The 576716-nt window shown below is 44.3% G+C and overlaps 2 protein-coding genes across 6 annotated transcripts; one reads left to right on the top strand and one right to left on the bottom strand.

Moving 5' to 3' along the window:
- Nucleotides 1-41119: 41119 nt before the first annotated feature.
- Nucleotides 41120-355158, bottom strand: AQP9 (aquaporin 9). Its single transcript, XM_073586977.1, has 7 exons — nt 354973-355158; nt 153242-153529; nt 124956-125082; nt 56076-56213; nt 49416-49534; nt 44127-44344; nt 41120-43201 (listed from the first exon to the last, which is right to left on the bottom strand). Exons 2-7 carry the CDS (start codon nt 153422-153424, stop codon nt 43027-43029), a joined length of 960 nt encoding a protein of 319 aa, XP_073443078.1. The 5' UTR covers nt 153425-153529; nt 354973-355158; the 3' UTR covers nt 41120-43026.
- Nucleotides 355159-355281: 123 nt separating this feature from the next.
- ALDH1A2 (aldehyde dehydrogenase 1 family member A2) lies at nt 355282-468885 on the top strand. 5 transcript variants are annotated; one of them, XM_073586974.1, is made up of 14 exons: nt 360292-360400; nt 361521-361836; nt 389097-389201; nt 389416-389556; nt 394821-394950; nt 395095-395156; nt 412077-412205; nt 412328-412441; nt 450879-450981; nt 451061-451245; nt 451733-451897; nt 452815-452972; nt 463850-463924; nt 467373-468885. In XM_073586974.1, the coding sequence occupies exons 2-14, from the start codon at nt 361720-361722 to the stop codon at nt 467443-467445; spliced, it is 1557 nt and encodes a 518-aa protein (XP_073443075.1). In that variant the 5' UTR covers nt 360292-360400; nt 361521-361719; the 3' UTR covers nt 467446-468885. The 5 variants fall into 5 exon arrangements, 4 of the variants coding, with proteins under 4 accessions (XP_073443077.1, XP_073443075.1, XP_073443076.1 ...); XM_073586976.1 differs by lacking the exons at nt 360292-360400; nt 361521-361836 and adding an exon at nt 355282-355300; XM_073586975.1 differs by lacking the exon at nt 361521-361836 and having other exon boundaries at nt 360376-360400.
- The last annotated feature ends 107831 nt before the right edge of the window (nt 468886-576716 follow it).

Raw genomic sequence — 576716 nt, forward strand, 5'->3', positions numbered from 1 at the left:
TGCCCTTTATACAGACACGTGCATGGCTACATATTTTGGATGGGCATTTTTTGGGCGAGTCTCACACGCACATTTGGTACACTGATCTTATGATGGGCATGAGACTGATTCTGGTAATTGATGGTGGCTAAACGATGAATCATTGTTGGCTGTATCCTGGATCTCATTCCTCCCATAGCCACTGCTGTTATTAATCATGTACTTTCCAATTCCTGTCATCACCATGCCTCTTTTCCAGATCACTTCATTCTACAATTCGTCCGCCATATTTTTACTAAAAACCTGCACCTTCCCAGCAGCAACTGTGTATGAAACCACGTTACAGTTTTGCAAGGTGTTTGATGTCCCACCCAAGAAAGGTCACACTATGTTGATATCTACCCCCAGGGGCAAATGTTTGCAAGCCCATGCATAAGTATATGGGTATTCCAAGTCTAGGAGACCCGCTCCTTTAAATTGGGCATAGTGCTTGTTAAGGCTTCCCTCCACGTCTCATCATCCGCTGTCACTAGATCACCAGCATTAACGTGTTCAATGCTGCTACAGCCAGTGTTGAAATCCTAACAAGGGTGGCAGTTTTGCTGGGCGTTAAATACTTGTTATGGAAAAGGTTGAGGTGTACCCGACGGGGAAAATGTTTGACAGCCAACACACTTAAGGCCCTTTTACATTTAGCGATTCACCAGCGATCCGACCAGCGATCCGACCCGGTCAGGATCGCTGGTGCATCGCTAAATGATCGCTAGTGAGCTTTCATACAGAAAGATCTCACAGCGATGCAGCAGCGATGCAGCAGCGACGCAGCGCACGATACTCACCTTTCACACACAGCGATCCTGACGTCCTCCCGCCCGCATCCAGCGTCGCTCGTCGTCACAGCAGGAAGTCTCAGCAGGAAGCGCCCGACGAGAAATGGAGCCGAACATTCTCGCGCGATCAGCGATGAACAGCGGGGGAGGCGGTCGCTGGTAAGTATCACACATAGCGATATCGCTAGCAATATCGCTATAACGTCACAAAACCAGTGACGTTTTAGCGATATTGCTAGCGATATCGCTTAGTGTAAAACCCCCTTTAGTGTATGGGCATTCCAAGTCTAGGAGACCCGCTCCTTTAAATTGGGCATATTTTTTAATCAGGCCTTCCTCCATGTTTCATCATCCACCGCCACTAGATCAACAGTGTTAACGTGTTCCGTGCTGCTACAGCCAGTGTCTAATTCCAAACAAGGGTTGGTGGTTTTGCTCGGCGTAAAATACTTGTTATGGAAAAGGTTGAGGTGTACCCGACGGGGAAAATGTTTGACAGCCAACACACTTAAGGCCCTTTTACATTTAGCGATGCACCAGCGATCCGACCAGCGATCCGACCCGGTCAGGATTGCTGGTGCATCGCTAAATGATCGCTAGTGAGCTTTCATACAGAAAGATCTCACAGCGATGCAGCAGCGACGCAGCGCACGATACTCACCTTTCACACACAGCGATCCTGACGTCCTCCCGCCCGCATCCAGCGTCGCTCGTCGTCACAGCAGGAAGTCTCAGCAGGAAGCGCCCGACGAAAAATGGAGCCGAACATTCTCGCGCGATCAGCGATGAACAGCGGGGGAGGCGGTCGCTGGTAAGTATCACACATAGCGATATCGCTAGCAATATCGCTATAACTTCACAAAACCAGTGACGTTTTAGCGATATTGCTAGCGATATCGCTTAGTGTAAAACCCCCTTTAGTGTATGGGCATTCCAAGTCTAGGAGACCCGCTCCTTTAAATTGGGCATATTTTTTAATCAGGCCTTCCTCCATGTTTCATCATCCACCGCCACTAGATCAACAGTGTTAACGTGTTCCGTGCTGCTACAGCCAGTGTCTAATTCCAAACAAGGGTTGGTGGTTTTGCTCGGCGTAAAATACTTGTTATGGAAAAGGTTGGGGTGTACCCCACAGGGGAAAATGTTTGTCAGCCAAATACACTTAGTGTATGGGCATTGCAAGTCTTGGAGACCCGCTCCTTTTTAATGGGACTTTTTTGTTAAGAGGCCCTCCTCCATGTTTCTTCCAAGGGGGGATTTGGGTTATTGGGGTGCATATGACTTGGTAGCAGGGCAACGCTTGCAGTCAAAGCATAAGAAAACAGAATGGGAGTACAAAATGATCAGTATGAAGTGGATTTTCCTGTGTCCATCCAGTATGTGGGTTCAAAGGCTTATTGGGGAGTATATGACTTGGTAGCAGGGCAGGCCTTGCATTCAATGCAACATTTTTATGGAAGCCCTCCTGGACATCTCGTGAAAGGGGTATTAGGGTGTGTTGTAATTCTTGGCAGCCCATCCACTCACTGCATAGGCAATAACAGTTTAGGAGACCCACTGTTTAATAATGGCACTTTAAAAAGATTAATGTCGCCTGGTGCCCCAGTAAAAATAGGCTCTGTGACTTTAAGAGTCCCTCCTTCATAAATGAAATAAGATGTGTCTGCTTATGCGTCACACACCACATGGCCAGCTAGGGTTGTTAAATGTTACAATGACATTTCCCAGTGAATGCATTTGTATTGGTTGAAAGCTATGTTAAAGTTGAAAAATGCTGCGTCTGAACATAGCCCAAGTGATTTAGGAACATTTTAGTCTGGGGTTAATTATTTTGTATTATATATAAGTCATTAACCTGGAAAGGATGTACCTTAACATATTTCCCAGCAAAATCCATTTTGGTTTTGGTATGTTTTTTGGTGCACCGGTAAAATTGGGCATGAAACTCTGACAACATTGTTTAAAACTGTGAACTAGGAGTCAGGAATGCTTTCAGGGGCTATCCCCTTGATATCACTGTGTCATTTGAGCATTGTTTCCATCATTTTCAGATGTTTTTAGACCTTAAAAGGACCCCCGGGGGGTATCGCGGTAAAAATGCTCGGGTCTCCTATTGACTTACATTGTGCTCATTTTTCTGTCCAAGTACCCGAGTATTCCAATTTGCTTGACTCGAGCAACGAGCACCCAAGCATTTCAGTGCTCGCCCATGACTAATCACTAACAAAATTCCCACATGGCTTCTTCCGGGTTACCCTATCATGCCTATTTTTCACGGACTTCCTAAAACACACAAAGGTGTTTCCCCCTCCCCCCACTTCGCCCCATCATTTCAGGTAATGGATCCTAAAATGAAAATTTAAGTTTATGGGTCAATGAAAACTTTCACTCTTTAGTTACCAGGATTTTGGGATATCTAAAAGACATCAACAGTAGAGTTGAGCGACTTTTGGTTTTTTAGGGTCGCGTTTCGTTTCGTGAAACCTGACTTTTCCAAAAGTCGGGTCGAGCAAGATCGTCCGATTATAGGGAAAAGTCGGGGTCGTCCCGAAACACGAAACCCAATGTAAGTCAATGGGGAATAAAAGTCGGCAGTGAGAGGAGGACAGGAAACACACCTACAGTGCCTATTTGAATGCCAAAAGCATCAATTCTTCTTACTTAAGCTTGTCAACCTTAATTCACTTCATAATACAAGTTACGCACTGAAAAATGGGGGTTATTTGGCTAAAGTTGTGGGGGGGGGGGCTGGCTGCAGGTTTTCATGTGCCGTGGGCGAAAGAGCGCCCCTTTAACACATACCACAACTCATCATGCTCCGATACGGCAGAGAAATAGCGGTATAGTACAATGAAAAATACCTCACTTTTTACATCTCATGACGAGGCCCATCTATTTCTCCATACAGAATCATTGGTCCCATATAATGTTTGAAACAGTATATGATGAGCTCCACATAATGCTACAGTATATGTTGGTCCCCATGGATGAAGCTCCACTGTCTTATGGGCCCAAATAATGCTCCAAACATAATGGGCCCCATTTCTAATGCTCTAGTGTATAATGGGCCCTGTAAATGCTGCTCCAGTGTCTGATGTCCACCTTTGGAATGTTCCAGTGTATGGTGGGCCCCATCTATCATTCTCCAGAGTATAGTGCTCCCCAAAAATTGCTGTCCCAACATTGAAAACAATCAAATAAGTCTCCTCGCTAGGGAATCCCTGTACTTGTCTGGACAGGTGCTGTAGCTTGCTTAACAGCTCGCCAGCCGTTCTCATGCCCAGTATGGATTACACGTGATTGCACAAAGGTGAGAAAGGGTACCGTATCCCCAGATAACATGTATGGATAGCGTACACATTCAAAATATATATCTCAGGAGGCAGGCTCAGACGGTGTTAGGCCCAGTATGGATTGCACGTGATTGCACAAAGGTTAGAAAGGGTACCGTTTCCCCGGATAACATGTATGGATAGCGTACACATTCAAAATATATGTCTCAGGAGGCAGGCTCAGACGGTGTTAGGCCCAGTATGGATTGCACGTGATTGCACAAAGGTTAGAAAGGGTACCGTATCCCTGGATAACATGTATGGATAGCGTACACATTCAAAATATATGTCTATACATCAGGAGGCAGGCTCAGACGGTGTTAGGCCCAGTATGGATTGCACGTGATTGCACAAAGGTTAGAAAGGGTACTGTGTCCCCGGATAACATGTATGGATAGCATACACATTCAAAATATATGTCTATACAGCAGGAGGCAGGCTCAGATGGTGTTAGGCCCAGTATGGATTGCACGTGATTGCACAAAGGTTAGAAAGGGTACCGTTTCCCCGGATAACATGTATGGATAGCGTACACATTCAAAATATATGTCTCAGGAGGCAGGCTCAGACGGTGTTAGGCCCAGTATGGATTGCACGTGATTGCACAAAGGTTAGAAAGGGTACCGTATCCCTGGATAACATGTATGGATAGCGTACACATTCAAAATATATGTCTATACAGCAGGAGGCAGGCTCAGACGGTGTTAGGCCCAGTATGGATTGCACGTGATTGCACAAAGGTTAGAAAGGGTACCGTATCCCCGGATAACATGTATGGATAGCGTACACATTCAAAATATATGTCTCAGGAGGCAGGCTCAGACGGTGTTAGGCCCAGTATGGATTGCACGTGATTGCACAAAGGTTAGAAAGGGTACCGTATCCCTGGATAACATGTATGGATAGCGTACACATTCAAAATATATGTCTATACAGCAGGAGGCAGGCTCAGACGGTGTTAGGCCCAGTATGGATTGCACGTGATTGCACAAAGGTTAGAAAGGGTACCGTATCCCCGGATAACATGTATGGATAGCGTACACATTCAAAATATATGTCTCAGGAGGCAGGCTCAGACGGTGTTAGGCCCAGTATGGATTGCACGTGATTGCACAAAGGTTAGAAAGGGTACCGTTTCCCCGGATAACATGTATGGATAGCGTACACATTCAAAATATATGTCTCAGGAGGCAGGCTCAGACGGTGTTAGGCCCAGTATGGATTGCACGTGATTGCACAAAGGTTAGAAAGGGTACCGTATCCCCGGATAACATGTATGGATAGCGTACACATTCAAAATATATGTCTCAGGAGGCAGGCTCAGACGGTGTTAGGCCCAGTATGGATTGCACGTGATTGCACAAAGGTTAGAAAGGGTACCGTATCCCCGGATAACATGTATGGATAGCGTACACATTCAAAATATATGTCTCAGGAGGCAGGCTCAGACGGTGTTAGGCCCAGTATGGATTGCACGTGATTGCACAAAGTTTAGAAAGGGTACCGTATCCCTGGATAACATGTATGGATAGCGTACACATTCAAAATATATGTCTCAGGAGGCAGGCTCAGACGGTGTTAGGCCCGGTATGGATTGCACGTGATTGCACAAAGGTTAGAAAGGGTACCGTATCCCTGGATAACATGTATGGATAGCGTACACATTCAAAATATATGTCTATACAGCAGGAGGCAGGCTCAGACGGTGTTAGGCCCAGTATGGATTGCACGTGATTGCACAAAGGTTAGAAAGGGTACCGTATCCCCGGATAACATGTATGGATAGCGTACACATTCAAAATATATGTCTATACATCAGGAGGCAGGCTCAGACGGTGTCAGGCACAGTATGGATTTGACGGCCCAGATTACACAGCGGAGGAGCAGGGAGAGGTAAAGATTGCAAATGCTGGGGCCCTGCCCAAGCAAGGGGGGCCCACTCGTGGGCGTCGGTACTGGCACTGGGCCCCTCATAGTACGGCGGTGTGTCTGACGGCGGGTGTGCACCACCACCGTCAGAGACACTTGATTGCACTATGAGGGACCCTGTGCCAGTGCCCGCGCCCAAGAGTCGGCCTACCCACCTGTCCAGGGCAACGGCACTCGCACGGTGTCGTGCGCTAGGTGGTGACCCCGGCCATGGGGGGGAGGCAGCACAGTTAGTGAGTTTTAGAAAGTGGCATATGTTGATGTTGGACATTCAGCTGATGCAAAAGGCGAAATAGGTGAAGTCCCAGGAAGAGGTGGACCAAAGCAAGCCATTTTTCTGTCACCCTATGTGTCATCAGGGGAAGGTGGGACAAAATCCTTGGAAACCCATGCATGGTTCATTTTAATGAAGGTTAGATCATCCACATTTTGGGTTGACAGACGGGTCCTTTTTTCTGTCAGGATTGATCCAGCTGCACTGAAGACTGTTTCTGATAGCACACTTGCAGCTGGGCAAGCGAGCTCCTGTAAGGCATATTGGGCCAATTCAGGCCAGGTGTCCAGTTTAGCGGCCCAATAGTCAAAGGGGAATGACCTGTGTGGGAGAACATCGATATGGGAGGAAAAGTAGTTTGTAACCATAGTTGACAACTGCTGTCTCCTGTCACTTTCCATCGATGCAGTATTACCAGTTGTGTGAGCGGTATTTGAAAAATCAGTCCACAACATTGTCATGAAACCCCTGTCTCCAATGCCACTTCTGCTGTGTGCACCACGAACACCTCTGCCAAGCTGCCCCCGGCCCGTACGGCTCGTGTGAGAACCATCACCGCTGCTGTGTGCTGGGAATGCCTCAAGCAACCGATTTACCAGAGTTGCTTGTTTATTAGCCAATATTAGGTCAAGGTTCTCCTGTGGCATGATGTTTTGTAATTTGCCTTTATAGCGTGGATCCAGGATGCTGGCCAACCAGTAGTCGTCATCGTTCATCATTTTGGCAATGCGGGGGTCCCTTTTTAGGATCTGCAAGGCATAATCTGACATGTGGGCCAATGTTCCCGGTGTCAAGGATGCACTGCGAGTGCTGGGTGGAGGAGCACTTTCTGGCAAATCCACATCCCTCCAGTCACGCACAAACCCTGTACCAGACCTTGCCACGCCAACATTTTCACTTGCCCCACGAGATGCATCCTCCTCCCCTAAGTAATCATCCCCATCATCATCCTCCTCCTCCTCTTCTTCCTCCACCTCGTCCAGGAGAGGTCCCTGAGCAGACAATGGCTGAATGTCATCAAGGATTCCCTCTTCCTCTTCCTCCTCATCAACATTGGCTGCAGACGCCTGCTCCTTAAGGTGCGTCAAAGTTTGCATGAGCAGACGCATAAGTGGGATGCTCATGCTTAGGATGGCGTCGTCTGCGCTTACCAGCCGTGTGCATTCCTCAAAACACTGAAGGACTTTACAGAGGTCTTTCAGCTTCGACCACTGCACACCTGTCAACTCCATGTCTGCTCTCAAAGTGCCTGGCCGTGTATCCTCCGACAAATGCATTATGGCCTGCCTCTGCTCGCACAGCCGCTCCACCATGTGCAGGGTGGAGTTCCACCTTGTTGCAATGTCGATAATGAGGTGGTGGTTGGGAAGGTGGAGCAATCGCTGCAGATTCTGCATACGAACGGAGTGTACAGGCGACCGGCGGATGTGCGCGCACAGTCTTCGCACCTTCTGGAGCAGGGCTGTTAACTCCGGATAATTTTTGAGGAAGCACTGCACCACCAGGTTCAAGGTGTGAGCCAAGCAAGGTATGTGGCTGAGTTTTGAAAGGGCTATGGCTGCCACAAAATTACGGCCGTTATCACTAACTACCTTGCCTGCCTCAAGATGTACACTACCCAGCCATGACTCAGTTTGTCGCTTCAAGTACTCGGCCAGCACCTCGGCGGTGTGTCTGTTGCCCAAACACATCATCTGCAACACAGCCTGCTGACGCTTTCCACTAGCTGCTCGATAGGGGGACACATCGTGTGCAACAGTGGCAGCTGCAGATGGAGTGCTCGTACGACTGCGCTCTGTGGACGAGCTTTCGCTTCTGGAGGAGGAGGAGGAGGAGGAGGGTCGAACGCCTACAGCCAACTGTTTCCTATACCGTGGGCTAGGCAGCACTGTCCCACCACCGCTGTCCCCTGTGGACCCTGCATCCACCACATTAACCCAGTGCGCAGTGATGGACACGTAATGGCCCTGGCCATGCCGACTGGACCATGCATCAGTTGTGAGGTGCACCTTTTCGCTCACTGACTGCTTGAGTGCATGGACAATGCGGTCTTTCACATGATGGTGGAGGGCTGGGATGGCTTTGCGAGAGAAGAAGTGGCGACTGGGTAGGTCATAGCGTGGTACTGCATAGGCCATGAGTTCGCGGAAAGCTGTGCTTTCCACCAACCGAAAGGGCATCATCTCAAACGAGATTAGTTTGGCAATGTGGGCGTTCAAACCCAGTGTACGCGGATGAGAGACTGAGTACTTTCTTTACCTACTCATAGTGTCTGGGAGGGTGAGCTGGACTTGAGAGCTGCATATGGTGGAAGTAGCGGTGGACAGGGTGGACTGAGAGAGGGTTGATGATGGTGATGGAGTTGGTGTTCTTTCTGATGGCCTAGAATCAGTCTTTCGTTGATATAACAGTGGGATTCCCTGACTGCTGTGGCCTTGCAACGACACCTCAACATTTGCTGCTGTGCTAACCGGTGGGCTTACAGTGGGGGAAACAATGTAGCGTTGCTGACTACCTTCGTTGTGATCAGCTGCACATGTGGCACTTGAGGTTTGGTGTTGTGTCCACGCTTGCAAGTGCATGCTGGTTAAATGTCTAAGCATGCAACTGGTATGTCTAAGCATGCAACTGTATTCAAATTTTTCAGATTTTTCCCTCGGCTAAAGGTCTTTGTGCACTTCTTACAGATAACCTTGGCCTGATCATGAGGATTTTGGTCAAAAAAGTGCCACACTGCACTCTTCCTACTTTGGCAGACATTTTGCGGCCTAGCACGCTGTGATCTTTTGACCCTCTGGACAAGCTGTCCAGCAACTCTTTTGATGTTTGGAACCTGTCTTTGGAGTGCAACGGGCCTGCCAGATAACAGCTGTTGCGATGTCGATGTCTGCTGTGGATGCTCCTCATCTGAGCTATTGGAAGCAGCACCTCTTCCCCCAATGGATGCCAATCTGGGTCAACAACTGGGTCATCCATCACCTCCTCTTCTATGTCATGTGCACCTTCCTCTGTGTCACCGTGTATGGTGTTATAGTGTGCGGGAAGGGGCACCTGAGTCTCATCAGGGTCAGAATCTGGCTCTGTACACTGCGAGGACAATGTAGTGCTCTGAGTGAATGTACCAGCAGAATCATCCATCAGCGGCTGTGCATCAGTGCACTCCATGTCAGATTAATCTTGGCCTGGGTAATTCACCATTTGACTTGATAATCCAGGCATGGTATGTGAAAACAGCTCCATGGAGTAATCAGTAGTATGGCCTGCGTCATCCTTCAATCTTGGTTGGGGTGAAGGACACAAGGAAAGGTGTGGTTCATGAACATGAGCCTCCAATGACGACTCAGTGCTTTTACTTTTTACAACTGAAGAAGAGGAGGCGATAGAGCTGGAGGCTGAGTCAGCAATGTAAGACAAAACTTTTTCCTGATGCTCTGGCTTTAAAAGCGGTTTGCCAACTCCTAGAAAACTAAGCGTTCGAGGCCTTATGTAGCCAGACGATGACGCAGGCTCAACACCTCCTGCATTCGGTCCTATTTTGCTCTTGCCACTACCATCAGATCCACCACCAAGACCATCATTACCAGCTGCCAACCCCCGCCCAATTCCACGGCCTCTTCCACCAGCCTTCCTCATTTTTGGTAGAAATGTAGACAAAATCCAACAAACTATATAGTAATGTAAAACAAGGTACAAGGTGTCTATAGGACAGGGGAGATTTTGAATTTCTGCAGACACTTGTGGACACTGGACACTTTTGGATTGTGTGAGGCCCACTGATATCTGAGCGCTATGTCACAGGCTCGATGGCACAGCTGTGACCAAAGTGACTAGAGGATAAGGGAGATTTTGAATCTCTGCACACACTTTTGGACACTGGACACTTTTGGATTGTGTGAGGCCCAATGAATATCTGAGCGCTATGTGTCAGGCTCGATGGCACAGCTGTGACCAAAGTGACTAGAGGATAAGGGAGATTTTGAATCTCTGCACACACTTTTGGACACTGGACACATTTGGATTGTGTGAGGCCCACTGATATCTGAGCGCTATGTCACAGGCTCGATGGCACAGCTGTGACCAAAGTGACTAGAGGATAAGGGAGATTTTGAATCTCTGCACACACTTTTGGACACTGGACACTTTTGGATTGTGTGAGGGCCAATGAATATCTGAGTGCTATGTGACAGGCTCGATGGCACAGCTGTGACCAAAGTGACTAGAGGATAAGGGAGATTTTGAATCTCTGCACACACTTTTGGACACTGGACACTTTTGGATTGTGTGAGGCCCACTGATATCTGAGCGCTATGTCACAGGCTCGATGGCACAGCTGTGACCAAAGTGACTAGAGGATAAGGGAGATTTTGAATCTCTGCACACACTTTTAGACACTGGACACTTTTGGATTGTGTGAGGCCCAATGAATATCTGAGCGCTATGTGACAGGCTCGATGGCACAGCTGTGACCAAAGTGACTAGAGGATAAGGGAGATTTTCAATCTCTGCACACACTTTTAGACACTGGACACTTTTGGATTGTGTGAGGCCCAATGAATATCTGAGCGCTATGTGACAGGCTCGATGGCACAGCTGTGACCAAAGTGACTAGAGGATAAGGGAGATTTTGAATCTCTGGACACACTTTTGGACACTGGACACTTTTGGATTGTGTGAGGCCCACTGATATCTGAGCGCTATGTCACAGGCTCGATGGCACAGCTGTGACCAAAGTGACTAGAGGATAAGGGAGATTTTGAATCTCTGCACACACTTTTGGACACTGGACACTTTTGGATTGTGTGAGGCCCAATGAATATCTGAGCGCTATGTGACAGGCTCGATGGCACAGCTGTGACCAAAGTGACTAGAGGATAAGGGAGATTTTCAATCTCTGCACACACTTTTAGACACTGGACACTTTTGGATTGTGTGAGGCCCAATGAATATCTGAGCGCTATGTGACAGGCTCGATGGCACAGCTGTGACCAAAGTGACTAGAGGATAAGGGAGATTTTCAATCTCTGCACACACTTTTGGACACTGGACACTTTTGGATTGTGTGAGGCCCACTGATATCTGAGCGCTATGTGACAGGCTCGATGGCACAGCTGTGACCAAAGTGACTAGAGGATAAGGGAGATTTTGAATCTCTGCACACACTTTTGGACACTGGACACTTTTGGATTGTGTGAGGCCCAATGAATATCTGAGCGCTATGTGACAGGCTCGATGGCACAGCTGTGACCAAAGTGACTAGAGGATAAGGGAGATTTTGAATCTCTGCACACACTTTTGGACACTGGACACTTTTGGATTGTGTGAGGCCCACTGATATCTGAGCGCTATGTCACAGGCTCGATGGCACAGCTGTGACAAAAGTGACTAGAGGATAAGGGAGATTGGATTGCTTTTAAAAAAGCAGTTTGCGGAGCAGTGGGTAAACAGCAATGCAGGAATGTCAGGAAGCCTTAGAAGGCAGCCCAACAACCAACACAACTGATACACCACTATATAGCCTCCCCTTGCACTGCACACACAGTGACTGGTGTGTTGTGCAGGCCAAATTGCTAGCAGCAGAAGCAGTTTTTTTTTCTTCTCAGCAGGACAAAAAAAAAATATTGGGATTGCTTTTAAAAAAGCAGTTTGCGGAGCAGTGGGTAAACAGCAATGCAGGAATGTCAGGAAGCCTTAGAAGGCAGCCCAACAACCAACACCACTGATACACCACTATATAGCCTCCCCTTGCACTGCACACACAGTGACTGGTGTGTTGTGCAGGCCAAATCGCTAGCAGCAGAAGCAGTTTTTTTGTCTTCTTCCCTGCCTAACGCTCTCCCTACAGAATCAGCAACCTCTTCCTATACTGAGATCGGCAGAAGTAAGATGGCGGTCGGCGTGCACGCCCTTTTATACCCCCTGTGACGCCCACCAAAGCAAGCCAATCACTTGCATGCCCTTCTGAAAGATGGTGGTGACCCCTGCCTATGTCATCACGTTGCCCACAGTGTCCGTGGATCCTGATTGGCTGAAAAAGAGCGCAAAACAAACTTTTGAAACGCGACTTTGGCGCGTAAGTCGCCGACCTCATGGCCGACCTCATCCTAGGGTCGGGTTTCGTTTCATGAAACCCGACTTTGCCAAAAGTCGGCGACTTTTGAATTTTTTCGACCCGTTTCGCTCAACTCTAATCAACAGTTTTGCAGGTTTTTGAAAAAATTTCGATGGGAGGAACATTTCAGATTTATTGCCTGCGATATAATCAATTTATATTCCACCATTATTCATCACCTAGCGATTCAAGTAATTCATCATTATTTGTAAAGATATATTAATTATTCATCAAATGTAAAATATTTTATTATGAAATCCCTCTCTAAAGGCCCCTTTACATTTAGCGATGCACCAGTAATCCGACCAGCGATCCGACCCGGTCAGGATCGCTGGTGCATCGCTAAATGATCGCTAGTGAGCTGTCACACAGACAGACCTCACAGCGATGCAGCAGCAAAGCAGCGCACGATACTCACCTCTCACACACAGCGATCCTGACGTCCTCCCGCCCGCCTCCACGTGTCGCTCGTCGTCACAACAGGAAGCGCAGCAAGAAGCTGACGACGAGAAATGGAGCTGGACATTCTCGCGCGATCAGCGATGGACAGCGGGGGAGCCGGTCAGAGGTAAGTATCACACATAGCGATATCTCTAGCGATATCGCTATAACGTCACAAAATCGGTGACGTTATAGCGATATCACTAGCGATATCGCTATGTGTAAAACCCCCTTAACGTTTTACATCATAATTTTTTTTACGATTGACTCTCCATTTCTTCTCCAGATATTAGGCGCCCAGTGGGTTCAAGATTTCCCCTTCTCTTGCTATTCTTTATATGTCATTGTGGGAGGAATTTTACATTTTTACTGATGTGAATCCTTTTTTCAATGCCATAAATAGGTTTGGGAGATACTGTATTTGAATGTTCTGTTGCTTGTAAGGCAGGGTGGTTTATCTGATGTGGATGATGTAAATGTCTATCTCAATTCTAATGAACTGAATTCCAATTTTACTGTAAGTATTCCTACCCGTGAAACTCCATTCTTAGATATTTATCTGGTAGACAATCCTGCCACAAATAAAGTCACAACATCCCTTTATAGGAAAGATCTGTCAGGCAAAACAGTATTGCTATCTTCATCTTCATCCCCGCTATACCATACAAGCTATACCATAAGGGGAATTTAACAGAGCAAAACAAATTTGTTCCACAAATGAATTATTCTTCAAGAAAGTAAGGTTGTCAGCAAGCGCTTGTTTGAAAGGGGTCATAATAAGCGTGACATCAAACAGGCTTTTAATAAGATATCCAATAAACATAGATCCCTGTCACCCCATCACAAGTCTCCTTTGTCCCAGGACAATATGCAATCTATGGTCACATTCTCGACCCTTTATAGTCCACAGTTTAGCAAAATTAAATCCTTTGTAAAAAATGTTTTACCTGTCACTAATTAGGATGATATCCTACATGAAATCATGGGTAATGGGTGCAGATACGTGGCCCGGAGGGGTCTCACCCTTGGCAATTCTTTATCTCCCAGCCTCATTAAACAACCTAATAACACTAGATCATGGCTATCTGCAACATTAATGCACTGGCAATAGATGAAATGTTTGTGCATATGCATTGGATAAAACTAAATCAATCTGTTTGGCTTCGGGTATCACTTATAATTAGTGATGAGTATTCCGATACCGCAAGTATCGGGTATCGTCCGATATTCACTGTATCGGAATTCCAGTACTGAGTTCCGATACTTTTAGCATATCGAATACCGGAATCGGAAGTTCCCATAATGCTATGAGCCAGTTTGATTTGATTCAGCCAATGACAATCCTCAGAAGTGTGGGCACATCCTGTTAGGCATGTAGGCATGTTAACTAATGGCATGGCTGTGATTGGCTGCTGAAATGATGTCATGATGCACTATAAAAGCCGCCGCCGCCGCCATTTCGGGTTCACTCTGCTGTGAATTCAGTTAGGGACAGGCTGCTGTTCAAGACTGTGAGGGACAGTTAGAGATAGTGATTTTCACAATCATAGTGTGCTTTACCCAGGCTACATAATCCACCACTGTAGCTTTCTTTTGCCTTGCAGCAGTGTTCACAGCTGTCTGCAAGGTCTGTGTAAGTGCAGCTCACGCTGATTAGTGTGTCCTGCAGCCACGTCTGGTTGTAGGCCGCTCAGCGTGTGTCACTGCCTCATACATATTTTTCTTTTTTTGGTGCTCATTTTTATTCTCCTATTAGTGTGCATCCATCCGTATCCATATACGTTGGTTGCAAACACTATAGGAGTAGACAGCGGAGCCTCTCTGCAGCCTTTCAGTGCTAGTGCCCAGTTTGCTGCACTATTCACGGATGTCTGAGAGGTCTCTGTGTGTGAGTGCAGCTCACGCTGAGTAGTGTGTCCTGCAGCTACGTCTGGTTGTAGGCCGCTCAGCATGCATCACTGCCTCACACATATTTTTCTTTTATTGCAGCTCATTTTTAATTCTCCTATTAGTGTGCATCCATCCGTATCCATATATGTTGGTTGCAAACACTAAAGGAGTAGACAGCGGAGCCTTTCTGCAGCCTTTCAGGGCTAGTGCCCACTTATCTGCACTGTTCACAGCTGTCTGAGAGGTCTCTGTGTGTGAGTGCAGCTCACGCTGTAGTGTGTCCTACAGCTACGTCTGGTTGTAGGCCGCTCAGCATGCGTCACTGCCTCACACTGATTATTGGGTGTACACCCTCCTAGAACCTCGCTATCGGGACAACTTACAAAGCCTCATACCACCGTTGAACCGGGAGAGTAAAATGCGGGAGTACCAAGACACACTGGTGCAGTCCATCATGTTCTCCATTCCACCCGACAGCAGTGCTGCTAGTGCTTTACAAAGCAGCTCTGTGCGTCGATGCAGTGTAGGAAGCTCTGCACAAAGAGGGAGCAGAGGCAGCGCCTCAGCACAAGGCAAGACCAGTATGGCCCAAATGTGGCAAAATTTTGTGTGTCCGCCACAAATGTTTACGCCATCACAGACGGCTCCAGTCAGTAGGAGGCAACATTTCCATCAGATGGTGACAGACTACATGTCTTGCCCTGTCAGTGTACTCCCAGACGGCTCTTCCCCCTTCAAGTTTTTGGTCTCTAAGCTGGATACTTGGCCAGAGCTTAGCCAGTATGCATTGGAGGTGCTGGCTTGCCCTGCTGCCAGTGTATTATCTGAACACGTCTTTAGTGCCGCAGGTGGTGTACTAACAGACCGTCGCACGCGACTATCCTCCGATAACGTTGACCGGCTTACTTTTCTGAAAATGAACAAGGCCTGGATCTCGTGAGAATTTGCCAGTCCTCTTCCAGAATAAATAATTGGTTGGCAACAGTATCCAGGTCTCCTGTTGTGTTCATGTTTCTACCACCTGAACTGTAATCCCTGGGCTTCAACACAGCCAGTTGTCACTCAGAAGTGCCGTCTGCATAGAGAAAAACACTAGCTCCTGTGTTAGTGGGGTTCAGTAACGCCAGCTGCTCCTATGCTGTGTGGACGGCAAAGTCTCCTGCTCCCTCCACAATCAAACTCCTACTGATTTTTAACCATGCTCCACTTAGGCCTCTGGCTCCACTGTCTCTAGTATTTCCCCTGGCCTCCAACCCCGCCAGTTTCTGCTCAGAAGTGGCGTCTGCACAATCCACACTTGTTCCTGTGTTACTGGGGCTCAGTCACGTCAGTTGATCCCCTGATGTGTGTCTGGCAATGTCTCCTGCTCTGTCCACATTCCCACTAATAGTAATGGGAATGTGGACAGAGCAGGAGACATTGCCGGACACACATCAGGGGATCAACTGACGTGACGGAGCCCCAGTAACACAGGAACAAGTGTGGATTGTGCAGACGCCACTTCTGAGCAGAAACTGGTGGGGTTGGAGGCCAGGGGAAATACTAGAGACAGTGAAGCCAGAGGCCTAAGTGGAGCACGGTTACAATCAGTAGTAGTCTACAACCTATAAAAAACTTGCTGCAAGTTGGCCTCCGCCTGCTGCATGATTGATCCTGGGCTTCAACACAGCCAGTTGTCGCTCAGAAGTGCTGTCCGCACAGAGAAAAACACTAGCTCCTGTGTTAGTGGGGTTCAGTAACGCCGGCTGCTCCCCTGCTGTGTGGACGGCAAAGTCTCCTGCTCCCTCCACATTGACACAACATCCGATTTTCTACTTATTCCAAGTAGGCCTCAGCCTGCTGCATGATTGATCCTGGGCTTCAACACAGCCAGTTGTTGCTTGGAAGTGCCATCTGCACAGAGAGAAACACATGCTCCAGTGTTAGTGGGGTTCAGTAGTGCCAGCTGCTCCCCTGCTGTGTGGACGGCAATATCTCCTGCTGCCTCCCCATTCAAACTACATCACCTATAAAACTTGCTGCAATTAGGCCTCAGCCTGCTCCATGACTGTTCCTGGGCTTCAACACAGCCAGTTGTTGCTTGGAAGTGTCGTCTGCACAGAGAGAAACACATGCTCCAGTGTTAGTGGGGTTCAGTAATGCCAGCTGCTCCCCTGCTGTGTGGACAGCAATATTTCCTGCTGCCTCCACATTCAAACTATATCACCTATAAAACTTGCTGCAATAAGGCCTCAGCCTGCTCCATGACTGATCCTGGGCTTCAACACAGCCAGTTGTTGCTTGGAAGTGCCGTCTGCACAGAGAGAAACACATGCTGCAGTGTTAGTGGGGTTCAGTAATGCCAGCTGCTCCCCTGCTGTGTGGATGGCAATACAGTCATATGTAAAAGTTTGGGCACCCCTATTAATGTTAACCTTTTTTCTTTATAACAATTTTGTTTTTTGCAACAGGTATTTCAGTTTCATATATCTAATAACTGATGGACTCAGTTATATTTCTGGATTCAAATGAGGTTTATTGTACTAACAGAAAATGTGCAATCTGCATTTAAACAAAATTTGACCGTTGCAAAAGTATGGGCACCCTTATCATTTTCTTGATTTGAACACTCCTAACTACTTTTTACTGACTTCCTGAAGCACTAAATTGGTTTTGTAACCTCATTGAGCTTTGAACTTCATAGCCAGGTGTATCAAATCATGAGAAAAGGTATTTAAAGTGGCCACTTGCAAGTAGTTCTCCTATTTGATTCTCCTATGAAGAGTGGCATCATGGGCTCCTCAAAACAACTCTCAAATGATCTGAAAACAAAGATTATTCAACATAGCTTTTCAGGGGAAGGATACAAAGAGTTGTCTCAGAGATTTAACCAGTCAGTTTCCACTGTGAGGAACATAGTAAGGAAATGGAAGAACACAGGTACAGTTCTTGTTAAGCCCAGAAGTGGCAGGCCAAGAAAAATATCAGAAAGGCAGAGAAGAAGAATGGTGAGAACAGTCAAGGACAATCCACAGACCACCTCCAAAGACCGGCAGCATCATCTTACTGCAGATGGTGTCACTGTGCATCGGTCAACAATACAGCGCACTTTGCACAAGGAGAAGCTGTATGGGAGAGTGATGCGAAAGAAGCCGTTTGTGCAAGCACGCCACAAACAGAGTCGCCTGAGGTATGCAAAAGCACATTTGGACAAGCCAGTTACATTTTGGAAGAAGGTCCTGTGAACTGATGAAACAAAGATTGAGTTGTTTGGTCATACAAAAAGGCGTTATGCATGCTCTGTATTGTTGACCGATGCACAGTGACACCATCTGCAGCAAGATGATGCTGCAGGTCTTTGGAGGTGGTCTGTGGATTGTCCTTGACTGTTCTCACCATTCTTCTTCTCTGCCTTTCTGATATTTTTCTTGGCATGCCACTTCTGGGCTTAACAAGAACTGTACCTGTGTTCTTCCATTTCCTTACTATGTTCCTCACAGTGGAAACTGACTGGTTAAATCTCTGAGACAACTTTTTGTATCCTTCCCCTGAAAAGCTATGTTGAATAATCTTTGTTTTCAGATCATTTGAGAGTTGTTTTGAGGAGCCCATGATGCCACTCTTCATAGGAGAATCAAATAGGAGAACTACTTGCAAGTGGCCACCTTAAATACCTTTTCTCATGATTTGATACACCTGGCTATGAAGTTCAAAGCTCAATGAGGTTACAAAACCACTTTAGTGCTTCAGGAAGTCAGTAAAAAGTAGTTAGGAGTGTTCAAATCAAGAAAATGATAAGGGTGCCCATACTTTTGCACCGGTCAAATTTTGTTTAAATGCAGATTGCACATTTTCTGTTAGTACAATAAACCTCATTTGAATCCAGAAATATAACTGAGTCCATCAGTTATTAGATATATGAAACTGAAATACCTGTTGCAAAAACCAAAATTGTTATAAAGAAAAAAGGTTAACATTAATAGGGGTGCCCAAACTTTTACATATGACTGTATCTCCTGCTGCCTCCACATTCAAACTACATCACCTATAAAACTTGCTGCAATTAGGCCTCAGCCTGCTCCATGACTGATCCTGGGCTTCAACACAGCCAGTTGTTTCTTGGAAGTGCTGTCTGCACAGAGAGAAACACATGCTCCAGTGTTAGTGGGGTTCAGTAATGCCAGCTGCTCCCCTGCTGTGTGGACGGCAATATCTCTTGCTGCCTCCACATTCAAACTACATCACCTATAAAACTTGCCTCAATTAGGCCTCAGCCTGCTCCATGACTGATCCTGGGCTTCAACACAGCCAGTTGTTGCTTGGAAGTGCCATCTGCACAGAGAGAAACACATGCTGCAGTGTTAGTGGGGTTCAGTAATGCCAGCTGCTCCCCTGCTGTGTGGATGGCAATATCTCCTGCTGCCTCCACATTCAAACTACATCACCTATAAAACTTGCTGCAATTAGGCCTCAGCCTGCTCCATGACTGATCCTGGGCTTCAACACAGCCAGTTGTTTCTTGGAAGTGCTGTCTGCACAGAGAGAAACACATGCTCCAGTGTTAGTGGGGTTCAGTAATGCCAGCTGCTCCCCTGCTGTGTGGATGGCAATATCTCCTGCTGCCTCCACATTCAAACTATATCACCTATAAAACTTGCTGCAATTAGGCCTCAGCCTGCTCCATGACTGATCCTGGGCTTCAACACAGCCAGTTGTTGCTTGGAAGTGCCGTCTGCACAGAGAGAAACACATGCTCCAGTGTTAGTGGGGTTCAGTAATGCCAGCTGCTCCCCTGCTGTGTGGATGGCAATATCTCCTGCTGCCTCCACATTCAAACTATATCACCTATAAAACTTGCTGCAATTAGGCCTCAGCCTGCTCCATGACTGATCCTGGGCTTCAACACAGCCAGTTGTTGCTTGGAAGTGCCGTCTGCACAGAGAGAAACACATGCTCCAGTGTTAGTGGGGTTCAGTAATGCCAGCTGCTCCCCTGCTGTGTGGACGGCAATATCTCCTTCTGCCTCCACATTCACACTACTACTGATTTTAAACGTGCTCCAACTAGGCCTCTGGCTCCACTCTGTCTCTAGTATTTCCCCTGGCCTCCAACACCACCAGTTGCTGATCAGAAGTGGCGTCTGCACAATCCACACTTGTTCCTGTGTTACTGGGGTTCAGTAATGTCAGGTGAACCACAGATGTGTGTCCGACAATGTCTCCTGCTCTGTCCACATTCCCACTACTAGTAGTGGGAATGTGGGCAGAGCAGGAGACATTGCCGGACACACATCAGGGGAAAAGCTGACGTTACTGAACCCCAGCAACACAGAAACAAGTGTTGATTGCACAGACGCCACTTCTGAGCAGCAACTGGTGGGGTTGGAGGCCAGGGGAAATACTAGAGACATAGTGGAGCCACAGGCCTAGTTGGAGCACATTTAAAATCAGTAGTAGTCTACAACAGATATTAAACTTGATGAAATTAGGCCTCAGCCTACACCCCTGATTGACCCTGGGCTTCAACATCGCCAGTTGCTGCTCAGAAGTGTCTTTGGCATGGGTACTCCCTCCTGCCCATCCTGGTTCCAGCATGCCTGCTGTTTCCGGGTAATGTCAACGTCACTTTGCCACTGACTCGTTGTCCGGTCGTGCTGCGGTCGGGTTAGCTGAGTCAATGGTGCCTGCAGTTTAGGTGCTTCCTATGTGGGCTGTGGGTTCTGGTAATAAAGGCTGGTTCCATAGTGCCAATAGGACAAGCACCCCCTGTAGGACTGTGGGTTTTGGTAACTGCAGCCTGCTCGCGGCCTTGCAACTTTGTTTATCATGGGTACCTTTTGCTACCCATCCGGGTTCTAGCACTGTCCGCTAGTTCTCGGCAGTGCCTTTGGCTGAAGTGCCTCCTTCTCGGTATCTGAGTTCCAGCAACGTCTGCTGGTCCTTGGTAGTGCTTTCTAGCACATGTACCTCCTGCTTAGTAACCGTTTTCCAACACCGTCAGCTGGTCCACGGTTGTGCCATTGGCTCTTGTTCCTTCTGCTGCCCCTCCGGGTTCCAGCTGGTTCTCGGCAGTGTCTTTGGCACGGGTACTCCCTCCTGCCTAGCCTGGTTCCAGCATGCCTGCTGTTTCCGGGGATTGTCAACGTCACTTTGCCACCAATACGTTGTCCTGTCGTGTTGCGGTCGGGTTAGCCGAGTCTATGGTGCCTGCAGTTTAGGTGCTTCCTATGTGGGCTGCGGGTTCTGGTAATAAAGGCTGGTTCCGTAGTGCCAATAGGACAAGCACCCCCTGTAGGACTGTGGGTTTCGGTAACTGCGGCCTGCTCGCAGCCTTGCAACTTTGTTTATCATGGGTACCTTCTGCTACCCATCCGGGTTCCAGCACCGTCGGCTGGTTCTCGGCAGTGCCTTTGGCTGAGGTGCCTCCCTCTCGGTATCCAAGTTCCAGCAACGTCTGCTGGTCCTTGGTAGTGCTTTCTAGCACAGGTACCTCCTGCTTAGTAACCATGTTCCAGCACCGTCAGCTGGTCCACGGTTGTGCCATTGGCTCTTGTTCCTTCTGCTGCCCCTCCGGGTTCCAGCACCGTCAGCTGGTCCTCGCTAGTTCCATTTTCTCTTGCAGCTTCTGCTACCCATCCGGGTTCCAGCACCGTCAGCTGGTTCCAGGCAGAGCCTTTGGCCTAGGTGCCTCCTTCTCGGTATCCGAGTTCCAGCAACGTCTGCTGGTCCTTGGTAGTGCTTTCTAGCACAGGTACCTCCTGCTTAGTAACCATGTTCCAGCACCGTTAGCTGGTCCACGGTTGTGCCATTGGCTCTTGTTCCTTCTGCTGCCCCTCCGGGTTCCAGCACCGTCAGCTGGTCCTCGCTAGTTCCATTTGCTCTTGCAGCTTCTGCTACCCATCCGGGTTCCAGCACCGTCAGCTGGTTCCAGGCAGAGCCTTTGGCCTAGGTGCCTCCTTCTCGGTATCCGAGTTCCAGCAACATCTGCTGGTCCTTGGTAGTGCTTTCTAGTACAGGTACCTCCTGCTTAGTAACCATGTTCCAGCACCGTCAGCTGGTCCACAGTTGTGCCATTGGCTCTTGTTCCTTATGCTGCCCCTCCGGGTTCCAGCACCATCAGCTGGTCCTCCCTAGTTCCATTTGCTCTTGTTCCTTCTGCTAACCATCCGGGTTCCAGTACCGTCAGCTTGTTCTCAGCAGTTCCTCAGCCTTCTTGTACCTTCTGCTACTTTTCCAAGTTCGAGCTTGTGGAAATGGTTTTTGGTTCTCACTCTGGATCTCCCTGATGACGACCCTGAAGACGACGACCCTAAAGACCACACCGAAGAAGACCAAAAAGATGACCCTGAAGAAGATGACCAAGAGGACAAAGAACATGAAGACAACCACCAAGATGCAGAACAACAAGAGACAGAATACCAAGAAGCAGAAAAACCAAAAGCAGAAGAACATTAAGCATAAGACTAAAAATCAGAGCAAATGATATTATCTAAATTATAAGCAGAAAAAGACTAAGCAGTGTATGGGGGTGAGTCCGTTCCTCCTCGTGGTGCCCCTGGAAAATGCCTGCTGCTGCAGGCCAAACTGAACGCGGAGAAATCCTGTTGTAAATCTTTTGTGACAGGCAGAAAGGAATGTGTAATCTTCAAACTTTTATAGATAACAACTACAGGAATGCCTGTCACAAATAAGAATATGATGAAGAAGAAGAAGAATAGGAAGAAGATGAAGAAGTAGAATATGAAGAAGAATAATAGTTGAATAAGAAGAATATGAAGAATGTAAAAAAAAGAATAATAGGAAGAAGGTGAAGAAGAAGTTGATGAAAAAGATGCTGCTGCTGAGGATGATGAAGGAGAAAGTGTGGGAGAAGTAAAAAAGAAGGTGAAGAGCATGGAAGTTGTGAAACATACAGATCTGACAAAATATAAAAGAGGTTAACATAGTCAATATCTTTGCAACTCCGAACGTTTTTAAAATAAAAAAATAATTCCTGCTATTCCATTTGATTGGGCTAAACTTCTATGTCTTTAATGTCTCCTACACCTCCCACAATACATTCTACATTATTATTAGTTGTTTTTCATCGTGTAGAATTAACCTACAAGGAAAGAAAGGGTTTTTTTAATTCTGATATTTCTGTCCCATTGACTTGAATGGGACTTCCGGGATCGGAATCGGCGATACCCGATACTTTTTGGATATCGGCCGATCCAATCCGATCCGATATTTTTCAATATCGGGTGGTATCGCTCAACACTACTTATAATATTTCAACTTTCATTAATTGCTATACAAAATATGTCATCTATTGTATATGCTGTCTCTCTCGCCAATTAAAATATATTGGATGCACAACTCTCAAACTGAAAAAAAGAATAGCCGAGCATTTATCTAACATTAGCAATAACAATGGCTCCTACTCAGGAGCAACAAAGCTTTTTCTCAGTGTTCATAAAGGTGATACATTTCACCTTGCGTTTTTTGGATTCAAAAAATCCCAAAATGTAGGACAAAAAAAATAAAATAAAATATTATACCAATAAATAATAAACAAAAAAGTTCAAATATTTGCTATTGCCCTATCCGGAACGACTCTGCCTAAAATATGCCACACTAGCTAACCCCTTCTGTGATCACGGTAAAAAAATTCAATAAAAATTGTGTAATAAAAAAAGTTTTTTCATCATACCACTGAAGAAAAATTAGAATAAAATGCGATCAGAAATTGAAATGGAAATAAAAATGGTATTGCTGAAAACACCATCTTGTTCTGTAAAAAACAAGCCACTATACAGCTCAGTCAGTGGAGGAATAAAAAAGCTAAAGCTCTCAGAATATAGCAATGCAAAGACAATCATTTTTTCTATAAATTAATTTTTGTTGTGCAAAAGTGCATAAAAAAGTATAAAAATGATATAAATGTGATATCGTTGTAAACATTGGTCACTACAATGTACTGGGCACTTCCACTATTGTTTGTTTCTGGAAAAGACACATGGAGTCAAAATTGTCATTACGCCTGTAGATAAATTCCCAGAATGGTGTAATTTCCACAATGGGGGTCACTTGAGGGGATATTCTACTCTTTTGGAAATTAGGGGCTCTTTATATGGAGTTTGCAAACTATTCTACGATAATTTGTTCTCCAAGAGTCAAATAGTATTCCTTCGATCCCAATCTCGCCATGTGGCTAAGCACTGGAAAGCCTTATATTGCCACATTCAGCAGAAATTGTGTGACATATTATGCTGCCAGTTTTACTTATTCCCCACGTGCAAATATAAAATCTGAAGCCAGAACAAAATGCTGCTGAAGTTCTGTCACTTCATGGGCTTTTTCAGTGGGTAATGGCAGTTGCAAACCATAACAGCCCAATCTGCACCACAATATGGTGTTCCTTCCATTCTGAGTTTTCCACTGTGCCTGAAAGTTATTTCCCAATTACACGTAGGGTATTGGCACACTCAGGAGAAATTGCACATCAAACTATTAGTCATCATAAAAATTTAAACCGTGGGGCTAAAACAACATTTTAGTGATAAAAATGTAATTATTCTTTCTTCACCACCCAACGGTAATTCTGTGAGGCACATGTGGTGTCAATATGCTTACTGCAGCCATAGATGAATTCACTGAGAGATGTAGTTTGTAAAATTGGGTTACTTTTGAGGGTTCTCCAGTTCTGGCACCTCAAGATCCCTGCCAATGTGACATGGCACCCTCAATCCATTCAAGCATAATCTGAACTCCAGTATGGCACTCCTTCCCTTTTGAGCTTTCCACAGTGCCTCAAAAGTAGTTTTTCAACCACATATGAGGTATTGAAGTACTAAGGAGAAATTGCATAACAAATTATGCAGTCCATTTTCTTTTATTAAAAGCTTGGAGCATTTTAGTGGAAAAAAATTGTAATCTCCATTGACCGAGATCAATGTTATACAATTCTGTGAATTCCACATTTTAGAAATGCTCACCACACCCCTAGATGAATTCCTCAAGAGGTGTAGCTTCCAAAATGGGGTCACTTGTGAGTGTTTTTGGTATGTCAGGAGCTCTTCAAGCGTGATATGACATCTGCAATCCATTCCAGCTAAAACCATGCTCCAGAATTCATTTGGTGCTGCTTTCATTCCGTACCCTGCCATGTGCAAAAAAGTAGTTTTCCAGTACATATAGGGTATCGGCTTACTAAGGAAAATTTGCAGAACATATTTTGTAATTTTTATAGCATAACATTCTAAAATTTTATGAAACACCTGTGGGTTCAAGGTGCTCATGACACATCTAGGTAAGTTCCTTGAGGGTTGTAGTTTCAACAATGGAGTCATTTGTGGGGATTTCCACTGTTTAAGCACATTAGGGGCTCTATAAGTGCTATCTATTCCAGCAAATTTTGCACTCCAAAAGTTTAAGGGTGCTCCCTCCCTTCTGAGCCCTGCTGTGTACTCAAACAGTAATTTTCTACCATACTGTATATGTTTATGTGGTGTACTCAGGAGAAATTTGTTGTGCAGTTTCTCCTGAGTACACCAAAAAACATTTTGGTAAGAAATAGTAACATTTTCATTCTTTTCTTCCATATTGTTTTAATTCCTGTGAAGCCCCTAAAGGGATAATAAATAGAGATGAGCGAGCACTAAAATGCTCAAATACTTGTTACTCGAACTGAGTATTTCGTAATGCTCAAATACTTCGAGTAACGAGTATAATGGGAGTCAATGGGAAATCTGAGCATTTATCCAGCAGACCCTACAAAGAGGTCTGGGGGGCAGTGAAAATGTTGAAATTGAAGGAAAAAGTGCTGAATGGAAGGCAATCAGCAAGGAAGGATCTCTGACTCTCATGTCGCTGCTGAAGACAATTGTGTCACACTTTTACTTAAGTTTAAGGGCAGACAAAAAGAACATTCAACATCGACAAGAAATTGAAGTTTACATGAAAAAAAATGTAAAGAAACATTTTTTCCTATAATGACTTTTTTTATATAAGGCAAAATTATAAAAAGATTTTTTTTTAAATAATAATGTAAGTAAACCAAAATTGAAATTTTTAGTAAAAAAATGGAAATTTCAGTGTAATTAATGAAGGAAGCAAGAACTTCGAAAAATGTGATGTAAGAGGGATTCAGATACACCTTGTATTAGACATACATCCATGAAAGCACAACTGTAGTGCAACATTCAAATATTTTGAGCAGAGCATATGCTACTCTTACACGCATAAAAGTTATGCAGAGTGCAAAACCTGTAAAAAATTACAAGCAGGGTCATCCATAAAACTATGAAGGCACCAACTGTAGTACCTCATTCAAATATTGTGAGCAAAGTATTGTTGTGGTACTCCAACACGCCAAAAAATTATACAGAGCGCAAAACCTTCCAAAAAATTACAAGCATGATCATCTATACACCCTTGAAGGCAACAACTGGATAGCCTCATTAAAATATTAAGAAAGTGAATACCTGTAGCAGGCCAATTGTGTTTTTTATTTCAAACCAAACAATTTCATACAAAGCAGTTTGTACAGTATATATGACAACAGTCAATTTTTTTTACCAAAAATATTTTGTGAACTGTACCAGTCCATGTGGTTTTTAAAAAATGTTAGCCTGTTGTTGTTTCACAGAAAGCACATTAAACTGTATGCATGTATCATTGAATCCATAAACAATTTTGGAAGTTTCTTTAGAGTTTAATATGCCAGCGAAATGTTACTAGAGCAGCTTTACAGTGTATGGATGAATAATTGAATCCCTAAAAAAAGTTTGGAAGGGTTTTTGTGAGTTTAATATACCAGTGAATTTAACAAGAACCACATTACAGTGTTTGGATGAATCCTTGAATCCATAAAATGTTTTGGAAGGTTTATTTAGAGTTTAACATACCAACAAAATGTAACAAGAACAGCGTTACAGTGTATGGATGAATAATTGAATCCAAAAACATTTTTTCAAGTTTTTTAGAATTTGTATATACTATATTATTATTATTATTATACATTTATATAGCACCATTTATTCCATGGTGCTTTACGGGGAAAAGGGGAAATATAGACAAGTACAATAAGCATATGCAAGACAAGGGACACACAAGCACAGAAGGAGAGAGGACCCTGCCCGTGAGGGCTCACAGTCTACAGGGATGGGTGAGGATACACTAGGAGAGGGTAGAGCTGGTTGTGCAGTGGTTCAGTAGACCGAGGATCATTGCAGGCTGTAAGCTTATTGGAACAGGTGGGTCTTCAGGTTCTTCTTGAAGGTTTCCGTTGTTGGTGAGAGTCTGATGTGTTGTGGCAGAGAGTTCCAGAGTATGGGGGAAGCAAGGGAGAAATCTTGTATGGGGTTGTGGGAAGAAGAGATGAGGGGGAAGTAGAGAAGGAGATCTTGAGAGGATCGAAGGTTGCGTGCGGGTAGGTACCGGGAGACCATGTTACAGATGTATGGAGGAGACAGGTTTTGGATGGCTTTGTATGTCATGGTTAGGGTTTTGAACTGGATCCTCTGGACAATAGGAAGCCAGTGAAGGGCCTTGCATAGGGGGGAGGAAGGGGAATAGCGGGGATACAGGTGGATTAGTCGGGCAGCAGAGTGTATGCTAGACTGGAGTGGTGCCAGAGTGCTGGAGGGGAAGCCAGAGAGTAGGAGCTTGCAGTAGTCAAGGCGGGAGATGATAAGGGCATGCACTAGTGTCTTTATGGTTTCATGGTTGAGGAATGCACCGATCTGGGAAATATTTTTGAGTTTGAGGCAGCAGGAGGCAAGGGCTTGGATATGTGGTTTGAAAGAGAGAGCAGAGTCGAGGATCACCCCAAAGCACCGAGCGTGCAGGACTGGGGAAAGAGAGCAGCCATTGACATTGATGGATAGGTCTGGTGGAGGGTTAGAGTGAAATGGGGGAATGATGATGAATTCTGTTTTGTCCATGTTCAGTTTGAGAAAGCAAGCAGAAAAGAAGGCTGAAATAGCGGAAAGACATTGTGGGATTTTGGTCAGTAAGTAGGTGAGGTCAGGTCCAGATAGGTAGATCTGCACGTCATTGGCATAGAGGTGGTACTGCAAGCCTTGGGATTCTATGAGCTGTCCCAGGCCGAAGGTGTAGATGGAGAAGAGTAGGGATCCGAGGACTGAGCATTGAGGAACATCGACAGACAGGGGGCGAGGTGAGGAGGTGGTGTGTGAGAGGGAGACACTAAATGTTCGGTCTGTTAGGTATGATGAGATCCAGGATAGGGACAAGTCTGTGATGCCAAGAGATGAGAGAATCTGCAGCAGAGGGGAATGGTCCACGGTTTCGAAGGCAGAAGACAGGTCCAGGAGAAGGAGGACAGAGTAGTGTCGCTTGCCCTTGGCGGATAGTAGGTTGTTAGTGACTTTAGTTAGGGCAGTTTCAGTTGAGTGATGCGTTCAGAAGCCAGATTGTAACCGGTCAAAGAGGGAACAGGAGGAGAGGTGGGAGGACAGTTCAAGATATACATGCTGTCCCAGTAGTTTTGTGGCGTAAGGGAGAAGAGATATCGGGCTATAGTTAGACATAGAGGATGGGTCGAGGGAAGGCTTTTTGAGGATGGGTGTGATTGAGGCATGTTTGAAGGATGAGGGAAAGACACCATTTGTAAGTGAAAGGTTGAAGAGGTGTGTTAGAGTTGGGATGAAGAGTGTGGCAAAGTTAGGGATGAGGTGGGACGGGAGAGGGTCAAGCACACAAGTGGTGAGGTGTGATCTTGACAGGAGGGTGGAGAGCTGATCTTCTGCCATGGTGGAGAAGCTGGTTTTGGAAGAACAGGGCTGAGCGGCTAAGAGGGGCATTGGGGGCTGCGGGCCAAAGCTTTCTCTGATCGTATCGATCTTCTGCTTAAAGAAGGAGGCAAAGTCTTCAGCAGAAATAAGAGGAGAAGGAGGAGGTGCTGTGGGACGAAGTAGAGAGTTGAAAGTGTTGAAAAGCTGTTTAGGGTTGTGAGACAGTGAGGATATGAGGGATGCAAAGTAAGTTTGTTTTGCGGCAGAGAGTGTGTACTTGAAGCTGGCAAGGGACTGCTTGTATGCGTTGAAGAGCTCGGTAGAACGGGTTCTCTTCCATCTCCGCTCAGCGGCCCTGGAAACCTGTCCCAGTTCTTTGGTCAGGCTGGTCAGCCAGGGCTGCCTGTTGATTGTACGAGTTTTGCTCTGCGTGAGGGGGCAGCTAAATCAAGTGTTGCTGTTATTGTGGTGTTATAAAAGGTGGCAGCAGCATCTGTGTCATGAAGGGAAGCTATGTCTGTGAGAGGGAGAAGGGACTCAGAGAGTGATTGTAAATTGAGGTGTTTGAGATTTATGCGAGGGTGAGCAAGTTTGTGGAGTGGGGGTTGCGCAGCCAGAGAGGAGAGGGAAGAGAATGTCAGTAGGTTGTGGTAGGACAGAGGGAGGGGTGAGTTAGTGAGATTAGTGAGGGAACAGAGATGGGTGAAGATAAGGTCCAGCGTGTGACCATCTTTGTGTGTGGCCGCAGAGGACCATTGAGTGAGGCCAAAGGAGGCAGTCAGTGATAAAAGTTTAGAGGCAGCTGAGGTGGAAGTGTCAATGGGGATGTTGAAGTCTCCCATGATGATGGTGGGGATGTCAGCAGAGAGGAAATGGAGTAGCCAGGTGGTGAAGTGGTTGAGAAAGGTGGAGATGGCTAGTTCTGGGGGGCGGTAGATGACAACCAGTTGGAGGTTGGAGGGGGAATAGATGCGGATGGAGTGCACCTCGAACGAGAGAAGAGTAGCGGATGGTGGAAGTTGAATTAGGGTAAAGTAGCAGGTATCAGACAGGAGCAAGCCAACTCCTCCACCACATTTGTTGCTGGGGCGAGGGGTGTGAGAAATGGAATCCGCCATAGGAAAGCGCAGCTGGAGAGGCTGTGTCAGAAGGAGTGAGCCAGGTTTCAATGATGGCAAGGAAAGAGTTTGTTGGTGATAAAGAGGTCATGGATAAATGACAGCTTATTGCAGACAGAGCGTGCATTCCATAGGGTACCAGGTAAGAGAACCGGGGGAGTGGGGGCTGGATGAATAGATATGAGGCTATATTCAGTGCCTTGCGAAAGTTTTTTTGGCCGCCTGGAACTTTTCAACCTTTTCCCACATTTATCATCATTAGTCATTTAGGACAACATTGGATCATTCAGAGATCCACAATGAATTTCTGGAGTGAGTTTGCTACACTGAAAGTAAAGGGGCCGAATAATATTGCACGCCCCACTTTTCAGTTTTTGAATTTCCACAAAAATGTAAAATAACCAGTAAATTTCGATCAACTTCACAATTGTGTTCCACTTGTTGATTCTTCACCAAAAATTTACATTTGGCATCTTTATGTTTGAACATGATATGTGGGAAAAGGTTGAAAAGTTCCAGGGGGCCGAATACTTTCACAAGGCACTGTATACTGCAATACTGTATGGATTAGTAATTGAATCAACAACAAAATTTTCAATTTTTTGGGGGGAGTTTTATATAACACTGAAATGTAACAGAAAGCACTTAAAATGGTATAGATAAGTAATTGAATCCAGACAAATTTCGCACTGCATTTTTGTACTGTTATATACCACTGAAATGTACCCAAGAATATATGAAACTCTATGGATGAGCAATATAATACTGATACATTTTTGAACAATTTTTTGGAGTGTTATATTCCGCTGAAATCTACCAAGGAATATTTAAAACTGTATGGATGAGCAATATAATATCGATTAAACTATGTACATTCTACAGGGTGGGCCATTTATATGGATACACCTAAATAAAATTGGAATGGTTAGTAACCCAGATAGGCATGCTGCATTTGCAGAATGGGCAAAACAAAAATTGGAACAGGACCCTCAGTTTACACAGAACATTATGTTAAGTGATGAGGCAAACTCTTTTGGGCGGGCCATTTATATAGATACACCTAAATAAAATGGGAATGGTGACAGTTTGCTTGCATAGGGTGTCTTACATTGAAATCTGCTGCATTCACCAGACATTAACACAAATTCTATCTGCTCCTCACGTGTTAACCTCTGCAACATGTCAATGGCTATAAACAAAGAGAAACTTGTAAATAACTCATGTAAGAATAAAAATACTTTAAAACCAAACACACCATTGTTTTTCTTGTAAAATTCTCAATACGTTTGATGTGTCACATGACCCTCTTACCCTTGAAAAAATTAAAGTTGGATCCAAAATGGCTGACTTCAAAATGGCCACCATGGTCACCACCCATCTTGAAAAGTTTTCCCCCTCCCATATACTATTGTGCCACAAACAGGAAGTTGATATCACCAACCATTCCCATTTTATTTAGGTGTATCCATAAAAAGGCCCACCCTGTATTCTATGAATGAGCAATGTTGTGAATTCTCTTTCTGGCCTCCCTCTGGTTATTACTGAAGGCAGTGGAGCTGGTCAGATTGACAGAAGGGTTGCGAGTTCTCTTTCTGGGCTCCCTCTGGTGGTTACTGGAGGTAGTGGAGCTGATATGATTGACAGAGACTTGCCACCTGATAATGAGAATGACGATTGGAGATCTTGGGTTTCAGATTGGGATTTAAGACAACTGACTCCCTCTATCCCTGCTGGTGATTTTCTTCCTGTGCCTTCTGAGGTCTGATGTCTCCTGCTATATCCCTGCATGGTTCAGCTAAGTGGTTCATTTGCTATTCTGCTTGCATTTGATCTGGTTTTGTCTATCTCTGCTTTGAGCAGGTCATCCAGCTCCGGCTGGGGCTGTGCTGAATCACTTCCCATATGTTACTGCTTGTGCCAGTTTGTTTTGTCCCCTGTTATATTGGTCTCCTTTTGCTTTGCTTTCAGAAAATACCAGAGTGCTGATATAGTGAGGGCGAAGTCGTGCGACTTCAGTATTTTTGTGCATCAGACGTGTTGGACTTTTTGCAGGGTTTTTTGCGTGATTGCAGAAAGTGTCCTTTCTTTACTGTCCTGTCTTGTCAGTGTGGGCCCCATCATTTGCTCAGTCTATTTTTCTGCCTGTGTTTGTGTTTTCATCTTGTGTCACTGACAATATATGTTTGGGGGCTATCTATTCCTTTGGGGTCTGCTCCGGGGCAGTTTAGCTTTCCCCTTTCTTGCTTTAGGCTTAGTTAGCTCTCCGGCTGTGCCGAGGCTTCTATGATCATCGTAGGTATGCTCCATGGCTACTGCTAGTTGTGTGGATAAGATCAGGGGTCTGCAATCTGCTTAGTTACCAACCTCTCTGGTTTTCTGTGGCTTAGCCTGGGCCTGCTATCTTCCTCGGTGACCCATTCATAACAGAACAATATAATACCGAAATGTACCCCAGAATACATAATACTCTATGGATAAGTAATTGAATCCAGATACATTTCTAACACTTTTTGGAGTGTTATATATCACAGAAATGCACCCTAGACTACGGAATAGTGTATGGATGAGAAATTTAACACAGAAAAAGTTTTTAACTTTTTTTTGAGTTTTACATACCACCATAATGTACCAATACCTGCAATAAACTGTATGGATGACTAATTGAATCCAGAAATAAATTTGGAACATACATATTTTGAAAGTGTAGTTTATGTACTTCTACACTCATAAAGGCTTTGCAGACAGGATAAAGCCAGGAAAAATTTATAAGGAGTGTTATCCATAGACCTCTGAAAAGCAATAACTGGCGGGTCTCACACAAACATTTTTAAAATATAGTTGCTGTACTCCTACACTCTTAAAGGCTTTGCATAAAGTGCAAAGCCAGTAACAAATTACAAGGAGGGTAATACAGTAATCCTCTTCAGGTGTCCCCTTCTCCTCCTTCCTCGGAAGGCTGGCGGGACTGCTTCCACCAGCTTCCCGGAGCCCAATTTCCAGGTGCCTAGACTGTAAGTGACCCAGCTTCTGGGAGTGCCATAGAAATGGGCAACAGCTCCCTGTGTCACCTGCACCATTGACTTCTCCCGCATAGGGTGGTGAACCTCAAGGACAATGCTCTCTCTCGAGGGTAATAGTAGCCCTGTCTCATGCCACCTCAAGGAGCTTCTCTCAGACCCATTTATTCCTCAAGAAGTGTTCATCCTGCTCTCTTCCTTCTGGGATCACACCTACTGCATATCAGCGATGTTGTCCCTCCATTTTGCGGAACGTGATCTTGGTTACAGTCATTAGCTCTGGCAACCTTTGAGGCAAGTGTTTAATCTCTACTGCCCGATGATTGAATGAGATGTGATGGTCCAAAACTCTTCAATGAACCCCCTTCTCCACTGACGGTTATAAGTGATGACCATCCTCCGGCATGCCAACTCTCGATACCTTATGCATACTGGGTCCTGGCTTCCCTCCTTGTGTCTTTCAACCAGCCTAGGCTCTGCTGTCTGCTCACCAGTTTCTGGATCCTGACTCTGTCCGCAGTCCACTTGAACCCCAGTGGCAAAGGATGTGGCCTGGTTTTGGGACTTGGGGGTTTCAGGAAGTCATTCAAATCCGGACCACAGGCTCCTGCCAATTCTGCTGTTGTACCACCTTCCTCTGACTCCAATATTCCTCCGGTTAATCGTGGTTCTATCATCATTGTCACTCACTCAGCACGTTACACTGTATGGATGACTAACTGAAAAAAATTAAAATATTTTAACACTTTTTTGGAGTGTTATATACCACTTAAACATACCTCAGACCACAGAATTTTGTATGGGTGAGAAATTTAACCCAGCAATATTTTTTAATGCGTTTTTGGAATGATAGATCACAGTAATGTGCCCCTGACCACAAAATACTGTATGACTGAGAAATTTAACTCAACAAAATTTTTAAATGCTTTTATTTGAGAGATGGATATCCCAGTAATGTATTCCTGACCATGGAATACTGTATGGCTCAGAAATTTAACCCAGCTAAATCTTTGAACACTTTTTTGAGTGATAAATATCACAGTAATATACCCAAGAAGACGTTATGCTCTATGGGTGAGTAATTTAATCCAAAAAATATCTCAACACATTTTGGAGTGTTATATTACACCAAAATGTACTATAAACCACATAATACTCTATGGATTACATAATATATTCAATTTTTTCACAAAAAAATGCCGGTTATATATTTTGCAAGGGACTGCTCAGCCCTAATCTCTATCTACAGACTGTAATCTGCCACTGTCCCTGCAACTCTCTCTCTCCCACCCTAGACTAAATGCAGAATGTATGTGACACAAACGGCAAAGCAAGGGATTATCCCCTAGAAGTTCTTAGTATGATGGTTCAGCTTCAGCACCAGTATCAACACTACTGTACTTTGATTTGTTATACTGTGCACACACATGCCTGGACAAGCACTCTCTCCAATACAAACTGTCACAGAGCAGTGCACTGGCATCAGCGGGCCAAGCCAGTCAACTCCTGATGATGTCACACGGTTAACCAATCACAATAATACCACTACCAAGATGGTTATGACATTACTGTGACACGCAGGCAATCCCCACATGCTTATTGGCTGTGTAACAGTCACAAAACATGCGGGGCGGGGATTCAGGTATTGAATCGAGCAACGCCCAATGTTCGCTCAGTAATGAACACATCCAATCACCCAGATACTCAAGTGATATCCAAGTATCACCAAGCACGTTTGCTCATCCCTTATAATAAACTTCTTGAATGTGATTTTGAGCACTTTGAGGTGTGTAGTTTTTAAAGGGAAGGTCCCATCCCAAAAAAATTTTTTCAGCAATTGAAAAAAATGTAAAGAATTAATGTTTACATTTTCTTAAAAACTATTATCATTTGTTTTTAATTTTGTAAAATATGAAATATAATTTTAAAAAGCTTGGCATTTCCACTTGTTAACACTAGGGGGAGCAGATACTGAAATTTGGCACAAAAAACCTAGTGTACAACTAGCTCACATTACTGTCCTGCAGTAATTATGGGCATACAGTGTCCATGATGTTTGATTTTGATTTATGATCATGCCCTAAAATGGACACTGTATGAGCGGACTCTGCTGACATGGGTGTGGTGTCACTCCTCTCCTCCCCTACTGGGTGCTTGCTAAGGGAAAAGAGAGGATGACATCTAGGAACACAGTGAGCAGCCATTTTGATGGGGCCTGCAAAGTTATACTGTCTGTCTTTTCATGTAAAGTCTGGATCAGAACAGGTCACCAATCAGCAGAAATGTTTCCTGGATTTCTGTGGAGCAGACAAGAAGACGGTCCATCCATGTGTATAAAACACAGCGCTCTATGTACAATCCCTGGCACCGAACAGGGTGCCCCCAACAGACCAGCACACTGCTCTCCTGAAATACTCTGTGCAGCTGTCACCCTGCTCCTTCCACCATATATCTCCCTCTGTGACCCCCCATTAGGGTGACCGGATCTCATATGGGGGGGAAAAAATGTCAGAATCTTGTTCGTCTGGACCCCACAAAGCGATTCCCCTTTCCAGATATTGAGATAGCCAAAATTTGAGCTCGATCAAACGACGTTAACCCGTGCCGCTCGTCGCTCAAAGTTTGAAAAAATCCAAATTGAGGTATTTTAAGATTTAGGTATTTTGCATAGTCTGTTAGACTATAAAGAATGTGACAACAACATTGCAGAAATAGCCCTGACCAAATTTTCGAACCATTTGTGGTATTTGAATGCAGAGTTGGTGGGATTATCGTTTTTTGATCCCACCATTACAGACAATGAAAAGTTGTTAATGGCTAATAAATTGCTCAGTAGCACAGATGAACCATCAGAGCACGCTAACCTACATGAGTTGATTATTTTACATAGTTATCTAATCTATTCTAGAGCTTTAGTTAAAGTAGTTTTTGAAACGTCAGAATATAATGCTCGGCATTTGCTTACAACTTGCAGGACATATTGCTTTTGTTCTTCATCTTTTGTCAGAAGGTCGTTAAAGTCGGTTACTTCCTACCTCTTTTAATTTTTCTTTCCTAACTTTTGGATTTACAACCCTAGCGTGCTCTGATGGTTCATCTGTGCTACTGAGCAATTTATTAGCCATTAACAACTTTTCATTCTGTAATGGTGGGATCAAAAAACGATAATCCCACCAACTCTGCATTCAAACACCACAAATGGTTCGAAAATTTGGTCAGGGCTATTTCTGCAATGTTGTTGTCACATTCTTTATAGTCTAACAGACTATGCAAAATACCTAAATCTTAAAATACCTCAATTTGGATTTTTTCAAACTTTGAGCGACGAGCGGCACGGGTTAACGTCGTTTGATCGAGCTCAAATTTTGGCTATCTCAATATCTGGAAAGGGGAATCGTTTTGTGGGGTCCAGACGGACAAAATTCCGACATCGATTTTTTGCGGTCACCCTACCCCCCATAGACCAGCACACTGCTCTCCTGAAATACTCTGTGCTGCTGTCACCCTGCTCCTTCCCCCATACATCTCCCTCTGTGACCCCCCCATAGACAGCACACTGCTCTCCTGAAATACTCTGTGCTGCTGTCACCCTGCTCCTTCCTCCATATATCAGGCCCCTGTCGCCTCGCTTTCACACATTGCCAGGACAGGATCTGAGGAGAGGAATGGGGTCTTCGGTCACCGAGGATGGCAGGCAGCAAGGATTCTGGGAGCAGGGTGACAGCAGCACAGAGAATTTCAGGAGAGCAGTGTGCTGGTCTATAGGGGGCACACAGAGAGATATATGGTAGAGGGAGCAGAGTGACAGCAGCACACAGTATTTCAGGAGAGCAGTGCGCTGGTCTATGGGGGCACAGAGGGAGATGTATGGGGGAGGAGCAGGGTGACAGCAGCACAGAGTATTTCAGGAGAGCAGTGCGCTGGTCTATGGGGGGCACAGAGGGAGATATATGGGGGAGGAGCAGGGAGACAGCAGCACAAAAATCCAGGAAACATTTCTGCTGATTGATGGCCTGTTCTGATCCAGACTTTGCATGCAAAGACCCCATTCCCCTCCTCAGATTCTGTCCTGGCGATGTGTGAAAGTGAGGCGACAGGCGCAGTCCGGGGTGACGCTGGGAAGCAGGCTGGGGGGGAATGGAGCCATACAGTAACGATAAAAATGAGACCCCTCTCTTCAGCTGCCTCCCCAGCCCTCCCCTGACTGCACCTATTACCCCTGACCCGTGTGCAGGTGCTCAGCCAGAACCACCCTAGAATGGGTCCCCTTTTAGCAGATCACAAATAATACCGCCATATACTTCACACACAATGCCGCCATATAGATCATACACAATACCACCATGTAGATCACACATAAAACCAGCAGGGTGACAGCAGCACAGAGTATTTCAGGAGAGCAGTATCACACGGCAGAGAATTAGATACACGGCTCAGCAGACAGTATCACACAGGAGAGGATTAGATACACGGCTCAGCAGTCAGTGTCACACAGGAGAGGATTAGATACACGGTTCAGTAGTCAGTATCACACAAGAGAGGATTAGATACACGGCTCAGCAGACTGTATCACACAGGATAGTATTAGATACACGGATCAGCAGACTGTATCACACAGGATAGGAATAGATACACGGCTCAGCAGACAGTATCATACTGGAGAGGATTAGATACACGGCTCAGCAGACAGTATCACACAGGAGAGGATTAGATACACGGTTCAGCAGTCAGTATCACACAAGAGAGGATTAGATACACGGTTCAGCAGTCAGTATCACACAAGAGAGGATTAGATACACAGCTCAGCAGACTGTATCACACAGGATAGGATTAGATACACGGCTCAGCAGACTGTATCACACAGGATAGGAATAGATACACGGCTCAGCAGACAGTATCACACAGGAGAGGAATAGATACACGGCTCAGCAGACAGTATCACACAGGAGAGGATTAGATACACGGATCAGCAGTCAGTATCACACAAGAGAGGATTAGATATACGGTTCAGCAGTCAGTATCACGCAGGAGAGGATTAGATACACGGCTCAGCAGACAGTATCACACAGGAGAGGATTAGATACACAGCTCAGCAGTCAGTATCACACAAGATAGGATTAGATACACAGCTCAGCAGGCAGTATCACAGGAGACAGTATTACAGATATGCCCACACTGGTGAAACTTCCAGCCCCCCCCAATTATACACTAGACTATGGGCTGTATATGTCACTGTCCTCCTCAGACAGCCATAAAAGCTCTCATAGAAGCAAAGGTGTCAGATTACCGGAGATCACTGGGGCTGTGTGTGAGTGAGGAGGCGGAGACAGAGCAGGAGGACAGTGGAGCTGGGGCAGGAAGCACAGTGCAGAAAGTGGAGCTCAGGGGATAGCACTGGGCTACAGTAAAATGGCGCCCAACCACACCTACAGCAGTGAATGGTGCAGCCCATAAGGGCGTGCCCAGTTCACTGCTAATGAGGCTGCATGGTGGGGTCGGGAGCTGACCGCAGTCTCCTATGTCCAGGGACGGCCATATTTGCTGACTGTATGAGTCCTCCACAGATCTGCAAATCAAGATGGCAGCGCCCAGTGGCTACATTAAAACATTATTACAAACAAACCATAAATCCTGGTTAGTACAACATTTGCTGAAACAACATGTTTTGTTACTTACTCTTTTTTTGCAAATTATATAAAATTGTGGCACCTTTCCTTTAAAATGATTTCACATTTGGATATTATCTGTCACTTCAAAAGGGATGTGGTCCCTAAAAAAATAGGTTTTGTCAATTTAGTTAGAAAAATTAGTACTTGTTGGTTAACATTTAACCCTTCTAACTTCCTAAAAAAATTATGCTGATGTGATGTAGACATGTAGAAAATAAAACTGAAGGTGGCCGCGCTTATAACGCTGTGTAATGAATATATCACCCAAACTGAAAGTAGCAGTCAAACGTTAAAAACAGGCATTACTCACTGTTGCGAAGGCTAATTATGGCTGATCATGTCGCTCTTGTATTCACAATTGTTGGAAAGGAAAATCTCTGAACTAAAGCAAAAACAGGGAGCGTCCTCCCGTTTGCAAAAAAGAAACAGCTCCCCGCAAGAGAGTGCGTCCCCCTGGGCGGCAGACAGCCACGGCCGATGGCGCCGCCGAACAGTAGCGTGGTGAGCAGGGGGCGTGACTGGCGGGGGGCGTGAATTGTGGGTGGTGACGTCACCGTGCAAGAACCAATCCTGACACGTTTCGGGGAAGCCGTCCCCCTTCCTCAAAGGTATGGATCATACACTGCCACCCACACTCTATATACCCCCGCCTCCACAAGAAAATAACGCACACTTAACCCATTATGTGGCGCAACCTCCTTAAACTAAATACTGCACAAATAAAAAGCTGAACTTTATTCAAACAAAAAACTAATGAATGGGACAATTGAATACAAAATGCTTAAAATCAATTATAATAAAAATAGAAATAGAAATACAAATAGATATAGAACAAACTCCACCCCCCCAAAATATTACAATTGGTGGTTATAATTCCAACAATAAATAATAAATAATATCCAAAGGGACAGTCCTTCTTATCTACAAGGGTACCAGAAAGGATCTTTTTATTATTATTACAAGAAAAAAGAATCCTGCATACAAAAAGAGAAAAGGAGGCAATATATATGGGTCACAAAGCATAAAGTTCGATTTCATAATTAAGCCCATTTGGCACCAAACTATCCAATGTAAAAATCCACCTGGATTCGACCCTCGACATACTCTTAATATAGTCACCACCCCTCGGATTTTTTTGGACCTTTTGAATGCCAAAAAAAGTGGACCCCATGCCTGTCTTGCCATGTTTCTCCACGAAATGGCGAGACAGGCACTTTTTGGAATATGGATAAAACTGAGATGTTCCATATTAAGGACAATTTAACATGCCACTCTACGGGGGTTATTTATATAGTAAAATGCCCCTGCAATAAGTTCTATGTTGGTCGTACGAAAAGAAAACTTAAAGAGAGAATAAAAGAACATTTGAACAATATCTCTAAGGGATTTTTAGGACATCCACTGTCTCGCCATTTCGTGGAGAAACATGGCAAGACAGGCATGGGGTCCACTTTTTTTGGCATTCAAAAGGTCCAAAAAAATCCGAGGGGTGGTGACTATATTAAGAGTATGTCGAGGGTCGAATCCAGGTGGATTTTTACATTGGATAGTTTGGTGCCAAATGGGCTTAATTATGAAATCGAACTTTATGCTTTGTGACCCATATATATTGCCTCCTTTTCTCTTTTTGTATGCAGGATTCTTTTTTCTTGTAATAATAATAAAAAGATCCTTTCTGGTACCCTTGTAGATAAGAAGGACTGTCCCTTTGGATATTATTTATTATTTATTGTTGGAATTATAACCACCAATTGTAATATTTTTTTTGGGGGGGGGAGTTTGTTCTATATCTATTTGTATTTCTATTTCTATTTTTATTATAATTGATTTTAAGCATTTTGTATTCAATTGTCCCATTCATTAGTTTTTTGTTTGAATAAAGTTCAGCTTTTTATTTGTGCAGTATTTAGTTTAAGGAGGTTGCACCACATAATGGGTTAAGTGTGCGTTATTTTCTTGTGGAGGCGGGGGTATATAGAGTGTGGGTGGCAGTGTATGATCCATACCTTTGAGGAAGGGGGACGGCTTCCCCGAAACGCGTCAGGATTGGTTCTTGCACGGTGACGTCACCACCCACAATTCACGCCCCCCGCCAGTCACGCCCCCTGCTCACCACGCTACTGTTCGGCGGCGCCATCGGCCGTGGCTGTCTGCCGCCCAGGGGGACGCACTCTCTTGCGGGGAGCTGTTTCTTTTTTGCAAACGGGAGGACGCTCCCTGTTTTTGCTTTAGTTCAGAGATTTTCCTTTCCAACAATTGTGAATACAAGAGCGACATGATCAGCCATAATTAGCCTTCGCAACAGTGAGTAATGCCTGTTTTTAAAGTTTGACTGCTACTTTCAGTTTGGGTGATATATTCATTACACAGCGTTATAAGCGCGGCCACCTTCAGTTTTGTTGCAGTTGTTTTTTCCAGTGGCAGATAGCACACTTAATTTGCCAGGTGTGCCAGCAGCTTATCTATTGACTGTGTATTTGCAGCGCCGGTGTGTTTTTGTCTTTTTTACATGTAGAAAATGTTTTTTATTATCTATTTTGTGTGGTATAACTATCGTGTTTAATGGTATAAAAATTCAATGTTCAATCTTTTTGCAACAGTTTCAATATTTTCATAAATAAACAAATCATATTGGCCTAAATTTACCACTAATATCAAGTACAACATGTCTCAGAATCACTGTGATAAATTGAACCATTCCAGAGTTATTACCACATAAAGTGACACTGATCAGAGTTGAAAATATTGTCCTGGTCAGGAAAGTGAAAACAGGCTGGGGGTGAAGGGGTTAAAAAATAAAGATTTTGTAAAATATCCATATATCTTTTTATTTCAATATCAGCTTCATACTAAATCCAATTTAAATTATTCTACTATAAGTTCATCATTACCTGCTGGGGAACAGAAAAGTCAATCAGTAGTAAAGTTTGAAACTTCATATGATGTCAGTTGCAGGGCATATAATGATGATACAGTGTAACACATATATGAGCACACATTAGAAAGATCATGCTTTAAATGTCTAGCATTTAGTGAGGTAGTCTGACCTTGCATAATTAAATAATTTAAGTGAAAAAAATACTTTTCTGTTCCTATCATACAGTATCACCCAATATGTTGTAGGATTGGGGGCTGCCAATTATAATGGTCAGATAGGAATGGGTGGCATGGTGGCTCAGTGGTTATCACTGCTGCCTTGCAGCGCTGGGGTGCTAGGTTCAAATCCTACCAAGGACAACTTCTGCAAGGAGTTTGTATGTTCTCCCCATGTTTGCGTGGGTTTCCTCCGGGTACTCCGGTTTCCTCCCACATTGAAAAGACATACTGATAGGGAATTTAGATTGTGAGCCCATTCTGGGACAGTGCCAATAATGTCAGTAAAGCGCTGTGGAATTAGCAATTAATGGCGCTATCTAAATGAGTAAAATAAATAAATAATAGGAATTATAGTATCTGAATCACCCATATTGATACAGATAAGAATTTAAGATGTAGTAAAACATGTAGTGTGACTTTAAAAAAAGAGTTGGGAATTTCCAAGTCCTATTGATTGACTTAAAGGGTACCTTACAAAAAACAAAAAATGAATCAAAGCACTAAAAGGGAGATAATTGCAGCTTACTTGCCTGTTATGCTCGGCGTCGTTCTTCGGGTCACAGACCGCTCCTGATGGGGATTCAGAGGCCTCTGCTGATGTCACATCTACAGAGAGGAGGCTTCTTTTCCTATACGCTCTGTCGATGGGGCGGGACTTCTGAGGTCATTCTGATTGACAGCTGAATCCCTGTTGCCTCACTTGGGGAGCCGGCTGTCAATCACAATAACCTCGGAAGTGCCACCCTTTTGTGTCAACTGTGGCAGCTGAATCCCCAGCAGGAGGGAGCGGTCTGTGACTGCTCTGTGCCAGGGAAGAACAACACCGTGCACAACAGGCAGGTAAGTTGTAATTACCTGCCTGTTAATGTTTAGCTACATTTTTGTTTTTTAGTAAAATCCTGGATACACCCTTTAATTATTTATATTTTGAGGGGTATCTAAGCAGTTTTTGAGATCATACTAGAAGTAATATTTCGGAAGCTAATAAAAAGAAATACAGTAAAAAAAAATCTTGCATGTTTCTAGTAGCTATTTTTCAGCCTAGTTTGTTTGAGTGGCTGTGAGACACTGAATGTTTATGACTTTACAAATCGACCTCACTAGGAGCATAATTGATAGCAGCGCATCATACATTTTCTTGTAGATGGGAAACAGCATCTTACTGAAGTGAAGTTCTTGGCCTCTGACAGTAAAATCATTTTAACACACAGCAAATTTTAATGGTATTGATGATGGATCACAGTTATTACACATTAATGCATGACAAGACCAATTACCTGCATATACCTTTGTGACCCAGTCTATGGTCCATTAGTGCTTCATTAAGAAGGATGAATTATGGTTGAGCAATTAAGGGACATTATGATTATCCCCTGATACTTTTATGTTGGAGATTGAAGGCTAGGAATAAAATACTAATGAGAACCTTTAAAAACTCTCATATTTTGCTTTAATTTTAACGGAGGATTTTGCAGGTAATTAATTAAGTCATGACTTGCAGTTACATCACCATAAACCAATCACAGAATGTCCATGTTCAAATGAGAAAGGCAAGTTGGCTTTTGTACAAAAGAGCAAGCAGCCCACAGAAGTCAGAGCACAGTTCAGCAAAGATTTGCAGTCTCTCAAGCCATGCTAGCAAGTTCATGTTTTTCAAAGTGATCAATATCAGGGTTATGATCCAAGACGCCTGGTTCCTTTTTGTGATGAGCTTGAATACAAAGAATGTATATGTAGGACCCAATTACTCCTCCACACATTGGTCCAACCACAGGGATCCACCAAAAGCTATTTCCAGCACTGTGTATGTGAAAAAAATGAGAATTATTACTGACAAGAGATGATAACAAAGATAGCAGCACATGATGCAACGTTTTTCTAGATTGTAATGTGACTGGGCCTCAAACTCACATTTAGGGTTCCTAAATATCAAGTGACTTGTATGTCCTTTATGCTTCAAACTGTGGGTGTTTGTCATCAAGACAGAGACGTGTTAAAAGTGAAAAAAAGGATTGATTTTTTTTGTATATGAGCCGTTGAATAATTAATCCAGAATTATATTTATTAAAAAGATTTTCTTCCAGAGTTCCTAAATAATGTTAATATTCACTCTTTTCAATCATTCACTTCTAACAGAAGCTGTTACTGATGATTAGAGATCAGCAAATATTACATCTAAAAAATATTGTATTTAAAATGAAGGTAATAGGATTAACATCTGTGGTGGGACAAGTTCTCAAGGATTTGTCCTCCCTGGGGCTATTGATAGAACAGAAAATTACCTTCTATCCTATCAATATGCCATAAATGTTTTCTGAGATCTATCACCAGTTGTAGTGCATTAAGCTGACCACATCAGTTTAACACAATATTTGCTGTAGAGCTGAATAAAATGTATTTTCTATTTTTTAATTTCTGTTTTGGTAGTATATTAGCTTGTAAAGTTTTGGCTATAATAAATGATAAGTCCAATAGGGTGTTAACAAAGATTCTTCTCTGGGGGTGTATACTTTTTCCCCTGCATGACATTGATCAATTGTAAACAGGAGACATTCTGCAGGTGAAAAAAGAACACGCCCTCATAATAATTTGGAACGAGTTTTTCAGCATGAAAATCTTGAAGTTAAATTTCCTATCATTACTTCATGTGGTTGCACCAAGCTTGCTTATATGAACAATCATATCCTCCCTGTGTAATATCACTTTTGCTACTATGGTAACTTACGTGAAAACTTCAGAGCCCCAGCCAGCCAGAGAAGTAAAGATTCTTGGACCTAAATCTCTGGCTGGATTCATAGCACCTCCACAGTTAGATCCTAGAGATAGTCCTAATGTTAGAATGAGGAGCCCAACAGCAATTGGCTCTAATCCACTGGGAGCAGGCATATTCTTTTTATCAAATATGGCAAAAATTAGAATGAGAAGCAGAGCAGTAGACATCATCTGTACAAAGAGAGAAACCTTAATTATAAGTCATAGAGTTAGATTCATTATTGGATTTGCACCTTTTTTGCATAATTTTAGGTGTTTTACACCTATTTTTCATTTGCAACTAATGCTTTTAACCCCTTACCTACAATTGACGTAATATTCCGTCCATGTGACCATGGACCTAATTACCATGGACGGAATATTACGTCATCGCGATCAGCGGCGCCCACGTGGTGAGCGCCGCTGATCGCGGCCGAGTGTCAGCTAATTATCATAGCTGACACCCAGCACAATGTGTCAGGGGCGGTCACGGACCGCCCCGACACGTTAACCCCTTGCACACCGCGATCAAACGCGATCGCGGTGTACCGGGGGTTAAAGGGAAGCATCGGCAGGGAGGGGGCTCCCTCCGTGCTTCCCTGAGCCCCCCACGGCAGCGCAATGTGCAGCGCTGCTGCGGGGGGCTCCTTTCCTCCAGGCCCCCAAATCCAAGATGGCGACGGGGGCCCTCGGGGGCCTGAGGAAGCTGGCTTCCTCAGTGCCTGCAAAGCGAAGGCATGAGGAAGCCTTCAGCAGTGCCTGTGTCAGATCGCTGATCTGTCACAGTGATCTGTGATGTGACAGATCAGCGATCTGTCACAGGACAGTGATGTCCCACCTGGGACAAGGTAATAAAGTAAAAAATAAAAAAAAAAAGTGTTAAAAATAATTAAAAAAAAATCGCTAAATAAATTAGTAAAAAAAAAAAAATATTCCCCAATAAATCCATTTTTTCAAAATAAAAAAAAACAAAAACAATAAAAGTACACATATTTGGTATCACCGCGTCCGTAATGACCTGCCCTATAAAACTGTCCCATTAGTTAACCCCTTTAGCGAACCCCTTAAAAAATAAAAATAAAAAACGAAGCAAAAAATAATGATTTATTATCATACCACCGAACAAAAAGTTCAATAACGCGCGATCAAAAAGACGCATATAAGTATGCATGGTACCGCTGAAAACGTCATCTTGTCCCGCAAAAAACGAGCCACCATACAACATCATCCGCAAAAAAATCAAAAAGTTATAGCTCGCAGAATAAAGCGATACAAAAATAATTATTTTTTATATAAAATTGTTTTCATTGAAAAAACCCGACAAAACATAAAAAAAGACCTAAATGAGGTATCGCTGTAACCGTACTGACCCGAAGAATAAAAACGCGTTATCAATTTTACCACACGCGGAACGGTGTAAACGCACCCCCCCAAAAGAAATTCATGAAATGCTGGTTTTTGTTCATTCTGCGCCCCAAAAATCGGAATAAAAAGAAATTTTATTGGTACCCGAAAATGGTACCAATAAAAACGTCAACTCGTCCCGCAAAAAATAAGACCTCACATGACTCGGTGGGTCAAAATATGGAAAAATTATAGCTCACAATATGTGGTGATGCAAAAACTATTTTTACAATAAAAAGCGTCTTTTAGCGTGCGACAGCCGCCAAACATAAAAACCGCCATAAATCGTAAATCAAACCCCCCGTTATCACCCCCTTAGTTAGGGAAAAATAATAAAACTAAAAGAAAATGTATTTATTTCCATTTTCCCGCTAGGGTTAGGGTTAGGGCTAGGGTTAGGGCTAGGGTTAGGGCTAGGGTTAGGGCTAGGGCTAGGGTTAGGGCTAGGGCTCAGATTAGGGTTAGGGGTGTGTTGAGGTTAGGGTTGGAGTTATAATTGGGGGTTTCCACTGTTTGGGCACATCAGGTGCTCTCCAAAGGCAACATGGCATCTGATCTCAATTCCAGCCAATTCTGCGTTGAAAAAGTCAAATGGTGCTCCTTCCCTTCCAAGCTCTGCCATGTGCTCAAACAGTGTTTTACCCCCACATGTAGGGTATCAGCCTACTCAGGACAAATTACAAAACAACTTTTGGGGTCCAATTTCTCCTGTTACCCTTAGGAAAATAAAAAATTGGGGGCAAAAATATAATTTTGCGGAAAAAAATGTTTTTTTTATTTTCACGCCCAGGCGTTATAAACTTCTGTGAAGCACTTGGGGGTTCAAAGTGCTCTCCACACATCTAGATAAGCCCCGTGGGGGGTCTAGTTTCCAAAATGGGGTCACTTGTGGGGGGTTTCCACTGTTTAGGTACATCAGGGGCTCTCCAAACGCACATGACACCCGCAGACCAATCCATCAAAGTCTGCATTCCAAAACGTCACTACTTCCCTTCCGAGCCCCGACGTGTGCCCATACAGTAGTTTTCTCCCACATATGAGGTATCAGCGTACTCAGGACAAATTGGACAACAACTTTTGTGGTCCAATTTCTCCTGTTACCCTTGGGAAAATAAAAAAATGGGGACTAAAAGATCATGTTTGTGGAAAAAATACGATTTTTTTATTTTCACGCCCGGACGTTATAAACTTCAGTGATGCACTGGGGGGTTCAAAGTGCTCACCACACATCTAGATAAGTTCCTTGGGGGGTCTAGTTTCCAAAATGGTGTCATTTGTGGGGGGTTTCTACTGTTTTGGTACATCAGGGGCTTTCCTAACGCGACATGGTGTCTGATCTCAATTCCAGCCAAAAACGTCAAATGGCGCTGCTTCCCTTCCGAGCTCTGCCATGCGCCCAAATAGTGGTTTACACCCACATGTGGGGTATCAGCGTACTCAGGATAAATTGCACAATATCTTTTAGGGTCCTGTTACTTTTGGAAAAATAAGAATTGAGGGTGAAAAGATCATTTTTGTGGAAAAAATATGATTTTTTAATTGTACTGCTGTACGTTATAAACTTCTGTGAAGCCCTTGGGGGTTCAAAGTTCTCACCACACATCTAGATAAGTTCCTTGGGGGGTCTAGATTCCAAAATGGTGTCATTTGTGGGGGGTTTCCACTGTTTTGGTACATCAGGGGTTTTCCAATCGCGACATGGTGTCCGATCTCAATTCTAGCCAAAAACGTCAAATGGCGCTGCTTCCCTTCCGAGCTCTGCTATGCGCCCAAATAGTCATTTACACCCACATATGGGGTATCAGCGTACTCAGGACAAATTGCACAATAACTTTTAGGGTCCTGTTACCCTTGGAAAAATAAAAATTGGGGGTGAAAAGATCATTTTTGTGGAAAAAATATGATTTTTTAATTGTACCGCTGTACGTTATAAACTTCTGTGAAGCCCTTGTGGGTTCAAAGTTCTCACCACATATCTAGATAAGTTCCTTGGGGGGTCTAGTTTCCAAAATGGGGTCACTTGGGGGGTTTCCACTGTTTAGGTACATCAGGGGCTCTCCAAACGCGACATGGCGTCCGATCTGAATTCCAGCCAATTTTGCATTGAAAAAGTCAAACAGCGCTCCTTCCCTACTGAGGTCTGCCATGCGCCGAAACAGTGGTTCCCCCCCACATATCAGGTATCAGCGTACTCAGGACAAATTGCACAATAACTTTTGCAGTCCAATTTCTCCTGTTACCCTTGGTAAAATAAAGAAAATTGAACCTGAAGTATTTTTTTTGTGAAAAAAAGTTAAATGTTCATTTTTTTTTTAATATTCAAAAAATTCCTGTGATGCACCTAAAGGGTTAATAAACTTCTTGAATGTGGTTTTAAGCACCTTAAGGGGTGCAGTTTTTAGAATGGTGTCACTTTTGGGTATTTTCTATCATATAGACCCCTCAAAGTGGCTTCAAATGTGAAGTGGTCCCTAAAAATAAAATGGTGTTGCAAAAATGAGAAATTGCTGGTCAATTTTTAACCCTTATAACTTCCTAACAAAAAAAAATTTTGGTTCCAAAATTGTGCTGATGTAAAGTAAACATGTGGGAAATGTTATGTATTAAGTTTTTTGTGTGCCGTATCGCTGTGATTTAAGGGCATAAAAATTCAAAGTTGGAAAATTGCGAAATTTTCAAAATTTTCGCCAAATTTCCGTTTTTTTCACAAATAAACGCAAGTTATTTGAATGCAATTTTACCACTACCATGAAGTACAATATGTCACGAGAAAACAATGTCAGAATCACCAGGATCCATGAAAGAGTTCCAGAGTTATGACCTCATAAAGGTACAGTGGTCAGAATTGTAAAAATTGGCCCGGGAGTTAACGTGCAAACCACCCTTGGTAGTGAAGGGGTTAATTTATATTTACTACTCTTTAGGTGTCTACGTCTTTTTTTTAGTTCACCATTGGTCACAAGTTTTTGGGGATTATAGATGTTTTCACCTGAATCACCATTTGCGACTTTTTGAAAAGTTTCCAGTTTAATGCACAAATATAGTTCAGTTCTATCCTGAAGGGAGTTTATGTATACCAGAAGTTTTCACACAATTTTAGGAACATTTTGAGAAATTTGAAACTTTTTGCTCTAAAATGTTGCAAAAAAGGTTTCATTTTCATTTTCTATGGAAGAGAGTAGTATAGTTATGTGGAAAATAAACAATACCTGTCTAAATAAAGATATTTAACCTAGATTTCTGAATGTGTGCCTATTACATTTTTTTCAAGAGTGGGAGCTGTGTGACAACATACTTACACTGTAGTTATAAATGTAGCTATATTGGTTGAAATCTAACCATTATTGTAATTACTAGCATACCAGTTGTAGAAGGTACTGTGGGACCTAGCAGTCAAAGGTGCTTATTTTCCCTCAATTAATGGTTACGGTAAATAAGTTCTCCAAAAATGTAATTCAATAGCCCTCATTACATCATTCAAATGTCAACTTCTCCTAGTCATGTGTCTCAACGGTTTGAGGTCTGAAGAAAAACTGCCCCTGACATCTGTGTCTCAACTGACAGAGTAAATGTATCATAAGCACTCATACTATACCTATCAGAATAAATCTCCTCGGCACACTTAGCACAAAAGATTTTTTTTATCAAGGCCTCAGTCCTCCATGTGCAAATAGCCAAGGAGAAGGTCAGTCGAAACATGGATCTCCGAAGCCATTTTTTTATACTGAAATTCATCCTGATATGTGACTAGGATGGGCTGCATTTGAATTATGTGATGATGGCCATGCTTTACATTACTGGAGAACCACTTTAAGATAGATAGTTGAAGGGGTTATATTGATCATTGATTTGAGCTTACTTGATCTGCAAGTCCATTTATTGTTGATAGATATGGAGATGGATATGTTGCAAAAATGTGAGCTGTAGCATTTGGGCCAGTTACTGTAAACACTCCTCCTGAGTATTTTATTAATGCATCTGCAAAAAAATCAGAGGTTTACCATTTAAAAAATACAATATACAAATATTAAAATTAATTGACAAAGCTTTAAATTAACCTTTTTCACTTTATTAAACTAGGCAATAGAGCTATTCACTCATATTTTTGTGCATTGCCTATCTGAATATGTCTTTAATAGTTTAAAGGAAAGCTGTCACTAGATTTTTGTTGCCCAAACCATGCGTGATTTCAGCTATGAAAGTCTTTCTATGAAAAACTGTTAAATCAAGGTTTTAAACAGGAGAGACCTGTCAATCACTTGGAGCAGTGAAGGGAGATGTCAGCATGATATTGTGTATCATGTGATGTTATGTGAACAGAAAGACCCTAGCGCTAAGTGAATATCGACTGGTTGGTGGCTACAGGTAGCCAGGAGTTTATGTTTTAAATGTTTGCTTTTGCAAAAGAGAAAGGACAGCACAGTTGCTCAGTGGTTAGTACTGTAGTCTTACAGCACTGGAGTCCTGAGTTCAAATCCCTCCCAGGACGATATCTGCAAGGAGTTTGTATGTTCTCCCAGTGTTTGCATTGGTTTCCTCTCGGTACTCCAGTTATATTCCACACTCCAAAGAGTTACCGATAGGGAATTTAGATTGGGAGCCCTCAGAGGGACATTGATGACAATATATGAAAAGTGTTGCAGTATCTGATGGTGCTAATTAAGCAAATTTAATAGTAATATTATACCACTGAAATGAAATTCATTAGCACAGAATTAAAAACAAAAACAAATATTCAGTGGAAGGTATATTTATTTATTTTGCTCACTTATATAATGCCATTAATTCCACAGCACTTTACAGACATTATCAAACAATGACACGCTGAAGGTTTATAAACATTCTATAGGTGGTTAAACACATTACAGTAAGTGGCTGTTGGCTGAGTATTTTTTCCTCGGTGCTGAATAAAACTAATCTGAATATCAAATACTTGGCAGATGGTTAGCCATCCCTCTGAAATCGACAGGCTTGTGGGAGCTTAGTCTACTGTGCACAGTATATCTAGCTTTACAAAACAAGTATCTTTAGCTTTTTCCTCAGATGTACAACTGTAATAATGCGTACAATCAATATAAATTACCTAATTGATCAGAAGGCCTTAACTAATATGTTTAAAACCCCTTCATGACAGCCAATACGTACTGTATATTTACTGACCTGAGATATAAGGGAATATCATCCCCATACAGGTGACAATCCAGCAGCTGTCGGCTGTCCACTATAGCTGACAACTTGCTGTATCACAAGTGATCGGTGTTGGCACCATCCATATCTGTTTAACCCCTTAGTTGCTGCTGTCAAAAGTGACTACATCAAATAAATGGTTAATAGATTGTGGGGGCTTGCACTTTAATCTAATTAGAATCATAGAATCATAGAATCATAGAATCGTAGAGTTGGAAGGGACCTCCTGGGCCATCTGGTCCAACCCCCTGCTCAAAGCAGGATTCGCTAAATCATCCCAGTCAGATGTCTGTCCAGCCTCTGTTTGAAGACTTCCATTGAAGGAGAACTCACCACTTCTCGTGGCAGCCTGTTCCACTCATTGATCACTCTAACTGTCAAAAAGTTTTTTCTAATATCTAATCTGTGTCTCTTCCCATTCAGTTTCATCCCATTGCTTCTAGTCTTTCCTTGTGCAAATGAGAATAAAGTTGATCCTTCTACAATGTGACAGCCCTTTAGATATTTGTAGACAGCTATTAAGTCTCCTCTCAGTCTTCTCTTTTGCAAACTAAACATTCCCAAATCCTGCAACCTTTCCTCATAAGACAGGGTTTGCAGACCGGTCACCATTCTGGTCGCTCTTTTCTGAACTTGCTCCAGTTTGTTGATGTCTTTTTTAAAATGTGGTGCCCAAAACTGGACACAATATTCCAGATGCGGTCTGACCAAAGAGGAGTAGAGGGAAATAATGACTTCACGTGATCTAGACTGTATGCTTCTGTTAATACATCCTAGAAATGCATTTGCCTTTTTTGCTGCTGCATCACACTGTTGACTCATATTCAGTCTGTGATCTATTAGTATACCCAAGTCTTTTTCACATGTGCTGTCACTTAGCCCTATTCCTCCCATTTTATATATGCTTTTTTCATTTTTATTGCCCAGATGTAGTACTTTGCATTTCTCCCTGTTAAAAACCATTCTGTTAGTTGCTGCCCACTTCTCCAGTTTATTTAAATCTTTTTGAATCCTCTCTCTCTCTTCTCTAGTATTAGCTATCCCTCCTAGCTTTGTGTCATCAGCAAATTTAATCAGTTTACCCTCAATTCCTTCATCTAAATCGTTGATAAAGATGTTGAACAATACAGGGCCCAGGACAGAGCCCTGTGGTACCCCACTTGAGACATTCTTCCAACTGGATGTACAGCCATTTACGACCACTCTTTGGGTCCGATCACTAAGCCAGTTATGAATCCACCTAACAGTTGCCTTGTCCATTCCATACTTAGTCATTTTTTCAATAAGGATTGTATGAGAGACTTTGTCAAATGCTTTGCTGAAGTCAAGATATACTATATCTACAGCATTTCCTTGATCCACCCAATCAGTGATACCGTCATAGAAGGAAATTAAGTTAGTCTGACATGACTTATTAGTTAGAAACCCATGCTGACTCTGTTTAATCACTTCATTCTTATCCAGGTATTGACATACATGTTGTTTAATAATTTGTTCAAAGATCTTTCCTGGTATAGAAGTCAGACTCACCGGCCTATAGTTGCCTGGGTCCACCTTCTTCCCCTTTTTGAAGATAGGAACAACATTTGCTCTTCTCCAGTCTTCTGGCACTTCTCCTGTTCTCCAAGAATTTTCAAAGATTATGGAGAGGGGTTCAAAAATTTCTTCTGCTATCTCCTTCAGTACTCTGGGGTGTAATTCATCTGGACCTGGAGACTTGAATTCATTTAGGTTAGCTAAGTGTTTCCTCACTATCTTTCTGTTTATAGATATCCTGGATTCTTCTATTCCCTTAATAGGACAGTGAATAACAGTTGATGTTGCATTTCCTTTCTGAGAGAAAACAGATGCAAAATAGGAATTTAAAAGTTCAGCCTTCTCAACATCCTGTCTTACCATTTCATCATTTTCATCCTGTAAAAATCCTATAGCATCTTTGACTTTTCTTTTACTTTTGACATATCCCCAAAATCCTTTATTATTGCTTTTGACATCTCTTGCAAGCCTCAGTTCATTTTCAGCTTTAGTAATCTGATTTGTGCCCTGCAGGTTCTGCAGACAGCATTATATTCTTCTTTAGATATGCCTCCCTCTTTCCATTTTATAAACATTTTTTTCTTCCTTTTTAGCATGTGCTTAAGTTCTGTGTTCATCCATCCTGGTTTCCTTAAATGCTTCCTATTCTTCCCTCTTTTCGGAATTGTTAACAACTGTGCTTTGAGAATTTCATTTTTCAAGATTTCCCATCCTTCCTGGACATTTTTGTCTTTAAGGATATCCAGCCATTGGATCCCTCCAATTCTCTTTCTGAATCCCTTAAAATCTGCCTTTCTGAAATCTAACCTTGACGTCTGAGTCTTCACAGGTCTTCCACCTCTAGTAATCCAAAATTCTAAAATAGCATGGTCGCTACCTCCTAGGGTCCCAGCCACTTTTACCTCCTCAACCATTTCCTCCCTGACACACCGAGATCATGATTGCGTGGTCCTGATGTTTGTCATAGCAGTTCATGGCCAAATAGCGGCCTAAGGCTACTTTTAGATTTCCGGATTTTAAATCCGGTGGGCTGCGGCAAAAAGTTGTCAAACCAGATCTGGTAGAAGCTGCAGCCCGCCGGATCATCTGTTTTTGCCAGAGAGGGAGAGAGAGTCTTCGCGCATGCGCTCTGCAAAAAAGCAGTCCGGCGCTGTCAAAAAAACGTTGCATGGAACTTTTTTTTGCAGACGCCGAACAGGCATTTTTTGCTGTTTCCAGCAAAAGCCAGACACGCCGCATGGCCATCAGGCGCAATACGGCGATAATGTAAGTCTATGGGAAAAAAGCCGGATCCGGTGGCAACAGGCGCCGGATCCGGTTTTTACATTTTTCGCCGCATCGTGCCTGATGCTTCAAAACGGAAATCTGAAAGTAGCCTAAGGGTACCGTTACACTTAGCGATGCAACAGCGATCCCTACAACGATATGGATCGCTGGTGCATCGCTAAGTGGTCACTAGTGAGCTGCCAAACAGGCAGACCTCACTAGCGACATAGCAGCGGTCAGGGGTCGCTACTTACCTGTCAGACGAGGCGATCCTGACGTCCTCCCGTCCACACGTCGCTCGTCGGTGCCACAGGAAGCCCATCAGGAAGCGCCCGACGAGAAATGGTCCAGGACGTTCTCGCGCGATCAACGTTAATCAGCGGGGGAACCGGTCGGAGGTAAGTATCACTTGTAGTGATATCGCTAGCAATATCGCTGCTGCGTCACAAAACCTGTAACGTTACAGCGATATTGCTAGTGATATCGCTATGTGTAACGGGCCCTGTTGTGAGTTCATTTTCCCCTTCACTACTGAGGCCCGAGGAACTCCCTCTTCTGGTGAAGAAAGGTAGTGAGCCTGATTGTCAAACACCTGGGGCTGATGATGATGACTGGCTGAGTGGAGTTAATGACTGGATATAAGGCTGCCGACGCCCTTCTGACCTGCGGGTGATTTCTCTGTGGACTTCTAGGAAACCAGTCTGATTCCTGCTCATCTAAAGCTAAGATTTCTGCTTTGCCTTTTTGCATTAGTGTTTTGTTTTCCTTGCTTTTCTGGATTCTGCCATTCCCTGCTGGGGTGAGCTGAATCTCCTTTTGCCTGTTGCTCTGTCTTCAGAATATTCCTGAGTACTGACATAGCTTTTTTGAAGCCTAGCGTCTTCAGGGCCTTTTTTACTGTCAGTTTGTTGGCTCTTATTTTCATAGGGTTTTTCACAGATTGCAGACAGCAGCCTTCCTGTCCTTTCCTATCTAAGCTAGCGTGGGCCCCATCTTTGCTCAGTCTATCTTTCTGTCTGTGTTTTGTTCTTTCTTCTTGCTTCACCGTCATTATATATGGGGGGCTGCCTTTTGCTTTGGGGTCTGCTCTGGGGCAGTTTAGATTTCCCTTTCTGTCTTTAGGCTATGTAGTCCTCCTGCTGCGATCGAGGGGCCTAGGGCATCGTAGGAGCCCCCCACGGCTACTGCTAGTTGTGTTAATAGGTTCAGGGGTCTGCAATCCGATAGCTGCCAGCTTCTCTGGTTTTCTGGACTTAGCTAGCATTTCTATTTTTGCCTCCTATGGTGACTCAATCATAACAGGGCCCTTTAGAGACTGCCGGCTACAGCGGCCAGTTCAGAAGTCAGTGACATTTAGGTGGAAAACAAACATTTTTTCATGCCGGCTATACCACTTTTGCATTAATTCCTGAAAGTCACCTGAAGGGTTAATAAACTACCTGACAGCAGTTTTCAATATGTCAGGGGGTGCAGTTTTTAAAATGGTATCATGTTTGGGGTTTTCCAGTATATAGCACCACTAAAGGCACTTCAAACTTTGATAGGTCCCTCACAAAAAAATTTTTGTAAACTTCCATGAAAAAATGAAAAATTACTGCTACATTTTTAAACCTTCTAAAAGGCTAACAAAATAAACTGGCATTTTAAAAATGGCGCTGATGTAAAGCAGGCATGAGGGAAATGATATTTATTAATGTTTTTCTGTGGTATGACTATCTGGATTAAAGGGATAATCATTCAAAGTTTGAAAATTGCAATTTTTTTTACATTTTTGTCAAGTTTCTGATATTTTTTATAAATCAGCACAAAATATATCAATCTAAATTTACCACTATCATAAATTATAATGTGCCACGAAAAAACAATCTCAAAATCACTGGGATTTGTTGAAGCATTCCAGAGTTATGACCACATAAAGTGACACTGGTCAGAATTTTAAAAATTGGCCTGGTCACGAAGGGGTTAAAATAAACAGAGCTATTCACATGGTAATGACATGGATATAGTTGAGCTGTGGCTAAAGAATTTCCTAAAACTATACTATACTGGTCTTATCACAGCAATAAGGACTGGGAATCATGATATTGTGGTATTTCCATTAGTCATTAAATTACCTAGTCCAAGTTAAGCTTAATCTAGCTCACTTGTCATTCATCTTATGCTTTTATGTCTTTCTGTCCCATATTATGGGAAGTAAAGTAAATAAGGTAAATGAAGATTGTTCAGATCAGTAAAGACTTTAAAGTAGAAAAAGATAGTGATAAAAGACAAGCTGTCTTGAAGATGGGCTTTAGCACCAACATGATCACACAATTGGTACAGTAATCGCATCAAGTCTGTACTTGGCTGTGCATAGCAATCGTTAATCTCTTTTTTATGATGGTGATGCATACCTTGTGTGGTCTGCCTCAGCATCTTGAATTGAACGCATAACATTACATTGGACTTACGTATACGTGCACTGTCACTTTCCTTTAACATCAACAAATTGAGATTTTGAGCTATACACATTATACAGTGCAGAACTTACCATAATAAACACCAAAAACAGCTGCAGATCCAGTGAAGGCTCCCAAGAACTGTGCACTAATATAGAAAGGAAGTTTGACCCATGACAGTTTTCCAGTCATACACATGGCAAAAGAAACTGCTGGATTGATATGGCCACCTGAAATAATAACACACAAACATAATACTCATTATTAAACCACCATTATTGTTTTCTAGGAGGATATTTTATTTACGCAAATGAGATCTACATTAACAAAGTGGGAAATAGAGCAACAAACAGCAAAATAAAAAAACAATATCTGATATATCGTAATATAATAAAAGGGCCTAATAAATTTATTTTCTCATTTAACAAACATTATTTTGGCTTATAGGCTTCAGTTAGAGAGCTGAGAGATATTTAAGCTAGCCATCCAATGATTTACTAGACTTACACTTAATTAAATCATTGTTATCACAACATTGGGTAGTAAACTACAGCAGTTATAACGGTTTATAATATTTTCATTTTGTGTTGTAATGAGTTGTCATCACATATTTGGCTAGCAGCAGTGCATTCAAACTCTCAATTATATGTATAACTTGTCATTATTAATATTGCAAAATGCTTTTAATAATACAATGATAATTACAACACATTTGTGTACTTAGTTGTAGGTTTAATTGTGGTTGTAACTCAGCATCAATATACTCTCACACCTCAACATGGCAACATGGTAACATGAATAAAGAAAAGTTGTGTAATTATGATAATCACAGGATGGATAAACATGTTAAATATATGCATTTAATGTAAAAATTTAAACAAAATTTAATAGTGTAACTGTCATGAATGGTATAGCATAGGAGTTGGGGGCTGACACCAGGTTTCCCTATTTTATGCTGAGTTGGGAATTATTGCACTGGGTTATGTGGTGTAATGACCACTGTGTCCACTAGGGGGCGCTGTGTGGATGTCCCAAGAGAACGGATGAGTGGCAGAATCCTGAAGGATAGTTATGTATCTCAAAGTGAGTGGCTTTGAGATGGAGATTTGTGTATGTGTGATCAGCAATATCATTGCTGAGGTGTTGTTTCTAAGTGTAAGGGAGAAGTCTTCAAGTAACTAGAGAGATGGGCGGGTTCTGGTTACCTACAAATCCACCCAGGGGTGTGTCTGAAAACACCTATAGTAAAAGGCTTTGTAATGTGTGAAGGACCTGTGATGAGGTCATAGCCATGTGACACAGTGGACGTGGCTACGGACCATATAAGGTGGCCAGGGTAGGTCACAAGGGGTGAATGCTGGGACCTGATTGGTCCAGTTTGGAAGGTCCCATGAGGAGAAGGATCTCCTCACTAACAGCCTGTGGAGCGGCTGTGTGTGTAATGGCGGCCAGCGTCTGAGAGTTCCTGGGGAGTGAATGGATGTCTGCAGCCTGGAGAAACAGCCATATGGGAACCCTGACGTGGGTGAGATAACATTGGGGCTAAATAGCCTGTTTAATGGATGCTATGCTGTAATGTGAAGCTATATAATGGACACTAAGCTGTTGTACATTGCTGCTGTGGTTTATGATGGTGAATAAACCTCACGGACTGATATGGTTTTATGGAAAACCCGTACCGGATGTGATTTATTTTCTGCCAAGCGAGTGTCCCCCAACCATGAATGACAGCGCTACCTCACATTTGGTGGAAAATGCGGGCAATGTTGTAGCCTTGTTGCTGGGAGCAACGGAAGAGGACTGCAAAGTCAGTTGCTAAGGGCAACGGTTTCCGAAAAGTGCATGTTGCAGTGCTGGCAACACTGAGGGAAGGCTGATGGTTGGGGAAGCCACTGTCCGGCTGTGGTTCTGGAAACCGTGGGGCGGCCTAGTGAGTAAGGCACTCTCCGGATTGGTGAGCCCAGTGCGGCCGCTTCCCCAGGAGAAAGACTGGTGATTGCTAGGGTGCCTCTGCGGAGAAGAGGTACCCGAGGACCTGTGTGGGCAACACAGGAGAAATGGACTGGTGTTTGTGTGGTACTGACCTGGGTCAGTGAGGAAGACAGTGTACCTGGAGGGTTCAGTGAGGAAAGGTCCTGGAGGGTCAGCCCTGGGAGAAGAGTCGGATCCCAGGAGCACGTGATGTGACCTTGGACCAGGTGAGGCGCGAGTGTTGGGCAGTCTCAGGCGGAGACAGATGTCCTGAAGAGCACCCGCCGAGCCCCTGGACCTGGTGAGGCCGGTGTGTGGGGAGACCCTGGGAGGAGGGTCGCTCCTTGAATCACACCCGGTGTGCCCTGTGTGTTGGTCGGTCTCAGGTGGAGACAGGAGCGTCCTGAATAGCACACAGTCAGGACACGAGAGTTTGTGTGGTGTTTTTTTTTCTTCTTTTCTCAACTCAGCCTGCGATGGCTCAGTGGGAGTCAAGAAGGTGACAAGCGGCTTGATGTGGCTCACGAAGGTGACAATCGGCTTCCGGTAACCCGGCGGGGTTACGAAGGTGACAAGCGGCTTCCGGTGGATCGACGAGTCCACGAAGACGGCGCAGCAGGAGATGCAGTGACACCAGCCGCTGTGTGTGAACAGCAGCCGGTGGTACCGGTGATCGGTGACAGCAGGAGCAGTGGTGGTGCCAACAAAGACTTGTGTGGTATCGTAAGAGACATAAACTGTGTGGTGTGACTGTGGCTCTGAGAGAGACAGGGAGCACAGACTAGAGGAGCTAGAGAAAGAAGTCTCTGAGTTCAAAGGTCACATGGTAACGTGGCAAGGACTGAATAAGGCCCTCAGTGAAGAGGTGGATGAACATGTTAAACGAGAAAGAGTCCTGAGACAAATGGCCGAGCACAGGGTCGAGGAGCTCAAGAAAGAAGTCTTGGAGCTCAGAGGTCACCTGTCCACCTGGCAAAGTGTGAACAAGGCCCTTAGGGAAGAGGTGGAAGAACTCAAAGAAACTGTAAGAGATCTTCGGCAGGAGAGGAAGTTGGCCGAAGACTTAACGCGAGTGATAACAGGACAGAACAGCCAGTATCCATCTTGGCAAAGGGTCGTGAAGAGATAAAATCTTGTGAAGTTGGTGAGCAACGAACGGAAGAAGACAGTCACCCCGTCGGGTCAACTGTAGTGAGGGAAGTGTCCATGGTAAAGCCAGAGTCTTCTGTCCAGGAAGAGAGCAAGACCATGACCTTCAAATCCGTAATTGAGGTACCCGAAGACATGCAAGAAGCCTGTGCTGAGGAAGGTGTGCATGAGGCTTTCAAAGAGGCGGTCAGGGCGTGTAAGGTGCACTGGGCACCTGAGACTCGGCAGTTGGTGATAATATCAGTCAGGGAAGATACAGCAAACCAGGTAGCTGTCCTGAAAGAGATGCATCTACAATGTCTCCATGCCAAACAGCTGGTCAGACGGAGTAATGTGAAGGCTGCTCAATGCCTGGAGTTAGCCAGGGAGGCTATGGATCGGAGGGGTCTGCGGAAAGATGTGGTTCCGGTACCCAAAGCTCTGATTGGGAGAATCATTGGAAGATCCGGGAAGGTGATGCAAGACCTCGTGAATATCTCCGGTGTGGTGAGGGTGAGGATCCCTCCTAATAATGAAGACCCGGTATCCAGTGAAGTGGGTAGAATTCCCATCAACGTGGTTGGCTCCATGGAGAGCCTGAGAGACTTTCGGATGCTCGTGGAGTATCAAGTGGGGTACCTGCAAGAAATTGAGCAGTTGAGGCTGGACCGTCAGCGAATTAATAAAGAAGTACGGAATACCAGGTGGCGGCCGCCTCCAACCCAAGATGTAAGGCCCCGAAGGGTTCCTCCAAGTAGTGACATGGCAAGTGGCCGAAGAATGTCAGCAAGTGGCAGTTCGACGGGCCGTGCGAGGCTGAGAGACCACAGTTCCTGTGAGACGCTGAATGAGTCAGACTCAGGCCAGACAGTAGGACCGATTAAGACTGATGACCGTACCAACCGGGAGAGCCAGTCAGTGGGAGAACGGTCAGGTGACGAAGCGCACTCTAGGAGGGTGGGGACTAAACAGTGTCTGATGACGCAGACAGACTGCAACTGGAGGGTCAAAGACAATGACCGATATTTTGACCACTGGGGGCGGGGGAGGCCTAATGCAGAGATGAGGCCGTGTGACAGATGGAGACGGTTCTCTCGACCTGGGGGGCAAGGTGTAATGAGTGCCCGGTCTCGAGATCCTGGTGTAAGATTGTGTGTTCAACCCCACAAGTTTGAACAGAGGGGCGGGGTATGTGGTGTAATGACCACTGTGTCCACTAGGGGGCGCTGTGTGGATGTCCCAAGAGAACGGATGAGTGGCAGAATCCTGAAGGATAGTTAGGTATCTCAAAGTGGGTGGCTTTGAGATGGAGACTTGTGTATGTGTGATCAGCAATAACATTTCTGAGGTGTTGTTTCTAAGTGTAAGGGAGAAGTCTTCAGGTAACTAGAGAGATGGGCGGGTTCTGGTTACCTACAAATCCACCCAGGGGTGTGTCTGAAAACGCCTATAGTAAAAGGCTTTGTAAGTGTGTGAAGGACCTGTGATGAGGTCATAGCCATGTGACCCAATGGGCATGGTTACGGACAATATAAGGTGGCCAGGGTAGGTCACAAGGGGTGAATGCTGGGACCTGATTGGTCCAGTTTGGAAGGTCCCGTGAGGAGAAGGATCTCCTCACTAACAGCCTGTGGAGCGGCAGTGTGTGCAATAGCAGCCAGAGTCTGAGAGTCCCTGAGGAGTGAGTGGATGTCTGCAGCCTGGAGAAACAGCCATATGGGAACCCCGACGTGGGTGAGATAACACTGGGGCTGAATAGCCTGCTTAATGGACGCTATGCTGTAATGTGAAGCTATATAATGGACGCTAAGCTGTTGTACATTGCTGCTGTGGTTTATGATGGTGAATAAACCTCACGGACTGATATGATTTTATGGAAAACCCGTACCGGATGTGATTTATTTGCTGCCAAGCGAGTGTCCCCCAACCATGAGTGACAGCGCTACCTCACAGTTATGAAAGTGAGAGAGGAGATAGTAACATAGTAACATAGTACCATAGTTAGCAAGGCCGAAAAAAGACATTTGTCCATCCAGTTCAGCCTAAATTTCGTCAAAATAATTTCCCAGATCTACGTCCTTCTAAAGAACCTAATAATTGTAAGATACAATATTATTACGGTCCAGGAAGACATCCAGGCCTCTCTTAAACCCCTCAACTGAGTTCGCCATCACCACCTCCTCAGGCAAGGAATTCCAGATTCTCACTGCCCTATCAGTAAAGAATCCTCTTCTATCTTGGTGGAGAAACCTTCTCTCCTCCAGATGCAGAGAATGCCCCCTTGTGACCATCACCTTTCTTGGTATAAACAGATCCTCGGAGAGATATTTGTATTGTCCCCTTATATACTTATACATGGTTATTAGATCGCCCCTCAGTCATCTTTTTTCTAGATTAAATAATCCTAATTTTGCTAATCTCTCTGGGTATTGGTAAGCACAATAGCCAGCCCATTATCCTTCAAAGGAGCGGGCTACACTCTCAATGCACAAATATATCACAAAGGTTATGTCACTGTCAGGTGACCCAATAACCAAGAGTGTCACTCATTTCATAAAATACATGTTTTATTAAACATTAATTGACAAACAACCATAAAATCATTGCCTCAAACCAACACTTATAGGAAGGAGAAACAGCAAAAGGATACAAATTCAATTATATAATGAGTCAAAATTTAAAGAAAATGACTACAGTATCCTGAATAATATAATATGCCCAACAATATACTTAGTATTTATTGATTAGATACATTTTTAATAAAACTATAGAAAATTGCATGCAAAAAACCTGCATAAGTGTGAATAAAATTTACTGCCTTAATTTGAATAGAATCTAACACATAATTCACACCATTGAATAACTATTCATTAATCAGCTGTCCCTGCTGCTACACCACCATAGCATGGCTGTAGAAAATCGCATGCGAAAAACCTGCATAGATGTGAATAAAATTTACTGCCTTAAAGTGAATAGAATCTAACACACAATTCACACCATTGAATAACTATTCATTAAACAGCTGTTGCTGCTGCTACACTGCCATAGCCTTACTCATGGCTGCAGAAAATTGCATGCAAAAACCTGCATAGATGTGAATAAAATTTACTGCCTTAATTTGAATAGAATCTAACACATAATTCACACCATTGAATGACTATTCATTAATCAGCTGTTGCTGCTGCTACACCACCATAGCCTTACACATGGCTGCAGAAAACTGCATGCAAAAACCTGCATAGATGTGAATAAAATGTACTGCCTTAATGTGAATAGAATCTAACACATAATTCACACCATTGAATGACTATTCATTAATCAGCTGTTGCTGCTGCTACACCGCCATAGCCTTACACATGGCTGCAGAAAATTGCATGCAAAAACCTGCATAGATGTGAATAACATTTACTGCCTTAATTTGAATAGAATCTAACACATAACTCACACCATTAATCAGCTGTTGCTGCTGCTACACCACCATAGCTTTACACATATAATATGCCCCACAATATACTTAGTATCTTTAATTAGATACAACAGGGATAAATGGCTGTAGAAAATTGCATGCAAAAACCTGCATAGATGTGAATGAAATATACTGCCTTGATTTGAATAGAATCTAACACACAATTCACACCATTAAATAACTATTCATTAATCAGCTATTGCTGCTGCTACACCACCATAGCCTTACACATATGTGGATTCTAATCACCCACAATATGCATGACTTAGGAAAGTCTGACTGACGGCTTCACTGTAATGACCCCTCCCAAAACCCACACTTACCCCTTCTTAACTTAAATAAGACACGACTGCGTGACATTGGATGTAAAAGGCCACAGCAGACCCGTTTATTAACACCAAACAAGCAATAACATTTTATCCATAAACGTAGAAATATTCCATAAACATAACCACCAGTAAAAGGAGGGGGGGTAAATGAAGAGTCCATTGTACATGATTGCAACACCAGCTCCACCACGTGCCCTCAGCCGCACCACAACGGCTCGAGGACACCCAGCCGAGTGTTGCAAAACCCATTGTACATGATTGCAACACCAGCTCCACCACGTGCCCTCAGCTGCACCACACCGGCTCGAGGACACCCAGCCGAGTGTTGCCCAACCAATGTCCTGCTGGGACCCAGCCCAGCAGGGACCCACGTTAACATGCCCCGCTGTGACCGAGCACAGCAGGGTCCCACGTTAACATGTCCCGCTGTGACCCAGCACAGCTGGGACCCACCTTAACCAAGTATACCATTGCACCACCAGGGGTAACCCGCTCCTGCACTGGGTTCACCCCCCCGCTCTTTGTGCAATCCACCGACTTCAAATACCCCCCTCCTTTCCGCCGACCGCTGCGACAACGTCAAACACCCAAGACCTGCAACTAGCCAACCGCATCGTCCAATCCTATGCACCGCCTGCGCGACCAGTCCCCAACCTGAGCCGCCGCCTCTGCCTCGTTGAGACCGCAACATTGCAGGCGCCTCCGAAAATTATACTTCACCTAATAATTAATCAAAGCCAACCATTATTGCCATGAACAAAAGAACCTACATTGGTTCCCCAAACCTCCGATAGATTCTTGAAAATGTGCCCAGTAAAAACCCACTATGTAGTCATTCCAAACAGGAGCCCCTATGGACACCAACATGAGCACGGCTCCCAGGCAGAAAATTGCACTCCACCTGATAATAATCAAAGCCAACCATTATAGACGTAACAACAGAACCTACACTGGTTCCCCAACCTCCGACAGATTCTTGAAAAACGTGCCCCACTATATAGTCATGAACAACAACACGAGCATGGCTCCCAGGCAGGAGCATTCAGGCCCGATGTCTCAGATCAAACTCCTTGATGCCCCAGCGACCAAGTCTCCACCACACACGTGCAGTACCAAAACGCTGTTGGTCCCGTCAACCCTGCGTGATAGCATCTATCTTAAAATATCCACCCAACTAGAAAACATAAACCAATCCACCCCGTAATCACCACGACCTGGAACAAATTAATTGTGTGCATCACCCGTGCACTTCGAACCCAGAATCACAACACTATTGTTGCCACCCTCTTACCAAAAGTGAGATGTACTCCGCACCCATTCCCCGCTGAACTGCGGATTCGACACTACTCACAAAAGAAAGAAAAGCGACTCCACACCACCTGAAGTCCAGGAAAACTCAGACACACATCACGTCTCCCGAAAACCCCAGACACCATAAACCCGGGCCATCCGTCAAAACATTGCACTCACCGGTGCCCGATGCTTGTCCACCACTCAGCCTTAAAGCACCGCAAAAAGCACCCCCAAATGGAGCACAGCCCCAGATGATTACCAGGTCCTTAGAATCATTAAAAGTCAATGCACATCGCACTAGCTTCCCCTGCCACAGCGTACCACCAGCCCAACATTAATGAAAGTAATGTTATAGCTGCAACCTGCTAACCCACTACCTAAAGTACACCTCCCCCGCAGCAGCGCTGCACCACAACCGTGTCCCCATAATACCAGCCGGTCCTGACAAGTGCGCATAGCGGAATAAATGACATAGCCATGTATTGCCGGACGGGCTACACCCACGCGGGAGACCATTCACACGGCCATCGAAACAACATGTCCTGCCTCATGCTCTATACAGAATTCCTGACAAATGGAACAACACCCGCTGGATAAACAAACCGTTCACCAACCAGGACCCCCGAGACCAGTAAAGCACACGCTGGGTTACCCAACTCAAATGTTGCATCATCCTTGCGCAACACTTCACCCTGGCCCCCCCATCCGGGGGCACCCAAAAAGAAAAGACTCTAAGGAGAGCTGTATACCCGGAAGGCAAAGCAGGACCAGCTGCACCCACAATAAACCTCCTAGCCCATTGTAACAAAAAACTATCCACTCTGTATAATAAACTCCTACGTAGCTACAATCAACGGCTGTAACAAATACCACCCGATACAGTCTGCCAAAAGCTCAATCGGCAACCCTAAAGAACCGCAGTGAGAACCCACCAGTCCTTACGTACAAAAGTTGTTAAAACTGCCCCAGGGCAGCCACGACCAGCAAATTACCGTAAGAACGCCATATGACTGCAGATCATGCAAAAACCCCCAGTGGATTGTAGCCCCACGTATTCAATAACCAAAATCAACCCCCCAAAACAGCAGCGCGATATACACGGGAACCTAATAACGACCCCCGACCTGACACGATGTACTCGTTAACCTAACCTGACTTAGACATAGGGCCCCAGGTGAATCAAACACTTTGACTTATCCAAACACATGATAACCGCAACAACGCCCTGAGCATGAAGAAACCCAAAGTAGTCAAGGGTTGGACCATGAACAGAAATAAGCACACCACCTTCCCTAATACCAGATAGTAGCTCCAGGTTGGACCATGAACAGAAAATAAGCACTGCACCATCCCTAATACCAGATAATCCCCGACTACCACACAGAAACCAAACCACGGACCTCAACAACCGGACATTGACCAACCATAACCCCATCTCCACGCCATATCTACGTATCCCCAGAAATTAACCAGGAAAACAAATCCGGTAAAAGGTCAACTCCAAGCCCCCCCGGGGGAAATGTCATCCATTGCTGCCAGAAAGGCAGGTTCCCGAAAGATCTGCCGTCCCAAGCATCTCGACCTCACCAGAACGTCTGCCGCAACAAACCAAAATGCCCCTAGTGAACATGAAAACCCTTAGTACACTCAAAGCCCCTATTGGAGAACCGAACCCGGCATATAAATAAAACACACCCTAATGAAAACTCGACCACCTACCCCCTCACCTCTGACCAGCAATAGAACACACCCCACTGTAACGTGAAAGATTAAGCCGCCCGATGCACTACCCAAACAGATCACCACGTTAGTGAACTGCCATCCAACCAATATCAAATACTTGGCGCGGCGATAATCCTCCAGCCCAAAGACCCCATGCCTATAACAATAAACCATAAAACTGGCATGGATATGGCTATCCACCACCGCTCTGCCAATATCCGTATCACCACCTGAATTACTCACAAACCGCCATGGAATCACCACCAGTCATACACAAACACCCAGAGAATGCAAGCACAATTATACTAACCAAAATAAAATGATGTCGTCACCTATAGATATACCCACTATCATAAAAGCAAACTAGCATGAAATTAAAAAATACCTCCCAACACTCATGAAGTGCACAAAACAGCCTCCTGGACCACAAAGCAACCATTCCCTCACAGATTCGAACGCTGTCCACATGGACCAGCCGCGCATCTTTCCAAACCCCCAGACAAACACCCGAAACCATACGTAGCAACACCCTTCCCAACCAATATAATCTAGACATTAATAAAGGTTTAAGTGAGCCTTACTTACTAGGCTGACTCCGCGGAACCCCACGGAACAGCCGTCACGTGTCCTCCACGTCGAGCACCGCAACTGCGATCTTCTCCATGGATCTACGCCGACTGCAGCCCTCCTGGGCCGCAGCGCCAGCGCCCAGACCGACTGTCCGTCCGGGAACGCATGGCAAAAAGTCACTGGCTCGGAGCCTCAAACGGGGGGGGAGGTTGGCGCTCCAGCCGCAGGCAACACCTCCTGAATCTGGCACCCAACGCCGGGGGAACGCGACGCCGGACCACATGACCTGTGGCCCCTGGCAGCTGAAGGGTGGCCACATGACCGAGCCACCGCCCGCTTCCCCCCAGCGCCGCGAGAAAGGAAATGAGGCTGGTGAAGTCACACACCACCTCGCCACCGGGCTCCTTGCCGCGTCACGTCACCGCCGTCCACCGATGCCGATGACCGCGCCGGGTCAGGTGACCACGCCGGGTAACGTGGCCGCGACGTGCATGTCACCACTGTGTGACGCGATCTGAAATGGAGGGGAGGCCGGCCACGTCACTCACCGCCCCGTTACCTTGCTGCCTGCTTCTCGACTTCTGGCTCCGGCCCCGCGATGTCTTCTGCAACAGGTCTGCTAATGGGGCTCATCCTCCGCTGCAAACTTAACTCCGGGCTGAGGTGCTCAGGAGGCCGTGATCGCCGCTGCCGCTTCAGAGGCAGAGGGGTCCCATCTTCTCCGCCGTCGCCATCACCAGACCATCGCTGCAGCTGTTCCTTCATCCACTGCTGGCCGCGCTGCTCCATCATCCTCTTCATCTGTGCCACGAGGTATTCCATCTTCTGGATCCAAAGATTCAAGCTGAAGTCCCAGTTGTGAGGAGCTGACGATTCCGGACGTCTGCAAGGTAAGGAATGACCATCCCCCCACAGTTCTGCCCTATATATCCATCCCACTACTGACCACTCCCTGCCAACTCACATTGCACAATAAGCCCCATAGCTCCAACCCACACCTTCCCCACAAGCACAAAGCACTACTGACCACTCCCTGCCAACTCACATTGCACCATAAGCCCCATAGCTCCAACCCACACCTTCCCCACAAACACAAAAGCACTACACCTTACCCTTCACTAACCCTCAGGCCTAGCATCCCTCCTTAGTCATGTGCGCCCTCCCTGTAGCCCCTTTGGGGCAGGCATCCGGGCTTGCCTATATATGCAGCCATTGCTGCTACAGCGCTACCACAGCCTCTCATGTATGCAGGTTAAAATGACCCAAAGCATGAAAATAAATGTGATGAATGAATGGCCAAACACATATTACCTAAGCAGTGTGCACAGTGGAGTTAGGCATAGAGCAGGATGCTGCTTCCCCGCACCCCAACGCGCGTTTCGCCCGTGCTTCTTCCTGGGGCGAAACGCGCGTTGGGGTGCGGGGAAGCAGCATCCTACTCTATGCCTAACTCCACTGTGCACACTGCTTAGGTAATATGTGTTTGGCCATTCATTCATCACATTTATTTTCATGCTTTGGGTCATTTTAACCTGCATACATGAGAGGCTGTGGTAGCGCTGTAGCAGCAATGGCTGCATATATTGCATATTGTGGGTGATTAGAATCCACATATGTGTAAGGCTATGGTGGTGTAGCAGCAGCAATAGCTGATTAATGAATAGTTATTTAACCCCTTCACCCCCAAGGGTGGTTTGCACGTTCATGACCGAGCCAATTTTTACAATTCTGACCACTGTCCCTTTATGAGGTTATAACTTTGGAACGCTTCAACGGATCTAGGCGATTCTGAGATTGTTTTCTCGTGACATATTGTACTTCACTTTAGTGGTAAAAAATTTTCGCTATAACTTGCGTTTATTTATGATAAAAACAGAAATATGGCGAAAATTTTGAAAATTTTGCAATTTTCAAACTTTGAATTTGTATGCCCTTAAAACAGAGAAATATGTGACACAAAATAGTTACTAAATAACATTTCCCACATGTCTACTTTACATCAGCACAATTTGGGAAACAACTTTTTTTGTTAGGAAGTTATAAGGGTTAAAATTTGACAAGCGATTTCTAATTTTTACAACAAAACTTACAAAACCATTTTTTTTAGGGACCACCTCACATTTGAAGTCACTTTGAGGGGTCTATATGGCAGAAAATACCCAAAAGTGACACCATTCTAAAAACTGCACCTCTGAAGCTACTCAAAACCACATTCAAGAAGATTATTAACCCTTCAGGTGCTTCACAGGAGCAGAAGCAACGTGGAAGGAAAAAATGAACATTTAATTTTTTAGTCACAAAAATAAAATTTTAGCAACAATTTTTTTATTTTCCCAAGGGTAACAGGAGAAATTGGACCCCAAAAGTTGTTGTCAAATTTGTCCTGAGTGCGCTGATACCCAATATGTGGGGGGGGACCACTGTTTGGGCACATGGCAGGGCTCAGAAGGGAAGGAGCCCGTTTGAGTTTCTCAACCTAAAATTGGCTGGAATTGAGATCGGACGCCATGTCGCGTTTGACGAGCATCTGATGAGCCTAAACAGTGGAAACCCCCCATAAGTGACCCCATTTTGGAAACTAAACCCCCTAAGGAACTTATCTAGATGTGTGGTGACCACTTTGAACCCCCAAGGGCTTCACAGAAGGTTATAACACCCGGGCGTGAAAATAAAAAATCATATTTTTTCCACAAACATGATCATTTAGTCCCCAATATTTTGTTTTCCCAAGGGTAACAGGAGAAATTGGACTCCAATGGTTGTTGTCAAATTTGTCCTGAGTATGCTGATACCCAATATGTGGGGGGGAACCACTGTTTGGGCACATGGCAGGGCTCAGAAGGGAAGGAGCCCCGTTTGACTTTTTCAACCTAAAATTGGCTGGAATTGAGATCGGACGCCATGTCGCGTTTGACGAGCGTCTGATGTGCCTAAACAGTGGAAACCCCCCACAAGTGACCCCATTTTGGAAACTAGACCCCCTAAGGAACTTATCTAGATGTGTGGTGACCACTTTGAACCCCCAAGGGCTTCACAGAAGTTTATAACACCCGGGCGTGAAAATAAAAAATCATATTTTTTCCACAAACATGATCATTTAGTCCCCAATTTTTAATTTTCCCAAGAGTAACAGGAGAAATTGGACCCCAAAAGTTGTTGTCCAATTTGTCCTGAGTACCCTGATACCCCACATGTGGGAGAAAACTACTGTTTGGGCACACGTCAGGGCTCGAAAGGGAAGTAATGACGTTTTGGAAAGCAGACTTTGATGGAATGGTCTGCGGGCGCCATGTTCCATTTGCAGAGCCCTTGATGTTCCTAAACAGTAGAAACCCCCCATAAGTGACCCCATTTTGGAAACTAGACCCCCTAAGGAACTTATCTAAATGTGTGGTGAGCACTTTGAACCCCCAAGTGTTTCACTAAAGATTATAATGCCCAGGCGTGAAAATATAAAATCCCGTTTTGTTCCCACATAAATGATCATTTAGTCCCCAATTTTTAATTTTCCCAAGAGTAACAGGAGAAATTGGACCCCAAAAGTCATTGTCCAAATTGTCCTGGGTACTCTGGTACCCCACATGTGGGAAAAAACTGTTTAGGCACACGTCAGGGCTCGAAAGGGAAGTAGTGTTGTTTTGGAATGCAGACTTTGATGGTCTGCTGGCATCATGTTCCATTTGCAGTGCCCCTGATGTGCCTAAACAGGAAAAAAACCCACATATGACATCATTTTGGATACTAGACCCCCAAAGAACAAATCTAGATGTGCCCCCAACTAATCTAATGTAAATTAGTAGTGCATGGAGGTGTGGTACAATTTGAAGCAATCCTTCATGCACAGGCCAGGTTTTTCGGGGCAGGTGTCGCATTGATAAGTGGTGGCCCCGCATATTCCTTTTTTGTAACACACTCGACACCTTTTTTGCCGCTTAACTTTTCTTGGGGTTGGCGGGACCACCCCCGGAAAATGCTGACCTGGGACAATACGAGCACCTTCAGTACCAGAAGTACTGGGGCCCGCTCTTTCCTGAGCGCCAAACATCAGGGCCTTAACCACTACCTCCTGGAAATGAAGGTACGTCGTATCGCTGGGGCATGCACATTGTGACAGCAGGAATGCGTTGAGCATAGCCATTTGGACGATGTGCATGGCCAGCTTTTTGTACCACGCCTTGGCCTTCCTCAATGCATTGTACGGTTGGAGGAGTTGATCGGAGAGATCAACTCCCCCCATGTTTTTGTTGTACCCCACTACACATGTCGGTTTGCGGACCTGTGTAGAGGTACCCCGTACAGTGCAGAGGGTACTGCCATCATCGTGTATGGTGGTCAAGAGATGGACATCTCTCTTGTCATTGTACTTGACCACCAGCAGGTGGTCGCTACATTGGGCTCTGCTCTCACCTTTTCAGAGCATCTGCCCAAGTAGCGTCTTCGGGAGGCCTCTCTGATTTTTGCGGACAGTACCGCAGGCTGCGGTACGTCGCTCAGAGAGGGATTTGTAGAGTGGGATGCTGGTATAAAAGTTATCAGTGTAGAGGTGATAACCTTTATCCAGCAGTGGGTGCACCAAATCCCACACAATTTTCCCACTCACTCCCAGGAAAGGAGGACACTCAGGGGGTTCAATCCGGGTGTCCTTCCCTTCGTAAACTCTAAACTTGTGGATGTACCCTGAGGTACTCTCACACAACTTATAGAGTTTGATTCCGTACCTGGCCCTCTTACTGGGCAGGTATTGACGGAATCGCAGCCTTCCCTTGAAGTGAACCAAGGACTCATCCACGCAGATGTCCCTTTGGGGCATGTACACTTCAGCAAACTTTTTGTTGAAGTGTTCGATGACCGGCCGAACTTTGAACAGACGGTCAAAGTTGGGGTCATCTTGTGCGGGACACTCTGCATTATCAGTATAATGCAGAAACTTGTGGATGGCCTCAAAACGCATCCGGGCCATGACCATTCGGAACACTGGAGTGTTGTATAAAATATCAACACTCCAATATTGCCGAATTTCCGGCTTCTTCAGTATCCCCATATGGAGGACCAGTGGGGTCATTGCGTCATTTCAACTGCGTCTACAGGAGACCAGTTTGAAAATGTTGAACGCGGGTTTTGCTCCAAAAATTGACGAGCGTACAAATTAGTTTGCTCCACCATGAGGTTAACAAAATCCTCAGAGAAAAAGACTTTGAAAAAGTCAATTTCTGTGAGGCCGGTGGTGTCAAACTTGATTCCTGATTCTGCCACAAAATCAGGAATCAGTGGCTCGTAATTTTCGGGGGGCGAGGTCCATACGGGGAGCACTGGGTCAGCTGCGGGCATGGTGGGCGCTGCCTCATCTTCTGTCCTGGAGTGTCTGCGTGGCGGTTCCGCAGGACCCGAGGAGGAAGATGAGGAGGGGGAAGAGGAAGAAGAAGAGGATGAAGAATCCGAAAAATAAGAAAAGTCGGATCGTCATCCAAATCGCTACTGGTGTCGGAGGCAAGTAAAGCATATGCCTCCTCCACTGAATAGCGCTGTTGGGATGAATTTGATGACATTTTTGTGTAAATATGGTGCTTGGGTGTACACTTTATTGAAAACTGTATGTGTACGTGAGGGGAGGAGTGATTGGTGTAAACTTTCTGTAAAGAAAAAGCTGTGGAAAAATGTCTAAAACAGCAGGCCCTAGCTGATAAGTGTCACTTATCAAAACTAGGCTGCTGGATGTGCGCACGGGGTGGCGCAAGGGGGGGGGTGAAAAAAAAAAGAAAAAGGAAAACGGCAGGCACAAACTCTGATAAGTGAACTGTGTCACTTATCCAAGTTTTGCAGCTGCGGGATGTGTGTACCGAGGGGCTAAGGAAAAAAAAGCGAGCTCGAGTGTTGATCTGTGAACTGCGTCACCAATCAACGCTCGGCGGCTGCGCACGGAGGTGGCGCAAAAGTGGGGTGGAGGGGGGTAAAAATAGGGGGAAGGGGGATGGGGGGTTGGGGTGGATGAAGAGAGATTGGGCAGGGATCAACAGTTAGGGTTGTAGTTAGGTGGCACAAAGGGGGGTGAAAAAAATGAAAAACGGCAGGCACAAGCTTGGATAAGTGACGTGTGTCACTTATCCAACTTTTGCAGCTGCGGGATGTGTGTACGGAAGTGGCGCAAAGGGGGCTAAGGAAAAAAAAGCGAGCTCGAGTGTTGATCTGTGAACTGCGTCACCAATCAACGCTTGGCGGCTGCGCATGGAGGTGGCGCAAAAGTGGGGTGGAGGGGGGTAAAAATAGGGGGAAGGGAGATGGGGGATTGGGGTGGATGAAGAGAGATTGGGCAGGGATCAACAGGGGGGTGAAGGGGGGTAAGAGGGGGGTGGAGGGGGGATGGGGGATGAAGATAGATTGGGGGGTGAAGATAGATTGGGCAGGGGATCAGGGATCAATTAACACTTACAGTTGTAGTTTTCTTTCTTCTTTCTTCTGCAGGGATTGTGATGCTACAAGCTGTGGCACCACAATACCCAGCACAGGAGCTCTTGCTGCGTCCGACCTCTCTGCAGGAATCCTCAGCTAGAGTGAGGACCCCTGCAGACAGGTCAGACAGGTCAGAGGCAGGTCAGGGGGCAGGTCACATTGCTGCTGTGACCTGTCATTGGTGGGATCGAATGATTACATCGATCCCACCAATCCCTGATCTGCCTGGTGACCATGGCAACTGCCTAGAATTGGAACTCACAGCTCCTATTACTAGGCAGGTCATGCCCAGGTCACCAGCAGGGCACAGAGCGGTCACATGGTGACCGCAGCTGTGCCCTGTGGTTGGCGCGATCGCCGATCTAATCGATCGCGCCAGCCAACTCCTGCAGGCGATAGAGCGCCGCTGTGCACTGCGATTGGCGTGATCGATCAGATCGGCGATCGCGCCAATCCGGGTGCTTTTTGCCGGTGCCTGGCGTTGCCAGGCACCGGCTCTAGGATCGAGTACATCAGTACTCGATCCCAGCCTAGGACATCATTGTTTCAGCCAAGCTGATTGGCTGAAACAATGAGAAACGCTGCAATTGGCTGTTCAGAATTGAACAGCCAATCACAGCGCTCTGGATGCCGGGGGGGGCGGGATCGCAGCCCGGGATGCCGACGCCATCTTTTGTAAGGTGAGATGGCGTCAGAATTTTAATGCGATCACATTAGTACGTATCGCATTAAAGGGCCCGACGTACTATCCCGTCCACGGTCATACGGGCCCGGGTACCGTGGACGGGATAGTACGTCGGATGTCAGGAAGGGGTTAATGGTGTGAATTGTGTGTTAGATTTTATTCAAATCAAGGCAGTATATTTCATTCACATCTATGCAGGTTTTTGCATGCAATTTTCTACAGCCATTTAGCCCTGTTGTATCTAATTAAAGATACTAAGTATATTGTGGGGCATATTATATGTGTAAAGCTATGGTGGTGTAGCAGCAGCAACAGCTGATTAATGGTGTGAGTTATGTGTTAGATTCTATTCACATTAAGGCAGTAAATGTTATTCACATCTATGCAGGTTTTTGCATACAATTTTCTGCAGCCATGTGTAAGGCTATGGCGGTGTAGCAGCAGCAACAGCTGATTAATGAATAGTCATTCAATGGTGTGAATTATGTGTTAGATTCTATTCACATTAAGGCAGTACATTTTATTCACATCTATGCAGGTTTTTGCATGCAATTTTCTGCAGCCATGTGTAAGGCTATGGCGGTGTAGCAGCAGCAACAGCTGATTAATGAATAGTCATTCAATGGTGTGAATTATGTGTTAGATTCTATTCACATTAAGGCAGTACATTTTATTCACATCTATGCAGGTTTTTGCATGCAATTTTCTGCAGCCATGTGTAAGGCTATGGCGGTGTAGCAGCAGCAACAGCTGATTATTGAATAGTCATTCAATGGTGTGAATTATGTGTTAGATTCTATTCAAATTAAGGCAGTGAATTTTATTCACATCTATGCAGGTTTTTGCATGCAATTTTCTGCAGCCATGTGTAAGGCTATGGCAGTGTAGCAGCAGCAACAGCTGTTTAGTGAATAGTTATTCAATGGTGTGAATTGTGTGTTAGATTCTATTCACATTAAGGCAGTAAATTTTATTCACATCTATGCAGGTTTTTTGCATGCAATTTTCTATAGTTTTATTAATAATGTATCTAATCAATAAATACTAAGTATATTGTTGGGCATATTATATTATTCAGGATACTGTAGTCATTTTCTTTAAATTTTGACTCATTATATAATTGAATTGGTATCCTTTTGCTGTTTCTCCTTCCTATAAGTGTTGGTTTGAGGCAATGGTTTTATGGTTGTTTGTCAATTAATGTTTAATAAAACATGTATTTTATGAAATGAGTGACACTCTTGGTTATTGGGTCACCTGACAGTGACATAACCTTTGTGATATATCTCTCTGGGTATTGTAGTTCCCCAATCCCCTTTATTAATTTTGCTGCCCTCCTTTGTACTTGCTCTAGATCCATTATATCCTTCCTGAGCACTGATGCCCAAAACTGTACACAGTAATCCATGTGCGGTCTATCCAGGATTTGTACAGAGGCAGTTTAATGCTCTCATAGTGGAACAATTTTTGGTTCCAGGACCCTATAAATGAAGGGCGTTGGATGTGGCCCATTCACATGTCTTGGGAGGCCATATGGGGTAAGACAAAACTCAGAACGAGTCATGCAGAGATTCAATTGGTCCAGATGTCACCAGGAAATCTTAAAGTATTGCAGGTACCTGTCCCACTCACCTGTTAACTGCCCCCACCTTTCACTTTTGAAGCTCCCTCGTGCCATTACCCATCATAGAAGTGGCATTTTAAAGAATTGCCATGTACTTGGTCAGTCCCCCGGTTAAATCTGCTTGTGGACATCAATATATTGGTCATCCTTGACTATGTTATGCGATACCCTAAGAAAATCCTTTGCAAAAGGTAAATCCCATGAGTTGGTCCACATTTTTCTCAGACAGGGTTACCGAGGGAGATCCTGACTGACCAAGGAACACCCTTTATGAGTAATGAGAGAACTGTGTAAGGTCCTGCAAATTACACAACTGAAGATGTCAGTGTGTCATCCTCAGATGGACTGCCTTGTGGAAAGATTCAAAAAAAGGTTGAAGAATATGCTTAGGAAGGTAATAGAAAAGAATGGTCAAGACTGGTACTGTCTCATACCGTATCGGCTGTTCTCTATCTGGGAGGTTCCACAGGATTCTACTGGGCTCTCTTTATTCAATAATCAAAATTCTGTATGGCAGACATCAGCGGGGTTTCCTTGATGTATCAAAGGAAACTTGGGAAGCCTAAGTCACGCCCTACCGGAGCATCATCAAGCACATCGCTCAGATGCAGGAGAGGATTGCGAAGGTGATTCCCATTGTAAAAGGACATCTGCTCCAGGCACAAGAAGCTCAAGCTAGGGTCTACAAATGGTCAGCCAGAGTGAGGCAGTTCTGCCCTGGAGACCGAGTTCTCGTACTATTTTCCACTGTGAAGAGTAAGTTCTTGGCCAAGAGGCAAGGACCTTGTGAGGTGGTAGAAAAGACCGTATTGGGGAAGTTATCTGTGAAAGGCCTAGGTGGTGTTTGATGCTCTTTGGAAGGCAGGGTTTTCCATAAATCCAAATAAAGTGCCATAAGGAAAAAAGAGGCCAAATACCTAGTATATGTAGTAGGTAGAGGCAAGAAGAAACACCAGCCCCAGATCAGTGAAATGAACTCAATCCAAAACTGGCTGAGATCACTCTCAAAGAAACAAGTGAGAGCCTTTGTGGGAATTGTGGGATACTAGAGGAGATTCATGTCAAACTTTGCCATGATGGCTGCACTCCTGACAGACCTCTTTAAGGGACCAAAATCAGCTGTTGCCAAATGTGCATAGGTGGAGATGGCAAAAAAAGAGAAAAATAAATTCAGCCTACCTTACATCAGTGTCCATACAGTCCATAAGAGGTCTGATGCCAGGAGATGTCCAGTGTGGTTCAACTGGCGCTATAAATCCAAATCCAAAGGAAAAAAGAGGGGCTCTCCAGCACCAAAATTAGTGAAAAAAGATAAAACTCACATTTATTAGGAAGGTTTTAAAATCATATTAATAAGCCACCATGACAGGCAAGGCTACTTACACGTTTCAGACAGATATTACATGTCCTTAGTCATAGGTATATCATAGGACTATATGGACACTGATGTACGGTAGGCTGAATTTTTTCTCTTTTTTTGCTATTTACTTCTGGCGTTTTTTTCGTGCCTCCGTGTCAGTGTGTGGTCTTTTGAAAATACCTTTGTGCAGTTAGATTTTGGACGATTATCCTCTTTCTTCAATGCGTTCTTTCAACATGGATTTAACCACGAAGGTTTTGTTTAATAATGAGGAAAGACTTAAAAAACTGGATTCTATGTTCTCCAACAAATCTAATTCTGATTATTCAGCTGTCACAGATTTGGATAATATTTTCTTTGATCAGGAAAAAACTATGCCACAAAAACTGAGGACCTGGTGGGATTCAACTATTTTGCAAAAATATGTTGATAGATCAATGATCCCTAGAGGTCTAAGAATCAGGAAAATACCAACATATCCTTTTCCAGAGTCATTTATGACTGAATGGAATAAAATTCTTACGGATTGTTCATGGCAACTAATGAAACTTATCATTAAAGAGGAAACTAATAAGGTCATTGAGTTGGAAAAATTCATTACGGAATATCAATTCACTGAAGGATTTTGCTGGGAACCCTGAATTCAGTGCCAAAAATGATAAATTGCTGTATAGAATTAATAAAGAAGAGGAGAAGATTATTAGTATTAAACATAACAAATTTTCACGTGATTGTATTGATTATGAAACAAATAAAGTTTATAATTGGAAGTCTCCAAGAAAAATTAAAACTATTCTTAAGAACAAGAAGGGTCAATCTCCAAATAAAACAGTGGAGTTTGTTACAGATCAGGAGACAGCTGGTGATACTACTCATCTCTCAGATGTGGATACTAATCCCCCTACCCCTCCATCTGCTAGAGTGCCCAATTTAGGGGTACCGTCAACGTCAAAAAACGGAGATGGCATAGGGCAGGGAAGAGGCACAGGGGGAGAAAAAAGATACCCCAAGAGACAGTCACATCGCCGCAGATATTAGACAAAGCTTTGTCTGAGGTGTCTAATTACTCCGTTATTAATCTATCAGCAAATATATGTACTCATACTCAGATTAAAGTGTTGGAGAAAGGAATCAAGTTTCCACCCAGTGTTCATGCCAATATGTTACAAACTATTAAAGATTAAAAACACATGTGACATGCACACATATGAACAAGTCGGTAGGACACTGTTCATACCACCCACTGACTCAAACACAAACAGAGAGCACAGAATGACAATTGTGCACAAATATCCTGCAGTAAAACATACAGTATAACAGTAGTCAGCAAGTGCTGATGAAAAGATGATAACAAATACAGGGTATTTAGTCGATACGTTTTTTTGCAAAAAAATGTATACCAAGCTGCTTCACCGCGTCAAGGTAACCCTATTGAAGCAGTCCCTATCTAATTTATTTAAAACCTGAACATGTGAACAGTTTCTAAATGAACAGAATGAAGATAGGCCGCTTCCTAGTATGGACACGTGGTGTAAGCCAGCTCCTTATGTGCATGTCACACAAGAGAGGGGTGGGGTCTCTCAAATCATGCATAGGCACGGAAAAAACTGGATTGAAAACACATGTGACATGCACACATATGAACAAGTCGGTTGGACACTGTTCATACCACCCACTGACTCAAACACAAACAGAGAGCACAGAATGACAATTGTGCAGAAATATCCTGCAGTAAAACATATAACAGTAGTCAACAAGTGCTGATGAAAAGATGATAACAAATACAGGGTATTTAGTCGATAGGTTTTTTTGCAAAAACTATTAAAGATGTCAATAAGTTTGTTCGCTTGTTAGCAGTGAAAAAACACTTTCATCAATCTGTGGCGGATTCTGCTACTATGTCAACATCTATTGCTGATATAGCATCTGAATTTCCTGTTATTCCATTATCTATGACTTTGACTGAACAGATAGCATCTAAAACCTTGATGGACCTTGATACTAATCGGAAGATTATAAAATCTATGCAACTAAAACCTATACAAACTCCAAATCCAGACTTTTATCCTGTTTCAGCAAGGGTTCCCATCATGGACAGCTTTCAGGATGTGTTGGAGAAGGAAATAAGAGATATTCTAACTACTGACATAGGAGTTGTAAACAATCTAACAAAAGCTGAAAAAAAGGCTCTAATCCTATTGTTGTAATCCGCCCTGCGGATAAAGGGGGCTCTCTGGTTATCTTGGATAATACCTTATATGAGAGAGAAATTCAGAGTATGTTATCAGATTGTAATACTTGCAGAAAATTGGACGCTGATCCTACATCAGAAATTAATAGGAAATTAAGATGTTTATTAGGTGAAGGGGAAGCTTTGGGCATTTTTGACAGAAAAATGACTGATTATCTTGTGTCTGAAAACCCTGTGTGTACTATTTTTCATGGTCTGCCTAAGGTGTATAAAGAGGTATTTCCTCCTGCCTTTCGTCCTATTGTGGCTGGCATAGGATCTTGCACAGAGAGACTATCTGCTTGGCTGGATAAGATTTTGCAGCCATTTGTTAAGAGAACAGTGGGTTATAACAAGGACACGAAACACTTATTACAAGCACTGTCAAATGTGTCTTGGTCCAAAGATTCGATTTGGGTTACCTGTGATGTTGAAGCCCTATATTCTCATATCCCCCACCATTTAGCTACCAGAGCTCTCAATTTCCATTTGGAACAATATGGGGATTTTGAGGCTTCTCACACTGAGTATATTCTACAGGTTGCAGATTTTCTGCTTAAACATAATTTTTTTAGTTTTAATAAGCAGTTTTATATTCAGGTGTGTGGTTGCCCTATGGGATCATCTTTTTCACCATCTTTGGCAAATTTATTCTGTGACAAAAATTTGTTGGTACACCAGATACTTAGACGATTTGGTGATTATCTGGCGTACTAACTCACAACACGATGTACAGATGTCTTGTGTGGATTTTCAAAGATATCTGAATGATAACCCCCTAAATTTGAAATTCAAGGTGGATATTCATAAAAATTCTGCTCCCTTTTTGGATGTTTTTCTACATGGAGATGATAAGACAGGTTTGATCACCACTGCTTTATATAGAAAATCTACAAGCGGTAATTCTACATTATATGCTACTAGTTCACAAATGGCTAATACCATCCGCGATTTACCTATTGGAGAATTTGTGAGGGCACGTAGATTGTGTTCGACTGAAATTTCCTTTCATACAGAATGTGGAGTTATGTTTGATAGATTGAAACAGAGAGGGTCCTCTAATAAATCTCTTAAGAGGGCTTTATTTATTGCTACTAAAAAATCAAGATCAGATTTGTTGAGGGATAATGAACCAGGATTAGGGTACCATTACACTAAGCGATGCATCAGTGATTCCGACAACGATATGGATAGCTGGTGCATCGCTAAGTGGTCGCTAGTGAGCTGCCACACAGGCAGATCTCACCAGCAACATAGCAGCGGTCATGGGTCACTACTAACCTGTCAGACACGGCGATCCTGACGTCCACCCGCCCGCGTCCACGCGTCACTCGTCGGCGCCACAGGAAGCCCAGCAGGAAGCGCCCGACGAGAAATGGTCCAGGACGTTCTCGCGCGATCAGCAATAATCAGCGGGGGAGCCGGTCGGAGGTAAGTATCACATGTAGCGATATCGCTAGCAATATCGCTGCTACGTCACAAAACCAGTGACGTTACAGCGATATTGCTAGCGATATCGCTATGTGTAACGGGCCCTTTAGATGATAAAAATCAGCTTACATTTTCTACCCCATATAGTCTGGATTTTATTAACATAAAACAGGCTTTTCTTAAATATATACCTATGTTGGAACAGGATCCAATTCTGAAGGAAATTCTGTCAAATGGTGTGAACGTTGTAGCTAGAAAATCCACAAATTTGGGCAATTTGCTATCACTAAGTTTGTATATCACCCCTAGAAACAGTAATATGTGGCTCAGCATAGTGGGTTCATTTAGGTGTTGTTACGAGTGGCAGAAGGCACAAAATAAAAAATAAATGAAGTGCCTTCGCCACTCGGGGTGCGGCAGGTGATATAACCGCTGCTAGAGAGGCAAAGCACTGTGGCGGTAATGTGCACGAGGTTAACTGCACCCGGAGTGCACTGAAGTGAGCTCTATTATGCTCACAGAGCTGCAGGCAAAAGTATAAACTAATACGCTGAGTCTGTTCAGGGACACAGACTAACAGCGAAACTGTCACGGTATTTAGAGTCACAGAAGTAGCCTTAGGCAGCAGGACTACTCCCTCTAGACCTACCGTTAAAGAAGACAGGAGGCGTCGCAACTGCAGACGCGGAAGAACTGCAATCACAGCGCGGTGTGAACAGAGCCACAGAGGAGACACCGCAATATCGCTGGCGCGATGCAGGACGCTGGCTGCTGAGAAGGTATAGCTGGAGCGCGCTGGCGCTAGCGCTGCTACTGGCGGCTGCCCAATCACTCACACAATTGTAATAACCAAGGAGGGGGATATTTAATGAGTCAGTCACCAGTCCAAGCATCCATCACCAAACACACAGCAGCAAGTATGAAAAATACTAGCGCACGGCGGAACAGCCATGCGCACTTTTTGTAGTGATCGTGACCTTCCGGAAATCTCCAGAGCCCTGAGCTGAACCAATGAAATCAGGAGCAGGACCTGAGCACCTGACTCCTGAACTCCAATGGGAGCTCATTCCAGGACCATGCTCAGAAGCTGGCTGAAAGGACTTAGCCTCTGGAGACAAATGTGAGGATCTGGATCTCTGCATAAGTATGGCAGGACACAGATTCCTAACAGGTGTGGTACCACCAGATGTAATCTGTGCAGATATATGGCTAATTGTAAAGAGTTTTCAGATAATAATGGTAAAATTTATAAGAGAAAAACATTTATAAACTGTTCAACAACTTATGTAGTGTATTTAGCTGTGAAGCATGCAGCAAATATTATGTTGGTTGTAAATCACGTAAGTTAAAGAAACGATTAGCTGAACATATTTCTGTTTCTGCCCCTGTGGAGTCTACTGATCGCTATAGCAATAAAAGACCTAGCTCTGGTTTATCAGAACACTTCTCAGAAGTACATTGCGGTGATATATCTACGTTGTTCGTGAGGGGCATAGAGAGAATTAACAGAGCGGAGCGAGGTGGTGATTGGTTTGCTGCACTATTATCAGCTGAGGCTAAATGGATCCTGCTTCTTGATGCTCGTGCACCGAAAGGTTTAAATTATAGATTAGATTTGCAATATATAATGTAATATGACGGGGTTTTTTTGCAATACTTTTCTATTTATGTCTATTGTGATTTATGATTTATTGCTGTTTTTGCATGTATTCATTTATGTCTACATACATATATTTCTTATTTATATGTTAGCTTTGTTTATCAGTATTAATTGTTTAGGTCTGACTAAGGTGGAGCTAATTAATTACCTGAAACTGGGTGTTCACTCTGCAGTCTCCTCATGTATTCATTTATTTAAGCTTCCCAGTTTTGATAAGATATACCTATGACTAATGGGCATGTCACACTAAGAGATATCGCTAGCAATATCGCTATAACTAGTGACGTTATAGCGATATTGCTAGCGATATCGCTATGTGTGATACTTACCTACTAAAGGTACCTACTAAAGGTACTGTCACACTTAGCGATGTACCAGCGATCCCGACCAGCGATATGACGCGGTCAGGATCGCTGGTACATTGCTAAGTGGTCGCTAGTGAGCTGCCACACAGGCAGATCTCACCAGCAACATCGCAGAGGTCGGGGGTCACTACTTACCTGTCAAAAGAGGTGATCCTGACGTCCTCCCGCCCGCGTCCATGCATCGCTCGTCATCACAGCAGGAAGCGCAGCAGGAAGCAGACGACGAGAAGCAGCCCAAGACGTTCTCGCGCGATCAGCGATAACCAGCGGGGGAGCGGTCGGATGTAAGTATCACACATAGCGATATCGCTAGCGATATCGCTATAACGTCACAAAACCAGTGACATTATAGCGATATTGCTTGCGATATCGCTTAGTGTGACAGGCCCTTAAGGACATGTAATATCTGTCTGAAACGCGTAAGGTAGCCTTGCCTGTCATGATGGCTTATTAATATGATTTTAAAACTTTTTTCACTAATTTTGGTGCTGGAGACCCCCTCTTTTTCTCTTGGATTTGGATAGGTGGAGATGGCCTTTCAAGAACTGAAAGGGGCTCTTCTGTATAAACAGCTGTCCTGGTTGCCCCGACTTTAAGAGTTTGTCCTCCAGACAAATGCCTCAGTAGTCGGTTTTGAAGCAGTAGAATTGCGGAGAGGAACACCCCATGCACTACCTAGGTAGGAAGCTGTCGGCATGTGAGAAGAATTATTCCACTGTAGAAAAGGAATGCTTAGCCATAAAGTGGGCCTTTATGGCTGCAGGGCTGGAAGCCAAAGGGTAATGCAAACATTTTTCTCCTTTTTCTCCCTCATCCACCTGAGCGGGGTATGGTCTGATACTAATTTAAATTTTTGCTCTAACAGATAGTATTGCAATGTGTCCACTGCCCACTTTATTGACACCTCTCCATTACTAAGCCAGGCTTAATGTCACTTTAAAACACAAAGGCAACATTAACCCCTTATTACCCCATATGCCACCACTAAAGGGTAATGGGAAGAGAGAGGCTAAGTGCTGGAATTGGCGCATCTTACAGGTGCGCCTTTTTTGGGGTGACTGGGGGCAGATGTTTTTAGCCGGGGGAGGCCAATAACCATGGTCCCTCTCTAGGCTATTAATATCTGCCCTCAATCACTGGCTTTCCCTCTCTGGCGCAGAAAATTGGTGGGAAACCACGTAATTATTTCCCGTGAATACATTCTTTTACTAAATACCTACAGCTCCCAAATTTTACACACATACTGTATACTACTAACATTATTAGTCCCTGACATATATAAATCAAACTGTTCTGCAATGGTTTACATACGTTAAATCATGTCTTCTATCCTGTCGGCTTCTGCAATGATTCTTCAGAAGTCGGCAAATTAATTATCGGCTATTCTGCTATGTATCTCTCTATGAAATATAAAGATATATATAAATATATATGTGTCACTGTTTATATATATACAGTGGGGCAAAAAAGTATTTAGTCAGTCAGCAATAGTGCAAGTTCCACCACTTAAAAAGATGAGAGGCATCTGTAATTTACATCATAGGTAGACCTCAACTATGGGAGACAAACTGAGAAAAAAAAATCCAGAAAATCACATTGTCTGTTTTTGTTTCATTTTATTTGCATATTATGGTGGAAAATAAGTATTTGGTCAGAAACAAAATTTCATCTCAATACTTTGTGATATATCCTTTGTTGGCAATGACAGAGGTCAAACGTTTTCTGTAAGTCTTCACAAGGTTGCCACACACTGTTGTTGGTATGTTGGCCCATTCCTCCATGCAGATCTCCTCTAGAGCAGTGATGTTTTTGGCTTTTCGCTTGGCAACATGGACTTTCAACTCCCTCCAAAGGTTTTTTATAGGGTTGAGATCTGGAGACTGGCTAGGCCACTCCAGGACCTTGAAACGCTTTTTACGAAGCCACTCCTTCGTTGCCCTGGCGGTGTGCTTTGGATCATTGTCATGTTGAAAGACCCAGCCACGTTTCATCTTCAATGCCCTTGCTGATGGAAGGAGGTTTGCACTCAAAATCTCACGATACATGGCCCCATTCATTCTTTCATGTACCTTTGCAGAGAAACAGCCCCAAAGCATGATGTTTCCACCACCATGCTTTACAGTAGGTATGGTGTTTGATGGATGCAACTCAGTATTCTTTTTCCTCCAAACACGACAAGTTGTGTTTCTACCAAACAGTTCCAGTTTGGTTTCATCAGACCATAGGACATTCTCCCAAAACTCCTCTGGATCATCCAAATGCTCTCTAGCAAACTTCAGACGGGCCCGGACATGTACAGGCTTAAGCAGTGGGACACGTCTGGCACTGCAGGATCTGAGTCCATGGTGGCGTAGTGTGTTACTTATGGTAGGCCTTGTTACATTGGTCCCAGCTCTCTGCAGTTCATTCACTAGGTCCCCCGCGTGGTTCTGGGATTTTTGCTCACCGTTCTTGTGATCATTCTGACCCCACGGGGTGGGATTTTGCGTGGAGCACCAGATCGAGGGAGATTATCAGTGGTCTTGTATGTCTTCCATTTTCTGATTATTGCTCACACAGTTGATTTCTTCACTCCAAGCTGGTTGGCTATTGCAGATTCAGTCTTCCCATCCTGGTGCAGGGCTACAATTTTGTTTCTGGTGTCCTTTGACAGCTCTTTGGTCTTCACCATATTGGAGTTTGGAGTCAGACTGTTTGAGGGTGTGCACAGGTGTCTTTTTATACTGATAACAAGTTTAAACAGGTGCCATTACTACAGGTAATGAGTGGAGGAAAGAGGAGACTCTTAAAGAAGAAGTTACAGGTCTGTGAGAGCCAGAAATCTTGATTGCTTGTTTCTGACCAAATACTTATTTTCCACCATAATATGCAAATAAAATGAAACAAAAACAGACAATGTGATTTTCTGTTTTTTTTTGTCTCAGTTTGTCTCCCATAGTTGAGGTCTACCTATGATGTAAATTACAGACGCCTCTCATCTTTTTAAGTGGTGGAACTTGCACTATTGCTGACTGACTAAATACTTTTTTGCCCCACTGTATATATATATATATATATATAAAAAGCTCAAGTGTGTGTATGTATGTATGTGTGTGTGTATGTCCGGGATTGGCATCCGCACCGTCGCAGCTACAGCCACAAAATTTGGCACAGTCACACGTCTGGACCCCGAGAGCATTCTAGGCTATGTTGTGATGTGAAATATTATCCCCGCGTGTTCCAATTCACCAAACAATTTTGCCCCTATCTACATACTGGGGAAAAAGTGTGTGTGTATCAAGCCTCGCCCCTCATTATGATGTCATAATGGTTGTCATGGCGATGCTGATGTCATCATAGGTTGCAAGCCCCGCCGCTCATTATGATGTCATAATGGTTGACTATGGGATGGAGGATGTGTGATGGGTATATGGGCACTGAACTATGGGATGGAGGATATGTATGACGGGTATATGGGCACGGGACTATGGGATGGAGGATGTGTGATGGGTATATGGGCATGTGACTATGGGATGGAGGATGTGTGATGGGTATATGGACACTCGACTATGGGATGGAGGATATGTATGAAGGGTATATGGGCACGGGCCTATGGGATCGTGGATATGTATGATGGGTATATGGGCACGGGACTATGGGATGGAGGATATGTATGATGGGTATATGGGCATGGGCCTATGGGATCATGGATATGTATGATGGGTATATGGGCACGGGACTATGGGATGGAGGATAATTATAATATACTATAACTAACCACAGTTAGTTACTAAGCCCAGTATATATATACACACACCTATTCTACTTGTATATATCTACTCTAGCTATTCTAATCTAACCTACTGTATACTGTACACGGCAGATCATCTGCCAGCTTTTCTTCTAACTATCTATCTCTATCTATCTAATATATATATTTGCGTGTTTTGCAGAATATTTGTTTTTAAAACAATGTGTACAGCTGTGTATTACAATGCGATTTTAACCTGAGCTTTTACATACAGAGAACTGCTTGTATGTAAAACCTCATGTTAAAATCGCATTGCATACGGATTGCATATGCATGTCATATGGATGTTCCATGCAAAAATCGCATTACACTCGCATGACACTCGCATAGTTTTCGACCGTTTTTTCGGTTCGAAAATCGGACTAATTTTTTTCTCGCAAATCGGTATGAGCCCCCTCATTAAATCTGTTGAGACCACAAGTGCAACTCTATAGAGATCTTCATGCAGTAACATCAGACTTGTGATGGTGTTTGTCAGGATAATGTACATTGGTTAGTCTTCATTCCAGGTATGGTAATCGCTCAGCATTACTTCGATTTGGTGGTGGATCCAGGGGTATGGCCATTTTTCCAAGGTGTCCTAAGAGCTATTTTTATGCCAACAAGGCCATGGTATATTGCTCATGCTACTTTGAACACCTGTGTGGCCTCCCCATACTATTATGGCCTGCAGCATCTGCCAACTTGTCTTCCATCAAGCATATCTTAGATACAAAGGGAGAATTAATAACCCCATAGATAGTAACCAAGGCGTATAAGTGCGTGTATTTTTGCACGCAGCGTTCATACTCAATGCTGCATAAATCAAGATGTGTTTAAAATCTTGTTTCAATTTTTTCACTATGTGCATATCATTATGCAAATTTCCTCTTCATAGAGGAAGTATTTCAGGGTGTTTTCCACTTATCAGTAGAAAGCAGGAGGTATGATATAATTTGGCTAGGCCTCTCACATAGGCTCTAATGGGGAATGCTTCTTCTTGTGTAATAATATTCACAAGGAACATATATCTGAAAATAGTATTTGTGTATTTAAATTCCCAGAGGAGTATTGTATGACCTAATAGACTCCTTAAGGGGGTTTTACACATAGCGATATCGCTAGCAATATCGCTAAAGCGTCACTGATTTGGTGACGCAGCAGCAATATCGCTATGTGTGATACTTACCTCCGACCGGCTCCCCCGCTGTCTGTCGCTGATCGCGCAGCTCCATTTCTCGTCGGGCTCTTCCTGCTGGGCTTCCTGCTGGCGCCGATGAGCGGCGCGTGGACGCGGGCGGGAGGACGTCAGGATCGCCTCGTCTAAAAGGTAAGTAACGACTGCTGCATCGCTGTGAGATCTGCCTGTGTGGCAGCTCACTAGCGACCATTTAGCGATGCACCAATGATCCTGACCGGGTCATATCGTTGTCGGGATCGCTGGTGCATCGCTAAATGTAAAGGGGCCTTTACTCTGGCTTTGCATATCATTCAATGGAATCTTTCACCATCTTTTTTTCTAACTCATCTGAGCACAGCATGATGTAAGAAAAGAGACCCTGATTCCAACTACTGTACATATCAGTTAGTTTACCAGGTGCAGCAGTTGTGACACAATAGAGTTTTTAGATGTAGCATGAAGAAGAGCTCAGAAAGCTAAATTTGCACACAAGACAGCTTTCTCTGTACACCATCTATTCACATTAAGCTGGCTATCAAAGGAGGCATTGTGGTTGGACCACTTGACACAAGAGAGCTAGCCTGGGCAGTGAAAACCTCCTGGTGGTAAAGCATTCACTGACTGGAAGCAACAGCACACATTTTAGATGGGTTGCCCTGTCTAGAATGACAAGTTGCCAGTCACTCTGTGTATTGAGCGAGGCCATGCCCCGTAGATTAAATATGCATATCGTATTCTTGACCACCGTTCCTAGCATAGACACCAGCGAATCCTCATACCGCACAGTGCGTGCGCTGGGAGTATTCACAAAGTAGAGATGAGCTAACCTTTAAAGGATTGTTTCGGCAATTATTTAAATATTTAAAAAAACAGGTTGGGATCCCCCCCATTTTTGACAACCAGACAAGCTAAAGCTGACAGCTGAGGGCTGGTATTCCCAGTCTGGTAAGGCGCCATGGATATAGCCCCCCAGCCTAAAAAATAGCAGCCTGCAGCCTCCTCAGGCATATGTATTAGATGCGCCAATTCTGGTACTTTGCCCAGCTCTTCCCACTTGCCCTCTGGCGGTGGCAATTGGGGTTCATATTTGTGATGTTATTGTCAACTTTTGTATTGTCCGGTGACATCAAGCACACGGCTTATTAACCCCTTAATGACTGGAGCTTTTTTTGATTTTTCGCTTTCACTTTTCACTCCCCTTCTTTCCAGAGCCATAACTTTTTTTATTTTTCCATCAATAAGGCCATGTGAGGGCTTATTTTTTGCGGGACGAGTTGTACTTTTGAACAACACCATTGACTTTACCAAGTATTGTACTTGAAAACAGGAAAAAAAATTCCAAGTGCGGTGAAATTGTAAAAAAAAGTGCAATCCCACACTGTTTTTTTGCTTGGCTTTTTTGCTAGGTTCGCTAAATGCTAAACCTGACCTGCCATTATGACTCTCCAGGTCATTAAGAGTTCAGAGACACCAAACATGTCTAGGTTCTCTTTTATCTAAGTGGTGAAAAAAGTTCCAAAGTTTGCTAAAAAAAAGCTCAATTTTCCGAGACCCATAGCGTCTCCATTTTTCGTGATCGCGGGTCGGGTGAGAGCTTATTTTTTGCGTGCTGGGCTGGTGTTTTTAATGATACCACGTTTGTGCAGATACGTTCTTTTGATCACCCGTTATTGCATTTTAATGCAATGTCACTGCGATCAAAAAAACGAAATTCTGGCGTTTAGATTTTTTTTCTTGCTACTCTGTTTAGCAATTGGGTTAATCCTTTTATTTAATGATATATCGGGCGATTCTGAATGCAGTGATACCAAATATGTGTAGGTTTGATTTTTTTAATGGTTTTATATATTTTTTTTATTTTTAAACACTTTTTTTTTACTTTTAGCATGCTTCAATAACCTCCATGGGAGGCTAGAAGCATGCCATACTTGATCGGCTCTGCTACATATAGGCGATGCTCAGATTGTCTATAAGTAGCAGAAATACAGCATTGGTATGAGCGCCGACCACAGGGTGGCGCTCATAGCAATCTGCCGAATACAACCATAGATGTCTCTATGAGACCTCTGGTTGTCATGACAATGCATCGCTGACCCCCGATTATGTGACGGGGGTCGACGATGCGCTCATTTCCAGCCGGGCGCTGGAAGCGCTAGTTAAATGGGATTTAACTAGTTAATAGGCATGGGCTGATCACAGGCACATGGGCTATTGCGGGCACATTTCAGCTGTTTATAAGAGCTGACATGTGGCGGCTTTGAGGTGGGCTCACCGCCGAAGCCCACCTCATAGCAGGGGATACTGACTGATGATGTACTATCCCGTCAGCGTTCAGTATGGGATTAATGGAGAGGCATCTACAAGTGGCGTATCCACATTAACCCCGGCACACTGCGATCAAACATGATTGCAGTGTTCCAGGGGCATAGGGAAGCATCGTGCAAGGAGGGGGCTCCCTGTGTGCTTCCCTGAGACCCTCAGAGCAATGCGATGTGATCACGTTGTTCCGAGGACCTCCTCCCTGCAGCCCTTGGATCCAAGATGCCTGCGGGGTCTCTCCGGGTCCTGCAGGGAGGTGGCTTCTCAGTGCCTGCTGAGAGCAGGCGCTGAGAAGCCTCCTGCACTGCCTGTCAGATTGCTGATCTGACACAGTGCAGTGCAAAGTGTTAGATCAGTGATCTGACACTATATAGTGATGCCCAACACTAGAACGATGTAATGAAGTAAAAAAAAAAAAAAAAGGGGGGGGAATAATTTTTTAAAAATTCCTAAATAAGGAAAAAAATTCCCCAATAAATTCATTTATTTTTGTAAATAAAAAAGCAAACAATAAAAGTACACATATTTAGTATCGCCGCATCCGTAACGACCCACCCGATAAAACTGTCCCACTAATTAATCCCTTTAGTGATCCCCTTCAAAAAAAGCAAGGCAAAAAACAATGCTTTATCATCATACTTCCGAACAAAATGTGCAATAACACGATAAAACAGACGGATATAAATAAACATGGTACCGCTGAAAATATCATCTTGTCCCACAAAAAACGAGCCACCATATAGCATCATCGGCAAAAAAATTAAAAAAGGTATAGCTCGCAGAATAAAGTGATGCAAAAATAACTATTTTTTATATAAAATTGTTTTTATTGTATAAAAGCGCCAAAACATTAAAAATGATGTAAATGAGGTATTGCTGTCATCATACTGACCTAAAGAATAAAACTGCTTTATCAATTTTACTACACGCGAAATGGTGTAAACACCCACCCCAAAAGAAATTCATGAATTGCTGGGTTTTGTTCATTCTGCATCCCAAAAATCAGAATAAAAAGCGATCCAAAAATTCACATGCCCGAAAATGGTACCAATAAAAACTTCAACTCGTCGTGCAAAAAATAAGACCTCACATGACTTTGTGAGTCAAAATATGGAAAACTTATAACTCTCAAAATGTGGTGATGCAAAAACTATTTTTTGCAATAAAAGCATTTTTTAGCGTGTGACAGCTGCCAAACATAAAAACCCGCTATAAATAGTAAATCAAACCCCCTTTATCATCCCCTTAGTTAGTGAAAGATAATAAAATTAAAAAAATGTATTTATTTCCATTTTCCCATTAGGGTTAGGGGTAGGGCTAGGGTTAGGGCTATGGTTAGGGCTAGGGGTGTGTTTGGGTTAGAGTTGGAGTTAGAATTGGGGGATTCCATTGTTCAGGGACATCAGGGGCTCTCCAATCGCAACATGGCATCTGATCTCAATTCCAGCCAATTCTGCTTTGAAAAAGTCAAACGGTACTCCTTCCCCTCCATTATAAACTTTTGTGAAGCCCTTGGGGGTTCAAAGCTCTCACCACACATCCAGATAAGTTCTAAGAGGGGTCTAGTTTCCAAAATGGTGTCATTTGTGGGGGGTTTCCACTGTTTAGGCATATCAGGGGCTCTCCAAACGCAACATGGTGTCCAACCAATTCTGTGTTTGAAAAAGTCAAACGGCACTCATTCCCTTCTGAGTTCTGCCATGCGCCGAAACAATGGTTTACCATCACATATGGGGTATTAGTGTATTCAGCAAATTAGTGTATTCAGCACAATTTGCTGATTTGTTGTCCAATTTGTCCTGAGTACACTGATACCTCATATGTGGGAGAAAACTACTGTATGGGCACACGTCGGGGCTCGGAAGGGAAGAAGTGACGTTTTGGAATGCAGACTTTGATGGAATGGTCTGCGGGTGTCATGTTGCTTTTGGAGAGCCCCTGATGTACCTAAACAGTGGAAACCCCCCACAAGTGACCCCATTTTGGAAACTAAACCCCCTAAGAAACTTATCTAGATGTGTGGTGAGCACTTTGAATCCCCAAGGGCTTCACAGAAGTTTATAATGCCCTGGCATGAAAATAAAAAAATCATATTTTTTCCACAAATATGATCAATTAGTCCCCAATTTTTTTATTTTCCTAAGGGTACCAGGAGAAATTGGACCCCAAAAGTTGTTGTCCAATTTGTCTTGAGTATGCTGATACCTCATATGTGGGAGAAAACTACTGTATGGGCACACGTCGGGGCTCGGAAGGGAAGTAGTGACGTTTTGGAATGCAGACTTTGATGGAATGGTCTGCTGGTGTCATGTGCGTTTGGAGAGCCCCTGATGTACCTAAACTATTGAAACTCCCCACAAGTGACCTCATTTTGGAAACTAGACCCCCCACGGAACTTATCTAGATGTGTGGTGAGCACTTTGAACCCCCAAATGATTCACAGAAGTTTATAACGCCCGGGCGTGAAAATAAAAAAATCATTTTTTTCCACAAAAATGATATTTTTGCCCCAAATTTTTTTTTTCCTACGGGTAACAGGAGAAATTGGACTCCAAAAGTTGTTTTGCAATTTGTCCTGAGTAGGCTGATACCCTATATGTGGGGGTAAAACACTGTTTGGGCGCATGGCAGAGCTTGGAGGGGAAGGAGCACCATTTGACTTTTTCAATGCAGAATTGGCCGGAATTGAGATCCGACGCCATGTTGCAGTTGGAGAGCACCTGATGTGCCCAAACAGTGGAAACCCCCAATTCTAACTCCAACCCTAACCCCAACACACCCCTAACCCTAACCTCAGCCCTAACACTAGCCCTAACCCTAGCCCTAACCCTAATGGGAAAATGGAAATAAATACATTTTCTTTTAATTTTATTATTTTTCGCTAACTAAGGGGGTGATAACGGGGGGTTTGATTTACTATTTATGGCGGTTTTTATATTTGGCAGCTGTCACACGCTAAAAGACGCTTTTTATTGTAAAAATAGTTTTTGCATCACCACATATTGAGAGCTATAATTTTTCCGTATTTTGATCCACTGAGTCATGTGCAGTCTTATTTTTTTCGGGACGAGTTGACGTTTTTATTGGTATCATTTTCAGGGAACGTGACATTTTTTGATCACTTTTTATTCCGATTTTTGGGACGCAGAAGGAACAAAAACCAGCGCTTCATGAATTTCTGTTGGGGGATGCGTTTACACCGTTCCACATGTGGTAAAATTGATAAAGCGGTTTTTTGTTCTTCGGGTCAGTATGGTTACAGCGATACCTCATTTATGTCATTTTTTTATGTTTTGGCGGTTTTATGCAATGAAAACTATTTTATATAAAAATAATTATTTTGCATTGCTTTATTCTGTGAGCTATAACTTTTTTATATTTTTGCTGATGATGCTGTGTGGTGGCTCATTTTTTGTGAGACAAGATGACGTTTTCAGCGGTAACATGGATATTTATATGCGTCTTTTTGATCGCGCGTTATTGCACTTTTTGTTCGGCGGTATGATAATAAATCATTATTTTTTGCTTCGTTTTTTATTTTTAATTTTTAAGGGGTTCACTAGAGGGGTTAAATAATGGGACAGTCTTATAGGGCAGGTCGTTACGGATGCAGCGATACCAAATATGTGTACTTTTATTGTTTTGTTTTTTTTATTTCCAAAAAATGAATTTATTTGGGAATATTTTTTTTTTCTAATTTATTTAGCGATTTTTTTTAAAATTATTTTTACACTCTTTTTTTTTTTTTTTTTTTTTAAACTTTATTAGGCTGTCCCAGGGGGGACATCACTCTCCTGTGACAGATCGCTGACCTTTCCTGTCAAAGATCACTGTGACAGATCAGCGATCTGTCACAAGCATAGACGCAGACTTCCTCATGCCTGCGCTTTGCAGGCACTGAGGAAGTCAGCTCCCTACAGGCCCCCGAAGGTCCCCGTCGCCATCTTGGATCCGGGGACCTGTAGGGAAAGAGACCCCCGCAGCAGCGCTGCATATTGCGCTGCTGTGGGGGGCTCAGGGAAGCACGGAGGGAGCCCCCTCCCTGCCGATGCTTCCCTTTAATCCCGGTACACCGCGATCGTGTTTGATCGCGGTGTGCAAGGGGTTAATGTGTCGAGTGTCAGCTGTGATAATCAGCTGACACCCGGCCGCGATCAGCGGTGCTCACCACGTGGGTGCCGCTGATCGCTATAACGTAATATTCCGTCCATGGGAATTAGGGCCCAGGTCACATGGACGGAATATTATGTCCAATGTATGAAAGGGGTTAACCCTTCTAACTTCTTAGCAAAAAAAAAATTTTGGTTCCAAAATGATGCTAATGCAAAGTATACATGTGGGAAATGTTACTTATTAAGTACTTTGTGTGCCATACCTCTGTGATTTAAGGGCATGAAAATTCAAAGTTGGAAAATTGCTAAATTTTCAAAATTTTTGCCAAATTTCCATTTTTTTCACAAATAAACACGTTATATCAAAGAAATTTTGCCACTAACATGAAGTACAATATGTCACGAGAAAAGATTGTCAAAATCACCAGGTTCCCTGGAAGCATTCCAGAGTTATTACCCAATAAAGGGACAGTGGTCAGAATTGTAAAAATTGGCCCGGTCATTAATGTGCAAACCACCCTTGGGGGTTAAGGGGTTAATTGAAAGAATGACACAGACTCCTTAAAAGAATCTAAATTAACCCATATTCATATCATTGCTCAGTCCATAGAAATGAAAATAATAAACCACAATATTCCTTACCTGTCCGCTGAGATAATAATCTTTGTCCCGCAACGGGTCTAGCCCTGCTACATCTAGATGGCTGGCTGCATTGTTGCTTGACATTACTTTGCAGCCTGCCATCCAGCAGAGACACTGAGCAGCATGTGGTATCGCTGCTCAACATTTCATGGTGAATTCCTATGAACTGACTGACATCACCGCGAGTGTGAGAAAGTTCTCATACTAGCGGTGCCGTCAGAAAGGTCCTGAAAGTTCATTCCCAATTAACTCCAGTATCCAGTTCAAATTACTAACACTGTACTAGAAAAATATTCAGGATTTCTATCCACTGGCTAACACGGTACAAAGATATACATCTTTCCTGTAACACTGTACTACAAAGCCATCAATAACCTGTCTCCTCTATATATCTCTGAACTAATCTCCTGATATCTTCCCTCACTTAATCTCCAGTCCTCCCAAGACCTCCTTCTCTCCTCCGCACTTATTTGCTCCTCACCTAATCACCTCTACAAGACTTCTCCCGAATATCCCACATCCTCTGGAATTCTGTGCCCCAACACGTCCGACTAACAACAACATTCAGATACTTCAGACAGAACCTGAAAACCCACCTCTTCAAGAAAGCTTACAGCCTGCAATGTCCCCATGGCCTCCTCACAACTACCGGAGCTACCGCCTCACCAACTCCAGAGCTGTTGCAACCCCCCAACTTACTGTCTCCTTCCCCACCATCCTGTAGAATGTAAGCCCGCAAAGGTAGGGTCCTCTCCTCTCTGTATCAGTCTGTTATTGTTAGTTTGTTTACTGTAAGTGATTTCTTTAATTTGTATGTAACCCCTTCTCATGTACAGCACCGTGGAATCAATAATAATAATAATAATAATAATAAATTTTATTTCTATAGCGCTGACATATTCACTTTACATTTCACTTTACACTTTACATTTCAGAGGGGACTTGTACAGACAATATACATTACAGCATAATAATAATCACATAGATCATAACAGATGCCAAGAGAAATTAGGGCCCTGCTCGCAAGCTTACAATCTATGAGGAAAAAAGGGGAGACACGAAAGGTGGGTGGTAACAGTTGCCCTGATTGTATGGACCAGCCATAATGTTCCCACGGCGCTCGCACTGACGTCAAGTGAGTTGATCTGAGTTAATTGGCTGTGAACTCCTAGAACTTTCTCATGCTTGTGGTGATGTCAGTCAGTTCATAGGAGTACACCGTGAGACACTGAGCAGCAGTAGCACACGCTGCTCAGTGTCTGCTAGATGACAAGTTGTATAGTCGCATCATGCAACAATGCAGTCTGCCATCTATATGTAGCAGAGGTTGTCAAGAATAGAATATTTAATACGTTGAGTTTAATTCAATCTCATCATTTTCCTCTGCTAGTGCTGATCACTCTGCAAGAAGGGGACAGTGATGTGAGCTGTCTTTTCTCCAGCATCCGACACAGGGGAACAGCACCAACAGTATCGCTGATTCCCAGTTGCCGGTACTTTTCACACTGATGACACAGGGATGTCATCTGTGTGTCATCAATGTGCACGTTTGTGGGACATTTTGCAGGCGGTGCTGCTATCAGAAACACTGACATCTGAAAGAGCCCTTAGTTAGGCTAGTTTCACACTAGCGTTTTGGAGCGCAGCGACGGCCTGCGCAAGGCCGCCGCTAAGCCCCGCCCCTGCCGTGCCCCGCCGGTAGCTCCGCCCACCGGCGCATGACGCTGCATGTGCCCTGCGTCCCCTATCTTTATCACAGGGGGCGCAGGCCGTGCGCAGTATGCGTTTGGCGGCGCATGCGTCCTTTTGACGGTGCACCGACCTGCGCCAAACGCAACCTGCTGCATTTTGGTTGCGTCGGCGCACCGTCAAAAAGGCGCATGCGCCGCCAAACGCATACTGCGCACGGCCTGCGCCCCCTGTGATAAAGATAGGGGACGCAGGGCGCATGCAGTGTCATGCGCCGGTGGGCGGAGCTACCGGCGGGGGCGCAGCAGGGGGCGGGGCTTAGCGGCGGCCATGCGCAGGCCGTCGCTGCGCTCCAAAACGCTAGTGTGAAACTAGCCTAAACTTGGTCATTTACCAAACTTTGGCTGACTTTTGCAGATTTTTAGGAAAAATGCTCTGGAATCTGAACATGAATCCAAATGATCTATGTTCATGCCAATATCATTGTTATTTATAATGAATTGCACTATGCACTTTTGTTGTAATCTGTTTTACCTCATTATAAATAGACAATTGATTGGTCTGTTGTGATAGTGTTAATCAGTGCTTGCATGGTTATGTAGCTGCCCGCCTGTTCTTGTATGTGTTATTCATTTTATTACTTGTGAACTGTTATTGGTACTTGTGTAATTTTGAATAAAGACATTGTTTTTTATCTACATCTGTCTTTAGTTATATTGACTTAGGTGTTACTGGTATTTGGACATAAAAATGACTCTCTGATAGTCCTTTCATGCATCATATAGCATTTTTGAGAGTATCCTTGCAGTAAAGAATATGTATCCTATAACCCAATTCTCCCTAAATGCATTTCTATTTTACAACCTCAGCTATAGCAGCGACATCATCTACAGGAACTTGGGAGACAGGAGAAGTCACCGCAGCACCGCAGGGCAGGTCGCTCACCATGTGGCAGGTAATTGCTTGGGCTGATGCCCTCAAAACTGGGGCAAAACAGCTGAGGGAACACCTGTATGCAGTGAGGCTGGCCAGGAAGGACGCTGAGGAGCCGTTGGAGACAATCCGACCCAGGAACGTGCAGTGTGACAGGGAGAGGAGTACAAGGAAAGATGAAGTAACAAGTAGCGTACAAGCTGCCAAAAATGTTGTAACAAATCTGGATGTGCTGCAAGTTCATGAAAGTAAAGTTTTACATTTTGAGTTGCACCTGTACTGCATCTCTGTTTATTCAGAAGCAGCCGGAGGTGACCATAAAGAATGGAGAACAGACCCTGATGACGCAGGGGACAGAGAGGCAAGTAAGCTGACCGTGGAACATGATTTTTATATATTGGAAGGCCAGGGCACATAAGGCCCAATGAACTCGGCCATGACTACGGCCCTGGCTGACCTCTACATTCCCTCTTTTAAATTGAAAAAAATGGGGCTAAAGAAACAATTTAGAGGTAAAATGTAAATTTATTTTTTTCATTACATTTTGCATTAATTCCTGTAAAGCACCTGAAGAGTTAAAAAAATCCTGATAACACTTTTGAAGTATTTGAGAGGGGAGTTTCCAGTATATAGGACCCTCAAAGTCCTTAGAAATCTGGATAAGTCCCTAAAGAAATAAGTTTTGTAAATTTGTTGAAAAAATGAAAATTCAAGGGGTAACGTTTCTCCATGCAGAGACTGACATGTCAAGTCTGACATGCCAAGGTGAGGAGACTTTTATGCCTTGCAATGCTCCTTTGGGAAATATGTAAATTGTCTCTTCAGAAAGGAAGAGGACCAGAACTCTAGTGCCACCTACTGGAAATATCAATCCTAAAAGTCAATATCAACCCTGTAACAAGCCTTGCCACATGACTTAGGATAAAGCCAAAATGAAAATCTCAGTTTGTAGACACTGTGATTCAGGGTACTGTCACTCGTCACTGCAAAGTGTGAGATCTGGTGTTGCTAGGTGAGAGGTCTCTGACCGGGATCCAAGAGGTAATGTTTCCCCTTGCGGAGACTGACATGTCAAGCCTGACATATCGAGGTGAGGAGACTTTTAAGCCTTGCAATGCTCCTCTGGGAAATATGCAAATTGTCTCATCAGAGAGGAAGAGGACTAGAACTCTAGTACCACCTATTGGAAGTATCAATCCTACAAGTCATTATTGCCTTGCCACATGACTTAGGATAAAAGTCAAGACCAAAATCTCAATTTGCAGACACTGTGTTTCAGGGTACTGCCCCCCACCCACCAGTGCAAAGTGTGAGATTATTGAAAAAATGAGAAATTGCTGCTAAACTTTTAAGCCCTCTAATATACTAACAAAAAAATATGTTTAAAAAATAATACAGATGTAAATTCGACATGTCGGAAATGTTATTTATTAATTATTTTGTACAGCATAACTAACTGGTTTAAGGATACAGTGGGGAAAAAAAAGTATTTAGTCAGCCACCAATTGTGCAAGTTCTCCCACTTAAAGATGAGAGAGGCCTGTAATTGACATCTTAGGAAGACCACAACTATGAGAATCAAAATGAGAAAACAAATCCAGACAACTACCTTGTCTGATTTGTCATTTATTTTGCAATTTATGGTGGAAAATAAGTAATTGGTCATTAACAAAAGTTTACCTCAATATTTTGTTATATATTCTTTGTTGGCAATAACAGAGGTCAAACGTTTCTGTAAGACTTCACAAAGTTAGCACTCACTGTTGATGGTATGTTGGCCATGCAGATCTCCTCTAGAGCAGTAATGTTTTGGGCCTGTCGCTGGACAACACGGACTTTCAAATCCCTCCAAAGCTTTTCTATGAGGTTGAGATCTGGAGATTTACAAAGCCACTCCTTCATTGCCCTTGCAGTGTGCTTGGGATCATTATCATGCTGAAAGACTCATCCACGTTTCATCTTCAATGCTCTTGTTGATGGAAGGAGGTTTGCACTCAAAATCTCACGATATATGGCCCAATTCATTCTTTCATGTACACAGATCAGTCGTCCTGGTCCCTTTGCAGAGAAAAAGCCCCAAAGCATGATGTTGCCACTCCCACACTTCACAGTAGGTATTGTGTTCTTTGGATGCAACTCAGCATTCTGTATCCTCCAAACACGAGTTTTTTTTCTATCATACAATTCTACTTTGGCTTCATCACACCATATGACATTCTCCCAATACTCTTCTGGATAATCCAAATGCTCGCTAGCAAACTTCAGACAGGCCCGGACATGTACTGGATTAAGCAGGGGGACACGTCTGGCACTGCAGGATCTGAGTCCCTGGCGGCTTAGTGTGTTACTGATGGTAGCCTTTGTACGGTCATCCCAGCTCTATGCAGGTCATTCACTAGATCCCTCTGTGTGGTCCTCATTTTTTTGCTCACTGCTCTTGTGATTATTTTGACCCTACGGGATGAGATCTTGCGTGGAGCCCCAGATCGAGGGAGATTATCAGTGGTCTTGTATATCTTCCATTTTCTTATTATTGCTCCCACAGTTGATTTCATCACCCCAAGCTGCTTGCCTATTGCAGATTCAGTCTTCCCAGCCTGGTGCAGGGCTGCAATTTTGTTTCTGGTGTCCTTCGATAGCTCTTTGGCTTTCACCATAATGGAGTTTGGAGTGTGACTGAGGTTGTGGACAGGTATATTTTATACTGATAACAAGTTCAAACAGGTACCATTACTACAGGTAATGAGTGGAGGACAGAGCCTCTAAAGATGTTACAGGTCTGTGAGAGCCAGAAATCTTGCATGTTTTAGGTGACCAAATACTTATTTTCCACCATAATTTGCAAAATAAATCTTGCCAAATCAGACAAGGTAATTTTCAAGATGTTTTCTCATTTTGACCCTCATAGCGGTGGTCTACCTATGATGTCAATTACAGGCCTGTCATCTTTTTAAGTGGGAGAACTTGCACAATTGGTGACTGACTAAATACTTTTTCCACACTGTATAAAGATTGAAAGTTTGAAAATTGCAATATTTTTCAAAATTTGCACCAAAATTCTGATATTTTCTCAAGTAAACACAAGTCAGAATCAGTGAGATCCATTGAAGTGTTCCAGAGTTACTACCTCATAAAGTGACGCCAGTCAGAATAGTAAAGTTTGGCCTCATCGTTAAGGTCAAAATTAGCTTGGTCACTAAGAGGTTGATATGTTGATATTAATTGAAAGTTTTATGTGCAGGATAACTGCTGATTCCAGTTATATTTCTTATCGTCCAGACATTACAGAATACTGAACACCAGTAAGATACTGAATTCCAGCTACTGCTGCAGCCTTTGAGCTGCTTATGGTGGCCTTGATCCGTGAAGTATCTGCTTGCTTTAAAGGTCACAATTTCATTGAATACATAAACATACTCTAGATTTTACGCATCATGTTGAAGGTCTTTGTCCTTTCTTTTTTTTTTTTAATAAAATAAATTTATGCTGATTTAAGAACTATGAACAAATGTAATTTTAACACTTAATAAATTTAGGCAAATGCAGAAGATTAGAAATGTCAAATGCTAAAAGAATATAGAATACACACAATGTTATGTTTAGATTTTTTGAAGGTTGGTTTAATGAAAAGCTAGAGAAGCAGAAGTTACCAATACGATTATTCAAAAGGGTGAATTTCAACTGTCTAGTCGTCAGTATTTTCTAAATGCATGAATAATAGGATATCACACTGGTGCTAATCCACTTTACCAGAGAAAGAAGGTCCACTATTCCCAGATGCAGCTGGTGAACAACAGGCTCTGTGCTGGTGCCTGTTTAAAAGAGCAAAAACTGATAGAAAAGGATACACCGGGCTATACTGGGAAATCAAAAACAAAATAGCAGATTTACTCACTTTTAGATAAGTAGATGTGAAACAGTGTCCTGAAGCTGTTCGCTTTGGCTTAGGCCTGTTTCACACACCCGTTTGTCACCATCAGTCAAGATCCGCCGATTTGCTAAAAAAACGGATCCGCCATTTTTCTTGGCGGATCTGTTTTTTTTTCTCCATTGACTTGCATTATCGGTGGATCTTGACGGATGGGCATCCATTTGATCCGTTTTTTTACGGATCTGCCAACATTTTTGCATCCGCTGAGCGGACAGGACAGACAATGAAACGTTTTTTTTCACTTCCGGATCCACATTTTCAATTGCGCATGCCCGGAAGAAGTGTTTTTGCCGGAATTTTAACCCCAAAATCATTTCTGGCGGCTGCATAAAATCCTCTCTCTCTCTCGCTCTCTCCTCCCCGGGCTGCGGTTCCTTTAAAATTCTTCCTTCTCCGGATCCGTTAAAACAACGGTCCGGTGGCAAACGTTGAGGTCACTACACGAACGCATCCGCTTTCCGCCATTTTAGCGGATTTTAACTGACACAAAAAGCTGATGTGCGAAACAGGCCTTAGATATAAATTACCTTTAATGTGATGTTCATTTTTATAACGGCGTTCTGGACCCATTATGACTCAATTTTAGCCATCTAAGCACAAAAAGGGTAAACCATAGGGTCCTGCAATCACTTGGTTTGTGCAGACACACTAGTATTTTTTCTAGTTTACGAGGCTTTTCAACCAGCTTTTAGGGTCCGGTGACCACTTTACACAGGTTCAGGACACTATGAAAAGACGGTCTGTATACTGGGAGGCACAACCCTGATGAAGAGAGAAGCCATCTCTCGAAACCTGTTGGTTTTGTGCCACTAGCGAGCCACCGTCCTTCCCCTAGTGTGACGTCACGCTAACCCCGCCCCTACCACACGCCGATCTCCTCAGCGTTGCTCACGGCCGGAGCGTGCGAGGTAGCAGCGACTTCCACTGCTGCACAGACTAGCAGTAGCAGCTTTAACCCTCACCTTGAGCACTCGAGCCTGCTTCACCGATCACTAATCTGCCAAGTAAGTGCCTCACAATCCAGCACCTTGACAGCGGGCACAAGCCTCCACTGACAATTATCCACCTTGCAGGAGCCGTGCCTCTGAGTGTACCTGACTAAGATTGTTTGACCTAACTGAGGGCATTTAGTATCTAGCAAGGTTAGCATCGAGGACCTACTTTAACCTATTCATGGTCCGTCCTTTTGGTTTATTATCCATTATTTTATCTATTTTTTTGATTTTTAACCAGTACCTTACCACACACATCCAAAATCAGAATGCATCATTCCATTTATAACATCTAAGCAATGGTCATATTTACAGTATGCTGTCTACAAGGTTCTGATGCACCAGTACGAGTAAGTTCAATTCAGCTTATGGCCTTTTTTAACTCATTAATAGGTATACCTTTAATCTAAAATTCTCTATATATTTTTATTCATGAGTTTTTTCATCACATTAAAGGCAATTTATATCTAAGCGAACAGCTTCAGGACACTGTTTCACATCTACTTATCTAAAAGTGAAATCTAAATCTGCTATTTTGTTTTTGATTTCCCAGTATAGCGCGGTGTATCCTTTTCTATCAATTTTCTAAATGCGATTTTGAAAGCAGTGATCAAAAAATATCCAGGCTATTGTCAAGACAACTCTACTAGCATTGCTGTTGTTTTGGTGGAAACCATAGGTGGCACTTACTATTCTGAAGAAGATTTTGTAATAAAAAATTCAGAGTGGAATTTTTTTTATAGTTTCCAATGAAAATAGGTCAGATGGGAGGCCCAGTGATAGCATTTTTGCATATTGTAACAGAATGTATCAATAACGTAGAAAAGCAAATATGTTCATTACAAAGTTCCTATAGGGTAACTAGGAGGTAGACATCAACACATGTACAAGTCTTTGCAAATGTCATGGAACATATTTTGAAACTTACTATGCAAATTATTGACTGTACAGATCTTATCCTACACCCATACCATAGCTAAATTATTTTCCATCACAGATTTATCCCTTCCAATATATACAGTGGCCATACCAACTTGAGTCCAGATGGATATGGACCCTTGGAATGGTCCATCCATCTGGACTTAATGAAAATATCAGTTATGCCCCATTTATATAATTGTCTCCCATTATCGATGGATGGCTGCTTGTTCTTCACCGTTCTCATTTTTTAACTTTGTTTTATTTATGTTTATTTTAGTATATTGCCAAATTTATTCTCGTGTATTCCGAGATCCTGTGGTGGAGCTGTCCTTTGCGGTTATGCGGATTGCATATATGAAGAAGCGCTTAAGTGAAATCGTCCGGACAACAATATTAACCTCTTATGCATGATATATTTATTTTTATTATATAATTTTGTACATTGGCTTTCGCTTGATATTTGTATGATAATTCGTCGATTGCTATAGCTATGTTTGAAATAATAATAGTTCTGCTGACATTGTGTGATATAATAAGGTGTTTCTATTACCATATATGATAGTATATTAGCAGGGTGATAATATGTCTAATGTCTATGGAGGGTCTCGATACTGCCAGATTATTTCATTATAATTGGTGGTGCTGGTATGAATCTGTTGTGGTGTGTATGTTGAGTAACGTCTCAGTGCTCCTGCCTTGTACGCGCATGGTGCGCTCTCACTGCCATGTCTACTTGCTTTCGGTGTCTAGTGTTGTGGACTGGGCCCACCATGGCCCCACCCACTGCATGACACTGATGCTTGTTGACATTGCCGTTGACCGGGCAACATCGCGCATCATATCCGGGTGGTGAGCGTCACTTCCGGTCATGCGGCACCTCACGCTGCGGCCGGGGGATATAAATTATGAAGACACATGGTGGATAGCAGGCCCCTTAAGAAAGGAGTCCGAAACGCACGTCGGGGCAGATGCGCCAGCCCAGGAGGTAGCGGCACCCAAAGGTAATTTAACCTGAATATATACTATTTGAGTATTATTGTAATTTTGGGTATTAGGGTTGGTGCCAGACATGCGGTGATTGTTTATGACGGACATCTAGATCACAAGCTGCGATCAAGCATATATATTTGTATGACATGATTATGGTTATAGTAAAACTAGTAGTGGTGGATGATTAGGGCTTTTTCAGCTCTGCCCCCTGCAGCTGCATATATTGCTGGCAGTCCCTTTGTCTATTCATTATTGTGGTAGCTGTTTCCCCCTGGATTTGTGTGTCTTATGAGTTCTGTGAGCAATGAGTGTTTTTGTATTTTCCTAATTCCCCAGTGTTTGGCAGTATAATTTTAATGAATTTGTTTCAATAAAAAATATACTTTTATACACATAAATAATTGCCTTGTGATCATCTTTTTTCTTATGGTTCTAAGTGGCCATATTGGCCATAGTGAAGCCATACCGCCAGCGTGAACATACATAAGTTTTAGTATAAAATGTGGACAAAACACACATGAATTTATTTTCTTTTCCTTATGCCTAAGGGACAGGCATTAATAACATGTCTATGTTTGTATCCACACATTAACAGCATTCAGCAATCTTTGAAGCAACCAGCCTTTCAGGTAGTATTTTCCATTTTATTGCCATAGATTTATGGTAACATTGTCTTTCAATGTGTGAATTACTGCTGCTTAACTGCCTGTTGTATAACCAAGTGCTTTCACATTATTGCAAATCCAATTTATATGCATCTATGTGATACAGGGGCTTTAAAATGAGACCATCTCCATTCACAAATACAATTAGATTTTTTGACCGCTATTGATCTCTGATCTTTAGTATTGAACACCAGCTGCTGAGGTTAGTGTATACTTGACTTGCATTACTCTGTCACCTATATGATACATGAAATATCTGTACATGAAAATTTACATTCTAGTAGATGAGCCATTGAACTATAATAAATGTCACCAAGATGAATCAATTGTTTCCTTTCCTGTTGCAACACAGTGTTTTAAAGATCTGTTACAACAGTGCTGAAGGGCTGGTGTCATGATCCAGTGTTGGATCTGGCGGTATTAAAAGCACAAAGTGAACTTTTTTTACTTTGGGAAAGTTCCAAGGTGTCTTGACTGTCCCCGGTGGTGGTTAGCAGTATTGCACTTTAGGTTTTTGTGCACTTAATTAGGGATCAGGTGTGACACCCTATAAAGGTGTGCTAGGGGGTGCAATCACTGCCTGTGATATTGTGAGTTTGTGTTCACTCTGTTTTTGGAGAGCCTGGATGAAGGATGGAGCTGGTGAGGAGTCCTGCGCAGCTTAGCCAGGGGGGACGTGTTTCAGCTATGGTGTCTGGATGAAGGGCTGGCATGGCGTGGTGGAGTCGCAGTGATGGTGTCAGCGGGAAGTGTCTGCATGGGCTGGTGGAGTGGCGACTATGGAGAGTGACACTCACCATGTGGGACTTGGCCGCTGAGCTGGACTCCAGCATGCTCGACATCGTGTCAGCAGCTGAACTCATCCTTGGGACTCTGGTTCTAAGCAGCTACAACTCATGTTGGACTCTGCTCCAAGGTTGCACTAAGGTGAAGGATCCTGTTATGGTGATGGATCCGGGTGGAGGAGAAGATGCACTCAGGTGGAGGGCTCTGTTGCTAGGAGCGCACGCAACAGAGCAAAGCTAAGTGGTGTTTCCCCTGTATTGTCTCTTTCCTCGTGTGTTATTAGTGCAGTGGTGGGATTAGTCTCCGCACCGACCCATTCCCTAGTGAGGGTTTAGGGTCAGGGTGAGCAAGGGCGTTAAGGTACGCGTGCGGCGCCCGGTGCGAAACCGGCATAGGGAATGTTAGGAGTGCAGGGACACTGGCTCAGGGGAGCTCAGGAGGTCTCCAATTACCTTTTCCCTATAGCAGGGCCCACCATTGTTAATGTTTCACAGGTTCCCCCTTTATTATTTGATTATTGTATGTATAACGTGTAATACCTAAATTCGCCAGGTGGAGGTGGCGTATCCACCTGCACGTTTTTATTTAAATGCGCCCCACTGGAGGCGGTGTATCCAGGGTCACGTGTGTTATGGGTTCGCCTTGCGGTATCATCTGCGTCCAGACACACGTGACCATGACAGCTGGTTTAAGGCAAAGTGGGGCCCTAGGCAAAAGTTTAAAATAGGGCCCCAAATGCTAACATATTGCACATCACACATAAGCATTTCGGTTCTATTTACGTATGCTGAGTTCAGGCCGCTAAACGAGTGTGATCAACAATATTGAAGTCATTCGACACTTGTTTTCTGGCCTTTTACACTCCTCATAGTCCTCCATATATTAAAATACACTGCTCAGTCCTACATAAAGTATAATACACTCCTCAGTCCTCCATATAGTATAATACACTCCTCAGTCCTCCATATAGTATAATACACTCCTCATAGTCCTCCATAGAGTATAATACACTCCCCATAGTCCTCCATATAGTATAATACACTCCTCATAGCCTTTCATATATTAAAATACACTCAGTCCTCCTTATAGTATAATACACTACTATGTTATGAGTTCATTTTCCCCTTCACCATTGAGGTCTGATGAACTCCCTCTTCTGGTGAAGGAAGGTAGTGAGGCTGATTACCAAGCACCTGAGCTGGGAGAGGATGACTGGGCGACGGGGATCTCTGACTGGATATAAGGCAGCCGATGCCCTTCTGCCTCGCTGGTGATTTCTCTGTGGAATTCTAGGAGACCAGTCTGATTCCTGCTCCTCAAAAGCTAAGTTTTCTGCTTTGCCTTTTTGCATTTGTGTTTTGGTTTTAGTTTGCCTTGCTTTTCTGGATTCTGCCATTCCCTGCTGGGATGAGCTGAATTCCTTTTTGTCGGTTTGCTCTGTCTTCAGAAAATACCTGAGTACTGACATAGTCTTTTTGAAGCCTAGCGTCTTCAGGGCCTTTTTCCCTGTCAGTCTGTTTGCTCTTATTTTGATAGGGTTTTTCGCGGATTGCAGACAGCAGCCTTCCTATCCTGTCCTATCTAGTTAGCTTGGGCCCCATCATTTGCTCAGTCTATCTTTCTATCTGTGTTAGAGTTTTTTCTTCTTGCTTCACAGTCATTATATGTTGGGGGCTGCCTATTGCTTTGGGGTCTGCTCTGGGGCAGTTTAGATTTCCCTTTCTGTCTTTAGGCTAGGCAGTTGTCTGGCTGTGATCGAGGGGTCTAGGGCATCGTAGGAACCCCCCACGGCTACTGCAAGTTGTTGTTGATAGGTTCAGGGGTCTGCAAACCGATAGCTGCCAACTTCTCTGGTTTTCTGGACTTAGCTAGCATTTCTGTTTTTGCCTCCTATGGTGACTCATTCATAACAGAATCACCAGCCATACCGCAGATCCTAGGGTACTCAATAGCAGGAAAGAATTTTAAAAAAAAGAAAGTGTGTATATTTTTTCCTCTATATCTCTGAGGCCGTAGGGGGAAATTATTTTTCTCTCAATGGAGATAAAGCAATTGTCTGATTGTGTGGAGCAGCTCGCTGCGGAAGTGCGGGGAATTTCCGCCTACCTTGCTCATTCACATGCTGCTGAACCAAAGATCCCTACTCCTTATGTGTTTTTTGGGGATCGGTCTAAATTTTTGAATTTCAAAAATAATTGTAAATTATTTTTTGCCTTGAAGCCTAACTCGTCAGGGAGCTCCGCGCAGCAGGTTAAAATTGTCATCTCTTTGCTGCGTGGCGATCCCCAGGATTGGGCGTTTTCTTTGAAACCTGATGATCCTAGTCTGACTAATGTGAACGCATTTTTTTCAAGCCTTGGGGTTGTTGTATGACGAACCTAATGCTATTGATCAGGCTGAAAAGACCCTGTTGGCATTGAGCCAGGGTCGAGATTCTGCAGAATTGTACTGTCAAAAATTCCGAAAGTGGGCGGTCCTTACTGCCTGGAATGATAATGCCTTGGCAGCTCTTTCGGAAGGGTTTGTCAGAAGCCGTAAAAGATACTATGGTGGGATTTCCTGTTCCCTCTGGTCTGGACGATTCCATTCAGGTTGATCGGCGTTTACGTGAACGCAGGACTGCACGAGAGGTGTGGCCACCTGTTGAACAAGTGTCTGAACCTATGCAATGTGATAGTTTTGTCCAGGGAGCAACGTCAGGAGTTCAGAAAGCGTAATAAGCTGTGTTTTTTTTGTGGAGATGCCTCGCATATTATTTCTGTCTGTCCTAAACGAGAGAAACGTTTTGCACACACGTTTTCTGTGGGTGGTGTTCAACCTAAGTTTCTTCTGGCAATTACTCTGATCTGCTCCCTGTCCATATTTTCCGCCAAGGCTTTTGTGGATTCGGGAGCAGCCCTGAACCTAATGGACTTGGATTTTGCTAAACGTTGTGGATTTCCAATGACACCTCAGCGGACGCCTATCCCTTTGAGGGGGATTGATGCTACTCCTTTGGCGAAAAATAAACCTCAGTTTTGGACCCAGGTGGTAATGCGGGTCGCCCCAAACCATCAAGAAAATTGCAGATTTTTAGTGTTGCATAATTTGCATGATACCATTGTTCTGGGGTTTCCCTGGCTGCAAATTCATAATCCAGTTTTGGACTGGAAATCTGTGTCTGTGGTGAGTTGGGGTTGTCGGTGTGCCCTTAGTGAGGCTCCGGTTTTTTCCACCTCTCGTCTGTCGCATGATGTTCCTGACTATTTGGCGGACTTTTATGATGTATTTAGTGAGAATGAGTCTGCGTCTTTGCCTCCTCATAGGAGTTATGACTGTGCAATTGAACTGAGCCCGGGGTGTAAATTTCCCAAGGGTCGGCTCTTCAATTTATCTGTACCTGAGCACGAGGCTATGCGATCCTATATTAAGGAGGCGTTGCAGATGGGTCATATTAGACCATCCTCTTCACCATTAGGTGCTGGGTTTTTTTTCGTGGCCAAAAAGGATGGTTCATTAAGGCCTTGTATTGATTATCGTGCCCTCAACAAATTTACTATTAAATATCAGTATCCGTTACCCCTGATTTCAGATCTATTCTCCAGAGTTAAAGGTGCTTGCTGGTTTACCAAGCTTGACCTCAGGGGGGCATATAATCTTATCCGCATTAAGCATGGGGATGAATGGAAGACGGCGTTTAATACTCCAGAGGGACATTTTGAGTACCTGGTGATGCCTTTTGGGCTCACTAATGCCCCTTCTGTCTTCCAGTGCTTCATGAACGACATTTTCCGAGACTTTGTGGATAAATTTTTGATTATCTATCTGGATTATATTTCTCCAAGGATTGGGATTCTCATGTGGAACATGTTCGGACGGTGTTTCGGATCTTGAGGGAGAATTCCCTGTATGTCAAAGGATCGAAATGCCTTTTTGGGGTACAGAGGATTTAATTTTTGGGATTCATTTTGTCTCCGTCAACTATTGAAATGGATCCGGCCAAGGTACAGGCCATTTATGATTGGGTTCAGCCCACTTCTTTGAAGGCCCTTCAGAAGTTTTTGGGTTTTGCTAATTGTTATCGGAAATTTATAGCAAAATTTTCTAGTATTGCCAAGCCATTGACTGATCTGACTAAGAAGGGTGCTGATGTGTTGAATTGGTCTCCGGAGGCTGTATCTTCCTTTCAGGAGCTGAAGCGAAGATTCAGTTCTGCCCCGGTTTTGCGGCAACCTGATGTCTCACTCCCGTTCCAGGTAGAGGTGGACGCTTCTGAGATTGGTGCAGGAGCTGTTTTGTCCCAAAAGGATCCTGTAACATCTAAAATAAATCCCTGTGCTTTCTTTTCCCGAAAGTTCTCCCCATCTGAACGTAACTATGATGTGGGGAATCGGGAACTGTTGGCCATGAAATGGGCATTTGAGGAGTGGAGACATTGGTTGGAGGGAGCTAAACATCAAGTCATGGTCCTCACTGACCACAAGAATTTGATTTACCTGGAGTCGGCCAAACGCTTGAACCCTAGACAGGCTAGGTGGGCCTTGTTTTTTACACGTTTTGATTTTGTGGTCTCTTTTCTTCCTGGCACTAAGAATGTCAAGGCTGACGCTCTTTCTAGGAGCTTCTTTGCTGATTCTCCTGTGGTGATCAAGCCTGCTACCATCTTAGGCGAAGGGGTAGTTCTTTCTGCCATCTCACCCGATTTGAGACGTGCTCTGGAAGAGTTCCAGGAGGACAAACCTGAGCGTTGTCCCAGTGGAAAGTTGTATGTTCCTGACCAGTGGAAGAAGAGAGTGATGTCTGAAGTTCATTGGTCTGCATTGGCTGGTCATCTAGGTATTTTTGGTACTAGAGATCTGGTGAGTCGGTCTTTTTGGTGGCCCGCCTTGTCTCGTGATGTCAGGAATTTTGTGCAGTCCTGTGGGACTTGCTCCCGGTCTAAACCTTGTTCTCGCTCTAGTGGGTTGTTGATGCCTTTGCCGGTCCCCAGGAGGCCATGGACCCATATTTCAATGGATTTCATCTCTGATATGCCTGTCTCTCAGAGAATGACTGTTATTTGGGTGATTTGTGATAGGTTCTCTAAGATGGTTCATCTTGTACCACTCCCTAAGTTGCCATCTTCCTCTGAGTTGGTGCCCCTGTTTTTGCAACAGGTGGTTCGCTTGCACGGGATTCCTGAGAACACTGTATCTGACAGAGGAGTTCAGTTTGTCTAGATTTTGGAGGACGTTCTGTTCCAAGCTGGGAATTCAGTTGTCCTTCTCCTCTGTGTTTCACCCTCAGACCAATGGGCAGACGGAGATAACAAACCAGACTTTGGAGTCGTATTTGAGATGTTTTATTTCGGCTGATCAGGATGATAGGGTTTCATTTTTGCTCTTGGCCGAATTTGCTTTAAATAATAGAGCTAGTTCTGCCACTTTGATGTCACCTTTTTTTTGTAACTTTGGGTTTCATCCTCAATTTTCTTCAGGGCAGGTGGAGCCTTCTGCCTGCCCAGGTGTTGACACTGTGGTGGAGAGAATGCACCAGATCTGGGACCAAGTGGTGGATAAGTTATCTCTCTACCAGGAAAAGGCCCAGCGGTTTTCCAACCGACATAGGACCGTTGGTCCCCAGTTTAAGGTGGGTGATATGGTTTGGTTATCAAAAAATATCGCTATGAAGGTAGCTTCTCATAAGTTTAAGCCTAGATTTATTGGGCCTTACAAGATTTTGGAGATCATTAATCCGGTCTCTTTTCGGTTGGCTCTTCCTGTCACATTTAAAATCCATAATGTGTTTCATAAGTCCTTGTTGAAGAGGTTTGTTGAACCAGTAGTTCCTGGGGTGGCACCTCCGGACCCTGTATTGGTTGAAGGTAACATGGAATATGAGGTAGAGAAGATACTGGATTCCCGTCTGGCTAGACGGAGACTCCAGTATTTGGTTAAGTGGAAGGGTTATGGTCAGGAGGATAATTCCTGCGTCTCTGCCTCTGATATTCATGCCAAAAGATTGGTGCGTGCCTTACATCGGGCTCACCCTGATCACCCTGGTGGTGTGGATGAGGGTTCGGTGACCCCTCCTCAAGGGGGAGGTACTGTTATGAGTTCATTTTCCCCTTCACCATTGAGGTCTGATGAACTCCCTCTTCTGGTGAAGGAAGGTAGTGAGGCTGATTACCAAGCACCTGAGCTGGGAGAGGATGACTCGGCCATGGGGATCTCTGACTGGATATAAGGCAGCCGACGCCCTTCTGCCTCGCTGGTGATTTCTCTGTAGAATTCTAGGAGACCAGTCTGATTCCTGCTCCTCAAAAGCTAAGTTTTCTGCTTTGCCTTTTTGCATTTGTGTTTTGGTTTTAGTTTGCCTTGCTTTTCTGGATTCTGCCATTCCCTGCTGGGGTGAGCTGAATTCATTTTTGTCGGTTTGCTCTGTCTTCAGAAAATACCTGAGTACTGACATAGTCTTTTTGAAGCCTAGCGTCTTCAGGGCCTTTTTCCCTGTCAGTCTGTTGGCTCTTATTTTGATAGGGTTTTTCGTGGATTGCAGACAGCAGCCTTCCTATCCTGTCCTGTCTAGTTAGCTTGGACCCCATCATTTGCTCAGTCTATCTTTCTATCTGTGTTAGTGTTTTTTCTTCTTGCTTCACCGTCATTATATGTTGGGGGCTGCCTATTGCTTTGGGGTCTGCTCTGGGGCAGTTTAGATTTCCCTTTCTGTCTTTAGGCTAGGCAGTTCTCCAGCTGTGATCGAGGGGTCTAGGGCATCGTAGGAACCCCCCACGGCTACTGCTAGTTGTTGCTTATAGGTTCAGGGGTCTGCAATCCGATAGCTGCCAACTTCTCTGGTTTTCTGGACTTAGCTAGCATTTCTGTTTTTGCCTCCTACGGTGACTCATTCATAACACTCCTCATAGTCCTCCATATATTAAAATACACTGCTCAGTACTCCATATAGTATAATACACGCCTCATAGTACTCCATATAGTATAATGCACTACCATAGTCATCCATGTAGTACAATTCACTTCCCATAGTATAAGGCACCTCATAGTTGTTCATATAGTATAATGTATTCTCCATAGTCCTTGATGCAATATAATGCAGTCACCCCACAGAGTATAATGCAGCCACCTCATAGAATATAATGTAGCCCCTTCAAGAGTATAATGCAGTCCCACCATACAATATAATGTAACCCCCACATACAATATAATGCAGCCCCCCTCATATAGTATAATGCAGCCCCTCCATAGAATATATGGTAGCCCCATCATAGAGTATAATGCAGCCCCCTATAGAATATAATGCAGCCCCGCCATAGAATATAATGCACCTGTCATGCCGTTCTGTTTGTATTTAATTGTCGGCGTGACAATGCATGCTTTTTGCTTTAACTCCTTACTCCTTTCCCCCTAATTGAGCTGGGATACTGCTGGCTTTTGCCTGTGTGGAGCCTGCTCAGTTCCCTTCTCTGCTGCGTAGCTGCACATGTGGTGCTAGGTCTTTGCTCTGCTGCTTGACCATTCACATGTGCGATCCTTGGTCGCCGCTGTGGAAGCTGTCCGCGGGTTGTGAGGTCATTTGCAGCTGGTGCATGACTTTCCACGTGTGTCTAGGCTTGCAGACAATGCCAGGTGCTCTAAGCTGCAGTTCCTGCACTGATTGTGCTGCAATGGCTTCTGTGTGCTTAGGGCGTGCACAGCCACACCTTCCCTGCTTTTATCAGGGTTAGTGTGTGTACTTGAAATGCTGTCCCCAGCCAATTGCTGAGGGGCAACCCCTTTATAAACTTACCCTGCCGTATGGGCAGGGTCAGAGCTACTCACAACTCACAAAGCTCCTGAACCTTCCATGTGTGTCTCGTGTCTGTGTCCCTGGACCTCGTCTGTCTATGTTTTGGTACCAAATTCCCTGCCTTGATTCCTGCTTTGTCCTGTCCCTCGCCCTGCCCCGGAGGCGGTATATCCGGGCCTGAATCCCTGATCCTGTACCTGACCCAGTCTAAATTTGCCCTGGCCTTGAGGTGGTGTATCCAGGCTTGAATCTTGATCCTGTACCTATCCCTTACCTGACTATGTCTGAACTGTTTGCTGTGTTATGTTCCTGGAATCTCTCTGCGTTTGGAGCCTCGCACCCAGTGACTCTGAGACTCTTGAAACCAGTGTTCCTGCTGAGCATCTTTAATGCTGTGCTCTGACTACCATGCAGTGCTAGCTCCATGCAGGCCCAGCAATCCTGCGGTGTTAGTACCATAACGCTTGAGTTCCTTCCTAGGTCCGATGCCTGGAGCCTGACGACCACAGTCTGGAACCTGATGACCGCTGCCTGGAGCTGGATGACTGCAGTTGTGCCTGTAGGTCGTGTTGGATGTCCGGAACCAAACGACTCCCTTCTGATGTCTGGGGGTGACCCTGATGTCCTGATGACCTCGTGTGTCCTGATGTCCTGATGATCTTGTGTCCTGGTTTTGTCTATGTACTGTGACTTTACTTTAAGTAAACTTTACTTTATTTATACCTGAAGTTGTGCAGTGTCATCAAGTCCTACGTGTCCTTGTCCACATGCTCAGCTGCCACAGAATCCTGGTCGCTGCCCTTCCCTAGTTCAGGTAGGCCCGGGTCCCCTCTGTGGTATAGAGGGTCCATATTGCGTCCTCGGAAGACGCCCACCCCCTCGCCATGGCGTGGGGGTGCCTGCTGGGCCACTTCTGTGGCCGCAGTCGTGACAGCACCCCCTTATAAAGTATAAGGTAACCCCTCCATAGAATACAATGTAGCCCCCTCATAGAGTATAATTAAGCCCTCATACAAAATAATATAGCCCCCCTTAGAATACAATGCTGCCCCCCAAAGAATACAATGTTGCCCCCTCAGATAGTATAACGTAGCTCCCTCATAGAGTATGATTCAATTCTCCCTCATAGAATATAACACAGCCCCCCATAAAATATAATGTAGCCACTCAAAGAATACAGCCCCCACCCCCCGAGAATGGCCCCACAGTCCAGTACTCACTCACTGATATATTTAAAAAAAAACACACAATTCTCGCCTCTCCTCGTGCCCCCGCACTGCTCCAGGCTCGGCTCCCGTCTCAGCGGAGGCACACAGTGGGTGCCTGATGAAGTGACATCATCTTGCACCCGCAGTGTCAGAGGGGAATGATGGGAGAGGGAGTGTCATCTGATGCTCTCTCCTCCATCATTGCTTTGAACTGTACCTGCATCATAGATGCCTTCATACTTGAATGCTGCGGCGGTGGGAGGGAGTCGGCGCTGGCGGCAGACAGGCCCTCCTGACTCACGGGCCCCATAGCGGCTGTATGATGTCCCGCTATCAGTGGCACGGCACTGGCTGGAGCCTCCTGGAGGAGCGGGGCCCTAGGCAGCTGCCTGGTCTGCCTGTATGCCCTGGATGTAGTTGAAATTTTAATCATGTATTAATAAAATTTGTCTGTGTTTTGTGGTTCATGGTTACTCCACATTTTCCTTTCTGCACTTTCCCTGATGACAATATTTTCACTATAGACTGGAACTTGCATTTACAGATATGTTCTATGATTTTAGTAAATATCCTGATTATGAAACGAATGAATCTGGCTTCCTAAGCGGCATCACGCTGTGAGGCTCTACTATCAGATCTAGACAATTACAATTCTTTCCCCTCTTATGATGAATTAAACAAAAATTTGACTTCTTGATTGAGAACATTTGAGAGAGAACTGGCTGAAGAAAAAGTCAGCAAACTGAAACTAGATACATCCACACAAAGCAATTCATTTCTGCTGACAGTGGCAGTCACAAATTCCAACTTTAAAGTGCCACCAAAACCATACAATACCTCCTATAAAAACAATTACCAATCATTGCCAATGGAACAACAAAATCCCTTTCTTTTTTTCCCTCAAGTGCAAAGAATCAGTGGGAGTCCAAGTGGTCTGCACAGTCATCTAACTAGGCATGCAGATTCATCTACCTGGAAGCTATGAAAGCAGACAAAAATTCCCATAACATCATCAGCAAAAAAAAAATCACCTTTGATATGCTTATTCCCAGCACCTAATCCCAGGTTACTTTCACTACAGTGAAACAACAACCTTCCCTCTTCCCCTCCCCCAGTTCATTCATTTTTCATTCCCTTTTTACCTGCAGCCTCACAAAGTTATGTTAAAACCAACCACACCATTATTTTCTTGTGAAATTCTCAATAAGTATGATGTGTCAGATGACCCTCTTCCCACTGGAAAAAAATAAAGTTGGATCCAAAAAAAAATACCCCCCATATACTAATGTGCCACAAACAGGAAGTTGATATCACCAACCATTCCCATTTTATTTAGGTGTGTCCATATAAATGGCCCACCCTGTACATGATTTCTCCTATCACTCATCCACACAGAAGACTATACTACAACAGCCTTCTCCACCATCTGCTTCACCCTCCTCAGTCAGTAATGCTTTACATATCTCTTTTTTAGAAATAAGACCTACATGTCCACCACCTCCATAATCATCCACAATGCCATCAGTCCCTTTACTAGAGTTGAGTGAATATCTTCGGTTCCCCGCTTATTCGGCAAGCTATACCACTTGCCGAATAAGCTACAGCGGTAACATGGCTTCCTGGATCGTGCCAGCTGAACAGTTCTTAGCCGCCGCAGCTGCATATGTCGTGGTTGTGTCACAGTCACAGCACATGCATGGGGAGCCCAACACATAGACTCTCCATGCATGTGTTGTGACTGTGACACAGCCGCAACACATGCATGTGAGGAGAATTATTTATTTATAACATTGGATGTCACAGTGCTGTATTCCAATATTGGACACAAATTGGGACTAGGATGCATAGAATTTTACCTGATCACAGATACTACCTAAAAAATGGAATAAAAGCTTTTTTTGCTGGCAGGTCTGCATTTTATATTGGGAAAAATGAGGATGAATGAAATCATGGAGATCAACATCCAACACTGCGGAGACACCATCACATGTTTCTCAACGCAGTGATTCTAGGGCAATGCCCCCACAATTATGGGAAATATGTAAATATATGCAAAACACAAGCCGCGGAGACACTATCACATGTTTCTCAATGCAAGCAATGACTAGCCAGGTCTTTCCCAGGGAGGGAACAACCACGGGAAGGGCAGTCTCCAATGAAGGAAACCACCTATTCCAAAACATGGTATCCATCCACAGACAGCTGTTTCGGGGTATTGCCCCTCATCAGTGTGGAGTAGGAAACTGGCAAGTAGGAGCAATGCCTAGTAGAAGACTATGAACACAGCCGCAACACATGCATGTGAGGAGAAATATTTATTTATAACATTGGATGTCACAGTGCTGTATTCCAATATTGGACACAAATTGGGACTAGGATGTATAGAATTTTACCTGATCACAGATACTACCTAAAAAATGGAACAAAAGCTTTTTTTGCTGGCAGGTCTGCATTTTATATTGGAGCATAACCTTTTTATGTTTGAAGACAAACTATACCTGCAGCAGCTTGGGACCGCAATGGGGACTCAGGTCACCCCAAGTTTCGCAAATTTGTTTATGGGGCAATTCAAGTCCCTATCATCAATTATGACAGATGAGTATAAAACATTCATTAAATACTATCGTAGATAAATTGATGAGTTGATCATCATATGGAGTGGAAAAGAACAGGAGGCATTAAAAATTGTGAGAGGACTCAATGACAGTGAGTGGGGCCTTACATTCATGGCTCATATTGCGAGTGATAAAATTATATATCTAGATTTGGAATTATTTCATACAGATAGGACTATCATGAGCAAAACACACTTCAAAACAGTTGATGGAAAGGGTATCTAGATTTCACCAGTGCTCATTTCCCTAATTTAAAAAAGAATATTCCATCAAGTCAATTTCATCAAATCAGGAGAAACTGTACTTTAACGTCTGATTATCCATTATCAAAAAATTCTTGAAAAAAAGTTTAAAGAAAAAAGATATCCCATTGGAATTGTGGAAACAGCCTTCCATAAAAATTTTAATTCAACACAATAGGATTGTATCAATAAACAAAATAAGAAGGTAGACGAAAGTAGGATAAAAACCTTTGGAGACATAATTTTATCACAGCATACAGCCAGGGTAATAAGTTTATTCATAACAACCTAAAGAAATATTGGTACTTATTGAGAAAGGACCCTATATTAAAAACAATTTTACCAAAAGAACCACAAATCACCTTCGGAAGGGTACAATGGTAAAAATCATGATAGCTCCAAAGCCCTCAAAAAATCAATGCTGATCTATCAGTTTATAAAGGAGAGGGGGGAGTCTCTAATTGCTTTTAAAAAAAAAAAGCTTCTGCAGAATTATAAATCATGGAGCTAAAGAAATTAAGTCTAATAGTAAGGGAGAAAAAATAGGATCGCACAAAACTTAAAATGCAATTCTGATCATGTGATTTATGTGGTAACCTGTATTTGTGGTCTACAATATGTGCATCGTACCACCCAGACCCTGAGAGCATGCATGAATGGCCACGGGCATAATGTAAAAAATTTTTAAAAAGTCTTTCTAGACATATAGTGATGAAGCACAATAAAAACTTGAATTTGGTCAAAATCACACCACTGGATCAAATCAATACACTGTAGAATCACTAAATAGAAAAAAGAGTCTGAATACTAAAGAATCATTTTGGATATTTAAACTGCAAAGTTTATTTCCGGATGGTCTGAACGACAAACTGGAACAAGTTTAATCATCAACGTTACAAATAAGTTTGGTTATGGATCTCTGTATTTTCCTTGTACGTGCAGGTTTGTATATGTGTATACAGTGTATGTATATGTATGTGTGTAGGTATATGTGCATGTATATGAGTACTTGTCATGTATGGCCCTAGTTGTATACACTTCACTGATTAGGTACAAACAAGAATAATATATAAGAAAATGCATAGTAAATAATAAGATAAAAAGATAAATAATTGTATTAACACAGGACTAATATATACATATTACATACAGATATGTCTTTTCTCCCATTTTTTATTCTGTTATCTTAAGAGAGAAAAAATGTTTTTCTATTTATCCATTAATTAGATTTTTTATTTTTCTTAAAGTTTTTTTCAAAATTTTTTTTCAAAAGTTTTCTTTTTTTTTTTAAAGGATAGATTTACATTTTAGTTTTCATATGGGAATTTAATTAGATTGACATGTTTCTTATTAATAGGTTCATAAGTTCATTATTATCAATATTATTTTTTAATACATTTTATATGTCATGTTTTATATATATATACAGTATATTTAAAAGAACAGTGTAGGATGAATCACTCCTCATCTTCCTCTTTTGTCTCCCCTCCCTCTCTCACATTGCAAAAGGGCTATATAAGAAGGATCAAATTAATTTTCTCCATACACATGAAGAAGGCTGCAAACAGCCAAAATGCATTGTGTATATAGTTTTTAGCAGTCTGAATAAAAAAATGTTTTACTAAGCAACCTGAAGTTTATGAACCTTGATTTCTCTCGGTGGCAAAGTCAGCACCATTCCCTCCCAGCATCTGGCATCTACTTTGTGGGATACACCTCTTTCAGGGTCCAATCCCTCCCCACCAGGTCGGCCACAGTCTCTTACAAATACATCCATACTTCAAGCAAGAGTAGTCAAGTAAGCCTAAGTTAGCACTTCCGATTCAGATGAGCAAATTCCTATAGATACTCACCCACTCAATTATGTTTTATTTACTTTACTCATTTATATAGCGCCATTAATTCCACAGCGCTTTACAGACATTATTGGCACTCTCCCCAATGGGGCTCACAATCTAACTTCCCTTTCAGTATGCCTTTGGAATGTGGGAGGAAACCGGAGTACCCGGAGGAAACCCACGCAAACACGGGAAAAACATACAAACTCCTTGCAGACGTTGTCCTTGGTGGGATTTGAACCCAGGAACCCACCACTGCAAGGCTGAAGTACTAACCACTGAGCCACCGTGCTGCCCATCTCACTATGCTAAGATAACACCACATCTTTCTCCTTTAGGAACTTCAACAAACAATGCAAGCCTATGGGTGGGAGAAAAAAATTGCACAGCACTCGGACCATGCAAGTGCTGTCCGATTTTTATGCACCGGTGTCCTTTGAAAAGCCGGCAATTCATGTTGCGCGTACAGTAAAATCAGAGTGACAGCTTAGAATAAAATAGATATATAGACATAGAATACATAGATATATAGATGTCAGTTATGCACACACATATATATATGTATATCTATTGCATAGATACTGTAGATAGATAGATAGAAGAAAATCCAGCAATTCAGCAGCCGCCTAGTTTTAAATCCCGGCAGGAGTCAACAGGATAGAAGAGATTGATTACATACAGTAAATACAAATTCAATAGGTAGATATACAGATGTCTGTGGCAAATACAATTAGTACAGTGTGTGAGTAGTGAAGTTGACTGACCTAAGGACTGGGTTTTGGCCACTAGGGGGATACAAAGAACAGCAGGAGAAGGAGACAGTGTAGTACTAAGGTTTGGCCACTAGAGGGAGACAGAAGAAGGCAGGGAAAGGACTTAACAGCAGCTAATGCTAAAGAAACTGCAAAGTCATGGTGGGCGGAGTTACAGGGACTCAAGAGGGGAATTCCCAGGGAGGGAAATAAAAGAGAGAGAGGGAGTCCAGGGAAGCCAGTCCAGAAGGAGGAGTTTAGCGGAGGGGAAGACTGAAGGAGGAAGAGACTGAAAGAGGAAGAGCTCGAGAAGGGACTGGAAAAAGAGACAGTCAGGGGGGTGGCCCTGACAGGAGAGCCGCAGGACAGGGGAAGCCCGGGGGTACCAGATGGATGGACTCAGACAGGCAAAGCGCTGTGGTGGTAGGCCTAGGGCAGAAACAGTGATAGAACCACGAGGGACGTCAATTTAGGAAAGAGAAGAAGGTGCAGGGTACCCGGGCCTGTGTGTATGGAAGCTGTCGTGCTGCTGTGGTGGTCGGTAGGACGGAAATCAAGAGGACCTGTTGAACGTACACCAGTTTCTGTCTCCAGTCTGTTCGCGGCAAAAAAGGGACCACCCCCCAGTCGGATCATGTTCCTACATGTGCAACCTACTGTAGATGTTGTAAGAAGGAGTCCTTGTGGGTAGATATGTGTCATCACAGTTATTAGCTGCAGTGATGTGAACTCGGAAGCATGCTCCAGCTCATATAGTGCTGAGAGAGTTATTTGGCCGCTCCAGGGCCAGGTTTTACGAGCGGTCATAAGAGATGAGCGGGAATGACCACTCACATATCCCAACCCCAGGGGCGTGGGTTGGCTAATAAAATGGAGGCCAGATGTCTCATTCTGTGTCTGTGCCTGGAGGTGTGGAGACCTCTATTGTGTGTGTGCTAAAGACACTGTCAGGTATTACACCAGGGATCTGAAGCAGCTGATTGGAGAGTCAGAGGCATGGTACAGGAGGGCCAAGACAAAGCACAGCCAGACAGTTCGAGGCTAGGGCAGGAATCAGGCAGGCACAACATCAGTATGAATAGCCAAGATCAGGAGTGGAGAGGTCAGTCAGGACGGATAGGTAATCTGGGTCAATAATAGGAGAAAGAAACAAACAATGCACAAACAGCTTGATAAAGATCAACCGTGTTCAAAACGCGTTGCTTGCTCCTGTTCCTGTCTATTATATTTTTAATTATTTTTTATGGAAAAAAGATTATTCTGAAAATTTTACTAGAAGCTGGAACATGTCCTCTTAATCCTGCAATTGCTATACATAAGTGATCGGCTCGTGGTTCCATGCACGCAGGCCTCCTATAAACTTCAACGGTGAGCTGGCATTAATTAGTTTTTTTATGTTATTTTTTGGCATATCACAATCTGTATTACAAATAAAAAAATGAAACCTTGCAATTGTCACACTGGCCACAGAGGCATTTTTTGACTCTAACTTCTTTTTGTTTCTGGAAATCTACATGTACATTAGCCACAATGGGCAGACTTCACCTATATTTTATAATGAAGTATTTAATGAACATGTAAAAAGGTAAGGCCAGGTTCACATAGCGTTATGGCAGTCCGTTTAACGCATCTAACACTACTCTTCTTTTGATCCCGTTTATGCGATCACGTTAGCGCAGCTGCTCCATCTGCGCTAGCCATGAGGGACCCTCGAACGCTGTAGACTGCGTCTGAGGTTCCGTTACAGCATGACAGCACATCGCTAATGCATGCCGATTATGACAGTGTATGGGTGCGTTAATGGATGCGTTACATCGAGTTAATGACGCTTTGTAACGCAATCCATTAAATGGACTGCCATAACGCAATGTGAACCTGGCCTAATTGTGAAGGGAGTAAGAGCAGGGTCAGCTGTGACATCACCTATTGTGATTGGTGGATCCTGTGCTATCAGCTGTTTATGGAGGAGTTACCTGTCATAATCCTGCATCTGATAATATGTATGATTGCTGTAAAGATTTCTTAAAAAGACAATAAGTAAGAATCTAAAAAGTGTGAGAATTCCAAGATTTCTATTTTTTTTAAATAGATATCTTAATTAGTGATGGGCGAATGTGCTTGGCACAACTTGATTCTAGATCGAGCAGAAAAATGTTCAAGTTTGACATTCACTTACATTATGGTCATTACTCGATTTGACCATGTCCATGTCGAGTTGATTCAAGCACTGAGTACTCGATCATTTTGGTGTTTGATGAACACTAATCTTAATATAAAAACGAAGTATAGCCATGTAACATGAAAACCTGATTTTAAAGAGTGGGTTATTTTCTGATGTTGGCTTCTCATTAAAGTATTTGAGTGGTGAAGATCTTTGATTGCCTAATGTTAGCTGTCAGGACCTCAAATAAGTGCACAGTCTGTCAATTAACTAATTTTAACTCTTTTTAAGAACAAATAATACCTGAATCAAAAAAATAAAATATCATTATAGCTCCATGCTCATATATTGTTAGGGTTTGCAGATCGCACCAAATATAAATTATGAAAAGGTGCGATCGCAACACAGGGCCCACCATGCGGTGATAGAGGAACCGCAGCTAGTAACCAATGGCAGAGAAAAGCTGCGTGCAAGCACCGTAAACACACTGAGTTAAATGTTACTCCGTGGGGAAAGCATGCAAATTACTTGCTCGTTTGCTCCACAGAGTGGTATAACAAAAGAGAGCACTCAAGCCTATACCCTGTTAGGCTTCACAGGAATATAGTGATAGTAACGCTAATTGGGGTCCCTATAGCTACCCCCCAAGGAAGGTCTAAGCTGGTGGCTGCGTTTGCTCTGATACATGGTGTGCGATCGACACATATGAGTTAGGATGCCCGGTTCAGATGCTAAGCCAAGCAGGAGTTCCCACCCTACACTGCTTGCCTAAACTCGCAGTGCTAGTGGCGGCACATGTGCATGTAAAGGGGTTTGGGCTTTACCTCTGTAAATGTTTATGCTGCTATCTATATTTATCTGTATATAATTGTTATATATTTCATTGTGTTGTATTTTCGTAACCTTGCATTTTGTGTAAGGTAGGGACAGTGCAGTTAGGAAAAAGGGCCACTAGATGGGGGCACTGAGTACACTGCATGTTAAGGTGGAAAGGAGTGGGAGTATAAGGAAGGAAGAGAAGAGTTGAGAGCACAGTATGCACAGCAATGTAGTGAAGAGTGAAGTAATTTACAGAAGAAGTTAGAGTGGGCCACAGTGAAAGTGCGCAGGCAGGATAACCGTAGAAGGGGTGGACGACCCTATAGACAGTATTTCTGAGTCTGAGACAAAGCAGGCTGCAGGGAGATATATTGTAGTGACATTTTCACTGGGCTCCTCATCTCATTATATCTCTGTGGCCTATTCCATGACACAGAAAAAGAAGTAGGGAAAGATGGAGAACTGTATTGCTGGTGCAGATGGAGAACTGTATTGCTGGTGCTGTGACAAATGTGCTGGAAGTGTTATGGATGTGCTGTGTCCTGAAGATAATAAACCCATATTGTTTAAAGTTGCTTTGGACTCTGCCTCCTGTCCTTTGAACGCAAGGAGGAATGGGGGACACAGCAGGGAAGAAGCAGCTGCCAGCACAGTAAGTACGGATTGTGCTGACATGATTACAACCCTGTCAGTATTTTACATGCACACAGGGTGGTAATGTATCCACCAACACACCAAACACAAATGACTTTAGCACACCGACGCCCACTTCTGGGAACTTTTTATATGTTCCGTTTAAGTCCAGTCAGACAGGACCTTGTTTGTGGACCAATCCGGACCTGCCACGTCAACCGAGCAGCTGACGACAAACCACCAATGAGAGGTCGCCACCTCACGAGCATTCTCAGTAGGGAGAAATCCAGACTTAGCCTCTGAAACGTCTCTTTGCTGCTGCCTGTAGCTAGTTACTATAGCTTTGGCTGAGTCTGAGTAAGATGCTGAGACCAACATCTTTGCTGAGTAGCCACCACTGCGGCTAGAGCACAATGGGAGACCACAGAGGCAGACAAGACTGGGGATTTACCCAATGCAGTGGGAGAATCACGGCACCTAACATACATTTTCTGAAAATGGACACCTGTTGCACTATGAAAATATTATCCAGCACTTTTTAGATATGGACACAGTCATGTAATTTGGCAATAAAGTAAAATGTTTTGCTGAAAATGCATAAAATATGTATTTGCGGCTAAATTTCTGACCAACGCAAAGCCTGAGACACATATTACATCATAAAAATAAACATTCAGAATCTGCATAGTTCATACATTCCTCAAATGCCAATGTCGACATTCTCACATCATTACATATGCACCAGAACTAAGTAGACTAAAAATACCTGTGGTATACAGGTAAACATCCAAGTCCTAAAATAACAAATATCCTGATCAGGTTGTAGTTAGAATAGTCTATTCTATTAGTATAAATGGAAAAATATCCCCTGTGACAACTGGAGGGCACATATCATCTATCCCCCTGACTTAAATCCTTACAGGGTGAGAAATCACAAACAGTCTGCCGGAGTCACACTACCGCACAATACGGCTGAGTGCTATGCGATAAAACATTGCATAGCACGCGACACAGTGTTACTCTATGGAGCAGCTCACGTCTGTGATTATTTTCTCATCTCTCATGGGGCAGCACGGTGGCTCAGTGGTTAGTCTTGCAGTGCTGGGGTCTTGGGTTCAAATCCCACCAAGGACAACATCTGCAAGGAGTTTGTATGTTCTCCATGTGTTTGAGTGGGGGTACTCTGGTTTTCTCCCACTTTCCAAAGATATACTGATAGGGATTCTAGATTGCGATCCCCAATGAGGGCAGTGCCAATAATATTTGCAAAGCACTGTGGAATTAATGCTGCTAAACAAAATAAAATAAATAAAAATCTGAATCAGTGTGCAAGAACAATCGTAGGATGCTGCGATTGGCACTGAGACTCTGCTCACTTGCACCCATGTAAGTGACACAACGCAGGAGCCAAGGGTCATAGTCACATTGGATGCCATACACTAGTGTGACTCCCTTCATCTTTCTGATGTTACCAGCAGCTTTTCCCCTTACTTAGCCATACACATACAAGAAGTTAAAACTTTTCATATTGCCCCTCATCCCTATTCCAAATATTGCACCTGATATCATTTATAAGTGAATATTCATGACTTAAACATGATTATAAGCTCTAACCCTTATAATCGGAGCATATCAAGCATTTAAGGTCATGAAATAATATATACGTTCTTGGATTGTTTTATTTTTGTTTTACATTTGTAAAAAATTGTCAAAATAATACATATAGTTACCTGACACTCCCCCAGTTGCATAAACTGCCATTGTGACTGCCAATGAACAGCCAATAGTGGTACCCAAGGTGCCTCCAGACGATCCATAGTTGAGAACAGATGTAGCAACACTACAACACGTGAAGGTCTAAATAAAACAGAAGAATTACAAATCAAAATAAATCTTTATATTATCTATATATATATAAAAATGAGTGTATGTACAGTATGTATGTGTGTATGTGTGTGTACATCAAGCCACGCCCACACCACATAGCCACACTCACTCTACACGCAAAGCCCCGTATAATAAATATCTCATATTTACATATGTATATAAATATCTAGTCTAATATATATATATATATTATGTGGTGTAGTTACCACTGTGTCGGCTAGGGGGCGCTGTGTGGGTGTCCCAGGACGGGTGTACAGGCACATTCAGTGTGGTAACAGGAGCAGGGTCCTAAATGACCATTATGGGTCTCAAGGTGGGTGGCCTTGGGATGCAGGCTCCAGGGTGTATTGATCAGCAGAGGTACTGCTGATCTTTCTGTTACACTGTGTCAGGGAAGCCTGTGTGTCTATACAACCTTTGGTGATGTCATAGCCATGTGATCCCCTTTGGGTGTGGTTACAGGGCTATGTAATTGAGGTGTTTGGCACATGTGAGAGTGTGGAGGGAGTCTGTCTGAGTGTGGACAGACTTCCATGTGTCCAGGTGGGACACTACAGAGAGTGTATATGGGGAGGACTACAGCTCCCAGCATGTGCTGAGACTCTCAGTCCGAGTCTGAAGCCACGGACATTTCTGTTCCTTTGCCTGAAGTGAAGGTTACATTTCAGTGTTATGCTGTCTATGGTTTATGGAGTAATAAACCTGGTGAAATTTTAAAGGAACGTGCCTCATGTTTGTCTCCCGCTGCACCTAAGCGAGTCAAATCCCTACAATATATATATACACTGTATACTGTATATAGCTATTTCATAGGCACAGCATCTTGACCACAACAGGTTAAACTGCCTGTGTTGCCCATAGCAACCAATCACTAAGCATCTGTCATTTCACCAAAGCCGTTTAAAAGTTGAAAGCTGAGCTGTGGTTGGTTGCTCTGAACAACAGTTTTCCCGCTCCACAACACCTCAGCAGACACTGACCATTTGGGAGAAATCTAGCATCCCCAGGAACATAAGCTCCCAGCTATTGTCTGCCCCCCAGAAAGGAGCAGGGAGCACATGACAGAAATGAATCACCCCCTCCTCTATTACTGCCAGCCTCTTTGTTACCGGCATAGAAAATTGCATCAGCAGCCGCACCCAGAGTTGCACACAGAGCCACACTGCCAGGTTAAATAACAGCACATCTCCAGGAACTTCTTGCTCAGCGCCACCCAGCTCAGGACTATGGGATAGCGGATGTGTGATGGGTATATGGGCACGGGACTATGGATAGAGGATGTGCGAAGGGTATATGGGCAACTGGACTATGAGATGGAGGATATGTGATGGGTATATAGGCACTGGACTATGGGATGGAGAATGTGTGATGGGTATATGGGCACTGGACTATGGGATAGAGAATGTGTGATGGGTATATGGGCACAGGACTATAGGATGGAGGATATGTATGATGGGTATCTGGACACTGGACTATGAGATAGAGGATGTGTGAAGGGTGTATGGGCATGGGACTATGGAATGGAAGATATGTATGATGGGTATATGGGCACAGGACTATGGGATGGAGGATATGTATGATGGGTATATGGGCACAAGACTATGGGATAGAGTATGCGTGATGGGTATATGGGCACTGAACTATAGGATGATGTGTGATGGGTATATGGGCATTGGACTATGGGATAGAGAATTTGTGATGTGTATATGGGCACTTGACTATAGTTTGATGTGTGATGGGTATGTGGGCATTGGACTATGGGATAGAGGATGTGTTATGGGTATATGGGCACAGGACTATGGGATGGAGGGTATGCATGATGGGCACTGGACCATGGGATAGAGGATGTGTGATGGGTAAATGGGCACTGGACTATGGGATAGAGAATGTGTGATGGGTATATGAGCACTGGACTATAGGGTGATGTGTGATGGGTATGTGGGCATTGGACTATGGGATAGAGGATGTGTTATGGGTATATGGGCACAGGACTATGGGATGGAGGGTATGTATGATGGGCACTGGACCATGGGATAGAGGATGTGTGATGGGTAAATTGGCACTGGACTATGGGATAGAGGATGTGTGATGGGTAAATGGACACTGGACTATGGGATAGAGGATATGTGATGGGTATATGAGCACTGGACTATAGGGTGATGTGTGATGGGTATGTGGGCATTGAACTATGGGATAGAGGATGTGTTCTGGGTATATGGGCACAGGACTATGGGATGGAGGGTATGTATGATGGGCACTGGACCATGGGATAGAGGATGTGTGATGGGTAAATGGGCACTGGACTATGGGATAGAGGATGTGTGATGGGTAAATGGACACTGGACTATGGGATAGAGGATATGTGATGAGTATATGAGCACTGGACTATAGGGTGATGTGTGATGGGTATGTGGGCATTGAACTATGGGATAGAGGATGTGTCATGGGTATATGGGCACAGGACTATGGGATGGAGGGTATGTATGATGGGCACTGGACCATGGGATAGAGGATGTGTGATGGGTAAATTGGCACTGAACTATGGGATAGAGGATGTGTGATGGGTATATAGGCACAGGACTATGAGATGTAGGATATGTATTTATTTATTTTACCCACTTATATAGTGCCATTAGTTCCACAGCACTTTACATACATACATTGAGAAAAAACATATAAAGTTCAAAATATAACATACATAGTAGTACAAGGACGAAAATAAGATGAGGAAAACAAACTGATGCAGCAGCGAGAGGGCAGACACCTTATACTCCCCCTTTTGATAAAGCTTGAACGCAAAATGCGCATCAAGGGGCCAGCAGGGAGACATGTGGACACTGCCATTTTACATGGATAAGCTGGGTTTATCATGATTATCTTTATTTATAAGTTTGGTGACTTGTTTATTATATATTTGTTTGAGTACCATCTCTTTTAATATTGATGTACTTCTGCCACTTATGATATGCACTTTACTAGATATCCCATTTACCCTTGGGTATTTAGGTGACTGCCCTCTCGCTGCTGCATCATTTTGTTTTCCTCATCTTATTCTCCTCCTTGCACTACTATGTAAGTTATATTTTGGACTTTATATGTTTTATCTCAATAAATGAACTTCTTTTACCTTTCTGGTGGTGCTTCTATACTCCATTTTTTTCTCTTGGTTTATATACTTTTGGAAATATTCCACATCTCATTATGGAATTGTATGTTGGGGAGTGGGGTGTTCTATCCTCTCTCGGCCCCTGTGATAATACTGCTTTTTTAACTGTTGTTCTGATAAAGGATGTATGATAGTTATATGGACACGGGACTATAGAATGGAGGATATGTATGATGGGTATATGGACATGGGACTATGGGATGGAGGATATGTATGATGGGTATATGGACAAGGGACTATGGGATGGAGGATATGTATGATGGATATATGGGCACGGGACTATGGGATGGAGGATGTGTGATGGGCATATGGGCACTGGACTATGAGATGGAGGATATGTATGATGAGTATATGGACATGGGACTATGGGATGGAGGATATGTATGATGGGTCTATGGGCACTGGTCTATGGGATGGAGGATATGTGATGGGTATATGAGCACTGGACTATGGGATAGAGAATATGTATGATGGGTATATGGGCACGGAACTATGGGATGGAGGATGTGTGATGGGTATATGGGCGTGAGACTATGAGAAGAAGGATAAATATGATGGGTATATGGGCACAGGACTATAGGTTGGAGGATGTGTGATGGGTATATGGGCACAGGACTATGGGATGGAGGATATGTATGATGGGTATATGGGCACGGGACTATGGGTTGGAGGATATGCATGATGGGTATATGGGCACGGGACTATGGGATGAAGGATAATCATTTTAATTTGTTATAACTAACCAAAGTTAGTTACTATGCCTGAGCAACGCTGGGCTCTTGAGCTAGTTATAAAATAATAATGACATATCAACAGGGCAATAAAGATGGGATCTAAACCAAATGTTTCCCAACAGCTAAAATATTTTGCACCAATATCTATTATATAAATCTCAAATAAACATAAAATAAATATCAGTATACTAAGGCTGAATTTCCACTGGTCAACTAGTGATAAGGAGTGTTACTAAAAATGCTCATTCCAAATGTAAACTCACTGCCAATCACCCAATGAATGAGCCAAATTCTCATCTGTCTGCTGAAATGGTTTTTAAGCTTGATTAAAAATAATTGTTCTTGGAACCACATTATTTGGTGTAACCAGGATATGTGCTGCCGAGAACAGTGACTAAATATGCACACAAAATAATTTATTACACATGTGTATATATGGGAAGTGTGGTCAGCCTGTCTAAACGAGCTATTAAATAATCAATTTAACATTGAAGCATGTTCTTTTTTAAAGTATTTACTAATTACTAGTCATGAGCGAATGTGCTTGGTTATACCCGGATATCACTCGAGTATATGGATGCTCAGATATGCTCTGCACTCGTCGAGAATTGGTGCTCAGATTGAATGTTCGAATCCCCACGTTACACAGGTAATAAATATGCAGGGATTGCCTGCCTGTCACTGTAATGCAATAGTCATCTTGGTAGTGGCATTACTGTCATTGACTGGACGCATTATCTCATCAGAGGTCATAAAAGTACTGGCGCCACCATGCTCAACACACTAACGCCATTGAACAGGTCAGGCACAGATGTGATTGGAGGAGAGGTGAGTTGTACAGGCCTGTGTGTGCTCAGTTTCATTAATAAGAGTCATGTAGTGGTGCTAATGGTGCTGATGCTAAACCATTATACTAAAAGTCCTTCTAAGGGCTAATCTTGTTCTTTTTCTGTTTCTATGTGATACCCTCTTTGCTCCAGCAAAATGCATAATGTGTCTGAATACAGTCTCTAGGTAGGGCTTTGCAGTCCCATGCTAAATATATAGCTGTATACCTGCTCCAGGTGATGACATTTTTTCATGAAAAAATTGACTACATTGTCATTCATACAGTTTAATGTGCTTTGTGTAAAATTACAGTGGTTTAAAATTTAAAAAAACCGCTTGGCCTGCTACAGTTCACTAAATAGTTTTGTACCAAAAATTAACTATTGTCATCCATAAAGTTTAACATGCTTTGAGTAAAATTATAGTAGCTTAAAATTTGTAAAAACCGCTTGGCCTGCTACAGTTGACAAAAATTTTTGTCACAAAAAATAACTATTGCCATCCATACAGTTTAATATTCTTTGTGTAAAATTACAATAGTTTGACATTTTTAAAAATTCCAGTTGGTGCTTTCAAGGGTATATTGATGGCCCTCCTTAGATTTTATTTCTGGCTTTTCACTGTGTGCAAAGTGTTTATGAGTGTAGAAGTACCACAACTAAACTTTTTTTTATATTTTAATGGATGACCCTCCTTAAAAAAATGTTCTGACTTTGCACAGTGTGAAGAGCCTTTATGAGTGTAGAAGTACCACTACTATACTTTCTTAATATTTGAATGATGCACTCAAGATGGTGCCTTCAAGGGTTTATGGATGACCCTGCTTGTAATTTCTGGCAGGCTTTGCACTTAGTGCATAGCCTTTATGAGTGTTGGAATACCACTACATAACAATTTGAACAGGATGTTTGTGAGGCCCTCCTTGATGTATAATACAGGGTGTTTCTGAGTCCCTCTTCCATCAAATTTTTATCAGTTTTTGCTTCCTTTATAAATTGCACTGAAATTTCCAATTTTTTAATAAAAGTTTCAATTTTAGTTTACTTAAATTATTATTATTATTTTTTTAAATCCTTTTTGAAATTGGCCTTACACACAAGTCATGATACAGGAAAGAATGTTTCTTAATATTTTTTTCCTCTAAATTCCAATTTCTCTTGTTCTCATCAGCGATCTTAGAGTCAGAGATACTTCCAGGTGTCTTCCCAATTCTGTTCTTCCATTCAGTATTTTTTCCATCCATTTCAACATTTTCACTGCCCCATGGACCTCCTGGGTCTGCCCGAAAAATGCTCGGATTTTCCATTGACTCCCATTATACTCATTACTCAAAACGAGTAACGGGCATTGGAGTACTTTAGTGCATGCTCATCCCTAATGTTTACCTTTTATGTTGTATAAAAAGTAAAATGTTTGAAAGGTCACCTCAAAAAGTTTTAAAATATTAATTTTCTACCACCATGTCGGTCTGTATTCTTGTGGAATCTTTAGGTTCACCTTCAATGAAGATATTTTACAATAGGCTGCCAAGTAATTCTGATAATAAGACTGCAATAAGAAATGTCTGTTTGTGAAATCTTACGTAAGTGGGTTTTTCCTATGTATAGAAAACAATTGCTTGATTGCTGGAATATGATAAATTAACCCTCCGTCAGGAACAATATTCGCACTAACTCGTAATGGAACAATGTGCCTGTCAAGCACAGGCTAGAAAAATGCCTAGAATATCTAATTTTCTCAATTTCAGTGATCTAAAAGTGATCAGAGACCTTCATAGGGATGTAATAAAATAGACTACACATTATCAGGTGCAAAACAAACCCATTTACTCAACATAAAAGTAATAACTTTCATATACACAAATTTCAAAACTCCTGAGACGTACACTTTCATTTGTAAGAAAATCTGCCTTATTTATATGAAATATCCACAAACCTTTCTCTATCCATTCATAAAACAAGCTAAATAAACAATAGTAATGACTAAAAACATTACATACCAACCTTATAAAGTGTGATGTGTTCGGGACCAATGAGCCTGAGAAGCCAGCACAGCTATATCTTCCTTACTGAAGCTCTGCAGACCAACTGTGGTATCAGGTTTCACACAGCAGCTAGAGCCAGGAGACTATCTAGAGGGAGGGGGTTTCCTGAAAATCTTGTGAGAAGGGAGAAATGAAAGTAGAAGAGCTGCGCCTGTCAGATCCATTGTTCCTGACAGAGGGTTAATACAATAGGAATCTCAAGCCCTCTCTTTCTTTCTCATTGTAAAGCTGCAGTGAGGAGAACTCTAACTAGAGTGGTGGTGTAGCATGAGAGGTGCCGCTCAATTCAAAGTCATTGGGGCTAACAGTCGAGTACAATGCACAGTTCCTATAGCCCCATACATGTCAACTGTAATGACAGACCACAACTCGATTCAAGCCCCTCCTTGTTGTGACCATAATCTGTGGATAGATGATAAATGATCATTAAGAGAAAACCCCTGTATAAGATTTTGCAAACAGAGATTTCCTAATGTGGTCTCATTATCAAGATAGCTTGGCTGCCTCTAGGATTGATATAGACTACTGACAATTGCTAACTAAAGTCTGCTATTAAGCAAATACGGTTTTTGCCATAAGAGCTGCCTGGAGAGTTATTAAAATGTTTAGAAATAATTAAAGGGTCTTCTACTCCTGTCTCCCTCTCAACTGGTTCATTAGTGCTGTGTAATTTCTCATTACTCCTACAGGAAGTTAATGTTTAGTGGACTCTTCCCGTCAGATAGCAACTGATCATTGTGGGTTTCATCAGCAGGATATTCAATGCTCGATTGCCCAGTCCATGTAGCTATTAGAAAAGTTACCATACTTGTTTAAAAGCAGTAATAATTATACATATTCTGATTATACAGGACTCGGCATACAATGAAAATCTGAACTGTATCAGACTAGAATAGTTTTTATAGATAAAAGTGGTATGCAGTCAGGGAAAATATTCAGTGGGTACGGAAAGTATTCGCTGTGATAAATTTTTTACTCCAGGATAGCTCTGTATTTGCTTCATTGCAGCCATTTGGTAAATTCAAAAAAGTTCATTTTTTTCTCATTAACCCCTTTACTCCCAAGGGTGGTTTGCACGTTAATGACGGGTCAATTTTTACAATTCTGACCACTGTCCCTTTATGAGGTAATAACTCTGGAACGCTTTCAAGGATCCTGTTGATTCTGACATTGTTTTCTCATGACATATTGTACTTCATGTTAGTGGTAAAATTTCATTCATATAACTTGTGTTTATTTGTGAAAAAAATGGAAATTTGGCGAAAATTTTGAAAATTTCACAATTTTCCAACTTTTAATTTTTTATGCCCTTAAATCACAGAGATATGGTACACAAAAAACTTAAGTAACATTTCCCACATGTTTACTTTACATCAGCACAAATTTTTTTTTCTTAGGAAGTTTTAAGGGTTTAAAAGTTGACCAGCGATTTCTCATTTTTACACCATTTCACATTTGAAGTCACTTTGAGGGGTCTATATGATAGAAAATACCCAAAAGTGACACCATTCTAAAAACTGCATGCCTCAAGGTGCTCAAAACCACAATGAAGAAGTTTATTAACCCTTTAGGTGCTTTTTCTGAATTTCCCCATGGTGGGACGATTAAAGGATTATCTTATCTTATCTTATCTTATCTTTACAGGAATTTTTTAAATGTTTAAAAAAAAATTTACATTTAGCTTTTTTTCATAAAAAAATTACTTCAGGTCCATTTTTTTTATTTTACTAAGGGTAACAGGAGAAATTGGACTGCAAAAGTCATTGTGCAATTTGTCCTGAGTACACTGATACCTGATATGTGGAGGGAACCACAGTATCGGCGCATGGCAGAGCTCAGAAGGGAAGGAACGCCGTTTGACGTTTTCATTGCAAAATTGGCTGGAATTGAGATCGGATGCCATGTCACGTTTGGAGAGCCACTGATGTGCCTAAACCCCCCTCAAGTGACCCCCATTTTGGAAACTAGACCCCCAAGGAATGTATCTAGAAATGTGGTGGGAACTTTGAACCCCACAAGGGCTTCACAGAAGTTTATAACTTACAGCCGTACAATTAAAAAATCATATTTTTTCCACAAAAATGATCTTTTCACCCCCAATTTTTATTTTCCCAAGGGTAATAGGACATCAAAAGTTGTTGTGTAATTTGTTCTGAGTACACTGATACCCCATATGTGGGGGTAAACCACTATTTGCGCGCATGGCAGAGCTCAGAAGGGAAGCAGCGCCATTTGACTTTTTTGGCTGGAATTGAGATCGGACACCATGTCGCGTTTGGAGAGCCCCTGATGTGCCTAAACAGTGGAAATCCCCACAAATGACACCATTTTGGAAACTAGACCCCCCCAAGGAAGTTATCTAGATTTGTGGTGATAACTTTGAACCCCCTTGGGCTTCACATAAGTTTATAACATACAGCCGTAAAATTAAAAAAAATCTTATTTTTTTCACAAAAATGATCTTTTTACCCCCAATTTTTATTTTCACAAGTGTAACAGGACCCAAAAAGTTATTGTGCAAATTGTTCTGAGTGCGCTGATACCCAATATGTGGGGGTAAACCACTATTTGGGTGCATGGCAGAGCTCGGAAGGGAAGCAGTGCCATTTGACTTTTTTTGGCTGGAATTGAGATCGGACGCCATGACACGTTTGGAGAGCCCCTGATGTGCCTAAACAGTGGAAACCCCCCACAAGTGACCCCATTTTGGAAACTAGACCCCCAAAGAACTTATCTAGATGTGTGGTGAGCACTTTGAACCCCCAAGTGCTTCGCAGAAGTTTATAATGCCTGGGATTGAAAAGAAAAAAAATCATATTTTTTCCACAAACCTGATCATTTAGTCCTCAATTTTTTTATTTTCCCAAGGGTAACAGGAGAAATTGGACCCCAAAATTTGTTGTCCAGTTTGTCCTGAGTATGCTGGTACCCCATATGTGGGGAGGACCACTGTTTGGGCACACGTCGGGGATCGGAAAGGAAGTAGTGACGTTTTGAAATGCCGACTTGATGGAATGGTCTGCGGGCATCATGTTACGTTTGCAGAGCCCCTGATGTGCCTAAGCAGTAGAAACCCCCCACAAGTGACCCCATTTTGGAAACTAGACCACCCAAGGAACTAATCTAGATGTGTGGTGAGCACTTTGAACCCCCAAATGCTTCACAGAAGTTTATAACGTAGAGCCATAAAAACAAAAAAATTTTTTGTTCTTCAAAAATGATATTGCGCTGCTCCGAGGGTCTTAGGGAAGTGCGCAGGGAGCCTCCTCCCTGTGCAATTTTTCCCTGTACCCCTGTTACACTGCAATCATGTTTGATCGCAGTGTACCAGGGGTTAATGTGCCAGGGCGCTCCGTGACCGCCCCTGGAACGTGCCTGGTGTCAGCTGTAATAATCAGCTGACACCCGGCTGTGATCACAGGGTGTGAGACGCTGATTGTGTTGGACGTACTATTCTGTCCTTGGGACTTAGGTCCCAGGTCACATGGAAGGAATAGTACGTTCAATGTAAGGAAGGAGTTAATGTACACTGCTCCCCATCTTGACTGAAAAAACCCAGAAATGTAGACATTTTTGCAAATTTATTAAAAAAAGAAAACCTGGTCATTGGTCATAAGTATTTAGACCCTTTACTCAGTATTGAGCAGAAGCACCCTTTTGAGCTCGTACAGCCATGAGTCTTCTTGTGAATGATGCAACAAGTTTTTCACACCTGGATTTGGGGATCCTTTGCCATTCTTCCTTGCTGATCCTCTCCAGTTCTGTCAGGTTGGATGGTGAACGTTGGTAGACAGCCATTTTCAGGTCTCTCCAAAGATGCTCAATTGGGTTTAGGTCAGGGCTCTGGCTGGGCCAGTCAAGAATGGTCACAGAGTTGTTCTGAAGCCCCTCCTTTGTTATTTTAGCTGTGTGCCTAGGGTCGTTGACGTGTTGGAAGGTGAACCTTCGGCCAAGTCTGAGGTCCAGAACACTCTGGAAGAGGTTTTCATCCAGGATAGCTCTGTATTTGGTCACATTCATGTTTCCTTCAATTGCAACCAGTTGTCCTGTCCCTGCAGCTGAAAAACACCCCCATAGTATGATGCTGCCACCACCATATTTCATTGTTGGGATTGTATTGGGCAGATGAGCAGTGCCTGGTTTTCTCCACACATACAGTTTAGAATTATCACCAAAAAGTTCTATCTTCGACTCATCAGACCAGAGAATCTTATTTCTCATAGTCTGGGAGTCCTTAATGTGTTTTTTAGCAAACTCTATGCGGGCTTTCATATGTCTTGCACTGAGAAGATTCCGTTGGGCCATGCTGCCATAAAGTTGGAGGGCTGCAGTGATAGTTGACTTTGAGGAACTTTCCCCCATCTCCCTACTGCATCTGTGGAGCTCAGCCACAGTGCTCTTGGGGTTCTTCTTTACCTCTCTCACCAAGGCTCTTCTCCCACGATTGCTCAGTTTGGCTGGAAAGCCAGGTCTAGGAAGACTTCTGGTGGTCCCAAACGTCTTCCATTTAAGGATTATGAAGGCCACTGTGCTCTTAGGAACCTTGAGTACTGCAGTAATTCTTTTATAACATTGGCCTGATCTGTGCCTTGCTACAATTCTGTCTCTGAGCTCCTTGGCCAGTTCTTTGACCTCATGATTCTAATTTGGTCTGACATGCACTGTAGCTGTGAGGACTTATATAGACAAGTGTGTCTTTACAAATCAAGTCATATCAGTTTAATTAAACACAGCTGGACTCCAATGAAGGAGTAGAACCATCTCAAGGAGGATCATAAGGAAATGGACAGAATGTGACTTAAATATGCGTGTCTGAGCAAAGGGTCTGAATACTTATGACCATGTGATACTTCAGTTTTTCTTTTTTTATAAATCTGGAAAAAATTCTACATTTCTGTTTTTTTCAGTCAAGATGGGTTACAGAGTGTACATTAATAAAAAAATGAACTTTTTTGAATTTACCAAATAGCTGCAATGAAGCAAAGAGTAACATTTTTAAAAGTCTGAATACTTTCCGTACCCACTGTATTATCACTATGTAATGTAGCATCACTCTGCAAACATCTGTTGATTGAAACAATGGAAATTAGCTCAAGAAACAGGTGACTGGTTCCCTATATTAAAAGACAATTGCCATCTTTTAAAGTTACTGCATGTCACTAGGATACACCAACACTTTATTATTGATAAGGTTCCGACCTCTTGGACCCCAATACTTAGAATGATTTAATGCTGCATCCTCTTTATTGTTTTCTTTGCCCAGCAGCAGCCTTGGAAAATTAAGGAAATAAGGAGCCTCTAACCATTTGGCTTCACAGTAAAAACACCATACACTTTAAAAAGTCAGCCAAGCTTAACGTTCTTGTATATGTGAGAGATGCCGAGGCATACATAGAAATCACAGGGCCTCATAGAAGAGGTCCTTATTGAGCACGCTAACCCCGATCAAAAATAAATTCTGTAGGAGCATCACAGAAGAGCATATCTCACAGCTTTGCAAACCTTTCAAAGAAATTTTCCTTCTATTGAAGCCCCTTGATTCCCATTTCATTGCCCCCAGAAAGTATGATGCCAACAAAAGTGTCTTCAAAGCACAGTATCATGGCTCCACAGTGAATTCCTCCACAGTACCTTTTGCACGCACACCCTCTCCACGCACAGTATGATGCACCCCCCCCCTCCCTCATGGCAAAGTATGATGACTCCAACACAATATGATGTCCTAACAGTGTCCCCATCACAGCCCTCCACACAATATGATGTCCCCCACACAGCTCTCCATAGAGTATATCAACATGAAGGAAGAAGAGAAAACATATATCCTGCTGGGGGAAGAAGAGAGAGCAGTGGAGATAGCAGCGCAATATGTGAGCGAATGTCATAGACTGAGAGAAAGAGAACTATGATATGCCATGGACTTCTATAGCCCCCACCCTGGATCTGCCCCATCCACCTTTCCTACAACCCCTACCCAACATCCCTACAGTCCCTATCCCTATTCCCTTTTGTACACTTGCTTTGGCAAAGCTAATGTGTATTTAGTCCTGCCAATAAAGCTTATTTGAATTTGAGTATAATGGCCCCCACACTCCTCTACACAGTATGATGGCCCCAGCACAACCCTCCACACACTATGATTACCCCAACACAATCTTCTAACCACTTTGATGACCTTATCCATATCTCCACACAGTATCACTGCCACAGCACAACAATCCACACTGTATGATGGCCCCAACACAACCCTCCAAACAGCATAATCGCCCCCACACAATCCTCTACACAGTATGATGGACCCCACACAAACAATGCCCCCCCCACTAGCTCTCCCAACAGTATAATGACCCCCCATATATCCCTCCAAACTGTATAATGGCCCCCACACTAACCTCCACACTGTACAACTGCTTACATTGAGTATAATGGACCCACTAGCCCTCAAAACAGTATAATGGCCCCCACATAGCCCTTCAATCAATATGATAGTACCCTACATAGCCCTCTAAACAGTAAAATGGCCCACACATAGCCCAGCAAGCATGAAAATAGCCCCCCCATTTAGAACTGCAAACAGAATAATGGCCTGCCACATAGCTCACCAAAGAGTATAATGGCCTCACAAAATCCTGCAAGTAGTATATTGGCCCCCATATAGCACTCCAAACAGTATAATGACTACCACATAATCCTCCATATAGTATAATGGTCCCCACATAGCTTTCCATATAGTATATTGGGCCTCACAATGTATTACTCTAATGATTTAAAAAAATACTGCCCTTTTCTTGCTCCCCTGCTGCTATGGCTTCAGCAGCAAGTGTTCTGAAGCTCTGCGTTGCTCAACTCAGCGGGAGGGATGTAGTGATATCATCGTGCCTGCTGTACTGAGATGTCAAAGCTAAGATGCAGGCGGAAAATGATGAAGTTGCTAGCTGACGGCTCCTTGTTCAATTATTGCTTTCAACTGTATACCAATAGAGTTGAAAGTGCAATGCCAACGCTGGCACCAGGCCCCTCAACTCACAAACTCCATTGAGGCTGCATAGTCTGTCACTATTGGTGGTACACCCAGGGCCACCATCAGGGCATTACTGCCCTGAATGGCGTGTGGGGTCCAGTGGCCAGAGGGGGCTCGCATCGTGCTCCATCCCATCTGCTAATCAGGCCCAACCGGCAGGTTAAACTGGGCCCTTAGCGGCGCTGTGGCAGTTGTATGCTATTGACATGCGGGCCCGGGCCCGCACGTCAATGGTTAACAGCCGCCATCCAATCAGAGGCTGGCAGCTGACATCAGCCGCAGTGCACATGTCGCCAGCGTTTGACGTCATTGTCACTCGCCGGCGAGTGCGCGCTTCAGCTGCGTGGAGGGAGCTTCACCGCAGGGGCGTGGCCAGATAAGAAGAACTTGTTTTTTTTTGTTTTTTATTGAAAGCGGCAATCCGGGGGGGCCCGGAGCAGAATGCTGGACATGGAGGCAGAATGCAAGACATGGGGCAGAATGCTGGACATGGGGGCAGAATGGAAGACATGGGGGCAGAATGCAAGACATGGGGCAGAATGCAAGACATGAGGGCAGAATGCTGAACATGGGGGCAAAATGCTGGACATTGGGGCAGAATGCAGGACATGGGGCAGAATGCTGGACATGGAGACAGAATACTGGACATGGGGACAGAATGCTGGACATAGGGATAGTGTTATGGATCTGCAACACAGGACTAGGGTAAAAGGGGGAAAACTGCACTATGACTAGGCTGATACCCTACGATGGAGTGGGCAACCCATTCCTTGCGAATAGACCCAATGATGATCCTAGGTTAATCTCAAGTGAAGACCTATAGATAGGGGGAGGGGGGTCCCTGCAAGATCTAAGGACTGGGTACAAAAAAGGGTCATCTCCTAATAGAAAATACAGAGAAGTCTGCAGAAACCAACAGGATACAGTAACAAGACTAGCAGAACCAGAGGTTCCAGCACTGCACAAATTACACACACAGAAGGCAAAGCAAAGCACCAAGCCAGAACTCCATTGGATTAACACTGTTGTCCAGCAAGGACTGGGAGGCAGGTGCAGGTTGATAAAGAGTGATGCAACCACCTGACCCAAGACAAACCCAGCACCAGAGGAAAAAGACCAGCAGCCAGAACACCACAAGAAAATGGCAGATCGTCACAAAGTAAACAGATTCTAACAGACAGAATGCTGGACATGGGAGCAGAATGCTGGACATGGTGGCAGAATACTGGACATGGGGGCAAAATGCTGGCATGGGGGCAGAATGCAGGACATGGAGGCAGAATGCTGGACATGGGGGCAGAATGCTGGACATGAGGCAAAATTCTGGCATGGGGCAGAATGCTGGACATGGGGACAGAATGCTGGACATGGGGGCAAAATGTTGACATGGGGAAGAATGCAGGACATGGGGGCAGAATGCTGGCATGGGGGCAGAATGCAGGACATGGGGACAGAATGCAAGAAATGGGGGCAGTATGCAAGACATGGGGCCAGAATGCAAGACACATGCAAGACATGGGGGGCAGAATGCTGGACATGGGGCAGAATGCAAGACATGGGGGCAGAATGCAAGACACACGCAAGACATGGGGGCAGAATGCTGGACATGTGGGCAGAATGCTGGACATGGGGGCAGAATGCTGGACATGGGGCAGAATGCAAGACATGGGGGCAGAATGCAAGACACACGCAAGACATGGGGCAGAATGCTGGACATGGGGGGCAGAATGCTGGACATGGGGCAGAATGCAAGACATGGGGGCAGAATGCAAGACACACGTAAGACATGGGGGCAGAATGCTGGACATGGGGCAGAATGCTGCACATGGGGCAGAATGTGAGACACGAGGGCAGAATGTGACAGTGAGACAAAGGAGGGGCAGAATGGACATGGGGAAGAATGTGACAGTGAGACACAGGAGGGGCAGAATGTGAGGCATGGGGCAGAATGTGACAGTAAGACACAGGAGGGGACAGAATGTGACAATGAGACACAGGAGGGGGCAGAATGCACATGGGGCAGAATGTGACAGTGAGACACAGGAGGGGGCAGAATGTGAGGCACGGGGGCATAATGTGACAGGAAGACACAGGAGGGGGCAGAATGTGACAGTGAGACACAGGAGGGGGCAGAATGTGATACAGGAGGAGGCAGAATGGGAGACACATGGTGCAGGACCATGGGGCAGGATGGATACAATGTAGACAGATGGGGCAGGATCGGGAGATCATATGGGGCAGAATAGATATTCAAGAGGGCAGGATGAGAGAAAATATGGCTGTAGCCAGGAATGAGACACACGGGGGCCAGGATGGGGGATATTATTACCATAGGGGCTAATTAAGGGATATTATTACTGCAGTGATGTATTTTATTTTTTTGAGGATACTGTTTTAAATGGGGGAAGGTCCTGTTACTGTGCAGAGTGACACTATGTTGCCTTTTTTTCTTCATCTGGTGTATTGTAGAAGTTGGGAAAAAATTAAGTAATGTGTTCTGCAAGTGGAGCTTCTAGATAACTGTGTTATTTCCTGCAGAGACGAGCCCTGGCTGGAAGACGTGATGGCAGTCTGTGCTGGATGAAAAACGAAGCTGAAGGACTTCACCTAGAGACGTCACTGATGAGTCAGTGTGTTACGTGTACACTGACACTATGCACTATATACAGAGTGCCTTTGTACAATGTCACCAGTGATCACTGTATTACCTGTACACTGGCACTATATAAGAGGTCCTGTGCATAATGTTACCGGTGATCACTGTATTACCTGTACACTGGCACTATATACAGAGCTCCTGTGTATAATGTCACTGGTGATTACTGTATTACCTGTACACAGACACTGCATACTAAGTACATATCTCCTGTGTATAATGGCACTTATGGTGATAATATTATGGGTTTTTTTTATCAATGATCAGTATTGTAGTATTCAGTCACCATATGGTGGTAATATGTGGTCTGGGCATGGTGTGGTGGCATTTGTCCCTTGTATGCGCTATTATTCTGTCATTGTGGTGGTAATATGTGATCTGGTCATGGTGTGGCTGTATTTGTTCCTTGTATGTGGTATTATAAGTCACTATGTGGTGGTAATATGTGGTATTTGTCCCTTTTGATGTGATATTATTGGTCATTTTAAAAATCCCCCTCTCGGCTTATATGCGAGTCATATACTGAGGGTCGGCGGGGAGGGGGAGCGGGGCTGTCAGAGACCATACTCGCTCTCTCCTGGCACGTCTCTGCAGCCCCTGCTTCTCCGTAGGTCTCCTGTGCCTGTGTTCAGGGTTACGTGGTACCGCTCATTAAAGCCATGAATATGCGCATATTCATGACTTTAATGAGCAGTACCACGTGACCGCTGAACGCAGGAAGAAGACGACCGAGGGAGAAATAGGGGCTGCAGGGAAGACCGTGCGCTAGGAGGGGGTAAGTATGACAGGGGCAGAGAAATTTTCACCTGTCTCCATTCCACCGCCATGCACCGCTGTGTCTCCTGGGTCCTCTGGCTGTGACATTCAGCAGAGGGAGCGATGACGTAGTCAGAGCATGCCCTCTGCTGAATGTCACTGCAGAGACCCAGGAGACACAGCGGCACTCAGCGATGGATCGGGGACCGGTAAATATCGCCAGTGCCGGGGGACTGAGCAAGCAGCGACACCAACATCTGGCCCCCAGCCATGAGAGGGGAGTATGTCATTTTTTTATTGCAGCAGCGATAGCAGCAATATATGAGGGGTATTTATGGAGCATCTTCTTGGGCCAGCATTAACCCTTGTGCAGCAGCATATGGGCTTTTTTCATCTATGGAGCATCTTCTTGGGCCACCATTAACCCTTGTGCAGCATTTTATGGGGGTATTTAACTATGGAGCATCTTGTTGGGCCACTATTAACCCTTGTGCAGCAATATATGTTTTTTTTTTATCTATGGAGCATCATCTTGGGCCACCATTAACCCTTGTGCAGTATTTTATGGGGGGTATTTATCTATGGAGCATCATCTTGGGCCACCATTAACCCTTGTGCAGCATCACCCTTGGCTTATTCATGAGTATCCAACAGCCACGTCCAGCCATCGCCCAATATCACTGCTCCCATTCGTTTCTAAACTCCTGGATCAGCATGTCCACACTGAACTTTCCTCCCACCTCTCATCTAACTTGCTCTTTGACAATCTACAATCTGGCTTCTGCCCCCATCATTCCACTGAGACAGCCCTGACCAAAATTACCAACGACCTACTTACAGGCAAAGCTAACGGACAGTACTCTATACTCCTCCTTCTAGACCTGTCCTCTGCTTTCGACACAGTTGACCACTGCCTCCTACTACAGATCCTCTCCTCCTTTGGCATCAAAGACCTCGCCCTATCCTGGATCTCTTCATACCTTTCTAACCACACATTCAGCCTCTCCCACTCCCACACTACCTCCTCATCCCACTCTCTCTCTGTTGGAGTCCCCCAAGGCTCTGTTCTAGGACCCCTACTCTTCTCAATCTATACACTAGGCCTGGGGCAACTCATAAAGTCCCATGGATTCCAGTACCACCTTTATGCCAATGATACTCAGATCTACCTCTCTGGCCCAGACGTCACCTCTCTGCTCTCCAGAATCCTAGAGTGTCTATCAGCCATATCCTCCTTCTTCTCCTCTCGCTTCCTCAAACTCAATGTGGACAAATCTGAACTAATCATCTTTACCCCATCCCACAGATCTTCCTTACCCGACCTTTCTATAACAATTGACGATATCACGCTTTCCCCTGTAAAGGAGGTCCGCTGCCTCGGCGTAACCCTTGACTCTGCCCTGTCCTTCAAACCGCACATCCAAGCTCTCTCCACCTCCTGTCGCCTCCAGCTCAAAAATATTTCCAGAATCCATCCCTTCCTCAACCCTCAATCTACTAAACTACTTGTGCATGCCCTCATAATCTCCTGCCTCGACTACTGCAACATCCTTTTTAGTGGCCTCCCTGCTAACACCCTTGCACCTCTCCAGTCCATCCTCAACTCTGCCACCTGACTAATTCTTCTCTCTCCTCGCTACTCCTCCGCTTCTCCCCTCTGCAAATCTCTTCACTGGCTCCCATTCCCTCAGCGTATCCAATTCAAATTACTAATACTGACCGACAAGGCCATCTACAACCTGTCTCCTCCATACATCTCTGAACTAATCTCCCGTTACTTTCCCTCACGTAATCTCCGGTCCTCCCAAGACCTCCTTCTCTTCTCCACACTTATTCGCTCCTCACCCAACCGCCTCCAAGACTTCTCCCGAATAGCCCCCATCCTCTGGAATTCCCTACCCCAACACGTCCGGCTATCATCCACACTCGGATCCTTCAGACGGAACCTGAAAACCCACCTCTTCAGGATAGCCTACAGCCTGCAATGATCCCCACCTGCCTCCTCAACACTTCTGGAGCTACCGCCTCATAATCACTGGAGCTGCTGCAACCCCCAACCTACTGTCTCCTTCCCCACCATCCTGTAGCATGTAAGCCCGAAAGGGCAGGGTCCTCTCTCCCTTCTATATCAGTCTGTGATTGTTAGTTTGTTTACTGTAAGTGATATCTGTAATTTGTATGTAACTCCTTCTCATGTACAGCACCATGGAACCAATAATAATAATAATAATAATAAAAATTTTTATTTCTATAGCGCTGACATATTCCGCAGCACTCTACATTTCAGAGGGGACTTGTACAGACAATATACATTACAGCATAATAATAATCACATAGATCATAACAGATGCCAAGAGAAATTAGGGCCCTGCTCGCAAGCTTACAATATATGAGGAAAAAAGGGGAGACACGAAAGGTGGGTGGTAACAGTTGCCCTGATTGTATGGACCAGCCATAATGTTAAGTGTGTAACAGTACGGATGCAGAGGGCTAATGGATGCATAAAGCATGTGGGAACATGATGCGGGGAACCTGGTTATGGTAATACTTTTGGGTGTGCCACACAGGGATAGATTAGGTTAATATGTTGAGGCGATAGGCCAGTCTGAATAAATGCGTTTTCAGGGCACGCTTAAAATTGTGGTGGTTGGGGACTAATCGTATTGACCTGGGAAGTGCATTCCAAAGAATTGGCGCAGCACGTGTATAGTCTTGAAGACGGGAGTGGGAGGTTCTGATTATTGAGGATGCTAACCTCAGGTCATCAGCAGAACGGAGGGTGCGGGTAGGATGGTATACTGAAACAAGGGAGGAGATGTAGGGTGGTGCTGAGCAATGGAGGGCTTTGTGGGTGAGGGTAATAAGTTTGTACTGGATTCTGGAGTGGATGGGTAGCCAGTGTAATGAGTGGCACAAGGTAGAGGCATCGGTGTTACGATTGGCGAGCAATATGATCCTGGCAGCTGCATTCAAGACAGATTGGAGGGGGGAGAGTTTGGTAAGAGGGAGACCGATAAGAAGGGAGTTACAATAGTCGAGACGAGAATGAATAAGAGAAACAGTAAGAGTTTTTGCAGAGTCAAAAGTAAGAAAAGGTCGAATTCTAGAAATGTTTTTGAGGTGCAGATAACAAGAGCGAGCCAGTGATCGGATGTGGGGGACAAAGGAAAGCTCAGAGTCAAGCATGACCCCAAGACAGCGGGCATGTTGCTGGGGAGTAATAGTAGAACCACACACGGAAATGGCAATGTCGGGTATAGGTACATTAGTAGCGGGAGGAAACACAAGGAGTTCAGTCTTTGACAGGTTCAGTTTCAGATATAGTGAGGACATGATGTTAGACACAGCATTTAGACAATCGCCAGTGTTTTCTAGAAAGGCTGGCGTGATGTCAGGAGAAGAAGCGTATAATTGGGTGTCGTCAGCATAGAGATGGTACTGGAAACCAAATCTACTGATTGTTTGACCAATAGGGGCAGTATACAAAGAGAAGAGGAGGGGGCCTAGGACTGATCCTTGAGGAACCCCAACAGTAAGGGGAAGATGAGAGGAGGAGGAGCCAGCAAAAGATACAGTAAAGGAGCGGTCAGAGAGATAGGAGGAGAACCAGGAGAGAATGGTGTCCTTGAGGCCAATGGAACGGAGCATAGTGAGGAGGAGCTGATGATCCACAGTGTCGAATGCTGCAGAGAGATCCAAGAGAATTAGCATGGAGTAATGACCATTTGATTTAGCTGTTAGTAGATCATTAGAGACTTTAGTGAGGGCAGTTTCAGTAGAATGTAAAGAGTGGAAACCGGATTAGAGAGGGTCGAGAAGAGAGTTTTCTGAGAGATAGCGGATAAGACGGGAGTGGACCAGGCGTTCCAGGAGTTTAGAGATGAAGGGAAGATTAGAAACAGGTCTATAGTTAGCGGCACAGTTTGTCGAGGGATGGTTTTTTAAGTAGTGGATGTATGATGGCATGCTTAAATGAGGAGGGAAAGATACCAGAAAGAGAGGTTAAATATTTTAGTTAGGTGAGGGATGACAGCAGGGGAAAGGGGCTGGAGTAGATCTGACGGAAATGGGTCACTGGTGCAAGTGGTTGGGCGAGAAGATGCAAGGAGCCTGCTTACTTCTTCTTCTGTGACTGGTTCAAAGTCAGAGAGTGAGCTAGATGCAGTGGAGGAGGGAGGACAGTGCATGGTATGAGGTGATTGGGAGATAATTTCCTGTCGGATCTTGTCAATTTTTCTTTGAAGTAATTGGCCAGATTGTCAGCTTGAAGCTCCGTGGTAGGGGCCTGCACGCTTGGGTTGAGCAGAGAATGAAAAGTGTCAAAGAGACGTTTCGGGTTATTGGACAGTGAGGTGATGAGGGTGTTGAAATAGGTTTGTTTTGAGAGGTGAAGGGCAGTGTTGTATGTTCGAAGCATAAACTTATAATGGATGAAATCTTCGGGTAGGTTGGATTTTCTCCACAGACGTTCGGCGCACCTGGAGCACCGCTGCAGGAAACGTGTTCGCAGGGTGTGCCAGGGTTGTCGCCGTCTGTGTTGTGGTGTTCTATGTATAGGAGGAGCAAATTCATCCAGGGCACTTTGAAGTGTTTCATTGTAATGCTTCAATGCAGAATCAGGACATGAAAGGGAGGAGATAGGGGCCAATGAAGTGTGCAAGTTCTTCATAAGTTTCTGGGTGTTAATGGCCTGTATGTTTCTATAAATATGGGCAGTGGGGGTGACCTGAGCAGCCTGGCAGTTCTTGATAGAGAATGAAAGAAGGTTGTGGTCAGAGAGCGGGAGAGGGGAGTTTGCAAAATCATCCACTGCACAAAGCCGAGAGAAGACCAAGTCGAGGGAGTTCCCGTCTTCATGCGTTGGAGAATTAGTAAGCTGCAAAAGGCCAAACGAGGAGGTTAGAGATAAAAGGTGAGTAGCAGATGGGGAGAGCGGAAGAGCAATGGGGATGTTGAAATCGCCCATGATGAGGGTAGGGATGTCACAGGAGAGAAAATGTGGAAGCCAAGTGGCAAAATGATCCAGGAACTGATGGGAGGGGCCGGGAGGACGATATACCACCGCCACTCGCATGGGGAAGGGGGTGTAGAGTCTGATGGCATGGACCTCAAAAGAAGGAAAGACAAGTGAGGGTACTTGAGGGATAACCTGAAAGGTACAATTTGATGATAGGAGCAGACCAACACCTCCACCTGCTCTATTGTCTGATCTTGGGGTATGAGAGAAATGTAGTCCCCCGTATGAAAGAGCAGCAGCAGCGGTAGTGTCTGGCTGCTGGATCCAGGTTTCAGTAAGAGCCAGGAGGTTAAGAGAATTAGAAAGGAAAAAGTCATGAGTGAAGGAGAGTTTGTTACACACTGAGCGAGAATTCCAAAGTGCACAATTAAGAGAGACAGATGCCATGCAGGGAATATTAATAAGATTAGAGGGGTTTCTGAGTGTAGCAGTTGGCAGGTTTGACTTTCTATAACATGAGGGACCAGGGTTGGGAGCAATGTCTCCTGCGACTAGGAGAAGGAGGATAGAAAGAGTGAGCAGATGGTTAAGTGATTTGTGAGAGAGTCTCTTATGTTGAATGGTGGGACTGAATGGATCTTTGCTGTGTAGCAATGTAAAAAGAGCGTGAGTGCTATACATAGGAGAGGAAAGGAGGGGCCAATATGGATGGAGTGTAGAGAGTTAATGCCAGGGCGGTGGATGTGTGTAAATGCAGCAGTCAGAATATAAATTAAACAAATGCATATGGAAAATATTTTGGGTTGCCCAAATGTACAGGGAAGAGATATATTTATTTGTCTTACCTGTCTCCTGCCCTGTCTAACTGCCATGCTATAACTGCCAGCGTACTTAGATACATGTACTTTGATTACATGTTCATAAATGCCACCCCTGCATAAATGGTGCTTTATAAATAAATAATAATGAGTCAATAAGTTTTCCCAGTTTTTTTTTGCAAAATTAGGGGGGTCAGCTTATATGCAGGATGGCTTATACATGAGTATATACGGTACCTAAATTGTATTGGATATTTTAACACATGTTTAATAGGTTAGAGTAGAGTAGGGCCCAGCCAAAATAGTCTACCTTGTTGTGGTGGCAGATTTAAAAAATCTTTTGCCAAAGCAAGAGCTGCTGGCTATGTGTATGATCTGGTGATGGGAAGTGTTAATGTGTGATTGGTGAGAAGTCGAGTTTTTACAAGAGAGAGCGGTGGGACAGTGGACAGTTCGAGGGGTGGAGGGAGAGGCTGGGGTGAAGCCTGGGCAGAGTCTCAAGGGGGCCCTGAAAGTTTTGCCATTATGGGGCCCTGAATTTCTTAGTGGCAGCCCTGGGTACACCACTGGGGAGAAGGAAATTTTTTTTGACTGACAGCTATCTAATAAGTATGGGGGTCTATAAAGTGGACACAGTATATGACTGGCATTGTAGCCCCATCATTCTCAGGATTAGCAGAAGTGCCCGAGGTTGGAACCCCAGTGTCCATAAACTGATTGCATGTCCCATTGATACATCAACAGTTTATAACAACAAAATACCCCTGTTATGACAAATTACTCCATTTGTACTCTCACAATTCACTGTATAGCAGCACTCAACTATATGGAAGTAAATACAGCATTTATCATCCTGAATTTTTTGGTAAATAAACATCTTCAGAAGGAAATAGCCCAAATTACAATCATGGTCTTTGAAATGCTTTGACAAGTTCAAACAATATTTATAACTAGCTGAAGAGCCCGGCGCTGCCGGGCATAGTAACTAACTGTGGTTAGTTGTAGCAAATTATAATTATCCTCCATCCCTTAGTCCCGTGCCCATATACCCATCACACATCCTCCATCCCATAGTCCCATGCCCATATACCCATCACACATCCTCCATCCCATAGTCCCATGCCCATACACCCATCATACATATCTGCCATCCCATAGGCCCGTGCCCATATACCCATCATACATATCCTCCATCCCATAGTCCAGTGCCCATATACCCATCACACATCCTCCATCCCATAGTCCCATGCCCATATACCCATCATACATATTCTCCATCCCATAGTCCCATGCCCATATACCCATCATACATATTCGCCATCCCATAGTCCCATGCCCATATTCCCATCATACATATTCGCCATCCCATAGTCGAGTGCCCATATACCCATAACACATCCTTTATCTCATAGTCCCATGCCCATATACCCATCATACATATCCTCCATTCCATAGTCCCGTGCCCATATACCTATCATACATATCCGCCATCCCATAGTCCCGTGCCCATATACACATCATACATATCCTCCATCCCATAGTCCAATGCCCATATACCCATCACACATCCTCCATCCCATAGTCCCGTGCCCATATACATATCCGCCATCCCATAATCCCGTGCCCATATACCCGTCAAACATATCCTCCATCCCATAGTCAAGTGCCCATATACCCATCACACATCCTCCATCCCATAGTCCCGTGCCCATATACATAATCGCCATCCCATAGTCCCGTGCCCATATACCCATCATACATATCCTCCATCCCATAGTCCAGTGCCCATATACCCATCACACATCCTCCATCCCATAGTCAACCATTATGACATCATAATGAGCGGCGGCGGGGCTTGCGACCTATGATGACATCAGGGTCGCCATGGCAACCGTTGTGACATCATAATGAGGGGCGGGGCTTGAAACGCACACACTGCTTCCCCAGTATGCAAATAGGGGCATTATGACATCACAATGAGGGGCGGGGCTTGACAAGCACACACTTTTTACCCCAGTATGTAGATAGGGGCAAAATTGTTTGGTGAATTGTAACCCGCGGGGTTAAAATTTCGCCTCACAACATAGCTTAGGACGCTCTCGGGGTCCAGACGTGTGACTGTGCCAAATTTTGTGGCTGTAGCTGCGACGGTGCGGATGTCTATCCCGGACATATACACACACATACACACACATACATACACACACACATACATACATACACACTTTGAGCTTTATATATTAGATAAACAATTGGTGCAAACCTTGCAAGGCACTGGGATACAACTTTCTGTTGGTATCGCACCGAGTTCAGTGCACCCTAATACAAAGGTGGGTGAACTGTGGCTACTAATCTGTAAACAAGCCTTGGGCAAAACTGCCAAAAGTTCAGGGATAGGACCTACGTTTACGGACTAAAGTTATCAGTCTGCTTCATTCTGCACACATCTGAGAAGTAAAAGAGTAGATGAACTTTGTCACAACTTGTTTGATTTTCTTCATGAGGATGGGTATTTACTACGTATTTAGGTCACATTTCAACATGTTTCTGCGCAAGGCTTTCTTTTGTGTCAGCATTGCATAAGTCACAATGATTATATATATTTATATGTTTTTATCTGGAATATTTTCAATCACATAATTCTTTATCAAACAAATAACATAAAAAGATGTATTATGTGGTTTACATCTATAGAGGGTACTGTGACATGCAGATTGTTGCATACAATCCTGTGAGCTGTGTTATGTCTTTATGCAAATGCTGATGTGGCAGAAGTAAAACTGTACAAAAAGGAAGTTGCAAAACAGTATTTTCACATGATTGAAAAAAAGTCTGCAGCAGAAATATGCAGCGTTCAAATCAACAAATACATAGTGTTGATAACAAGGATTCAAAGCAAATAATAGTCCTCTGAGGACAGAACAGAAATCCATACTTGTTAATCATTAAGGTAACGTCCCCTTATATCCAAATATATTTGGATAGGGGACACTTTTAAAAGTTCTATTTTTTTCAGTATATAGCATCTAAATAGTTCATATTCACACTGGTCATTGCTCAAAAGGATTTTCCAAATATTTACTGTATATGCTTAAAGGGGTTGTTCTGGCTTTTCACATAATCTCAGTACATATCTGGCCTGCAGAATGCTGACAATAAGTAATTTACTTTCTGTCACTAGTTTGCACGGTTTTCTAGATATTCTGAACAGAACTTCCAAGGGGAGGTGTGTTATGGCATTGAAATGAGAACTGGTCGTAACCTCCTACTCTACTCCAAACATGCCCTCTATAGCAACAACCCCACCCTCCATAGCTACAGGCCCTCCCCATCCACATGAAGCCCTCATCACACAGTAACAAGTCCTCCCCCTCTAGCAGCCTCACTGCAGAGAGCAGACCACCCAGCTGCTCCTCCCCCAGACACACGCTGAACAGTGATCTATGGAAAGTGAAACTAGTGAGGAGGGAAAATCGAAATGCATGAATAATTGTTTCATTGCATGTGTACAATGTTTTCTATGTCCCATTGATATGCATAAAAATATTTTGTTGGAAAATTTCAATGCAGAATTTACATGGAAAATCTATTTCATATGTGCCACAAATGAAAGTCTTAGATATTATCATTGCTTTCATACGCAATAAAATATAATCATGTGTCCTGTGATGTACAGTCAGCTGTTATATTGGCTCATTTTATTAACAGTTGTACGGATTTTTAAGGGTTTTTCTGGAGTTTATTTTTTGTCTATCTGTAAAATACATCATCAATGATTGAACTATATGAGTTCAATGGGTGAGAAGGCAGCTGATCAGCAGAATAAAGGGGCGTTTGTATGGATAGGCCATCAATATTTGAACAACCTGGGTTCAACGGGTGGCAGGCTGATCAACAGAATGAAAAAATGACATAGGCACAGCAACTCATCCATATGAGCTACCGGCATCTATAAGTAAGGGGAGGGCACATTCATCGCTTCATGGCAGCAGAAGCTCTGGACTGATGAGAACAAAATATTTGGCTGAGACAGAAGGCTGTTGTATGCCAAATGCTTGGATAGTGATACAATAATGAGTGTCTGCAGGAAACAGTGAAGCGTGGGGGAAGTTCTTTGCCACAATAAGGCTGTGTTTCAGCCAATGAAGTTGGGAATTTGGTTAAGATTAACTGTGTCCTCAATGCTGAGAAATACAGGCAGATACTTATCAATCATGCAATACCAGCAAGAAGGTTTCTGATTGGCTCCAAATTTCTTCTTCAGCAGGAGAATGACATACAACCAATGATATTAAGAACTATCTCATAAATTAAAAAAAGAACAAGGAGTCCTAGAATCGATAGAGTTCTGATCTGAACATCATGTAGTCTGTCTGGAGACAGTACATCTACAAATCTGTGGTTAGTTCTTAATGATGTTTGGAAAAACCTCTCTGCAGTTTTTTTAAACACTCTGTGCATGTGTACCTAGAAGAATTGATGCATTAATGCAGCTTCAATGACAAAAGGGCGGTTACAACAAATATTGATTTGACTTAGCTTTGTCTTTTGTATATTCTTACTTTGCAGTATTTTTTCTATACTCGGTTAAAGCTTTACCACAGTAGTGTGTATATATATATATATATATTTATATATATTACTCAGATTTAACAAGGGTGACCCTATACTACCATAACTGTATAGTGTTTCCATAAGATGACTTTACATGATTGGCTAGGGTGGTTAATTACATATGACAAACATATTCTATTAGTCATTATTCTTGTTACTTATAACTGTTGTGTATGAACTGTTGAATTGCAAAACTCTGCGGAATATGTTGGTGCTATATAAATAAAGTTTATTATTTAAAGGGCAGAATGCATATGGCCAGTCAACTTGTTTGTACAAAAACCATTTGAACATAGTAGAAATGTAAAAATATTTCACAAACAGGAAGACTAAAAAAAGTTCTGGATTATAAGGTCCTGGGAGTTACTGCTGTAATAACAGTTATACATACATATAAGAAAGTACAATTTTTGGCCAGAATACTAGCATTATGCTATTTTTATACAGCAAACAGACAAAAAGGCTTAAACTCAGAGAAATACACACATCAGCAGAGTTATACAGTACATAAAGAAACAGGAAAACAGCTGACACTTACTACTAGCAGACATGTTCCAAAAAATTCAGAGAGGGTTTCCTTTGCTAGGCTGTTGCTCAGAGCAATTTTTTCTAAACAGCTTCTGTTTTCCTTCATGTCTAAAGTGCTGTATGTGCTGCTCCTCCGGTTGCCCTTGGTGGCGTCAGCTTCAGACATCCTCTTCTGCAGATTTTGGGCTCCCATTTAACTATTAACCCACGTGGGAAAGTGTGCACTGCTTGCATGAGCTTCACTGAATGGTCTGATTCATATATTGCCAGGAAAATTGATTTCCTGTACTGCCATTGGCTGGATTAAAGTATGTAGATTAAAAAAAAAAAGTACAGCTCATTTTAAAATCTTTCCATATTTTTTTTCAATTTACATTTAGAAAATATGATATATCATTTCAGGAAGAAAGTTCTAATTTGAACACATGCTGCAAAAAGTCATTATAGCTATTATACCTTAGCTTTTATTCACATGTGGAAAGCAATTCTTCTATCTGTATTGTATATTGGAGAGTTTTAATTGAACATTTACTTAAAGGGAAACTGTCACGAGAAACAACTCTGTTAACCTGCAGATTTGCTCGCAGCCGAATGCAAAGGGGAGAAAGTATTCTTTACTCTCCAAGTCAGCATTTGGTATTCAGTAATGGGGGTGTCATGATCCATGCGGGATCATGACAGATAAAAAGCACAGGTAACCTTTTTTTTTTTTTTTCTAAGCTGTGCTTAGGTGGTTTTTGCCCCCGGGGGCCATGAGGATTATTGCTCTGTGGTGTCGTTTTTTCTACATTTTCCCCCCGGTGGGGGTGAGCGTCTTTGCACTCTGTTTCTTTAGTTTAGTGCACATGATTAGAATACAGGTGTGATTGCTGGCTCTGCTATAAAAGAGTCTCAGGTGTTGCAATCAGCGTTGGTGATAGTGTTCATTTCAACCATCCTTGGTGGAGAAAGCAGCTGGAGAGAGTTCCTTGCAGCACTGTCTTAGCCCTGGTGCGGAAGGAGTCAGAGGGGATTTCCTTGTAGCTTTGACAGAGCTTGATGGCAGTGATTCAGGAGGAGAGCTGCATTCTAGTGGTGGTCTCTGTTGCCAGGAGCAAGTGCAACAGAGTAAAGCTAAGTGGTGTTTCCCCGTTTGTGTTTTTCCTTCGTGTGTATTAGTACAGTGGTGGGGCCAGTGCCTGCGCCACCCAGCTCCCTAGCAAGGGATAGGTGTAGGGTGTGCTAGGGTGACAGGTATCCTGTGCGGCACCCGGTGCGGAATCGACATAGGGAATGTTAGGAGCATTAGGGACACTGACTCAGGGGAGTGCAGGAGGTCTCCACGTCCCCTGTCCCTATCGCAGGGCCCACTGTTGAAACTGTTTCCCTACCCCTTGTCTTGTCGTTTCTCGTACCGGCCTTCGAGCCGTGTCACACAGGACAGTTTCACGTGCCGCGTCTTGTCGATTTTGTTATCGGCCTGCTGGTCGCGTCACATAGGACGGGTCCACGTGACATTATCACCAACCAAATACATTTTTTTTATGTTCTGCTGAGCCATGGACCCAATGCAGCCCTTTGCCCAAATGCTGCAGATCCTTTCTAATGAGACTAGGGGGCTGCGCGGAGGGTTGGTGCGGCAGCTGCGGCTGTTGGTGGGCTTTGGGGGCTTGGTTCAGGAACAAGCTCAGCCAGAACCCAAGATATCCCTTCCTGACAGGTTTTCTGGAGGGAGAGATCAATTCTTGGTATTCCAGCAAGCCTGTAAATTGTATTTCAGGCTGTGCCCTCGTTTATCAGGGAGCAAAGAGCAATGGGTGGGAATCATTATGTCCCTTCTTAGAGGGGATCCCCAATCCTGGGCCTTCTCCCTATCAGACGATTCTCCATCATTGGTGTCCGTGGACGAGTTTTTTGCGGCTTTGACGCTTGTGTATGGGGATCGTGATGGCGTCGCCCTGGCGGAATCTCGACTCCGTAGGTGTAAACAGGGAGCCCGGGTTGCTGAGGAGTACTGCTCAGAGTTTAGGAGGTGGGCCATCAACACTCAGTGGAATGACCCTGCACTTAGGAGTCAATTTGTGCAGGGTTTGTCTCCAAAGTTGCAGGATATTCTGGTGCAGTACACCACCCTCAGGTCACTGGAGGCCACCATGTCCCTTGCCATCCGGGTGGATAGACGCCTTAGGGAAAGACATATACAAAAAGTGCCCCCTGATGTCCTCGCTAGGGAGGAGGACCCACCAGTGTGGACGGAGGAACCCAGACAGCCCGGTGTTGTTGATAAAAAAAGGGGGTGTCTGTGGCTCGTCGTGGTGGGGGTATGCTTTTCTTGTGGGAAGCCTGGCCATTTTATGAGAGCCTGCCCAGTTCATGCCAAGTCTCCTGACGAACCCATGCAAGTAGGAGTAGCTAGGTTGTATTCAGAGCTGCCTACGGTTCGGGGAGTGGTGTCGGCATGTTTGTACTGTGGGCAGACTGGTCATGTCCTGAAGGCTTGCCCATTGTGTGCCAAATTATCTGTGCCATCTGAGAAGCCGCATTCCCCTGGTCGCTTGGAAGGAGGCAACCAGGGAGTATACATTTCCTCCATTTTGCCCTCCCAAGGTACCATGTCAGCAGAGGTCTTGGCTGGCAGGGTACCGGAGGTGATACCGGTGCTTGTGGACAGCGGAGCAGGAGTCAGTCTGGTGGATGCTCGCTTTGTCCAGACTCATGGTCTGAGGTGTAGGATGCTAGCCCAGCCTATAAGCGTCCAGGCCATAAACTCTTTTCCACTTAGCCAGGGGAGCTTGACCAAGGTCGTAGAGAAAATCCATCTGCGTATAGGACATCATGAGGCGTCCTTGTCATGCTATGTCTTGGAGAGAATGCCAGTACCTATTGTTTTAGGCATCCCTTGGCTGAAAAGACACAACCTGGTAATAGATTGGCGGGAGAGGGAAGTAGTCAGCTGGGAGCAGTCGTGTGAGGGCTGCTGCCTAGGTACTACTGTCTCTGCCGTCTCTCTTCAGCGGACCCCTTCCTCTCTTGTGGGGGCAGCAGATGGGCTGCAGGAGAGTAGGGGCAGGTCTCAACCCTTGCCATTGGCCAACCCTGGGAGGCGCAGACCTCGTGGTGGAAGGGGTTGGAGGGTGGTGTACCGCTTGGTGAAGTGCAGGGGTGTGAGTGTGGTGACACAGGGGGACGCCTCTGTTGTCAATCCCAGAAAGAGTTCTCCAAGTGGTGACAAACGAACGAGTGGCAATAAACGTTCAGGTCCGGACCTGTGTGTGAACGAGCGTGTATGGGTAGCCACCAAAAAACATCCAGTGGAATTGTGTTGTGGAGTATTACCAGCTCATACCAAACATACACAACCCGTTCCCCAGGTCAGCACTTCGGAGATGTGTGTTGCCTCCAGAACATACGTTGCCAATACCAGCGGGCTCGATTGTCATCAACCTGACATGCAGGTAGTTGCTGGGGTGAACTCTGGGTCTGGGCATCCCCGCTGTAGGTGGTTCCCTGATGGGGAGCGGTTTTGAGGGTCCAGAGGCCCCTCATTAAAGGGAGGGTACTGTCATGATCCATGCTGGATCATGACAGAAAAAAAGCACAGGTAACCTTTTTTCTTTCTAAGCTGTGCTTAGGTGGTTTTTGCCCCCAGTGGCCTTTAGGATTGTTGCTCCGTGGTGTTGTTTTTTCTAAGTTTTCCCCCCGGTGGTGGTGAGCGTCATCGCACTCTGTTTCTTTAGTGTAGTGCACATGATTAGAATACAGATGTGATTGCTGGCTCTGCTATAAAAGAGTCTCAGGTGTTGCAATCAGCGTTGGTGATAGTGTTCATTTCAACCATCCTTGGTGGAGAAAGCAGCTGGAGAGAGTTCCTTGCAGCACTGTCTTAGCCCTGGTGTGGAAGGAGTCAGAGGGGATTTCCTTGTAGCTTTGACAGAGCTTGGTGGCAGTGATTCAGGAGGAGAGCTGCATTCTGGTGGTGGTCTCTGTTGTCAGGAGCAAGTGCAACAGAGTAAAGCTAAGTGGTGTTTCCTCATTTGTGTTTTTCCTTCGTGTGTATTAGTACAGCGGTGGGGCCAGTGCCTGCGCCACCCAGCTCCATAGCAAGGGATAGGTGTAGGGTGTGCTAGGGCGACAGGTATCCTGAGCGGCACCCGGTGCAGAACCGGCATAGGGAACGTTAGGAGCGTTAGGGACACTGACTCAGGGGAGTGCAGGAGGTCTCCACGTCCCCTGTCCCTATCACAGGGCCCACCTTTGTAATTGTTTCCCTACCCCTTGTCTTGTCGTTTTAGTACCGGCCTCCGAGCCATGTCACACAGGACAGTTTCACGTGCCGCGTCTTGTCGTTTTAGTTACCGGCCTGCTGGCCGTGTCACACAGGATGGGTCCACGTGACAGGGGGCAGGGGCGGTGCCGGTTCAGTCACATTCTGAGTATATAGAGCGGCCGCTGTAACCGTGCCCTCAGCCCTGACTGGCAGCCGGCCCCAATGTAGAGAACGTGACTGAACCAGCGCTGCCCCTGCCTTCGTGACTGAATACCAAATGCTGGTTGGGACAGTAAAGATAATTTTCTCCCCACTGCATTAGGCTGCATGCAGGTTAATAACACTGTTAACCTGCAGATTAACTGCATATCTGCAGGTTAACAGTGTTATTTCTGGTAACAGGTCCCCTTTAAATATATATTTGGTACACATGATGAATCCTCCAAATAGTACAGAGCCTTAATACATGGCCCACTAAAATCTATAGGACCCGGTAAAATCTGTATGGCACCACGGACACATAAATGTTCACAGAGATTGATTTTTCTGTCAAATTTTGTATGAATTCCATAAATAAAAATAAAATTTGTCATGCTGTCTTTGATGCCATTTTATAGAAATAAATTACCCTTGAACTAATATATTTAATATGGTTGTAATCACAGTTGTAACTCTATTAGAATATGATTAGCCAGACCCCAGGTTCCGGTCGTGTCCCTGGGGAATCTTAGCCCATTCCTAATGCAATCGCCTCCAGTTCAATAATGTTCTTGGATTGTCAAGAGTGGTTCAAAAAGTAAGGAGAAGAGACTATTGACTTGCACTGAAAAAGGAAAAAGAATTGTACAAGAACACGTATTGAATATTTCTAGACATATGACTAGAAGCATAGTTCACAGTTAACCCCTTCATGACATTTGATGTACGTTTAAGCCATGGTCAGGAAGGGGTTCCCACAAGATGATGTAAATTTACATTATGGTGACCATGCGGGCACAGGAGCAATGCTGGCATTATCGCCACCAGGACCTTGGCTTAAACCTTTCACTCCAAAGACTGTTTTCACCTTTATGACCACGCCAAATTTTACGTTGTAATTACACTGGAACACTTAAACGGATCCCACTGATTCTGAGACTGTTTTTTCGTGTCATATTGTACTTAATAATAGTTGTAAATTTATATGATATGACTTGCATTTATTTATAAAGAAAATTGAAATTTGTCAAAAATTTTTAACATTTTGCAATTTTCAAACTTTTATCTGTTATGCCCTTAAATCGGAGAACTGTGTCACACAAAATAGTTCAGAAATAACATTTCCACATGTCTACTTTACATCAGTACAATTTTTGAAACATATTTTTTTTATATTAGGAAGTTATAAGGGTTTAAAACTGACCAGTGATTTCTCATTTTTTCAACAAAATGTACAAAACCATATACTTTAGGTACCACATTACATTTGAAGTGACATTGAGGGGTCTGTATGACATAAACAGCCAAAAGTGGCATCATTCTAAAAACTGCACCCACAAGGTGCTCAAGACCACATCCGAGAAGTTTATTAACACTTCAGGTACTTGACATGAATTTTTGGATTGTGGAAGGAAAAAATGAACATTCAGCTTTTTTTTCACAAAAATTTTACTTGAAACCCAATTTTTATTTATTTTCACAAGGATAACATTAAAAACTGGACCCCAAAATCTGTTGTGCAATTTCTCCTGAGCATGCGATAAATCATACGTGGGAGAAAACATCGGCTAGGAAGGGAGGGAGTGTAATTTGACTTTTTGAATGCAAAATTTGCTGGAATTATTAGCGGATGCCATGTTATGTTTGGAGTGCCAGTGATGTGCCTAAACTGTGGAAACACCCCAGAAGTGGAAACTAGATCCCTCAGGGAACTTATCTAGATATGTGGTGAGCACCTTCAAACCCCAGATGCTTCTTATAAGTTTATAACATTGAGCCATGAAAATAAAAAAAAATCAGCTTTCTCACAAAAATTTTCTTTTAGTCCCAATTATTTTATTTTCTCAAGGTAACAGGAGAAAATGGACTCCAAATTTGGTTGAGAAATTTCTCCTGAGTATGCAGATAACCCATCTGAGGTGAAAAACTACTGTTTGGGAGCATGGTAAAGCTCAGAAAGTAAGGAGTGATGTTTTGGAATGCAGATTTGATGGAATGGTTTGCAAGCATCATGTCAAGTTTGGAGAGTCCCTGATGTATCTAAACAGTGAAAAAACCCCATACGTGACCCTGTTTTGGAAATTAGACCCCTCAAGAAATCTATCTAGATATGTTTTGAGCACCTTTAACCCACATGGGCTTCACAGAATTTTGCAACGTTGATCTGTGGAAATGAAGACAAGGCTAGCAGGAGAAAAATGGACCCCAAAATTTGTTGTGCAATTTTTCCTAAGTACACCAGTACCCCATATGTGTTCAGAAACTATTTTTGAGGCTCAGTGCACAGCTCAGAAGGCAAGAAGCGCCATATTGCAGGAGCATTTGCAATGCTTTATAGCCTGTCAGCCCTGTATACACAAGTTATTTAGATCATGCACTGCACATGATTTAACTATCTTGCTAGTGCCTGGTGGCACAGATGTTGTCATGGCAACAGTCAGCATGACAATGATCGGGCCCCCGCGATGATGTCGTGGGGTTGTCAATCCAAAGGCAGAAGGCATTTCTTCCCTCTATCTACTTTGAAATGCTGCGATCACAGCAATTGCAACATTTAGGGGGTTAAAGTGCCAGGAGCAGTTTATGGTGGACACCATATAAGGCTCCATATATAATGTGCCCCATATATGATGCTCCAGTGTATGATGGGCCCCATATAATGTTCCATATATAATGATTGCCATATATGATGCTCCAGTGTATGATGGGTTCCATATAATGCTCCATATATAACTGGTCTCATATACACTCACTGGCCACTTTATTAGGTACACCATGCTAGTAAGGGGTTGGACCCCCTTTTGCCTTCAGAACTGCCTCAATTCTTCGTGGCAGAGATTCAACAAGGTGCTGGAAGCATTCCTCAGAGATTTTGGACCATATTGACATGATGGCATCACACAGTTGGCGCAGATTTGTCGGCTGCACATCCCTGATGCGAATCTCCCGTTCCACCACATCCCAAAGATGCTCTATTGGATTGAGATCTGGTGACTGAGGAGGCCATTTGAGTACAGTAAACTCATTGTCATGTTCAAGAAACCAATCTGAGATGATTCGAGCTTTATGACATGGCGCATTATCCTGCTGAAAGTAGCCATCAGATGTTGGGTACATTGTGGTCATAAAGGGATGGACATGGTCAGCAACAATACTCAGGTAGGCTGTGGCGTTGCAACGATGCTCAATTGGTACCAAGGGGCCCAAAGAGTGCCCAGAAAAAATTCCCCACACCATGACACCACCACCACCAGCCTGAACCGTTGATACAAGGCAGGATGGATCCATGCTTTCATGTTGTTTACGCCAAATTCTGACCCTACCATCCGAATGTCGCAGCAGAAATCGAGACTCATCAGACCAGGCAACGTTTTTCCAATCTTCTACTGTCCAATTTCGATGAGCTTGTGCAAATTGTAGCCTCAGTTTCCTGTTCTTAGCTGAGAGGAGTGGTACCCAGTGTGGTCTTCTGCTGCTGTAGCCCATCTGCCTCAAAGTTCGACGCACTGTGCGTTCAGAGATGCTCTTCTGCCTACCTTGGTTGTAACGGGTGGCAATTTGAGTCACTGTTGCCTTTCTATCAGCTCGAACCAGTCTGCCCATTCTCCTCTGACCTCTGGCATCAACATGGCATTTCCGGCCACAGAACTGCCGCTCACTGGATTTTTTTTCTTTTTCGGACCATTCTCTGTAAACCCTAGAGATGGTTGTGCGTGAAAATCCCAGTAGATCAGCAGTTTCTGAAATTCTCAGACCAGCCCTTCTGGCACCAACAATCATGCCACGTTCAAAGGCACTCAAATCACCTTTCTTCCCCATACTGATGCTCGGTTTGAACTGCAGGAGATTGTCTTGACCATGTCTACATGCCTAAATGCACTGAGTTGCCGCCATGTGATTGGCTGATTAGAAATTAAGTCTTAACACACAGTTGGACAGGTGTACCTAATAAAGTGGCCAGTGAGTGTAATGTTCCATATATAATGGGCCACATATGATGGTCCCCATATATTCCTCCAAATATAAATTAAATACTTCTCGCTGTCCACTGCTCTGCTCCAGACTCCTCAGCGTTGGCATCTTCCGACTGTCGGTACTGTGAGTGTTCAAGCAGTGGACACACAGACGTGATGTCATCGCACCCTCTTACCTAAAACATCACAGTCAGGAGATACGGAAGGCACCACAGCGGTGGAACAGGGAGAGATAAGTACTGCAAGTGCTGGGGCTGTGATCAAGCAGTGGGGGGCAATCTTGTGGGCGTCAGCACAGACACAGGGCCCTCATAGTGTGCCGGTGTCTTCGAGGGGACTACTTTCCAAAATGAGTAAATTAGGCTGCCCCCATCTGCTCAAGGCCCTGGCACTTGCTGGATGCTCTGGGTGCTGATGCCGGCCCTGTCTCAAGGTATCTAGTTTCCAAAATGGGGTAACTTGTGGGGCGTTTCTACTGTTTAGGCACACTAGGGGCTCTCCAAACATGACATGGCATTCACTCTCGATTCCAGCCAATTTTGCTTTCAAAAAGTCAAATAGTGTTCCGTTCTCCTTCCTATCTGAGCTCTGCTATGCAACTAAATAAACACACAGAGATAGGCGACTGATGTCTTGAAACAACAGCCCCAACGAAGAGACCCAAGAAAAAATGCATAAGAAAATGTATAAATTTTATTAATATTAAATTTAAAATATGTATAAAAATTTGGCACAGAATATATACAAAACAGTGCAACCAGAAGGGGGCATCCAAGCAACACTTCATATCAAAACAAGTAAAGTCTCAATGTGAAAGTACATCACAGGATTTGAATGTAAGGCATACCCATATATATTAAGTGTACCACAAAGATCACATATTACACCCGGTCATTATTAATCACGGGTAAAAAAAAGGGCTGATTAAATAGTGTAACATAAAAAGGCATTACTCAAAAAGATTAACTTGCCCAGAGACACCTACAAAGAATCAGATTCCCATGAGAGAGTAACCGCTACAAAAGCCGCTGTAAGTTATACCTGAAATGGTTGCCAAAAGTCCTAAGAAGTGAGGCGTGTGTGCCCCCTCGCCCCGACGCGCATTTCGCCAGCAACTTCTTCTGTGTGTGCCCCCGGAACTTCTTAATAAAAAATAATTATATTTCAAAAATTGTGCTAAACATGTGTGACATATCTCTCTTATTTAAGGACATAAAAATTATAAGTTTTAAAATTGTAAAATTTAGCCAAATTTCTGATTTTTTTCACAAGTTAACATACATCATATAGAAGAAATGTTATCACTATCATGAAGTACAATGTGTCACAAAAAAATTCCCATAATCAGTGGGATCCATTGAAATGTTTCACAGTTATTACCTCATAAAGTGAAACTGGTCAGAATTGTAAAATTTGGCTCTGTCATGAAGGTGAAAACAGGCTTTGGGGGGTGAAGGGATTAATAAAGAACTAAGAATTTTGGTCTGAGTACAGATACTTTTAGTCGGCAATGTTGACTTTATCCCATTTAGAGAATGTATGATTTACAACACTTCTTTGTTTCCTGTCCCTTAACTTCTTCACCCTGAAGCCTGTTTTCACCTTCCTGACCAGGCCAAGTTTTTCTATTCTGACTACTGTCACTTTATGAAATCATAGCACTAAAACACTTCAATTGATTCCACCGATTCTGAGAATGTTTTTTGTGACATATTGTACTTCATGATAGTGGTAAAATTTCTTTAATCTGACGTGTTTATTTGTGAAAAAAATGGAAATTTGGCAAAAATTTTGAAAATGTTTCAACTTTCAAACTTTAAATTTTCATTCCTTTAAATCAGAGAGTCATGTCACACAAAATAGTTAATAATGTCACAAAGGAAGAAGAAAAAGACCGGGTTTTTCAATGTATCCGCGCGGACCACACAAGGACAGAAATATTCTTCATAGCTTTATTGTGTCGACACGTTTCGTGGCAGATCTGTCACTTCCTCAGGACCAAAGAATTACAGTATCAATTACAGCAGTGGTTTTATACAAAACCTTCATGACATCACAATTACATGCAAAAAGACCTCACTTCCTGTGGAAACGCCTCCTCCAATGTCAAAATGTCATACACCAGTCACAATAACTTGGTGAAGGGAGGTAATGAAGCTGATCTAAATGGCAGAGACCGGCCACCTGAGAAAGAGGACTGCGATTGGACATCAGGAGTATCTGATTGGATTTAAGGCAGCCGACTCCGTAGTTTCTTGCTGGTGATTTTCCTGACTGTGGCTTCTGGTTTCCAGTTTGGTTCCTGCCTTCCTAAAGCTAAGTTTTATCTGCTATTGTTCATATGAGTTTTTGCCTAGTTTACTTAGTTTTTGTGTTCAGCCAGCCCTGGCTGGGACTGGGCTGAATCCCCATTTTGTCTCTGATCAGTTGATCTCTTTTGTTCTGTCTTCAGAATATACCTGAGTGCTGATATAGTGATTTGAAGTCTAGCGACTTCAGGGCCTTTTTCTATCAGACGTGTTGGACATTTTTTTGGGCAGGGTTTTTGGCGTGATTGCAGACAGCAGCTTTTCTTTCCTGTCCTTTCTAGTTAGTGAGGGCCCCATCGTTTGCTCAGCCTATCTTTCTATCTGTGTCTGTGTTTTCATCTTGTTTCACCGACAATACATGTTGGGGGCTGTCTATTGCTTTGGGGTCTGCTCTGGGGCAGTTTACATTTTCCCTTTCTTTATTTAGGCTTATTTAGTTCTCCGGCCGTGACGAGGCGTCTAGAACCACCGTAGGCACGCTCCACGGCTACTGCTAGTTGTTGTGGATAGGATCAGGGGTCTGCAATCCGCTAGTTACTAACCTCTCCGGTTTTCTGGGCTTAGCTTGCTTTTTGTTTTTTCCTCCTCGGTGACTCATTCGTAACTGAATCACCAGCCATACCGCAGATTCTAGGGTACTCAAAAGCAGGAGAAAATTGTAAAAAAAAAAAAAGTGTCAGAATTTTTTTTTTTATATGTATATTTTCTCCTCTTTTTCCCTGGGGCTGTAGAAGGATTCTTTTTTTTTATTATTATTTTTTTCTCCTTGATGGAGATTAAGCAATTGTCTGATCGTGTGGAGCAGCTCGCTGCTGAAGTGTGGGGAATTTCCGCCTATCTCACTCATTCACATGCTGTTGAACCAAGGATCCCTGCTCCTGATGTGTTTTCTGGGGATCGGTCTAAATTTTTGAATCTTAAGAATAATTGTAAATTATTTCTTGCCTTGAAGCCTAACTCATCAGGGAGCTCTGCGCAGCAGGTTAAAATTGTCATCTCCTTGCTGCGTGGCGATCCCCAGGATTGGGCGTTTTCTTTGACACCTGAAGATCCTGTTTTGACTAATGTGGATGCATTTTTTTCAAGCCTTGGGGTTGTTATATGATGAACCTAATGCTATTGCTCAAGCTGAGAGAGCCCTATTGGCATTGAACCATGGTCAGGATCCTGCAGAGTTATACTGTCAGAAATTCCGAAAGTGGGCGGTCATTGCTACATGGAATGATAGTGCATTGGCAGCTCTCTTTCGGAAGGGTTTGTCTGAGACTTTAAAAGATACTATGGTGGGATTTCCTGTTCCCTCTGGTCTTGACGATTCTATGTCATTAGCCATTCAAGTTGATCGGCGTTTGCGTGAACGTAAAACTACACGGGAGGCGCTGCCACATTGTGAACAAATGTCTGAACCTATGCAATGTGATGGAGTTTTGCCTAGGGCGCAATGTCAGGAGTTTAGAAGGTGTAATAAGCTGTGTTTTTTCTGTGGAGATGCCTCTCATGTTATTTCTGTCTGCTCTAAATGAGAGAAACATTTTGCACACACATTTGCTGTGGGTGGTGTACAACCTAAGTTTCTTTTGGCAATTACTCTGATCTGCTCCTTATCCACATTTTCCGCGAAGGCTTTTGTGGATTCAGGAGCGGCCTTGAATCTAATGGACTTGGATTTTGCTAAACGTTGTGGTTTTCCTATGACACCTCTGCGGATGCCTATTCCTTTGAGGGGTATTGATGCTACTCCTTTGGCGAAGAATAAACCTCAGTTTTGGACCCAGGTGATAATGCGGGTCGCCCCAGACCACCAAGAAAATTGCAGATTTTTGGTGTTGCATAATTTTCATGAAACCATTGCTCTGGGTTTTCCATGGTTGCAAATCCATAATCCAGTTTTGGATTGGAAATCTGTGTCTGTGGTGAGTTAGGGTTGTCGGTGTGCTCTTGGCGACACTCCTGTTTTCTCAACCTCTCCCCAGTCGCATGATGTTCCTGACTATTTGGCTGATTTTTATGATGTATTTAGTGAGAGCAAGTCTGCGTCTTTGCCTCCTCATAGGAGTTATGACTGTGCAATTGAGTTGAGACCTGGGTGTAAATTTCCCAAGGGTCGACTTTTCAATTTATCTGTACCCGAACACGAGGCTATGCGATCTTATATTAAGGAGTCATTGGAGAAGGGTCATATTAGACCATCCTCTTCGCCCTTAGGTGCTGTTTTTTTTTCGTGGCCAAGAAAGATGGTTCATTAAGGCCTTGTATTGACTATCGTTCCCTCAACAAAATTACGGTTAAATTTCAGTATCCGTTACCCCTGATTTCTGATTTATTCTCCAGAGTTAAAGGTGCTTGCTGGTTTACTAAGCTTGACCTCAGGGGGCGTATAATCTTATTCGCATCAAGCATGGGGATGAATGGAAGACGGCGTTTAATACTCCGGAGGGACATTTTGAGTACCTGGTGATGCCTTTTGGGCTCACTAATGCCCCTTCTGTCTTCCAATCCTTCATGAATTATATTTTCCGGGACTTTGTGGATAAGTTTTTGATCATCTATCTGGATGATATTTTGATCTTTTCCAGGGATTGGGATTCTCATGTGGAACATGTTCTGACTGTGTTCTGGATTTTGAGGGAGAATTCCTTGTATGTTAAGGGATCGAAGTGCCTTTTTGGTGTACAGCGGATTTCATTTTTGGGATTTATTTTGTCTCCGTCAACTATTGAAATGGACCCGGCCAAGGTACAGGCCATTTATGATTGGGTTCAACCCACTTCTTTGAAGGCACTCCAGAAGTTTTTGGGTTTTGTAATTTTTATCGTAAATTTATAGCTAATTTTTCTGGTATTGCTAAACCACTGACTGATTTAACTAAGAAGGGTGCTGATGTGCTGAATTAGTCTTCAGAGGCTGTTTCGGCGTTTCAGGAGTTGAAGCAGAGGTTCACTTCTGCTCCGGTTTTGCGGCAACCTGATGTCTCACTTCCTTTTCAGGTGGAGGTAGACGCTTCAGAGATTGGTGCAGGAGCTGTTTTGTCCCAAAAAGATCCGGTGACGTCTAAAATGAATCCCTGTGCCTTCTTTTCCCGAAAGTTCTCCCCATCTGAAAGCAACTATGATGTGGGGAATCGGGAATTGTTAGCCATGAAATGGGCAATTGAGGAGTGGAGATATTGGTTGGAGGGAGCTAGACATCAAGTTGTGGTCCTCACTGACCACAAGAATTTGATTTACCTTGAGTCGGCCAAATGCTTGAATCCTAGACAGGCTAGGTGGGCCTTGTTTTTTGCGTGTTTTGATTTTGTGGTCTCCTTTCTTCCAGGCACTAAGAATGTTAAGGCAGACGCCCTTTCTAGAAGTTTCGTTGCTGATTCTACTATTGTGACCAAGCCTACTACCATCCTAGGTGAGGGGGTAGTTCTTTCTGCCATCTCGCCCGATTTGAGACGTGCTCTGGAAGAATTCCAGGAGGACAAACCTGAGCATTGTCCTATGGGAAAATTGTATGTTCCTGACCAGTGGAGGAAGAGAGTGATGTCTGAAGTTCATTGCTCCGCATTGGCTGGTCATCCAGGTATTTTTGGTACCAGAGATTTGGTGAGTCGATCTTTTTGGTGGCCCGCCTTATCTCGTGATGTCAGGAATTTTGTGCAGTCCTGTGGGACATGTTCCCGGTCTAAACCCTGGTCTCGCTCTAGTGGGTTGTTGATGCCCTTGCCGGTGCCTAAGAGGCCATGGACCCATATTTCAATGGATTTTATTTCTGATCTTCCTGTCTCTCAGAGAATGACTTATCTGGGTGATTTGTGATAGATTCACTAAGATGGTCCATCTTGTACCACTCCCAAAGTTGCCATCTTCCTCAGAGTTGGTACCCTTGTTTTTACAACAGGTGGTTTGGTTGCATGGAATTCCTGAGAACATTGTATCGGACAGAGGAGTTCAGTTTGTTTCCAGATTCTGGAAAGCCTTTTGTTCCAGGCTGGGAATTCAGTTGTCCTTCTCCTCTGCTTTTCACCCTCAGACCAATGGGCAGACGGAGAGAACAAACCAGACCTTGGAGTCGTATTTGAGATGTTTTATTTCCGCTGATCAGGATGATTGGGTTTCATTTTTGCCCTTGGCCGAATTTGCTTTAAATAATAGAGCTAGTTCTGCCACTTTGATGTCACCTTTTTTTTGTAACTTTGGGTTTCATCCTCGATTTTCTTCAGGGCAGGTGGAGCCTTCTGCCTGCCCAGGTGTTGACACTGTGGTGGAGAGAATGCACCAGATCTGGGACCAAGTGGTGGATAAGTTATCTCTCTCCCAGGAAAAGGCCCAGCGGTTTTCCAACCGACATAGGACCATTGGTCCCCAGTTTAAGGTTGGTGATATGGTTTGGTTATCATCAAAAAATATCGCTATGAAGGTGGCTTCTCCTAAGTTTAAGCCTAGATTTATTGGACCTTACAAGATTTTGGAGATTATTAATCCGGTCTCTTTTCATTTGGCTCTTCCTGTCACATTTAAAATCCATAATGTGTTTCATAAGTCCTTGTTGAAGAGGTTTGTTGGACCAGTTGTTCCTGGGGTGGCACCTCTGGACCCTGTATTGGTTGAAGGCAACATGGAATATGAGGTAGAGAAGATACTGGATTCCCGTCTGGCTAGACGGAGACTCCAGTATTTGGTTAAATGGAAGGGTTATGGTCAGGAGGATAATTCCTGGGTCTCTGCCTCTGATATTCATGCCAAAAGATTGGTGCATGCCTTTCATCGGGCTCACCCTGATCGCCCTGGTGGCGTGGATGAGGGTTCGGTGACCCCTCCTCAAGGGGGAGGTACTGTTGTGAGTTCATTTTCCCCTTCACCATTGAGGTCTGATGAACTCCCTCTTCTGGTGAAGGAAGGTAGTGAGGCTGATTACCAAGCACCTGAGCAGGATGATGATGACTGGGTGACTGGAATTGCTGACTGGATATAAGGCAGCCGACGCCCTTCTGCCTTGCTGGTGATTTCTCAGAGGGATTCTAGGAGACCAGTCTGATTCCTGCTCCTCAAAAGCTAAGTTTTCTGCTCTGCTTTTTGCATTTGTGTTTTGGTTTTGTTTTGCCTTGTTTTTCTGGATTTCTGCCATTCCCTGCTGGGGTGAGCTGAATTCCTTTTTGCTCTGTCTTCAGAAAATACCTGAGTACTGATATAGTCTTTTTGAAGCCTAGCGTCTTCAGGCCTTTTTTCCCTATCAGTCTGTTGGCTCTTGTTTTGATAGGGTTTTGGCGGATTGCAGACAGCAGCTTTTCTATCCTGTCCTATTTAGTTAGCTTGGGCCCCATCATTTGCTCAGCCTATCTTTCTATCTGTGTCTGTGTTTTCATCTTGTTTCACCGACAATACATGTTGGGGGCTGTCTATTGCTTTGGGGTCTGCTCTGGGGCAGTTTACATTTTCCCTTTCTGTCTTTAGGCTATTTAGTTCTCCGGCTGTGATCGAGGGGTCTAGGGCACCATAGGAACCCCCCACAGCTACTGCTAGTTGTTGTTGATAGGTTCAGGGGTCTGCAATCTGATAGCTGACAACTTCTCTGGTTTTCTGGACTTAGCTAGTATTTTTGTTTTTGCCTCCTACGGTGACTCATTCATAACAGAATCCGCTCCTGTTCACACTGGGTGACGTAACCCACGTGTGACTGTTTTCACACCGCTCTTCCCTTCCGCCATTACCTAGCAGCAGTGTACCACCTCTGCACGGTGGACCCCGGGCTGCGAACGCACTCTCTACTATTTTGTAATCTGGTACATTCCGCCAGCCCAAAGGTGGGCCAGTAATTCCGGCCATACAGGGTACAGTTCAGGAGGTCAGGCGTCAGCAAATTATCAGGCATGTGGAGTCACACAAAAAACCGGACTATGTTGGCAGTTTAATGAAAGCCAATGTTAGAGTGGCCCCGGGTGCAAATTCAAACATGTATGTTCAATGTGCAGTGGGTCTTCACACGGAGCCATCAAAGGTTTCAAGAGGAACAGTGGTAGGGCTGGAGGAATTGGCCATGGTCAAGGAGGAAGCGCCAATCAGGCTACACGTGATGCTGCAATATCTAAATAGGCACCCCGACAGATTCAAGGCAGACTTACTAACCAGAGGATGAAAGACGGTTTCATAATTCCATACCCAACATTCCAAATTCAAAGAAAATTGCAAAATTTAAGTTCAGCATATCAGCATGCTGATGTTGTAAAAGAAAAATTAAGAAAATTAAGAATTAAGAATTTAAGAAATTAAGAAAAGAAGTGCTGCTGGGCCAAATGGCAGGTCCGTTAAAGTCCCAACCCTCTCCCGACCTGGTGGTTTCTGTTGGGTATCGTGCCAAAAAAGGAACCAAATAAGTACAGAATGATTCACCACCTGTCTTACCCACATGGCAAGTCCGTTAATGACGGCATAGACCCCGACTTATGTTCTGTCGTATACGCATCATTCAATGAGGCTTTGGAGTGGGTGAGAAAATGCAAAAAGGGGCTCTGATGGCAAACACCAACATGGAATCAGCTTTTCGGTTATTGCCGGTGCACCCGGGTAGTCAGCGGTTGCTCTGATGCTACAATATTGAGAAGGGGAATACTTTGTTGACAGGTGCTTACCGATGGGCTGCTTTTTGTCGTGTTCTCTGTTTGAGGCCTTTAGCACCTTTTTGGAATGGGTAGTTAAAGACATTTTGGGTTTGGGCTCATTGATTAATTACTTGGATGATTTTTGGTGTGCAGGGCCTCCAGATTCGGATGTGTGTGATACAATTTTGAGGTGCCTGGAGTGGGTAGCAAAGGAATTCGGGGTCCCCTTAGCCCCTGAAAAAATGGTCTGGCCAACATCATGTATTTCTCTTCTAGGGATTGTGATTGATACTGTTCAATGGGAATGTCGTCTTCCGGAGGACAAGGTTGCAACACTGAAATCAGACATACATAAGGCATTGAGGCTAAAGCAATTGAAGCTGCGAGTAGTTCAGTCTTTGCTAGGCAGTTTAAACTTTGCATGTCGCGTCATGCCTATGGGCAGAGTTTTTTTAGAAGGTTAGCGGGGGCAACAGCAGGGGTGAGAATGCCTCATCATTATGTTCATTTGTCGGTTGAGAACAGAGCGGATCTGGCAGTATGGAGCACATGTTTGAAAAAGTATAACAGGTGATCATTGATGATGGATGGGTAATTCGGACAATAATTTATACACGGATGCAGTGGGTAGTTTCGATTTTGGGGCTTACTTTCGGGGTCGATGGTGTGCGGAAAAATGGCCAGATGAATGGGTCCATTCAGGTCTGGTCAGGAACATAGCTTTACTTGAGATTTTCCCTATCTTGGTAGCGGTGACGTTGTGGAAAGAGTAGCTGAGAAACAGAAAGGTTTGTTTCAAATGTGATAACATGGGTGTGGTGATGGACATTAATAATATAACCACTTCTTCCCCTCCAGTAATTAGAGTGTTGTGCCAGTTGGCGTTGGAATGCTTATCTATCACTGCTCATTTTACTGCATCACATGTCCCCAGTGAATATAACTCAATAGCTGACGCACTTTCTCCATTTCCAGTGGGAGCGGTTCCGGGCTCTGGCTCCGGAGGCAGAAGAAAAGGGCCTATCGTGCCCTCCTGGACTCTGGAATGTGGCATCAGGGCTGCTGAGCCATTGATCAGGTCATCGTTAGCTAGTAACACTTGGGCAGCTTATCAGCGGGTATGGAAAATGTGGGAACAATGGTTAGGAAAAAGGAAGGAACACTTAATAGAGGAGGAGCAGGTAGGTGTGTTGTTGATGGGGATCAGAGAAGCAGCGGATGGTAAGTGGTCTACAGCAAGGTTAAACCAGTTAATTTCTGGGTTAGCTTTTGGGTTTAAACTTCATAACAGAACTGATTTAACGAAGAACTTTTTAGTCAGACAGGTGCTCAAGGGTTTTAGGAAAGGAAAAAGTCGGATGGATAACAGGCGGCCTGTGTCATTCGGGTTATTACAGAAGTTAGGCTTACAACTAGAGGTGGTCTACAGGTCACGTTTTGAGATAGGGTTGTTTAGACTGGTGTTTTCACTTTTTCGGTGCAATGAGAATAGGGGAATTAGTAGCGCCAGGTAAAGCCAGGGTTGGGGGAATTTTAGCTAGGGACATCACAGCTACTCAGAAGGGGGTAGAATTCTGGATCAGGAAGTCAAAGACAGACCAATTAGGAAAGAGGATAAGGGTATTGCTGGGAAGAGTGAAGGATGATTCTCTTATGTGTCTGTCGCAATGTTTTGGGATATTTATGGCCACTAGGCCTCGGCAAGAAGGACTGTTGCTATGTCATGAGGACGGGTAATTCTTGTCAAAATAACAGTTCATTAAAGTGTTTTGCATGTGTTTTGAGGGAGTTGGGGGAAGAACCAGGAAGTTATGCAGGCCATTCATTTCGAATTGGGGCAGCAACAGAGGTGTCAGTGGGAGGTTTGATCTCTGAGGTTTTGAAGAGGATTGGCCGGAGGGAGTCACAGCGGTACCCGTCATGCGTTCAGCCTTATGGATACAAAGGATCTAAGCCTTCTGGTAATTAACATGTATCTCTAACTGATGTTTGCTTTGTTGCATGGCAAGTTCCACTGCTAATTTGTATTCTGGGCCACCCTTACGTTCACTGGGGAGCCCGGCGGGCAGACAGACAGACTGATGGGAGACAGTTAGGTTACTCAAGGGATGTGGGGTTAATTAGTTGGCTGGGTTTTAAGGGTATGGAATGGAGTCGGGTAATCCATGAATTTCAGCGAGCAGTTCACGTCCATAGACCCCCAGATATTTTAGTCTTGCATGCAGGGGGGAATGATTTAGGAGCCCGCCCTGTGAAAGGATTGGCTAGCAACATCAAAAAAGATCTTAGGGAATTATGGGTGACGTTCCCGAGAATGAAAATAGTGTGGTCTGACATTGTACCCAGGAGGTTTTGGCGGGAGGCTTGGTCAGTGCAAAAGATTAACAAAGCTTGTATAAAGGTGAATAAAGCAATATCCCAAATTGCGGCGCAGAATGGCGGAGTGGCAGTATGCCATGCTGGTCTGCATTTTGTTGGAGGGGATTTTTGGTTGGCAGATGGAGTGCATCTTAACGCAGTGGGAATAGACTTATGGATTGCAGGGTTACAAGAAGGAATATGGAAAGCCACAGCATCTGTAGTTGGTGGGGTCTTAAGCACTTGAAGGGGCTGGGGTGCTCTCGGTGTGGCTTTGGTGGGTCCTCGAAGTTGGTTAAAATTGGAATTGGGGATTCTTGAAAGGCATGAATCCCCTTCATTGGATGGTTATGTGGTGGTGGTCTGGTGATTTTGGGTGATACCCGATGATGGTATGTCGGGGTCACATTAACACGGGATTTGGGTGATACCTGACGATGGTATGTCGGTATCACGTGGTCATGATTTTTTGGGTGATACCCAGCGATGGAAGGTCAGTGTCACGGTGTGGAGGCAACCTCTTCCCTCAGAATCACGGTGCTTCTGAGCTGGAAAAACGCGGCTGGGAGTAAGGCTGGGAGGGAAGGGGCAATGTCATAAGAAATCACCAGATTTTTGTAGCTTCAAGGACCTCACCAAGTGTCTTTTAAATATTAATAGATTGGCTGCTGTGGCCGTTATTATCCAAAAGAATGGTGTCTGTATTTTGTTTACAGGAGAGTAGAAGGGGGGGAACCTCTGTCGAGAGGTGGGAGTGGGATGAAGGGGAAGGTCACAGAAAATCGACCTTTCCAAAGTCAAGTATCTGCCGTATGCATACGCAGGGATAGAGGAAGGCGGCCACGACACTGGAAGGGAGTAAGTGACGATTTGGGGAAGGTGGGAGGTGTAAAGGGGGGCTTACTGAAGGACGAGCTAAGAGGGGGCACTGGTTTGAGTGAGGGTCAGGGAGGAAATGACATGGGGTATAAGGGGGTGGGGTTATAGGGTGAGGACTGAAAAGGAAAGACCGAAGGGTGAGGAGCTCTCTTTGTCTTCATACGCCGGGACGACAAGACCCACCCGCCTGTCCTAGAAGAAGAAGGACCTTCGGGTCACAGTGGCGTTCATCGGCGGCCTGTCATAGCAGCAGCAACATAGACACGAGGAGATAATTTGGCAATTTACCTTCTAGGCCCAGAGGAAGGGCAATCCGTTAGCCATGGTTTCCTGGACGTTTCACCCCCCAGTGTTTTTTTTTCATCTCCTGAGTGCTGTCGGATGACTCTTTGTGAGTCAAAGGGTTTTGCTACTCTGAGTCATTAATATCTTGAGGCGTTGGTGGGTCCTCGAAGTTGGTTAAAATTGGAAATGGGGATTCTTGAAAGGCATGATTCCCCTTCATTGGATGGTTATGTGGTGGTGGTCTGGTGATTTTGGGTGATACCCGACGATGGTATGTCAGGGTCACATTAACACGGGATTTGGGTGATACCTGATGATGGTATGTTGGTATCACGTGGTCATGATTTTTTGGGTGATACCCAGCGATGGAAGGTCGGTGTCACGGTGTGGAGGCAATCTCTTCCCTCAGAATCACGGTGCTTCTGAGCTGGAAAACTGCGGCTGGGAGTAAGGCTGGGAGGGAAGGGACTTATGGATTGCAGGGTTACAAGAAGGGTTATGGAAGGCCACAGCATCTGTAGTTGGTGGGGTCTTGAGCACCTGAAGGGGCTGGGCTGCTCTCAGTGTGGCGATGGTGGGTCCTCGAAGTTGGTTAAAATTGGAATTGGGGATTCTTGAAAGGCATGAATCCCCTTCATTGGATGGTTATGTGGTGGTGGTCTGGTGATTTTGGGTGATACCCGACGATGGTATGTCAGGGTGACATTTACACGGGATTTGGGTGATACCTGACGATGGTATGTCGGTATCACTTGGTCATGATTTTTTGGGAGCTATGACAGTGGCTCCATTGGGATCCAGTGGCTAAAATGATCTGTGGAGCTCACAAGACTCCGGTTTCACCTGCTGGCCCTCTAAAACTGTCAAGCGAGGGTCGGATAATGGCATTGCGTTGTACGTGGTGGTGGTGGGCGAAGCTCAAAATTCAAATGGGCATGTTTTAGCTGGCACTGTAAAGTGATTGGGAATATGTATTCCACCATCTAGCTAACAATTTTAAATGAAGGAGGGACCTACAATATGTAGGAGTGAGAGCCCTCCCAAATGTATGATACAGGGCCACCTGAGGGCCTTTCCCAAACTCAGGTTTTATGGCACCTGCTGGCCCAATGAAAATGTCAAGCAGGGGCTGCATAATGACATGGCAGTGGATGTGGTGGTGGTGTCGGGCGAAGCCCAAAATTCAAATGGCCATAATTGAGCTGCCATTGTAAAGTGATGGGGAATATGTATTCCACTATCTAGCTAACAATTTTGAATGAGGGAGGGACATCCGAAATCTGGGAGTGAGAGCCCTCACAAATGTAAAAGGAAAAACTAAAGCCAAAACGTTCCATGTGAATAGATGCTAAAGGAGAGGTTTAATTTTTTAATTTTTTTTACGTTGCATTATATACAATAAATTATGAAGGTACAAATGTTTCTTAGCATTTTTCCCTGTTATAAAAAATAGGTTTGGTTTGATAGGTCTTCTTATAAATCCGTAAAACCAGCCCAATAGTTTGACAACTTTATTCCCAGATACCATATGTGAGTGAGATAGGCATGCAGACTAGGGTTGAGCGAAACGGGTCAGTCAAATTGATAAGTCGCCGACTTTCGCTAAAGTTGGGTTTCGCCGATCGAAACCCGACCGTAGCGTGAGGTCGGCCATGAGGTCGCCGACCCATGAGCCAAAGTCGCATTTCCCATGATGCTTCTAGCGCCTTTTCTCAGCCAATCATAAAGGACGCACACTGTGGGCAACGCGATGACATCGGCAGCGGCCACCACCATCTTAGAGAAAGACATTTGTGTGATTGGCTTGCTTTGTGTGGTGTCACAGTGGCTATAAAAGCCCTGACCTCCGACCGCCATTTTACTTCTGCCGATCTTAGCATAGGGAGAGGTTGCTGCTGCTGATTCTCAATAGGGAGAGCGTTAGGCAACAAAGAAAAAAAAACTGTGCTTCTTCTTATAGCGATTTCAACTGTACAGTTAGTGTGCAGTGAAAGGGGAAGATTTTCGTGTGAGCAGCAGCGCTGGTGGTTATTAGGCTGCCTTATAAGGCTACCTGATAGCTGCATTGCTGTGTGCACACTACTGTGCAGACTGCTTTTTTAAAAGCAAAAAAACTTTTATTCTGATTTTCTGCACAGTTACAGAGCGTTCATTTTTTCACACACCGTATAGAGGCATACAATCCTCACACTACCGTGTACTGGCTGGTATCACGGACATATACATGCTATCTGTGTGTGACTCCATAAAAAAATAGACGGAGATTTTAAATTTTCCATACATTCACCGTATTGAGCTGTCTGCTTCTCAAACAGTATTGTATATCTGCTGTTTGCATTGCGGTCAGATCTATACAGAGACAGCGTGTGTGTGTGACTCCGTAAAAAAATAGATGGAGATTTAAAAATTTCAATACATACACCATATAGAGCTGTACGTTCCTCACACATTACCATGTACCGGCTGGTATCACTGACAAATACATGCTATCTGTGTGTGACTCCATCAAAAAATAGACGGAGATTTAAAATTTTCCATACATACACTGGGTCAGAATTATTAGGCAAATGAATATTTTGATCACATCATCCTTTTTATACATGTTGTCCTACTCCAAGCTGTATAGGCTTGAAAGCCAACTGCCAATTATGTAAATCAGGTGATTTGCATATCTGTAATGAGGAAGGGTGTGGTCTAATGACATCAGCACCCTATATAAGGTGTGCTTATTTATTAGGCAACTTCCTTTCCTATGGCAAAATGGGTCCGAAGAAAAATTTGACGGACTCTGAAAAGTCAAAAATTGTGAGATGTCTTGCAGAGGGATGCAGCAGTCTTGAAATTGCCAAACTTTTGAAGCGTGATCACCGAACAATCAAGCGTTTCATGGCAAATATCCAACAGGGTCACAAGAAGCGTGTTAATAAAAAAAGGCGCAAAATAACTGCCCACGAATTGAGGAAAATCAAGAGTGAAGCTGCCAAGATGCCATTTGCCACCAGTTTTGTCATATTTCAGAGCTGCAACATTACCGGAGTATCAAAAAGCTCAAGGTGTGCCATACTCAGGGACATGGCCAAGCTAAGGAAGGCTGAAAACGACCACCTTTCAACAAGAAACATAAGATAAAATGTCAAGACTGGGCCAAGAAATATCTTAAGACCGATTTTTCTAAGGTTTTATGGACTGATGAAAGAAAGAGAGCTCCACTCCGACGCCAGCAAGGTGGAGGTGGGGTACTGGTATGGGCTGGTATCATCAAAAATGAACTTGTGGGACCATTTCGGGTTGACGATGGAGTGAAGCTCTACTCCCAGACCTACTGGCAGTTTCTGGAAGACACCTTCTTCAAGCAGTGGTACAGGAAGAAGTCGGTATCAATCAAGAAAAACGTGATTTTCATGCAGGACAATGCTCCATCACATGCATCCAAATACTCCACAGCGTGGCTGGCCAGTAAAGGTATAAAAGAAGAAAAAATAATGACATGGCCCCCTTGTTCACCTGATCTGAACCCCATAGAGAACCTGTGGTCCCTCATAAAATGTGATATCTACAAGGAGTGAAAACATTACACCTCTCCGAACAGTGTCTGGGAGGTTGTAGTGGCTGCGGCACGCAATGTTAATCGTAAACAGATCAAGCAACTGACAGAATCTATGGATGGAAGGCTTTTGAGTGTCATTGTAAAGAAAGGTGGCTATATTGGTCCTCTGATTTTTTTGTTTTGTTTTTGAATGTCAGAAATGTTTATTTCTAAATTTTGTGTTGCTCTATTGGTTTACCTGGTGAAAATAAACAAGTGAGATGGTTTTTATTAAGTTGCCTAAAAATTCTGCACTGTAATAGCTACCTACACAAACAGATATCCTCCTAAGATAGCCAAATCTAAAAAAACCCACTCTAATTTCCAAAAATATTAAGCTTTGATATCTATGAGTCTTTTGGGTTGATTGAGAACATACTTGTTATTCAATAATAAAAAGAATCCTCTCAAATACAACTTGCCTAATAATTCTGCACATGGTGTACACCGTATAGAGCTGTCCGCTTGTCAAACAGTATTGTATATCTGCTGTTTGATTACGGTCAAATCTTTACAGAGACAGCGTGTGTGTGTGACTCCGTAAAAAAATAGATGGAGATTTAAAAATTTCCATACATACACCGTATAGAGCTGTATGCTCCTCACACACTACTGTGTACCGGCTGGTATCACGGACAAATTCATGCTATCTGGGTGTGACTCCATGAAAAAACAGACGGAGATTTAAAATTTTCCATACACACACCATATACAGCTGTCCGCTTGTCAAAAGTATCGTATATCTGCTGTTTGGATTACGGTCCAATCTATACAGCGACAGCGCGTGTGTGTGTGAGAGCGTAAATGTATAGACGGACATTTCCATTTTTCCATACACCATATAGAGCTGTCCGCTTCTCTAACAGTATCGTATATCTGGCGTTTGTCTTACGGTCAAATCTATACAGAAACAGTATGTGTGTGTGTGACTCCATAAAAAAATAGATGGAGATTTAAAATTTTCCATACATGCACCATATAGAGCTGTACGCTCCTCACATACCGTGTACCGACTGGTATCAAGGACAAATACATGCTATCTGGGTGTAACTCCGTGAAAAAATAGACGGAGATTTTCATTTTCCATACATACACCGTATAGAGCTGTCTGCTTCTGATACAGTACCATTTATCTGCTGGTTGGATTACGGTCAAATACATACTGGGAGAGTGTCTTTGACTAAGGAAATATATACGGAGATTTAAATTTTTACCTACACCTTATACAGTTGTATGCTCCTCATACAGTACCATATATCTGCTGGTATTTGTTACATTTTCACAAACATGAGGAAGTATGGTGGAAGAGGCTGTGAACGTGGGTGGGGGGGCAGCTGGTACTGATGGTGGTGGTGCATCTGCTGGTTATGCCAAAAGCACAATGGCAGCTAAGGCAGGAGGTGCTGAGCCTGTGTCATCGTCTGGCACAAGAAGGCCTGTAAGTTTCCCTTTTTTGGGAGTAGGAAAACTGCTTTTAAAGCTGGAGCATCAGGAACAGGTTTTGGCTTACATTGCCAAAACAGCCACCAGCTATATTGCCTCCTCTTCTGAACTTTCAAAACCTGCAAGCACTGAGTTGTCAGTGCAGGTTTCTGGTCAGGAAAAACACCTTTGCTTGTGTCCTTCACCCCCACCAAAAGTGAAGGATGCGGCAGCCCACACTTCAGATTGCTACATGGAGCTCTTTTCACATACCATGCCTGGGTTATGCAGTCAAATCCTGAATTTCCCAGTCCAAGATGAATCTGACATGGAGTGCACTGATGCACAGCCACTGCTAGATGATTCTGCTGGTACATTGACCCACAGCACTACATTGCCCTCGTAGCCTACAGAGCCAGAATCTCACCCTGATGAAACTCAGGTGCCCCTTCCCGCATACTATACCAGCTTACATGGTGACACAGAGGAAGGTGCAGATGAAATTGAAGAGGAGGTGATGGATGACCCAGTTGTTGACCTGGATTGGCATCCAATGGGGGAAGAGGGTGCCGCTGGCAATAGCTCAGATGAGGAGAAGGATCCGCAGCAGGCATCAACATCTCACCATCACCAACCCCCTCTCAGTCCGTCCGGTCCACCGCTAGTTCCCCCATATGCAGCTCTCAAGTCCAGCTCACCCTAGCAGACATTCTGAGTAGGACAAGAAAGTACTCATCCTATCATCCGCGTACACTGGCTTTGAATGCCTAGATTGCCAAACTAATCTCAATAGAGATGATGCCCTTCCGTTTGGTTGAAAGTGAAGCTTTCCGAGAGCTCATGGCTTACGCTGTCCCACGCTATGACCTACCCAGTCGGCACTTCTTTTCTCGAAAAGCCATCCCTGCCCTCCACGTGCAAGTGAAAGACCGCATTGTCCATGCACTCAATCAGTGAGTGGAAAGGTGCACCTCACAACAGATGCATGGTCCTGTAGGCATGGCCAGGGCCGTTACGTGTCCACCACTGCGCACTGGGTTAATGTGGTGGATGCAGGCTTCACAGGGGACAGAGGTGGTTGAACAGTGCTGCCTTAGCCCACAGTATAGGAAACAGTTGGCTGTAGGCGTTCGACCCTCCGCCTCCTCCATAAGCAAAAGCTCATCCACAGAGTGCAGTCGCACGAGCACTCCATCCGCAGCTGCCAGTGTTGCACACGAGGTGTCCCACTATCGAACAGCTAGTGGTAAGCGGCAGCAGGCTGTTTTAAAGATGTCTTTGGGCAACAACAGACACACCACGGAGGTACTGGCCGACTACTTGCAGTGACAAACTGAGTCATGGCTGGGCAGTCTACATCTTGAGCCAGGCAAGGTAGTCAGTGATAATGGCTGGAATTTTGTGGCAGCCATAGCCTTTGCAAAACTCACACACATACCTTGCCTGGCTCACACTTTGAACCTGGTGGTGCAGTGCTTCCTTAATAATTATCCAGAGTTAACAGCCCTGCTCCAAAAGGTGTAAAGACTGTGCTCGCACATCCGTCGCTCGCCCGTGCACTCCAGTCGTATGCAGAAGCTGCAGCGATTGCTCCACCTCCCCAAGCACCGCCTAATCATAGACGTTGCAACAAGGTGGAACTCCACCCTGCACATGATTGAGAGGCTGTGCGAACAGAGGCAGGCTGTAATGCATTTGTGGGAGGATACACGGGCAGGCAGTTTGAGGGCAGACATGGAGTTGTCGGGTGTGCAGTGGTCAAAGCTGAAAAAGCTCTGTAAAGTCCTTCAGTGTTTTGAGGAATGCACACGGCTGGTAAGCGCAGATGATGCCATCATAAGCATGAGCATCCCACTTATGCGTCTGCTCATGCAAAGTTTGACGCACATTAAGGATCAGGCATCTGCGGCAGAGGAGATACAAGAGGAGGAGGAGGAGGGAAGCCTTGATGACAGTCAGCCATTGTCTGGTCAGGGAACTGTCCTGGACGAGGTGGAAGAAGAGGAGGAGGAGGATTAGGGGGATGATTATTTTGGGGAGGAGGATGCTTCTCTCGGGGCAGGAGAAAATGTTGGCGCGGCAAGGTCAGGTACAAGGTTTGTGCGTGACAGGAGGAATGTGGATTTGCCCGAAAGTGCTCCTCCACCCAGCACTCGCAGTGCATCATTGACCCCTGGAACATTGGCCCAAATGTGTAATTATGCCTTGCAGATCCTAAAAAGGGACTCCCACATTGCCAAAATGATGAAGAATGACAACTACTGGTTGGCCAGCATCCTCGATCCACACTATAAAGCCAAATTACACAACATCATGCCACAGGAGAACCTAGAGCTAATATTGGCTAACAAACAAGCAACTCTGGTGAACCGTTTGTTTGGTATTAACAGCACACAGCAGCAGTGCTGGTTCTCCTATGAGCCAAAGTGGGCAAAATAGAAGAGGTGTTCGTGGTGAACACAGCCAAAGTGGCGTTGGAGACAGGGGTTTCATGACCATGTTGTGGACTGATTCCTCAAGTACCAGTACTGGTAATACTGCATCGATTGCAATTGACAGGAGACAGCAGTTGTCAACTATGGTTACAAACTACTCCTCCCATATCGATGTTCTCCCTCACAGGTCATTCCCCTTTGACTATTGGGCCTCTAAACTGGACCTCTTGCCTGAATTGGCATAATATGCCTTACAGGAGCTCGCTTGACCTGCTGCTATTGTGCTATCTGAAAGAGTCTTCAGTGCTGCTGGATCAATCCTGACAGAAAAAAGGACCCGTCTGTCGACCCAAAATGTTGATGATCTAACCTTCATTAAAATGAACCATGCATGGGTTTCAAAGGATTTTGTCCCACCTTCCCCAGATGACACATAGGTCGCCTGAAATTTGGCTCGCTTTTCTCCTCCTCTTCCTCGGACTTGTCAAATTCCTCAATTTGCAGCTGCTGAATGTACAGCCAACACATCAACATATGCCATTTTTTAAACCTCCTTAACTGGGCTGCCCCCCCAAGGGCTGGGGTCACCACCTGGCACACCCGGGCAAGTGCCGTTGCTCTGAACAGGTGGTTGGGCCCATTCTTGGGCAACGGCACTGGCACAGAGTCCCTCATAATACAATACAGTGTCTCTGGCGGTGAGGAGGCCCACTCGCCTTCAGACACACCGGCGTACTATGAGGTTCCCTGTGCCAGTACCGTCGCCCATGAGTGGGCCCCCCCTGCTTGCTCCTGGCCAAAACACTTGCAAGTTGCAATGCTTAACTCTCCCTGCTCCACCACTGTCTAGTCTGGGCAGTTAAATCCTTCAAAGGGACGGCCACTTGAAGTTTGGTGAACTGATCGATGATGGTTAAGATGTAGCTATGGCCTGTCCTGCTGGCCTCTACCTTCAGATGATCAATGGTTACCATTTGTAATGGACGTCAACTCACAATCGGATGCAGTGGTGCTTTATGATCAGCTTTCACAGTTTTCCCAGTCACAGACGTGTGACATTCCTGCCACCATTTTTCAATGTCTCCTCTCATGCCAATCCAATAGAATCACCTACGGCCTGTGGCTTCTGTCTTTTGCACTCCAAAGTGACCAGACACATCATGATAGGCAGTGAGGACCATGTCTACATCTCTCCCTGTGATCACAATTTGATGGAGACGAGTAACGGTGATGGGATCCACGCTACTGCGATACAGCAATCCTTTCTTCACAAATAACCGTTTTCTCTGTCTCCACAGACAAAGTAATTGAGGGTCAGCATCGCCTCTGCGAAATCTACCAGGAGGTTTTCCCATGATCAGCAATTCCCTAATTTCTGCAAACACTCGACTTTCCATCTGTACTTGTATCCATCTAGTTTCCAGTAGCGGAGAGTCTGGACTGGCTTACTGAGACTGAAATATATACGAAGATTTAAATGTACCCCAACAATATATACTGGTGTACGCTTCGAATACATTTCCCTTTTTCTACTTTTTATATTCTGGTGTAATCCATACTGAGCCTGTTAGTGTCTGTGTCTGACTCCGGAAATATAGACGGAAATTTACAATTACCTCTAGACTGGATACACCAGGTATCTGCTGATACAGTACATTTGTTCTAAATTTTTTATTATGGTATAATCCATACTGAGTGAGTGTGTGTGGTTTCCTCCTTCTATATATACGGAGATAAAAATTTTACCCTATACTATATACAGCTTCTATCTTGTTATACAGTACCTTTGTTCAACATTTAGTATTACGGTCAAATCCATACTGACTGAGCGTCTGAGGGTGTCTCCAGAAATATATACAGAGATTTCAAATTTGCTCAACACTGTATACAGCTCTATGCTTCTGATACAGTACCTTTTTTGCTATTTTGATTCTGGTGTAATCCATATTGAGCCTGTGAACGTCTGTTTGTTACTCTGGAAATATAGTTGGAGATTTAAGATTACACCTACACTGTATACAGCTGTACGCTTGTAAAACATTACCCATTTACTGCTTTTTATATTCTTGTCTAATCCATACTGGGCCTGAGAGCGTTTGTTTCTGCCTCCTCAAATATATACGGAGATTCAGAATGTTTAAACTATACTATATATACCTTGTATCTGGTGATACTGTACCCTTTTTCAACTTTTTATATTATTGTGTAATCCATACTGAGCCTGTGAGTGTCTGTGTATGACTCATGAAATATATACGGAGATTTACAATTATCCCTAGACTGTATAGAGCTGTACGCTTCTTATACAGTACCATATATCTGCTGGTATTTTGGGTACATTTTCACAAAAATTAGTAAGTATGGTGGAAGAGGCCGCGGACGTGGGCGTGGGGGGCCAGCTGGTACTGATGGTGGTGGGGGTGATGGTGCATCTGCTGGTAGTGGCAAAAGCACAATAGCACCTAAGGCAGGAGGTGTTGAGCCTGCATCATGGTTTGGCTCTGGAAGGCCTGTAAGGCTTCCTTTTCTGGGAGTAGGTAAACTGCTTTTAAAGCCAGAGCATCAGGAATTGGTTTTGCTTTACATTGCTGAAACAGCCTCCAGCTCTATCGCCTCCTCTTCTAAAGTTTCAAAAAATTCAAGCATCGAGTCGTCAGTGCAGACTTCTGGTCAGGAGCACACCTTTCCTTAGGTCCTTCACCCACACCAAAAGTGAAGGATGCGGCAGCCCAAACTTCAGATTACTAAATGGAGCTCTTTTCACATACCATGCCTGGGTTCATTCTAAATGGGGCACATTATATATGGAGCATTATTTTGGCCCATCATACACTGGAGCATCATCCATGAGGCCCATCATACAATAGAGCATTCTAAATGGGGCAGATGAGACACTGGAGCAGCATCTATGGGGCCCATTATACACTGGAGCTTTAGAAATGGGGCTCATTATATATGGAGCATTATTTGGGCTCATAACACACTGGAGCATCATCCATGGAGACCATCATATACTGTAGCATTAAGTGGAGCTCATCATATACTGTATGGAACATTATATGGGACCAATTATTCTGTATCGAGAAATATATGGGGCTCATTATTCTGTATGGCGCACCATGTGGTGGCCATAATACTGTATGGAGTAATATACTGTCCGTATTTTGAGCTATTGTAGAATTTAAAATAGATATATCAGTCATGTCATGGAAGAAGTGAAGTATTTTTCATTGTTCTATACCTATATTTCTGTGCCGTATCGGAGCATCATGAATTGTGGTATGTGTTAAAGGGGCACACTGACACTCTTTGGCCCAGGGCACATGAAAACCTGGAGCCAGCCCTATCCCCCCCCACAACTTTAGCCAAATAACCCCCAGTTTTCAATGCGTAGCTATTATTATAAAGTAAGTTAAGGATGACAAGCTTAAGTAATAACAATTGATGTTTTTGGCATTGAAATGGGCACTGTAGGTGTGCATACTGTCCTCCACTCCCTGCCGACTTTGCTTCCCCATTGACTTGCATTGGGTTTCGTGTTTCAGTCAGACCCCCGACTTTTGACTATAGTCGGCCGCTTTCGTTCGACTCGACTTTTGAGAAAGTCGGGTTTCATGAAACCCGACTCGACCCTAAAAAAGGTAAAGTCGCTCACCTCTATTGCAGACATCTTCTCCGTGCTGTTCCCATTTAGTTTTAGCACTTTTCCATCCATTTCAGCTTTTTTGTCAGCCCCACAGACCTGTTTGTTGGGTCCAGCAGAAATATATTTGGCTTTCCCATTGACTTGCATTGGATTCTTTATTCGGTACGAATACAAGGATATCAGAAATTATTTGTGCCAATTTTCCTGAATCTGAATATTTTACTATTTGCTCATCACTATTTATATGCTGAAATGTGGACTGATGGCTGGACCACAAAATAAGCACAAAGGATTTATATGCTGACGTGGCGACTGGTTGCTGTTGCAGAAAATCAACAGCACTATGGATTTATATGCTGAAGTGGTGACTTGTGTCTGCACCACAGTCTTAGCACTCCAGATTTATATGCTGGAAGATCAATTTGACACAGGATCCTATCTATCTGAACTAGCTGAAAATAAACCGCCTTGCTAACTAACTGAGAACTTGCAGCAGCAGTCTCACTAGGCTGTTACAGTCACAAAATAGCACCAAATCCACATGTCTGCTTTTTATATGGAGAGGGACACGAGACTGTGGTATTTGCAGGTACGCAGGATGCAGTGACGAGTCTCGAGACAACCTGGTGCTTTCTAAAATAACTTTTATAAGACTGGGGGAACTTTCCTCAGTCACGGCTTGAACACAAAAAGGGTGACACGTGTTGCCCTCGCAGGGGCTCTAGACAAGCAAACACCAATGAGTAGAACACGACTACTTCCGGCAATAGCTGGTCACTATAGGGCCGCAGTTTGGCCGACTACGGGTCCTTAATTGAAAAGTCAACTTAGCTGCTGTCCGGACGTCCCTCGCTGTTCGGGTTGGTGGTCTTTCGGCGTAGTAGTTGCTGGGCCCAGTTGCTGAGGCGTTGACAGAGTCTTCGCGCCCTCCGGCGACACTGGAGCCCCACAGGGCCCGGCAAAGTCCTTGGATGGGTGGGCCGCAGCCCCCGGACTGGGGCCAGCGGCAGCGATGTGTGGTGGCGGATGACAGGCCACCTGCGCAGCTAACAGCTGTGACGGGGAGTCCGCGGTCAGCAGAGGCCCGGCCCCTGCCGCGGGCCAGAGCGGGACGGTGGTGGCCGCCGATGGCACGGTACTTGCCGCGTCCACGGGCAAGAATGGGGCGGCTGCAGATGGTGGGGAACAGGCCGCAGCCGCGGGCTGAGGAGAGGCGGCAGCAGCCGCGAGTGACCGCGGGTAGGCCGCAGCCGCGGGCTGAGAGGAGGCGGCAATGGCCGCGGGTTGAACTGGGGCTGCAGTGGCCACGGGCTGGAGCAGGGCAGCAAGTCTCGGACGATCGCCTTGGCACCGTCCATCTGGAGTCCTTAGTGAGCGTTCTCTCTCGCACTGGTGAGTCGCTCTAGCTTCCCGTCGCTCCCACGCTCTCCTGCAGTCTCTGTCCCGATCTGCTGACTCATCGTCCGGGTAATTCCCCGCCTCCTTTATACTGGTCCCTCCCCCAGCCCATCTGTCTGTCAGAATGGTCCATCCCCGAATTCTGTCCACCAGGAACAGTTTCCCCCGGAACCCGGATGACGGCTCCTTTGGTTCCAGCCCGGACACTCGACGGGGGCCGTTCCTCCCACATAACTTTGGCAGCCAATGACACAAGCCCTTGTGTCTGGACATTGTGGATGGCTTCTGCACCCTGATTGGCTGCCGGAATCTCCACACATTAGGTTAGTTAAAAAAAAAATAACAGTCCACTGCTCCTCTGACCTCTACCCATCCCCTTCGCTCATCAAACATGTCTCCGGGATCATCATAGCCAAAGTCCTAACAAAAGCATTAGTAGAAACTTGATCATTTATCAAACCTTGCACAATTTGAAGAAAATCCTCAGGAATCTGAACACAAATCCGAATGTGCAAGGTTTGTGCCAAATTTGAGATTGACAAACTTTTTCTAAACAAGTTCGCTCATCTCTACTCACCATCAGCATCACGTCCACTTCACTGTCCCTTACCAAGCGCCTTGCACATTTTAAATTGTGGCTTATATATCCTTGTTGAAAAAACGTTACAGGATTAGTATGCAGGAAAATTTGCCCACCTCAGATGGACTTGTTACAGTGCTATATAGCGATGCTATTGCTATCTAACCAAGCCTGGCTTTTTTATTTTGATGCACAACTGGTGCAGTATAAATGCTCTATAATATTGAAAAAAATTTGAAGGATTAAGAGCAAAAGGAATATTATTAGCCCTGAGAACTTGAAGAGCTTTTGGTATGAGTTTCTGCAGAAAGGATATGCAATTAGATCTATCATGTCCTTTCTCTCCTTAAATGCTACTACCAGCACTATGAATATTGACTATAATTAGTGATGAGCAAACATGCTCGGTAATGCTCAGTACTCGCCCGAGCATCGCAGTGCTCGCAATGCTCGGCGAGCGCCGAGCATTTTCAGGTTTGCTTGGCGGGAGTTTGGGTCCCCTCCCTGCATGTTTGGAGCTCTTTAGAAGGCCAATCAACATGCAGGGATTGTCTGCCACACACTATAGTTCCGCAGCCATGTTAGTTGTGTCATTGCAGTGATTGGCTGGCTGCGCAGCATCATCAGGTCTATATGAGACCTGGCGCCGCCCTGCTAGTCAGCTCCGAAATCACCAGTGTAGGGAGAGTTACTGCAGTGATAGGGACAGAATAGGTGGGGTATCAATGTGGGTTAGTGATGAGCGAGTATACTCGTTGCTCGGGTGATCTCCAAGTATTTTGGCGTGCTCTGAGATTTCGTTTTTGTCAAAGTAGCTGCATGATTTACAGCTAATAGACAGCCTGTATACATGTGGGGATTCCCTAACAAACAGGCATTCGTCACATGTATTCAGCCTGTCCAGCAGCCACAAATCATGCAGCTGAGACAACACAAACTAAATCTCCGAGCACGCCAAAATACTCGGAGACCACCCGAGCATACTCGGGAAAACCCGAGCAACAAGTATACTTGCTCATCACTAGTGTGGGTATACCATTGCTGAATTCACAAATCCAGCTAAACCAACAGTCCTTCTAAGGACTAATTATGGGGTATATAGATATCAGTGCTAGGCAGGCAGGCAGTGTATGTGGCATACTTTATTGCATACAGCAAGAGGGTCCATTCCATAACTTCTGCTGCTGCTGCCTATTACAGATATTGACAGTATATACATAGCCCCAGGTATCAGTGGTCAGGAATTATTTGTTTTTGCATCTTAATCCTGATTATTTTATTTAAAAGCAATCCAGAGCACACCTTTTTTTCTCCATTTGCTTGTTGGCGCTGCAGAATATAGCCAGATCGTTTCCATAGTACAGCGTTAAAATACAACCATTTTAAACAGGGATTTGGCCGACACAGCGATCACATCTGAGTGCGCATAAAATTCTGCCATTTTTGTGGTACTGTAAATTTTTTTGGGAGTCTTTTACAAGTTCTTGATACCAGTTGGCTTAAAAAAATCTTTACCTACAGGGCACATATTTTACACTGTGTTTTGTCTGCCACACGAATTGCCTATCGTTGTACTCAAAATTGTGCTATTTCAGGGCTTCATTGAATATTTTTTGCTGTGTCTTAGCCTACTCATTGACACAATTTTGCTGTACAAAAAAAATACAGGCCAGATAATTTAAATTCTGCTATGTCCGTCACAAGCCTCACCTATCTGGGTGCTAAAAATTGGGCAATTTTTTGTGCTCCATTGAACTTTTTTTGCTGTGTCTTAGCCTAGTAATTCATATTGTTTTGCTGTTTGGTTTTTTTTTGAATCCAGGCAAGATAATTAAAAGTGGGGGATCTCCGTCACAGGCCTCACCTATCTGTGGTCTAAAAATTGGGACATTTTTGGGCTCAATTGAACTGTTTTTGCTGTGTCTTAGTCTAGTTATTGACACCAGTTTGCTTGCAAAAAAAGGTGTTACCTATATGATAAATATTTTAAACTGTGGTTCTCCCGCACACGGATCACATATAAGTTCGCTCCAAAGTCAGTCGTTTTTAGTGAACATGCAAAATATTGTAGTCCATTTAAAATGGGATAAGGCGCGTGCCAAGGGACAGGGAAGTGTAAGTGATGTGATGGTGCATGCAGAGGGTGAGGCAGAGGACATGGGCAAGCTGAAATTGGGCCACAACACCCACATCTTCTCGCTTGACCTCCCTGTCACAATTACTAGGGGACCACAGCAGCACACCCAGAGCAGTGTCAAAAGGTTGTTGGTTGTATAGCGGATAATGATTCCAGTCATTTTGCTTCCACCACCACCCTGACTTCCACACAGTCAAGTCTGAGTAGCCGTGAGTCTGGACCATATAATCCTCACCCTGATCCTCCTTTCTCACACCATGCAGAGCGCCCGGACACAACTGATCCCACACTTGGACTCTCCGAAGCGTGGCAAGAGGAGATCGCTTGTAGTGATGTCCAAAATATTTGAGCAGCCACGTTCACACGAAGGCAACTGTAGGAAAGTGTCAATAGAGATGGACGATCATGAGACACAATTGCCAGAAAGATAGGAGGAGGACCAGGGTGCAGAAGTGGAAGAGGAAGTGGTGGATGATATAGTAACTGACCCAAGCGGGCAGGAGAACATGCGGAGCAAGGACAGCAGCACACAGGGGGAGGGAGGCGTAGCACCCCAAAAGACAGGAAAAAGCAGTGTGGTGGCTGAAGACAACATGACGAAAGTTGCGAGTCGAAGTGTTAGGTCTTCCCGAGTCTGGTTGTTTTTCAAAGACTCTGCCAATAAACCCAAGCAGGCTATTTCTACCACATGCCATGCCTGCATCAAACAGGGGTAGCAAAACTACCAGCCTATCCACCACCAACGTGATCAGGTACATGGCGGCAAAGCACCCAACTTAGTGGGCCGAACCCCAGGGTACAGGAACACTGTCTGCGCGTGACACCACTGCATCTTCTGCTGTTGTGTTGTGCATGGAAGCCAATCCACTATCCATGGTGCCTGCAAAGATGCCTTCTGTCCTGTACCTGTTGTTGCACACACTCAACTAGCACCATCATCAAGCACATCCATGTCCTTGGCCCAGCGCAGCGTTCAGTTGTCCATACCCCAGTCCTTGTAACGCAAGCGGAAATATGCTGCCAACGCCCCACAGACTACCCTACTAAATTCACACATTTCTCATCTGCTTGTGCTCGAAAGGTTGCTTTTTAGGCTCATGGAGATGGAAGCTTTCCGTAACCTGATGGCAGCGGCTGTCACAAGATACCCGATGCCCAGCCGCCACTATTTCTCCTAGTGTGCCGTCCCAGTATTACACAAACACGTGTCCCACAACATTAGCTGTGCCCTCAACAATGCTGTCACTGGGAAAGTCCACCTAACCACGGACACATGGACAAGTGCTTATGGGCAGGGACGGTACATCTCACTGACGGCACACTGGGTTAACATAGTGGAAGCCGGGACCAAGTCAAACCTTGGGATGGAACATATGCTCCAGATGCCCAGGAATGTGGGCTCTATGTGAATCAGGATTGTCCCCACAGTCTACAACTCCTGCACCTCCTTCTCCTCTTCAGCCTCCATCTCCAAAACAACCACAACAGTCACAAGCTGGAAGCGCTGCAGCACTGCCTCAGCCAAGCGGCAACAGGCTGTGCTGAACCTAATATGTTTAGGTGACAAACCGCACAATGCTGAAGAGTTGTGGACAGCTCTGAAAGAGCACCCAGATCTGTGGCTCACACCACTGAACCTACAGCCAGGCATGGTTGTGTGTGACAATGGCCGGATCCTGGTGGCGGCTCTGAGGCGATGCGAGCTCACATACGTACTATGCCTGGACCATGTACTTAACCTCGTGGTTCAGCGGTTTATCAAAACCTACCTGGAACTGCTTGTGAAAGTACATCACCTGTGTGCCCGTTTTAGAAAGTCAGCTCCAGCTTCCGCCGCCCTTGTCGTGCTTCAGCAGCATTTGCAGATTCCGGCTCACCGATTGCTGTGTGATGTCCCCACGCATTGGAACTCTACACTGCATATATTGAGTGGCGATGACATCATAATTAGCATCACCATCCCGCTTCTCTGTGTTCTGAAACTCTCTCTGCTCACAATCAAAGAGGATGCACTGCAGGTGGAGAACAATGAGATGGATCAAGGAGCCATACAGGGTGATTACATACAGCCCAGCCTCATGTCATCCCAATGTGGATTGGTTGACAGTGCGGAAGAAGAGGAGGAGGAAGAAGAACAGGAGATAATTTAATGCACTACAGACAGTACTACAAGCACAACTGTTATACTGTCTGTTCAGCGTGGATGGCCTGAGCACAGGGAGGAGGAGGAGGAGAGCATGATCAGTCGACCTCTTGGTGAGGACACAGAAGTCTAGCCTGTTAGCAGTCTGGCACGCATGGCTGACTTTATGTTGCGCTGCCTTTCCCGTGTCCCTCCCATTGTCAAAATTTTGGGTGACAGCCATTACTGGTTGGTGACACTAGAGATAAGTGACTTTGCCTTTTTTCGGGTCGAGTCGGGTTTCATGAAACCCGACTTTCTCAAAAGTCGGGTAGAATGAAATCGTCCGATTATCGTGAAAAGTCGAAGGCCGACTGAAACACGAAACTCAATGCAAGTCAATGTGGAACCAAGGTCAGCAGGGAGTGGAGGGCAGGAAACACACCTACAGTGCCCATTTTAATGCCCAAAACATCAATTCTTATTACTTAAGCTTGTCAACCTTAATTTACTTTATAATTATAGTTAGGCATTGAAAACTGGGTGTTATTTGGCTAAAGTTGTGGGGGGGTAGGGCTGGCTCCAGATTTTCTTGGGCCCAGTTCCAAAGAGTGTCAATTGGCTCCTTTAACACATGCCACAATTCATGATCCTCTGATACGGCAGAGAAATAGCGGTATAGTACAATGAAAAATACTTCATTTCTTACATCTCATGACTGATATCCATTTTAAATTCTCCAATAGCTCCAAAAACAGACAGTATATTACTCCATACAGTATTGTGGCCACCGCATAGTGCGCTATACAGAGTAATGAGGCCCATATATTTCTCCATACAGAATCATTGGTCCCATATAATGTTTGAAACAGTATATGATGAGCTCCACATTTTGCTACAGTATATGTTGGTACCCATGGATGAAGCTCCTCTGTGTTATGGGCCCAAATAATGCTACATATATAATGGGCCCCATTTCTAATGCTCCAGTGCATAATGGGCCCTGTAAATGCTGCTCCAGTGTCTGATGTCCACCTTTGGAATGCTCCAGTGTATGGTGGGCCTCATATATCATTTTCCAGAGTATAGTGCTCCCCAAAAATAGCTGTCCCAACATTGAAAACAATTAAATAAGTCTCCTCGCTAGGGAATCCCTGTACTAGTCTGGACTCCTCCTCGTCCCCATCTCCCATCTCCCTGCACTTGGACTGTTTAGGCAGAGGACGTACAGACGTGATGTCATCGTGCTCTCTGACCAGAATGTCACTCTCAGGAAACGCGGAAGACGTCACGGCGGTGGAGCAGGGAAAGGTAAGTTTTTCAAGCAGGGGGGGGCACTCGTTGGCGATGGCATTGGCACAGGGCCCCTCATAGCACGCCGGTGTGTCAGAGACACTTGATTCTACTATGAGGGACCTTGTGCCAGTGCCGTTGCCAAAGAGTGTGCCCACCCACCTGTCCAGGGCAACGGCACTCCCACGGGTGCATGCGCTAGGTGGTGACCCCGGCCCTGTGGGGGGAGGCAGCCCAGTTAGGGAGGTGGAAAAAGTGGCATATGTTGATGTTGGACATTCAGCAGCAGCAACTGGAGTAATTGGAGAAGTCCGTGGAAGAGGAGGACAAAAGCAAGCCATTTTTCTGGCAACCTACGTGTCAGCAGGGGAGGGTGGGACAAAATCCTTTGAAATCCATGCATGGTTCATTTTAATGAAGGTTAGATCATCAACATTTTGGGTCGACAGACTTTTTTCTGTCAGGATTGATCCAGCAGCACTGAAGACTCGTTCAGATAACACACTAGCAGCAGGGCAAGTAAGCTCCTGTAAGGCATATTGTGCCAATTCAGGCCAGGTGTCAAGTTTACTGGCCCAATAGTCAAAGGGGAATGACCGGTGAGGGAGAACATCGATATGGGAGGAGAAGTAGTTTATTACCATAGTTGACAACTGCTGTCTCCTGTCACTTTCAATCGATGCAGTATTACCAGTCGTGTGAGCGGTACTTGAAAAATCAGTCCACAACATGGTCATGAAACCCCTGTGTCCAACGCCACTTCGACTGTGTGCACCACGAACCCCTCTTCCATGTTGCCCCCTATGGCTCGCTGGAAAAACATCACCACTGCTGTGTGCTGGGAATGCCTCAAACAAACGGTTTACCAGAGTTGCTTGTTTGATAGCCAATATTAGCTCTAGGTTCTCCTGTGGCATGATGTTTTGGAATTTGCCTTTATAGCGTGGATCCAGGATGCTGGCCAACCAGTAGTCATCATCCTTCATCATTTTGGCAATGCGGGGGTTCCTTTTTAGGATCTGCAAGCCATAATCAGACATGTGGGCCAATGTTCCAGGTGTCAATGATGCACTGCGAGTGCTGGGTGGAGGAGCACTTTCTAGCAAATCAACATCCCTCGAGTCACGCACAAACCCTGTACCTGACCTTGCCACGACAACATTTTTTCTTGCCCACTAAGAAGCATCCTCCTCCCCAAAATAATCATCCCCATCATCCTCCTCCTCTTCCTCTTCTTCCTCCACCTCGTCCACGAGACTTCCCTGAGGAGACAATGGCTGACTGTCATCAAGGCTGCCCTCCTCCTCTTCCTCCTCGGCAGCAGACGCCTGCTCCTTAATGTGCGTCAAAGTTTGCATGAGCAGACGCATAAGTGGGATGCTCATGCTTATGAAGGCGTCGTCTGCGCTTACCAGTCATGTGCATTCCTCAAAACACTGAAGGACTTTACAGAGGTCTTTCAGCTTCAACCACTGCACACCAGACAACTCCATGTCTGTCTGCAAACTGCCTGCCTGTGTATCCTCCCACAAACGAATTACAGCCTGCCTCTGTTCGCACAGCCTCTGAACCATGTGCAGGGTGGAGTTCCACCTTGTTGCAACGTCGATAATTAGGCGGTGCTTGGGAAGGTGGAGCAATCGCTGCAGCTTCTGTATACGACTGGAGTGTACGGGCGACCGGCGGATGTGCGAGAACAGTCTTCGCACCTCATGGAGCAGGGGTGTTAACTCCGGATAATTATTGAGGAAGCACTGCACCACCAGGTTCAAGGTGTGAGCCAGGCAAGGTATGTGTCTGAGTTTTGAAAGGGTTATGGCTGCCACAAAATTCCGGCCATTATCACTAACTACCTTGCCTGCCTCAAGATGTAGACTGCCCAGCCATGACTCAGTTTGTCGCTGAAAGTAGTCGGCCAGTACTTCCGCGGTGTGTCTGTTGTCTCCCAAACACATCATCTTCAACACAGCCTGCTGACGCTTACCACTAGCTGTTCGATAGTGGGACACCTCGTGTGCAACACTGGCAGCTGCGGATGGAGTGCTCGTGCGACTGCGCTCTGAGGACGAGCTTTCGCTTCTGGAGGAGGAGGAGGAGGGTCGAATGCCTACAGCCAACTGTTTCCTATACCATGGACTAGGCAGCACTGTCCCACCGCCGCTGTCCCCTGTGGACCCTGCATCCACCACATTAACCAAGTGCGCAGTGATGGACACGTAATGGCCCTGGCCATGCCGACTGGACCATGCATCTGTTGTGAGGTGCACCTTTCCACTCACTGATTGCTTGAGAGCCTGGACAATGCAGTCTTTCACATGCACATGGAGGGCTGGGATGGCTTTCCGTGAAAAGAAGTGCCGATTGGGTAGGTCATAGCGTGGTACTGCGTAGGCCACGAGCTTGCGGAAAGCTTTGCTTTCCACCAACCGGTAGGGCATCATCTCTAACGAGATAAGTTTGGCAATGTGGGCGTTCAAAGCCGGTGTACGCGGATGAGAGGATGAGTACTTTGTTGTCCTACTCAGAGTCTCTGGTAGGGTGAGCTGGACTTGAGAGCTGCATATGGTGGAACTAGCGGTGGACATGGCGGACTGAGAGAGGTTTAGTGATGGTGATGGTGTTGGTGGTGTTGCTGATGGCCTAGATTCAGTCTTTCATAGCAATAACATTGTGATTCCATGACTGCTTTGCCCTTGCGACGACACCTCGACATTTACTGCTGGTGGTGTGCTAAACAGTGGGCTTACAGTGGGGGAAGCAATTTAGCATTGCTGACTACCTTCATTCGGAGCAGGTGCACATGTGGTACGTGAGGTTTGTTAGTCCGTCCACGCTTGCAAGTGCATGGTGGTTAAATGTCTAAGCATGCAACTGATATTCAAATTTCTCAGCTTTTTCCCTCGGCTAAAGGTCTTTGTGCACTTCTTACAGATAACTTTTGCCTGATCATTAGGATTTTGTTCAAAAAAGTGCCACACTGCACTCCTCCTAATATGGAAGACATTTTGAGACCTTGCACGCTGTGCTAATTTGACCATCTGGCCAAGCTGTCCTGCAACCCTTTTGGTTTTTGTAACCCATTTTTGGACTGCTACGGTCCTGCCAGATAACAGCTGTTGCGATGTCGTTGCCTGCTGCGGATCCTCCTCCTCCTCTTCTGAGCTATTGGCAGCGTCACCCTCTTCCCCCAATGGATTCCAATCTGGGTCAACAACTGGGTCATCCATCACCTCCTCTTCAATTTCATGTGCACCTTCCTCTGTGTCACCGTGTAAGGTGGTATAGTATGCGGGGAGGGGCACCAGAGTTTCATCAGGGTCTGATTCTGCCTCAGTACACTGCGAGGACAATGTAGTGCTCTGAGTGAATGTACCAGCAGAAAAATCTAGCAGTGGCTGTGCATCAGTGCACTCCTTGTCAGATTCATCTTGGACTAGGGAATTCACGATTTGACTTGCTAACCCAGGCATGGTATGTGAAAAGAGCTCCATGGAGTAATCGGTAGTAATCGGTAGGGTGGCCTGCCACATCCTTCACTTTTGGTAGGGGTGAAGGACACAAGGAAAGGTGTTGTTCCTGACCAGGAGCCTCCACTGACGAGCAATGTAAGCCAAAACTTGTTCCTGAATTTCCGGCTTTAAAAGTGGCTTACCTACTCCCAGAAAAGAGAGCCTTTGAGGCCTTGTGGAGCCAGATGATGAGGCAGGCTCAACACCTCCTGCCTTAGGTGCTATTGTGCTTTTGCCACTACCAGCAGATGCAACACCACCACCATCGGGACCAGCTGGCAACCCCCGCCCACTTCCATGGTGTCTCCCACCATACTTGCTTATTTTTGTGAAAATGTACCCAAAATACCACCAGCTATATGTTACTGTAAAACAAGGTAGAAGGTGTATCTACTATTGGTGAGAATTTGAATCTCACTAGAGATTTGAGGACGCAGAACTATTGTCTCTGGCCCAGTAGAGATTACACCTCAATGTAACAGGCTGAAATTGGATGGTGAATGACAAGATGGAGGGTGTCTATAGGATTGGTGAGAATTTGAATCTCACTATAGATTTGAGGACGCTGAACTATTGTCTCTGGCCCAGTAGAGATTACACCTCAATGTAACAGGCTGAAATTGGATGGTGAATGACAAGGTGGAGGGTGTCTATAGTATTGATGAGAATTTGAATCTCACTATAGATTTGAGGACACTGAACTATTGTTTCAGGCCCAGTAGAGATTACACCTCAATGTAACAGGCTGAAATTGGATGGTGAATGACAAGGTGGAGGGTGTCTATAGAATTGTTGAGATTTTGAATGTCACTATAGATTTGAGGACGCAGAACTATTGTCTCTGGCCCAGTAGAAATTACACCTCAATGTAACAGGCTGAAATCTGATGGTGAATGACAAGGTGGAGGGTGTCTATAGGATTGGTGAGAATTTGAATCTCACTATAGATTTGAGGACGCTGAACTATTGTCTCTGGCCCAGTAGAGATTACACCTCAATGTAACAGGCTGAAATTGGATGGTGAATGACAAGGTAGAGGGTGTCTATAGGATTGGTGAGATTTTGAATCTCACTATAGATTTGAGGACGCAGAACTATTGTCTCTGGCCCTGTAGAGATTACACCTCAATGTAACAGGCTGAAATTGGATGGTGAATGACAAGGTGGAGGGTGTCTATAGGATTGGTGAGATTTTGAATCTCACTATAGATTTGAGGACGCAGAACTATTGTCTCTGGCCCAGGAGAGTTTACACCTCAGTGTAACAGACTGAAATTGGATTGTGCATGACAAGGTGTAGGGTGTCTATAGGATTGGTGAGAATTTGAATCTCACTATAGATTTGAGGACGCTGAGCTATTGTCTCTGGCCCAGTAGAGATTACACCTCAATGTAACAGGCTGAAATTGGATGGTGAATGACAAGATGCAGGTTGTCTATAGGATTGGTGAGAATTTGGATCTCACTAGAGATTTGATGATGCTGACAATGATGCTCTCAGTCGAAGTATGGACGCAGGCAGCCAAATAAGCAGGACTGCTGCACAGTGCACACACAAAAGGGTGGAAAAATGAACGCTTGGTAACTGTGCAGAAAAGAGGAAGAAAAGTAGTTTTGCTTTTTAAAAAGAAGTTTGCACAGCAGTGTGCAAACAGCAATGCAGCTATCAGGGAGCCTTATAAGGCAGCCTAATAACCAACAGAGCTGATGCACAAAAATAGTGCCTCCCCTGTCACTGCACACAAAGTGTTGTGTTGTAAGTGGAAATCGCTAACAGCAGAAGCAGTTTTTTTGGTTCTTCTTCCCTGCCTAACGCTCTCCCTACAGAATCAGCAGCAGCAGCTCTCCCTAAGCTAAGATCGGCATAAGTAAGATGGCGGTTGGCATTCACGCCCTTTTATAGCCCCTGTGACGCCACACAAAGCCAGACAATCACTTGCATGCCCTTCTCAAAGATGGTGATGACCGATGCCTATGTCATCGCGTTACCCACAGTGTGCGTCCTCCATCATTGGCTGAAAAAGGGCGCTGGAAGCATCTTTTGAAACGCGACTTTGCGCTCTGGTCGCCAACCTCGTGGCCGACCTCACGCTATGGTCGGGTTTCGTTTCATGAAACCCGACTTCAGCGAAAGTCGGCGACTTTTGAATATGACTGACTCGTTTCGCTCAACTCTAGGTGACACTTCTAGATCCACGCTACAAGGAGAAATTTCAATCTGTTATTCCAGAGGCAGACAGGTGTATTAAAATGGTGTAGTACCAGAAGGCCCTTGTTGTGAAATTATTAAAAAGTACAGGCAAGAGAGACACAACTCAGTTCCAGCAGAAGCAGGGGAACACTGGCAAACTTCTAGGAGTTTTCTCAGACCCTCCCACTGCAGTGGCCCTGAGACGCGGGGTACTGTCACAAGGAGTGCAACGTTTTGGAAGATGCTACGGGAGTACCTTGCTGACCATACCAATGTCCTCTGTGATTCTTCTGTGCCTTATAATTATTGGGTATCCAAGCTGGACATGTGGCATGAACTGGCTCTCTACACCTTGGAGGTCTTGGTGTTGTGAACTCTCTTGATCTGACTTCTGAGTCGGTACTCCCTCTGGTGGTTGCCGCGGGTAGTGGAGCTGGTCATATTGACGGAAGTCTATCACCTGAAGACGATGATTGGAAGTCAGGGGTTACTGACTGGGAGGATTTAAGTGAGCAAGCTTCCTTCAGTTGCTGCTGATTTGTTTGTCTTCCTGTGCATTGTGAAGTCTGCTTTTTCCCCTCCTTGGTCTTGCATCATTCAGATAAGTTATTTGTTTGCTGGAATCTTTGCATTTGATATAGTTTTTGGCTTTCTCTGCTTTCTGCTTTGCGGTGTGGGTTCAGCATTATTCCCTTCTGGGATTTGTGCTGGACCCCGTTCATATGCCACCGCTTATGTCATTCTGTACAGTATTGCTAATTCCCTGTTATATTAGTATCTTTTGCTTTGCTTCCAGTTCACACCAGAATGTTGATCTAGCGGGGGAGAGGTCGTGTGGCCTCAGTGTTTTTGTATATCAGACAAGTTGGAATTTTTAGGGTTTTTGCGTGATTGCAGACAGTATCTTTTCTGTCCTATCTAGACAGTTTGGGCCCCATCATTTGCTCACTCTATTTTCTGCCTGCGTTTGTGCCTCATCTTGTCTCACCGACAATATATGTTTGGGGGCTATCTATTTCTTTGGGGTTCTACTCCGGGGCAGTTTAGCTTTTCCCTTTTTTTGCTTTAGGCTTAGTTAACTCTTTGGCTGTGCCGAGGCATCTAGGGCATCGCAGACACATCCCACGGCTAATGCTAGTTGTGTTGTTAGGTTTAGGGGTCTGCAATCCGCTAATTTGCCAACCTTTCTGGTTTCCTGGTTGCTTAGCTAATTTCCCGAAATTCTCCTCGGTGACCGAATCATAACGTCTTGGCCTGCCCTGCCGCTAGGGTTTTGTCAGAGTGGATTTTTAGTGCCACTGGTGGAATTATAACTGATAAGCGCATCCGCCTGTCAACTGAAAATGCTGACAGGCTGATTCTTATAAAAATGAACAAGGGCTGGATTGGGACAGACTTCTGTCCACCACCGAATGATAACAACGAAACATAACCTCAAATCCAGTGTCATTTTTTGGGAGGTATATTCCCATGCACCTCTTCACACCCACACATGATTATACGTTTCCTGATTTTGGCTATTTGCTGTTATCCTCCTCCTTTTCCTCATCCTCATTATCCACCACCACTAGATCACCATGGTGACCGTGGTCTGTGATGCAACAGCCACATTATTGTGTTAAAGGGTGTTAATGATGCCCATAAAAAAAATTTTTTTACAAAGTATGTTGATGTGTACACCCCCACTTAGTGTATGGGCATTACAATTCTAAGAGAATCACTCATTTAAATTGGGAAAATATTTTTAAGAGGCTATCCTCCACATCTCTTGCAAGGGATATTGGAGCAGGCCTTGCATTCAATTCAGGGGCAAACTTTCTAGGAATAAAAAAAATCATAGTATTGGGAACTTTGGTTTCATGTAGCCATCCAGTACGTTGGTTCAAAGGGTTATTGGGGTGCGTGTAACTTTGGGGCAGGGCAGGCCTGGCATTCAATGCATAGGCTCACAGTATGGTAGTAGCAAATTAACAATAATGGGAAGTTTTGTTTCATGTGGGCATCCAGTACGTTGGGTTATTGGGATGCATACAAATTTGGGGCAGGCCTTGCATTCAATGCATAGGCAATAACAGTATAGAAGACCCACTGTTTAATAAAGGGAACAAGAAAGCATAGCCGGCTCATGGCTCTCTAAGAATAGTGAGGACCAACTGCTGTCCCTTTAAGAATATTAAAGTCCGCCTGATGGCTCTCCTCCTTTATCAGACCCTCCTTTATAAATGAAACACGATGTGTCTGATGATGTGTCACACACCACATGGCCAGCTAAGGTTATAAAATGTTAAAATGACATTTCCGAGTAAATGCATTTGTCTTGGTTGAAAGCAATGCTAAAGTTGAAAAACTCATCATAACGCTACGTGTGAACATAGCCTAAGTGGCGGATGAACATTTTTGTTTTGGGTTATTTATTATGCCTTACTTACAAATCATTACCCTGGAAAGGCTGTTACTTAACATATTTCCCAGGAAAATCGATTTTGGTTTCGTCTTTGGTATGTTTTATTGTGCGCCCGGAAAAATGTCATAAAACTCTGACAACATTGTTTACAGCAGAGGAATCAGAAATGCTTCCAGGGGTCTTCCTCATGATGCTCCCATGTCATTTGAGCACTGTTCCTATCGATTTCCAACATTTTTAAACCCTAAAAATACTCCCGGGGGGGTTGTGGCAAAAATGCTCGGGTTTCCCATAGACTTATATTCAGCTTGTTAATCGGGTCAAGCACCGGAGCATTTCAATTTGCTCGATGTGAGCAACAAGCATTTTAGTGCTCAACCATCACTAATTATAATTAGTCCTAATAAAGTCTGTTTTTGCAGTTGAAAGATTACATGTGTCTAATACCTGCCTATACAGAGCTACAACTCTGTCCCTAGCTCAGAAGCGCAGCACCTGTCACTACTCTGCCTGTGTCCGTTGGTACACTATGGCAAACATGGCATCATAGGTCTTATATAGACCCAATGATGCTACACGGCCAGCCAATCACAGTAATGACACAACCAATATGTCTGTGACATTACAGTGACAGGCAAGTAATCCCCGCATGTTTATTGTTTGTCTAAGAAGTGCCAAACATGCGGGGTGGCAAGTGGAGCTTTTGCATGGGCATTCAAAACTACTCGCTGAGTAATGAACATCTCGAGCACACTGATGGTTGAGCGAGTACCGAGCAGTGACGAGCACGCTCGCTCATCACTAGTAGATTCCCAAACCATGTCACCTACAGAGATATTTTCTTAATTTTACCTAAGATCCAATAAAATTGTTGGCAAATCACGAAATAAAGCCGGAGTCACACTAAAAGTATGAGAAATCGGTCCGAGTCTCCCTGCTGAGAGTCACAGAAGTGTAATGTGAGTGTCATGCGAGTACAATCCGATTTCGATTTTTCACACTTAGCATCCGATTTACATCTGAATGCAGTGCGATTGCTATCCAATTGCAATGTGATTTTAACATGAACATTTACATACAGCAATTCTATGTCATTTACACATCGTTTTCAAAAGAAATATTCAACAAAACACACATATAGAAAACCAGGGGAAGAGTCTTGAGGAGATCATTTGCATATTCCCAGTGCCTTCTGGGCTAAGTGAAGAGTCTCCGCGAGCTCAACGATCACTGGGTTTTGGCCGTTGCAGCCGAAAAGAGGAAATCGGAAAACCAGGGGAAGAGTCTTGAGGAGATCATTTGCATATTCCCAGTGCCTTCTGGGATAAGTGAAGAGTCTCCGCGAGCTCAACGATCACTGGGTTTTGGCCGTTGCAGCCGAAAAGAGGAAATCGGAAAAACCGCGCGCCTATAGGCGCACGAATTTTGGCTCATCTTTCATCGTTTTTAAGAAATCTCAAGATGGAAGAGGCCAGGAGCCACTTGGTGAGCTGCATTTCTTGCTACATGTTCACAGATTTACCAGTGGAAAAGCCAAACTTCACATGCCACAAATGCAAGCTTGTGTCCCTGTTGGAGGAAAAGTTGCAAAATCTCGAAGAGAGGTTAGCTACATTGAAGATCATTAAGGAAGGTGAAGAGTTCTTGGACAGAGCAGAATTATCTCTTCATGGTACAGAAAGAGAAGAAATTCGAAGTGCACCTGAAGAAACAGAGGAATGGAGACATGTGACCCAGAGAAGCAGGAGGATCAGGAGGCAGTCAGCACCCATACTGCTCAGGAACCAGTACCAGGCTCTCACGCAGGAAAGCGATGAAGAAATACATCAGGATAAGACTTTGCCAACAAACAGCAACCTTGTACGCCTTCAGAGTCCTCCTGGATGGAGAAAGAAAAATGTTGTGAAGAAGAAACGGAGAGTGGTGGTCATGGGGGATTCCCTGTTGAGAGGAACAGAGGCCGCTATCTGCAGAGCGGATATAACTTCAAGAGAAATGTGCTGTCTTCCAGGTGCAAAAATTAAAGATGTGTCTGACAGGATATCAGGACTCTTCAGACCTACAGATGACTACCCATTCCTGCTACTACATGTGGGGACAAATGACACCGCAAGAAACGACCTGGAAACCATCTGCAGAGATTTTGAAGACTTAGGCAAGAAAGTGAAAGAACTGGGAGCGCAGGTGGTCTTCTCTTCCATCCTCCCAGTGGATGGCCATGGAACAAGGAGGTGGAATAAGATTCTGCAGGTGAACAACTGGCTACGTCGATGGTGCCGTCAGCAACGATTTGGATTTCTGGATCACGGAGTGAACTACTTATACGACGGACTACTTGCTAGAGATGGGGTGCACCTTACGAAGACTGGAAAGCATGTATTTGGAAGTCGCCTTGCTACACTTGTAAGGAGAGCTTTAAACTAGAACAACATGGGAAGGGAAGCAAAAGACCAGAAAAAGCCATACACCTGACAAATGCTATTGAGAACTTATTAGAAGTGGAAAGGAAGAACAAAGACGAAAGAATCTAATTAATAAAAATATTGGAGAAAGAGAAACCAATCACAAACTAAAATGTTTCTATACTAATGCACAAAGCATGGGCAACAAACAAGGAGAATTGGAACTACTAACACAGGAAAAGAAATATGATGTCATTGGAATCACTGAAACTTGGTGGGACAATACACATGATTGGAATACAAGACTAGAAGGATACAACTTATTTGCAAGAAACAGACTTGATAAACGAGGAGGGGGTGTCGCATTGTATGTTAGAAACGCGTATATCTGCACAGAGATTGAAGCTTCAGAGACTGGGAGTTCTGTGGAAACTGTTTGGGTAAGAATACAAGGACAGAACAATGGAAAGGACACCATTGTAGGCATTTACTACAGGCCACCTGTGCAAGCTGAAGATATGGATGAACTCTTTATGCATCAAATGGCCAAGTTCTCCAAAAAATATGACATAGTTGTCATGGGAGATTTCAACTATCCAGACATTTGTTGGGAATCTCTCTCAGGCAAAACTAACAGGTCAAGGAAATTCTTATCCTCTCTTGCTGACAACTTTATCTTCCAAAAGGTAGTGGAGAAAACAAGGGGAACTGCTACCTTGGATCTGATCCTTATAAACAGGGAGGAAATGGTTGAGGAGGTAAAAGTGCCTGGGACCCTAGGAGGTAGCGACCATGCTATTTTAGAATTTTGGATAACTAGAGGCGGAAGACCTGTGAAGACTCAGACGTCAAGGTTAGATTTCAGAAAGGCAGATTTTAAGGGATTCAGAAAGAGAATTGGAGGGATCCAATGGCTGGATATCCTTAAAGACAAAAATGTCCAGGAAGGATGGGAAATCTTGAAAAATGAAATTCTCAAAGCACAGTTGTTAACAATTCCGAAAAGAGGGAAGAATAGGAAGCATTTAAGGAAACCAGGATGGATGAACACAGAACTTAAGCACATGCTAAAAAGGAAGAAAAAAATGTTTATAAAATGGAAATAGGGAGGCATATCTAAAGAAGAATATAATGCTGTCTGCAGAACCTGCAGGGCACAAATCAGATTACTAAAGCTGAAAATGATTTGAGGCTTGCAAGAGATGTCAAAAGCAATAATAAAGGATTTTGGGGATATGTCAAAAGTAAAAGAAAAGTCAAAGATGCTATAGGATTTTTACAGGATGAAAATGATGAAATGGTAAGACAGGATGTTGAGAAGGCTGAACTTTTAAATTCTTATTTTGCATCTGTTTTCTCTCAGAAAGGAAATGTAACATCAACTGTTATTCACTGTCCTATTAAGGGAATAGAAGAATCCAGGATATCTATAAACAGAAAGATAATGAGGAAACACTTAGCTAACCTAAATGAATTCAAGTCTCCAGGTCCAGATGAATTACACCCCAGAGTACTGAAGGAGATAGCAGAAGAAATTTTTGAACCCCTCTCCATAATCTTTGAAAATTCTTGGAGAACAGGAGAAGTGCCGGAAGACTGGAGAAGAGCAAATGTTGTTCCTATCTTCAAAAAGGGGAAGAAGGTGGACCCAGGCAACTATAGGCCGGTGAGTCTGACTTCTATACCAGTTAAGATCTTTGAACAAATTATTAAACAACATGTATGTCAATACCTGGATAAGAATGAAGTGATTAAACAGAGTCAGCATGGGTTTGTAACTAATAAGTCATGTCAGACTAACTTAATTTCCTTCTATGACGGTATCACTGATTGGGTGGATCAAGGAAATGCTGTAGATATAGTATATCTTGACTTCAGCAAAGCATTTGACAAAGTCTCTCATACAATCCTTATTGAAAAAATGACTAAGTATGGAATGGACAAGGCAACTGTTAGGTGGATTCATAACTGGCTTAGTGATCGGACCCAAAGAGTGGTCGTAAATGGCTGCACATCCAGTTGGAAGAATGTCTCAAGTGGGGTACCACAGGGCTCTGTCCTGGGCCCTGTATTGTTCAACATCTTTATCAACGATTTAGATGAAGGAATTGAGGGTAAACTGATTAAATTTGCTGATGACACAAAGCTAGGAGGGATAGCTAATACTAGAGAAGAGAGAGAGAGGATTCAAAAAGATTTAAATAAACTGGAGAAGTGGGCAGCAACTAACAGAATGGTTTTTAACAGGGAGAAATGCAAAGTACTACATCTGGGCAATAAAAATGAAAAAAGCATATATAGAATGGGAGGAATAGGGCTAAGTGACAGCACATGTGAAAAAGACTTGGGTATACTAATAGATCACAGACTGAATATGAGTCAACAGTGTGATGCAGCAGCAAAAAAGGCAAATGCAATTCTAGGATGTATTAACAGAAGCATACAGTCTAGATCACGTGAAGTCATTATTTCCCTCTACTCCTCTTTGGTCAGACCTCATCTGGAATATTGTGTCCAGTTTTGGGCACCGCATTTTAAAAAAGACATCAACAAACTGGAGCAAGTTCAGAAAAGAGCGACCAGAATGGTGACCGGTCTGCAAACCCTGTCTTATGAGGAAAGGTTGCAGGATTTGGGAATGTTTAGTTTGCAAAAGAGAAGACTGAGAGGAGACTTAATAGCTGTCTACAAATATCTAAAGGGCTGTCACATTGTAGAAGGATCAACTTTATTCTCATTTGCACAAGGAAAGACTAGAAGCAATGGGATGAAACTGAATGGGAGGAGACACAGATTAGATATTAGAAAAAACTTTTTGACAGTTAGAGTGATCAATGAGTGGAACAGGCTGCCACGAGAAGTGGTGAGTTCTCCTTCAATGGAAGTCTTCAAACAGAGGCTGGACAGACATCTGACTGGGATGATTTAGCGAATCCTGCTTTGAGCAGGGGGTTAGACCAGATGGCCCAGGAGGTCCCTTCCAACTCTACGATTCTATGATTCTATATAAAGCTGAGTGTATGTGTGTGTGTGTATGTATCAAGACATGCCCACTCCACATAGCCCCGACCACTGGCGGCTGAAGAGCTGGGTTGCAGAGGGAAATTGCTGGACGTGGGTGGAGAGCAGAGCTGCAAGGGAGAGAGTGGGACACAGATGGAGAGCGGGGCTGTGGAGGGATAGAGAAAGATGGCATGTGGAGAGCGGGGCTGTGAAGGGAGAGCTGAACACAGATGAAGAGCGAGGCTGCAGAAGGATAGAACGGGACTGCACAAGCAGAGTAGGGCTGCAGAGGGAGACAGTGGGACGGCGGGTGGAGATGTGGAAGGAGAGAGCGTGATGGCAGGTGGAGAGCGGGGCTGTTAAAGGGGAGAGGGGGACCCACAGTTAGTTACTATGCCCAAGTGATGCCGGGCTCTTCAGCTAGTATATATATATATATATATATATATATATAGTGGGGCAAAAAAGTATTTAGTCAGTCAGCAATAGTGCAAGTTCCACCACTTAAAAAGATGAGAGGCGTCTGTAATTTACATCATAGGTAGACCTCAACTATGGGAGACAAACTGAGAAAAAAAAATCCAGAAAATCACATTGTCTGTTTTTTTTTCATTTTATTTGCATATTATGGTGGAAAATAAGTATTTGGTCAGAAACAAAATTTCATCTCAATACTTTGTGATATATCCTTTGTTGGCAATGGCAGAGGTCAAACGTTTTCTGTAAGTCTTCACAAGGTTGCCACACACTGTTGTTGGTATGTTGGCCCATTCCTCCATGCAGATCTCCTCTAGAGCAGTGATGTTTTTGGCTTTTCGCTTGGCAACACGGACTTTCAACTCCCTCCAAAGGTTTTCTATAGGGTTGAGATCTGGAGACTGACTAGGCCACTCCAGGACCTTGAAATGCTTCTTACGAAGCTACTCCTTTGTTGCCCTGGCGGTGTGCTTTGGATCATTGTCATGTTGAAAGACCCAGCCACGTTTCATCTTCAATGCCCTTGCTGATGGAAGGAGGTTTGCACTCAAAATCTCACGATACATGGCCCCATTCATTCTTTCATGTACCCGGATCAGTCGTCCTGGCCCCTTTGCAGAGAAACAGCCCCAAAGCATGATGTTTCCACCACCATGCTTTACAGTAGGTATGGTGTTTGATGGATGCAACTCAGTATTCTTTTTCCTCCAAACACGACAAGTTGTGTTTCTACCAAACAGTTCCAGTTTGGTTTCATCAGACCATAGGACATTCTCCCAAAACTCCTCTGGATCATCCAAATGCTCTCTAGCAAACTTCAGACGGGCCCGGACATGTACAGGCTTAAGCAGTGGGACACGTCAGGCACTGCAGGATCTGAGTCCATGGTGGCGTAGTGTGTTACTTATGGTAGGCCTTGTTACATTGGTCCCAGCTCTCTGCAGTTCATTCACTAGGTCCCCCCGCATGGTTCTGGGATTTTTGCTCACCATTCTTGTGATCATTCTGACCCCATGGGGTGGGATTTTGCGTGGAGCACCAGATCGAGGGAGATTATCAGTGGTCATGTATGTCTTCCATTTTCTAATTATTGCTCCCACAGTTGATTTCTTCACTCCAAGCTGGTTGGCTATTGCAGATTCAGTCTTCCCAGCCTGGCGCAGGGCTACAATTTTGTTTCTGGTGTCCTTTGACAGCTCTTTGGTCTTCACCATAGTGGAGTTTGGAGTCAGACTGTTTGAGAGTGTGCACAGGTGTCTTTTTATACTGATAACAAGTTTAAACAGGTGCCATTACTACAGGTAATGAGTGGAGGAAAGAGGAGACTCTTAAAGAAGAAGTTACAGGTCTGTGAGAGCCAGAAATCTTGATTGCTTGTTTCTGACCATATACTTATTTTCCACCATAATATGCAAATAAAATGAAAAAAAACAGACAATGTGATTTTCTGGATTTTTTTTTCTCAGTTTGTCTCCCATAGTCGAGGTCTACCTATGATGTAAATTACAGATGCCTCTCATCTTTTTAAGTGGTGGAACTTGCACTATTGCTGACTGACTAAATACTTTTTTGCCCCACTGTATATATAATATATAAAGCTCAAGTGTGTGTATGTATGTATGTACAGTGGGGCAAAAAAGTATTTAGTCAGTCAGCAATAGTGCAAGTTCCACCACTTAAAAAGATGAGAGGCGTCTGTAATTTACATCATAGGTAGACCTCAACTATGGGAGACAAACTGAGAAAAAAAAATCCAGAAAATCACATTGTCTGTTTTTTTTTCATTTTATTTGCATATTATGGTGGAAAATAAGTATTTGGTCAGAAACAAGCAATCAAGATTTCTAGCTCTCACAGACCTGTAACTTCTTCTTTAAGAGTCTCCTCTTTCCTCCACTCATTACCTGTAGTAATGGCACCTGTTTAAACTTGTTATCAGTATAAAAAGACACCTGTGCACACCCTCAAACAGTCTGACTCCAAACTCCACTATGGTGAAGACCAAAGAGCTGTCAAAGGACACCAGAAACAAAATTGTAGCCCTGCACCAGGCTGGGAAGACTGAATCTGCAATAGCCAACCAGCTTGGAGTGAAGAAATCAACTGTGGGAGCAATAATTAGAAAATGGAAGACATACAAGACCACTGATAATCTCCCTCGATCTGGTGCTCCACGCAAAATCCCACCCCGTGGGGTCAGAATGATCACAAGAACGGTGAGCAAAAATCCCAGAACCACGCGGGGGGACCTAGTGAATGAACTGCAGAGAGCTGGGACCAATGTAACAAGGCCTACCATAAGTAACACACTACGCCACCATGGACTCAGATCCTGCAGTGCCAGACGTGTCCCACTGCTTAAGCCTGTACATGTCCGGGCCCGTCTGAAGTTTGCTAGAGAGCATTTGGATGATCCAGAGGAGTTTTGGGAGAATGTCCTATGGTCTGATGAAACCAAACTGGAACTGTTTGGTAGAAACACAACTTGTCGTGTTTGGAGGAAAAAGAATACTGAGTTGCATCCATCAAACACCATACCTACTGTAAAGCATGGTGGTGGAAACATCATGCTTTGGGGCTGTTTCTCTGCAAAGGGGCCAGGACGACAGAACCGGGTACATGAAAGAATGAATGGGGCCATGTATCGTGAGATTTTGAGTGCAAACCTCCTTCCATCAGCAAGGGCATTGAAGATGAAACGTGGCTGGGTCTTTCAACATGACAATGATCCAAAGCACACCGCCAGGGCAACGAAGGAGTGGCTTCGTAAGAAGCATTTCAAGGTCCTGGAGTGGCCTAGCCAGTCTCTAGATCTCAACCCTATAGAAAACCTTTGGAGGGAGTTGAAAGTCCGTGTTGCCAAGCGAAAAGCCAAAAACATCACTGCTCTAGAGGAGATCTGCATGGAGGAATGGGCCAACATACCAACAACAGTGTGTGGCAACCTTGTGAAGACTTACAGAAAACGTTTGACCTCTGTCATTGCCAACAAAGGATATATCACAAAGTATTGAGATGAAATTTTGTTTCTGACCAAATACTTATTTTCCACCATAATATGCAAATAAAATGAAAAAAAAACCAGACAATGTGATTTTCTGGATTTTTTTTTCTCAGTTTGTCTCCCATAGTTGAGGTCTACCTATGATGTAAATTACAGACGCCTCTCATCTTTTTAAGTGGTGGAACTTGCACTATTGCTGACTGACTAAATACTTTTTTTCCCCACTGTATGTATGTATGTACTAGCTGAAGAGCCCGGCGCTGCCAGGGCATAGTAACTAACTGTGGTTAGTTATAGCAAATTATAATTATCCTCCATCCCATAGTCCCGTGCCCATATACCCATCATACATATCCACGATCACATAGGCCCGTGCCCATATACCCATCATACATATCCTCCATCCCATAGTCGAGTGCCCATATACCCATCACACATCCTCCATCCCATAGTCCCATGCCCATATACCCATCACACATCCTCCATCCCATAGTCCCATGCCCATATACCCATCATACATATCCTCCATCCCATAGTCGAGTGCCCATATACCCATCACACATCCTTCATCTCATAGTCCCATGCCCATATACCAATCATACATATCCTCCATCCCATAGTCCAGTGCCCATACACTCATCACACATCCTCAATCCCATAGTCCCGTGCCCATATACCCGTCATACATATCCTCATCCCATAGTCCAGTGCCCATATACCCATCACACATCCTACATCCCATAGTCAACCATTATGACATCATAATGAGCAGCGGGGCTTGCAACCTATGATGACATCAGCGTCGCCATGGCAACCATTATGACATCATAATGAGGGGCGGGGCTTGATACACACACTTTTTCCCCATTATGTAGATAGGGGCAAAATTGTTCGATGAATTGGAACGTGCGGGGTTAAAATTTTGCCTCACAACATAGCCTAGGACACTCTCGGGGTCCAGATGTGTGACTGTGCCAAATGTTGCGGCTGTAGCTGCGACGGTGCGGATGCCAATCCCGGACATGCATACATGCATACATACACACACACACACACACACACACGTATATGTGTATACAGTATATCTATTCTATCTAGTCTACTCTATTCTAACATGTTAGTGTGATTTTACTGTATGCGGCACAGGAACTGCCAGCTTTTCAAAGGACACCGGTGCGTAAAAATCGGACAGCACTTGCATGGTCGGAGTGCTGTGTGATTTATTTTCTTGCACCCATAGGCTTGCATTGGTGAGTCTCGGCCGAGTCTTGGTGACAATCGCAGCATGCTTCGATTTTACACACACGCTGAATACGTCCCAGAAAATAAACGGTGATGTGGGCTGCCCTATAGATTAACATTGGGCCGAGTGCTTTGCGATGTTTCCTCGCATAACACTCGGCCCTATTCTACAGTAGTGTGATGCCGGCCTAAGTCTCATATACTGTAAGCATGATGCCCTTTTGCTCATTAACCCCTTTATCCCCCTAGCCTGTTTTTAGTTTCATGACCAGGTCAGATTTTACAATTCAGACCAGTGTCATTCTATGAGGTAATAATTCCGGAATGATAAGACTGTTTTTTCATGACATATTGTACTTCATGTTAGTGGTAAAATTTATTTGGCATTACTTGCATTTATTTGTGAAAAAAATGGAAATTTAGCAAATATTTTGAAAATGTTGCAATTTTTTACCTTTTCTTTTTTATGCCTTTAAATCAGAGAGTTATGTCACACCATATAGTTAATAAATAACATTCCCTACATGCCAACTTTACATCAGTACAACTTTTGAAACATTATTTTTTTGTTAGGAAGCTATAATGGTTAAAAGTTGACTAGCGATTTCTCATTTTTCCAGCAAAATCTCCAAAATAATTTTTTTAGGCATCATTTCAGATTTAAAGAGACTTTGAGGTGCCTATATGACAGAAAATACCCAAAAGTGACACCATTTTAAAAGCTGTACCCATCAAGGTGCTTTAAATCACATTCAAGAAGTTTATTAACACTACAGGTTCTTTACTAGAATTGATGGATTGTGAAAGAAAAAATGAATATTTAACTTTTTTTCCACAAAATTTTCCTTTAAACACAATTTTTTTACTTTTGCAAGGGTAAGAGGAGAAAATGGACCATACACTTTGTAGTGCAATTTCTCCTGACTATGTCGATACCCCATATGAGAGATCAAACTACTGCTTGGGTGCACGGCAGGGTTCGGAAGGGAAGGAGCGTCATTTGACTTTTTGAATGCAAAATTTACTGGAACAATTAGCAGATGCCATGTTGCATTTGGAGAGCCCCTGTGGTACTTAAACAGTGGAAACTGCCTACAAGTGATCACATTTTGGAAACTCGGCCCCTCAGGGAACTTATCTAGATGTGTAGTGAGCACCGTGAACCCCAAGGTGCTTCACAGAAGTTTGTAAAGTTGAGCCGTAAAAATAAAGAAATTATATTTTTCCACAAAAATGTTTTATTTAGCCCTAAATTTTGCATTTTCATAAGGATAACAGGAGAAAATGCACCATACAATTTGTAGTCCAATATTTCCTGACTAAGTCGATACCCCATGTGAGAGAGAAAACTACTGCTTGGGCGCACGTCAGGGCTCAGAAGGGAAGGAGCGTCATTTGACTTTTTGAGTGTAAAATTTGCTGGAATCATAAGCGGACACAATGTCCCATTTGGAGAGTCCCTGATGTGCCTAAACAGTGGAAACCCCCGCACAAGTAGCCCCATTTTGGAAGCGAAATCCATCAATAAATGTATTTAGATCTGTGGTGAACACCTTGATCCCCTAGGTGCTTCACATAAGTGTATAATGTTGAGCCATGAAAAATAGAAAAAAATGACAATTTTCCCCACAAAAATGTTATTTTAGCCCCAAATTTTGCATTTTCATAAGAGTAACAGGAGAAATTTCACCATGAAATTTTTGTGTGCAATTTCTCCTGAGTATGCCAATACCTTATATTTGTCACGCACAGTGTGGGAAGACTAAGTGCAACACGAAGGGATAAGGGGAAGGAAGCCCAGACACTAGGGAAAGGGTGAGTGAAGACTCCTAGGCAGATCTGATAACACCCTACCTGCCCCATTTTGGAAACTAAATCCCTTATGAAATGTATTTAGATGTGTGGTGAGCACCTCAAACCCCCAGGTACTTCACAGACATGTATAACGTTGAGCCGTGAAAATTAAAAAAAAAAAAAAAAAAAAAAATCACATTTTCCCCACAAAATTGTTATTTTAGCACTACATTTTTTTATTTTCACAAGGGTAACAGGAAAAATTGCACCATACAATTTGATGGTCAATTTCTCCTGAGTGCGCCGATACCCATATGTGGGGGAATACTACTTTTGAGGCACAGTGCAAAACTGCAGATTTTACTGCTATGGTTTGATGGTGCCATGACCCACTGGGAGAGACCGTGAGTTGCCATAACAGTAGAAACCCCCATAAGTGACCCCATTTTACAAACTATACCTCTCAACTAATTCATATAAGGGTGCAATGATCATATTGACACCATGCCATGGGTGTGTCAGAGAATTTTATACCATTGGGTAGTGGAAAATATAATAACTACATTTTTACCACCAAAATTTTGTTTTAGCCCCAGATTTTACATTTTCACACAAGATGTGGGTAAAATGGCACCATAATTTGTCCCACAATTTCTACTGAACGTGGTCATACCTCATATGTGGCTTTACAGTACTGCCATACAGAGAGACTCGGGAGGGACAGAGCACGATTTGCTTCATGAAGCGCAGATTTTTCTAGAATTGTTTGTGGACTTCATATACAGAGCTCCAAATTACTAGAAGAGCAGAATTCCCCCTCAAGTGACCCCATTTTGGAAATTACGGTATACTCCTTTGGGAATTTATCAACAGGTGTAATGACAATTTTGATTCCATGGGTGTGTTCCAGAAATAAGCAGCAATGAATTTTGCAAAGTGAAAATTGTCATTGTAGTGACCAGTACGTTGTAGTGACCAGTACGTTGCAGTCACCAGTATGTTATGCCCAGCTCATGCCTCTGGAGACATGCATCCATAAGTAAGGCTGGTTCTCATTTCTTCAGAAATGCCAAACATGTGGATGCTATATAAGGTTTTGGTACACTGTGGGGCTCAGAAAGTAGGCGGCATTTAGATTTGGGATCGCAGAATTTGCTGAATTTTTTTAAGGGGTGAGCAGCCATTTTGCTTTCACAGAGCCTTTGTGCTACCAGTAATATGGAAGCCCCCTATATTTCCGATAATAGATGGCAGGCCCGAGTGGGGGTTTGTCTTTTTTTGTGAATTAAGTTGAAGATTTAATTGGGAACATTTTTCATAACACTTGGGATCACATTTATCCGACGCTGTACACTGTGCACTTACTTTGGGGTTTCCATCTAAATCTCCGAGTGACATGATTCAGATGAAACCCCCGAGGGATCCATTCACTATGAGGCAGCAGAGTTACTTTGGACTATGTCTGGCCTCTCTTTTGCATTGTCCTTCTTTTCAGACGTTCAGAAAACTGTGGCCAACTGCACTTTTATGCAATTCTAAAAAGATAGACACCGCCAGATCACAGGTCCTATGGCGTCCACAGTGCTGCCATCTGCCTCATAATAGGGAATCTTCCAGCTGCGGTACTGTCTGAATCATGTACTTCAATGATTTACATGTAAACCACCGATGTAAGTGTTCATTGCACAGCGCAGGATAAATGTGCACCGAGCCTTACTGCGATCTTTGGGAGGCCAAATGAACAAAACAGAAGGTGAAGAATTTATTTTATTTATTTTTTAAGTCGTTCCTCATGGGATATAAGTGATTTGACAACTTTAGTCTTCTGGTCGGTGCGATTACAGTGATGTTTGGCTGGTGTCACACACTAAAAGACGCTTTTTATTGTAAAAATTAGTTTTTACATCACCATATTTGCTATAATTTTTCCATATTTCAGCCGACAGAGTCATGTAACAGTTTCTTTTTTGGCGGGATGAGTTGACGTTTTCATTGGTACAATTTTCAGGCTCATGACATTTTTTGATCACTTTCTAATTACAGAGATACCCCATTTACATAGCTTTTTTATGTTTTGGTGCTTTTACACAATAAAAACTATTTTATAGAAAAAATAATTATTTCTGCATTGCTTTATTCTATAACTATAACTTTTTTTTTATTTTTCCACTGATGGAGCTATATGATAGCTTGTTTTTTGCTGGACAAGATGATGTTTTCAGCAGTACCAAGTTTATTTATATTCGTCTTTTTGATTGCGTTTTATTCTACTTTTTGTTCAGCAGTATGATAATAAAGAATTGTTTTTTGCCTTGCTTTTTATTTATTTTTTATGGTGTTCAGTAAAGGGGTTAACTAATGAGACAGTTTCATAGGTCGGGTTGTTCTGGACACGGCAATACCAAGCATGTGTACTTTTATTGCTTATTTTTTTTCATAAAAAAAAAATTATTTATGGGTACAATAGGATACAATATATTTTCATTTTTTTTATTATTTTTTATATATAATTTTACAAATTTTAAAAAGCATTTTTTTTTTACTTTTTCATCCTTTCCACTTTGGGACTTTCATTTTTTGCAGACTGATCGCTTGTATAGCATAAAGATGCAAGAGCATCCCTATGCTATGCAAACTGTCAGTGCTGCACTGACTAAGTTGCTTATCATGCTCTGATACCTGGTGGCAATCGTGAGAGCACAGCCTATGTGTGTGCAAAATTGCTGAGATGTAGCCATACGTCCCAGGTCAATAAGGCCCAGGTCACATGGATACGTCTCAGGTGGGAAAGGGGTTAGCACACTGACAGTACACTACATTAACACTTACACAAGTTTAGAAAATTAAAAAAATATTAACAGGAGTTCTTACTTAAGCTCAGCTCCTGTCCAAATGAACACACTGAATTGCATGCAACTTATTGAACTTCGGTAGATTGCAGCTATCACTTAGTTAAAATGCAAAAATCTGCTTACAAAAAGTTAATGTGCAACCGTATCCTTAGTTTCTATACAGTATAAAAAATCATCACATTTGTTACATATCCATTAGCAGATAATGAAAGTGATAATGGGAGGTTCAGATTGGGTCAATTAGATAGAAGATGTATTTCTTTTGTTGCAAAGGGCAATGATGCAATATGTAAAGTGGAAGACCAGTTCATAGAATGCAGATGTGATGGATGGGACTCCAGCCGCATGGAATATATCTTTTCTAATAGTGACTGCTTCTTTAGCACATGGATAAAAGGTCAGAAAGCATGTAACTGAGAAAACTTCATGAAAAAAAGGACAGTAGATCAACATGACACATCCATTGAAAATATTAATGGTGTAACATATTCTATATATTTTCAAATATTAACTACTAAAGTATTTAAGTAAAAATTTATATAGATGTAATGCTGATTTATTTAAAATGTTAGTACAAATATTATAGATACAAATATTTAATATATACCGTATATACTCTAGTATAAGCCGACCAGAGTATAAGCTGAGGCACCTAATTTGGTCACGAAAAACTGGGTAAGCTTATTGACTCAAGTATAAGCCGGGTATGCATTGTCCCCCTCATCCCTGTCCTGGTATGCGTGGCTCCCCCTGTTCTGTCCTGTATGCGTGGATCCCCCAGTCACTGTCCTGGTATGCATGGCTTCCCTGTCCTGGTAGGCGTAGCTCCCCCCCGTCGCTGTCCTGGTATGTGTGGCTCCCCATATAGCTGTCCTGGTATGCGTGGCTTCCCCCGTAGCTGTCCTGGTATGTGTGGCTTCCCCCATAACTGTCCTGGTATGTGTGGCTCTCCCAGTCGCTGTCCTGGTATGCATGGCTTCCATGTCCTGTCCTGGTAGGCGTAGCTCCCCCCATCGCTGTCCTGGTATGTGTGTCTCCACCTATAGCTGTCCTGGTATGCGTGGCTTCCCCCATAGCTGTCCTGGAATGCGTGGCTTACTCCCGTAGCTGTCTTGGCATGCGTGGCTCCCCCCACTCCCGTCCTTGTATGCGTGCTTCCTATTACAACAAAAAAAAATCAAAAATCAAACTCATCCTCCAGCGTACCCTCAAAGCACCTCATTCCGGCTACCAGCAGCTCTTCCTGTGCTGAGCAGTCATGTGGCACTGCTCATTAAGGTAATGAATATTCCCTCCACGAATATGGGAGTGGAAACGAGTGCATATTCATTACCTTAATGAGCGGTGCCACGTGATCGCTCGGCCCAGGAAGTGATGACGGAAGCCAGCACCAAAAAGATGCTGCGAAGGCATCAGGACCAACGAGATGCAGGGCATGCTGGAGGGTGAGAATGTTTTCTGGAAATCAGCAGCTGTGGGTGCAGCTGTCACTATGCGCGCTATAAGAGAAATGAATATTTATTTCTCTTTAGCAGCGGCACAGGCTATAGCCACAGCCGCCAGCTCCTGCCTCTGTCACCCACTGCTCCCCCGCTCCCCCTCCCCCACTGACCTTCTGGGACAATTGACTCATGTATAAGCCGAGGGGGGCATTTCCAGCACAAAAAAGTGCTGAAAAACTCAGCTCATACATGAGTATATACGGTAATTAAAATATATTTTGCTCTATTACATTATACTTTAGATATCCTTTCTTCTAATTTTAACCATAGTGTCACAGTGTTAAAATACCACTGCCATATAACACCCCCAAATACTGTCCAAATGATATATAGTATTGAAATCATGCTATTTTAAAATCTCTACATAATACAACAATATTTTTCCAGATTCGACATGTGTCTCTGCTCCATTTCTTATGTATGAGATTTTTTGTGTTGCTTCAATACACACAAAGGAAACATGTGTAACAAAATGTGTAATTGCAAACATTTTCTGGGAGAAATACATAATTTTCTGGAACAATTTCAAGGGTGCCAACACACATGACTATATAGCCAAGTATAACATATTCACACTGGCAGCAAAGTATCAGTTCCTGGAAATCAATATGTCACCCTGACTTGTGGACGTGAGCCAGGGGGTTGTGGCCCCACTGTTCCACAAACAAGACTAACCTGGAAGGGTCGTGACTAGAACAGCTGCCTTGGTTTTCACTGGAGGCTCAGATGGTGAGGTCAGGCTTGTGCGGCAGGGAGCTGCCAGGTGCCACTCCAGGGTAGTTTCTGGCTGTGGCTGCTGATCCCACTTGGGGGGACGGTGAAACATCTGAGACACTGGCAGACAGGCATGGGAGAGACACAAGCAGGCAGGTATGGCTGAGAGACTGGCAGGCGGGCATGGCTGAGAGACTGGCAAGCGGGCATGGCTGTGACAAAGGGTAGGCTGGCACAGCTGAGACACAGGGCAGGCTGGCACGGCTGAGACACAGGGAAGGCTGGCACGGCTGAGACACAGGGAAGGCTGGCACGGCTGAGACACAGGGCAGGCTGGCACAGCTGAGACACAGGGCAGGCTGGCACGGCTGAGACACAGGGAAGACTGGCACAGCTGAGACACAGGGCAAGCAGGTATGGCTGAGAGACTGGCAGGCGGGCATGGCTGAGAGACTGGCAAGCGGGCATGGCTGTGACAAAGGGTAGGCTGGCACAGCTGAGACACAGGGCAGGCTGGCACGGCTGAGACACAGGGAAGGCTGGCATGGCTGAGACACAGGGAAGGCTGGCACGGCTGAGACACAGGGCAGGCTGGCACAGCTGAGACACAGGGCAGGCTGGCACGGCTGAGACACAGGGAAGACTGGCACAGCTGAGACACAGGGCAAGCAGGTATGACTGAGACACAGGGCAAGCAGGCAGGGCTGAGGCACGAGCAGGCAAGTGTGGTGTATGAAGGAACAGGTAGAGACCCATTCACACAGTGGGTGCTAGTACTGGTACAGACAGAAAAGAGTGGAGTATGATGGAACAGGTTTGGACCTGTTCACACAAGAGGAGCAGGTATGGGTACTGACAGGAAAGAGTGACAAAGACCCACCAGGGTCGAAACGTTGCACTATGGCAGAATAAAATATCTGAATATTTTTCACAATCACCTGGATGGAAAGCTGTTCTTCTTCTGTGCTGAAAGAAAAGAGTGGAGTATGACGGAACAGATTTGGACCAGTTCACACAGGAGGAACAGGTACAGGTACTGACAGGAAAGAGTGGAGTATGACGGTACTGGTTAGGACCTGTTCATACAGGAAGAGCAGGTATGGGTACTGACAGGAAGGGGTGGAGTATGACGGAACAGGTTTTGGACCTGTTCACACAGGAGGAGAACCGCAAGGCTGCAGAGAAGAATAGTAGAGCAGCAAGAGGTTCTGCAGCAGCAGAACCACAAGGGTACAGAGCACAGGCAGAGCCTTCAGAGTAAAGAGCAGGCAGAGTCACAAGAGATCGGAGCACGAGCGGAGAAGAGTAGCAAGAGGTTCTGCAGCAGCAGAACCAGAACTGCAAGAGTACTGAGCACAGGCAGAGCCTAAAGAGTACAGAGCAGGCAAAGTCGCAAGAGAATAGATCATGAACAGAGACGCAAGAGTGCGGAACACAAGCAGACAGGGAGGACACAAGGAAAGACACAGCAGGGAAAGAAGCCAAAGACAGGGGGACAGACAGAGATAGGACAGAATTCAGACATGGTAACAGTGCAAGACAAGGTACAGAACCAAGGACACAGCGACCAGAGTATACACAGGTACAAAGCAAGGCAAGGACAAAGACACAGAGACCGGGATATTCTGCCTCCTGGAGGACAGACAGACAAGTACCAAGCAAAGCAAGGAGTAAAGCCTCCAGAGAAGGAGGAACACAGAGTAAGACCTGGCAGCTCAGTAGTAAGACACTAACTGAGCAAACACATTGCACAGGCAAGGTTATAGTGGGTGGAGCTGTGCTAAATACTAGAGAGGCTCCTGGTAATTGGTCAGGGACTCATTAGACAGGTGCACCCTGACTCTATAAGAACCAGAGATTTCTGGTGCCGCCCCCCTATGCACACAGCCAGGAAACATACAAGCAGATAGGAGATATGCGGCATAGAGCATGGAGCTGGCAGCAAACAGAAATCACAGCAAGGCCTGGAGCAATGAGTAAGCTGGTGTGTGGGGGATGGATGGCCATGCAGTGATGCCAGCAGGGTTGTTACACAATGCAGATCATTTGTACTACAAATTCCACCAGCATCTAATCAACCCCACTGAGTTAATGTCATGGTCACGTGTGTCAGGACGCATATGTTTCCGCAAGGCGAACCCATGTGACACACGTGACCCTGGATACACCGCCTCCAGTGGGGCGCATTTAAATAATAAAACGTGCAGGTGGATACGCCGCCTCCACCTGGCGAATTTGGGAATTACACGTTATACATAAAATCTGGAAACCCCGCCTCCAGTAAGGCGCATTTAAATAATAAAGGGGAAACCTGGGAAACATTAACAGTGGTGGGCCCTGCGATAGGGAAAAGGGAATTGGAGACCTCCTGAGCTCCCCTGAGCCAGTGTCCCTGCACTCCTAGCGTTCCCTATGCCGGTTTTGCACCGGGCGCCGCACGCGTACCTCAACGCCCTAGCTCGCCCTGACCCTAAACCCTCACTAGGGAATAGGTCGGTGCGGAAACTAATCCCACCACTGCACTAATAACACACAAGAGGGAAAGAGACAATACAGGGGGAACACTACTTAGCTTTATGCTCTGTGCTTATGCTCCTGCAACAGAGCCCTCCACCTGCGTGCGTCTTCTCCTCCACCCGGATCCATCACCATAACAGGATCCTGCACCATAGTGCTGCCTAGGAGCAGAGTCCACCACCAGTTGCTGCAGCTTAGTAACAGAGTCCCAAGGATGAGTTCAGCTTCTGCCACGAAGTCAAGCATGCTTGAGTCCAGCTCAGCGGCCAAGTCCCACATGGTGAGTGCCACTCTCCATAGTAGCCACTCCACCAGACCATGCAGACACTTCCCGCTGACACCATCACGGCGACCCCACCACGCCATGCCAGCCCTTCGTCCAGACACCATAGCTGAAACACGTCCCCCCTGGCTAAGCTGCGCAGGACTCCTCACCAGCTCCATCCTTCCTCCAGGCTCTCCCACCCAGAGTGAAAACAAACTCACAATATCACAGGCAGTGATTGCACACCCCTAGCACACCTTTATAGGGTGTCACACCTGATCCCTAATTAAGTGCACAAAAACCTAAAGTGCAATACCGCCAACCACCACCGGGGACAGTCAAGACCTCTTGGAACTTTCCAATGTAAAAAAAGTTCACCCAGTGCAATTTAAAACTGTCAGATCATGACAGTTATAATAAGAACTCTCAGATTCCAGCATTCTGATAGGAAAAAATAGTACTGATAGCATTGCATGCAGTGATTTTCTTCCTGTCCTTTTACTGAAACAAAGCCTAAATCCTTAATATATTCTTCACTGTCAAATAGTCAAAAATCAGGATCAACATTAATCATTTGTTTGTGGAAAAGCAAGATCACAACGAATATTGCTCAATCATTAGTGCTGCAGCCTTGTTTGTCATCAATCTTTACCAGTAAAGTTACATTCACACCTGCGTTTTGACATTTTCCTTTTTCCATTTTCTCTCTTCAGTTTTGAGGAGGACAAATGGAAGTAATGTTCAATATGGATCAGTTAGATAATCGATGCAAAAGGAAAACGGATGGCCCATTGATTATGTAGTCATTCTGGGGTTCTGATGCATGTAACATTTCAGAACAGAATAAAAAGTTCTAATGTGATGCCTGATGATGAGACCTGAGTAGTCTCGAAAGCTTGCAATTTGTTGCCATCTTTTCAGTTAGCCATTAAAAGGTATAAACCACTGAGGACTCTCAAATCTTAATATTTTTCTATCTACTGGATAACACGGTACCTGTAAAAACTGTCAGAAACAAATCCAGAAGGACTTTATTAATGTAGCCACTGTGCTTCAGTGTATATCAGTAATGCAGTGGATCTATTTTTGTCATTAACTAGGTTTGTCTGTTCCTCAAACCGGCAAAACAAAGTTCTTCACCCAAAACAAACAAACAAATATCCTCACAGTGAAACACGGTGGTGGCAGCATCATGCTGTGAGGATGTTTTTCGGCAGCAGAGGCATGGAAAATGGTCCAAGTAAAGGGGAAGATGGATGATGCCAAACACAGGGATATTCTTGAGCAAAACCTGTTTCAGTTGGTCAGTGATTTGAAACTGAGACAGAGTTTGACTTTCCAACAGGACAATGATCCAAAGCATACTGCTAAAGCGACACTCGAGTGGTTTAAGGGGAAACATGTACAGTGGGTATAGAAAGTATTTAGACACCTTTAAATTTTTCACTCTTTGTTTCATTGCAGCCATTTGGTAAATTTTAAGAAAAGTTCATTTTTTCTCATTAATGTATACTCTGTTCCCCATCTTAACTAAAAAAAACAGAAATTTAGAAATTTTGGCAAATTTATTAAAAAATAAAAACTGAAATATCACATAGTCATAAGTATTCAGACTCTTTGCTCAGTATTGAGTAGAAGCACCCTTTTGCACCAGTACAGCCATGAGTCTTCTCGGGAATGATGCAACAAATTTTTCACACCTGGATTTGGGGCTCCTCTGCCATTCTTCTTTGCAGATTCTCCCCAGTTCTGTCAGGTTGGATGGTGAACATTGGTGGACAGCCATTTTCAGGTCTCTCCAGAAATGCTCAATTGGGTTTAGGTCATGGCTCTGGCTGGGCCAGTGAAGAATGGTCACAGATAGTGTTGAGCATTCCGATACCGCAAGTATCGGGTATTGGCCGATATTCGCTGTATCGGAATTCCGATACTGAGTACCGATATTTTTTCAATATTGGATACCAGAATCGGAAATCCCCATAATGCAATGAGCCACTGTTGTGGCTGTGATTGGCTGCTGAAATGATGTCATCATGATGCGCGGTCTGTGCGCATCATGATGCGTGGTCTGTGCCGACCGCGGGGGGTCTGTGCCGACTGTCTGGGTCTGTACAGGCCTCTCGGGGGTCTGTACAGGCCTGTCGGGGGCCTGTGCCAGCTGCCGGTGGTCTGTACGGGCCTCTCGGGGGCCTGTGCCAGCTGTCGGGGGCCTGTGCCGGCTGCAGGTGGTCTGTACGGGCCTCTTGGAGGCCTGTGTCGGCTGTCGGTGGTCTGTGCCGGCTGCCGGGGGCCTGTGCCGGCTGCCGGTGGTCTGTACGGGCCTCTCGAGGACTTGTGCCGGCTGTCGGTGGTCTGTGCCGGCTGCCGGGGGCCTGTGCGGGCCTGCCGGGGGTCTTGTGTGTGTGCAGGCATCGTCCGATGAGACTACATGTCCCATCGGGCGATGCCTGCTACAATGACAGTGATTGACACATTAGCCAATGATGGGACAGTAGTAGTCCCATCATCCGGCTAATGTGTTGAATTTAAAAAAAAAAAAAACATACTACATACATACTACATATATACTACATTCATACAACATACATACATACTACATACATACTTCATATATACTACATTCATACAACATACATATATACTACATACATGCTACATACAGTATATACTACATTCATACAACATACATACATACTACATTCATACAACATACATACTACATATATACAACATACGTATATACGACATACTACATACATGCTACATATATACTACTTTCTTACAACATACATACATACTACATACATGCTAAATATATACTACATTCATACAACATACATATATACTACATACTACATACATGCTACATATATACTATATTCATACAACATACATACATACTACATTCATACAACATACATACATACTACATACATACTACATATATACAACATACATATATACGACATACTACATACATGCTACATATATACTACATTCTTACAACATACATACATACTACATACATGCTAAATATATACTACATTCATACAACATACATATATACTACATACTACATACATGCTACATATATACTATATTCATACAACATACATACATACTACATTCATACAACATACATACATACTACATACATACTACATATATACAACATACATATATACTACATACTACATACATGCTACATATATACTACATTCATACAACATACATACATACTTCATATATACTACATTCATACAACATACATATATACTACATACTACATACATGCTACATATATACTACATTCTTACAACATAGATACATACTACATACATGCTAAATATATACTACATTCATACAACATACATATATACTACATACATGCTACATATATACTACATTCATACTACATACATACATGCTACATATATACTACATTCATACAACATACATACATGCTATATATATAATACATTCATACAACATACATAGTACATACATACTACATATATACTACATTCATACAACATACATACTACATACAACATACATACTACATTCATACAACATATATACCACATTCATACAACATACATACTACATATATACTACATTCATACAACATACATACATACTACATAATACATACATACTACATAATACATACATACATACTACAGATATACTACATTCATACAACATACATACATGCTACATATATACTACATTCATACAACATACATACATACTACATACATGCTACATATATACTACATTCATACAACATACATACATACTACATACATGCTTTATATATACTACATTCATACAACATACATACATAGTACATACTACATACATACCACATGCTACAGACATACAACATACATGCATACTACATACTGCATACATACTACATACATACTGCATACAATACATTCATACAATACATACATAGACATACAGTACATATAACATAGAGTACATACTCACCATCACTTGTCACTTTGATCCTCGAAGCCAGTGTCATCTATGAAAAAATATGAAAATAACAAACAAGCCATATACTCCCTGATCCGCAGAAATCCACGAGGGTTCCACGCCGATCTCCCGTGGAGAACAGCAGCATCAGCTGATGCGACCGCTCTCTAGGGGTTTCAATAATCCAATGACGGGAGGTAGATATCCTTCCGCACTGTATTCCTCCGCCACTTTAAAAAGTCTCACTTTTGGCATTGCTGTGTGAGAAAGTTCCCACACAGCTTTTGCCATAAATTGAGACCAGGGACTATTTTTTTTACTGTGGCGGAGGAATACAGTGCGGAAGGATACCTACCTCCCGTCACTGTATTCCTGGAGCTCCGTAGAGAGCGGTCGCATCAGCTGATGCTGGTGTTCTCCCCGGGAGATCGGCGTGGGACATGCGTGGATTTCTGCGGATCAGGGAGTATATTGTTTGTTTGTTATTTTCATATTTTTCCACAGATGACACTGGCTTCGAGGATCAAAGTGACAAGTGATGGTGAGTATTTACTCTATGTTATATGTACTGTATGTCTATGTATGTATTGTATGAATGTATTGTATGCAGTATGTATGTAGTATGTATGCAGTATGTATGTATGTTGTATGTCTGTAGCATGTTGTATGTATGTATGTACTATGTATGTATGTTGTATGAATGTAGTATGTATGTAGCATGTATGTAGTATATATGTATGTTGTATGAATGTAGTATGTATGTAGCATGTATGTAGTATGTATGTTGTATGAATGTAGTATATATGTAGCATGTATGTAGTATGTATGTATGTTGTATGAATGTAGTATATATGTAGCATGTATGTAGTATGTAGTATTTATGTATGTTGTATGAATGTAGTATATATGTAGTATATATGTAGTATGTATGTATGTTGTATGAATGTAGTATATATGTAGCATGTATGTAGTATGTATGTATGCTGTATGAATGTAGCATATATGTAGTATGTATGTAGTATGTATGTATGTTGTATAAATGTAGTATACATGTAGTATGTAGTATATATGTATGTTGTATGAATGTAGTATATATGTAGCATGTATGTAGTATGTATGAATGTAGTATATACCTGTATGTAGCATGTATGTAGTATATATGTATGTTGTATGAATGTAGTATATATGTAGCATGTATGTAGTATGTATGTATGTTGTATGAATGTAGTACATATGTAGCATGTATGTAGTATGTAGTATGTATGTATGTTGTATGAATGTAGTATATATGTAGTATGTATGTATGCTGTATGAATGTAGTATATATGTAGTATGTATGTAGTATGTATGTATGTTGTATGAATGTAGTATATATGTAGCATGTATGTATGTTGTATGAATGTAGTATGTATGTAGTATATATGTAGTATGTATGTTGTATGAATGTAGTATATATGTAGCATGTATGTAGTATGTATGTATGCTGTATGAATGTAGTATATATGTAGTATGTATGTAGTATGTATGTATTGTGAGGTGCCAAGGGGAGAGGTACTAGAAAACAGGTATGTTTCTCCCCGTTTCATTTCATATGTCTCCCTGTACTGATGATGAAGCCAGTTTATTTCGCTGTAATCCAGTCCTGGTTTCCTTAGTGATCAGCATGGAAAGGACTGGTAGTTCCCCCTCCACTAATTCAATCCAGGTTTTGGTTTCCTGACTGGTCCAGCTGATATAATCAGGAGGAGCTGGAATCTCTCAGTCTATCGTCTGCTGAGCTGGGAACTGACACAGTAAGATAACATGGACTTGTTTGCTGTTATATAGGTTTATTTTGTAGTTAGCCTGCTATTGTTAGTTAGTGGCCAGACGGCCTTAGACGTTTTATTTCATGTTTGGCATGTGTAACATTGGATAACAAGTGTGCACAATAAATATGCCGTGTCCATATTGCTAGTCTGCTGAAGTGACTTCATAGCCACACGCTTGTGCCAAAGTAAAGATCCCAGCTGAGCTATCTATTCCCCACAAATGGTGTTTCGAATGCGGGCAGTTGTGGCTGCTGGACTGTGACTGCAGAGAAAACGCTGTGTATGTCCTGGCTGAAAGCTTCTGCGCTTTTGAAGAGCCAAGAGTCCAGTAATATGGAGGAACTAGTGAAGCAGTTATTGCAAGCAAATGTGCAACAGCAGACTAATGCTTGCTTCCAGAAGGCTCTGGAGCAGCAACACCAGATGCAGCAAGAGCAGTTGGAGGCAATAAAACAGGCGTTGGTTCGGCAACCCCGAGATGAGGGAGACCGTGCACAAAGCGCTGCTAGTGCGCAGAAAGCCGTACAGAAGACTTTGCTTAAAATGACCTCAGACGATGATGTGGAAGCATACCTCACCGTGTTTGAACGTATTGCAGAACGTGAGCACTTACCACTGGACAGATGGGCTGAGGTAGTGGCTCCATTTCTGAGCGGAGATCCACAAAAAGCCTATTACGATCTGAGTGGAGCGGATGCTATGGACTATATCAAACTCAAAGGCGAAATCCTGGCAAGGCTGGGAGTAAACACGTATGTACGTGCACAGAGGGTGCATTTATGGAATTTTGTGGAGCATCAGCCAGCCCGCTCACAAATGCATGATCTCATCCATCTAGTAAAAAAATGGCTGCAACCGGAGGCTTTGACGTCCGCACAGATGGTGGAGCGTGTTGTTCTAGACAAGTACCTGCGGTCCTTACCCGCTAAGATCCAGAGGTGGGTTGGACAGGGTGACCCAACTACCGCTGACCAGTTGGTGAATATGGTCGAACGCTACAATGCTTCTGAAAGCCTACTCCAAGGGACGTTAGCACCCCACTGGCCCCCCAAGAAATCGCTGGAGAGTCCTGCGAAACCTACTCCATCTTCAAAAGAAGAGAATATCACAATGAAGGGTAGCAGACCTATAAAGGACTATGGAGGTGGTACGGGCTCACATCAAGCCAGCAGACCTCGTCTGGGATCTCCATCGAGGAGACAAGGGCCTATACAATGTTGGCGATGTCGCGGGCTCGGCCATGTAGCAACTAACTGCCCAATGACTACAGAGCCAATGGACTGTAATGCTATGAGGCGTCTTTCATTATATGTGCAGTCAGTCTGTGTGGCGGAGACCCTCACGGGAAATGAACAACACGTGTGCCATGTCGAGGTTGACGGTTATAGTGTGAATGCCGTCTTGGATTCCGGCAGTCAAGTAACTTTGGTACATGCCAGTTTGGTGGACTCTAGCGCCCTAACGAACTTAACCGTGGGCATTAGTTGCATCCATGGGGATACTAAGAACTACCCCACTGCCTGGGTTACTCTTGCCACGCCAGTAGGGACCAAAAGACATCAGGCGGCAGTCATAAAGTCTATGGGACACAGTGTAATCCTGGGGAGAGACTTTCCCTTATTTTGGGACTTGTGGAACTTCAAAAGTGGCATGAACCCTCTAGTTGAAGACGGTGCTCCGGAGCTAGCCCCTGAACCATTGCAGCAAGACGACGGAGAACTCATCTCAGAGGAAGTACTAGAATCTGTGGACTCTCCTCTAGCTGTGTATGCAGGCGAGGCAGACCAGCTAGAGGATGTTTTAGAAATGTCTGACCTTGAGGTGGCCCGTGGTAAGTTCGGGACCGCTCAGCACCAGGATCCTACTCTAGCAAGGGCGTGGGAAAACATAAAGGTCTCCGAGGGAAGACCATTGTACCCAGGGGCTCAAAACGAGTTCCCACACGTGGCGGTGCAGCAGGATATGTTGTATCACATAGACAAGGTGCGAGGGGTGGTGGTAGAACAACTAGTGGTACCTAAGTCCTTTCGCCAGGTAGTTTTGGAGTTGGCACATAAACATCCCTTGGGAGGTCACCTGGCGGTAGAAAAGACAAAACACCGTATTCTGCAATGTTTCTTTTGGCCGGGTCTAGTGGGAGACATGACCCAGTACTGTCGGTCATGTCCTACGTGTCAATTGACCGCACCTATGTCACATTTTAGATGCCCCTTAGTGCTCTTACCAATAATAGAGGTGCCCTTCGAGAGGATAGCAATGGATATAGTCGGTCCATTAGTTAAATCTGCCAGGGGTCATCAGTACATTTTGGTAGTATTGGATTACGCCACGCGTTATCCCGAAGCAGTGCCCTTGCGGAATGCCAATGCGAAATCAATTTCAAAGGAGCTGGTTAATATGTTTTCCCGCACCGGCATTCCGAAAGAGAGACTTACGGATCAAGGGACCCCCTTTATGTCTTGTATACTTAAGGATTTATGTAAACTGCTAAAAATCTCCCATTTGCGTACCTCAGTATATCACCCTCAGACTGATGTTTTGGTGGAGCGCTTTAACAAAACCCTAAAGGGAATGTTGAAAAGGGTGGTGGATAAGGACAGGAGAGATTGGGATGCCCTACTACCATACCTCCTGTTCGTTATACGTGAGGTACCCCAATCCTCCACAGGCTTTTCACCTTTTGAGTTGGTTTATGGGCGGTGTCCTAGAGGCCTGTTAGATATTGCCAAGGACACTTGGGAACAAGAGGTGACTCCTTATCGCAGTGTAATTGAACACATAACACTTATGCAGGACCGAATTGCAGCAGTTATGCCAATAGTTAAAGAGTGTTTAGAGCGCGCACAACATGCCCAAAGCACGGTATACAACCGAGCGGCAAAAACACGAGTCTTTCAACCCAGAGACAGGGTGTTGGTATTGGTACCTACCATAGAGAATAAATTTCTTGCGAAATGGCAGGGACCATACGAAGTGCTGGAACGAGTAGGTGAAGTAAATTATAAGATACACCAACCAGACAAGAGAAAGCCCGAACAAATATACCACATAAACTTGCTTAAGGCCTGGCGGGACAGGGAGAGTCTGGTGGCAGGAGCTGCCCTTGAGGATGGGCCTCGAGGGGCACCACCTTCTAAGGTAAAGGACCCCCAGGTAGCTCCACCAGAAGTGGGTATTGCAGACACGCTATCCGAAAGCCAAAAACGAGAGACCAGGGAGTTCATACAGAGGAGCGCAGATATTTTCTCGGAACTTCCTGGCCGGACTCACCTAATTAAACATGACATTATTACTGATCCACAGGCGCGGGTACGGCTTAAACCATATAGAATTCCGGAGGCTCGGAGACAAGCCATTGCCCAGGAAGTGAAGAAGATGTTAGAGCTCGGGGTCATTGAGGAGTCCCGGAGTGATTGGGCTAGCCCTATCGTACTGGTGCCCAAACCCGATGGGACTATCCGATTTTGTAACGATTTTCAGAAAGTAAACGAAGTATCGAAATTCGATGCCTACCCGATGCCAAGAGTCGATGAACTGATAGAGAGACTGGGTTCGGCTAGGTACATATCCACTATTGACTTAACAAAAGGTTATTGGCAAATTCCCCTCACGGAATCAGCCAAAGAGAAAACTGCCTTTGTTACGCCCCAGGGATTATTCCAGTACCGAGATATGCCATTTGGGTTGCATGGTGCCGCAGCCACCTTCCAACGTCTAATGGATATTGTCCTAAAACCCCATGGCCAGTATGCATCTGCGTACTTGGACGACATTATTATCTTTAGCAATGACTGGGACACGCATTTGTCAAAAGTACAAGCCGTCTTAGACTCCCCAAAAACAGCTGGGTTGACTGCCAATCCCAAGAAATGTACGTTGGGATTGGAAGAGGCTCGCTATCTGGGATATAGCATAGGGAGAGGCGTCGTGAAGCCTCAAGCCAATAAAGTGGATGTTATTCAAAATTGGCCACGACCGGTAACCAAAAAACAGGTTGGAGCTTTTTTAGGGATCGTTGGTTATTATAGGCGGTTCATCAAACATTTTGCGACCATCGCAGCTCCTCTCACAGATCTTACTAAGGGGTCGAAATCTGTCACAATAAAGTGGAACGCAGAAGCAGAGGAGGCCTTTCAGCGATTGAAAACAGTCCTCTGTGACCAACCAGTGTTGGTTGCACCAGACTTTAAACGGGAGTTTATTGTCCAAACAGACGCCTCTGGGGTGGGCCTCGGCGCGGTTTTGTCTCAAGAAGTAAATGGCGAGGAACACCCAGTGGCCTATCTAAGCAGAAAGCTTAAGAGAGCAGAAAAGAACTACAGTGTAGTTGAGCGGGAAGCCCTGGCTGTGAAATGGGCCCTGTGCACCTTGCGCTATTATTTACTAGGTCGCCAGTTTAGGCTAGTGACGGACCATTCGCCCCTAACGTGGATGTCCCGGGCAAAAGAAGGCAATGCACGGGTGACACGCTGGTTCTTAGCATTACAAGGGTTTAAATTTTCCGTTGAGCACAGGGCGGGCACAGCGCACAGAAATGCAGATGCGTTGTCTAGAACGCACTGCTTGGTGACTCGTCGTGTCCGACCCCCACGGGCTCGAACAGAGGAGGGGGGTGTGTGAGGTGCCAAGGGGAGAGGTACTAGAAAACAGGTATATTTCTCCCCGTTTCATTTCATATGTCTCCCTGTACTGATGATGAAGCCAGTTTATTTCACTGTAATCCAGTCCTGGTTTCCTTAGTGATCAGCATGGAAAGGACTGGTAGTTCCCCCTCCACTAATTCAATCCAGGTTTTGGTTTCCTGACTGGTCCAGCTGATATAATCAGGAGGAGCTGGAATCTCTCAGTCTATCGTCTGCTGAGCTGGGAACTGACACAGTAAGATAACATGGACTTGTTTGCTGTTATATAGGTTTATTTTGTAGTTAGCCTGCTATTGTTAGTTAGTGGCCAGACGGCCTTAGACGTTTTATTTCATGTTTGGCATGTGTAACATTGGATAACAAGTGTGCACAATAAATATGCCGTGTCCATATTGCTAGTCTGCTGAAGTGACTTCATAGCCACACGCTTGTGCCAAAGCAAAGATCCCAGCTGAGCTATCTATTCCCCACAGTATGTTGTATGAATGTAGTATATATGTAGCATGTATGTAGTATGTATGTATGCTGTATGAATGTAGTATATATATAGTATGTATGTAGTATGTTTTTTTTTTTTTACATTCAACACATTAGCCGGATGATGGGACTACTACTGTCCCATCATTGGCTAATGTGTCAATCACTGTCATTGCAGCAGGCATAGCCCGATGAGACTTGTAGTCCCATCGGACGATGCCTGCACACACACAAGACCACCGGCAGCCGGCACAGGCCCCCGGCAGCCGGCACAGATCACCGACAGCCGGCACAGGCCCCCGAGAGGCCCGTACAGACCACCAGCAGCCGGCACAGGCCCCCGGCAGCCAGCACAGACCACCGACAGCCGCCACAGGCCCCCGACAGCCGGCACAGGCCCCCGAGAGTCCAGTACAGACCACCAGCAGCCGACACAGGCCCCCGGCAGCCGGCACAGGCCCCCGAGAGGCCTGTACAGACCACCGGCAGCTGGCACAGGCACCCGACAGTCGGCACAGACCCCCGAGAGGCCCGTACAGACCGCCGGCACAGGCCCCCGGCAGCCGGCACAGACCACCGACAGGCCCGTACAGACCACCAGCACCGGCACAGGCCCCCGACAGTCGGCACAGACCCCCGAGAGGCCCGTACAGACCACCGGCAGCTGGCACAGGCCCCCGACAGTTGGCACAGACCCCCGAGAGGCCTGCACAGAGCCCGCCCGCACACACAGACACGCACAGTGTCCGCCCACGCACCGCCCACACTCTTCCCCCCTCCCGAACAGGATGTACAAGGCAAGAAAGGGGCTTTTTTAATTCCAATATTTCTGTCCCATTGACTTCAATGGGACTTCCGGGATCAGAATCGGCGATACCCGATACTTTTTTCATATCGGCCGATTCAATCCGATCCGATATTTTTCAATATCGGGTGGTATCGCTCAACACTAGTCACAGAGTTGTTCTGAAGCCACTCCTTTGTTATTTTAGCTGTGTGCTTAGGGTCATTGTCTTATTGGAAGGTGAACCTTCGGCCAAGTCTGAGGGTCCAGAGCGCTCTGGAAGAGGTTTTCATCCAGGATATCTCTGTACTTGGCCACATTCATGCTTCCTTCAATTGAAACCAATCGTCCTATCCCTGCAGCTGAAAATACCCCCAAGATGCTGCCACCACCATGTTTCACTGTTGGGATTGTATTGGGCAGGTGATGAGCAGTGCCTGGCTTTCTCAACACATACCACTTAGAATTATCACTAAAAAGTTCTCTCTTTCTCTCATCAGACCAGAGAATCTTATTTCTCATAGTCTGGGAGCCGTTCATGTGTTTTTTTAGCAGACTCTATGCGGGCTTTCATATGTCTTGCACTGAGGAGAGGCTTCCGTTGGGCCACTCTGCCATAAAGGCCTGACTGGTGGAGGGCTGCATTGATAATTGACTTTGTGAAACTTTCTCCCATCTCCTTACTGCATATGTGGAGTTCAGCCACAGTGATCTTGGGGTTCTTCTTTACCTCTCTCACCAAGGTTCTTCTCACACGATTGCTCGGTTTTGCTGGATGGCCTGGTCTAGGAAGACTTCTGGTGGTCCCAAACATCTTCCATTTAAGGATTATGGAGGCCACTGTGCTCTTAGGAACCTTGAGTACTGCAGAAATTCTTTTATAACCTTGGCCAGATCTGTGCCTTGCCACAATTCTATTTCTGAGCTCCTTGGCCAGTTCCTTTGACCTCATGATTCTCATTTGGTCTGACATGCACTGTGAGCTGTGAGGTCTTATATAGACAGATGTGTGCCTTGCCAAATCAAGTCCTCTCAGTTTAGTTAAACACAGCTGGACTCCAATGAAGGAGTAGAACAATCTCAAGGAGGATCATAAGGAAATGTACAGCATGTGACTTAAATAGGAGTGTCTGAGCAAAGGGTCTGAATACTTATGACCATGTGATATTTCAGTTTTTATTTTTTAATAAATTTACAAAAATTTATACATTTCTGTTTTTTTCAGTCAAGATGGGGTGCAGAGTATACATTAATGAGAAAAAAATGAACTTTTTTAAATTTACGAAATGGCTGCAATGAAACAAAGAGTGAAAAATTTAAAGGGGTCTGAATACTTTCCGTACACACTGTAAATTTTTTGGAGTGGCCTAGTAAAAGCCCAGACCTTAATCCAATTGAGAATCTGTGGTCACACTGGAAGATTGTTGTTCATCAGAGGAAGAAATCTAACTTGAAGGAGCTGGAACAGTTTTGCCTTGAGAAATCCCTGTGGCAAATTGTGGAAAGCTCATAGAGACTTATCCAAAGTAACTTGCAGCTGTATTTGCCACGAAGCAAGGCTCTTCAAAGTGCTGACTTTAGGGGGGGTGAATAGTTATACACACTGAAGTTTTCAGTTATTTTGTTCTATTTCCAGGGATGAGCAGACACCTAGATGTTTGGGTTCGCTAGAGTTGCATGGAATTTTTTTATTGCTCGGTTAAGGACCAGAGCTTGACCCCAGACCTCGAACACCATATAAGTCAATGGGGAGCTGAACTTCAGTGCTGTAAAATGGCAGTAAAATGGTCTTTGACCCGGTGCAACACAAAGCAATGGAACTGGAGGCAATTTCAGCCATCCTATCACAATCTGCCTGTACTTGTTCTGCCCCTCACCTTTAGTATAGTGGTACTTGGGCCTGCGAAATTACGCAGAATATAAACATTGCACAGTGCACACACAATTTTGTCCATAAAGCTGGTTTCACATTTACGTTTTATCGCGCAGCGCATTGTGCGCTATCGGTCATACGCGCATTTGTCCCCTATATTTAAAATGACGTGCGCAGTGTCTAGCGATTGCACGCAGGCCTCAGCGTTTCAGTGCGGTGCGCATTTTCCATGTCTTCGATCAGACGCACCGGACGCTACATGTTGCATTTTTTGGTCCGCTCAACGTCGTTAAAAATGCGCATGCGCACGTCAGCGCACGCAATGCGCAAAAAATAGTATTAGAGTCTATTTGTGCGCAGACATGCACTGTATAGTGCGCATGTCAGCGCTTAGCGAGCGCGTGCGATTTCAGAGTAAACAATGTCTAGACACTGTCTAAATCCAGCCCCTCAACAAGAAACATTGTTTGGGAGCATGGGAGATAAAAGAAGGGCTTTGTAGTGCCACCTCATCACTCTCCAGACATACTGCAAGTAGAAAAGACACCCACCCAGCCAGAGATCATATTTTGGATCACAGCAGCTTAATGTGAGTATAATTTTTCTGTGAGCCTGTGCTTTCAAATATAAAATGTGTAGTAATGTTTTATTTTTTATTTTGCTAGAATGTCTTCTGGATCTGAATACTCACCAGCAGCGGAAGAATTGGCAGATGCAGAGCGTGAGGGGAGTAGTTTGCTGTCTTGTGAAGTATACCTGCCTGTCCAAATGTTTAATTATTTATTTTCTTTTACAGACCTCAGCATCGGACCAGCCAAGTGAGGGTGAGCAGGGGGAGCAGCGTACACAAAGCACGGCGGGAAGGAGACGCACGATAGGAAAGTTTTTTCCAAATTTTTTATTTTTTTTAAAAAAAAATTTGGATTCTGGTTTTTCTGTCTAGCTTTTCTCCCCAATTTTTTTTCTTCTCCATCACCACTCTCCATAAATGCAAAGATTCTAAATGTATTTCTTTTCTAGGTTCCACAACGGGATGAGGATGTCTATCTAGACAATGAGCAACTCATCAGCCTTGTCCAGGAGCGTGTCCTGTTGTGGGACAGCCGTGACCAGCAGTACAAGGACATTGTGGTGACCCGGCGGCTATGGAATGAAGTGGCTGAAGCATTGATGGAGGGCTGGGACAGCGCCTCTGCAACTGTCAAAAAGGCGTTCAGTAAGTATTTCTCTGTTGTGTGATGCTGCATTGACTCTTGATCCTTATGATACATGTGTGTTTACTGCAAGAGATCTGCTTGCAGTAAACACACGTGTCCTCAGGTTCAATAGTGTACGCATTGTGTATTGAATGCTGTGTCTTTTTTATGGTTCACTCTTGATCCGGATGATACATGTGGGTTTACTGCAAGAGATCTGCTTGCCGTAAACACACATGTGTCCTGAGGTTCAATAGTGTATGCATTGTGTATTGAATGCTGTGTCTTTTTTATGGTTCACTCTTGATCCTGATGATACATGTGGGTTTACTGCAAGAGATCTGCTTGCAGTAAACACACATGTGTCCTCAGGTTCAATAGTGTATGCATTGTGTATTGAATGCTGTGTCTTTTTTATGGTTCACTCTTGATCCTGATGATACATGTGGGTTTACTGCAAGAGATCTGCTTGCAGTAAACACACATGTGTCCTCAGGTTCAATAGTGTATGCATTGTGTATTGAATGCTGTGTCTTTTTTATGGTTCACTCTTGATCCTGATGATACATGTGGGTTTACTGCAAGAGATCTGCTTGCAGTAAACACACATGTGACCTCAGGTTCAAAAGTGTATGTATTGTGTATTGAATGCTGTGTCTTTTTTATTGTTCACTCTTGTTCCGGATGATACATGTGGGTTTACTGCAAGAGATCTGTTTGCAGTAAACACACATGTGACCTCAGGTTCAATAGTGTACGCATTGTGTATTGAATGCTGTGTCTTTTTTATGGTTCACTCTTGATCCTGATGATACATGTGGGTTAACTGCAAGAGATCTGCTTGCTGTAAACACACGTGTCCTCAGGTTCAATAGTGTACGCATTGTGTATTGAATGCTGGCTCTTTTTTATGGTTCACTCTTGATCCTGATGATACATGTGGGTTTACTGCAAGAGATCTGCTTGCAGTAAACATACATGTGACCTCAGGTTCAAAAGTGTATGCATTGTGTATTGAATGCTGTGTCTTTTTTATTGTTCACTCTTGTTCCTGATGATACATGTGGGTTTACTGCAAGAGATCTGTTTGCAGTAAACACACATGTGACCTCAGGTTCAATAGTGTACGCATTGTGTATTGAATGCTGTGTCTTTTTTATGGTTCACTCTTGATCCTGATGATACATGTGGGTTTACTGCAAGAGATCTGCTTGCAGTAAACACACGTGTCCTCAGGTTCAATAGTGTACGCATTGTGTATTGAATGCTGGCTCTTTTTTATGGTTCACTCTTGATCCTGATGATACATGTGGGTTTACTGCAAGAGATCTGCTTGCAGTAAACACACATGTGACCTCAGGTTCAAAAGTGTATGCATTGTGTATTGAATGCTGTGTCTTTTTTATTGTTCACTCTTGTTCCTGATGATACATGTGGGTTTACTGCAAGAGATCTGTTTGCAGTAAACACACATGTGACCTCAGGTTCAATAGTGTACGCATTGTGTATTGAATGCTGTGTCTTTTTTATGGTTCACTCTTGATCCTGATGATACATGTGGGTTTACTGCAAGAGATCTGCTTGCAGTAAACACACGTGTCCTCAGGTTCAATAGTGTACGCATTGTGTATTGAATGCTGGCTCTTTTTTATGGTTCACTCTTGATCCTGATGATACATGTGGGTTTACTGCAAGAGATCTGCTTGCAGTAAACACACGTGTCCTCAGGTTCAATAGTGAATGCATTTTTATTTGAATTATTGGTGATTCAGCATTGATGACAACTCAGGTGTGTGTGGTAATACAGATACCATCATTGTGTTGTCCAACCTAATTTTGTTTTTCTTTTCCATTGTTTCAACAGTGAACAAAGTCCGCACACGTTGGCGCTCGATGAAGAACCGTTTCAACACTGATGTTCATGCTGAGGGACAGGTTCGCAGTGGCTCTTCTGCAAGGACAAGAACCAAGTATCGGTATCATCGCGCCTTGGAATTCTTACGACCAGTTCTTGCCACCAGAGCGTAAGTTGTTTTTTTTTTGGCTTGTTAACCCTAATTTATATTCCACAGCTGATCCGTCTTGTTAATGCTGGATACTAGAGTTGAGCGACTTTTGGTTTTTTAGGGTCGCGTTTCGTTTCGTGAAACCCGATTTTTCCAAAAGTCGGGTCGAGCAAGATCGTCCGATTATAGGGAAAAGTCGGGGTCGTCACGAAACCCAATGTAAGTCAATGGGGAATAAAAGTCGGCAGTGAGAGGAGGACAGGAAACACACCTACAGTGCCCATTTGAATGCCAAAAGCATCAATTCTTCTTACTTAAGCTTGTCAACCTTAATTAACTTTATAATACAAGTTACGCACTGAAAAATGGGGGTTATTTGGCTAAAGTTGTGGGGGGGGAGGGCTGGCTGCAGGTTTTCATGTGCCCTGGGCGAAAGAGCGCCCCTTTAACACATACCACAACTCATCATGCTCCGATACGGCAGAGAAATAGCGGTATAGTACAATGAAAAATACCTCACTTTTTACATCTCATGACGAGGCCCATCTATTTCTCCATACAGAATCATTGGTCCCATATAATGTTTGAAACAGTATATGATGAGCTCCACATAATGCTACAGTATATGTTGGTCCCCATGGATGAAGCTCCACTGTCTTATGGGCCCAAATAATGCTCCAAACATAATGGGCCCCATTTCTAATGCTCTAGTGTATAATGGGCCCTGTAAATGCTGCTCCAGTGTCTGATGTCCACCTTTGGAATGTTCCAGTATATGGTGGGCCCCATCTGTCATTCTCCAGAGTATAGTGCTCCCTAAAAATTGCTGTCCCAACATTGAAAACAATCAAATAAGTCTCCTCGCTAGGGAATCCCTGTACTTGTCTGGATTCCTCGTCGTCCCCATCTTCCATCTCACTGCACAGTATTTCAACTTTGCAAGTGCTGTGATCCTGAGCAAGCAGGGGGGGGCCCACTCGTTGGCGACGGCACTGGCACAGGGCCCCTGATAGTACGGTGGTGTGTCTGATGGCGGGTGGGCCGAACCTGCACTTTCATCTGCAGCTTCCTCTTTATCACCGTGTAAGATGGAACTGTATATGGGAAGGGTAACCTGAGTTTCATCAGGGTCAGATTCAGGTCGTGTAGCGTGCGAGGGGAATGTAGTGGTCTGGGTCAATGTACCAGCAGATTCATCGAGCAGTGGCTGGGCATCAGTGCACTTGTGTCGCCCCCAGGAGTACGTTCGCCACAGTGGCATTACCTTCTTCCTAGGGAGTGTGATGTCATGCTTGGGAGCAACGAAGGATCTCTCTAGCAGGTTAACTGATTGGGCGGCGTTATTCCCACGAGTCATGACCCTCCAAACAGCGTTCATGAAGGCAAAGTGTTTGTTTTACGTGGGCAGTATGGTTGCAAAGCTGAACCTTAAAGGAATGTCCAGAAGGGCACCACCAGGAGTGGAGCCTACAGTTAAATTCGACTCCACCTGGGAAACCTCAACCATGCCAGCTACAGAACAGATGCACACATTGCAAGCTTAATTCCGTTAACGAACGAGACTCCGTCATGCCCCGCGGTCCGAGTCCGGCTTACTAGAGGGACACGTGAGGCTCTGGCACATGAGATTGGCCAATAACTGGTGTGTCATGCCCTTACATGTCCGTGGCTGCATGTGCGCTACACTGAATAGGCCAGCGTTTGTCGCTTACAGGTGCAGATAACCCGCTGATCAACGTTAGTGATGGGGATCACTGATTACAATTATTACCCGCGAACAATGATTTCCCAGTAAGTGCAGGTCAACCGCAGTTCCAGAATTAGGCCTAACCGTCATTCCTGAAAGAATGAAAAACTTACGTGTGCAAACCACAGGTGCTGTAGCTTGCTTAACAGCTCGCCAGCCGTTCTCACGCCCAGTATGGATTACACGTGATTGCACAAAGGTGACAAAAGGGTACCGTATCCCCAGATAACATGTATGGATAGCGTACACATTCAAAATATATGTCTCAGGAGGCAGGCTCAGACGGTGTTAGGCCCAGTATGGATTGCACGTGATTGCACAAAGGTTAGAAAGGGTACCGTATCCCCGGATAACATGTATGGATAGCGTACACATTCAAAATATATGTCTCAGGAGGCAGGCTCAGACGGTGTTAGGCCCAGTATGGATTGCACGTGATTGCACAAAGGTTAGAAAGGGTACCGTATCCCCGGATAACATGTATGGATAGCGTACACATTCAAAATATATGTCTCAGGAGGCAGGCTCAGACGGTGTTAGGCCCAGTATGGATTGCACGTGATTGCACAAAGGTTAGAAAGGGTACCGTATCCCCGGATAACATGTATGGATAGCGTACACATTCAAAATATATGTCTCAGGAGGCAGGCTCAGACGGTGTTAGGCCCAGTATGGATTGCACGTGATTGCACAAAGGTTAGAAAGGGTACCGTATCCCCGGATAACATGTATGGATAGCGTACACATTCAAAATATATGTCTCAGGAGGCAGGCTCAGACGGTGTTAGGCCCAGTATGGATTGCACGTGATTGCACAAAGGTTAGAAAGGGTACCGTATCCCCGGATAACATGTATGGATAGCGTACACATTCAAAATATATGTCTCAGGAGGCAGGCTCAGACGGTGTTAGGCCCAGTATGGATTGCATGTGATTGCACAAAGGTTAGAAAGGGTACCGTTTCCCCGGATAACATGTATGGATAGCGTACACATTCAAAATATATGTCTCAGGAGGCAGGCTCAGACGGTGTCAGGCACAGTATGGATTTGACGGCCCAGACTATACAGCGGAGGAGCAGGGAGAGGTAAAGATTGCAAATGCTGGGGCCCTGCCCAAGCAAGGGGGGCCCACTCGTGGGCGTCGGTACTGGCACTGGGCCCCTCATAGTACGGCGGTGTGTCTGACGGCGGGTGTGCACCACCACCGTCAGAGACACTTGATTGCACTATGAAGGACCCTGTACCAGTACCCGCGCCCAAGAGTCGGCCTACCCACCTGTCCAGGGCAACGGCACTCGCACGGTGTCGTGCGCTAGGTGGTGACCCCGGCCATGGGGGGGGAGGCAGCACAGTTAGGGAGTTTTAGAAAGTGGCATATGTTGATGTTGGACATTCAGCTGATGCAAAAGGTGAAATAGGTCAAGTCCCAGGAAGAGGTGGACCAAAGCAAGCCATTTTTCTGTCACCCTATGTGTCATCAGAGGAAGGTGGGACAAAATCCTTGGAAACCCATGCGTGGTTGATTTTAATGAAGGTTAGATCATCCACATTTTGGGTTGACAGACGGGTCCTTTTTTCTGTCAGGATTGATCCAGCTGCACTGAAGACTCTTTCCGATAGCACACTTGCAGCTGGGCAAGCGAGCTCCTGTAAGGCATATTGTGCCAATTCAGGCCAGGTGTCCAGTTTAGCGGCCCAATAGTCAAAGGTAGAGTTGAGCGAAACGGGTCGAAAAAATTCAAAAGTCGCCGACTTTTGGCAAAGTCGGGTTTCATGAAACGAAACCCGACCCTAGGATGAGGTCGGCCACGAGGTCGGCGACTTACGCGCCAAAGTCGCGTTTCAAAAGTTTGTTTTGCGCTCTTTTTCAGCCAATCAGGATCCACGCACACTGTGGGCAACGTGATGACCTAGGCACGGGTCACCACCATCTTTCAGAAGGGCATGCAAGTGATTGGCTTGCTTTGGTGGGCATCACAGGGGGTATAAAAGGGCGTGCACGCCGACCGCCATCTTACTTCTGCCGATCTTAGTATAGGGAGAGGTTGCTGCTGATTCTGTAGGGAGAGCTTAAGGCAGGGAAGAAGACAAAAAAACTGCTTCTGCTGCTAGCGATTTGGCCTGCACAACACACAAGTCACTGTGTGTGCAGTGCAAGGGGAGGCTATATAGTGGTGTATCAGTGGTGTTGGTTGTTGGGCTGCCTTTTAAGGCTTCCTGACACGCTGGCATTGCTGTTTACCCACTGCTCCGCAAACTGCTTTTTTAAAAGCAATCCAATCTCCCTTATCCTCTAGTCACTTTTGTCACAGCTGTGCCATCGAGCCTGTCACATAGCGCTCAGATATCAGTGGGCCTCACACAATCCACAAGTGTCCAGTGTCCAAAAGTGTGCGCAGAGATTCAAAATCTCCATTATCCTCTCGTCACTTTTGTCACAGGCAGCTGTGCCATCGAGCCTGTCACATAGCGCTCAGATATCAGTGGGCCTCACACAATCCACAAGTGTCCAGTGTCCAAAAGTGTGCGCAGAGATTCAAAATCTCCATTATCCTCTCGTCACTTTTGTCACAGGCAGCTGTGCCATCGAGCCTGTCACATAGCGCTCAGATATCAGTGGGCCTCACACAATCCACAAGTGTCCAGTGTCCAAAAGTGTGCGCAGAGATTCAAAATCTCCATTATCCTCTCGTCACTTTTGTCACAGGCAGCTGTGCCATCGAGCCTGTCACATAGCGCTCAGATATCAGTGGGCCTCACACAATCCACAAGTGTCCACTGTCCAAAAGTGTGCGCAGAGATTCAAAATCTCCCTTATCCTCTCATCACTTTGGTCACAGCTGTGCCATCGAGCCTGTCACATAGCGCTCAGATATCAGTGGGCCTCACACAATCGAAAAGTGTCCACTGTCCACAAGTGTGTGCAGAAATTCTAAATCTCCCCTGTCCTATAGACACCTTGTACCTTGTTTTACATTACTATATAGTTTGTTGGATTTTGTCTACATTTCTACCAAAAATGAGGAAGGCTGGTGGAAGAGGCCGTGGAATTGGGCGGGGGTTGGCAGCTGGTAATGATGGTGTTGGTGTTGGATCTGATGGTAGTGGCAAGAGCAAAATAGGACCGAATGCAGGAGGTGCTGACCCTGCGTCATCGTCTGGCTACATAAGGCCTCGAACGCTTAGTTTTCTAGGAGTTGGCAAACCGCTTTTAAAGCCAGAGCATCAGGAAAAAGTTTTGTCTTACATTGCTGACTCAGCCTCCAGCTCTATCGCCTCCTCTTCTTCAGTTGTAAAAAGTAAAAGCACTGAGTCGTCATTGGAGGCTCATGTTCATGAACCACACCTTTCCTTGTGTCCTTCACCCCAACCAAGATTGAAGGATGACGCAGGCCATACTACTGATTACTCCATGGAGCTGTTTTCACATACCATGCCTGGATTATCAAGTCAAATGGTGAATTACCCAGGCCAAGATGAATCTGACATGGAGTGCACTGATGCACAGCCGCTGATGGATGATTCTGCTGGTACATTCACTCAGAGCACTACATTGTCCTCGCAGTGTACAGAGCCAGATTCTGACCCTGATGAGACTCAGGTGCCCCTTCCCGCACACTATACCACCATACACGGTGACACAGAGGAAGGTGCACATGACATAGAAGAGGAGGTGATGGATGACCCAGTTGTTGACCCAGATTGGCATCCATTGGGGGAAGAGGGTGCTGCTTCCAATAGCTCAGATGAGGAGCATCCACAGCAGACATCGACATCGCAACAGCTGTTATCTGGCAGGCCCGGAGCACTCCAAAGACAGGTTCCAAACATCAAAAGAGTTGCTGGACAGCTTGTCCAGAGGGTCAAAAGATCACAGCGTGCTAGGCCGCAAAATGTCTGCCAAAGTAGGAAGAGTGCAGTGTGGCACTTTTTTGAACAAAATCCTCATGATCAGGCCAAGGTTATCTGTAAGAAGTGCGCAAAGACCTTTAGCCGAGGGAAAAATCTGAAAAATTTGAATACCAGTTGCATGCTTAGACATTTAACCAGCATGCACTTGCAAGCGTGGAAACAACACCAAACCTCAAGTGCCACATGTGCAACTGATCACAACGAAGATAGTCAGCAACGCTACATTGTTTCCCCCACTGTAAGCCCACCGGTTAGCACAGCAGCAAATGTTGAGGTGTCGTTGCAAGACCACAGCAGTCAGGGAATCCCACTGTTATATCAACGAAAGACTGATTCTAGGCCATCAGAAAGAACACCAAGTCCATCACCATCATCAACCCTCTCTCAGTCCGCCCTGTCCACCGCTACTTCCACCATATGCAGCTCTCAAATCTAGCTCACCCTCCCAGACACTATGAGTAGGTCAAGAAAGTACTCAGTCTCTCATCCGCGTACACTGGGTTTGAACGCCCACATTGCCAAACTAATCTCGTTTGAGATGATGCCCTTTCGGTTGGTGGAAAGCACAGCCTTGCGCGAACTCATGGCCTATGCAGTACCACGCTATGACCTACCCAGTCGCCTCTTCTTCTCTCGCAAAGCCATCCCAGCCCTCCACCATCATGTGAAAGACCGCATTGTCCATGCACTCAAGCAGTCAGTGAGCGGAAAGGTGTACCTCACAACTGATGCATGGTCCAGTCGGCATGGCCAGGGCCGTTACGTGTCCATCACTGCGCACTGGGTTAATGTGGTGAATGCAGGGTCCACAGGGGACAGCGGTGGTGGGACAGTGCTGCCTAGCCCACGGTATAGGAAACAGTTGGCTTTATGCGTTCGACCCTCCTCCTCCTCCTCCTCCAGAAGCGAAAGCTCGTCCACAGAGCGCAGTCGTACGAGCACTCCATCTGCAGCTGCCACTGTTGCGCACGATGTGTCCCCCTATCGAGCAGCTAGTGGAAAGCGTCAGCAGGCTGTGTTGCAGATGATGTGTTTGGGCGACAGACACACCGCCGAGGTGCTGGCCGAGTACTTGAAGCGACAAACTGAGTCATGGCTGGGCAGTGTACATCTTGAGGCAGGCAAGGTAGTTAGTGATAACGGCCGTAATTTTGTGGCAGCCATAGCCCTTTCAAAACTCAGCCACATACCTTGCTTGGCTCACACCTTGAACCTGGTGGTGCAGTGCTTCCTCAAAAATTATCCGGAGTTAACAGCCCTGCTCCAGAAGGTGCGAAGACTGTGCGCGCACATCAGCCGGTCGCCTGTACACTCCGTTCGTATGCAGAAGCTGCAGAGATTGCTCCACCTTCCCAACCACCGCCTCATTATCGACATTGCAACAAGGTGGAACTCCACCCTGCACATGGTGGAGCGGCTGTGCGAGCAGAGGCAGGCCATAATGCATTTGTGGGAGGATACACGGCCAGGCACTTTGAGAGCAGACATGGAGTTGACAGGCGTGCAGTGGTCGAAGCTGAAAGACCTTTGTAAAGTCCTTCAGTGTTTTGAGGAATGCACACGGCTGGTAAGCGCAGACGATGCCATCCTAAGCATGAGCATCCCACTTATGCGTCTGCTCATGCAAACTTTGACGCACCTTAAGGAGCAGGCGTCTGCAGCCAATGTTGATGAGGAGGAAGAGGAGGAGGGAATCCTTGATGACATTCAGCCATTGTCTGCTCAGGGACCTCTCCTGGACGAGGTGGAGGAAGAAGAGGAGGAGGAGGAGGAGGATGATGGGGATGATTACTTAGGGGAGGAGGATGCATCTCGTGGGACAAGTGAAAATGTTGGCGTGGCAAGGTCTGGTACAGGGTTTGTGCGTGACTGGAGGGATGTGGATTTGCCAGAAAGTGCTCCTCCACCCAGCACTCGCAGTGCATCATTGACACCGGGAACATTGGCCCACATGTCAGATTATGCCTTGCGGATCCTAAAAAGGGACCCACGCATTGCCAAAATGATGAACGATGACGACTACTGGTTGGCCAGCATCCTGGATCCACGCTATAAAGGCAAATTAAAAAACATCATGCCACAGGAGAACCTTGACCTAATATTGGCTAATAAACAAGCAACTCTGGTAAATCGGTTGCTTGAGGCATTCCCAGCACACAGCAGCGGTGATGGTTCTCACACGAGCCGTACGGGCCGGGGGCAGCTTGGCAGAGGTGTTCGTGGTGCACACAGCAGAAGTGGCGTTGGAGACAGGGGTTTCATGACAATGTTGTGGACTGATTTTTTCAAATACCGCTCACAAAACTGGTAATACTGCATCGATGGAAAGTGACAGGAGACAGCAGTTGTCAACTATGGTTACAAACTACTTTTCCTCCCATATCGATGTTCTCCCACACAGGTCATTCCCCTTTGACTATTGGGCCGCTAAACTGGACACCTGGCCTGAATTGGCCCAATATGCCTTACAGGAGCTCGCTTGCCCAGCTGCAAGTGTGCTATCGGAAAGAGTCTTCAGTGCAGCTGGATCAATCCTGACAGAAAAAAGGACCCGTCTGTCAACCCAAAATGTGGATGATCTAACCTTCATTAAAATGAACCACGCATGGGTTTCCAAGGATTTTGTCCCACCTTCCCCTGATGACACATAGGGTGACAGAAAAATGGCTTGCTTTGGTCCACCTCTTCCTGGTACTTCACTTATTTCGCCTTTTGCATCAGCTGAATGTCCAACATCAACATATGCCACTTTCTAAAACTCCCTAACTGTGCTGCCTCCCCCCCCATGGCCGGGGTCAATACCTAACGCACGACACCGTGCGAGTGCCGTTGCCCTGGACAGGTGGGTAGGCCGACTCTTGGGCGCGGGCACTGGCACAGGGTCCCTCATAGTGCAATCAAGTGTCTCTGACGGTGGTGGTGCACACCCGCCGTCAGACACACCGCTGTACTATGAGGGGCCCAGTGCCAGTACCGACGCCCACGAGTGGGCCCCCCTTGCTTGGGCAGGGCCCCAGCATTTGCAATCTTTACCTCTCCCTGCTCCTCCGCTGTGTAATCTGGGCCGTCAAATCCATACTGGGCCTAACACCGTCTGAGCCTGCCTCCTGAGACATATATTTTGAATGTGTATGCTATCCATACATGTTATCCAGGGATACGGTACCCTTTCTAACCTTTGTGCAATCACGTGCAATCCATACTGGGCCTAACACCGTCTGAGCCTGCCTCCTGCTGTATAGACATATATTTTGAATGTGTACGCTATCCATACATGTTATCCAGGGATACGGTACCCTTTCTAACCTTTGTGCAATCACGTGCAATCCATACTGGGCCTAACACCGTCTGAGCCTGCCTCCTGAGACATATATTTTGAATGTGTACGCTATCCATATATGTTATCCAGGGATACGGTACCCTTTCTAACCTTTGTGCAATCCATACTGGGCCTAACACCGTCTGAGCCTGCCTCATGCTGTATAGACATATATTTTGAATGTGTACGCTATCCATACATGTTATCCAGGGATACGGTACCCTTTCTAACCTTTGTGCAATCACGTGCAATCCATACTGGGCCTAACACCGTCTGAGCCTGCCTCATGCTGGATAGACATATATTTTGAATGTGTACGCTATCCATACATGTTATCCAGGGATACGGTACCCTTTCTAACCTTTGTGCAATCACGTGCAATCCATACTGGGCCTAACACCGTCTGAGCCTGCCTCATGCTGTATAGACATATATTTTGAATGTGTACGCTATCCATACATGTTATCCAGGGATACGGTACCCTTTCTAACCTTTGTGCAATCACGTGCAATCCATACTGGGCCTAACACCGTCTGAGCCTGCCTCCTGAGACATATATTTTGAATGTGTACGCTATCCATACATGTTATCCAGGGATACGGTACCCTTTCTAACCTTTGTGCAATCACGTGCAATCCATACTGGGCGTGAGAACGGCTGGCGAGCTGTTAAGCAAGCTACAGCACCTGTCCAGACAAGTACAGGGATTCCCTAGCGAGGAGACTTATTTGATTGTTTTCAATGTTGGGACAGCAATTTTTGGGGAGCACTATACTCTGGAGAATGATAGATGGGGCCCACCATACACTGGAACATTCCAAAGGTGGACATCAGACACTGGAGCAGCATTTACAGGGCCCATTATACACTAGAGCATTAGAAATGGGGCCCATTATGTTTGGAGCATTATTTGGGCCCATAAGACAGTGGAGCTTCATCCATGGGGACCAACATATACTGTAGCATTATGTGGAGCTCATCATATACTGTTTCAAACATTATATGGGACCAATGATTCTGTATGGAGAAATAGATGGGCCTCGTCATGAGATGTAAAAAGAGAGGTATTTTTCATTGTACTATACCGCTATTTATCTGCCGTATCGGAGCATGATGAGTTGTGGTATGTGTTAAAAAGGCGCTCTTTCACCCAGGGCACATGAAAACCTGCAGCCAGCCCTCCCCCCCACAACTTCAGCCAAATAACCCCCATTTTTCAGTGCGTAACTTGTATTATGAAGTTAATTAAGGTTGACAAGCTTAAGTAAGAAGAATTGATGCTTTTGGCATTCAAATGGGCACTGTAGGTGTGTTTCCTGTCCTCCTCTCACTGCCGACTTTTATTCCCCATTGACTTACATTGGGTTTCGTGTTTCGGGACGACCCCGACTTTTCCCTATAATCGGACGATCTTGCTCGACCCGACTTTTGGAAAAGTCGGGTTTCACGAAACGAAAAGCGACCCTAAAAAAACAAAAGTCGCTCAACTCTAGTCAAAGGGGAATGACCTGTGTGGGAGAACATCGATATGGGAGGAAAAGTAGTTTGTAACCATAGTTGACAACTGCTGTCTCCTGTCACTTTCCATCGATGCAGTATTACCAGTTGTGTGAGCGGTACTTGAAAAATCAGTCCACAACATTGTCATGAAACCCCTGTCTCCAACGCCACTTCTGCTGTGTGCACCACGAACACCTCTGCCAAGCTGCCCCCGGCCCGTACGGCTCGTGTGAGAACCATCACCGCTGCTGTGTGCTGGGAATGCCTCAAGCAACCGATTTACCAGAGTTGCTTGTTTATTAGCCAATATTAGGTCAAGGTTCTCCTGTGGCATGATGTTTTGTAATTTGCCTTTATAGCATGGATCCAGGATGCTGGCCAACCAGTAGTCGTCATCGTTCATCATTTTGGCAATGCGGGGGTCCCTTTTTAGGATCTGCAAGGCATAATCTGACATGTGGGCCAATGTTCCCGGTGTCAATGATGCACTGCGAGTGCTGGTTGGAGGAGCACTTTCTGGCTAATCCACATCCCTCCAGTCATGCACAAACCCTGTACCAGACCTTGCCACACCAACATTTTCACTTGCCCCACGAGATGCATCCTCCTCCCCTAAGTAATCATCCCCATCATCCTCCTCCTCCTCTTCTTCCTCCACCTCGTCCAGGAGAGGTCCCTGAGCAGACAATGGCTGAATGTCATCAAGGATTCCCTCCTCCTCTTCCTCCTCATCAACATTGGCTGCAGACGCCTGCTCCTTAAGGTGCGTCAAAGGTTGCATGAGCAGAGGCATAAGTGGGATGCTCATGCTTAGGATGGCGTCGTCTGCGCTTACCAGCCGTGTGCATTCCTCAAAACACTGAAGGACTTTACAGAGGTCTTTCAGCTTCAACCACTGCACACCTGTCAACTCCATGTCTGCTCTCAAAGTGCCTGGCCGTGTATCCTCCCACAAATGCATTATGGCCTGCCTCTGCTCGCACAGCCGCTCCACCATGTGCAGGGTGGAGTTCCACCTTGTTGCAATGTCGATAATGAGGTGGTGGTTGGGAAGGTGGAGGGCTGTTAACTCCGGATAATTTTTGAGGAAGCACTGCACCACCAGGTTCAAGGTGTGAGCCAAGCAAGGTATATGGCTGAGTTTTGAAAGGGCTATGGCTGCCACAAAATTACGGCCGTTATCACTAACTACCTTGCCTGCCTCAAGATGTACACTGCCCAGCCATGACTCAGTTTGTCGCTTCAAGTACTCGGCCAGCACCTCGGCGCTGTGTCTGTTGCCCAAACACATCATCTGCAACACAGCCTGCTGACGCTTTCCACTAGCTGCTCGATAGGGGGACACATCGTGTGCAACAGTGGCAGCTGCAGATGGAGTGCTCGTACGACTGCGCTCTGTGGACGAGCTTTTGCTTCTGGAGGAGGAGGAGGAGGAGGGTCGAACGCCTACAGCCAACTGTTTCCTATACCATGGGCTAGGCAGCACTGTCCCACCACCGCTGTCCCCTGTGGACCCTGCATCCACCACATTAACCCAGTGCGCAGTGATGGACACGTAACGGCCCTGGCCATGCCGACTGGACCATGCATCAGTTGTGAGGTGCACCTTTCCGCTCACTGACTGCTTGAGTGCATGGACAATGCGGTCTTTCACATGATGGTGGAGGGCTGGGATGGCTTTGCGAGAGAAGAAGTGGCGACTGGGTAGGTCATAGCGTGGTACTACATAGGCCATGAGTTCGCGGAAAGCTGTGCTTTCCACCAACCGAAAGGACATCATCTCAAACGAGATTAGTTTGGCAATGTGGGCGTTCAAACCCAGTGTACGCGGATGAGAGACTGAGTACTTTCTTGACCTACTCATAGTGTCTGGGAGGGTGAGCTGGACTTGAGAGCTGCATATGGTGGAAGTAGCGGTGGACAGGGCGGACTGAGAGAGGGTTGATGATGGTGATGGACTTGGTGTTCTTTCTGATGGCCTAGAATCAGTCTTTCGTTGATATAACAGTGGGATTGTTCCTGCTGTGGCCTTGCAACGACACCTCAACATTTGCTGTTGTGCTAACCGGTGGGCTTACAGTGGGGGAAACAATGTAGCGTTGCTGACTACCTTCGTTGTGATCAGTTGCACATGTGGCACTTGAGGTTTGGTGTTGTGTCCACGCTTGCAAGTGCATGCTGGTTAAATGTCTAAGCATGCAACTGGTATTCAAATTTTTCAGATTTTTCCCTCGGCTAAAGGTCTTTGCGCACTTCTTACAGATAACCTTGGCCTGATCATGAGGATTTTGTTCAAAAAAGTGCCACACTGCACTCTTCCTACTTTGGCAGACATTTTGCGGCCTAGCACGCTGTGATCTTTTGACCCTCTGGACAAGCTGTCCAGCAACTCTTTTGATGTTTGGAACCTGTCTTTGGAGTGCTCCGGGCCTGCCAGATAACAGCTGTTGCGATGTCGATGTCTGCTGTGGATGCTCCTCATCTGAGCTATTGGAAGCAGCACCCTCTTCCCCCAATGGATGCCAATCTGGGTCAACAACTGGGTCATCCATCACCTCCTCTTCTATGTCATGTGCACCTTCCTCTGTGTCACCGTGTATGGTGGTATAGTGTGCGGGAAGGGGCACCTGAGTCTCATCAGGGTCAGAATCTGGCTCTGTACACTGCGAGGACAATGTAGTGCTCTGAGTGAATGTACCAGCAGAATCATCCATCAGCGGCTGTGCATCAGTGCACTCCATGTCAGATTCATCTTGGCCTGGGTAATTCACCATTTGACTTGATAATCCAGGCATGGTATGTGAAAACAGCTCCATGGAGTAATCAGTAGTATGGCCTGCGTCATCCTTCAATCTTGGTTGGGGTGAAGGACACAAGGAAAGGTGTGGTTCATGAACATGAGCCTCCAATGACGACTCAGTGCTTTTACTTTTTACAACTGAAGAAGAGGAGGCGATAGAGCTGGAGGCTGAGTCAGCAATGTAAGACAAAACTTTTTCCTGATGCTCTGGCTTTAAAAGCGGTTTGCCAACTCCTAGAAAACTAAGCGTTCGAGGCCTTATGTAGCCAGATGATGACGCAGGCTCAACACCTCCTGCATTCGGTCCTATTTTGCTCTTGCCACTACCATCAGATCCATCACCAACACCATCATTACCAGCTGCCAACCCCCGCCCAATTCCACGGCCTCTTCCATCAGCCTTCCTCATTTTTGGTAGAAATGTAGACAAAATCCAACAAACTATATAGTAATGTAAAACAAGGTACAAGGTGTCTATAGGACAGGGGAGATTTTGAATTTCTGCACACACTTGTGGACACTGGACACTTTTGGATTGTGTGAGGCCCACTGATATCTGAGCGCTATGTGACAGGCTCGATGGCACAGCTGTGACCAAAGTGACTAGAGGATAAGGGAGATTTTGAATCTCTGCACACACTTTTGGACACTGGATACTTTTGGATTGTGTGAGGCCCAATGAATATCTGAGCGCTATGTGACAGGCTCGATGGCACAGCTGTGACCAAAGTGACTAGAGGATAAGGGAGATTTTGAATCTCTGCACACACTTTTGGACACTGGACACTTTTGGATTGTGTGAGGCCCAATGAATATCTGAGCGCTATGTGACAGGCTCGATGTCACAGCTGTGACCAAAGTGACTAGAGGATAAGGGAGACTTTGAATCTCTGCACACACTTTTGGACACTTTTGAATTGTGTGAGGCCCAATGAATATCTGAGTGCTATGTGACAGGCTCGATGGCACAGCTGTGACAAAAGTGACTAGAGGATAAGGGAGATTTTGAATCTCTGCACACACTTTTGGACACTGGACACTTTTGGATTGTGTGAGGCCCAATGAATATCTGAGCGCTATGTGACAGGCTCGATGGCACAGCTGTGACCAAAGTGACTAGAGGATAAGGGAGATTTTGAATCTCTGCACACACTTTTGGACACTGGACACTTTTGGATTGTGTGAGGCCCAATGAATATCTGAGCGCTATGTGACAGGCTCGATGGCACAGCTGTGACCAAAGTGACTAGTGGATAAGGGAGATTTTGAATCTCTGCACACACTTTTGGACACTGGACACTTTTGGATTGTGTGAGGCCCAATGAATATCTGAGCGCTATGTGACAGGCTCGATGGCACAGCTGTGACAAAAGTGACTAGAGGATAAGGGAGATTGGATTGCTTTTAAAAAAGCAGTTTGCAGAGCAGTGGGTAAACAGCAATGCCAGCCTGTCAGGAAGCCTTAAAAGGCAGCCCAACAACCAACACCACTGATACACCACAATATAGCCTCCCCTTGCACTGCACACACAGTGACTGGTGTGTTGTGCAGGCCAAATTGCTAGCAGCAGAAGCAGTTTTTTTTTCTTCTCAGCAGGACAAAAAAAAAAATTGGGATTGCATTTAAAAAAGCAGTTTGCGGAGCAGTGGGTAAACAGCAATGCAGGAATGTCAGGAAGCCTTAGAAGGCAGCCCAACAACCAACACCACTGATACACCACTATATAGCCTCCCCTTGCACTGCACACACAGTGACTGGTGTGTTGTGCAGGCCAAATCGCTAGCAGCAGAAGCAGTTTTTTTGTCTTCTTCCCTGCCTAACGCTCTCCCTACAGAATCAGCAGCAACCTCTCCCTATACTGAGATCGGCAGAAGTAAGATGGCGGTCGGCGTGCACGCCCTTTTATACCCCCTGTGACGCCCACCAAAGCAAGCCAATCACTTGCATGCCCTTCTGAAAGATGGTGGTGACCCCTGCCTATGTCATCACGTTGCCCACAGTGTCCGTGGATCCTGATTGGCTGAAAAAGAGCGCAAAACAAACTTTTGAAACGCGACTTTGGCGCGTAAGTCGCCGACCTCGTGGCCGACCTCATCCTAGGGTCGGGTTTCGTTTCATGAAACCCGACTTTGCCAAAAGTCGGCGACTTTTGAAATTTTTCGACCCGTTTCGCTCAACTCTACTGGATATTAATGTTTACCTTTTTTTTCAAAGCACCTGGAGCAGCACCCTGCAACCTGTCCCGGGATCGGTTCTTCATCGATCGACCTCGGACCGGTCCCAGCCATCCGACAGCCAGGAAGCAAGTTGAAGGTCAGCAACACAGACAGCTGGTGGCCAGGAAGCTGGTCAATCAGGTGTTCCCCTGTCCCAGGTCTCTGCCACTGGTTATGCGGGCCCTACCCACCAGTGGCAGAGGTCCTCGGACAGGCCTGTCTTGCCCGAGTTCATGTACTTGAGCGAGACCTTTCATGCTAGTCTCAAGACGCTGTCCGAAAGAGTTCAAATTGGATTTTCTCTAATGGAACGTGGTTTTAACTACATGGAACACCTCTTCCACTCTTCCGCACAGAGCCTTGACCGGCTGGAGGCCGACCTCAATAGACCAGCGCACCATTTCTTTAGTAAAATTGAACGGGGCATGGCGGATCACCTTAGTCCTGAGCAACAGCTGACTGTCTTACATGCCTGCAACACTGCTTACTTGCAGGCTATGCAGCAGAATCAGTACGTGCAGCAGTCAGTGTTGTCATTCCCACCTGTTCCACCACTGACTCGCTTCACCACAGTACCGACTTCTGCTGCATATCACTGCACAGCCACCTACATTCCTAGCCAAGCTGGGCACCACTACACCACATCAATGTCGAGTGCTGCTGGACACTCCACCCCCACCGCCACCACCATGTCATGCGCTGCTCCTCTCTGGAGCACCAGTACTGCCACTGTTACCACATCTTGGCGCACCTCCAGCGCTAAATCTCGGGCCACCACCTCTTCACACAGAACATCTCCAGATCGGAGCACAGCCACTTCTCCAATGCATGAGAGCACCACCACAACTCCGCACCATACAAGGAGCACCCCAACCACCACTCTTCAGAGGACCACCACCATATCTCCTCATAGGAGCACCGCCACCACTACTCTGCAGAGGATCACCAACACTTCGCCTCCTCATGGCACCTCCAAAACTCAACATCAGAGTAGCACCGCCACCAATTCACCAGATCGGAGCACCACCCACACTTCTCCCACCAGAAGCACCGGGCCTTAATTCACCTTCCATGAGCACCGTCACCACCATTTCACCTACAAGGAGCACCGCCAGCGCCACCACCGAGCACCCTAGGGGAGACCCTCATTCTGTTTTTTATTCATATCGTCCACGGTCCAGCAGCTCTAGGCAGTCAAGCCATGGAAGGCGGTCACACGGTGGTAGTCGGAACAGGCAGGTGACTCCTGCCCCAAAGAAGAAAAAACAAAAGACTTTGTTACTCAATCCCCCCTCTCCTTCCAATGTTTCACAACCTTCCTCCTTTACCATGCCTGACCTGCCTTCCCCCAGTAATTTAGTAGAACCTTCACCTAGAACCCCTTCCTCATTTTCCAGCCGTTCATCTTCTCTCCACACCCCCAAAGTATCCAACACTTCTCCCATACGTCCTTCAAAGTGAAAATAATTTTATTAAAAAAAAATAAAAATAAACATTGAATATTTTGTGTTCAAATAATGTTTGGTTAATGTGTCTTTCGCCGCCTACACACACTGCGCTGTACACACACTGCGCCGTACACTTTTATTTTTTGTGTACACATAGCTCCAGAAATGACACATGTTTTGCGTGTCAATTTTGGAGATATGTATCTGCAAACAAGAAAAACTCAATATACGTTCATTTTTTTACATGGCCTCAGTGTCTTTGCTCAGGTAACGTAATAGATGATGGTGTTGATTGCAAGGACTATCTATTGTTACCTTGATGAGTATCCTTATCAGTTAATCTACTATGGTGTTTTGTAACATCATTTTACTGTTTGGAATGCAATCCAAGGTTATTATAGATAGACCTTGTAAATCAGGGTTCCCCAATTCCAGTCCTCAGGGCCCACCAACAGATCATGTTTTCAGGATTTCCTTAGTATAGCTCACGTGATAATTGCATCACCTGTGCAATACAAAGGGAATCCTGAAAACATGATCTGTTGGTGTACCTTGAGGACTGGAGTTGATGAGCCAAGTTATAAACAACCTCATACTCTATTTAATGTGTATTTACAAAGTGAGGAGATGATGTTGAAAATGCATGTCATATGGTCATAAACCTGGCGTTGTATCATACTTTGAAGAAAAAACCATACAGGTATAAACACAGGTGTTTTATTAACATACACAACACATAAAAATTAGGTTACACCATTTGCTCTTGCCAGGCCACCTGTCCAACATCAGAGGTGAAGTAGGTCGCAAATTGGTCCCTCATTTGCCCTACTTCAACAGATGACCGTAGAGGGTGCTGATTAAATTCTGGCAAGGGGCTAGGAGAGGAATCATCTAGTTCAAAACTAAGGTGCTCTCTATCCATCACAAAATTGTGTAGAACAACACAGGCCTTCACCACCTCATCCACAGTTTCTAGTTTAAGATTAATGGCTGTGGAGAGAATTTGCCATCTGGATACTAGTATACCAAAGGCACACTCTACAGTTCTTCTGGCCCTGGTCAACCTGTAATTAAAAATTCTTTTAGTGTGGTCCAAGTCCCAGCTGGAGTATGGTTTGAGCAGGTGTTGGCACATCTGGAATGCCTCATCCCCAACCATTACAAAGGGCTGTGGCGGACCTTCGGTGTTGGGAAGAGGCCGTGGCATGGGGAAATTAAACTGGTTGCCATACAACCTCCGTTCCATGTCTGAGTTCTTAAAAGCCTGGGAGTCATTTCCACGCGCAAATGCACCAATGTCCACTGCAACAAACTTACAGTCTGCATCAGAAATGGCCATTAGTACTGTAGAGAAGTACTTTTTATAGTTGTAGTACTCTGATCCAGTTCTCTTGGGTTTTATAATCCTGATGTGTTTCCCATCCACCGCACCCAAACAATTAGGGAAATTGCAGACTGTCCAGAATCTTTCTGCATTTTCAAGCCACCTTTCTACGGTGGGCAGCGGCATAAATTCTGGACAGAGAATGCCCCACAAAGCCCAGCAGGTGTCTGCAACTATTCCAGACAAGGTGGATATTCCAAGACGGAAGTGGAAGTGCATAGAAGAAAGGGTCTCTCCAGTAGCCAGGTATCTGGGACACAAAGAAACAACAAGAATTTATATTTGTGTATAGGGATTTTTAACATAAAAAAAGGGCACACCAATAAATAAATATGCATCCTTTTCTTTAAAAAAAATGCCTCAAACCAATGCAGCATACTTTTAGTACATGGAAGATCAAGAATTCTGACATAATATACTACTACATCAAATAACCAATACTATCATGCAGTCAGTGGTTACGTACCGTAATGTGACCAGGAGCAGTTCCTCGGCAGGAATCGCACGATGGAGCTGTGTGTCCTGTCTACGGATGACATCTTGTACGCGACCAAGTAAATACATGAAGCTTTGATGGGACATCCGTGTGTAATCCGTAAATTTATCCAGGTTTGCCTGTAGCTCGCTGTAGATGGTGTGGTACGCTCCATGGTTCTCCCGGAGTTCAACAATAGGATGAATCCACAAATGCCGCTGCTGCAGTCTTCGCTGTCTCTCTCTCTTTGTTCATGGCAAGCAACTGCGTAAGCTTGAGCCATCCTAATGTCCAGATCCAAGTTGAAGTGAAAGCTTTTCCAGCGCAGATCCATGTCTTCATCAAAAACTGCTAGCAACTGGGAAGAATAGCTGTAAACTGGGTCTAGATAAGGAATTCCAATAACACACGCCCACTGCTGTCCAATTGGTGGAGTATGAGTCATAATTGGTCAACAATTTGTAAAATCCTGTGATTGTGACATTATGCGCACTAATCACGCAAACGCATGCAAAACGTTTACAAACGCATATAATCTCTGCGTTTTTTTTGGCTTATCGCGCACGATTATGTCCCAAAAAAACGCTGCGTTTACAAGCGTTTGTAAGCGTTTTTTTTTGTATGCGTTTGCTGTGCGCTCCAAACGCAGCGCAAAAAAGCGCTAGTGTGAAACTAGCTTAACATTAGCATGGAGCAGAGTAACCTCACAGAAGCTTATTTAACATTTCACCCCCAGACAATGAGGCACAGTACCCCCACAGTCAGGGTTGCAGAGTACACACAGAGACTTTTGGGCATAGTACTCTCACAGGTATGGGTGCAGAGTACACCCAGCAGATTTTTGACACCGTGCTATCACAGACATATGTGCAGAAGATTACAAACATTTGTTTGTATGCACAGTACTATCAATCAGAGACATAGGTACATAAGAGTAGACTTTTTTTTACTCACAGTACTATCAGAAGAGTACACAAGAGTAGTATTTTATGCACAGTGCTATCACAGACACGGGTGCTGTGTACACATAAAGAGTATTTTTGAAAAACTGCACACACAAAACCTAATACTTTCCCTCGTTACAGCTGTGTCCTGTTGCTACACTAAGCAGAGCAGGAATAAAAAAGAATAATATTGAACCAGGAGGAAAAGTTCCAAGTGGAGGAAGAGGTGGACGTGGCAGTATGGGTGGAAGAGGCAAGGGAGGAGTTATCCAACACTGTTTTTTTCTTTTTTATTAATTTTTATGGAACTGACTTTAAACAACTGAGAATTTAGAAAAAATAAAACTAGCAATCTAGAACAAGGGGGGTTACATGCAAGTTTAGAAAGAGGAGGACATGACGGAATGGGTGGAAGAGGCAGGGGAGGAGTAATCCAACGGTTTTTTTACATTTTTTCATATTTAAAAAAATATATATTTTTTTAAATATGTATTTAAATGTTAATATTTTAATATGTACAAAATATTTTAAAAATTCCATATAGAACACAGGCCCGGGAAGTTAAACAGGAATCTGCAGATGCCCTCTCCCGAATGCCCTGTCTGGTGTCTAAAGATGCCAAAGCCCCCGGATTTGGGAAGAGGAGGGAAATATGTGAGAGGGTCACTGGCACCCTGTATGAGGGGAGATATGTGTCATAGAGGCTGCTTTTCTCCGTGATCTAGAAACCCATACATTTCTTTTCAGCATGATATGTGCTGAAGTAGTTAAGTGGCCATGTTATGGGGAGGTTTTAGGTGAGTAGGTAAGAGATAGGTGGGACGCCTACTCACCATATCTCCACCTCAAGGGTGTGGCTGGAGAAAAAAATGTCCAGACAGTTTTTTTCTGGGGTCTGTGTTGTGTAGAGGCAAGCAAGCCCTAGACTGATGCTCCAGTGGGAGCTGCTAGATGTGTTGGCCCAGAAGTGCTGGGCAGGACTGCTTATGAATTCCTTTTGAGCTAGAAAGGCTGTTTTTCTGTTACCATTTTGAGGTTTATGATACAATAAACTACCCAGAGATTTTAACCCACATGTGCCTGTGTCTACCTCGAGGAGCAGCTAAGTGAGCAGACCTCCCACAATATGTACTTTATGAACAAAATAAATCTTCTGCTGTAAACCATGTTATTTGATCTCCAATAAAAGTTTATTAATTAAAAAAAAAGATAGCAGATCTAGGAGGACTTTATTAGGCCCTGGCTGCCATTGCGACCCCAAAATTGTGCTGTTTCCAGACACCTCTAGTAGCTGCTTATCTGCCTCTGAGGGATAGTTGAGACACCTAAAAACATTATTGAAAACAAGGGAAACTGAAATTGGCAAGTTCGACTAATATTTGTCTATTGTACTTAACCATTGTCTGACATTCTGTAATCCCATAGTATCCAGAAGAGGACAACGCCACTTCACACTTTCAAATTGACATTTGTCCCTGACCTGTGCAGGGGTTACAAAAAATAAGTTATTGTGGTGTTTTGATTGCATTAATCATTGTCACATATGTAGCTTAGCTCCTTTGATGTGAGGTTTTACAAAGCAATGAAGTCATTTTTGGAAATCAAGCCTGCTGAGAATAAAGACAATGACGATAATGTGCCAAGATTGAGACCTGGTAAAATACTGATTTACAAATTACAGTTTCTCAGTTCTCTAATCACAGCTCAGTACTTTTTAAGCCTCCTATTGTCTGGAAAGTTGCAGGAATGAGAAAGAAGTTTCACCACTCTTGTTTTCCTTAACAGCACAACAAAGAAATTAAAACATATTTCCTACTGAAAAATAAGGTGAAAAAAATAATAAGCAATAAATAAAATCTGACTTATAGCAAGAAGCTGCAAGTACAAGTCATGTCTATGTGGCTAAAAGTAATAAACATTAAACCTAACTGACACAAAAGCTGAAACTCTATTGTAGGGTAAAATGAAGTTAAGATAATGTATGTTAATAATACTTTTGGGAGAAGTACTTATCAATACTTGGAAAAAGAAGAGGTGGTCATTTTTATTAGACTAGTCACTAGTCAGCATTTGCTAATATGAAACTTTCATGATTGCAGAGTTGAAGGCTACAGTTTTGTGTCTGTTTTGCTGCCAAGCTGATAAAATAAAACTGGTCAAATTGATAACGCAGTCCAATCTGCAGATATGCTGTTATAGGGCAGAAGTCAGTGAACAGATTGAGGAAAAAATTCAGTATAACTTTTGTATTACTCATTTAAATGGGGTCATTCACTACTGGACAATCCCTCATGACAGCCAATACGTATATTTACTGAGATATAAGGGAATATCATCCCCATACAGGTGACAATCCAGCAGCTGTCGGCTGTCCACTATAGCTGACAACTTGCTGTATCACAAATGATCGGTGTTGGCACCATCCATATCTGTTTAGTTGCTGCTGTCAAAAGTGACTACATCAAATAAATGGTTAATAGATTGTGGGGGCTTGCGCTTTAATCTAATTGACACACCGAGATCATGATTGTGTGGTCCTGATGTTTGCCATAGCAGTTCATGACCAAATAGTGGCCTTAGGGTACCGTTACACCTAGCGATGCACCAGCGTTCCCGACCAGCGATATGACGCGGTCAGGATCGCTGGTGCATCGCTAGGTGGTCGCTAGTGAGCTGCCACACAGGTAGATCTCACCAGCGACATCGCAGGGGTCGGGGATCGCTACTTACCTGTCAGACGCGGCGATCCTGCGTCCTCCCACCCGGCTCCACATGTCGCTCGTCGGCGCCACAGGAAGCCCAGCAGGAAGCGGCCGACGAGAAATGGTCCAGAAGCTTCTCGCGCGATCAGCGATAACCAGCGGGGGAGCCGGTCAGAGGTAAGAATCACATGCAGCGATATCGCTAGCAATATCGCTGCAACGTCACAAAATCGGTGACTTTACAGCGATATTGCTAGCGATATCGCAGTGTAAAACGGGGGCTTTAGAGTCTGCCGGCTACAGCGGCCAGTTCAGAACTCAGCGACATTTAGGTGGTAAACAAACACTTTTTCATTCCGGCTATACCACTTTGCATTAATTCCTGAAAATCACCTGAAGGGTTAATAAACTGACAACAGTTTTCAATATGTCAGGGGGTGCAGTTGTTAAAATGGTATCATGTTTGGGGTTTTCCAATATATAGCACCCCTAAAGGCACTTCAAACTTGGATAGGTCCCTCAAAAAAATAAATTTAGTAAATTTCCTTGAAAAAATTGAAAAATTATTGCTACATTTTTAAACCTCCTAAAAGGCTAACAAAATAAATTAGCATTTTAAAAATGTTGCTGATGTAAAGCAGGCATGAGGGAAATATTATTTATTAATGTCTTTCTGTGGTATGACTATCTGGATTAAAGGGACAATCATTCAAAGCTTGAAAATTGCAATTTTTTTTACATTTTTGTCAAGTTTCTGATATTTTTTATAAATAAGCACAAAATATATCAATCTAAATTTACCACTATCATAAATTATAATGTGCTACGAAAAAAACAGTCTCAAAATCACTGGGATTTGTTGAAGCATTCCAGAGTTATGACCACATAAAGTGACATTGGTCAGAATTTCAAAAATTGGCCAGGTCACAAAGGGGTTAAAAATGTTCATATTGTACCTAGTAAAAAAAAAAAAAAAAAAAATAAAGTCACACAGCCCAGATCATGCTGCTCCTTCACTCTGATTGGTGTTCCCCATCCCCACTAATAGGCTGCGGCACTCACATGACAAACAATGTACCAAGATTGTCTGGTGACACAGCATAAGGGCCCTGTCACACATAGCGACGAACCAGCGATCCCGACAACGATATGACCTTGTCAGGATCGCTGGTGTGTCGCTACATGATCGCTGGTGAGCTGCCGCACAGGCAGCTTCATCAGCGACCAGGACAGCGACACGCGGGTAACAAGCTACACACGTCGCTTAGTTACCCACTGTGTACCTTAGTTACCAGTGCGCTGGTGCAGGGAGCTCATAACCAAGGGCGCTCGGCACTTAGAAACCCGATGTATACCTTGGTTACCAGCTCCCTGCACCAGCGCACTGGTAACTAAGGTACACATCGGGTTTCTAAGCGCTGCGTGCCGCTTAGAAACCCGATGTGTACCTTAGTTACCAGGGCCAGCTAGCTGATTGCTGGTCTCCCATCTGCCACACACAGCGATGTGTGCTGGCCAGCGGGAGACCAGCGATCAAAAAAATGTCCTGGCCATTACAGGATGATCAGCGATACCCGGCAGGGGGGCCGGTCGCTGGTAAGTGTCACACACAGCGATCTCGCTGGTGAGATTGCTGTTGCGTCACAAAACTTGTGACTCAGCAGCGATCTCGCTAGCGAGATCGCTGTGTGTGACGTAGGCTTAAGTACATTTGTTTGTTTTTTTTTTTTACCTGGCACATTAAATCCATTGAAAGCGGGTTGATCCTGACCATTTTCTGCTTTTCAGCCAAGGTGGCAGTCCTAGTAAGTGACTTGCACTTATTTCTGTATTGCAAACTAAATGTGTTGCTGTCATGATAAATCCATCATCCTTGAACTACTCTTCCATCAAGGGCCACTACATCCTATACTATCCTTAAAGATATACAACCACACAGCATTTTGTGCTTTCTTGCGGCCAAAGGAGTTGGAATTGCGGACAAACGGCACTTTTCCTTTTTCAAACTATCAGACATATTGTAGCCTGATGAACCTTAAAAATAAGTGGAGGGGAAATGTATTGGGACTATGAGCTACGGACACTGAGAACTCCATGTAACTAAGTATTTGCTCCTTCTATGTCTTGCTATTCACAAAGTATTTAAGTGTCTTGATGTTTTCATTGGAATGATATACACATTTACTCTTTCATTTATATATGTATTTTTAAAGTGGCGTTGACTGCATTGATCTTTTGACATATTTATTACATTGATTCCCCCTCCCCTTTCTTTTGGTATGTTTTATGTCTAATATAATTTTTACTAATGCCCTCTTAGCACTGTTTGGATATTGATCTCTTAGATTATAGAGTGTATATGAATGGATTTTTAGGGCCACTCGATGTTGAGCGATGGCGACTGCTCATTCCCATAGAGTGTCAACCTTCACAGAAGACGATGTAGGGTTTTTTAGGGACATATTCCTTCAACATCTACAGTAGTGACCAAAAGTTTTGCTTTCTTTTTTTAAAGTGTGATCACTTCTGTCTGGCTGTTATGCTGCCATTTTCCAGTTGATTTTAGTAAACCGAAAGCAAATGGTTGTCAGCTATAAGGATGAAAATTGTGTTTGACATTGTTTTATCCCCTTATGTGTTAAAAATTTTAGGTAAAAATGCTGAAAGTTATTATTTTTGTTTGTGTGTTTTGCGGATACAACATGGTAAAGACAAAGACAAATTTATCACCAGATAGAAAGCTTATTATTCTGAGTCTGAAGTCAGGCAAAAGCCAAAAAGAGGTAGCTATGGAATTCAACTGCTCTAGGAGTCAAGTGTCACATATAATAAGAAAGAAAAAGGTTATGAACAGCTGACAAACCTAGAAGTGGACAACCACGGAAAACTTCCAAAGGTGATCACATTATTAAGAAAAGTCAGTATCTGATGTCCATAAAAGTACTGTACAGATTTCTCACGAAATGAACAAAGAACATGGAATCGAAGTGAGTCGCCAAACTGTGATGCAACTGCTAAAAGTAGTAGGGTTGAATACACGCCTTCCGATCAAGAAGCCTTTCTTCTCTGCAAAGATCCTGAATGTCCAATTTGAGTTTTCCAAAGAAAACAGCCAATGGAAAGCCAGATTAGTCTAAGGTGTTGTAGTCAAATGAATCCTATTTCAATCTGTTTGGTAGTGATGGCTAGCACTATGTTTACCGCCCAATTGGAAAACGTAATGATGTAAGGTACCAAACATCTACAGTGAAGCATGGTAGTGGCAATGTCATCTGCCATTGACCCTCTACAGATGGAATTGATGGAAATATGAATGCCACCATGTACAATGATATACTGGAGAATGTAAAGATGACACATGGTAAAACCAAAGTAGGCAGAGGCTGGAAATTCCAGCAAGACAATGATCCTAAGCAAACATCCAATTTTCTCAAAAATTGCTTAGCAAAGAAAAATGTTCACCTGTTGTAATGGCCAAGCCAATCTCCTGATTTACACCCTATAGAGCTCCTTTGCGATGCGTTAGGGGGATGAGTTGAGGCTCGTGCCCATAGCAATAAAGAAGACTTGCTTGCAGATTTGCAAATGTAATGGAGCAAGATCACTCAAGATATATTGAATACTTTTGATACCTTCAATACCCCATCCATGTGGTAAAGCAATAAAAGCAAGAGATTATGCTGCAAAATACTAAGTTATGGCATTGTAAACAATAAATGACTCTTTATGTTGTGATCAATAAATAGTATATGCAAAACTTTGGACAATCAGTTTTCTTTAATTATTATTAATAATGGTAATAATAATAATAATAAATATCATTTCTATAGCGCCGGCATATTCCGCAGCACTTTACATTTCAGAGGGGACTTGTACAGACGATAGACATTACAGCATAACAGTAATCACATAGATCATAACAGATACCAAGAGGAATGAGGGCCCTGCTCGCAAGCTTAGAATCTATGAGGAATAAAGGTAGACACAAAAGGTGGGTGGTAACAACTGCCCTGATTGTTTGGACCAGCTATAATGTTAAGTGTGTAACAGTACAGACACAGAGGGCTAAATGGATGCATAAAGCATGTAGGAACATGAGGCGGGAAACCTGGTTATGGTAAAACTTTTGACTGTGCCACACAGGGATAGATTAGGTTAATGTGTTGAGATGGTAGGCCAGTCTGAATAAATGTGTTTTCAGGGCACGCTTAAAATTGCAGGGATTGGGGACTAATCGTATTGACCTGGGAAGTGCATTCCAAAGAATTGGCGCAGCATGTGTAAAGTCTTGGAGACGGGAGTGGGAGGTTCTGATTATTGAGGTTGCTAACCTCAGATCATCAGCAGAATGGAGGGCACGGGTAGGGTGGTAGACCGAAACGAGGGAGGAGATGTAGGGTGGTGCTGAGCCATGGAGTGTTTTGTGGGTGAGGGTAATAAGTTTGTACTGGAGTGGATGGGTAGCCAGTGTAATGACTGGTACAAGCTAGAGGCATCGGTGTAACGATTGGCAAGGAATATGATCCTGGCTGCAGCATTCCGGACAGATTGGAGGGGAGAGAGTTTGGTAAGAGGGAGACCGATTAGAAGAGAGTTACAATAGTCCAGACGAGAATGAATAAGAGAAACAGTAAGAGTTTTTGCGGAGTCAAAAGTAAGAAAAGGTCAAATTCTCAAATTCTAGAAATGTTTTTGAGGTGCAGATGACAAGAGCGAGCCAGTGATCGGATATGGGGGGCAAAGGAAACCTAGGAGTCAAGTATGATCCCAAGACAGCGGGCATGTTGCAGGGGAGTAATAGTGGAACCACTCACGAAAATGGCAATGTCGGGTATAGGTACATTAGTAGCGGGAGGAAACACAAGGAGTTCAGTCTTTGACAGGAACAATTAAGAGATCATACCTATACTCTAAAACATTTTGGTTAAAATTAAGGTTTTGCATGATGACAACTTCATGCACTCTCAATTCATCACCAGGAAAATGGCATCACAACAGAAGTAATCATACTTTAAAAAAGGCAAAACTTTTGGTCGCTACTGTATATCGACAGCCCTAACATAAACGTCCCTTTTGGGCATATGTACCCTCTTTATTATATGTGTTCTATATGTATAGTTTTTCCTGAAGTGCTCATTTTATATGGTATTTAATACAGGGGAAGAGTCTTGAGGAGATCATTTGCATATTCCCAGTGCCTTCTGGGATAAGTGAAGAGTCTCCGCGAGCTCAACGATCACTGGGTTTTGGCCGTTGCAGCTGAAAAGAGGAAATCGGAATTTTGGCTCATCTTTCATCGATTTTAAGAAATCTCAAGATGGAAGAGGCCAGGAGCCATTTGGTGAGCTGCATTTCTTGCTACATGTTCACAGATTTACCAGTGGAAAAGCCAAACTTCACATGCCACAAATGCAAGCTTGTGTCCCTGTTGGAGGAAAAGTTGCAAAATCTCGAAGAGAGGTTAGCTACGTTGAAGATCATTAAGGAAGGTGAAGATTTCTTGGACAGAGCAGAATTATCTCTTCATGTTACAGAAAGAGAAGAAATTCGAAGTGCACCTGAAGAAACAGAGGAATGGAGACATGTGACCCAGAGAAGCAGGAGGATCAGGAAGCAGTCAGCACCCATACTGCTCAGAAACCAGTACCAGGCTCTCACGCAGGAAAATGATGAAGAAATACATCAGGATAAGACTTTGCCAACAAACAGCAACCTTGTACGCCTTCAGAGTCCTCCTGGATGGAGAAAGAAAAATGTTGTGAAGAAGAAACGGAGAGTGGTGGTCATGGGGGATTCCCTACTGAGAGGAACAGAGGCTGCTATCTGCAGACCGGATATAACTTCAAGAGAAATGTGCTGTCTTCCAGGTGCAAAAATTAAAGATGTGTCTGACAGGATATCAGGACTCTTCAGACCTACAGATGATTACCCATTCCTGCTACTACATGTGGGGACAAATGACACGGCAAGAAACTACCTGGAAACCATCTGCAGAGACTTTGAAGACTTAGGGAAGAAAGTGAAAGAACTGTGAGCGCAGGTGGTCTTCTCTTCCATCCTCCCAGTGGATGGCCATGGAACAAGGAGGTGGAATAAGATTCTGCAGGTGAACAACTGGCTACGTCGATGGTGCCGTCAGCAACGATTTGGATTTCTGGATCACGGAGTGAACTACTTATACGATGGACTACTTGCTAGAGATGGGGTGCACCTTACGAAGACTGGAAAGCATGTATTTGGAAGTCGCCTTGCTATTCTTGTAAGGAGAGCTTTAAACTAGAACAACATGGGAAGGGAAGCAAAAGACCAGAAAAAGCCATACACCTGACAAATGCTATTGAGAACACTGCTATTAGAATTGGAAAGGAAGAACAAAGACGAAAGAATCTAATTAATAAAAATATTGGAGAAAGAGAAACCAATCACAAACTAAAATGTTTCTATACTAATGCACAAAGCATGGGCAACAAACAAGGAGAATTGGAACTATTAACACAGGAAAAGAAATATGATGTCATTGGAATCACTGAAACTTGGTGGGACAATACACATGATTGGAATACAAGACTAGAAGGATACAACTTATTTGCAAGAAACAGACTTGATAAACGAGGAGAGGGTGTCGCATTGTATGTTAGAAACGCGTATATCTGCACAGAGATTGAAGCTTCAGAGACTGGGAGTTCTGTGGAAACTGTTGGGTAAGAATACAAGGACAGAACAATGGAAAGGACACCATTGTAGGCATTTACTACAGGCCGCCTGTGCAAGCTGAAGTTATGGATGAACTCTTTATGCATCAAATGGCCAAGTTCTCCAAAAAATATGATATAGTTGTCATGGGAGATTTCAACTATCCACACATTTGTTGGGAATCTCTCTCAGGCAAAACTAACAGGGCAAGGAGATTCTTATCCTCTCTTGCTGACAACTTTATCTTCCAAAAGGTAAGGGAGAAAACAAGGGGAACTGCTACCTTGGATCTAATCCTTATAAACAGGGAGGAAATGGTTGAGGAGGTAAAAGTGGCTGGGACCCTAGGAGGTAGCGACCATGCTATTTTAGAATTTTGGATAACTAGAGGCGGAAGACCTGTGAAGACTCAGACATCAAGGTTAGATTTCAGAAAGGCAGATTTTAAGGGATTCAGAAAGAGAATTGGAGGGATCCAATGGCTGGATATCCTTAAAGACAAAAATGTCCAGGAAGGATGGGAAATCTTGAAAAATGATATTCTCAAAGCACAGTTGTTAACAATTCCGAAAAGAGGGAAGAATAGGAAGCATTTAAGGAAGCCAGGATGGATGAACACAGAACTTAAGCACATGCTAAAAAGGAAGAAAAAAATGTTTATAAAATGGAAAGAGGGAGGCATATCTAAAGAAGAATATAATGCTGTCTGCAGAACCTGCAGGGCACAAATCAGATTACTAAAGCTGAAAATGAATTGAGGCTTGCAAGAGATGTCAAAAGCAATAATTAAGGATTTTGGGGATATGTCAAAAGTAAAAGAAAAGTCAAAGATGCTATAGGATTTTTACAGGATGAAAATGATGACATGGTAAGACAGGATGTTGAGAAGGCTGAACTTTTAAATTCCTATTTTGCATCTGTTTTCTCTCAGAAAGGAAATGTAACATCAACTGTTATTCACTGTCCTATTAAGGGAATAGAAGAATCCAGGATATCTATAAACAGAAAGATAGTGAGGAAACACTTAGCTAACCTAAATGAATTCAAGTCTCCAGGTCCAGATGAATTACACCCCAGAGTACTGAAGGAGATAGCAGAAGAAATATTTGAACCCCTCTCCATAATCTTTGAAAATTCTTGGAGAACAGGAGAAGTGCCAGAAGACTGGAGAAGAGCAAATGTTGTTCCTATCTTCAAAAAGGGGAAGAAGGTGGACCCAGGCAACTATAGGCCGGTGAGTCTGACTTCTATACCAGGAAAGATCTTTGAACAAATTATTAAACAACATGTATGTCAATACCTGGATAAGAATGAAGTGATTAAACAGAGTCAGCATGGGTTTGTAACTAATAAGTCATGTCAGACTAACCTAATTTCCTTCTATGACGTATCACTGATTGGGTGGATGCAAATTAAGAATTGAAGGAAATAAAAGAAATATTATTTATGAAATATATATGTACACTAAAGTTACAAAGTTTATCCAAGAAAGTTGGAAAATGTTATAGTGCAAGTAAAATTCGAACTTTATTTTCCACCAGATGGCAGCAAATACATGAATAACTACCATAAGTACGAGCTAGCTGATAACAGATTAATTCTGCAAAGTATTCACTATATTTTCTTTTAAGAATTTTCAAGGACAAAAAAAGCACTTATTAGGCACATCAGTTTAACATTTTTATGAAAATATATTTACCATACTTTATAGCGTTCTTTAGTTATAAAGAAAATTAGCTATTTTCTCCCATCATTCTGAACCAGTGTATGGTGGCCATACAATAGTTTGGCAGTGGCTTACTTTTCTTCTCCCTGTTTATTATGCATGCACACTTGCTAGACTCGCAATGTAAAGTATATAGTAGCGCATTTGTAAAAGCTAAAATCTTTTTCTAATATAGCATATTTTAAGTTACATATTTATTTGCAATATCCATTTAAGGGTACAATTTTTAGGAGGGTTGGCGAAGGCTCGCGTTATTAAGCTCTTGATGGAGAGATATGACCCCTAGTCATTAGGTGCTCTAATACCTTTCTCTGGGTTTTGATTACAAGGGTAGAACTCCTCCCTGTAGCGCAGCTAGCATACACAATGAACCGGTATTTAGCCTTAAGGGGGTTTTACACTAAGCGATATCGCTAGCAATATTGCTAAAACGTCACTGGTTTTGTGACGTTATAGCGATATTGCTAGCGATATCGCTATGTGTGATACTTACCAATAACCGGCTCCCCCGCTGTCCATCGCTGATCGCGCGAGAATGTCCGGCTCCATTTCTCGTCGGGCGCTTCCTGCTGAGACTTCCTGCTGTGAGGACGAGCGACGCATGGAGGCGGGCGGGAGGACGTCAGGATCGCTGTGTGTGAAAGGTGAGTATCGTGCGCTGCGTCGCTGCTGCATCGCTGTGAGATCTTTCTTTATGAAAGCTCACTAGCGATCATTTAGCGATGCACCAGCGATCCTGACCGGGTCGGATCGCTGGTCGGATCGCTGGTGCATCGCTAAATGTAAAAGGGCCTTTAGATTACCAACTAGAGAGTAACACAGTCATATGCACCTAATTTATGGTGCATGCTACGTGTACAGTGGAGTAAAAGAGGACCTGTCATTTGCTGAAAAAATTGAGTCAAATACTTTGCAAAAATTCCTGAGCTATTGTAGAAATATTCACATTTGTCTCTTTTGGAGTTAACTATGTGGAATCTCTGCTTCCAGTCCAACTGGGTGTTTCCCACAGTGTGTCATGGGAAGGAAGGGTGAAAGCACTTGCCTCCAGAGAAGACTGAAGAGACGGATTCTCTCACCTAACCAAATCAGTTCTCATACTGTGCACTGATGTGGGGCAATACTCCAAAACACCGTGTCTGCAAATTGAGATTCTGATTTTGCTTTTGTCCTAAGGCTACTTTCACACATCAGGTTTTCGGCGTCAGGCGCGATCCGGCGTCGTGCCGGAACGCCAGATCCGGCAAATGTTTCGTAAAACCGGATGTGACGGATCCGGTTTTCTGCCGGATCCGTCTTTTTCTTGACAGACAAAACCGGATCCGTCTCATCCGGTTCATCCGTTTTTCTATCTGTTTTTCGACGGATTACGCCGGATCCGGTTTTTAAAATTGACGCTTGTGGCCTTCCGAACGGGATTGGCTACTGGAAAACTATATATAGCATGTTCCTACAGCCCTTCTTTGACAGGTTGTAGAGGAGAAAGTGCAGGTTGGAGAGAAGAGCAAGTTACTGGCGAAGATGGATGTTGTCATTGGAAATATTTTGAAGAATTTGGCGGATTTTATAGCGGAGGCGAATCGTTTGAGGGTGATTGTTCTGGAGAAGGAGAGAGCGAGACAGCAGCGCATCAGGCATCGTAGACGACGTTTGTGGATCCACCCCATCACAGCCAAGAGAATGACGCGTGGGGTCTATTCTACACTCTGCATGGACCTTCGACGAAACCCGGATAAATTTTTTGGATATGTTAGGATGAAAATGGAGAATTTTGATTACTTGGTGGAGCACATTGCACACCTCATAAGAAAAGCGGACACCTATTGCCGCTTCTCTGTTTCACCCGCAGAGCGTCTGATGGTGACTTTAAGGTAAGCCACATTTATTGGATATGCTCGCATCAGAGCACACTTTCACTGCAATCTTGTTGGTGGTAGTTTGCATCTCCAAGTGTTATAGGTCAGTTTTGGTATGTAATGCTGTGATTTAAAACTAATTTATTGTTTTTTAATTCCCCACAGATTTCTTGCAACTGGAGAATCCCTTTCGTCACTGCATTTCCAGTACAGACTCGGGATTTCCACCATATCTGGAATTGTGAAGTACACATGCCGTGCACTGTGGGACTCCTTAGCTGAAGAGTTTTTACCAGAGCCCACAACAGAGAGGTGGATTGAAATTGCTGACAAGTTTCAACAGATATGTCAGTTTCCAAACTGCTTGGGCGCTGTGGACGGGAAACATATCCGCATTGTAAAGCCAGCTGGATCGGGATCGGAATATTTCAATTACAAGAAATATTTTTCAATTGTCCTCATGGCCATCGCTGACGCGGAATACAAATTTATTGCGGTTGATATTGGGGCCTATGGCCGCTCCAATGACTCTCAAGTTTTCAAACTGTCTGCCATGGGGCGTAAACTGTATGGAAACACCTTCCAGTTCCCACCACCTAGACCGCTGCCGCAAACATCTGGTCCACCTATGCCATTTGTCTGTGTAGGGGATGAAGCCTTCCAGCTGTCAGAACACCTTTTGAAACCGTACTCTAGCAGAGGATTGACAAGACCAAAACGCATTTTTAATTACCGCCTCACAAGAGCAAGAAGAATGGTTGAATGTACCTTTGGTATTCTGACAGCCAAATGGCGGGTCCTATTGACTGCGATCAACCTCAAGACAGAAACTGTGGATGAGGTGATCAAAGCGTGCGTGGTACTCCACAATTTTGTTATCTGCAAGGAACCCATTTCCATTGAGGACACCTCTGAAGAAACCACCTTGCAAGATTACCATGACATTACCACTAGAAGTTCTGTGACGGTTTCAGTAATGAGGGACAATTTTGCAATATACTTTATGTCACCTCAAGGCAGAGTACACTGGCAGGATGACAGAGTGTGAAAGATTTGTGCCCTAACCAAACTTGTGTACCTTCTGGACCAACAGTATATACCTTTGCCAACCAAAGTTGGCTATCTTGTCATGGTCTTACTATTTTTAGCTTTAGGCCACAGGTGTGTACCTGGTTGTGTTTTATGCAAAGTATTTCACCTTTTAACAAAAGTTGTGTACATTGTTAGAAAATCACCAACAATAAACACAACTTTTTAGGTGAAATACTTTGCTTCAAACACAACCAGGAACACAACTGTGGCAAAAAGCTAAAATTTACCCACAGTTATATACCTAGTTTTGAATACCATTTCACCTTTTAAATACCCTGTATTTAACCTTTTTCGCCTCAGAAAGAAATGACAGACAACCAGTGTAAAATAATTTAACTTTTATTGAAAAATGTTTTTTTAGTAAACTTTTTTAAAATTTTAATAAACTTGTTTAATAAAGCTTTGAAACCATAAAACTGGTCATTTTTATTTAAATACACACATTATAAATCTGTGTAGTGTGTGGTGGAAATACTGCTGGAGGGGCTGCGGGACACTTCGACACTGGGAGTGTGGAGAGAGGACTGGGATCGTGGTGGGGAAGGAACAGTTAGAGGTGAAGGTGTGGAAAAAACTACAGAATGGGTGGACATGTGGGAAGCAGAAGAGGTGGTGGGTGGTGGAGTGGAGGGTTGGGCAGGGACTGTAGGAGCAGATGATGTTGATGGCAAGTTGTATGGGGAAGGAGTTTGGTACGGGGCAGGTTGCTGGAAGTGGGGAGATGTCTGGTACGGGGCAGGTTGCTGGAAGTGGGGAGATGTTTGGTACGGGGCAGGTTGCTGGAAGTGGGGAGATGTCTGGTACGGGGCAGGTTGCTGGAAGTGGGGAGATGTCTGGTACTGGGGAGGTTGCTGGTACTGGGGAGTTTGCAGGTACTGGGGAGGTTGCTGGTACTGGGGAGGTTGCTGGTACTGGGGAGGTTGCTGGTGCTGGGGAGGTTGCTGGTGCTGGGGAGGTTGCTGGTGCTGGGGAGGTGGATGGTGCTGGGGAGGTGGATGGTATGTAATAGGAGGGGGAGGATGGAAAGTGGCTGGAGGGGGTGTAGATGTAATAGGATGGGGAGGATGGAAAGTGGCTGGAGGGGGTGTAGATGTAATAGGAGGGGGAGGATGGAAAGTGGCTGGAGGGGGTGCAGGTGGAGGAACTACTGTGGTGGGAGGAGGAGGTTGGGAGGTAACTTGCTGGAGAGCAGCGTGGCATGAATGCATTACATGCATCTGCTGGGCAGGAGAGAGCGTTTCCATGCGCTTCACAACAGACCTGAAAAAAGTGTGGTTTGGCGAAGATCTTGCTTCTGAATGCATGGTTTGCAGAAGTGTCTTCACCTCCAGAATGCTGGAGTTGATCTGCTGATAGCCTGTGGAGATTTGCTCTGACAAGACTTTTAGACAGTTCTGGAAAGATGCATTCAGATGCAAGAACTCTGGCGCATAAGTCTTTTCCTGACCCCTCTGCCGCTGCCGCCCAGTACCCGCAGGTGTACTAGAGGTGGCAGGGGCAGAAGGGTGGGGTAAAGGGAAAGCGATCTCCTCACCAGCAGCTTCATGTAATGTGGGCGGCCACGATGCTCCTGTGTTGGTGGATGGGACAGATGGGTCGAATGTGTGGGAAGGCTGGGAAGGTGCAGATGTACCGGGGCGGTCGAAGTGTCCCTCGGTGCCGGTCTCCTCAGGGATCGCCTCAGAAGGGTCCAATCGTGCAGGCTCCCAAGTGCTGCTCACCGTGCTGTGGAATAAAGAGAAAAAAAAACAATTAAAATACTGACATGGTATGGCCCTGGCTGAAAAAAAAAATTTACATCTAACATTTTTTTTCACATGTGGTGTGTAATATTTACCTTCTAGTGACCATTGTTTCCCGGAGGAACGACAGGGCTTCTGCGTACTTGTACTTGCTCCTGCGTCCTCCAGATCCACTCGGGGCCCGCATCTCTTTATTGAACTCCTTCTTGAAACGATCCCTCACAGACCGCCACCGATTCACAATTCTGTTCCCTGAAACGAGAAAGGACAAAGTGGTTAGTATACAACATCAGTGTTTCCCAAACTCCAGTCCTCATGGTCCCCAGGGGTCATGTTTTCAGGATTTCCATAGTAAATAGAAATCCTGAACACATGATCCGTGGGGACCACGAGGACTGGAGTTCGGGAAACACTGGTTTACATCAAGCAACCGGTACTGTATATACTTACGCTCTTTAATCTGGGCCCGAACATCGAGGTCCTCCCAGCGGCCCACAAGGAGCGAACAGATTTCCTCCCAGAGTCGTCGGGTAACGATAAGGTCAGCGTGGCGGCGGTCAGCCATATTCCAGAGTGGCTCCCTTTCTCTGACGAGATCGATGAGGTGGTCCACATCGAGTCCTCCATCCTCACCGTCAGAGTCGGGAGCACGCTGTGAAGGCTGTTAAAGAAAAAGACAAAAATAACATAATTAGCCTCCACAAAAGAAATGAAATAAAAAGTGCAAAAAAACAAAGCAAAAATATTTATACTTACACACTGGTGACCGCCGCGTTGCTGTCGCCGACGACCCTGGGAGGCACTGCGAGGACCTCTTGGCCGAGCACCAGATTGGGAAGACTAGAGAAGAAAACAAAAAATGTTATGTCTTTGGATGTAGGCATTTGTTTGCTGTGTGTGGTCTGCAGAACATTGTTTTCTATGTGTTGTGTGTAGTGTGATGTTGTGTTTCTGCGTTTGATGCAAAAAACTTACCAATTGTGAGCCCACTCCAAGTGTCTGTCCACCCCTTCCTTCTTCTTCTGGGAGCTCCTCTTCATCTTGTGAATCCTGTTTTGAAATAAAAGGCAATGAATAGACATATATTACAGAGATGATGGATTTTGGAAATAAAAACTTACCGTCAAACGCTGACGATGCGAGGGAGGGCTCCCAGAAGATGATGTGCTGTCTTCCTGGTGGCCACACTCCATGCCTGTGGGTGGTGTTCCACCTGCTGCCATTGCTGCTGCATCTATTGGGCGGCTGTTGAATAAAGAGAAACAAAGGGCCAATGAATATCTTGATATTCAATAGCCCTAGTTTGGAGGAATGGGGGATTTGATAATTACCTTCTCTCATCTGCTGCTGGCCTCCCCTCCTCAGCATGTTCCATTTGCTGCTCCATTTGGGGTGGTGGTGGTGCTGATGGTGCTGCAGTGGTCTCCTGCCTTCTCCTGCTGCGCTTGGTTGCTTTCTTGGGTGGCATGTTGGGTGTGGCTGTGGGTCCCACTGTCTTGCTTTTATATATGTCTTGTGGGCAGAGCTACTGAGCATGCTCAGACCCAAAAAACCGGATCCGGCGCATTGCGGCGCTCATAGGCTTTCATTGTGTGAAAATGCCGGACGCGCCGGATCCGGCGAGTCCGGCTTTTACGCCGGAGACAAAAAACGTTACAGTAGCCGTTTTTTCCAGACGCCGGATCGCGACACATTGCCGGATCCGGCGAAAACCGGATGAAACGCATGGCCATCCGGCGCGATCCGGCGCAAATGCAAGTCAATGGGGGGGAAACCGGATCCGGCATTGCATTTCGCCGGATCCGGTTTCTGTCAAAAGCGCCGGATCGCGCCTGATGGCGAAAACCTGATGTGTGAAAGAGGCCTAAGTCACATTTCAAGTCTGCTTAAAGGGGCAATAGTGACATGTAGGATTGCTGCTTCCAACAGTGGAAACGCCCCAGAAGTGACCCCATTTTGGAAATTAGACCCCCCCAAGGGACTGATCTAGATGTGTGGTGAGCACTTTGAACCCCCAAGTGTTTCTCTAAAGTTTATAATGTAGAGCCGTGAAAATAAAAAAAATCATTTTTTTTCCACAAAAATGATCTTTTAGCCCCCAATTTTTATTTTCACAAGGGTAACAGGAGAAACTGGACCCTAAGAGTTGTTGTCCAATTTGTCCTGAGTACGTTGGTACCCTATATGTGGGAGAAAACTACTGTTTGGGCACACGGTGGGGCTCAGAAGGGAAGTAGTGACGTTCTGAAATGCAGATTTTGATGGAATGGTCTGCGGGTGTCATGTCGCGTTTGCAGAGCCCCTGATGTACCTAAACAGTGGAAACCCCCCACATGTCACCTCATTTTGGAAACTAGACCCCCCCCAAGGAACTTATCTAGATGTGTGGTGAGCACTTTGAACCCCCAAGTGTTTCACTAAAGTTTATAATGTAGAGGCGTGAAAATAAAAAAATCATTTTTTTTCCACAAAAATGAACTTTCAGCCCCCAATTTTTATTTTCACAAGGGTAACAGGAGAAATTGGACCCTAAGAGTTGTTGTCCAATTTGTCCTGAGTACGCTGGTACCCCATATGTGGGAGAAAACTACTGTTTGGGCGCACGGTGGGGCTCGGAAGGGAAGTAGTGACGTTCTGAAATGCAGACTTTGATGAAATGGTCTGCGGGCGTCATATTGCATTTACAGAGCCCCTGATGTACCTAAACAGTGGAAACCCCCCAATTCTAATTCCAACCCTAACCCCAACACACCCCTAACCCTAATCTCAGCCCTAACCATAACCCTAACCACAAACCTAACACCAACACACCCATAACCTTAATCCCAGCCCTAGCCCTAGCCCTAACCCTAGCCTGTGTACCTGCTTTTTTTCTTTACTTTTTTCTTTTTGTGACAAGATCGCTGCCCTGCGATCTGACTCATAGTAATGCCACTTCTCCTCTGATCTCACACTGACAGATGATCAGAGGTGAGGCAGCGTTACTATGTGACAAGATCGCTGCCTGGCACATAGTAACGCGACTTCTCCTCTGATCTCACAATGACAGATGATCAGAGGAGAAGCAGCGTTACTGTGTGACAAGATCGCTGCCTGGCACAGCTGTGCCAGGCAGCGATCAGCTGTGCCAGGCAGCGATCTAGTCACACAGTAACGGTGCTTCACCTCTGATCATCTGTCAGTGTGAGATCAGAGGAGAAGTCGCGTTACAATGAGTCAGATCGCCGGGAAGAAGCAACTTTCCCAGCGAGCGCTCTCATTGGCTGCTGTGACGCTGACGTCATCAGGACCTGAACCAATCAGGTCTTGATGACGTCGGGGGTCCCAGCATGCATTGTGCACCGGGATCCCCGCGTTATAAGGTATGTGGGGGTCCCGGGGGGCACAAAACCACAGACAGTAGATAAACGTCGGCGCTGCACAAAGCCCAGCAAGCGCCAACGTTTATCTATTGTGGGCGGTCGGGAAGCGGTTAAGGTGCAAATTATGGTGGGGTATCAGTGGAAAGGGGTGCGAGAATGGGGTCAGTTGCTTGGCTAAGGGGGCCAGGTATAAAAGAAAGGGATTGAGGGGCAGGGATAGTATTTTAATACCACCCACCTGCCCTAGGAATCTGATAGGTGACGGATATGGTTTTATTTAGGGTGACGTATGGCATCTGGGGAGAAGGTTTGATTGCGTGAATGTGATGGCAGTTGGCGAGAATGGGTCTGTGGAGCCGTTTCTCGTCAGCGGCTTCCTGCTGGCGCCGACGAGTTACGCGTGGATGCGGGTGGAGGACGTCATCATCGCCGCATCTGACAGGTAAGTAACGACCGCTGCTGCGTCGCTGCGTTGCTGCTGAGATCTGTCTGTTTGGCAGCTCACTAGCGACCATTTAGTGATGCGCCAGAGATCCTGACCGAGTCATATCGTGGTCGGGATCGCTGGTGCATCGCTAAATGTAACGGGACCCTTAAGTCAGAAATCCCAAGGTCATGAAGGTTATCATGACGCACAATGCAAAAATCTTCATAACTTGTCACAGAAAGATAGTTAAGAGTATTACGATACATTGCAAAGTAAATGGCCAAAGTCCAGTTTGGGTGTCAAATAACACATTTTTATCCCATCACTGTGATATCCCAGTGATGTATTGTCTGAATAAAGGGAACCTTTGGTAGATCTTTACATTGACATCGGCTACCAGGAAGTTGAGAGTATCGAGCACAGAATAAGTGAATAGTGATTAGAGAACCCGAACAGTAAAGTTTGGTGTTCATACCAAGCACCTGCTGTTCAGACATGGACCCCAAACACGGACTTCTCCAGGAATCCGTGTTACTGTTTGGGTTTGAACATTGGGTGATTCCCATGCTGTCGTCTGCATGATAACACGAGAAACACAAGTGGCTGTGAATGGCAGTAAAAAAAGTTTACACAGAGTCGTTGGCTGATGTGAGTACTATTCCTATGCATGCTATCACTGATAGCAGCGAGAGCAGTCGCCACTGATGGTAGTATTCATCAGCTGGTGCCAGCGTTTAAATTATATTTTTTGCTAAAATGATGTGGGGGTCTGTTTTCTATTTTTGATAACCAGCATGGGAAAACTGACAGCTGCAAGCTGCAACCCTCAGATGTCAGCTTTATCATGGCTAGTTATCAAGAATAAAGGGGTCCACATGCTGATTTTTTCTTTTTAATAAATAATTTTAAAAGCGGCTTGGCGTGCTCCCCATTTTTGGTATTCTGAGGCTGGTAAGAGGCCATGGATATTGTCTCTCCAGCCTAAAATTAGCAGTCCGCAACCACACCAGAAAAGGCGCAATTATGGCATGTGCCATTTCTGGCACTTTGTTTGGCTCTTCCCACTTGCTGTGTGGTGGAGGTAAGTGGGGCAATATTTGTGGGGTCGATGTCACCTTTGTATTTTCAGATGACATCAAGCCCAGAGGTTAATAATGGAGAGGCATCTATAAGACACCTATCCATTACTAACTTCATCATCAGCTTGTAAATTAAAAACACCATGAATAAAGTCCTTTATTGGAAATAAAAATACACACCGTTTTACCAATTTATTTAAAAATAAAATTATTCTCACCTTACGCCTATTCCATTGAAGCCCTGGTTACCTGTTATAAACAGAAAATAATAAACAACAATAATACTCACCTAACACTTTCTCTGCTCCTTCTCACGGCTGGTGATATCTCTCCAAATCCTGGTTCTCCTCACCACATTCCCACAGTCATTTCTACCTCCCATCCACGCTCTATCACAACCTTCCGTAACCACTAGAGTTGAGCGACTTTTGGTTTTTTAGGGTCGCGTTTCGTTTCGTGAAACCCGACTTTTCCAAAAGTCGGGTAGAGCAAGATCGTCCGATTATAGGGAAAAGTCGGGGTCGTCCCGAAACACGAAACCCAATGTAAGTCAATGGGGAATAAAAGTCGGCAGTGAGAGGAGGACAGGAAACACACCAACAGTGCCCATTTGAATGCCAAAAGCATCAATTCTTCTTACTTAAGCTTGTCAACCTTAATTAACTTCATAATACAAGTTACGCACTGAAAAATGGGGGTTATTTGGCTACAGTTGTGGGGGGGGAGGGCTGGCTCCAGGTTTTCATGTGCCCTGGGCGAAAGAGCGCCCCTTTAACACATACCACAACTCATCATGCTCCGATACGGCAGAGAAATAGCGGTATAGTACAATGAAAAATACCTCACTTTTTACATCTCATGACGAGGCCCATCTATTTCTCCATACAGAATCATTGGTCCCATATAATGTTTGAAACAGTATATGATGAGCTCCACATAATGCTACAGTATATGTTGGTCCCCATGGATGAAGCTCCACTGTCTTATGGGCCCAAATAATGCTCCAAACATAATGGGCCCCATTTCTAATGCTCTAGTGTATAATGGGCCCTGTAAATGCTGCTCCAGTGTCTGATGTCCACCTTTGGAATGTTCCAGTGTATGGTGGGCCCCATCTATCATTTCTATCATTCTCCAGAGTATAGTGCTCCCCAAAAATTGCTGTCCCAACATTGAAAACAATCAAATAAGTCTCCTCGCTAGGGAATCCCTGTACTTGTCTGGATTCCTCGTCGTCCCCATCTTCCATCTCACTGCACAGTATTTCAACTTTGCAAGTGCTATGATCCTGAGCAAGCAGGGGGGGCCCACTCATTGGCGACGGCACTGGCACAGGGCCCCTGAGAGTACGGTGGTGTGTCTGATGGCGGGTGGGCCGAACCTGCACTTTCATCTGCAGCTTCCTCTTTGTCACCGTGTAAAATGGAACTGTATATGGGAAGGGTAACCTGAGTTTCATCAGGGTCAGATTCAGGCCGTGTAGCGTGCGAGGGGAATGTAGTGGTCTGGGTCAATGTACCAGCAGATTCATCGAGCAGTGGCTGGGCATCAGTGCACTTGTGTCGCCCCCAGGAGTACGGTCGCCACAGTGGCATTACCTTCTTCCTAGGGAGTGTGATGTCATGCTTGGGAGCAACGAAGGATCTCTCTAGCAGGTTAACTGATTGGGCGGTGTTATTCCCACGAGTCATGACCCTCCAAACAGCGTTCATGAAGGCAAAGTGTTTGTTTTACATGGGCAGTATGGTTGCAAAGCTGAACCTTAAAGGAATGTCCAGGAGGGCACCACCAGGAGTGGAGCCTACGGTTAAATTCGACTCCACCTGGGAGACCTCAACCATGCCAGCTACAGAACAGATGCACACATTGCAAGCTTAATTCCGTTAACGAACGAGACTCCGTCATGACCCGCGGTCCGAGTCCGGCTTACTAGAGGGACACGTGAGGCTCTGGCACATGAGATTGGCCAATAACTGGTGTGTCATGCCCTTACATGTCCGTGGCTGCATGTGCGCTACACTGAAAAGGCCAGCGTTTGTCGCTTACAGGTGCAGATAACCCGCTGAACAACGTTAGTGATGGGGATCACTGATTACAATTATTACCCGCGAACAATGATTTCCCAGTAAGTGCAGGTCAACCGCAGTTCCGGAATTAGGCCTAACCGTCATTCCTGAAAAAATGAAAAACTTACGTATGCAAACCACAGGTGCTGTAGCTTGCTTAACAGCTCGCCAGCCGTTCTCACGCCCAGTATGGATTACACGTGATTGCACAAAGGTGAGAAAGGGTACCGTATCCCCAGATAACATGTATGGATAGCGTACACATTCAAAATATATGTCTATACATCAGGAGGCAGGCTCAGACGGTGTTAGGCCCAGTATGGATTGCACGTGATTGCACAAAGGTTAGAAAGGGTACCGTATCCCCAGATAACATGTATGGATAGCGTACACATTCAAAATATATGTCTATACATCAGGAGGCAGGCTCAGACGGTGTTAGGCCCAGTATGGATTGCACGTGATTGCAAAAAGGTTAGAAAGGGTACCGTATCCACAGATAACATGTATGGATAGCGTACAAATTCAAAATATATGTCTACACATCAGGAGGCAGGCTCAGATGGTGTTAGGCCCAGTATGGATTGCACGTGATTGCACAAAGGTTAGAAAGGGTACCGTATCCCCAGATAACATGTATGGATAGCGTACACATTCAAAATATATGTCTATACATCAGGAGGCAGGCTCAGACGGTGTTAGGCCCAGTATGGATTGCACGTGATTGCACAAAGGTTAGAAAGGGTACCGTATCCCCGGATAACATGTATGGATAGCGTACACATTCAAAATATATGTCTGTACATCAGGAGGCAGGCTCAGACGGTGTCAGGCACAGTATGGATTTGACGGCCCAGATTACACAGCGGAGGAGCAGGGAGAGGTAAAGATTGCAAATGCTGGGGCCCTGCCCAAGCAAGGGGGGCCCACTCGTGGCCGTCGGTACTGGCACTGGGCCCCTCATAGTACGGCGGTGTGTCTGACGGCGGGTGTGCACCACCACCGTCAGAGACACTTGATTGCACTATGAGGGACCCTGTGCCAGTGCCCGCGCCCAAGAGTCGGCCTACCCACCTGTCCAGGGCAACGGCACTCGCACGGTGTCATGCGCTAGGTGGTGACCCTGGCAATGGGGGGGGAGGCAGCACAGTTAGGGAGTTTTAGAAAGTGGCATATGTTGATGTTGGACATTCAGCTGATGCAAAAGGTGAAATAGGTCAAGTCCCAGGAAGAGGTGGACCAAAGCAAGCCATTTTTCTGTCACCCTATGTGTCAACAGGGGAAGGTGGGACAAAATCCTTGGAAACCCATGCGTGGTTCATTTTAATGAAGGTTAGATCATCCACATTTTGGGTTGACAGATGGGTCCTTTTTTCTGTCAGGATTGATCCAGCTGCACTGAAGACTCTTTCCGATAGCACACTTGCAGCTGGGAAAGCGAGCTCCTGTAAGGCATATTGTGCCAATTCAGGCCAGGTGTCCAGTTTAGCGGCCCAATAGTCAAAGGGGAATGACCTGTGTGGGAGAACATCGATATGGGAGGAAAATTAGTTTGTAACCATAGTTGACAACTGCTGTCTCCTGTCACTTTCCATCGATGCAGTATTACCAGTTGTGTGAGCGGTACTTGAAAAATCAGTCTACAACATTGTCATGAAACCCCTGTCTCCAACGCCACTTCTGCTGTGTGCACCACAAACACCTCTGCCAAGCTGACCCCGGCCCGTACGGCTCGTGTGAGAACCATCACCACTGCTGTGTGCTGGGAATGCCTCAAGCAACCGATTTACCAGAGTTGCTTGTTTATTAGCCAATATTAGGTAAAGGTTCTCCTGTGGCATGATGTTTTGTAATTTGCCTTTATAGCGTGGATCCAGGATGCTGGCCAACCAGTAGTCGTCATCGTTCATCATTTTGGCAATGCGGGGGTCCCTTTTTAGGATCTGCAAGGCATAATCTGACATGTGGGCCAAAGTTCCCGGTGTCAATGATGCACTGCGAGTGCTGGTTGGAGGAGCACTTTCTGGCAAATCCACATCCCTCCAGTCATGCACAAACCCTGTACCAGACCTTGCCACGCCAACATTTTCACTTGCCCCACGAGATGCATCCTCCTCCCCTAAGTAATCATCCCCATCATCCTCCTCCTCCTCCTCTTCTTCCTCCACCTCGTCCAGGAGAGGTCCCTGAGCAGACAATGGCTGAATGTCATCAAGGATTCCCTCCTCCTCTTCCTCCTCATCAACATTGGCTGCAGGCGCCTGCTCCTTAAGGTGCGTCAAAGTTTGCATGAGCAGACGCATAAGTGGGATGCTCATGCTTAGGATGGCGTCGTCTGCGCTTACCAGCTGTGTGCATTCCTCAAAACACTGAAGGACTTTACAGAGGTCTTTCAGCTTCGACCACTGCACACCTGTCAACTCCATGTCTGCTCTCAAAGTGCCTGGCCGTGTATCCTCCCACAAATGCATTATGGCCTGCCTCTGCTCGCACAGCCGCTCCACCATGTGCAGGGTGGAGTTCCACCTTGTTGCAATGTCGATAATGAGGCGGTGGTTGGGAAGGTGGAGCAATCGCTGCAGCTTCTGCATATGAACGGAGTGTACAGGCGACCAGCAGATGTGCGCGCACAGTCTTCGCACCTTCTGGAGCAGGGCTGTTAACTCCGGATAATTTTTGAGAAAGCACTGCACCACCAGTTTCAAGGTGTGAGCCAAGCAAGGTATGTGGCTGAGTTTTGAAAGGGCTATGGCTGCCACAAAATTACGGCCGTTATCACTAACTACCTTGCCTGCCTCAAGATGTACACTGCCCAGCCATGACTCAGTTTGTCGCTTCAAGTACTCGGCCAGCACCTCGGCGGTGTGTCTGTCGCCCAAACACATCATCTGCAACACAGCCTGCTGACACTTTCCACTAGCTGCTCGATAGGGGGACACCTCGTGTGCAACAGTGGCAGCTGCAGATGGAGTGCTCGTACGACTGCGCTCTGTGGATGAGCTTTCGCTTCTGGAGGAGGAGGAGGAGGAGGGTCGAACGCCTACAGCCAACTGTTTCCTATACCGTGGGCTAGGCAGCACTGTCCCACCACCGCTGTCCCCTGTGGACCCTGCATCCACCACATTAACCCAGTGCGCAGTGATGGACACGTAACGGCCCTGGCCATGCCGACTGGACCATTCATCAGTTGTGAGGTGCACCTTTCCGCTCACTGACTGCTTGAGTGCATGGACAATGTGGTCTTTCACATGATGGTGGAGGGCTGGGATGGCTTTGCGAGAGAAGAAGTGGCGACTGGGTAGGTCATAGCGTGGTACTGCATAGGCCATGAGTTTGCGGAAAGCTGCGCTTTCCACCAACCGAAAGGGCATCATCTCAAACGAGATTAGTTTGGCAATGTGGGCATTCAAACCCAGTGTACGCGGATGAGAGACTGAGTACTTTCTTGACCTACTCATAGTGTCTGGGAGGGTGAGCTGGACTTGAGAGCTGCATATGGTGGAAGTAGCGGTGGACAGGGCGGACTGAGAGAGGGTTGATGATGGTGATGGAGTTGGTGTTCTTTCTGATGGCCTAGAATCAGTCTTTCGTTGATATAACAGTGGAATTCCCTGACTGCTGTGGCCTTGCAACGACGCCTCAACATTTGCTGCTGTGCTAACCGGTGGGCTTACAGTGGGGGAAACAATGTAGCATTGCTGACTACCTTCGTTGTGATCAGTTGCACATGTGGCAATTGAGGTTTGGTGTTGTGTCCACGCTTGCAAGTGCATGGTGTTTAAATGTCTAAGCATGCAACTGGTATTCAAATTTTTCAGATTTTTCCCTCGGCTAAAGGTCTTTGCGCACTTCTTACAGATAACCTTGGCCTGATCATGAGGATTTTGTTCAAAAAAGTGCCACACTGCACTCTTCCTACTTTGGCAGACATTTTGCGGCCTAGCACGCTGTGATCTTTTGACCTTCTGGACAAGTTGTCCAGCAACTCTTTTGATTTTTGGAACCTGTCTGGAGTGCTCCAGGCCTGCCAGATAACAGCTGTTGCGATGTCGATGTCTGCTGTGGATGCTCCTCATCTGAGCTATTGGAAGCAGCACCCTCTTCCCCCAATGGATGCCAATCTGGGTTAACAACTGGGTCATCCATCACCTCCTCTTCAATGTCATGTGCACCTTCCTCTGTGTCACCGTGTATGGTGGTATAGTGTGCGGGAAGGGGCACCTGAGTCTCATCAGGGTCAGAATCTGGCTCTGTACACTGCGAGGACAATGTAGTGCTCTGAGTGAATGTACCAGCAGAATCATCCATCAGCGGCTGTGCATCAGTGCACTCCATGTCAGATTCATCTTGGCCTGGGTAATTCACCATTTGACTTGATAATCCAGGCATGGTATGTGAAAACAGCTCCATGGAGTAATCAGTAGTATGGCCTGCGTCATCCTTCAATCTTGGTTGGGGTGAAGGACACAAGGAAAGGTGTGGTTCATGAACATGAGCCTCCAATGACGACTCAGTGCTTTTACTTTTTACAACTGAAGAAGAGGAGGCGATAGAGCTGGAGGCTGAGTCAGCAATGTAAGACAAATCTTTTTCCTGATGCTCTGTCTTTAAAAGCGGTTTACCAACTCCTAGAAAACTAAGCCTTCGAAGCCTTATGGAGCCAGACGATGACTCAGGCTCAACACCTCCTGCATTCGGTCCTATTTTGCTCTTGCCACTACCATCAGATCCACCACCAACACCATCATTACCAGCTGCCAACCCCCGCCCAATTCCACGGCCTCTTCCACCAGCCTTCCTCATTTTTGGTAGAAATGTAGACAAAATCCAACAAACTATATAGTAATGTAAAACAAGGTACAAGGTGTCTATAGGACAGGGGAGATTTTGAATTTCTGCTCACACTAGTGGACACTGGACACTTTTGGATTGTGTGAGGCCCACTGAATATCTGAGCGCTATGTCACAGGCTCGATGGCACAGCTGTGACCAAAGTGACTAGAGGATAAGTTAGATTTTGAATTTCTGCTCACACTAGTGGACACTGGACACTTTTGGATTGTGTGAGGCCCACTGAATATCTGAGCGCTATGTCACAGGCTTGATGGCACAGCTGTGACCAAAGTGACTACAGGATAAGGGAGATTTTGAATTTCTGCAGACACTTGTGGACACTGGACACTTTTGGATTGTGTGAGGCCCACTGAATATCTGAGCGCTATGTCACAGGCTCGATGGCACAGCTGTGACCAAAGTGACTAGAGGATAAGTGAGATTTTGAATTTCTGCAGACACTGGACACTTTTGGATTGTGTGAGGCCCAATGAATATCTGAGCGCTATGTCACAGGCTCGATGGCACAGCTGTGACCAAAGTGACTAAAGGATAAGGGAGATTTTGAATTTCTGCAGACACTTGTGGACACTGGACACTTTTGGATTGTGTGAGGCCCACTGAATATCACAGCGCTATGTCACAGGCAGAAATTGGCTAGTGTATCACAAACTACAAGGTGTATGTAGAATTGGGCAGAGTAGGAATCTCCCTAGAGTGCAGGTCTGTAAGAACGGAACATGTCCTCGACTTATTCTCACAGAGTGACACAGATAGCTTCACTGTGGCTGTGATAACAGCCGTTACACAGTACTGTGTGAGGAGCGTACACCGCTGTATGGTGTGAAAAAATGCACGCTCAGTACCTCAGCAGGACAAAAAAAAAAAATTGGGATTGCTTTTAAAAAAGCAGTTTGCAGCTCAGTACCTCAGCAGGACAAAAAAAAAAAATTGGGATTGCTTTTAAAAAAGCAGTTTGCAGAGCAGTGGGTAAACAGCAATGAAGCTGTCAGGAAGCCTTAGAAGGCAGCCCAACAACCAACACCACTGATACACCACAATATAGCCTCCCCTTGCACTGCACACACAGTGACTGGTGTGTTGTACAGGCACAATCGCTAGCAGCAGAAGCAGTTTTTTTTTCTTCTTCCCTGCCTAACACTCTCCCTACAGAATCAGCAGCAACCTCTCCCTATGCTAAGATAGGCAGAAGTAAGATGGCGGTCGGCGTGCACGCCCTTTTATACCCCCTGTGACGCCCACCAAAGCAAGCCAATCATTTGCATGCCCTTCTGAAAGATCGTGGTGACCTGTGCCTATGTCATCACGTTGCCCACAGTGTCCGTGGATCCTGATTGGCTGAAAAAGAGCGCAAAACAAACTTTTGAAACGCGACTTTGGCGCGTAAGTCGCCGACCTCGTGGCCGACCTCATCCTAGGGTCGGGTTTCGTTTCATGTCGGCGACTTTTGAAATTTTTCGACCCGTTTCGCTCAACTCTAGTAACCACTCCAACCTTATACCCATTCACCCAGCCCCCGCTTCCCCAGTCCCACTAACAGGAGCTCTGTGGAACGCTCGCTCTGTCTGCAACAAGCTTTCTTACATCCATGATCTTTTTGTTACTACCAAACTTTCCTTCCTCGCCATCACTGAAACCTGGCTCACCCCTTCTGACACAGCCTCTCCTGCTGCACTTTCATATGGTGGCTTCCACCTTTCTCACGCACACCCCGCCCCAGCAGCAAACATGGCGGAGGAGTTGGTTTTCTCCTGTCAGATACCTGCTCCTTCACCCCAATCCCACTGCCACCCTCTGTTACCCTCCCTTCCTTTGAGGTGCACTCTGTGCGCATCTACTCCCCCTCCAACCTCCAACTGGCTGTCATCTACCGCCCCCCAGGGCCAGCCACCACCTTCTTTGACCACTTCACCACCTGGCTACTTCATTTTCTTTCCGCGGACATCCCTACTATCATCATGGGCGACTTCAACATCCCCATTGACACTTCCCTCTCAGCTTCCACTAAACTTCTATCTCTCACTTCCTCCTTCGGCCTCACTCAATGGTCTTCTACAGCCACCCACAAAGATAGCCACACACTGGACCTCATCTTCACCCGCCTCTGCTCCCTATCTAACCTCTCTAACTCATCTCTTCCTTTCTCTGACCACAACCTTCTCACATTCTCTTCCCTCTCCACTCCATGTCTACAATCCCCACCCCACAAACTTTCACACCCTCGCAGAAATCTTAAACACCTTGACCTACACTCATTCTCTGAATCCCTCCTCCCTCTCACAGATATAAGTTCCCTACACAATGCGGATGATGCTGCTGCTCTATATAACACCACAATAGCTGTAGCTTTGGAATCTGCTGCCCCACTTACACATACCAAAGCTCGCAAAATCAACAGACAGCCCTGGCACACCAGCCTGACCAAAGAACTGAGGCGAGCTTCCAGGGCTGCTGAGCGCAGATGGAAAAGATCCCACTCCAACGAGCACTTCATCGCATTCAAACAGTCCCTCACTACTTTCAAGACCACACTCGCCACAGCTAAACAAACCTACTTCTCATCTCTCATATCCTCCCTGTCTCACAACCCTAAACAGTTATTCAACACCTTCAATTCTCTCCTCCGTCCCCCAGCACCTCCTCCCTCCCCACTCATCTCAGCTGAGGACTTTGCCTCATTTTTCAAGCAGAAGATTGATAACATCAGAGACAGTTTTGGTCAACAACCCCCAGAGCCCCTCCTCCCGACTTCCCAGCCCTCCACCTCCAAAACCAACTTCTCCACTAGAGTTGAGCGACTTTTGGTTTTTTAGGGTCGCGTTTCGTTTCGTTTCGTGAAACCCGACTTTTCCAAAAGTCGGGTCGAGCAAGATCGTCCAATTATAGGGAAAAGTCGGGGTCGTCCCGAAACACGAAACCCAATGTAAGTCAATGGGGAATAAAAGTCGGCAGTGAGAGGAGGACAGGAGACACACCTACAGTGCCCATTTGAATGCCAAAAGCATCAATTCTTCTTACTTAAGCTTGTCAACCTTAATTAACTTCATAATACAAGTTACGCACTGAAAAATGGGGGTTATTTGGCTAAAGTTGTGGGGGGGTAGGGCTGGCTCCAGGTTTTCATGTGCCCTGGGCGAAAGAGCGCCCCTTTAACACATACCACAACTCATCATGCTCCGATACGGCAGAGAAATAGCGGTATAGTACAATGAAAAATACTTCACTTTTTACATCTCATGACGAGGCCCATCTATTTCTCCATACAGAATCATTGGTCCCATATAATGTTTGAAACAGTATATGATGAGCTCCACATAATGCTACAGTATATGTTGGTCCCCGTGGATGAAGCTCCACTGTCTTATGGGCCCAAATAATGCTCCAAACATAATGGGCCCCATTTCTACTGCTCTAGTGTATAATGGGCCCTGTAAATGCTGCTCCAGTGTCTGATGTCCACCTTTGGAATGTTCCAGTGTATGGTGGGCACCATCTATCATTCTCCAGAGTATAGTGCTCCCCAAAAATTGCTGTCCCAACATTGAAAACAATCAAATAAGTCTCCTCGCTAGGGAATCCCTGTACTTGTCTGGACTCCTCGTCGTCCCCATCTTCCATCTCACTGCACAGTATTTCAACTTTGCAAGTGCTGTGATCCTGAGCAAGCAGGGGGGGCCCACTCGTTGGCGACGGCACTGGCACAGGGCCCCTGATAGTACGGTGGTGTGTCTGATGCCGGTTGGCCCGAACCTGCACTTTCATCTGCAGCTTCCTCTTTGTCACCGTGTAAGATGGAACTATATATGGGAAGGGTAACCTGAGTTTCATCAGGGTCAGATTCAGGCCGAGTAGCGTGCGAGGGGAATGTAGTGGTCTGGGTCAATGTACCAGCAGACTCATCGAGCAGTGGCTGGGCATCAGTGCACTTGTGTCGCTCCCAGGAGTACGGTCGCCACAGTGGCATTACCTTCTTCCTAGGGAGTGTGATGTCATGCTTGGGAGCAATGAAGGATCTCTCTAGCAGGTTAACTGATTGGGCGGCGTTATTCCCACGAGTCATGACCCTCCAAACAGCGTTCATGAAGGCAAAGTGTTTGTTTTACGTGGGCAGTATGGTTGCAAAGCTGAACCTTAAAGGAATGTCCAGAAGGGCACCACCAGGAGTGGAGCCTACGGTTAAATTCGACTCCACCTGGGAAACCTCAACCATACCAGCTACAGAACAGATGCACACATTGCAAGCTTAATTCCGTTAACGAACGAGACTCCGTCATGCCCCGCGGTCCGAGTCCGGCTTACTAGAGGGACACGTGAGGCTCTGGCACATGAGATTGGCCAATAACTGGTGTGTCATGCCCTTACATGTCCGTGGCTGCATGTGCACTACACTGAAAAGGCCAGCGTTTGTCGCTTACAGGTGCAGATAACCCGCTGAACAACGTTAGTGATGGGGATCACTGATGACAATTATTACCCGCGAACAATGATTTCCCAGTAAGTGCAGGTCAACCGCAGTTCCGGAATTAGGCCTAACCGTCATTCCTGAAAAAATGAAAAACTTACGTGTGCAAACCACAGGTGCTGTAGCTTGCTTAACAGCTCGCCAGCCGTTTCTCACGCCCAGTATGGATTGCACGTGATTGCACAAAGGTTAGAAAGGGTACCGTATCCCCGGATAACATGTATGGATAGCGTACACATTCAAAATATATGTCTGTACATCAGGAGGCAGGCTCAGACGGTTTTAGGCCCAGTATGGATTGCACGTGATTGCACAAAGGTTAGAAAGGGTACCGTATCCCTGGATAACATGTATGGATAGCGTACACATTCAAAATATATGTCTATACAACAGGAGGCAGGCTCAGACGGTGTTAGGCCCAGTATGGATTGCACGTGATTGCACAAAGGTTAGAAAGGGTACCGTATCCCTGGATAACATGTATGGATAGCGTACACATTCAAAATATATGTCTGTACATCAGGAGGCAGGCTCAGATGGTGTTAGGCCCAGTATGGATTGCACTTGATTGCACAAAGGTTAGAAAGGGTACCGTATCCCCGGATAACATGTATGGATAGCGTACACATTCAAAATATATGTCTGTACATCAGGAGGCAGGCTCAGACGGTGTTAGGCCCAGTATGGATTGCATGTGATTGCACAAAGGTTAGAAAGGGTACCGTATCCCTGGATAACATGTATGGATAGCGTACACATTCAAAATATATGTCTGTACATCAGGAGGCAGGCTCAGACGGTTTTAGGCCCAGTATGGATTGCACGTGATTGCACAAAGGTTAGAAAGGGTACCGTATCCCAGGATAACATGTATGGATAGCGTACACATTCAAAATATATGTCTGTACATCAGGAGGCAGGCTCAGACGGTGTTAGGCCCACTATGAATTGCACGTGATTGCACAAAGGTTAGAAAGGGTACCGTATCCCCGGATAACATGTATGGATAGCGTACACATTCAAAATATATGTCTGTACATCAGGAGGCAGGCTCAGACGGTTTTAGGCCCAGTATGGATTGCACGTGATTGCACAAAGGTTAGAAAGGGTACCGTATCCCTGGATAACATGTATGGATAGCGTACACATTCAAAATATATGTCTGTACATCAGGAGGCAGGCTCAGACGGTGTTAGGCCCAGTATGGATTGCACTTGATTGCACAAAGGTTAGAAAGGGTACCGTATCCCCGGATAACATGTATGGATAGCGTACACATTCAAAATATATGTCTGTACATCAGGAGGCAGGCTCAGACGGTGTTAGGCCCAGTATGGATTGCACGTGATTGCACAAAGGTTAGAAAGGGTACCGTATCCCCGGATAACATGTATGGATAGCGTACACATTCAAAATATATGTCTGTACATCAGGAGGCAGGCTCAGACGGTGTTAGGCCCAGTATGGATTGCACGTGATTGCACAAAGATTAGAAAGGGTACCGTATCCCTGGATAACATGTATGGATAGCGTACACATTCAAAATATATGTCTGTACATCAGGAGGCAGGCTCAGACGGTGTTAGGCCCAGTATGGATTGCACGTGATTGCACAAAGGTTAGAAAGGGTACCGTATCCCCGGATAACATGTATGGATAGCGTACACATTCAAAATATATGTCTGTACATCAGGAGGCAGGCTCAGACGGTGTTAGGCCCAGTATGGATTGCATGTGATTGCACAAAGGTTAGAAAGGGTTCCGTATCCCCGGATAACATGTATGGATAGCGTACACATTCAAAATATATGTCTGTACATCAGGAGGCAGGCTCAGACGGTTTTAGGCCCAGTATTGATTGCACGTGATTGCACAAAGGTTAGAAAGGGTACCGTATCCCAGGATAACATGTATGGATAGCGTACACATTCAAAATATATGTCTGTACATCAGGAGGCAGGCTCAGACGGTGTTAGGCCCAGTATGGATTGCACTTGATTGCACAAAGGTTAGAAAGGGTACCGTATCCCCGGATAACATGTATGGATAGCGTACACATTCAAAATATATGTCTGTACATCAGGAGGCAGGCTCAGACGGTGTCAGGCACAGTATGGATTTGACGGCCCAGATTACACAGCGGAGGAGCAGGGAGAGGTAAAGATTGCAAATGCTGGGGCCCTGCCCAAGCAAGGGGGGCCCACTCGTGGGCGTCGGTACTGGCACTGGGCCCCTCATAGTACGGCGGTGTGTCTGACGGCGGGTGTGCACCACCACCGTCAGAGACACTTGATTGCACTATGAGGGACCCTGTGCCAGTGCCCGCACCCAAGAGTCGGCCTACCCACCTGTCCAGGGCAACGGCACTCGCACGGTGTCATGCGCTAGGTGGTGACCCCGGCCATGGGGGGGCAGCACAGTTAGGGAGTTTTAGAAAGTGGCATATGTTGATGTTGGACATTCAGCTGATGCAAAAGGCGAAATAGGTGAAGTCCCACGAAGAGGTGGACCAAATCAAGCCATTTTTCTGTCACCCTAGGTGTCATAAGGGGAAGGTGGGACAAAATCCTTGGAAACCCATGCATGGTTCATTTTAATGAAGGTTAGATCATCCACATTTTGGGTTGACAGACGGGTCCTTTTTTCTGTCAGGATTGATCCAGCTGCACTGAAGACTCTTTCCGATTGCACACTTGCAGCTGGGCAAGCGAGCTCCTGTAAGGCATATTGGGCCAATTCAGGCCAGGTGTCCAGTTTAGCGGCCCAATAGTCAAAGGGGAATGACCTGTGTAGGAGAACATCGATATGGGAGGAAAAGTAGTTTGTAGTCATAGTTGACAACTGCTGTCTCCTGTCACTTTCCATCGATGCAGTATTACCAGTTGTGTGAGCGGTATTTGAAAAATCAGTCCACAACATTGTCATGAAACCCCAGTCTCCAACGCCACTTCTGCTGTGCGCACCTCGAACACCTCTGCCAAGTTGCCCCCGGCCCGTACGGCTCGTGTGAGAACCATCACCGCTGCTGTGTGCTGGGAATGCCTCAAGCAACCGATTTACCAGAGTTGCTTGTTTATTAGCCAATATTAGGTCAAGGTTCTCCTGTGGCATGATGTTTTGTAATTTGCCTTTATAGCATGGATCCAGGATGCTGGCCAACCAGTAGTCGTCATCGTTCATCATTTTGGCAATGCGTGGGTCCCTTTTTAGGATCTGCAAGGAATAATCTGACATGTGGGCCAATGTTCCCGGTGTCAATGATGCACTGCGAGTGCTGGGTGGAGGAGCACTTTCTGGCAAATCCACATCCCTCCAGTCACGCACAAACCCTGTACCAGACCTTGCCACGCCAACATTTTCACTTGCCCCACGAGATGCATCCTCCTCCCCTAAGTAATCATCCCCATCATCATCCTCCTCCTCCTCTTCTTCCTCCACCTCGTCCAGGAGAGGTCCCTGAGCAGACAATGGCTGAATGTCATCAAGGATTCCCTCCTCCTCTTCCTCCTCATCAACATTGGCTGCAGACGCCTGCTCCTTAAGGTGCGTCAAAGTTTGCATGAGCAGACGCACAAGTGGGATGCTCATGCTTAGGATGGCGTCGTCTGCGCTTACCAGCCGTGTGCATTCCTCAAAACACTGAAGGACTTTACAGAGGTCTTTCAGCTTCGACCACTGCACACCTGTCAACTCCATGTCTGCTCTCAAAGTGCCTGGCCGTGTATCCTCCCACAAATGCATTATGGCCTGCCTCTGCTCGCACAGCCGCTCCACCATGTGCAGGGTGGAGTTCCACCTTGTTGCAATGTCGATAATGAGGCGGTGGTTGGGAAGGTGGAGCAATCGCTGCAGCTTCTGCATACGAACGGAGTGTACAGGCAACCGGCGGATGTGCGCGCACAGTCTTCGCACCTTCTGGAGCAGGGCTGTTAACTCCGGATAATTATTGAGGAAGCACTGCACCACCAGGTTGAAGGTGTGAGCCAAGCAAGGTATATAGCTGAGTTTTGAAAGGGCTATGGCTGCCACAAAATTACGGCCGTTATCACTAACTACCTTGCCTGCCTCAAGATGTACACTGCCCAGCCATGACTCAGTTTGTCGCTTCAAGTACTCGGCCAGCACCTTGGCGGTGTGTCTGTTGCCCAAACACATCATCTGCAACACAGCCTGCTGACGCTTTTCACTAGCTGCTCGATAGGGGGACACCTCGTGTGCAACAGTGGCAGCTGCAGATGGAGTGCTCGTACGACTGCGCTCTGTGGACGAGCTTTCGCTTCTGGCGGAGGAAGAGGAGGATGGTCGAACGCCTACAGCCAACTGTTTCCTATACCGTGGGCTAGGCAGCACTGTCCCACCACCGCTGTCCCCTGTGGACCCTGCATCCACCACATTAACCCAGTGCGCAGTGATGGACACGTAACGGCCCTGGCCATGCCGACTGGACCATGCATCAGTTGTGAGGTGCACCTTTCCGCTCACTGACTGCTTGAGTGCATGGACAATGCGGTCTTTCACATGATGATGGAGGGCTGGGATGGCTTTGCGAGAGAAAAAGTGGCGACTGGGTAGGTCATAGCGTGTTACTGCATAGGCCATGAGTTCGCGGAAAGCTGTGCTTTCCACCAACCGAAAGGGCATCATCTCAAACGAGATTAGTTTGGCAATGTGGGCATTCAAACCCAGTGTACACAGATGAGAGACTGAGTACTTTCTTGACCTACTCATAGTGTCTGGGAGGTGAGCTGGACTTGAGAGCTGCATATGGTGGAAGTAGCGGTGGACAGGGCGGACTGAGAGAGGGTTGATGATGGTGATTGAGTTGGTGTTCTTTCTGATGGCCTAGAATCAGTCTTTCGTTGATATAACAGTGGGATTCCCTGACTGCTGTGGCCTTGCAACGACACCTCAACATTTGCTGCTGTGCTAACCGGTGGGCTTACAGTGGGGGAAACAATGTAGCGTTGCTGACTACCTTCGTTGTGATCAGTTGCACATGTGGCACTTGAGGTTTGGTGCTGTGTCCACGCTTGCAAGTGCATGCTGGTTAAATGTCTAAGCATGCAACTGGTATTCAAATTTTTCAGATTTTTCCCTCGGCTAAAGGTCTTTGCGCACTTCTTACAGATAACCTTGGCCTGATCATGAGGATTTTGGTCAAAAAAGTGCCACACTGCACTCTTCCTACTTTGGCAGACATTTTGCGGCCTAGCACGCTGTGATCTTTTGACCCTCTGGACAAGCTGTCCAGCAACTCTTTTGATGTTTGGAACCTGTCTTTGGAGTGCTCCGGGCCTGCCAGATAACAGCTGTTGCGATGTCGATGTCTGCTGTGGATGCTCCTCATCTGAGCTATTGGAAGCAGCACCCTCTTCCCCCAATGGATGCCAATCTGGGTCAACAACTGGGTCATCCATCACCTCCTCTTCTATGTCATGTGCACCTTCCTCTGTGTCACCGTGTATGGTGGTATAGTGTGCGGGAAGGGGCACCTGAGTCTCATCAGGGTCAGAATCTGGCTCTGTACACTGCGAGGACAATGTAGTGCTCTGAGTGAATGTACCAGCAGAATCATCCATCAGTGGCTGTGCATCAGTGCACTCCATGTCAGATTCATCTTGGCCTGGGTAATTCACCATTTGACTTGATAATCCAGGCATGGTATGTGAAAACAGCTCCATGGAGTAATCAGTAGTATGGCCTGCGTCATCCTTCAATCTTGGTTGGGGTGAAGGACACAAGGAAAGGTGTGGTTCATGAACATGAGCCTCCAATGACGACTCAGTGCTTTTACTTTTTACAAATGAAGAAGAGGAGGTGATAGAGCTGGAGGCTGAGTCAGCAATGTAAGACAAAACTTTTTCCTGATGCTCTGGCTTTAAAAGCGGTTTGCCAACTCCTAGAAAACTAAGCGTTCGAGGCCTTATGTAGCCAGACGATGACGCAGGCTCAACACCTCCTGCATTCGGTCCTATTTTGCTCTTGCCACTACCATCAGATCCACCACCAACACCATCATTACCAGCTGCCAACCCCCGCCCAATTCCACGGCCTCTTCCACCAGCCTTCCTCATTTTTGGTAGAAATGTAGACAAAATCCAACAAACTATATAGTAATGTAAAACAAGGTACAAGGTGTCTATAGGACAGGGGAGATTTTGAATTTCTGCAGACACTTGTGGACACTGGACACTTTTGGATTGTGTGAGGCCCACTGATATCTGAGCGCTATGTCACAGGCTCGATGGCACAGCTGTGACAAAAGTGACGAGAGGATAAGGGAGATTTTGAATTTCTGCACACACTTGTGGACACTGGACACTTTTGGATTGTGTGAGGCCCACTGATATCTGAGCGCTATGTCACAGGCTCGATGGCACAGCTGTGACAAAAGTGATGAGAGGATAAGGGAGATTTTGAATTTCTGCAGACACTTGTGGACACTGGACACTTTTGGATTGTGTGAGGCCCACTGATATCTGAGCGCTATGTCACAGGCTCGATGGCACAGCTGTGACAAAAGTGACGAGAGGATAAGGGAGATTTTGAATTTCTGCACACACTTGTGGACACTGGACACTTTTGGATTGTGTGAGGCCCACTGATATCTGAGCGCTATGTCACAGGCTCGATGGCACAGCTGTGACAAAAGTGACTAGAGGATAAGGGAGATTGGATTGCTTTTAAAAAAGCAGTTTGCAGAGCAGTGGGTAAACAGCAATGCAGGAATGTCAGGAAGCCTTAAAAGGCAGCCCAACAACCAACACCACTGATACACCACTATATAGCCTCCCCTTGCACTGCACACACAGTGACTGGTGTGTTGTGCAGGCCAAATCGCTAGCAGCAGAAGCAGTTTTTTTGTCTTCTTCCCTGCCTAACGCTCTCCCTACAGAATCAGCAGCAACCTCTCCCTATACTGAGATCGGCAGAAGATGGCGGTCGGCGTGCACGCCCTTTTATACCCCCTGTGACGCCCACCAAAGCAAAAAAGAGCGCAAAACACACTTTTGAAATGCGACTTTGGCGCGTAATTCGCCGACCTCGTGGCCGACCTCATCCTAGGGTCGGGTTTCGTTTCATGAAACCCGACTTTGCCAAAAGTCGGCGACTTTTGAAATTTTTCGACCCGTTTCGCTCAACTCTATTCTCCACCATTACAGAAGATCGACTCTCCACTCTATTCTCAAGATCACATCTCACCACTTGTGCACTTGACCCAATCCTTCCCACTTTATCCCAAACCTCACCACAGTCTTCATCCCAACCCTAACCCATCTCTTCAACCTATCACTAACGACTGGTGTTTTCCCCTCAAGCTTTAAACATGCCTCCATCACACCTATCCTCAAAAAGCTCTCTCTTGACCCATCCTCTGTATCTAGCTATCACCCTATATCACTTCTCCCCTATGCCTCCAAGCTACTGGAACAACATGTCTACCTTGAACTGTCCTCCCATCTCTCTTCTTGCTCCCTCTTCGACCGCTTACAATCTGGCTTCCGGTCACACCACTCCACTGAAACTGCCCTTACTAAGGTCACCAATGACCTCTTAACCACCAAGAGCAAGCGACACTACTCTGTCCTCCTCCTCCTGGACCTCTCGGCTGCCTTTGACACAGTGGACCATTCCCTATTATTACAGACCCTCTCATCCCTTGACATCACAGACTTGGCCCTATCCTGGATCTCATCATACCTAACAGACCGGACATTCAGCGTCTCCCACTCACACGCCATCTCCTCACCTCACCCCCTATCTGTCAGAGTCCCACAAGGTTCAGTCCTAGGACCCCTGCTCTTCTCCATTTACACCTTTGGCCTGGGACAGCTCATAGAATCTCATGGATTTCAGTATCATCTCTATGCTGATGACACACAGATCTACATCTCTGGACCAGATATCACCTCCCTACTAACCAGAATCCCTCAATGTCTGTCCACTATTTCATCCTTCTTCTCTGCTAGATTTCTGAAACTTAACATGGACAAAACAGAATTCATCATCTTTCCCCCATCTCACGTGACCCCCCCAACAAACCTATCCCTTACAGTAAATGGCTGCCCACTCTCCCCAGTCCCACAAGCTCGCTGCCTCGGGGTAATCCTTGACGCTGATCTCTCCTTCAAACCACATATCCAAGCCCTTTCCACTTCCTGCCGACTTCAACTCAAAAATATTTCACGAATCCGTTCATTCCTCAACCAAAAATCTGCAAAAACCCTAGTCCATGCCCTCATAATCTCTCGCCTTGACTACTGCAACCTCCTGCTCTGTGGCCTCCCCTCGAACACTCTCGCACCCCTCCAGTCTATTCTAAACTCTGCTGCCCGACTAATCCACCTGTCCCCCCGCTATTCCCCAGCTTCTCCCCTCTGTCAATCCCTTCACTGGCTCCCCATTGCCCAGAGACTCCAGTACAAAACCCTAACCATGACATACAAAGCCATCCACAACCTGTCTCCTGCATACATCTGTGACCTCGTCTCCCAGTACTTTCCTGCACGCAACCTCCGATCCTCACAAGATCTCCTTCTCTACTCCCCTCTTATCTCCTCTTCCCACAATCGCATACAAGATTTCTCTCGCGCATCACCCCTACTCTGGAACTCTCTACCACAACATATCAGACTCTCACCTACCATCGAAACCTTCAAAAAGAGCCTGAAGACCCACCTCTTCCGACAAGCCTATATCTTGCAGTAACCACCGATCGACCAAACCGCTGCATGACCAGCTCTACCCTCGCCTACTGTATTTTCACCCATCCCTTGTAGATTGTGAGCCTTCGCGGGCAGGGTCCTCTCTCCTCCTGTACCAGTTATGACTTGTATTGTTTAACATTATTGTACTTGTTTTTATGTATACCCCTCCTTACATGTAAAGCGCCATGGAATAAATGGCACTATAACAATAAATAATAATAATAATAACACCCATTCCATTGAAGCTCTTGTTCTCTTGTAAAAAAAATGAAATAAAAAACAACCATACCCTTCACTTGTCCAACATACTATCCCATGCCATAATCCATGTCTGCTCTAAGTGGTTTTCAACCTGAGCCAAGATGCGACAGTCCAGCTGGAAAGCCAGGACAGAATGAGCTGCTGCAAGTGCTGCCTCAGTGACTAGCGGTGACATCATTGAGGTTACTGTATGTCACCAATGTTGCATTTCCAGCTCACTTCACTGTGAGCCTGGCTGATGATATGCAGCTACCTCAGTGAGATCACCGCAGAGCTTGAGCTTCGTGAGTTCACCACATTTCACCATAACAAATTTCTCACAGTGAACTCACTGAGCTCAGTGCTGTACGATGAGACTTAATCTTAATGAGGTCATCGCAGTTGAGGGGCCAGCCCACTACAGCTCATTCTCCCCTGCTTCCCAGCATGAATGGTTGTCTAATGCCATTGTTCATGCTGAAGAGCATATGCCACACAGATGGATTACGGCATGGGACAGTATGGATTCTTTCCACTTTGGACAGGTGAGAGATGTGTCTTTTATGTTTTTATTTTTTTTTACAAGAGATAAGAGAATCGGAAATAAGGTGTTAAGGTGAGTAGAAGTGTGTTTTTTAATTTCTAAATAAATGTGCAAAACAGTGTGGATATTTATTTCAAATAAAGGATTTTATTCTTGCTGTGTGTTAATTTCCCGTTTACTATAGGGTTAGTAATCAGAGCATCTTATAGATGCCTCCCCATTACTAACCTCTGGGCTTGATGTCACCTGACAATATAAAGATGACATCAAAACCCCAACCCTTATAGATGCCTCTTCATTACTAACCTGTGGGCTTGATGTCAGCGGCAATAAAACAGCTGACATCAACCCCACAATTATTAACCCACTTGCCAACACCATAGGGAAAGTGGGACAACCCAAGTGCCATAACAGGAACATCTAATAGATGTGCCTTTTCTGGGGTGGCTGTGGGCTGCTATTTTTAGGCTGGGGGGCAATATCCATGGCCCTTTAACAGCCTGAGAATGCCAGCCTACAGATGTCTGCTTTAGCTTGGCTGGTTGTCAAATATGGGGGAGACCCTACAGTGCTTTTTTAAATAATTTAGAAAAAATGGAGTGGGGACCCCTCTTTTCTTGATAATCAGGCATGATAAAGCTGACAGCTAAGGGTTGCAGCCCACAGCTGCCAGTTTTGCCATGCTGGTTGTTAAAAATAGAACAGACCCCATGTCATTTTTTTAAAATTATTTCTTTATAGCGCAGGCTGCTTAATACTCCCATCAATGGCACCTGCTCTTGTTGTTATCAGTAACAGAAGGCGTAGGATGATGGGAGCAGCACTCACATCAGCCAATGCCCCTGTGCCTGGCAGTAAACTTTTTACCACCGGTCGCAAGCTGCTGGCTCACGCTGTCATCTGACAGTGTGGGAACCACAGCTCTCTGAGTGGCAGTAATGATCTTACTGCTGATCAAAAGCAGTATTTGCTGCACTGTCATGTAAATGACAGCGTGGCAAACAGATGTTCGGGCCCTACATTCATCTGATTGGGGTCCGGGTTCGGGTATTGTTCTGGTACCCAAAACTAATTTTTCTTAAATGTTTGGCTGAACCCGCCGGACCTGAACATCCAAGGGTTCACCCAGCACTGCAAGTGTATCGTTGATCTGAGTTACCATCTTAACATCAAATTTGACACTCATGATTAGAGAGGTTGGGGTGATGTGGAACCAAATAAGGGAAACTGTCTTGCTACTGAGCTATTGATTTTTGAACTGTTAAAAATTGTGTATAACTACCAGGAATCTGACTTTGAAAATTAGTGAGCTGTGTTGTGTATTCCTGTGCCACGTTTCATAAAAATAATTCCTGCTGGGAAGGTGGCCTGATTATACATTTGTGGATACATATAGATGTGCATAACTTACCTTCTCTAAAGTGTTTTTATGGTATGATTATATAAATAGGAAAGACCCAATCCATGTACTGTATGTAGGAAAATTCTTTCAAAGTTTATAAATGCTTCCAGGTTGAAGTCACACCTATTGTTTAAATCAGGTTTTCGTGTTTTTGTTTTTCTTTCTTTTCCTATAGCACAATCTTAATTAAAAAAAAAGTTGTAACATAGTTATTAAGGTTAAAGGGAGACTTTAAGTCCATCTAGTTCAACCCATATCCTATCCTAACTTGCCCTAAGATGTTGATCCAGAGGAAGGCAAAAAAAACCCATGTAGCAAACAGTAAGCTTCACATTGGGGAAAAAAATTCCTTCCCGACTCCACATACGGCAATCAGACTAGCTCCCTGCATCAACGCAATATTAAGGAAACTAGTGTATATACCCTGTAATATTATACTTTTCAAGAAAGGCATCCAGTCCCTTCTTAAATTTTAGTAGGGAATCACTCATTACAACATCATATGGCAGAGAGTTCCATAGTCTCACTGCTCTTACAGTAAAGAATCCACGTCTGTGAGTATGCTTAAACCTTCTTTCCTCCAGACGTAGAGGATGCCCCCTTGTCCCCGTCACAGGTCTAAGAGTAAAAAGATCATTAGAAAGGTCTTGGTATTGTCCCCGCATATAATTATACATTGTAATAAGATCACCCCTAAGCCTTCGATCCTCCAAACTAACTCCAAGTGTAATAACCTGTCTTGGTATTGCAGACACCCTAGTTCCCTAATAACCTTGGTCGCTCTTCTCTGCACCTGCTCCAGTTCAGCTATGTCTTTCTTATACACCGACCAGAACTGTACACAGTATTCTAAATGTGGTCGCACTAGTGACTTATATAGAGGTAAAATTATGTTCTCCTCATGAGCATCTATGCCTCTTTTAATGCATCCCATTATTTTATTTGCCTTTGCAACAGCTGCCCGACACTGGCCGCTAAATGTGAGTTTGTCGTCCACCCATACACCCAAGTCTTTTTCAGTGACTGTTTTGCCCAGTGTTTTACAATTAAGCACATAATTATACATCTTGTTCGCTCTACCCAATTGCATGACCTTACATTTATCCCCATTAAAGCTCATTTGCCATTTATCAGCCCAAGCTTCTAGTTTACATAAATCCTCCTGTAATATAAAATTATCCTCCTCTGTATTGATTACCCTGCAGAGTTTAGTGTCATCTGCAAATATTGAAATTCTACTCTCTATGCCCCCTACAAGGTCATTAATAAATATGTTAAAATGAAGCGGGCCCAAAACTGACCCCTGTGGTACCCCACTGCTAACCGTGACCCAGTCCGAGTGTGCTCCATTAATAACCACCCTTTGTTTCCTATCCCTGAGCCAGCTCTTAACCCACCTACACATATTTTCCCTTATCCCCATTGTTCTCATTTTATATATCAACCTTTTGTGTGGCACCGTATCAAAAGCTTTTGAAAAGTCCATGTACACCACGTCCACTGCATTCCCTTGGTCCAGTCCGGAACTTACCTCTTCATAAAAGCTTATCAGATTAGTCTGACAGGAACAGTCCCTTGTAAACCCATGTTGATATTGGGTCATAAGGTTATTCTTCTCCAGATACTCCAGTATAGTATCTCTTAGAAAACCCTCCAGGATTTTACCCACAGTTGAGGTTAAACTTACTGGCCTATGATTTCCAAGTTGTTTTTGTCCCCTTTTTGAATATTGGCACCACATTTGCTATACGCCAGTCCTGTGGTACAGACCCTGTTATTATGGAATCTTTAAAGATTAAAAATAATGGTCTATCTATGACTGTGCTTAATTCCTGCAGTACTCGGGGGTGTATCCCATCTGGGCCCGGGGATTTGTCAATTTTAGTGATTTTTAGACGCCGCCGTACTTCCTGCTGAGTTAAGCAGGTGACATTTAACGGAGAATTTTTATCTCTGATCATGTTATCCGTCATGGGATTTTCTTGTGTAAATACTGTTGAAAAAAAGTCATTTAGCATATTGGCTTATTTCCTCATCCTCATCCACCATTTCACCCAGACTATTTTTAAGGGGGCCAACACTATCATTTTTTAGTTTCTTACTATTTATGTAGTTAAAGAATATTTTGGGATTATGTTTACTTTCTCTGGCAATGAGTCTCTCTCTCAATCTTTGCTGTTTTGATTTGCTTTTTACAGAATTTATTTAATTTTCTGTATTTATTTAATGCCTCATCACTACCTACTTGCTTTAATTCTCTAAATGCTTTATTTTTATCTCTTATTGCACCCCTTACAGCTCTATTTAGCCATAGTGGTTTCCTCCTATTTCTAGCATGTTTATTCCCATACGGTATATATTGTGCACAGGTCCTATTCAGGATGCTAATAAACGTCTCCCATTTTCTGTGTGTATTTTTATGTCTCAGGATATCGTCCCAGTTAATTGCACCAAGATCATCTCTCATCCGTTGGAAATTTGCCTTCCTGAAGTTTAGTGTCCTTGTAACCCCTCTACTACACATCTTATTAAAGGATACATGAAAACTTATTAATTTGTGATCACTATTACCCAAGTGACCCTCAACCCTTACATTTGATATGCGGTCTGGCCTGTTGGTTAATATTAGGTCTAGCAGTGCCCCCCTCTTGTTGGGTCCTGAACCAGTTGTGAAAGGTAATTGTCTCTCATAGTTGTCAAAAACCTATTACCTTTGCTGGAACTGCAGGTTTCGGTTCCCCAATGTATTTCAGGGTAGTTGAAGTCCCCTATAATAATGACTTCTCCTTGAGTCGCAGCTTCATCTATTTGCTTTATGAGGATATTCTCTGTTGCTTCCATTATTTTTGGAGACTTATAACAAACCCCTATCAGTAATTTATTATTTTTCCCCCCTCCCCTTATCTCTACCCACAGGGACTCTACATTTTCATTAGATTCATATATATTATCACGAAGGATGGGTTTTAAGGATGATTTTACATATAAACACACGCCTCCCCCTCGCTTATTTGTTCGGTCATTTCTGAACAGACTATAGCCCTGTAAATTAACCGTCCAGTCATGGCTCTCATCCAGCCATGTCTCAGATATCCCCACCATGTCATAATTATGTTCCAACAACAATCTTGATATTTTCACAAGGGCAACTTGGGCTTTTAAGACTTAAGGCCCTGTCACACTAAGCGAGATCGCTATCGATATCGCTTAAGCGACACCGATTTTATGATGCAGCAGCGACATCGTCAGCGATGTCATTGTGTTTGACATGTAGCAGTGATGTGGCCCCCACTGCGATGTCGCTGATCATGCTTGAACGCCCTGGGCCATTTTTTGACCATTGGCGTCCCGCTGGTGAGCCTGAATCGCTGAGTCACCCTTTATGAACGACGAGCGACCTCGTTGGCGACTCATATGTCAGCGGCGCAGGCGGGACTAGGTTCTCTTTTGTAACGCCCCTCAGCTCCGATTGGTGGCCACTACATCACCTCAGCAATAAATGAAAACGTAAAACTGCGCCCCCATCCATTGTTCCAGAGCGCTTTGTGGATTACTCCAACGTTCTGGTGCTAGTCCTTTGTGCATTGTTGCGAGGATACAGTGTCTTGTGTGGGGTTTTCTGCGATCCTGTCAGAGTCGCTACTGCGCTTCATCTTTGGCATTTATACCTTCTGGATTTTTGGATTTCCCTTGCAAGGTACAAAAAGTATTGTTCGTGATGTTTTGTTATGCATTTTTTTTTCTGAATCTTAACACACCTTTCCTTTTTTTTTTCTTTTTGGCTGCTTGCCTTCAATATATATATATATATATATATATATATATATATATATATATATATATATATATATATATATATATAGATGTGTTGCTGAGAATTTTTTTTTTATGCCGCACCCACCCCTGCAATTTTTAGATCTTTGTTGCTTTTAGAGGTAATTTGTTATATTTGATCCTCCATAACCTAGGATAACCTAGCAATCTTTTGACAGCCGCACCCACCCCCCCGCCATTTTAGGCTCTTTGCTGCGTTACCTTTTGTGCCGCTGTTATTTCAATGATAACAAATGCAATGTTAACAAAAGTACAAGTACTCTTATAAAAATATCTTTATTTTTTTAATTAACTTTATTTATTAACTTCTCTCTTCTTTACCGGGCAGGTTGCACATAATGAACATGAACACCGCGGAGCGTGTGGTTGTGGCAGCTGCATTACTGATGGAGGGAGATCGACAAGAAGAGGCACGGATGGATGAGAGGCGTTCCAAATGAAAGCGTCGCATGTGGACCAGAGAATGGCTGGAGCAAAGGTCCAAATTCACCCACATGCATCTAGTGAGAGAGCTTCAGGAGAAGAATCCCCAGGATTTCCGTAATTATGTAAGGATGTCGAAGGAATCATTCAAGCTCCTACTGGAATGTGTGAGGCCACTCATTGAACGGCAGGATACCAAAATGCATGCAGCTGTTTCGGCAGAGGAACGTTTAGCAGTCACGCTGCGATTCCTGGCAACCGGACGTTCAATGAAAGACTTGCAATTTTCGGCTGCTGTTTCTCGATCACTCCTCAACGTATTAATTCCAGAGACATGCAACGCCATCGTCCAGAGTTTACGGAGCTACATGCCTTTTCCAAAATCAGAGGCAGAATGGCAAAAAATTGCATCTGATTTTGAACGTATTTGGCAGTTCCCAAACTGTGGTGGGGCCTTGGATGGCAAACATGTGCGGATCACGCAATCGCCTAACAGCGGATCCTATTACTATAACTACAAGGGCTACTTCAGCGTGATCCTCATGGCCCTTGTAAATGCCAATTATGAATTTATAAACGTTGATGTTGGCATGAATGGAAGGGTTTCAGACGGAGGCGTTTTGGAGCACACTATTTTTGGGGAACGCTTAAATAACTCTGATCTGCACTTGCCAACCAACATGGACACCACCGCCAACCTTAACTTTGTTTTTGTGGGTGATGAAGCCTTCCCCCTTCATGCGCATCTTGTGAAACCGTACCCACAAAAACTTTGACAGAGGAAAGACGTATTTTTAATTACAGACTGTCAAGGGCACGACGGGTTGTTGAGAATGCCTTCGGCATCATGGCCAACCACTTCACGGTTTTCCACACACACCAATCAACATGAAACTGAAATCTATTGACTCTGTGGTGTTGGCCTGTTGCGTTCTTCACAATTTTCTTCGGCACTGAATCATTCATTACAACATCATATGGCAGAGAGTTCCATAGTCTCACTGCTCTTACAGTAAAGAATCCACGTCTGTGAGTATGCTTAAACCTTCTTTCCTCCAGACGTAGAGGATGCCCCCTTGTCCCCGTCACAGGTCTAAGAGTAAAAAGATCATTAGAAAGGTCTTGGTATTGTCCCCGCATATAATTATACATTGTAATAAGATCACCCCTAAGCCTTCGATCCTCCAAACTAACTAACTCCAAGTGTAATAACCTGTCTTGGTATTGCAGACCCCCTAGTTCCCTAATAACCTTGGTCGCTCTTCTCTGCACCCGCTCCAGTTCAGCTATGTCTTTCTTAAACACCGGAGACCAGAACTGTACACAGTATTCTAAATGTGGTCACACTAGTGACTTATATAGAGGTAAAATTATGTTCTCCTCATGAGCATCTATGCCTCTTTTAATGCATCCCATTATTTTATTTGCCTTTGCAGCAGCTGCCCGACACTGGCCGCTAAATGTGAGTTTGTCGTCCACCCATACACCCAAGTCTTTTTCAGTGACTGTTTTGCCCAGTGTTTTACAATTAAGCACATAATTATACATCTTGTTCGTTCTACCCAATTGCATGACCTTACATTTATCCCCATTAAAGCTCATTTGCCATTTATCAGCCCAAGCTTCTAGTTTACATAAATCCTCCTGTAATATAAAATTATCCTCCTCTGTATTGATTACCCTGCAGAGTTTAGTGTCATCTGCAAATATTGAAATTCTACTCTCTATGCCCCCTACAAGGTCATTAATATGTTAAAATGAAGCGGGCCCAAAACTGACCCCTGTGGTACCCCACTGCTAACCGTGACCCAGTCCGAGTGTGCTCCATTAATAACCACCCTTTGTTTCCTATCCCTGAGCCAGCTCTTAACCCACCTACACATATTTTCCCTTATCCCCATTGTTCTCATTTTATATATCAACCTTTTGTGTGGCACCGTATCAAAAGCTTTTGAAAAGTCCATGTACACCACGTCCACTGCATTCCCTTGGTCCAGTCCGGAACTTACCTCTTCATAAAAGCTTATCAGATTAGTCTGACAGGAACAGTCCCTTGTAAACCCATGTTGATATTGGGTCATAAGGTTATTCTTCTCCAGATACTCCAGTATAGTATCTCTTAGAAAACCCTCCAGGATTTTACCCACAGTTGAGGTTAAACTTACTGGCCTATGATTTCCAAGTTGTTTTTGTCCCCTTTTTGAATATTGGCACCACATTTGCTATACGCCAGTCCTGTGGTACAGACCCTGTTATTATGGAATCTTTAAAGATTAAAAATAATGGTCTATCTATGACTGTGCTTAATTCCTGCAGTACTCGGGGGTGTATCCCATCTGGGCCCAGGGATTTGTCAATTTTAGTGATTTTTAGACGCCGCCGTACTTCCTGCTGAGTTAAGCAGGTGACATTTAACGGAGAATTTTTATCCCTGATCATGTTATCCGTCATGGGATTTTCTTGTGTAAATACTGTTGAAAAAAAGTCATTTAGCATATTGGCTTATTTCCTCATCCTCATCCACCATTTCACCCAGACTATTTTTAAGGGGGCCAACACTATCATTTTTTAGTTTCTTACTATTTATGTAGTTAAAGAATATTTTGGGATTATGTTTACTTTCTCTGGCAATGAGTCTCTCTCTCAATCTTTGCTGTTTTGATTTGCTTTTTACAGAATTTATTTAATTTTCTGTATTTATTTAATGCCTCATCACTACCTACTTGCTTTAATTCTCTAAATGCTTTATTTTTATCTCTTATTGCACCCCTTACAGCTCTATTTAGCCATAGTGGTTTCCTCCTATTTCTAGCATGTTTATTCCCATACGGTATATATTGTGCACAGGTCCTATTCAGGATGCTAATAAACGTCTCCCATTTTCTGTGTATTTTTATGTCTCAGGATATCGTCCCAGTTAATTGCACCAAGATCATCTCTCATCCGTTGGAAATTTGCCTTCCTGAAGTTTAGTGTCCTTGTAACCCCTCTACTACACATCTTATTAAAGGATACATGAAAACTTATTAATTTGTGATCACTATTACCCAAGTGACCCTCAACCCTTACATTTGATATGCGGTCTGGCCTGTTGGTTAATATTAGGTCTAGCAGTGCCCCCCTCTTGTTGGGTCCTGAACCAGTTGTGAAAGGTAATTGTCTCTCATAGTTGTCAAAAACCTATTACCTTTGCTGGAACTGCAGGTTTCGGTTCCCCAATGTATTTCAGGGTAGTTGAAGTCCCCTATAATAATGACTTCTCCTTGAGTCGCAGCTTCATCTATTTGCTTTATGAGGATATTCTCTGTTGCTTCCATTATTTTTGGAGACTTATAACAAACCCCTATCAGTAATTTATTATTTTTCCCCCCTCCCCTTATCTCTACCCACAGGGACTCTACATTTTCATTAGATTCATATATATTATCACGAAGGATGGGTTTTAAGGATGATTTTACATATAAACACACGCCTCCCCCTCGCTTATTTGTTCGGTCATTTCTGAACAGACTATAGCCCTGTAAATTAACCGTCCAGTCATGGCTCTCGTCCAGCCATGTCTCAGATATCCCCACCATGTCATAATTATGTTCCAACAACAATCTTGATATTTTCACAAGGGCAACTTGGGCTTTTAAGACTTAAGGCCCTGTCACACTAAGCGAGATCGCTATCGATATCGCTTAAGCGACACCGATTTTATGATGCAGCAGCGACATCGTCAGCGATGTCACTGTGTTTGACATGTAGCAGTGATGTGGCCCCCACTGCGATGTCGCTGATCATGCTTGAACGCCCTGGGCCATTTTTTGACCATTGGCGTCCCGCTGGTGAGCCTGAATCGCTGAGTATGACACCCTTTATGAACGACGAGCGACCTCGTTGGCGACTCATATGTCAGCGGCACAGGCGGGACTAGGTTCTCTTTTGTAATGCCCCTCAGCTCCGATTGGTGGCCACTACATCACCTCAGCAATAAATGAAAACGTAAAACTGCGCCCCCATCCATTGTTCCAGAGCGCTTTGTGGATTACTCCAACGTTCTGGTGCTAGTCCTTTGTGCATTGTTGCGAGGATACAGTGTCTTGTGTGGGGTTTTCTGCGATCCTGTCAGAGTCGCTACTGCGCTTCATCTTTGGCATTTATACCTTCTGGATTTTTGGATTTCCCTTGCAAGGTACAAAAAGTATTGTTCGTGATGTTTTGTTATGCATTTTTTTTTCTGAATCTTAACACACCTTTCCTTTTTTTTTTTCTTTTTGGCTGCTTGCCTTCAATATATATATATATATATATATATATATATATAGATGTGTTGCTGAGAATTTTTTTTTTATGCCGCATCCACCCCTGCAATTTTTAGATCTTTGTTGCTTTTAGAGGTAATTTGTTATATTTGATCCTCCATAACCTAGGATAACCTAGCAATCTTTTGACAGCCGCACCCACCCCCCCGCCATTTTAGGCTCTTTGCTGCGTTACCTTTTGTGCCGCTGTTATTTCAATGATAACAAATGCAATGTTAACAAAAGTACAAGTACTCTTATAAAAATATCTTTATTTTTTTAATTAACTTTATTTATTAACTTCTCTCTTCTTTACCGGGCAGGTTGCACATAATGAACATGAACACCGCGGAGCGTGTGGTTGTGGCAGCTGCATTACTGATGGAGGGAGATCGACAAGAAGAGGCACGGATGGATGAGAGGCGTTCCAAATGAAAGCGTCGCATGTAGACCAGAGAATGGCTGGAGCAAAGGTCCAAATTCACCCACATGCATCTAGTGAGAGAGCTTCAGGAGAAGAATCCCCAGGATTTCCGTAATTATGTAAGGATGTCGAAGGAATCATTCAAGCTCCTACTGGAATGTGTGAGGCCACTCATTGAACGGCAGGATACCAAAATGCATGCAGCTGTTTCGGCAGAGGAACGTTTAGCAGTCACGCTGCGATTCCTGGCAACCGGACGTTCAATGAAAGACTTGCAATTTTTGGCTGCTGTTTCTCGATCACTCCTCAACGTATTAATTCCAGAGACATGCAACGCCATCGTCCAGAGTTTACGGAGCTACATGCCTTTTCCAAAATCAGAGGCAGAATGGCAAAAAATTGCATCTGATTTTGAACGTATTTGGCAGTTCCCAAACTGTGGTGGGGCCTTGGATGGCAAACATGTGCGGATCACGCAATCGCCTAACAGCGGATCCTATTACTATAACTACAAGGGCTACTTCAGCGTGATCCTCATGGCCCTTGTAAATGCCAATTATGAATTTATAAACGTTGATGTTGGCATGAATGGAAGGGTTTCAGACCGAGGCGTTTTGGAGCACACTATTTTTGGGGAACGCTTAAATAACTCTGATCTGCACTTGCCAACCAACATGGACACCACCGCCAACCTTAACTTTGTTTTTGTGGGTGATGAAGCCTTCCCCCTTCATGCGCATCTTGTGAAACCATACCCACAAAAACTTTGACAGAGGAAAGACGTATTTTTAATTACAGACTGTCAAGGGCACGATGGGTTGTTGAGAATGCCTTCGGCATCATGGCCAACCGCTTCACGGTTTTCCACACACACCAATCAACATGAAACTGAAATCTATTGACTCTGTGGTGTTGGCCTGTTGCGTTCTTCACAATTTTCTTCGGCAGCACGATGCTGTAGCTTACAGTCCGCCAGGCTTCATGGACTTGGACAGCAATGGTGACGTGGTGCTCGGAGAATGGCGTGAAAATGATCCCGTTATTGCAGGACTTCAACCTGTCAATCAAGGCAGGAGCAAGGACGATGCGAAGGCCTGCCGAGACAAGTACTGGCAATACTTTAACGGGCCTGGTGCAGTGACTTGGCAGCATCAGATATAGTTGGCATTAAAACAATTTTTTGTTGATTTTTTTTTATACTGTTAATAAAAAACTTTTACATTTACTAATGCTTTCTTGTTATTTCACTAACATGTCCAATAAGGGAGAAGGGTAAAAAGGGAGTGATGGGGGGGAAGGAGAATTAATAGGGAGAGGGCTAATGATGGATGTGATTCGGGGAGGGGAGTAATGGGGAGAAGGCAAAATGATGGGTGTGATGGGGAGAGGGGAGTAATGTGGAGAAAGCTAAATGATGGGTGTGATGGGGAAAAGGGAAAATGATGGGGAGAAGGATAATGATTGCTGTAATTGGGATCAAGGATTAATATGTATGCTGGAGAAAGACTGTATAAACCAATTTATAAAGAGAATGTGTAGCAATCGAAAACTTGTAATGCTTAGACATATAATGCAAGTTTGTTGCGTCCCCAAAGAGGTCGCGGAATAAATATGACGTATCAGCGTTCCCGGGTGCCGTGACATCATGACGCTCAGGTGGGCGGCGTTAATGTGGCCTGGAAGACACAAATGGTTGAAAAACATGGCGTCCAGGCGTTCTGTTCCTTGGGGGGAACCAGAGGTCTGTTACTTGATACAACAATTGGATGCACGGGACTATGAGTGCACAAGGCACACCCGTCCCATGCTGCACAAGAAGCGGATATTAAAAAAAAAAAGAAGAGGCCATATGTGCAACTTTGGAATAGAGCGGATTCATATGAACCACAGGGCTCGAGAAAAATGGAAGGAAGCGCTAATACATCGTCTTTTATGACGCGGTCATCCAATCACAAAGCGAGAGCTGTGATATAAACAGTCATGACATACAGTGACCACCAATCTGTGCAGAGGGGCGTGGAAAAGGTAGCGCTTATTCATGCCTATCGAGGTCTGGGTCTTTTACAATACATGCTGTGTGACAGGTCCCAATGACCGCCGAGGTCGTTATACAGATCACTGATCGCTGATGTGTCGTTTATGACTGAGATCTTCCTGTTTGGAAGCTAGCTAGCAACCATATAGCGATGTGCAAATGATCTCTGCCAGGTCGTGTCGTTGTTGTGTTCGCTGGTGCGATCGCTTAGTGTGACAGTACCTTTACACTTTGTCCTTTTAAGAAGAGTTTACAGCATGGCTCCATATTATCAGAGGCAGGAATACAATGACAGATAAAACATCTATACACAGCTGATAACACAGGATGCACCAATCAGGATATATGACTTCACACCTGACCCTGATCCCCTTCCTTTCACATTGACCTATGCACAGACTCATTAGACAGATGTGGCAACCCTGAGGGTTCAGTCGCCACAGAGGTACTGCACCTCCTCCTGAGGTGTGGTACTCCACTATCAAGGAAAGGTGGAGACTCCTGACCACGCTTCAACACTTGCTCCCCACACCACAAAGTAGTGTAGCAAAGCACCTTCGGTGGCTCCCTGCTTGGAGTATAGCATAGCACCCATTGGTGGCTCCCTGCTTGGAACACGAAACGTGCTGGGAGGTGGGTGGAGTTTAGTTGATACAAAGAGCAGGAAGAGTTGAGTTAGTCGGTCAGTCATATAGTCAGAGAGTGAGGATGTAGATGGATGGAGTGTGAGACAGAGAAGATCCCCGGGAGAGAGATGGAAGAAGGAAGTGCTGCAGCAGGCCACAGTGATCTGGGTCTGCTGGTACAGGAAGGAGACAGAGAAAGGAAGCTTGATTCTCCATTGGGAAGAAGGATTAGAACAGAACATGAAGAGAAGAAGAGAACAAGGACAAGGGTTAGAGGAGAACCCTTTTCAAGTTCTAAGCGCAAGGCCGGGGCCCAGTCCCCGAGGTTGTACGGATACTAATGGTCCTGCAGCAGACACCGGAGGAATAGAAGCAGTGACAACTTTATTCCCACACAAGACTTGAGAGCACAACAGCAACATATTAGTGAGCCGGGACTTAATAGCAAGGAGTCCCCAAGCAGGCTACATCTGTCTGCCGTGCAAGTAGAGTTCATAGGAACATCTGACAGGAGGCACTCCAGTGTAACTCAGTACTGAGAGTACTTCATTCTTAGGCGCTATAAGAGGAGACGTTCAGAAAAGGCACATATGTTGGTGGAGTGTTGGAAAGGAGTACTTCATCTTGTCTGGAAGTTGGCTGAGCTCCTGACCCGGAGGACACAGCACGGATGCGGGCACCTGTACCTAGGACAGACTGTGAGTAAAGCTTTGGAACTACACGCCCTGGTGTTCTCCGCTTATTCTGGCGCCAACCTGCCCCGCACTGCTACATCCCTTGCACCTGACACTACACCATCTACGTGTCACTTCACTTACACTGCCCTGGGGCTACAGCCCTGTCTGTGGAAGGCTATAACATCTCTGCTGCACCACACCATCTGTCCCAGAGCATCTGTCTGCAGCGTTGGCTTGCATCTCTATTGCCGAACACCACAGGTGGCATCACGAATCACTTATAAACTTTCACCACCACAAGCACACTGAAACAACCCCCTTTGCAATGGAGCCCCAGGGCCATGGACCGGGTCACCGCTGCAGTGACAAGCCCCGTTGAGAAGATCAACCGGCCCGGTACCGAGTACCCCATGGCCCGGGTGAGTGAGGACGCTCCACAGACACTCCAAGACAAAAGATAGGGTCCTCTGTGGCTATGTTCATGTGTTGTTTCCAAAAACAATAAAAGGTTCAAGTCTAAAAAAAAGGCCCAGTGGCCAGTGTGAAAACTAGAAGATTTCTACAGTATTTTTTATTTTTAATACAACATTGCCATCCTTGATTATTTTTTTTAGAAAGTACATTTAACAAAAACCTGCTATAAATAGTAAATCATTCTCTGATTATAATTGCTTTAAGTCATCACTGGAACCAGTTCATAAAATTTTTGGAGTATCTAGTCATTCTTACATATTACTGAACTGTAAGTCTTGTAGGGATTCGCTCTGGTACTGGGTGGCAGTAACGAGGCAACACACAGGCATAAAGTCCAATTTCAGTGGTTTTAATGTCACTCAGCAGCTTAACAAAACATAAGGGAAATAAAGCACATACTCCAGCTTGGAGAACCACTGGTCCCAGACTCACCCCTTGCACAGGACAGGCGTAACTAAGCGGCTGTCAGGTCCTGCGGCATCCGCCAGGTGCCATTCCCGGGGTTCTTCCGAGTCTTGCTGCCAAAGTCCTGCAGCATGGGGATCCAGTATACAAGTGTCAGGCTGAGTCCACGCAAGTTCCTGTAGCTTCCAGAAACACACTCTCACTGTGGCAATCACCAACCTCCATTACATAGGGCCTAACCCCTCCCACCAGTGAGGTAGACATCACATGGGCTGATCACGTGACCCTGACATCAACAGCAGGTCCCGTCTTTAAGGAAAAACCCGGCCAAACATTAATCTGCTAGGACAAAACATATCTTCCATCCAGTAAAACAGCCTTTACTGTGCCACAGTCTCTATTACCAATGTATGCAATTGTATTCTTTAAAGTGTAGTACTTTGAAATTCAGTGAGACTTTATTAAAATGTACTACTTTAAAAAAAAAATACAACAGAGATGGCAGAGATACAACATAGAGATGGCAATTAAAGACTCAGTGGAGACCATGAAGCAACAATAGATGCAACCTTTGTAAACGCATTCATGAAGACAAGTATTCCTATGGTCACATAAGTCCAATATATTTAATTTGACAGTTATTCTTGATTGAAGCCCAATTTGTATATTTTATTGAATCTATATCCATAGCTTACTAAATGCCTGTAGTGCTCCATATACCAAATTTTTACTTGTCTATGAAGCAAAAATATTCACAAAGAATATTTTCTGAAATGTGAAATACATTTTGTTACTAGATTTCTATAAGTTATTACCACTTAGTATGTAACCACAGTTAGTTGCACAAATTAAAAGCACTATGTCTCAACAATTATATTCAAAATATCTATGTGTCTATGACTAGAAATACATACAGTAGGCTTCATATGGTAGAAAGACCAATGACCCTGGAGTCATCAAAAGTCATACTGTACAGATTTTTTTTCTGTTTATGTCTTTATCCAGTATATATCACTTTTTAAAGCACAATATCCTGCTGTGGCTTTCAAGCAGAAAGCCTCCACCAGCATAGGGGTTGTCCAGTAAAAAGCAAGTTATCATCTATGCATAGAAAAATCTAAACATATTTGGCATCACCAAGTCCATAAAAGTCCTAGCTACCAAAATATGAAATGAATTAACCCATACAGTAAAAGCCATAAAGAGAAAAAAAAAATGACAGCCAGATGTGTGGTTTCTGGTCGACGCAACTCCACCTAAAAATGCAACAAGGAACAATCAAAACATTATATCTACTCCAAAATGGCATCAATAAAAACATCAACTCACCTTGCCAAAAAAGGCTCTCACAAAGCTCCAGTGACATAAAAGTGAAAATGGCGACATAAAACAATTTTTTTTTTAGCTTCTGATTTTTTTTTCACTACTTAAAGAGTACCTATCACTTGTATTACAAGGGTTTTCCCACAAGCAAAAGAACATTTTAATCAATAAATTTTGGAATAATATGTTCCACAATTTAATGTGTTTACATAAAATGTTCCTGTGCTGAAATAATCTTATACATGTGCCCCTGCTGTGTACTGTGTAATGGCTGTACAGGGACATGGTCTGATCATATCACATCTCCTAAGGCCCCGTTACACATAATAATGTCCCAGCGATCCCACCAATGATCCGACATGGATGGAATCGCTGGGACATCGTTAGGCTGATCGCTGGTGAGCTGTCACATAGACAGCCCGTCCAGTGATCAGGACCAGCGAGCAAGCTGGTTTCTAATGTAAACATCGGGTATCCAGGAGCAGCGGCTCTTGGATACCCGCTGTTTACCTTGGAAACCGGCGTACACGCTGGTGTCCAAGGTAAACATCGGGTATCTAAGAGCCGCGTGGTTCCTGGATACCCGATGTTTACTTTAGAAACCAGCGTCGCTGATCGCTGGCCTTTCGCTGCCACACGCAGCGGTGTGCTGGCCAGCGGGAGACCAGCGATCGAAAAATGGCCCAGGCCGATCGAGGACGATCAGCGATAAGCGGCAGGGGGGCCAGTCGCTGATCCCCGTCACACACAGCGATCTCGCTGGCGAGATCGATGTGGCGTTACAAAATCAGCAGTCTCTCTAGCGTGTGTGACGGGGCCTCTAGGCAGGGGAGAAAGCAAAAGAGAGTATACAAACAATACAGTTGGGGATCACAGGTGATTATTTTTGTGAGGCAAAACCTTAAACTGCCTGTATTTAAACAATGTTTTATTTCAAAGAAAGAATTATTTGCAATCCACTGCTGTAACGTCTGTATACTCTTTTGTTTCCCCCCCACCCCCAGGCCAGGAGCTGTGGTATGAACAGACCATGTTCCTGCATGGTCAGACACAGCCATTACACAGTACACAGCAGGGGCACATTTAGGCTATGTGCCCACGTTAGCGTTTTTAAACGCTCAGGAAACTGATTCCCTTCCCAGAAAACGCGTGTTTCTTGCGTGTTTTTTGCACAAAAGACGCACGTTTTAGATGCGTTTTTGACGCGCGTTTTCTGGGAACATTGGAAAAGGCTAAAAACGCTCAGCAATGCGGAAATTAATGAGCATGCTGCGTTTTTAGCCGCTATGCGATTCCTGAGCGTTTAAAAACGCATGCATTGGCACAAAAAGCCAAAAACGCATGCAATTTAATGTGAAGCTTCTTTTAAGCGTTTCTGCAGCATCTGAGCCGGCACAAACGCTGCGGAAACGCTTAAAAAAATGCAACATGGGCACACAGCCTTATAAGATTATCTCAGCATAGGAACATTTTATTTAAACACATTCAAATGTGTAAGTTATAATTCCAAGACCTATTGACTAAAACAAACTTTTGTTTGTGGGAAAATCCCTTTTTTGTAAAAAATTGTTGACAATGCCTTAGGCTACCCTCTTTATTTAATTTTGTTTTAAATGTAGTTAGTAAAAATTGTCATCAGCTGTATATAGAGGGGTTACTTGTCATTGCAATCCTACTTCTGATAATAAGGAGCGAGCCTACTGAAATTTCTTCCTGAATGGATAGGAAGTATGAGTCTAAAGAAGCCCCAGTGGCCAGTGCAAAGTTTGCAAGGTTAATAATTTTATGTTTGAATTAAAAGTTGTGATATGAAAACAAATCTTACCAAAATGTGTTTTTTTTTTTTTAATTATGTTACATAAAAGCATATTTTAAACAATAGATCATGTTCTGAGGACACTGAGGAACTTTTTAGAATATGTTTATGTACAAAAGACAAAACACTATATAGCATTACTTGTAACCTACATTTTTCACCAGTTTTTCTCCTCTGCAGGCTCCATTTCTAATTTTCATTCTGCATTGATCTAGCAGATGGAGAATAGCTGGTAGACAGCACACAGAAAGCGATTCCTGCTCTATTTATTCTGTGTGGCAAGTACATCAGCATGAAAGCCATTATGTCACGATCCATGCTGGATTGTGACAGATAAAAGCACATGTAACCTTTTTTTTTCCTTTAAGCTGTTTGCTTAAAGCTAGTTTTGCCCCGGTGGCCATTAGGGTCATTACACAGTGGTGTCTTTAGTTCTAGATTTCCCCCGGTGGTGGCTAGTATTATTACACGGGAATCACTAGCAGGTGTGATGGCTCTGGGTCTTGCCTATAAGGGAGAGTCAGGTGGTCTCACTCACTGTTGGTGATATTGGTCATTTCCAACCATCCTTGGTGGAGGAAGGAGCTAGAGAAGAGTTCCTTGCAGCTCAGTCAGAGTCCTGGTGTGGAAGGAGCAACAGTGAGGAGTTCCTTGCAGCTCTGACAAAGCTTTGGTGAAGTAGCAGCTATTCAGGAGGAAAGCTCCACTCAGGTGCTGGACTCTGTTGCTGGGAGCAATAGCAACAGAGCAAAGCTAAGTGGTTTATCCTTGTTTGCAACTTTCCTTATGTGTGTTTTAGTGCAGTGGTGGGATTAGTTTCTGCACCGTCCAATTCATTAGAAAGGGATAGGTGCAGGGCGAGCTAGGGTTTTTAGAAATTCTGCTCATCGCCAGGTGCGGAACCTGCCTAGGGACCGTCAGGAGAGTAGAGACACTGACTCAGGGGAGTGCAGGAGGTCTCCACGTCCCCGTTCCCTATTGCAGGGCCCTCCATTGTATCAGTTTCCCTGGTGTTTCCCTTAACTCTGTAAATCCGCCCTGCTGGAGGAGGTGTATCCAGATACACGTGTAATTATTGAAATTCGCCTGCTGGAGGCAGTGTATCCGGCTGCACGTTACATTGTTTAAATTTGCCCCGCTGGAGGCGGTGTATCCAGGGTCACAGGTGTCATAGAAATTCGCCTTGCTGGAGGCAGTGTATCCAGTCATCCGTGACATCACACATTATACAGTAGTACTGAGCTGTGTAGATGTGAATACAGCAATAGGCGTGATCTAAATTACTTGCAAGAGAAGATTCTGCATGATAAGTTCCTCTGTCTGTGTCATTGCTTCTTTGTGACTCTCAAAACACACCACTTTCCATAGAGTATAATAGGCCATTTATCTTGACACATCACTATGCTGGCAGTCCACCCAGCTTTTACCAAGACTGAATTGAGCTGTTTTTCAGAGTGAATGGTGAGTTCAAGAGAAGGGAAGAGATGTGGCTCTTAAAGGGTACTGGTCACAACATTTTGCCCTACTAAGCTGTCCCCAAAGCCATTCAGCTCATCTCTAACATCTGCCTATGAAGCTAAACGTTCAAGTTTATAAGTAAAAACCGCTTTAATTTTTAATTACCTTCTAATTAAATCCCTGGCTTACAGTGTCACAATTGTGGTTTGTGGAACCACTGTGCCACGGACTGCGGAGAGCCTGGAGGGGTGTGACTAAGTGATCACCTGACTATTCACTAGAACCTCTGATGGTGAGGTTAGACTTGGCTCCCGATGAACATCAGATGCCACTCCATGGCAGACAAATGGTCGCGCAGCAGCTGGGCCGGAAGGACAGACTGGATGGAGCAGCAGGCAGAGCTTGTATTAGAGTGCAGCAGACAAAGTTTGTGTCAGAGTGCAGCAAGCAAGATTTGCTTCAGAGTGCAGCAAATGGGAGTTGCACTTGGCAGGATTTGTACTTGGAGTAAAACAGGCAGGATTTGCGCGTGTGCCCTTAGAACATGGCCAAAGACGCAGGTGGAAGTGCTGCTGGGAGCATGAGAAAGTGAGGAACCAACTGTAGCGCAGGTGAGTGAACTGACAGAGCTGCAGGACGGGAGACCGGGGGTGCCGCACGGCAGCTGGAGCGGTGAGCGGGGAGCCAGGGGGAGACCCAGGGAGCAGGAGCAGGCAGAGCGGGACCCGGCATGACAGGCGACGCCGGCCTCGACCTGACAGGCGGCGCCGATACCGACCTGACAGGCGGCGCCGGCATGACAGTACCCCCCCTTTATGTCTCCTCCTTCTGAGATTGGCCAAGAATCAGTCCATGATGCGCAAAGCATCCACATTCTCTTACGGTTCCCAAGACCTATCCTCAGGACCGAACCCTCTCCAATCAATGAGGAAAAAGGTCTTTCCCCTAACCTTTTTCATAGCCAAAATATCTCTCACTTCAAAGAAGTCATCGGCCCCTACTGGCTGAGGAACAACAGGAGGCGCAGGGCAGAACTGATTGAGGATGACCGGTTTCAGGAGCGAGACATGGAAGGCGTTATGGACCCGGAGTGAAGCAGGCAGCCTCAAACTATAGGCCGTATTGTTGATGCGTCCAGGAATCTCGAAGGGACTGATGTACCGGGGCCCAACTGATAAGAAGGGATTTTCAAGCAGATGTGATTGGTCGACAGCCAAACCTTGTCTCCTGGATGGTATGGTGGGAGATCCCTCCGCCTCTTGTCGGCATGTTTTTTCATCCAGGCCACAGCTTGTATAAGAGCCTCCTTGGTCTTCCTCCAGACCTGGGAAAACTCTTGAGAGAGGGCATCGGTGGCGGGTACACCCGAGGATGAAGATACTGGAAGAGGTACACCTGGGTTCTGACCGGAGACCACAAAAAACGGAGACTTGGTGGTGGATTCATTGGAATGATTGTTATGGGCGAACTCTGCCCATGGAAGAAGATCGACCCAATTGTCATGATGGGTGTTAGAGAAGTTCCGCAGGTAGGAGGTCAAGACTTGGTTGACCTGTTCGACTTGCCCGTTGGTCTGTGGATGATAAGCGGAAGAGAAATCCAGAGATATGCCCAAGAGTTTACATCGTGCTTTCCAGAAGCGAGAGGTAAACTGTACCCCGCAGTCAGACACGATTCGCTGAGGAAGCCCGTGGAATCTGAAAATCTGATGAATGAAGATTTTAGCCAATTCGGAGGCCATGGGCAAGCCAGGTAACGGGACAAAATGGGCCATTTTGGAAAATCGATCGACCACTACCAGAACAGTCGTACATCCAGAAGAGCGGGGTAAGTTGGTAAAAAAAATCCATGGCGATGTGCTGCCAATGTTCTTCAGGAACAGGCAACGGCTGAAGGAGGCCGGAGGACAAGGTTCTAGGTACCTTGTTCCTGGTGCAAATTGAGCTGGAGGCCACGAAGTCTAACACATCTTGGCGGAGAGAAGGCCACCAGTAATAATGGGAAACCAGCGCTAGGGTCTTCTTGATGCCCACAGGTCCAGCGATCTTGGAGGAGTGGCCCCAGCATAGTACTTCTACCCTTTTGCCTTGTGGGACGAGGGTCTTGCCAGGTGGCATGGAATGAAGACTCACAGGAGCTACCGTGATTAACGGGGCAGGATCGATAACATGCGATGGAGCCTCCTCCACTTCGGGTGACTGCAGGGACCGGGAGAGAGCATCTGCTTTGGTATTTTTGTCACCGGGTCGGAAGTGGAGCTCGAAGTCAAAGCAAGAGAAAAACAATGACCACCTGGCTTGTCTGGAGTTGAGTCTTTGAGCCGACCGGAGGTAGGCCAAGTTTTTGTGGTCAGTGAATATGGTGAAGGGATGGACTGCCCCCTCCAGGAGATAACACCACTCCTCCAGCGCCACCTTTATGGCCAGCAACTCTCGATCCCCAATTGTGTAGTGACATTCTGCGGGTGAAAATGACTTGGAGAAGAACCCGCCCAGTAGACGTCTTTTGGGAAAGAATCGCCCCAGCCCCAGTAGAAGATGCGTCTACCTCCAAGACGAAGGGCTTGCCGACCTCTGGCCGATGCAAAACTGGAGCCATAGCAAAGGCCAGCTTCAGGGCGAGGAATGCTTCTTCATCTTCCGAGGGCCAGATGTTCGGTCTTGCTCCCTTCCGGGTAAGGGCAACAATAGGCTTGGCTAAAGCAGAGAAGTGCGGGACGAATTGCCTATTGTAATTTGCAAAGCCCAAGAACCATTGAATGGCTTTCACTCCGACAGGTCGCAGCCATTTGAGCACCACGGACAATTTCTCTGGGTCCATTCACAACCCCGAGTCCATGATGATATACCCCAAGAAGGGTAGGGAGGTCTGCTCAAACAGGCATTTCTCTATCTTGGCATAAAGTTGATTCTCCCGCAGGCATTGCAAGATCAGGCAAACACTCCTCCTGTAAGAGGACAGGTCTGGTGAAAAGATGAGGATGTCATCTAAATACACCACGAGGCACGAGTACAGAAGATCTCGGAAGACATCGTTAACAAATTCTTGGAAGACCGCTGGGGCGTTACAAAGCCCAAAGGGTATGACCAAATATTCATAATAGCCATCCCGCGTGTTGAAGGCAGTCTTCCACTCATCTCTGGCACGTATTCAGACCAAATGGTAGGCCCCCCGTAGATCCAGTTTGGTAAAGATCCAGGCACCATGCAGGCGGTCAAACAGTTCGGGGATAAGTGGTAGAGGATACCTATTCTTGACCGTGATGTTATTTAAGCCTCAGTAGTCAATGCAAGGTCGAAGGGATCCTTCTTACAAACAAAGAAAAACCCGGCCCCTGCTGGAGAAGACGACTTCCAGATAAAGCCCCTGGCCAAGTTCTCCTGGATGTACTCCGTCATGGCTGAGGTTTCTGCAGGCGACAACTGGTATATTCTTCCCCTGGGAGGAGTAGCTCCAGGAACTAGCTCGATTGGGCAATCGTAGGCCCGATGCAGAGGAATAGTGTCAGCTTCCTTCTTGTTGAAGACATCTGCAAACGAATGGTAGGCCAAGGGAAGCCCCGGAAGGTCCGCGGGCACTTGGTGCAGACTGGTATGGGTAACAGGCAGCAGACAACGTTCTTGGCAAGAGTGACCCCAGCGAAGGACTTCCCCAGAGCGCCAAGCAAGGACTGGCTCATGCAACCTGAGCCAGGGCAGGCCAAGGAGCAGAGCGTGAGACAATTTAGGCAAAACATAAAAAGCAATTCTCTCCCGCTGTAGAGCTCTGATCTGCATTTCCAGCTCGAGAGTGACTGTGGTGACGGGGACAGGTAACGGCTTGCCATCCACCAAGGTGATCACATGCGGCTCTTCATGGGTGACGACAGGAATCCGAAACTTGTCCACGTCTTCCATCCGAATGAAGTTTCCCGCCGCACCCGAGTCCACATACACCTCCACAGATCTACGCTCCCGACCTAGAAGAATTAAAGCTGAGATAGTAAGGGGTAGGGAGGGAACAGAGTCACCTAGGGAGGCCTCTCTTACCTGGCCTAGGCGGAGGAGTTTCCCGGCCTCTCCGGACAGAAACGCAGAAAGTGGTTGGCTCCACCACAATAGAGGCATAATCCTTGCTCTAATCTTTCCCTGCGCCGCAGCTCTGATAGCTTAACGTGATCCACCTGCATGGGCTCTGGGACAGAACTACTGGCAGGCTTGGACGAATGAGGGCTGGGGGCTGGGTTGAACATCGATGGGCCTCTCTCCCTGACTGTCTCGCGGGAGCATTCCTAGAACCGCAAGTCAATACGAGTAGCCAGGGAAATATGGTCCTCTAAAGAGGTGGGGGTGTCCTGACCAGCAAGCTCGTCCTTGATTTTCCCCGAAAGCCCCCTCCAAAAGGCCCCTACCAACGCTTCATTATTCCACCCCAGCTGTGAGGCCAGTGTCCAGAAGCAAATAGCGTACTGTCCCACGGTAAGACTTCCCTGTCGGAGATTGAAAAGGGACTCTGTGGTGGAGGCCAGACGCCCGGGCTCATCAAAAGTATCCAGGAAGTTTTGTAGGCTAGATACCACCGGATCTTCCATCTCCCACAGGGGATTCATCCATGCCAAGGCCTCCCCCTCGAGATGGGACATGATAAATGCCACCTTAGCCCTATCAGACGGGTATTGCTGGGGCAGCAGCTCGAAATGTAGACGGCACTGGTTAAGAAACCCCCGGCACAATTTGGGATCCCCGCTATACCTAGGAGGCTTCCCCAAACGTGGCGGTGGGTGAGGTGCAGGGTCGCGGGGTGGGGCAGAGGCCACTGCGGATGACTGCAGGGACTGCAAACGGTCATCAACGGACGCCATGTGATTTAAAACATGGGACTGGGTATCACGCTGCTGCGCAAGCTCCTGCTGGAGTCCCGCCAGCAGAGGGGCGCTCCCTGGATCGGAGATTTGAATGGCAGATAACCGAGTGTCCATGGACTTCATAAAAGCCATAATCCGGTTTTGGTTCTCCTGCAAAAATAGTACTTTTTGGGTGGCTGCCGAGGCACCAGCGGGGTCCATGTCCTGATTATACTGTAAGGAGTAGCAAGAGTGGACCCTCTGGGTCACGGTACCGGGATCCCTGGGGAGAGCTGGCCAGGTGGTGCCGACCCCTATACAGGGACCGTTGGAGCAGGCCCAAAGGAGTCGGATACCGCGACAGCTGATACCAAGAGGGGCAGCTCAGGTGCGGATGAGACAAACAAGGCAGAGGGTTAGGAGTGACCGGAGTCAGGAGCGACAGGAGTCAGGAGCGACAGGAGTCAGGAGTGAGCAGACGGGGCCAGAGTACCATACGGAAGGCACACGATAATCAGGCACCTCCATGAGGGAGGAGCTGCCTGATATACCCTGTGCTGGAGCTTGATTGGTAATCGCTCCACAGGGCTGGTGCAGTAGGGGTTAAGTGAGGGGAAGAGCGTGCGTCCGTGGCCTAAGCCGCATGCCCGAGACAGGAGCAGAGGAGGAGGAAGCCCTGTGCAGAGCTGCAGGACGGAAGACAGGGGGTGCCGCGCGGCGGTGGGAGCGATGAGAGGAGAGCTGGGGGGAGACCCAGGGAGCGGGACCCGGCATGACAGGCGACGTCGGCCCCGACCTGACAGGCGGTGCTGATACCGACCTGACAGGCGGCGCCGGCATGACAATTATTACAGGATGGAGGCCAGAATGAGGAACATAATTAGAATGTGGTAGCTATAATTACTGTAGGGGCCATTTGTGGGACAATATGACTGTTTAGGACCAACTGGATGACAAAAAAGAAAAATAAAACAAATTGTACAAGTTAAAACTATTTAAAGTAAAGAATGGAAAAATGACACATATTTTGCCACTAAAAATTCGGTTTTACGTTAAAAACTAAAATGAAAAAAGTACGTTTGTTATAACCCCATCCGGAAAGACCCAAGCTATACCATAACTTATATGATTAAGACCATAAAAACTCAAAATTAAAGCTATGCCAAAAATGTAGCTTTTTCATTAAATTGACAAAAAATACAGTAAACAGTGAAAACAATTGGCATTACAGGAAAATTTTTACTATCTATGGTCCATTTACATGGCTGATTTTGACACTCATGATTTAGGGTGGTGGTCCCCGACCCTCTTACCCTGAGAGCCATATTCTGCTGAGAGATGTTTGCGAGCCATTTCCATTTCGCCTGACAAATCTCATCTACACATAGTGGATGTATTCTCTTATTCTCTGTGTAAATTGGCCCGCGTTGGGAATTTTTAAAGCCATAAAATGTCAGCTCCTTGTACAGATTTAGAGCAGATTCCTCCCTTTGCAATGGAAAAGGTGAAATCTGTACAAAACTGCATCAAAACGCACATTTAACAGGGTTAGATTATCCTGTAGATAAACTATAGACAAATGGGTCGCCCTCCCAGGGCTGTGGGGTACTCGGTACCGGGCCGGTATCAGCGGGATGTGTCACAGCAGCAGTGACCTGGTCCGTGGCCCTGGGCACCCAAGTAATAGGGGAGATTGAATGGTGGAAATGCAATGGATTAGATGAATAGTTTGTGATGCCACCTGTGGTGTTCGGCAACTGAGGTTTTAGGCCGACGCTGCATGCAGATCCTCTGGGACTGGTGGTGTGGTGCAGCAAAGATGTTAAAGCTCCCCACAGGTGGAGCTGTAGTCCCAGGGCAGTGTAAAAAGGAGAAAATAGTGGGGAGACGTGGATGGTGCAGAAATGTAGCAGTGTTGAGGATGCTGGCGCCGGAATGAGTGGAGGACACAAGGGCTTGTAGTTCCAAAGCTTTTCTCACAGTCTTTAGTACGTACACGTGCCTGCCTCCGTGCTGTGTCCTCCGGGTCAGGGGCTCAGTCAACCTCCAAGCAAGATGGAATGCTCCCTTCCAACACTCCGCCAACATGTGCTTTCTGAATGTCTCCTCTATAGCGCCTTTGAGTGAAGTACTCCCAGTACTGAGTTACACTGGAGTTCCTCCTGTCAGATGTTCCCAAGAACTATACTTGTACGGCAGACAGCTGTATCCTGCTTCGGGGACTCCTTACTCCTAAGTCCCGGCTCACTATCAATGTTGCTGTTGTGCCCTCAAGTCTTAGATGGGTGTAGTGCATTTACAGACCACTACTCCACCGGTGTCTGCTGTAGGACCCTTAGTATCCATACAACCTCGGGGACCGGGCCCCGGCCTTGCGCTTAGAACTTCTAGGCAGGGTCCTCTTCTAACCCACGTCCTCTGTTCCCTTTTACTCCTACGTTCCGTACTAGTCTTTCCTTCTTATGGAAGATCAGGTTTCTCTTCAATGTCTGTCTCTTTCTTTCCTTTCCTGTGCCAGCAGACCCAGTGTCATGATTCAAGGTGGATCTGACAGTTTAAATGGATAAGTGAACTTTTTTCCTTTGGCTAGGTGCCATAGTGATGTGATTGCCCCCGGTGGCAATTAGAATTATTACACATGGTGTCGTTCATTCTAAGTTGCCCCGGTGGTGGTGAGTGGTGGTGCACTTTAGTTTCTTTGGTTTAGTGCACGTAATTACAAATCAGGTGTGAGGCTCTTTAAAAGAGTGTCAGGTGTGTTTGATGACTGTTGGTGATATTGTCTTCGTCATTTGGGAAGCAAGCCTGGGTGAGGAAGGAGCTGAACATGAGTCCTGCGCAGCCCAGCCAGAGGGGACGAGTGGCAGCTATGTGGTCTGCAAGAAGGGCTGGCATGGCATGGTGGAGTCACAGTTTATGGTGTCAGCAGGAAGTGCTTGCATGGCTTGGTGGAGTGACAACTATGGAGAGAGTTGCACTCAGCATGCGGGACTTGGTTGCTGAGAGCTGGACTCAAGCATGCTTGACTTTTTGGGCAGGAGCTGAACTCATCTTTGGGACTCTGTTACTGGACTTCAGCAATTGGTGGTGGACTCTGCTCCAAGGCTGCACTATGGTGAAGGATCTGGGTGGAGAAGATGCACACAGGTGGTGGGCTCTGTTGCTAGGAGCGTACGCAACAGAGCAAAGCTAAGTGGTGTTTCCCCTGTATTGTCATTTTTCCTCATGTGTGTTTAGTGCAGTGGTGGGATTAGTTTCCGCACCGACCAATTCCCTAGTGAGGGTTTAGGTGCAGGGTGAGTCAGGGTTTGAGGTACGCGTGCGTCGCCCAGTGCGGAAACGGCATAGGGAACGTTAGGAGTGCAGGGACACTGGCTCAGAGGAGTACTGGAGGTCTCCACGTCCCTATTCCCTATCGCAGGGCCCACCATTGTTATTGCTACCCAGGTTTCCCCTTTATTATTTAAATTCGCCTTACTGGAGGCGGAGTTTCCAGACTACTGTATATATAACGTGTATTACCTAAATTCGCCAGTTGGAGGCGGTGTATCCAGTTGCACGTTTTATTTAAATTCGCCCTACTGGAGGCGGTGTATCCAGGGTCACGCGTGTCATGGGTTCACCTTGCGGTACTCGCTGCGTCCAGACACACGTGACACCCAGGTCACTGTGATCTGCTGCAGCACTTCCTTCCTCCATCCCTCTCTCAGGGATCTCCTCTCTCCTCACTCTCACTGACTGACTGACTGAAATCCTAAACCTTCCCGCTCTTTTATGTATTCTAACTCCATCCGCCTCCCAGCACGTTTCGTGTTGCAAGCAGGGAGCCACCAAAGGTGCTCTGCTACACTCCAAGCAGGGAACCGCAATGTGGCTTTGCTACACTACTTTGTGATGATGGGTGCAGGTGTTGGAGCGTGGTCAGAAGCCTCCAACTTACCTGGATGGTGGGGCACCACACCTCAGGAGGAGGTGCAGTACCTCTGCGGCAACTGAACCCTCAGGGGCGCCACACAAACACTGTACCAAATATGCAATATGGGTACCTCACCTTATGTTGCAGATGTTCACAGCAGATTTTACCCTTTGCAAGGCATATGATAAATTCTGCAGCAAAATCTACGCTAGATACATTTGTGACTAGAGTTGAGCGATACCAGCCGATACTTGAAAATATCGGATCGGAATGGATCGGCCGATCTTAAAAAAAAGTATCGGTATCGCCGATTCCGATACCGGAAGTCCCATTCAAGTCTATGGGTCTTCCGGTATCGGAATAAGAAAAACCCTATTTTTGCCTTGTACAGCCTCTCTGGGGTCTCTGCCGGCCTGCCGGGGGGCTGTGACGGCCTGCCGGTGGTCTGTGCAGGCTCCGGTGGTCTGTGCCAGCCTGCCGGGGGGCTGTGCCGGCCTGCCGGTGGTCTGTGCAGGCTCCGGTGGTCTGTGCCGGCCTGCCGGGGGGCTGTGCCGGCCTGCCGGTGGTCTGTGCAGGCTCCGGTGGTCTGTGCAGGCATCGTCCGATGGGACTACAAGTCCCATCGGGCGATGCCTGCTACCATGACAGTGATTGACAAATTAGCCAATGACGGGACAGTAGTAGTCCCATCATCCGGCTAATGTGTTGAATGTAAAAAAAAAAAAATACATGCTACATACATACAACATGCATACTACATGTAACATACATACTACATATATACTACATGCAACATGCATACTACATACATGCTACATACTACATGCATGCTACATACTACATACATGCTACATACATGCAACATACATACTACATGCATGCAACATACATACTACATGCATGCAACATACATACTACATATATACTACATGCATGCAACATACATACTACATATATACTACATGCATGCAACATACATACAACATATTGTGGGGATGTGACTCGCTCAGGTGCAGCGGGAGACAATCAGGAGTCCGGTTCTTCCAAAGTTCATGAGGTTTATTTCTGTCATAAACCATAAAACAGCATATCACCAAAAATAGCCTCTAGCTTAGGCAAACAAAACATAAACCTTCATGGTTGCAGACTCAGACCGCGAGTCTCAGCACATGCTGGGAGGTGTAGTCCTCCCCACATACAGCTCCCTGGTTCAGGAGCAGGTCACATTATAAGGCTGTAGCCACACCCACGTTCCCAGCAGCTGACTGGTCACACGACTGTGACCTCACCACAGGTCCCTCAAACAAAAACAATAACAATATCTGGTATGCTTTACTTCTGCCTTACATTATGGAGATAAGCCATTTATGAGACACATATCTCCCATCAATTACACGACCCTTAGCCCTGCCACATACCTCCCCCCTCTGCCTAAAGCCGTGGGGCTTGGCACTTTCACCTACAAGGCAAGGGATTCTGGAGAGGGCATCGGCATTCCCATGTAGCTTCCCGGCCCTATGCTCTACATGGAAACTGAAGTCTTGTAGGGCTAAGAACCAGCGGGTGACCCTAGCATTCTTGCCCTTGGTTTCCCTCATCCACCTGAGTGGGGCATGGTCGGATATTAACCTAAACTTCCGTCCCACCAGGTAGTACCGTAATGTGTCCACTGCCCATTTTATGGCCAAACACTCCTTCTCTACAACTGAGTAATTTCTCTCACAAGAAGTCAACTTCCTACTCAAGTAGAGAACAGGATGCTCCTCCCCACGTATCTCTTGGGAAAGGACAGCTCCTACCCCGACATCTGAGGCATCTGTCTGGAGGACAAATTCACGTTTAAAGTCTGGGGCCACCAAAACGGGCTGCTTACAAAGAGCTCCCTTCATTTCTTGGAAGGCTGACTCTGCTTCTTCGGACCAGCTGACCATCACGGACTTTGTCCCTTTAAGCAGATCAGTTAGAGGTGCAGCCATTGTGGCGAAGTTTGGGATAAACCTCCTGTAATATCCCACAATCCCCAGGAAGGCTTTAACTTGCTTCTTTGACAGAGGTCTCGGCCATGTTTGAATTGCCTCCACTTTATTGATTTGGGGTTTGATCTCGCCACGCCCCACTACATATCCGAGGTACTTGGCTTCTTCTCTCCCCAAGGCACACTTCTTCGGGTTTATTGTAAACCCCGCCTCTCTTAGAGCGTCAAACACTGCTTGGACCTTTTTCAGGTGAGTCTCCCAGTCCGGGGTAAAGATGACGATATCATCCAGGTATGCGGCAGCGTATAGCTTATGAGGTGCAAGGATTCTATCCATCGCCCTCTGGAAGGTTGCTGGAGCTCCCTGTAGGCCAAACGGCATCCGGACATACTGGAAGCACCCGTCTGGTGTGGAGAATGCCGTCTTCTCCTTGGCTTCCTGTGCCATGGGGATCTGCCAATATCCCTTGGTCAGATCCAAAGTGGTTATGTACCTGGCAGGTCCAAGTCTCTCGATGAGCTCATCAACGCGTGGCATGGGATAAGCGTCGAACTTGGAGACCTCATTCAGCTTCCGGTAATTGTTGCAGAACCTCCATTCACCATCAGGTTTTGGGACCAGGACAATCGGGCTCGACCAGCCGCTCTTGGATTCCTCAATGACCCCGAGCTTCAACATACGCTGCACCTCCTTGGAGATTACCTCTCGCCGGGCCTCAGGAATACGATATGGTTTCACGTTCACCCGCACATGTGGCTCGGTCAGAATTTCGTGCTCCACCACCTTCGTGCACCCCGGCAACTCTGAGAACAGGTCGCGGTTTTTCTGGAGTAACTCCCGGCACTGCTGCTTCTGGGCCTTCGATAGAGTCTCCGCTATGGTAACGGCTCCAACCTCCCCTTCTAGGTTGCCCAGCAAGCACGGAGTTACCGCTGGCTCTCTATCTTGCCACGGCTTGATAAGGTTAACATGGTTAACCTGGTATGGCTTCCGTCTTCCGGGTTGGTGGATCTTGTAGTTTACGTCTCCCAGTTTCTCCACCACCTCATATGGCCCTTGCCACTTGGCCAAGAACTTACTTTCCACCGTCGGTATTAGCACGAGAACTCGGTCTCCCGGATTGAACTGCCTCACTCTGGCTGACCGGTTGTAGACCCTGGCCTGAGCCTCTTGTGCCTGGCGGAGATGTTCTTTAACAATGGGCATCACCTTCGCAACCCTCTGCTGCATCAGTGCCACATGCTCAATGACGCTTCTGTGGGGCGTGACTTCGGCTTCCCAGGTTTCCTTGGCTATATCTAGGAGACCTCGCGGATGCCAGCCGTACAGAAGCTCGAAGGGGGAGAACCCCGTGGAGGCCTGGGGAACTTCACGGATAGAAAACAGTAAATACGGTAAGAGACAATCCCAGTCTCTACCATGTTCCTCTATGACTTTTCTCAGCATGCTCTTCAGGGTCTTGTTAAACCTCTCAACAAGGCCATCTGACTGTGGATGGTACACTGAAGTCCTCAGCTGGGAAATTTGCAAGACTCTGCACAATTCTCTCATCACCTTGCTCATAAAAGGTGTCCCCTGGTCGGTCAGGATCTCCTTCGGCAAACCCGTCCGGGAAAACACATGGACCAGCTCACGGGCTATACTCTTCGCAGAAGAGTTTCTCAGGGGAATGGCCTCAGGATAGCGTGTGGCATAGTCCAGGATGACTAATATATACTGATGGCCCCGAGCTGATTTAACTAAGGGACCGACCAAGTCCATGGCAATTCTCTCAAATGGCACCTCAATAATGGGCAGTGGCACAAGAGGGTTCCGAAAATGAGATGTGGGGGCAGTTAACTGACATGTCGGGCAGGACCTGCAATAGTTTACTATTTCCCGGTGACACCCAGGCCAATAGAACCTCTGTACAATCCGTTCCTGGATTTTTTCCACCCCCAGGTGTCCCCCCAGATGTGTGAATTGGCCATGTCCAACACTTTTCGTCTATAGGGGCCTGGTACTATTAACTGCTCTGCCATCTCCTCCCTTATTTTCGTGACCCGGTACAACAATTCCCCACTCAACATAAAATGGGGAAACCTTGTGTCTGCTCCCGGCTCTTGTGCAACCCCATTAATGACGGTGACATTGTTAAAGGCTTCCCTTAGTGTGGGGTCCCTATGTTGGGCAGTCCCAAAATTCTCCCCGGCCACCCCTAACTCCGGGATGTCAGGTACAGGGGACCCTTCCTCTTCATCCCCAACAAGGACACATAAAGGGAACTCGTCTGCCTCTGGTGGTGGCGATACCTCAGTGGGGTGGATTGGTTCCCTGCTCTTGCTAGCACACTCAGAACCCATCCCCCACAGATCCCAAAACAGACAGAAATCCCGGCCAATAATTATGGGATGCAACAAGTCTCGAACAACGCCAACTTCATGCGACTCGGTGCCATGCGCCATTTCAATCTTCACCCTAGCCATAGGGTAGTCCTTTGCATCGCCATGTATGCACCGAACACCAATCTTTTTACCCGGGAGTATGTTTAGAGGAAAACTGGCCCTCACAAGGGTCACCAAGCTCCCGGAGTCCAGAAGCGCCATTACTGCTCAACCGTTCACCTTCACGGGACACGCTTGTGGCCCCTTCTAAGGTAGCGAGTTCACACTGCAAGCTGGATATGCGTAGTATGAACTACGGCGTCCCATGCTGCAGTCCATCTGCTCGGTGGTCTGGGGACAATGGGCCGCTATATGTCCTGGCCCATGACACTTCCAGCAAATAACACCCGAGGGGACCTTGGGCACCGCCTCCCCCGCCCCTTTTGACCTTGGACGCACCACCTCTTTTTGTGACTCCGCCCCCTGCTGGGACCCCCAATATGGAATGGCCTGCTTCCCCAAGGAACCTTCCATCCCCTGGTATCTCTCGACCAGCCCAACCAGTTCATCAGCATTTTGGGGATCACCCTGGGCAACCCAAGTCTGTAGAGGTCTCGGCAGAGAATGCACAAACCGATCCATCACAACTCGCTCTACCATCTGTGCAGGGGAAGCCGACTCTGGCTGCAGCCATTTCTGGACCAGGTGCAACAGGTCAAACATTTGGGAGCGCGGGGGTTTGTCCCGGTGATAGGCCCAGCGATGAACTCGCTGTGCCCTGGTAGTCATTGTTACCCCCAAGCGTGCGAGAATTTCCGCTTTTAATTTGGGATACTCTCTGGCATCTTGTACCGTCAGGTCAAAGTACGCCTTCTGGGGCTCCCCCGTTAGGTAAGGGGCCAGTACCTCCACCCACCGCTCTGGCTGAAGTTTTTCCCTCTCAGCCACCCTCTCAAACACCGTCAGGAAGGCCTCCACATCATCCTCAGGGGTCATTTTTTGTAATGCGCGTCTTACCACCTTCTCGACGTCGGTGGCATCAGCCGACCTGGGGTTGGGGCGCTCGTCCTGCCCTCCTGGATGGCGGTTGCCAGAAGCTGCATCTGCTGCCGTTGTTCCTGCTGACTCTGCTGGAACTGCTGCCGCTGCTCCTGCTGGCTTTGCTGGATCTGCTGTAACAACAGCTTGTTGGTTTCCTGCTGCAGTGCCTGGGACTGGACCAGGTGTTTCATGAGGTCCTCCATGATTCCAGGCAATGCTTGTTGCCCCGCTGCAAACTTCACCCAGGACATGCAGCAACTGTCTCAAGTCTCTGCTGGGACCGCTGCCCGCACGTGTACCACCAATTGTGGGGATGTGACTCGCTCAGGTGCAGCGGGAGACAATCAGGAGTCCGGTTCTTCCAAAGTTCATGAGGTTTATTTCTGTCATAAACCATAAAACAGCGTATCACCAAAAATAGCCTCTAGCTTAGGCAAACAAAACATAAACCTTCATGGTTGCAGACTCAGACCGCGAGTCTCAGCACATGCTGGGAGGTGTAGTCCTCCCCACATACAGCTCCCTGGTTCAGGAGCAGGTCACATTATAAGGCTGTAGCCACACCCACGTTCCCAGCAGCTGACTGGTCACACGACTGTGACCTCACCACAGGTCCCTCAAACAAAAACAATAACAATATCTGGTATGCTTTACTTCTGCCTTACATTATGGAGATAAGCCATTTATGAGACACATATCTCCCATCAATTACACGACCCTTAGCCCTGCCACAATATATACTACATGCATGCAACATGCATACTACATATATACTACATGTAACATACATACTACATATATACTACATGCAACATGCATACTACATACATGCTACATACTACATGCATGCTACATGCATGCTACATACTACATACATACTACATATATACTACATGCATGCAACATACATACTACATATATACTACATGCATGCAACATACTACATGTAACATACATACTACATGTAACATACATACTACATACATGCTTCATACTACATACATACTACATACATAATACATATATACTACATACATACTGCATACATAATACATATATACTACATGCATGCAACATACATACAACATATATACTACATGCATGCAACATGCATACTACATATATACTATATATACTACATGTAACATACATACTACATGCTACATACATGCAACATACACACTACATGCTACATACATGCAACATACATACTACATACATGCAACATACATGCAACATACATACTACATATATACCACATGCATGCTATATACATACCACATGCATGCAACATGCATACTACATATATACTGCATGCATGCAACATACATATATACTACATACAATACATACATAGACATACAGTACATATAACAGAGTACATACTTACCGTCACTTGTCACTTTGATCCCCGAAGCCATTGTCACCTGAGGGATAAATATCAAAATAAAAAAACACCAATATACTTACCCCGATCCGCAGAAGTCCACGAGTGTCCCACGTCCATCTTGCGTGGAGAACAGCAGCATCAGCTGATGCTACCGTTCTCTACCAGCTCCAGGAATACAATGACGGAAGGTAGGTATCCTTCCGCACTGTATTCCTCCACCACTTTAAAAAAAAAAAGTCCCTTATCTCACTTTATGCCATTGCTGCGTGGGAAAGTCCTCGTGGACTTCTGCGGATCGGGGTAAGTATATTGGTGTTTTTTTATTTTGATATTTATCCCTCAGGTGACAATGGCTTCGGGGATCAAAGTGACAAGTGACGGTAAGTATGTACTCTATGTTATATGTATTGTATGTCTATATGTATGTATTGTATGTAGTATATATGTATGTTGCATGCATGTAGTATATATGTAGTATGCATGTTGCATGCATGTGGTATGTATGTAGTATGTATGTAGCATGTATGTAGTATGTATGTTGCATGTATGTAGCATGTAGTTTGTATGTATGTAGTATGTATGTAGCATGTATGTAGCATGTAGTATATATGTTACATGTAGTATATATAGTATATATGTAGTATGCATGTTGTATATATGTATTATGTATGTAGCATGCATGTAGTATGTAGCATGCATGTAGTTTGTATGTTACATGTAGTATATATGTAGTATGTATGTTACATGTAGTATATATGTAGTATGTATGTTGCATGCAGTATATATGTATGTATGTTGCATGCATGTAGTATATATGTAGTATGTATGTAGCATGTATGTAGTATGTAGCATGTATGTAGTATGCATGTTGCATGTAGTATATATGTAGTATGTATGTTACATGCAGTATATATGTAGTATGCATGTTGTATGTATGTAGCATGTAATTTTTTTTTTTTTTTTTTTACATTCAACACATTAGCCGGATGATGGGGCTACTACTGTCCCATCATTGGCTAATGTGTCAATCACTGTCATGGTAGCAGGCATCGCCCGATGGGACTTGTAGTCCCATCGGACGATGCCTGCACAGACCCCCGGAGCCTGCACAGACCACCGGCAGGCCGGCACAGACCACCAGAGCCTGCACAGACCACCGGCAGGCCGGCACAGCCCCCCGGCAGGCCGGCACAGACCCCCAGAGCCTGCACAGACCACCGGCAGGCCGGCACAGCCCCCCGGCAGGCCGGCACAGACCCCCGGAGCCTGCACAGACCACCGGCAGGCCGGTACAGACCCCCGGACAGTCGGCACAGCCCCCCCGAAGGCCCGAACTGACAGCGCATCATGATGCGCACAGACAGCGCATCATGATGACGTCATTTCGGCAGCCAATCAGAGCCACTTTTGTGGCTCATTGCATTTTGGACTTCCGATTCCGGTATCCGATACGAAAAAAGTATCGGTACTCGGTATCGGAATTCCGATACGGCAAATATCGGCCGATACCCGATACTTGCGGTATCGGAAAGCTCAACACTAGAGTTGAGCGACTTTTGGTTTTTTAGGGTCGCGTTTCGTTTCGTGAAACCCGACTTTTCCAAAAGTCGGGTCGAGGAAGATCGTCCGATTATATGGAAAAGTCGGGGTCGTCCCGAAACACGAAACCCAATGTAAGTCAATGGGGAATAAAAGTCGGCAGTGAGAGGAGGACAGGAAACACACCAACAGTGCCCATTTGAATGCCAAAAGCATCAATTCTTCTTACTTAAGCTTGTCAACCTTAATTAACTTCATAATACAAGTTACGCACTGAAAAATGGGGGTTATTTGGCTACAGACTGTGGGGGGGGAGGGCTGGCTCCAGGTTTTCATGTGCCCTGGGCGAAAGAGCGCCCCTTTAATACATACCACAACTAGTGTTGAGCATTCCGATACCGCAAGTATCGGGTATCGGCCGATACTTGCTGTATCGGAATTACGATACCGACTTCCGATATTTTTTCAATATCGGAAGTCGGCATCGGAAGTTCAAAGTTGATTGACAGCCTGACGTCATCATGATGCGCGGTGTGTGCGCATCATGATGCGCCGTCATTTCGGGCCTTCCGGGGGTCTCTGCCGGCCTGCCGGGGGGCTGTGCCGGCCTGCCGGGGGGCTGTGTGGACTGCCCGGGGTCTGTACCGGCCTGCCGGGGGGCTGTGCCGGCCTGCCGGTGGTCTGTGCACCCTGTGGGGGTCTGTACCGGCCTGCCGGGGGGCTGTGCCGGCCTGCCGGTGGTCTGTGCACCCTGTGGGGGTCTGTACCGGCCTGCCGGGGGGCTGTGCCGGCCTGCCGGGGGGCTGTGCTGATGTCCGGGGGTCTGTGCAAGCATCGTCCGATGGGACTATAAGTCCCATCGGGCGATGCCTGCTACCATGACAGTGATTGACACATTAGCCAATGATGGGACAGTAGTAGTCCCATCATCCGGCTAATGTGTTAAATGTTAAAAAAAAAAAAAAAAAAAAAAAAATACTACATACATACTACATACATACTACATACATGCTACATGCATGCTACATGCATGCTACATACATACTACATGCATGCTACATACATACTACATGCATGCTACATACATACTACATGCATGCTACATACATACTACATGCATGCTACATACATACTACATGCATACTACATACATACTACATGCATGCTACATACATACTACATGATACATACATACTACATGATACATACATACTACATATATACTACATACATACTACATACATGCTACATACATGCTACATGCTACATACATACTACATACAATACATTCATACAATACATACATAGACATACAGTACATATAACATAGAGTAACATACTTACCAATACTTGTCACATTGTTCCCCAAAGCCATTGTCTTTTACGGAATAAATATTAACATAACAAACCACAAAAATACTCACCCACGATCCGAAGCAGTCCACGAGTGTGTCCCACGACGATCTTGGGTAGAGAACTGCAGCATCAGCTGTTGCTGCCGTTCTCTACGGGCTGCAGGAATCCAATGACGGAAGGTAGGTATCCTTCCGCACTGTATTCCTCCGCCACTTAAAAAAAAAAAAGTCCCTAGTCTCACTTTATGCCATTGCTGCGTGGGAAATTCCCACACAGCTTTTACCATAAAGTGAGACTAGGGACTTTTTTTTTTTTAAGTGGCGGAGGAATACAGTGCGGAAGGATACCTACCTTCCGTCATTGGATTCCTGCAGCCCGTAGAGAACGGCAGCAACAGCTGATGCTGCAGTTCTCTACCCAAGATCGTCGTGGGACACACTCGTGGACTGCTTCGGATCGTGGGTGAGTATTTTTGTGGTTTGTTATGTTAATATTTATTCCGTAAAAGACAATGGCTTCGGGGAACAATGTGACAAGTATTGGTAAGTATGTTACTCTATGTTATATGTACTGTATGTCTATGTATGTATTGTATGAATGTATTGTATGTAGTATATATGTGGTATGTATGTAGTATGTATGTAGTATGCAGTATGTATGTAGCATGTATGTAGTATGTATGTAGTATATATGTAGTATGTATGTAGCATGCATGTAGTATATATGTAGTATGTATGTAGCATGCATGTAGTATGTATGTAGCATGCATGTAGTATGTATGTAGTATATATGTGGTATGTATGTATGTAGTATGTATGTAGCATGCATGTAGTATGTATGTAGTATATATGTGGTATGTATGTAGTATGTATGTAGTATGTATGTAGCATGCAGTATGTATGTAGTATGTATGTGGTATGTATGTAGTATGTATGTAGTATGTATGTAGCATGTAGTATGTATGTAGCATGCATGTAGTATGCATGTAGTATTTATGTAGTATATATGTAGTATGTATGTAGCATGTAGTATGTATGTAGCATGCATGTAGCATGCATGTAGCATGCATGTAGCATGTAGTATGTATGTAGTATTTTTTTTTTTTTTTTTTTTAACATTTAACACATTAGCCGGATGATGGGACTACTACTGTCCCATCATTGGCTAATGTGTCAATCACTGTCATGGTAGCAGGCATCGCCAGATGGGACTTATAGTCCCATCGGACGATGCTTGCACAGACCCCCGGACATCAGCACAGCCCCCCGGCAGGCCGGCACAGCCCCCCGGCAGGCCGGTACAGACCCCCACAGGGTGCACAGCCCCCCGGCAGGCCGGCACAGCCCCCCGGCAGGCCGGCACAGACCACCGGAGCCTGCACAGACCCCCTGGCAGGCCGGCACAGACCACCGGAGCCTGCACAGACCCCCTGGCAGGCCGGCACAGCCCCCCGGCAGGCCGGCACAGCCCACCGGAGCCTGCACAGCCCCCCGGCAGGCCGGCACAGCCCCCCGGCAGGCCGGCACAGACCACCGGAGCCTGCACAGACCCCCTGGCAGGCCGGCACAGCCCCCGAAAGGCCCGTACAGACCCCAGAGAGGCTGTACAAGGCAAAAATAGGGTTTTTCTTATTCCGATACCGGAAGTCCCATAGACTTGAATGGGACTTCCGGTATCGGAATCGGCGATACCGATACTTTTTTTTTTTTTAAGATCGGCCGATCCATTCTGATCCGATACTTTGAAGTATCGGACGGTATCGCTCAACTCTAACCACAACTCATCATGCTCCGATACGGCAGAGAAATAGCGGTATAGTACAATGAAAAATACCTCACTTTTTACATCTCATGACGAGGCCCATCTATTTCTCCATACAGAATCATTGGTCCCATATAATGTTTGAAACAGTATATGATGAGCTCCACATAATGCTACAGTATATGTTGGTCCCCATGGATGAAGCTCTACTGTCTTATGGGCCCAAATAATGCTCCAAACATAATGGGCCCCATTTCTAATGCTCTAGTGTATAATGGGCCCTGTAAATGCTGCTCCAGTGTATGATGTCCACCTTTGGAATGTTTCAGTGTATGGTGGGCCCCATCTATCATTCTCAGACAGTGTTAGGCCCAGTATGGATTGCACGTGATTGCACAAAGGTTAGAAAGGGTACCATATCCCCGGATAACATGTATGGATAGCGTACACATTCAAAATATATGTCTCAGGAGGCAGGCTCAGACGGTGTTAGGCCCAGTATGGATTGCACGTGATTGCACAAAGGTTAGAAAGGGTACCGTTTCCCCGGATAACATGTATGGATAGCGTACACATTCAAAATATATGTCTCAGGAGGCAGGCTCAGACGGTGTCAGGCCCAGTATGGATTGCACAAAGGTTAGAAAGGGTACCGTATCCCCAGATAACATGTATGGATAGCGTACACATTCAAAATATATGTCTCAGGAGGCAGGCTCAGACGGTGTTAGGCCCAGTATGGATTGCACGTGATTGCACAAAGGTTAGAAAGGGTACCGTATCCCCGGATAACATGTATGGATAGCGTACACATTCAAAATATATGTCTCAGGAGGCAGGCTCAGATGGTGTTAGGCCCAGTATGGATTGCACGTGATTGCACAAAGGTTAGAAAGGGTACCGTTTCCCCGGATAACATGTATGGATAGCGTACACATTCAAAATATATGTCTCAGGAGGCAAGCTCAGACGGTGTTAGGCCCAGTATGGATTGCACAAAGGTTAGAAAGGGTACCGTTTCCCCGGATAACATGTATGGATAGCGTACACATTCAAAATATATGTCTCAGGAGGCAGGCTCAGACGGTGTCAGGCCCAGTATGGATTGCACAAAGGTTAGAAAGGGTACCGTTTCCCCGGATAACATGTATGGATAGCGTACACATTCAAAATATATGTCTATACATCAGGAGGCAGGCTCAGACGGTGTCAGGCACAGTATGGATTTGACGGCCCAGATTACACAGCGGAGGAGCAGGGAGAGGTAAAGATTGCAAATGCTGGGGCCCTGCCCAAGCAAGGGGGGCCCACTCGTGGGCGTCGGTACTGGCACTGGGCCCCTCATAGTACAGCGGTGTGTCTGACGGCGGGTGTGCACCACCATCGTCAGAGACAGTTGATTGCACTATGAGGGACCCTGTGCCAGTGCCCGCGCCCAAGAGTCGGCCTACCCACCTGTCCAGGGCAACAGCACTCGCACGGTGTCGTGCGCTAGGTGGTGACCCCGGCCATGGGGGGGGAGGCAGCACAGTTAGGGAGTTTTAGAAAGTGGCATATGTTGATGTTGGACATTCAGCTGATGCAAAAGGTGAAATAGGTGAAGTCCCAGGAAGAGGTGGACCAAAGCAAGCCATTTTTCTGTCACCCTATGTGTCATCAGGGGAAGGTGGGACAAAATTCTTGGAAACCCATGCGTGGTTCATTTTAATGAAGGTTAGATCATCCACATTTTGGGTTGAGAGACGGGTCCTTTTTTCTGTCAGGATTGATCCAGCTGCACTGAAGACTCTTTCCGATAGCACACTTGCAGCTGGGCAAGCGAGCTCCTGTAAGGCATATTGGGCCAATTCAGGCCAGGTGTCCAGTTTAGCGGCCCAATATTCAAAGGGGAATGACCTGTGTGGGAGAACATCGATATGGGAGGAAAAGTAGTTTGTAACCATAGTTGACAACTGCTGTCTCCTGTCACTTTCCATCGATGCAGTATTACCAGTTGTGTGAGCGGTACTTGAAAAATCAGTCCACAACATTGTCATGAAACCCCTGTCTCCAACGCCACTTCTGCTGTGTGCACCACGAACACCTCTGCCAAGCTGCCCCTGGCCCGTACGGCTCGTGTGAGAACCATCACCGCTGCTGTGTGCTGGGAATGCCTCAAGCAACCGATTTACCAGAGTTGCTTGTTTATTAGCCAATATTAGGTCAAGGTTCTCCTGTGGCATGATGTTTTGTAATTTGCCTTTATAGCGTGGATCCAGGATGCTGGCCAACCAGTAGTCGTCATCGTTCATCATTTTGGCAATGCAGGGGTCCCTTTTTAGGATCCGCAAGGCATAATCTGACATGTGGGCCAATGTTCCCAGTGTCAATGATGCACTGCGAGTGCTGGGTGGAGGAGCACTTTCTGGCAAATCCACATCCCTCCAGTCACGCACAAACCCTGTACCAGACCTTGCCACGCCAACATTTTCACTTGCACCACGAGATGCATTCTCCTCCCCTAAGTAATCATCCCCATCATCATCCTCCTCCTCCTCTTCTTCCTCCACCTCGTCCAGGAGAGGTCCCTGAGCAGACAATGGCTGAATGTCATCAAGGATTCCCTCCTCCTCATCAACATTGGCTGCAGACGCCTGCTCCTTAAGGTGCGTCAAAGTTTGCATGAGCAGACGCATAAGTGGGATGCTCATGCTTAGGATGGCGTCGTCTGCGCTTACCAGCCGTGTGCATTCCTCAAAACACTGAAGGACTTTACAGAGGTCTTTCAGCTTCGACCACTGCACGCCTGTCAACTCCATGTCTGCTCTCAAAGTGCCTGGCCGTGTATCCTCCCACAAATGCATTATGGCCTGCCTCTGCTCGCACAGCCGCTCCACCATGTGCAGGGTGGAGTTCCACCTTGTTGCAATGTCGATAATGAGGCGGTGGTTGGGAAGGTGGAGCAATCGCTGCAGCTTCTGCATACGAACGGAGTGTACAGGCGACCGGCGGATGTGCGCGCACAGTCTTCGCACCTTCTGGAGCAGGGCTGTTAACTCCGGATAATTTTTGAGGAAGCACTGCACCACCAGGTTCAAGGTGTGAGCCAAGCAAGGTATGTGGCTGAGTTTTGAAAGGGCTATGGCTGCCACAAAATTACGGCCGTTATCACTAACTACCTTGCCTGCCTCAAGATGTACACTGCCCAGCCATGACTCAGTTTGTCGCTTCAAGTACTCGGCCAGCACCTCGGCGGTGTGTCTGTCGCCCAAACACATCATCTGCAACACAGCCTGCTGACGCTTTCCACTAGCTGCTCGATAGGGGGACACATCGTGTGCAACAGTGGCAGCTGCAGATGGAGTGCTCGTACGACTGCGCTCTGTGGATGAGCTTTCGCTTCTGGAGGAGGAGGAGGAGGAGGAGGGTCGAACGCCTACAGCCAACTGTTTCCTATACCGTGGGCTAGGCAGCACTGTCCCACCACCGCTGTCCCCTGTGGACCCTGCATCCACCACATTAACCCAGTGCGCAGTGATGGACACGTAATGGCCCTGGCCATGCCGACTGGACCATGCATCAGTTGTGAGGTGCACCTTTCCGCTCACTGACTGCTTGAGTGCATGGACAATGCGGTCTTTCACATGATGGTGGAGGACTGGGATGGCTTTGCGAGAGAAGAAGTGGCGACTGGGTAGGTCATAGCGTGTTACTGCATAGGCCATGAGTTCGCGGAAAGCTGTGCTTTCCACCAACCGAAAGGGCATCATCTCAAACTAGATTAGTTTGGCAATGTGGGCGTTCAAACCCAGTGTACGCGGATGAGAGACTGAGTACTTTCTTGACCTACTCATAGTGTCAGGGAGGGTGAGCTGGACTTGAGAGCTGCATATGGTGGAAGTAGCGGTGGACAGGGCGGACTGAGAGAGGGTTGATGATGGTGATGGAGTTGGTGTTCTTTCTGATGGCCTAGAATCAGTCTTTCGTTGATATAACAGTGGGATTCCCTGACTGCTGTGGCCTTGCAACGACACCTCAACATTTGCTGCTGTGCTAACTGGTGGGCTTACAGTGGGGGAAACAATGTAGCGTTGCTGACTACCTTTGTTGTGATCAGTTGCACATGTGGCACTTGAGGTTTGGTGTTGTGTCCACGCTTGCAAGTGCATGCTGGTTAAATGTCTAAGCATGCAACTGGTATTCAAATTTTTCAGATTTTTCCCTCGGCTAAAGGTCATTGCGCACTTCTTACAGATAACCTTGGCCTGATCATGAGGATTTTGGTCAAAAAAGTGCCACACTGCACTCTTCCTACTTTGGCAGACATTTTGCGGCCTAGCACGCTGTGATCTTTTGACCCTCTGGACAAGCTGTCCAGCAACTCTTTTGATGTTTGGAACCTGTCTTTGGAGTGCTCCGGGCCTGCCAGATAACAGCTGTTGCGATGTCGATGTCTGCTGTGGATGCTCCTCATCTGAGCTATTGGAAGCAGCACCCTCTTCCCCCAATGGATGCCAATCTGGGTCAACAACTGGGTCATCCATCACCTCCTCTTCTATGTCATGTGCACCTTCCTCTGTGTCACCGTGTATGGTGGTATAGTGTGCGGGAAGGGGCACCTGAGTCTCATCAGGGTCAGAATCTGGCTCTGTACACTGCGAGGACAATGTAGTGCTCTGAGTGAATGTACCAGCAGAACCATCCATCAGCGGCTGTGCATCAGTGCACTCCATGTCAGATTCATCTTGGCCTGGGTAATTCACCATTTCACTTGATAATCCAGGCATGGTATGTGAAAACAGCTCCATGGAGTAATCAGTAGTATGGCCTGCGTCATCCTTCAATCTTGGTTGGGGTGAAGGACACAAGGAAAGGTGTGGTTCATGAACATGAGCCTCCAATGACGACTCAGTGCTTTTACTTTTTACAGCTGAAGAAGAGGAGGCGATAGAGCTGGAGGCTGAGTCAGCAATGTAAGACAAAACTTTTTCCTGCTGCTCTGGCTTTAAAAGCGGTTTGCCAACTCCTAGAAAACTAAGCGTTCGAGGCCTTATGTAGCCAGACGATGACGCAGGCTCAACACCTCCTGCATTCGGTCCTATTTTGCTCTTGCCACTACCATCAGATCCACCACCAACACCATCATTACCAGCTGCCAACCCCCGCCCAATTCCACGGCCTCTTCCACCAGCCTTCCTCATTTTTGGTAGAAATGTAGACAAAATCCAACAAACTATATAGTAATGTAAAACAAGGTACAAGGTGTCTATAGGACAGGGGAGATTTTGAATTTCTGCAGACACTTGTGGACAGTTTTGGATTGTGTGAGGCCCACTGATATCTGAGCGCTATGTGACAGGCTCGATGGCACAGCTGTGACAAAAGTGACGAGAGGATAAGGGAGATTTTGAATTTCTGCAGACACTTGTGGACAGTTTTGGATTGTGTGAGGCCCACTGATATCTGAGCGCTATGTGACAGGCTCGATGGCACAGCTGTGACAAAAGTGACGAGAGGATAAGGGAGATTTTGAATTTCTGCAGACACTTGTGGACAGTTTTGGATTGTATGAGGCCCACTGTTATCTGAGCGCTATGTCACAGGCTCGATGGCACAGCTGTGACAAAAGTGACGAGAGGATAAGGGAGATTTTGAATTTCTGCAGACACTTGTGGACAGTTTTGGATTGTGTGAGGCCCACTGATATCTGAGCTCTATGTGACAGACTCGATGGCACAGCTGTGACAAAAGTGACGAGAGGATAAGGGAGATTTTGAATTTCTGCAGACACTTGTGGACAGTTTTGGATTGTGTGAGGCCCACTGATATCTGAGCGCTATGTGACAGGCTCGATGGCACAGCTGTGACAAAAGTGACTAGAGGATAAGGGAGATTTTGAATTTCTGCAGACACTTGTGGACAGTTTTGGATTGTGTGAGGCCCACTGATATCTGAGCGCTATGTGACAGGCTCGATGGCACAGCTGTGACAAAAGTGACGAGAGGATAAGGGAGATTTTGAATTTCTGCAGACACTTGTGGACAGTTTTGGATTGTGTGAGGCCCACTGATATCTGAGCGCTATGTCACAGGCTCGATGGCACAGCTGTGACAAAAGTGACGAGAGGATAAGGGAGATTTTGAATTTCTGCAGACACTTGTGGACAGTTTTGGATTGTGTGAGGCCCACTGATATCTGAGCGCTATGTCACAGGCTCGATGGCACAGCTGTGACAAAAGGGACTAGAGGATAAGGGAGATTAGATTGCTTTTAAAAAAGCAGTTTGCGGAGCAGTGGGTAAACAGCAATGCCAGCCTGTCAGGAAGCCTTAAAAGGCAGCCCAACAACCAACACCACTGATACACCACAATATAGCCTCCCCTTGCACTGCACACACAGTGACTGGTGTGTTGTGCAGGCCAAATTGCTAGCAGCAGAAGCAGTTTTTTTTTCTTCTCATGACAAAAAAAAAAATTGGGATTGCTTTTAAAAAAGCAGTTTGCGGAGCAGTGGGTAAACAGCAATGCAGGAATGTCAGGAAGCCTTAGAAGGCAGCCCAACAACCAACACCACTGATACACCACTATATAGCCTCCCCTTGCACTGCACACACAGTGACTGGTGTGTTGTGCAGGCCAAATCGCTAGCAGCAGAAGCAGTTTTTTTGTCTTCTTCCCTGCCTAACGCTCTCCCTACAGAATCAGCAGCAACCTCTCCCTATACTGAGATCGGCAGAAGTAAGATGGCGGTCGGCGTGCACGCCCTTTTATACCCCCTGTGACGTCCACCAAAGCAAGCCAATCACTTGCATGCCCTTCTGAAAGATGGTGGTGACCCCTGCCTATGTCATCACGTTGCCCACAGTGTCCGTGAATCCTGATTGGCTGAAAAAGAGCGCAAAACAAACTTTTGAAACGCGACTTTGGCGCGTAAGTCGCCGACCTCGTGGCCGACCTCATCCTAGGGTCGGGTTTCGTTTCATGAAACCCGACTTTGCCAAAAGTCGGCGACTTTTGAAATTTTTCGACCCGTTTCGCTCAACTCTACTCAACACTATTTGTGACACAATCTGCAGCTGAAAATCCAAAGTAGAAATGGTAATGAAGTGCTTCACAGTCTTCTAGAGAAGGTCTTTCTTCATGAGGCAAGCCTTTTAATTAAACAGTAGCAATTGTGAAAATCTAATTGGATTTCCAGCTTACATGTTAACATAGTGCACATACAATAGCCTACAAGGCTCTTACATGAGTGCTATAGACAAACATTCCTAGATGAGCAGTGTTTCTGTACATCACAAGCCTTCATCCAGCTTTTCGGTGCCCAATTTTACTAGAGACTAAAGCCCCCGTCACACACAGCAATCTCGCTATCGAGATCGCTGCTGAGTCACAAGTTTTGTGACGCAACAGCTATCTCACCAGCGAGATCGCTGTGTGTGACACTTATCAGTGACCAGCCTCCCTGCCGGGTATCGCTGATCGTGCTCGAATGGCCTGGACTTTTTTTGATCGCTGGTCTCCCGCTGACCAGCACACATCGCTGCGTGTGACAGGCGGGAGACCAGCGATCAGCGAGCTGGAACTGATAACCAAGGTAAACATTGGGTTTCTTAGCGCTGCGTGGTGCTTAGAAACCGGATGTGGACCTTAGTTACCAGCGTGCTGTGCAGTAAGCACAAACTAGGACGTGCGAGACTTGTCCTAGTTTCTTGCATGTGAGTATGAGCCCTATAAGTATATTCTATATGGCAGTCATGTAGACTAAATTTCACATATTCCTTGTTTCCATGCATCTTAGCACTTACCGTATCAGTTTTTATATAATATCGACACATCAGCTCACACATGCTTCATTCTGTTAGGAGGTGCTGGTTTTGGTTTCTTTGTAGAAATCTTGTTAATTTAATTTAAAGGTATTGAACGGACTAGTGAGTCATATTGCTAACCACAAGGGGGCAGCGTAAAACTGGAGGACAACGATGTAACACTACTGATGCATGGAGAAGTATGTAACATCACACTCCTGTACACACTCCAATAATGAGCAGGTACTGTAATACATGCAATGAATGTTACTTTCAATTTCTTATATATTCAAGGTTTACAATCGAACACATAAATATGAAACGTTTTTCAAACTGTTCCAAAATAAGTAGGTGTCACGAATTAGAAAAAGCAGAAAATCTTTTATAAAGTTCTGTATTGGCATGCTTTTGCACATAAGCTGTAATGCCAGTTTAGGGCATTTTCACACATGATAATTTCTCAATAAGAAAATATTACAAAATTTACAAATACAATTTATTTCACATTCATGTAATATCGGATCACTGTCACAAAAAACAGCTAATTTATCTTTACACAAGCATGAGCGAAACATGAAGAATAAAGGCAGAGTATTGTGTCAGGCTAAGTGCACACGTACCGGAACTCTCGCGGAAATTACCGCGAGAATTCCGGAATTCCAGTCGGCGGGAAAATCGCATTTTAAATTCCCGCGATTTTCCCGCGGAAAAACTAGCATTTTGCAAGCGTATTTAGCTTGCAAAATGCTAGCGTTTTCCAAGCGATCTGTAGCATCGCTTGGAGAACTGATTGACAGGTTGGTCACACTCGTCAAACATAGTGTTTGATGAGTGTGACCAACTTTTTACTACTGAGCCCGCCTATGCAGCATCAGTAGTAAAAGATAGAATGTAAAAAAAAAAAATGGTTTTATTCTTACCTTCCGACGTCCCGCGCAGCCGTTCCCAGTAATCCTTTGCGAAAATGCCCGCGATGACGTCCGTTCTCACGGGATCGCGATGTCTCGCGGTAATTCGCGATGACGTCACGCGAATGACCGCGAGACTTCGCGATCCCGCGAGAACGGACGTCATCGCAGGCATTTTCGCAAAGCACTACTGGGAACGGGAGCGTGGAGAGAGGCGGGAAGGCTGCGCGGGACGCCGGAAGGTGAGAATAACAATATTTTTTATTTTTAAATTCTTTTTTTTACAGGGATATGGTACCCAAAGCCCGGAGGACAGTCTCCTCTCCTCCGGACCGTGGGTACCATCCGCAATTGTTCTGCTTACTTTCCGCATGGTGTGCACAGCCACATGCGGGAAGGAAGCAGAACAATGCATTCCTATGGGTGCGGGATCGCCGCGATTCCGCAAATTAATGAGCATGCTGCGGTTTTTACCGCGAAGCGATTCCGCCGCGGTAAAAACCGCAGCATTAGCACAGCATTGCGGAATCCCATAGGAATGCATGGGATGCTTATTTTTCGCGTTTTCGTGGCAAAATCGAGCGGTTAAAACCGCCGCGGAAACGCGAAAAAAACGCCACGTGTGAACTCAGCCTCACTGCGATAAGCCATAAGTAAAGTTTTATGTCAAACGTATATCACAAATTATGTAAAGAGGACCTGTCACCTGATAACAATAATAATATTATTATTATTACTATTAAGTAAAGTTGTTTCCCTAAATATGTCCTTGCTATTGTTTTTCCTGAGATGTGGCCTTCTCTTCCTTGTATGAAAATGGAGTCTTGTTGGCCAAGGGGTCATGATCCTGAACATTTCTTTGTGGGTGACTGTATGAGGTTCACGTCCGTTGGCTAACGAGGCTAGATTTACATACAAAAAGTGAGGGCTATATTTTAGGAATGGTGGGCAAAGGAATTTAAATTTATTTTTTTTTAAAAAGTAAAAACATGTCAGAGTCAAACAAAGTTTATGACTTCTTTACCAAGAGGATTCCGCCTGGAATTCACCGGGAAACCATGCCTGAAAAGCGATCCAAAAAAAATGAACATGAGATGAATACGACTTTGCCATGTACATGTTCAGTTTTATGTGGTCTTTTAACCACTTCCGGGTTTGGAGACCTTGAAGCAGTTAAGAGAAGTGACCTGCTCAGTCTGTGGACTGTTTCCGCTCGGAAGCTACTTGCTCTCTAAACCTCACAGTATAGAGTAAAGCTATGTGCCCACGTATGCAGAAAATTTCTGCATGAAAACCGGACTCCTTCCCAGAAAACACGTGTTTTTTTTTCTGCGCGTTTTCCACGCACGTCCCCAGTCTCATAGAAAATAGCTAAAAACGCGAACTTTTACTCAAACTTAATGAGCATGCTGCGCTTTTTACCGTGATGTGTTTTTTTTGCAGAAAAAAGCGCATCAATATGCACAAAAAGTGCAGAATGCAATAAAATGAATGGGATGCTTCTTTAAGCGATTTTTAAGCATTTTTGCCGGTAAAAACGCTTAAAAAAACGCAAAAAAAACGCTTACGTGGGCACACAGCCTTAAAGGCATGGCTGCGGAGCAGTCATAAGCCTCTTCAGAAAACCAACCACAGTCGTTTAGTTTAAGCTGCTTCCCCTGGGAAAATTTGACAGCTGAGCCAGCATATAATAACAATAATAATAATCTTTATATAGCGCCAACATATTCCGCAGCGCTTTACAGTTTAACAATTTCAAAACACAAGTCATAAGTAACAACGTTAACAATACAATAATTAAAGCAAAATAAGACAACCCTGCTCGTGAGCTTAAAATCTATAATGAGGTGGGGGAGATGCAAGGTACAGGTGTGTATTTACAATGGCGTATTTACAATGAAGGTCCAGCCATCTTGAGGGAGTGAAGGATGGATGGAGGTAGTGAATGGGCTACACACGCACACTTACACATAAAATGACTTTGATTAGTGAACGTGATAGGCCGCTCTGAACAAGTGTGTTTTGAGGGAGCACCTAAAACTATGCAAATTGAGGATAGTCCTGATTTCTTGTGGTAGAGCGTTCCAGAGGATAGAAGCAGCGGTTGATGTGTACATATAGACTATCATTAGCCAAATATATCACTTAAAGGGGTTTTCCTGCCTTAAGATACAAGTCTGAAGTCACTATTTGACTGTAGACTTTTGGATCCTCTCATTGCGTGTATTGCATGTTGTGAGGATTCTCCGATGCTGGGAGTGGTAGGCACGAGACTGCAAGTATGTGATACTGACTAGTTGGGCATGTCCTTGCTCAATGTAAGGGTCCCGTTACACATAGTGATACTCCAGCGATACCGAAAATGATACGACCTGGTAAGGATCTCTGGTACGTAGATACATGGTCGCTAGTAAGCTTTCAAGCAGGCAGATATACTCAATGATGCAGCAGCGATACGGCGATCCGTATAAAACCTCGGTGGGCGTTGGGACCTTGTCACACAGCAGCTATTCTGACGACTCAGACCTCAATAGGCGTGCTTCAGCATTGCCTTTTCCACGCCCCTCTGCTCCGATTGGGGGCCAATACTGCGCTATGACTATGCAGTTTGCTTCAGCGCCCCTGTCTGACTTGCTAGTGTGCTATTTATTCATGGATCCACAGTCACAGTCACTGACATGGGGACACGCGATTATTATAACTGTACATGTTAAATGTTCTGATTGCATATAATTGATAGCTGACCTATAAAAGGAAACGCTACAAAGATCCTAATTTGAGACCACCAATCGGAGCTGAGGGAGCATTGAAAAGACAAAGCAAAATCACGACTGCGTCCCTGAGTTCTGAGGTCACTTGTCGTTGTTATGGCGTCAAACACAGCGATCCATGCTGGCCAGCGGGACACCAACAATCAAAAAGTGGCCTAGGACATTCGAGCATGATCAGCGATATCGCAGAGGGGGGGGCGGTCGCCGCTATGTGTCACACGTAGAGATATCACTGACGAGGTCGCTGTTGCGTCACAAAACCTGCGACGTTTCAGTGATCTCGCTAATGATCTCGCTATGTGTGAAGTACCCTTAAGTGTATTGAGCAAGGTCGGACAAATTCTTGTTGGAATGTGGCCAGGAATATGCAAAATCGCATACATGTAGTCACATGACATCCCAATCCCGACACCGGAGAATCCTCACAGTGCAAACTGAACACAGTGTGAGGATTCACAAGTCTGCAGTCATATAGCGTGTACAGACTTGTAGCCTAAGGCCAGACAACCCCTTTAAGGCTATGTGCGCACGTTGTGGATTTATTTGGCAGAAAATGCAGTGGAAATTCCGCTCGTTTTTTTATGCGAATTTTATGCGTTTTTTATATGGATTTAACATGCGGATTAGTATGAGGATTTGTTTGCGGATTTGTTAGCTAAATAAAGATATAGTATTTAATAAAAAAAGTGAAGTCATTTCCTTGTTCAACCTCCATTGCTGACGTGCTTTAACCAAGATGGGCACTATTCTATATTCTTCGCCCACACACTCTTCCTCCTTCTGACATCATTTCCTTTGACAAATCGGCTGCGTTTTTGGCACCTTATCTGCAGTAAATCCGCAGCAAATCCGCAAACCTTTTGACACCTGCGTTTTTGCTGCAGATTTGAGTGACTCAATGGATGTCAATGGGTGAAAAACGCTGCAGATCTGCAAAAAGAATTGACATGCTGTGAATAAGGATGGAAATTTCCTCATCATGTGCACAATTCTGGATTGTCATTGATTAACCTTGCTTTAGTAATCCTTTGCATTTTTGGTACATTTCCACGCAGAAAAAAATGCTGCGGAAACGTAACAAATCTGCATCGTGTGCACATAGCCTTAGTGTGTTATACGTTTGTCATATGTTTAACTGTACTAATATCCAAGAAGTATCATTTCTCCTTGCGGAGAATGACATGCTAAGCATGTCGAGGTGAGGAGACAAAGCCGCAATGCTCCTCTGGGAAATATGCTAATTATGCAAATTGTCTCTTCAGAGAGGAAGAGGACTAGAACTCTAGTGCCACCTATTGGAGGTAGCAATCCTAAAAGTCAATGTTGACCCTTTAACGAGCCTAGTTACATGACTTAGGATAAAAGTCAAGCCAGAATCTCCATTTGCAGACACTGTTTCGGGGTACTGCCCCTCATCAGTGCAAAGTGGGAGATCTGGTTTCTCTCACAGCCAAACCAGATCTCCCACTTTGCACTGATGAGGGGCAGTACCCCGAAACACAGTGTCTGCAAATGGAGATTCTGGCTTGGCTTTTATCCTAAGTCATGTTACAAGGCTCGTTAAAGGGTCAACATTGACTTTTAGGATTGCTATCTCCAATAGGTGGCACTAGAGTTCTAGTCCTCTTCCTCTCTGAAGAGACAATTTGCATAATTAACTGTACTAAGAAGCATATGTGACTACTGACTACTAAGGATGAGAGAACGAGCTCAGATAAGGTGTTATCTGAACATGCTTGTGTGCTGAGTGTCTCCGGCGTGCTCGAAAAATACGTTCGAGTCCCTGCGGCTGCATGTCTCATGGCTGTTCGACAGCCGCAACACATGTAGGGATTGCCTGTTTGTTAGGCAAACTCTTTTGCTGCATCTTTTAACTGCTTCAAAATTGAGCAATTAAAATAGTAGCCTGTTAATTTGTCTGGATTAGTAATTATAACTTGAAGTATAGAAAGACACCGGTAGCAAAGCCACTACAAAACCGCCAGCGAAACTTCTTAAATAAAAAAAAAAAAAACCTCAGCGCCGTGTGCACATACCCTTACATTATTTTTCAATGGGATTATGGTTTTTTATAGGTGAACCAAGCCCGAAGAAATAAATAAGCAAACTAATTCTAACTTCCAAATTCCATTGCATGTTCAGAAGCACAACAGAGCGAGGAACAGATGAATCCACAAAGAGCAAAGTGAGGATTTTACAGAGACTAACATCCCATACTCTAATCTAATATATAAAGCTCAATGTGGGTGTGTATGTATGTATGTGTGTATGTCCGGGATTGGCATCCGCACCGTCGTAGCTACAGCCACAACATTTGGCACAGTCACACGACTGGACCCTGAGAGCATCATAGGCTATATTGTGAGGTGAAATTTTAACCTCGCGCATTCCAATTTACCAATCAATTTTGCCCCTATCTACATAATGGGGAAAAGTGAAAGGAATAGTGTTGGAGGCAAATTGGCAGCTGCCAGATGTGAACAAGGGGGACTTAAAGAATGAGATCGATGGCACCAAAGAGTATATACCGTACAGTTGTTAAGGTGGGGCCCTGACATGGGATACTCACCACACAGGGGGATATGAACACACACACAAAATGCGCCACACACTACCACATGCTTCAAGACATATACCACCCTCAGTACACATTTCACCACACATACACCAACCTCGCCACATAAAAGTCGAAACACAAAAGTTGCCACTCAAAACTCGCCACGCCATCCCAGAGCTGTTTAAAAGATGAAAAATGAGCTGTGATTGGTTGCTATCAGCAACAGTTTTCTTTGTAGACAGTTGTGGTAACTGAAGCCTATTATTCTTATCATTTCTATGGTGTTATCGTCCTTCTGTAAAGCTGGAAATAACACAATTTATTACCGTGCCATCACAGACCACCCTCTGACACAGACTGCAGGGGGAGCCCAGTATCACACAGGATAGGATTAGATACACAGCTCAGCAGTCAGTATCACACAGGAGAGGATTAGACACGTCTCAGCAGGCGGTATCACACGGGATAGGATTAGATACACGGCTCAGCACACAGTATCACACAGGATAGGATTAGATACACGGCTCAGCACACAGTATCACACAGGATAGGATTAGATACACGGCTCAGCAGTCAGTATCACACAGGATAGGATTAGATACACAGCTCAGCAGTCAGTATCACACAGTTTAGGATTAGATACACGGCTCAGCACACAGTATCACACAGGATAGGATTAGATACACGGTTCAGCAGTCAGTATCACAGGATAGGATTAGATACACAGCTCAGCAGTCAGTATCACACAGGATAGGATTAGATACACAGCTCAGCACACAGTATCACACAGGATAGGATTAGATACACAGCTCAGCAGTTAGTATCACACAGGAGAGGATTAGACACATGTCTCAGCAGGCGGTATCACACGGGATAGGATTAGATACACAGCTCAGCAGACAGTATTACACAGAATAGTATTAGATACACACCTCAGCAGACAGTATCACACAGAATAGGATAAGATACACTGTTCAACAGTCAGTATCACACAGGATAGGATTAGATGCACGGTTTTTATGTGCAAAATAATCATAATTTGGTATAACTAACCACAGTTGGTTACTATGCCCAGGCAATGCTGGGCTCTTCAGCTAGTCTTAAATAAAAGTATAGCGGAGTCAGATGCAGCAAATTTAATTCCAGTTGCTCACTTATAAATATTTTTGGTGCATACTTGTGTATCCGTATGCCAGAAAAAGCTAATTAGAAAAAGCAAAAACTATTTGGCGATAATTTATATATCTGTCTCTGTGGTGGCCCCACCTTTGACCTAAAAACACTGCCCACTTTTCATGTCACTTTCGAAAAGTAGTAAGGGACAAGAGGAAAAGGATAAGTCATCAATAGGAAACTAATAGATAATTGCTGTAAGTGACTTGAGGCATTTTTCTGCCAAGAAAAAGCTGTAAATTTTGGCATGTACAAATTGTGCACAAAAAATGTAGTTTTTTTTAATTTTAAGCTATTTAAACTATTTTTGAATCTTTAAAACAGTGGGTGTGTGTGACAAAATTACAATAGGGCTATGATCACATGCTGCAATCATGCAGCAGCAGCCCTGCAGAACAATGGCCTTTTTGTTGTTTTCTTGAGAATCACTTAAATTTTGCACACAAACAGTTTTTTCTCCTATAAGACCATATGGCTACATGAGGATTGGCAGTGTGGTCTTGCAGGTGAAACAGCTGTTTCCCTGCAAGATTAAGTGATTGTGCATGGAAACAGTAAAAAGACCTCAACACCACAGGGTTGCTACAGTTAAAGGGAATCTATCAGCAGGCTTTTGCTATGTTATCTGAGGACAGCATGAAGTAGGGGCTGAGACACAGATTTCAGGGATGGGTCATTTATTAGACTGTGTGCTGTTGTTTCAATACAATGAATGTTTTATCTCCAAACAATTATCACTGCCTGGACTACAACTCCTGTTAGCTCTGGTCTGACCATTCCCCCTCCTCTGATAAGCAGCTCACTGTCACTAAAAAAAATAAAAATAAAGATTATTTATTATTGTATACAGAAAGCTGTGGTGTGGGTGTGTAGTGACCAGGTCCAGACTGGGTATGTCCCTTTAAGTAACCCTGGACTGTAACTTTTGTACACCTCAACCCCAAGTTATCCCTTTACTGTTATATGGGTTAAATGAATTTATTACTCACTAATCTCATATATTCATGATTTATATTATTCTCTCAATGTGAAGTCTGACACAAGAATTGAGAGTTATCCTATTGGTCGGTGACCCTGTCACCAAGGTTCAATGGAAGGAGCTACCTCCAGTCTCTGTGGAGACAAGGCAGGGTTCTGGAAGGTTCCCTGGGGAGTCTGGTTCAAGATGTGACCCAGAACAGACCTCATATGAGGGGTCTCCTCACCCCCTCCAGGCCTGGAGGTCCATCCTTCTCTTCATCTCAAGACTTACACAGCCAGGCCTAATGCCTTGGATCTTCCCCTGACTTCTACAGCCAAAATGGCTGAAGAGTTTTAATTTTTTTTTTTTTAAACCCTGGATCCCTGCTGTCCAGTTTAAGGCGTGTTTCTCCAGCATTAGGTCGCACTAAAGAGAATAACCTATTGCTCTGCTTTTTTAGAAAATCGAGGGTCTCCGCCTCACCGCAAAGTATCCATTATATACTTCAAGTATACTTCTGCACGTACCGTGACCAGCTGAGAAAATGAATACGGGATTTCAGGTCTGTACATATCGCCATATATTCCCTTTTCTGCCACCAAATGACTTTGAACTCTCCTATAAATACCTGCAAGTACTGCTTCTAACTACCGTATTTTCCGGTGTATAAGACGACCGGGCGTATAAGACAACCCCCCAACTTTTCCAGCTAAAATAGAACATTTTCTTAAAAGTCAGTGGTCTTCTTAAATGCCATATGTCACCTTATATGCCGGGTGCGGGGGACTGGTCCCGATGACAAAGGGAGGGTGTACGTGGAGTTATCCCCCTTTTACCTCATTGGTGGCAGCGGTGCTGTCTGCGGGTCTCTGTGCTGGGGGTCGACAGCGGCTCCACTTTGTCCAGTGTGGGGGCACTGTGCTGGGGGCAGCTGTGGAGGCTCTCTGTCCAGCGTCAGGGCTCCTCCGGTATTTCCCCAATCCCCAGAGGCCAAGGCAGCTCCATTGCTGTGATGCGGTGTCCTCCCTGAAAATGGCCGCCGGAGCCCATGTATGCTCAGATTCAGTTCTCATCTCTCAGGACGAGATCTGAATCTGAGCGTGGGCTTTGGGGAAATGCCGGAGGAGCCCTGATGCTGGACAAAGAGGAGCTGCCACCAATGAGGTAAAAGGGGGATGATAACACCACTTACACCCTCCCTTGTTCATCGGGACCACTCCCCCCATATGCACTCGGTGTATAAGACGACCCCCGACTTTTAAGCAGATTTTCAGGGGTTAAAAAGTCATCTTATACGCCGGAAAATACGGTAATACAGGTTCTTAAAGCTCCAGAATCTCAATTCTGTGTCAGAATCCAATCCTGAACTGTATTGGCCGTGGATTCCCCATGTGAACTGTTACCATTACTCCATGTTATATCTCCCCATTCTGCTGAAGTAAAGCAGCTGTTATCCCCGAGACCTGTTGTCTGCGGTTATTCTATCGGCTGTGGACACTGTGTGGGGGTGGATAACAGTGAATGGAATGGCCCTGTACCAGGGCTGTTGCAGGTGGGGATAGCATTTGAGCTCTGCTACATCTAAAAACTCTGATTGCGTCACAACTGTTGCACCCAATAAACTAAGTGACACATCGTTGGATTCAGGTTTTCTTTTTCTACACTATGCTGCTCTCAGATAACCCTGGTGACAAATTGACTTCAAGGCTGGGTTCAAATGAGAGTATGAAAAGTCAGACTATTTTAATTTGATCTTCATCATGATATCGCCTGTGCATCATCCATGCGTTTGCAATTTACATCTGTGTAACATCCGTTTTCATTCATCTACATTCAAAAGTGTACACAATCAAATACAGTTTCCTAGGTAAATAAATTAAATGTACCAGTAAAAAAAAATCTGATGTCCATAGACTTGAATGGGTGAGTCTCATCCGAGTCTCGGAAGAGAATAGTGCAGGATGCTGCGATTTTTTTTTTTTTTTTTTATATATTATTTTCACATGGATACTTGGCTAGTGTTCTGTCCAAATTTTTACTCAAACAGCTCACGTCTGTATTATACGCCAGTCTAAACAATAAACAACAGCAGCATAACTATTGGGTGTGAACCAGTGGCGTAACTTGGAACTCATGGGACCCAATGCAAAAGGTCCAACAGGGCCCACAATAAGGCCGCCCCGATCCGATGCAGCATGTTGCATTTCGGCGTGCACGGCGCACCGTCAAAAGTGCGCAGCACGCTACTTTCACACTGGCAGCGCATGATCTGCGCACCCTATGCTAAAGATAGGGTGCGCCGATCGCATGCGTGCAAATACGATAGTAGGCGGTGATCCCAGATGGGGCGGGCAGGGAGCCGGATCAGGGCGGGGCTTACCAACGCAGTGCGCAGCGTTGTTTCAACTCTAATGTGAAACCAGCCTTAATTGCAAATCTTTAACAACATTGGTCTTTTTATATAGGCAAAAGGGACTTTTGGGGCCCCTAGGCTCCAGGGCCAAGGTGCCATTGTAACCCCTGCACCTATTGTAGTTACGCCCCAGGTTTGAACACCGCTTAATACTATAATATATAGCAGATATTAGCATTATATATGGGATAACTTTACACCAGCGCATAGATGGCAAACATTTCATTTTTTGGTTAATGTACAGGCAAAAGTGTAACACATTTATAAAGAAGCCACACCTATAGATTTTATTACTCTGTGCTGGATTCTTTGTTTGACATGGAACAAAAAAAATATATTTTGTTGTAAAATAAAAAAACAAGGATCTTTAAACCTCATAAATTTGCATAAAAACACTTACATGTTTGCCATACTGCACACTACTTTGTGTGAAAACAACCTTATGCCTCATTCAGACATCGGTGTTTCACATGTGTTTTATTCACAATTTTGCCAGATAAAACTCATGCCAATTATAGTCTATTGGGCTTTAACATGTCAGTGGGGTTTAGCGGACCCGGTGTCTGCTAAGAAATCACGGAGGCATGTCTGGCTTTTTTTCAATCCTGTCACACAAGACTGTCAGCCATAGGCCACATGCGTACATTCAGTATTTGGGGAGTTTTTTACCCCAGCATTTGAAAGCCAAAACCAGGAATGGGTGCTAAATGCAGAAGGGGTGCATATGTTTCGATTATGCTTTTCCTCTGACCGTTCCGCTCCTGGTTTTGGCTTAAATACTGGGGTAAAAAACTCACGAAATACTGAATGTGTGCATGTGGCCATATAAGTCTATGCAGCCGTGAAAATTTCGGACAGCACATAGATAACATCAGTGTGCAGTCTGTGGGCTGTCCTTGACTAAACACTGCATTGAATAGGGGAAGCTTTGTAATCCATTTGCTTATTTCAGGCCGTGTTCACACGGTCAGTATTTTATATCAGTATTTATAAAGGTACTGTCACACTAAGAGATATCGCTAGCAATATCGCTATAACTTGTGACGTTATAGCGATATCGCTGTGTCTGATACTTACCTACGACCCGCTCCCCCGCGAACGTCCAGGACTGTTTCTCGTCGTCAGCTTCCTGCGGCGCTTCCTGTGGAGAGACGAGCGTGGAGCCGGGTGGGAGGATGCAGGATCGCCTGGTGTGACAGGTAAGTAGCGACCCCCGTCCCCAGCGATATCGCTGGTGAGATCTGCCTGTGTGGCAGCTCACTAGCAACCACTTAGCGATGTACCAGCGATCCTGACCGCGTCATATCGCTGGTCGGGATCGCTGGTACATCGCTAAGGCTGGTTTCACATTAGCGCTTTTTAAGCGCATGCACGACCGGGGGTAGCTCCGCCCCCGAGCCGGCTCTCTGCCCGGCATGCCCGCCCCTTGCTTGTAGCGCCGCCTCCTAGCGCACAGCGGCGCCTGCGATCGGCGCACCCTATCTTTAGCATAGGGTGCGCAGGCCGTGCGCTAGTTGCGCTTTGACCTGCGCTGCGCACTTTTGACAGTGCGCCGTGCGCGCCAAAATCAAACTTTTCGGATTTTGGCGCGCACGGCGCACCGTCAAAAGTGCGCAGCGCAGGTCAAAGCGCAACTAGCGCACGGCCTGTGCACGATCTGCGCACCCTATGCTAAAGATAGGGTGCGCCGATCGCAGGCGCCGCTGTGCGCTAGGAGGCGGCGCTACAAGCAAGGGGCGGGCACGCCGGGCACAGAGCCGGCTCGGGGGCGGAGCTACCCCCGGCCGTGCGTGCGCTTAAAAAGCGCTAATGTGAAACCAGCCTAAGTGTGACAGTACCTTAAGTCAAAGCTAGGAATGGGTGATAAATACAGAAGTGGTGACAGGTTTCTATTAGGCTCTGTGCACACGGTGCGGATTTGGCCCTGCGGATTCGCAGCAGAACTGCATGTGATGTACAGTGCCATTCTTTTCTATGTAAAATAAAATCTGCTGTGCACATGCTGCGTTTTTTTCCATGCGGAATGAAAACTGCAGCATGTGACTTCTTTTGTGCGGTTTTGCTGCAGTTTTCCACCTGCTCCATTCTACAAATCCGCAGGTGGAAAACCGCACTAAGGCTGAGTGCAGACGGAGTTTTTAGCCCTGTGGATTTTTCCGCGCAGAATGGAAGAAATCCACAGGTCAAATGACCTGCATTTTTCCTGCGGATTTCTTCCATTTTTCATGCGGTTTTTGTGCGGTTTTCCATTGCGGATTTCCCCCTGCGGATTTGGTGACAGGGGAGATGAAAAACCGCACAAAAGAAGTAACATGCTGAGGATTTTGTACCACGGGAAAACCACGCGGAAAAATCTGCAGCGTCTGCACAGCGTTTTTTTTTCCCATTGATTTTAAGGCTACTGTACATCACAATGCGGATATGCAATGTTTCTGCGCGGTAAAATCCGCTGCGGAACCGCTGCAAATCTACATCGTGTGCACACAGCCTCAAACTGCACAAAAAATGCACTAAATCCGCAGGAAAAATGCAGGTCATTTGACCTGCGGATTTAGTGAATTCTGCGCGGAAAATTCCTAAACAGAATACGCACCATGTGCACATAGCCTTATACTTTTCCTCAGACTCTTCCACTCCTGGTTTTGGCTTACAGATACTGAGGTAAAAAACTGACCAAATACTGACCTTGTGAATGTGGCCTTATGTGTGAAAATCACTGATTAAATACTGATGGTAAAAACTGATAAATGGACCAAACACTGATAAAACGCTTTTCTTACATAAATAAAAAAATCCCTGACGTCTGATTGACGCCTCAGACTGTGTGCCCATGTACAATTTTTGACACTGTGTATTATCGCTGCATCAAAAACGCAGCATGGATGGCATTTATAGAGATTTCATGCCCACTGTGCTTTTATTTTACTCAGCATAAACTGACCTGCCGTGCGTGTTTCTATGTGCAGATCTTTCCATAGACTTGTAATAGATGCGGAAAATCCACAGGTAATAAACGCACTACGCAAATGCGGTTTTAGTGCATTTCCTCGGCTTAAACACCAAAAAAACACGTGAAATCCGCACACGACTATGGCAAAGTTTTGTCAAAGCCAAATACCATGAAGTATCAAAAACAAAGCAGCTTTATTTAAAACATGAATTACCAAAAAGTGACAAATTACAGTGTCAAAAAGACTATAAAAGCACATGAAAAAACACAAGTAACCTAATCTTTCTGAGGCCACGTGCACGCGTTCAGTATTTGTATGCCAAAACCAGGAGTGGGCAAAAATGTAGAAGTGGTGATGTGTTTCTATTATAATTTTGCTCTGACTGTTCCATGTCTGATTTTGGCTCACAAATACTGAGGTAAATACTGAACGTGTGAAAGTGGCTTAATAGATGTAGAAAATCTGCAACATCATAAACTTACTAAAAAAAAAAAGCCTTGTCATCACTGAACCACAGCCCCCGAGGCCACGTTCACACTGTCAGTATTTTACCTCAGTATGTGTAAGCCAAAACCAGGAGAGGAACAATCAGAGGAGAAGAATAATAGAAACATGTCACCACTTCTAGATTTATCACCCACTCCTGATTTTGGCTCACAAATACTGAGGTAAAATACAGACCAGACACACAATGTGTGAACGTGGCCTTAGAGTGATTCAATTACATAACACTTCATACACCTGAAATCAGAACCTCCCAGCTGTCAAGAAGCTTGGCTGGAGGCAGCTCTACCTGAGAATAGTGGCATGTCTGCGCATACTGGCCCTGCTGCTGAATCGCCACTCAGAGGGTATGTGCACACATTGCGGATTTGGCTGGGGATTCTGCGAAGTCTGCAGGTAAAATGACCTGAATTACATGCGGATTTAGTGTAGATTTCCTACGGATTTTCTGCAGATTTCCCCTGTGCTTTTCTATAATGGAGCAGGTGTAAAAACACTGCGGTTTCTGCACAAAGAATTGACATGCTGCAGAAAATAAACCGCAGCAAATCTGCATGGAATTTTCCGCAGCATGTGCACAGCGTTTATTTTCCATTGGTTAAAATGGTACTGTACACCGCAGCAGAATCTGCTGCGCATCCGCAGGGCCAAATCCGCTGCGGATCCGCAATGTGTGCACAGACCCTTATAGGGGTGGATTTAGATCTGTCTCTTGTATAACTAAAGATATTTAAACATTTGCTTTTGGAATTCATTTATCAGTCGCATGCAGTGCTAATTAGGATGACCCCCCGCTATTAGCTATTTCTTCTATTTTTATTGTGTCCAACTCTGCATCTTTCTGGACCTTAATAATATGTCCTTGTTCAGTTAGCAGCAGATAGATTTGTTGAAATTGTATGCTGGCAAGTTTAGTTCTCTGACATGTAATTCACATAGTATGAGACTGCATGTGCTGGGGTGGCAGTAAAGTGATCCTAGAAATCATATTGACACCCATAATAGGCAGTAGCCTTGTACACAATCTTCAGTGCTCTGGAACCCTCCTGCCCAGGACTGTATCACAGCTGGCTGACCAGCTCTGAGCCTTGCAGTCCTGGCTGCTGGTCAATGAGCCTCATTTAATCCTTGGTCTTGTTTAGCAGTTTGTATCTAATTAGATTCTGAGATGCTAGTCTGGGTAATGAGCTCATGGGCTGCGACACTTTGCGCTGATTGTCTAAACCCTTTTGGGGTTTTTTATGGATGAATTGAACACAACACTGAGGTGCTAATTATTTTTTAATTACTGCAAGGTAATCCCCCTGTAAGGATTCTCCAAACATCCACTGCTTGATGGAGTAAGTGGAAGTCAATGCCTGGACACCAGTGAGTGTAGAGGTGTTTGGGAAGCCCAGATCACACTGTAGCATTCAATGTGTTAACAGAAGGGAAGTCCCATTGACTGCTGATGTGACTCAATAGGCTTGTGTTGAGTGGCTTATGTAAATAGACGTTTGTAATTATATCATCATAGGATGAACAAGCCCCCCTGCTCCTTCCCCTATGTCCAATAAGAAAGGACCCAGCTTGACACCTGCCTATATACAGAGGAAAGGAGCAAAATATCCAGAACACTCATCTTTCCTCCACCACAAACAAATATTAGGTCAGTTGAAAAGATCCAGAGAGGAGAAGGGGGGTTAACCAAAATCCTCATTTACCAGTATCCAGCTATGACTTCCAGTAAAATAGAGATGCCTGGAGAAGTGAAGACAGACCCTGCAGCTCTGATGGCCTCTTTACATCTTCTGCCTTCACCCACCACAAACCTGGAGGTCAAGCACACAAAGGTAAGAAACCCTTCTGCTGGGTCACTTGGGAGAAGTGTCTGGATCTCCTCCATCCCACACAAGCACAGCTGCGATTAGTATAGATAGGCTCTGAACCAGCCATCCCTCCTCGCTGACTGCATTCTTCTCTGCAGCTGGGTCACCACAACTTTACTGGGCAATCCTAGAAAGTAACCTGGAACTTGAGCCTCTGGTTCAGCAGCATTTATTTCCTTTGTGGCATTTCTGTTATTCGTAATTATACTGGAGCTTCAAGATGTCTAGTAACAACTTTTCCCATGTTATGCAATGTATATTGTGTCCCTCCAGAGATCCCTGCTTTTCAGTTATGTGTAGACTGGAGGTATTCTCTGCCTTTCAGAAAGCTGTCTAACTTTCTGCCACTAAATCTATATTTTAAGGCACACACTTTTTCTGTTGTCATGCACTGCTTACATTTTGTCTATAGTTTTATCAGTTTGTGTAGCAAGCAACCTGTGTAATAATAGGGTTTTGCTGCAGTGGGTTTTGCTCTAGGTATTTGATTGCATAATCTCTTGAGAAAATATATATTTTACACACTTGCGCAAACACATAGTTTTGGATAGGCAAAGAGGGACATGCATTTATATATTCATTTCTATATGTCAAGTTTCCAACACTAGCTTTCTTTTTGTTGTGCTAAGTCAGCAGATTAAAAAAACAAACACTCCCAAATCCTGAAGAAAATGTGCATTTGTATGGCCATTTATTTGCACCAATTTTTATCTGTAGTGGTGTCTTTTTTTTTTTTTTTTTTTCAAAATGTGGATACTGCAATAGTAGTAGGCAGCAAATTGTTTTTGGAGTTAGGTATTGGGGAAATGCTATTATGTAATATTACAGATCCACTTTACTGCATTATATGAACATGTCACTCATGCTGGAAGGAATCTTCTGTAAGTATGATGTAGCTTCAGTGATTAAAAAAAAAAAAATCGCTATGAATTTTCGTCTTCATTTACAGATTTATGTTTTTAACGTCTGTTGTGAAACTACAAATCCCAGCATGCTGTAGGAATTCATATATTCTCAATCATTTATGGTATTGAAATCTGGAGAGCCACAAGTACCAGAGTGACTTCTTACATTTTCTGCATACTAGATCTTGTAGTTTCACAACAACTGACGGTCAAATATTGTAATTGCATCACATGTAACCATTAGGGATTCATTAGAAAATAATGTAGACATTTTATATCAATGGCAAACTTGTGCTAAGGAACCTACAGTATGGAAGAACATCTGCTTTATTTATTCTATATTGGTAGATTTTTTTACTGTTATACTTGGTTGAAAAAAGACACATATCCTTCAAGTTTAACCGCAGGATGGGAGATGATAAAGGAGATGGGGCATGTACAAACAATAATGCATGTTTCTGCCCCAAAGATCTGATCTTTTCCCTCCTGACCCCAATTGTCAATCCACTACAGAACAAAATGACAGAGGCCTATTTAAAATCTGATTGTCTGGACTATAAAGTATATGTTGGATCATATTTTTTTGACCTGTGCAGACAATAGAATATAACACTAACTTATAGCTAGGTTTTCATCAAAATAACCTTCAAGTTCTGGAACCTCATCCATTTCTCTATGCTATGCAGAAAGCCGCCACCAATTACATTATTCAGTGTATTAGTAGTGCAAAAAATGAACTCTAGGAAAAAGACACTGACAAAATATGACGCCACCACGACCTCTCCTACGACATTGCTAATCTTTGTAAAAACACTTAGTTTTTTTTCTTCATAACATCAATATTTTGCTTTTTTATATAAAATCCACTATATTCTAAATACCCTAAGGTGATTATTACAGATCTAAATTGTATTAAATGCTTGTCCTGTAAGGTGGCATGCCTTGTTTACTCCGCTCATTGCCTAATGTGCTTCCAGAGTTTTTACAATGAATAAATGTACAGAAAAAGATGACCAACAATACACGAATGCATCTTAATAGTGTTCTGATTATTGTAAAGCACCATTATATTATGATGTGCTTTACACTGCTACAAAAATGGGAGTAAAAATAGATTGTAAGCTCAAATGACCAGATCTTACTGTATTGTCCAGGGTTTATGTATTATGTAGCATGGAACTGGAAAAAAAAAAAAAAAAAAAAATCTGACCTGACAGAAAACAACACGGGTCTTTTTCATGAGATATTGCAATAAGTTTATTTTTTACAATGTATTATTTATAAGCCAAAATTAGGAGTCCAAATTATACAAGAGGTGCAAGTGTTATCTATAACCCATGTTACGTCCATTCCTACTTTTGATTTGGTATTTGTCAGCATGTTTAACATGTGAAATTACCCAAACTCATAGGGTTATTAGCGACACAATTTATTTTATCCAAAATGGGAAGTGGCAGTTAGTATAGTCCTCTTCCCTTTTTTTTTTTTTTTTTTCTTTCTTATTCTTCTCCAACAACCTCAGTACAAAATGGGACGTGTAATGTGCTTACAATTCTGACTATTATAGAAGGCCAAGATGTAACTTTTAGCGGTCATCAAACGGTCTAAAAATGACTCCATTTGACAGTGCTTCTTCTGAAAGGCTTGTAGTGCACTGACTGAGCATTGTCAAGATGTAATTTGGAGCCCAATGGGTATGCAGATTTTATTTAAATTCTTCACCCCCCTTCACCTATCATTTCCTATATGAAAAAATGTAGCACCTATTTTTATTTATTTTTCTCATTTATATAGTGCCATTAATTCCACAGCGCTTTACAGACATTATCGGTATTGTCCCCGCTGGGGCTCACAATCTAAATTCCCTATCAGTATGTCTTTGGAGTGTGGGAGGAAATCGGAGAACCCGGAGGAAACCCACGCAAACACGAGGAGGACATACAAAGTCCTTGGTGGCATCTGAACCCAGGACCCCAGCGCTGCAGTGCTAACCACTGAGCCACCGTGTCACCTGACTTATGACTCTTTTCATGCTAATTTTCTAATGTTGTTTGATATAATTTGAAATTGCGAGGAGTTGGTCTAAATGCCGTTTGCTCCAAGCAAAAAAAAAATTTCCTTTTTACTGTCCAACCTGCTTGCCACAAGATAGAATAGCCTTTGGGGACAGCAGAAGCTATGAACTCTGAATAGTGATATCAAACTTTTGCAGGCTGCTTTTTTTTGTGTGTGAATTTACACTTTGAATAATGACTAGAATTGGAGACACGTATAGCACATAACTGCCCAGGATTGAATTAAATTAACCTTCACAAATGGATATTTATTGGTGCACTTTAAAAAAGAATTTGAGGCTGCAAGGGGTAGCTGTAATTAATACGACCATTTCATGCCCCCTACATGCTGATAGGCATTTCTACCATCTGGGTGAAAAATGTCCCTGATTAATAATGGTGGTTTTAACGCTTCAGTAATTATGCATTTTTGTATTTGCAACACTGAACATAATTCTGTCACATAAACAGCAGGAGGACCAGCTTGGATCTTATATGGGGGTTCTATCTGTAATTTCTTGCATCCTACAGTTATATCAAGGATTAATTATAACTTACGCTGGCTAAATCCTTCAATTATCTTTTTTTTTTTTTTTGGTCTTGTAATCTCGCAACAGATTAAAAAAAATGCTGAAATTATTCTGAATGCCACTGTGTAGTTTTAAATTCACATATGACAGCTTTTTGTTGCAGAAGTTTCGATAGCTGAAAACTGTCCCATACAGTAAACTTGGAAAAAAATTACCGCACCAAGTGAGTAGATCTTTGCAAACCTTATTCCAATGAATGGATCCATTCCGGAACTTTCCGTAGCAAATCTGCCGTACAGAAACTTGCCCTATAGGCGTGCCTTTTAAGATGGTTATATAGAATAGAACTGTCAGTAAAGTGCTGAAAATTATTGTCTAGCTTAGACTAAAAAAAAAAAAAAATTCTCATCCATTTGTCAGCTCATGTAAACTTGGTGGGACTCCAGAGCCTAGGAATGTTTTCAATTAAGCTGGTTATTTTTGCAGCTTAGTTTAATGTAAATTAATCTGTGCTTAATTTAGATACTTCTACTAAGAACAACAAACCTATAAAACAATATTGTGTATGATTAAGCATTAGCGAGATATTGTCCACCCCCCCCTCTATTTTTATTGCTATATGACTTGACAATGGTTTGCATGACAAGCAAGTTGTCGAAGTCTTCTGCACATACTGTAGAGCTCTGTCATAAAACACGAGCCAACAAAAAGAACCTGGAGTTCTCACTAGACTATGGCCCAAAATTGTGTACAGCTACATTTTAGTAGGGTATGATAGTGACGTTTGATGCTTTAGGCTAGGTTCACATCTGTGTTGGCAGGATCTGTCGCAGATTCCATTATGCTTACCGGAACAAGTGGAGAGGAATGCTTCATCTTATTTTTTACCAAATTAAAAAACCTCCATTACAGAAATCTAACCCCATTTTAAGTTAGGGTGTTTCTGGTACTGTTGGTGTCAGTCTTGTGCACTCATCCTTTCCTGACAATAATTCTGTTTTCCTGTATTGCATACAGTGCAGAATATAGGAATTCCTAATTCTAATGTAAACCCAGCCATGCTGGCAACATCTCAGTTAACGCTTTTTCAGACATCCATGATCATCGTTCTTATTTCGAGTCACGATGCATTGAATGGCCACACATCCCGATCTGAGCATGACTGCCTCCTAGAAATATATGAAGCTGTCGCACTCAGGAGACGCACGTCCGGTCCTTGCATTGCGATCGATTGGACCAATTATCACGAGTGTCTGAAAGAGCCTTTAAGAGAATATCAGTAGTGAAGATCTTGAGCCAGGTTCTCTTAATGAACTTTTAATTGATTTTTTTGTTTGTATTACTTTCTGCACGTATTTTGATACTTCCTGTTACTTGCCTTTGAAAAAACTTTACTGATATGATCAAGTGCGGATTACATGCGTTTTTTTTAATGTGTTTTTTCAGCATAACCACAATAAAAAAATGCAGTCTTTTTTTATTTTTTATTTTTTTTACCTGCTGACTTTCTGCAGCTACTGCAATCCTCTGAGGAAAAACCATACATAAAACTTGTCATACTGGAAATATTTTTTTGCATATTTGAAGCATGAACTGCAGGTCCGTTTACATTGAGAAAAAAAATAACGCGCAGTGGGCAGACTTCTAAAAACCCCATCCATTTTGCTGGAACTGTAAGATGCTGTTTTTTTTTTTTTTTTTTTGTTTCTGTGTAGCAGGGAGAGTACACAGCACCAAAAACTCATCATCGGCACACAGCCTTGGGGCTCATACTCGCATGCGAGAGACTCAGACGAGTCTCGCACGTCAATACCCAGCACTGCCAACGGCACTCGGATCGGAGCTTTTAGAATTCTACCCATTGGTAAGACAAACCTCCGACTCCTCAATTTCCTTAATTCCCTACACCCCAACACTGATCACTGAGCATGTACATAAAGTGCAGCACAGATTCATCTCGGCTAAAAGCCCAGATCCTTAGATCAGGAACAGAACAGACATTTATAGGACATTTCATAACTTTCTCAAATTCTTATGAAGACATTTACAGCACATCCGGCATTGTACTACTGTAACCAATGTATTACATATTTTAGGAGTCGGTCCATTTTATACCGATTCATCCAAAATGGACAACGACTCCACAGCCCTGAATTCTACATGCCCAACTTTTCTTCTTCTGCTCCCTTAAACATAAGATTTTTCCTGGATATGCAATATGTATGAGGTCTAATAAATGTGGTTAGCAGTGATTTGAACGTTGTTCCTTTTTTGTCTAAGAAATGCTTCATCTCATTTACCACCACATAACTGGCATAGGTAAACTTCTTCTATGTAGTATATTAGTAAAGCAGTATAGTAAGCCAGTCAGGTAGTCTCAAAATTACAATCTATTTTTGGGATTGTATAAAGCAAATCCATAATCTATTCAGAAATCCACTGTACAAAAATTTGTCCTACCGCTGGGTTTGCAAATCGCAGCCAAGCAGCAACCTTTCCTTATGCTTCATTCTTCCACGAAAGTTGTGTAAAAACTTTAATTAAACAATCAATCAAATTCCAAGCCAAGCATGCTAAAACATTTGTATGTTATACATGTTATTCAAATGTTTGCACCCTGTGGCTAAGAAAACAAACAGCATTGACCTCCCCCTTTCTTGTGTTATGGTGACTACAAATTGCACCAAATGTCTTCAAATTTGTTCTTTTGAGAACCATATCTGCTTGGTTCATGCAAAGAATCTGGAGTAACATATTTGATATGATTAACAGGATCTGCAATGCAAAATGTGATCTATTCTATTGTAACCTTGTAGCTGAAAGTTTAGTGTTTTGTTTGTTTTTTTTTCTCTCCACTCCTGTATGATTCCATTTCTTATGCATAATTGCTAGCACAAGCCTCTTGTGTGCTAGTAGACCACATCGAAGATGGAATACCTTTTGATTATTTTAAAGTGTAGTGACAGATACATGAGCAAGTTTTGGATTGTGTATGGACCCAATCGGTTTAGGTCTTTAGAGGAGACATATTATTGTATTGGATACAGAAGTAGCAATTACATCAAGACCATTATGCCTAGGGCAGCCCTCTACTATATAGGATACCAATTTTAAAGATTCCAAACACTAGATGGTTGGATGTTATTTAAAATACTGGGTGGGCCATTTATATGGATACACCTAAATAAAATGGGAGTGGCTGGTGAGATCAACTTCCTGTTTGTGGCACATTAGTATATGGGAGGGGGAAAACTTTTCAAGATGGGTGGTGACCATGGCAGCTATTTTGGAGTTGGCCATTTTGGAGCCAACCGTATTTTTTTCAATAGGAAGAGGGTCATGTGACACATCAATCTTAGTGAGAATTTCACAAGAAAAACAATGGTGTGCTTGGTTTTAACATAACTTTATTTTTTCATGAGTTATTTTCAAGTTTCTCTTTGTTAACCTCTGTGACATGTCAATGGCTGTAAACACGTGAGGAGCGGATAGAAATTGTGTTGATGTCTGGTGAATGTAGTACCTGGGTCTTTGCAGCAGCTTTCAATGTGTGGCACCCCAGAGTCCGGTTGTTATAGTGACATTGCCTCCCTCTTAGGGTTGATGTCATGCCTGGAGGCAGGAGGGGGGTCCCCATGCCAGGTAAAACAGTGTACATGACAATGCCTGCTGCAGACCAGAAAGGGGAGCTTCCTTATAAATTCTGGCCAGCAGGTGGTGTTAGTGAGTCAGTAAGAAGACAGCTGAGAGAGTAAACAAGAGTTGTCATGGAAACGGGAGCAGTTGGAGCTCATGACAAGACAGTTGGAGTTGGTCTTTGGAGAGGGAAGGGACAGGAGCAGAGACAAGGGGCTCTGGGGAACTAAAATTACGTATAGTTGACCCCATAGTGAAGCGCTGATAAAAGGGACGCCAGAATCCTTGGCTGGGCAGGAGCTTACATCCTGACAGCCGAATCTGGAGTGCAGGGGACTGCAAGTTCCTTGGCCACACTGAACACCTGAAGGCACGGCTGACAGTGAAAAGGACAGTGCCCGTGATATAGGTCCATGCTGTCTGCCATACAGGTTAGCAATCATCACGCTGGAGAGAGCTGCAGCATAGCTACAAGCGGCAGGGACCCTAAAACAGAGTGCAGAAGGAAGGTCCCCAACCCCACCTGGCAGGGTGGATCCCCTGAATTCCTCCAAGCAAGCCGGGCTCAATCCATCATCTGTATGTGGTACCCCAGATTGCATTTACGTTCAAGTAAAAGGTAAAGAAAACCGCACCTCTCTGTGTCCTTCACTTTTCCTCTGCACCCCAACATTCACCACCATCTGAACAATCAAATATATTTGCCCTGGGGCCCTGCTCTACCCGTGGGGAGCTGAACCATCTTTGCTGCGTCACCATCAGCCCCAGTGGACCAAAATCGCAGCGTCGGCCGCCCATTGCCGAACACCATGGGTGGTGTCACGACCAAACACCACATAATTATCCTCTTTATTTCCTGGACGCCCAGGGCCATGGACCGGGTCACTGCCACTGTGACATCCCCTTTAAAGAACCTGACCGGCCCGGTACGAGTAACCTAAGGCCCTGTGGGGTGCTCCAAACTTGGTGTCAGAAACAGGATTATCGAGCCTAGCAAAGCTGGCTACTAGGAGCCCGGCAAAGCTGGGTACTGTGTGCTAGAGACTTTAATGAGCTTTCAAATCACAGCCATAACTGCATCACACAGTGCGTGCAAGCAGAGAGGGGCGTGCCATCGTGGGAGGAGCCAGAGCACGATGCGAAGCCCTGCCCACGCTCTGACATCAGTGGGCGAAGTGAAGCTGGAGCTGCGCTCTATTGTGAGCGAGTGAAGGGCAGGAAGATCCGATTTGGAGACGAGGAGCTCAATCCAGCCCGTCAGAGAGCAGCTGTTGACAACGGTAAAGGTAAACGGAGCTTAGCTGAAGTTCACTGTGGGAGGAGGAAAATGCCCAACTCAGGCAGAGATTCGGCGGTGGTCGCAGCCGCAGCCTCCATAATTCCTCTCTCACTGCCATATTCTGCAGCATCCTGGTTACCACAGTACTCAGGGTAGTCGAACACCTTGAGCGATTTTAAGGAAAGACTATGTAGTTTGTTCAAAGTATACCCCCTATCTGTGAGTCAAAAAGTCAGTATCCTCTTTGGCCAGTTAGCTGTAAAGTCCTGGCTGGACATTGATAAAGGAACTGTCAAACAAATCTTGGTCAGACTGAAGGACACTTTTGACCCGCGTACTGCAGCAGAGATAAAAATGAGATTCTTTGAGTGCAAGCAAAGGGTGCAGGACACTATATGGGACTATGCTCTTAACCTTGAGGAGGCTCTACGGGCCGTAAAGCAGGTTTACCCTGAGAGCGTGCAAGTTGAAGATAGATTACTAACGGAGCAGTTTATAGAGGGACTCCAGTCTAACAAAGGACACAGCTGTGCATAATAGCCCTACAAAATCCTGAATTGGACTTTGCACACTTTAAGGATAGAGCCATCTGGGTGCTGCGTGAACCAAATCATAGTGGCACAGAGCCCTCAAGGCGTCCAGCAATTACATACCAGCAAGAGGCAGCATCCTTTCCCCAGACCCCTATTGAGACTGATACGCCAGCCCAAGATGATGACTCTGCTGCAGACCTACGTCTCCAGGTCAAGGAACTAACCAAAAGTGTGGCTACACTCACAAAAACTGTGCAGTCCATAGAAGTGGCTCCAAAGAAGAAGATCCAGTTGGCCTCCAGTTCAGATGATGTCCCGTCGCGACAGCAGAGTAGAATCCCACCGACCAGAGGGAGAGATGGCGATTGTTACGACAAGGACGGACAGCCCATCTGTTGCCACTGCAACAAGGCAGGACACATAGCAAGATTCTGTTGTTTAAACAAGCAACCCCTGGGGCAAAGTGCCAACCCTCAGGAGTAAGACAACCAGGCCCACCAAGTTGGTGAGACAAGTACGTAGGAGGGCAGCCAGTCCTGCCCGTCGTGATTGATGACTTCCCGATGAACGCTTTACTGGATACCGGCTCCCAGGTGACAATGATGCCATATGTTCTCTTTTAAGCAGTACTGGGCTGATTCAGACGTTACTCACAGCCCAGATTAAGACCTTGCCATCCTTGCCAGCAATGGTCAGCCCTTGCCTCAGATGGGATATAAAGAGGTGACCATCAAGATTGGCCAAGTAGATTTGCAGTCGCAAGGTTTGATTTATAGTTGATATGAACAAGCGAGAATGCCATCCTATGATCACTTTAGGCACTAATGTAATTGAAAATTGTCTTGGAGAAATTATTGTTTTAACAGGTAGCTGAGACAACCAGCTACAGTCAGCAGCGGGTCCTGCAAAAGGAGATCAGAGCCCTGATGCAGAGACAACAGGTAGAGCTGTCGAGTGGAGAAGTCAGCAGTGTCAGAGTAAGGGTTCCGTTACAATTAGCGATGCGCCAGCGATCCCGACATCGATACGACCTGGTCAGGATTGCAGGTGCATCACTAAATGGTCGCTAGTGAGCTGGCAAACAGGCAGATCTCACCAGCGATGCAGCAGCGATAAGCGATCCATCGGTGGAACTAGATGGTGGAAGACCTGTGAAGACTCAGACCTGTGAAGACTCAGACCTGTGAAGACTCAGACCTGTGAAGACTCAGACCTGTGAAGACTCAGACCTGTGAAGACTCAGACCTGTGAAGACTGAGACGTCAAGGTTAGATTTCAGAAAGGCAGATTTTAAGGGATTCAGAAAGAGAATTGGAGGGATCCAATGGCTGGATATCCTTAAAGACAAAAATGTCCAGGAAGGATGGGAAATCTTGAAAAATGAAATTCTCAAAGCACAGTTGTTAACAATTCCGAAAATAGGGAAGAATAGGAAGCATTTAAGGAAACCAGGATGGATGAACACAGAACTTAAGCACATGCTAAAAAGGAAGAAAAAAATGTTTATAAAATGGAAAGAGGGAGGCATATCTAAAGAAGAATATAATGCTGTCTGCAGAACCTGCAGGGCACAAATCAGATTATCTAAAGCTGAAAATGAACTGAGGCTTGCAAGAGATGTCAAAAGCAATAATAAAGGATTTTGGGGATATGTCAAAAGTAAAAGAAAAGTCAAAGATGCTATAGGATTTTTACAGGATGAAAATGATGAAATGGTAAGACAGGATGTTGAGAAGGCTGAACTTTTAAATTCCTATTTTGCATCTGTTTTCTCTCAGAAAGGAAATGCAACATCAACTGTTATTCACTGTCCTATTAAGGGAATAGAAGAATCCAGGATATCTATAAACAGAAAGATAGTGAGGAAACACTTAGCTAACCTAAATGAATTCAAGTCTCCAGGTCCAGATGAATTACACCCCAGAGTACTGAAGGAGATAGCAGAAGAAATTTTTGAACCCCTCTCCATAATCTTTGAAAATTCTTGGAGAACAGGAGAAGTGCCAGAAGACTGGAGAAGAGCAAATGTTGTTCCTATCTTCAAAAAGGGGAAGAAGGTGGACCCAGGCAACTATAGGCCGGTGAGTCTGACTTCTATACCAGGAAAGATCTTTGAACAAATTATTAAACAACATGTATGTCGATACCTGGATAAGAATGAAGTGATTAAACAGAGTCAGCATGGGTTTCTAACTAATAAGTCATGTCAGACTAACTTAATTTCCTTCTATGACGGTATCACTGATTGGGTGGATCAAGGAAATGCTGTAGATATACTATATCTTGACTTCAGCAAAGCATTTGACAAAGTCTCTCATACAATCCTTATTGAAAAAATGACTAAATATGGAATGGACAAGGCAACTGTTAGGTGGATTCATAACTGGCTTAGTGATCGGACCCAAAGAGTGGTCGTAAATGGCTGCACATCCAGTTGGAAGAATGTCTCAAGTGGGGTACCACAGGGCTCTGTCCTGGGCCCTGTATTGTTCAACATCTTTATCAACGATTTAGATGAAGGAATTGAGGGTAAACTGATTAAATTTGCTGATGACACAAAGCTAGGAGGGATAGCTAATACTAGAGAAGAGAGAGAGAGGATTCAAAAAGATTTAAATAAACTGGAGAAGTGGGCAGCAACTAACAGAATGGTTTTTAACAGGGAGAAATGCAAAGTACTACATCTGGGCAATAAAAATGAAAAAAGCATATATAGAATGGGAGGAATAGGGCTAAGTGACAGCACATGTGAAAAAGACTTGGGTATACTAATAGATCACAGACTGAATATGAGTCAACAGTGTGATGCAGCAGCAAAAAAGGCAAATGCAATTCTAGGATGTATTAACAGAAGCATACAGTCTAGATCACGTGAAGTCATTATTTCCCTCTACTCCTCTTTGGTCAGACCTCATCTGGAATATTGTGTCCAGTTTTGGGCACCACATTTTAAAAAAGACATCAACAAACTGGAGCAAGTTCAGAAAAGAGCGACCAGAATGGTGACCGGTCTGCAAACCCTGTCTTATGAGGAAAGGTTGCAGGATTTGGGAATGTTTAGTTTGCAAAAGAGAAGACTGAGAGGAGACTTAATAGCTGTCTACAAATATCTAAAGGGCTGTCACTTTGTAGAAGGATCAACTTTATTCTCATTTGCACAAGGAAAGACTAGAAGCAATGGGATGAAACTGAATGGGAAGAGACACAGATTAGATATTAGAAAAAACTTTTTGACAGTTAGAGTGATCAATGAGTGGAACAGGCTGCCACGAGAAGTGGTGAGTTCTCCTTCAATGGAAGTCTTCAAACAGAGGCTGGACAGACATCTGACTGGGATGATTTAGCGAATCCTGCTTTGAGCAGGGGGTTGGACCAGATGGCCCAGGAGGTCCCTTCCAACTCTACGATTCTATGATTCTATGATTCTATGGTGGTCGCTCTTACCTGTCACACCGCAGCGATGTAGACTACATCCGCCTGCGTCCATGCGTTGCTAGTCGGCGCCAGCAGGACGCCAACAATGAAAAAATTGCCAAGGCTGTTCCAGCGCGTTCAGCGATATCCAGCGGGGGGGGGGGGGGCGGTCGCAGGTACGTGTCACACAAAGCGAGAGCGCTAGCGATTTCACTGTTGCGTCACAAAAGTGGTGACGCTTTAGCGATATCGCTAGTGATCTCGCTATGTGTGAAAGGCCCTTAAGTGATCCTTTCCCCATTGCAGTACCTCCCAGAAGTGAAATGTTACTTTGGTGTTGGGCAGCAATAGGCCTCAGGGGTCAAGATTACCAAGCCCAGGTAGAACCCATGTACTCTGATAGTAGGCCCACTATCCTGACAGCCAGAGGGGTAGTTGATGTCCACAAGGGGAGAGTAACAGTACGCATCTTGAATTGTGGGGCGAGAGAGGTTCATTTACCCCAGTATGCCACCCTTGTTAAGCTGTTCACTGTTAGTAACAATGCAATAAAGGCAGCAGAACCCTTGCTTCCATCCAACAAGGTGGAAGACAATGGCTCTGAAGGGCAGCAAGAGGATTGGTGTCAGCAGCTACACGTAGGCACTGACTCCACGCCTTTGCACCAAAAGCATGGGGCTTACCTGGTGGCTCGATAATTTGAACAGGTCTTCAGCAAACATCCTCTAGACTTTTGGCAGGCAAAAGGGGTCCAACACCATATCGCCACCGGATATCATCCATCCATTAAAGAGAGGCACCGGCCTGTACACCCAGCACACTATCAATGTGCCAAGGGTATGTTACGGGACATGAAGGAGGCTGGGGTAATCAGAGATAGTTGTAGCCCTTGGGCAGCTCCATTAGTCCTCGTTAAAAAGAAAGCTGGTACTATGAGAATGTGTGTAGACTACAGACGGATTAACAGCATTACACATTAGGACACTTACCCATTACCTAGAATTGAGGAATCACTAGCTGCACTGAGAACCACTAACTATTTCTCTACCTAAGATCTCACCAGTGGGTATTGGCATAGTTCCCTTGGCAGAGGCAGACAAAGAGAAGACAGCTTTTACAACACCAATGGGCCTCTGCGAGTTTAACTACATGCCGTTTGGGCTCAGCAATGCGCCAAGAACATTTCAGCAGTTAATGGAATGTTTCCTTGGACATACAGGAAAGAGAGAGAGAGATATATATATACCGTGTTAGCCAGTAGATAGAAGAATATTTAGAATTGAGAGTCCTCAGTGGTTTTAATGGCTAACTGAAAAGATGGTAACAAATTGCAAGCTTTCGAGACTACGCAGGAATCTTCATCAGGCTAGACTAATACAAAATCTGAAGAATATTTATTTACAAGACAGCACATAAATAACTCAATAGATAAGACAAGTGATGAGAAGCGGAATAGTCATTGTGGGAGAGAGATAAGCATAAATTTTGGTGCAGTTCATAGATAAGCAGTGTGAAGGTTTTATTGCTCTCTGATTGCCGGTCTGGTTCTGTGCTGTGATGACCCCAAAAGGACTAAAAGATCCCGGGTATGTTCAGCTGCATCACATCTAATGTGGTGTACTTAATTTTTTTGTACTAAATGTCCTACTGGGGGTCTGTATGTGGGGTAGACTGGGCAAAAACTGAGAACAAGGATGAATTCTGATCGCCACACAATAAGAGGAAAAAAAGAATGGATCTACCTGTGGCAAAACATTTTTGTATCCCTGGTCATAGCATGATGGACATTAAATTACTTGTATTAAAAGGTAACTTCAAGTCTCAGAGAGAGAAGAATCTGAGTACAAATTTATGAAAACTTTCGACACATTCAGTGCCGGTATTATTGTGTCACATGGATTTGTCTTTTTACATCAATTAAGGAATTTGCCCCTCAGACCTTCTGGGGTCATCACAACACAGAACCAGACCGGCAATCGGAGGGCAATAAAACCTTCACACTGCTTATCTATGAACTGCTCCAATATTTATGTTTATCTCTCACACAATGACTATTCTGCTTCACATCACTTGTCTTATCTATAGAATTATTTCTGTGCTGTTTTGTATAAAAATGTTATTCTTCAGATTTTGTATTAGTCTAGCCTGATGAAGAGACCTGCGTAGTCTGGGAAATTTGCAATTTACCATCTTTTCAGTTAGCCATTAAAATGTATCAACCACTGAGGACTCTTAATTCTAAATAGCCTTGGACATAAAAACTTTGAAACCATTCTGCTGTACCTGGATGACATCATCATCTTTTCCAAAACCTACGAAGACCATTTGAAGCACCTACTGAGTTATTCAAAGCCTTGTCCAACTTGGGCTTGAAAGTAAAGCCATCCAAATGTCACCTTTTGAAGCCCAAGGTGCAGTACCTAGGCCATATGGTAAGTGCGGAAGGTGTGGCACCAGACCCTGACAAAGTCACTGTTATACGGGACTAGTAAAGACCCAGCACCATTCATGAAATAAGGCAGTTTCTTGGGTTAGTAAGCTGCTACCGAAGATTTATCAAGGACTTCACCAAAATAGCTGCACCCCTGCAAGATCTTCTAGTGGACAAATCCAAGAAGGTCAAGAACAAGAGTCTTCCGTTCGAGTGGAACAAAAAAGATAGAAGAGTCCTTCATCAGGCTGAAATTGGCCCTCATCGGAGATGAGGTCCTGGCATACCCTGACTATGACAAACCATTTGTACTTTACACTGACACCAGCATCGTGTGATTGGGAGCAGTGCTGTCACAAGTGCAGAAAGGCAGAAAGAGTGATTGCCTACACCAGCAGGAAGCTTCGTCCCACTGAGAGGAACTCCGATAACTACAGTTCCTTTAAACTTGAGTGCCTCACCATAGTCTGGGCAGTAATGGAGTGCTTCAAGCACTACTTGGCTTCAGCAAAGTTCACCATCTACATGGACAGTAATTCACTAACCCACCTTGAAATGGCAAAGTTAGGAGCACTTGAGCAGCGTTGGATGGCCCGGCTGTCCAACTACCATCAAGTACCGAGTGGGACATAAGAACGCTAATGCTGATGCACTGTCCAGGATGCCCAATTCACCAGACGGGAGAGAAGATCTTGAAGAACTTGAAGAAATTGAGTTACCAGCCTTCCACCATCCAGTTGCAGCCCAGCGCTCCCAAGGGGTGAGGAATAAGCACTATATCATGCGAGAAACAACGTTGAACCCATTACCCCATCATGAGTTGGCAGAGATGCAAGATGGTGACCCAGCTGTATGCCTAGTAAAGGAGTTGCTGACACAAGCTGATTCATACCCTGGCCCAGATGACCCACAGGAAGCACAACAGTTATGGAAGGAGAGAGGCAAGCTGTTCATCTACAAGGGTAAGCTGTGTCGGAGAAACATCAACTCGCACACACATGAACTGGTCTGGCAGGTGGTAGTCCTGAAGCAGGATGTGCCCATGGTATTGGAGGTGTACCATGATGGAGCAGGACACTTTGAGTGTAAGAAATTGGAGGTCCTACTTCATGAAAGATTTTACTGGGTTGGCATGAGGAGAGCCATTGACAAGTGGTGCCGAGAATGTGGCCCATGCAACCTGCGCAGGAAAGACCATAATAGTCAGCGATCCCCATTACAACCAATCATTACGAAGCAGCCACTTGAACTGGTAGCCTTAGATCATGTGAAGTTGACTCCCAAGTTGACTGGCTACACCTACGCTCTGACCATCATTGACCATTACTCATGGTTCTTGGTAGTCGTGCCTGTCAAAGACCAAACAGCGAAGACAGCAGCCAAGGCATTTCAACAACACTTTTGTCGACTGCACTGATACCCCGAACAAGTACTCACTGACCAAGGTCCAGCCTTTGAGGCAGAAGTGTTCCAGGAGTTCTGTAACATGTACAGTTGCAAGAAAATCAGAACGATGCCTTACCATCCACAGACACATGGCATGTGTGAGAAGATGAACCAGGTGGTAATTGACTTTTTGAAGACCTTACCTCTGGAAGAACGAAACCAGTGGCCAGAGAAGTTGCCAGATCTGGTAAATCTATATAATCATATACCGGTAAACTCCACCAATTGCACACCAGCCTACCTGATGAAGGCAAGACTTGGCAAGTTACCCATTGATTTAGACATGGGAGTCTTAACACCTGAGACGACATCACTAGATGCAGACTGGGATACGGAGCGACAGCAACAATACTGCAAAGTGCAAGAATTTGTGCAGAAAAGTTTTTCCCAGGAAGACAGAGGGAGGAAAGTAATTACAATCAAAACGCCCCTACAGTTCCCTTGACACTAGGAGAACAAGTACTCAAAAGAAAGATATGAGTTCACAAACTAGATGACCAGTGGGAGGCAGAGCCATACACCCTTATACCTTCAGACTCTAATATCACCAAGGTATGCCTCATCAACAAGGATGGAGGAGAAACCTCAGAGGCAATCTCAAGAGATCATATGAAAGTGTTCCCTGATCAATTGAAAGACAGAGGAAGTCCAAGACACCCCACGGCACACAGTAGAGGTGGAAGAGAAGATCCATACTATCCTTCTAGAATTTCTTCGGACGTGGACACAAGTGAATCGGGCTATTGTAGTACCAGTCCCTAACCTTTCACCAGCCTACTGAACCGGAAGAAGCAGAGACTCTTAATGAAACGGCTCTAGTAACAGATGCCACATCTGCAGTGGAATGCGGAAATCTGTCCTCTGCTAGCGGCAAATCTGTCAGTCTCATGGTGAGTTTAAGACTCAGGACAAATCAGTCCAGAATACCAATACTACACAGGTCTACTTATAGTGTAATGACTAGTACACTCGCTGCACCAGCAGTAGATATTAGAGAACAGGTCAGGTCATCGGAGATACCTTTTACTGCGTAGATCCACTCATAGTACCAGAGGTCAGATCCCTGTCCGTTATAGAGAATACATAATGTAAATAAGTTAATAAGAATGTATAGTTGTAACCGTTAAGCATGAGCGCCTACAGAGACTTACTGTATGAACTTTTTAAGTATTCGTAATAACCAGCTGAAGGACAATTGGGCCACAGGACTTATGAATGGGCACCGAGGAGGATAGCAGGCCCAAGCTAAGCCACAGAAAACCAGCGGATGCAGACCACTGATCCTGTCCACACAACTAGCAGTAGCCGTGGAGTGTGCCTGCGATGATCCTAGATGCCTCAGTACAGCCGGAGAGCTAACTAAGCCTAAAGCAAGAAAAGGGAAATCTAAACTGCCCCGGAGCAGACCCTAAAGGAATAGCCCCCAAACATATATTGTCGGTGAGACCAGATGAAAACACAAACGCAGACAGAAAAATAGACTGAGCAAATGATGGGGCCCAAACTGACTAGACAGGACAGGAAAGGAAAGACACTGTCTGCAATCATGCAAAAAAAACCTGCAAAAAGTCCAACACATCTAATGCACAAAAAACACTGAAGTCGCACGAATTTGCCCCCACTATATCAGCACTCTGGTATATTCTGAAAGTAAAGCAAAAAGAGACCAATATAACAGGGGACAAAACAAACTGGCACAAGCAGTAACATATGGGCGGTGATTCAGCACAGCCCCAGCCAGAGCTGGCTGACCCGCACAAAGCAGAGATAAACAAAACCAGATCAAATGCAAACAGAATAACAAATGAACCACTTAGCTGAACCATGCAGGGAAAGAGCAGGAGACCTCAGACCTCAGAAGGCACAGGAAGAAAATCACCAGCAGGGATAGATGGAGTCAGCTGTCTTAAATCCCAATCAGAAACCCCAGATTTTCAATCATCTTCCTCATTATCAGGTGGCCAGCCTCTGTCAATCAGATCAGCTCCACTAACCACCAGAGGGAGTCCAGAAAGAGAATTCACAACACAGGACTATATGTGGTCAGGACTTTATTTGTAATAGTTACCCCCAACTTGGACTTGAAAATAAGCCACCGGCGTGGCCGAAAAACCAGGCCCATCTACAGAGTGCCCTGTAGCCATGCCCAGGGATGACACACAAAGTGGGCTAAGGCGGTTCCCACCAACCAAACCCCAGGACAAAGATAGTTCTTGGACAGCAGCATAAGGACTGGTCGCTGCAGTAACTGTTATTGTTTCTTTTTTGGCTTTGATAATTTTAACATTTTTAAGACTTTGTAGATTTTCATTTATTGTTAACAGTTCTTATGTTACCTCAGTCCAGGAGTACTGAATTTCACTGGGGGGGAATGTGGCACCCCAGAGTCCTGTTGCATAGTGACATTGCCTTCCTCTAAGGGGTGATGTCATGCCTGGAGGCAGGAGGGGGTCCCCATGCCAGGTAACAGTGTACATGACAATTCCTGCTGCAGACCAGAAACGGGAGCTTCCTTATAAATTCTGGCCAGCAGGTGGGTTTAGTGAGTCAGTAAGAAGACAGCTGAGATAGTAAACAAGAGAGTTGTCATGGAATTGGGAGCAGTTTGAGTTGGTCTGTGGAGAGGGAAGGGACGGGAGCAGAGACAAGAGGCTCTGGGACACTAAAATTGTGTATAGCTGACCCCAGAGCGAAGCGCTGATAAAAGGGATGCCAGAGTCCTTGGCTTGGCAGGAGCTTACGCCCTGACAGCCGAATCTTGAGTGCAGGGGACTGCGAGTTCCTTGACCACACTGAAGGCACGGCAGCAGACCAAGAGCCCGGGGCTGACAGCGTGAACAAATATCACGGGCACTACCCTTTTCACTGTCTGCCATACAGGTTAGCAGTCATCACGCAGGAGAGAGCCGCAGCTTAGCTACAAGCAGCAGGGACCGAAAACAGAGCTCAGAAGGGAGATCCCCCCCCCCCCCAACCCCACCAGGCAGGGTGGATCCCCTGAATGCCTCCTGGCAAGCCGGACTCAATCTGTAATTGGTACCCCAGATTGCATCTGCTTTCAAGTAAAAGGTAAAGAAAACTGCACCTCTCTGTGTCCTTCACTTATTCTCTGCACCCCAATGTTCACCACCATCTGTGCAATCAAATATATTTGCCCTGGGGCCCCCTCTACCTGTGGGGAGCTGAAACATATTTGCTGCATCACCATCAACCCCAGTGGACCAAAACTGCAGCGTCGGCCACCCATTGCCGAACACCACAGGTGGTGTCACGATTAAACACCACATAACTACACACGGCCAAGGCCATGGAGACTGAATGGAGACTGATCACAGCCCTGTGACACCCCCCCCCGTGACATAGAACTGTCTGGTCCGATTCAGGGTACCCCACGGCCGTGGTAGGCGCATCATTTGCATACTCATGAAATGGTGGAAGGCATTGCATTCATTACTAGATTTTCAGAATCGGCTATGCAGAAACAAATATTGAAAACATTGTGACAGCTTTAAAGAGGTTGCCAACAACTTTGGTATTGATGACATATGCCAATATCAGATTGAGGCTCTGACACTGAGCACCCCACTGATCAGCTGTTTATATTCAGCCCCCAGCAGAGATAACAGTGCTGCTCTGCACCCTGCTTAGTGAATTTCGCTTTTTTTTTTTTTTTTCTGCTATTCAGTTGAGTGGCAAGTCATCAATATTGAACTGCATAGAACAAAAATGCCACACTGTCCTTCTTCCACACTCTCTACTATTACTGCCAACATTCACCAGTTGATGTTCTGTTGCCTGTGACGTGCCCCTGGGGCCGTGGGATACTCTGTACCGGGCCGGTCTTCTTAAAGGGATGTGTCACAGTGGCATTGACCTGGTCCGTGGTCCTAGGTGGTCATGTAATTAGATGAAAATTGTCATGGTTATTCAGGATCTTGGACAAATGGAGCAGGGGTTAATTGGGAGAGCCTCTTTGATGCCAGGGACGGTTTTTATAGCTTCAGGTGAGCACCCCTACCTGTCATTTATACTCCTTGCTTGAGTGTTGCCGACCCTGCTTCGTTTGTGCTCTCTCCTGTTCCTGTGTGCTTGATTGGTATATGACTCTGTTTCGACTACGGTAGCGTCTCTTAGATTGTGATTCTGTTCCTGCGTGACCTCCTGTGTATGACCCCTGGCTTTGTCTTGACCTCCCTGTGATCGCCCTTCTGTACTATTACTGACGTCCTGTGTATGACCTTATGCTCTGTCTGACCCTGCACTGATATCTGTCTCTGCTTCTACTTGCGTCTCCTGACCCCTGGCTTGTCTGACAACGGTTTATTCTCCTCTCCCTGCGGTGTCTCTAAACACGGTCATCAGCGCTGTTGGAGGCTGGCTGTAAGCCCCTCCCGCCTTCTGATGCGCAGTCACATGACCGTAAGGTCCTGCGGGCATCAGAGTGCTTTGCTGTCGCTCCTCCCTTCCCGCAGGTCCTAGAGTAAGGTTGACGTCGCTATAGCCACGCTCCTGCCCGAGCAGACAGTGAGTACCATTTCTCTGTGTTACTGTCCATACCTGGTCCCTCTACAAACCTGTCACTCACACTTGCTGTACTATAAGTGTGACAAAAATAAAGTTCATAAGAATTTGTGATGCCACCTGTGGGTTCCGATCAGTGATGACCAGCACTGCAGTGTTGCTTCTCTGGGACAGATGTTGGGATGCAGCAGAGATGTTAAAGCTCTCCACAGGTAGAGCTGTAGTCCCAGGGCAGTAGGGATGAGTTTGTAGCTGGTGAAGTGGAGTGGAGGATGTAGCAGTGCTGAGTGAAGACACAGGAATAATGCAGATGACACAATGGTATGCAGTTCCAATGGGGTTTACTCAGTCTGTCTGCAGTACAGGTGCCCGCTTCAGTGCTGCGTCCTCCAGGGGAGGGGTCCAGACAACTTCCAGATAAGATGATGTACACCCTTCCAGCTCTCCCTGTCAGTATGTACCTTTCTTGGCCGTCTCCACACACTGCTTTAACTCCTTCCTTCCTCTCCAGCACTTCAGCACTTCAGTTATCGTTCTGGGCCAGCAGCAGCGAATCCACTCCAGACAACGTATAATCTCCCGTTTCTGTGATCCTATATAGCTGCCTTTCCAGTCGGACTAACTCTGGTAGGGGCGATGGTCCATAAAGTAACCAAAGCTATCGGCTTGCTAGTGGCGTCCTGAGGTACGTGAACTAGGCTAGGGACTGTTCTCTTTGCGACCAGTTTCTCCCTCCACCTGACCGGTAGTCAGCGTGGCTAAGGGACTCACTGGTAGAAGAACCATCTTCCTTTAGGGAGCTTTCCTTGTAGTCCAATCCTGTCCAGCAGCCTCCACTAACAGGAGCTGCTGCAGACACGTCCTTCTCCTTCCCTCCCTCAGAGGGATCTCAACCTTACTTTCTATCCTGCTCCCGCTCTAAGCTAAGCTCCACCCACCTCCCAGCACTCTTCGTGTTCCAAGCAGGGTCCATAAAGGGTGCTCTGCTACACTACTGGTGTGTGTGTGTGGGATGTGGGTGTTGGAGTCTGGTCAGATGTCTCCGACTTACCTGGTTGTGGGATACCACACTTCTGGGTGAGGTGCAGTACCTCTGTGGCAACTGGATCCTCAGGGGCGCCTCACCTGATTACACATACACTTTCTTTTCACTTTGTATGTTTGTTTTGTGTTTTTATGTTGCCATTTTTTTCTAACTTGAGCATTTCTGAATAGTTACTTTTGTTTTTTGTTTTTTTTGTAGTGCATTTGTTTGAACAAGATATTTAGATTGCAGATTTATATATATCATTGGTAGCATCATTATGTTAATGATGACGTGCACCTTATTAAGGTGACTTTGTTTTGTCTGATTTCCAATATTTTTTTGTCTGCTGATCCGATACCCAATGCTGTACATGTAACAAGTATAATTTTATTTATTTATTTTTTTTAAATCAAAGAATTGGACAACCCCTTTTTAAAGTGATCTTAAATATCGCCCAATCCCCTCCCCCATACAAGCCACAAGCTCCTTTTACTGATTTTTCTCTCGATAGATAATTATATCTGCATTCCTGAACAATGTAATGATTTTCCTAAGATTCCTAGAATATTAACTAACAGGAAGCATGCGTGTTCTGAAAGAAAGGTTAGTATGCTTCCTCTCATGGTCCACTTATTACAGGTGCCTACTATCTTGGTGCAGAGCAATGGATTTTATATGCCTCTTAAACTGTATACAGTTTCTTTCATAAAACAAAACCTGATGTTGCTAAAGGGCAAACAGATGTGATTTATTTCTAAACTGACTGTACTCCAAAAACAAACTTGCGGTTTCAGTTTTGTGGAATACACATGGAAGGTCTACCAGATAGCAAATGGGCAAAATTCTTTTTTTTTTCCTTTCTTTTAAAAACAGCAGCCAAAAAAACTAGATGCACAGATTTTGCATGTCGCACACTAGATATAAGGTTTTCAAGATGAACATGTTCTAGAAATCTCTCTTCCACCTGAGATTGTGCTGTGGCCATGTACTGGACAGCAGCAGCAGCCTACAGGATTGAAGAGTGCTCCGTAGAATGAAAGTGCTGTGATATACTCCAAAAATTGATTCTGTTTGAGTGGGGTTGGATGGTTTCAAGAACATGCATGTCTGCAAGCACCAGGTATTGCATTTGTTCTTTTTACATGTGATTTTTTTTTTTTTTTTTTTTTTATATATCCAGTATCCTAAAAGCTACTTGACCCTATCCACACCAAATAAAGCCTAAAAAGCTGCAACAGATGTTGTAAAATGCCAAATTTTATCTTATGGTACTTCTAGTCTTTGTTTATAAGTGGCCTGCTTATCACTGCTGCAGAAATAAAGCATTCTGCATTAGTTGAGCTGTCAGGGTTCCCTACATCCAGTGATCACTGTGGTGGAGGTGCTGACAATGCTTCCTATTTTGTGTACACCATGCTTGTTCAGCACTGCGTATACAGGGATTGTAAAGGCAAAGATTTTAAGGAACCATCTCTAAGATGTTAAGGAACCATCTCTATGGGGATTCCAGCTATGTCTGACAGCCGCTTCCTGCACGACGTTGTGCAACTGCTCTACTATACATTGAGGTTTTTGAATATTACTGTAGAGTAGAAAGCGGACCACCTTGCTCCTTTATAGTCTATGGTGGTCCAAATGTAGGTACAATGGAGGAACGACGTAGTTACATGCCTCAGCATTTTCCCCTAATTATATTGCAAACCTGATAAGCACACAGTAAAATGGTGGACTCATCATGTTAGGCTATGGTGATTATTTGAGGAGGGCTGTGTGTTTCATTTTTGGTAAGTAATCTCATCAAAAACTCTTCTGAAACTCCTGTAGAGTTGCTGAACTATAGAAAAAAGACAAGCACCACGCATCGAAAAATCATAAGTTGATCTAATAGCACTAGGCAAAAATTTACAAAACTGAACATGAGGTTTTTGGATTCTGGTTTACCATTCTGATCAGATTGTATGAAGCTCTTTTTGTAGCCTTCAAGGTGCCGTGCCGTGTGCCAACCAACACCACAATGCACCAACAGAACGGGTGACCAGCTGCCTCCCAGCACCCATGCTGCAAGGCTGACTCCATGACTGCAGGCCACAGCGCCCCAGAGGCACAAAACTAAAGCACCAATGGCCACCACACCGCATCAACATGTAGTGAAAGGAGCAAAACAAACTCTCCACACATGCAATCCATGCGTTTTAGTTTGTTTTTTTTTTTTTTCTACAGTTCATCAACACAGCACTTCTCACATTTTTCTTTCACAGCCACCTCAGGAATCCGCTCCTTTTTGATAAAGGTCTGGATTTGGGGCCCAAACGTTAACATTTCTGGATAAATTGGATTTCATGAATAAATATTGGCTTCATTTCATCCTTTTTGAGTGCTGAGTTTTCATATACCTACTGTCCAGGAATTGTTTGGTTGGCAAATCAGCTCCCAAGCTTCCAATAGGAAATCCACTTTGCCTTCATATAAGGATGTGTGTTTTTTTTTTTTTTTTTTTTTTGTGGCATGCATGTCATTGATTATAGTGGATTCTGATGGTGTCCACTCCAAAAGGCTACAAAAAAAAACTCCCCAAGGAGCTCCTGAAGTGTTTTCTGTTTGAAAAGCTCATGGCTTTTGTATGCCTTTTAAAAAAAAAAAATAAAAAAAAAACCTACAATGTTGAAGTTTTGCTACAGCTGGAAAACCACAGGTTGCAGACTAGTGCTGGAGACAGATTACTTATTGAAGCACTCCTTCTGCCATCACTGTTGCCCAATCTCAAAATTTAATTTAATAAAATTTGGATGTGTTTAAGGAAATTAGAAAATCGCTGAAACTTTAGTTTAAAACCTGAAAATTGGCAGTAACGTGCGCCTGGGGAGGTTAGCTATAAATCATCGCATCATAGAAACTATATCAAATGAAGACTACAAATCATCATTGTTCCTATGGCACATCATTTTACAACTGCTTTTAAAAAAGGAAATTGGATCTTACATTGCCACCACCTGTTGATATGTGTTTTAAATGAATGGTGTATGTGGCCTACACTCAAAGTTTTATGTGAGGTGTTCACTGATTTAAATTGTTTCTGATGCATGGGGGAGTTTTAATGGGTTGTTTTTAACTTTTCTTCCAGTTTGCTATTTCTAAATTATCTATGGATGAAAATGCCCTCTACACCTCTCGGAGACCTGCTGTAGTTAATCAATTACTTTTATTTTTCTTTAAATATGTGTACTTAATGCTGAATTAAGCTGCTAAAACACCAGGGCTGATTTATGGTAAAAAGTCGTCCTTAATTAACGCTGATTCCAGGGGAATGGCAATAGTGGATGGCTTTTGCTATTGAATTTGAACAATGGCCTCTCGGGGTTCTGCACAGTGATTTACATGGAAACAAGTCTTGCTTCACTAAGAGTTTTCATTTCTTTGTCACGCAGTCCTCAGCAATGACTATATATACTCTCCAGATAGGATGATTTCATGTCATAGTTTATCTGATTTACACACTGCCCTTGGACCACACTCAATAAATTAGAAAGTGTGGTGGTGGAGAAACTAATTTAAGCTTTGCAGGGATTCCTTGTGTTTTCTTGCAATGTGTCATCACTTGTCCACTACATGGCATTTTTATGAAGTGCCCATAATGAAAGTCAGATTAAATGCACAGGGTATATACATTTTTATCGACGACCATCAGACTTTGTAAAGCTGGAAGAGTTCTATATATGTGTATAAAAGCCCCAAGTGAATGCAAATTTATTGCGGAAGAATGTGGGCTTGGTGGTATGGATATGTACAGGCTGGTACTACCTGACACAGAACACTTAAATAACTCACTTTTCAAAGTCTTAAGTGTAAGGTTTTTGCTTGTAAATCCAACAGCTGGTGCTTTTCAAGACTTGAATCTGTTCCAGAATGTTAGCTGAAGGTACTTTACACACACTGGAGTAAATTGTAGGAGTTTTACAGCCAATTTAAATGTAATCAACCTTTGGTAATAATAAAGTAATGTTACTAACTTGTCGTGCTTTGAGAGGAAAGAAGTCACATCATGACTTGTGACACATTGATTCAATGTGATATCGTGGTGCAATTTTTTATTTTTTTTTGTCTTTGCCATGAAATTTTTTCTGCAAATTAACTTTGTCAGGTTTAGAAATTTGAAACCCAAGTTTGGTACATGCTCAGTAAGGGTAGTTTCACATTTGCGTTTAAGGCCGCAGCGACGGCCTGCGCACGGCCGCCGCTAAGCCCCGCCCCTGCCACGCCTCCTCCGGTAGCTCCGCTTACGTGGTGCATGACGCTGCATGCGTCCTGCGTCCCCTATCTTTAGCACTGGGGACGCAGGCCATGCGCAGGTTTGCGTTTGGCGGCGCATGCGTCCTTTTGACGCTGCGCCGACCGCACCAAATTGCAACAGGTTGCGGTTGGCGCTGGTCGGCGCAGCATCAAAAGGACGCATGCGCCGCCAAACGCATACCTGCGCACAGCCTGCGTCCCCAGTGCTAAAAATAGGGGACGCATGCAGCGTCATGCACCCATAGGCGGAGCTACCGGAGGAGGCGTGGCAGGGGGTGGGGCTTAGCGGCGGCCGTGCGCAGGCCATCGCTGCGGCCTTAAACGCAAATGTGAAACTACCCTTAAGCCTGAACGGTCTTGCCTGGTTGGACCTAACTTTTTTTTTTTTTAAATACAGAAGAGCAAAACCCATAATAAAAAGTCTGCACCAGTTCTAATTAATTTTAATTTTTAATCTATCTAGGCGCTATTACAATAAAATCAGTACCGGTCTCAAGGCCCTTTTATATCATTAGCATGGTGGCTCAGTGGTTAGCAATGTTGCTTTGCAGCATTGGAGGTCCTAGGTTTAAATCCCACTAGGGACTCTATCTGTGATGATATTTTTATAAATCAAATTGACTCTGCTGGAACTGCGAGATGCTGCATTGATTTATCCCCAGCAAATATACGCAGCGTCAAATACTTATCAAAATCTTATATGGGAACTTCACCTTACTGATCAGAAAAAAGAGTATTCATTGTAATATATATTTTTTTTTTTTTTTATGCTATTAATTTTAGCAACTTTACCTACGGTATACTGCAAGAGGAACAATGATTTGCATTCTTCATTTAATGACCTAGAGAGATGCAGTATATCAGTACCGGTACATTATGTATGCCAGGAAGAATGGAATTGCTCGCTCACATGAGCATATAACATGGCCGAGTGCTATCTGATGTTTTATCAAATAGCACTCTGCACAATGTTATACTCTTGGTCAGTGCCGACTTGCGCTTCCAAATCAAATAACGTTATTAGGTTTTTATTTTTTTTCACTCATGTGATTGTTACCCATGAAAGATTGCACTCTAACTGCCTTGACACTCTTTACATCTTTACATATTGTACTAATATAAATAAATAAATATATTTATAATTTTTTTTTTTTTTTTCAGATTTTTATCAATAATGAGTGGCAAAGTTCAGAGAGTGGAAAGTTGTTTCCGGTCTATAACCCAGCCACTGGAGAGCAGATATGTGAAGTTCAAGAAGCTGAGAAGGTAATCGCTTTAATAGGCCAGCTCTCACTTATGAAAAAAAACACCTGAAACTGTGTATGTATGTATGTATGTGTGTATATATATATATATATATATATATATATATATATATATATATATATATTGTCCAGTTATGGTGAAATGAACTTTTGGTAAATGTAATCTTGCTGGTGGTTGTTTATTTTCTGTTAATGTTCTTTTGTTCTTCTCAAAGACTGATGTGGATAAAGCAGTAAGAGCTGCTCGCTTGGCATTTTCCTCGGGTTCTGTATGGAGAAGAATGGATGCATCAGAAAGGGGGAGACTCTTGGATAAACTTGCTGATTTGGTTGAAAGGGAGAGGGCCATCCTTGCCGTAAGTAAATTACATTTCTATATGCTGTATATTGGGCTCATTTTTTGCATTTGTTCACTATGATAGACTGCTTCTCAATAGGCCTAATAATTAAAAAATGCACATGTGCACACTTAATTATGTGGGTTTTTTTTTTTTTTTTGCACCCGTTCTATATTTTTAAATGGTATTCATATGAGTTTTATGATGCAAGACTTTAATTCTCCACTTAACAAGCTACATCATGCTTTAAGCAACATTAAAGTAGATCACGACCTTTTGAGGACCAGGTTAATAGCATTGTGAATCTGCTCAGTGTCGGCATTTAGATGTTTTGGTCATGGCAGCGGTGGTGCGTGTTCGGTCATCGCTCTGTATAGTGGCAGTTGTAACCGCGCCTTTGGCACTGACTGACAGCCGGCCCATAAGTTGAGCTACAGTCAGTACATTGCTCTATAGCTCCTTTTGGTGGATATGTAATATACACACACAGTGTAAGAAGAAGGACCGAGCCGAGGGTACCTGTCACGATATGACTTGGCCCTGTGTGACGCGACCCGACGATCGGTCACTAAAGCAACCAAGACAGACAAGGGGACACCAGGGAAACTATTACAACGGTGGGCCCTACAATAGGGAACGGGGAAGTGGACACCTCCTGCACCCTCCTAAGGAAGAGCCCTGAACTCTCCTCACGTTCCCTATACAGGTTCTTTCAACCTGTCGCCGACCAAGTTACCTAGGTCCCTCACTTGCCCTGCACCTATCCCTTACTAGGGAACTGGCAAGTGTGGACGCTGGTCCCACCACTGTACTAATAAGACACCAATGAAAATAACAGACAGGGAAAAAACAAACACTTTGCGGTCCGATGCATTACTGCAGAGCAAGCAGAGAAAGGTACCCGAACACAGCTTCCAGCAGAAAAATCTCTGCTCCAGATCAGCTGCAAACACCACTGCTCAAAATAGCTTCTCTCTTCAGAACGGTTGGCTTCCAAATGACCTGTTATTACCAACAGTCAGCTGGTGTACCAGGTGACCTTATATAGGAAGGCGGGAGTGGTCTCCTCCAGCAGACTAACATGTAATAACACTAGCAGCCACCGGGGGCAAAAACTGATATAAACCTTTTTCCTTTCTGGTCCTCTGAGGATAATATCAGAGAATCCAGAATCTGACAGATCCAAAAATGGATCGTGACAGTACCTCTTTTATGTTGGGTCTGGAACTATTGGGGCCATCTCCTATGTTGTCCAGGGGAAAGCTTAGAGACCCAGACTGACCTTTGCACTTGTTGGCAGGGGGCGTGTCCAGGGTTATTAGGAGAGAGCACGTGCAGAAGCAGTCAGACTTGACGAAAAGAGACAACGCGCAGCCGGGATAAGTACTCTGTCCTCTGAAAACCTGAGCAGTGTAGGCCCTTACCGCAGCATTCATGATAGGATTGCCAGAGACTGTGATTGAGAATGTGCTGAGGGTCCGCTGCCTCCCGAAAGGCAAAGTGACAGAGACTCCGGACCTGTAAGTGCCACACACTTGCCGCCTAAAAGACCGAGCCTGCTATTGGGAACTGTACCCTGACACCCTGGTTCATATCAGCCAGGCCATGCTAAGCTCCGGCCAGACGCTGAACTCTATTCCTCTACCAACTCTGCTTTCCTGGAACCCGCATCAGACAGCAAAGAATCGCAACTCCAGAGGACCCTGCGCATCCATGTCCGCAAAACCACGCTGGACTCGCCGCACGCTGACCGTTGTTGGCGCCAGCTTGGTGCTCATGGACATACCACCTCGTGAGTCTCCTGGATCGTATAAGTTACACACTTAAGAACTGTTTGTTGCTCTCGCTTTATCCTGCATCACTCTCTACTAGTGATGAGCGAATATACTCGTTGCTTGGGTTTTCCCAAGTATGCTCAGGTGTCTTCCGAGTACTTTGGCGTGCTCTGAGATTTGGTTTGTGTTGACACAGCTGCATGACTTGTGGCTGCTAGACAGGCTGAATACATGTGAGGAATGCCTGTTTGTTAGGGAATTCCCACATGTATTCAGGGTGTCTAGCAGCCGTAAATCATGCAGCTACTTCGACAAAAACTAAATCTCTGCGCACGCCAAAATACTCGGAGGACACCTGAGCATGATCGGGAAAACCTGAGCAACGAATAAACTCACTCATCACTACTCTCTACTATTGCATACCCATACCCTGCCTTATCTTTATTTACCATACTTCTCCCTGCGTGGAGTACCAATCTGTTACAGTAAAAACTGTTAACCCTTGTTCTGCCTCCTGTCCATTACTGCATTGCGCAACCTGCTCACACAGGACATGGCACCCCAGCCTCTGTATATAGCCTTATGTGTCGTACTTAATCTACAGCCCCTGCATATGACCTCTGTCTTCAGTACATGCTCCTTAGCCTTCAGATAGAGTTTCTCTCATCTCTGAATCCCATGCTACTCTGTCAGGTAGGAGGAGTATGTCCTCATTGTTCCCCTGCATGAGCACATCCTGCTCGGCTGGAAATTTAAAGGTACAGCACCACTGGGGCCTGCTCAGCACCGTCGAGTGCTTCAGCTTCGCTGTACCTTGCATTACAACACATTCAGTTGCAGCACAGTAGGACCTTACAGATTGTGATGAGACTGTAAGTGATTTTATTCAAGGTACAGTGTGGCCGAGGTTGTGGTGGTCCTCAATAGTTACTAGGTGTTCGGCCCCGGGGGGGCATCTACCTGGCCCCGGGGGGGGCATCTACCTGTCCCCCTGCCCAATCCGGCCCTGCTTGTATATTGTGTTGTCTGTAATCACTAAGAGCTAATAAAAAGCCAAAAAAAGGAAATCTATAGATTAGTCATGGCTGAAAAAAAATACAAGTTGAACATAATTTCACATACAACATAAAAAACGGGCAAAATTGTTGGCACCTTTCCAAAATTGGGGAGAAACAACTTTGTTTCAAGCATGTGAGGCTCGTTCCATCACACCTGTGGCAATTAACTGGTATGGGCAATATGGAAATGCATGAAACCAGATAAAAATAGATGTTAACTCAATCCTTGCTTTGTGTGCCACACTTGGCATGAAGGACAGAAAGATGAGAAGAGAACTATTTGAGGATTTGAGAGCCAAAATTTTTGAACAATATCAATTCTTAAGTCCATCTCCACAGATTTTGATGTTCCTTTGTCCATGCGCAACATAATCATGAAGATTGAAACCATGGCACTGTAGCTAATCTCTCTGGACAGGATGGCAGAGAAAAATTGAACAGTTACAATGCAGGATAGTCCAGATGCTGAATAAGCATCTCCAATCAAGTTCCAAAGAAATTTAAGCTGACTTGCAGGCTCAGGGTGGATCAGTGTCAACTGTCAACATTTAAATGAAATTAAATTCTATGGCAGAAGATCCAGGATGACCCACTGCTGACACAGAGACCTAAAAAAGCTAGACTGCAGTTTGCAAAAATGTACATAAGTAAGACAAAATCCTTCTGGGAAAGCGTCTAGTGGACAGATGAGACCAAGATGGAGCTTTTTGTTAAAGCGCATCATTCTTCTGTTGACTGATAATAGAATGAAAAAAGAACACAGTGCCTACAGACAAATATGGTGAAGGTTCAAAGATGTTTTGGGGTTGACTTTTCTACCTTGGGCACTGGGTGCCTTGACTGTGCAAGGCATCATGAAATCTGAAGATTACCAAAGGATTTTGAGTTGCAACGTTGTTCTCAGTGTCAGGAAAAATGGGTTTGTGTTGTAGGTCATGGGTTTTCCAAACATACTTCAAGAAGCACCCAGAAATCATAGAATCATAGAATGGTAGATTTGGAAGGGACCTGCTGGGGCATCTGATCCAACCCACTGCTCAAAGCGGAGTTCACTAAATCATCCCAGACAGATGTCTGTCCAGCCTCTGTTTGAAGACTTCCATTGAAGGAGAACTCACCACCTCTCGTGGCATCCTGTTCCACTCATTGATCACCCTAACTGTCAAGATTTTTTTTTTAATATCTAATCTGTGTCTCCTCCCATTCAGTTTCACCCCATTGCTTCTAGTCTTTCCTTCTGCAAATGAGAATAAAGCTGATCCTTCTACTTTGTGACAGCTTTGAGATATTTGTAGACAGCTATTAAGTCTCCTTTCAGTCTTCTTTCTTTGCAAGCTAAATATTCCCAAATCCTGTAACCACTCCTCCATAGGAAATGGTTTGCAAATAAGTCACTATTCTGGTCACTCTCTTCTCTAAAGTTGCTCCAGTTTGTTGATGTGGTTTTTTTTTTTGTTTGTTTTTTTGTGGTGTCCAAAACTGGACACCGTATTCCAGATGAGGTCTGACCAAAGAGGAGTAGAGGGCAATAATGACTTTACGTTTTCTAGACTCTATGCTTCTGTTAATATATCCCAGAATTGTATTTACCTTTTTTGCTGCTGCATCATACTGTTGACTCATTTAGTCTGTGATCTTTGGAAATAAAGTGCTAGAGAGTTCTGAAGTGGCCAGCAATGAGTCCAGATCTAAATCACATTGAACATTGAAAATTTGCTGTTGGAGAAGGCATCCTTCAAATATGAGAGACATGGAGCAGTTTGCAAAAGAGTGATCCAAAATCCCAGATAAGAGATGGTTTAAGAAGCTTGTTGATGGTTATAGAAGGCAACTGATTGCAGTTATTTCTTCCAAGGGTGTTTTTCTGTGTTTTTGTGTTGTTCCAATACACACAGGAAATTAAACGTGTATAACAAAACGTGTAATTGCAATCATTTTCTGGAACTATTTTAAGGGTGCCAACACAACGCAATATGAGAGCTGGCACAGGAGATGTCTCAAACACCAACTGGATAGGCACACCCTGTCACTTGTGCTGCTTGGTAATGTAAGTGTTGCCAGAATACCTCAAGGATAATATTTTATATTTTTCCAGCAAGAGGCATTTACCATATATATTTGTGCCAAGTAGTGTTCTCCAGCTTTACCACTAGCTACTGTAACACTCTATTGCAAACAAAATTAATTTTGGAGGGGTAAGTAACCACAAACTAACATCACTTGTGGAATAACTTCATATAAAACAAGGTGTTGGTTCTTAACATTTGACTCCAAACATTTTCTCAATTTTCAGACCTCATTTAGTATAGCATGGTTTCCAGTAAGTGTTTTTCTAACTCACTTTATACTTCTGTGTTAAGGCAATTTATTTCAGCTTTATAATTGCTGGCTTTACTTTTTTATTATATAAGTAAAAACTAAAGTGTTGACCTTCCCATTCACTTCTCAGACACTGGAGTCCCTAAATAGCGGCAAACCCTTTCTACAGTCTTTTTATGTGGATCTCCAAGGTGTGATTAAAACATTACGGTACTATGCTGGCTGGGCAGATAAAATACATGGCATGACCATTCCTGCAGGTAGGTTCTACATAATCTTACTGCAATAATCTCGAATACAGTAATGATGACTTGACACTGCAGATATTTTGAAAGGATAACATTTAGAATGGTTACTAATGTTTTTTGAACCCTAGGTTCACTTTTTTTTTTTCTGTATTATAGATGGGGATTACTTCACATTTACAAGACATGAACCAATCGGAGTATGTGGACAGATCATCCCTGTGAGTATCAATAAGTTTTATTGAACTAGGTGTCTTAATTTTCAGGGACTCTGTCACCAGTTCCCCGCCCCCACCTAACTACAGTGCATCATAATGTATAGACAAGAGACCCTGATTCCAGGGAATGTCACTGGTCTGCTTAGTGTAGTTTTCATAAAATCAATGTTTTATCAGCAGGAGATTATCACTAGAGGACTAGTAAATCTGCTCAGTATAACCCCACCACAATTATTGGCATGTTTCTGTGTATATTGTGTATAGTCAGAAAGCTGACCATCTTTGGTGTGGGCGAGGTTATGTAGAGCTCAACATTCAGACAGCAGGTAGCGTTAAAGCAGCTCAGTAAGTGACACATTCCTGGAATCTGGGTCTCTGCCCTTAATTCCTGCTACTATCGGATGTGGAGTCAAAAACTTAGTGAAAGAATCTCTGTAAAAATCTCTGTAAAATCATACTCACATGAGTCACAGCTGTCTTTTTTTTTTTTTTTTTTTTTTTTTTTTATGAATAGAAATATCTCTACGGTTTCTAGAGTTTGCAATAAAAATGAAATGGCATGTAAAATATACTTAATTTCTCAGGATAAATTGGTAACTTTAGTGAATTGTGGATTTGGGGAAGAATATCATGGTGTATACTGTAATTTTGTTATTATAATTTAGTAGATCACAAAATTGAGTACACCATTCACATTTTTGTAAAAAAAAATTTCTCTTTTCATGGGACAACACTGAAGATATGACATTGATATAATGTAGTCAGTGTACAGCTTGCATAACAGTGTAAATTTGGTGTGCCCTCTAAATAACTCAACACACAGCCATTTAATGCCTAATCAGCTAGCAACAAAAGTAAGTACACCCTAAGTTAAAATTGGGAAATTGTGCCCAATTGGCCATTTAACTTCCCCCATTGTCATGTGACTTATTAGTGTTACAAGGTTTCAGGTGTGAATGGGGAGCTGGTGTGTTAAATTTGGTGTTTATCTCTTTCACACACTCTCATACTGACCACTGGAAGTTCCATATTGCACCTCATGGTAAAGAACTCTGAGGATCTAAAAAAAAAAGAATTGTTGCTCTACATAAAGATGGCATAGAGTATAAGAAGATTGCCAACACCCTGAAACTGAGCTGCAGCATGGTGGGCAAGACCATAGAGCGGACAAGACAGGTTCCACTCAGAATTGGCCTCTCCATGGTCGACCAAAGAAGTTAAGTGCAAGTGCTCAGCGTGATATCTGTCTCTTCAAAATAGACGTCTGAGTGTTGCCAGCACTGCTGCAGAGGATAAAGGTGTTGGGGGGGGGGGGGGGTGGTTCAATCTGTCAGTGCTTAGAACATATGCCTTACATTGCATCAAGTTGGTCTGCTTGGCTGTTGTCTCAGAAGGAAGACTCTTCTAAATATCATGCTAAATACAAGCAGACTAAGGACCTGGATGACTGGACCCATGTCCTGTGGGCTGATGAGACCAAGATTAACTTATTTGATTCAGATGGTGTCAAGCGTGTGTGGCTGCAACCAGGTTAGAAGTACAAAGACAAGAGTTTGCCTACAGTCAAGCATGGTGGTGAAGCGATGGCCGGGGAAGCCACCTCTGTGCAGGGAGACTACGGTACACAAGATGAGGTGCAAACAACAAAGGGTTAATTTATTGACAGGCAAGGAATGCAGTGATAGGAAGGAATAAACAGGGGTATGCAATGGCAAAAGACAATTTACAAGAGTGATATTCTTTAGGTGGGCCGTCAAATAGCACAGAGCTCCAACTATCACAGATCAATATAGTTTCAGCAGGCAAAGCAGCACAAACGCAGTATGATGCTACTCTAACTATAGCCTACCTGGCCTTTGCTACATAGGCCGCATGGCTGCTGTGCTCTGTCTCTTGCAGCCTGTCCTAGGCCCTAACGTGCACAAAAGAGGTTAAACCTCACAGTAACATTGGAGTCTCAGTCCAGTGGGGCCCCCAGCAGTCCAGTAAGATGGTGCACACGTCCTTCTGGAAGCTCTGTGAAACTTTGTTTTCTACTTGCTTGAGGGTCCTGGAGATGCTCCTAGAAAACGGCAGATTCCGGTCTTGTATTTCTTCGTGGCTCCTCACAATAACACAAGACAGCCACCTTTTGGTTATCCCCAGAAGAGTCTGCACAATCTCATAAGTTCAATCAATGTCTGGCTGTGAGTCTTCTGCTCACAGCTCCAGGCACACCGTCCACCTGTAGAAACGTCAGCTCGGCACACAGGAAACAGCCCCTCCCATCTCCAGTGCTGGTAGAACAACCCACACAGTCTTTGGCAGGGGAGAACAGAATGTACCATTGCACCAGCCAAGGGAGTGCTGTCTCTTAAAGTGGCAGCGTGTCTCTGCTGTTCATAGCAACGCCACCCCCTTACAGTGGTGTGGCTGCATGAGTGATGCTGGATGTTGGGAGCGTTCATTGACGGAACCATGAATGCCAACATGGATTGTCAAATGTTGCAGCAGAGCATGATCTCCTTCCCTTGGGAGACTGTTCTCTAGGGCAGTGTCCCAACATAAGTATTCCAACATAATGACCCCAAACAGACCTCTCCAGACAACCACTGCCTTCCAAAAGAAACTGAGGGTAAAGTTGCTGGGCTGGCCAAGTATGTGTCCAGACCTAAACCCTTTTGAGCATCTGTGGGGCATCCTCAAAAAGAATGTGGAAGAGCACTAGGTCTCTAACCTCCACCAGCTCTGCAATGTCGTCATGTAGCAGTGGAAGATGTTTCTTTTGGCAACCTGTGAAGCTCTAGTGAACTCTATGTTCAAGAGAGTTAAAATGCTTGTAAATAATGGTGCCCACGCAAAATATTGACACTTTGGCCATTTTCACTTAGCGATGTACTCGCTTTTCTTGCTAGCAGTTTAAACATCAATGCAGGGATGCACAACTCCAGTCCTCAAAGGCCACAACAGTGCAGGTCTTTAGGATTTCCTTATCAATAAGTGAGTAAATTAAGAAATCCTGAAAACATGCACTGTTGGTGGCTCTCGAGGATTGGAGTTGTGCACCCCTGCATTAATGGCTGTGAGGGTTTTTTAGTATGTACGTTAAAAAAAATATACTGCTTAAAAAAATAAACACAATGTAAATGTCTAATTTAACTTCAAGTCAATCACTCTCCTGCTGTTGTGTAAATTGAAGAGACAACTGGTAGAAATGTTAGGCAATTAGCAAGACAACCCCTATAAAGGAGGTGTTCTGCAGGGGGTGACCACAGACCATTTCTCTGTTCTCATACTTTTGGTCACTTTTGCATTTTTTCATTGCTCTCACCACTAGAGGTACTGTACAATAGAATGAAGCAGTGTCTACAGCCCACAAAAGTTGCTCAGGTAGTGTGGCTAGTCCAGGATGGCACATCAATGTGATCTGTGACAAGAAGAGTAGCGGTGTCTTGTCTGCACAGTGTCCATAGCATGAAGTAGATACTAGGAGACGTGGAGGGGCCATAAGAGGGCAGCAGGACCCATATAAGATCAGATAAGATAATCCTTTAATCGTCCCACCATGGGGAAATTCAGAGCATTACAGTAGCAAGGCAGGAACAAGTACAGATACAGATGCATAAAGGCATTACATTGACAGTAGGTAGGTACATATACGGGGGGAAAAAAAAAAAAAATGTAACCGGACTGTCACAACTTTGGATCTATCAGTTCTCTGTTTGGGTCGTTCTCCGTTTTGGACAGTGCTGGTTATACAGCCTAACTGCAGCAGGAAGGAAGGACTTTCGATAGCGCTCCCTTTCACATTTAGGATGAAGTAGTCGGTCACTGACAGTACTGCACATCTTTGTCACGGTCTCATGCATTGGATGGGAATCATTTGCACCATGTAGCTCACCTTGGCCAGTATCCTCCTGTCTCCTACTTCCTGAACTGGATCAAGGGGGCATCCCAGGACAGAGCTGGCCCTTCTAATCAGTTTGTCCAGCCTATTCCTATCCCTGGTTGATATGCCACTACCCCAGCACGCCACACCAAAGAAGATGACTGATGCCACAACAGAGTTGAAGAAGGATGCAAGGAGTGCCCCTCTAACTCTGAAGGCTCTCAGCCTTCCGAGCAGATAAATCCTGCTTTGGCTCTTCCTGTACATTTCATCCAAGTGATGGGCCCAGTCAAGCTTATTATTGAGGATCACACCAAGGTACTTATAGGTGTCGACTATCTCAATGTCATTTCCCTGAATGTCCTCCTTTGTGCAAGGAGGAGCAGTGCCAGAGTCCTGCAAAGTGACCACCAGCAGGCCATTAACATCCATGTGTCTCCTCAAACTGTCAGAAACACTCTGAGGGTGGTATGAGAGCCCGAGGTCTACAAGTGGGTGTTGTGCTTACAGCCCAGCACTATGCTGGGCAATTGGCATTTGCCAGAAAACACAAAGATTGGCAGATTCAACATTGGCACCCTGTACGCTTCACGGATGAGAGCAGGTTCACACTGAGCACACATGACAGAGTCTGGAGAATGCCACGTTGCACCACGGACTGTCCAGGAGTTGACTGATGCTTTAATCTAGGTCTGGGAGAAGATTCCTGAGGAGAACATCTGCAGCCTCATCAGGATCGAGCATTGTATTGAAGTCATACAGGCACATGGAGGCAGCACACACCACTGAGCATAATTTCCTTGTCTTGAGGCATTTCCACCAAAGTTGGATCAGCCTGTAATTTGATTTTACACTTTGATTTTGAATATCGTTCCAAATCCAGACCTCCATGGGATATTAATTTTGATTTTCATTGATCATATTTGTTGTTCGCAACGCATTCCACTATGTAAGAAATAAAAATTTGCGGCTGGAATATTTAATTCAGTGATAACTAGGATATGGTAGTTTAGTGTTGCTATATATGTATTATCTTTCTCATACATGTTTATTTTGTCTTTCTCTTTGTGGTATTAAGAACAGTAGATACCTGAGCGCCAGATGGGGAAAGGGGAGTTTATCACCAACATAACTACATTGCTTTTTAGGATTGGAGATTGGACAAAGTAATTATCTTAACAAATGTAATCAGGAACCTTTCATGTTCTAGTGTATGTGAATTGCTATAGCATATAACTAGTGGAACATTTAAATCCTATACAGTCTCCCATCTAACACACCCATGGAAAATTCTTGGGGCAGGCATACTGTATGACTGTAATATCAAAGGAAATTTGCACACTGGCTTTTATGAGAAACTTTCTTTAATGTGGTGATTTCCTGTAAAATGCTATCTTCCATGCATCAAATTTTTGATGTCACAGTATATAGAGTTGAGGGAGCACTGCTTATTTATCTGCAGAGGTGGTCAGAATCAACATTTCTAAACTTCATTCTGCAAGTTTCCTTCTTCAGTTCTCATCCATCTGTAACTAATAGCATTTTGAGACAGAACAGTAGTCAAAGAAATTCCTTACCTTCAATAGATCATTCAGTGTTCTTATTTTTGTGTCTTGCATAGCTTGATGTACACTCAAATCCATTTCTACAGATGGTGCAGCCTGCTAGATTATAATAATAAATTTTTTTTCTATACCGCCGACATATTCCGCAGCACTTTACATTTCAGAGGGGACTTCTACAGACAATAGACATTACAGCATAACAATAATCATATCGATCATAACAGATACCAAGAGGAATGAGGGCCCTGCTCGCAAGATTACAATCTATGAGGGAAAAAAGGTAGACACGAAAGGTGGGTGGTAATTGCCCTGATTGTATGGACCAGTCATAATGTTAAGTGTGTAACAGTACAGACACAGAGGGCTAATAGATGCATAAAGCATGTGGAAACATGATGCAGGGAAACTGGTTATGGTAAAACTTTTGACTGTGCCACACAGGGATAGATTGGGTTAATGTGCTGAGGCAGTAGGCCAGTCTGAATAAATGCATTTTCAGGGCACGCTTAAAATTGTAGGCATTGGGGACTAATCGCATTGACCTGGGAGGTGCATTCCAAAGAATTGGTGCAGCACATGTATAGTCTTGGAGACAGGAGTGGGAGGTTCTGATTATTGAGGATGCCAACCTCAGGTCATCAGCAGAACGGAGGGCGCGGGTAGGGTGGTATAATGAAACAAGGGAGGAGATGTAGGGTGGTGCTGCCCCATGGCAAGCTTTGTGGGTGAGGGTAATAAGTTTGTACTGGATTCTGGAGTGGATGGGTAGCCAGTGTAATGACTGGCACAAGGTAGAGGCATCGGTGTAACAATTGGCGATTTATGTAAATATTCACTAAAAATGATCTTGTGTGTGACAAAGCACATGGCTAAATCAAGATGTACCAGCTTATACTAGATATTTGAAGATCCTAAGCAATACATAGTTCCCCCCCATAGTCCTTTTGCTAGTGATGGTCGGAGCAAAACATTGTCTTGTTGTCACTACTTGGCAGTAGAACAAGTTGTTTTTTTTCATGTAAAGACTGAATATTGAGATCCGAAGGCTGAGCTAGGAATTTGTTTCTGAGGGGGTGGAGGGAAACCTCTGAGTGGGCCCCTAACCATGTATCCCCGATTTACAAATATTGCAGTGCACCCTAATAGTAGCTGTAGGAGATCTCAGCAGATGACAGAGCTGCTACTAAAAAGAAATCTCTATACAAAGTCCAACACTCATATTACTGTGATATGATGACCATATAGTGGTAGATACCAGTCCTGCAGACCATATAAATGATTACAGTACAATTTATTGATGGTGATTCAAAGCTGACATTCTTTCTGATGGAGTCATTCACTTTTTCCGTCTTTTCCCTCTGGCCCAGACCAACATGGCAACTTCTTCCAGCCAGTCCTCTGCTGCGGAGATTACAACAGACACACATGACTTCTCACATTTCAGGCATGTCTCCATCTATCCCCAACCTGCACAACATTCTCATCCTACTGATACCCCAGTACTGAGCCGCTGCTGCAATATGTGTCTCTATTGCTGCATCTGTGTTCCCTCTAATTTTCCTACTACTGGAGTCCTAGATTCCCTTTCCATTGTACTCGTAAATTACGATGTCAACAAAAGTGCTCCACAAACGCTAATATACCCCTACAGTGAATTACTCCAAAGTACCCTCCACACGCACAGTATGATGACCCTATTGTACCCTACCCTTCAACTGCTTGGAAAATTGTGTGGTGACCCCAATACAGTATGATCGCCCCCCCCCTGCACAGTATGATTGACCCCACGTGAACCTTCACACTGTATAATTGCTTGCATACAGTTTAAAGACTCCCTCATAAGCCTCTAAATATAATAGCCCCCACATAGTCCTCCAGGCAGCATAATGCACCCCATAGTCAATTCAGCATAATGTACCCCATGGGCCATGCAGTATAATGAACCACCTGGCCCGTACAGTATAATACACCCCATAGTACTCAATTCAATATTATGGCCACCACAATGTTCTATAAAAATAAATAAAATACAATACTCCTAGTTCCTTCGCTGCTTCGGTGACTGCAGCTTGTCTTTAGAAGCGTCACAAATCTCAGCGTAGAGGACGCTATATAGCGACGTCATCACACTGAGACGTCAGATGCCGAGGAAGAATGATGAGGAGAAAGAGTAAGGAGATGCAAGAGCACTAAAATGCTTGTTACTTGATTCAAGCAATTTCTAATGTTTGGGTACTCGTAACGTGTATTGTTATGAATGGGTCACCAAGGAGGATAGCAGGCCCAGGCTAAGCCACAGAAAACCAGAGAGGTTGGTAACTAAGCGGATGCAGACTCCTGATCCTGTCCACACAACTAGCAGTAGCCGTGGAGCGTACCTATGATTATCCTTGACGCCTCGGCACAACCGGAGAGCTAACTAAGCAAGGAAGGGGAAATCTAAACTGCCCCAGAGCAGACCCCAAAGGAATAGATAGCCCCCAAACATATATTGTCGGTGAGACCAGATGAAAACATAAACGCAGGCAGAAAACTAGACTGAGCAAACGATGGGGCCCACACTGACTAGACAGGACAGGAAAAGAAAGACACTGTCTGCAATCACGCAAAAAACCCTGCAAAAAGTCCAACACGTCTGATGCACAAAAAACACTGAAGTCACATGACTTCGCCCCCACTATATCAGCACTCTGGTATATTCTGAAAGCAAAGCAAAAAGAGACCAATATAACAGGGGACAAAACAAACTGGCACAAGCAGTAACATATGGGCGGTGATTCAGCACAGCCCCAGCCGGAGCTGGCTGACCCACACAAAGCAGAGAGAGACAAAACCAGATCAAATGCAAACAGAATAGCAAATGAACCACTTAGCTGAACCATGCAGGGACAGAGCAGGAGACATCAGACCTCAGGAGGCACAAGAAGAAAATCACCAGCAGGGATAGAGGGAGTCAGCTGTCTTAAATTCCAGTCAGAAACCCCAGATCTCCGATCGACTTCCTCATTATCAGGTGGCAAGCCCCTGTCAATCAGATCAGCTCCACTACCTCCAGTAACCACCAGAGGGAGCCCAGAAAGAGAACCAGCAACCCCTCTGTCAATCTGACCAGCTCCACTACCTTCAGTAATCACCAGAGGGAAGCCAGAGAGAGAATTCACAACAGTGTATAATGGAAATCGATGGAATTTTTCTCACAGACCCTACAAGGAGGAATGGAGGGGGCAGTGACAATGTTGAAATGGATGGAAAAAGTGCTGAATGGAAGGAGAACAGCATGTAGAGGGCTCCTAGGCATATCTCTGACTCCGAGATCACTGCTGAGAACAATAACATAGTAACATAGTTATTAAGGTTGAAGAGAGACTTTAAATCCATCTAGTTCAACCCATATCCTATCCTAACTTGCCCTAACATGTTGATCCAGAGGAAGGCAAAAAAAACCCATGTGGCAAACAGTATGCTTCACATTGGGGAAAAAAATTCCTTCCCGACTCCACATACGGCAATCAGACTAGCTCCCTGGATCAACGCAATATTAAGGAAACTAGTGTATATACCCTGTAATATTACACTTTTCAAGAAAGGCATCCAGTCCCTTCTTAAATTTTAGTAGGGAATCACTCATTACAACATCATATGGTATCACACTTTTACTCCACTTTAAGGAATGACAATAAAACATTCCAAACCGACGAGAAATTGCATTTTACATGAAAAAGTTACACTTTTTTTTTCCTGTATAATGTATATAAGGCTAAATTTAAAAAGGACTTATAAAATATAATTTTTTTAAGTAAAAGCAAATTTAATGTTTTTATTAAAAATGGGAAATTTTGGTGTAATTAATGAAGGAAGCATGAAGTGTCAAATATTAGGGACTCGGATACACCATGTATTAGACACATAAAGGAGGGCTTCATAGACCTTTCTGTTCACATTTTCATATAGTGGTACTCCAAGACTCACTAAGTGTCATCCATACACCCTTGAAGGCACCAACTGTAGTGCCTCAATCAAATATTTTTAACAAAGTGTAGTTGTGGTACTCCTACACTCATAAAAGCTCTGCACACATTGCAAATCCTACCAATAATTACAAGCAGGGTCACCATACACACCTAAAGGCTCCAACTGTAGTGCCTCATAAAAAATTAAGAAAGTGCAGTTGTGGTACTTCTACACTCATAAAAGCTCTGCACAGTGCAAAGCCAGGAAATTTTTTTATGTAGGATCATCCATAGATGCTAGGAGGTAAAAACTAGAGATGAGCGACTTTGCCTCCGGGAGGGTCGAGTCGGGTTTCGGACCACCCAACTTTACCAAAAGTCGAGTCGAATGAAATCGGCCGACTATCGGCAAAAGTTGGAGTTCCGACCGAAACCCGATCCCAATGCAAGTCAATGGGAAATAAAAGTGGGTAGTGGGTGGAGGACAGTAAACACACCTACAGTGCCATTTCAATTGCAATGACCTCAATTCTTAATACTTAAGCTTGTCAACCTTAATTTACTTTATAATAGTAACGCATTGAAAACTGGGGGTTATTTGGCTAAAGTTGTGGGGGGTACAGCTCAGTTAGGGAGGTGGAAAAACTAGCATATGTTGAGGTGTAGGCTGGACGTTCAGCAGCTGCAAATGGAGGAATTGGAGAGGTCAGAGGAAGAGGAGGACATTTTGCTGTCAAACTGTCATCAGGGGAAGGTGGTACAAAATCTTTTGAAACCCAGGCATGGTTCATTTTAATGAAGGTGAGATCACCTACATTTTGGGTCGACAGCCATGTCCTTTCTGTCAGGATTGACCCAGCAGCACTGAAGACTCTTTCAGATAGCACACTACCAGCAGGGCAAGCGAGCTCCTGTAAGGCATATTGTGCCAATTCAGGCCAGGTGTCCAGTTTACAGGCCCAATAGTCAAAGGGGAATGAACTATGAGGGAGAACATCGATAGGGGAGGAGAGGTAATTTTGAACCATAGTTGACAACTGCTGTCTCCTGTCTGTTGCAATCGATTCAGTATTACCAGTCGTGTGAGCAGTACTCGAGAAATCAGTCCACAACATGGTCATGAAACCCCTGTCTCCAACGCCACTTCAGCTGTGTGCACCACAAACACCTCTTCCATGTTGCCCAGTATGGCTCGTGGTAGAACCTGCACCAGTGCTGTGTGCTGGGAATGCCTCTAACAAACGATTTACCAGAGTTGCTTGTTTGTTCGCCAGTATTAGCTCTAGGTTCTCCTGTGGCATGATGTTCTGTAATTTGCCTTTATAGTGTGGATCGAGGATGCTGGCCAACCAGTAGTTGTCATCCTTCATAATTTTGGCAATGCTGGGGTCGCTTTTAAGGATCTGCAAGAGATAATCACACATGTGGGCCAATGTTCCAGGTGTCAATAATGCACTGCCAGTGGTGGGTGGAGGAGCACTTTCTGCCAAATCCACATCCCTCCAGTCACGCACAAACCCTGTACCTGACCTTGGCAAGCCAACATTTTCTCTTGCACCCTGAGAAGCATCCTCCCCCTCTTCCTCTTCTTCCTCTTCCTCCACCTCGTCCAGGATAGTTCCCTGAGCAGACAATTCCTGACTGTCATCAAGGCTTCCCTCCTCGTCCTCCGCTGCAGACGCCTGATCCTTAATGTGCGTTTAAGTTTGCATGAGCAGATGCATAAGTGGGATGCTCATGCTTGTGATGGCGTCATCTGCGCTTACCAGCCGTGTGCATTCCTCAAAACACTGAAGGACTTTACAGAGGTCTTTCAGCTTTGACCACTGCACACCCGACACCTCGATGTCTGCCCTCAAACTGCCTGCCCGTGTATCCTCCCACAAATGCATTACAGCCTGCCTCTGTTCGCACAACCTCTCAACCATGTGCAGGTTGTAATTCCACCTTGTTGCAACGTCTATGATTAGGCGGTGCTTGGGGAGGTGGAGCGATCGCTGCAGAGTCTGCATACGACTGGAGTCTATGGGCGAATGACGGATGTGCGAGCACAGTCTTCGCACCTTATGGAGCAGGGCTGGTAACTCCGGATAATTATTTATGAAGCACTGCACCACCAGGTTCAAGATGTTAGCCAGGAAAGGTATGTGTGAGTTTTGCCAGGGCTATGGCCGCCACAAAATTACGTCCGTTATCACTGACTACCTTGCCTGGCTCAAGATGTAGACTGCCCAGCCATGACTCAGTTTCTCGCTGCAAGTAGTTGGGCAGTACCTCCGCAGTGTGTCTGTTGTCGCCCAAAGACATCATCTTTAAAACAGCCTGCTGACGCTTACCACTAGCTGTTCGACAGTGGGACACCTCATGTGCAACACTGGCAGCTGTGGATGGAGTGATTGAGCGACTGCGCTCTGTCGACGAGCTTTCGCTTCTGGAGAAGGAGGAGGCGGAGGGTCGAACGCCTACAGCCAACTGTTGCCTATACCGTGGGCTAGGCAGCACTGTCCCACCGCCACTGTCACCTGTGGACCCTGCATCCACCACATTCACCCAGTGTGCAGTGATGGACATGTAACGGCCCTGGTCATGCCTACTGGTCCATGCATCTGTTGTGAGGTGCACCTTTCCACTCTCTGATTGTTTGAGTGCATGGACAATGCGGTCTTTCACATCCAGGTGGTGGGCAGGGATGGCTTTTCTAGAAAAGAGCCGACTGGGTAGGTCATAGCGTGGGACAGCGTAGGCCATGAGCTCTCGGAAAGCTTTGCTTTCAACCAAACAGAAGGGCATCATTTCTAATGAGATCAGTTTGGCAATGTAGGCATTCAAAGCCAGTGTACGCGGATGAGAGGATGAGTACTTACTTGTCCTACTCAGTCTCTGCTAGGGTGAGCTGGACTTGAGAGCTGCATAAGGTGGAATTAGCGGTGAACATGGCGGACTGAGAGGGGGTTGGTGATGGTGATGGCCTAGATGCAGTCTTTCATTGGAAAAACATTGTGATTCCCTGACTGCTGTGGCCTTGCTATGAAACCTGATCTTAACACACAACTAGAAGCAGTCGTGGAGCGTGCCTACGGTGGTCCTGGATGCCTCGTCACAACCGGAGAGCTAAATAAGAATAAAGTAAGAAAAGAGGAAAACTAACTCCCCAGAGCAGACCCCAAAGGAAAGACAGCCCCCCACATGTATTGACGGTGAAGCAAGATGAAAACACAAACAAAGGCAGAAAAATATGCTGAGCAAACGATGGGGCCAAACTAACTTGAAAGGAAAGATACTGTCTGCAATCTGCCAAAAAACCCTACCAAAAATAATGTCCAATGCTTCTGATAACAAAATTAACCCTGAAGTCACTAGACTTCTCCCACTATATCAGCACTCAGGAATATTCTGAGACAGAGCAAAAAGAGGCCAGTAAAATAAAGGACAAAAAGGCAAATTGGCAAATACAGATAAATAAAAGTGGAAATTCAGCACAGCCCAGCCGGGCTGGCTGACCACACAAAAACTGAGTTGACCAACAAGCGCAAGTGTGAACACTAGCAAAAAACAAACTTTAACTTGAGATGACTGGAGCAGAGCTGAAGTCCTAGACCTGAGAAACAGACTGAATCACCAGCAACAGGATAGGGCGCTGGCTGTCTTATATCCAGTCTGATACTCCAGAGATCCAATCACTATCCTCCTCGTCAGGTGGCAGACCATTACCAATTAAACTAACCTCACTACCTCCTGTCACTACCAGGGGGAGAACGGAAGGAGAACTCCCAGCTGGTGGAGCAGAAAATGAGCTCATAACACGTACAGTTCTATATGGTGTTGGAAAAAATGAACGGTCTGTAACTGTGCAGAAAAAAAGAATAAAAGTATTAGTGCTGTGTAAAAAGCAGTTTGCTCAGCAGTGTACACAGCAATACAGCTATCAGGCAGCCTAATAACCAGTGCTGCTGCATACAAGAATCCTCCCCTGTCACTGCACACTAACTGTACAGCACAATTGATATCAGCACAAGCACATAAGAACTTCTTTATATCTTTACAGCCCTAACTCTCTCCCTACTGATAAACAGCAACCTCTCCCTACTGTTAAGATTGGCAGAAGTAAAATGGAGGTCGGCGGTCAGGGCTTTTATAGACACTATGATGCCCCCCCAAAGCAAGTCAATTACTGCAATGCTCTTCTCTATGATGGTGGTGGACACTGCACATATCATCTTGTTGCCCACAGTGTACATCCTTGCTCATTGGCTGAAAAAAAGGCACCTGCAAGCATTCTGGGAAATCGGACTTTGGCGCTCGTTTTTGCCAACCGCATGGCCGACTTCACGCTATGGTCAGTTTTCGGTCGGCGAAACCCGACTTTCGCATAAGTCGGAGACTTATGAATCTGGCCGACCTGTTTCGCTCAACTCTAGTAACAACTGGTGGGTTTCATTGAAATACTAAACATTAAAAACACTGTATGCTGCTGTCATCTAGTGGTGTGGAGGTCAGTCTAGTTCAGGATTTGTTTATTTGTTCATGGTTATCAGAGTGAGCTTGACAGCACAATCTGTTATGACACCTGCACACACCCCCAGCTGCACTAAACACTTGCTCAGACAAGACACGATTGGCTGGTCAGCACAACACCTCCAAGGCATAGGAGGACACCTCATGCCAGGAGTCCAGCTGCGAGACCCAATAGCTGAAGATCGCAGAGGAATTAGGGAGTATGCCGATTTTGTCGACCAGGTATTGCTTGACCATCTTTAAAAACTATTCCCTCTTTGTTAAAAAATGAAATTGGCCTAGGCTTCTGCTGTGTGTCTCCCTCACCTCTCCTCCTTGGTTGGGCAACGAAGCTTGCCACTAGTATTTGTCTAGTAGAAATTTTTAACATTTTCCACCATGAATTTTTTTTTTGGTATAGCACCATTTTAGAATACCTCTCCGCCTCAGGAAGAGGTGCAAAGTTCTACTGATAGCGTGGGTCTAGCAGGGTGAACAACCAGTACTTTTTTTTTTTTTTTTTTTTTTTTCCCCCAGGATGAATTCACAGAGGTTAGGGAAATACAGCAGTACATAAAGTCTGCCATAGGTGCCAAGGTCCCTAAAGCTAAAACCTCCGTCTTCACCATGATGTTTCCTCTTCATCTCTGCACTGATGATGGCATAATTGCCGCTCACGATCTATGTGGAGTCCTTAAAGTTTTGAAGAACTGCCCAAATGTCAGTCATCCATGCCCACTCTTCAGTTGCTGTGTGGAGGCTGACAAGAACAAGAATACTGATTGGCATGTTGGAGCTCATATTCCCCAACTGGCCTTTGCTGCTCGCAAAGCCATGCCAGCATGTGCAGTGTGGAGTTCCAGCTCATGGTGACATCGCACACCAGTTGCTGCTGCAGTAGCAGCAGCAACATTGCCAGAGTGGCGACAGCTATAGCTGACTTGCGTAAATGGGCGCTGACGTGGCTTACCTTGTCCAGAAGCTCTGGGAAATCTGGGTAGGTTTTCAGAAACCACTGAACTACCAAGTTGAGCATGTGAGTCATGGCCATTATCACATGACCATGCCTTGTTGTATGTAGGTTCAGCAGCTAGAGCTACAGATCGTCCGGTCTGTTATTACTTTCCATAATTGTGCGGCGGTGTTCCTTTTGTCTCCTAGAGAAATTTGGCTTCAGTAGAGCCTGTTGCTGCTTCATTGAGGTAGTGCTGCAAAGCTTTCAGCTGATGTGGACAACATGCTCTGAGATAGCACACTGGAAATGGAGGAGCTGGAACTGGTGCAGGAGGTGGAGGAAACCCTGATTAGAAGTAGGTCAAGCAATCCTCGGCATCAGTAACACATGCCGTGCCAAGGTAGTACTCTGCCCTGGCTTCCACAATGTTAACTAAGTGTGCCATTAAGGAAATGTAGCATACCTGGCCACAATCGCTTGTCCATGTGTCGGACGTGTGAAGTAGACGATTCCAGTAAACTGCATTGGTAAAGGCAAGGATGATCATCCTGGACACGTGCTGGTACAAGGCAGCGAGACCGCATTCAGAGAAATAGTGGCGGCTGAGGGCTGTGTACTGAGGGACCAAATCTGTACACCTGTAGCAGGAAAACTTTTGCTTTTTATTTCAAACCAACAAAATTTCACACAAGCAGATTCTACAGGATATATGACAATGATCAATTTGGAACAAAGATATTTTGAACTGTACCAGGCAGTTTTTTAAAATTTAAACACACTGATTTTATACAAAGAACATTAAACTGTATGGTTGACTAATTGAATCTCAGAACAAATGTTATAACATAAATATTTTGATAGTGTACTTCATGTATTACACTAAACATGTTAGAGTGTAAAGCCAGGAAAAAAAAATCATAACGAGTGTAAAACAGTATTCCTCTTCAGTTGGTTCCCTTCTTCTTCTCCTTTCTCGGGAGACTGGGGGGTCTGCCTCCACCTGCTTGCTGGAACTCGATTCCCAGGTGCCTGGGCTGTAAGTGACCCGGCTCCAGTAGTGCTCGGAGGGCCCGACATATAGAAATGGGCAACAGCCCCCTGTGTCACCAGCACCAATGCCTGCTCCTGAATAGGAGGTGGGGAACCCCAAGGACAGTACAATCTCATGGGGGTGGTAGTTGCCCCATCTCAAGGAGCCTCTCCTAGGCCTATTCTTTACTCCATAAGGGTTCATCCTGCTCCCTTCCTTCTGGGATCAGACCAACAGATTACTGGTCCCAAGCTCTTCAATGGATCTCCTTAGTCATTGTCATTATGCACCAGGTCATTTTTGCCACAGAATTTTCACCCGAAACACATTTTCCCCCTAAGAATATATAGTAAAAATATCATTTTTCATATTTTTTTTTTCACAATTTCGCTGCATTTTCATTTTTTTTCCCCATATTACAGACATTATGTGGGTTTTAAACGAATGGTGTCAATCAGAAATACAACTTGATTTGCAAAAAAAAGATTAATCTTTTATGGCTCTTGAAAGAAGGGGGAGGGGGAACTGGAAGGCTAAAATGGAAATTGGTTATGTTGGTAAGAGGTTAAAGAATGTGGAAAATTAAATCAGAAGTGTTTGACAAAGTTCTTGGTCCATACCTAATGTTTCCTCTAGATTATTTATTGGCGTTCCTCAGCCCTTGGCCAGAAAATGTGGGCTACATCCATTTAACAGATTTATAGTTTTTGTATTGTTTTTAATATCTTTATGAACAATGAGAAACTTAAAGTGGTGAAAATTTGGTATTTTTCATTTTTAGGAGATACATTTAGTAGCGCATTAATTTTAAATAGCATATCAATGCATTTAAGTAATTTTGGTGTACTGTTTAAACATCTTTTTTAAAAGTTCTTCTCAAGATTGAATTTGGCTCTGTTTTAACTTTAATGTGAGCAACAAGGAAAATATTAGCTGGTAACAGGGAAAATATATCAGAAGTAGATAAGCAGTTGAATATGTGATTAGGTGGATATGGTATTTGATAATTGATGAATTTACCCACGAACACTCTCATTTTTGCCACCTGTTGTTTTCTGCAGTGGAACTTTCCTCTTTTGATGTTTGCATGGAAGGTTGCACCAGCTCTGTGCTGCGGGAACACGGTGGTGATTAAACCAGCAGAACAGACGCCTCTCACTGCACTCTACATGGGAGCCCTCATCAAGGAGGTAAAATGAGGCACTAGTAACATTATGCTTTTTGCAGATACTTAAATTTAACAACTTAAAATTAACTTTATGCAGACCATCTTCACACACCATTTTTTTCCCCTTCATGTTTATTTTATTAGGCTGGGTTTCCACCAGGAGTTGTTAATATTTTGCCAGGATATGGTCCAACTGCAGGCGCAGCAATAACTTCTCACCCTGGCATAGATAAAGTTGCATTCACTGGCTCCACAGAGGTATGTATGTTTTCTCTTAATTGAGGATCATTTCCCTGAATGGACGGCGTAAATCACGAGCAATGCACAGTCTCCTCATCAGAGGAAAAAAAAATCTCTACTTTCAAATGATCCTGTATAAAAAGTTGTATATTGTCTTTTATAGAATCATTAAAGGAATGTGTCATTACTTATTGTTTAGATATTGGATTTTTATTTATTTTTTTTATAATCTTTATGAAAATTAAGACTCCTTCCATTAGGGTATGGGTTATTCTATTGTACATTTTGGCATAAGTAAAGTGAATTAACACAGGAGAGTTGTGACCACAACTGACAGTGGATCCTGTATATTGTATACACCGTTAAGGTCATTGAAATCCTCTCTGTGATGACAAGATTGCTGCAAAGTCTTCTATATAGAACAGTGAGTCCAACATATGGCCTAAAGGCCAATGCAACAATTGGAAGACCTCTGTTTTTTTTTTTTTTTTTGGGGGGTGGGGAGGGTTAGATTTCTTTTTTTTAAGTGTTGATTTTGAATATTGAGGAGGAGAAAAATTAAGAATTTTGTTTTAATATACATTTAAAATAAAGACCTGATTGTATAGAATAGGTCAGTTTCTGACGGCATACTCCTATTAATTTTATCATTTCTGGGATATTATGCAGAATTCCTGTAATTTTGGCTTCCAAGCTTACATTTAATTTTGAAAATTGTGTCTACTAGTGAGACTCCAGGGTTGTGTACAACAGCAGAAATTCAAGGGAGCAACTTAATACTCCTTTTGATGCTAATTTATTTACATTTGTGAAAGATCTTAATAATGACATCTCTGGTTTGATTTATGATAAAACCGTGCAGTGAAACGTATGTTGCTGCGATTTATTTGTGACAGATACTCACTCCAGGTTTCTGACGCAGGAAATCTAGTACAACATGTATATGTGAATCGCATATGTACACTGGGTGCAGAATTATTAGGCAAATGAGTATTTTGATCACAACATCCTTTTTATACATGTTGTCCTACTGCAAGCTGTATAGGCTTGAAAGCCAACTGCCAATTATGTAAATCAGATGATTTGCATCTATGTAATGAGGAGGGGTGTGGTCTGACATCAACACCCTATATAAGGTGTGCTTAATTATTAGGCAACTTCCTTTCATTTGGCAAAATGGGTCAGAAGAAAGATTTGACGGACTCTGAAAAGTCAAAAATTGTGAGATGTCTTGCAGAGAGATGCAGCAGTCTTGAAATTGCCAAACTTTTGAAGCGTGATCACCGAACAATCAAGCGTTTCATGGCAAATAGCCAACCGGGTCACAAGAAGCGTGTTGATAAAAAAAGGAGCAAAATAACTGCCCATGAATTGAGGAAAATCAAGTGTCAAGATGCCATTTGCCACCAGTTTGGCCATATTTCAGAGCTGCAATGTTACTGGAGTATCAAAAAGCACAAGGTGTGCCATACTCGGGGACATGGCCAAGGTAAGGAAGGCTGTAAATTGACCACCTTTGAACAAGAAACATAAGATAAAATGTCAAGACTGGGCCAAGAAATATCTTAAGACTGATTTTTCTAAGGTTTTATGGACTGATGAAATGAGAGTGAATCTTGATGGGCCAGATGGATGAGCCCGAGGCTGGATCAGTAAAGGGCAGAGAGCTCCAATCCGACTCAGATGCCAGCAATGTGGAGGTGGGGTACTGGTATAGGCTGGTATCATCAAAGATGAACTCGTGGGACCTTTTTGGGTTGAGGATGGAGTGAAGCTCAACTTCCAGACCTACTGCCAGTTTCTGGAAGACATCTTCTTCAAGCAGTGGTACAGGAAGAAGTCGGTATCGTTCAAGAAAAACATGATTTTCATGCAGGACAATGCTCCATCACATGCATCCAAATACTACACAGCGTGGCTGGCCAGTAAAGGTCTAAAAGAAGAAAAAATAATGACATGGCCCCCTTGCTCACCTGATCTGAACCCCATAGAGAACCTGTGGTCCCTCATAAAATGTGAGATCTACAGGGAGGGAAAACAGTACACCTCTCGGAACCGTGTCTGGGAGGCTGTGGTGGCTGCTACACGCAATGTTGATCGTAAACAGTTCAAGCAACTGACAATCTATGGATGGAAGGCTTTTCAGTGTCATCGTAAAGAAAGGTGGCTATATTGGTCACTGATTTTTTTTTTTGTTTGTTTGTTTTTGAATGTCAGAAATGTTTATTTCTAAATTTTGTGCTATATTGGTTTACCTGGTGAAAATAAACAAGTGAGATGGGTATATAGTTGGTTTTTATTAAGTTGCCTAATAATTCTGCACAGTAATAGTTACCTGAAAAAAGATATCCTCCTAAGATAGCCAAATCTAAAAAAAACCCACTCCAACTTCCAAAAATATTTAGGTTTGATATTTGAGTTTTTTGGGTTGATTGAGAACAAAGTTGTTGTTCAATAATAAAAAGAATCCTCTCAAATACAACTTGCCTAATAATTCTGCACGCAGTGTATGTGCTGAAGGCAGCATTGTTTTGCACCAACCTTTTATTCTTATGGTCACCATTACTTCACTTTGCTTAATCATGTTTATTAATTTTACAAATATGTATTCCGGTAAGTGTAACAATTGAGCATGCGCAATAGTTTCTCTTCCGCATAAGAGGACACCAAAATTCAAAATGGGAAATATGATCCACCTACACTCCTGTTCTGCAATCCCATAAGATGTTATTCAGTGCCCTTACTTGGTTACTGTTCTTGCTCCAAATGATTAAGGATAATGCTACTAAAAATCTCCATGTTCCCAGTTTAATTTCTTTTTTGCTCTTCAGAATCCTCTGTTTTAACTAGACCTCCCATTGGCCCTTGTGCTGGATTATAAGCCAGCAGTGAGTAGGAACGAGTTAACAACTATCCGGACACTCTAGGATAGTGTGAAAAAATGGGGCACTTTTTTGCCATGTCCGTGTGTTGTTTGTTTTTTTTTTTTTTGTTTTTTTTATGTGAAGAAATTTATACAGATTATTTAGACACTAATTATCATTATTTTACATTGAATGCAGCCCATACTTCCGTTATGATGACATTAGCTGCTGACATACATCGGTTCTAATCTTGATTTATTATGGTTTTACAATATGTACATAAAATAAAAATTGTCTACTTATTTTCTGGACAAATAGAAATCAAAGTTCACAACTTTGCCCCTACCCACCATAACTGTCTTAACTCCTCTGACAGCTTAACAAAGCCTCATCATAATGTCCTGTCCAAGACACTGATACAGGTAAGAGGTACTGTAATGCGCAAACCACCAGAACAGTAGCTTTGGCAATAGATTAGTCCCCTAACCTTCTGCCCCTTGTGGATTGGAAAAGGGCTATAAATGTATTAATATACTGGGAATTCAGCATTGCATGGTGTATAGAGCGGAGTGTGTACGTATAGAGACTCTGCTGTATACATTAACATACAAGAGTGCTCTGTGTCTGCAGCAGAAGCATGCACAAGGGCAGTGTGAGCTCTGCTGAATGAAGCACCACCTTCCCACATGGCAAACCACACCCACCTGTAAGTTTCCAGAACCTGAAAAGTCAGGGAAATTTTGACATGAGCTCACAGGAAGTCAGCCAGAGATCATGTGACCAGGAGAGCAGCCTTTGTTACAGAAGGTTTTGAGAAAGTAAGGTAGTTAGTATGGTGCCTGTCTGTGGTAGTTGGTTCACATGAAAGAGACTTGAAAAATTATGGCTAACCCTATTAAGGTCAACTAGCTTAAGATTGTCCCTCTTCATATTTCTAAATGCTGAAAGTTAAACTGAAACTGCAATTTCTTAACTTATAAATGTTAAAATCTTTCAATGATGGGGTTCTAGGTGCCAACACAACATTTGATTGCAAAAATGAATGACTGGTAGAGCTCGGACAAACATTGACCTACTTACTCTCTTAGGCTACTGTGAGAATCATGTGGGAATAGTGGATGAGGGCAGGTATGTCTCACCCAGATACCTTTCCAATGTGGCGTAGTCTGGTCAGTATCTCACCTGGTTACTAATGAATAATGGGAGGCGGATATAAAAGGATGCCAGGTGGTTGTGTGAATGTCTCAGCCTGGGGACACAGAGAGAGCCTGTCTGTGTGAGAGACACACGTGAATGAAAGCAGTGCCCACGGTAACTGTGGTTTCGCTGGACGGGAGAAGCCCGCCAGTTGGTAGTTAGGTTGTACCTTGTTTAGGCAGTGCCGGACAGGCAAGGATTTGTTTTATGTTTTTATTTCCTTTTATGCATTGCTTTCACCTTTAATAAACCTGACATAGGTTTGCGCCTGAGTTTCATGCTGAACGCACGTGACCTTTGACCCCAGCAAAAGCGATCCCGGAGTGTTTTATCACATTGTGGAGAACGTGGGCATCACGTTGGAAGCATGAGCATGGAGGACGTGGTGAAAGCGCTAGTACAGTCCACCGCCGTCCAGCAAGAAGCTAATCGGGTGATGATGGCCCAGCTGAAGTTGGTGGACATGACAGCTACCGATCGTTCGCTTCAGCAGGTGGCACAGCGCCTGACAAGCTTACCTGAGGTTAACCTGGAAGCAGAGTCGAGAGTGATTCACGTGAGTCGGTACTGGCAGAAGATGACCACTGAAGACTACGTCGAGGTATACCTGACCACGTTTGAACGGACAGCGGTGCGAGAAAAATGGCCGAAGGCACGATGGGCCGGCCTGATTGCCCCATTTCTTTCCAGTGAGGCCCAAAAGGCTTATTATGACTTAGAACCTGAAGCCGCGCAGGACTTTGACAAACTGAAAGCCGAGATCTTGGCCTGGCTGGGAGTGACGACCGCTGTCCATGCACAGAGAGTGCATCAATGGACTTATCAGCCGGATAAACCACCGCGGTCACAGATGTTCAACCTGATCCACGTGACGAAGAAGTGGCTACAACCCGAGGTGCTGACAGCGCCAGAGATAATCCAGAGAGTCGTCATGGACAAGTACCTGAGAGCTCTACCGCCAGCCCTGAGGAAGTGGGTAAGCCATGGAAATCCTACGACGGCAGATCAACTGGTGGATCTGGTTGAACGTTACTCCATGGCCGAAGGACTCCGAGACGACGCTACCCCACCTCGTTCTTCATTATCTCCACGTGGAACCGGTAAGACTGTTCCAGGGAGTAGGGGAGAAGGAAAAATCCCTAAGACAGTGGGGGGAGGAAAACTGGACTGCCCGCACTGCGAGGCCGAGAGTAACGAACCATGGTCTAAGCAAGGGGCCCGTTAGGTGTTTCCGCTGCCAAGAGATGGGCCACATTGCTGCGAACTGTCCGGTCACTGCTGAACCCATGCAGTGCGACATCACAGACTCTAAAAACCGCATGTCTATGGTTGCACGGGTAGTGAGTGAATGCCGGTCAAAAGGATGTGGAAGAACACTTGTGTGATTTAACTGTTGATGGCAAAAATGTGATGACATTGTTAGACTCAGGAAGTGTGGTGACTCCGGTGAAGGCCAGTCTGGTGTCAGCCCCGACTGGACCATCAGACATAATTTTCTGTAACGTGTGTGCATGGAGACACCTGTTCGTACCACACCACGGTCATATGCATTACTACTTCCTATGGGTCTGTGCAACATAAAGTGGGACTCATCCCTGCGTTATTGCATGATGTTATCTTGGGCCGGGACTTTCCTCACTTCTGGCAATTGTGGGAGAATCAGTTGATGCCCCAGGGTAATAGTGTACATGGTTCTTCTCCCAGGGCGCGTGTGGGTCCCGATCCCCTGGATGAGGTCCCCCCGGAAGACTCGGGGGAAGAGTCTGCTGGAAATGACCTGCAGTTCCCGTTTTCAGTCAAGGTGGGTGATACGGAGGAGACCAGGGAAGAGGAGGAGGCCGACAGCCATCCACTTCCCTGTTTGCGGGATTTGGAAGTTCAGAAAGATGACTTCCCAAGCGAGCAAATAAAGGATCCTACCCTTTCTCAGGCTAGGACAAATGTAAAAGTGATAAATGGGGTACCCGTGGAACCTGGCTCTAGGCTGGCATATCCTTACATGGTCCTGGAGAATGATTTACTATATCAGATAGAGAAAAAGGGGGAAGACACGGTGCAACTATTAGTCTTAGTCGTGCCAAAACCCTACCGGCGCCAGGTGCTGGACCTGGCCCATGGACAAGTGATGGGAGGTCACCTGGGAGTCCAGAAAACCACCGAAAAGGATATTACACTGTTTTGTTTGGCCAGGCATGCATCAAGATATTCGTGTATATTGTGAGTCTTGTCCTGACTGCCAAGCCTCTGTGCCTAAGCTCCGGTTCTGTAGCCCTTTGGTACCCCTACATATTATTGAGGTCCCGTTTGAGAGGATTGGGATGGATTTAGTTGGGCCCCTTCCACGGTCTGCACGTGGACACCAACATATCCTGGTCCTCTTGGATTATGCCACTTGTTACCCGGAGGCCATCCCTTTGTGTAACACGGCCACCAAGACGTTTGCCAAGGAACTGGTGCATGTGTTTAGTCGGGTCGGTATAACAAATCAGATACTCACCGACCAGGGGACTCCCTTTATGTCCAGGGTAATGAAGGAGCTCTGCCGGTTGTTACAAATCGAACCGTTGCGCACATCCGTGTATCATCCTCAGACGGGTTGGTCGACCGGTTCAATAAAACTCTGAAGCAGATGCTGAGAAAGGTGATAGACAAGGATGGGAAGAACTGGGACTATTTACTTCCGTATTTGCTTTTTGCCATCAGGGAAGTGCCCCAGTCTTCCATGGGATTCTCGCCTTTCGAGTTATTGTACGCCCGACGTCCTCGCGGACTGTTAGACGTCTCCAAAGAAACCTGGGAGGGTCAGGTCACTCCGTTTAAAACGGTGATAGATCACGTATCCCAAATGCAAGACCGTATTGCGGCTGTTATTCCTAGCATCAAAGAACACATGATGCAGGCTCAAGGAGCACAAAAAAGAATCTATGATAGGGGCGCCAAGATCCGTACGTTTGCACCCAGAGATAGGGTGTTGATCCTCGTCCCCACGGTGGACAGTAAGTTCCTAGCAAAGTGGCAGGGCCCCTTTGAGATTAAGGAAAGAGTTGGTGAAGTAAACTACAAAGTGTACCAGGCAGGTAAACGGAAACCTGAACAGGTTAATCATGTAAATCTGATAAAACCCTGGAAAGATCGGTCTGCCTTGCCAGGGGAGCTGGCCCGTCCCGTCTGCTCGCATACCGTACTGGAGGTACGGGTGGCAGAGACTCTCTCGGAGCGGCAAAAGACTGAGGTCAGGCAGTTTCTACTTCACAACCAAAAGTTTTTCTCAGAAAAACCCGGGCAGACTACGCTAATGAAACATGACATCGTAATGGAACCTGGTGTCACAGTTCACGTGAAACCCTACAGAATTCCGGAAGCGCGCTGTGAAGGCTATGTTAGAGTTAGGTGTCATTGAGGAATTTCACAGTGCTTGGTCCAGCCCGATTATGTTAATTCCAAAACGGGACGGCACCATCTGGTTCTGCAATGACTTCAGGAAACTGAATGCGGTCTCAAAATTTGATGCCTACCCTATGCCCCGGGTCAACGAGTTAATAGATCGGTTAGGAAAAGCCCAGTATATTACGACCCTAGACCTAACAAAGGGGTATTGGCAGATCCCTCTGGCTGAGGCGGCCAGAGAAAAGACAGCATTTGCTACGCCGGAAGGTTTATTTCAGTATGTGTATATGCTGTTTGGACTGCACGGAGCACCGGCGACCTTCCAGAGACTGATGGATCGAGTCCTGAGGCCACATAGGCAGTACACTTCGGCCTATTTGGATGACATTGTCATTTACAGCTTGGACTGGGAGACTCCTTTCCAGAAAGTACAAGCTGTGATTGACGACCTGTGGGAGTCAGGTCTAACCGCGAACCCCAAGAAATGTCACATCGGGCTAGAAGCCCGGTATTTGGGGTATGTAATTGGGAGGGGTATTGTTAAACCCCAGGTCGATAAGATTCAAGCGGTTCAGGACTGGCCGCAACCTGTCAACAAGAAGCAGGTGCAAGCCTTTCTGGGGATTGCCGGCTATTATCGCCGGTTCATACCCAATTTTGCAGCCATCGCTACCCCCCTGAAGGATCTTACCAAAGGGAAAGACTCTGTCATGATTAAATGGAATTTAGCGGCTGAAGAAGCCTTCCATAGCCTAAAACGGGCACTTTGCTCTCAACCCGTACTGGTGACTCCGGACTTCTGCAGCGAGTTTGTGGTACAAACGGATGCCTCTGATACCGGTATCGGGGCCGTACTGTCACAAGTGAGGGACGGAATGGAACACCCAGTCCTCTATCTCAGCAGGAAGCTGAATAAACATGAGCAAAAGTTTGCAGTCATAGAGTGCCTAGCCATTAAGTGGGCACTAGAGGCCCTCAAATATTACCTGGTGGGCCGAAAGTTCAGGCTGATCACTGACCATGCCCTGCTCAAGTGGATGCACTTGCACAACGAACGGAATAGCTGGGTGACCCGGTGGTTCCTTGCCCTGCAGGCCTACACTTTTACGGTGGAGCACCGCCCAGGGGTACAGATGGGGAATGCAGATGCCCTGTCCCGAGTGCACTGTTTGGCGGGTGTCATTGCTCGACCGGAGTGGTCTGAGCAGAGGGGGGGATATGTGAGAATCATGTGGGAATAGTGGATGAGGGCAGGTATATCTCTCGCCCAGATACCTTTCCTTTGTGGCCTAGTCTGGTCAGTATCTCACCTGGTTACTAATGAATAATGGGAGGCGGATATAAAAGGATGCCAGGTGGTTGTGTGAGTGTCTCAGCCTGGGGACACAGAGAGCCTGTCTGTGTGAGACACACGTGAATGAAAGCAGTGCCCACAGTAACTGTGGTTTGGCTGGACGGGAGAAGCCCGCCAGTTGGTAGTTAGGTTGTACCTTGTTTAGTTAGTGCTGGACAGGCAAGGATTTGTTTTATGTTTTTATTTCCTTTATGCATTGCTTTCACCTTTAATAAACCTGACCCAGAGTCAGTTATACCCGGACCCCGGCTGTGCGCCTGAGTTTCATGCTGAACGCACGTGACCTTTGACCCCAGCAAAGGTGATCCCGGAGTGTTTTATCACACTACGTTCCCATTAGCTTATTTAACCGTCCATATTAGGACTGAAATGCACAGGCTGACCGTGGTTCTCCCTACTTAAACTTCTAACCTAAGATGCATATGAGGCACTAAGTTTAGGTTTGGAGAACCACTGCCAGATAATGGCATTGCGGGTCCTTATATGGACCATGGGATGTGCTCTTGTGAACCCAGCCTGAGGATGAAGACCGATTTCTATTCAGTATCTCTTCAGTTTCTGAGAGAAACAGCACTTCAGCTACTCCATTTGAAAGGTTGAGGCGAGGTCTCTATATCCGGACCTTCACCAAAAAAAAAAAACCTTATGTCAGAGTAGATACTTTCTAAATTAATATTAAAATGTTTTAATTTCTGGAAGGGGTAAAAAAATATGGTCTTGAAGATCAAAGGATCATGTTATACTTCTAAAATTAAACTTTTACCAATACTAAAACACACTTTCTAATGGGAAGTGGCAGGTAACACAAATATGAGAAAGGGGTATTTTAAATAATAGCAGATGGTGGTTTTTTTTTTTTTTTGTTTTTATATTATTCAAGACTGATCTAGATGTTCCAGATTTCCCGCAAAAGTGGTCAACATTATTACATCTTAAATGCACCTATTGTAATAACAATTTGTAAACATGGAGTTTTTCTTTTCAATTTATGAAAAAAATGCTTCCATGAAAAGGGAGGGAATTCGATATCCATCATGACAGTGTTATACCCTTACTGAGAGACTGTCACATTAATACCGCAGCTTGTAAATTCCAAGATTGGCAATTCCTTTAGAGGTACCTGGCCTTTAGATACTTAATTCCTGTTGCTTTGGTAAATGAATTCCAAATTAATTCTGCTTTAACGACTTTGCAACATGGCTATTGTCTTTTTCCATGATATTTTTTTTTTTTAGAAAATTGTAAATGACTTGTAAACTTTTGACCTGATCTTGGTTTACAGTCTAAAAATTGATCAAAAGTGCTGAATAATGCTTCAGATGGGACAGTTTGTATCTCGCACTTGGCTGATATTCCATTCCCTATGCAAACCAAGGGCTGAGTGTTTGATCTTGACAACTGTTTATATAAATTCGTCCACCTTGGTTATCGGGTTCCTGTAACTGAATGGGTGGTGAAACCACTGTGCCATGATCCGAGGAGAACATGGAGAGGTGTGACTAGGTACCTTACCAAATCCGACCTCTGATAGATGGCGGCTGATGATGCCGCGATCTGAGGAGAGATGAGGGAGGCGGAACCAGGTGCTACAACAGGACTAACCTCTGGTGGATGGCAGCTGACACCACCAAGGGGACGGGAGGCAGGATCATCCCAGAATGGTAGACACGTGGGAACAGCTGATAGTCGGGTAGGTATACAGGAATATGAGTACTGGGACCTGAGAGCAAGCAAGTTAGACACAGTATACAACGTTGCACAGGGACCTCCCACCTGGTGGAGGTGCCTTAAATAAGGGTCTACCAGACAATGGCTTAGGCCACTTTAGGATGGCGCTCACTCTCCTGTTAAGAGGACTGTATCGCACGTACGACCTAAGCACAGTGCCCAGCAATCTGTGGGCCATGCACAGATGGTTGTGGCAGCAGCAGCAAGAGGATGAGGGAGAAGTGCGGGACCACGGCGGTGAGAGTCAGTGTCTCTCAAGGTAGGGGGTGCAGAGGTGTCGATGCTACAGTACCTTGACTGGAAGCTATAGTAAATCCTTATTGTCTCTTTCACACATCAGTTTGTTTTTGTTTTTTTTTGGTTTGCTTTTGTTTTCTTCCCCAAACAGACTTGACTTGCTTTGTAGAGTTTGAGCTCACAACACTGATCAACCTAAGACAGCATCCACATAAAGAAAAAACAAATGTATTGTGCAAATTATATTGTTGGGTTTTTTTTTGTTTTGTTTTTTTAGTTAGAACATTTACAACAAGGATAGTTTTTACAAATGTGCAGAACCAAAATGTGTCCAGAATACTGAAAAATAAAAATGGACAGTTTTTCCCTTATGGGGAAAAAAGACAATCTGACAAGTAAAACCAGACTAAAGGTCAACTGTTCTCAAAAGGGGAAGGTGTGCCTATCCACACGCAATACATAGTTGTAACAGTCAAGCCCATCAGAGAAAGAACTAATTTCTGTAGCCAATTTTAAAAGGGATCATGTCAAACAACTCATGCTGCCTAAACCGTGGGCAGTATAAATCGTAACTTTGCAGCTCGATTGCTGCCAGATATATAGTGTGTCCATAAAGGCGTGGTGCACTTTTGGCCAGTCACTGGTAAGCAGCAAAAAGCGATAGAAATATGACATCTGTTCCAAATAAAATAAAAAACTCACCCAGTTTCTTACCTATTCAGTGCAGTTCGATGTGGGCTCCATTTGTTGCCCTACACACATCCAAACGATAGTGAAGTTCTTGCCACACACAAGATTCTGTGATTCTCTAAGTGATTACTGTCATTGATACGCTAAATGTACACATGTTGCTTCACATAACCCCAAAAGTAAAAGTCTAAGGGCGTCAGGACCGGGGATCGTGGTGTAGTTGTATACTTTCCTGTGACTGGTCAAAACTGCACCACAACTTTACAGACACACTGTATTTAAACCCTTCGCACCCGGACCATTTTTTGTGTTTTCGTTTTTTGCATTTGTTTTTTGCTCCACTTCTTTCCAGAACCATAATTTTTTTTTTTCTGTAGTGATGAGCGAGCATGCTTGCCACAACTCTGTTCTCGTCCGAGCATCTCACTGCTCGAGATGCTCGGAGCTTGCCGAGTATTTCCAGGGTTGTTTATTTGAAACTGGGGTTTGTCCATCACACAGATCACATATTATTGCACTCAAAATTGTGCCATTTCAGGTCTCCATTTAAATTTTTTTGCAGTGTCTTACCCAAGTTATTGACACCAGTTTGCTGAGAAAAAATAAGTTGCCTACAGGCCAGATATTTGAAACTGGGGTTTGTCCGTCATACGGCTCACATATCGGTGCACTCGAATTTCAGCCACTTGTAGTGAGCATGGAAAATGTTGTCCTCCATTTAAAATGGGCAAGGTGCATGGCAAGGGATGGGGAGCTGGATGTCATGGGCAAGCTGAAATTGTGCCACAACAAACACCCACATTTTGTCGCCTGACCTTCCTGTCCCAATTACTAGGGGACCACAGCAGCACACCACTATTGAACCCAGAGCAAAGTGACTGAAAGCATTATCCGCTATCCAGCCACCACCACCCTGTTTTCCACAGTCAAGTCTCAGTAGCCACGAGTCTGGACCGCATATTCCTCACCCTTGTCCTCCTTCCTCCCACCATGCCGAGTGCCCTGAGACAACTGATCCCACACTTGGACACTCCAAAGAGCTGTTTACTTTTCCATTTATAGATTCAGGTCTCTCGCCCCGTCCACTTGAAGCAGGGCAAGAGGAGATCACATGTAGCGATGCCCAAATATTTGAGCAGTCACGGTCACATGAAGGCGACGGTGGGAAAGTGTAACAAGAGGTGGACGATAAGACACAATTGCCAGAAAATCAGGAGGAGGGAGTAGAAGATGAGGTGGTGGATGATATAGTAACTGACCCAAGCTGGCAGGAGGACGTACAGAGGGAGGGAGGTGTAGCAACCCTACAGGCAGGAAGAAGCAGTGTAGTGGCCACAGACAGAAGGCAGGCAACAAGTATGTCATCACTAGCTGGAGGGAGAGGGGGCCTTAACTTGGGATACTTTCCTCCAGGTCATCCTAAAAGAGCAGTGCTACGCCATATGCGCTGCTGAGATCTGGGAATGGGTGCACATGAGTGACAGTGGAACGAGCTGCTGCTCTAGCTGATGAGGCACTCACCATCAAGCCTCAGTGGAAAAAACTACTAGCCGGTGAGAAAAAACCTACCAGCTTCCCAACGCTGGCTACCCCTTGTCTTTCGTCCTCTAATGTACACCGTCCCACTAGATTACCAACTCATGGCGAACCTCATGTGAGCGTGCCTCCCATTACTCCTGCCTCATCTTTGGGAATATGATGTGGATGAAAAATAATAGAACGCAGGTCTTATTGATGTGGGCAGCCTGGTCATCTGCAAACCCACTGTCCAGGTGTTCGGAGGTAAAACAGCTACAGACCACCTTTGCTTATCCAGTATCTACAGACACCTTCAACTGGAGAAGAGCTGGATTCACTCCCTAGTGATTTGCCAAGTGGCCCTGATATATTGGCTCCCATACCAGGAGTCTATGGGGTGCGAACCACAGCCACCTGTTCATCTGATCATCAGCACAAACATTTACAGGAGGTCGTGTTGGATGGCCAAAAAGTTGTTGGCTTTCGTGACACTGGGGCTTTTCTCACCATAGCCAATCCCCAAGTAATTCAACCAGAAGCAATTCAAAAGGGACCAGGAATTGCCATTCAATTGGCTGGAGGTACTCAGATGTATTCCAAGAGCGAGTGTGGCCCTGGATTATGGCTTTGGGGCCAAACAATGCATGATCGGTGTGATGAGCGGCCTTCCTGCAGACGTTCTTCTAGGAAACGATGTGGGGAGTCTTCAATGCCACTTTGTTGGTGCGGTAACCCGAAGTCAAGCCAGGAGAGCAGCAGATGGGGGTGTGTTCAACCCGTCAATGAAAATAAGATCACCAGAACTGATGTCACAGCCAGTGAGTGATTCTTCTTGTGGGAAGCATATGAGTGTCTGTTAGGATAAAGTTCAGTTTAGATGAGATAGACAGACCCTACCCTAGCTAGTTTTAGAACTCGGGCTGAAATAGGGCAGTTAGTGGAAAACAGGGAAAAAAATTACCAGGGAAAATGGACTCCTATGTCGGGTTACCAACACTGACTCCCTAGATAAACCCTGGACTTATAGCAAACAGCTGATTGTCCCTTGGAAATAGTGTTTCCCTATTACACCTTGCTCATGATATTCCTACTGCTGGCCATCAAGGGAAAACCCGCACTGAGAGACGATTGACTGAACTTTTCTATTGGCATGGGATTTCTCAAGCCGTGGCGCATTTTTGCCGAACTTCAATATCTGTCAGCATAGAGGGTGACCGGGAGATCCACCAAAGGCACCCGTGCAACCGCTCCCTATAATAGATAAGTTTTCAAAGAGTAGCTGTCGATTATCATTGGACTCTGGCTAAACCAAGTAAATCTGGAAAGTAATACATTCTCACTGTTGTGGATTATGCCACTCGATATCCAGAAGCTGTGGCCTTGTCAAGTATTTCTGCAGCCAAGGTGGCCAAGATCCTGGCTACCATTTTCACCAAAGTAGGATCTCACTTAGAAATCCTATCAGGCCAAGGCTCCCAGTTCATGTCAGAGCTGGTACAGTGTCTCTGGCGCACTTGTGGAATATGAGCGATCCGAACGACACCATATCATCCTCAAACAAATGGACTTTGTGAACGATTCAATGGCACGCTGAAACATATGTTAAGGGCCTTCACTGACAGGGATGCACACTGGGAGAATACCTACCCCATCTCCTATTTGCCTATTGGGAAGTCCCCTAGGAGTCCGCTGGGTTTTCCCCCTTTGAGCTCCTCTCTAGAAGAAAGGTCAGAGGACCTTTTAACCCTGCTAAAAGAATATTGGGAGGGACAAGCTGAAGATACAGGAACCCCTGTTGTTCCATATGTCCTAAAGCTTCGGGAAACCCTGGCTCAACTTACTAGTTTTGCTCAGGATCATGTATGGATTGTTCAAACCAGACAGAAGACATGGTACGACCACAAAGCCCGCTATTGGGAGTTTGCAGAAGGACAACAGGTCTTAATGTTTGTTCCCCATCGGCAAAATAAACTGCAGGCAACATGGGAGGGTCCCTTCTGGGTTCTCAGAAAACTTAATGACACCAATTACCTCATTATTTTAGATGACCAGGATTTAAGACAAAAGACTGTCCATGTGAATATGATTTGAGGAGTACTATGACCGGACCCCACCAGTGATAGCCAGCTGTCGGCTAGCTTCAGTAGACAGGAGGAAGGAGGACTCACTACCTGATCTTGTGGAAGCTGCAAGAGCCACATCCACTGTGGAACAGGTGCCTCTGAGAGATCCTCTAGATTCCTTACAGAAAAACAAAATGCTGGGGGTTCTCAATCAGAGACAGGCTGTTTTCTCATCCTGACCGGGTCAAACCACAGTAACATAACATCATGTGTACACTCCGGGAAACCGTACCATTCAGCAGCATCCTTACCAGGTACCAGAATCTGTTAGAAATGCCATGCAGCATGAACTGGAGGAGATGCTACAGCTTGGGGTAATTCAGGCCTCCCATAGCCCTTGGGCCTCCCCTGTGGTGCTAGTACCCAAGAAAGATGGGATTACTCGATTTTGTGTGGACTACAGACAACTAAATGACCATACCATTAGTGATCCTTATCCAATGCCCTGTATTGCTGAACTTCTAAACTAGCTAGTTGGGGCCCGATATGTCCACTACCTTGGAACTCAGTAAGGGATATTGGCAAATCCCCCTGATGGAAGGAGAGAAAGGTCGGCTTTCATAACCCCCTTATGGTCTGTATGAATTTCTAAACATGCCTTTCGGAATGAAGAATGCCCCTGCAACCTTTCAGAGAATGGTAGACCAGATACTTCGAGGATGTGACTATTTTGCTTGTGCCTACTTGAATGATATTGCCATTTTTTGACAGACGTGAGAGGAACACATGAACCACTTAGCAGTTGTTCTTGACCGGATTCTTGCAGCAGGCCAGACCATTCGACCTGATAAATGCCAATTGGGGATCGTAGTCCAGTACCTAGGACATAGAGTAGGAGGAGTCAAAATCCAGGCTTTTAGAGATTGGCCTGTACCCCAAACCAAGAAACAGGTTATGGCTTTTTTGGGCACTGCCAGTTATTACCGAAAGTTTGTTTCTCATTTCAGCACTGTGGCCAAGCCTCTTACAGACCTCACCAAGAAAACAATGCCCCGGGTGGTGACTTGGACTCCAGCCTGTGATGAGGCTTTTAATCTTCTGAAGGACGTCCAGGTCTGCGACCCTGTTCTGGCTGCTCCAGACTACAAGAGGAGGTTTATTGTGCAGACGGATGCCGCCTCTTATGGACTGGGGGCTTTACTCAGCCAGGTGAATGAAGCTGGGGAGGAGCACCTCATTGCCTACCTCTGTTAGAAACTGCTGGACCGAGAAGTGGCCTATGCAACCGTGGAAAAGGAATGCCTGGCTGTAGTATGGGCCCTCAGGGAACTAAGGCCATATCTGTATGGACGAAAATTCACTATGATTACTGATCACAATCCACTCACTTGGTTGAACAGAGTCTCTGGGGACAGTGAACGCTTACTACAATGGAGCCTTTCTCTTCAACCCTATAACTTTACAATACAATATAGAAGAGGCAGCCAATACCAAAATGCAGATGGATTGTCCAGGCAGGAGGAACCCTGAGTCCCGTCAGCCATGACCGCGTGTACTTGACCAGTAGCCTGTAGAGGTCACTAGTCTGCACACAAATTGAGGGGGGAAGGGGTTGCAACAGCATGTCCCTCCCTCGGCCTGTGTTCATGGACTGTATTGTAATCCGGCCTCGGTCCACCTCACTTGTACTGCATCTAGTGAGGGATTCCGTCTTTGTTCTTCTCAGCATGGGACTCGTCCAATACACAAACCTGTGAGATAGCATGGAGCCAGTTACTTCTGGAATCTTCTCAATGTATCCACATGTTAAAAGTTGGTATGAACCTCCCCCATCGATGGGCTGATCCACAGGACAATAGACTCATGTGTTGGCTAAGTCAATTGTGTGGTGACCTGCGAAGGGCTGGGATCTTATGCTGAGGTGAGATCCCAGTGACTGTGTATTGTTAGAAGCTGCCACGTGGGACTGTGTTGTGTCCCTCATCTGCTGGATCCATTGAATTCACCCAAGAACTATTTCTATTTTCCTGGTGTCAGATTGCTGGGTGGCGCCCCCGAATCTGCTCCCTTTGTGTGGACTCATTACGGACACCTGTATTTTTCGCTTTATAAGACGCACCCCCAAATTTGGTGAAGAAAAAGAGAAAAAATTTTTTTTTATGTTAAATGGAGGTGTGTCTTATAATGCCAGTGTCCGTCTTTCAAAATATATATATAATGTCCCTCATCCTGGCACATTGCCCCATTATGCTGGCACATAGCCCCCCATCCCATCCTGGATATGGCCCCCCCGGTCACTATATGCCCCCTGCTGGCACTCACATGGCACCCCCTCTCTCTATATGCCCCCCTTGCTGGAATTCACACTGCCCCTCTGTCTCTATATTCCCCTTTGCTGGCATGCACACGGGCCCCTCGTCCCTATATTCCCCCCTGCTGGCAAGCACATGATAAAATAACAAACACATATCTCACCTTCCGGTGCTCCCAGCTTCCCAGTGACTCTTCCTGTGTCTGTGCTGACATCCTCCTCCTGCGAGGGTGCGCGGCAGGAGCTGCTCATTCAGGCACTTCATTGTAGCTTCAGGACCTTCCGTCACATGCCAAAAAAATGGTTATACAGTATGTTCATGTATACCCCCCAGGAGTAAATGTTTGTCAGCCCATACACTTAGTGCATGGGCATTACATGTATAGGCGAACTGCTCCTTTTTAGTGGGAACTTTTTTTTATGACTCCCTCCTTCACGTCTCTTCCAAGGGGCATTGGAGTGCCTCCAAATTTTTGGCAGCCCTTGTATTCACTTCAAAGGCAAACACTATGGGAGAACCACTTCCTAATAATGGGGTACATTATTTTCAGGAGGCCCTCCTGTGCGTGTCTTCAAAGAGGTATTGGGGGGCATGCAAACTTTGGTCAACCCAGCCACTCACTGCATATGCAATAACAGTATAGGAGAACCACTGATTAATGGGAACAACAAAGCATACCCGGCTGTTGGCTCTCTAAGAATAGTGAGGGCCGACTGCCGGCCCTTTAAGAATAGTAAAGGTCGCCTGATGGCCCTATAAAAATAGGCTTTGTGACTTTCAGAGTCACTCCTTCATAACTGAAGCAGGATGTGTCTGATGTGTCCCACACCACATGGCTAAATAAGGTTGTAAAATGTTAAAATGGCGTTTCAGAGTGAATGCATTTGTCTTGGCTGAAAGCAATGTTAAAGTTCAAAAATGCTATGTGTGAACATATCCCAAGGTGTGGAGGAGCATTTTTGTTGTTTATTTTGCCTTGTATACAAGTTATTACCCTGGAAAGGATGTTCCTTAACATATTTCCAAGGAAAATCCATTTTGGTTTTTTGTGTGTGTGTGTGTGTGTGTGTGTGTGTGGCATAAAAGTGGCATAAGACCCCGACAACATTATTCTCAGAAGTGATCTGGGAGTCAGAAATGCTCCCAGGGGTCTACCCCATGCTGCTCCCATGTGATTTGAGCATTGTTCTCATCGATTTCTGAAATTCCTAATCCCTCTGTAGACCGCTGGGGTTGGGGCGCTGGAAAAATGCTCGTGTTTCCCATAGACTTGCATTGGGCTCATTGTTCGGTTCGAGCACCCGAACATTCCAATTTGCTTGACCCAAGCAACGAGCACCCAAGCATTTTAGTGGTCGCCCATCACTATATTTTTCTGTCAATATGGCCGTGTGATGGCTTGCGTTTTGCAGTACAAGTTGTACTTCCGAACGAGAAACAGAAGAAATTGCAAAAAAGTGCATTTCCACAACTTTTTTTTTTTTTTTTTTTAAATCTTGTTCACTAAACTCTAAAATTGACCTGCCATTATTATCCAGGTGATAACGAGTCTAGAAATACCAAACATGTATAGATTTTTTTTATTTGAGTGGTAAAAAAATGGTGCCAATTTCAGAAACCCCATAATCTCAATTTTTCTGGAGGTTTGTCCTTTTTGCGCGTTGAGCTAACATTATCAATACAATTTTGGGGTAGATAAGATCGTTTTTGAATTTTTCGTTATCATTCCAGCCATTACTGATTTTGATTTCTTCCTACATTTTGATAAATCGGCATTTCAGAAAACAAATGTGTATTTTTTTTTTTTTTTTTTCATTTCTTTTTTTTTTTCTTTTTTAGCTTGGGGCAAAAGGGGTGATTTAAAATATGTATATTTCAAATCACCCCCTTTTGCCCCATGCTAAAAAACCCCCCACTAAATTTCGTATTTATTTTCAAGCTTACTTTTATAAAACTGCAGTGGTCTCTTAATTTTTGCCAGAGTTGTATAGTTAAAGTTTAATGATGAACAAGTGTGATCTTCACTGCTTGTTACTTGCTCAAGCATGAGGGTTCCAGCCCCTCTTGTTGGACGCTTGTTAGACAGAAAATAAACATGCAGGGATAGCATGCCAGTCTCTGTAATGCCATAGCAATGTTGGTAGTTTTATTACTGTGATTGGCTTGCCGCATAGCCTCATCTGGTCAATATTAGACCCTGGACGCTATGCTCAGTGAAGTGTACCTAAGGAAATGGGCAGAGTAGGGAGAGTTGCTGCTGAAAAAGGGACAGATTTTTAGCTGTGTATATGCAGGGACTAGACACAATTTTATATTTCTTTCAACTGCAACAACAGCCTTTGTTAGGGCTAATTATAATCACCATTAATACTGCTGTTGTCATCATTTATGGAGAGACTGTAGGACAGGATAGGGTTAATTGCATTTCCTTTCTGCTGGAACTTGGAGATCGTCTTTTTGCTCTTAATGCTGCAAATTGGTCTGAGCGGGGAAATATTATGCAGCATTTGTACTGCGCCAGTTGCTCATCAAAATCATACAGTCAGACTTGGTTGGTTACCAATACCATCAGTTTATTGCTGCTGCAGTGTAAAGGGTCTTTCTCACATAACGAGATCGCTAGCGATATCGCTAAAGCGTCACTGATTTTGTGATGTAACAGCGATCTCGCCAGCGATCTCACTTTGTGTGACACGCACCTGCGACCGCCCCCCCCCCCCCTGCTGGATATCACTAATCATGCTCGCATGTCCCTGGCCATTTTCTGATTGTTGGTGTCTCACTGGCCGGCATGCATCGCTGTGTTCGACGCCGACTAGCAACGTCGCAAAACTCATGGACGCAGGCGGAAGTCATCAGGATCGCTGCAGTGTGACAGGTAACAGCGACCCCCGACGGATCGCTGTATCACTGCTGCGTCGCTGGAGAGAACTGCCTGTTTTTCAGCTCACTAGCGACCACTTAGCGATGCATCAGCGATCCTGATCGGATCGAATCGTTGTCAGGATTGCATCTCTAAATGTAACGGGACCTTAACAAGTGTATCTGAGGTGTGAAAATTTTCCTGCAATAATAATCCTGCAAAGTTTTTTCAATAGGGTATATCATGCGTAATTTAAAATGGGCAAGGCGCATGACATGGGACAGGGAGGTGGACGAGATTGTGATCACCAATGCCATGGGCAAGGTGAAATTGTGTCTGCTTCAGAACCATAACAAACAGGCACATCATGTCGATCAAGCTTCATGTCCCTTTTTTTAGGGGCTCGTGGAACACCACTCTTGAAGTCAGACCAGTGTTGAAAAGGTTATTGGATGGATTGCAGATAATTCCTCCAGTCACTTTGCCAGTATCACCTTGTCTTCCAGACAGTCCAGTCTCAGTAGCCGTGATTCTGGACCACCTAATACTCACCCTGATCCTCCTTTCTAGCACCATGCTGAGTGGCTGGAGACAAGTGATCCCACACTTGGACACTCCAAAGAGCTTTTCATATTTCCAATGATAGGTTCTGGCCGTTCGTCCTTCCGCTTCAAGCGGGACATGAGATCGCATGCAGCGATGCGCAAATGTTTAAGCAACCACTGTCACAAGAAGGCAATGGTGGGAAAAATTACTGACACTGGGTGGATGATGAGACACAATTGCTAACAACTGATGTTAAGTTAGCAAGTCAGGAGGAGCATCATGGTGTGGAAGACTAGGTGGTGGTCGATGAAGTCACTGATCCAACCTGGGAAGGTGACATGCAGAGCAAGGACAGCAGCCAGAAGGGGAGGGATCTACAGCCCCACAACAGTTAGGAAGAGGCAATGGGGTAGCCAGAGAGACAAGGCAGACACCTGTTCTCCAGAGCACCAACACAGGTGAAGTTGCCAGGCCAAGGTTTAGGTGTTCGAGTCTGGTGCTTTATTAAAGACAGTCCAGTTGACCAAGAAAAAGGCCATTTGCAACATTTGCCATACCAGAATCATCAGAGACAGCACAACTACCAGCCTGACCACCACCAGCAGGCACATGACAGCAAAACACTCGACTACTTGGGCCAAACACTATGGTCCATTAACAGTGTGTGTGGGTGACAACTGCCTCTTCCCCTGTTCTACGTGCACACCAATCTTCTTTCCATGATGCAGGCGAAGATGCCTCCCACCCTGCACCTGTCGTTGCACAGTTGCAACCATCAGCAACCACGTCTTTGTCCCATCAGTGTTCAGCTGTCCCTATCCCAATCCTTGAAACTCAAGCGTAAATATGCAGCCACAGGCCATAATACTAAATGACTATGGGTCGCCCTCCCAGGGCTGTGGGGTACTCGGTACCGGGCTGGTATCAGCGGGATGTGTCACAGCAGCAGTGACTCAGTCCGTGGCCAAGTAATGGGGAGATTTGGAATGGTGTAAATGTAGTTAATTGAATGAATAGTTCGTGACGCCACCTGTGGTGTTCGGCAAGTGAGATGTTAAGCCGACGCTGCATGCAGATCCTCTGGGACTGGTGGTGTGCTGCAGCCAAGATGGGGAAGCTCCCCACAGGTGGAGCTGTAGTCCCAGGGCAGTGTAGATGTAGGGGTAGAGGAGAGACGCAGGCGGTGTAGAAGCTGGTACCCAGATGTAGCGGGACCAGGTGTGTTGGAGCAGGAATGAATGGAGGACACCAGGGCCTGTAGTTCCAAAGTTTTACTCACAATCTGTAGTACACACAGGTGCCTGCCTCCGTGCTGTGTCCTCCGGGTCAGGGACTCAGTCGACCTCCAGGCAAGATAGGATGCTCCCTTCCAACACTCCGACAACATGTGCCTTTCTGAACGTCTCCTCTATAGCGCCTTTAAGTGTGAAGTACTCCTAGTACTGAGTTACACTGGAGTTCCTCCTGACAAACGTTCTTATGAAATTTCCTTGTACGGCAGACAGCTGTAGCCTGCTTCGGGGACTCCTTGCTTCCTAAGTCCCGGCTCACTATCAATGTTGCTGTTGTGCCCCCAAGTCTGAGATGGGAAAGGTGCATTTACAGCCCACTACTCCACCAGTGTCTGCTGCAGAACCATTAGTGTCCATACAACCTCGGGGACCGGGCCCCGGCCTTGCGCTTAGAACTTCTTGGCAGGGTTCTCTCCTAACCCGCGTCCTCTGTTCCCTTTTACTCCTACGTTCCGTACTAGTCTTTCCTTCTTATGGAAGATCAGGTTTCTGTTCAAAGTCTTTCTCCTTCTTTCCTTTCCCGTGCCAGCAGACCCAGGTTACTGAGATCTGCTGCAGCATCTCCTTCCTCCATCCCTCTCCCAGGGATCTTCTCTCCTCACTCCTCTCTGACTGACTCTGTGAACTTTCTGAAATTCGAAACCTCCCCGCTCTTTTATGTGTTCTCACTCCACCTGCCTCCCAGCGTGTTTTGTGTTCCAAGCAGGGAGCCACCAAAGGTGCTCTGCTACACTCCAAGCAGGGAGCTGCAATGTGGCTTTGCTGAACTACTGTGTTGTGTGGGATGCGAGTGTTGGAGTGTGTTTTGGAGCCTCCAACTTACCTGGAAGGTGGGGTACCACACCTCAGGAGGAGGTGCAGTAACTCTGTGGCAACTGAACCCTCAGGGGTGCCACCCCCCCTGTTAAACACAGCACGTCCGCGGGCTGCAAGTTATAAAGAGTTAACAATACAGGAACATACAAAATTTTTGTAATGCTGAATAAACATTTCTTATACTAAACTTCCCAATGTGGGAGGCACGGTGTCTTGAACGTTACAAACAAGTTAACTATCTAAATTTAAAGTTATGCTACCTAATTTAAAGTGCCATGGAAGCAACTCAATATCTATTCACATTTTTCTCAATTCACATTTTCTAGCTACACATCTCTTTTCTGTTACCTTTCACCTTCTCTTACTTGCGTCTCTAAGTGACAACCGTGGGTTCCTGGTTCATCACCTGTAATTTCAACTCTTTATTCAAATTCACAATATCTTTATTCACAAGACTGTAAAATATTCAATATTTCTGTTTCAATATAAACCCTATAAAATCTGTCAATACTTTCATTAGGTCACTTTCTCATTTCTATTCAAAGAATAACATTAAGCATTATCAATAAGTGCAATTGTAGACACTGTTCCGGCCAACACGTCTGGAAATGTCCCTATGATGAGGTAATCCTTTTTCAAGGAAAAGGGTCCTATGTAAAACCAAGAGAGCACCTAAAGAGGTGCAAACTATGTACAAATTACAGTTCTGGACCATTCAGCGTTCATGATCTCCACAGTTCAATATGGAGGATGCCAATATAACTGGGCAACAACTGGAAAAGCAAAACTAGAGCATGATAGCCAAAAAATAGAAAACTGGCACAAAAATAGGAAACAAAGGCACAACGGTGCAAATACCCTCCTGGGTAATGAGAGTTAAATTAAGGAAGAATCTTGACTAGTTGTTGTCCCCTCCTGGGGTTTCTGGAATCTGGTTGCTGGGACTGCTTCCAGGGGTGATACTTTGGGTGTCTTCATCCTGTTGCTGAGTTCCCACAGGACACCGGTGGAAGCAGTTGGTGGGTTTGCTGCCTAGGGTCTTGAAGCTGTGGTAAAGGGAACCCATGATGCATATCGATACCCATCAGCTTTTCTTCATTGGTGGGTGGTGCTGCTGCTCTGGTGCGTGGCCTAGCACCAAGGGTTGCCGCAGCCTGTTGGCGCTGATAGGTGACTACATGGGGATTCAGTAGCCAAGGGATCCTAATGTCAACATCCCAAAGTGGCCTAGGCTCTTCCAATCCCTGAAGATGCCGAATCGTACGTGCCTGTTCCAGCCGTACCCTCCTCAATAAGGACCTCTTCCACCTCCCCATTTCCGACAGCCTAGTGTCCCTGGGTGACTTATCCAACATCCCCAGCTCGAGCTGCATCAGACCAGCCTCCGACAGTGTGAATTCAGGGGGCAACCCGTTAGGAGGGCCGGTATATATACCTGTTACCTCCCGGCGGTGTAGGCTCCGCTCCGGTGCCAGCATGGTGGCAGTGGATGCTGTTCGGTGTGACACCGGGGATGGCGGTGGAGCTAATGGCGGCTCCGGGTCCGCAGGGGCCTCTAAAGGGACCTGCGCGGCCACATCAGGTCCGGACAGGAGCTTCTCTTCATCCGCTTCGGCTCCCAAGGCCTCTGACAGCTCCTCCGGTGGTAACGGCAGAGAGGGAACAATGGATGCTGGCGGTGGTATGGCAGCGGTTGCAGGCTCCACAGAGTCTGCCTGGAAAAGTTCCGGTGCAGCAGCGGCGGGTACTGGTGGTGCGGGTACCGCAGGTGTAGGCCCCTCCTGGGCGCGCTGCAGATTCAGGGTCCATAGCGCTTCATGCCTCAGTTGCAGGTGGCGCGTCAGCTGGGCTATTTCATCCTCCAGCTGCTGGCGCTTCATCTCGGACACTGGGTTGGAGCCTTCAGCCATGGCGCCGGGGAGATCCTGCATAACCTCCTTGCACTCCGCAGGCCTCCTCCCGTCTCTTTCCAAGATGGCGTTCTTCTTCCTGTCTCGGCTCCTTTCCCGCCACTGGCTTCCGCTCCTTCTGGGGGCGGCGTCTTCCAACTCCTCCATACTAAGCCAGTATATGAACCCCTCGGGGGGTGGGTCATGTCGCCGTTGCATAGTAATTCAGGCAGGGGAGGCCCAGGACAGTTCGCAGTCTTTTCTTAGGACCTCCCATATTATCACGCCCTTCTTCCCCACGCTAGCGGCCATTTTTAGCGTTCATTTTACAGTCTATTAAATTGGGTCTTCTGCACTTTCTCAAAAGTTTTAAGTCTTAGGCACACAGAACCCGATGGCATCGGATCTCGTCATCCTGTTCGTGACGCCAAGTTGGGTCGCCCTTCCAGGGCTGTGGGGTACTTGGTACCAGGCCGGTATCAGCGGAATGTGTCACAGCAGCGGTGACCCGGTCCGTGGCCCTGGGCGCCCAAGTAATGGGGCGATTTGCAATGGTGTAAATGTAGTTAATTGAATGAATAGTTTGTGACGCCACCTGTGGTGTTCAGCAAGTGAGATGTTAAGCCGGCGCTGCATGCAGATCCTCTGGGACTGGTGGTGTGCTGCAGCCAAGATGGTGAAGCTCCCCACAGGTGGAGCTGTAGTCCCAGGGCAGTGTAGATGTAGGGGTACAGGAGAATCACAGGCAGTGTAGAAGCTGGTACCCAGATGTAGCGGGACCAGGTGTGTTGGCGCAGGATTGAATGGAGGACACCAGGGCCTGTAGTTCCAAAGCTTTACTCAGTCTGTAGTACACACAGGTGCCTGCCTCCGTGCTGTGTCCTCTGGGTCAGGGACTCAGTCGACCTCCAGGCAAGATAGGATGCTCCCTTCCAACACTCCGCCAACATGTGCCTTTCTGAACGTCTCCTCTATAGCACCTTTAAGTGTGAAGTACTCCTAGTACTGAGTTACACTGGAGTTCCTCCTGACAAACGTTCTTATGAAATTTCCTTGTACGGCAGACAGCTGTAGCCTGCTTCGGGGACTCCTTGCTTCCTGAGTCCCACCTCACTATCAATGTTGCTGTTGTGCCCCCAAGTCTTAGATGGGAGTAGTGCATTTACAGCCCACTACTCCACCAGTGTCTGCTGCAGAACCATTAGTGTCCATACAACCTCGGGGGCCAGGCCCCGGCCTTGCGCTTAGAACTTCTTGGCGGGGTTCTCTCCTAACCCGTGTCCTCTGTTCCCTTTTACTCCTACGTTCCGTACTAGTCTTTCCTTCTTATGGAAGATCAGGTTTCTGTTCAAAGTCTTTCTCCTTCTTTCCTTTCCCGTGCCAGCAGACCCAGGTTACTGAGATCTGCTGCAGCACCTCCTTCCTCCATCCCTCTCCCAGGGATCTTCTTTCCTCACTCCTCTCTGACTCTCTGTGAACTCTCTCTGAAATTCTAAACCTCCCCGCTCTTTTATGTGTTCTCACTCCACCCGCCTCACAGCACGTTTCGTGTTCCAAGCAGGGAGCCACCAAAGGTGCTCTGCTACACTCCAAGCAGGGAGCCGCAATGTGGCTTTGCTGAACTACTGTGTTGTGTGGGATGCGAGTGTTGGTGCGTGGTTAGGAGCCTCCAACTTACCTGGAAGGTGGGGTACCACACCTCAGGAGGAGGTGCAGTATCTCTGTGGCAACTGAACCCCCAGGGGTGCCACAACTACATTTCTAGACTGCTTGCCTTGGAATGTTGCCATTTAGTATTGTGGAGATGGAAGGTTTCAACAACCTCATGGAGGCGGTCGTCCCTCTGTTTTGTCTCCAGCCGCATCTTTTTCTACCGGTGTGCCATTCCTGCCTTACATAAGTACGTGCCCTGACGGGAAGGTCCACTTAACCACAGACATTTAGTCCTTATGGCCAGGGATGCTACACTTCCCTGACTGCACACTGAGTGAACATGTGGAAGCTGGAACATGACACGTGCTACCGACATCAAGGATTGTGGGCCCTGGTTCAGTCAGGGTTGCCCCCACCTTTTACTGCAGTTCCTTCATCTCTTCCTCATCACCCTCCATCTCACAATGTCAACATCAGTTGCAAAGTGGAAGCACTGCAGCACTGCCTCAGCTAAGCAGCAACAGGCTCAGCTGAAGCTAATCTGCTTAGGTGACAAACTGCACATCGCCACTGAGTTGTTGGAAGACTGATCTGTGGCTCTCGCCCGTGAACCTACAACCAGGCATGGTCTGTGTGACAATGGCTGCAACCTGGTTGCAGATCTGAAGCTTGCCAATCTTGCACTTATACCATGCCTGGCCAATATGCTCAACTTGGTGGTTCAGCAGTTTTTCAAAATCAACCCAAATCTTGCGAAGGTATGCTGCTTGTGCTGATTTCTGCAAGTCTGCTACAGGTGCCACTGCCCTGGCAGTGCTGTAGCAGTGTTTACAACTTCCATCTCCCTGACTGGTGTGTGATGTCACCACGTGTTGGAACTCAGCGTTGTATATGTTGGCAAGTCTTTGTGAGCATCAGAGGGCAGTAGTTGAATACCAGCTACAACATGCCCATCGGTATTCCGGTCAGCTTCAGCACATAAGAGCTGATGAGTGGATGTGGATGTCTGACATCTGTGCTGCTCTCCAAAACTTTGAGAACTTGACCAAGAAGGTAAGAAGCTAGGACTCCATAAACACTGCTCATAATTAAAGAGGAGGCTTTGCAGGTGGAGCAAGAAACTATACAGGGTGAAGCTACACAGCACAGCCACGTCTCATTGTCTCAATTTGGATTGGGTGATAATGAGGAGGAACAGGAGGTGATTGACTGTGCTGCAGACTGCACTACCAAAACCACCTTCACCCCATCTGTTCAGCTTAGATGGCCTGAAGACATGGAGGAGAGGGAGGACGAGGAGAATAAGATGCACAGTCTTGGTGGGCACAGGGAGGTCTTGGCTGTTGGCAGTCTGGAACATATGGCTGAGTTTGTTCCACTGCCTTTCCCTTTAACCTGACATTGTATGCATTTTGGACAACACTAATTACTGGTTGGTCACCCTTCTATATGCATGCTACAAGGAAAACTTTACATCCAGTGTCCTCAGTGATTCCTCTGTTCAGTACGACTATTCAGTATCCAAGATAGACATATGACATGAACTGTTTCTATACATCTTGTAGGTCCTGGCCTGCCCTGCTGCTAGTGTTTTACCAGAGCTAGTTTTTAGTGCTGCCGGGAGTATTATAACAGTATTTTCAGTTGACAGGTGGATGCACTTAACAGACTTACTCTTATCAAAGTGAACAAGGGCTATAATTGGGCCAGACTTCTCAACACCACCAGATGACTGCAGTGGAACAGAAGCTCAAATCCAGTGTTTTATTTTTTCCTGAGCTATTCCCATGCACTCATCACATCCAAACATGGGTATACGCTTCAGGATTTCATCTTTTTTGTATCGTCCTCGTCCTTCACCACCATATCAACAGGGTGATCATGCTACCCTCGCTGTAAATTTTTTAAAGGGTGTTTTAGTGATGCCCACATTAACATTTTTTAGAGGCCTACCTCAAACATTCTGAATATAAATATATACTCCAGTGGTAAAAATTTTTTAGCCCATGTGCTTTGTGGTAATACATGGGCATTACCAGTCTAGGATACCCATTACTTAATAATTAGGGGAAAAAAATTATCTGAGGTCCTCCACTACATCTCTTCAAAGTGATATTAAAGGGTCTCCTTCTTCTAAGAGACCCACTCCTTAGTAATGGAGGGAAAAAATGCTTTTCTGATGCTCCACCTTCTAGTTGAGGGAACATTTTTGAAAACCAAGAGAGCCGGTGGGTTCTATTAGAATATGATTTAATGTCTTATTGTGAGCTGTCAGGTGGTCATAAAGGGAGTTCTCATACTACATACAAGATTTCACAGCTTGGACAGGAGAATTTGTACAGTAAGCACAGAAGACCCTGGTCTCCTCCGTATCAGGCTTAGTAGATGCAAAACGCTCCACTATGTTCTCCATAGGGTTGATGTAGTAATAGTCCTTGACACTGCTACGTTAAACTAAGGGTATGTTTCCTCGTTAGTGGAAACATTCAGTATTTGCTCCGGATTGAACGCTGCATACAGCCACAGAGTTTAGTCCACAGTGGCCAGATGTTACAGAATAGTGCGGGGGTTTTATGAAATCCCATCTCCACTATGCGTCCGAATACAAAGGTGACACACCCACTAAACTGGACATGCGGCATGTCTTTTTAGACTGCAGCATGTCTGTTTACCTTGCGGAGACGCTCAGTATCTGCAAGGTAAATAGCCTACTCTATGGATACGTTGCGGCAATTCGGGATGTGTTCAATGAGCACATCCGGTATCACCGCGCATACAGAAGTGGGGGGAGCGGGGTTTCCGCTTCATTCAAAGCGAAGACATTATGGTACATGGAAACGTACCCTGATAATTTTTTTTCAGGGCTCATTCAAATACATTCTATTCTCTAATACCACTCTTATCTGCAATTCATGTAGGGCGAGCTGTTGCACTAGGGATAGCTACTACTGCTGAGGAGAAAAAATAGTGCAAAACAGGGGCTTATCAGATAGTAATAATACTAAAAATGGTATCAATATATGCCGACCTTATTCCAGGTTGTATGGCTGCTGCAGATTTCAACAAAGAAATATGTAACAAATGGAAAGTTTGTGGTCTATATCAGGGTTCTCCAATTCCAGTCCTCAAGGCCCACCAACAGGTCATGTTTTCAGGATTTCCTTAGTATTGCCCAGGTGATAATTGCATCACCTGTACAATACAAGGGAAATCCTGAAAACATGATCTGTTGGTGGGTCTTGAGGACTGGAGTTGGGGAACCCTGGTCTATATAATCTCTGCAAGGTGATGAAGAAACATCAAATACTAGAGATAAAGTAGTAAAAAAAAATTTTTTTTTAAATTTGCTACGTGTTTCGAAGTGTAGCAAGTGTAGCCCACTTCTTCAGGAGGATTTTTTTTTTTTTTACAATCCAATATTTCCAGCATTTGATGTTTTTTCATTACCTTGCCGCACGGATATAGGCCACAAACTTTCCATTTGTTGACAAGTGGATAGTATATTACAGGCATCTAGTCATGGATAATTGCCTAAAGTATAAACCTTGCTGTTGCAACCTAGAAAAAAAATCTAGGTAATATCTATTTTATTCTTTGCTGGCTGCATTTAGTATAGGGGTAGGTGCTGGGTATCATCTGCTGGAAATGAGTGTTTATTCTGGTCACCTAAATCTCTTATGCAGTCCATAACTTGATTGCTACTTTCCATACCCATTGATATATTTGTGTTTTTACGGTGATCTGTACTCAGAAGTTCATCAAATCAGGCACAATTATTTGATTTAATGTGTTCATCCACAGTTTCTCTGAATTATCTGTATGTAAGAGGTAGTGGTGGGAGACTTTACGCCACTGGAGCTAAAATTACCCCTACTAAACTCTCCAGTGCTTTGTTTCCATCCATTTCTGGGTGCTTCTTGAAGTATGTTTGGGGTCATTGTCCTGCTGGAAGATCCATGACCTAGGATGCAAACCCAACTTTGACACTGGGCACTACATTGCAACCCAAAATCCTTTGGGAGTCTTCACATTTCAAGATGCCTTGCACACAATCAAGCCAGCCAGTGCCAGAGGTAACAAAACCACCTCAAAATATCTTTGAACCTCCAATATTTGACTGTAACTACTGTTCTTTTATTTGTATGCCTCATTCCATTTACAGTAAGCAGTAGAATGATGTGCTTTATCAGAAAGCTCTCCTAGTCTCATCTGTTCACAAGACACTTGCTGGCCCTCTAAAAATGGTGCTGCCTACTGGCCCTCCAAGTTTCCAACTTCACAGTATTATTACGAAATAGAAGATTTGCCCACCTCAGATGGATAAATTAATATTGCAGTATTAACGTATGGCTATACAAAGCATAGCGGCGACTGGCCCTCCAAAAATGCTTAGTGAGGACTGGCTGCTGGACCTCTAAAATTACAGTGAGGACTGCCTGATGGCCCTGAAAAAAAAGCCTGTGTAATTTTCAGAGTCCCTCCTTCATAAATTTAAACTGGTTGTGTCTGATCATTTCTCACTGACCACATGACCAGATAAGGCAGTAAAATGTTAAAATTACATTTCCTGGTGATTTTTTTTTTTTTTCTTTTTTTTTTTTTTTCACCATTCAAAGCAATGCAAACATGCAAAAACACTATGTGTGAACATAACCCAAGGTGTCGAGGAAAATTTTTTTTCTTTATTTTGCTTTTATATAGAGGTCTTTGAATGAATCTTTCTCTAAAATCGAATTTAGTGGAAGAAATATCTTCGGTTTTGGATATTTTTGTCTGTCCTTAACCCCTTTCTGCCATCTGACATACTATCCCACCCATGTGACCTGGATGGGATAGTACGTCATAGCGATCAGCGGTGCTCGGGCATCATTGATCGCGGCCGGGTGTCAGCTGATTATCACAGCTAACACCTGGCACCAGGCACTATGTGCCAGGGGCAGTCATGGACCACCCCGGCACGTTAACCCCTGGCACACTGCGATCAAGCATGATCGCAGTGTACCGCGGGCATAGGGAAGAATCGCGCAGGGACTGGGCTCCCTGCGTGCTTCCCTAAGACCCTCGGAGCAGCGCGATATGTAGTTATAGCTCGCAGAATAAAGATACAAAAATATTTTTATATAAAATTGTTTTTATGGTATAAAAGCGCCAAAACATAAAAAAATATAAATGAGGTATCGCTGTAATCCTACTGACCAGAAGAATAATACCACTTTATCAATTTTGCCACATGCAGAATGATGTAAACGCCCCCCCCAAAAAGAAATTCATGAAATGATGGTTTTTGTTCATTCTGCGTCCCAAAAATCGGAATAAAATGCGATCAAAAAAGTCACGTGCCCGAAAATTGTACCAATAGAAACGTCAACTCGTCCCACAAAAAATAAGGCCTCACATGACTCTCTGGGTCAAAATATGGAAAACATACATATGAAAGGTTGACACACCAAACCCTGACTGATGCACTAGCAGGATGCAGCAGGCCTCCATTGATAAATCTTTTTGCACTTTTTATCATCTTTGCAGGATGCAGCTAGGCCTCTTTATGTTGGCTTAGTTTTTTTCTGTGTGATGCATATATATAGTGCACAAACAGCCTGCCTTCTAATACTATGGGCGTGATCAATAGGCTGTTCAGACACTTTGCAACGCACTGTGTGACAGATGTCCTATGCAAGCCTTATCTGTGTGCATTTTCCCCACTAGGCAGCCAGCCCCTCTCTTGTTGGGTTACTAGCTGTCTTTATCAGTGGGTTGCAAATGTGCTGCCCCAGCCTTTAGCAATGAGGCCCTGCTGTATCCTGCTAGTGCATCAGTCAGAGTTTGGTGAGTCTACCTTTCATATGTGTGTTTTTTTTATTTTTTTCCTATGTTAGCGGGTCAAAATATGGAAAAATTATAGCTCTCAAAATGTGGTGATGCAAAAACTATTTTTACAATAAAAAGTGTCTTTTAGCATGTGACAGCTGCCAAACATAAAAGCCCTCTATAAATAGTAAATCAAACCCCCCTTTATCCCCCCTTAGTTAGGGAAAAATAATAAAATTAAAAATATGTATTTATTTCCATTTTCCCGTTAGGGCTGAGATTAGGGTTAGGGGTGTGTTGGCGTTAGGAATGTAGTTTGAATTGGGAGGTTTCCACTGTTTAGGAACATCAGGGGCTCTCCAAACGCAACATGGCGTCTGATCTCCATGCCAGCCAATTCTGCGTTGAAAAAGTCAAACGGCGCTCATTCCCTTCCGAGCTCTGCCATGCGCCAAAACAGTGGTTCCCCCCACATATCAGGTATCGGCGTACTCAGGACAAATTGCACAATAACTTTTGCAGTTGAATTTCTCCTGTTACCCTTGGTAAAATAAAAAAAGGACCTGAAGTTTTTTTTTTGTAAAGAAAAGTTGTGTTCATTTTTTTTTTTTAAACATTCAAAAAATTCCTGTGAATGTGGGTTAATAAACTTCTTAAATGTGGTTTTGAGCACCTTGAGGGGTGCAGTTTTTAGAATGTTGTCGCTTTTGGGTATTTTCTATCATATAGACCCCCTCAAAGTGACTTCAAATGTGATATGGGTCCTTAAAAAAAATGGTGGTGTAAAAATTAGAAATCGTTGGTCAACGTTTAACCCATATAACTTCCTAACAAAAAAAAAATTTGTTCCAAAATTTTGCTGATGTAAAGTAAACATATGGGAAATGTTACTTACGAAGTTTTTTGTGTGCCATATCTCTGTGATTTAAGGGCATAAAAATTAAAAGTTGGAAAATTGCAAAATCTTCAAGATTTTCGCCAAATTTCCATTTTTTTTTCACAAATAAACGCAAATTATATGAATGAAATTTTACCACTATCATGAAGTACAATATGTCACGAGAAAAACAATGTCAGAATCACCAGGATCCATGAAAGCATTCCAGAGTTACTACCTCATAAAGGGACAGTGGTCAGAATTGTAACAATTGGCCTGGTCATTAACGTGCAAACCACCCTTGGGGGTAAAGGGAGGGGTTAAAAGTGGCGTAATACTCTGACACCATTGTTCCCAGCAGTGACCTGTGTTTTAGAGATACATCCAGGGGTCTTTCCCATTCCGTTCCCATGCAATTTTCAGCACTGTTTCCATAAATTTGAGCAATTTTTACACTCCTCCAGACCTCTGGGGCGGGCCCACTGGAAAAATGCTTGAGTTTCCCATTGATTTCCATTCTACTCGTTCCTTGGGTCGAGCTCCCGATCATTATGACATTATTAGCTTGAGTAACAAGCAATTGAGCATTTTAGTGCTCGCTCATCACTATTAGAGATTTGGCTATGATCCCCAACTGTATTTTCTATTATAAACATTGTCGCTTGTCAGAGAATGCATGCCGGCTTGCACTTGTGCAGTCAGATTGTGTTTCCAAGCACATCTCTTTTTACCAATTCCTCCAGTAATGGCAGAGGTAATAAAATGGAAGATGATGACCTCATTCTTCCATTTTTAAAACACCCATAAAACCAATGTAACTTGAAGCTTATGGAAACAGGGCCCCCCAGCTATCGTGCATCTCTAATAGCACTGACTTTTCTAAAATGGGTTAAATGAACCTTTTGGCTTCCACCAGACTTCAAGCTCAAATTGTGTCTGCAATCCCTATCACACCCTAGATAGATTCAAGGAAGGTTATGTAAGCCACCACAGTGACCTATTTATGATTGGTAATGAGGTTTTAAAAAAGTTGAAACTTCAATTATTTGTCACTTTAACATTTTCTGTAAATAATAACCAAGTATGAACTAATAGTTTTGGATAACTCCTTATCAGAATAGCTATAGTGCTTACCGAATAGCTGTGTCAGGAACCCGGATACCTGGAGCGCTCCCGATAATCGGCTGTTTGGCGCCATTGCAGCTGTGTGACAATCACAACACATGCATGGAGAGCCTGTTTGTTGGGCTCTCCAGGCATGTGTTGTGACTGTCACACAGCCAAAACACATGCAGCTGCGGCACCGAACAGCTGGTTATTGGGAGAGCTCCAGTTATCCGGGTTCCCGATGCAGCTATTTCGGTAAGAGCTATAGCTATTCGGATAAGGAGTTGTCTGAAGCTATTCACATATATATATATATATATATATATATATATATATATATATATATATATATATATATATATATATATATATAGAAAAAAGTATTTAGTCAGTCAGCAATAGTGCAAGTTCCACCACTTAAAAAGATGAGAGGCGTCTGTAATTTACATCATAGGTAGCCCTCAACTATGGGAGACAGACTGAGAAAAAAAAATCCAGAAAATCACATTGTCTGTTTTTTTTCATTTTATTTGCATATTATGGTGGAAAATAAGTATTTGGTCAGAAACAAGCAATCAAGATTTCTGGCTCTCACAGACCTGTAACTTCTTCTTTAAGAGTCTCCTCTTTCCTCCACTCATTACCTGTAGTAATGGCACCTGTTTAAACTTATCAGTATAAAAAGACACCTGTGCACACCCTCAAACAGTCTGACTCCAAACTCCACTATGGTGAAGACCAAAGAGCTGTCAAAGGACACCAGAAACAAAATTGTAGCCCTGCACCAGGCTGGGAAGACTGAATCTGCAATAGCCAACCAGCTTGGAGTGAAGAAATCAACTGTGGGAGCAATAATTAGAAAATGGAAGACATACAAGACCACTGATAATCTCCCTCAATCTGGTGCTCCACGCAAAATCCCACCCCGTGGGGTCAGAATGATCACAAGAACGGTGAGCAAAAATCCCAGAACCACGCGGGGGGGGACCTAGTGAATGAACTGCAGAGAGCTGGGACCAATGTAACAAGGCCTACCATAAGTAACACACTACGCCACCATGGACTCAGATCCTGCAGTGCCAGACGTGTCCCACTGCTTAAGCCTGTACATGTCCGGGCCCGTCTGAAGTTTGCTAGAGAGCATTTGGATGATCCAGAGGAGTTTTGGGAGAATGTCCTATGGTCTGATGAAACTAAACTGGAACTGTTTGGTAGAAACACAACTTGTCGTGTTTGGAGGAAAAAGAATACTGAGTTGCATCCATCAAACACCATACCTACTGTAAAGCATGGTGGTGGAAACATCATGCTTTGGGGCTGTTTCTCTGCAAAGGGGCCAGGACGACTGATCCGGGTACATGAAAGAATGAATGGGGCCATGTATCGTGAGATTTTGAGTGCAAACCTCCTTCCATCAGCAAGGGCATTGAAGATGAAACGTGGCTGGGTCTTTCAACATGACAATGATCCAAAGCACACCGCCAGGGCAACGAAGGAGTGGCTTCGTAAGAAGCATTTCAAGGTCCTGGAGTGGCCTAGCCAGTCTCCAGATCTCAACCCTATAGAAAACCTTTGGAGGGAGTTGAAAGTCCGTCTTGCCAAGCGAAAAGCCAAAAACATCACTGCTCTAGAGGAGATCTGCATGGAGGAATGGGCCAACATACCAACAACAGTGTGTGGCAACCTTGTGAAGACTTACAGAAAACGTTTGACCTCTGTCATTGCCAACAAAGGATATATCACAAAGTATTGAGATGAAATTTTGTTTCTGACCAAATACTTATTTTCCACCATAATATGCAAATAAAATGAAAAAAAAAACAGACAATGTGATTTTCTGGATTTTTTTTTTCTCAGTTTGTCTCCCATAGTTGAGGTCTACCTATGATGTAAATTACAGACGCCTCTCATCTTTTTAAGTAGTGGAACTTGCACTATTGCTGACTGACTAAATACTTTTTTTCCCCACTGTATATATATATATAATCTTATGGTGTCTGTAACCGATATCCTGCATTGCTGATTGGTCGCGGCTGCCATGCCTCAACCAATCAGCGACAGGCACAGTGCGCAGACGCAGTCCTCAATTAGAAGGATGCATGCCACCCCTACCAGCGCTAGCCGCTGATCTCCCGACGGTTGCCGCGGGTCATTTCCGGGCACACGGGCGTCAGCAGCGGCGACTCAGCCAGGAGATGACCGGCTAGCGGTACCCATGGTCCAGAGGAGAGGAGACTCATCCAGACCCTGGGTACCATAAACATGTAAAAAATAGAATTAAGATAAAAAAGAGTGATATACTCACCTTCCGACGGCCTCAGGACATTTTCTCTCCTCTCAACGCTCCCGGCATCTTCCGTTCCCAGTAAGGCTTTGCGCCAAAGACCGCTGATGACGTCGCGCTCTTGCGAGAGTGACGTCAGCAGCGGTCTTTGGCGCAAAGCAATACTGGGAACGGAAGATGCCGGGAGCGTGGAGAGGAGGGACACAGTCCGGGGGCTGTCGGATGGTGAGAATATCACTTTTTTATTTTAATCTCCCGCTGGCCATATTCTAGAGTACCCGATGCTTTAGAATCGGGCCAGCAGCTAGTCCCTAATAATAACCTGTAATGACATTAAGGTAAGTACTTAATTAAGTAGCGATCTACTACATTATGTATGTATAGCTAACCATGCATATCGGGAGTTACAGTAATTAAAATGGATTCCATGAGGAGACCTGTCTTTTTTTTTTTTTTTTTTTTTTTGTGGGTATTTTATGGGTGGGAGAATTGCAGATTATTCATTAAACATTTAGATTTTTTTTATTATTTTTGGACACTATTAAACCAACTTTTATGTTCTGTTATGCTTGGCAATGCATTTTCTTTATACAAACCATGATCTCATCTTTGCTCAAAAGATACAAGTGAAGCCATCAAAGCGCGCTACAGGAGTATTACAAGTGCTTAATGCCAAACAAATGTTTGGTAATACAGCTGTTTGTTGCACTGATTCCCTTTTCATTTCTTAAGTGAGATTAATGTCATGTACTGTATGGTGTACACAGAGCATCCAACCTCAGCTTAATTAATGAGTTGTTAACTTGATTGTGCAATGTTTTCTAATAACAAATGAGCCAAAAGTAGAGAATGAGTTTTATAGGGGCTAGGACATTAGCTGCTGCAGCTTTCTATCTAAACATTTTTGCTACTTCAAGTGTATTTATTGTTGCAAATTCTAATCTTTCTTGCTTTTATAAAAGTCATGCAGCAGAAAAGCCATTAAAACAGGCCTGACTTGTATTTCTTAAGCCAGACATAAACAAGGTTTGTCCATCCATTTTTGTGGGATCTGAAATTGAAGAGCTGCAGATTGCCTAAGCTTAGCTTTACCCTTCATAAAGCTTTTTCTTTTTTGGGTTTTGTTTTATATCAATCTGTTTTTACCATCCAAACTTCATTATATACTAATATACTTCTGTAGTATACCTTGGCTTATATTGTTTGGTAATTACTTACAATAATGCAATAAAGTTTCTGGAGTTGCTATAAATCTAATGTTTTTATTAAGATGGGTAAAAGGAAAGATGAAAATAAAATCCAGGATATCTTAGAATTTAATTTGTCGTATTATTAAGTTTGGAAACAAGACTTCAATGTAGTTCTTTGCATAATTATACATTAATCTTAGCATGGGGTGGAAGTAAAGCTTTCTATGTCCGGTGAAAATTCATATACTGCTCATTCACTTCTGTAGTTTGATGTAAAACAGGAAAACTCAGTGGGAAAAATGGCTGCCAATGATATATGCTATGGATTAAAATGTATATATCAATAGACTAGGTCAAGCAGATTAAACTTGTAGAGTTAGACCTAAAGTAACCAGAACAGTTTAAATGGCTGATCTTCTATAATGTTGCAATTCATAGTTCATTTCCTCTGTAGCCTTTTATTCTTGTCGTGTTTTTTTTTTTTTTTTTTTTTTTTTTTATGCATATCTTCTAAACGACAGATTAAAATGGAGTTTAGGGGCACATGGTTAATTATATAGATTTTATTTCTGATAAAGTTACATAGAAAACCATGTGCTGGGCATTCTTACTATAGATTTAGATTGATCCTGCTTTAATATACTTTCTCTCTGGGTTTGGAGGGGAAGTTAGAAAGTAAAGACTGGTTTGAAGCGTGCATATAATTTATGCAATTGCTCTACATTTGATAGCTTTCCTATGTTTTGTTAATACAATTTTATTTATATATATTTTTTTAAGGTTGGAAAGTTAATTCAAGAAGGTGCCGGGAAAAGCAACCTTAAAAGAGTGACTCTTGAATTGGGAGGGAAAAGTCCCAACATTATATTTGCAGATGCTGATTGTAAGTCTGATCTCAACCAATGTATTCAAATTGATATGGTCAATTATGTCTTAATCAACAACTTTATTATATTTTCTAGTGGATTATGCAGTGGAACAGGCACACCAAGGAGTCTTTTTCAACCAAGGACAGTGCTGTACGGCAGGCTCACGAACATTTGTTGAAGACTCAATTTATGATGAATTTGTTCAGAGAAGTGTTGAACGGGCAAAGAGAAGAATAGTTGGAAGTCCCTTTGATCCAACTACAGAACAAGGTCCACAGGTATTAGAAGTTTGACACATTGGATAACCTTAAAAGAATTTAAAGAGTTATCCAAGCTCATGACAATGATAAAGATCTGACACCCACCACAACCAAAAATCAGCTGTTTTTCAGCTCCAATAGCTGCTAGATATGAATCAAACCAAACCGCACAGCTCCAAAAAGTGTGTAGTGGCCACTCTATCTAGTGAGTAGAAACCACTCACAGAAATCTCTGGTGGCTTATGTCCCCTGAAAACACCTTGAATTTCAACTGCCTGATATTGGTTTTCCTCTATAGTTTGTGGGGGGAATGATCATTAATCTATGTAGAGAATCAGATGGCCCCCTATATAGATCATATTTGACCAGTCCTAAGGAAAAAGGGTTTTGCTCTGGTGACTTTAATCGAACATGTATGGGAGCCATAGACATAGTCTGAGGAGTGGCTCACAATGTCCGATTATGCTTTGGTTTCACTTGATTCTGTTTCTCTTGTATTTTCCAGACGGACAAGAAACAATATAATAAAATTTTGGATATGATTCAGAGTGGTCTTGCTGAAGGTGCTAAACTGGAATGTGGAGGAAAACCTCTAGGAAGGAAAGGATTCTTCATAGAGCCAACGGTCTTTTCCAATGTGTCAGATGACATGAGGATTGCAAAAGAGGAGGTAAGATCTCTTCATTTTTTTTGTTGTATCTACTACTAGAATGAGAAGTTAGTAATTCTCTTATGTTTCTGATGTAGAATTGTCTGCACACATGGCAGCATTTGGCATCTTTGCACTTGATATTGTAAACTGAAAATAAATCATGACCTTGCCAACTAGATATGTAATGTTAGACATAAACTACAGTGTAGCATGGTTAGATTTAAGTAATGTACTTTATGGATTGATCCTGGCCCTAGGCTGGCAAAATATTCCCTTTCAATAAATAAATGTCCCCCTGCTGCAGCTTACTAGGAAGAAACAAACTGCATTGTACTTGCCTTACTTGTGCCTACCAAAAAGTCTCCACCGATACGGAGTCTGTCATTGGCTGTGGGTCTGATATTCTGTCAACAGCGCGGCAGCCTACTTGTGCATTCACTGGCTCCGCTAGTGTAGATGAAATGTCCCTATCAGAGCTGCAGAGTGCCCTGATTGACTGACTGTTAAGGTCAGTCAATGCCAGACGTCGGAAGCATCGGCGGAGACTTGTCGGTGGAACCGGAGAAGGAAAGCAAACTGCGGTTTGTCTCTTGATGATAATCTGCAGCTGAAAACATCCATTTACTGAAGGGCAACACCCCCTTTTTAATTTTTTTTTGTTATATTGACTGTTTAGAATGTAATTTCCATATAACAAAAATCCAAAGTGCGATATCACAAGCCTATCTGATTTTCTTAGCTCAGTACATTCCAAATATATACAGAAAATGGAGAGAAAAATTAACAGTAATATATAGTGGGTGTCTGTCTCTCATATTTAGTATCAACTGGGCAGAGAAATGCATAAAATTGTACAAACCGCTTATAGACAATGATTGTAAGTTGTTGCTTTTCTTTTGTTTTAAATTCTGACTCGTTTCACAAATCATTTGCAGATATTTGGACCAGTACAACAAATACTAAGGTTTAAAACCATGGAAGAAGTTATAGAGCGAGCCAACAATTCTGATTATGGGCTAGTTGCAGCTGTATTTACAAATGATATCAACAAGGCCCTTACGGTGTCATCAGCGATGCAAGCTGGAACTGTATGGTAATAACATACCTGAAAACTTAAACGCCCCAGCAACCAACAATGCATGCCAAATGTATGACATCTGTGTGCATGTACTTTAGAAAATACAAAATACTGTTGCACCCCTGTAGAATAGTGTACAGGTTATTGACCCCACCTAACCCAGTAACACCTTGCTGAATTCAATAACCCCTTTTTAATAAGGGGTATTACAAACTGATATATACTTTGTGTACTGGTCAAGTGTTTTGTAAAATCTGACACATTCAACCATTTATTTTACGCTTGTTCTAGTTTCCAGTTAAATGCTTTTAAGTAGGCAATGCTAGTAGATCTATATATATTTTTCTTTTCAGTTGCCTTTAGGCATTTCTTGAAAATGTAAATTTAAAATGGGCCTTTCCAAGTACATGAAAATATTTATTGGCTATGAATTCTAATTAAAGGATATATGACATCACTTTAAGGTTATTAGAAGCAATGCAATTTATGGAGTTTCTAGCCCAAAGAGCTTTTTAAAGGAGAACTATAGCTTGAATTTTACAATTAATTTACAAAGTAAATTGGTGCAATGGGGTTTCACCACAATACTAACCTGAGAACCGAGGCTCCTGAAAGTCAGTATAAATTCCAAATCCCTTACAGCTCCAGATACTGAATTACAAATTTACAGGAGGTCATTCTAGTTTTGTGTATAAAATATATATTTAATGCTTGCTTCTTACCTTGGTCTCAGTAATGGGTTCATATATTTTAACCCATTTTTCATGTATATCAGTAAACTAATGGTTTTTTTCATATTGTGAAAGATTAAGGGGTACTTCACACATAGCGAGATCGTTAGCGAGATTGCTGAAATGTCACAGGTTTTGTGACGCAACAGCGACCTCGCCAGCGATCTCGCTACGTGTGACACATGGCGGCAACCGGCCTCCCACTGCGATATCGCTGATCGTGCTGGAATGTCCTAGGCCATTTTTTTTTTATTGTTGGTGTCCCGCTGGCCAGCATGCATATCTGTGTTTGACGCCATAACAACGACGAGCGACTGTTGGCGACTCAGAACTCAGGTACGCATGCGTGATTTTGCTTTGTCTTTTCAACGCCCCCTCAGCTCTGATTGGTGGTCTCAAATTAGGATCTTTGTAGCGTTTCCTTTTATAGGTCAGCTATCAATTATATGCAATCATATCATTTAACATGTACAGTTATAATAATTGCGTGTCCCCGTGTCAGTGACTGTGGATCCATGAATAAATAGCGCACTAGCAACTCAGACAGGGACGCTGAAGCAAACTGCGTAATGATAGTGCAGTAGTGGCCACCAATCGGAGCAGAGGGTTGTGGAAAAGGCAACGTTGAAGCACGCCTATCGAGGTCTGAGTCGTCAGAATAGCTGCTGTGTGACAAGGTCCCAACGACCGCCGAGGTCATTATACGGATCGCCGTATCGTTGCTGAGTCGTTGAGTAGATCTGCCTGTTTGACAGCTTATTAGCGACCATGTAGTGACATACCAGCGATCCTTACCAGGTCGTATCATTTTCGGGATCGCTGGAGCATCGCTATGTGTAACGGTACCTTAAATCTGTGGTGGTATGCAAAAATGGGACCAATGCAGTCAGTGCCACAGTACTTCTGTCAAATACAGGGCTTCGCCTGTGCATTTTGTGCACCCAAGAAAAGTTTATACATCCATAGTGACAACTGGAGACAAGCAGCACTCAGTAACAGTCTCTTTGGCAGATGCCATCTGTCCATTCAGCCACTTTTCTTCCTATTAACGTTGACCCAGTCTACAACTTTCTAAATCAAGTAATGTATCAGTTTTTGAAAAATATGAAAAGTAACATAATATATAATATTTAAAATATCACAAAATGTGCACTAACCAGTGACAAAACCACACTGACAGTTGTGAATCTGATTGCGGTAGGGCCATCTTTGTCAGACTCCTAAAGCATAGGAAATGATGGAACGCTAATAAAGGATATACAGTTGTACTCAAAAGTTTACATACCTCGGTAGAATTTTTGCCTTCTTGGTATTTTTTCAGAGAATATGAATGATAACACCAAAACTTTTTCTCCACTCATGATTAGTGGTTGGGTGAAACCATTTATTGTCAAACTACTGTGTTTTTTCTTTTCAAATCATAATGACAACCCAAAACATCCAAATGACCCTGATCAAAAGTTCACATACCCAGGGGATTTTGGCCTGATAAGAAGTTGTTCAGAAGTTGTTCAAATATGTTTGAATGGCTACTAAAGGTAACATTCTCACCTGTGACCTCTTAGTTTTTATGCACACACACTGATTACAAGCAGAGTGAGTTTCTGGGATCCAGACAGACTCTTACATATTTCATCCAGCCACTGATGTTTTTGGATTGTGAGTCATGGGGAAAGCAAAAGAATTGTCAACGGACCTACCGGAAAAGGTAGTTGAACTGTGTAAAAGAGGAAAGGGATACATAAAAATATCCAAGGAATTGATATTGCCAGTCAGCAGTGTTCAAACTGTGATTAACAAACTCCTTTCAGATGTTGTCCTTGGTGGGATATGAACCCAAGACCCCAGCGTTGCAAAGCAGTAATGCTACCACTGAGCTACCATGCTGCCCATCAAGAGAAAGTGCTGACCACAGGCAGGATCACAGGAATACACATGATGTGGTTCAGGTCATCTAATATCATTGAATGGCATTAAGCCAAATCTGGCAATAACCCAATTAAGCCTCACCATGCCATACATTAGTGACTAGGATATTTTCTATAGCTTGTATGTACACTATATGATATGCAATTATCTGCATTGTAGACCATGTTATATATGCTGTGGTCTGGTAGAAAATATGTATAATAAATATCTATCTCAATACACCCCTGAAAGAAGTCTTAGAACCTGACTGCTGCTTACACTTTTTTATAGCTAGAAATGACTATCTCATCCACTTTAGCCACTATCTTTTGCAGTAGAATGATTTATATAGTTTGTGTGGATTATCTAGTGTCTTCTATATTTGGCTGACCTGGTTCTTACTTTGACTATATATACTACTGCATAAGTCATAGGACTGATTTATGCGTTCCCTTTTATTTTATGTAATAGAAATGTATTGCTTTTTGGACCTACAGTTGGGAAAATAAGTATTTGATGCACTGCCGATTTTACAAGTTTTCCCACCTACAAAGAATGGAAAGGTCTGTAATTTTTATCATAGATATGCTTCACCCGTGAGAGATGGAAAAAATAAAACCAAAAAAATCACATTGTAAGACTCGCATAATTTGCATTTTATTGCATGAAATAAGTCTTTTTGATAAAATAGAAAAAGAGCTTAACCCCTTAAGGACCAGGGGTATTTACATGTTTGTGTTTCCATTTTTTTTCCTCCCTTTCTTCCCAAAGTCATAACTTTTGTTATTTTATCAATATGGCCATTTGAGGGCTTGTTTTTTGGGGTACGAGTTTTAATTTTGAACGACACCATTTGGTTTTACCATACAGTGCACGGGAAAAGGGCAAAAACATTCTTAACTGTGGTGAAATTGCAAAAAAGTGCAGTTCCACAATTGTTTTTTTTTTTTTTTTTTTTTTTTTTGCCATGTTCACATTATGCTAAAATTGACAATGACTAAAGACCTTGGGGTCTGAAATATGTCTACTAGTGTGACCTTTCCCCCTTGGAATTAACTGTTATGCGGTTTGTTATGGAGTTTAAGAATTTTCAATAAATTTTGGTTTATGAGATTCCCGGAGCTGAATTTTTTTTCTACCTTGGATTTGATTTTTTTTTTTCTTTTTAAGCAATTTAATGATCGGATTAATACTTTTTATGTCTTCATAGATCTGACAATTCTGAACGTGGCGATAGCAAATGTATATATAATTTTTTCTTTTTTTGTTCACAGTTTTATTTTGAATGGGGCATAATGGAAGTGATTTTAACTTTAAAAACTTTTTTAGATTTTTTTTTTAACAATTTTTCTTTTATGTCTCCATAAGAAACTAGAAGCTGCAATCATCTGCTTGTGTTACATATAGCAGGGCTGCTGTGCTCATCAGCTATGAGTGACTACCGGGAGGCAGTCATAGCAGTTTGACAATGACAACCACTGGGGTCTCTTGCAGACCCGGGGTTGTCATGCCAACCCATCGGCGACCCGCGGTCATGTGACACGGGCGCCGATGGGCGGTGCTAAGACGCGCATCCGGTTTGTGCAAGTTAAATGCCTCTGTCAGAGATTGACAGCTGCATTTAACTAATTAACAGCTGAGTTTGGATCGCGATCCACCCACATCTGTTAGGGGCACATGACAGCTGATCATATCATCTGTAATGTGCCGGAAAATGTGTTTGGTGTAGAAACCTTTTGTTTGCAGTTACAGAGGTCAGACATTTCCTGTATTTCTTGACCAAATTTGCACTCACTGCAGCAGGGATTTTGGCCCACTTCCCCATTCAGATCTTCTTCAGATCTTTCAGGTTTCGGGGCTGTCACTTGGCAAAAATGAGTTTCAGCTCCCTCAAAATATTTGCTACTGGGTTCAGGTCTTGAGACTGGTTAGGCCACTCCAGGACCTTGAAATGCTTGTTATGGAGCCACTCCTTAGTAGCCCTGACTGTGTGTTTCAGGTCATTGTCATGCTGGAATAACCAGCTACAACCCATCTTCACTAATCTTACTGATGGAAGGAGGTTGTTGGCCAAAATCTCACAATACATGACCCATCCTTCTTGCCATCAATATGATGCAGTTGTCCTTTCCCTTTTGCAGAAAAGCACCCCCAAAGTATGATGCTTCCCTCATCATGTTTCACGTTAGGACAGTGTTCTTGGGGTTGTACGCATCCTCCTAAAATGGCGAGTGGCGTTGATAACAAATTTTATTTTTTTTTTTTGGACTCCGCTGACCATATGACCTTCTCCAATTCCTCTTCTGGATCATCCAGATGGTCCTTGGTGGGCTTCAAACCAGCCCGGAATTGAGCATAGGGACCCTTTGGGCCCTGCAGGATTTTAATCCATGATTGCTTAGTGTTACTAATGGTAATATTTGAGACTGTGGTCTCAGCTCTCTTAAGGTCATTGACCAGGTCCACCCCTGTAGTTCTGGGCTGATTCCTGACCTTTCCCAGAATCATCCTTACCCCACGCCGAGGCATTTTTACAGCCATCTTGTGTTTCTTCCACTTTCTAATAATTGTGTCTTCTCACCAAGCTGCTTGCCTATTGTCCTGTAGCCCATCTCAGTCTTGTGCAGGCTACAATTTTGTCCTTGGTGTCCTTAGACAGCTGTATGATCATGAACATGTTGGAGAGGTTGGAGTGTGATTGAATGTGTGGACAGGTGTCTTTTAAACAGGTAACAAGTTCAAACAGATGCATTAATACAAATAATGAGTGCAGAGTAGAAGTGTTTTTTACTTTGTTTTTAGGGTTTTTTTTTGTTTTTTTTCAAAGCCAGCAGGTCTGTAAGAGCAATAATTCTTCCTGCTTTGGATTGTGATCAAATACTTACTTCATGCAATAAAATGCAATGTGATCATGTAAAAATCATACAATATAATTTTCTGGTTTTTATTTTACTTATGATAAAAATTACAGACCTCCATACTTTTGTAGGTGGGAAAACTTGAAAAATCGTCAATACTTATTTTCCCCACTGTATGTGCACACTTCTTAAGATTTATTTACTCTCAGGCAGTGATTGTTAAGCTGATGATTTCAAATGGCCTATTGTTGATAATTAGAATACGTGTGTGTGTGCACAGTATGTGTCTATCTATATCACGGCAGTACCAGAATAATAATTGCATCATCTCGTATGTTTTGGCACGTGTTTATGAATCCAATTGTTTTAGGGCTATCTTTGCCCATGTGGTTTTTGAACATATTTGATGCATGTTTTGTGATATTTTTTTTTTTTTTTTCTCCTCCAATTATTGTTTTGTATTTATGGATGAGCAAACGTACTCTGTTATCACTCGAGTATCATGCTGCTTGGATGTTCTTGTTACTCGGCGAACAATGGGCAGTGCTCGATGTAAAACTCTAATCTGGCCCCGCATCTTTGGTGCCTTTAATGCAGCTAATAATCATGTGGAGATTTCCTGCAAGTCACTGTAATGCTGTAGCCATCTTGGTTGTGGCATTATTGTGATTTGGCTGTCTGACTTCATCTAGGATTAGAAAAGGATAGGCATCACCTGGCTCGGCACACTGACACTATTGCACAGCTCTGTGACACTTCATGTTGAAGGAAGAAAGTGCATCTCCTGGCCCGTATGCACAGTATAATGAATCAGAGGCATGTAGTGTTGATACTGGTGCTGAAGTTGAGCCATCATGATAACAGCCCTTATAAGGGCTAATTGTTTGCTTTGCTGTTTGTATTACATACAATCTGCATTTAGCCATGGAAGGGAGAGTGACAGAATCGAGTCTGTTGACAGGGATTAGGCCTGTGCAGTCTGATGGCAAATATATAGCTGCAACTTTTTTAATAGGGACTGCAAAAATTGAATATATTTTTGATCCATCAAGTATTACCTGCTTTGAGGTCCTTTTCTTTGTGTTACATAACACACCGAAAAATCATTGAAACCTTCTCCTGGACTACATTTCTTAGTCAAACACTAATCCGTAGTGTGGAGTACATTTCTGTGATCTCTAAAACTGGAAAAAGCATTGAAACATTTTTCTGGATAGAATTTGATTGTCCTCCATACACACTTTTGCACTCTTTCTGTTTACATTATGGTGGAGTGAAATCCCCAAAAATGCTTTGATTCCAGCAGGTGACTAATTTTTTTTAATTTAATTATAAATAAACTTGGTTTAAAAAGTTTCAAAAGACCTTAGCAATTACAAAATGCGTAAGGCATGCGTTAAGTGAAGTGGAAGTGCAGATGCTGAGGACATCGGGCAGGTGCGACTATGCCTGTTGGACATGCTATTTAGTGATACACAAGATGTAGAGCACCCATGGCCACCAGAATATTATGGTGGTGAGCAGCAAAGTTGGGATAAGGAAGAAGATGATGAGACATAGTTGGTGCTAAGTCTTGTTGTTAAGTCACAAAGTCAGGAGGACCAGGTTGCGGTGGTGGAAGATGAGATAGTGGATGGCTAAGTCACCAACCCAACCTGGGAAGCTGGCATGCAGAGCAAGGCCAGCAGCACTGCGAAGAAGAGATTGACAGCATCGAAACACAAGAAGAGGATGTTGGGTGACCAGAGGGAGAAGGAAAAATTTTGTTATTGATTCAATGACTCAGCCACACAGTTTTAACATGGTTAATTGTTATGATTGAGTCACCATAGGAGGCAGACACAAAAATAGAAGCTACGTCCAGAAAACCAGGGAAGTTGGCAACTATCAGATTGCAGACCCCTGAACCTATCAACACAACTAGCAGTAGCCGTGGGGGGTCCCTACGATGCCCTAGACCCCTCGATCACAGCCGGAGAGCTAAATAGCCTAAAGACAGAAAAGGAAATCTAAACTGCCCCAGAGCAGACCCCAAAGTAAAAGGCAGCCCCCAACATATAATGACGGTGAAGCAAGAAGAAAAAACACTCACACAGATAGAAAGATAGGCTGAGCAAACGATGGGGCCCAAGCTAACTAAACAGAACAGGAAAGGAAGGTTGCTGTCTGCAATCTGCCAAAACCCTATCAAAGACATAAGCCAACAAGCTGATATGGAAAAAGACCCTGAAACAGCTAGGCTTCAAAAACTAAATCAGCACTCAGGTATTTTCAGAAGACAGAGCTAAAGGAATTCAGCTCACCCCAGCAGGGAATGGCAGAAATCCAGAAAAACAAAGCAAAACAAAGTCAAAGCACAAATGCAAAAAGCCAGGGCGTCGGCAGCCTTATATCCAGTCAGTAAGTCCACTCAGCCAGTCATCATCATCAGGTTCAGGTGTTTGATAATCAGGCTCACTACCTTTCTTTACCAGAAGAGGGAGTTCCTCGGGCCTCAGTAGTGAAGGGGAAAATGAACTCACAACAGTTAATGTTGCATTACAGTGTTATGTAAAACTTACAGGAAGTGTAGAAAAAAAGTTCAGGATTAAATTAATGATCCATATCGCGATTTTTGTCGAGTTTTTTTTCTGGGCAAATTTGTAGCAAAATCTGATGCTAGTATTGAGTATTTTTAACTTGCAGATTTGGTGCAGAAAATCTGCAGCATGACAATTCTGTGCATTTTTGCCCTGAGTTTTCCTCCATTGACTTCATTCCAATCAAAAACGCAGGCAAAAACGCACGCTTTCGCAGAAATTTTACTTGACACATGCACATACCCTTATCTGCATTATATTGCTCACCCAAAGACTAATCTAAGGTCTGGAGTACATTTCCATGCTATATAACCCTCAAAAGGACATAACATTTGAGTCTAGGAGTACCAATATATGACAATTTGAACAGAATGTGTATGAAGCCCTCCTTTCTGGTCTTATATAGGGTGTAATGTAAAATATAGATATACAATATATATTTTACATAATTTTCAGCTCTGGCAAAAATTAAGAGACCACTGCAAAATTTTCAGTTTGTCCGATTTTTCTCATTTATAGGTATATTTTTGAGTAAAATGTAAATTGCTCTTTTATTCAATAAAGTATTGATGTGTTCGAATTTCCAAGCACTACATTTTGTATTTATTTTTAGAAAATGAGAAATGGTGAAAAGAACAAAAAAATGCAGTGCCTGCAGGCCTCAAATAATGCTAAGAAAACAAGTTCATAATCATTTAGAAACATCAATACTAATGTTTTAACTCGGGAAGAGTTCAGAAATCAATATTTTGTGGAATAGCCATGATTTTTAATCACCGCTTTCATTCGTCTTTGCATGTTTTTCACCAGTCTTTCACACTGCTTTTGGGTGACCTTATGCCACTCCTGGTACAAACATTTAGGCAGTTCTTTTTTGTTTGATGGCTAGTGACTATCCATCTTCCTCTTGATTGCATTCCGGAGATTTTCAATGGGGTTCAGGTCTGGAGATTGGGCTGGCCATGACAGGGATTTGATATGGTGGTCTTCATCCACACATTGACCTATCTGTGTGGAATGGCGCCTTGTCCTGCTGGATGAAAGAATCCTAAGAGTTGGGGAACATTGCCTGAACAGAAGGAATCAACAGTTTTTCCAGGATAACCTTGTATGCGGCTTGATTCATATGTCCTTCGCAAAGAATAATGTGCCCAATTCCAGCCTTGCTGAAGAATCCCCAGATCATCACCGATCCTCCACCAAATTTCACAGTGGGTGCAAGGCACTGTGGCTTCTACACCTCTCCAGGTCTCCGTCTAACCATTAGATGACCAGGTGTTGGGCAAAGCTGAAAATTAGACTCCTCAGAAATTACCTTACTCCAGTGCTTTATGTTCCAATCCTTATGGTCTTTGGCAAGCTTCAGCCTGGCTCTCTTTTGCTTTCTCATTGATGAAAGGTTTCTTTCTACCTTTACATGACTTGAGCCCTGCCTCTAGGAGCCTGTTACAAACTGTTCTTGCTGTACACTTCACCCTAGCTGCCATTTGCCATTCCTTTTTGTTGGTCACTTGATGTCATCCTGCTGTTGCTGAGTGACATTCAAATAAGATGATGGTTCTCGTTCAGTGGAGAGTCATTTTCGCCCTCTGCTAGTCTGTAGCTTTGTTGTTCCCAATGTCTGTTGCTTGACCTTGTTGTAATGGACTGCCATCTTAGAAATTCTAGGGATGGAGGCAACATGATGCTCACTGTATCCCTCTGCTAGTAAAGCCAGAATTGAGCCCTTCTTTTCCTCACTCAAGACTTTTCTTTTCAACTCCTTTGGCATGCTTGTTATTTTTACATTCCTATTACTTCTGGGCTATTACTAGCACTTGTTTTGCCATTCAGCTTGCCCTTTTGCAAGAGGATTGTGAACACCACAGCAGGGTTTTTTTTATACTTTCCTTCATTAAATAAGATTTGGCTCAGGTGATCACCTAATCAGAAGCACATTGAGTAGAATGAGGTGTACTCTGGTTGGAATTCAACTGACACTGGAATGGAATGGCTGTCAGATATGTAGAGAAGCTGATTTTTATAAAACTGTGCAGTGGTCTCTTAATTTTTGCCAGAGATATGATATATAAGAAAAAATGTTAACTTTTTTTTTTTCCTTGCAACATGCAATTTCTCATCAGTTTGGAATGTTTTATTGTCATTCCTTAAAGTGGATAAAAAAAGTGTGATTCCATTGTTCTGGGCAGGGATCTGGGAGTCAGAGATGCTTCCAGGTGTCTTCCCCATGCTGTTCTTCTTCCTTTCAGCACTTTCCCCATCCATTTGAACATTTTCACTGCCCCCCAGACCTCTTTGTAGGGTCTGCCAAAAAAAAGCTTGGCTTTCCCATTAACTCCCATTATACTAGATACTCGAAATGAACATTCAAGTTCTAGTAATTGCTCAGTTCAAGTAACGAGCATCCAAGCATTTTAGTGCTCGCTCATCTCTATTTATAATGTTACTTTCTATATTTTTTAAAAAAATTGTTTCTTTGTAGGTTTTGTGTGTTTTGTTAGAAGCTATTGGCCATGTTGTAAGGTTTTTTTTTTTTGTAGAGCCCAATAATGAATTGGTTGAGGGAATGACTGATTCCCCTGCAAACAATTTGGTAATTCCATAAAAAATCCAGACCTGATAACTGGACTTGGCAGACTATACATTGCTAGGTATATCCAATTTTTCTAGATTATTAATAGCTAAAATCGTTCACATTTTTTTCTATAGAAGATACACCCTTTTTGGCGTCTACTATGTATATGCATGGATGGTATGGGACTAATAGCAATACTCACAATATCTAATACTTTTGTCTTTGGTTACTTATTCTACAGGATCAACTGCTACAATGCCTTAAATGCCCAAAGTCCTTTTGGAGGATACAAAATGTCTGGAAATGGGAGAGAAATGTAAGTATTGTTCCATTCTGTCTGCTTGCCCCGTTTAGCATTGAAAAGGGACTCGTTATGTTGATTTAGTCAAGTCAATGCATTGGCTTGTGCTTTCAGTTTGGACAGACAGCAGTTTAGGGTGCCAAAGTGTGAAGGAGTGTGATTTTTGGGAGGATCTTGTTTCTGTAGGCACTAAGATGAATTATTACTTTACCTATACAGTAAGAGAACTGTCAGTCACAGCAATAGACCTTCACACTGTGATGGACACTATAATGTAAGGACAAATGAAGAAAAAAACAAACTTTGTGATTCTATACACTTTTACAATGGTTGGTTTTAAGATGGGTGAGAGATGGTGTCAGTAAAGGTGCTGCATTAGCTACTCAACCCTAGAATCTAAATACCTATCCATGGCAGCAGGACCAGCATTAAATTCGGAATGTGTAGAAGGAAATGTGTATTCTAAATAATCGAGAGTAGTGGATAAGATAACATAAGACTGGTTTTCAGGCTTGTTTTTTTCCCCAGGTTGTCATTAATCATAATTAGAGTTGAGCGATACCGTCCGATACTTCAAAGTATCGTATCGGATGGTATCGGCCGATCTTTAAAAAAAGTATCGGTATCGCCGATTCCGATACCGGAAGTCCCATTCAAGTCTATGGGACTTCCGGTATCGGAATAAGAAAAACCCTTTCCTGCCCTTGTACAGCCTCTCTGGGGTCTGTACGGGCCTTTCGGGGGGCTGTGCCGGCCTGCCAGGGGGTCTGTGCAGGCTCCGGTGGTCTGTGCCGGCCTGCCGGTGGTCTGTGCAGGCTCCGGGGGGCTGTGCCGGCCTGCCGGGGGGCTGTGCCGGCCTGCCGGGGGGCTGTGCAGGCTCCGGGGGGCTGTGCCGGCCTGCCGGGGGGCTGTGCCGGCCTGCCGGGGGGCTGTGCAGGCTCCGGGGGGCTGTGCCGGCCTGCCGGGGGGCTGTGCCGGCCTGCCGGTGGTCTGTGCAGGCTCCGGGGGTCTGTGCAGGCATCGTCCGATGGGACTACAAGTCCCATCGGGCGATGCCTGCTACCATGACAGTGATTGACACATTAGCCAATGATGGGACAGTAGTAGTCCCATCATCCGGCTAATGTGTTAAATGTAAAAAAAAAAAAAAAAAAAAAAAAATTACATGCTACATACATACAACATGCATACTACATACATGCTACATTCATACTACATACTACATACATGCTACATTCATACTACATAAATACTACATGCAACATACATACTACATATATACTACATTCATACTACATACTACATATATACTACATACATACTACATACATACTACATACATACTACATGCATGCTACATACATACTACATGCATGCTACATACATACCACATACATACTACATGCTACATACATACCACATATATACTACATACATACAATACATTCATACAATACATACATAGACATACAGTACATATAACATAGAGTAACATACTTACCAATACTTGTCACATTGTTCCCCGAAGCCATTGTCTATTCCGGGATAAATATTAACATAACAAACCACAAAAATACTCACCCACGATCCGAAGCAGTCCACGAGTGTGTCCCACGACGATCTTGGGTAGAGAACTGCAGCATCAGATGATGCTGCCGTTCTCTACGGGCTGCAGGAATCCAATGACGGAAGGTAGGTATCCTTCCGCACTGTATTCCTCCGCCACTTAAAAAAAAAAAAGTCCCTAGTCTCACTTTATGCCATTGCTGTGTGGGAAATTCCCACACAGCAATGGCATAAAGTGAGACTAGGGACTTTTTTTTTTTAAGTGGCGGAGGAATACAGTGCGGAAGGATACCTACCTTCCGTCATTGGATTCCTGCAGCCCGTAGAGAACGGCAGCATCATCTGATGCTGCAGTTCTCTACCCAAGATCGTCGTGGGACACACTCGTGGACTGCTTCGGATCGTGGGTGAGTATTTTTGTGGTTTGTTATGTTAATATTTATCCCGGAATAGACAATGGCTTCGGGGAACAATGTGACAAGTATTGGTAAGTATGTTACTCTATGTTATATGTACTGTATGTCTATGTATGTATTGTATGAATGTATTGTATGTATGTAGTATATATGTGGTATGTATGTAGCATGTAGTATGTATGTGGTATGTATGTAGCATGCATGTAGTATGTATGTAGCATGCATGTAGCATGCATGTAGCATGCATGTAGTATGTATGTAGTATGTATGTAGTATGTATGTAGCATGTATGTAGCATGCAGTATGTATGTAGTATATATGTAGTATGTATGTAGTATATATGTAGTATGTAGTATGTATGTAGCATGCATGTAGTATATATGTAGTATGTATGTAGCATGCATGTAGTATGTATGTAGCATGTAGTATATATGTAGCATGCAGCATGTATGTAGTATGTATGTAGTATATATGTAGTATGCATGTAGTATGTATGTAGTATGTATGTAGCATGCAGTATGTATGTAGCATGTATGTAGTATGTATGTAGTATATATGTAGTATGTATGTAGCATGCATGTAGTATGTATGTAGTATGTATGTAGCATGCAGTATGTAGCATGTATGTAGTATGTATGTAGTATGTATGTATGTAGTATGTATGTAGCATGCAGTATGTATGTAGCATGTATGTAGTATGTATGTAGTATATATGTAGTATGTATGTAGTATGTATGTAGTATGTATGTAGCATGCAGTATGTATGTAGCATGTATGTAGTATGTATGTAGTATATATGTAGCATGCATGTAGTATGTATGTAGCATGCATGTAGTATTTTTTTTTTTTTTTTTTTTTTTTAACATTTAACACATTAGCCGGATGATGGGACTACTACTGTCCCATCATTGGCTAATGTGTCAATCACTGTCATGGTAGCAGGCATCGCCCGATGGGACTTGTAGTCCCATCGGACGATGCTTGCACAGACCCCCGGACATCAGCACAGCCCCCCGGCAGGCCGGCACAGCCCCCCGGCAGGCCGGTACAGACCCCCACAGGGTGCACAGACCACCGGCAGGCCGGCACAGCCCCCCGGCAGGCCGGTACAGACCCCCACAGGGTGCACAGACCACCGGCAGGCCGGCACAGCCCCCCGGCAGGCCGGTACAGACCCCGGGCAGTCCACACAGCCCCCCGGCAGGCCGGCACAGCCCCCCGGCAGGCCGGCAGAGACCCCCGGAAGGCCCGAAATGACGGCGCATCATGATGCGCACACACCGCGCATCATGATGACGTCAGGCCGTCAATCAACTGAACTTCCGATTCCGATGCCGAATTCCGATATTGAAAAAATATCGGAAGTCGGTATCGGAATTCCGATACAGCAAGTATCGGCCGATACCCGATACTTGCGGTATCGGAATGCTCAACACTAATCATAATGTTTTAAAGAAATGTATCTATTTGTTTTCTTACAGGGGAGAGTATGGATTAAGGGAATACACCGAAGCAAAAACTGTGACCATAAAGATCTCGCAGAAGAATTCCTAAGAATCCAGTAGAATGTTCAACATAGAAATCTGCAGAATAATGTTGCTTGAAAGCATTTATGTATTGGCAGTTCTCAATCTCCATTTTGGTCAATACCAGTGAATTAAAATACACGTGGACTGTGCTCTTTTGTTAGATGACTGGTCTTCTGCCACTTCTGTAAAATGTATCCAGATCACTACTCAGGAAAATAATGCATTAATCAATAACCTATTTAAAAAAAAAAAAACATTATGTACTTGCCAACACCATAACCTGGAAGAAATGATTCAGCTTCACTTTTGCAACTGATACATTTTTTAGACTTTCCTTTTTTTTTCCCCATTTAGGACAGACTATACTGAGGTTTGCCCATATTTGATGGTGAGCTAAATCTGATCTGTGTTCTTCATTGTGAACGGAAATGTTTCCGGCTCTACAGATTTCGTGCATACAAGCCAGCTGCTTGTAAGTTTGGAGACATATGGCTCATTTTCTAAAATAAAATCCAAATATTCCAGATTTCATTTTCCAAAAAAAAAATGCACTTTGAGCCAGATAACATCTACTATTTACAAGAAAGTCTTGTTTTAATCAAGACAATGTCTTTAAATTGGATTTTAATTGTTTAATTTTATTACTGATGAAGGCCCTTATGACAAGGGGTGGGAGGAAAAGGCGTTTTTTTTTTTTTTTTTTTTTCTGCCTTCAAGTATTCTCTGGTCTTGATTAATATGAATGTAATTCAACCTCGCTGTTCTAAATGATATATTAAAGCTTCCATTACGGGCTTTATTGCTTAATAAAATGGACACTAGATAAATCAAGCAGATGGTTTTTCTTTTTGGACATTTTAAATATTTACATGAAGTGGCTAGTAAAATCTGAAAGAGTTCTGCCTTTTAAGTATGTCCATTTTATAGCTATGTAGGAGTTCATGCAGCTAGAATACATTTTCATATGCAGTTATACTGTATTTTAACACCTCTTTTAATTGACACTGTTTTTTATAGGTTGGTGGGCTAAAGATATAGCTTGTATATAGTTTAGTAATAAGAGTAAGCTTAAACTTATTTGTCATTGCTGATTACATGGTAACTGTCTGCTTACATTCTGCATCTATGTGTATATAAATATATATCTATATACTTACTCATACTGTAATCTGCTTCATATTACTGTGAACACATGCCTCTGTCTAGCAGTGGAATAGCATGCATTGTCTGTATCCAGCAATGTAAAAGCATGCGCTGCGGTTGCTATGTCCTCTAGTATTTTTCTAAAATTTAATTCACAAAGTACAGAAAACTTTCACTATATGTTTTATAGTCTTTTTTTGTAGGCCAGATTGGACAGATCTGTTAATTTTTTGGCTGAAATTGTGTTATAAGGGTTCAACCCTTCCTAAGCGGTCATAGAAATCATAGAAAGTTGAATAAAATGATACCTTGGTATAGAAGATATGATGTCTCATTACTGAAAAATCCTCGCTTTTATTAATAGGTAAATGAGCTGTTTAAGATTTATCTACCAGACTATGTTCTCCCTGAGAATTTGCCGCCAGAGCTTATTTTAAAGGAAAGGAACATTACCAGTGTGAGACATGTAACCTAGGAGAGCAGACTGTCGGTCATTACACGTTTCTCACTGGTTGCGCCCCCTTTTATTTAACAACATCTAGAGGCATATTAATATCTGTTTCTGGCCTATAGATCTGTACTGCCATTTTACATATTAAGAAAAACTTTCACTGGAAGAGGACATCAGATCGTAGAAATGAAGGTATACCTACATGCTCATTCATATAGACTGCTTAGGAGGGTTGATCATAATAACAGATTACCTTTAAATCTTTAATGGTCTTTTGCCTTTTCCTGGTAAAAAGGATATCCATCGCTTTCAATAATTCCACAAGGCAAAGCTGTCCAAACATTCGGGATTTAAGATGGCCGTTTTTGAGTGACCTGTTCATAGTTGGTTTTGGAAGGTGGTCGTCTTCGGTAACCTTGCCGTAACTTAAATTGACAACAATATATTGTCAGCTATAACTAGTCTTGACTTGCATTTTTGGCATGCAGATATCCAGTTTCACACAACTGAATGTTCAACTACAGCACTCAGCAACTGAACAAACTCCAACATAATAGATTGACAGCTATCTGCCATTAGTTGGCTTCTGTCCTGTTTCTTTGTGGCTTTTTTGACATAAATGGTTGGCTGATTAAAACTGGTCTTTCCCTGACCAGCCATACTACAGTACTATAGTAACCCTAATAGCCCCCACAATTGTAACAGAGATGGGGGATTTTTCTTTACTTCCTGCTGTAATGGAAATTACTATTCTATTGACCAGTGCCACAGAGCCTAAGCTTTTTAGATTAGTTCATGTTTGTCCACCCTACATTATTCTAATGTATACATGGAGGTCACAATATGGCTTAATGATTTAAATGAATCTTAATAAAATAAATGCTACACACCACCGGTGTGTGATTCAAGATATCAATTGCATGATTTAGGACTCATGTATATACAACTGTTTGTTTGAAATGTAAAGGAATTGAATATTTTGTATTTTATTTTGTTTTTCATTAAAAGTTTAACGAAAAAATTTGTCTGAGCCTTTTTCCAAGTGGTTAAAATATCCAATTTAATATCAGATAATAGGAGTTCACTACTGGTCTTGGGTATGGGATTAAACTCTCGTAACCTGGAATTTATACTGTAAAGTTGTGGAAAATCTACTGGCGACACGAGTGGAAAATATGGACATTGTATAATTAGTGTCCAAAAAAGATTATGTAATTTTCTAATATAATATGCAGGAAAATATGTATACTAGAAGCAATTACCATTCTTAAGAATCTTCTTGGAATGTATGTTATATGTAGAATCCAGATATACACCTCAACAGGGTTTGTTGAAGGGGAAACAAAATAAATAATGGGGGAAAATGTACAACTTGTGTCAATTATCAAGTATCCCACTTTTCACATTTTTGCTGTCCTCCACATTTGGCTTGGATTCAGAACATGAGTAAAATTTTATCTTATTTATTCTTTCTAGGTCAACGTGACCAGTACAGTGTGTGAAGGATGGGTGACTGACTGGTTCATTTCAATGACTATGCATCAGTTGTCATAGAAGGGGACTGACTTCAGTATTGAAATGTCAGCCAGCCAGTCCCTTTGCCACAAACCTCACTTGTGGTGTTACACATAAGCCAAGAGTGGTTCTGCTACAACGGGCCCTGATCTTTTTCAATTAAGAAAGGTGGCCTGGTCTTTAGATGGTAGTAAGCTATACATTTTGCTCTTTTAATTACTTCTCCATATTTCCTCTTATATGTAAATATTTTTAAATTACCGTAACTTCAAGTATTGTTCAGTTAAAAAAAAATAATCTTCAGAAGCAAAGTCCCCTGAATTTATACTTCCAATCATTTATTATAGATGAAAAAAGCCTGTGCTACAAGTTGAGTTTTATTCAAATTGTAGTAAAGTGACATATATAAATGAAGCTCTGACACAATTTCTATAACAATGTACAACATTTCTCATGAGAAACTTGTGTCCTATTAAGGCCTTCATGCAAATGGGGAGCCTCGAATGGTGACTCTGCTGTTTGCCAACTGTCATATTAGAGCTGTTAGAACCGTGTCCACTATACAATAAAAGCACTTACAATCAATCCACTGGTTCAGAAATTTCTCACTTTGAGATTACTGATCACGTGTGTTTTTTATTTATTTTTTTACTTTGAGAAAGGAAATTGTTGTTTTTGTTCAATAAGATGGATAATGTATGTAATGGTGAGGGAGAAGGAAACCTTCACTGAGTTTGAGAAGGTATTTCCACTTTAATACATAGGACAAATGAGACAGGATTGGGAATGGATCCACATATGCATTTAGGCTACATCCTCAAAGCAGACAAAATTGCCACTGCGCTGATCCACTGCAGTCTTTTAACTGCTCTTTTAAACCTTTATTTAATTTTGCAGGAAGACATTGTTCAGTTTTGCAGGAAACAGCAGTTTCACCCTCCAAAACCAAGTCATTAAGGAGCTGTTGGCAGAAGTACTGAGCCACTATAGTCTCTTTTGCTTATCTCTTTTTTTTTTTCACCCTTCACAAATGCAGTGTAAACTCAGCCTTAAGAAAAAAAACTATTTTTGAGAACCTCTACTTTTAAAATCAAAGTTTTGAGATGGTGCTGTGATACACATGTCTATAGCACATACATACTGGTTTTCCACTCCCAGATGACAATGTCCCACCTCTGTTCATAAAGTTTTATGGTTTATGCTTACGCAGTAAGCCGCTGCTGCAGTCTTGTCTTACTAAGATCACCATTTAAGTTTTTTTTTAGAAAAGGCAAATTCAAGTAAGGTACACTTTTCTTCTTAATGGACTTGTAGCAAAAGTGGCACTGAACCTCCTACTACTATCAATTTTCTTTTATGCATCTATTTACAATGCATGTGCTACAACAGTTCATTTCCATAAGAAGGAATGCCTACATACTTTGGTCCATATGACCAGGGCTGCCACCAGGAATTTCACGGCCCCACACTGGCAACATTTTCAGGCCCTCTGAGACTCCCCCCTAGGCTCCACCCAACCTCTGTCTCCATTTTAGAACATCCTAAAGTCCCACCGCCCACTCTTGAAAAAACTCCATTTCTGCACCACGTCATCACAAATCACACATTAAAAGTTCACATCAAACACCATATCACATACATAGCCATCAGCTTTTGGGCAAAACATTTTTTAAGCTGCTGCTATGACAAGGTAGACTCTTCTCTAACCTATTGTAGAAATCTGTACTCACTCGGCTGCAGATGAGGTAGGCACAGGAAGGTTGAAATGTCCAAGCAAGTTTAATAAAATTGCATAAACCGCTCCAGATAGCCAAAACAAATGAACAGCATTTTGCAGAACAAAGTGAAAAGCAAACAGACAAATAAACAGTCCATATTGTACTGCAGGTCCCCTCAAGGACTTGTCCGGCGGCCATCTTACACTATTAAAAACTTCTTAAAGTATCCAAAACACTTTTTAGGTATATCTTTCTTTAAAGGAATGTGTCAGATATATTTTTTAAAATTACCATTAATACCACATGCAAGGGACAAATGCCGTCTCTTCACGGCGGGACCACCACATAGTGACCAAATAATACCACATATAAGGAACCAATACCGGCACACCATGACCAGGCCACATATTGCCACCAAAGTGACCGAATAATGCATATTCAAGTAACAAATCCTACCACACCAAGACCAGACCACATATTACCACCACACTGACCAAAGACTACAATACTGATCTTTAATAAAAAAAATACAATACTAAGTGACATTATACACAGGATAGCTGTATATAGTGTCAGTGTACAGGTAATACATGTAATGTCACGTGTGACTGGATACACCGCCTCCAGCAGGGCGAATTTCTATAACACCCGTGAACCTGAATACACCGCCTCCAGCAGGGCGAATTTAAACAGAGTTAAGGGAAACACCGGGGAAACCGTTACAATGGAGGGCTCTGCATTAGGGAACGGGGACGTGGAAACCTCCTGCACTCACCTGAGTCAGTGTCCCTACACTCCTGCTGATCCCTAGGCGCGTTCTGCACCTGGCGACGAGCTGGATACCTCAAATCCCTAGCTCGCCCTGCACCTATCCCTTTCTAGTGAACTGGACAGTGCAGAAACTAATCCCACCACTGCGCTAATACACACACACAAGGAAAGTCACAAACAGGGAAAAACACCACTCAGCTTTGCTCTGTTGCTATTGCTCCCTGCAACAGAGTACGACACCAAAGTTCAGCTTCACCCCTGAAGCTCGACACCTGAATTCAGCTTCCACCTGAAGCTATTTCACCAGAGCTCCCCTGAGCTGCCAGGAACTCCCATCTGTAGTTCCTTCCTTCACCAGACTTGGTTGGAAATGAGCAATATCACCAACAGTGAGTTAGACCACCTGCAACTCCTTTATAGGTAGGAGCCAGGGAATCACACCTGCTTCATAATCATGTGCAATAACACTAGCGGCCACCGGGGGCAGCTAAACTAAAGTAACCAGAGTGCAATGACCCTAATGGCCACCGGGGGGCAAAACTAGAACTAAAACAACCACAGTGTAATGACCCTAAGAGCCACCGGGGACAAAACTAACTTTACGCAAACAGCTTAATGGAAAGAAAAAGGCTATTTCTGCAAAATCTGTCATAATCCAACCTGGATCATGACAATACAGTGATCACCAGTGACTTTATACACAGGAGCTCTGTATATAGTATACAGTATCAGTCTACAGGTAAGGCTGGAGTCACTAGCATATGGCATCTGATGCGAGATGCTAATGACCCTCAGCTCCCGCTTCTGCAGTGTCGTGCTACTATGCTCCAATCCTCTTGCTTGACAGGATAGGAGCACAGCTATGGAGGGGATGGAGTAAGTAATTTCTCCATCTCCTCTGCTGCCAGTGTCTGTGGGAATCGGAATGTACCTGGGTGATATTCGAGTGCAGTGCGATGCTTCACACTCACCCATAGACTTGTGAGCTGAGTCTTGCTGCCAATTGCAGGATGCTGCAATTGTTCTCTCATGCATGAGAAAATAATTGCAGATCTGAGATTCCCCACAGTATAACACAGGATTGAGTACTATGCAATGTTTTATCACATAGAATTTGGCCATGTTACACTTTTGTGTGACTCTGGCCTTATCCACCGACTAGGCAGTGACATATCTAGTTGAACTCCTTCATCTTTTCTTTTTCATCCAGCGCAGACCACCATCACTTTTTCCAGCCAGGACTCATCTCTGCATAAAATAACACAATTATCTAGAACACTACTTTCCTGCTATTTCACTTTCTTCTACACTACACAGCTGAATACAGGCGTGCATCCACCATTAATATATAATTAGTTATTATGCAACACACTACCAAATACAAATTGTAATCCACCCCTGTGCCCCCACCAACTATAAATAGCCACTTTCCTCATCTAATAAATATATAAATAAATTAGCACCTGTATGCTTTTCCCCAGTTCAACACCAGTTACCCTTCTGCATTCTCAACGCCCCCACTAAGTACCTCCCGCTCACCCAATTCATTATATTTATAAGCCCCTTCCACTCCAATTCGTTATGTCATGTCTTCTTTCTCACACCCACACTATCAACTGCTCTCCCCCACATTCAATACATCATTTACTCTCTTCCACCTTCAATTTATTATTTGCTGCCCCTCCCCCAATACATCATTTGTTGTCTTCAACCTTCAATTCATTATTATTTACTATACCCCACAGCCCTGTCTCAATACATCATTATTTACTCCCTCCACCCTCAAAATTCATCATCATTTGCTCTCCCCACCTTCAATTCATTATTTGCTCTCCCTACCCCCACCTTCAATTCATCAGTTGCTCTCCCCACCGCATCTTCATTTCATCATCTGGTCTCCCCATCCATCATCTTCAATTCAATTGCTCTCCCCATCCTCCACCCTCAATTCATCATTTGCAGTGCTCCGTCCCCTCCTCACTTCATCATTTGCAGTCCCCCTGCCCCTCACTTAATCATTTGCAGTCCCCCTCCTCCCTCAATTCATCATTTGCAGTCCCCTTCACTTCATCATTTGCAGTCCTGCTCCCACTCCTCACTTCTCATTTGCAGTTCCCCTCTGCCTCCCGCTTCAATTCTTTGCAGTTCCCTTCTCTTCACTTCATAATTTGCACTCCCTCTCCCCACCTCACTTCATCATTTGCAGTCCCTCTCACCCATTTATTTTATTTTATAAAGGAAAAACAAAAAAGTTTTTCATGCTTACCTCACTGATGATCCTCTGCAGGCGCAGCTCAGCTTCTGGTGTCTTGTCAACGGGCAGTGGTGCTCAGCCATTTTGATGTGTTTGTGATGTCATCACGTATGTGCCATCACCTAACCAGACATTCAAGTTAGACTGTCGTGGACATCCAGAAAGGCTCCTAGTGCCGAGGTGTGTGCAGTAGTGTAGAGTCGGTGGGCCGGACTGGGGGGTGGTCCCTCTCTTACCGCGCAGAGACGTAACAGAGACATGATGGAGGCAAGTGTCAGGTACAACAGGTCCAAGTTTAGTCTCTTGACGGCCGCCTGACGGCCTCCGAAGTACACCGCACTTCAATTCACTTCACCTATCGGCCCTCCGTTTCCAGGGCCGCTTCACGCACACCATACTTTACACCGGGGACCTACATATACACACCGTCCCCTCTTCACTCTTCGACGCTCCTGTCAGATCCGTCACTGTGGCCGCCTTAGGCCCATAAACCAACAGTACTTTTACTGATCAGTCGTCTCTCTCAATACGGTATGCTTTACCTCTGAGCCTCGTCTATACTGCGGTACTTTTGTGTCAGGACCACCCCCCTGACTTTTTCTCTCCTCAGTCCCCCTGGTTTAGTTTTCCTCACAGTGCACAAACTGTCATAGTCCTCCTGTCACTGGAGCTCCCCCTGGGGACTGGAACTTTCTGGAACCCTCCTGTCAAATTTATATACTTCCCGGTTCCCTGTAACTCTGCCCCCCATGACCAACGGTTTCCTAAGCTGATGTCAAGTCCTTTGCTCACACTCCTCCTTGCCCTCTAATGGTCAACCCAAGGTACTGCACGTCCACTACACTTTCTCAGCTGTTTCCCCACTGTAGTAACTGACACCTGTCTAAACTGGGCAAACCTTCCTTTCTCTATTCTGACAAGTCTGTCCGTCCATCAGGTCACCTTCCCTACACTCCCGCTTCCTTTGTCTATTGTTGTCCTCGATAATCGTAATCCCTGCCTTCGTCATTCTGAAGCTTCACCTACATTCTGTTGTCAGACCAGTTGTTGGGCCAAACCCACTACCCGCGGGGGCTGAACCATACTGGGAGCACCATGCTCTGAGCAGCCTACTGCTACTCACCAGCGCGCACGCCACATGACAACGTCTTTCAAATTGGGCTCGGTACACCCATATTCTCTCCTCCTGTCACCTTCCACTGTCCGGTACGCCATGATCGAGGCCTCACACCTACCAGATCATTGCCGGCGTCCACCTTCCTCCTTCAGGGGTGTCCGTGGTGTCGGGGACCTGACTTAGGATGGCTGTCTTTCTCACGTCTTCCATCTCTTTTACCTTTTTACCTTTCTTTCAGTTACATGTCCTGGTCGGCGTCTCGGTCTCCCAGACCTTCTCCACACATAGACCCCTTTCGGATCTCACACTTCACTTTGGTGCCTCAGACCTTCTCTTACCCGGACCTGTTGCATTTACTGGTGCATATTATACAACAAAACAACTTTACAATATCACAAGTACCCCATTTTTTAATATTTTTTTTTCATTTTCCTTTGCTTTTAAAACCAACATATAACAACATAACATTGCATATCTTCTCCCCCCCCCCTTCCTTGGACATGGTCACTCCCTCTCCTCTTCATATCCCCGCTCTGTTAGGCAAACTTATATACGAATACTCTCCTTTAAAAGTAACATAGACGAAAGAAAGGAAAAGGAAATAGAAACAACAGTTATACCACAACAACAAAAAACATTTATTTATTTTTTTTTTTAAACATAACTGTCCATATGACCTGCACAACGGTGCATCAAACTCCCGACAGTCTAACCCACTTTTAGTGGTCAGAAGTGAGGGGCTCCACAGCCGTGGAGCTCCTGGGATACCGAGGGTGTCCACACAACTCCTCTTTACGGGGGTTCACATCCTTCGGGCTCTGCAAGTATGGGCACCGCATAATAACCGCGGGGACAGTACTCTTTGTAGTACGACACTACGTCTCCTTCTTTCAAAGCCCAACCGTGATGAATGGAAGTCACATTTATATAAACTTTCTGGCCCGTCTCATCCCGAATAAAGCCGTATCCTTTGGCGATGTTGGTATGCAAGAAAATAGGGGGGGAACCCAGCACTGCTTAAGGTTAGAACGCATAAATTGAAGTGCATATGCACATAATATCCAGCTGTATTCAAAAATGAGATATTTAATTGAGCCACCCCGCCGCGCCAAGGCAATCTCATGTGGGGGGTCCTACTCTACATTTATAATAAATACTGTGCCATTACGGCCTCCTAAGAGCATGACCACATCAAGTGCAATCTGTACCTGAACATTACTAGATCGCTCCCATGAAGCCAGATGAAGCAAGTGCAGATGAAGGCCAACCAGGTCTGAACACAGACATATCAGGATTGACCTCCACACATTGCCCGACCAGCAAACATAGATGAAGGGCGATGTTGGCCCAGACACAGGTGCACAATTAAATAAAGCTTGGGGCAGGGCGGGACTGCCGTGTGTGTGCACAGCAGCCTTGATCCATCACAATGAACACAGAAAAATTATAGCGGACATAGCCAAGCGTGCACGGCAAAAGTGGTGGTGAGCCACAAACCAACAACAAGAAAATAGGGGGGGAAGCCAGCACTGCTTAAGGTTAGAATGCATAAATTGAAGTGCATATGCACATAATATCCAGCTGTATTCAAAAATGAGATATTTAGCAAAAAAATTGATCAATTTAATTGAGCCACCCCACCGCGCCAAGGCAATCTCATGTGGGGGGTCCTACTCTACATTTATAATAAATACTGTGCCATTACGGCCTCCTAAGAGCATGACCACATCAAGTGCAATCTGTACCTGAACATTACTAGATCGCTCCCATGAAGCCAGATGAAGCAAGTGCAGATGAAGGCCAACCAGGTCTGAACACAGACATATCAGGATTGACCTCCACACATTGCCCGACCAGCAAACATAGATGAAGGGCGATGTTGGCCCAGACACAGGTGCACAATTAAATAAAGCTTTAGAGTAGGACCCCCCACATGAGATTGCCTTGGCGCGGCAGGGTGGCTCAATTAAATTGATCAATTTTTTTACCAAATATCTCATTTTTGAATACAGCTGGATATTATGTGCATATGCACTTCAATTTATGCGTTCTAACCTTAAGCAGTGCTGGCTTCCCTCCCTATTTTCTTGTTATTGGTTTGTGGCTCACCACCACTGTTGCCGTGCACGCTTGGCTATGTCCGCTATAATTTTTCTGTGTTCATTGTGATGGATTTAGGCTGCTGTGCACACACACGGCAGCCCCGCCCTGCCCCAAGCTTTATTTAATTGTGCACCTGTGTCTGGGCCAACATCGCCCTTCATCTATGTTTGCTGGTCGGGCAATGTGTGGAGGTCAATCCTGATATGTCTGTGTTCAGACCTGGTTGGCCTTCATCTGCACTTGCTTCATCTGGCTTCATGGGAGCGATTCAGTAATGTTCAGGTACAGATTGCACTTGATGTGGTCATGCTCTTAGGAGGCCGTAATGGCACAGTATTTATTATAAATGTAGAGTAGGACCCCCCACATGAGATTGCCTTGGCGCGGCGGGGTGGCTCAATTAAATTGATCAATTTTTTTGCCAAATATCTCATTTTTGAATACAGCTGGATATTATGTGCATATGCACTTCAATTTATGCGTTCTAACCTTAAGCAGTGCTGGCTTCCCCCCCTATTTTCTTGTTATTGGTTTGTGGCTCACCACCTCTGTTGCCGTGCATGCTTGGCTATGTCCGCTATAATTTTTCTGTGTTCATTGTGATGGATTTAGGCTGCTGTGCACACACACGGCAGCCCCGCCCTGCCCCAAGCTTTATTTAATTGTGCACCTGTGTCTGGGCCAACATCGCCCTTCATCTATGTTTGCTGGTCGGGCAATGTGTGGAGGTCAATCCTGATATGTCTGTGTTCAGACCTGGTTGGCCTTCATCTGCAATTGCTTCATCTGGCTTCATGGGAGCGATTCAGTAATGTTCAGGTACAGATTGCACTTGATGTGGTCATGCTCTTAGGAGGCCGTAATGGCACAGTATTTATTATAAATGTAGAGTAGGACCCCCCACATGAGATTGCCTTGGCGCGGCGGGGTGGCTCAATTAAATTGATCATTTTTTTTGCCAAATATCTCATTTTTGAATACAGCTGGATATTATGTGCATATGCACTTCAATTTATGCGTTCTAACCTTAAGCAGTGCTGGCTTCCCCACCTATTTTCTTGATGTTGGTATACACCAGCCTTCCCATAGATCTCTTAGCCGCAATACCTGCCTCTCCCTTTTCATGGACCAGGCTCCATATCTCCTGCTCCCGGGCCTTCTTTTTCTTAATAACCTCTGCGACCCAGATGGAGGGTACAGCGCAGGCTCTAGAGTCTGGTGGGTGGGGCTCTGCTGAAGAAGAGAGCGGGGCAGAAGCGGCCGATGTCAGCGGCCCAGCAGCCACTGGGGCCAGGTGGTGGGTGGGAGCAGCCGTGTTCCCGGAAGATTGAGCCACAAGGCCTGTCAAACAGGCCGCAGCCGGTTCCAGCGCTGGCACAGCAGCCACGGCCGCAGGGTAGGCCGCACCTGAAATTTCATCCGGAGCCGGGGCAGCGGCCGCCTGTGAAGATGCAGTCGCTAGCGGCAGAGGGGATGCAACAGTGTCTTCTACGGTCAGACTCTGCACCGGCTACACCAGGCGTGGCGCCACCGGGTGGAGTAGTTCGGGACCAGAAGTGGAGGCCCTGCTCAGTTCTGCATATATGGTAGGGCCCTCCTTGGCCGGGCTCTCGGGGACCTAGGATGCCATGTGCTGCGGCTGAATGGTGGGGGCCTCTTGCGGAGCCACTGTCGGGGCCGGGGGAACTCTCACCTTCCCCGGCGCCATGGCCTCCATCACGTCATCACGCGGCTCTTCCCGCAGTCTCCGCTCTTCACCCTGCCATCTGGCGGGGCTAGCCTCCAGGCTCAGGGGCTCCGCAGGGAGGCTCTCCGCTGGTAACTTCGGCGGCCATTCCTGCTGGTTCCGCACAGGCTCTGCTTCTCCAATCAACCACTACCTGCTTGCCCGTTGCTCTGAGGAGGATGCTTTCTGGTGAAGCTCGACCTCCCGCCGCCATCGCCACTCCAGGCGCCCGATGCCTCGACACCTGCAGCGTCTCATACCGTCCGTTGGGCAGCAGTCGAATGACGCCAAGCCGCCGCAGCCAAGCTTTTCCTCTGTGTCACTCCCTCTGCTGGGTGGGGCGATGGCAGGCCTCTCCACCCATCTGCCAGGGTCCAGTATATGGGAACATCGGCCTCCGGGTACATACCGCTTCCCCCTGGGGTACGTTGGAGGGGGTCCCAGTCCATTCAGAACAACTACAAACACCTGGACCTCTCCTCTGCTCTGAAGCAACACGGCCATACTGCACAGCACCTGGTACCGCCCCGGATCCTCTGCTGGCAACGCAGATCCACCACAGCATTCCCAATTTGTACTCCACAGGTGAGTAATTTGTAATCCACAGGTGTTTGTAATCCAAGCAGTGTAGTCCAAGTCTTTCTCCATTCTTTAGGGCAGGCCTGCCACAGAAGATGACGTATTAGCGGCGGCAATCCTGCCGACTACGCCAAGTGTAGAGTCGGTGGGCCGGACTGGGGGGTGGTCCCTCTCTTACCGCAGACGTAACAGAGACACGATGGAGGCAAGTGTCGGGTACAACAGGTCCAAGTTTATTCTCTTGCCGTCCGCCTGACGGCCTCCAAAGTACACCGCACTTCAATAGACTTCACTTATCGGCCCTCCGTTTCCAGGGCCGCTTCACACACACAGTACTTTACACCGGGGACGTACATATACGCACCATCCCCTCTTCACTCTTCGACGCTCCTGTCAGATCCCCGTCACTGTGGCCACCTTAGGCCCGTAAACCAACAGTACTTTTACTGATCAGTCGTCTCTCTCAATACGGTATGCTTTACCTCGGTGCCTTGTCTATACTGCGATACTTTTGTGTCAGGACCACCCCCCTGACTTTTTCTCTCCTCAGTCCCCCGGTTTAGTTTTCCTCACAGTGCACAAACTGTCATAGTCCTCCTGTCACTGGAGCTCCCCCTGGGGACTGGAACTTTCTGGAACCCTTCTGTCAAATTTATATACTTCCCGGTTCCCTGTAACTCCGCCCCCATGACCAACGGTTTCCTAAGCCCTAAGCTTATGTCAAGTCCTTTGCTCACACTCCTCCTTGCCCTCTAATGGTCAACCCAAGGTACTGCACGTCCACTACACTTTCTCAGCTGTTTCCCCACTGTAGTAACTGACACCTGTCTAAACTGTGCAAACCTTCCTTTCTCTATTCTGACAAGTCTGTCCGTCCATCAGGTCACCTTCCCTACAGTGGGAAAGAACACTTTGTTACACCCTGGGGCCTGGTGAGGAGAAGCACGAGAGAGGGCCCGGACTGGGTCTGGGCCCCCCCCTCTGTACTTCTGCTCACCAGGCCCCATACAGCAGAAAGGGCAGTATTGCCCTGATGGCGACCCTTCATATGACGCACAAGGAGACATCTGCATTAGGGTCTGTGAGTGTAAATGAAAATCAGGTTTATTTTCATCTCACATAGTTCAGTTCTTCCATCATTGTGACATGGTGCAAGAGAAACCTCAACTGGACTGAGTTAAACAGTGAAGCATCCAATAATTATCTGCAGTTGGTCCATATAGCGTGTACCTACTTTAATAATTTAGTCTTTTTCCAATGGTAGATTTAGGCAATTTTGCATTGACAGTAGCTAGAGCTACCTGTAGGGCCTGGAGACTTTTTTTTTTCTCCTTGCTAGCTGAGTTTGCAGGGATCATCTGGCCTAGCAGGTTTGTAGCTGATTGAAATATTTTGATCTGTAGAGAAAGAAATGATCTGATTTTGCTATTTTTTTTGTCATGGTTATAAATCACTTGTGGTTTTAAAAGAATGTGTCAGCACAAAATGTTTTTTCAAACCAAGCAGTCGTTTAGTGCACCCTTGGAGTGATCAAACAATTCGGTGCATCTTCCCACCTTCTTGTTTTCCATCTATCCCCATCACCTTCTTTCTTGATTGTCAACTTTAGCATTACATGACACAGATGAGGATGGAGATAGATGAGAGACAAGTAAATAGGAAAGTGCACTGAACTGTTTGGCCATGCCAAATGTGCCTCTTCTTTGTTTGGGCAGTGATTTTGTTCTGATAGATACCCTTTGTAATTAGCTTTTCCACACTGATGCCCCTGAGTCTATTTTAAAGGTCATGGATGGCTGAAACTTTATCGCTTTTTTATGATCATGCAGATGGGTGAACAATGGTTTAGCTTGACTCTGTGGCCTCACTCTAAAGCTCCCGTCACACATAGCGATCTCGCTAGCGAGATCGCTGCTGAGTCACAAGTTTTGTGACGCAACAGCGACCTCACCAGCGAGATCGCTGTGTGTGACACTGACCAGCGACCGGCCCCCCTGCCGGTTATCGCTGATCGTCCTGAAATGGCCAGGACATTTTTTTTATCGCTGGTCTCCCGCTGGCCAGCACGCATCGCTGCGTGTGACAGGCGGGAGTCCAGCGATTAGCGCGCTGGTAACTAGGGTAAGCACAGGGTTTCTAAGCGGCGCGCAGCACTTAGAAACCCAATGTGTACCTTAGTTACCAGTGCGCTGATGCAGGGAGCTGGTAACCAAGGTACACATCGGGTTTCTAAGTGACGCGTGCTGCTTAGAAACCCGATGTGTACCTGTCATGATCTGAATTTGATCTGACAGTTTTAAATTGCACAGGGTGAACTTTTTTTACTTTGGCAAGTGACTTGACTGTCCCCGGTGGTGGTTAGTGGTATCGCACTTTAGGTTTAATGTGCATGTAATTATGAATCAGGTGTGGGGCTCTGTAAGTGAGTCTCAGGGTGTGCAATCACTGCTGGTGATATTGTGAGATTGTTTTCACTCTGAGTTGGAGAGCCTGGAGGAAGGATGGAGCTGGTGAGGAGTCCTGCGCAGCTTAGCCAGGGGGACGTGTGTCAGCTATGGTGTCTGGACGAAGGGCTGGCATGGCGTGGTGGGGTCGCAGTGATGGTGTCAGCAGGAAGTGTCTGCATGGACTGGTGGAGTGGCGACTATGGAGAGTGGCACTCACCATGTGGGACTTGGCTGCTGAACTGGACTCAAGCATGCTTGACTTCGTGTCAGAAGCTGAACTCATCTTTGGGACTCTGTTACTGCAGCAGCAACTGGTGGTGGACTCTGCTCCAAGGCTGCACTAAGGTGAAGGATCCTGTTATGGTGATGGATCCAGGTGGAGGAGAAGATGCACGCAGGTGGTGGGCTCTGTTGCTAGGAGTGCACGCAACAGAGCAAAGCTAAGTGGTGTTTCCCCTGTATTGTCTCTTTCCTCATGTGTGTTATTAGTGCAGTGGTGGGATTAGTCTCCGCACCGACCCATTCCCTAGTGAGGGTTTAGGGTCAGGGTGAGCAAGGGCATTAAGGTACGCGTGCGGCGACAGGTGCGGAGCCTGTATAGGGAATGTAAGGAGTGCAGGGACACTGGCTCAGGGGAGCTTAGGAGGTCTCCACGTCCCCCATTCCCTATCGCAGGGCCCACCATTGTAATTGTTTCCCAGGTCCCCCTTATTATTTAAATTCGCCTTACTGGAGGCGGGGTTTCCAGATTTTATGTATAACGTGTAATTCCCAAATTCGCCAGGTGGAGGCGGCGTATCCACCCGCACGTTTTATTATTTAAATTCGCCACTGGAGGCGGTGTATCCAGGGTCACGTGTGTCACATGGGTTCGCCTTGCGGAAACATCTGCGTCAAGACACACGTGATCATGACAGTACCTTAGTTACCAGATCTCCGCATCAGCGCGCTGGTAACTAAAGTACACAGCGACGCTCGGCGTTGCTGGTGCTGATCGCTGGTGAAGCTGCCTGTTTGACAGCTCACCAGCGATCATGTAGCAAGACACCAGCGATCCTGACAAGTTGATATCGTTGTCGGGATCGCTGGTGAGTTGCTATGTGTGACGGGGCCCTAAGAGTTCAAGGGTTTTTCTTTTTAATTGCTTAATTACGGTATGTGAACTTGATCATATACTGTAGTTCCACATGCTAAAAAGTAAAGACAATCACATAGCCTGTACTAAACAAACATTTGTTGTATGCCATGATGCTCTACACTGTTTGCATGGCTCGACCGCAATAAGACATAGTTAATGGGTGGCCTAGTTATGTACAATATGATTATTTATTGTGCACCAAAACTCGTTCGGCATTGGAACTATTAACAAAGTACGTTACAAAGTTAGAGTATGCTTAGTGCTGGCACTAGCTGCACCATTAGATGGGTTTCTTCTACAGAAAAAAAACACTCCGTGTGCCACTAAAAGCATTTTTCATCTTTAGATATTGAGCATTTCATAATAAATATTTTAGTTATGAACTGTTTCCAGGAAATTAGTGGTGGCATAAAGTATATTCAGCACATTGTTAAAATGTTTGTTTAACCTTAAAGGAAAACCACATTAATGGCAAATTTTCTTTCCATGTTACGTCTAGATGTGACCTTTTCCTATTTTGAATGTGATTTCAAGTATTTGAGTCTCATGTTGTTGTGAGACTTTTTATTTTACTTTGGTCTCTATGGCTTATTGGGGAAACATATCTGTTATTCTGCCAAAAAAAACCCCAAACCATTATCATTTTATAGCAAATTAATGAATCCTTGTAGAGCGTCTCCCAAACTAAGATTGTATTTTGTCTATAATGTGTCATTGATTATATTGTCATGACAGATATGGTTGAATTTATTGAAACCGTGCTTCGGGTACAAGATCTTGTGATTTCAGCATCTGCCATGGTCCATTGTCATCCATACTTGCATGTGAAATCAACTGAATTATTGGTCTTTTAAAAAATATACTGTATTCTAAAATGAATAACACTTTCAAAATATGAATAATACTTACAAAATATGAAATTGACACCAGATACATGCTGCTCAATCCATGGACAACATCAGGCCCTGGCCGTATGAACCCAACCAGGTAATGATGAGTCGGCTGTCAGTCACGATGTACTTAGCAGTGACTGAAGCTGCACCGGCCTACCACTATGACTGAAAGGCCGGGATCACACACAGCGAGATACGGCCCAGTGTCGCAGGTAAAAACCAAGCTCTGGTGCCGGCACTCCGGAGTGGAGCGTGCAGCCGCACAGCAAGACATGGAGCTGCACGCTGCGCTCCAGAGTGCCGGTGCCAGAGCTTGGTTTTAACCTGCGACACTCAACCGTATCTCGCTGTAGTGTGACTCCGACCAAAGCCAGAGGCTGCTTGCAATAATAAAGTTAATTTCCTCCCAAAAGCAGGGCTTTCAGTGCAGCATCTAGCATCTTCAGAACGCTATTTACTTGCAGATTAACCCCATAACCACAGGCTAAGAGCATTTTTTTTTTAAAAGACAGCTTCCCAATCCCTTTACAGCTCACCTACTTTGCTATAACTCCTGGGTAGTTTCAGTTTTGTTAAATTTTAAGCACATTGGAGACTTGCGATCATTTTAATTTAAGTGGGATTCACAGCATTCCATGTACAGTATATGCTGCAATAACAATGAAAATTAGTTTTAGCTGCAGATATTGTAAGTAAACCAACCATTAAAGGCAGACATTTCTGCCATTAGTTATATAAGTATAAATAATATTTGTACTCCTCAACATTGAGGAAACGTCATGAAATTATGAAATTCACAGGATTGATAAACACTGATATGCAAATGATAAAAAGAAAATGGACACAATTGTAAAAAAAACTCTGTCTATTTATTCAGTATTGATCATAAGCTCCAGATATTTAGATGTACACACTTACCTGCCTGGGAATGCTATCAGTTAGATTATTATAGGGGTGCTCTCAAGTTTTTAAATTGCTTTAATTAGCTATGGAGCATGAAAATGAATAAATTAGCTGTAGAATTACTTTTTCTATCTGCTGTCATTCTGCTGTCATGAGAAATTGTATCTGTTATAGTGTACAGCCCAGCCTCTAGCCATGAGTGTGCAGTAGTTACATTCCAGGATGGGGGTTAACTCTTAACATACCAGTCACTTCTCTCTAGCCCATTGATTTTATACAGCAGAACAGATTCTTTACTGTAAGAGCAGTGAGACTATGGAACTCTCTGCCATATGATGTTGTAATGAGTGATTCCCTACTAAAATTTAAGAAGGGACTGGATGCCTTTCTTGAAAAGCATAATATTACAGGGTATATACACTAGTTTCCTTAATATTGTGTTGATCCAGGGAGCTAGTCTGATTGCCGTATATGGAGTCGGGAAGGAATTTTTTTCCCCAATGTGAAGCTTACTGTTTGCCACATGGGTTTTTTTTGCCTTCCTCTGGATCAACATGTTAGGGCAAGTTAGGATAGGATATGGGTTGAACTAGATGGACTTAAAGTCTCCCTTCAACCTTAATAACTATGTTACTATGTTACAATGTAGATATGGCATTGCTCTTGTGGTCTTGTCAGATTGAATAATGTCATGTACTGATCCATTTTGTCCTGCAAGTGAAATTAGACTTCACACACCAAGAGGGAGGCTTCAAACAGGGTCTATACAAACCAACAGAAGGTGTTTACACAACATTAGGCAATGGGCCAGATGTTCCGATTTTTTGCATTGAACATACATCACTGCTCACAAAGGTTATCATCGTGCAGAGCAAAATGCCAAAGGAGGTTGGAATGGAGGTCTTTCCTCTTTAATGATGTGTTCCACTTTTGTCTAGGACAAAATTACAGCATGAGATCAGTCAAGAGGCCATGTGGACAATGCCATGAAGAGGCATACACAAGAGAACATAAATGTTTTTCAGCATAACAACACAAGGATGCATGTTGCTCATGCTATTGAACATGTTGTTTGCCATTAAAGTGCTGTCATGGCCTGCATCATATCTGGAATTATATCCCATTAAGCACATATGGAAGATGTAATTGGTCGGCAATTGCAAAGAGAGCTGCCAGCAGCGGATCTTGATGATTTGCACTCCCAACTACATTCACAGCTGAACATGCCTCAGACAACCATTGATAACCTCATTAATAGCATTACCAAGATGTTTAAGTGCATGTATTTCTGGGAACAGTGCTTAACAATTTTCCTAAAGTGGGCCGGATAACTTTGTTTCGAATGCATTGACAACCCAGTTTGAATAATAGGCTATATCATGGGACATGGCAAGTTACTTTTTCATAGGAATCCATCTAGATATGTTATGTTTCACTTATGCATCTGCATACTGTATATCACAAAAACTTGACTCCTCATAGGCTTATACTGACATGTGAAAGCCACCGGCAACGGAAATTAATTGCAAGCAAAACACCAAAAACAGACTGAGAATTTGAGCTGCATTTTACTATTTTTATTAATGTTATACTAGAAAAATAAAAAGAACCAGATCTGGAGAGCATTCCAAGACATAGTAATTTCCACCCTATAATATTATTGTGTAAAAAATCAGCGCTTAGCAGTAATTACACCCAACAACAATTTGTTTAATACTCAATTGAGGAACTTTAATCTAATAAATTGGGATGTAGAGTTGCAGCAGGGACGTTCTTTAACAAATATTCTTTTCAGCGCTTGGATCATTTCACGTGAGTTGTTTAGTGTTTCTTGGTGGAGTTTTAGTATTTCAGTTAGATCAAGCAGCGGTTAAGTCACAAAGAGCTAAAGAGATGGCAAATCATCCTATGGCTTTTATCCCCATAGAGCAAACAATCACATAACCACGTCAATGCCAAAGAGTATTACATTGCATCACTTTAATCTTTCTTCTGTTACTCCCTATGTTTTTCTCTGGTTTCCGCAGACTTGTTCTGTTAGCAGCTGATACATTACATTCTTAACTCAAGTAACATTTTATGTTTTTATCAGACTACCATGGCAACCTATATTTCGGGTCCAAATGGAATGTTTTTCTTCTCTTCATCCGTTTTATTCCTTTAAGCTTTAAAATCTAATTCCTTGCATGCAACTGAAATGTTTTTTTTTCCTTTCACTGAATTTCTGGCGCTTGTGTGCAACTTTTTATTTTATCATGCTCACACTACATAGGATTAAGTATCCTTTAAGAATGACAGATCACTGTCTGTCTTATATCACTTCTTTTAGCCATTTAGCAGTGTAGAGTGAAAGCCGCCGATGGCTAAGCCATCACAGGAAAACGACCACCGATGTTCACCCTAGAAAACTTGGCAGCTGCACAGGCATTTAAATGATGCCACATATTCCCAAGGGGTATGTACACACACATGTTTTGCTTTGTTTTTGTAGTGGAGAATGCCAAGTTTTTGAGGAGTTCGACATTTTGAAGAGAATTTGGAAAGTTTCTGTTCAATTTTTGCTTCAAAAAGATGTTCAAGTTTTTAAGACGTGCATTTTTTGGAATTTCATTATTATATGAAATGCAGGGTGGGCCATTTATATGGATACACATCCCCTCTACTCTGGAACTCTCTACCACAACATATCAGACTCTCGCCTACCATGGAAACCTTCAAAAAGAACTTGAAGACCTGCCTCTTCCGACAAGCCTACAACTTGCAGTAACCACCGATCCACCAAACCGCTGCACGACCAGCTCTACCCTTGCCTACTGTATCCTCACCCATCCCATTGTAGATTGTGAGCCCTCGCGGGCAGGGTCCTTTCTCATCCTGTACCAGTCGTGACTTGTATTGTTTAAGATTACTGTACTTGTATGTATTATGTATACCCCTCCTCACATGTAAAGCAACATGGAATAAATGGTGCTATAATAATAATAATACACCTAAATAAAATGGGAATGATTGCTAACCCAGATCGGCACACTGAATTTGCAGAATGGGCAAAACAAAAATTGGAACAGGACCCTCCGTTTACACAGAACATTATGTTCAGTGATGAGGAAAACATTTTTGGGTGGGCCATTTATATGGATACACCTAAATAAAATGGGAATTATGACAATTTTCTTGCGTAGGGTGTCTTGCATTGAAATCTGCTGCAATGACCTGGGTACTGTGTTCACCAGACATCAACACAACTTCTATCCGCTCCTCACATGTTAACCTCTTCGACATGTCAATGGCTGTAAACAAAGAGAAACTTGTGAATAACTCATGAAAGAATAAAGTTATGTTAAAACCAAGCACACCATTGTTTTTCTTGTGAAATTCTCAATAAGTTTTATGCCACATGACCCTCTTCCCATTGAAATAAAGTTGGATCCAAAATGGCTGACTTTAAAATGGCCACCATGGTCACCAGCCATCTTGAAATGTTTTCCCCCTCCCATATACTAATGTGCCACAAACAGGAAATTGATATCACCAACCATTCCCATTTTATTTAAGTGTATCCATATAAATGGCCCAACCTGTATATTAGTTTGCTTGATACTGTGCATTTTGCAGATTTGCAAGAGCAATGTGCTGTCTGAATAGTATCTATTCTGGCTGCCGCCATTTAGGTAAAGATTTTGACCAAAGCTACCATGTTATTAGTGATGAGCAAGCAGGCTCGGTAATGCTTGATACTCGCCCAAGTATGGCTGTACTCGTGGTACTTGGCGAGTGCCGAGCATTTCCGGGATTATTTGGTGGGAGCTTGGGACTCTGCCCTGCAAGTTTGGTGCTCTTTAGAGCACCAATCAACATGCAGGGATTGTCTGCCATGCGCTGTAATGCCGCAGCCATCTTTGTTGTGGTATTACAGTGATTGGCTGGCCGCACAGTGTCATCAGGTCTATAAGAAACCTGCCGCCGCCCTGCTCGTCACAGTCATGTCTGGAATCAGACAGTGTAGGGAGAGCTGCTGCTGAGATAGGGTCAGATTTGGGGATTTATAAGTTAGTGTGGGTATACCATCATAGAATACACAAATCCAGCTAAGTCCACAGTCCTTCTAAAGACTAATTACGGAGTATATACAGTGGGGAAAAAAAGTATTTAGTCAGTCAGCAATAGTGCAAGTTCCACCACTTAAAAAGATGAGAGGTGTCTGTAATTTACATCATAGGTAGACCTCAACTATGGGAGACAAACTGAGAAAAAAAAATCCAGAAAATCACATTGTCTGTTTTTTTTTCATTTTATTTGCATATTATGGTGGAAAATAAGCATTTGGTCAGAAACAAAATTTCATCTCAATACTTTGTGATATATCCTTTGTTGGCAATGACAGAGGTCAAACGTTTTCTGTAAGTCTTCACAAGGTTGCCACACACTGTTGTTGGTATGTTGGCCCATTCCTCCATGCAGATCTCCTCTAGAGCAGTGATGTTTTTGGCTTTTCGCTTGGCAAGACGGACTTTCAACTCCCTCCAAAGGTTTTCTATAGGGTTGAGATCTGGAGACTGGCTAGGCCACTCCAGGACCTTGAAATGCTTCTTACGAAGCCACTCCTTCATTGCCCTGGCGGTGTGCTTTGGATCATTGTCATGTTGAAAGACCCAGCCAGGTTTCATCTTCAATGCCCTTGCTGATGGAAGGAGGTTTGCACTCAAAATCTCACGATACATGGCCCCATTCATTTTTTCATGTACCCGGATCAGTCGTCCTGGCCCCTTTGCAGAGAAACAGCCCCAAAGCATGATGTTTCCACCACCATGCTTTACAGTAGGTATGGTGTTTGATGGATGCAACTCAGTATTCTTTTTCCTCCAAACACGACAAGTTGTGTTTCTACCAAACAGTTCCAGTTTGGTTTCATCAGACCATAGGACATTCTCCCAAAACTCCTCTGGATCATCCAAATGCTCTCTAGCAAACTTCAGACGGGCCCGGACATGTACAGGCTTAAGCAGTGGGACACGTCTGGCACTGCAGGATCTGAGTCCATGGTGGCGTAGTGTGTTACTTATGGTAGGCCTTGTTACATTGGTCCCAGCTCTCTGCAGTTCATTCACTAGGTCCCCCCGCGTGGTTCTGGGATTTTTGCTCACCGTTCTTGTGATCATTCTGACCCCACGGGGTGGGATTTTGCGTGGAGCACCAGATCGAGGGAGATTATCAGTGGTCTTGTATGTCTTCCATTTTCTAATTATTGCTCCCACAGTTGATTTCTTCACTCCAAGCTGGTTGGCTATTGCAGATTCAGTCTTCCCAGCCTGGTGCAGGGCTACAATTTTGTTTCTGGTGTCCTTTGACAGCTCTTTGGTCTTCACCATAGTGGAGTTTGGAGTCAGACTGTTTGAGGGTGTGCACAGGTGTCTTTTTATACTGATAACAAGTTTAAACAGGTGCCATTACTACAGGTAATGAGTGGAGGAAAGAGGAGACTCTTAAAGAAGAAGTTACAGGTCTGTGAGAGCCAGAAATCTTGATTGCTTGTTTCTGACCAAATACTTATTTTCCACCATTATATGCAAATAAAATGAAAAAAAGCAGACAATGTGATTTTCTGGATTTTTTTTTCTCAGTTTGTCTCCCATAGTTGAGGTCTACCTATGATGTAAATTACAGACGCCTCTCATCTTTTTAAGTGGTGGAACTTGCACTATTGCTGACTGACTAAATACTTTTTTTCCCCACTGTAGATTGCAGTGGTAGGTAGGCAGGGGAGTGTATGTGGCTATATGCATATCAGTACAATGCATGCGGGCACTGTATGTGGGTATATAGATATCATTGCTTACATCAAGAGGGTACATTACATTACTGTCTGCTACTGTAAGAATATTTTTTTTTCATCTTTATCCTGATTATTTTATTCCAAAGCAATCCAGAACCACTTTTTTCTCCATTTGCTTGTTGACACTGCAGAACACAGCCAGATCATTTTCATAATTTTAAATGGGATTGCCCATCCCAGCCATCACATCTGAGTGTGCAGAAAAATCTGCCATTTTTTGTGGTACTGTAGAATTTTTTGGAGTGTCTTATACAATTTTTGGACACCATTTTGCTGCCAAAAAAATATTTAGCTACAGGGCAGATATTTTACACTGGGTTTTGTCCGCCACACAGATCGCATATCATTGCACTCAAAATGTTGCCATTTCAGGCCTCCATAGAATTTTTTTGTTGTGTCATAGCCTACTTATTAACACAATTTTGCTGACCACAAAAAAATATAGGGCAGATATTTGAAAGTGGGTTATCTCCATGAGGCACCTCATCTACCTGTGGGCTACAAATTGTTGCATTTCAGGCCTCCATTCTACTGTATTTGCAGGAGGAGGACCAGGGTGCGGAAGTGGAAGCCGGGGTGGTGGATGATAAAGTAACAGACGCAACCTGGAAGGAGGACATGCAGAGCAAGGACAGCAGCACACGGGGGAAAGAGGCGTAGCACCCCAACAGGCAGGAAGAAGCAGTGTGGTGTCCACAGACAGAAGCAACTGTTCCTCGTTACACCAACACGACGGAAGTTGGCAGTACAACTGTTAGGTCTTCCTGAGTCTGGTTGTTTTTTAAAGACTCTGCCGATAAACCCAAACAGGCCATTTGCACCACCTGCCATGCCCACATCAGCAGGGGTAGCAAAACTACCAGCCTGACCACCACCAGCATGATCAGGCACATGGCAGCAAAGCACCAGACTTTGTGGGCCGAACACCAGGCTCCAGGAACAGTGTCTGTGGGTAAAAACACTGCTTCTTCCACTGTTGTGCGTGCAAGCCAATCCCCTGTCCACGTTGCATGCGAAGATACCTGACCTGCACCTGTTGTTGCCCACACTCAACTTCAGTTGTCCATACCCCACTCATTGGAACGCAAGCATAAATACGCAGCCAATGCCAAAAAACAGGCCACAGTACCAAATTCACACATTTCTCATCTGCTTGCGCTCAAAATGTTGTCTTTTAGGCTCATGGATATGGGAGCTTTCCACAATCTTATGGCAGTGGCCATCTCAAGGTACTCGGTCCCCAGCCACCACTATTTCTCCCCTTATGCCATCCCGGCATTACACAATCACGTGTCCCACAACATTACCCGTGCCCTGAATAATGTTGCTACTGGGAAAGTCCACCTAACCACGTACATGTGGACAAGTGCTTGTGGGCAGGCACGATACATCTCGCTGACCGCACACTGGGTTAACATAGTGAAAGCTAGGACCCAGACAGACCTTGGGATGAAACACGTCCTCCTGACGCCGAAGATTGCGGGCCATACGTTAATCATGGTTGCCCCCAAAGTCTACAGCTCCTGCATCTCATCCTCCTTCTCCTCCTCTCCCTCTTCAGCCTCCATATCCAAAATGACCATATCAGTCACAAGCTGGAAGCACTGCAGCACTACCTCAGCCAAACGTCAACAGGCTGTAATGAAGCTAATATGCTGAGGTGACAAACCTCACAATGCTGAAGAGTTGTGGACAGCTCTGAATGAGCAGGCAGATGTGTGGCTGACACCGCTGATCCTAGAGCCAGTCATGGTTGTGTGTGACAAAAGCCAGAACCAGGTGGCGTCTCTGAGACGAGGCAAGCTCACACACGTACCATGCCTGGCCCATGTTCTTAACCTCGTTGTTCAACAGTTTTTCAAAAACTACCCATAGCTGCCAGACCTGCTTGTCAAAGTACGCCACCTGTGTGCCCATTTTAGAAAGTCAGCTCCAGGTTCCACTGCCCTTGCCGTGCTTCACCAGCATTTGCAGATTCTGGCTAACCGACTGGTGTATGATGGAACTTAACACTTTACATGTTGGAAAGGATTTGTGAGCAGAACAGAGCAGTTGTTGACTACCAGCATCAACAAGGCCATCGGTATTCAGTTCAGATTCCACAGATAAGACCTCAGGAGTGGACATGGATGTCAGACATATGTACCATCCTACAAAACTTTGAGGAGCCCACCAAGATGGTGAGCAGCGATGACGCCATAATTAGCATCACCATCCAGCTTCTCTATCTTCTGAAATGCTCTCTGCTCACAATCAAAGAGGTGGCATTGCACACTGAGCATGATGAGATAGTTCAAGGAAGCATACAGGGTGATTACACACAACTCAGCCTCATGTCATCCCAATGTGGATTGATTGACAATGAGGAAGAGGAGGAGGAAGAACAGGAGCTACTTTCATGCTCTATAGACGGTACTACAAGTACAACTGTCATACCGTCTGTTCAGCGTGGATGGCCTGAGGACAGGAAGGAGGAGGAGGAGAGCATGGTCAGTTGTCCTCTTGGTGAGGGCACGGAAGTCTTGTCTGTTAGCAGTCTGCCACGCATGGTTGACTTTATGTTGTGCTGCCTTTCCCGTGACCCTCGTATTGTCAAAATTTTGGCACTTCTAGACCCACACTTCAAGGAGCGCTTTCAATCTCTTCTTCAAGAGGAAGACAAGTGTACCTAAATGTTGCAGTACCAGAAGGCCCTTGTTGTGGAATTATTAAAAAAATTCCCATCTGAGGCGCTGGGTACTCTCACAACAAGTGCAAAGTTTTTTTCTTTCAAAGTTTTCTTGTGGCCATCCAGTACCTCAGTTCAAAGGCTTATTGGAGTGCGTGTAACTTTGGTGCAGGGCAGGCCTTGCATTCAGTGCATAAGCAAACAGTATGGGAGTGCCAAATGAATAATGTGAACTTAGTTTTCCTGTGGCCATCGAGTACCTTGGTTCAAAGGCTTATTGGGGTGCGTGTAACTTTGGTGCAGGACAGGCCTTGCATTCAATTCTTAAGCAAACAGTTTGTGAGTGCCAAATGAATAATGTGAACTTGGTTTTCCTGTGGCCTTCCAGTACCTTGGTTCAAAGGCTTATTGGGGTGCGTGTAACTTGGGTGCAGGACAGGCCTTGCATTCAATTCTTAAGCAAACGGTATGGGAGTACCAAATGAATAATGTGAACTTGGTTCTCCTGTGGCCATCCAGTACGTGTTTTCAAAGCCTTATTGGGGTGTAACTTTGCAGGGTAGGCCTTGCAATCATTGCATAAGCAAACAGTATGGGAGTACCAAATGAACGTGAACTTGGTTTTCCTGTGGCCATCCAGTACATGTGTTCAAAAGCTTAGTTGGGTGCGTGTAACTTTGGTGCAGGACAGGCCTTGCATTCAATGCATAAGCAAACAGTATGGGAGTACCAAATGAATAATGTGAACTCACGTGGTGAGTGCCGCTGATCGCGGCCGGGTGTTAGCTGATTATCACAGCTGACACCCGGCACTATGTGTCAGAGGCGGTCACAGACCGCCCCGACACATTAACCCCTGGCACACTGTGATCAAACACGATCGCAGTGTATCAGGGTTTAGGGAAGCATCGGCAGGGAGGGGGCTCCCTCCGTGCTTCCCTGAGCCCCTCCAGAGCAGCGCGATGTGCAGCGCTGCTCCGGGGGCCTCCTTCCCTGCATGTCCCCGGATCCAAAATGGCACAGCGCAGGCACGAGGAAGCCTTCTGTACTGCCTGTGACAGATCGCTGATCTGTCACAGCGATTTGTGATGTGACAGATCAGTGATCTGTCACTTGACAGTGATGTCCCCCCCCTGGGACAATGTAATAAAGTTAAAAAAAAAGTGTAAAAATAATTTATAAAAAATCGCTAAATAAATTTTAAAAAAAATTCCCTAATAAATTCATTTTTTGTAAATAAAAAAACAAACAATATACGTACACATATTTGGTATTGCCGCGTCCGTAATGACCCGCCCTATAAAACTGTCCCATTAGTTAACCCCCTTAGCAAACCCCTTAAAAAATAAAAATAAAAAACAAAGCAAAAAATAATGCTTTATTATCATACCGCCGAACAAAAACTGCAATAACGTGCGATCAAAAAGACGGATATAAATAAACATGGTACCGCTGAAAACGTCATCTTGTCCCACAAAAACCGAGCCACCATACAGCATCATCAGCAAAAAAGTAAAAAAGTTATAGCTCGCAGAATAAAGCAATGCAAAAATAATTATTTTTTATATAAAATTGTTTTCATTGCATAAAAGCGCCAAAACATAAAAAAGACATAAATGAGGTATCGCTGTAATCATACTGACCCGAAGAATAAAACTGCCTTATCAATTTTACCGCACGCAGAATGGTGTAAACGCACCATCCAAAAGAAATTCTTGAAATGCTTGTCTTTGTTCATTCTGCGTCCAAAAAATCAGAATAAAAAGCGATCAAAAAAGTCACATGCCCAAAAATGGTACCAATAAAAACATCAACTCGTCCCGCAAAAAATAAGATGTCACATGACTCAGTGGGTCAAAATAGGGAAAAAATATAGCTCTCAAAATGTGGTGATGCAAAAACTATTTTTACAATAAAAAGCGTCTTTTATGACAGCTGCCAAAAATAAAAACCTGCTATAAATAGTAAATCAAACCCCCCTTTATCACCCACTTAGTTAGGGAAAATAATAGAATTTAAAAAATGTATTTATTTCCATTTTCCCATTAGGGTTAGGGCTAGGGTTAGGGTTAGGGCTAGGAATAGGGCTAAGATTAGGGTTGGGGTGTGTTGGGGTTAGGGTTCGAGTTAAAATTGGTGGGATTTCACTGTTTAGGCATATCAGGTGCTATCCAAACGCAACATGGCGTCTGACCTCAATTCCAGCCAATTCTGCATTGAAAAAGTCAAATGGTGCTCCTTCCCTTCCAAGCTCTGCCATGTGCCCAAATAGTGTTTTACCCCCACATATGGGGTATCAGCCTGAGTCAGGACAAATTGAAAAACAACTTTTGGTGTCAAATTTCTCCTGTTACCCTTAGGATAATAAAAAATTGGTGGCAAAAATATCATTTTTGTGGAAAAAAATATGATTTTTTAAAATTTTTTACGCCCTGGCGTTATAAACTTCTGTGAAGCACTTGGGGGTTAAAAGTGCTCACCACACATCTAGATAAGTTCTGTGGGGGGTCTAGTTTACAAAATGGGGTCATTTGTGGGGAGTTTCAACAGTTTAGGCACATCAGAGGCTCTCCAAACGCGACATGACACCCGCAGACCATTCCGTCAAAGTCTGCATTCCAAAACGTCACTATTTCCTTTCCGAGCCCCGACGTGTCCCCATACAGTAGTTTTCTCCCACATATGGGGTATCAGCGTACTGAAGACAAATTGGAAAACAACTTTTGAGGTCCAGTTTCTCCTAATACCATTGGGGAAATAAAAAAATCGGGGGCTAAATGATCATGTTTGTGGAAAAAATATGATTTTTTTATTTTCACGCCCGGGCGTTTTAAACTTCTGTGAAGCACTGGGGTGTTCAAAGTGCTCACCACACATCTAGATAAGTTCCTTAGGGGGTCTAGTTTCCAAAATGGGGTCACTTGTGGGGGGTTTCCACTGTTTAGGTACATCAGGGGGTCTCCAAAGGTAACATGACACCTGCAGACCATTCCATCAAAGTCTGCATTCTAAAACGTCACTACTTCCCCTCCGAGCCCTGACGTGTGCCCATACAGTAGTTTTCTCCCACATATGGGGTATCAGCGTACTCAAGACAAATTGGAAAACAACTTTTGGGGTCCAGTTTCTCCTAATACCATTGGGAAAATAAAAAAATTGGGGACTAAAAGATCATGTTTGTGGAAAAAATATGATTTTTTTTATTTTCACGCCCATGCATTATAAACTTCTGTGAAGCCCTTGGGGGTTCAAAGTGCTCACCACACATCTAGATACATATGGGGTATCAGCGTACTCAGGACAAATTGCACAATAACTTTTGGGGTCCTGTTACAGTTGAAAAAATAAAAATTGAGGGTGAAAAATCATTTTTGTGGAAAAAATATGATTTTTTAATTGTACGACTGTACGTTATAAACTTCTGTGAAGCCCTTGGGGGTTCAAAGTTCTCACCACACATCTAGATAAGTTCCTTGGGGGGTCTAATTTCCAAAATGGTGTCATTTGTGAGGGGTTTCCACTGTTTTGGTACATCAGGGGCTTTCCAAACGTGACATGGTGTCCGATCTCAATTCCAGCCAAAAAAGTCAAACGGCGCTGCTTCCCTTCCGAGCTCTGCCATGCGCCCAAATAGTCATTTACACCCATATATGGGGTATCAGCGTACTCAGGACAAATTGCACAATAACTTTTAGGGTCCTGTTACCCTTGGTAAAATAAAAATTGGGGGTGAAAAGATCATTTTTGCGGAAAAAATATGATTTTTTAATTGTCTGGCTGTACGTTATAAACTTCTGTGAAGCCCTTCTGGGTTCAAAGTTCTCACCACATATCTAGATAAGTTCCTTGAGGGGTCTAGTTTCCAAAATGGGGTTACTTGTGTGGAGTTTCCACTGTTTAGGTACATCAGGCACTCTCCAAACGTGACATGGCGTCCGATCTGAATTCCAGCCAATTTTGCATTGAAAAAGTCAAACGGCGCTCCTTCCCTTCTGAGCTCTGCCATGTGCCGAAACAGTGGTCCCCCCCACATATCAGGTATCAGCATACTCAGGAGAAATTGCACAATAACTTTTGCCATCCAATTTCTCCTGTTACCCTTGGTAAAATAAAAAAATTGGACCTGAAGTATTTTTTTTGTGAAAAAAAGTTTAATGTTCTTTTTCTTTTTTAAACATTCAAAAAATTCCTGTGAAGCATCTGAAGGGTTAATAAACTTCTTGAATATGGTTTTGATCACCATGAGGGGTGCAGTTTTTAGAATGGTGTCACTTTTGGGTATTTTCTATCATATAGACCCCTCAAAGTGACTTCAAATGTGATGTGGTCCGTAAAAATAAAATGGTGTTGCAAAAATGAGAAATCGCTGGTCATCTTTTAACTGTTATAACTTCCTAACAAAAAAAAAAATTTTGGTTCCAAATTGTGCTGATGTAAAGTAAACATATGTGAAATGTTATTTATTAAGTTTTTTGTTTGCCATATCTCTGTGATTTAAAAGCATAAAAATTCAAAGTTGGAAAATTGCAAAATTTTCAAAATTTTTGCCAAATTTCAATTTTTTTCACAATTAAACGCGTTATTTGAATGAAATTTTACCACTAACATGAAGTACAATATGTCTCGAGAAAACAGTGTCAGAATCAGTGGGATCCATGGAAGCATTTCATAGTTATTACCTCATAAAGGGACAGTGCTCAGAATTGAAAAAATTGGCCCGCTCTTGAACGTGCAAACCACCCTTGGGGGTTAAGGGGTTAAAAGGACCCCGGAGGGGTCGAGGTAAAAATACTCGGTTTTCCCATAGACTTTGGGCTCGTTGCTCAGGTCGAGCACTCCGAGTATTCCAATTTGCTCGACCCGAGCAACGAGCACCCAGGCTATTTAGTGCTCGCTGATCACTACAGATTATCTGTACACTTTTTTAATGTACTGATACTGAAGCCTCATGCCTTTTTTTGCAAAGCAAATGACCATTTTATATTTATTTATTTGATCCCTTTATGTTATTCAGCATGATCCCTAATGTCCATATTTTTTGTCCGGGCCTATAGCCTATGTGGACACTTGGGCGCCCTGACCCCGTCTGACTAAACTGCTCTTCAGCACTAACCTTAACTCCCAGCAGCCCCTCCTACAATTAAGCCTCTATGAACATCCTATCAGGCCCCACTATTATGCCCCCATCTAGTGGCCCGCAACATAATTACATCTATCCAGTCTAGGGGGGAACTATGTACTAAGAGTGCCCTCACCTAATGTCCCAAGAAGGATGCAATAGCTTACCCTAATTATACATAGACAACAGACACATAATATTATACAACAGACAATGGTAACACGTACATGTGGCAATACCATTAAAGACTGGTGATAATACATATTTCTATGTAGCAATACTGCAGGCGTTAATCAGAAACATTATAATACAGCAATATATACTGTATATAGTAACATAAGAGGGACAACTCTGAGGAAGGAAACAAGAAAACATCACATTTCACTTCCTTACAGGAGAGCTGAACATGTTTGCTTTGATACATTATCAACAAATTATCTGGATCTGTAGAATGTGTATTTCTTTTCATTTTATACTGACTTGAACACCAGAATACATAGGAAGTCAGCACAGGACTGCTTCAAGAAGCAGATGCAGAATTACTATTGAAGTGACACCTCTCCCTCCTTGGTGCACCAAAAATTTTAAGCAAATGAAGTTTGTTCTGCCCAGCAATGGCTAGCATGCATAAGGCTGGTTTCACATTTGCGTCTATGTGCAGCGTTTCATCCGCAGCAATCAAAATGCGTCATGTGTACCTATCTTTAACATGGTGTATGCAGGGGCATGTGTTTGCATCAGTTCGCATGCGTCAGTGTATGCATGCGTCATTTTTCGGTGTGCGGCGGGGTCCAGCGAACACAACATGTTGGATTTTTGGAAGCGGCAAAAATCCATCAAATATGCGCAATCATGCACATGCGGATGAGTGAGTAAAAAAACGCATTATTGTTTTTGGGAACACATACATACGCAAGCACATGCGTACGCACGTGCGTTCAATACGCATGCGTAATTTTAATGAGTTGGTCCAAGAAGTGATTCAACCACCTGCTATTTGATAGTTCTACAAAAGGAAGTGTGGACTCTGCAAGGCCATAACTCTCTGGACTCTGGACTAGAGTTGAGCGACTTTGGTCGGATCGGGTTTCATGAAACAAAATTTGTTTCAGATGAAACTCGTCCGACTAGGGCAAAAAAAGTCGGAGTTTCATCTGAAACCCGACCCCAATGCAAGTCAATGGGAAATAAAAGTCAGCATTGAGCAGACGAAACTCCGACTTTTTTGCCCTAGTTGGACGAGTTTCATCTGAAACAAATTTTGTTTCATGAAACCCGATCCGACCAAAGTCGCTCAACTCTACTCTGGATGATACCACAACACTGGCAATGTGATATAGAACCATAAAAAATGTTTGTCTCTCTCACTGCTGTTTGTACTTTGTACTAATTTTTTTCTGTTACTTTTAGACGTGTCAACTCTCCTGGTGCAGTGGTTGTCTCCTGGTTTTCTCCTGGTGAATTGGTTTTCTACTGGTTGTCTCCTAGTGCTGCTTTCTGTCATGGTGAGGACAACACTGTCTATGTAAGTATAGAAGCTTTGTAAATGTCTGTCTCTCTGAATGCTTTTTCTGTCCCTTGTAGACTGGTCAGCTCTCTGGTGCTGTGGGTGTCTCCTGGTTGTCTCCTGGTGCTGTGGTTGTCTCCTGGTACTGCTCTCTGTGCCTGGCCTGCGCTGACTGCTGTGCAGTTGGACTACTGCCTGTAATATAAGTATTGGTGTCCATGTTTTTTTGTCTACATTGTTTTTGGATCTTTACTAGTTTAATTTTTCTTCTTTGTTCTTTTCTGTAGTGTTTCACATGACTGCTGACTGCTCTTCAAAATGTCCTCAAGCGAAGAACTGACTTCTTCCCAGCGTGGACTTGACAAAGATTATGTAATCACATTTGCTATACTGATTGGTATGTATTGACTGGCAATACTATACATGTGTTAAATCATGCAATTTTTTTACAGGTACCTGCCACTGATGAAGAGCAGGAGCAGTCGAGTGGAGATGATTCTTCCCTTGGTCATCATGGTGGTCATGTGACTCAGGAGAGGAAAGACCTGGTGTAAGTAGTCTTTTCATCAGAGTTGTAGTACAGTTTTTTTTCCAGTTTTACTTAAAATTCTATTCTATTTTATCTATAGGTTTCATAACGGGAAGAAGCCACACTCGATATAGACAATGAGCAACTTATTCACCTTGTGCAAGAGTGAGTACCGTTGTGGGACATCCGTGACCGACAGCACTCCGACAACGTGGTGATTCGACGTCTCTGGGAAAACGTGGCAACATTGCTGCTGGCTTATTAGGACCGTGCCACGCCGCATGCCAGAACTGATTTTGGTAAGTTTTGCAATGTGGTCTGTTGCAGAAGTGAGCCTGTTAATGTATGTGCATTGATTTCCAATAAATTTTTTTTTACCCCTTCACAGTGAAGCGCATCAAAATCCGTTGGCGCTCGATGAAGGACTGCTTCAACAAGGACATGAGAGAGGAGATTCGGGTTCGAAGTGATGCTGCTCAAAGGTTCCGGAAATACAAGTACTACCGGAACCTTGCCTTTCTGAGGTCTGCGCTTGCTCAGCGAATGTAAGTATATATATATATATATATATATATATATATATTTTTTTTTTTTTTAATTTTATTTTTAACAATGTTTTATTTTTTTCTCCACACAGAACCTGGTGCAGCACAACACAGCCCGGATCATCCTCTGTTGAAGCGGCCCCTCATCTACCAGCCACTGAACAGACGCAGCCCCAATCATCCACCAGCGGTGGAGCAACCTTGCAGGTTTCACAGGCTGGGGAACAGGCAGCCGGTCCATCAGGTTTTCCCCTCTCCCAGCCCTCTGCCGCTGCTTTTGGTGGGTCTTCTTGTCAGCGGCAGAGGGCCTGGGAGAGGTCAGGCATGCTCGAGTTTATGAAATTAAGCTTTGTCTTCCAGGATGGAATTAGGATAATTGCTGACAGAGTGAAGAGTGGGTTCAAGTCAACAAACGCCTTGACTGCCTGGAAGCCGACCTTGAGAGACTGACGCAACATTTTTTTTCTGCAATAGAGCGGAGCGTGTCAGAAAACCTTATGCCTCAACTCTAGCTAAAAGTCATGCAGGCCTGCCAGGCTGCTTACAGACACGCATTGCAGCTACAGCAGTCCCAGCAGCAGTCACAAAGCTACAACCAACAGGCCGGAGGATAATACCAGCAGCCAATCTATTTTCCAGCTCCCACAGCACCAAACTATCCTCCACCACCACCGCCTCCAGTTCACAGAGCGACCACGCTGCCAAGTTCATCAACCCGGCGGGCTGTGGTCCAGGGCAGCAGATTATGGGTAAGCACTTTGCTTGAGCATTTCATTATACCCCAGCTAATTGTATGTACACTTGCTTTAGACATATACTAGCAGAGGTGATAGCCCATTAACCCCATATTGCTGCTTGCACTTCTGGCAAATTAGTATGTTCTAATTTTACTATTGGTGACCTCAGCCATTATTGCCTGATCCTTGCATTGTTCATATATATGTATTTATTGGTGTTTATGTCTTTTTAATATAATAAAATTTATTACTCTTTTGTAATTCATGGACTTTGTACTCCAGTTTGTTCTCCTTGGTCTCTATGTATATTTGGGAGTGTCCTTTAGGGAGCCTTATTAATGTCCCATCATGATTGTTGTTTTGGATGGCTTCCCTTTTCATAGTTTTATGTTTCTTTTGGTCTGTTTTCATCAACCCTGCAGAAGGTAGCATCCACCATGCTCCAGAGTCCAGCACCTATGCAGCCAGCAGTATCAACGATGCTGCCCACTCCTGCACCCCTGCCCAATCCAGCACCCCTGCCCAGTCCAGCAACCCTGCAGCCAGCAGTATCCACAAAGTGGCTCAGTATAGCACCATGCCAAATGACTGCTACAGAGGCCACTACTCCCACTCGGCCAAGAAAACAGAGGTCCAAAAAAAAAATATTTCCACCAGGACAAAAACCAGGAGCCAAAAAACTATTCCCACATTGAACCCACCATCTCCACCCTCACCTACCAATTTGTCAATACCTTCCCTTGTGTCTCTGTCTGTTCCTTCCAGTTTGTCTATCGATTCCCATGATTCCACTTTGTCATCTATCCTAAATGTCTCCACTGCCATCCTTGATCAAATCCTTCAATTTGTTGCCCCTTCCCCTGTAGACCCTTCCCCTGTAACCCCTTCCACATCAACTACCACCCAATTCTCACAGCTCCACACCCCCACTCCATCTCAACCTCACGTAAATCCCGACGCAAAAAACAATCACCCAACCTTAACCCTTCTCTTTTGTTTAAGTTTTGAAAATAAAAGTGGTATTTTGTTTGCACTATATCTTGTTTTATTTGTATCTTTATGCGCCGCTGCCACAAACACTTTGTTTTTGAGGGAAGGTAGATTATTATTTAACTCTGCAAACATTAGGGGTAAATTTTAACATTACATGTACATTTTTACATCACAGGTACATTTAAACATAACAGGTATGTAATTTTGACATTATAGGTAAATTTAAACATAACAGTTACATTTTACTTAGCGGCTTAAATCATTTTGCCTTGCCATTCCACACGTCCATTATCTGAAACAAAGTAAGTGGCAAAATTATCCCTCATCTGGGCACCTTCCACTGTGGTTCTCAGAGGGTGAAATTGGAAATCATGCAATGTAACAGGTTCCTCAGGTTGTAAGTTTAGTCACTTTTTTACCAGGATGTAGTTGTGCAGACCAACACATGTTTTCACAACCTTATCAATAGTTCAATTTTTAGATTAATGGATGTGCACAAAATGCGCCATTTCGATACCAGCAATCCAAATGCACACTCCACGGTTATTCGCGCCCTTGTCAGTCGGTAGTTGAAAATTTTTTTTGTGTGATTTAAGTTCCAACTTGAGTATGGTTTAATGAGGTTGGCACACATTTGGAATGCCTCATCCCCAACAACAACAAAAGGCATTGGTGGTCCATCAGTGTTGGGAAGAGGTTGTGACGGCAGAAAATTAAAATCATTCCCATACAGACATTGGCCCATGTCAGAGTTTTTGAAAGTCTGTGATTCATTTCCTCACCCAAATGAGCCAATGTCCACGGCAACAAATCTACACTCAGCATCTGTAATAGCCATTAGAAAAATGGAAAAGTTTTTTTATAATTGAAGTACTCTGTTCCAATTCCAGCTGGTTTTATAATCCTAATGTGTTTGCCATCCACAGGCCCCACACAGTTAGGAAAATTACAAATTTCCTGGAATTTGGGAACATTTTCAAGCCAGAGTTCAGTTGTGGGTTGGGGGAGGAATTCTTGCCGCAGAATGTCAACTAAAGCATGACAAGTGTCTACAATAATCCCAGAAAGGGTGGACACTCCAATCCTGAGTTGAAAATGGAATGATGATAATGTCTCTCCGGTAGCCAGGAATCTGCAGAGCAGAAAATGAGAAAAAATAAATCAGTACATAGCTTTTATAGCAATCTTATTAATGACAGGTGTTTCTTTTTCCAAATGACGTACCTCAGGGGGACCAAAAGATGTTCCTCAGCAGGAATTGATCGACAGAGCTTTGTGTCCTGCCTGGCGATGGATCCTTGGACACGTAGCAGCAAGTCATGGAAGCTCTGTTCTGACATCCTCGTGTAGTCAAAAATCTTCTCCGGGTTTTGCTGCAACTCTGTGTACAAAGACTGGTAGACTCCACGGCTGTCTCGGAGTTCAAGGATGGGGTGTTGTCAATAGCGACAACGACATCTTCTCTGTCTTTCTCTTCTACTCTGTTCTTGACAAGCAAAAGCAAAGGCAGCAGCCAATTTCAGTTGTAAATCCAGATCTTCTAGGAAGCTGTCCAAGTCAAGATCCATCTTGCAGCTAGATGCAACAGCCAAAGATGAGGATTTCCTCAGTGCATTGTGTCTATATATATAGAAATACTATGAGACTCGCCTACTGGGTGGCTGATGTCAAGGAAAAGCTACTGCAAAACATTGGAAATTTCTAACACATGCACATAAAGAACGCAAACACATGCAAAAATGCATGCAAACGCAGCGTTTTTTTGGCGTCATGAGTAAGATGATGCAGATAAAAACAGCTGCATAAACATGTATTTGCATGCATTGTTGCATGCGTTTGGTGATGCGGATGATACGTTGCGGACTCAAATGCTAATGTGAACCTAGCCTAAGTAATTAACTTTCCTTTCACATTCATGCATTGCTTAACTGACATTTGTATATTTACTTTTCACAGATAGTCCAAAAATAGTGTACAACACATTGTTTAAAGCCACTCTGCAGGGGAACGTGTTGGTAACTTTTTGATATGTCAAAGTTAATTCAATATGGAACTTCTTTCCAGATCATCTGACATTTTTAGAGCCTCCCCTTTCGAGCTGGGTGAATTGCAGCCAGGGAAAGTGATACCACTCTACTAAGTATTCTTGCTCTTGAAGCGGAGGGGTCAGCAGATGAAGAGCATGTAGTAGTTTTGGAGATGGCCCACCAGTGCAACCATCAACTTTGGTAGCACTTTCGGGTTCACCATCAATAACATCTTCCCCATCCGGGACTGCTGCCACATTGGACACTCATACACACTTACTCATTGCACCTAGCCCGACCAAGCACTACTGTTGTCGGCACTCTTGCAGAAACCTCCTAGAGATGGACACCCAAAAGCTTCAAGATGAAGCCCTGTTCTTTATCTGGAGGGGAGATGACTATTATGACAGTTTTGGGTCACTTTTGGCATGACCTTGCCAACTGATACCAACACAATGATTGTGAGACAATTTCATTTCATATGTTATATCCATGGCAGCAGTTTTCAAGCGTGCCAGCCCCTTACTTGATGTAGGTGACCTCATCACCATCCTACAAGATGTAGAGTCAACTGACTTGCTACCAGGTCCTCCTCCTTTTTGATCCAGGCCGAACAAAACTTCCCACTCCCAGACAGAGGCCCCACATTTAATTAACCCATGCCCAAATCCCTCCCCATCCCCTCTCTGTTATTTTGAAATGTTATCATTCTTTTTACCTCAACCCAACCTTACCATAATCCAGCAGCATTAATCTTCTGCCTCCACCCCTTTGTCACCCATCCTCAACCTTTAAATATCCTTCCTGCTATACCAACCTTTCATTTTTCCACTTTTTTTAATTTACCTTATTCTGGGTATTTTGTCTGCTTCGTGTATACCTTTCCCTCTTGTTATATTTCATGAAAATATTTTCTTTTAATTCTAAATTATTTTTTATTTGAAATTTTTCAAGATCTGAAGGCCCAGGCTGTTGACACTATGCAGTTGATAGACCTGTTGTGCTTTTCTGCTCTGTAACTACACACATCCAGAAGCCATCAGGAACAAATGATTGGTGGGGTTAGTGAGTGTCACACCCCAACAATCTGCTATGTTTTGACCGATCTTAAATAAAGGCCAATGATATGAAACATACTGAACAAGCCCTTTGAGTCCATCACAACATTCACTGTACATGTACAGTGCAAGTCAGAAGCGGTTGTATGTAGCAGACAAATTATGAATGTGTATTGCATGTGTATTTTTAAAGTGCTAAATGCCGCTGTCAAACTCTGACAGCGGCATTTAACACATGCTCTGGCATGGGTGCATGTTATTCCATACCCAAGTACTTGTTATTACAGAACTCCCTTTAAATGCTGAATGTGGATTCAAAAGAGACTGTGATTTTTACTATATGCAACGATGCTGTGGTATTATTGTTTATAGTATAAGTGATCAGACGATCGCAACTTCACGTTCTCAAAATAAAAAAAGTTAAAAAATAAGAAAAAAATAAAAAACAAACATTGAAGTCATCGCCCAACCCCTCATTAATGATAAAGATGTTTAAAAATTTAAAAAAAAATACACATGGTATTGCCAAGTTTAGAACCGATCTATCAAAATACAAAAATAATTAACCCGATCTTTAAACACCGTAAGCAAAAAAATTAAGAATGTCAAAATTGTTTTTTTGGTTGCTGCAATTCTACAAAAAAAAAATTCTGTAACAAGCATTCAGATTGTCATATCTGTCCCAAAATGGTATCAATAAAAACGCTCTCTAGTAAGTCAAAAATTTAACTGTCACACAGCTCCATCGAACGAAAAATAAAAACGTTAATGGTATTGGAAAATGGTGACATAACCCCAAATCTGTTTTTGAAAACTTCAGATTTTTTTTCACTACTAGAAAAATAAAATAAAAACTCGAAATGTTTGGTAACAATGCAATTATACCGATGTGCAGAATGTGGTAAAATGAATGGTGCAATTAATGAGTACAGTGACCATTGTGGTTTGGTCCTGATGAAGAAGCTTGAAAACCTTGAAATGCGTTGACATAAACCGCATTCATGCTTCACCTTTGTGTGTGATCATAACTTTGAACCTTGAGCAGTGTGGGCTCTGAACTACCGTATTCCTCATTTATTGCATCGTATCTCATTGGTGGTCCTGCAGCAGCCTTTACATGCTTCTGTAGGAATTAATTATGCAAATTGTCTCTTCAGAGAGGAAGAGCAATCCTATAAGTCAATGTTGACCCTTTAACGAGCCTTGTTACATGACTTAGGATAAAAGCCAAGCCAGAATCTCAATTTGCAGACACTGTGTTTCGGGGTACAGCCCCTCGTCAGTGCAAAGTGGGAGATCTGGTTTGGCTGTGCGAGAGGCGTCTGACCGATATCCAAGAAGTATCATTTCTCCTTGCGGAGAACTCTGTAGGAGTTGTGACTGTCACCCCCCTATCTCTAATATTTTACACCACTTGGTTAGCAGATAAGAGCCTATTTGCACTTTTTGTCCCTCCAGTTTACCATTTGAAGTAAAATGAATGGTGTCATTCAGAAGTACAACTCGTCCCACAAAAAACAAGCCCTCATGTCTATATGGAGAAAATAATAAGTGTTATGGCTCTGGGAAGAAAGGGAGGAAAAAACAAAAATGCCAAACGAAAATTGCTCCCTTCCTGAAAGGGTTAATGATATTGTAAATACACACAAAAATTTTGACATGTGTCAGTGAAATGGGTGACTGCTCTGCATAATTACTCTTCACATTGGTCTTCACATTTGATGAAGGCCAAATTCCTGGCCAAAATGTCATTATGTATACAGTAAATTCCATGTGTGAAAAAAAATAAACTTTATTTATATTTCCACATCATCCCCTAGAGTGCCAAGTCTATAACTTTCATTATATTTGGAGCAGAATCCTACTTAAGCCCTCACATTAGAGGAGTGCAGCATAGCCTTTTATTATTAAGTAAATTAGTTTACTTGAGTTTTTTTTTTTAATTGGGTTTTTGAGTGCAGTGTTTTACATGCATCTTTGAAACTGTGGTTTTTTGTGTCATTTTGGTATGTCATTCTTTAAATAAAGCTGCTTTGTTTTGATACTTTCTGGTATTTGACTTTGCCAAAACTTTACTGATATAGTGATATGAAGATTACGGTACATGCTTTTTTATACAATTCTTCCTTGAAAACATAGTAAAATAAATAGAAGCGCCTATGAATTTTTTACCTGCGGATTTCCACATCTAATGCAAGCCTATGGGGAAAATCAGTACATAAAACTCAGTGTACTCACAAGAGAAATTGACATGTTGCAGAATTGAAACACGCACCACAGGTCAGTTTATGCTGGGAAAAAAGAAGTACAGTGGGTATAAGATTTCTATAAATTCCATTCAATTTGCTGGAATTGTAACACGGTGACTTTTTAATGCAGCAAAACTACACAGCATCAAAAAACTCACCAAAAAACTCATCATGGTCACACAGCCAAATATAGATTTTCAGCTAAGATTTTGCCACAGCATTTTATTTTCAAGAATCACAAAAATGTTATTAATATGTTGTGTGTTATTTATTGATTATTGGTAGAATCAGTTAAACTTGCTTAAAGTCAGATGCTATAAAAAAAAGCTGGATCTACCAATGATCTATAGATAAATATTTGAAGTGTTTGGCTAGCAGGAGTGGAAACAGGGGTTGTCCGAAACCCAAAAATGGCCCTTTCCTCCCTTAAATGGAACGCCATTGGGGGATGGACTGTGACATCTCGACACTCCCTTTGCTTCATTTGCCACCCTGGAAGAGCGTCATCAATGACACTCGTTTCAGGAGCTGGTCCCTGTTCTGTCCCTGAGTGTCTCCTTTGTGCAGGGTCTCCCTCATAAGCAGTTTCCTCCAGTGCCCTGTGTAATGAGTGCAGCATCCAGTCTGCTTAGATAAACAGTAATAAGCCAGCAGCTGGTTTGCAGGAGGACCAGCGCCACACCACAGGTGACACAACCGGGCTCTGTCGGGCATAGAGGCACCACTTTTCTGCCGGTTAATTTCTATTCATCTAAGCAGATAGCAGACCGGATGCTGCGCTCATCGCACAGGGCACAATTGGATACTGTACACCAGGGAGACACTGCACAAGGGAGAAGGGACTAGCCCCTGAAATGAGGGTCACTGATGATGCTTTGTTTCAGGGCGACAATGAAGCAAGGGGAGTGTCGAGATGTCCCAATACCTTCACAATGATTTGTTTAAGGTTGGAAAGTTGGAAACAGCAGTTTCAGTCCGCAGATAATGATTTATATGAGTACCACATTATCGCAAACAAATCGTCAAAGGAAGTAGGTAATATAAAGAGAACCCTAAGTTTCAGTACAGAATAAATGGTAGGGAATCTTACTATGACTTAAATTACAAAAGTTACTAGTTTTTAAAGATTTATTAATTGAAATTTACATTTGCGTTTCAGAGTAACCCTTTAAAGCTAGCCAGTGCCTCAGGCAGTTTAGACTGGATGGGCCCCCTGGTCACCTGACATGTCACATAATTTGTTTGAAGGGTGGCACCAATCAGATGATAGGTCATGTGATAAACACACAGACTCTCTAGTGCACATTTAATAAACAATGATAAGGAGCATAATTTAATTGTTAATATTACATGCTACTTATATTTTAATGGAGAATACTCTGTAATCATAGAAGGAGCTATTCATATTAAAAGAGGACACTATACACTAGAGGATGATACACATAAGAGAGAACACTATATATATATATATATATATATATATATATATATATATAAATACAGCACTATAAATATAATAAATAAAAAGAAAGAACAGTCTGCAAATAAGTAAAGGGCTATAAATAATATGGAAATACACTATTTAATTAGAAATTAAATATAAAACAGAAGTTAATACTTTGGCACTTTACATAGCAAGAGAGAAGAACATGTAGCAGACAGTGCTACACATTATTAGAGAGGACACTTAATAATACTGGAAAAACAGGAACACCCCTTTAAATTAGTTGTATTGGAAAAGGAAAACGGAGATTTTTGTGGCTTGAGCTTTGCTGGCTTTATAGACTACACAATTTTGTGCTTTATATTGTCATATAAGTTTTATTACTATTCACTGATTAAGAGTAATATATTACATAACTTGACTTAAATGAGAATGAGATTATTGCAGCATCCAATAAAAAGCATTATCTGTAAATGGAAACATCTTAATTTCCCACAGTCACTAAAAGAGTAAAAGGGGGAACACTTGACAGTCAGCTGTTTGCTTAGACTAATTTGGCAACGTCTGCTATAGGATTTTATGTAGCTGTTAGTGCAAAGGGCCAGAAAACTATGTTTACATTTATAAATGCTTGCAGGTGGATGGGGGGATTTATACCATTATTATGTGAATGTCAACTGTAGAAAAGCAATCTAGTGTTCAACATTATTGCTAGTTCTGACCCTAAATTAAAGATAATTCACTAAGTAAAACAAGTATGAATTCTACACTGCGGTTCACATAACTGAAAGTAGGAAATGAATACTTAAAGTTTATGAAATAAAATTCCATTTTCTATAATTAAACAAGAAAGATGCCAACAAGAGTAATTACAGGTAGTCATTAAATAATACTAAAATATTTTTCAGGTACATTAATGTGGAAAAAATAAAAGAGAAGAAAGTTTGGTACCATGTTAGCCAGTTCAAAAAAGATTGATTGTTCTCAGTGGGAGAAAGAAAATAATAATCTTGTAGTTATGATATCTTTTAGAAATAAAAAAGTGATGATACATAGCAAGCTTTCGAGACTACTTAAGTCTCTTCATCAGGCATGGTTTGAGAAAGTATCTGTAGAAACACAAGTATATACACAAAAAGAGCAGAGACATGACAATAAATGGTCATGAAAATAAACAAACAAACTGAGTTCAGACAGCTGACAGACAGACAGTACTACACCAAACTGGATGATGAGTACCTGTACCTGAGAAACCTAGGATAGGAATTTTCTAAATGCTTCCCAAGATTCCTAAGCCAGGAAACCCAGGGAGGCCAATCATTTCAGGGCTGGGAACACTCACTGAAAACGTCTCAAGATGGATAAAGAATGCTTTTAACCCCTTAGCGACAGAGCCAGTTTGCAGCTTAATGACCAGGCCAATTTTTACAATTCTGACCACTGTCCCTTTATGAGGTTATAACTCTGGAACGCTTTAACGGATCCCGCTAATTCTGAGAATGTTTTTTCATGACATATTGTACTTCATGTTAGTGGTAAAATTTCTTCGATAAGTCTTGTGTTTATTTATGAAGAAAACGGAAATATGGCGAAAATTTTGAAAATTTTGCAATTTTAAAACTTTAAATTTTTATGCCCTTAAATCAGGGAGATGTGTCACACAAATTTCTTAATAAATAACATTTCCCACATGTCTACTTTACATCAGCACAATTTTGGTAGCAAAATTTTTTTTTGTTAGGAAGTTATGAGGGTTAAAAGCTGACCAGCGATTTCTCATTTTTACAACAACATTTACAAAACCATTTTTTTTAGGGACCACATCATATTTAAAGTCATTTTGAGGGGTGTACATGACAGAAAATACCCAAAAGTGGCACCATTCTAAAAACTAGACCCCTCAAGGTGCTCAAAACCACATTCAAGAAGTTTATTAACCCTTTAAGTGCTTCACAGGAACTAAAGCAATGTGGAAGGAAAAAATTAACATTTACCTTTTTTTTGCAAAAGATTTACTTCAGAACCAATTCTTTTTAATTTTCACAAGTGAAAATCAACCACAAAATTTGTTGTACAATTTCTCCTGAATACGCCGATACCCCATATGTGGGGGTAAACCACTTTTTCAGCACACGCCAGAGCTCGCAAGGGATGGAGCGCCGTTTGACTTTTTCAACGCAGAATTGGCTGGAATTGAGATCGGATGCCATGTTGCGTTCGGAGAGCCCTTAATGTGCCTAAACAGTGGAAAACTCCAACAAGTGACCCCATTTTGGAAACTAGACCCATTAAGGAACTTATCTAGATGTGTGGTGAGCACTTTGAACCTTCAAGTGCTTCACAGAAGTTTATAACGTAGAGCTGTGAAAATAAAAAATCCATTTTTTTTCCACAAAAATGATTTTTTTCTCCCCCAAATTTTTATTTTTACAAGGGTAACAGGAGAAATTATACCCCTACAGTTGTTGTGCGATTTGTCCTGAGTACACCAATACCCCATATGTGGGGGGAACCACTGTTTGGGCGCATGGGAGAGCTCGGAAGGGAAGGAGTGCCATTTTGGAATGCAAACTTTGATGGAATGGTCTGCGGGCATCACGTTGCATTTGCAGAGCCCCTGATGGGCATAAACAGTGGAAACCCCCCACAAGTGACCCCATTTTGGAAATTAGACCCCCTAAGGAACTTATCTAGATGTGTGGTGAGCACTTTTAACCCCCAAGCGCTTCACAGAAGTTTATAAACGCAGAGCCGTGAAAATAAAAAGTCTTTTTTATTTCCACAAAAGTGATTTTTTAGACCCCAATTTTTAAAACCCCAAAGTTGGTAAATAGTGGAAACCCCTCAATTCTTGCTCCAACCCTAACCCCAACACACCCCTAACCCTAATCCCAACCATAACCCTAATCCCAACCCTAATCCCTAATCCTAATTCTAACCTTAATCCTAGTTTGCCCTAACCCTAATTCAAACCCGAGCCCTAACCCGAGCCCTAACCCTAGCCCTAGCCCTAACCCTAACCCTAGCCCTAACCCTAGCCCAACCCTATTCCTAGCCCTAACCCTAGCCCAACCTTAACCCTAGCCCAACCCTAACCCTAACTCTAACCCTAGCCCAACCCTAACCCTAGCCCTAGCCCTAACCCTAGCCCAACCCTAACCCTAGCCCTAGCCCTAACCCTAACCCTAATGGAAAACTGAAAAAAAATATATTTTCTTTATTTCATTATGTTTGCCTATATAAGGGGGTGATAAACGGGGGGGTTATGTACTATTTTTCTTATTTTCATCACTATGATCGTTTATCATAGTGATCAAAATAATGAATGGAATCTGCCAGCCGGAGCCGGCATATTCCCGGTGGGCACACTACGCATGTGCCCACCATTTTCAAGATGGCGGTGCCCATCGGAGGACGCCGGCGGGACGCGGGACCACCGGGAGGGGACGGAGGACCACAGAGAGGTACTGGGGGGGATCGGGGGGGATCGGGGACCCTATTTCTCTCTCCTCTGATGTGCGATCACATCAGAGGAAAGAGAAATTTAATGCATAATCGCGGCTTCTTTTTTTTTGCGGTCGCTGTTATAGGGTTAATAACGGCGATCGCAAAAGCGGGTTCGGTAAAAACCGACCGATTCATGTTCTCTGGGGTCTCGGCTACCCCTGGCAGCCGAGACCCCGGAGAAAATCAGACACTGGGGGGCGCTATCTACTTTCTCCACAGCGCCGTGAATTAACGGCGCTGTGGTTTCAGTACACTCAATTACCCCTGCTAAAAGGCGTATCGGCGGTCGTTAAGGGGTTAAACCACTGGTAAGAAAAACAGCCAGCTATTTACAGGACACCACGGACCTTTTGAAAAAGGTATCTACAATAGGTTGCCCCTCTCAAGGGTACCATCATAGCCACCACGGATGCAGAATTTCTATATTCTAACATCCCACATGAAGATGAACTAACCACCTGCTAAATGTTTGTGGAAGCTATTAAGATCCCTTCTGAGTCTGTATTAAAACTTACCGGATTTACTGCATCTTCACTCATAATTTTTTCTGTTTCAGTCAGTAGTGTAGAACAAGCATTAAAATGCTCAAGTGCTCGTTACTCAAGTCCAGCAGGTCAGATGCTTAGACTTGAGTAATGAGTATAGTGAAAGTCAATGGGAAATGCAAGAACTTTTCCAGCAGACCCGCTCGGAAGATCTGGGGGGGGGGCCGGAAAATAGATGTATGTGGCGCTCAAATGGAATAGGAACAGCATGGGAGAGATGCATCTCTGACTCCCCGGTCACTGCTGGGAACAATGTTGTCTGAGAATTACGACCCTTTTATGATGTGATAATAAAACATCCAAAACCGAAGCTAAAATGGATTTTACAGGAAAAAATGTTAGGAAATATTCTTTCCTGTATAAAGACTTGTATATAAGGCAAAGTTAAAAAGAGAAAAAAAAACCTCATCCACCCCTATCCACACATAGTGTTTTTGCACTTTCTCATTGCTTTCAATGGTTAAAAAAATTTCATGGGTAAATGTAATTTTAACTTTTTACTACCTTATCTTGGCATATGGCGTGTGTTATTTTCAGGCACATCCTGTTAAATTTATGAAGGAGGGACAAAAACTGGAAGGAAGAGGGACTCCAATATACTGTTAACATTTTTAGGTAGTGGGATTCCTAAACTCATAAAATCTATGAACAAAGTGCAAGGGCTGCCAAAAATTTGAAGTAGGGACTCCAATACACCCTGTAAGACACTTAGAGGAGGGTCTCAAAAAACTTTTTTTCCCATTATTAACCTCTTTCTGATATCAGACATACTATTCTGTCCATGTGCCCTGGGTCAATTTGTCCATGGACAGAATAGTATATCTCAGCGATCGGGTGCTGTGCGGCCAATCGCGGTCGAGTGTCAGCTAATTCTCACAGCTGACACCAGGCACTAAGTGCCAAGAGTGGTCATAGACCACTCCCGAGACATTAACCCCTGGAATACTGCGATCGAACATGATCACAGCATTCTGGGAGCAGGCAGAGGGCTGAAAACCTCTATGCCTTTGGATTGGAGACCCCGCGGCGTGACGCAGGGTCCCGATCACTGCCATGGTAACCCAATGTCGTCATTATGACATCCGGGTTACCAGAGCTAAGAAACTTCCTGGTCATGCACAGTGCATGATCAGGAGGTCTCTCAGTGTCAGTGCAATGCTGACAACTTCTATAGCATGCAGATGCTGCTTCACCTGCATGCTATATAAGCGATCAGCCTGCAAAATATGATTGTCCCATAGTGGTACAAAGTCTAAAAGTTAAAATAAAGTAAAAAAAAAAAATTAAATAATTGTAAAAATATTTTAAAAAATTAAAAATAATAATAAAAAAATATTTATTCTATCACTAAATAAATATTTGAATGAAAAAAAAATCTAAACAATTAAAGTACACATATTTGGTATTGTTGTGTCTGTAATGACCCGACATATAAAACAGTCCCACTAGTTAACCCCTTTAGTGAACACCATAAACAAACAAGGCAAAAAACAATGCTTTATCACCATACCGCCGAACAAAATGAGGAATAACACGCGATCAAAAAGACGGCTATAATTAAACATGGTACTACTGAAAACATCATCTTGTCCCACAAAAAACAAGCCCCAATACAGCTCTATCTCCGGAAAATAAAAAGTTATTGCTCTCAGAATAAAGCGATGCAAAAATAATTATTTTTAATATAAAATAGTTTTTATTGCATAAAAGTGCCAAAACATAAAAAATGATATAAATTGGATTTTGCTATATTCATACTAACCCAAAGAATAAAACTGCTTTATCAGTTTTATCACACGCCAAATGGTATAAACGCCCCCCCAAAGAAATTCATGAATTGCTGGTTTTTGTTAATTCTGCCTCTCAATAATCGGAATAAGCAATCAAAAAATGTCATATGCCAGAAAATGATACCAATAAAAACATCAACTCATCCCGCAAAAAACAAGACCTCACATGACTCTGTGGGCCAAAATATGGAAAAATTATAGCTCTCAAAATATGATGATGCAAAAACTGGTACTTGCAATAAAAAGCGTCTTTTAGTGTGTGACAGCAGCAAAACAGAAAAAGCCGCTATAAGGCCTCTTTCAGACGTCCTGATATTTCCAGTACCGGAGATGTCAGTGTCCATTTGTGTAATACTTGCGGCACATGTGTGGCATGCATATACCGCATCAGTACCACAAGGACGGGCGCCAGGGAAGAAGCGTCACAGTAAGCTCTGCTGCCCGGCGCTGAACACAGCTCTCATTATTCTCCCCTGCTCTGCCAGTGATCGGCACAAGCAGGGGAGAATGATGAGAGCCGTGTTCAGAACCCGGCACCTGGGAACAGCGCTTACTGTAATGTTTCTTCCCCGGCACCGATGCGTGTCACATGGATGACATCCATGTGTGTTATGCGTATGCACGTGTGCTGGATGTTTTGTGGGCCCATGCTGACATTAGAAAACGGACATATCAGCGTGTTTTGACCATGGACACATGGTCCGTGGAAACACACTGACATGTGCACAGACCCATTCACTTGAATAGACAAATAACGCTCTGCTCCTCCCAAGTTTCTCCGCATGGCAGCCCAATGGTATAATATTCTGTGACGCACCCATGTTGTCAATATGATCACTGCACCCCTAGATGAATTAATTGAGAGGTGTAGTTAGTAAAATGGGGTCACTTATGGATGGTTATGCTGTTTTGGCACCTTATGGGCTCTCCCAGTGAGTCATGGCACCTGCAAACCATAACAGTAAAATCTGACGCTTCTTCCCTTCTGAGCTCTGCCATGTGCCCAAACAGTGGTTTACCCCCATATATTGAGTATCAGCATGCTCAGGACAAATTGCACAATAACTCTTGGGGTCCAATTTCTTCCTTTACCCTTAAGGAAAAAAATTGGGGGCAAAAAGGTCATTTTTGTGGAAAAAATATGATTTTTTATTTTTACGGCTCTAAGTTATAAACTTCTGTGAAGCACTTGGGGGTTCAAAGTGCTCACCACACATCTAGATAAATTCCTTAGGTGGTCTAGTTTCCAAAATGGTGTCACTTGTGGGGGGTTTCCATTATTTTTGGCACATCAGGGGCTCTCAAAATGCGACATGGCGTCCAATCTTAATTCCAGCCAATTTTGCGTTGAAAAAGTAAAACGGCGCTTCTTCTTCCTTTCCGAGCTCTGCCATGCACCCAAACAGAGGTTTACCCTACATATGGGGTATCATCATACTCAGGACAAATTGAAAAACAACTTTTGGGGTTAAATTTCTCCTGTTACCCTTGGGAAAATAAAAAATTGGGGGCGAAAAGATTATTTTTGTGGAAAAAATATTATTTTTTATTTCTACGGCTCTTCGTTATAAATTTCTGTGAAGCACTTGGGGGTTCAAAGTCCTCACCACACATCTAGATAAGTTAATTGGGGGGTCTAGTTTCCAAAATGGTGTTACTTGTGGGGGGTTTCCACTGTTTAGGGACATCAGGGGCTCTCCAAACGTGACATGGCGTCCGATCTCAATTCCAGCCAATTTTGCTTTGAAAAGTCAAACGGCGCTCCTTCCCTTCCGTGCTCTGCCATGCACCCAGTGGTTTACCTGCGTTTATGGGGTATCAGTGTATTCAGGAGAAATTGCACAACAACTTTTGGGGTCCAATTTCTATTGTTGCCCTTTGTAAAATAAAAAAAAATTGGAATTGAATTAAATTTTTTGTGAAAAAAGTTAAATGTTCATTTTTTTTAAACATTCCAAAAATTCCTGTAAAGCACCTGAAGGGATAATAAACTTCTTGAATGTCATGTTGAGCACCTTCAGGGGTGTAGCTTTTAGAATGGTGTTACTTTTGGGAATTTTCTATCATATAGACCCCTCAAAGTGACTTTAAATGTGATGTGGTCCGTAAAAAAAGTTGTAAAAATGAAAAATTGCTGTTTAACTTTTAACCCTTATAACTTCCTAATAAAAAAAATGTAGTTCCAAAATTGTGCTGATGTAAAGTAAACATGTGGAAAATGTTACTTATTAAGTATTTTATGTGACATATCTCTGTGATTTAAGGGCATAAAAATTCAAAGTTGAAAATTGTGAAATTTTCACAATTTTCGTCAATTTCCGTGTTTTTTTCCCACAAATAAACGCAAGTAATATCAATGACATTTTACCACTATCATGAAGTACAATATGTCATGAGAAAACAGTGTCAGAATCACTGGGATCCACGGAAGCGTTGCAGAGTTATTACCTCATAAAGGGACAGTGGTCAGAATTGTAAAAATTGGCCTGGTCATTAACATGCAAACTAGCCTTGGGGGGTAAAGGGGTTAAAGAGTGGGAATCCAAAAGTGGGATGATTTAGCGAATCCTGCTTTGAGCAGGGGGTTGGACCAGATGGCCCAGGAGGTCCTTTCCAACTCTACGATTCTATGATTCTATGCACTAAGTGCAAGGCCTAGCAAAAATTTAAAGGAGGGATTACAGTACACTCTGGAAGGCATGTATAAGATGGCCTCAGAATAAATTTTGTTAGAATTTTGAAAATATTGTCAATAAATTCATTGAAAGCAGCTATCATGTTTTGGACTGTGGAAGAGATTTATGTGACCAGAAGGACCACTTCTTTCTATAAGAGGATACTGACATGAGACAATGAGAAATGAGAAATTAAACAAGATGAGAAAAAGCAAAAACTTGACTTGAATAAAACTAAAGCTGTCGACATGCTGAGTGAAGACTATGTGGAAAATGAAGATCTTACCACCATTGCTGTATTATGGTTCCACCCCTCAGTGTGTCTGGGATGCAGCACTTTGATTGACAGTTCAGCCATCCAGTCTGGCTGTGTGGTGTGCTGAACTCTCAGTATATTGATTGACGGCTTGGCAGTCCAATCTGAGACTGGGAGGTGCTGGCTGTCTCCAGCTGTTTAAACTCCCAGGTGATTGCAAGGCTACTTAATTGGGCTGTTTCTCCCAGATCCCTGCCAGCCATACAGTATATTCAGCTACTATGTGGTTTGTCTCTCTGTGCCTTGTATTCTGTTTGTAGATCTTTCATTGTGTGACCTTGGACCTTGTTCTGACATTCTGCTTGTTTAACCCCTTCTTCTCTGATCTGCTATCCTCCTGGCTTCTGACCTTGGACTCCTTGACTCTCCCATCTCACAGCTTGGCAATGAGAAGTGACTCAGTGCCACATTCCATATTAAAAATTTAAGAAACACACCAAAATTATGATGGGATGGAGAAAACCGCATTCACTGTAACTAGTGAAGAGCACATACAGGGCTAGAGCAGTTCAGTTGAAAAGTGTGGCAGTGCGTCAACAGACTGAACCCCTGAAGAGAACGTTGCGAGTCACTGTCCGTGGCCATGTTCTCAGAGAGTCATGTCCAGAGAGAGAATCTTAAAAAGAGTGGGACTCATACACTGCTTGTTAGGTGCCGGGATTCTCCTGCTGCTCAGGGTGGATCCCAGGTATGGTCTGGTGCTGTGGTCTCCAATTCTGGTCCAGCCGCCAGGATTCCTGCTCGGCGCAGGGGTCGGTCCTGGCGTCTTGCTCAGGCTCGTGGTATATGTTTGGTTATTGCTGGTCCTCCAGCCAAGTCTATGGTAACTAGTGATATTCAGGTGCAGTCTTGCGCTCTGGAGTCTAAGTCCAGAGATCACCTTACCGAGCATGTCCGTGATGTGGAGTCTTCTCATTGGTGGTCGGACGTTAGCTGCTCTGGTGATGTGACAGCTCTGGATTGGTCCGCGGGCGATGTCACGGCCGGTTGGGCTTGAGTGTTTGGCATGGAGCTTTGGGTTTAAAAGGCTCTCAGCGGCACACGCAAGCGCGCTAGTATCATTCAGGTTCGGTATGTTTGAGTGGATACTCTTCCACTATGTCTGCACGTGTGTGTATTTGTCTACCTTTGGAGTCTGAGCTTCTAATGTATTATTCCGCTTGGCTTAGCATCTGTCTCGTTCATGTGTGCAGTTAGCACAGTTCAGTTACAGAGCAAGCTCAACCCTTTTGCACTACCTTTCTGTGAAGTTAACAGAGCTGGGTATTCTGTGTTCCATTCACACTGTGTGACGTTAACACAGAGTGCTTAAGGTAACTTTCGCTGTTCCGTTATTATTCTCGCTAGCAACAGGTTCATTTCTGCACAGTGGACCCTGGGTTGCGATTGCACTTTATTTTATATTTTATTTTGTGCAATCCGCCAACCCTAACACTGCTTAAGCCTATGCACATAGTGCAAGGCCTAGCAAAAATTTAAAGGTGGGATTGCAATACACCCTGGAAGAAATGTAGAAGAGGGCCTTAGAATTTTTTTTTTTTACAATTTTAAAGAGTCAGACTACTAGATTCACTTACCCAGCAAGCACAGTTTGCCCTGATCTGTGGCCATTGCCTCTGCATGCACCACAATTAGCAGGATGTCAACTTCCCTTACCGCACACCTTGCACATTTTAAATTAATTAGATAATAAATACCTGAAAACTTTATGGCATTGTTTGGGAGAATAAAATATGTAGCTCTGAAAAGGACTTTTGTCTTAAGCTTGCTGCAGCAGTAGACCTATGAAAATATTGGAAGCCAATAAATCCTACCTACAGTGCCTTGCGAAAGTATTCGGCCCCCTGGAACTTTTCAACCTTTTCCCACATATAATGCTTCAAGCATAAAGATACCAAATGTAAGTTTTTGGTGAAGAATAGTGTTGAGCATTCCGATACTGCAAATATCGGGTATCGGCCGGTATTCGCTGTATCGGAATTCCGATACCGAGTTCCGATATTTTTTCAATATCGGATATCGGAATCGGAAGTTCCCATAATGCAATGAGCCACTGTTGTGGCTCTGATTGGCTGCCGAAATGACGTCATCATGATGCGCGGTCTGTGCTCATCATGATGCGCCGTCAGTTCAGGCCTTCCGGGGGGTCTGTGCCGACTGCCCGGGGGTCTGTACCGGCCTGCCGGGGGTCTGTGCCGACTGCCCGGGGGTCTGTACCGGCCTGCCGGTGGTCTGTGCCGACTGTCCGGGGGTCTGTGCCGACTGCCCGGGGGTCTGTGCGGACTGCCGGGGGTCTGTACCGGCCTGCCGGGGGGCTGTGCCGGCCTGCCGGTGGTCTGTGCCGACTGTCCGGGGGTCTGTGCAGGCTGCGGGGGTCTGTGCAGGCATCGTCCAATGGGACTGCAAGTCCCATCGGGTGATGCCTGCTACCATAACGGTGATTGACACATTAGCCAATGATGGGACAGTAGTTGTCCCATCATCCGGCTAATGTGTTGAATGTAAAAAAAAACCATACTACATACATGATACATACATACTACATACATGCTACATACAAACTACATACATACTGCATGCTACATACATACTACATACATGCTACATGCTACATACATACTACATATATACTACATGCATGCAACATGCATACCACATATATACCACATATATACTACATGCATGCAACATACATACATACAACATATATACTACATGCATGCAACATGCATACTACATATATACCACATATATACTACATGCATGCAACATATATATACTACATATATACTACATGCAACATGCATACTACATATACAGTGGGGAAAAAAAGTATTTAGTCAGTCAGCAATAGTGCAAGTTCCACCACTTAAAAAGATGAGAGGCGTCTGTAATTTACATCATAGGTAGACCTCAACTATGGGAGACAAACTGAGAAAAAAAAATCCAGAAAATCACATTGTCTGTTTTTTTTTTCATTTTATTTGCATATTATGGTGGAAAATAAGTATTTGGTCAGAAACAAAATTTCATCTCAATACTTTGTGATATATCCTTTGTTGGCAATGACAGAGGTCAAACGTTTTCTGTAAGTCTTCACAAGGTTGCCACACACTGTTGTTGGTATGTTGGCCCATTCCTCCATGCAGATCTCCTCTAGAGCAGTGATGTTTTTGGCTTTTCGCTTGGCAACATGGACTTTCAACTCCCTCCAAAGGTTTTCTATAGGGTTGAGATCTGGAGACTGGCTAGGCCACTCCAGGACCTTGAAATGCTTCTTACGAAGCCACTCCTTCATTGCCCTGGCGGTGTGCTTTGGATCATTGTCATGTTGAAAGACCCAGCCACGTTTCATCTTCAATGCCCTTGCTGATGGAAGGAGGTTTGCACTCAAAATCTCACGATACATGGCCCCATTCATTCTTTCATGTACCCGGATCAGTCGTCCTGGCCCCTTTGCAGAGAAACAGCCCCAAAGCATGATGTTTCCACCACCATGCTTTACAGTAGGTATGGTGTTTGATGGATGCAACTCAGTATTCTTTTTCCTCCAAACACGACAAGTTGTGTTTCTACCAAACAGTTCCAGTTTGGTTTCATCAGACCATAGGACATTCTCCCAAAACTCCTCTGGATCATCCAAATGCTCTCTAGCAAACTTCAGACGGGCCCGGACATGTACAGGCTTAAGCAGTGGGACACGTCTGGCGCTGCAGGATCTGAGTCCATGGTGGCGTAGTGTGTTACTTATGGTAGGCCTTGTTACATTGGTCCCAGCTCTCTGCAGTTCATTCACTAGGTCCCCCCGCGTGGTTCTGGGATTTTTGCTCACCGTTCTTGTGATCATTCTGACCCCACGGGGTGGGATTTTGCGAGGAGCACCAGATCGAGGGAGATTATCAGTGGTCTTGTATGTCTTCCATTTTCTAATTATTGCTCCCACAGTTGATTTCTTCACTCCAAGCTGGTTGGCTATTGCAGATTCAGTCTTCCCAGCCTGGTGCAGGGCTACAATTTTGTTTCTGGTGTCCTTTGACAGCTCTTTGGTCTTCACCATAGTGGAGTTTGGAGTCAGACTGTTTGAGGGTGTGCACAGGTGTCTTTTTATACTGATAACAAGTTTAAACAGGTGCCATTACTACAGGTAATGAGTGGAGGAAAGAGGAGACTCTTAAAGAAGAAGTTACAGGTCTGTGAGAGCCAGAAATCTTGATTGCTTGTTTCTGACCAAATACTTATTTTCCACCATAATATGCAAATAAAATGAAAAAAAAACAGACAATGTGATTTTCTGGATTTTTTTTTCTCAGTTTGTCTCCCATAGTTGAGGTCTACCTATGATGTAAATTACAGACGCCTCTCATCTTTTTAAGTGGTGGAACTTGCACTATTGCTGACTGACTAAATACTTTTTTTCCCCACTGTATACTACATGCATGCAACATGCATACTACATATATACCACATATATACTACATGCATGCAACATACATACATACAACATATATACTACATGCATGCAACATACATATATACTACATGCAACATGCATACTACATATATACCACATGCATGCAACATGCATACTACATATATACTACATATACTACATGCATGCAACATACATACTACATATATACCACATATATACTACATGCATACTACATATATACCACATGCATGCAACATACATATATACTACATATATACTACATGCAACATACATACTACATATATACTACATGCATGCAACATACATACTACATACATACTATATATATACTACATGCATACTACATATATACCACATGCATGCAACATACATATATACAACATATATACTACATGCATGCAACATGCATACTACATATATACCACATATATACCACATATATATTACATGCATGCAACATACATACATACAACATATATACTACATGCATGCAACATGCATACTACATATATACAACATATATACTACATGCATGCAACATACATATAGATTCAAGATTCAAAGAAGCTTTATTGGCAGGACTAAATACACATTAGTTTTGCCAAAGCAGGTGTACAGAAGGGAATAGTGATCGGGACTGTAGGGATGTTGGGTAGGAGCTGTAGGAAAGGTGGATGGGGCAGATCCAGGATGGGGCTATAAAAGTCCATGGCATAGGGAAGGTGGATGGGGGCATGGGGGCAGATCCAGGATGAGGCTATAGAAGTCCATGGCATAGGGAAGGTGGATGGGGGATTGGGGCATATCCAGGGTGGGGGCCATAGAAGTCCATGGCATATCGTAGTTCTCTTTCTCGCAGTCTATGGCATTCGCTCACATATTGCGCTGCTATCTCCACTGCTCTCTCTTCTTCCCCCAGCAGGATATATGTTTTCTCTTCCTCCTTCATGGTGGTGAAATCCGGGAAGAGATGTGAGAGTCTCCTGAAGTGAGTGCCCCTCACTGCTGAGTACTTGGAGCAGTGTAGCAGGAAGTGGGTCTCATCCTCCAGGGCCTCCTGGTCACAGTGTTGGCACAGTCTTTCCTCCCTGGGCTTGTAGCTCTGCCTGTGTCGGCCGGATTCGATGGCCAGACTGTGGGCACTGAGTCTATACTGGCTCAGGATCTTGCGGTCTTTGGGGTTTCTCCAGGTATGGAGCCAGTCTGTAGTCTCTCTGTAGACTCTGGTACATGGTCAGTTTCTGTGAGCTGATGATGTCGTTCTTCCAGTCACTTACGTACCTCTCCTGGCCTTCGTCTACCATCTTCCTGATTCCGGCTTTTGTCAGGTTGTTGTGATTGGTGTTCTGGTCAGGTTGGGTTTGGGTGAGCTTTTCCGAGGGTCCTGGTTTTTCTGTTTCCCCTACATGTGTCAGGGCTTTATGGTGATGGTAGCTTGGATTGCTCCTACATGGGTGAGCCCGGAATGACAGTGCCCTCTTTAGAACCATTAGGTGTAGAGGGAATCTGCCCAGCTCGGCCTGGCAAGCACTGTTGGAGGTGCTTCGATGGACTTGGAGAAGGTGCTTGCAGAATTCCAGGTGGAATATTTCTGTTGGGCTGGAATCCCACCTTGACCAGTCTGGGTAGGTGTGAGGACCCCAGACTTCGCTGCCATACAGGAGGATTGGGGCGATGATAGAGTTGAAGATTTTTAACCAGACCCTCACTGGTGGCTTTAGATGGTAGATTTTCCTTCAGATGGCATAGAAGGTTTTGCATGCCTTGTCTTTCAGGGTCTCTATGGCTTGTTTGAAGCTCCCTGATCGGTGAATCTCTAGGCCCAGGTAGGTATATTTGTCCGTTCCTGTAAGGGCGCAGTTGTTGAGGATAAATGAAGGGTGCTGGTCTGATTTTCTCTTTCTCTTCTGGAACACCATGATGTTTGTTTTCTTTAGGTTGACCGGTAGAGCCCAGGTGGAGCTGAATTTCTCTAAGATTTTCAAGTTTTCTTGGAGGCCTTTCTCGGTTGGTGACAGAAGCAGCAAGTCATCTGCATACAGCAGGAATTTCACCTGCGCGTCGTGGAGGGTGAGACCTGGTGCTGTGGAAGATTCCAGAGCAGTAGCCAGCTCGTTGATGTAAATGTTGAAGAGCGTTGGGCTTAGGCTGCAGCCTTGTCTGACTCCCCGGCTCTCCTGGAAATAAGCCGTTCTTCTGCCGTTCACACTCACACTGCAGAGGTTCTTGGTGTAGGAGCTTTTGATATCATCATAGGTCTTTTCATATATACAACATATATACTACATGCAACATACATACTACATACATACTACATATATACCACATGCATGCAACATGCATACTACATATATACTACATATATACTACATGCATGCAACATGCATACTACATAATACTACATATATACCACATGCATGCAACATGCATGCTACATATATACCACATATATACTACATGCATGCAACATACATATATACTACATGCATGCAGCATACATACATACTACATATATACCACATGCATGCAACATGCATAAACTTTTTTGAGATGAAAGTTTAAAGGGACGGCCGGGTCTTGGTAGATTTGCAGTGTTATGATACTCCTTCCATTTCAATATGATCGCTTGCACAGTGCTCCTTGGGATGTTTAAAGTTTTGGAAATCATTTTGCATCCAAATCCGGCTTTAAACTTCTCCACAACAGTATCACAGACGTGCCTGTTGTTTTCCTTGATCTTCATGATGCTCTCTGTGCTTCAAACAGAACCCTGAGACTATCACAGAGCAGGTGCATTTATACAGAGACTTGATTACACACAGGTGGATTATATTTTTCATCATTAGTCATTTAGGACAACATTGGATCATTCAGAGATCCACAGTGAACTTATGGAGTGAGTTTGCTGCACTGAAAATAAAGGGGCCAAATAATATTGCACGCCCCACTTTTCGGTTTTTGAATTTCCACAAAAATTAAAAATAACCAATAAATTTCGTTCAATTTCACAATTGTGTCCCACTTGTTGTTCATTCTTCGCCAAAAATTTCCATTTGGTATCTTTATGTTTGAAGCATGATGTTTGGGAAAAGGTTGAAAAGTTCCAGGGGGCCGAATACTTTTGCAAGGCACTGTATACGCCTCTAATGCAGGTAACAGCAGTATAGATGTTGCCCAAAAAAGGACTTTTAGTTTTAGCTTACAGAAGCAAAGACTGTAAGGCAATGAACTTTATGTATATGCCTCTAATGCTAAACTATCCCATCTCCAGCAGCCAGTCCTACACTAATAAATCCTAATAATAAAGCGAGGTACATAAATTAAAAAAATATTTTCCAGACTCCCAACAGGCAAGACTTCCTTTTCCCCAACAGGGGGACGACTCTCCCTCTCTTCCTCCTGCTCCTCTTCTTCAGGCCATCGATGCCAAAAAGATGAGAATCTGGTGTTGTTAGTGCCTTCTGTAGACCATGTAGACCCCATAGAGAGGATGCAGGAATTCGTGTAGTAGGTGGGGGGTAATCCTGATGGAACTAGAGCCCGCAATTCTAGGTGTCAGTAGAATATGTGCCATCCCAGGGTCTGACTTGGTCCAGGCCTCCACAAGGTTCACCCAGTGTGACATCAGGGAAATGTAGCATCCCTGGCCACAAGCACTTATCCACATGTCGGTGGTTAAGTGGACCTTACCAGTATCTATGTAACTTACCAGGGCACAGATGATGTTATGGGACATGTGCTTTTGCAAGGCAGGGATGGCACACAGGGAGAAATAGTGGTGGCTGGGGACCGAGTACCAAGGGATGACCACCACCATGAGGTTGCGGACAGCCTCAATGTCCACAAGCCTAAAAGGAAACATTTCCAGGGCAAGCATTATGGAACTGTGTCCATTTAGTGTTTGGGCCTTTGGGTGGGTGGCTTTGTATTTCGTACTTGCATTCCAAGGCCAGGATAGAGACAGCTGAAAACTTCGTTGGGGCAACAAAGAGGACGTTGTAGATGATGGTGGTTGCAAATGTGCAGCAACAGGTGCAGAATGGGAGGCATATATGCCTGCATCCTGGACAGAGGATTGGCAAGTATGTAGTAGAGGGGAAGAGGCAGTGGTGTGACCTTCAGACACGGATTGTGGACTCAGTTGTTTGGCCCACCTAATCGGGTGCTTGGATGACATGTACTTGAGCATGCTGGTGGTGGTCAGGCTGGTAATAATCAGGCCCCTGCTGAACTTAATATAGCACAGGTTGCAAATGATCATTCGTTTATCACTGCACTTTCTTTGAAAAACCTGTAGACTGGGGAACACCTAACCCTTGGCTTTAGAGCTTCACGAGTGTGAGTGCTCTGGGGAACAGTTGCCCCCCTTCTCCCTTCGGCTACCCCACTGCCTCTTCCTGCCGGGTGCTGCGGATCAATCCCCCTCTGAGCGACTTGCCTTGTTCTGCATAGCACCTTCCTAGTTTGGGTCAGTGACTTCATCGTCCACAGCTCATCTTCCAGTTCCACACTCTGATCCATCTGACTTGTTGACTTAACAACATCACTTGTTGTTTGCAACTGTGTCTTATCATCATCTACATCTTGAGACACTAATTACCGTTCTTCATAGATGTCTTCTATTGACTGTGCGTGCTCAAATATATGTGCATCACTACACACAAGATCCTCATGTCCCACTTGAAACATGCATGTGAGAGGACAGAATCAATAAATGGACAAGTAAAATGCTTCTCGGAGTTTCCAAATGTGGGATAATTTGTCTCCTGGGAGATGTCATGGTGTGAGGAAGGAGGATTAGGGTGAGAATTATATTGTCTAGACTCTTGGTTAGTGAGACTGGACCATTTGGAAGACAGGGTGGTGCTGGGAAATATACTGGAAGCATTATCTGCCTTCCAACCGACCACCAGTTGGCACTTCTCTGGCTTCAAGAGTGGTGTCCTGCGACCCCCTTACAAAGTGGAACAGGAAGCTAGGTCTTGTGGATGAGCATGTTTGCTGTGTTCCTGCCTCTTCCCACTTGCCTTGGGTCTGTGTTAAGTGGGGTAATGGTTGTGGGGTTGATAACAACTGTTTTATGGCTGCTGATGTCAAACCTACAGGTTAGCAATTGAGAGGTGCCTATAAGAAGGCCCTATTACTAACCTCACAGTTTGATTGTAAAAACGACAAAGCCAGAATAAAATCCTTTAATTGAAATAATGACACAAACTCCTTTATTTGAAGTAAAAATAAAAAAGCACAGTTATACTCACCTTTACACATAAACCATTGAAGCCCATGTCACATGTAAAAGACAGAAAATAACAAACAACCATAATACTCACCTTTACGTATAATCCACTGATGCTCATGTCCCACGGAAAAGAGCAAAAATTAAAAACAACCATATTCCTCACATGTCTGGTATGAAGATAATGCATACTGTCCCACGACGATCCGGATAATTTGGTGAGCAGTCTTGTCTCAGTGTGAGCCGGCTGGCATGGATAGTGGTCACTTCACCAACTGCTATCCAAGTCATCCATATCATCATGCCACAGTATGGGTTATCTTCACATCAGACAGGTGAGGGCTAACTGTGCTATTTAATTTTTGTTTCAAATAAAGGAGTCAGAGTCTTTTTTCTGAAAGAAGGAATTTATTCTGGCTGTGTCTTTTTTACAATCTAACTATGGGGTTAGTGTTTTGAATTCTCTCTCTGGGCTTTCTCTGGTGGTTACTGAAGGTAGTGGAGCGGGTCAGATTGACAGAGGTGTTGCGAGTTCTCTTTCTGGGTTCCCTCTGGTGGTTACTGGAGGTAGTGGAGCTGGTCAGACTGACAGAGGCTTGCCACCTGATAATGATAATGACAATTGGAGATCTGGGGTTTCTGACTGGGGTTTAAGACAGCTGACTTCCTTCAATCCCTGCTGGTGATTTTCTTCCTGTGCCTTCTGAGGTCTGATGTCTCCTGCTCTGTTCCTGCATGGTTCAGCTAAGTGTTTCATTTGCTAATCTTTTTGCATTTGATCTGGTTTTGTCTATCTCTGCTTTGTGTGGGTCAGCTTGCTCCTGCTGGGGCTGTGCTGGATCACCGCCCATATGTTACTGCTTGTGTCAGTTTGTTCTGTCCCCTGTTATATTGGTCTCTTTTTGCTTTGCTTTCAGTATATACCAGAGTGCTGATATAGTGGAGCGAAGTCGTGTGATTTCAGTGTTTTTTTTGAGCATCAGGCGTGTTGGATTTTTCTGGATTTTTTGCTTGATTGCAGACAGTGTCTTTCCTTTCCTGTCCTGTATAGTCAGTCTGGGCCCCATCATTTGCTCAGTCTATTTTTCTGCCTGCATTTGTGTTTTCATCTTGTCTCACCGACAATATATGTTTGGGGGCTATCGATTCCTTTGGGGACTGCTCCGGGGCAGTTTAGATTTCACCTTTCTTGCTTTAGGCTGAGTTAGCTCTCCAGCTGTGCCGAGGCGTCTAGGGCATCATACGTATGCTCCACCGCTACTGCTAGTTGTGTCGATAGGATCAGGGGTATGCAATCCGCTTAGTTACCAACCTCTCTGGTTTTCTGGTGGCTTAGTCTGGTCCTGCTATCCTCCTCGGTGACTCATTCATAACAGGTTAGTTAGTTAGTCTTATAGACTCCTCTCCATTACTATCCTCTGGGCTTGATGTCACCACATCAGGGCAAGAGGGAAGAGTGAGGTTAAACGCCAGATTTGGTGCATCTTATGGATGCACCATTTATGGGGTGGCTAAGAGCTTTTGTTTTTAGTATGGGAGGGGGACAATATTCATGGCCCTTCCCTAGGCTATTAATATCAGCTCACAGCTGTCTGCACAGCCTTTGCTGGTTACTGAATATATAGGGTCCCCATGTCATTTTTGGGGTGTTCTCCTCTGTAATAAATAGTAAAGGCTAAGGAAACAGCTGTGAGCTATTAGCTGCCTGAGATACTTTATGGCTATTGGCTCCTTCTCAGAATATTAACATCAGCCCTGAGCCATCATCTTTCCATCTTCATCTTATGAAAATTAAAGGGTACACCACCCCATTTTTTCATTTTTTTGTTATTTATTAATAAGTACAGTAAAATAGTCACCCAAGGTAACCTTAGTTCACAGCCTCCTAGTGTTCTAGCAGTTGGAAGCTCCAGTAGCCTTCAATTGTCTCTCAAAGTGTCCCATGAGGTTTCCAGGCCCCGCAGCTGCCAGGAGACCCAGTGGCTATGAAGATTACTTGAGTTCAAGCCTGGCCTCTTGATAGCTCCAGTGCTGGACTCTTCAATGCCAGATTGCCATGTGCTGGAATTGCAAGTAAAGATGAGCGAACCTTTCAAGGTTTGGTTTAGATCAAAGAACTTCCCAATGTTCGCTGAAAAGTTCTCCGAACAGTTTATAGAACATAACCGAACCCCATTGAATTCGATGGGAGGCAAATCCAAATGCATAGACAACACTTTCAGGGGGGTCGAAAAGCTGCCAAAACAGTTCAAATTAGGCTGACACTAGGAAAAGTGGCACCAATCGACCGACAGCAGAAATTTTATAATGGCACAGCAGCAGTCAGGCAAGGGCCATGCATGAGACAAGGTCTGAGCCAGTATTTACAGCTTTGAATTTAAGCTCAAATTAAGAGGTGGGTGAAAGACCAGTTTAGGCCTACTATGCTGGGAGCCCTGATAACTCATGCAACAGCTCAAACTGCTTTTCTGCTCAGCCACACACAGGTGGCACAACAATCTGCCTCTTAGACTACTATTGTTAGAAAAATGTTAGGGTAGTAGCACAGGTAGTTGACTGAAAGTAAGTGCAGGCCTGCTGGTCTGGGTGCACTACTGCTACAAGCAACACACATGAAGGAGACAAAGCATGGAGTCCAAACATTTCCAAAAATTAAAGGCAGACAATAGGAGAAGTAACATCAATTGACTCACAGTAGAAAATTTATAATGGCACTGCAGCAGTCAGGCATGGGCCATGCAAAATCCAGAGTCTGGGTCAGCATTTACAGCTTTGAATTTAAGTTCAAGTTAAGAGGTAGGTGAGGGACCGATGTATGCCTGCTATGCTGGGAGCCCTGATACCTCATGAAACAGCTCAAACTGCTTTTATCCTCAGCCACACTCAGGTGGCACAAATATCAGTTTCATAGACTACTTTTGTTAGAAAAATGTAAGGATAGCAACACAGTTAGTTGATTGAAAGTACTGTAAGTACAGGCCTGCCCGTCTCATAGCCCTACTGCTACAGGCAACACATTTGAAGGAGATTCATCTTGGAGTCCAAGCATTTCCAAAAATTGGGGGCAGACACAACTAAAGTGGCATCAGTTTCCCCAGAAGAGAAATATTATAATGGGGTTCTGACACCCCTTCCACTACAGGCAACCCACCATATGGAGACCCAACTTGGAGTCTCCACTTTTCAAAAAATTATTGCCAAACATTACTAAAGTGACATCAATTTCCTCAAAGTAGAAAAAAATTGTTAGTAACATCAGCAGCAGTAGCACCAGTAGCCACATACACCATGATAACGGTGTTACAGACTGAAATAACTCAAAATCAATGCGGCACACTAAAAAATACACCATCGCCTAGCCTGCCCAGTCTGCGACTTGGGTTCAGAAGTCATTGGAGATCCATGACTTGTTCATGGCCAACAGATTGGAGATGGAGAAGTTTAAGCTCTTAGCTTTGGAATGTGTAGGAAGAAACAATCTTATGTAACCACAACTGTAGGACCAAGGGCTGGCTGCTGTTCTTTGAGATGGAGGATTTGCGTGAACATGACAAACTGCCTGACTGTGAGTGAGGTACAGGCAGAAATGTTACGGTGGATTGACAAGGATACAGTGTGCTCAGTCTCAGAGATAGGTAAAAAATAGCAGGCATATCCACTTCCTTAACAGTTGATGAGCTCTCACTCACCCTGACTGTAGTGGGTAAACAAGTGGAGGTTCTGCGGCCAGACACCTGAGTGAGAACACTTGCCATGGTGACGGAGGAGGAAGAAGCAGCTGATGCAGTTAATGGCGCGGACGGTGGCTGGCAATGCGTGCTATGCCACATTTTAGCTCAGTGAGATTTCCAGACTAATGCATGTTGATCGTGCATGTGCCGGTTCATGCATGTAGTAGTCAAATTATTGACATTTTTGTGCTTCTAGTGAGTTAGCTGATAACATGAGTTGGGTCATCCTTTGCAGTCTCAAAAAAGGCCCAGGCTAGGCAACCCTTGCCACCCTTGCAAACTACAGACCAGCAACCACTGCTGGCCACTGCCAAAGTTTTGGCTAAGGATGCAGTGTTTTTCATGGTTGCATCATTCCGTGTCTGTGTGGGAAGCCGCAACGTAACTTCCTCGTCTTCCTCCTCTTCCACCTCCTCTGCTGATAAACTCAGCTGCATGCCACTGGATTTACACCATGTGGGATCTAAAACCTCATCGTCATCCTCTATGTTCTCCTTAGCCCTGAGATTCACCCATCTCCTCTTCCTACCCTGACAGCACAGTACAGTCCACATGCGCCTCAGGTATCTGAGTCTCCTCAGGATCATCTCCACCCCGATGGTAAACTTCTGGTTATGAGGGTCTGGATTCTGCTTGGACCCTACTTTGTCTGGCACTGGATACAACTGAAAAACATTTAGGGCATCGATGCTGATGCTTTCCTTCTCTTGCGTCTGTGAATCTTTGGAGCAGACCTCTGATGTCCATGGAATAGAATGTGTGAACAGCTCTGCAGACTCACCCATCTGCGGTACTCCAAAGTTGGCTGGGCGGTAGGAGAGTTGTGATGCATGGAGAAACATGGGTAATTGGGGTCCCACCTCTGAGGACTCTACTGTGCGAGATGTTAAGGTTGAGGAAGAAGAGGGTCACTTGTTGCAGTGCTTGCCATCCACTAGCCTTCATCTACAAGGTGTACTGCTGTGTGGCTGTCAAGGAAAGAAAGTTGTGTAGTGCATTGAGGAAAATGCTCGGGAATTTGAACATGAATCAAAATGTGCAATGTTCGTGCTGATTTTGAGATTGGCAAATGTTTTTTGAAGTTCACTCATCTCTATTCGTGGGCGTTCATCATTACGTACTGTCAATTTCAAAGCAAGAAAAACAGTTGCTATGATGTGACATTACTGCTCTTGTTAATAAATAAAAAAAAGTTTTAAAAAAGTGTGGGGGCCCTCTTAATTTTCATAAGCAGCAGATGGAAAGACGACAGCTGAAGGCTGATGTTAATATCCAAAACTTTCTCACTCAGCAAGTGGTGCCCTAAGTGAGATCACCAGGGTTAATCAGGTATGAACTCCATAGAACTCATGGTAGCTCAGCGCTAGACACTGCAGGAGTGATTTTGCTCCTGTGCTAGTGTAAGGCGGCTGGCTGAGATAGCGGTCATATCACTGATGTTACCGCTATCCAAATCATCCATATCATCGTGGGACATTATGGATTATCTTCACATTGGACAGGTGAAGGATATAGTTGTTTATTATTTTTTTTCTTTTCCAGGGGGCATGGGCATCAGTGATTTAGGGGTAAAGGTGAGTATTATGGTTGTTTATTATTTTCTGTTTTGGATTGGGTGTAAAGGTGAGCATAACTGTGCTTTTTAATTTTTATTTCAAATAAAGGAGTCTGTGTCATTATTTCAATTAAAGGATTTCATTCTGGCTCTGTCTTTTTTACAATCTAACTATGGGATTAGTAAAGGGGGGTCTCACAGACACCTCTTTAAAACTAACCTATGGGTGTGATGTCAGTGGCCATAAATCAGCTGACATTAAAATCACAATGATTACCCCACTTGCCACAGCACCAGGTCGTGGGAAGAGCTGGGCAAAGCACCAGAATTGGCACATCTAATAGATTTGCCTTTTCTGGGACTGATATTTTTAGGTTGAGGGGGCGATATCCATGGCTCCTTTCAAGTCTGAGAATAGCAGCAGCCAGCTGTTTTGCTTTAGCTTGGCTGGTTGTCAAAAATGGGGGGACTCTAAGACTTTTTTAAACTTTTACTTAAATAATTAAAAAAAGGTGTGGGATTCCTCCTTTCTTGATAACTAGCCATGATAAAGCTGACAAATGAGGGTTGCAGCCTGCAGCTGTCAGTTTTGCCTGCGCTGGTTATCAAAAATAGATGAGACCCTATGTCATTTTTTCTAAATTTAATTATTTATAGCTAAGGCGCCGGCTGATGAATACTCCCATCAGCCGTGCCTGCTCTCTATGTTTTTCTCAGCGACAGCAGGCATAGGCTGATGAGAGTAGTACTCTCTCATCAGCCGATGCCTGTGACCTGTGGCAACCACTTTACCAGTGACAGCTGCTGGCTCACTTTCTCATCTGATAGTGTGGGAACAGCAGCTCTCTTACCAGCAATAATGATCTTACCGCAGATCAGAGGTAGTGTTTGCCGTGCTGTCATGCAGATGGCAGCATGGCAAACAGATGTTCTGGACACCTATTCATCTGAATAGGGTCCTGGTTCAGGCTCATGTACTGTTCTGGCACCCAAGCCAAACTGTTTTTTAGATGATCGGTTGAACCTGCCGGACCCGAACATCTACTGGTGCGCTCATCACTATATAAGACTCATGGGACATTCATATGTTCTTTTTCCAATGTGGTGTACTTAGTTTTGTACATTATTTCTCCTACTGGAGATCTCTATGTTTGGTACATCATTTGTCCTACTGGAGGTCTCTATGTTTGAGAAACAGGACTGAAGCTGAGAGTAAGATGAGAGCTCAACGCCACACAATTACAACCAAAAAAAATCCCACCAAGGTGTGGCTAAACATTTCTGTGGTTCATGGAAACAACATGAACAACATGAAACTTGTTATAATTATCGTTGAGCATTCCGATACTGCAAATATCAGGTATCGGCCGATATTCGCGGTATTGGAGTTCCGATACTGAGTTCCGATATTTTTACAATATCGAATACCGGAATTGGAAGTTCCCATAATGCAATGAGCCAGTTGAGGATCCTAAGAAGTGTGGGCACATCCTGTTAGGTATGCTGAAATGATGTCATCATGATGCGTTATAATGGAGTGTGGGCGGTGCGTGGGCGGAGACTGCGTGTCTGTGTGTGCAGGTGGGGTCTGCGCATGACCGTGAGGGGTCTGTACAGGACAGCCGGGGGTCTGTGCAGGCTGCCGGGGGTCTGTGCGTGCCTACCGGGGGTCTGTGCGGGCTGCCGGGGGTCTGTGCGGGCTGCCGGGGGTCTGTGCTGGCCTACCGGGGGTCTGTGCAGGCTGCCGGGGGGTCTGTGCGGGCCTGCCGGGGGACCGTGCGGGCCTGCCGTGGGTCTGTCGGGGGTTGTGTGTGTGTGCAGGCATCATCCGATGGGACTACAGGCTATGCCTGCTACAATGACAGTGATTGATACATTAGCCAATGATGGGACAGTAGTAGTCCCATCATTCGGCTAATGTGTTGAAAGTAAAAAAACCCCAATACAATACATTCATACAATACATACATATAGACATACAGTACATATAACATAGAGTACATACTCACCATCACTTGTCACTTTGATCCCTGAAGCCAGTGTCATCTGTAAAAAATAGTAAAATAGCAAACAACCAATATACTCCCTGATCCGCAGAAATCCACGAGTGTCCCACGACGATCTCCCCTATAGAACAGTGACATCTATAGGACCTTCAGTGACACACTGACAGGAGACAGTCGCTCCTGCAGTGCATCACTGAGAGGTTACTATAGTTCACTGGTCTCACTTTATGGCAAAAGCTGCGTGGGCAGTTTCTCACACAGCAATGCCAAAAGTGAGACTAGGGACTATTTTTTTACAGTGGCGGAGGAATACAGTGCGGAAGGATACCTTCCTCTCGTCATTGTATTTCTGGAGCCCCTAGAGAGCGGTCGCATCAGTTGATGCTGCTGTTCTCCACGGGAGATCGTCGTGGGACACTCGTGGATTTCTGTGGATCAGGGAGTATATTGATTGTTTGTTATTTTAATATTTTTTACAGATGACACTGGCTTCGGGGATCAAAGTGACAAGTGATGGTGAGTATGTACTGTATGTTATATGTACTGTATGTCTATATGTATGTATTGTATGAATGTCTTGTATGTAGAATGTATGTAGTGTGTATGTATGTAGTATGTATGTAGTATGTATGTATGTAGTATGTATGTAGTATGTATGTATGTAGTATGCATGTAGTATGATGTATGTAGTATGTATGTATGTATGTATGTAGTATGTATGTTTGTGTTTTTTTTTACATTAAACACATTAGCCGGATGATGGGACTACTACTGTCCCATCATTGGCTAATGTGTCAATCTCTGTCTTTGTAGCAGGCATAGCCCGATGGGACTTGTAGTCCCATCGTAAGATGCCTGCACACAGACACAAAGACCCCCGGCAAGCCCGCACAGACCCCCGGCAGCCCCGTACAGACCCCTGGCAGGCCCGCACAGACCCCCGGCAGGCCCGCACAGACCCCCGGCAGCCCGCACAGACCCCCGGCAGGCCCGTACAGACCCCCGGCAGGCCCGCACAGACCCCCGGCAGGCCCACACAGACCCCCGAGAGGCCCATACAGACCCCGCCCACACGCACAGTGTCCGCCCACACACCGCCCACACTCTTCCCCCCTCCCGAACTGGATGTGCAAAGAAAGAAAGGGTTTATTTCCATTCCGATATTTGTGTCCCATTGACTTGCATTGGTTTCCGGTATCGGAATCGGCGATACCCGATATTTTTGGGGTATCGGTCCGATCTTATCCGATCTGATATTTCCCGATATCAGAAGGTATCGCTGAACACTAGTTATAATAAATGTAAACTTTAAATCACAAAAGCATCGAAGGGCCTGGGAACAAAAATTAATGGCAGTCTCTGATAACCTCCACACATGACTGAATCTATCATAAGGGTTTAAGACTTAGTACAAAATCTGAGAAATCAGCATCTGCTCTAGAGACATTGAGGTCATCAGGTATGGAACAATAAAACTTCCACATGACTTATCTAAGCTAATGAAGGATTTATTCTCTGAGCTCAGTTTATTTGTTTGTTTTTAATGTCCTTTTATTATGTCATGTCTCTGCTCTTTTTGTCTGTATATTTGTGTTTCTTCAGATGCTTTGTCAAACCATACCTGATGAAGAGACCTCCATAGTCTACAGTAGAAACCTTGCTTTGTAGCATCATTATTTTATGTTTGTTAGCAGTTAAAAGCTATCATAACTTAAAGATTATTATTTTGTTTCTCCCACTAAGAAAAATCGCTCTTTGTGGAAAAACATACATGGCAATATGGGACTTTACATATATAAGTGACTTAACCCTTTATAGAACACTATATCTTGAGTTTTATAGGGGTTTACTTGTTAAAGACAAGTAAAACATAATCACTGTATAATGAGAGGTGATGAAAATTTTACATATACGCTAATAGAAACATTCTTTTTCACATCCTGAACCTAAATACCTATTCTGATGATGTCCTGCTGACATAGGTGCAGGACCCATGATAATAGGGAACTGTGATAGATTTAGCAAGCTCTGCAGCTGTCCTAGCAGAATATAACTAGGACTTTTTTTTGCCTCAAAATAGAAGTAAGAATGATTCCAGTAATTGACTGCAAACATATCTTTAAAATGGATAGAAATTGATACACAAATTACAGTAGAAGTTGAATAATTTTCTCATATTGATATTATTAAAAAACTAGAAAACTAATGTAATGACTGGCCATTTCCAGTATGTTGTATCCTAAAAGTTTTAGTATAGGTTATTTTTGATTGCTATATGTGACAGATATGGATTTATTTTCAACAATATTAATGAATTTAATTATTAAAGTTTTTTTCCCATGAACAAAGTTAATTTTAATCGATAGACTCAGGAATAAAAATAAGTTCCACAATTGGATGTATTAAAAAATATTCCTGTGCTGGGATAATCTTATAAATGTGCCCCTGCTATGTTCTGTATAATGGCTGTGTCTGACCGTGCTGGAACATGATATGTTCATTTCACATCTCCTGGCTAGGGAAGGACGCAAAAGAATATACAGACAGCATGAGATCGTAGCTAATTCTTTCTGTGGGGTAAACATTGTTTAAAAACAGGCTGTACAATGTTTTAACTCACAAAAAGAATTATTATTATTATTTATTATTATAGCGCCATTTATTCCATGGCGCTTTACATGTGAGGAGGAGTGTACATAATAAATACTAGTACAGTAATCTTAAACAATACAAGTCATGACTGGTACAGGATGAGAGAGGACCCTGCCCGCAAGGGCTCACAATCTACAAGGGATGGATGAGGATACAGTAGGCGAGGGTAGAGCTGGTCGTGCAGCGGTTTGGTGAATCAGCTGTGATTCCGTGCTGTCCTGTTGCAGGGTTCGAGCTGGTTCGCAGGATGCAGTGACGAGACACGAGACTGAGTGTGGTTTGTGGAATAAAATTTTATAAACTGTAGCCGCTGGGCTATTTTGAGCAAACAAAAGGTGTTAACAACAACCAGTCCACGCAGGGACTCAACAAACCTAACAACACTTTCTTATTGTAAATGCGACTAACCCGGTTTGCCCGGGTGCTATAGGCCACGTATGACCTAACTGAGTGGTCCTTATTTCCTATAGTAAACTTATCTTTCCAGGTGTCTGTCAGGATCACAGGCGTGGACGCGTAGAGGTCGCTGATGTGGCTGCCTTGACGCCTCGATATTCTGGGATGAAACTGGGCTCAACAGGCCCTAGAAGAAGCGATGCTGGTGGGGCGCAACAGGCCCTGGAGAAATTATGCTGGTGGGGCGCAACAGGCCCTGGAGAAATGATGACGGTGGGACGCAACAGGCCCTGAAGAAACGATGACGGTGGGGCGCAACAGGCACTGAAGAAACGATGACGGTGGGGCGCAATGGGCCCTGAAGAAACGGTGCTGGTGGGGCGCAACAGACCCTGAAGAAACGATGACAGTGGGGCGCAGCAGGCCCTGAAGAAACGATGATGCTGGGGCGCAACGGGCCCTGAAGAAACGATGACGGAGTTCCAAACTGACCAGTAACTGTCCTCTGATAAGAGTCCCTCCACAGCCGGGAAATGGGTCTCTAATGTTGCCTAGGACGAGGTTATGTCCCCTGCGGCCCGTGATGACAGGGTCGCCGTGGTGGGAGAAGACCGGGGGGGCAGTGTCCAGGCCTCTGTGGCCGTTTTTCATGTTGTCACAGCTGCGTCCTGAGGTGAGGGATCTGTCTCGCCAAGGCAGGGGGCGGCGGGCGTGGCTTTCGACGAATGGGGGCGGGAAGCAGCCTCTGGTAGAAGTCTCTCCTTTTTCCCTTGTCGGTGAGTGCCCAGTATCCTCCTCACAGGCTCCTGTCGGTGTCCCTTCAAGTCACCCGGCTTCCTGTCTCCTGTCCCACTCTCAACTGCCACTTCAGCACGCCCCCTGCTCCTTTTATCCTTGCCCCGCCCCCTGTTTCCCTGACAACTTCAGTCAAGTCTCTCCCTTTACTGTCCTCCCAGTATCGTTTCCTCAGGAACCCTGATGGCGGTCCCCTGGGTACCTGCCCGGTCACTGCCTGGGAGTCCTCCTCCCCACACTCCCCACCCTGTAAGCTCACCAGTACTCGGCGAGGGCCTTAGTCTTTTGAGATTGGTCTGTAGGGGTTTCAATGTTCATTGCCATATGAATTGATCTTGCTCATATCGTTCAGGGGGATTGCCGGCTGTTGACCGCTCGGAGCGTCTAAGTTCAACTGGGGTAGAGTCGTCTGGGGTGGTGGACATCGGTGGGCTGATTGGTGCGGGTGGGCTAATTGTGTTAGCTGATTCATTACTGAGTGGAGGGCCTCTGTGTCCTGGGAGACAACCTTCGTCGTCGTCCGGGTCCCAACATACGGAAGACGGTTCGGATGTCGACGGGGTAGGCTCCGGTTGCTTCGGGTCGGAGGAAGTACATGGGCGTAACATATTACGATGCACAATACGAGTGGGGAGTGTTTCATCATCCTCAGGTCGTATTTCGTACACCGGTCCATCTGGATGGCTACAGCGTAAGACCCGATAAGGACTTTCTTCTCAACGCGGCTCCAGTTTGCTCTGGGGGCGTTGATCTAGTACAAGCACCTGGTCCCTGCTTTGGAGGTGAGGAGGTGGGGTTGCATTCTTCCCTGGGTGCTCCCAGTCTCGGAGCTTGGTGTGTACAATTCGGTGAAGAGTTTGCAGCCGGTGGCGATGATTTCGGACGCAAGACGACACTCCAGTCCAGGGCTGAGGCTTGTCGGGGTCTAACTCCACCTCCGTGATCCCTTTACCTTCTCGTCCGAACAACAGGGAATAGGGGGTATAGCCAGTCACTCGATGTACCCTATTGCTATAGATCCAAACTAATTCAGAAACATATTCGGGCCAACGGGCCTTCTTGTCACTCTCCAGAGTGCGCAACATCTGAATCAATGTCCGATTGAATCGTTCACAAGCCCCATTCCCTTGCGGGTGATACGGTGTGGTCCCGGATTTGTCAATTCCATAGAGGTGATGCAGTTCTTCCATGACTTTTCCCAAAAAACATGCTCCCTGATCAGAATGTATTCGTTGAGGACAGTCGTATACTTGTATATAGTTTCTACAAATTGCGGAGGCAGCTGACTCCTGCGGTCTGATCCCGAGTGGGGGTGACCACAGCGAACTTGGTGAAATGATCTACCATAACGAGACAGTGTTCGCATCCCTGAAATGTGGGCCAAATGGTCAGATAATCCACCGTCAGGAGCTCAAGGGGCGCTGAGGTCACAATAGTCTGTGTTGCGGCTCGCTGAGCGGGTGGTTTGGCTAACTCACACAAGCGGCAGGTCCGGCAAACTTCGTCCACAACAGCCGGCAAGCGCGGGTGGTAAGCTTTCTGTTGTAGCCATTGCAAGGTTTTTTTTGTTCCAAAATGGGCCCCTTTTTCGTGAGCCTCCCGAGCCAGTACGTGAAGTTGGGCTCCTGGCATAACCACCTGCCAAACCGTCATCGAGGTTGTTTGTGATGTTATTTTATGATACAATAATCCCTTTCGGATAACCAACCTCTCCCATTGTCGCAGCATAAGCAACAGATCGTGAGTCAAATTTTGCCGTTGAGAGTCAGTGGGTAATTGCCCAGCGGCGACCCATGTCCTGAGAAGGCCAACCTCTTCGTCTTCTTGTTGCTGTTGTATCCACTTATCCCGGGATTGTTCCAGTATGCCCCTTGGGGTCTCAGAGGAAGATATTTTTTTATTGTCAGTTGTGAGCACGGCAGCAGTGAGAGCGAACGGTATTTCCTCTCCTTCTAATTCTTCGTCTCAATTCTGTCCTGGAGTTGTATGTCGAATCCTGGAGAGGGCGTCTGCATGGACATTCTCGGCCCCTCTTTTGTAGATAATCTTATAATTGTACTTCGCCATTCGGGCCACCCATCGCTGTTCCAGAGCCCCCAATTTGGCGTTTTCCAAATGAGCCAGCGGACTGTTGTCAGTTCACACTACCACCTTGGAGCCCGCTAGGTACTCTGCGAATCTCTCTGTCATAGGCCACACCACTGCGAGGAGATCGAGCTTAAAGGACCTGTAATTGTCAGGGTTATGCTCAGAGTCATGGAGTGAGAAACTTCCATATGCGATCACCCTCTCCCGGCCATCCTGAACCTGTGACAACACAGCCCCCAGCCCGTGAAGACTCCCGTCAGTGTGCAAGATGAACGGTTGAGAGAAATCCGCATAAGCCTACACTGGGGCATCTGAGAGCGCAGCCTTGAGGTCTCAGAAGGCCTCTTCCTGAGGGTGTTGCCACTGGATTTTTCGCCCATTGGCCCCAGCGGGAGCCCCCTTCAGCAGGTTGTGCAGGGCTCGAGCTCGACATGCAAAATTCTTTACGACGCGGCGGTAATATCCGGCTAACCCCAGAAAAGCCCGTACATCTTTCACCATCTCTGGGGTATGCCATTCCCAGATAGCAGCAACCTTTTCCCGCGATGGCTTCACACCCTCTGCCGAAATGACATGACACAGATACTCAATCTGAGAGCGAAATAGGTGGCATTTCTGAGGCTTCACCTTCAACCCGCACTTTTGCAACCAGCTGAGTACCTGTCCCAACCGCTTCAGGTGGTCCTCAAAGGTGGCGGCATAGACGATGATGTCGTCCAAATAGATCAACGTAGCCTCAAAATTGAGATATCCCAGACACAGCTCCATCAATCGCTGAAAGGTCCCGGGGGCGTTGGCCAGCCCAAACGGCATCCGATTAAACTCAAACAGTCCCATGGGCAATATGAACGCCGTCTTGTATCTATCTTCTTCTGACATGGGCACCTGCCAGTACCCACTGGCCAAATCCATGGTTGAAAAATATGTTGCTTTTCCCAAGGCAGACAGGGATACTTCTATGCAGGGCAGTGGATATGAGTCTTTAATAGTGCAAGCATTCAGTTTACGATAATCCACACAGAATTGTAGTGTACCATCTTTCTTCCGGACCAACACGATTGGGGTCGCCCAGGGGCTTTGACTTTCCCGTATCACCCCTTTTCGCAGCATTTGGGCCAGCAAAGTTTTCACCTCCTGATAGAGTTGTGGTGGAATCTGTCGATATCGTTCCCGGATAGGGGCCGCTCCTGCTGTGGGGATTTCATGAGTGATGGCGGTGGTACACCCAAAATCGTCCTCATGACTAGCAAATACTTCATGGTACTGTCCAAGCAATGTTTTTATCTGGGAGAGTTGGGCTGCAGTAAATCCAGAAAGCTCGGCCCGCATTTGCTCCAAAATATTTTGCCCTTTCTCTTGTGCCGAGACTTCGTGGGCCTGTAAGGTTTGTATTGTAACTTCCCAAGGATCCTCAGGGTGTACTCATAATTGAACCGCAGGAGCTGGCAGCACTTCTTCTAAAGGCCTTACTAGTTTGGCCAGTACAGTCCGTGCTTTCAGAACGGTGTCTCGGTCTTCAAGGTTAACGCAGCTTACCAGGACGGTTCCTTTTTTTGCACCATAGCCAGGGAACGGGCCACCTGTATGCCAGGAGGTAAGCTCTCTGAGTGACATGGCTCCACCTGCACCTCCATGCTCTCCAAAGGTATCGGGGCTCGAATTGGCAGGACCACCACTGTCTGTCCAGGAGGCAGCACAAGCAGGGGAGCCGCTGATGCGATGACATTGCAAGGAGCCTCGCCCTCCTGGCAGTCCTGATGCATCCGCGCACCTGGCACCAGCTGCTGGAATACCTGTCCCTGAGCTGTGCGAGAACCCCATTGCTTCAGAATCTTCTGTGTGGGATCCTTTAGTAGGAAGTTGCCAAACTCGCGTAAAATATTCATGCCTAGGGTGACGGGATGCCGTTGATCAGCTTCTCCTTGAGTAAGCACCACCCCTCTGCGACCAAGGGATTTACCGCACAACGTCACCTGCACCCACACTACCCCGGCAACCGGGATCGGCAATTGGTTGGCGGCTATTTGTCTAATCATGGGCTCCCACTGGGGTCTTGCTGCCTCCGGGAAGTTTTGTTGAAAGTACGTTGCAGGTATGGTGGTTACTTGTGACCCCGTGTCTACCAGACATCGGACGGCCCGGCCCTCCACTTCTGCCCAAACCACCAGACACTTTGCTACCAAATCTTCGGGACTTCCACCACCCCTAGTTGTGGTTTTCGGCTCCGAGCGGCGTCCTCCCAGCCCGGAGCCCTTTAGTTTAATGGCTGCCGGGGTGGGTATCTCCCACGCTGTGGACACTCCCAGGCAAAGTGGCCTGGTTCTCCACACTCAAAACATCGGGCCTTTGTAAGCTGACCACCCCGCGGGGAGCGTGATCCCCAGGAGCCAGAGATAAAGCTAGGTCGTCCAGTCCCGGTCTCGGTTCTTCTCTTTACTTTGGCCAACTCACCCTTAATATTGTTCAGCTCCTGCTTCATCTCCTCCACCCACTGAGGCTCCTCAACTACATTCGTGGAGGCCTCCACACCTCGGACTTTCCCCACGGGGACCGCCATCCCCTGCTCCTGCTCTTGAGCACGTGCCTGACTTCCCACCTCTGAAAAGTCTATTCGGGGATTCATTCTGATCTGCTCCTGCAGTGCCTGTTTGACTAATGGATCTCGCAAACCAGTCACGTAGGGTAATGTCAACAGGTCCTACCCCTACCCCGTCCTTTCTTTCTATAGCTGTATGCAATTCCTGGAGGACATTCATATACTCTGTGATCGTCTCCCCCTCTACCTGCATCCGACTAAGCAAACAGATTCTTAACTCTCCCACATTAGTAGGGTCCCCATGGGTCTGTTCTACTGCCTGTAACACTTTTTCAAATGTGTTGCGGTGCCCCGGAGGTTTCAACATAACTGACCTCCGCGCCTCCCCATCCAGTGCCATGAGCGCCACCTCGGCCTCCAGATCAGGGGTCATTTGGTGCATCCGAAAGAGCCCCCGCATCCGCTCTGTCCAGCTCCATAACATAGTATTGGAGCCGGAAAATCTAGGCAGGTTGTTCAGCATGGCCCCCAATGATATGCTGGCACGGGGACCCTCATCATTTGTAGAGTTTACAGCTCTACCCTGATCTGGGGCACCACTGTCTGTGCTCGGAGACTGCATCCTGCCGACTATGCCAAATGTAGGGTTCGAGCAGGTTCGCAGGATGCAGTGACGAGACACGAGACTGAGTGTGGTTTGTGGAATAAACTTTTATAAACTGTAGCCGCTGGGCTATTTTTAGCAAACAAAAGGTGTTAACAACAACCAGTCCATGCACGGACTCAACAAACCTTACAACACTTTCTTATTGTAAATGCGACTAACCCGGTTTGCCCGGGTGCTATAAGCCACGTATGACCAAACTGGGGGTCCTTATTTCCTATAGTAAACTTATCTTTCCAGGGGTCTGTAAGGATCACAGGTGTGTCTGCATAGAGGTTGCTGATGCGGCTGCCTTGACGCCTCGATATTCCGGGATGAAACTGGGCTCGACAGGCCCTTGAAGAAGCAATGCCGGTGGGGCACAACAGGTCCTGGAGAAACGATGCTGGTGGGGAGCAACAGGCCCTGGAGAAACAAAGACGGTGGGGCGCAACAGGCCCTGAAGAAACGATGACGGTGGGGCGCAAAAGGCCCTGAAATAAGGATGACGGTGGGGCGCAACGGGCCCTGAAGAAACTATGGCGGTGGGGTGCAACAGGCCCTGAAGAAACGATGACGGTGGAGTGCAATGGGCCCTGAAGAAATGATGATGCAGTTCTCAACTGACCAATAACTGTCCTCTGATAAGAGTCCCTCCACAGCCGGGAAATGGGTGTCTAATGTCGCCTAGGACGAGGTTGTGTCCTCTGCGGCCGGTAATGACAGGGTCGCTGCGGTGGGAGAAGGCCGGGGGGCAGTGTCCAGGCCTCTGTGGCTGTTTTTCGTGTCGTCACAGCCGTGTCCTGAGGTGAGGGATCTGTCTCACCAAGGCGGGGGGCGGCAGGCGTGGCTTTTGGCGAACGGGGGCAGGAAGCAGCCTCTGGTAGAAGTCTCTCCCTTTTCCCTTGTCGGTGAGTGCCCAGTATCCTCCTCACAGGCTCCTGTCGGTGTCCCTTCAAGTCACCCGGCTTCCTGCCTCCTGTCCCACTCTCTCTCAACTGCCACTTCAGCGCGCCCCCTGCTCCATTTATCCTTGCCCCGCCCCCTGTTTCCCTGACATCTTCAGTCAAGTCTCTCCCTTTACTGTCCTCCCAGTATCGTTCCCTCAGGAACCCTGATGGCGGTCCCCTGGGTACCTGCCCGGTCACTGCCTGGGAGTCCTCCTCCCCACACTGTCTGTATACTCTCTTTTGTGTCCTCCCCTAACCAGGAGCTGTGGTATGATCAGACCAAGTTCCTGTACGGTCAGACACAGCCATTACACAGTACACAGCAGGGGCACATTTATAAGATTATCTCAGCACAGGAATATTTTTTTCATCTGTTGCATTCTATTCAATACTCACTGATATATGTCCATCCTTCCCTCATTGTAGACTTTATCTGATGGTTAAATATGTTAAACTCTGCAGGCATAGTGTTAGGTCTGTCTGTCTTTGATTAGCTGTTAATCCTGAGGTGAGTTGACCAGCTATTAATGTATCCTAAACCAACTGACCTCCCACTCCCACAATCCATCTGACCTGATGCTAGTCTGCCCTATAAACCTAGAAGATTCAAGAGGCGTGCACGTGTGTGGTGTATGCATGTGTCTTCTAACGCAAAGCGTCCTCATTGGCAAGTGAGTAGATCAATGGCTGTTAGTCAGGGCAAGAGTCAGGTAACCCACACTATATACTCCCTTTTAAGTATGTGCTTAATTTCTATCTCGATCTTCCTGTGTGCTTTTGTCATCCACATTCACCAACCCATCCCCACTCCATCAGCCCTTCTCTCCTTCCCTCTCCCATGTACAGCTCCCATGCTCTTTTCACCTTCCTGAATAATCTCAGTCCATCTTGTCCAAAGATATTGCACAATAAACCATGTCACAAATTTCAGAACTATTTGCCCTTTATCTTTTCACTGCTACTTATTTCAGGAGAAAGGTCCCCTAACCCTGGTACACCCTCTGCCAACTTCAACTTCTTCCCCACCTCACATCAAAACCCTGCTCACCTTATTAGCATATATTATTCTATATTTAACCTCCGCAATATGAGTGTGTGTGCATTTTATATATATATATATATATATATATATATATATGTATATATATATATATGAACAACGGCAAAGCAAAGTCCAGCAATAACGTGAGCAATCCAGGATGCTGTTAAAAAATTTTTCTTTCTTTTTATTCATAAATCCATTAAAATGCAATGGTCCAAACTTTTTACCGCTGAAACGCGTAGTCCTATCTGCACTACTTTCCTGCGTTATTGCTGTTTTGAACTGCTTGGACCATTGCATTTTAATGGATTTATGAATAAAAAGAAAGAAAAATTTTTTAACAGCATCCTGGATTGCTCACGTTATTGCTGGACTTTGCTTTGCCGTTGTTCACATTTGTATGGATGGACTCCTACATCCTGATCCGGGCACAACGGAGTTAACCAGGTTAGCTGAGGTTCCAGGTGGTTCACAGGAGTGAGCTGGTCTATATTGTTGGATTTATATATATATATATATATATATATATATATACACACAGAGGGGGAAATAGGTATTTGATCCCTCGTTGAATTTGTAAGTTTGCCCACTTACAAAGATATGAAAATTCTATAATTTTAAGGGTAGGTTAATTTTAACACTGGGAGATAAAGTATCAAAAATAAAATCCAGAAAATCACATTGTATAAAATATATACTGTAAATGTATTTGCATTTTGCTGTGAAAAATAAGCATTTGATCCCTCTGGCAAACAAGACTTAATACTGGGTGGCAAAACTCTTGTTGGCAAGCAAAGCAGTCAGACATTTTTTGTAGCTGATGGTGAGTTTTGCACACATGTCAGCAGGAATTTCGGTTCACTGCTGCTTGAGGTCTAGTGTGAAGTTTCCACAATCAGTGATGGTTGGGGGAGCCATGTCATCTACTGGTGTAGGTCCACTGTGGTTTATCAAGACCAAAGTCAGAGCAGTCATCTACCAGGAAATTTTAGAGAACTTCATGCTTCCCTCTGCCGACAAACTTTTTGAAGATGGAAATTTCATTCTCCAGCAGGACTTGGCACTTGTCTGCACTACTAAAAGTACCAATACCTGGTTTTAAAACAACAGTATCACTGTGGTTGACTGGCCAGCAAACTCGCCTGCCCTTAACCCCATAGAGAATCTATGGATATTGCCAAGAGGAAGATGAGAGACACCAGACCCAACAATGCAGACGAGCTGAAGGCTGCTATCAAAGCAACCTGAGCTTCCATAACACCTCAGCAGTGACACAGACTGATCGCCTCCATACCACGCCACATTAATGCAGTAATTGAAGCAAAAGGAGCCACGACCAAGTATTGAGTGCATTAACTGAACATACATTTCAGTAGGTCAACATTTGAGATTTTAAAATCTTTTTTCAAGCTGGTGTTATAAAGTATTCTAATTTACAGAGATAATGATTTTAGGGTTTTCATTGGCTGTAAGCCATAATCATCAACATTAACAGAAATAAACGCTTGAAATAGATCACTCTGTTTGCAATGACTCTATATAATATATGAGTTTGACTTTGTGTATTGGAAAACTGTAATAAATTAACTTTTTGATATTCCAATTTTGTGACAAGCACGTGTGTGTATACACGTGGTAAAAATTGTTGGTACCCCTCGTTTAATGACAGAAAAACCCACAATGGTCACAGAAATAACTTGAATCTGACAAAAGTAATAATAAATATAAAGTCTATGAAAGTAAACAAATGAAAGTTGCAAATGAAATGAAATTGCTTTTTAACCATGCTTCCACAAAATTAAAAAAAAAAAAAAAAACTCATGAAATAGGCCTGGACAGATATGATGGTATCCCTGAAAATAATGTGACAAAAGGTACAGGTTAAATCAAGGTGTGTCCACTAATTAGCATCACAGGTGTCTACAATCTTGGAATCAATGAATGGGCCTGTATAAAGGGCTACAGATACTTACTGTGCTGTTTGGTGACATGGTGTGTATCACATTCAAAATGGATTAGAGAATGCAAAGGAAAGTTGTCTCACGAGAGTAGAAAGAAAATGATAGAAAAACATTTAAAAATTATAAGACCATCTCCAAGCTGCTTGATGTTCCTGTGACTACAGTTGCACATATTATTCATAAAGTTAAGGTCCATGGGACTGTAGCCAACCAACCTGGACATGGCCGCAGGAGGAAAATTGATGACAAAACAAAGAGACGGATAATACGAATGGTAACAAAAGAGTCCAGAAAAAATTCTAAACAGATTAAGGGTGAACTTCAAGCTCAAGGAACATCAGTGTCAGATCATAACATCCGTCATTGTATTAGCCAAAGTGAACTTCATGGGAGACGACCAAGGAGGAGACCATTGTTGAGAAAAAATCATAAAAAAGCCAGACTGGAATTCGCCAAACTACATGCTGACAAGCCACCAAGCTTCTGAGAGAATGTTTTATGGACAGATGAGACAAGAATGGAACCTTTTGGCAAGGCACATCAGCTCTATGTTCATAGATGGAAAAATGAAGCATATCAAGAAAAGAACACTGTCTCAACTGTGAAGGATGGAGGAGGCTCTGTTATGTTCTAGGTCTGCTTTGGTGCATTTGGCACAGGGTGTCTAGAATCTGTGCAGGGTACAATGAAATCTCATGACTATCAAGTGATTCTAGAGAGAAATGTGCTGCCCAGTGTCAGAAAGCTTGGTCTCAGTCGCATGTCATTTGTCTTGCAATAGGATGAAGACCCAAAACACACATATAAAACCACCCAAGAATGGCTAAGAGGAAAACATTGGACTATTCTGAAGTTGCCTCCTATGAGCTCTGACCTAAATCCTACTGAGCATCTTTGGAAAGAGCTGAAACATGCCATCTGGAAAAGGCAACCTTCAAACACGAGACAACTGTCGAGCGGTGCAAAATACATGTTGAGTGATGCAGAAGTCTCATTGTCAGTTACAGGAATCGTTTGATTGCAGTGATTGCCTCAAAAGGTTGTGTAACAAAATATTAAGTTAATGTACCATCATTTCTGTCGAGGTCTATTTCATGAGTTTTATTTTTTTTTAATTCTGTGGAAGCATGATTGAAAAGCAATATCTGACTTTCATTTGTTCATTATCATAGATTTTTAGTTATTATTACTTTTGTCAGATTCAAGCTTTTCTGTGATCATTGTGGGTTTTTCTGTCATTAAATGAGGGATACCAATAATTTTGACCGTGTGTGTGTGTATATATATATATATATATATATATATATATATACAGTTGTGGCCAAAAGTATTGACACCCCTGCAATTTTGTCAGATAATACTTAGTTTCTTCCTGAAAATGAATGCAAACACAAATTCTTTGGTATTATTATCTTCATTTAATTTGTCTTAAATGAAAAAACACAAAAAGAAATGTCCTAAAGCCAAATTGGATATAATTCCATACCAAACATAAAGAAGAGGGTGGACAAAATTATTGGCACTGTTTGAAAAAATCATGTGATGCTTCTCTAATTTGTGTAATTAACAGCACCTGTAACTTACCTGTGGCAAGTGTGATAACTAAATCACACTTGCAGCCAGTTGACATGGATTAACCCCTTCACCCCCTAGGGTGGTTTGCACGTTCATGACCGGGCCAATTTTTACAATTCTGACCACTGTACCTTTGAGGTCATAACTCTGGAACTCTTCCATGGATCCCGGTGATTCTGACAATGTTTTCTCGTGACATATTGTACTTCATGTTAGTGGTAAAATTTCATTCAAATAACTTGCGTTTATTTGTGAAAAAAATGGAAATTTGGCAAAAATTTTGAAAATTTCGCAATTTTCCAACTTTGAATTTTTATGCCCTTAAATCACAGAGATACGGCACACAAAAAACTTGATAACTAACATTTCCCACATGTTTACTTTACATCAGCACAATTTTGGAACCAACATTTTTTTTTGTTAGGAAGTTATAAGGGTTAAAAGTTGACCAGCGATTTCTCATTTTTACAACACCATTTTATTTTTAGGACCACATCACATTTGAAGCCACTTTGAGGGGTCTATATGATAGAAAATACCCAAAAGTGACACCATTCTAAAAACTGCACCCCTTAAGGTGCTCAAAACCACATTCAAGAAGTTTATTGACCCTTTAGGTGCGTCACAGGAATTTTTTTGAACATTTAAAAAAAAATGAACATCTAACTTTTTTTCACAAAAAAAATACTTCAGGTTCAATTTCTTTTATTTTACCAAGGGTAACAGGAGAAACTGGACTGCAAAAGTTATTGTGCAATTTGTCCTGAGAACGCTGATACCTGATTTGTGGGGGGGAACGACTGTTTCGGTGCATGGCAGAGCTCAGAATGGAAGGAGCGCCGTTTGACTTTTTCAATGCAAAATTTCCTGGAAATCAGATCGGACGCCATGTCACGTTTGGAGAGTCCCTGATGTACCTAAACAGTGGAAACCCCCTACATGTGACCCCATTTTGGAAACTAGACCCCCCAAGGAACTTATCTAGATATGTGGTGAGAACTTTGAACCCACAAGGGCTTTACAGAAGTTTATAACGTACAGTGGTACAATTGGTTCACCCCAATATTTATTTTCCCAAGGGTAACAGGACCCTAAAAGTTATTGTGCAATTTGTCCTGAGTATGCTGATATCCCACATGTGGGGGTAAACCACTATTTGTGCGCATGGCAGAGCTCGGAAGGGAAGCAGCGCCATTTGACGTTTTTGGCTGGAATTGAGATCGGACATCATGTCGCGATTGGAAAACCCCTGATGTACCAAAACAGTGGAAATTCCCCACAAATGACACCATTTTGGAAACTAGACCCCCTAAGGAACTTATCTAGATGTGTGGTGAGCACTTTGAACCCCCAAGGGCTTCACAGAAGTTTATAACATAAAGCCGTACAATTAAAAAATCATATTTTTTCCACAAAAATGATCTTTTCACCCTCAATTCTTATTTTTCCAAGGGTAACAGCACCCTAAAAGTTATTGTGCAATTTGTCCTGAGTACGCTGATATCCCACATGTGGGGGTAAACCACTATTTGTGCGCATGGCAGAGCTCGGAAGGGAAGCAGCGCCATTTGACGTTTTTGGCTGGAATTGAGATCGGACACCATGTCGCGATTGGAAAACCCCTGATGTACCTAAACAGTGGAAACCCCCCACAAATGACACCATTTTGTAAACTAGACCCCCCAAGGAACTTATCTAGATGTGTGGTGAGCACTTTGAACCCCCCAGTGCTTCACAGAAGTTTATAACGCCCGGGCGTGAAAATAAAAAATTCGTATTTTTTCCACAAACATGATCATTTAGTCACCAATTTTTTTTATTTTCCCAAGGGTACCAAAAGAAATTGGACCCCAAAAGTTGTTGTCCAATTTGTCCTGAGTACGCTGACACCCCATATGTGGGAGAAAACTACTGTATGGACACACGTCGGGGCTCGGAAGGGAAGCAGTGCCATTTTGGAATGCAGACTTTGATGGAATGGTCTGCGGGTGTCATGTGCGTTTGGAGAGCCCCTGATGTACCTAAACTATTGAAACTCCCCACAATTGACCCCATTTTGGACACTAGACCCCCCACGGAACTTATCTAGATGTGTGGTGAGCACTTTGAACCCCCAAGTGCTTCACAGAAGTTTATAACGCTCGGACGTGAAAATAAAAAAATCATTTTTTTCCACAAAAATGATATTTTTGCCCCCAATTTTTTATTTTCCTAAGGGTAACAGGAGAAATTGGACCCCAAAAATTGTTTTGCAATTTGTCCTGAGTAGGCTGATACCCTACATGTGGGGGTAAAACACTGTTTGGGCGCATGGCAGAGCTTGGAAGGGAAGGAGCACCATATTACTTTTTCAACTCAGAATTGGCTGGAATTGAGATCAGACGCAATGTTGCATTTGGAGAGCCCCTGATGTGCCCAAACAGTGGAAACCCTCAATTCTAACTCCAACCCGAACCCCAGCACACCCCTAACCCTAATCTCAGCCCTAACCCTAGCCCTAACCCAAACCTTAACCCTAGCCCTAACCCTAACCCTAACCCTAGCCCTAACCCTAGCCCTAACCCTAACCCTAATGGAAAAATGGAAATAAATACATTTTTTTAATTTTATTATTTTTCCCTAACTAAGGGGGTGATAACGGGGGTTTGATTTACTATTTATGGCGGTTTTTATTTTTGGCAGCTGTCGCACGCTAAAAGACGCTTTTTATTGTAAAAATAGTTTTTGCATCACCACATATTGAGAGCTATAATTTTTCCGTATTTTGACCCACCGTGTCATGTGAGGTCTTATTTTTTGTGGGACGAGTTGATGTTTTATTGGTATCATTTTCGGGCACGTGACAGTTTTTGATCGCTTTTTATTCCGATTTTTGGGACGCAGAATGAACAGAAACCAGCGTTTCATTAATTTCTTTTGGGGGAGTGCGTTTACACCGTTCCGCGTGCGGTAAAATTGATAAAGCGGTTTTATTCTTTGGGTTAGTACGGTTACAGCGATACCTCATTTAGGTCGTTTTTTTATGTTTTGTCGGTTTTATGCAATGAAAACTATTTTATATAAAAAATAATTATTTTTGCATCGCTTTATTCTGCGAGCTATAACTTTTTTATTTTTTCGCTGATGATGCTGTTTTGCGGCTCGTTTTTTGCGGGACAAGATGACATTTTCAACGGTACCATGCATATTTATATGCGTCTTTTTGATCGCGCGTTATTACACTTTTTGTTTGGCGGTATGATAATAAATCATTATTTTTTGCTTCGTTTTTTATTTTTATTTTTTAAGGGGTTTGCTAAAGGGGTTAACTAATGGGAAAGTTTTATATGGTGGGTTGTTACGGACGCGGCGATACCTAATATGTGTACTTTTATTGTTTTGGCTTTTTTTATTTTCAAAAAATGAATTTATTGGGGAATATTTTTTTTTTTTTTACTAATTTATTTGGCGATTTTTTAAAATTATTTTTACACTTTTTTTATTTTTTTTTTACTTTATTACATAGTCCCAGGTGGGACATCACTGTCCTGTGACAGATCGCTGATCTGTCACATCACAGATCACTGTGACAGATCAGCAATCTGTCACAGGCAGTGCCGAAGGCTTCCTCATGCCTGCGCTTTGCAGGCACTGAGGAAGCCAGCTTCCTGCAGGCCCCCGAAGGCCCCCGTCGCCATCTTGGATCCGGGGGCCTGTAGGGAAAGAGCCCCCTGCAGCAGCGCTGCACATTGCGCTGCCGTGGGGGGCTCAGGGAAGCATGGAGGGAGCCCCCTCCCTGCCGATGCTTCCCTTTAACTCCCGGTACACCGCGATCATGTTTGATCGCGGTGTGCAAGGGGTTAACGTGTCGGGGGCGGTCCGTGACCGCCCCTGACACATTGTGCCGGGTGTCAGCTGTGATAATCAGCTGACACCCGGCCGCGATCAGCTGCGCTCACCACGTGGGCGCCGCTGATCGCGGTAGACGTACTATCCCGTCCATGGGCATAGGGGCCCGGGTCCCATGGACGGGATAGTACGTCGGATGTCAGGAAGGGGTTAAAGTTGACTCAACCTCTGTCCTGTGTCCTTGTGTGTACCACATTGAGCATGGAGAAAAGAAAGAAGACCAAAGGACTGTATGAAGACTTGAGAAACCAAATTGTGAGGAAGCATGAGCAATCTCAAGGCTACAAGTCCATCTCCAAAGACCTGAATGTTCCTGTGTCTACCGTGCGCAGTGTCATCAAGAAGTTTAAAGCCCATGGCACTGTGGCTAACCTCCCTAGATGTGGACGGAAAAGAAAAATTGACAAGAGATTTCAACGCAAGATTGTGCGGATGTTGGATAAAGAACCTCGACTAACATCCAAACAAGTTCAAGCTGCCCTGCAGTCCGAGGGTACAACATTGTCAACCCGTACTATCCGTCAGCGTCTGAATGAAAAGGGACTGTATGGTAGGAGACCCAGGAAGACCCCACTTCTTACCCCGAGACATAAAAAAGCCAGGCAGGAGTTTACCAAAACTTACTTGAAAAAGCCTAAAACATTTTGGAAGAATGTTCTCTGGTCAGATGAGACAAAAGTAGAGCTTTTTGGGCAAAGGCATCAACATAGAGTTTACAGGAGAAAAAAAGAGGCATTCAAAGAAAAGAACACGGTCCCTACAGTCAAACATGGCGGAGGTTCCCTGATGTTTTGGGGTTGCTTTGCTGCCTCTGGCACTGGACTGCTTGACCGTGTGCATGGCATTATGAAGTCAGAAGACTACCAACAAATTTTTCAGCATAATGTAGGGCCCAGTGTGAGAAAGCTGGGTCTCCCTCAGAGGTCATGGGTCTTCCAGCAGGGCAATGACCCAAAACACACTTCAAAAAGCACTAGAAAATGGTTTGCGAGAAAGCACTGGAGACTTCTAAGGTGGCCAGCAATGAGTCCAGACCTGAATTCCATAGAACACCTGTGGAGAGATCTAAAAATGGCAGTTTGGAGAAGGCACCCTTCAAATATCAGGGACCTGGAGCAGTTTGCCAAAGATGAATGGTCTAAAATTCCAGCAGAGCATTGTAAGAAACTCATTGATGGTTACCGGAAGTGGTTGGTCGCAGTTATTTTGGCTAAAGGTTGTGCAACCAAGTATTAGGCTGAGGGTGCCAATACTTTTGTCTGGCACTTTTTTGGAGTTTTGTGTGAAATGATCAATGTTTTGCTTTTTGCTTCATTCTCTTTTGTGTTTTTTCATTTAAGACAAATTAAATGAAGATAATAATACCCAAGAATTTGTGTTTGCAATCATTTTCAGGAAGAAACTGAGTATTATCTGACAGAATTGCAGGGGTGTCAATACTTTTGGCCACAACTGTATATATATATATATATATATATACACACACACTGAAGGAAATAATTATTTGATTCCTTGCTGATTTTGTATGTTTGCCCACTGACAAAGACATGAACAGTCTATAATTTTTAAGGGTAGGTTAATTTTAACATTGAGAGATAGAATATCAAAAATAAAATCTAAAAAATCACATTGAATAAATCATATAAAGTTATTTGCATTTTGCTGGCAGAAATAAGTATTTGATCCCTCTGGTAAACAAGATTTAATACTGGGTGGCAAAACCCTTGTAGGCAAGCACAGCAGTCAGACATTTTTTGTAGTTGATGGTGAGGTTTGTGCACTGTCAGGAAGCATTTTGGTCCACTCCTCTTTCCAGATCATCTCTAAATCATTAAGATTTTGAGGCTGTCGCTTGGCAACTCGGAGCTTCAATTCCCTCCATAAGTTTTCTATGACCTTAATATGTTTCTTTTTGAGCCACTTCTTTGTTGCCTTGGCTGTATGTTTTGGGTCACTGTCTTGCTGGAAGACCCAGCCATGACCCATTTTTAATGTCCTGGCGGAGGGAAGGAGGTTGTCACTCAGGATTTTACGGTACATGGCTCTATCCATTCTCCCATTGATATGGTGAAGTAGACCTGTGCCTTAAGCAAAGAAACACACCCAAAACATAATGTTTCCACCTCCATGCTTGACAGTGGGGACAGTGTTCCTTGGGTCATAGGCTGCATTTCTCTTCCTCCAAACACTGCGAGTTGAGTTAATGCCAAAGACCTCAATTTTTGTCTCATCTGATCACAGCACCTTCTCCAAATTACTCACAGAATCATCCAGATCATTGGCAAACTTCAGACCTGCCTATGTATGTGCCCTCTTTAGCAGGGGGACCTTCCAGGCACTGCAGGATTTTAAACCTTTACGGCATGTTACCAATGGTTTTCTTGGTGACTGTGGTCCCAGCTGCCTTAAGATCATTAACAAGTTCACCCCATGTAGTTTGAGGCTGATCTCTCATCTTCCTCATGATCAAGGATACCCCACGATGTGAGATTTTGCATGGTGCTCTTGATCGATGTCGATTGACAGTCATTTTGTATTTCTTCCATTTTCTTACCATTGCACCAGCAGTTGTCTCTTTCTCACCCAGCATCTTACTTATGATTTTGTAGCCTATTCCAGCTTTGTCCAGGTCTATGATCTTATCCCTCATCCTTATAATTGGTCTTACTCATGTTGTAGAGGTTAGAGTCTGACTGATTAATTGAGTCTGTGGACAGGAGTCTTTTATAAAGGTGACTATGTAAGACAGCTGTCTTTAATGCAGGTAACAAGTTGATTAGGAGCATCTAACTGGTCTGCAGGAGCCAGAACTCTTAATGGTTGGTAGGGGATCAAATAATTATTTCTCACTGCAAAATGTAGATAAATTTATATAATTTATACAATGTGATTTTCTGGATTTTGTTTTTGATAGTCTATCTGTCAATGTTAAAATTAATCTACCCATAAAATTATAAACTATTCATGTCTTTGTCAGTGGGCAAACTTAAAAAAATCAGCAATCAGAAAGGGATCAAATACTTATTTGCTCCACTGTATATATATATATATATATATATATATATATACACATATATGTATATACTTACACATATTTATGAAATATACATTTTGTTACCTATCCAACCAATTTATTTTTTCCAACAGAGCGATGGATGCCTATATAAATACTGTACGTAAAGCGTATTTTCTATTCTCTCACAAAATGGATTTGCTGGGATAGGAATGTGGCCAGATGTTTCTTGTGGATAGGAAAGATTCCTGAATCAATGTTCCCTGCCAGTGGGCTTGAATGGGAAACTGTCCAGTGCAATCTCCTAGGGGGAAGATTTAGCTGTTATTAAAGCTTAGGTGTATAAACAGTTTGAATTAAAATTAACTATTTGTAGTTCCAAATAAATTTATAACATGAATTAATGTAAATACGTTTGACCTTGTTACGTCATAAAAAGAAGGCTATATTTAAAGTTCTATCATTAAATATGACCTGAAATACTCCTTAGTAGATACTAACCAAAATGCTGAAAGATGAGGGGTTCACCCAAGAGTGTAGGTAAGGGTTCATCAAAGGGGGACACATCTTTGTGGCCCTCCAACCTATGTAATCCAGCTTTCAAAGGAGGTGCACCATAATTATATTGGGCATAAGTGGACACCTCATATTGTTGCTAAATAAGAACCACTATACAAGAGACCAACATTGATATTACCAGCAATCAGGATTCAGCTCTTTTAAGCAAGAGCCCAGCTCTTTAGGTTAGCACTTCTTCAGAGCACAAGGAACAATCTTTAAATCCAGAGTCTTCACTTTTACCTCCTGGACCACACCCTGTGATGGGTGATTATCTCCTCAGCCCATAACATGCTGGAGGAAACTTCCAGGTTTATATTACTGAAGTTAATAACGTCAGTGAAACACATATACCCTCCAGCACATTACGATTGACCCTCTTACAATAGATAATATAAATCAATGTACAGTACTTTACCAACTCTAGTATGTAGCTTTCCAACTCTAGTATGTAGCTTTCCAAGGGTGAGGCAACCTAAAACTTCTTACTATTTTTATGTTATATTAGTAATTGTGCATATAAATACATTGCATAAACCTTTATAGATTTATATTTTGTCTGGAAGATGCACAATCAAATTTCACAACAATATAGATGCTAGGACTTTCAAGTTTACATACCGTAATTCCTTTTAACAAATCAAAAAAATATGGTATTATGGTTGCTGACATCACTCCAAAAGAATATTCGTAGTTTGTTGGGATATTATTGTACTTTTATGAATGTTACTAACCTGCCCAGTGCCTGCACGCAGCCAAATACTGCAGGAAGAAAATGAACTTTAATCCCCCGGCAGCATTCCACTTTCAGTCACAGGGAAAGCACTCGCGCGGGATCAATCACTGAGTTGAGTATGCAGACACTTATTAAAAATTGGGTCAGAAAATCCTGGTTTATCAAACAAAATACCTGCCATGACAGAGGCAGTAGTGGTTTGACCATATTGGTTACTGTGTCGTTTGGGTTCTTGTTTGTCCATTTTATAGCTGTTGTGAATTGGTGGTATTTAACACTAGTGTATTTAAGTGTTTACTGTACTTTATCCTGGTGATGTACAACAGGAGTGTACTCAAGTGAACTCCTTAGGGATTTTTTTTTTATAGTATTTGGTCTCTGGATCTTGTTTGTTCGTCATTGGTGCCGGACTGGTATATGGTGGATATATTGTAAGTAATCCATATGAAAGTACACAGCGCACATCCATTCCAGTGAAGCACTGGTTCCCTTGTTTTCTTTGATTGTGTGTCTGAAAGGATAGCTATCACCAGGATTAACTAGGGTAAGCCATCCGTGAGCAGGGACACCACTTTACATCCAAGATAGGGTGATAACATCCGCTGTAGGGCAGGGACACTTTAGAGGGTAAAGGGCCCATCACACTAAGCGAGATTGCTAGCGATTATCGCTAAAGTGTCACCGATTTTGTGACGCAGCAGCGGTATTGCTAGCGATATCGCTATGCGTGATACTTACCTCCGACCAGTTCCCCTGCTGTCTATAGCTGATTGCGCGAGAACGGCCTGGGCCATTTCTCATCAGCCGCTTCCTGCTGGGCTTCCTGCTGGCACCGACGAGCGACGCGTGGACACGGGCGGAGGACGTCTTCATCACCGAATCTGACAGGTAAGTAATGACCGCCGACCGCTGCTATGTCGCTGATGAGATCTGCCTGTTTGGCAGCTCACTAGCGACCATTTAGCGATGCACCAGCGATCCTGACCGGGTCATATCGTTGTCGGGATCGCTGGTGCATCGCTAAATGTGATGGTACCTATAGACTAGGGCGAGATAGAGTTGTTTCGTATTGGTTCATCACTGACTGTATGGATATTAAACTTCTAGTGAAGTGTGCATATTAGCCATCATATGGGATTAGTAGTGCCACCGCAATTTGGGGTACTCTCTTCAGGGTGTGCAACCTCCACTTTTTAGTCGAATTACCTTATCATTTGGGGTTCACTTTTCTAACTTCTGTTTTTCTATGGGGTTTAATTTTAAGCAATTTAGGATTAAAAGTTAAGCTGTAATGGTTATTATGCTTGCTAAAACTGAGTATACAGAACGGCCTCTGTAAACGTGTCCCCAGCCGTGACTAAAAGCCAGCCCCATTGCAGAGCCAGTGTCAGTCAGTGCGGGGTGTGCGGTCACACCCACTGCTTTGTATACTCAGAGTGGTAGATGAACCCATGCAGGCCCCTCCCTCATGACAGAAACCTGAACTCTCCTAGGAGGAATAAAGTTTGTTTTCTCCCTGCAGCATTTGGCTTATTGCAGGCACCGGGCAGGTTAATAATGATATTAGCCTGCAGATTAACCCCATATCTGCAGGTTAATAGGGTTTTTTTCTGGTGGCAAATTTGCTTTAAGGAATCAGGAGTCAGCGGCGCTTCTACAAATATAGAAGTGTTAAAGTGATTATCGACAGCACGGTGGCTTAGTGGTTAGCACTGTTGATTTGCAGCACTCGGGTTCTGGGTTCAAACCCAACCAAGGACAATATCTGCAAGGAGTTTGTATGTTCTCCCCATGTTTGTGTGTGGGTTTCCTCCAGATTCTCCGGTTTCCTACCACACTCCAAAGACATACTGATAGGGAATTTAGATTGTGAGTCTCGACAGTGATGATAACGTATGTAAAGCACTGCAAAATATGATGACTAATAATTACACAATCCAGTCAATTTGACTAATACCTGCTTGTTATTGCAAAGTTTTAAGTATTTCTAGGTATGATAATAAAAAATACAAATATGGTGGTTGTCCACAGGTGTCTAAATGCTGTTGTCCCCCAGCTGATGAAGAAACGAGAGCACTGCACTGCTCCATTCAATTAATCTAGTCCTTAGCTGACTATTTGTGTTTTAGGGCATTGCTCAAAAACCCATGAGCAAAAAGAAAAACCTACAAACTCCTTAGTCCATTCCAACAGTTATTAATGCAAGGTCTTCCAAAAATTTAACTGATAAATGCTCCACAAAAGCAATGTATCATGGCTATGCTACATAGTAGTGAAATCATGACCTTCAATATCTTAGACACGGCACAACTTGAGCCATCCATGATGCAGCTAATAATTACAAATTGCTATACAGTATGTTTTTCTTGGCCACTGTTCCACTGTTCATATGTTTTATATAAGGTGACACCAAATTAAAATAGTGCATGCTGTGTAATATCTTTAATCTACAGTAAAAAGACATTATTCAGTGTGGTCAAGCAAGTAAGGTGAAAAATGCCTATTTGTTTCCAAACAATGTGGAAACGTTCTAAGAAATTCTGAATCAACTGCCCAAAGATTACAATTATCTATACACTGCGTTTTCAGGCTTCTCTAAGCCTCTTATTGATATAATGTGGAACTGGAAGACAAATGTAGGTTTTAAGCTTTGTATCATACTCTGTAGTTTTGGTGAAATCAGCTTTCCTAATGTGTTTAAATCATTGCAAGAAAATATGTACAGAAAAGGATAAGGAAAACTTGTCATCTATTAACTCATCATGCACCTGGATCATCTTAAACATATATTTACATTGTGTCTGATTTATTCTTTTTTTAAAAATGAAATTACAAAATATAATAGGCTTCATTTACCATGTTGCATTATGACATTGGAATAAATCAGTATTATGTAATGTGTATTAGGGTACGTTGTAAAACAGATCTACAATCCTCAAGTTCAAAGCAGATGTTTATATATTATTGTGTATTGTACAATGAAAGGGATGAGAGAAATTTACAGTAACCTGTTTTTGTGCTAATTAGTCTTTGCTAGTTTCTGCTCGATCTTAGCACATCAGGATGACATAGAATCATAATTTTGTAAAGCGGTATAGCAATATAGGGTGTCGAGGTGGAAGTGACACCCAGCACCTGGTGCCCAAAGTAGCCTAAAGAGCACTTTATTTATGAGATGGCAAGAATATACTTCAGTTATGGCCAAAAGTTTTTGGAATCGCAAATTTTGGTTTTCACTGTTTGCTGCTTTATTCTCTCTAGATCCTTTAGTCAGATACAGTTGTGCTCAAAAGTTTACATAACCCGGCAGAATTTTTGTTTTCTTGGTCTTTTTTTCAGAGAATATGAATGCTAGCAACAAAACTTTTTCTCAAATCATGGTGAGTGGTTGAATGAAGCCATTTATTGTCAAGCTACTGTGTTTTCTCTTTTTAAATCATAATGACAACCCAAAACATCCAAATGACCCTGATCAAAAGTTTATATACCCTGGTGATTTCGGCCTGATAACATCCACAGAAATTGACACAAATGGGTTTGAATGGCTACTAAAGGTAACATCCTCACCTGTGACCTGTGTGCTTGTAATCAGTGTGTGTGCATAAAAGCTGAGTGAATGTCTGGGTTCCAGACAGACTCTTGCATCTTTCATACAGCCACTGACGTTTCTCGATTGTGAATCATGAGGAAAGCAAAAGAATTGTCAACGTATCTACAGGAAAAGGTAGTTGAACTGTATAAAACAGGAAAGGGATACAAAAAGATATCCAAGGAATTGATAATGCCAGTCAGCAGTGTTCAAACTGTGATTAACAAATGGAAAATCAGGGGCTCTGTAAAAACAAAACCACGATCAGGTAGACCAACAAAAATTTTGTCCACAACTGCCAGGTCGAGTCACCAGAAGAAAGCCATTAGTGCACAAATGCCACAAAGTATCATGCCTACAATATGCAAAACAGCACAGAGACACGCCTCAAAACTTCTGGAGCAAGGTAATTTGGAGTGATGAGACCAAAATTGAACTTTTTGGTCACAACCATAACATTACATTTGGGGAGAGGTCAACAAGGTCTATTATGAAAGTAATATCATTCCTACTGTAAAGCACGGAGGTGGATCGCTGATGTTTTGGGCATGTGTGAACTACAAAGGCACAGGAAACTTGGTCAAAGTACAAGGAAAGAGGAATGCAGCATGTTATCAGCAAATATTGAAGGCAAATTTGCATTCATCAGCCCGGAAGCTACACATGGGACATACTTAGACATTCCAACATGACAAAGATGCAAAACACAAGGCCAAATCGACATGTCATTGGCTACAGCAGAACTGTCACAATCCAAGTTTGGATCTGTGGCAGATCTGGGCTCACATATAACCTTTTTTCCCTTCAAATCTCAGGCTTAATGTTAGTTTTTGCCCCCCGGTGGCCGCTGGGTTTATTACAACCTTGGTTGCTGCTAATTGGTTGCTGTTGTGAACTCATTTTCTGGTCTGCCTCTGGTTTCTGGTGAGGGAGCTGTTTGTGCTGACAGAGAAGTTGTGGGTTCTCTTTCTGGGCTCCCTCTGGTGGTGGCAGGAGGTATAGAAGCTGATCTAATTAATAGAGACCTGCCACCTGATAATGAGGACAACGATTATACATCTGGAGTCTCAGACTGGATTTAAGACAGCCAACTCCCTATTCCCATGCTGGTGATTTTGTCCTGCCTCCTGAGGTCTTGGTTTCCAGCTCAGTTCCTGTCTTCTCAAGCTAAGTTTTCTCTGCTAATATTCACTTTTGATTTGGTTTTGTCTATTCAGTTTTTGTGTGGTCAGCCAGCCCCGGCTGGGGCTGTGATGAATTTCCTCTCTTATGTTTCTGTATGTGCCAGTTTGCTTTTTGTCCCTTATTAGATTGGCCTCTTTTTGCTCTGATCTCAGAATATGCCAGAGTGCTGATATAGTGGGTGAAGTCTAGTGACTTCAGGTTTTTTTATGCTATCAGAAGTGTTGGACATTTTTTGCAGGGTTTTTTGGCGTGATTGCAGACAGTATCTTTCCTTTCCTGTCCTTTCTAGTTAGTGTGGGCCCCATCGCTTGCTCAGCCTATTTTCCTACCTGTGTTTGTGCTTTCATCTTGTTTCACCGTCAATACATGTGTGGGGGCTGTCTATTCCTTTGGGGTCTGCTCTGGGGCAGTTTAGATTTCCCCTTTTCTTGCTTTAGGCTTATTTAGTCCTCCAGCTGTGACAAGGCATCTAGAATCATCGTAGATACACTCCATGGCTGCTGTTAGTTGTGTGGTTATGATCAGGGGTCTGCAATCCGCATAGTTACCAACCTCTCTGGTTTTCTGTGACTTAGCTTAGTTTTGTTTTCCTCCTTGGTGACCCAATCATAACAGGTTGCCCCCGGTGGCTGCTGGGGTTACTACATGTGTAAATTAGCCAGCAGGTGTTACCCCTCCCCTCCTTCCTATAAAAGGGTGTCAGGTGCTCTGGATCATGGTTGGTGATACTGGTCATTTCCTAACTAACCTTGGAGGAGAGGGGAGCTATTGGGAGCAGTGCTTTGCAGCTCATCCAGAGCTTTGGTGTTTCAGCTGTTCAGTTGGAAGCTGTATCCGGGTGCCGTACTCTGTTGCCTCAGGAGCATTGGCAACAGAAAAAGCTAAGTTGTTTGTTTCCCTGTTTGTTGCTTTCCCTAATGTTATATTAGTACAGCAGTGGGACCAGAGTCTGCACTAGCCAGTTACCTAGTAAGGGATAGGTGCAGGGCTAGTGAGGGAATCAGGTATCCTGGTCGGTGACAGGTGAACGTTAGAAGTGTTCAGGGACACAGCCTCAGGAGAGTGCAGGAGGTGTCAGAGACCATACTCACAATTCCTGGCACATCTCTGCAGCCCCTGCTTCTCATAGTCAGTGCACGCCCTCTGCTGTCACTGCAGAGATCTGGGAGACACAGTGGTGGACGGCGGTGGAACAGGGACCGGTAAATATCGCCGTGCCGGGGGGCTCAAGACACCGGAACCTGGCCTCCAGCAACAGAGAGGTGAGTATGTCTTTTTTTATTGCAGCAGCAGCAGCAGCAAATAAGGGGTATTTATGGAGCATCTTATGGAGCAGCATTAACCCTTGTGCAGAAGTATATTATGGGGGTATTTATGGTACATCTTATGGGGCAGCATTAACCCTTGTGCAGCAGCATATGGGGGGTATTTATGGAGCATCTTCTTGGGCCAGCATTAACCCTTGTGCAACAGCATATGGGGGTATTTATGGAGCATCTTATGGGGCAGCATTAACCCTTGTGCAGCAGCATATGGGGGTATTTATGGAGCATCTTATGGGGCAGCATTAACCCTTGTGCAGCAGCATATTGGGGGTATTGATGGAGCATCTTCTTGGGCCAGCATTAACCCTTGTGCAGCAGCATATGGGGGGGTTTTATCTATGGAGCATCTTCTTGGACCACCATTAACCCTAGGCTTATACGCAAGTCAATAAGTTTTCCCAGTCTTTTGTGGCAAAATTAGGGGGGTCGGCTAATACATGGATCGGCTTATACACGAGTATATACGGTAACCTATAGAACTAAATGGCAACTATATCTAAAATTATTATGTTTTTTCTTTAAAGTATTATGAAATCATTTTGTAAGCTATAATGAAGGATAAAAAGGTAATATGTGACTAAGGAATTAGTTAGATGTCAATACTTGGTCAGTATTTCACACCGCTTCTGATTTGCCTAACAAATATTGATGAAATACTGATGAAAAATAGTGACGTATGAGTAAGGCTAAAAAAAGGCTAAGGCTGGTTTCACATTTGCGTTTTTTAGCGCTGGAAAAAAACGCATACGTGCGCATGCGTTTTTTCCCCTATATTTAACATGGGTGCGCATACCTGCGCGCTGGTAAGCGCATGTATGCGATTTTCATGCGCTGCGTTTTTTTGGGGTGTGCGTTTGTATTTTCCAGACGCAGCATGTTGCATTTTTTGGCCCTGCAAAAAAGCGCATGCGCACATATGCGCACATTTTGCGCTAAAAATGGCCATTATAGCCTATGGATGCGCATACATGCGCACTGGCATGCTCATGTATGCGTTTTTTTGCACATGCATTTTTTTTTGTTAACCATGGAATTTAGGGGTTTGGGTTAGAGTTAGGGTTAGTTAAGGGGGTTTAGGGTTAGGGTTAGGGTCAGGGTCAGGGTTAGGGTTGGGGTTAGGGTCAGGGTTAGGGTTAAGTATGGTTTGGTTAAGGGTCAGGGTCAGGGTTAGGGTTGGGGTTAGGGTCAGGGTTAGGGTTAAGTATGGTTTGGTTAAGGGTTAGGGTCAGGGTTAGGGTTAGGGTTAGGGTTAGTTAGGGTTTGGGTTAGGGTTAAGTATGGTTTGGTTAAGGGTTAGGGTCAGGGTTAGGGTTAGGGTTAGGGTCAGGGTTAGGGTTAGGGTCAGGGTTAGGGTTAGGGTTAGGGTCAGGGTTAGGGTTAGGGTTAGGGTTAGGCTTAGGGTTAGTTAGGGTTTAGGGTTTGGGTTAGGGTTAAGTATGGTTTGGTTAAGGGTTAGGGTCAGGGTTAGGGTTAGGGTTAGGGTCAGGGTTAGGGTTAGGGTTAGGGTCAGGGTTAGGGTTAGTAAAGTCATGGTTTGGGTTAGTGTGAGGGGCCACCTAATGTTGGAAAAACACGCAAACGCGGTAAAAACGCACTAAAAACGCATACAAACGCATAAAAACGCTGCGTTTTTTTCATGCATGCTCATAAAAATGCTTGAAAAAAAACGCAGCAGTTGTATGCTTTTGTATGCGTTTTTTCAATGCGTTTTTTTGCGGGAAAAACGCGCTGCAAAAAAAAAGCAAGTGTGAAACTAGCCTCAGTTATAAAGAAAAACGGATAACATTTTCCCCTTATATGGAGCTATTAATGTCTGCCCCATGGGGTTTTTGGCTTCCTCTGAATCAAAATGTTAGACTATAGGTTGAATTTGATGGGTTAAGTCTACCTTCAGCCTTAAAACTATATTGCTCAAAAAAATAAAGGGAACACAAACAGCCTTTTGCAAATGGAATAGTGTTCCATTTATTTTTTTGAGCAGCATATATAACCTTATGTGCATCAGAATACAATTCTGCAGCAATGTGGCCAATTACGTTAACAAACAGTAAGAAAACAGAATGGAATCAGATGGTTGTTAGTATCTTACAAACAAAAAGAACATCTGCAGCGGTTAGTCGGTCTGTCTTATAGCCTACGCAACTCAGCTGGAATATTATCTCTCCCAATGTCTATTTACGCCCATTCATTTTACATCACAATTTCCAAAAAATGCATCTCTCACGAACTGTAAATATAATTGAGGAGCTTTGTTTTGGCTTTAATGTTTGCATATTTGCATGAAGTAAAGCTGTAACAAATGATCAAAGTAGCAATTACTCAAATCCACTCACATAAAAACATCCTTAGAAAAATGTGTATAAAGCACACACGCATGGTTATTTGTGTTTGTAAGTGCCGCCATTTGCGGATATCGCTGCCGCTGATGGAGTGTTTTCAGATGAAGAGATTGTAGGAGTTGGAGATATCTGCCTGCGTCCTGTGCTAAGAACCATTTTATTTATTTGTTAAAGTCATCACAAATGGCCATAATGGAATGGAGACTCCAGACGATCAAAGGAAAAGTAGTAAGGATTTGGCTAAATAAATTAGGCCATTCGCGCCCCAGTGGCTGAAGAGGATTTGTTTTTCTTGGATGTTGTACCATTTCCAAACTTCAGTCACTAATAGGATGGCAGGCCACCAGCATAGCCTGTCTACATACAAGTTTATCCATCTTTAATTTTTTTTTACCCCAAAAAGAGAAAACACAAAGTGGATAATTGTGATATACACAGCTCAATTTTCTATTTGTTTTCTTTGCACTTGATCCTTCTTTTTAAAGGAGATGACTTTGAACCGACTTCCCAGCTGAGATATTATGTAAGGAACAATATTCTTTTAATTTTAAAATAAATCCTAAACATACTGCATGAGTAATAAACATATTAAGACTAAATTGTTTATTCTAGGTTTCAATTGTTCTACTATTGGTCAGAAATCATAATTTTTTTTAGAACTGTCCATAAAAGACATGCATCTGTCTGCTTGCAAAATAAAATCTAGTAAAATGAGACCATCGCCTTCTAATTCAGTGCTGCCTAAATAGGCTTCCTAGGAATCTGGTTAAGTAGTAGCAGCAGCTCATGAATATATAGGACTCCCCGGCATGCGCACAGCATTATGCGGACTCCTGAGCTGAGCTGGTGCTGCAGCTGATTATTATTATTATTATTTATTTATATAGCACCATTGATTCCATGGTGCTGTACATGAGAAAGGGTTACATACAAATTACAGATATCACTTACAGTAAACAAACTAACAACGACAGACTGATACAGAGGGGAGAGGACCCTGCCCTTTTGGGTTACATGCTACGGAACGCGTGTGCATGGTCCAGCTAGCCTATTTTTGACTGCATCAGTCTTTACTCATGGCATTCAGTTCATTAAGACATCAGTGATTTTTAGTGTATGCAAAATACTATTCAAGCTTCATCAGTATTTTGAATCAGATTTTCATCAATGTTTGATCAGTGCCAGGTCTTAGCATTATAGTTTCATCAGTTTTCCTTATATGGGAAAAAAATGATGGCGGTTTCTCAAGGTTCTCCTATCAACAGTCCATGAAAAAAGGACAGCACAAAGATGGCATCCGAGTGCTGTCCGATTTTTTCACTCAGGCCACGTTTACAAATTCAGTATTTGGTCAGTATTTTACAGTGGCTGGCGAAAGTATTAACCCCTTTTCATTTTTCGTGTTTTGCTACCTCCCAACCTAGAATTTCACATTTTTTTTGAGGGTTTACATCAGTTCATGTAAAGGACATGCCTACACCTGTGACCATTTGGTTTAATTTTTATTGTAAAGTAAATAGCAAATAGGACAAAATAACTGAAAATTTCAGTGTGCATAGCTATTCACCTCGCCAAAGTCATTACTTTGCAGAGCCTCCTTTTGCTGCAATTACAGCTGGAAGTCACTTTAGATAAGTCTATATGAGCTTTCCACATCTTGCTACTGGGCAAAACTGCTCCAGCTCCTTCAAGTTAGATGGGTTCCTTTGATGAACAGCAATCGTCAAGCCTGACCACAGATTCTCAATTGAATTAAGGTCTAGGCCAGAGATCTCAAACACGCGGCCCGTGGGCCGCATGCGGCCCCTGAGGCAGGCATCTGTGGCCCATGGTGCACCACATGTCTCACGCTAGAGAAGAGTGTGCTGCTCCTTAGTGACTAGACTAGAACAACCTCTTGACAACAAAAACATCCATCTCAAGTCGTGACTCCTCCCTCCCATGTGACTGATCACCTGACTGTGTCATCACTGCAGGTCCTGCGTGAGCAGTTTGCAGCTTTCTCCCAGCATGTGTCTGTTATAGGACTCAGGTACATTTTATATAGTGCTGTGTGCTGGCGCCGGCCGTGGACTGCTCCATGTTATACAGCGGAGGTGGCTATGGAGGGGGTAATAACTGTTAACCGCGCTGCACTGTGTCATGTGTGCTGCTCCTGCAGAGCTGTGCTGCCACTCACTGTCGGGATTAGTGTCTGGGTGTAAAGTTCTGGCTGTGGACTGAGCAGGAGCAAATCAGGCTCTCATCACAGCGGGCTCACTGCTCACCGCCACCTGCAGGGGTTGTCACACCGCTCTATAGACCACGACTGTCCGATCAGTGGGGTCTGTTGGCATTGTGTATGTGTGTGCTGTGGTCATAAAGGTACAGAGCCCCCATACCTGTACTGTAACCGCCCCTACAAGCAGGGGCACAGCCCCCATACCTGTACTGTAACTGCCCCTACATACAGGTGCACAGCCCCCATACCTGTACTGTAACTGCCCCTACATACAGGTACAGAGTCCCAATACCTGTACTGTAACTGCCCCTACATACAGGTGCACAGCCCCCATACCTGTACTGTAACCGCCCCTACATACAGGTAAACAGCCCCCATACCTGTACTGTAACCGCCCCTACATGCAGGGGCACAGCCCCCATACCTGTACTGTAACTGCCCCTACATACAGGTGCACAGCCCCCATACCTGTACTGTAACTACCCCTACATACAGGTACAGAGCCCCAATACCTGTACTGTAACTGCCCCTACATACAGGTGCACAGCCTTCATACCTGTACTGTAACCACCCATACATACAAGTGCACAGTCCCCATACCTGTACTGTAACTGCCCCTACATATAGGTGCACAGCCCCCTTACTTGTACTGTAACTGCCCCTACATATAGGTGCACAGCCCCCATACCTGTACTGTAATTGCCCCTACATACAGGTGCACAGCCCCCATACCTGTACTGTAACTGCCCCTACATACAAGTACACAGACCCCAGACCTATATTGTAACCTCCCCTACATACAGGTGCACAGCTCCCTTACCTGTACTGTAACTGCCCCTACATACAGGTGCACAGGAAAGGAATGCGGCCCGCCAGCTTAAATTTTTTTTTATGTGCGGCCCATTTACTCTGCCGAGTTTGAGACCCCTGGTCTAGGCTTTGACTAGGCCACTCCAAAACATTTACACATTTCCCTTCAAATCACTCAATTGTTGCTGTAGCAATATGCTTTGGGTCATTGTCTTGTTGGAAAGTGAACCTCCATCCCAGTCTCAAATCAGTGACAGATTTAAACAGGTTTTGCTCAAGAATATCCCTGTATTTCGCATCATCCATCTTCCAATTAACTCAGCCCATTTATCTTAGTGTCGAAAAGGGGCACACAGATTTTTTTTGAGGCTTTATTTTTTTCATTGTTTCTCCTATAATAGTGTGCAAGTTGTGAAACTCAGAAATCACATATTTATCTAATGTACCATATATAAAAATATATTTCTGCCTCACCAGCTTTTCAGCTACAGGAATTTGCATATTTGGAACTTGTTGAATTGAAAACTTTCCTGTGACTTAGGTATGACAGCTTTGTTCCTAGTTCCAGCAAATCCTCCTTCAATTCCATAGAAGGAAAGAGTGGGATATCTCCACATGTACTGTAAAATCTCTTCCTGTGTGAGAGGCACCACATGCAGATCTCCCACAGTTCTTGAAAACAGGAGTTAGAGCATAGAAACCTATGGTGACCCACATAGGAGACACAGGTGTTGCGTCCCGTGAAGTTTGGCTAATCAGCTGTAATAATTGAAAGAGAGAATGAGATGAAAGAGATGGGATATAATGCTGAAAATGCTAGTTTTAGTTTACCTTAGCATTGTATAAACATGTATTCACTTCTGTGTTATTTTTATGCTTCTCCATATCAATATCTAAATATTCACATGATTTACTCTCTTCTTCACTTAGTGGGGCAACATCATCACAAATTCCTGGGATGAAGATGCTTCCAGATGTATCTATAAGACTTGCTGTGTCTAGAAGATATAAAAAGTTAAATAATGATGTCATTATTAAATAGTTATAATTTTATTATAACAGGAAGTCTGCATTTTAAACTATAAACAGTATGCAATGCAGTAAAATATTATGCACCGTATATCAGGACATTTTACTATTAGGAGCAAAGATTGCAGTTCGTCTAGAGGAGACGTCAAACTTATAAGTGGCATCTGATAATGCACGCTGCAATGTCACCTGCATTAAAATCTGGAGGAGGTGTAAATATCCCCACTGATAAGTATTAACTCAGTATCGCTGCTATATGAATCCCAAATTTGGTCATGTATAGGAGGTCTTAAATTTTTGTTAACGCTATGTTATCTTTACTAGAAACTGGACATACTATATAAATGGCTCTAAGGTGAGAACATTGTACAGACCATACAATCCACTGGTTACTAGAAAAAAGTATCCACCAGGAAATTTAATTTAAACATTTTACTGCCTTATCTGGCTATCTGATGTGTGAGACATTATCAGACACATCCTGTTTAATTTATAAAGGAAGGACTCTGAAAGTCACAATTTTTTATTTCAGGGCCATCAGGCAGCCCTCAATATTTGCAGGGGGCCAACATGCGGTCCTTAGTATTGTTAGAAGGGCCAGCAGTCAGCCCTTACTATTGTTAGAGGGCCAGCAGGTGACCTTCACTATTGTTAGACAGCCATTAGGTGGCCCTCACTCTAATTTTAGAGGTCCAGCACCCAACTCTCACTCAACAGTTTTAGACGGACAGCAGCCAGCCCTCACTAAGCATTTTTGGAGGAACAGCCATATATTGCTACTGCAATATAATTTATCCATCTGAGGTGGGCACATTTTCTGTTTCGTATTAATGCTGTAAATTTAGAAGCTTGGAGGGTCATCAGGTGGCCCAATTTATAGAGGGTCACTAGGCATCCGCCACAATTTTTAGAGGGCCAGCAGCCATCTTGTGGACAGATGATACCAAGAAAGAGCTTTTTTAAAGCACATCAATCTACTGTTTACTGTAAATGGAATGAGGCCTACAAATTACAGAACCCAGTTGTTACAGTCAAATATGGTGATGGTTCTAAGATATTTTGGGGTTGTTTTGCTGCTTCTGGCACTGGATGCATTGACTGTGTGCAAGGCTTCATGAAATGTGAAGATTCAATGAGGATTTTGGGTCGCAGTGTAGTGCCCAGTGTCAGATAGCTGGGTTTGCATCCTTGGTAATGTGTCTTCCAGAAGGACAATGACCCCAAACATACTTCATGGAGCACCCAAAAATAGATGTAAACAAATCACTGTAGAGTTCAGAAGTTGTAATTCCAGCTCCAGTAGGTAAAGTCTTCCCATTAAAAATGAGTGGGTATTATAGACTGGTAATGCACATGCACTAAGTTCATGGGGTGAAACATTTACCCCCTGAAAGGCTATACATATATATCAAAGAATGTTAAAATTAGGCATCTAAAAATTGTTAGTGTGGACAGCATAGACAACCCTTAAAAATTGTATATTGAGGGTAGCATGATCACCCTGTTAATATGGTGATACAGGAGGACGACATCAAAAGACGAAATCCTGAAGCATATACCCATGTGTGGGAGTGAAGGGTTGCATGGGAATAGACCCCAAAAAATACAAAAAAACACAGGATTTTAGTTCATGTTCTGCTACTATCATCTAGTGGTTTTGAAAAGTGTGGGCCAATCCAGCCCTTATTCATTTTTATAACAGTCAGCCTGTCAGCATTTTCAGTAGACAGGCGGATGCGCCTTTCAGTTATAATACCTCTGGAAGCACTAAAACCCACTCTGACAAAACAATAGCGGCAGGGCAGGCCAGTGCCTCCAAGGTGTAGAGAGACAGTTCATGCCATGTATATAGCTTGATACCCACTAATTGTAAGGAAAAGAGGAATCACTGAAGACACTGGTACAGTCAGTAAGGTACTCATTTAGCATCTTGCAAAACTTTTCCCTGCATGGTGGAAGGGTCTTAGAAAACTGTCCCAGATCTTTGAGAGAGTGTTCCCCTGCCTCTGCTGCATCTAGTGTCTCCCTTGTCTCTACTGCTTGGTTTTCCAAGGGACTGTGACTTCTGCCATCAACTAAAGCCTTTTGGTGCTGCAACATTTTAGTAGACCTCTCTGCCACAGGAAGGAGATATGTAAAGTTCTCCTTGTAGCATAGGTCTAGAAGGGTGACCAACCAATAATTAGTTTTGGACAAAATGCATATAATGAGATGGTCATGAGAAAGGCAGCGGAGCATAAACTCAGCCATGTGTGCCAGACTGCCAATAGCCAAGACTTCCCAGTCCCCACCAAGAGGATGACTGTCCATGTTCTCCTCTTCATCTTGCTCCTCATCCTCCCTCTCCTCTTCATCTTCAGGGCCATCCACACTAAACAGATGGGATGAAGGTGGTGTGGGTAGTACTGTTTGTAGCACAGGCAACCAGCTAATGTTCCTCTTTCTCCTCCTTCTCCTCATTATAACCCAATCTATGTTGAGAAGATGAGATGAGGTTGGGCTTTGTAGCATCACCCAGTATAGTTTCTTGCTCTGTCTCAACTTGCTCTGCCTGCGAAGGCTCCTATTTAATTGTGAGCTGTGAGCATTTCAGTAGACAGAGAAGTGGGATAGTGACAATAATTATGTTGTAATCATGGCTTACCATCTTGGTCAAGTCCTCAAAGTTTTGGTGAACCGCAGAGGTGTCAGACATCCATGCCCATTCATCAGCTCTTATATACGGAGGCTGACCGGTATACCGACTAGCTTGTTGTAGCTGATATTCAACTACTGCCCTCTGCTGCTCACAAAGCCTTGCCAACAAATATAACATTGCGTTCCAACTCATTTTGACATCGCACACCAGTCAGAGAGCTGGAAGTTACAAATGCTGCTGCCCTGCCAGGGCTACGGCAGCTGTAGTTGACTTGTGGAAATGGGCACTCATGCAGATTACTTTCACAAGTAGCTAAGGCAGATCTGGGAATCAGGCTCCAGGAAGCAGTTGGAGGTAGTTACCCCCAGGAAGCATAAGAAGAAGCAGACACCTGAATTGGATTACTGTATTACCCTCCTTATCGTTTTTTCCCGGCATTGCACTCTGTGCAAAGCTTTTCTGAGTTTAGGATTAGAGTACATCAGCTACACTTCAAAATATTTACATTCAAATTTTTTTCTGGATTGAATTTGCCATCCATAGAGTAATATGTGATTTGTTTTACATTACGGTGGTATCTACAAATAAAAAAAACCTTCAAAAAATGTTATGAATTCAACTATTCATCCATACAGTTTAACAAGGTTCTTGTTACATTACGGTGGTATACAAAACTAAAAAATACCTTTGTAAATGTTTTATGTATTCAGTTATTCATCCAAACAGGTGAACATGGTTGCTGTTACATTATGGTGGTATATAAAACTCCAAAAGACAGTTCAAAAGCATTTTATGTATTAAAATTTTTGAAAAAGCTTGGCCTGGTACAGTTTACAAAATATTTTTGTTCCAAAAATTGACTAGTGTCATATATACTGTAGAACCTGCTTTATGTGAAATTTCATTGGTTTGGTACCATTTTGGTTGTTCAAAAATTGACTATTGTCACATGTATTCTAGAACTTGGTTTGTGAGAAATTCCATTGGTGTGAGATAAAAACCAAAATTGTCCTGCAATAGGTGTAGAAATTTGAAAGAAAACTAGAGGAGAAGGAGTTTATGAATGCATATAAAAAGATTTTACTAATTGTACAAAACAACTGTGGTTATAGAAAAATAAACAGCAGGGTAAGATAGACAAGTGAAAATGCCAGCCAAGGGTTACTCAGTCAATCGAGAGAAAGTTCATATGTGAAGCAAAGTAAGGTTTTGCACCACCATAGTCACAAAGTGTGACAGAAATACTATGTATAAAGGCCAAGTGGACCAAAGAGTATACAAGTGCAAAGCAGTGCATCACTTACCAAAGGGTGAGGGAGGAACTGGGCTGGTACAGGAGCAGAAACAAGAACCCAAACGCGTGTTTCGAGTGTGAGGTTTTACAGCTTTATAAAGCGTCTATTAGTGTTCAGTATTTGAATGAGGCCTGCCAAATTTTGCCTTCTAGGGTCTATGGATGACTGGATGACCCTACTTATATCTTCCTGTCTTTACACTTTGTGCAAAGCCTTTATGACTGTAGGAGTACAACAACTACACGTTCTTAATTGTTTTCTTAATTTTTTAAAAGTTTGTGCCTTCAAAGGTGTATGAATGACTCTGCTTGTAATTAATGGTAGGATTTGCACTGTGTGCAAAGCTTTTATATGTGTTGGAGTAATACAACTACAGTTTTTTCACAATATTTGAATAAGTCACTATAGTAGATGCCTTCAAGAGTGTATGCTGACCCTGCTTGTAATTTTGAGCAGGATTTGCACTTAGTGCATAGCTTTTATGATTCTAGGTGTAGCACTAAATAACAAGTTTAACAGAATGCGTATGAGGCCCTCATTTGTATCTAATACAGGGTGTATCAGAGTCCCTAATTTTTGGCACTTCTTGCTTCCTTCATAAATAACACTGACATTTTCATTTTTTTAATAAAAAAGTCAATTTTAATTTATTTAAATTATAATTTGTTTAAATACTTTTTTACATCTTGCTTATATACTAGTCATTATATAGGAAAAATGTTTCTTAACACTTTCTTTCCTGTAAACCCCA

This window comes from Dendrobates tinctorius, unplaced genomic scaffold, assembly GCF_039654945.1.
Source record: "Dendrobates tinctorius isolate UK_male_01 unplaced genomic scaffold, ASM3965494v1 ptg000097l, whole genome shotgun sequence".
Lineage (NCBI taxonomy): Eukaryota > Metazoa > Chordata > Amphibia > Anura > Dendrobatidae > Dendrobates > Dendrobates tinctorius.

Bases quoted from the DNA above. Each gene is read 5' to 3' on its own strand.
- AQP9 (XM_073586977.1), bottom strand. From the start codon at position 153,424: ATGGGAGCCCAAAATCTGCAGAAGAGGATGTCTGAAGCTGACGCCACC. The intron at 125,083-153,241 runs GTAAGTGTCAGC...TGTTTTATTTAG, and splicing joins TTGGAACATGTCTGCTAGTA to ACCTTCACGTGTTGTAGTGT. The intron at 43,202-44,126 runs GTAAGTTACCAT...TCACATACACAG, and splicing joins TGGGGCTCTGAAGTTTTCAC to TGCTGGAAATAGCTTTTGGT.
- ALDH1A2 (XM_073586974.1), top strand. From the start codon at position 361,720: ATGACTTCCAGTAAAATAGAGATGCCTGGAGAAGTGAAGACAGACCCT. The intron at 361,837-389,096 runs GTAAGAAACCCT...TTTTTTTTTCAG, and splicing joins TGGAGGTCAAGCACACAAAG to ATTTTTATCAATAATGAGTG. The intron at 463,925-467,372 runs GTAAGTATTGTT...GTTTTCTTACAG, and splicing joins TCTGGAAATGGGAGAGAAAT to GGGAGAGTATGGATTAAGGG.